At 44.4% G+C, this 506444-nt stretch overlaps 1 protein-coding gene across 5 annotated transcripts; it reads right to left on the bottom strand.

Moving 5' to 3' along the window:
* Positions 1–212253: 212253 nt before the first annotated feature.
* Positions 212254–479021, bottom strand: SEPTIN9 (septin 9). Of its 5 annotated transcripts, XM_066587587.1 has the most exons (12): positions 478905–479021; positions 420373–420432; positions 325809–326420; positions 243668–243865; positions 237902–238030; positions 237124–237205; positions 236062–236199; positions 231392–231509; positions 230002–230097; positions 228123–228219; positions 220800–220851; positions 212254–214113 (listed from the first exon to the last, which is right to left on the bottom strand). In XM_066587587.1, exons 1-12 carry the CDS (start codon positions 478924–478926, stop codon positions 213981–213983), a joined length of 1737 nt encoding a protein of 578 aa, XP_066443684.1. In that variant the 5' UTR covers positions 478927–479021; the 3' UTR covers positions 212254–213980. The 5 variants fall into 5 exon arrangements, with proteins under 5 accessions (XP_066443684.1, XP_066443688.1, XP_066443687.1 ...); XM_066587591.1 differs by lacking the exons at positions 420373–420432; positions 478905–479021 and adding an exon at positions 410489–410539; XM_066587590.1 differs by lacking the exons at positions 420373–420432; positions 478905–479021 and adding an exon at positions 395458–395571.
* Between the last annotated feature and the right edge of the window lie 27423 nt (positions 479022–506444).

The following is a 506444-nucleotide window of genomic DNA, read 5'->3' as shown; positions in this document are numbered from 1 at the left end:
CAGCGCACCAGAATAAGACAGCAGCCCCTTTAAAAATCTAGAAGCTTTATAGGTGCGTTACACGTCGATTTTATGACTAGCAGTCATGGAATATAAAAAGGGGGGCCACAAAAATGAGCCGAGCACCACTCTGTTATAGAAGCTGTCCTAAAGAAAGTGTGTTGCCCATAGCAACCAATCACAGCGCAGCTTTTATTTTACCTCAGCAGTATAAGGAATAACAACCAATCAGAGCACAGCTTTCATGTTACCTCAGCAGTATAAGGAATAGCAACCAATCACAGCGCAGCTTTTATTTTACCTCAGCAGTATAAGGAATAACAACCAATCACAGCGCAGCTTTCATTTTACCTCAGCAGTATAAGGAATAACAACCAATCACAGCGCAGCTTTCATTTTACCTCAGCAGTATAAGGAATAACAACCAATCACAGCACAGCTTTCATGTTACCTCAGCAGTATAAGGAATAACAACCAATCACAGCGCAGCTTTCATTTTACCTCAGCAGTATAATATATAGCAACCAATCACAGCGTAGCTTTCATGTTACCTCTGCAGTATAAGGAATAACAACCAATCACAGCGCAGCTTTCATTTTACCTCAGCAGTATAAGGAATAACAACCAATCACAGCACAGCTTTCATTTTACCTTAGCAGTAAAAGAAATGAAAGCTGCGCTGTGATTGGTTGCTATTGCAAACAAAAATTACAGGGGAAGTTGGTGAGTTTTCGATTTTTAATTCCGCCAGTATTCGTCGCCGATGCTGGAGAACGCTCAGGCAAAATGTCCCTCAAATCGGACACAACTGTGGGTTTGCATCCGACACAAACAGACAAATGGATTTTGCGGTTTTATATATAAGATTTACACAAGAAGTTGGCGCAAATTAAACCAGATACGTAGGTCAGATGCCAGCTGGGGTACACGTGAGTCCAGACGCCCCGGACATACGAGGAGGCATGTTCCCCTTATTAGGCGCATCCTGTTAAGAACGGCGTTTAAATCGCTAGTCTTAGTAGTCTTCCCGCATCGACCCTAATGGCTCCGCGGTCTGTCAGTCTCAAACTGGGATGTTACAGCCGCCCGTGTGAAGAAGCCCTTAGGGCCATTATATTCTCTGTCAGTATGTTTTAATGGCGGACTACAGATAGCACACGCAGCCAGTAAAGTTAGGCCGGGCTCACACATGCGTGTCGATATTGCGTATTCCATGCACGTGTACCAATCCCATAAGCGGCCATGTTATGCTCACACAAATTGCGTGAAATACACATGCAAAACAATAAAATCCCAGCATGTTCTATATTGGCGCATATAACGCGCGCATACACTGCAGGGTAGTACATGGCGATGGGCGGCCCGGAGCCCGCAGTGCGTACCGGCTGCGAGATACGCTCGTGTGAAAGAAAATGACAGCATATCCCATTATGATCTGTATTCACGGACCAAAACCGCACATGAACCTCTATGGGAGTGCAAAAGAACACGGCAAACACGGGTATTACACGCGTGTGCACTTAGTCTCTTACAGCCAACACCCGCCCGCCACAGCTCAGATAATAGTCAGTGTCACTCATCGGAGCTGTTATCCTTTTAAATGCCCAGATCGATGTTCAGGTGTCCCACACTGCCCCCTGCGATGAGATCGTGGGTTGTCATGGCAATCGGGGGTCTTCTGAAAGCCCCCAGGGCTGTCACTGCAGATTGCCTATTAAGCCATGCCTGTGGTGTGTGTGGCTTGATGGAATGGCTGTCAGATCGCTGTATAATGTAATATATACATATTACACCGTACTGCAGGGGCGATCAGACCATCACAAGTTCTTGTCCTCCATGGAGGCTAAAAAAAATATGTAAAAATTAGTTTAAGAAAAGTTTTATTAATTATTAAAAAAAAAATAATAATAATAAAAGTTTAAAAAAAAACAAACCTTTTTGCCATATTTATAGTAAAAGAATATATAATAAAACCCCCAAACACATTTTGTATCGCTCGTCCATAAAGGTCTGATCTATCCAATGAACGCATTATTTACCCCGTGCGGTGAACGTCGTCAGAAAAAAAAACCAAAACCGCCAGGATTGCACTTTTTTGGTCACCCTCTCTCCAAGAAAAAATGTAATAAAAAGGGATCAAAAAGTTGTATGTGCCCCAAAATGGTACCAATAGAAACTACAGGACGTCCCGCAAAAACTGAGCCCTCGCACAGCTATGTCGATGGGTGATTAATAAAGTTATGGCTGTCAGAAAAATTTTAAAAATTTAAATTTTTTTGGAAATCAATACAAGTAGTACAGCAAAAAGGAAAACTATATAAGTTTGGTATCATAGTAATCGTACTGACCCGTAGAATAAAGATATTGTGGCATTGTGTACGCCTAAATAAAAAACAAGACGCATCCAAAGATTGCGAGATTTCGGGGTTTTTTTGTTTTTCAATACATAATATGGTACATCAAATAGTATAATTGAAAAATGCAACTCGTCCCGCAAAGAACAAGTCCTCATACAGCGACGTCGATGGGTAAATAAAAGAGTCAGTCTGAATGCCCACGCTGTATTTTGCACTGCGGGATCTGGAGTGGGCGTCCGCCTCCGGATCCCGCAGCAAATACTGCCCATAACATGCTATGGAAAATTGCAGCATTCTGTGTGGATTTCTGCCTGGACGGCTTCCATTGAAGTCAATGGAAGCCGTCCGTCCCGCGGCCCTTCCACAATGAGCACTGCGGAAGTATCACAGGAATCCGCGTCATAGCCCAGTGCCTACTGTGGATGCGCGACGCAGCGCCAGACAGGTATGCAGGGGTCACCGCCAGGGTTTCGTAGTTAGAAACCAACCAGGCTGAGGGTATGCACGGATTCTTTAATGCAGATTCCCGCAGCGGATGCACTGCGAGTCATCATTAAATTGATTTTTTATTGCTTGCGGATTGCATTTTTTTACCGCGCAGCTGTACACGGATGCACAGTGGATCATCCACACAAAAAAATCCGAAATTCCACCTCCCAGCCAAATGTATTTGCAGATGCATTGCGGATCAAAAGCTCCCATAGACATGAATGGAACATATCCGCACGTGATCCGCAGTAAAACGGAGCATGCTGCCAACTATTATCCACGCGTGGCATCCGCAATTCAAATAAAAACAAATGAAGTGCGGACGCCCAATGCTTCCCCATGGGCAGCTTGATTTGCAGACCTCACGCGTGAGTGCTACGCACGGATTCCGTAAATCAAATCCGTCCATGGACATTGGGCCTTATGGTTTTTTAAAAGGGAGGAGGAAAAACCAAAAATCGGGAAAAAAAGGGCCGCATCCTTAAGGGGTTAAATAAATTAAAAACAAGTTATACTGAATCTTTCCCCATAAAGCTTTATATCAATCTGCTCGGCTCCTCCTGCTGTATTACATGATGTAGTTTGGACAGCTGACAGATTCCCATGGTAACAGAATGGCACCCGGCACTGTTGTTCAGATGACAGAAGGTCCCTCCGCAGTCAGGCCATTTAAATGCTGTTGTCAGCACTGACAGCAGCGTATAAGTGGTTCGACGGTAGGAATCAGAATTATCCCTGATTTGGGGCTTATTCACAGGAGCGTATCTCGGCCACAGTTTTCAGGAGTGTATATCGGCCTCCGCCTGTCCCGCCCCCTCCCATTTTTTTTTTGTAAAATTGAAAATTCTAATATTAACCCTTTGCAATCCAATTTTGGATTCAGAGGTTTCCTAGGGGGCGTTTTCTTTCTGCCATTATACAATGGCGCCATCTGCTGGCTAGAGCCAGTACTGCAGTGTGTGACATGCTGGAGAGGCCCCCGACAACAGAGCAGCCAGTAATATACAGTAAGAATACCCTGCCGGACGTCTTCTGACCTCTGAGCTGTACAGCCTTCAATCAGAATGTCTAAAGATGTTAGACAGTGGATTGGAAAAGGTTAAATATTATACCTCCCTTCTTAAACATATTTTTATATGATAGTTATATTAATTCATTCAAGTATATGGAATCTTTCCGAGCACTTTGTCTCGTTGACAAAATGCAATAAAGCTTGATTTAAATATGGAACGCAACATGCGTTCCATAGAACAGGCGCTCACGTGAGAGTTTCCACAGAGGAGGACATACAGTTTCCATGTCAGAGGAGGACATACGGCGTCCTCTAACAGCAAGATTACAGATGATGTAAGTGCATATATACCTGCGTTATGTAATTGTAATGTTATTATGAGCTTGAAAAAGGCATACCAGCCGAAACACGTTGCTCAGTATATTAACCCTTTCCAATCCACTGTCTGACGTCTGAAGACATTCTGATTAAAGGCTGTATAGCTCCGATGTCGGAAGACGTCCGGCAGGGTATTCTTACTGTATATTACTGGCCGCTCTGTTGTCAGGGGGCCTCTCCAGCATATCCCATACTGCAGTACTGGCTCTAGCCAGCAGATGGCATCATTGTATGATGGCAGAAAGAAAAAGCCCCCTAGAAGACCCTGATTCCAAAACTGGATTGCGAAGGGTTAATAAAATAGTTTCATGTTACTGGACATCCCGAGGACTCATTGATAGCTGGTCTGATCCACATGAGCGCGGAGTTCTTTTTATTCTATTTGGACTAAAACTAAAATAAGGTGGTTGTATAAGTGTGAACACTCTATTATTTTGGGCATGTGATTGTGTTTAGAATCAGCCAATCACATTCAAACTCATGTTTAGTAGTAGTCAGTACAAAGATGACATTATTTAAAGTGGATCTGATCTCCCCCATATGAAGTTCAGCTCTTCTAGCAGGATTTTTCTGACATTTTCATAGTTGCAGTTTTCAGCCAAACCCGTAAAGAGCTTACAGCTAGGGATGAGCGAGTATACTCGCTAAGGCACATTGCTCGAGCGAGTAGCGCCTTAGCTGAGTATCTTCCCGCTCGTCTCTAAAGATTCGGGGGTCGGCGGGGGTGACAGGTGAGTTGCGGCGGGGAACGGGGGGGGAGAGAGGGAGAGAGAGATCTCCCTTCCGTTCCTCCCCGCCGGCCCCCGAATCTTTAGAGACGAGCGGGGAGATACTCGGATAAAGCACTACTCGCTCGAGTAACGTGCCTTAGCGAGTATACTCGCTCATCTCTACTTACAGCCCATCAAGGGGATCCGATTGTTGGAAGGTATCAGTCAAGAGAAGGATAGCAAAAATTTTCCAAGGCATTACACATACCATGGAACGCCGTGAAGATGGTCAAGAAGTGGGTTAATTTTGCACAGCAGTGACATTACCGAGAACTGGACGGTCCTCAAAAATTGATGAAAAGACCAGAAGAAAATAGGTCTGGGAGGCTGCCAAGAGGCCTACAGCCTACAGGAATTTCTGGCAACCATCTCCCGTATTCTTCATATGGCTGGGCTGTGGGGAATGGTGGCAAAACAGAAGTCTTTTCTAACAAAGAAAAACATCCAAACCGGCTATGTTTTGCCAAAACCTACATCAAGTCTGCCAAAAGTATGTGGGAGAGAATGTATTATGGTCTGATGAGACCAAAGTTGAACTTTTTGGCCATAATTCCAAAAGGCATGTCTGGTGCAAAGCCAACACTGTGCCATATCATCAACCCCCTATTCTTCTTTATGCTGAAGACATTGTTAATGACATTGGCCACATGTTTTGGGTCGTTGTCCTACTGCAATAGTAGGCGTTGGAGTCAGACGCCTACTATTTTAGATTTTTTTTTTTTATTTTGCAGCATTTTTTCCAAACCTGCCTAAAACTATTACCCAGTGGTATCTGTAGCTTTTCTCACAGCTTGCCAAATTTGAAAAACTGAAAAGAAAAGTGGGTGTGTTCTCTAAGGAAATGCAGTGCGGCCGGCTTCACGCGGCCGATAGAATCATGCGAGATTTGTGCATTGCGAGACATCCAAATGTGAACCCCATTGATTCGAATGGGTTCATACACGAGCAATATTTTCCCGCATGGCACCATGATGCGATGCTACGCAGGAAACAAATCGCGGTATGTTCTATCTAGCGGTGAGATCTCGCACGCAGCCCCATGGGACAGGTGACAGCAGCATTGGCCCCATTGAAAGCAATGGTAGAACTCTGCGATCCTCGGCCGCGGCTGTGACATCCGCATTGGAGAATCCCTGCATCCCTGAAGTGATGGGAGGTTGTTTTATCATGAAAACGCTCGGGGTTTCACATGGATGGCGAGCGCAGTATGGGGGCGGGATGCTCGCCCGTGTGAAGTTAGCATTATAGTTACATTTAGCAATAAGAAAGCCTGAAAATTGGGCAAAATTTGACGTAAATCCACACCTACTATTTGATTTTCGGGCCATTTAGTTTCAAGTGCAGTTTTTTAAGAAATTCGGCACAAATCACTCCGACTAGCTTATTTATGTCTTTGAGTACCACAGACTGATGCCGCCAGGAATCTTTGTACTTCCTTATAGTTTAAGCTTAAATATTTAACTAAATGAAGTCCAATTCACCAGCCAAATGTTCCCTTAAAGTCCCTGCTGCATATTTGAACACTCCACTATATACTAATCTGTATGCTCTCTGCCTAGAATATCCGTTCTTTCCCCACATTCTTCCTATTATGTCTGACCTCTCAATAACAGTGTACGCTTTAGTATGTATTTGTATGCCTTGTGTTCTGCCAGCTGTCTCTCCACTTCCTACTAAAGGCTACACGTAGCTAGTGGCATTGTTCCCACTGGCTCCAAGAAGAGCACATTCCTCCAACAACTTTTATTCCAGAGGAGGGACGCGGCCTCTTTTTTTCTTTTGGATATTTAAAGAACAGTATGTGTAGTTGTACGGCTCCCACCCGTCTAATTTACATACTAGAAAGAGGAAAACCTCGGTATTTGGCTAAATATTTACTAATGCATTTTTTAATAGATTTTATAATGCAGCATAAAAACAACAACTTTAATAACACATTGAAGGTCAATGACTGATATTTAAAGAGTAGGCATGAATGGGAGAAGAATCAAAGAGGGGGACACTGAATGATGAAGAAGATGGGTACGAAGACCTCAAAGCACCAGATGTGTTGTACTACGTCTAAAGAAATACAAATAAGACATGAAAACTAAAAAGAAACAAAAAAAATCACAAGTAACCTAAAAGAGCAAATAGGTTGTGCTGTATGTAACAAAATAGCGCTCTTCTGCTAGATGTAGCACCAGAAACTTTTCATCACAAATCACTACCATTGGCCCGATATCACGCTTGCCAATGTGCGTTGGCACGGCAATGTGAGATGGTTTTTATAGCAAAAACGCCTCCCATCGCTTCAGTAAAGTAGCGATCTACCGGTGCGGCTTTCAGCCGAGTCATAGGATTGGCAAGTGTTACCCATTGTTTTCAATGGGAAACCTTGCATCGCACTCACATGCACATTGCACGGCGTGCGATGTGTTTTAGGCTGTCTGTCCATGGTTGTCATTATGAGATCTGCGGCGATAAATCCCCCGCAAACCTGGCATGACATGCTTTCCATAGGCTAACTATGGAAAGTGCAGAGCGGAGAATCGTAGCGGCATGCTGCGATTTTCCGCGGTAATATGGGATCGTGGTGTTGCAGTATTAGTTGGCCCGTATATAGTATTAGTATTACCGTAGTAATGTTGGTCTTGGTATAGTAAGGTTCGTTCAGTAACAGTATGGAGGTAATATGAATGGGGATAACATTTGCACCCAGTATGCAATATAATTTAGAGGTCTGAGGGTAACACTATTCCTAAGCCTATAACAGTAAGCGAGCACACACTTAGTGGCTTAGTTTTTTGGTGTTTTTTTTGTTTTTTTTTGTCCTTACCTAGACTTTTTCAAGGAGCAGATACATCTGGTAAATGTCCATGCAAATACACAATAAAAAAATAAATCTTGTGAATTGTATAGTGCCAACTATTTCCACAGTGCTTTCAGGTAGTTTATTTATTACCCCTCAACCGAGCTGGGTACTCATTTTACCAATGTCAGAAGGAAACCTTGAACCATTCAAGGACTGAACCTACAGTACAACCTTCAGGTCATGAGTGAGAGCTTAGGACTGCATTTCTGCTGCCTTAACACTCTGCACCACAAGAGGCACATTCTCTGCCCAGGGGCCCTCGGCAATCTGTGTTCTCCCACAAATCTCACCCTCCTAAGGATTTATTTTCCCAGGTAATTACATTTGTAAAGCTCCTTGAGCGCACCTTGCTGTGCAGCAACTGCCCGTTGTCCATGACCTCCTGCTGCGACAACATATAGACTCTTTCAGCCAAAGCACAATCCTACTTTTCAAAAGCATCAATTTGACAATGTCATACAGATTATTGGCAGAGCTGTTCCTCCTAGTTCTAAATGTACTGTACATCAAATCCTATAATCACAAGCATTGTCACTAGAGATGAGCGAGTATACTCGGTAAAGGCAATTGATCGAGCGAGCATTGCCTTTAGCGAGTACCTGCCTGCTTGAGTTGAAAGGTTTGGGTGCCGGCGCGGGGGAGCGGTGAGTAGCGGCAGTCAGCAGGAGGGAGCAGGGGGGAGAGAGGGAGAGAGAGATCTCCCCTCCGTTCCTCGACGCTCTCCCCCGCAGCTCTCTGCCCGCCGCCGACTCCCGAACCTTTCATTTCGAGCGGGCAGATACTCGCTAAAGGCAATGCTCGCTCGAGCAATTGCCTTTAGCGAGTATACTCGCTCATCTCTAATTGTCACCATTGGCCAATGGACAATGAATGGCTGGTTTAGTAGGGACACCTGCCCTTTCATAATTGGAGCTTCCTCTTCTGGAAATTAAACACGTGACCCGAGAGTGCGGTATAAAATTAAACCTTGTGTTGTTTTCTCATACAACAATACCGATACTATACTGAGAATGGTGTGATCCGAGAAAAACATCCAGGTAAAGGGGATCCTGTGGATGTGAACAACTCGGTGACAAATGGGGTCAGAGGAGGATGTAAAGAGCCACTCCGGCGAACAGGTGGTGCACAGTCAAGCAAATTGCAGCCAACGCTGTTCTTCCAACTAACATGTCTGAATGCACAACTTCTTGTTCCTGAACATAGATGGACTATAACAGAGAGCAATGGCACTCAAACTACTCTACTGCTAAGAGAAACAGAAAGGCAAGCATCCAGTGGGCAAAAAAGTGCAAAAATCAGATTACCAAGCAGTAAAAGAAACAAAGCAAGGGCAGATTCGCCTGAAATTTGGTTGCACCATACTGATCAGAGGGGCAGAATTTGGAGCAAACAACATGCTTCGATTAACCCTTCCCGTCAGGTATGAACTGCTTAGGCTGGTTGGCGGTGTGGGTAATGTTTTCTTGGCACACCCTGAGCTTCTTATACAGTAGCTGTGGACAGATACCATGAAAGATTGCTGCAGCTCTGAAGGTCTAAGGAGGTCCCAATGTGCTACTAGATGGGTCTCTGTAATAAAGTGGCCATTGAGTGTATATAAAAGTATTTAAGACATGTTCCCCGGTGTTTTTATTCTTTACCATGAACAACTGATTTTTTTTTTCTTCCAAATTGCAATGGCTTCCTATGGAGCGCCTGAATAGGTAACATGATACAATCACACAGCTGGAATGTATTAAACAGACTTTGAGGTGTAATGTCCTCCCTGTGACACTAGCCGGAGGAGGACTCCAGCATGCAGGTGTACAGATGGTTCTCCGCAGAGGAGAACAAAGTTTGGAAACTGTTTTGTATTATAGTGTTCTTTGTACAGTTTCAGATCTTGAGACCCACATGGATTTGTGTCCTTCAACGGATTAGGAAAAATAAAGTCTCACGCACGGCGTTATGACAAAGTACAGCCTGTGATCTGTTCTATTATTTATCACACCGCGTTGTTTCCGATCCTTAAACAAAATCATATTAGACAAAGGCAGGCTTAGTAAACACATAACAGTATTTCAGCTTTATTAGTCAATTTATGTAACGCTCAAGTTGGAAAGGCACCCCCCCCCCCCCACCTACCCACCCCAGCCCAAGTTATATTACCGTGATCCATGCTGTCTGGAGATCCACAGAGGTCTTCACACAGATGGCTTTTTCAGCAAGCAACATTTGTCATTAGCAGCCCGGGGATCGGTGCAGGAAATAACTCTCTGAGCGTGTTTGCAAAGATTTATTTCCTGTACAGATTCCCGAAGAGATGATGAAAATTGCTGCTCGAGATCTAACCAAGAAACTGCAATGAAGAAGCAGCCAACATGAAGGCCCCCATGGATCTCCAGGTAGGAGTGTTTTTGAGAATGCGTGCCTAGGAAAAAGCAGCATTTTCAGCTTACGAGACTGGAACTTTAAGGCCTCATGTCCACTAGCTAAATGGAATTGCGAATTCCGCAGCGGATTTCCGCTACGGGATCCGCAGTGGATTTTGCCCATAGGGAATCATTGGCCATCCGCGGTCCATTAAATTGATTTTTGCACCCGCGGATGGCATTTTAAAAGAATTGCGTTTTTCACACGCGGGAGAAAAAATGCGACATGCTCCATTTTGCCGCAGATTCCGCGCGGATTGGCAACATTGCTATCACATTGATATGTGTGCGGATGTGTGCGGATATCTGCATGCAAAAAAATACCATTTAAAGCAAATCCGTGTGGAATCTGCCGCGGAAATCCGCGGCAGATTCTGCACGGATTGTATTTTTCCAGTGGACATGAAGCCTAAAGGTATGTTCACACAGCGTGGATTTTTTTTCCTATGCGGATTCCACCTCTAAAGCGGCGTCAAAAATCGTTGGCTAAGCTGCTATTTTCTGACGAAGTGTCGCCTGTGAATTTAGCCCTCATGAATGGGCGGAATTTCCAATGCAAATTTCACATGGATCCACGTTAGGAAGTCCCTCGTTACTTCTTTTGTTTTCTATGACATGAATTTCAAATCCGCGTCGTGAGGACAGCGCTGCAGATCCACATTCAAATGAATGGGAAGCAGATTTAGCGCAGATTTCGGCATGGACCCCGTGCCAAAATCTGCTATGTGAATATACCGTAAGGAACAAAGTTACCAGATACCCATATTATTACATCCAGGCTTTCTTCTTTGATTTTTTTTTTGTTGTACAGCGTGAGATACATGCTGATGTCAGCGTTGTGTCACTTAAGGGTTAATGTATAATGGTTTTTGAACTTACAGCTTGTTTCTGTAGTTCCCAACAAGAGATGAATGGAGTTTATTCAGGAGGTGCTGCTCACTCCATCCACCCTTTCTGATTGGCAGTTTTCTCATTATGCAGTTTATCAGCTGGAAGACTGCCAATCACGGAGGGTGGGTGGAGTTAGCAGCACCTCATGAATAAGTGGGACTCCTCTCTGGCTGGGAGCTGCAGAAACAGACAGTAAGTTCTTAAAAACAACAGCATATTACTAGAGATGAGCGAGCGTACTCGGATAAGCACTACTCGCTCGAGTAATTGGCTTTATCCGAGTATCGCTGTGCTCGGGTCTAAAGATTCGGGTGCCGCTGCGGCTGACAGGTGAGTCGCAGTGGGGAGCAGGGGAGAGCGGGCGGGAGAGAAGGAGAGAAAGATCTTACCTCCGTTCCTCCCCGCTCTCCCCTGCAGCTCCCCGCTCCGTGCCGGCACCCGAATCTTTAGACCCGAGCACAGCAATACTCGGATAAAGCCAATTACTCGAGCGAGTAGTGCTTATCCGAGTACGCTCGCTCATCTCTACATATTACCCCTTAATTGACAGACCACTGAAATCAGCATGTATGTCCCTACTGTATGCTGCCCTTATGGGGAAAAGCAAAAAGTTCATGACAGGTTCGTTTTAGGCTCTGTTTAAGTTTTTGCTCTACTGTTTGTTGAGGAACAAAAGAACAGAAAAAGGCACATTGAATGTGTCAAATGGCGGAAACCATTGCAACCTGACAGAACCATTGAATCTAATAGATCCAGGTTCAGTCATTGTCTCCATCATTTCACCGGAAAAAAAGCGGCGCATGCTGCACTACTTTTTCCAGCGCAGAAATCATGACAGCAAGCCAGGAGTGGCTCCCTTTATCATAGCCTCATAGAATGGTAGAGTTGGAAAGGACCTCCAGGGTCACCGGGTCCAACCCCCTGCTCAGTGCAGGATCACTAAATCATCCCAGACAGATGTCTGTCCAGCCTTTGTTTGAACACATCCATTGAAGGAGAACTCACCACCTCCTGTGGCAACCTGTTCCACTCATTGATCACCCTCACTGTCAGAAAGTTTTTTCTAATATCTAATTTATGGTGGACTTTGACAGAACAGCCATAAATCTACACGGCCGTCATGTAACACCATAAGTTACCTGCAGTTAAAATGCCTGTTTGGTCGCGCATCACCTTTTGTTTTTCAGCTCACTAATGCTTTGCGGAGCAGCCAATCTAAAGAAGATGAGCTGATGTGCAAAGCACAAACCCGACCACAAACTCCCCAGGAAGACAGAACATGAGCAGCAACTAAACCACATATGATAACAAAGATTACCAGCTCGCTGTAGCACAAAAGCAATGGCTCTACTACAATAAAGTCTCTATCTGTCATTATTGCGGCCACTTGGAGGCACATTTTCTGTATCTTAGACCTTGCAGTCAGTAACCTTGCAGTGTGATCAGTGACCTGTATGAGCCACATCTCTTAGGGAGGAGCGAGCGTGCAGACTGTGCATTATATAGTGAGCCCTGCTCTCATCTAACACCCTACCGCACGCACAACAGAGGTGCTTTTAATATTTTATATTACTATGATGTAAGGGAGAGAGTTTTCTTCATGTTTAATGCAGTAGACCTGCGTGCATGCTGTAGTGCCATAACCTCCAGTGCTACGGGATAGTAATACATATATACATGGTGTCCCAAAAACCATATACACACTAAATATTGGTTATGTATGCCCTTTTTAAAAATCTGAACTGAATTAATTATCTTGTATATATATATGATATATAAAAGAATCCCGTATTGCTCTCCTGCGATGCATTTCAGATATGTTACAAACACTTATGACTTCAGAAAAGTCGGTGATCCGGGGATTATTCTGATTGCCAGATTGGAGTCGGGAAGGAATTTTTTTCCTTAAATGGGGAAAATTAGTTTCTACCTCATTGGGGTTTTTTGTCTTCCTCTGGATTAACACTAGGAGGTAATAGGCTGAACTGGATGGACATATGTCTTTTTTGGCCTTATATACTATGTTGCTAGCCTGTTTCCCCTCAAAATAAGACAGGGTCTTATATTAATTTTTGCTCCAAAAAATGTAACTTTTTATACAAATAGCTGTCTGGACACTATTTTAGTTGACTTTTTTTTATTAACTGCAACTTGGGCTTATTTTTGGAGTAGGGCTTATAGTTTAAGCATCCTCAAAAACCCTGAAAAACCATTCTGCAGCCTCAAAAATTCTGAAAAAGTATGCTTGGGCTTATTTTCAGGGTAGGTCTTTTTCACGAAAACAGGGTATGTATTTCCTAGCTCTGACAGTACATTGCAAGACTTACCCACTGATGACATCATTGATATATTAGTCTTTTTTACATCTAAGTGAGTAAGGCTATGTTCAAACCTCCATTAAAAATTGGTAGAGAAAAACTAAAATAATGACCTGCTGGATCTGTCATATTAACCAACAGCAATGGTGCCCTATGGGACCTATTGCCTATAATAGCTTCCATTGGGTTTCCATCATGGAGTCCATAATTTAACTGCATAAAACAGCACCACATGATGTGCTATTTATTTAAGCATTTAGGACACAAACTCTGGCTGGAACCTCCGAATGGAGCTGTAAACAAAGCCTAAGGGCTCTTACCCACTTCAGTCGGCAACATTTCAAATTTTCATCCGATAGTCAAACGAAAGATCTTTTATTCTTACAAAAGAATTAGGATCCATTTACAAACAATCTTCCTTGCTTGTAAGAATGTTCCAAGATAGATCTCCAACCTTCACCCGGGTCATTGAACATCTATGGCCAGTTTGAACAACTGTAATCAGCAATCAGCTCATCGTCCATCATTTATGCAGCATAAACGATGGACGATCAGCTGATTGCTCAGTGCAAATAGCAGCAGTTCAGTACTGAACAGCCTCTATGTTGACTCAATGGAGAGGGGCGGGGGAACGCAAGGAGAGAAATCTTCTCCAGCCACCCTGCTGTGACCCAGCGATACTAACTGTATGTGCAGGGACGAGTATTGGGCATCATTTGCCCAACATTCGGCCCATGTAAATAAGCCTTTAGCTTGGCCTGGCCCACACACAAAAATGGGCTCCTCACGAACTTGCATTATAGTAGTTTTTTTTAACTTCCTATTTAAGCCAATACTCTACATGTTCGTCAATAGCTTCAATTTTTCCCAACAAATATACCTTTGTGGATAAGAAATAGATTTTTGCATGGTTACATTGAGGTCTGTTAAGGTAAGGAAGTAGCTGAAGGCAATCATATTCATCTTTTCACATTGCAGCTATTACTATTCAACAGCAAGATGTTGAGGTATACATACTCTTGTGGATGTCATGCAACTTACTAATATACTTTTCATCTTGAAACCTAGTCTGAGTCGGATAAACTACATGTATCTATTTAAGGGGACTTTTCCACCATAACATGTATTATCTATGCAAATGCTAGATGATAAATGCTAACCTGGCGGACATATGATTGCTGAAACATCCAACAATCGCACAAATGTGGCAAACCCTGTTCTTCCAGGCCAAAGTAAGTCTTCACAAAAAGAGGCTGTATTTATAGAGGCCAGTGCAATGTAGGTCAATAAAATGACTGAGTTACATGCAATGCGTTTCTGAACAAACAATTAGTGATTTGCATAATATTTAGACCATAGCAACATATGTTAAGCCAAAAAAAGACATATGTCCATCCAGTATGATGCCTCAATATTGATGCAGAGGAAGGCAAAAAATAACAGTCAGAAGCCGATTTTCCTCATTCATGGAAAAAAATTCCACCCTAAATCGAAGTCTGGCAATCGGAATAATCCCTGGATCACCGACCCTTCTGAAGTAATCAGTGATATAACATGTAATACTGTTGCACTCAAGAAAGGCGTCCAGGCCCCTCTTGTACTCTTTTATTGAGTTCACCATCACCACGTCCGCAGGCAGAGAGATCCATAGTCTTACTGCTCTTACAGTAAAGAGCCCCTTTCTGTGTCGGTGTAGAAACCTTTCCTCCAGACGTAGAGGGTGACGCCTTGTTACTGTCACAGTCCTGGGTATAATAGATGATGGGAGAGATCTCTGTATTGTACCATGATATATATGCATAGTTATTAGGTCGCCCCTCAGCCGTCTTTTTTCTAACTTCAATTTTGATAACCTCTCTGGGTATTGTAGTCCCCCCCATTTCATTTATTAATTTAATTGCCCACCTTTGAAACTGGTCAACCTCTGATATGTCCTTCTTGAGTATCAGTGCCCAAAACTGCACACAATGTGTGGTCTGACCAGTGACTTGTAAAGAGGAAGAACAATTTTCTCATGTGCCCCTAGACCTCTCTTGATGCACCCCATTATCTTATTTGCCTTGGTAGCAGCTGCCTGACACTGGTCACTCCAGTAAAGTTTACAGTTAACTAAAATCTCCAAGTCCTTTTCCATGTCAATGTGATCCAGTGGTTTCCCATTTAGTGTGTAATGGTGCATTTCCTGCCCATGTGCATAGCCTTACATTTATCAGTGTTTAACCTCATTTGCCACTTTTCTGCCCAATCCCCCAACTTATCCAGATCTATTTGCAACCACATTCTGTCCTCTCTTGTGTTAATTACTTTGCATATTTTATATCATCTGTAAATATTGATATTTTACTGTGCAATCTTCTACCAGGTCAGTAATAAATGTATGAAAAAGAATAGGCCCCAATAATGACCCCTGTCATACAAACGTACCTCCTCGTAAAAGCTAATCCGATTGGTTTGACAGGAGCAACCCCTCATAAACACATGCTGATATGGAGTTATACAGTTATTTTCCTTGAGGTCCTCTAGGATAGCAACTCTTCGGAACCCTTCAACTGTTTTACCCTCAATAGAAGTAAGACTTACTGGCCTATAGTTTCCAATTTCACTCCCCCCCCCCCCTTTGAATAATGGCAGCATATTGGCTATGCACAAATCACTATAGAGTCCTTAAATATAAGAAAGAATGGTCTGTCTATCACATTGTTTAATTCTGTTAAAACCTAGGGGTGTATGCCATCAGGACCCCGTGATTTGTCTATTTTAATCTTTTTAAGGCGGCTCTGCACTTCTTCCTGGGTTATACTGGTGACATTTAATGGAGAGTTTACTTTATCACTCTGTATCTCACATTTTCCTATGTGACTAAATTTCAGAAAAAACTATTTAATAGATTTGCTTTCTCGTCATCACCTTCTACTATTTTGCTACATTATTTATTAAAAGATGAGCACTTTCAGTATTAATCTTTTTACTATTTATATACTTGAAGAACAGTTTGGGGTTAGTTTTACTCTTTGGCAATAAGTCTCTCTATCCCCATCTTTGCTGCTTTTATCAGCTTTTTACATAATTTCTTTTTTTCCTGATAGGCTTTTAGTACTTCTTTGCTGCCTTCTGGTTTTAGTAGTTTAAACACTTTCCTTTTATTGTTTATAGCCCCATTACATCTTTATTAAGACAAATTGGTTTTCTTCTACTCCTAATCCTTTTATTCCTTTTATTCAGTAAGTATTTAAGATGTTCTTAAACATTTTGCATTTATTGTCTGTACTCTTATTTTTGAGGACATTGTCCTAGTCAATATAGTTAAAGGCCTCTTTGAGCAGATCGAACTTGGCCTTCCTAAAGTTTAGTATTTTTTGTAACTCCCTGATAAAACTCCCCATTGAAAGACAAGTGGAAGTTTTTTATATTATGGTCAGTATTTCCCAGGTGCCTTCCAAATTGTACCTCTGTTATTCTGTCAAGTCTGTTGGTTTATATTAAGTCCAAATTGCCGCCCCTCTAGTTGGGTCCTGTACAAGTTGGGCAGGGTAATTATCTTTAGTTATTGACAGAAACGTGTTACTTTTATGAGATCCGCAGGTTTCAGCTTCCCAGTTTATATGTTGATAGTTAAAAATCCTCCATAATAATTACCTTGTAATTTGCAGCTTCATCTAATTGCCTCAGTAATAGATTTTCAATGGCTTCTGTCCTATTTGGTGACCTATAAAAACATCTGTGAGGATTTTATTCTTGTTTATCCCTCTACCCATAAAGACTCCACATGTTCATCTCTCTCACATGTATCCTCCTGCATTGTGGACTTTAAACAGGATTTTACACACAGACAAACTCCTTCCCCTTTCTGGTTTTCATGATCTCTTCTGTACAGACTGTAACCATGTAAGTTCACCACCCAGTCACAGGTTTTCTCCAACCAGGTGTCTGTTATTCCCACTATGTCATAGTTTTCAGTTTTTCTTGTGCCCCAATGCAATTTTTTATATTAGACTATCAGACCAAGAGAAAAATCACGTGTGTGAATTAAGACATTCAAAAGAATGGATTCTTTTTACGTGCAAGTTCTGCCCATCTCACAATCACACAGAAGACATATGGGAAAATCACCTGTGTAAATACAACCTCATATAGAAATCCCTTCTTGACTTCTGGCATTCATGTGGATGTTACATATATACCAGCTACCTAAACATTGCAGCAAACCAAGTACAGATAGTCCCCGACTTGCGAACATTCGAGTTACGAATTTCGCTAGATACGAACTATCTGTTCTGCACAGTATGATGTAATGCTATGGCATTACATCATGCTGTGCAGGGAGCGGAGAGGCTTCTATCAAGCCTGATAGAAGCCTGTCCGGTCACATCGCGGTTGCTGGGCAGCCGGGGGTCTTCTGAAAGGCCCTAGGGCTGTCTATGCAGAGCGCCTAGCAAGCCGTGCGCTTGATAGGCACTCTGCATAGGCAGCCCTGGGGCCTTTCAGGAGGTCCCCGGCTGCCTAGCAACCACACAGCGTCCCGTGATCTCATCGTGGGACGCTGTACGGGCCCCCTGAACGTCGGGTGCAGGCTGTTTCTTACAGCGGGCACCCGGCGGCAGCAGTTCCGACGAGCCGCGCCGCTCGTCAGAACTGTTAACACTTTAAATACCACTGTCAGAGCGGTATTTAAAGTGTTAACAGTTCCGACAAGCGGCGTGGCTCGTCGGAACTGCTGCCGCCGGGTGCCCGCTGTAAGAACAGCCGGCACCCGACGTTGTATGGAGCGGGATCCACCCGTGATCCCCTCCATACTACCATTTGTTCGACTTGCGAACAAAACGGACTTGCGAACGGGCTCCCGGAACGGAACCTGTTCGCAAGTCGGGGAGCACCTGTATACTTCTTGATGGCAGTGGTACTCCCTAATGGCAGTGAACTCTTTCAGCAGGATAATACACACTTCCACACTGCAAAAATTGTTTGGGAATGATTTGAGGAACATAACAAAGAGTTCATTATGTTGACTTAGTCTCTAAATTCACCAGATCTCAATTTGATCAAGTATCTGTTGGATGTCCGGGGAAAAACAAGTGCTATCCATGGAGTCTCCATCTGACAATTTACAAGACTTGATAGAAATTACTATGCTAAATACCACTGGACACCTCCATATCTCTTGTGAAGTCCATACCTTGACCTGCCAGTTGTTTTCACGGCATGAGGGGTCCTACACAATATTAGTCAGTTGTTTTAATGTAATGGCTGATTGGAGTATATATCGTTTTATTTGTACTTATAAAAAGTTTCAAAATGTTACTAGAGGTGGACAATTACTTGGTATCTCTGGCTGAAAAAGGGTTAAGGGACTTATAGCTTGCCCCAATTTGATGACATTGTGTAAGCCACAAACCGAAGTCAATGTCACATGTTCTTTTTTTCACATTGCATAACCTGCACAATTAAACTTTGAGGACATTGAGCCCTTTCACTTGTCCTTCCTGCAGTTTGCAAAATAATCCTACCCATTCAAGTCATTCCAGATTATATTTACTGGGACAATTAGTCCCCTAGGAGCTTTACTGTTTCCGAAAAACATATGTCTTTGTCCACAGTTGTTGCAGTGTGATTCTTCTCTTTCTTTATATTCATGGGTGGCCTACTTTTCCTTTCCTTTTCTCTGGATGAATTTAAGAAGTGGCATCGTTGCCCATCATTGCAAAGAACATACGATGTCCAACTAATATTTACAGCGAGCAAAAGTGACCAGTGGTGTCGCATTTTATTGTGTCTCCATTTCCATATCTTGCTGTGTGTTATAAACTTTACTATTTTCCCTACAATCGAGAAGGTAGAACTTTACAAATCATGATCCACCACTGATATTGGGAATTCAAACTAAATTAAAATGCTTACTCTATTGAGAAGTGTTACTTGCTAAAATATTAGTACGAGAGGCTGCACTCAATACATTTTTAAGTACCACCCTTAAAGGGAATGTAACACCTATATGTTTTTTTTTACTAATAAAACTAGATAATCAAATATTTTCCATTTTTATAATTTGTTTTTGTTTTCTGATTGCAGATTTTTTATTCTGCTGTCTGCAGGTCAGTGGAGTCGGAGTCAGAGTGCTATTTTGGTATAGTCAGAGTCAGTAGAAATGTACTAACACCGGCTCATAAAAGAATTATATATATAGGCTGGACAAACATCTGTCTGGGATGATTTAGTCAATCCTGCACTGAGCAGGGGGTTGGACCCGATGACCCTGGAGGTCCCTTCCAACTGAATAATTCTATGATATATATATACCTCCAGGGTCATCGGGTCCAACCCCCTGCTCAGTGCAAGGTCACTAAATCATCCCAGACAGATGTTTGTCCAGCCTTTGTTTGAACACTTCCATTGAAGGAGAACTCACCACCTCCCATGGTAATCTGTTCCACTCATTGATCACGCTCACTGTCTAATATCTAACCTGTCTTCTCCCTTTCAGTTTCATCCCATTGCTTCTAGTCTTTCCTTGTGCAGATGAGAATAGGGCTGATCACTATAACTATTGCAACTGTAACTATTGCAGGTGTATAGTGCAGTGTTGCATCCAGGGCCTGGAGCCAAAAATGTCTGCACTTAAACAGGAGACCAGTACTATAAATGAAGATTTAATTGAGGCCCTGGAATTATATATAGCCTCATGGGACGGGACAATAAAGTCTTTTTGTATGATTTTGGGGGCTGCCACGTTTTCTGAGCTGCAGTTGACAGCATTTTAGGCTGTTCTCACACATGCATTCAGAAAAGGCCACATCCGAAACCGTAGCATTTGACCACAATCTTGCAATGCATTTTCGAATGCATATTACTGTGCTTGACAGCATTTTTGAATGCAATATATATATATATGTGGTATGATTGATTCAATTCAGAATTTGTTGCATTTTTTCTTTCGTAGCAATTTAGGAAAGTTTTGAAATGCCCTATAAATATATGTTCTATTCATCTAAGTCTCTATTTATCAAAAACATTGATGGCTAGGATATGGAGACAGCAATAGAAATTCAGTTATTGCCTTTCCTCTTTATTAGACTAAGTATCCTTCTGCTGCTTCTTTAAGTCTTTCAGTTGAGATGAATCTCTGCTGCACTTTCTGCACATGCTCAGTAGTGATGCTCCTCCTCTACAGAGCAGAGAAGGAAGGCGCTGGGCTGTGGGTATACTGGCACTCATCTGAGAACTGCTAGAGAGAACAGAAAGACAGTATAAAGGAAAGTAAAAGCAGACCTAAACTTTCAATAAACTCTGCATAAATCAATAGTCAGGTGTATATTCCCTCTGTATTCTTTATGTTTAGTTTGCTTTTCTCTCTCAGCTCATGATTAAAGGTTAGCGGCTCTGCTGGCTGCTATGGCTCGTACACTATGCATAAAATACAAGAGGAAATGGCTTCCTGAAATAAGAAAACACAAAGAAATACTGCAGTCTTTCAAGGTGCTGGGTGGAACTGCTACAATTGTTATACACACATTGTACTGCTCTAGATGTGTCTGACGTATTCAGGTTGCTACACATTCATAAAGTAGCTTTATTAGCCTAATATTGCACATTTAAGTGTTTCTAATTCTCACTTTGAAGTAGGATGGGAGATGCATAGATGACGGACCTAATAGGCCTCCCCACCAGGTTGAGGCATGAACACTTCCATTCTGATTGCCCATATTCCCAAACTTCTCATTTGTATGATGTCATGGTCTGAATATTGTTGAGCAAATATACTGGCCAAGACGTAGTGAGATTTCTACCTCTTTCTGCCATGGCCTCATGTCACCATGGACTTTCAAATGCTAAATCCAATCCAAAAGAATCCGATCCAATCCATGAAGCTTCTCAGGATTTCATCACAGTTGACGGTAAACAAGCTGAACCTGTAGGGTCACCCATTTGGACTTTCATGTTATCTTCACTTGAGAGCTTCCGCTTGGCTCTGGATATCTTCTGGTGCCCTCTGAATTCATGCAAACTGTGTTGAAGTGGCTTTTGCACATGTAGACAAAAGTTTTTATGGAAGGCGGTTCAATGCGTGAGAACAGAGGGCTCATAATTAATCTCTGTGAGTTGTGTCTGAAACTATTAAATCTTATTTCCTTTCCAACTTGGAATCCTTGTGAAATTTCAATGTTACATGATACAATGACATACACTGACCCAAACCACTCTGTGCTGTTTAAATCTTCTTAGTCTACCTTTTGCCAAGGGAATAAAATGGTTGAAGATCATATTTCTCAATTCTGTTCTTGGGCCAACAATGGAATAAGCCAGCTATTAGACATTGATGCAAAGTAGGGCATTCAGGCAAGGTGAAGGACATCTTGGCTGACTTACAAATGCCAGCATTCCTTCTTTGAATAGCTTAATTATTGTTTAAAAAAAATCTTACATTCTGTTATGGTCAAGATAGTTCTAAACTCTGTCGGGCCAACCATAGCAACAGCAACTAAATTATTTTTAGAGCTAGATGTGGTAGTAAAAAATTAAATCAATGTCAGAAAAAAAGGAGATTTATGAGGATCCTGAAAATATTTCTGGTAGTCTTCAATGATCTGGAATTGAACTGTGCAGGAGGAAATCCTTTTGTTAGGATCGGTGTGTTAGGTCTGCTACCTGTGTCTGCCACCCTCTTGCTATTCCGGGCAGATGTGGGCATCACTCTGCTTCTTCTATTAGAATGTACTCTTTTTCTATTTTCTACCAGCAATGAGGGAGTTAACCCCTCTCAGTGCTCACAGCTCAGCTGCAGCTTAAATAGCAATTATCCTCCTATTTAAGTGAGCTGGGGAAGGACCCACCTCTTTTGCCTCAGAGTTGATATGTGTTATCTTCAGACACCCAGCACATCTAGGTTGCATGTCTTAAGATGGCTATGTCTTTTGATCTGGTATCTGTATCTGTTTATTTTTTATGTTCTTTGCCTTATGCTTTAGCCTGTGTGTGTTTGTCCTTTTCTGTTCAGTCTGTGCATCATTCCGGTTTTTGTGGTAGTCAATCCGGTTTTGTGCTTTGTGTACACTGTCCCTGTTTCCTGTCAGAGATAGTCAGCCCCAAGGTTCCAGCGTGGGGCAGTTCTTATCAGGATGCCTATCGTGCTTACAGCAGGGGTCTTCCCATCTTCCTTCTTAGTTAAGGGCAAGTTACCCATCTGAGATTTCCCTGCTTTAGTACTTCTGACACTGGGGTCAGCTGCCAGCCATCGCAGGTCAGGTCTAAAAGTTAGATTTGGTTGATTAGCAGAGTGGGTCCACACCCAGAGCCCTAACACGGTGGACATGGATGCACTGAGCCATAGGCTGGTTTGGCTTTAACTCCTCCTTTAACCCCGCCAGTCGGGATGTAGGTTTCGCTGACATTACCCAGGAAATGGTCCCAGTACTATTATGGTTAACGCTACTGATGTCCTAGGCATGGTAATTGAGGGTGTAAACAGAAGAGTAGTGAACACTTCAGCATAAGGAGCAAATCACAAATCAGGTCATGAGAACCGTTTTAGTATGGTAATTCAGGGCAAGCAGCGCACAGAAGCATAGTCAGTATAACAAGCCATGGTTAGGAGTAGAGACATGAACGAAGTCAGGGATAGCCAAATGTCAGGAAACCAGAAAATCAGAACATCTTCAATGCATCTTAAAGGGGTTGTCCCGCGCCGAAACGGGTTTTTTTTTTTTTCAACCCCCCCCCCCCCGTTCGGCGCGAGACAACCCCGATGCAGGGACGTACAGAAAGCTCACCGGAGCGCTTACCTTAATCCCCGCGCTCCGGTGACTTCTATACTTACCTGTGAAGATGGCCGCCGGGATCCTCTGCCTCCGTGGACCGCAGCTCTTCTGTGCGGTCCACTGCCGATTCCAGCCTCCTGATTGGCTGGAATCGGCACGTGACGGGGCGGAGCTACACAGAGCCGGCATTCTGCACGAGCGGCCCCATTGAAGACAGGAGAAGACCCGGACTGCGCAAGCGCGGCTAATTTGGCCATCGGAGGCCGAAAATTAGTCGGCACCATGGAGACGAGGACGCCAGCAACGGAGCAGGTAAGTATAAAACTTTTGATAACTTCTGTATGGCTCATAATTAATGCACAATGTACATTACAAAGTGCATTAATATGGCCATACAGAAGTGTATAGACCCACTTGCTGCCGCGGGACAACCCCTTTAAACATTCCAGAAGGACCTCAACACTCAGGCACCCTCCATAGGTGGAGGTGGGTGTCTGATATAGCCACGTGTAAATTGTCATTGGAGGGGGAGTATTTTGCTTGGGTGTACTAGCCCTTTAAAAGCATGGTCGAATGCACACACCCTCTAGGTGGCTATCATAGCCAGTGGAGACACGAGGAACCGGTGTCTGCAAGCAAAGGGAACCCAGTGCATACCATGCTCATCAGCAGCCACACATTTTAACTTTTTTGCCCTCAAATAAGGACTAGAATGTAAAAATAGTACTACAGATAAAGCCTATTAATCTGGATTTACTCTTCAGTGTACTGTATTTCTTGCCTCTATCAGGTATCCTTCTTATGCTGCCATGTCAAGGACTAATTCACAGGAAATTTTACATCAAAAAGGTAACATGAAGAATGCAAAGACTCAAATGGTCTCTCAGTATCTAATGTGCCCTTGGTGCATTGTATGTGGTGCTCTTTGCAATTGTCTCCTCTTTCCTGCCAAGTGATGTGTTCTACATGGTTTACAGTAGCCTCTTTGCCAACTCCATGAGAGATATGAAACATTTCCATCCAGTGACGGCTTCTCCCTCCTCTTTCAGCAGTGTAAAAATACTTGCTGCCAATCTCCCTCTGTCTGCTTTCTGTATTTTTTATCAGCGTGTTCCAGCTGCTTATCACCCACTCAGCAATCCCCTCTAAGAAAAGACATTAAAGAGCTATTTAGAGAAAGCTCAGCACTCCATTAATACAAACCACAGACTCATTTCATTCCATTAGCAGTCAGGGCTACCTTTCTAACCTGGGAAGACATTTCTGAAAACTCATCAACAGGTAAATGTGTTACGAGGGTGAGCGAGTAACAATCATTTCTTAGTATTTTCTAAACTGTTGTACAAATGATGGACTCTTATTAGCTAATTTTAGGATCAAATATCCCTTAGTGTTTTGGCATTGGTCAATGTTATTGGAACTGAATTGACTTCCTCTTTGTACTTCTACTCCAAATATAAGAGGGCCTCCATCTACAATGTGCAATTTATAATACTCGTGTCTTCTTACATGACAGAAGATTTGAGCCCCCTCAGGCACTAGGGCTTTGGTGCAACTGCTATCTCTGTACTTTGTTTTTTTATAAGAGCTTTCAACTCTGTTTTAACCCTTTCCAATCCAATTTGTATGCTGGTTTTCCTAGGGAGTTTACTCTTTTTCTGCTGTTATACAACGGCGCTATCTGCTGGCTAAAGCCAGTACTGCATGAAGTGACACGTTGGATAGGCTCCGACAGCAGAGTGGCTGGCAATATACAGTAAGAGAACCCCAACGTCTACCAACATCAAAGCTGTACAGCCTTAAATCATAATGTCTTTAGACATCAGACAGTGGATTGAAAAGGGTTAAAGGGGGTTTTCTATAATCGATGGTTAGATGTGGCACTGTTTGTAAAACAAGGCAGACATGTTTGTACAACCCCTTTGATACCAATTTTTATCTTTTTTTTTTTAGTTCAGGAAACAGCATTAAAATAAGACTCTGAACATAATTGATACATTACATTATGCCTCGGGGCTCATGCCCACAAGCGTCGTAGGATACGCCCGTGGGTTTCCTGAAATACTCACTTCCTGATGATCCGTGGCATTCACGGGGAAACGCGTAGAAGAATTTATTCTATAAAAGGGAATGAAACCCTAATTCACATCTAAAGTAAATAGGAGAATCAATCCTATAAAGGGAACCAAACCCGAACTTACATTTAGTGTAATAACAAATAGGACCCTTGTACATCTTTATTTACTAGGTCTTACACGCTCCCGCTAATTTTAGTACCACACTATTACGAGGTGGCTTTGTGAATTCCCCACTGTCACCTTGACAAATATTCCTGGTACATAATAGGCTACTAACATCCATATTGAGCCTATTAATTTAGGGAGAGCTATTTACACTATTTGGCCACTGGGGGCATTAGTGCACGGCCCCACAGTAACCTTGCTTGGAGTATATGTGAGTTGGTCGCCAATATTACATCTATAATATTAATCCATAATATCTAATTTTGCCACCAATCCATCTAGCATGCTACCCGTTGTTGGTTTTGATTTTGTTCTATGTCAGGTGTGCCCTACAGTGGTATATGTTTTTTAGCATTCTATAATAAAATTATTTATTTTAATCAGTCTAATCTACTTACAGGACACATGGCTAGGCCTATAATGGAGTGAACACCCATTGGATTTCAGGGCACAACTGAATATGTTCCAGGCCCAATTGCACAAAAAATATAGACTCTCTAAAAATAATCCCCCCCATCCCCCGCCCTTATTGGCATTCCCTAAATCTTAGATAAAAATAATAATGTAAACTATGTGGTATGTCTGAAAACAATGGTAATTACAAAGGCCCAGTTGGGATGGGCACATAGAGCAATAAAATCGGGTATCCCTCCTCCTCCCATGCCTGCTGCAAACTCAACCCTTTTTTGGGGGGTATTTCTTGACCTCATTGGCAGGGATGCAGTGTAAAAAGTGGTGCTCTGTGAGGCTTCGTAATCTTGCTGAGGTGTGGGGGTCTCACACAGAATGCGTTCAACAAGCTGCTCCAGGAACTGCAGTGCCAGGTGACATCTGCAGACTCCCGACTACCTTCAGGAGCCAGGAGATTTTAAATGTCCTGCTCCAACCTGGTTTTCTGTGCATGCATAGCCATTTTCCCATTGGTGCGCATGCACAGAAGATGGCAGAGGGTCCATTCTGGACTAGGTCAAAACAGGACATCGCGGAGGATTGGGGTGAGTAGTTTCAGCCCCCCTTTTTTTTTTAGCTTTTTATTTACTTTAATGCTATCGGCATTATCCATTGGATAGCGCCAATTGCATCACCGGGTAGAGGGGCTTCCCACGGCCCTCCCTTGACAGCTCCATGCTGTCGGTTACCTCCGTGTACCGACACCATGGAGCTGTCACGACCAGAGCCTGCAGGGCTTTAATCCTCAGAGGAAGCATGTTTTTACGTCCCTGGGGATTAAAGCTCAGCAATGCAGGACGTAAAAACACTATGGGGTGGTCACTAAGGGGTTAAAAACGGAAGACTCCAAAGTAACGTATTAAAAAATTGCATCTGTATTGAATTAAAATGTTGTAACTATTTACATGACTTTGGAAACCAACTTTAAAATTGTGAACGTATGAATGATTAAATTAATTAACTTCTCTCCTTGAGCAGCTATGTTATTAAATACGAGTCTAAAACATTAGACATGCCATATTAATATCTCAGCAATTCAATATAAAATGCTACTTAAACTTTATTTCTCCTCTAAGGTTTTGGTTTAGCTAACGATCATTGTTGGGTTGATGTGGATGTGTCCGTGCATTATGCTGTTGTAATGTTATACTGCCATGTGATGGAATAAAAAGAACTCTAAACCAAATTACGCCAACGTTGTAAACACAAATTTAGCATAGTCAGATCATTAACTCCAGCAGACAGCGTTAGGATTAATAGAGAATGGAAAACCCGAAGATATAATCTTTTTACAAGTAATGTTGTATCTATTTTATGAAATGCCGGTCATAAGGCCATGCTTTGCCTCCTGGGAGTTGGATGCCCCCTGTAGATCAACATAATAATCTCTAAATTGTTGTAGGTAATGATGAATTTGGATTGGCTTCATGCAAATATAGAGATACCGATAGAAAGCATTTTCCAGGTTTTGTCATAGAATATATGTAACAACTATAAATCTGATGACTTCTGGTTAGGAAATTGATACATATCATATAGACAGTGAAGAAAATACTGTGAGGTTTTTTATGTTGGTTTCCATTGACTTATAATAAGGCTTCGTAAAAACAAATAATGAACCATATTACTATAAAGGTAGCATCATTGTCTAACAGATATGGCAGAATTCCTGGGGTAAATGATGAAAAAAAAAGAAAAACTAAAAAAGGTAGATAGGAATACTGCTCACCTACCAGGGTTATGCTAGGGCAGGCACAACACGGTCTAACAGCATGTTATCAGTTGCAGCCAACTTTTGATCGGGGAAGGTGAATCCACCATCAAGGTTAAAAAGGCAGGGATGAAACAGGTGACATAAGGCAGTGCTGGAAGGAGTTGAGGGCCATAGGAAATGTGTAGTAAAGAAAGTTTTATGTGACATGCAAGAATCAGAGTATACTCAAAAATTTAAAATAGATTTTAAAAAGTGCAGAAACTAAAGGTCAACAGATAACATCATAAAGGTTGAAGTGGAAAATACCATACAAAATGCCCCGAAAAGTTGAAAAAGATATGAAACACTATACCATAGATGAAAACAGGGACTCAGCAGATCAAAAGCAAAACAAATTAAAAAACATTTGAAATCTGCCGGCAAGACGTTAATTTAAAATGCAGACAAAAAGAAAATATTATATATATATATATGATGAACAGGGTCATGGAAAAAGAAGCAAGGGAATAAACCTGAAATACTAATAGAATATACCAATACAAGTCAACCAAGTGCCACAGCCCCAATCATGATGGTAAGACCCAAGCCAGGACAAGACAGACAGTAAAAGGTAACGGTGAGATTAGGCAAGATATAAAACTGCACAGACATCACGGCTCGGTTGGTTTTAACACCATGGTGGCTGCCAATCTATGGAAGCTGGGGCTGGACAAAAAGGATATAGCAGAGTAATAAGAAGGAGCATATCCTGGCTGTGTTCAAAGAAATAGGGCAATAGGGACGTTAGAATAAATCAACCAAACATAAACTATGGAGAGGTGGACTCAACAGTTTTATTCAGTCTGTTGGGGTGTAAACATGACAATAGAGATGAGTGAACGTACTCGTTTAGGGCGATTTCGCAATCGAGCACCGCTTTTTTCAAGTAACTGCCTACTCGAGTGAAAAGATTCGGGGGGTGCCGGGGGTGAGTGGGGGGTTGCAGAGGGAAGTGGGGGGGGGGGAGAGAGAGCTCCCCCCTGTTCCCCACTGCTACCCCCCCCCCCCGCTCCACCACGCCGCCCCCCGGTGCCCCCAGAATCTTTTCGTCCGAGTAGTCAGTTACTCGGAAAAAGCGGTGCTCGGGTCCAAAAACACTCGAACCGAGTAAGTTCGCTCATCTCTAGTTGGCACCTTTTCCTCATTCATCCTATCAGCAGAACCTGCTAGTGATTTGCTGTGGCTTGGCCTTTACATCTCAGCAACATTGCCATTCCTTGGTGTGCCTATATGGTATTATGACCATGACAGTAGATTGGGGATTGCAAATTGACAACTAATAAATCGTCATTTTAAGTTACTCTGGACTCTTAGAGCTCATCAACATGAAAACCTTATTTTTTATGCTGACAATACCTTTTTTGGTGATGATTTCAAGACTTGGCTCTTGCCAATCAAAGCCACAACTTCCCTTCTGTGCATATAAATATTTGCTGAAGGATCTGTTATTTAGCGTTTAGCCTGAGGGAGTTTCTTTAGAATCAGTTGCATATAAAATTAAGCTTTTATTTACATGCAACTAATTGCCTGGATGTAGTTCTAAAAAAAAATGACTCGTGAGAGTGGGAGAGCAAGTTGCTTCATTAACCCCTTAAACCAGGGTGTTTTGGTCCTAAAGGACCAGACACTTTTTTTAGGGATTTTACCTACCGTATATACTCGAGCATTAGCCGACCCGAGTATTACAAAAAAATGGGAAAACTTATTGACTCAAGTATAAGCCTAGCTATACTCGAGTATATACTGGGTAAAGAAAAAATGCAATACACACCTCCCAGCCAGCGTCTGTGTCCCCGGCGCAATGGTCTCCCTGGCAGTGCGGCAAGCTGCTTGAGAATCTGCCCCGCTGTTATCTTACTGCACAGCTTTGAATTTCCCCGCCATCAGCGCTGTGTAGGTAAGCGCTGTGATAGGATCGAGCACCAGCCAATCACAGCTGGCCCTCCATTACAGTTATGTCATCCACTGAATGGCTGAGAATGATCGAGCTCCGGCTGTGATTGGCTGGCGCTCGATCCAATCACAGTGCTTACCTACACAGCGCTGATGGCGGGGAAATTCAAAGCTGTGCAGGGAGATGACAGCGGGGAGAATTCTCAAGCAGCTTGCCGCACCATCAGGGAGCCCATCGCAACGGGAACACAGATGCAGGCTGTGAGGTGAGTATTGCAGGTTTTTTGTTGTTGTTTTTTTTTTTACCTCACTCGAGTATAAGCCGACGGGGGCTTTTTCAGCATAAAAAAATGTGCTGAAAAACTAGGCTTATACTCGAGTATATATGGTATGTGGTGGTTTTATTGCCCTATTATTTTCTTTCTTTAGCTACCAAAGTTATTTTTGCTGCTTTTTCTTCACATGACATATAGGGCTATTTTTTATATCTTTTTTTTTTTCCATTTTCTAGTTTTATTGGGGTTAAAAAATCTAAAAAAAATAGATTTTTTAAAATTTATAGTTTTTTCATTTTCAAAACTAATACATTACACTAAAATACAGGAATGGGTTGCTCATTTTGTTTCTGACGTTTTGATATATAATTTGTACAGTCTTGGATTACAGGGTGCATATGGCAATGGTTATGGTTGGCGGTGGGTCATTTATTTCATACTCTTCCGCTATAGCTAAGACATCCATAGGAGCCCCTGCTACAGGGGAAAACATCCCCCTGTAGTGACAGTAGTCACCAACAGAGCTGATCTGGGTCTGCTGGGGCCTGCTCATTGAGCGCTGCGAGAGCCTGCAATAAAGAAGGCAGAACCGATTAAAAAATGCTTCCGTCTTCTCCTCAGGGTCCTCGGCTATGACTAACAGACAAGGACCTGACCTGCTCCTGATACCTTGCAGGAGCTTTAATCTCACGCCATATTTTTGCTATATGGCGGGGATTAAAGCCCAGGCGCTTGGTTCTTAATGGGGTAACATCCTGAAACATATAGGTTCGTGGCTGCTGCAGAGACTACACACTGAAATACTGGTAAAAAACCCTCTGAGGATGTGAGTGGTTCCAAACTCACAAATGGGTATTTTATTATTATTTTTGGTAATTTTTTTCTACTTTCAATTGGTCCGAACGCTTTTTAGATGCACAAAGAAACAAACAGTTTATAGCTAGAGCCATACTAGAGGACAACTCCAACATATACCAATGACATTGTAAATGTTCCTATGACTATGGCAGGCTCTCCAAGCAATATACAGTATTGCAATCATATCGTCTAAATACAACATAGATCATACTGCATCGTTGACACCAACAAAGGCTTCTCATAATATTCTAGTTTTACTATAGCAGATTGGAATGACACAGCTGTAATTATGGTTATCCATCACTGACAGGCTCAGCACAAGACCTTGAATGTGAGCAGACAGGTCAGCAAGTTGCCTTGAAAGTCTGGAGGTTTAAAAAAAACGTCCCTTCAGCAATGGACCTAATATATGCATTACATGTAAATCTAGAAAGTGCAGCTATCTATGCCAATCACAGGTTTCAGTGGCCATGGAAGAATCACCATTGTAGCCTATGATTGGCACGTGTCCGCAACCGGCTTCTTCTGGGCCCTGAGTGGTGGGGACCGGTGCTTTCACCATTGGACGGGGAGCCGCTGGAGTACGTATGTCTTTTGAATTACAAGCAGATACATTCATCAACCCTGGGGCTTTATTTTATTTATACCTTCAAGATCCACCGGGCAGCCATTTTATAGGGTACGTTTTTGCTATATTCCTCAATGTGTACTCTAGCAGACTAAAGGTGGCTTTACATGGGACAACTTTACAGAGGCCGATAGTCGCTGGGTTTTTAGGTGAGCTGAAAACCAAGGGACTTTGTTGGGTCTCATGTAAAGCCACCCATACTGTAATTAGAGAATCAATGTGTGGGAACTCCAGTGGAAAGAAAGTTGGCAAGCCATGTGGCCAGTTGTATATTAGACTACATTAGACCATGCCGAGGCATACATTAAAAAAATATACTCCACACAAATTGTGTTTCACTGTTTAGTAAGGTTCTGGGGAATAAATTTCTCCTTGAGGAAAGCATCATGCTGTCTTACATAGGTCATATAATGCTCCTTGGGGAAAAAAGTATGCAAATAGTGGATGTAAAAGTACCTCCACAGCACCACCACCTATTGGAAGGTGACTTCTTTATATACTGTAAGCCAGTTTTTGACCTTTCAACGGGCCTTGGTAATACATCTAAGGTTAGAAACTAAACAACAGTCTTCTCCAGAAAGAAAAGACACACATCTGCCGTCAGGCCGTTTCAGGGTGTTAGCCCCTCATCAGGACAGAGCATGGTATGGTGTGGTTGTCTGAGGCCTTTAATGTGGGTCTGAGGGAGGTAAAGTTTCTCCTGGAGGGAAGCATAAAGTAAAGAATAAGTTGATACATTTCCGTTGATCCTTTAAAAAAGTTTCTGGCCTACAAGCAGCTTCCTAACAGGAAGTATGGGCTGTGCAGTCACAATTTTTTGGACATTTGAGATATATTTTTTAATCCATGGGACCAAACCTTTTTTAAAAATAGCACTGAAAACAATGTAATTCTCTCAATGTAGTAACAATTATGGAGCATCTTTTCTTCATACTCTACATGTTGCTGTCCCTCTGTTATTCCACCAAACAAATTCTTTAATAAATTGACAACTAGGTGTTAACATTCCTCTTGTCAAATGGGTGTGTCCCTACAATATCTGACACTGTCAGCACTAAGTGAACAATGTCTGAGTGTGCATGGGAAATCCTCCAACTGGTAACACCCAGTTGTCAACCTATTCAAGAATTTATGGGAAGAATAATAGAGGAAGGACAGAGTTTTAAAGGGTTTTTTGGGAGTAAACTATTAAAGATCTATATTCAGACTGAAGATACTTTGACACTCCGTTGATGGCCGCAGCCTTTTCTTAGGCCAGTGACATCACATTTATTTTTCATGTGGCCTGAGAGCTCCACAATCCTATTCAAGTGAATGAGACTAAGCTGCAATACCAGGCACAACCGCTCTACAGTGTATAGCGCTATGCCGGGAATGGACTTAAATGATAGCGGCACTCAGGCAAGCTTTGCTATGACTTCAATCAGCTGATTGTCAGGGATCCCAAGCAGCTGTCCCCTGTGGATGAACTATTGATGATCTCATGAAGATTGGCCATCAATAGTTTACTCCTGGAAAAGCCCTTTAATGAAAGATGCTGCAGATTTGTTACTTAATGGGTAATATAAGTATTTACTAAAATAGACATGTCAGAAGAGATGACAGGTCCTCTTTAAGTCTTTCATTGTTGTTTGACCACATATTAAGTTAATCTCTGGGAATGTGATGGGGTTAATTAGGTCCTGTTACCCTTTCTCTGACGGTGCCTAACCTTGTTGACCCTCCCATACACTGTTACGGGTGTTTGGAAAGCGAGCACCAATTCTCATTACAATTAGAGAGCAAAATTGAGTTCTGGGGTCATCATAGGAAGATTGACTGAAATTCTCCTCACTCTAATCAGGATATAAAAGTGCAACATCCGTAATATTCAAATCCTTAAGGATCAGAAGAGTCTAGACAGAATGCTTAATAAGCAGCTTCTCTGGGCATTAAACTCTCTTGGTGCCAAAGGCCAGTTAGTGGCATCACTGACATCTTATATCATATTTAGGGAGCAAAAATGAGATAGATGTTAAATAGAGATGAGCGAGCACCAAAATGCTCGGGTGCTCGTTACTCGGGACGAAATTTTCGCGATGCTCGAGGGTTCGTTTCGAGTAATGAACCCCATTGAAGTCAATGGGCGACCCGAGCATTTTTGTATATCGCCGATGCTCGCTAAGGTTTCCATTTGTGAAAATCTGGGCAATTCAAGAAAGTGATGGGAACGACACAGAAACGGATAGGGCAGGCGAGGGGCTACATGTTGGGCTGCATCTCAAGTTCACAGGTCCCACTATTAAGCCACAATAGCGGCAAGAGTGGGCCCCCCCCTCCCAACAATTTTTACTTCTGAAAAGCCCTCATTAGCAATGCATACCTTAGCTAAGCACCACACTACCTCCAACAAAGCACAATCACTGCCTGTATGACACTCCGCTGCCACTTCTCCTGGGTTACATGCTGCCCAACCCCGCCCCTGCACGACCCAGTGTCCACAGCGCACACCAAATTGTCCCTGCGCAGCCTTCAGCTGCCCTCATGCCACACAACCCTCATGTCTATTTTTAAAGGCGTCTGCCATGAGGAGGAACCGCAGGCACACACTGCAGAGGGTTGGCACGGCTAGGCAGCGACCCTCTTTAAAATGGGCGGGGCGATAGCCCACAATGCTGTACAGAAGCAATGAGAAATCCAATCCTGTGCCACCTCCATCTGGAGCTGCACACGTGGGCATAGCAATGGGGAACCTATGTGCCACACACTATTCATTCTGTCAAGGTGTCTGCATGCCCCAGTCAGACCGCGGTTTTTTATAAATAGTCACAGGCAGGTACAACTCCGCAATGGGAATTCCGTGTGCACCCACAGCATGGGTGGCTCCCTGGAACCCACCGGCGGTACATAAATATATCCCATTGCAGTGCCCAGCACAGCTGATGTAATGTCATGTTAAATGCAGGTGGGCTTCGGCCCACACTGCATGCCCCAGTCAGACTGGGGTTCTTTAGAAGTGGACACATGCAGTTACAACTCCCTGTGGACCCACAGCATGGGTGGCTCCCTGGAACCCACCGTCAGTACATAAATATATCCCATTGCAGTGCCCAGCACAGCTGAGGTAACGTCAGCTTTAATGCAGGTGGGCTAAAAATTACGAGGATTACAATGTAGGCGAGGGCCCCAAAAAATTGGTGTACCAACAGTACTAATGTACGTCAGAAAAATTGCCCATGCCCAACCAAGAGGGCAGGTGAAACCCATTAATCGCTTTGGTTAATGTGGCTTAATTTGTAACTAGGCCTGTAGGCAGCCCAGTTAAAATAAAAATTGGTTCAGGTGCAAGTTTCAACGCTTTAATGAGCATTGAAACGTATAAAAATTGTTTACAAAAGTTATATGACTGAGCCTTGTGGGCCTAAGAAAAATTGCCCGTTCGGCGTGATTACGTGAGGTTTCAGGAGGAGGAGCCAGAGGAGGAGGATGAATATAATACACAGATTGATGAAGCTAAAAGGTCCCCATTTTTGATGGTGATAGAGAACGATGCTTCCATCCGCGGGTGCAGCCTACGTATTGTTTAGGTATCGCTGCTGTCCGCTGGTGGAGAAGAAAAGTCTGGGGAAATCCAGGCTTTGTTCATCTTTATGAGTGTAAGCCTGTCGGCACTGTCGGTTGACAGGCGGGTACGCTTATCCGTGATGATTCCCCCAGCCGCACTAAACACCCTCTCTGACAAGACGCTAGCCGCAGGACAAGCAAGCACCTCCAGGACATAGAGAGCGAGTTCAGGCCACGTGTCCAGCTTCGACACCCAGTAGTTGTAGGGGGCAGAGGCGTCACGGAGGACGGTCGTGCGATCGGCTACGTACTCCCTCACCATCCTTTTACAGTGCTCCCGCCGACTTAGCCTTGACTGGGGAGCGGTGACACAGTCTTGCTGGGGAGCCAGAAAGCTGTCAAAGGCCATGGAGAGTGTTCCCCTGCCTGTGCTGTACATGCTGCCTGATCTCCGCGCCTCCCCTGCTACCTGGCCCTCGGAACTGCGCCTTCTGCCACTAGCGCTGTCGGATGGGAATTTTACCATCAGCTTGTCCGCCAGGGTCCTGTGGTATAGAATCACTCTCGAACCCCTTTCCTCTTCGGGTATGAGAGTGGAAAGGTTCTCCTTATACCGTGGGTCGAGCAGTGTGTACACCCAGTAATCCGTAGTGGCCAGAATGCGTGTAACGCGAGGGTCACGAGAAAGGCATCCTAACATGAAGTCAGCCATGTGTGCCAGGGTACCTGTACGCAACACATGGCTGTCCTCACTAGGAAGATCACTTTCAGGATCCTCCTCCTCCTCCTCCTTCTCCTCCTCCTCCTCCTCAGGCCATACACGCTGAAAGGATGACAGGCAAGCAGCATGGGTACCCTCAGCAGTGGGCCAAGCTGTCTCTTCCCCCTCCTCCTCATGCTCCTCCACCTCCTCCTCCTCCTCAACGCGCTGAGATATAGACAGGAGGGTGCTCTGACTATTCAGCGACATACTGTCTTCCCCCGCCTCCGTTTCCAAGCGCAAAGCGCCTGCCTTTATGCTTTGCAGGGAACTTCTCAAGAGGCATAGCAGAGGAATGGTGACGCTAATGATTGCAGCATTGCCGCTCACCATCTGGGTAGACTCCTCAAAGTTTCCAAGGACCTGGCAGATGTCTGCCAACCAGGCCCACTCTTCTGTAAAGAATTGAGGAGGCTGACTCCCACTGCGCCGCCCATGTTGGAGTTGGTATTCCACTATAGCTCTACGCTGCTCATAGAGCCTGGCCAACATGTGGAGCGTAGAGTTCTACCGTGTGGGCACGTCGCACAGCAGTCGGTGCACTGGCAGATTAAACCGATGTTGCAGGGTGCGCAGGGTGGCAGCGTCCGTGTGGGACTTGCGGAAATGTGCGCTGAGCCGGCGCACCTTTCCGAGCAGGTCTGACAAGCGTGGGTAGCTTTTCAGAAAGCGCTGAACCACCAAATTAAAGATGTGGGCCAGGCATGGCACGTGCGTGAGGCTGCCGAGCTGCAGAGCCTCCACCAGGTTACGGCCGTTGTCACACACGACCATGCCCGGTTGAAGGATCAGCGGCGCAAGCCAGCGGTCGGTCTGCTCTGTCAGACCCTGCAGCAGTTCGTGGGCCGTGTGCCTCTTCTCTCCTAAGCTGAGTAGTTTGAGCATGGCCTGCTGACGCTTGCCCACCGCTGTGCTGCCACGCCACGCGACACCGACTGCTGGCGACGTGCTGCTGCTGACACATCTTGATTGCGAGACAGAGGTTGCCTAGGAGGAGGAGGAGGAGGGTGGTTTAGTGGAGGAAGCATACACCGCCGCAGATACCACCACCGAGCTGGGGCCCGCAATTCTGGGGGTGGGTAGGACGTGAGCGGTCCCAGGCTCTGACTCTGTCCCAGCCTCCACTAAATTCACCCAATGTGCCGTCAGGGAGATATAGTGGCTCTGCCCGCCTGTGCTTGTCCACGTGTCCGTTGTTAAGTGGACCTTGGCAGTAACCGCATTGGTGAGGGCGTGTACAATGTTGCGGGAGACGTGGTCGTGCAGGGCTGGGACGGCACATCGGGAAAAGTAGTGGCGACTGGGAACCGAGTAGCGCGGGGCCGCCGCCGCCATCATGCTTTTGAAAGCCTCCGTTTCCACAAGCCTATACGGCAGCATCTCCAGGCTGATCAATTTGGCTATGTGCACGTTTAACGCTTGAGCATGCGGGTGCGTGGCGGCGTACTTGCGCTTGCGCTCAAACACTTGCGCTAGCGACGGCTGGACGCTGCGCTGAGAGACATTGGTGGATGGGGCCGAGGACAGCGGAGGTGAGGATGTGGGTGCAGGCCAGGAGACGGTAGTGCCTGTGTCCTGAGAGGGGGGTTGGATCTCAGTGGCAGGTTGGGGCACAGGGGGAGAGGCAGTGGTGCAAACCAGAGGCAGTGAACGGCCTTCGTCCCACCTTGTTGGGTGCTTGGTCATCATATGTCTGCACATGCTGGTGGTGGTGGCTCCCCGACTGATCTTGGCGCGACAAAGGTTGCACACCACTGTTCGTCGGTCGTCTGGACTCTCAGTGAAAAACTGCCAGACCTTTGAGCACCTCGGCCTCTGCAGGGTGGCATGGCGCGAGGGGGCGCTTTGGGAAACACTTGGTGGATTATTCGGTCTGGCCCTGCCTCTACCCCTGGCCACCGCACTAGCTCTTCCAACCTGCCCTGCTGCTGCACTTGCCTCCCCCTCTGAAGACCTGTCCTCAGTAGGCTTAGCAAACCAAGTGGGGTCAGTCACCTCATCGTCCTGCTGCTCTTCCTCCGAATCCTCTGTGCGCTCCTCCCTCGGACTTACCCCAATTACTACTACCTGAGTGATAGACAACTGTGTCTCATCGTTATCGTCCTCCTCACCCACTGAAAGCTCTTGAGACAGTTGCCGGAAGTCCCCAGCCTCATCCCCCGGACCCCGGGAACTTTCCAAAGGTTGGGCATCGGTCACGACAAACTCCTCCGGTGGGAGAGGAACCATTGCTGCCCATTCTGGGCAGGGGCCCGGGAACAGTTCCTGGGAGTCTGCCTGCTCCTCAGAATGTGTCATTGTAATGGAGTGAGGAGGCTGGGAGGAAGGAGGAGCAGCAGCCAGAGGATTCAGAGTTGCAGCAGTGGACGGCGCAGAACTCTGGGTGGTCGATAGATTGCTGGATGCACTTTCTGCCATCCACGACAGGACTTGCTCACGCTGCTCATTTTCTAATAAAGGTCTACCGCGTGGACCCATTAATTGTGAGATAAATGTGGGGACGCCAGAAACGTGCCTTTCTCCTAATCCCGCAGCAGTCGGCTGCGATACACCTGGATCAGGAGCTCGGCCTGTGCCCACACCCTGACTTGGGCCTCCACGTCCTCGCCCGCGTCCACGTCCTCTTGGCCTACCCATACCCCTCAGCATGGTGTATTACCAGTAGTGCAGAAACAGAACGCTGTAATTAAATGTGCCACTTATTGACCTGTGGTTGGAGGCTGACTTCGCTTACGGAACGCACAGCAGAGCCAGAAAAGAATTTTGCGCAAGCCTGCTGTAACACTTAGCTGGCTGCGTATTAATTAGGACTACTACCCCCAGCAGAGACGCAGTACAGTCAGGACGGTCACAGGCAGCCCAAATATTTTTTTTTTCCCTATTTTTTTTGGAAAGCCCACTGCCTAGATAGACAGTATATGTCTTTCACGTTTTTCACTGTCCCTGCCTCAGCACTGCTGGCCCTAAACTATGTAAAATTACTGCAGTGCAGACTGTTTCCCTCTGGACAGGATGACAGCAATGATGTAACGGGGAACGCAGAGCCAGGAAAGAATTTTGCGCAAGCCTGCTGTAACACTTAGCTGGCTGCGTATTAATTAGGACTACTACCCCCAGCAGAGACGCAGTACAGTCAGGACGGTCACAGGCAGCCCAAATATTTTTTTTCCCCCAAATTTCTTTGGAAAAGCCCACTGCCTATATAGACAGTATATGTCTTTCATGTTTTTCACTGTCCCTGCCTCAGCACTACTGGCCCTATACTATGTAAAATTACTGCAGACTAAGGACGCAATGCTCTGCACGGCCGATATACAAAAAAAAAAAAAAAATGTGCAACACTGCAAAAAGCAGCCTCAACAGTACTGCACACGGTCAGATGTGGCCCTAAGAAGGACCGTTGGGGTTCTTGAAGCCTAAAATAACTCCTAACACTCTCCCTATAGCAGCTCCGGCATCAACAGCACTTTCCCTCCTCCATGTCAGAATGCATCTGTGGCGAGCCGCGGGAGGGGCCGATTTATATACTCGGGTGACACCTGATCTCGCCAGCCACTCACTGCAGGGGGGTGGTATAGGGCTTGAACGTCGCAGGGGGAAGTTGTAATGCCTTCCCTGTCTTTCTATTGGCCAGAAAAGCGTGCTAACGTCTCAGAGATGAAAGTGAAAGTAACTCGAACATCGCGTGGTGCTCGCCTCTAGTAACGAGCATCTCGAACACGCTAATACTCGAACGAGTATCAAGCTCGGACGAGTACGTTCGCTCATCTCTAATGTTAAATAATATGGCTCACTCTGATGAAAGGAAGCAATTTTTGGTCAAGGTATGCCTATTACTAAAAATATTCATATTTGAGAGTTTGTATGGGATAAAAAAAATGTATAATAGAAGTTATAGTATAAAAAATGATACAGGCTATAGATGTAAATAATAAGCTTCTCTGAAAGCGAACTGAGACCCTTAAAACGATAAGGAATTGAAACCCAAGTATATAAGACAGATGAATACATTTTCATTGCAGCTTTAGTTTTATAAAATTGTAAAACCTTTAAAAAAAGGTTATCCATTTTCAATCCATTTTCACATACTGTATTAGGGTATTCTAAGTCAGGCTAGAAAACCTGTCCGTGTGTAGTCTGTTTTTTAATCAGACACCACACAAACAAAAAACACTAGTTTGCTGAAGGTCCTAATAGATGTCTCAATAGATACACAAAACAGATATAGAAAACTGATGAGACAAATGCAGGACAAACACAGCCATAAAGATGGGTGGGGGTAAAAGGACACTGTCTCTGATCTAGAGAGGATGATCCTGCCTGACAAAATGGGACACTCGCCCTGATAAGGGCAACCCCGTACAGAAACCTTGATCTTTACTACAATGTCCCTAGATGAAATTAAGAAGCAGGAAAAAAAACAGAATTGATCCAAGGGATGAGTATAAGGGTCCATGAAAGAAACAAATTGGACAGAGACACGGAGACGTGCTAGCGAAACTAATGGTTATACAGAATCAGAACCCGTAGTTTGAAACAAACCAAAATACGGAGACTTAGAGACCTTCCAAACAGACAAGGACTCACTATGCCACTGAAATCAACAATATAACTGCATCCATTGTAAAATGCAGCTGGTTAAAACACCCCAGCATCAGTGCAGATAGGCTGACTGGCTTCCCCAGCTAGTCTATCTGCACTGGACCTGAGGGAGATGATGCTCCTTTACTGTCCAGTGCCAAATGATTGCACATGCGCCAACAGGTGTATCACGTGGTCCGGCACAGGTACCATGGAGACATAGCATCCCATTGGACCTGTGACTGACCTGGATCCAATGCTACTTATGCCATAACAATAGAGGGGTCATCTATTCAGAATCCTTATCTGTTGGCCAAAGCTGACAGTGGCTACAAAGGGAATATCTCGCTTTGAAGGACCTGTCCTGTCCTGCTTTGCACAGTCATCCCATTACTATGAATGAGCACAGTATAATACGTAATTTTCTCTGTGGCTGCACTGCAGGGAAATGTAGCACTGCCAAGTTTTCCCGCAGAATACACCTGATTGCATGGGGGACCAGCAGGGGAAAAGTTTTGGATCACTTTTGTCATTTAGTGTCAAGGAATACTTGTTACAAGCAAGAATTAGCCAAAGTGGAAAACATCTTTTTGTTGGTCATCAACCAGAAAAGCAACCACACACAATGAGTATGATTGAAGACAGCCTTGCAGTTTTGGTGAGCTAGAAGGAATGCTGCTATCCAATAGGTGGCACTGCTTAGGTATCTTTCCATCTTCCTTATTTGCATGAATTACCCAGAGGAGTGTGCATGGCCGTATAAGTCTCCTCACTCACCTCTCAGGTGTCTTCTAACACCCTTTCTGGGTGTTCTCCTTGGGGAAAGATGATGCCATCCGCAGCCCACTCACCCCCTAGGTGTCTCTACACACTTTATGGGTGCTCTCCTTAAGAAGGGACGACACCCCTTTTGACCCATGTTAAATCTATCACAGTCTCTTTAGCTGCTGAAACTCTCTCACAGATAAACACCCATCCCCATATATTTTCAGAAAGTTAGCAACTGGCACATTGTAAAGTGTTACCCAACACCAAACACACAGGCAGCTTCATACAATTTTGCCTCAGTGTAATTTTTCATTATAAAGGTTTAAAAACTTATACTAGTGGCTAAGGGCTCAGTCAGATGAGTGTTTTTTGTGCACCCATGTGCGCTGCTGCCACCAGCCACATTAAAAGCAATGGGATGCAGGTAACTGCCGCAGTGATTTTCAGGGAAGGGCTTTAAATATAAGCCCTTTCCTGAAAAATCATCCCTAGGTGTAAAAACAAAAAAAAAAACATTACTCACCTGCGCTGTCCAGGCTCAGGCGCGTCTTCTCTCTGCAATGCCGGCACTGATCTAAAGCACTTTCAAGAGGCGGGGATTTAAAAATCCCAGCCTCTTGAAAGTGCTGGTCTGATTGGCTGAGCACTCAGCCAATCACAGGCAGTGCTGAACCACTCATTGAATGACAGTTGAGCGCTGCCTGTGATTGGTCACAGCACTCAGCCAATCACAGGCAGCGCTCAGCCATTCATTGAGGTGAGTAATGTTTTTTTCTACACCTAGGGATGATTTTTCAGGGAGGGGCTTATATTTAAAGCCCTTCCCTGAAAATCACTGCAGGGGTTGCCTGCATTCCATTGCTTTCAATAGGGTCGGCGACAGCAGCACTGGCCCCATTGAAAGCAATGGGAGAACATTTCATTCCTTTGCCACAGGACTGGATTGAGAAAGGTGCCTGTCTGCACTGAAATGCATTGCCTTCACCCTGTGAATATTAAAGAACAATTTCCACTGATTCTCCGGCTAGAGGATCTTAGCGTCATTGCTGCACTTGTATGAAATGTCATTACTACAAGGGGGCTTCTGTGGACCATATCTCTCTCGTCCAAAGTAAGTGTCGGCAAGATCCACTGGGGACTTTGGTGGTATATTGTCATCTATCTTTTCAGGGCTATCCTAGGAGCGCAGGATTTTTTTAACACTTTGTTTTTTTCTTCTATTCTAGTGCTGTCACAGTGTTCAGTGACAAGGGGACTCCCCGCGGGGATTTTCTACGCACAGCACGGACCTTCCCGGCGCATGGATATCTGAATACGCCATAGGAAACCAATGGTTCTATCAGAAGCTCTTTTTTGTGCTCATAGGCACGCGCAAAGAAACACTCGTCTGACTTTACCCTAAAAGTGCGATCTAGGCTGAAAATTAGATGCACAATTCCTTCTAAAAATACAAATACAACATGTGCGGAGTTCATATACGCCACTTAGACTTTCGTCTACACGCACATATCTTCATAACATCCCCAGAACTGGAAAGACCAAAAGTCTGGTTTTAAGCTGGAAATTAAAAAAAAAATAACAAGCTATAAAATACAGAAATTACACACCTTAAAAAGTTAGTGCACCTCTAAACTCTAGATTTTCCCTGAAGGCCGGCAACCTGCTGGTTGCAGTTGTTTTGACAGGCTGTTAGCAGCCTCTTGTCTAAGTTCTTGTAACTTTGTGACAAACAGGGTTTTTTTTTATGCATTAAAACATACAATTGTGCCTAAAACTCAGAAGTAAGCAGAAGCTTACACACTAAACAACGTAAAAATAGTAGATGGCGGTGTAAAAAGTTTACATATACCATGATCCTCTACATCAACAAGACCTCGTGGTCTGAAAAATGCTGAAAATCGAGGTCATGCAAAATCTGTCAGTTAAACACAAATGTGGTAAAAATATATACTGCACACCGCAAACACCTACTGTGCTAGAAAGTCTAATGTGAGAGAGTGCAACAGTTTATAAAAATGCAACTTAACCCTTTCCAATCCAGTGCCCTCTTCCGGAATTAAGATTTCCCTGCATATCTCCGATGTCAGACAAAGGCCGACATGTTTCTAACAGTATACAGGCCAGCACTCCAATGTCGGAGGCAGTTCTGCATATGTATGTTACAGTATACAGGACAGCACTCCAATGTCGGAGGCAGTTCTGCATATGTATGTTACAGTATACAGGACAGCACTCCGATATCAGAGAAATTTCTAACAAAAACACTGGTTTATAAACTCTGGTCTCCCAGGTACTGCTCCACCCCTCCTTTTTTTCTCATTCTTAAAAGGTAGATTATTGTCTACCTTTTGCACCTTCTTGTCTACCTTTTGCACCTACTTACGTGAAAAAATGTGCAGATCCGCGCTCTGAGAATCGGCACTTTGCAACGAGTTTATTAACACATACACACTGTGTGTATTTGTTAATAAACTCGTTGCAAAGTGCCGATTCTCGGAGTGCGGATCTGCACATTTTTTCACGTACGGACTTTCTTTGAGCGGCTCTCGGGTGAGAGACGGAGGTATACGCGGCTCCCCAGCTGACTGGCCCAGCAGGACATCAGAGAAACGGAGGCACAGCACATAAAAGACGACTTGGACAAGGGGTGTGAGTGAGGATCCTACAAACAGGATCTTCACTGAGCACCGGGTGAGTGTGGCAGAATATTATATTTATGCATATGATATGATACATCAGTGGACTCTGGAAGCGCTATCCTGACTTTTTTTGCCTATCATTCTTTTGCACCTACTTGACCACTTCCAATATCCATATAAAGACTCATCTCAACAAGGCCAAGAGAGATATCTCCATGTTGTATGACCTTACTAGACCAATGTTACTGCAACCTTCTTTAATGGAAGGAAGCCTTACAGTCTGAATACTCCATGACTAAATGGAAACATTCAATTTCCTCTACTAAAAGTTTCTCTAAATTCCAATATTACATAAAAACAACCTACGTTGAGTTAGTACATTAGCTAGGAAAATATGTCTAATTCCAATACTTACTGTACTCCTCAGACACTTCGTGAAATGGGTTCAGCTCAAATGGAACTTACTTTAGTACTTACTGGTAAGATTCTAAACACCAAAAGCTGTAGACTTTAATGTTCACTTTAGTAAACCTAACTCTGCTAGGCAATTTGAAAATGGATTTTCTAACCCAAACAAGCCATTTAATATGGACAACTTCAAAAGGAAAAGGCAAGACATAAAAAAATGATAGAATTCCTTGCTTGGCAGAAATTATCCCAAAATGTACATACTGACTCGTGTGGCGATAACTCTTGGTGAAGTACAGGTGAAATGTATATTTTCAATTCTTTATTTATAATTTTTCCATATAAAACTGCAATTTAACATTTACGGAGTGCAAAAACAAAATATGTGTACATATATCTTTAACATTCCAAGGTATCAGTCACAATATGGGACCAGATAGGTCCTGACTAGAGATGAGCGAGTATGCTCTCTAAGGCACTTTACTCGAGCGAGTAGTGCCTTAGCCGAGTATCTCCCTGCTCGTCTCTAAAGATTCGGGGGCAACACAGGTGAGTTGCGGCAGGGAGCAATGGGGGAGAGAGAGATCTCCCCTCTGTTCCTCCCCACTCTCCCCTGCCGCTCCCTGCCCGCCGCCGGCACCCGAATCTTTAGAGAGGAGTGGGGAGATACTCGGCTAAGGCACTACTCGCTCGAGTAATGTGCCTTAGCGAGTATACTCGCTCCTCTCTAGTCCTGACACAGTTTGTGTAAATAAATATTATATATAATACTGTGGTACAAAGTTAAACAAAAGCGTCTAAAATGTGCTAAATGGATAAATTTGGTGCATTTTCAGACTTCCTGGTCTACGTTTGCACTAACTTTGTATATGTGTACATTAGAGATGAGCGAGCGTACTCGTCCGAGCTTGATGCTCGTTCGAGTATTAGGGTACTCGAGATGCTCGTTACTCGAGACGAGCACCACGCGATGTTCGAGTTACTTCCATTTTCTTCCCAGAAAAGTTTGCGCCGTTTTCTGGCCAATAGAAACACAGGGAAGGCATTACAACTTCCTCCTGTGAAGTTCCAGCCCTATACCACCCCCCTGCAGTGAGTGGCTGGGGAGATCAGGTGCCACCCGAGTATATAAACTGGAGCCGGCCGCGGCTCGCCACAGATGCACGCTGAGAGACATTAGGGAAAGTGCTGTCCTGCTGTAGCTGCTATAGGGAGAGTGTTAGGCTGTTGTCTTCGTCTTCAAGAACCTCAACAGTCCTTCTTAGGGCCACATCTGACTGTGTGCAGTACTGTTGAGGCTGCTTTTAGCAGTTTTGCACATTTTCTTTTTTTGTATATCGGGCGTGCAGACCATTGCGTCCTCAGACTGCAGTCATTTTACTGAGTATAAGGGCAGTACTGGTGAGGCAGGGACAGGGGTACAGGGAAAGAGATATACTGTCTATATAGGCAGTGGGCATTTTCAAAAAAATTGGAAAAAAAAATCTTTGGGCTGCCTGTGACCGTGTTCAGTTTACTGCGTGTCTGCTGGGGGTAGTAGTCACTCACTATTACCCAGCTAGGTGTTACTGCAGCCTTGCGCATAATTTTTTCTGGCTGCACTGTGCTTTCAATAACCACAGTCATCTTCCAACAGGGAAATCCATATACAGGCTATATAGGCAGTGGGCTTTTTCCCAAAAATTGGAAAAAAATACTATATTTGGGCTGCCTGTGACCGTCTTCAGTTTACTGCAAACACTGCTGGGGGTAGTAGTCGCTCATTAATACCCTAGACTGGAAGTCACAGTGGTATGTAAATCTATATATAGAATTTTTGAAACCCCTTCACAGATATAGATATAAAATGTATAAACTTTATTAAATTATTTTAAAAGACATGGGCTTACATTGACACTAACAAACATAAAGTTAGACGAAACAGGGAAAACCAAAGAAAAAACCCTGGTTTGTGTATGGGAGATTCACCTTCTCGGTAGTAAGTAGAGACAAGTGTATTAGTCCCTGATGATGTATTTTGGGATAACCCGTATGAGTTCGGTGAATCCCCAGTTATGTCACAATGTTGCATATACAAAGTTTTTGTTTTAGGAACCGGTTATGGTGCACTTGAATATTGAAGTTTAACCAGGACCCACAAACAAGCTCTTTGCACCTTGGTAAATGCTAAATCTACCAGCTCAAGGACTGAGCTAGCCCTGGCGTTCGGCGGATGTGAGTCTATCAGCTCGCAGTTTGCCGTCACGCCATATAGTGATACTTAGAGAATAGGCTCGTGTTCCAAGATAAGCTCACAGAGTAGGCTCGACGCGTTTCCCTATCCGGTTTTTGGATAGTTCTTCAGGAGCAAGAGGTATGTATACCATTGGTTGATATGCAGTCTTTTTTATATGGAACAATTATCACCAGGGTCGGTGAAAAATTGATAAATTGACGATATGGTTTTTCCCGGTGGATATGCGGTTTAGCCACCAGTTTCTATTAAACAAGTACCGTATACTCGGTACCTTATCTTGCTCTCACTCAGCGCAACCCACCAGCAAACAACACTCTCTGTTAGACCGACCAATATTCTGGTATAATGTCGGTGCCAAACCAGACGATGTTGTTTGGTGAGGAAAGTTGGATATTTGATAACCCGCTTTCCCAGAGCTTTTCACACAGTGAACAATCTCACTTGTGGACCCAATTTCTGGGGGGTTGTTGGTTTATCTATCGGCTCAACCCTTTAGCTTAGTCTGTAAGGGGCTGCGTAAGCAAGTCCCCTCTGGGTTAGTTTTTGTCTCCCAGTCTATCAGTGATATGGCTGTTACCGATATTATAGACAGCTGGAGTCAATGCTCCATATATCACTCAAGAGCTGACTGTTGGTTTCAGAGTGGAAGGAAGGTAACTTCCAGGGTAGAACCCCAGAAGACAATTCAGGGAGAGCCTAGATAGGAAGGACAACAGCACCCCTAGCAGTAGTCCCATCCACAGTCAGATGGGACCTGGGTGTGTGGCCAAGAGAGGAGAGCAAGAAATAGTGCCTGCGGCTCTAATGGTGAGCGGCCGGCTGTGACCGTGTTCAGTTTACTGCGTGTCTGCTGGGGGTAGTAGTCACTCACTATTACCCAGCTAGGTGTTACTGCAGCCTTGCGCATAATTTTTTCTGGCTGCACTGTGCTTTCAATAACCACAGTCATCTTCCAACAGGGAAATCCATATACAGGCTATATAGGCAGTGGGCTTTTTCCCAAAAATTGGAAAAAAATACTATATTTGGGCTGCCTGTGACCGTCTTCAGTTTACTGCATGTCTGCTGGGGGTAGTAGTCGCTCATTAATACCCTAGACTGCTACTACTACTGAAATGGAACTAATACTGTGCTCCCCCTATACTGCTGCTTTGGAATTGTTACTGGGGCCTGTCTTGACTGCTACTATTACTGAAATGGGCGGTTGGGCAGCATGTTACCCAGGAGAAGTGGCAGAGGAGTGTCATGCAGGCAGTGATTGTGCTTTGTTGGAGGTAGTGTGGTGCTTAGCTAAGGTATGCCATGCTAATGAGGGGTTTTCAGAAGTAAAAATTGTTGGGAGGGGGGGGGCACTCTTGCCGCTATTGTGGCTTAATAGTGGGACCTGGGAACTTGAGATGCAGCCCAACATGTAGCCCCTCGCCTGCCCTATCCGTTTCTGTGTTGTTCCCATCACTTTCTTGAATTTCCCAGATTTTCACAAATGAAAACCTTAGCGGAGCATAGGTCCCATACAAAAATGCTCGGGTCGCCCATTGACTTCAATGGGGTTCATTACTCGAAACGAACCCTCGAGCATCGCGGGAAGTTCGACTCGAGTAACGAGCACCCGAGCATTTTGGTGCTCGCTCATCTTTAGTGTACATGTATGTGTATTTTGTTTTCTAATTTTAGATACACGTTATAATATTATTTGAACACTTTATGGTGGTATTTGCACCTTGTATAAAATTAGTGTTTGGACACTATATAAAGTTTTATTAGAGCACTGTATGATAGTATTTTCTTTGTGATGTATGTTGAGCTCCCCATGGCACTACTATTAGACCTCTTACAGTACTTATCATTGTAGGTCACTGTTATTTGAGACTTATATAATTTACGTTCCCTAAGGCAGTTAAGCACTGTATGGCACTATTATTTTAAAAATTGTATGCCTGGAAGAGAATGCATCATAATGGTTCAGAGATTACAGGTAAGGGTTGGGTCCAAGATCATAGTATCACAAGATCCCTTTGGGTATCATATTCGATTCTTTGAGGGTAAAACATTGGTGGGAATGTAGTAGCACCTAGCTCCCCTCTTTTTGTGATAAAGTGAAGTTAACATTAGAAGTGGTTGGTTGTACTTAAAGGGGCTGTAACAAAAACAACATTTATCAGCTATCCACAGGAAAGTCTGATCCGTGAAGCTCTCACTTCTAAGACTCCACCAGTCCCTAGAATGTGCCTCCTTTCCTCGTTATTTCAAGCGTACTCCACCCCCTTAGGGAAGAACCTGAATGAAGCGCTGATTGTGCATGTGTGGCACCACTTCATTCATTTTCAATGGCATTGCAGAAGATAGCTGAGCTCTTGCAGATGGCTATTTCCTTCAACCCTATTGAATCTAGTGTCACTGTGGATTGGGGTTGCGATCCTGCAGTAATGAGAAGAGGGGAACACAGAACCACTCTTCTTGGGATCAATAGGAGTCTCAGAGGTGAAGCCCCCACCCATCAGACTATTAACACCTATGCTATAGATAGGTGATAAAAGTTAAGTGGGCCCAGGATCACATTGGCCCACCAGAGTAACAGTTTATCATCCAGTGAGCTTAAATTGGGACCCAGGAAATGGCCCCAGGAATCCATAAGAAGACCATAGCATGGGAACATGTTTTTGAGTCAGTCATTCAGTCTTCTACAATTATTTCTTCTGTAATCACTTTGCAAATAACCTTTTAGAACTTGTCAGTGACGTAACCTCTATGCAGATTGTGAACAGCAGAGCAGTATAGTTTAGGATGAAGTTAAAGTGGATGTGTATGTTTCTATATAGCTCCAGAATAATTTCTTCTGCTGGGCCCAAGGTACCCCACCAAGCTCTACTTTGATCAGAGGCGTAACTTGAAGCTCCCGGGCCCCAATGCAAAACCTATAACAGGGCCCCCAACTATAATGCTTCATTCATAGTACTGGGCTCCTTATATACAGAAGAGAGGCCTCATGGACCCCCTAAGGCTCCTGGGCCCGGGTGCAACCGCATCCCCTGCATCCTCTGTAGTTACGCCCCTGACTTCGATCCAATTCATCCCGACATGATTGTCATTCTCTAGGACTGTGCCCATAATTGACCACTTGGTCACTATTAATTGCGTGACTCAAAAGCAAAATCCTTTTTTCAGATGTGTTAGGGCTTGTAGTTTATAGTGTGTAGAGTTCCAGTATTGGCTCATGGCACGGATTTTAATAAGGTTGCTAAAAATGAGAGCAGTGTTTATAGGAAATAATTCTCTTTCCTTGGAACAAATCCCAAATCTTCCTAGATGGCATTACTTGTTCACTAGAAATGTCTACTCATCCAAATCTGGCAGTGATTTTCTTCAGTTTGAGCTTACAACTTAAATTATATTTCTAGCCTGAAACAGAATATCACGGATAGGTTGAGTTTGGAAGTTTTCCCCTTCTCTGTCCTCTGGACTTTGACATTCTCAACAACTGTACAGAATAGCATGGGGGACGGGCTTGCCGACTGTTTTGCTCTTGCACTGTCTTTTGGGCCCGGCCTGCTTCATGGGCGATGGGCCCCTGATTGTTCTACTCCTGCGCCGCTTTTTGGGCACGACCTGCTTCTTAAGCGATGGGCCCCCCCTGACTGCACTGCTCTTACACCGTCTTTTGGGCTCGGCCTGCTTCATGGACAATGGGACCTCCAACTATACTGTTCTTGCACCATCTTTTGGGCCCGCACTGCTTCATGGGTGATGGGCACTTTGACTGTTCTGCTCTTGCTCCTTTTTTGGGGCTTGTCCCGCTTCATGAGCGACAGGCCCCCTGACTGCCAATACATATTAGACTACAGTTTATGAAAATGGATAATTTCCATTCCTTTGAGTTCCCACAATTGAGCTAGATTTGCCGTGGAATGTCCGCAGTGGACATTCCGCAGCAGAACTATATCACAAACCACACTATTTGGTGTAGATTTTGGCATAGATCTTAACGTCGATTTTAGCGTAGCATTCACCCTCCAAAATCCTGTGGTATAATTGGCATTCTGTAGATTTAAAATCGGCATTACATACCAATTTCCATATGGGTTTGTATGGATTTGTTCCGCAGCATGTGGTTAAGATTTTGAAAATCTCATCCACTTATAGTAGCTGCTGTAAGATTCTCCGCACAGAAAATCCGCCCCGTGTGACCATTGCCACATAGGCTGTATATACATGGGTGAGTGTGATGTCGGTCTGTGAAAATCTGATCTACATGGCTCTTATTTACCTGCGATCTTCTGGCATGTGCGATGCATTTCGACATTAAAAACACGCGATTCGCATCACTGTACATGCACACGTGTGAAAAAAATCACATGTGCTTCCAATAGTTAAAATAATAAAGAACACATCTGCCCTATGGAAATTCTGCAGCAGACATTCTGCAATGTATCCATCCCATGTGAACATAGCCTTAGGGTGCTTCCAGACGGGGTGGAATTATTTTGCATTCTGCACCACAAGACACAGAAAAGTCTGCACCAGAATCCACAGCCTCCTTGTAGATTTTGATGCAAAATTGAAAATGACATAATTCTGCTGTCAAGCCCGCTTCAAAAACTGCAGGTAGACCTGGGGGCAGGGGCGTAACTATAGGGGATGCGGTTGCACCCGGGCCCAGGAGCCTTAGGGGGCCCATAAGGCCTCTCTTCTCCATATAGGAAGCCCAGTACTATGAGTAAAGCATTATAGTTGGGGGCCCTGTTACAGGTTTTGCATCGGGGCCCGGGAGCTTCAAGTTACGCCTCTGCCTGGGGGGTTTTGTAGTGGAACGAACAGTGGCAGAAAAGGCCCCATTTTTGGGTGCAGAATAATTCTGCAAGTGTGAAAGCACCCTTACAGTACTTGTTGTTGTAGGCCAGTGTTATTTGAGACTTCTATAACTGAGGTTCTATATGGCAGTTAAGCACTGTATGGTGCTATTATTTTAAAAAATGTATAGCTAGAAGAGCATGCATCAAAATTATTCAGAGGTTCCATGTAGAGATGAGCGAACGTACTTGTTTAGGGCGATTTCACAATCAAGCACCGCTTTTTTCGAGTAACTGACTACTTGGGCGAAAAGCTTCGGGGGGGGGGGGGGGCGCCGGGGGTGAGCGGGGGGTTGCAGAGGGGAGTGGGGGGGGGGGGGGAGTGAGAGAGCTCTCCCCCCTTTTCCCCACTGCTACCCCCCCCCCCGCTCCACCACGCTGCCCCTCCAAGTCAGTTACTCGAAAAAAGCGGTGCTTGATTGCGAAATCGCCCTAAACGAGTACGTTCGCTCATCTCTAGTTTCCATCTGCTCTAAGACAACATGCGGAAAGGTCTTGTTTTAACCCTTTTAAGACCAGCGATTATCTGTTTTTTCATTTTCCTTTTTTTCTCCCTTGTTTTCCACAGTTTACTTTTCTGTTGATGTAGCTATTTTTGTGGGAAGAGTTGTATTTTTTAATGGCACTCTTTCGGCCTCATGTCCACGGGCAAATTATGAATTAGGATCCGCAGCGGATTTTAACTCTTCTCCCGCCCGCGGATCCGCACCCCATAGGGATGCATTGACCACCCGTGGGTAGATAAATACCCGTGGATGGTCAATAAAAGTGATTTTTTTTTAAATGGAGCATGAAAAAAAATGGACCATGCTCCATTTTCATGCAGGTCTCCCGCGGGGACGGCTCCCGCAGGCTTCTATTGCAGCCTATGGAAGCCATCCGGATCCGCGGGAGACCAAAATCGGAATATACTCACCTGCTCTGGATCTTCCCTTCGTCGCGGCTTCATCTTCTCTCCGTCGTGATCCGTCCTGATCTTTTTTCTTTGGGCCGGCGCATGCTCGCGGCACACAACCGACGTGCCGTGCGCATCCACTGGGCCGAAGAAAGAAGATCCGGCCACGACGAAGAGAAGATGAAGCCGCGGCGAAGGGAAGATCCGGAGCGGGCGAGAGGTGAGTTAATTCTTATTTTCAGCGCTCATGTCCGCGGGGCAGGAGGGACCCGCTACGAATTCTCCATGGAGAATCCGTAGCGGGCCTGATTTTCCCCGTGGACATGAGGCCTTAATGGACCTTATAATGTACTGAAAAACTTTAAAAAACTTTTAAGTGAGATAAAGTGGAAATAAAAGCAGACTTGCGAAATCTTGGGTTTTTTTGTTTTTACGGTATGGTAAAAATGACATGTTGACTTTATTCTGCAGGCCAATACTATTGGAGCAATACACAATTCATGTAGTTTGTTGCACTACCTGTTACTTTAATATTCTGAATCCCATAACTCTTTAATTTTTCTGTTATTGGAATTGTGTGAGAGCTTGTTCTACGTACCGAGCTGTAGTTTTTATTGGTTTCATTTAGAAGAAAAAATATAAGGTTGACCACTTTCCATTTTAATTTTTTGGGTGCCTGAAAAACTGAAATTTTGGCATTGTGTACTTTTCTTTCTTACAGTGTTCATCATGTTAGAAAATCACTGGAGTATTTAAATAGTTTTGACTTTTACAGACATGATGATACCAGTCATGTTATTTTTATTGTTTATATGTTAATGAGAAAAAAATCAAAAAAGGTGAGGGGTTGAACTTTTCATATTTTGCATTTTTCATATTATTTAAATTTTATCAAACCTTTTTATGTTCTTTTATTTTTTAGTTTCACCAAGGGATATGAACATTTGATTGCTTGTACCATATACTGCAATGCTTCTGAATTGCAGCATACAGTAGTTTTGATGGTTGCCTATTAAGCTCTGCTTCAGGGCTTAAGACACATTCTTACATGATGGCGCTGGAAGCCTTCACTAGGCCCAGGCTCCAATGGCAATCCATCTTCACCCCGTGATCATATTGTGGGAGGCACTGGGGCAGCAGAGGACTTACTGCTTAGATGTAGCAGTCAGCATTGCCGGCAGCTGTCAGTTGTTGAAAACAGCCAGAAACCACCAGATTGACTCCTTAGCCACCTTTATACAGACCGCATAACATATATTTACTGTCACTTCTGGTAATACCAAACCAAAAAACCACATAACGAGTTCCAAGAATGAACATGGAGTCTAAGCAGTGGACTAGAGATACAGGTTTATCCAGATGAGCTAAGAGTACTTTTGTGAGGTCTAGTGAGGAATCAACAAGCTAATGTGCTATAACCATCTGAACTGGACTGGTCCCTCAAGCAGAGCACCAGCCCCGAAAAAGGCGACCTCACTGCAGGAGAGATATCAGGAACCAGCTCGAAGGAACCTAGGAATACCTGACTCTGAACACTAATTACAGAGACTAAGAGAACTATGCAAGAAACTAACTTTAACCACCATAATGAACTCTGGTTCACCGAAACACTGGCACAGAGTGATGGCCATTACACTGGACGTATAACTGGTCCAATTTGTAGCATGTACAAGGGGCTGGTTTAAGTATCCTAACATGGAAGCTGATAGGCTGACTGGGCTGAAAGACAACCCAACCAGTCTATAAGCACTGACATCGGGGAGAGATATTACTCCCTCGGTGTCCAGCGCAGAATGGCACTGCACATGTACTGGCTGACACATCACATGGTCCAAGACTGTCGGCTGATATTGCCCTAGACCATCTGCGCAACTTGTAAGTCATGGTGCATTTGGAGCCATGGCATTTACAGTATGCAGCCGTGAAGGGGTTCAGAGGTAACCTCTTTTAAGTGAACTTTAATCTGAGTTTAAGGTCACAGCTTTATATTTAATGCTAGTTGTACATTGTAGCCCTATAGCATTCCTATAATTTGGTTTTCCTGTCCAATCTTAGATTGGATGCATGTGGAGCAGTACAATTAGAGAAGTAACTACACCACAACCTAAGTGACTTGCATGCCATATTTTTTTTAAAAATAAAAAGGGAACCTGTCACGTCCCCGTAGAAGCATAAACTAAGTTATGATGGTGTTGGGGGATGTAACAGGGAGTCATTAATGTATTTTTTATAGTCACCAGCTCCTGCAATCCAGACTATCACCCTCTGAAGAATCAAGCGACACTAGAAAATCTGACTTTTTTCAGAGACCCTTGCACACAGTCTCCCATAGACTTGTATAGGGGAGCGCATGAAAGAGTCAGATTTTCTAGCCCCACACAATCTTTGTAGGGTGACAGTACTGGATTGTGGATGACAATAAAAAATGCATCACCCGACTCCCTATCACTTACCCTAACAGCACTATAACTTATTATATGGTGTTGTGGGGACGTGAGAGTTTCGCTTTAAATGCCGAGAATCAAAGACCATCAAAGAGAATTTCAGTGTCATGCTCTGCCCCCTCAGACCCTGCAACAAATATAACCTAGCTAGAGATGAGCGAACGTACTCGGTAAGGCCGATTTCGCAATCGAGCACCGCGATTTTTGAGTACTTCACTACTCGGGTAAAAAGTACTCAGGGGCGCTGTGGGTGAGCGGGGGGTTACAGAGGGGAGTGGGGGGGAGAGGGAGAGAGAGAGAGCTCCCACCTGTTCCGTGCTGCTACCCCCCGCTCCACCGCGCCACGCCCCGCCCCACAGCGCCCCCGAGTACTTTTCACCTGAGTAGTGAAGTACTCGAAAATCGCGGTGCTCGATTGCGAAATCGGCCTTACCGAGTACGTTCGCTCATCTCTAAACCTAGCCTATCATTTTTTCACCAGAGTGCTAATTCAAAAAATAGTTCCATCTTGGAACTAGTCTTCTATAAAAAAAAAAATAGGGAACTGGTCTCATAGCACAAATCCACCACCAACTATCCAATTTGTCAATTTTATGGCAGCCTGTAGTCTGCAGATAATTTTCCAACAGAGTGCTGGAAAATGTAGCTGACAACGTGTAGTCCTTTGGGGATAGTTACTTTAAATATCATGCAGTTAAAACCTCATGCAACTACATATTTACTAACATAAGTTAATTGTAATATATTTGTATAATCATAGTTGTAAATATATTGCCTTTTGGCTTATTTCGAACCTAATTGGTATATTTGCATAGGAATATTCAAGAAGGCTCCTAGACAACCACACTGGTATATATAATAATCACATGACATTTTCTATAGGGTCTCATAACCACGTCTATTTAATTGACAAATGGGGGGCGGTTCATATAACTCCGAGGGTTCGTCTATGGAAGCGACTGTAATTCTAGGGTTCATTGTCAACACTATCCATCCATACATCACTCATCCGGACATTACATTTGTTTTTCTAAAAATGTCATTTTTTTGTTCGTTTGCATTGACATTTCCCTGCAGTAGGAGCTTAGAGACATCAATTTCTTTTTCATCCTAGGAGGTGAATTGCGACAGGAAAGGCAAAACCACATACTCAATAAGAATTCTTTGTGCATAAGCTATGTGCAGCGAAAGCGGCAAATAAGCATATTTATGTGTGCCGAGCCTAGCAATCTGCATATTCACAGGGAAGGAGCGAAGGGGAGGGGGAGAGTGGCTGCTGTGTATGAGAGACACGTTGGGGGTGGCATTATTCATGAGAAGAGAATTGTGACAGATTAGCATATTCAGTAATAGAAGAGCAGAAATGAGGTGCGAGGAAGACATCGGGAAGGCTGGGAATCAGAGGCGCAGAACAACATGGTTGCATATTGAGAAGCATGTACAGACCTGTTTACATGATGCGATCACCAGTAAGCAGTCATTGAGTAAGGGAGACAATGCCAATCCAAGCAATGAGCAGTTTTATACATGCTCAATCAGGTTTTGCAGTAGTTGCACTAATGATCATTTATACTCCACCGATAATTGCTTGAAAGACATTGACCTTAAGGATGTGTTTTCACAATGTCACACTTACTGTAAGTTGCAGTTTAAACCCCATCGCGGAAACCACACGTGTTTTTGCCATGATTTTCATTATGGTTCCATTTTTTTTACAGGCGAAACATAAAATGTATGTGTTTCAGCTGTTAAAAATGCAACCGCATGTGTTTAAAAAAAATAAAAAATTCAGTTTTATGTGGTTTAACAGCACCCCAACCATAATGCTGTGACTATAATCTAGGGGTATGTTCATGCAGGCCAGAAATGCTGCGGAATAAACCGTGAAAATCCACAACATTTACAGTATAAGCATTGTAGATGGAACTTTAACCCCTGAAGGACCCCGGTTTTTGGTGCTAAAGGGCCAGACACTTTTTAGGGATTTTACCCATGTAGTGGTTTTACTGCCCTATTTTTTTTCTTCAGCTACCAAAATTATTTTTGCTCTGTTTTTTTCCCTGTGGCATAAAAGGGCTATTTTTGATATTTTTTTTCACTGACTTTTTTGTTTTTTGGGGTTTTTTTAGGTTTATTGGGGACTTTTGATATATAATTTGTATAGTTTTGGACTGCAAGGTGCATATAGTGACAGTTTTGGTTGGCATCAGCAGTGGGTTGTTTTCTTTTTTATGTATATGTTTTTATTTTGTGCTGTAATTTTTTTAAATGTATTTTTTTAACTATTATTTTTAACATCTATGTCCCCTATGACATTATATAAAACTTCTGGGGGTCATTCACATTTTTTAAATTTTTTTTTAATTTTACATTTTTCTACTGGGGCATCCATAGAAGCTTCAGTTACAGGGGAAAATATCCTCCTGAAGTGACAACAGTCACTAACAGAGCTGATCTGGGTCTGCTAAGACCCTGCAACTCTGCTGTGTCAGGGGGCACCCAGCTGTCAAGTAATCAATGGATCGAATAGCGGAAATAACACTTCTACTTTCTCTCTGCACTACATAGTGCTCATTGAGTGCTATGTATCCTGGAAAGGAGAAGGCGCACTTCTTCTGGCTTCTCCTCTGGGTCCTTGGCTGTCACTACCAGCTGAGGACCCAAACTGGTCTTGCTTTATTGCAGGCTTTAATCTTGTGCCATTATTTTACTATCAGCAAGGATTAAAGCCCAGTCCTTAAATGGTTGAAAAGTCCCATGTAGACACTGTAGAGAAAATCTGCAGTGCAAATTGAACTGCGCTGCAGAGTTTAAATCCATGACATGTCAATTTATGCTGCCGATTTTCACCACAGATTTGTCAATTAAATATGGACCACGTCAGTGAGATTACTGAGCTATTATTCTTACTGATGCTGGCAATCATGGGCATAACTAGGAAGGTAGGAGACATAGCAGGCAACAACTATGAAGGTTAACATCTATTCAGAGGTAGTGTCAGAACTCAACCCGGGACTTCTTGTGCTCCAGTCAGCAGCTCTCCCCTGGGCTATCCAGGGTTTTGGACAGTTCCTTGCTGAAACACAGCCTTGTTCTATGTCTCCTTGCTCCTGCTAAGTCCACTTCTTGTCTCCCTGTCCTGGCTCCTCACTGCTACTAATTAGGACTTCCTATAAAAGCCTGACTGTGCCTCAGATCCAGCACATGATTATTGTGCTCCACCACCTTGATCAAGCTCCACTTCCCCTTGCTCCTCTGTGATTGTACCAATATCTCCTGCTGCTAAACTCTGGCTTCCATTTGACTACACTTCCGTCTTATCCCATTGTACTACATACCGATACCTCCTGCTGCTGACCTCTGGCTTCCATTTGACTACGCTTCTGTCTCATCCCATTGTACTGTATGTCGATACCTCCTGCTGTTGACCTCTGCTTTCTATTTGACTATGCTTTCAACTCATCCCATTGTATTGTATACCGATACCTCCTGCTGCTGACCTCTGGCTTCCATTTGACTACGCTTCTGGCTCATCCCATTGTACTGCATTCCGTGACTTCCTGAAAACGACTCCTGGCTATTTTGACTAGTCTCCAGTGACCGGCATGGCTATTATGCCTGCAGCTTCAATCCAGCGCCAGTAAGACGTAACAAGTAGGATGCAGATAGTAATGACCATGGATGAAGGAAGGGGTGCTTAGAAAACAAAGAGACCTTTTCAAAATATTTCCATGATTACTTGTAGTGTGGAGTGAAGTGAAATAGTCAAAACCTGTTTTGGGTCGAACATTGCTGAAAGCTTGGTTTAGAGCAAAATTCGAAACTCGGACAGTTCATCTCAGCTGAAGTCACTAAAATGGACGGAGGGAAAAAAAAAACACATGATTTCAGAATAGCCCATTTTGTCTTGTAAATAGTTATTCTTCCTCTTTCTTGTCCTTTTCCTCTTCTTGTTCCTCTTCATTCTTTTTCTCTTCTTCCCCTTTTATCTCTTCCTCTGCATCCTATCCTTCTTCATCCTCTTCTTCATTAAATTTGCCTTAAAATATCTCAAAAGTGCTTAGATACACCCTGAGATGACCTAAAAAATGTTATACAGGGCTTTTATGGCTTGTTATTTCTGTGCTGCGCGTTTATGCACCACACCCAGCATGCACTCAAGGCAATGTTCACACATGACAAATAAACACCAGTAGCTCCAAGTATAACACCAAAACCACCACCCAACAAAAACAAGAGGGAAAAAGGAGAAATCTAACCCTAACTGCCAGAAGAGAAAAAATCCCCTACCTAAAGTGGGGCGATTGCCCAGACAAGGATAGCCCCACGTCCCGAACCTGTAATTACCCTAGAATAAACCAGGTATATCTAAGAATAGGTAGTAACAACTATAGGCAGCAGGGGCAATGGAAGAAGCAACTCCAATATATAAATAATACACAAAGGGAATCACGATGACACCACCAAGGGAAAAGTGGACTAGACCAACTTCACCGCAAGAGATGAATAATCAGCAACTAGTAAGAGTAGGGGCTGAAATATATAAAACCCCAATCTAATAGATTAGCCAGCCAGGGAAAACACCTATCTCAACATATGACTCCCAATGACCTTTTAGCAATGACCAGGGAACTCTTAGAAATAATAGACATACGATCAAAGAAAGTGTCATAGTACCGCAGCGGCCATTATGCCACCACCCTTTCACAGTCATTGAGTCATGACAGTACCTCTCCTCCAAGGAGGGGCCTCAGCACCCCTAGGATGGGGCTTAGGAGGATTCAGCCTATGAAACTCCTAATAAGATTTTCAGCATTGACTTCCATGGCGGGAACCCAAGTCCTCTCTTCAGGACCGTACCCCTGCTAATGTACCAAATATTGCAATGAGTTCCTAACACAATGTGAATCAATTACTTGGCTGACCTCAAACTGAAGACCGCCATCCACAACAACTGGCAGAGGGGGAGATTCCCCATCCACAGGATTAACATACTTCTTAATCAAAGATTTGTGAAAGACATCAGCAATCTTAAAAAAAACTGGGGATATCTATCCTAAAAGCGGCAGGGTTAATTACCTCTTTGATTTTGTATGGACCAATGAGACACGGACCCAGTTTAAAAGATGATCGTTTAAGCTTAAGGCTCCTAGTGGATAGTCAAGCCAAATCTACAACTCGGAAGCTAACACCCTCCAACCAATCTCTGTCTGCCACCTTCTTGTAATCCCTCACTGACGTCCTAATGTTTTTCTGAACCTCCTCTCAAACCATCTCAATATGGGATGAAAATTCATTCTCATCAGAAACCTCTGAGAGAAACTTGGAAAATAAACCTAAACATGGATGGTATTCATAATTACAGAAAAAAGGAGAGGCGCCAGTAGACTCCAGAGACCTATTGTTCAATGCAAACTCTGCCAAAGGCAAATACCATGCCTAGTCTTCCTGATTGTCAGAAACAAAACACTGTAAGTTTTGTTCAAGACTCTGGTTACATCTTTCTGGAGGATATGTGGTGGAGAAAGACAGTTGGATGCCCAAACGATGGCACAGGAGGTGCCAAAATTTAAACACAAACTTAACTCCTATCCCCCCCTACCATCCGAGACAATATTAAATGGCAACCCATGCAACCTGACAATATGAGTTAAGAGTAGCTTAGTCAAAGTCTTTGCATTCAGAAGACTAGGGAGAGATGTTAAATGACGCATCTTGCTGAATTGGACCACCACCACCCAAACAACGGTATTCCTCTCGAAGCGGGGTAAACCAATGATTAAATCTACAACTGGGTCCAAAGCTTCTTTGGTATAGGCAAAGGCAACAACCTCTCGGCCTGGGAATTCTGAGGGGATTTAGTTTTAGCACAAACATCACAAGGAGATACATAACTGTAAACATCATGTCTCATAGAAGGCCACCAGAAGGTTCTCGTTATCAGTCTCCTGGTATTGTTAATCTCCGGATGTCCTGCGAGGACAGAATTATGCATTTCAGATAGTAATTGCAATACTAAGTGTAACGGGATATAGAGCTTTCAATCTGGAAGACCCGAAGGAACCAGATCCTGAGCCTTACGAATCTGCTCCTCCAGATCCAGAGTCACAGATGACACAATTACCCACTCGGATAGAATGGGCACAGGAGATTCATCTGAAACAACTGGAACAAAACTCCTAGAAACAGCATCCGCTTTGACATTCTTGCTACAGGGACAATATGTGACAACAAAATCAAAGCAATAAAATAATAATGACCACCGGGCCTGTCATCAGTTGAGTCTCTTTGCAGACTCCAAATACACCAGATTTTTGTGATCAGTTTTACTGTATGTTGAGCCCCTTCTAAGAGGTGACGCCATTCCTCATAGGCCCATTTAATAGCAAAAACCTCTGTTCGCAATGTCATAGTTCTGTTAAGCTGATGAAAACTTCCATGCAAAGAAAGCACGAGGACGAAGATTCGTCAACTCACTAGTACCCTGAGACAAAACTGCTCCCACTCCCACCTCAGAAACATTCACCTCCACAACAAATGGTTTAGAGGAATCTGGCTGTATAAGAATAGGAGCCGTGGTAAAACATTTTCATGGTATTAAAAGTTTTCAACGTTTCAGGGGACCATTGTGATAGAAAAGCACCTTTCTTGGTCATGTTAGTCAAAGGTTTAAGAATCTCCGAAAATCCACGTATAAATTTTTGGTAAAAATTAGCAAACCCTAAAGACCTTTGAAGTGCCTTAACATTTTCTGTCTGTATCCGATCTAAGACAGCCCACATTTTATCTAGAGCCTTCTTGAAAACCAAAGGAGTTATGGCATGACCAGGAAATGTGAATTCCTGAATAGCAAAAATACATTTTTTCTTTCTTAGCAAACAAATCATGATCACAATGTGAAAGTGTTTTCAACATGTCAGACATGCGATACACGAGAGACATAATCAGGGGAAAAAATAAAGATATTGTTCAGATATACCAACAGAAAACATCCAATAAACCTTTTAAAGCACCTCATTAATGAAGGCCTGAAACACCGCAGGAGTATTGGTCAAGCCAAAAGGCATCACCAGTTTTTTAAAGTGCCCTCCGGGAGTAGTGAAAGCTGTTTTACACTCATTCCCCTCTTTGACTCATATAAATTATATGCCCCATGCAAATCCAAGTTAGAAAACCAGATGGCTTTAGTTAACTGGTTAGCCCCTTCCCGCTCCAGGACGTACGTTTACGTCCTGGAGCGTCGGGGTATGTATGAAGAGAGGTTGCGGGGCGACCTCTCTTCATACAGCGTGAGCGTCAGCTGTTTATTACAGCTTACACCCACGGGCAATAGCTGCAAACGGCCTTGCGGACAATTGTAGCTATTAAGCCTTTGAATGCCGCTGTCAATTCTGACAGGGGCATTTAAATCCCCCTAACGATGTTCGGGGGTTCTGCACGGCCCCCCCCCGTGATGAGTTTGGGGGAGCCGTGCAGGTGTCATGGCAGCCGGGGGCCTTCTGAAAGGCCCCAGGGCTGCCTTGGGAGACTGCCAATCAAGCCATCTCCCGCCTCCCCCCCCACCCAGGCAGAGACACTCCAGCTAACCGACCACATACCAGGGTGAGTGCCTCAAATATGTCGACTACATCTTCTAATTTTACGGTTGTCTCTCTCAATGCACAGGGTCTAAACATCCCCGAAAAGAGGTCCTCCATTCTCCGCCTCCTCTGGAAGAAAAGAGCGCAGGTAGCCTTCATACAGGAGACTACCGAGCAGAGGGAGCGCCGTGTTTCTCTGACGCCAGATATCCGAACGCGTACCACTGTCTGAACCCTACCACCAAAACCAAGGGATTATCGATCCTAATTGCAGGCAACATCCCGTGGGAACATGCAGCAACCCAATGCGACACTGAAGGGCGACTCATCTTCATCAAAGGTAAGCTCGCCAGCACCACAGTCACACTGGCAAACATGTACCTCCCCAACTCCAACCAGATGCCCTTTCTAGAAAGGGCCCTGGAGGATCTGGACGAATTTAAAGAGGGCATCCTGATACTGGGGGGAGACTTCAACTTCCCGCTCGAGCCACACATAGACACATCCAAAGGAGCGAGCTACCTCGCTAACGCAATGCACCGCAGGATTAGGAAAACATTCCACAAACACCAACTGACAGATGCGTGAAGAATCCTACATCCAAACACGAGAGACTACACGCACTTCTCCACGCCACACAACTCGTACTCGAGGATTGACTTCTTCCTGGTACATCACTCAACACTCCCCTTACTGGCAAAAGCGGAGATAGACTTCATCACACTCTCCGATCACGCACCCATATCACTCTCTATAACACTCCCCACAAAACACGAAAGAGCATGGCACTGACGCTTAAACGAAGCACTCATACACAGCCCCGAGACGGCCGGCGAAATCCAAAAAACAATAACAGAATACTTCGAAAATAACTGTACACCAGATACTGACCCGCTGTCCATCTGGGAGGCCCATAAATGCGTGATCAGGGGATACCTAATAGGATTGGTGTCTCGTATCAAAAAAGAAAAAGGAGCCCAACTACGCGGACTCCTAAACCAGATCCAAGCACTCGAAATCACCCATAAAGCCAGTCAGAACCGCGCAATGTGGGCGGAACTAATCCAACTTAGAGAGAAAGTGCGAACAATATGTCTGGGACAAGCAAAGGGGTCTTTAGTAAAATGTAGGTGCCATTTTTTACGAGTTTGGGAATAAACCAAGCCGAACCCTGGCACGGGCGCTTAGGGCAACTAGAGCAAAGACCTACATCCAACATATTACCGCTCCCTCCGGGCAGACAGTACACCTCCCACAGCAGATAACGGAAGCCTTCCGCGCCTTTTACCAGGCCCTATACAACATAACCCCCTCAAGGTCGGAACGAGACAGGGAAAGACATAAGAACAAAATACAGGAATATCTACAGCAATCAAACATACACAGAATTACACAGGAGACACTTGAGAAACTGGAAGAACCCATCACGCAGGAAGAAGTAGAAACAGCACTATCAGAGTCCCAAACAGGAAAATCACCAGGCCCAGATGGTCTTACCCTTGCTTACTACAAAAAATACAAGGAGTCTCTAACCCCACATTTTCTACAAGCATTTAATTCAATCACAACAGGGACAGAAATGCACAGAGACACTTTAAGAGCCCACATCTCGGTAATCCCTAAAGAGGGAAAAGATCCCGCACAATACCAGAGCTACAGACCCATCTCCCTCCTGAACGTTGACCTGAAGCTCTTCGCTAAAATACTAGCAAGTAGGATCTCCCCGCTTCTCCAAAAAATAATTCACAAAGACCAAGTGGGATTTGTCCCGCAAAGAGAAGCAAGGGATAACACAACCAAAGCAATAAACCTAATCCACCTGGTCAAAAACCTTGCAACTCCCGCTCTTCTCTTCAGACAAAGCGTTCGACAGAGTAGACTGGGACTTCCTGCTTGCCACAATAACTCACCTGGGACTAGGGCCCAAAATGATAAAATGGATCGCGAGCTTATACTCGCACCCATCGGCCGCGGTCAGGGTAAACGGCCAAATATCAGAAGCATTCCAGATCACAAATAGAACGCGACAAGGGTGCCCGCTCTCACCCATAATTTTCATTCTGTGCCTAGAGCCATTTTTGGCAAGAATTAGACCCAATCCAAACATAACAGGGATCAAAACCACTGACACCGAACACAAAATAGCAGCATACGCCGATGACCTCCTATTCTTCATCACCAACCCGAGAATCTCCCTACCAAACCTACTAGCCAAAATCAAACTGTACTCAGAAGTCTCAAACTTTAAAATTAACTACCATAAGTCCGCGGCACTCAACATATCCCTCCCACAACCGTTAGTCAATGAACTGAAAACCTCATTCCCGTTCACATGGGCAAGTAACCACATCTAATACCTAGGCATAAGCCTTCCCGCGGACACAGAAGAACTGTACTCGGCCAACTTCCCCACACTCATAAACAAAATCAAAACAGACCTAAACTCGTGGACCAAGGGGCTACACTCCTGGTTCGGTAGATGCGCAATTTTCAAGATGAACGTCTTGCCTAGAATCCTCTACTTATTCCAAGCGTTTCCCGTGCAAGTGCCCAGGCAATTCCTTCAAAAACTTTCAGCTCTCACATCCAAGTTCATCTGGGCGGACAAACCAACGCGCATCTCCTGCAACATCCTAACAAGACCCAAGAAGGAAGGGGGAGTAGGCCTACCCAACTTCACGCAATACCTCCAAGCAACCCACCTAACCCGAGTAATTGACTGGCACAGACACCAGAACCTCAAACAATGGGTGTCCATTGAACAAGCAGCGACGACCACCCTATTGAGGGTTCTACCCTGGTTGACAGAACAGACTCCCAGAGAGCTGACATGGCACCCCACAATTGGCCCCACCCTGCCAACGGTAGCAAAAATTCGGACAAGGCCGAATATCGCTCCCAATCCCTCACCAATGTTCCCAGTCCTGGGCAACCCCTCGTTTTCCCCGGGGAGCGAGAATAAAGTGTTTCGCAGCTGGGCACAGGAAGGTAGATACAGAGCAACCCACTTCTTACACGAAGGCTACTGGCTTACCGCGGCCCAACTGACAGAGACACAAGACCTTCCCCCAATTCCGTTCTGGCAAACGGTGCAACTCAGACACTTCCTCAGCACACTCCCACACCCGAGTTCCTTCACACGCCCAAAAACACTATTCGAAGCAATATGCAGTACCGAGGGTCCGCACAGACACACACTATCTCTAGCATACGACATCCTCAACACACAGATAGAACCCGAACCACCTAACTATGTACAGAAATGGGAAGAGGACCTCTCAATAACCCTCTACCAAACAGAAAGAGAAAAAATCTTCACGCTGACACACTCCACCTCCATATCCAGTAAAACACAGGAAGCCGGATACAAAGTACTATTGCGTTGGTACAGGGTACCGCCGCAACTAAACAAACTGTTTCCATCAGTCTCCCCCCAGTGTTGGAGATGCAATGCCGCCCGAGGGACTCTCCTCCATATTTTTTGGGACTGTCCAGTGCTGGCGGGCTTCTGGGAGAGGGTGCAGCAGATTTCCTCGAAATTTACCCAATATCCAATCCCCAAAACACCAGCCTTTTTTCTTCTTCACCATAACGAGATTCCACTCGTAGTGTACAAACACTCGGTAGTGTGCCACCTAGTCAACGCAGCCCGTTCCTGCATACCGAAACTCTGGCGTCAGACAACACCACCTTCGATTTCTATATGGCTCAATCTAATACAGGGGATAAAGGAGATGGAGGACCTCACGGCAACGCTCAAAGGCACCCAAGAAAAATTCACAAAGACCTGGTATCACTGGCTGGAGTTCCAGAACACACCGGAATACAGGAGGCTACTGGACCCCGGACACCAAAGGTCATAAACCTTTCCCCCTTATGTCCCCCCTCCATCACTCCCACACTGGTCCTGACTACCCCCCTCACAAAACCCAACAACCTCCCTCCTGTTTCTTGTCTTATGTCTTAGTTCCCCCTTAAGTTGTTTTTATGTTGGGTTAGAAGCGTTCCTAACCCAACTTAACCTATACTATGCTTGTAAGGCTTTAAGTAACGGTCCTTAAGACAAAGTTTCTACAATAGATGTACGACGACTAGAGATGAGCGAACGTGTTCGTCCGAGCTTGATATTCGTGCGAATATTAGGGTGTTCGGGATGTTCGTTATTCGTAACGAACACCATGCGGTATTCGGGTTACTTTCACTTTCTTCCCTGAGACGTTAGCGCGCTTTTCTGGCCAATTGAAAGACAGGGAAGGCATTACAACTTCCCCCTGTGACGTTCAAGCCCTATACCACCCCCCTGCTGTGAGTGGCTGGGAAGATCAGATGTCACCCGAACATAAAAGTCGGCCCCTCCCGCGGCTCGCCTCAGATGCCTTGTGAGTTAGATGAGGGACAGTGCTGCTGGTACCGGAGCTGCTGTAGGGAGAGAAATAGCAGTTAGTGTAGGCTTCAAGAACCCCAAAGGTCCTTATTAGGGCCAGTAATACCTGTGTGTTGGCTGCTGTTAGCAGTGCCTTTTTTTTCTTTCTCAAAATCGCCTCTGCAGAGCGTTGCACCCGGCATTAGGGACAGAAGTATTGGATAGGCAGGGAGAGTGTTAGGAGTGAGTGTAGCCTTCAAGAACCTCAACGGTCCTTTCTAGGGCCATATTTAACCGTGTGCAGTACTGTCCAGGCTGCTGTTAGCTGTGCTGCATATTTTTTTTTCCTCAAAATCGCCTCTGCAGAGCATTGCACCCTCCATTAATACTACAGGGAAAGAATTGTGTAGGCAGGGCCACAACACAGTTATTATTCATTGAATATACGCAGTGGGTCCTTTTGGTGTAAAAAAAGGGAACCGAAATCTATTTGTCCTGCCTCTGTCCGTCCTAAGGGCTATGGACACGTATGAGGTGCGTGTACAGCGTTAAAAAATTAGACGCACCCAGCTACGGTTTACTGCTGGCTTCGCCATTTGCTTTCCTTAATTGGGAAAAAAATACCTGCTCTGCCAGAGTTAATAACTCTGCTACCCTCAAGTTCTGTGACACATTAGCAGGGACACAGCACAGTTATTAAACTTAGATTATTCATTGAATATACGCAGTGGGTCCTTTTGGTATAAAAAAAGGGAACCGAAATCTATTTGTCCTGCCTCTGTCCGTCCTAAGGGCTGTGGACACGTGTGAGCTGCGTGTACAACGTTAAAAAATCAGACGCACCCAGCTACGGTTTACTGCTGGCTTCGCCATTTGCTTTCCTTAATTGGGAAAAAAATACCTGCTCTGCCAGAGTTAATAACTCTGCTACCCTCAAGTTCTGTGACACATTAGCAGGGACACAGCACAGTTATTAAACTTAGATTATTCATTGAATATACGCAGTGGGTCCTTTTGGTGTAAAAAAAGGGAAAAAATTATATTTGGCCTGCAGTCTTGCGCCAATTTATTTCCTGCCTGTGAAATCAAATCACTGGTAATACAGCATGCTGAGGGGTAGGGGTAGGCCTAGAGGACGTGGACGCGGCCGAGGACGCGGAGGGCCAAGTCAGGGTGTGGGCACAGGCCGAGCTCCTGATCCAGGTGTGTCGCAGCCGACTGCTGCGCGATTAGGAGAGAGGCACGTTTCTGGCGTCCCCACATTCATCGCCCAATTAATGGGTCCACGCGGGAGACGGTTATTAGAAAATGAGCAGTGTGAGCAGGTCCTGTCCTGGATGGCAGAAAGTGCTTCGAGCAACCTATCGTCCACCCGCAGTTCTGCGCCGTCCACTGCTGCAAATCTGAATGCTCTGTCTGCTGCTCCTCCTTCCTCCCAGCCTCCTCACTCCACTACAATGACACCTGCTCAGGAGCGGGAACACTCCCAGGAACTGTTCTCTGGCCCCTGCTCAGATTGGGCAGCAGTGGTTCCTCTCCCACCAGAGGAGTTTATCGTCACTGATGCCCAACCATTCGAAAGTTCCCGGGGTCCGGGGGAAGAGGCTGGGGACTTCCGCCAACTGTCTCAAGAACTTTCTGTGTGTGAGGAGGACGATGACGATGAGACACAGTTGTCTTGCAGTGAGGTAGTAGTAAGGGCAGTAAGTCCGAGGGAGCAGCGCACAGAGGATTCGGAGGAAGAGCAGCAGGACGATGAGGTGACTGACCCCACCTGGTGTGCAACGCCTACACAGGACAGGTCTTCAGAGGGGGAGGCACGGGCAGCAGCAGGGCAGGTTGCAAGAGGCAGTGCGGTGGCCAGGGGTAGAGGCAGGGCCAGACCGAATAATCCACCAACTGTTTCCCAAAGCGCACCGTCGCGCCATGTTACCCTGCAGAGGCCGAGGTGCTCTAAGGTCTGGCAGTTTTTCACAGAGACGCCTGACGACCGACGAACAGTGGTGTGCAACCTTTGTCGCGCAAAGCTCAGCCGGGGAGCCAACACCAACAGCCTCACCACCACTACCATGCGCAGACATATGATGGCCAAGCACCCCACAAGGTGGGACGAAGGCCGTTCACCGCCTCCGGTTTGCACCCCTGCCTCTCCCCCTGTGCCCCAACCTGCCACTGAGATGCAACCCCCCTCTCAGGACACAGGCACTACCGTCTCCTGGCCTGCACCCACACCCTCACCTCCGCTGTCCTCGGCCCCATCCAGCAGTGTAGTTCAGCGCACCGTCCAGCCGTCGCTTGCGCAACTGTTGGAGCGCAAGCGCAAGTACGCCGCCACGCACCTGCACGCTCAAACGTTAACCGTCCGCATAGCAAAATTCATCAGCCTTGAGATGCTGCCGTATAGGGTTGTGGAAACGGAGTCCTTCAAAAGTATCATGGAGGCGGCGGCCCCGCGCTACTCAGTTCCCAGTCGCCACTACTTTTCCCGATGTGCCGTCCCAGCCCTGCACGACCACGTCTCCCGCAACATTGTACGCGCCCTCACCAACGCGGTTACTGCCACGGTCCACTTAACAACGGACACGTGGACAAGCACAGGCGGGCAGGGCCACTACATCTCCCTGACGGCACATTGGGTGAATTTAGTGGAGGCTGGGACAGAGTCAGAGCCTGGGACCGCTCACGTCCTACCCACCCCCAGAATTGCGGGCCCCAGCTCGGTGGTGGTATCTGCGGAGGTGTATGCTTCCTCCACTAAAGCACCCTCCTCCCCTCCTCCTCCGCAACCTCTGTCTTGCAATCAAGATGTGTTAGCAGCAGCATGTCGCCAGCAGTCGGTGTCGCGCGGTGTGGCAGCACAGCGGTGGGCAAACGTCAGCAGGCCGTGCTGAAACTACTCAGCTTAGGAGATAAGAGGCACACGGCCCACGAACTGCTGCAGGGTCTGACACAGCAGACCGACCGCTGGCTTGCGCCGCTGAGCCTCCAACCGGGCATGGTCGTGTGTGACAACGGCCGTAACCTGGTGGCGGCTCTGCAGCTCGGCAGCCTCACGCACGTGCCATGCCTGGCCCACGTCTTTAATTTGGTGGTTCAGCGCTTTCTGAAAAGCTACCCACGCTTGTCAGACCTGCTCGTAAAGGCGCGCCGGCTCTGCGCACATTTCCACAAGTCCCACACGGACGCTGCCACCCTGCGCACCCTGCAACATCGCTTTAAGCTGCCAGTGCACCGACTGCTGTGCGACGTGCCCACACGGTGGAACTCTACGCTCCACATGTTGGCCAGGCTCTATGAACAGCGTAGAGCTATAGTCGAATACCAACTCCAACATGGGCGGCGCAGTGGGAGTCAGCCTCCTCAATTCTTTTCAGAAGAGTGGGCCTGGTTGGCAGACATCTGCCATGTCCTTGGTAATTTTGAGGAGTCTACCCAGGTGGTGAGCGGCGATGCTGCAATCATTAGCGTCACCATTCCTCTGCTATGCATCTTGAGAAATTCCCTGCAAAGCATAAAGGCAGCTGCTTTGCGCTCGGAAACGGGGGCGGTGGAAGACAGTATGTCGCTGGATAGTCAGAGCACCCTCCTGTCTATTTCTCAGCGCGTACAGGAGGAGGAGGAGGAGCATGAGGAGGATGAGGAGGAGGGGGAAGAGACAGCTTGGCCCGCTGCTGACGGTACACCAGCTGATTGCCTGTCATCCTTTCAGCGTGTATGGCCTGAGGAGGAGGAGGATCCTGAAAGTGATCTTCCTAGTGAAGACAGCCATGTGTTGCGTACAGGTACCCTGGCACACATGGCTGACTTCATGTTAGGATGCCTTTCTCGTGACCCTCGCGTTGCACGCATTCTGGCCACAACGGATTACTGGGTGTACACACTGCTCGACCCACGCTATAAGGAGAACCTGCCCACTCTCATTCCCGAAGAGGAAAGGGGTTCGAGAGTGTTGCTATACCACAGGATCCTTGCGGACAAGCTGATGGTAAAATTCCCAGCCGACAGCGCTAGTGGCAGAAGGCGCAGTACCGAGGGCAAGGTAGCAGGGGAGGTGCGGAGATCGAGCAGCATGTACATCCCAGGCAGTGCAACAGTCTTTAAGGGCCTGGACAGCTTTATGGCTCCCCACCAAGACTGTGTCACCGCTCCCCAGTCAAGGCTGAGTCGGCGGGAGCACTGTAAAAGGATGGTGAGGGAGTACGTAGCCGATCGCACGACCGTCCTCCGTGACGCCTCTGCCACCTATAACTACTGGGTGTCGAAGCTGGACACGTGGCCTGAACTAGCGCTGTATGCCCTGGAGGTGCTTGCTTGTCCTGCGGCTAGCGTCTTGTCGGAGAGGGTGTTTAGTGCGGCTGGGGGAATCATCACAGATAAGCGTACCCGCCTGTCAACCGACAGTGCCGACAGGCTAACACTCATCAAGATGAACAAAGCCTGGATTTCCCCAGACTTCTGTTCTCCACCAGCGGACAGTAGCGATACGTAAGCAATACATAGGCTGCACCCGCGGATGGAAGCTACGTTCTCTCTCACCATCCAAAACGGGGACATTTCTGCTTCATCAATCTGTGTCTAATATTCCTCCTCCTCCTCCTGCTCCTCCTCCTGAAACCTCACGTAATCACGCTGAACGGGCAATTTTTCTTAGGGCCACAAGGCTCAGTCATATAATTTTTCGAAACAATTTTTATATGTTTCAATGCTCTTAAAAGCGTTGAAACTTTAACTTGAACCAATTTTTCGTTAAACTGGGCTGCCTCCAGGCCTAGTTACCACTTAAGCCACATTAACCAAAGCGATTAATGGGTTTCACCTGCCATCTTGGTTGGGCATGGCCAATGTTTACTGAGGTACATTAGTACTCTTGGTACACCAATTTTTTGGGGCCCTCACCTACAGTGTAATCATAGCAATTTGTATGTTATTCGCCTGCACTCATGGTACAGAAGTGTGTGTGGGGTTGGCCTACACTTTAGCTACATAAATGTAACTTGGGCCTTGGCTATACTAAGGCTACTGAAAAGGAACTAAGACTGCGCTCCCACTATACTGCTGCTTCAGAATTGTTACTGGGGCCTGTCTTGAGTGCTACTATTGCTGACATGGAACGAAGACTGCGCTCCCGCTATACTGCTGCTTCGGAATTGTTACTGGGGCCTGTCTTGAGTGCTACTATTGCTGACATGGAACGAAGACTGCGCTCCTCCTATAATGCTGCTAGTGATATGTTAGTGGGGCCTGTCCTAATGCTACGGCTGAAATGTTACGAATTATGGGCTCTGCCTATACCGCTGCTAATGGTATGTCTCTGGGGTGTGGAAACAGAGGCTTCCCAAAGACATGATGGCAGCGAGGCCATTTCCCACCAACGCGGTTACTGTTAAGGTGCATATAACCACGGACACGTGGAGAGGACACGTAGTGCCTCAAAAACATCCCCCTCCTCCTCCAACAGGGAAAACATTCTTGGCAAATGCCTTTGCATTGGTTTGTCTGGTGGCAGTCCAAGAATTTCACCTTTACCGACACTACAAGAGAGCCCCCCCACCATCCCCCCGCCACGGCCCACTGAATCCTGGCCACATTCCGAAAACCAACAAAATAAAACCACGCTACTAGGTCCGCAGTCACCACCACATTACCACCAACGCGGTTACTGATAAGGTGCATATAACCACGGACACGTGGAGAGGACACGTAGTGCCTCAAAAACATCCCCCTCCTCCTCCAACAGGGAAAACATTCTTGGCAAATGCCTTTGCATTGGTTCATCTGGTGGCAGTCCAAGAATTTCACCTTTACCGACACTACCAGAGAGCCCCCCCACCATCCCCCCGCCACGGCCCACTTAATCCTGGCCACATTCCGAAAACCAACAAAATAAAACCGCGCTACTAGGTCCGCAGTCACCACCACATTACCACCAACGCGGTTACTGATAAGGTGCATATAACCACGGACACGTGGAGAGGACACGTAGTGCCTCAAAAACATCCCCCGCCACGGCCAACTTAATCCTGGCCACATTCCGAAAGCCAACAAAATACAACTGTGCTACTAGGTCCACAGTCACCACCACATTACCACCAACGCGGTTACTGTTAAGGTACATATTACCAGTCTGACTGGGGCATGCAGACACCTTGACAGAATGAATAGTGTGTGGCACATAGGTTCCCCATTGCTATGCCCACGTGTGCAGCTCCTGATGGCGGTGGCACAGGATTATATTTCTCATTGCTTCTGTACAGCATTGTGGGCTATCGCCCCGCCCCTTTTAAAGAGGGTCGCTGCCTAGCCGTGCCAACCCTCTGCAGTGTGTGCCTGCGGTTCCTCCTCATGGCAGACGCACTTCTAAATAGACATGAGGGTGGTGTGGCATGAGGGCAGCTGAAGGCTGCGCAGGGACACTTTGGTGTGCGCTGTGGGGGGGAGGGGGGGCGGTTGGTCAGCATGTAACCCAGGAGAAGTGGCAGCGGAGTGTCATCCAGGCAGTGATTGTGCTTTGTTGTAGCTAGTGTGGTGCTTAGCAAAGGTATGCCATGCTAATGAGGGCTTTTCAGAAGTAAAAGTTGTTGGGAGGGGGGGGGCCCACTCTTGCCGGTATTGTGGCTTAATAGTGGGACCTGTGAACTTGAGATGCAGCCCAACATGTAGCCCCTCGCCTGCCCTATCCGTTGCTGTGTCGTTCCCATCACTTTCTTGAATTGCCCAGATTTTCACACATGAAAACCTTAGCGAGCATCGGCGAAATACAAAAATGCTCTGGTCGCCCATTGACTTCAATGGGGTTCGTTATTCGAAACGAACCCTCGAACATCGCGGGAAGTTCGTTTCGAATAACGAACACCCGAGCATTTTGGTGTTCGCTCATCTCTAACGACGACATTGCACAAGGAACGGAACAGTTTAATGCTCAAGCGGAGCGAGGTGTATAGACACACCTCAAAGTTTAACTGATGTTCAGAGTTGATATTGCAATTCAAATATCTGTTTTAAAAGTTACTGAACAACCATCACATTATCTGTATTAAAATTGAAAAATTGAAAATAAAGAATTAAAAAAAAAAAAAAGTTTTTCTAATTGTAAAAAAAAAAGTAATACAAGTTTAAATCACCCCCCTTTTGCCATATCTATAACAAAAAAATCTAAATAATAAAGTAAAAATTAGAGATGAGCGAGCACCAAAATGCTCGAGTGCTCGTCACTCGAGTCGAACTTTCAGTGATGCTCGAGAGTTCGTTTCGAGTAACGAACCCCATTGAAGTCAATGGGCGACTCGAGCATTTTTGCATATGACTGGTGCTCCGCTAAGGTTTTCATTTGTGAAAATCTTAGCAAATCACCAAAGTCATGTAAAAAACACAGAAATGGATAGGGCAGGCGAGGAGCAACATGCAGGGCTGCATTTCGGGCTCCGAGGTCTCACTATTAAGCCACAATAGTGGCAAGAGTGAGACACCCCCCCCCCCCCACACTGTCAGCATAACGATCGTTCTCCTCTGCCACAGCTGTAACAGCTGTGGCAGAGAAGAACGATGTTAGCCCATTGAATTCAATGGAGCCGGCGGCTCCATTGAAAGCAATGGGCTGCCGGCCAGCGCGGGATGAATTTTCGGGAAGGGCTTAAAAATATAAGCCCTTACCTGAAAATCATCCGAAAATGTGTAAAAATTTAAAAAAATTTTTGTCAGCATTAAGATCGTTCTCCTCTGCCACAGCTGTAACAGCTGTGGCAGAGAAGAACGATGTCAGTCCATTGAAAGCAATGGGCTGCCGGCGAGCGCAGGATGAATTTTCGGGAAGGTCTTAAAAATATAAGCCCTTACCTGAAAAGGAAAGATTTTAGTGTAAAAAAGAATAAAAATGCAGGCATTCTCTTCAATGGAGCCGCTGCTGCTGCCGGCGACTCCATGGAAGACAATGGTCCGCTGGCACACCTGAATTCTTTTTCAGGGAAGGGCTTTACATATAAGCCGTTCCTGGAAATGAATTAAAAGTGATTTAAAAAACAAAAAAAATAGATACTCACCTCCCTTCCCGAAAATTCATTGTGCGATCGCTGGCAGCCCATTGCTTTCAATGGAGCTGGCTGTATTGCCGGCTCCATTGAATTCAATGGTCAGTGCTCGTTTGATCGAGACGAGCACCGCGTGGTGCTCGTCTCGAGTAACGAGCATCTCGAGCACCCTAATACTCGAACGAGCATCAAGCTCGGACGAGTATGCTCGCTCATCTCTAGTAAAAATACATATTTGGTATTGCCGCGTCTGTAAAAGTCCGATCTATCAAAGTAGCCCATTATTTACCCTGCACGGTGAACGTAGTCTGAAAAACAAAATAAAGAACGCCAGAAATGCACTTTTTCAGTCACCCTGTCTCCCAGAAAAAAAAAAGCAATAAAAAGCGATCAACAAGTTGTATGTATTCTGAGTTGGTACTAACGGAAACTACAGGACATCCCGCAAAAAATGAGCGCTCGCTGAATTACATCGACGGAAAAATAAAAACGTTATTGCGTGCACAAGATGACCGCAAAAACTAAGGGTCCGCGTCATGAAGGGGTTAAAAAAGTTGGGAATGAGTGGTAACGGATAGTCATTGCACCTGGCAATCTTATTGAGTTCTCTAAAATTAAGACAAGGTCATAGGCCAAAAATTCTTTTTTTTCACAGAAAAGAATACATCGGGTAAAAGTGAATTAGATGGACGAATATGACCCTTCTTTAGACTGTCAACATTATACTTTTTAAGAGCCTTTCTCTCCGGACCAGAAAAGTCATACATGTGACTTTTGGGTAATTTACAACCTGGAATAAAATCAATGGCGCAATCACCTACACTATATAGCGGCAATTTATCCACTTCTCCTTTAGCAAATACATTTGAGAAATCCTTGATAAACTCTTGCCATTCTACAGCTTGTACTGTAGCTGTAGACATACAATTATGCCTACAGACAGGATTCCACTTAACGATATCCCTCCTCTCCCAATCAACTACAGCATTGTGTAATCTCAACCATAGCAACCCCCAACCCCATCTGTTTAGGGAGAGAATACATAACAAAAGAAATAATTTCTTCTAAATGGAACATTCCAATTTTCAAGTGAACATCAGGAATAGAGATGAGCGAGCATACTCGCTAAGGACAATTACTCGATCGAGCATTGTCCTTAGCGAGTACCTGCCCGCTCGGAAGAAAAGGTTCGGCTGCCGCCGCGGGTGAGAGGTGAGTTGCGGTAGTGAGCAGGTGGGAGTGGGGGGGAGAGAGGGGGAGAGAGATCTCCCCTCCGTTCCTCCCAGCTCTCCCCCGCCGCTGGCAGCCGAATCTTTTCTTCCGAGCGGGCAGGTACTCGCTAAGGGCTCGAGTAACTGCCCTTAGCGAGTATGCTCGCTCATCTCTAATCAGGAACACAACATTTTAAATACCTTTGAGAGAGAGGAGCGGAATCGATGGCTGAAATACGAATTGGATAATCTAAACGTTTCAAGAATAGTGCCAATTTTTTCTTGGTAAATCAAATTAATCCCAGCACCACTATCCAAAAACATAGTCACTGGAAAATTGCCTGTATTCAGAATTGTCTCAGCAGGAAGAACCACCCTGGAAGATGACATCCAGGAGATTTGTGGACCCAAAGGAATCTTCTACTTAACCTCCAGGCCAGTTAGTCACTCCGAAACTGGCACACCTGAACAAAATAACCCATCCAGTCCCAATGAAAGCAGCAGCAAATGTCTCCCCCAATGTTTATTCTCTATGGATAGTGTGCACAACTGCTTGGGTTGCTTTGATTTAAATGTCACCAAAGATTTAACCTCTAAATACACACTTATTCTCTCCATCACCCAATGACCAATATGGATGGCCAAAGTCATGGCTTTGTTAAGAGTTTTAGGAATGGGATACTAAATCGTTAAATTCTTAATCTTGTCAGATAACCCAACACAAAAGTGACTTTTTAGCGCTGACTCGCTCCATTGGATCTCTGTAGCCCACTGGCAGAACTCTGCACAGAAATCTTCTATAGCACATGTGTCAAACACAAGGCCCGCTGTCTCATGTTATGTGGCCCGCTGCGTGCCGACGTCACTCACCACTGCAGCGAATACCAGCTGGGGTGCCGCAGCTCTGCTGATCCCAGCGCACACTGACGTCAGTGTGCAGCCAGGATCCGCCTCCCCTGAGTTCCCTGCTCTTCAGTTCCACAGGAGAGGACTCGGGGAGGAAGCTTGCCGGTCTACGCTGACAGGAAGGAAGAGGTTAGTATATGGGTTGGGGGGCCTGCTTATTACTGGGGGTGGCTTCTTATTACTGGGTGGGGGGCTGCTTATTACTGGGGGGGCTGCTTATTACTGAGGGGAGGGGGCTGCTTATTACTGTGGGGGGCTGCTTATTACTGGGGAGGGGGTATTATTGGGTGGGGGGCTGCTTATTACTGGGGGAGAGGCTGCTTATGGGTGGGGGGCTGCTTATTACTGGGGGAGAGGCTGCTTATTACTGGGGGGTGCTTATTACTGGGTGAGGGCTGCTTTATCATTACTGAGGTGGGGGCTTATTACTGAGAGGGGGATTATTATTATTACTGAGGTGGGGGCTTATTACTGAGAGGGGGCTTATAATTATAACGTTGCTATGGGGGTTAATATTACTAATTGGGCCACTGTGGGGGGTCGTTCTTTTTCCTGGGGCCACTATAGAGGTCACTATTAGGACTCGTTCACACGGGTGTAATTGTGTTTCGGTCACACAAATACGCTGCGTATTTGCGCAACAGAAAATCGCTTATGCCTGTATATTTGCGTACGTAAAAAGGAACGCAGGTGGGCCCACTGAGATAGTGCACAAATATGCAGTGAATACATAAGTTTCCTGCCCATTCACCACGTATTTGCGCGCCCCATTCACTTCAATGGCCTATCAGGGTGCGTCGTACGCAACAATATAGGTCATGCTGTGTGAAAATATACATCATGTGAATGACTCATTGACATCAATGGCTTCTATTCACTGCATATTATGTACGCAAATACGCTGGTGTGAACAGGCCCTTACTGTACTATCTTAGGCCCCGTGCACACGGGTGGAAATTCTGAGGCGGGATTTCCTGCAGAATTTCTGCCCATGGAAGCTGCCATAGGATTGCGTTAGAAAACGCAATCCTAGGCAGACGGCTGCGATTTGTCTGCGCGAAATCTCACACGGAAAACAAATCGCGGCCGGGGCAGCCGGCACATCACAGAGCCGGAGCTGCGGGAGCAGGTGAGTGCCGCTCTGGTTCCTGCAGGGGCTCGGGTTAGATCCCGCTGCGAGAATTCACAGAGCGGAATCCGACCCGGCCGTCTGCAGGCGGCCTTACAATCGGCCCTTTGAAGGTCACCATAAACCTGATGTGGCCTTGGGTGAAAATGAGTTTGACACCCCTGTTCTATAGGCAACCTTCCCTGCCTCACCTTTCTAAATTTTACTTTCAGCAAGGGTGTCCCTATCAGGATCATCATAAAGTAAACTTAATGCAGAAAAAAATTGTCCACAGAAAAGAGCATCTGAGAGGACGGTGGTAAAGAAAAAGCCCAAGCCTCAGGGTCCACCTGTAACCAAGTTCTTATGATCCCTGCCCTTTGGCACTCATTACCCAAGGAAGAGTGACGCAGCTTAAAATACAACTTGCAGGACTGATGAAAAATGACAAATTCCTGCATGTGGCCAGAGAAACGATCAAATAAATCTAAAGGCCCATTTACACGCAAAGACAATCTTTCAAACAATTAAAGGATTGACAGTTTTAGCGATCATTTTGCATAAACTGCTAATGGACACTAATGTTCAGTCGAAGAGTGCAAGATGGAAGTGTTTACACATAGCAACTGTCACTCAAAAGCCATAATTTGGGGCCGAACCTGGGGCACCTGTACTTACCCTATGTGGAAACAGGGAATTTTTAAGAATAGGTGGTAACAGCTATAGGCAGCAGGGGTGATGGCAGAAGCAACTCCAATATCCGAATAATACACCAGCTACTTAACTGAATCAGGATGACACCAGCAAGGAAAAGTGGACTAGACCAACTTTACCACAAGGGATGAATAATCAGCAACTAGTAAGAGCAGGGGCTGGAATATATAAATCCCCACTCTAATAGATTAGCCAGCCAGGAAAACACCCAGGGGAAGCTCAACATACGTCTCCCAATTCCCTTTTAGCAATGATGGAGGAACCCTAAGGGATAATAGACAAATGGTCAAAGAAAGTACCATAGTGCTGCTGCAGCCGTTATGATAGGACCCTATTGCGGCGGCTGAGCCACGGCACGTGGACCTGTGTATCACCACGTTTCTGATCGCGTATGCCACTGTAAGAAAAAAATATGCCTGAATTGCACTTTTTTTGGTCATCCAGTCTCCAAGAAAAATTTTTATAACAAGCGATCAAAAATAGTACCAATAGAAAATAGAAGTTGTTCCACATCAAACAAACCTTCGTACAACCTTATTGATGGAAGAATATAAACGTTGTGGTGGTCAGAATTTGGAGACAGAAAGCATTTTTTTTAAAGGATGTGCAAAAAAAAAAACTCGGTATAAATTTGGTATCACAGTAATCGTACTGACCCCCAGAATAAAGTTGACTCGTCATGTTTGTTGCATAATGTATGCCATAAAAATAAATCCCCCCCCCCCCCAAATTGGGGCTATTCTGTTTTTTTTCCCATTTCACCCCACTTAGAAATGTTTAAAAGTTTTTCTAAAATGACATTGCCGCAATGTTGTCTCTTACCTGATCTGCGTATTCACGACTTCTTGACAAAGACTCGGATCAGATCTGCTGAATCCATTTATTTTTTGCTAAAAGAGAGCAAACATAGGGTTAACTTCCACTAGCTAAATAGAATAACATTTTGCCCTAAAATGTTCTTTGTAAATAGCTTGTAGAGAAATGCAGACTTGGATACAAAGGAGCGGATGCCTAAGTATTTGTGCACATGGGGGAATGCAATGCAAACTGCAGAAGACATTTGGAGCTGAAGGCTCCTGCAGACGAGCGCCATCATGTCCTTCAGTGAGCGTAACCACGCTTCTTTACTGTACTTTTATGTGCTGCCGGGCCTGTTCACATCGGCATGTAGGAGCAGGCGGGCCAGCCTAGTTAGTCCCTTGCGTTATCGTTCAGTGCGTGGTTTTGTTCAGGACGAGTGCACAAAAATAGAGCATCTCACGTATTTTTTAGTGTGATAGAAATGCGGGCACAAAAACGCTCCATGTGAGAAAACCCATTGAAATCAATGAGTTTTAACCCTTTCCACTCCAATGTCTGACCTGTTGCGACATCACGAGCTTCCTCTACAGCTCCGATGCCGGAACTGGTCCACAACTGCAGTGCAGGAGTGCCTCTACACCCGCTAATCAGACACATCGGGTGCAGATGCACTCCTGCACTGGTCCTCATCGAGGACCCCCGAGGAGAAGGCAGAAAGGAGTTTTAACTAGAGATGAACAAACGTACTCTTTTCGGGCGTTTTTGCACTCGAGCACCTCTTTTTCCGAGTAACTGACTACTCGGACGAAAAGATTCGGGGGGCGTCTCTCTCCCCCCCTCCACTCCCCTCTGCAACCACCCGCTCACCACCGGTGCCACCGAATCTTTTCTTCCGAGTAGTCAGTTACTTGAAAAAAGCGGTGCTCGAGTGCAAAAACACCCGAAACGAGTACGTTCGCTCATCTCTAGTTTTAACCCCTTCTGCCTGCTCCTTTACACATTACATAGCGCTCAATTAGTGCTATACAATGCAGATCATGTGACCGCCGGGAGCCTCCTGACCTCAGCTGTCACCCACAGCCTCGATCGGAAGGATGAAGAGAGAATGCGGTAGTGTTACTTCCGCATTCCGCTTGGCGATCATATGACCGCCGGCAGCCTCCTGATCTCGGCTATCAAAGATCAGGAGGGTGAAGGGAGAATGCTGAATGGTTATTCAAATAAATTGGAGCTGGGGAGAATGGAGGGGGAAAAAATGGATTGGAAAGGGTTAATAGATGTGGTTTCTGTGACCGAATTTCTGCGCGCAAAAATGGCCCCGAATCGCCAATGTGCAGGAGCCTTGAGTTGTGGATTTCTACCACAGCTGTGCCGTTGTATAATAAATTAAATTGTAAAATAATTAAAATTTTTAATAAGCAGAGAAAGTTGACACATTTGTTGTGTTAGAATACAATTTTTGCACCGCGACATAAATATTTTAAACATACAATGTGTTACTGAATAGTAAGAAGACTGATGTTCATTCTTACATAAGAAAACCCAATAGTTGTCAGGTTAATGCAGTTCGCCACTTGAGTACTAGATATTAATTGTACCACTTAAAGGCTTTTATCTTATGGCAAAAGGATCTATTAGGGAAAGGAGGGGGGTTAGGACATGGAGATGTTTGTAAGGGGGAATGTGGAGGGATTCGTCAGCTAATTAATTGAGGGGTGATTTGTCAGCCAAATGTTCCATTTGGATATAAAGGGATCGAATGTTAAAGTTAACCCTTTAAATGGACAAATCTGCAAATAGATTCCCCATGTCGAATGGTCGTGGACTCCACGTCTACAAATGACATGCAGGTGGATTCTAAATCCACATGTGGAAAAACATCCTCGCTGTATACACTAAAGCATGGATGTCCAATGGGGCGCAGATATGACGTGGATAGGGCTTGCATTCGAAGTGGATTCCAGTTTCTGCCGTGTGAATAGAGCCTAAATGATCAGTCTGCTCCGGCCTGGGCAAGAGATACACAAGGGGAAAGTTTACTTAGAGACTAATGCCAGCTTTCTGGTGAAAAAAAGTCACACATTTTTGCTCAAAATTAGTGACTTTTAAAGCTTTTTGCACCCTGCTCGGCAATTTTGCAATAGTAAGCGGTGCGCAGAAAAAGCTGGCAGCACCTCCTGCAGCCCAAGGTATTTAATACAGTGTATGCCAGAAAGTGGTATAGATTATAATGGAACTCCACACCAGCTAACAGCTTGCATATGTTTCATATTCTGGCGCACCGACTGGCCAGACATGCGCAAAATGTAGTAAGAGGTATGCATCTCTTAATAAATTCAGCACACTTCACTCTTGGGCATTCTTTACTTAGACCAGGGTATAAACCGCCGATCTACATAAATCGCCCCCCAGGTACCTGGTGCACAGCTGTTGTACGAAATCACATTTTGAGAATAGGGAAAAACACGCAACACGCTCCGTTTTTCTGCGCAATTGCACACGGCAAGCCCCTGTCTACCCAAAAACACTCTGTGAATGAAAACACCTGGGCCTACAAAGTTAGCTGACCCGCCTACAAAATTAGCTGCCCCGCCTACTCTAATATGGTGCTGCTGGGAGTAGTGGTCCCTGCAGGGCAATAAAGTACAGTAAAAGGTGCCAATATGGGTGCAATAGCCCGCTATTGTGCACCATGCATAGCACATATACATTCCTCGATAGTGAGCGTATATGCGCCTACCCCCTTTTTGTGGCCTGCCTAAGGCGGTTTCACACAGGTGTATTTCCAAGGGCAACATTTGTGTGCACAATACATACAGAATAAAACCCATCGATTTCAATGCATTTTAATCACGCAACATGTCCTATTTTTCTGTGTATTTGCGCACCAAAATCCCCATAGAAGTCAATGGGGGGGGGGGGGGGAGAGATGTGCGCGAAATACGCAAGGAGATGCATGAAACATTGCATAATTCTGCTGGAAAAAGAACACATCTGGAACTCATTAACCCTTTCAACCGCGCATCTTTGTTTGCCACGCACAAATAAACATGTCTTGCGGGCGGAAAAAGTGCAGTAAAATATGCTGATGTTTGCGCAAAAAGCACACATCCGTTTTGCAAAAAGCGCTACGCTCAGGCACTCGCAAATGCGCTTACACTTGTTTGAAACCAGCCTAAGAATACTTTTACATAGCAGCATTCTGCATCAGTGTTTCCAGAAGTGGTTCCAAAAATCTGATAAAAAATTGTACAAAAATGTCCATTATACTTACTATCTGGGTGTGATCCACCCCTGGGTTCGGCTTCCAGATGTGGATTCAAACTTCTGACCAATTACTGCCATATTTTTTAAAAATCTCAGTTTGTTTTCGATCATTCTATAGTGTTGCGCTAATATAAAGTTCAACCTAATAAGGGCTCGTTCACACGGCTCCGTTTTTATGCACTACAGCTGCCGGCTATAATGCTGTAAAAGATTGCGTGAACGGGCTACTTCAAGGCGAAAAATTGCCAAGGAAGTAGAAGTTAATTTTCCTCATTTTAGGGCAAAAAATTCCTTCCCGACTCCAATACCGGCAGTCAGAATAATCCCTGGATCAGCAGCTCTTCTGAAGTATCGAGGTAACTGACAATCATATCTGTGAAGGCGCCTTCACACTGGCGAGAAAACTGCAAGAGGTCAAATCAGTCATACAAATAATAGAATACTTTTGATTTAGTACTTAAAGGGGTGTCCTCTAGTTAGGTCATAGATAGCAGATCAATAGGGGTCTGCCCCCACCGATCAGCTGATCTGAAGTCGCTGCAGGCTGACTATACAGCTCAGACCGCCATCCTTTCTGCATTGGCCCGGTACTGTAACTCTCTCCCATTGAAGTGAGTGGAAGAGCCTTCCAGCCTGCCGATGGCTACTTCAAACTATGCCGATCCGCAGGGGTCCCAGACTGATCTGCTACTGATGAGCTATTCCTTCTTCTTTCCTCTACATTATGTTTATTTCATGTGCCCGTACTTCAGGAAGCACGAATCTCCTGGCAGGTTTCCTTTAATTGCCAAGTTTCCTAAGTTTTCAAGCCGTAACCAAAGCCATATTTTCCTAATTACCTTAATTTACATAAATAATCTAAGTAAAGCCAAGAAAGAATAAAATAAAACACCTAACCATTGGCTACAATGTGTAATGTTCGAAAAATGTTTATTTTTTACTTTTTATTGAAGTTTTTTTTCTTCAGCTTGGCTGATGATTGTCCCCCTGAGACCCCCTCACACAGTGGCCATGCCGGATCTGTTTACTAGTGGCCATAGCTAACAAGATTACCAGACTGTGCCTAATTCCCGCTTTTGCAGAGGTGCAAGTAACCAAGGTGAGTAATCTTTTCGCTGGCAGTTCAGGGGCAGGTCACAGTTCTTCCATGCACTTTCATGACTGCCACCCACAGGCCTGGTATTAACTCCTTCTTTGCTAAAACGGATTACAGTGTCCTGACTTCACTAGGGACCGGTAGAAATATTCTTCACTTTATACATGCAAGAAGGCTCATTATTATAAGCGATGATTAAATATCAATTTTATTGTTTTAGGAATAATACAACATAGTATATGAAAAAACAAGAATAAAACCAACATTGTATCTGAAGGACAACATGAAATCTCCATTTTAATGTATGAACCACAAAGACGCTTAATGCAAGTTGGAAGTAATATTAGTGGCCTTAGCTATGGGAGACCCTGGGTGATTCAGCTTGTAGGAGGGCACCATGCGGAAGTAGACTGGGGGTGACTGCCTCTCCTTAGGTTCACTTGGCCAGATCTTCTTCCTTTGTGTTGCAGCATCTTGTGGAGCTATATGAATCATCCTCCTCCTGGCTCTGGCTCCTCCCCTCTGATTTCCGAGGTGCTGCTGTCATTCCATTGGTGCCGCTGCAATAGAATCACTCAATTCTGCCACTGTATTTATGTTACAAGCTTGGTTTTGGTATTATATCTATGTATGGAGGTTGGTTCCTACTGTATTTATGTACTGAGCTGGTTTCTGTTGCTGTATTTATTCACTGAGCTGCTATGGTTCGAGTATGCTGCTGTCTTGCTGCTTGCACTTGTCTTGTGCCTTATACCTCTGCTTGACATAGGACATGCATGGCTGTAACGTATTCTGCAGCTCTAAGTATGAGTTAATTAAGAGTCAAACTTTTATCTGCAGATCTCTGGTGTTTTAGATTCTTGCCAGGGGCGTAACTATAGAGGATGCAGGGGATGCGGTTGCACCCGGGCCCAGGAGCCTTGGGGGGTTGATAAGGCCTCTCTTCTCCATATAGGGAGCCCAGTACTATGAATAAAGAATTATTGTTGAGGGTCCCGTTCCAGGTTTTGCATTGGGGCCCAGGAGCTTCAAGTTACGCCTCTGATTCTTGCAATACTTTCTAGACATTAGGCGCATCTTATGCCTGCGGTAATCATATTAAGGTTAATGTATGAAATGCCAGTCTTAAATTCTGCCCTTCCTTCATGCCAGGTAAACTTGGAGAGCCATTAGTGAGAAAAATACAGTCAGCAGGTTAAAGGGAACTTGTCCCCAGGTTCAAGCTGCCCAAACCATGGACAGCACGAACCCAGAACAGGTATATACTTTGCACCCATGTATGTTTTGTTCTGAAATGCTTCAGTGTTTCAGAATAAACATGCTTTGAATTCTGACTTGGAATGGCGCTCATAGTCACAGGATGGGCTTCACCAGCCTCTTTCCTCCGGCATCATCTAGACCCAATGGGTCATGATCTGAGGATACCCTGTGGAGACAATACCTGTGGCAATGTGTGAGGCATTAACAATACTTACATCACCTGTGCGATACTGAGGAAACTCTGAAAACAAAACTCGTTGGTGATTGTGAGGACTGGAGTTTGGGAACACTGATCTAGAGTGACAGCCAAACTCCCTATACACAAAAAGGAAGAGGAGCTGTCACTGCAGATCCCCATGACTCCGAGTGCCATTCTAAGGCAAACTTCAAAGTATATTTATTCTGAAACACTACAGCATTTCAGAATATAAACACATGCTTCAGCACTCATACACATATAATATCTGTGACAGATGGGTAAATGGAGTGCATGACAAAAGTGAAGGCAGCCACTGCTCCACCAATGAACATGCAACAGCAAACAAAGTCAACACTTACAACAAAAAAATTAAATGTGAATGTGCAAATTAACCGTAAGGCACTGGCATAACTATAGAGGATGCAGGGGATGCGGTTGCACCCGGGCCCAGGAGCCTTGGGGGGCCCATAAGGCCTCTCTTCTCCATATAGAGAGCCCAGTACTATGAATAAAGCGTTATAGTTGGGGGCCCTGTTACAGGTTTTGCATTGGGGCCCAGGAGCTTCAAGTTCCGCCTAAGCCGAATGGTAGTTTCTGCCATCACTATCATCAGGCACTGAATTCATCAATCTGTCCCAGGCGCTTCGTGAGAGTATATAGCCAGGTGTTCAGTTTTCCAATTCATTTGGAGGCTTTTTGCCCAAAGAGAAGTGTTAGAAATCCATCCAATAAGGATGTGGCGGATGGGCCCACATGTTTTGATCAAAATGTGCACTAAGAATTTTAATGCGGTTGGTATAAACAACAGTTGGGCGATTTTTCTTTTTTTGCTATTAAATTAGTATGAGTGCTGAAGCATGTGTTTGTTACTGTATTTGTCACAGCCATGGCTTACATGCACCTTGGCATTTAATTTATTTGTTGGCAGTGCTGACTTTATTGTTGCAAGCATTTCAGAACAGAGCATACACGGGCACAGTGTGCATAAGTGACCTGGGTTCATGCTGCCTGTGGTTTGAGCAGTATAAACTTGGTGATAGGTTCCCTTTAATCACTTGTAGTGAAGGAGAAAAGTTTTGTTTTTGGACTTCTAAGTTATTTTGGGTTTCAAGCAGCAAATCAAGATTTAGTACAGCAATTAGCGGTAAATTGCTGGAACAGCTCCTTCTATATTGCAGCAGCCCAGGTTGGTAATGCCAGCTCAGCTCCCGTGGAATTCAAGTGCCCAGATAGGACATAATCTTCTTGACTTTTTCTGTTACATTCTTCATAATCTATAAATGTCATTATTACATGTCAAACGTTATCTAGCATGGACATTTCTTAAAGGGATAGTAAAAGTCAGTGTTGATCCTACATTTTTGTTCAGCCCACTGAAACTTAAAAAGTCTGCCTAAGGGTGCCCACCCACTAGCGTTTTTTTACTGCGAAATTCGCAGCGTTTTTTTTTTTCTGCAGGGGTCTTTGGGCTATGGGACATGCAAAGCTAAAATCGCGATCGCGCAAAATCGCGATATCGCGGTATTTTGCGCGATCGCGATTTTTACATTACAAGTCCCATAGACCACCTGCAGAAAAAAAAAACCTGCGAATTTCGCAGTGAAAAAAAACGCTAGTGGGTGGGCAAGGCTGGGTTCCCATGGGGCGGATTCCCGACGGAAATCCCGCGGTTTGGCTCCAGCGAAAAACAGATTTCCGCCGGGAGAACCGCTGCTTCAAAACCCGCGGCGGTTTTGAAGCGGCCCGGCAGCTCGCTCTTCTACTGCGGCCGGCGCTCCCATAGAGGAAAGCACGGCCAGAGCGGGAAAAAAAAAAATGGACATGCTGCGGCCGGCAAATCCGTCCACATGGCTGGCTAATCCCGGGATTAGTGGCCGCATGTGGATTTGCCGCGGCGAAATTTCCGCACGGAATTTCCATGGCAAATCCGCCCCGTGTGAACCCGGCCTTAGAGTGACTACCCACTACAGTTTTTTTTCTGCAGGGGTCTATGGGACTTGTAATGTGAAAATCGCGATTTCGCGGTAAATTGTGATTTTGCGCGATTGCGATTTTAACATTACAAGTCCCATAGACCCCTGCAGAAAAAAAAAATGCTGCGAATTTCGCAGTGAAAAAAAAACTGTCGTGGGTAGTCACCCTTATCCAAATAGTAGGAGCTCCTTCTAGCACGGTAGAGATAGTGCTTGCCACCTACTTAATAAGAAGCCTATCATCGGTCCCTTTGGCAATATATGTACACTGTATTGATAAATGGGATTTACGGTAGTAAGAGTCAGTTTGGAAGAAAAACTAGGGAAGCTTTAATAAAATTTCATCAGAGCTAATGCAAATTTACCTTCTCTCAATGTTTTCAATTATCCGGCTAGTGTGATGGTAGAGCTAGCTGCGTTTCTGTGCTGATGGTTTATGTTCCCTTCTATCTCATGCTGCATACAGAATACATGTCAGTTTTATTTTAAACTTTACAGACACATTTAACGCTTTGGTGAATCTTCAATAAATCTGTAATTAGCAGGATTGCTGTTTATTATGGGTGCGCATCAGAATATGTTTAGTTGTTTTTCACGGTTATGCCATTATCTGTCACATATCCATGTGCTCTTTTTCCACAAGGGCCATGCTCATTTCCAGAAATTTCACTTATTTTAAGGCAATGTATGTTGTAACGTATAAGCAACAAAATGTCATCCCTCAGCATGAATAAACATTTACTTGTAGAGATGAGCGAGCATGCTCGGTTAAGGAAATTACTCGAGCGAGCATCGGTCTTTTCGAGTAACTGCCTACTCGTCCCAAAAAATTCGGGGGGCGTCGGGGGGCGAGGGAATGTGGGGGGGGGGTGTCTCTCTCTACCCCCGCTCCCACCCGCGACCTCCCGCTCACTTCCGCCGCACCCCGAGTCTTTTCGGACGAGTAGGCAGTTACTTGAAAAGACCGATGCTCGCTCAAGTAATTTCCTTAACCACGCATGTTCGCTCATCTCTATTTACTTGTAAATGGAACTTCCCTCTAAATATTCCAGATATCTAAACTTGTCTGGTACAATGGAAAGATCATTCAGGCAGTAATACAGTTTTATTAGTACTATTAGTCACAATATTTGACATATATAGATACTGTTCTGCCTATCGGCTGTGGCCAGTGCTAGTGGCATGTCCTTTTACCTTACTTCTTCACTGGTTGCTGGCATCCTCCTAATCTCTTGTCCTGCAGTTGCTGCACTATCCCACTGACTGCTTCTCTGCCCATAGAGTATGCGAATTTAGCCTGCCTCTTAAAGCGCCACAGCAGACACCCACCTTCCTCATCCTAAGCCTATCTTGGCTCTTCCTCGGTTATTTAAAGTACCTTCTCCTACGGGAAGCAATAGATTCCTAGTGATCCATTGAAGGTGCTTCAGTATCTGATTATCCAGCTTTCCTGAACTCGGCCTGTCCTGACCTCGGTCTATTATATTGACTACCCTGGTAGCAGAATCTGGTGCCATTGACCCATTCAGGTCAGCTGTCACTGAAATGAAACTAGTCTTGAAGTAACATCCAGGTGGTTACCTGCAGTGAGTTCCAATTTCCACTAAAAAAAAAAAAGGCCAAAAAACTAAAATCAAGCCAGTCAGTGACACAGTGGTCCATGCCTTCTGCGTTACAAATATGTATTATTTAGATACGAGATGTCCAACTTTTTAACAGGTCTTCAAGAGAAGACTCTGGCTTTGGCTTATACTACCAGTCATGTTACAGGGCCTGTTAAAACGTCAGACATTGACTTGTAAGTATGCTGTCTTCTAATAGGTGGCACTGTAGAGGCATTGTACAATCCTCCATTTGCATACCCAGAGGGGCACTGCACAGCCTTTTAAGTCTCCCCATGCCTACTAGTGGCCTCCACAAACTATATTCCTCCTGATTCACATCATAGGCATCCCATCCAGCCAACTAAAACCCTACTGTACACTTTGGCTTATATTTCAACTCATGTTGCAAGGACTGTTAAAAAGGTGGGTGCTGACTTTTAGGAAAGTTGCTTAATAGGTGGAGCTGTAGAGGTATTATACTATCTTCCATTTGCATACCAATATTCCCAGAGGACCATTGCATGGCCTTTTAAGTCTCCACAAGGAGAAACTATACCCCTCCAAACCCATATATGTATTATGTATTGTCTTTATGTAAGGTTTTACAATTTCATTTTGTCTTGATTTGTCCCAAAATTATTACCTGGTGATCATCACCACCAGTTTTCGATCACCAAGTACTAGCTGTACAATTCCCTAGCTGTTTACATCTATTGAGCTGAGCAATAAACTACAATATGTGCTTAGTATTTTTTGATATGACTGTGTAGGGATCCATGTTTTACAATACCCATACGAATTTATGGGCCTATGCTGTAACTAGATGTACCTGGTTTCATAAGAAGACACAAAGAGAATTTATATAAGGAATCCAAGAGAAAAAAAAATGCCATTACATGTGTTATTACAGAGATATTCTGCCCTTCGAAGCATTCCTTGTAGGGAAAAATATGGTGCGTCTAAGGGCTCATGTTCATGAACGTGGCGGGAAAATGTTTTGCGTATGGACAGCCTTTTATACGCTGCCCATACCAATGTATGGGGTTCGCACTGCGTGGTACACAGAGAAATAAAGCATGCTGCGATCTATTTCTCATGCATATCAATACGCAGTGTCCACACGCCGGTGTGCAAGGATCAATGAAAGCCCATTGGCTTTTATTGGCTCCATTCACCATATATCACACGGATGTGCAACAAGTGTAATACACTGTGAACACACAGTCATAGACGATCGCCCTTAGAGGCACCATATTGCATCACGCAGCCTGTCTACACGTCTGTAGTACAGAACCATAGGAAACTTGTCTGCAGCCATGCACACTAGATTTAGAAAGTTTACAATCATATAGATCAAACATTAGAATTTCTACAAAATAAGTGTGTATACATTAACCCTTTCCAATCCACTGTCTGACGTCTGAAGACATTATGATTTAAGGCTATTCAGCTGCGATATTGCAAGACGTCCGTCAGGGTTCTCTTACTGTATATTGCTAGCCTTTCTGCTGTCTCAGCCTATCCAACTTTTTCACCTCATGCAGTACTGGTTTTAGCCAGCAGAGAGTGGCGTTGTATAATGGCAGAAAAAGAGAAAGGGTTAAGGGCTCACTCACATGCAGTCGAAATGCAGGGGAGAAGCCTGCGGCAAAACTCAAAGCACCCTCAAAAAAGAAACAGAGCCAAATTCTGCACCATCGGCGCAGACCCCGACCTGAAACTAATAGTGCAATTGCGGGCACCTCTGGAAGATGCAGCGCTGCCCCAAGGTTACCGCATGACCTGCACAGTTCTTCCCTCTTCTGCACCCAGCAGCCCCAGCCAGGAGATGACAAAATGACATTGCCTTACCAGCAGCGGCGCACCTGCCAGAGGCCTCAGGGCATCAGGAGAAAGGCCACGCAAACAGCGCAAAGAACCAGGAGGCTACATGTACAACATGTACAAAGTTTGACATTGCTCGTGGATTTACCTAAAGTAACAATATTTCCTTTTCAGTGTTAAGAGTCCATGTTACATCATTTTTAGCTCTTTTGAAGGTATCCCCTGGAAGCTTCTATGTAGCCGCTTAGCTGGCAGTACTACCGGGAGCATTTCTGTCTGTAGAGCATACATGTACGTGGAGCCTGGTTGTATTCCACACCTCCTCATTATATGCACTGGCAAACTATTAGGAGGAGGAGGAGGGGGAGCAGCTGGAAAGGTCACATTAATAATACAGGCTGAAGGATGCCTACGGATATGTATTTTTCATGAAACTTTCATTTCCACCAATCTATTTTGCATAGTAAATCAACACCTCTATGAATGATATATTCAGGCTGCCTGATATCTCTGTGTGAAAACGGAGGTAGAATAGATTCATATAGACCGTCTTCGTCTGTGTACATTGTGAGCTCTCATGGGTATTCAGCTTTGTCATTCGCTGTATTTGATGACGGCTTTTCTGCTCTTCATGATCAGGATTTCTTTGTCTGCGGTTTCTTTATCACTACGGCTTTACATCAGCAATACCTAGAGTTTTTCTATACAAGGAATTCAGCCTTTAACGATTACCTGGGATCAACTATTCTTTACGAATCAATGGTCCAATTGGCTAAGGCTTTTCCACCTGCATACTACAAGACCAACGTTGGCTTGGTGTAGACCAAACTGTCCTTGGATGGTTGAATGCTTAGCCTCAGTTAAAGGGCCTGATGATCGGGCAAAAATGTTTCTCGGAATGTTCTTTTGCCCAATCATCAGTGTGAAGGAAAGTGCCGTTGACCACCCAACAAATGTGGAAACACTTCTGTAATGTTGTGCAAAAAATTATTGTTGTCAGCAGCAAAGCTAAAAAGTATCCAAATATTACAGAAATACCATAATAGTGCCAAACAGTGGTTCATATATTGTATACTGCTCATACAAAGGCTAAACAATATGAACATAAGATAGGCAATAGCCAAGATAATACCACCATACTGTGCTTGAATAAAAGTTTCTTTCAGCTAGTTCTATCAATATCAACCATAAACTCTGGATGCCCGGATCTAATGCAGTTGTTTCTGTCGAGCCAAGATCTGCAGGTCTCCCTGTGTGTGTCCTCTTATACAGGGGCGTAATGTATTTAGGGGTATAGTTTTAGTGGTTACAGTTGTGTGAATTGGTTGAGAGATGCAGGCTTAGGTGCCTTTCTACCTTCCATAGGGAGACAATGGGCTGGTTGAACACTCAAGGGCACCTCCAGGAGCAGGAGGCCTAGCTCCTGTATGGTCATTGTTCCTCGATCCATAAATGTGGGTGGAATTACCAGTAGGATCTCACGGCCGGATATGGGCCATACTGGGCCAGGTTGGAAAATAAGCCCACAGGTTTTTAGGAACTTGTAGATGGAGGGAAAGCTTAGTAACTTTTATTTGAACAAACTTGCAGTAAATTGGAACAGAGGGATGCTATAGAGTCGAAAGATAACAGTCTTTTCTCCCGTTTCTGGGCAGAGGTTAAGGGCAAGGTCTCTGATCCCGTTTGCCAGGATTTTCAATGGCAGAATCCTTAACCTGGATATCAGGCTAAGCAACTTCCTCGTCTTGGACGATGGTGCTTACCACAAGTAGGAAGAGGGAGCAAGGAACCAGACGAATAAGGACTCAATGCAGAAAATTCTCTTCCTGATCCGCTTTACAGCCGAGGGAAAACTTTTCCAGCTGGCACGGCTTCACACAGGGAGTGCACGCAGCATGTCTTCCTCAAATTTTCCTAATTTTGCTCACCTCCCGGGTTTCGGTTGGTAATTTCCAGTTGGTTCCCGCCTGATCTCACTCTCACCCCCTGTTAAAGCAGTCTTACACCAATAAACAGCGGAACTACAGCAAGCAATGAAATAAACATAACACAAACCCCCCTTACAGTTGCACTCAGATTCTGGTGTCTGAAGGGGTCCAGTAGATTCTCTGCCATGTGGGAGGACAGCAGTGTGACTTGTGATAATTGGAGGGGATGATTTTGCATGAGCTGCGCATTACATCTATGACCATAGTTCTAGCCCCTGCTACAAATTACAACTAAGACTTCTGGGGATACCCTTATTTGCAGTGCTAAAACTCCTAGCAAAGCCATGATTTGAAGATTAACCTATAGCTCCCTAACTGGTTTGATGGGTGTGTACGGTATTTTGGATTTTTGAAGCAACCTGATTGCTAACACTTTCCTGCCTCTCCCCCCTCCCAACGCCTGCTGGAATATTATTTCATAGCTTTGCATATTACTGCTGATCTTTATTGCACCAATCAAATTAATTAAGCTTACAATTTGATAGAGTTCGGATTCTCATTGAATTATGCACACAGCTAGCTTTGTGTGGAATACATGCCATAAAATGCAGCATAAAATATAAACCCCAGCTCTATTAATATTAGATTACATTGCAAAGAGCGGAATCTGCAACATCGCCGCAAAAATTCTGCACCAAAACCCGCTTGTTTTACATGCGGATTTTTGTACAGATTTGTTTGTGGGAGTTTTTGTCATGGGCGGCTGAAATATATGCTGCCCTTCTGATGCATTGGTTTACAATGCATCAGGTCAGATGGGCGTATTCCCACAGCGGAAAAACAGTTGGACCGGCAGAGATTGCACATACGGTGCACATTCCGGTCGGGCGATTGTATGCCAGCCAAAAAAGATAGTACAGGAACTATCTTCTGACCAGAATACGGCGGCGGCTCCCATAGACTCCTATGGAAGCTGCTGGAAAAAGGAGGTAGGAGGGAGTTTAGTAGCATGTCTGCTGCACCCCCACCCTCTTCCCTCCTCCTTTCTACCCCTTGCTGGCTGTTTGCAATGGGAGGGGGCGGGCGGAAGTCAGTCGCTAAGCTACCGCCCCCCACTCTATTGCTGGCAACCAACAAGGAGTGGAGCTCCCACCTAATCCCTCCCCCTCCCTTTGCCGAGAGCCGGCAAGGGGGCGCAAAGGGGGAGGCATTTTAGCAAAGCTATCTAAACTGTCTCCCCCGCCTGACGGTATCCTGGGATCGGCGTATACTCGCCGGATCCAGGCCCTGTGAACAGGCGCACAAATGGGAGAACCAGCCATGACTTGGTCACGACTGCCTCTCGTTCACGCGATTTTCAGTCACGCTGTGGCTGTGACGCAGCCAACCAAAAATCGCCTACGCTTCTGTGAAAGTGCCCTAAAACAACCCTGTAGCTTCTTCCAAGAGAGAAGAGAATACAGTATAATTCATCCTCATTTAAATTGTTCCTCTGTTTATTCCACCCCCCCAGTCCTTTAATTTATCCATTTCCAGCTAATGACTTTTAGACAATTTAACTCACATCAGGTGAATGTACTCATTTTCTTAGTTCTTGTTTTTCTTCGCTGATGAAAGGAAAAAACCTGACATACCCGCTGTGCATAAAAGAAAGCTTGATTCCAAGCCTATGCCATTAGCGGCCTTGTGCAATCTATGAGTGCAGTACTAGAAGGTTTCCTGTGCAGCACTTCACAATATGCCAGAACAAAATATTCTGCTACTTAGAAAGAACTCTCCAAATGGGACCCTGCTCACTAGATTTAATCACTTGTAGTGTTGCCTGAAAGTTTGTAAACCCTTCACAACTTTCCATATTTCTGCTTATAGTTGACCTAAAACTACATTGGATTTTCACACAAGTCCTAAAAGTAGATAAAGAAACCCAAATCAAACAAATAAGTCAAAATATTAGACCTGGTCATTTATGTATTGAGGAAAATGATCCAATATCGCATCTGTGAGTGGCAAAAGTATGTGAACCTTTGATTTCAGTATATGATAATAACTGCATCTAAACATTCCAAGTAATTGTTGCTTAGTTCTGCAATGTTGGCTTGAAGGAATTTAAACCCATTCTTCCATACAAAACAGCTTTAACTGTGATGTTGGTGGGTTTCTTTCCAAGAACTGCTCGCTTCAGGTCCTTCAGATGTATGACAATCCACTCGCCTGAAACTGGCCTTAGGGTCAGGACTTTGACTTGGCCATTCCAAAACTTTAATTTTATTCTTCCTTAACTGTTTATTTTTATGGAATGATTTATGTGCTTTGGGTTGTTGCCTTGCTCCAAGACTGGCATTCTCTTGAGATTCATCTTCCCCTGGATCAACAAGGGAGGGGGGGGGGGGGGTAGAAACAGCCTTAGAGCTCCTTCACACGGGTGTATTTTTCATCAGTATTTTGTGAGCCAAAACCAGAAGTGTAGCTTACATTTCTTCCGTATTTTGGACCCACTCCTGGTTTTGGCGCTCACTAAATACTGAAGAAAAATACGCCTGTGTGAAGGAGCCCGTAACTAGATGGACATTGTCTTCATTCAGCCTAATATACTATGTTACTACCTCAGATGTCCTAACAATTAACTTTAGAATTTGCTGGTATGATTCAGAATTCATTGTTCCACCAATGATGGCAAGCCATCCTGGTAAAGATGCAGCAAAACACGCAGAAAACCATGGTACTACCAGCACTGTGTTTCACAGATGGTATGAAGTTTTTATGCTGTAATGCAGTGTTTTACTTTCTCCAAACATAGTGGTTTTCATGTAAGACAAAAACTCTGTTTTGGTCTCATCTGTCCACAAATCGTTGTTCCAATAGTTTTCTGGCTTCTCCATGTGATCTTTAGCAAATTGCAGATGGGCAGCAATGTTCCTTTTGTAGAGCAGCGCAATTCTCTTTGCAATCCTGCCATGAACACCATTGTTGTTCAGTGTCCTCCTGATGGTGAACTCAAGAACATTAACATTAGCTGATGTGATAAAGGCCTTTAGTTACTAGGGGTTAACTTGGTTTCCTTTGTCAACTCGTGGACGTTTATAATCCTTGTTCTTGGTGTGATCTTTGTTGGCTGAGCATTCCTGGGGAAGGTAATAATGGTCTTGAATTTCCTCCATGTGTACAAAATCTGTGGATTGATGGAGTCCAAACTCTTTAAGAATTGTCTTGTAACCCTTTCCAGCCTGCTGATCATCAATAACACTTCTTCTGAGGTCCTCAAAAATCTGCTTTGCTTGCGCCATGACACACTTCGATAGCCCTGTTGTGAAGATAAGACTTTGATAGATCTCTGGTCTTTAAATAAAGCAAGACACCCAACTGATTGTCATTCCATTGGTTGAAACCACCTAAGGGCGAGCACCCACTGGCGTTTTTTTACCTGCGTTTTGCGTTTTGCGTTTTTCCTGCACAGGCATAGAGATAACATGTGTTCCTGTCCACTGGCGTTTTTTTTGCGTTGCGTTTGCGTTTTTAACATAGGAACTGTCAGTTGCATATGTGTCCCTATTTTTCTCCTAATGCACCCATGAATGTCAATGGAAATTAATGAAAAACGCCGCGAAAAACGCGCGGAAAAAACGCGAGAAACGCGGCGAAAACGCTGCGTTTTTTTCCCGCGGAGAACGCAAACGCCAGTGGGTGCTCGCCCTAACTCTAACTTCACCTTTCATTATCTGCTCATTCTAAAGGTTCACATACTTTTACCAGTCACAGACATGTGATATTGGACCATTTTACTTACTTGTTTGATTTTCTATCTGCTTTTAAGACTTGTGTGAACATTTGATGTACTTTTAGGTCACAAATAAGCAGAAGTATGGAAAATTCTAAAGGGTTGACAAATTTTCAAGCACCACTGTATGCCTTTCTACTAAAGGGAGACATAATCCCATGAAAGATACAAAGTCTTGTACTTAGGCTGTCTCCGGTAAGTCGCTATCTGAAATGGTCAAAGGTTGCAATGTTAAGCCCCTGCATCATGCCAGTCTCCTTACCCCAGATGCCACTTTCCCCAGCTTCTGATGCCAGCAATTGTAGCGCTAAAATCCCGCACATGCTCCATGAGGCCCGCTCCCTGCATCCCCCTAGGCACTGAAATGAAGAAGAAATATGGAGCTGAACGTGCGCCAGAAGATGAGGGGAGCCGGTTGCACTGCGCATGTGCAGGATTGCAATGCTACAAGTGATGACATCCTGAGCCGAGGAAGGCAATGACAGAGGAGGGAATGAAGACTGGCATAACACAGTGACTTAGGAAGCTCATGGCACAGCCCAATTAACTTGAGACTTGGAATTTACATACAAGGCGCTAAAAGTTAAATATAAGATTGGTAGTGCTATGGAAGCAGCTTAAGGTGCTAAAAAAAGCCAGTATAACGTCTGCAAAAAACTGACATTTTTTCATGTGTGTACAGCTCCATCTGGTTTGTGTGGGTTTATCATGCTTGCAAAAAAACGGAAACACGCCTAGTTCTTTTTTTCTGCATCCTTAAAAAAAACGGACAGCACGTGGACTGCCCATTGACATACATGGGCGAATTTGGTCTGTAAACCGTATCAGAACAGTGCATACTATGAGGTTTTTCACCTAGTTTGTGTTCGGGAAAAAACTCGAAAGTGTGTGTGTGGCACCATAGAATAATATGGGTCCCTATGTTGTCTGTGTGTGGTCCATTTTTATTAAATGATTACAGACGGATGAAAAATTGCTAGTGAACCGGAGGCCTAAAACCTAAAAAAGATGGGCAAAAGAAGCGCTAATATGCCTGCCGCTACGGAGTGAATTAGTGCATGAACCAGGCTTTTTTTTTTGACTATTCGAACTACATGTATTGTGCGCAAGTTTGACAAAAAAAGCAGGAGAGAGAGAGATCTCCCCCCCCCCCCCCGTTCCTCCCTGCTCTCCCCCGCCGCTCCCCGCCGGCACCCAAATCTTTTGAGACAAGCAGGCAGGTACTCGAATAAGGCACTACTCGCTTGAGTAATTTGCCTTAGCGAGTATGTTCGCTCATCTCTATTTAAGACCTAATAATGGAAACAATTGATGACACGATCCCTCGAAAGCAAATGACACTATCCATAACTAAATGTCATGATGAAACCGGGTGCTTGAACTTGAAGGACATTCCTCAGATCTTCCATGCATTGTATTAATAATAGATCCATGCAAATTGAACCGCTAAAAAGTACCAGTATATTTGCATATACAATATATGTCATCTATGCCAGCCAAGAGAACTAACTGCCTGCCAACACGAGACCTGACCTAATATGGATTTACATCGGTTACAGCAGAAGATTGCCTGACCCTCTAACTCCAATTTTAAAAGATACAGTGCATATAGACGCTCGTCTTCATATCCTATGGCTGCTGCGTCGCCGTCCAGTGTGGAATAAGCAGGTTAAATATGCCTTTTAACCCTGAAGAAATGGCATACAAACACCCACTGTCACATTAAAGCAGCAGGCAGCTGCAGAGCACAGGGCAATGTGGGGTAATGCCGGAACAGCATCTGGTTGGGGCTGATAAGCGAATTTGCTATTGGGAGTTCTTCCAGGCCAGCTGTAATCAGAAAAGTTTTTATGAGGAATTAAACCTTTCAGCTGGCTTTTATTTATGATATTAGAATATACAAGGTGCTGGGCCGGTGGGAGCGGCGGGTGCCTGCAAATAATAACCCAGATAAAGTTAATGGTTTTAGGAGGCAGCTAGGATTTTTTTTTTGTAGTAGTGGGAGTGAAATGTTCTTCTTCATCTCCTTGTGTTGTTGCCTGCTCCATCTGCAGGAATGTTCTGCCGTCCTTCCTGCAGTCAATTATAGGACATATATATCAGATTCTAAGACATTCATTCCACCCGATTGTCCGTATTCTACCTGCAGAGAATGACCTGCCTTATCAGATCCTTATTACCTAATATCTAAGGTGCCATTTCCTACCTGCTTTCCTTCTATATATGAAGTTTCCTCTGCAGCGCAGAAGCATCAGTGATAACGCATCTCGTTACCATAATTATAGGGTGCAGTAAATATCTCCAATATTTATTCCTTCTCGTTCACCAACATCCCACATGTCTTCATTGTGACGATCCTATGAACAATATCTCAACGGAGCAATTTCATGATTGTTGTCATTCCGGTTTTATGTCATTGAAGCTGAATCACTCGATAATGAAAAATGATCTGACTTTCTAATATACTTTGCGGTTCAGTTATTTGGGATTTTTAAGATCGGCGCTTCTTGGCAGTGAATGGACACATATTTATTGGCCATAAGGCCTCTCTTCTCCATATAGGGAGCCCAGTACTATGTATAAAACATTATAGTTGGGGGCCCTGTTACAGGTTTTGCATTGGGGCCCAGGAGCTTCAAGTTACGCCTCTGCCACAACATGTTAAGTCCACTACAGTCTGGAACAGTCTCAAAGTTCAAAACAGGGGGGCATGGGGACTCATCACTCACCCTGTTATGTCCTAATAAACAAGCTACCAGGACCCTAAATCCTGTCACAAGATACTGAATACCTGAAAAGGGCGATCCTGTCTGGAATCTGTCAGGGGATATTACATAATCAATCAGACACTGCCGAGGATCTAAACACTAATCCTATGCATTTGCAGCAGGCAAAAAGTGCACGTTAACGGCCTACATGCTCAAGGTGTCAGGCAGCAGAGCATTAAACTGCTAAGGCCTCATGTCCACTGGATAAATCGATTTAGGAAATCCGTCGGGTGTCCCGCATTCGTGATCCGCGCCCATAGGGATGCATTTGAAATCCGCAGGTATTTACTTACCTGCAGGTGTCCATTTTCCCTTGAGGCGCGGATCGCACATGTGGGAAAACACCCGCAGCATGCTCCATTTAAGTGCGGGTCTCCCGCAGGCTTCCATGAAAGCCTATGGAAACCGCCCAGATTCGCGGTACACCCGCAGCTGAGTTTATGCTCTCTGTCGCGGGAGAGCAGGAGTTAAAAAAAAAAAAGAAGTGCACGGCGCATGCGCACGGCACGCTGCCAGCGTGCAGATCACATCCGCGGGGCAGAGGGAAAGAAGATCCGGCCGCGACGGACGGGAACACGCAGCGTCCAGACAGGTGAGTTAAATTCAATTTTCAGACCTCATGTCCCCAGGAAAGGAGAGACCGGCTGCAGGATTCTGCATGGAGAATCCGCGTGGGCCCGAATTTCCTAGTGGACATGAGGCCTTAATGTTTAAATAGCAGTCTTAGGCGTCTTTCACATGAGCGCATAAACGGCAACGTTTCTACGCCCGGCCGATATACGCGACCATCAGAGCCATTGGTTTTCAATGCATCCATTCACCGAAATACGCGCCGATGCATATACGCTGGGCAGAAAGATAGTTCTGGAATTATCTTTTGGCCGATATATGGCGGCGGCTACCATAGACTCCTATGGGAGCTGGAAAAAGAAAGGGAGGGGGAGGTATTTTAGCAGCGTCCAATGCTGCGAAAAGCTTACAGGTGCCTCTATATAGGCAGTGGAAGGCATCCCGAGGATTATTGCAGAGCGACGATTTTCCGCGGTGCAACATATTTTTTTCACTAAAAACAACGCTTATGGTCATATGATTGGACAAGAAAACACTGTCCGTGATCGCAGAAAAACGTCCATTCATGCCAATAAACGGCGTGGACGTGAAAACGTAAAAACGCCTTCGCTCATGTGAAAGAGTCCTTAAGCAAAAAGCACACCTGCTAACTACCTACAAGCCCACAATGCAAAACACTGAACAAGCCCCCCGCTGTCAAGCATTCATACCAGGCATGTGTCTCTGAGGGCTCTTTCACACAGACGTTGTTTTCACGCAGAATAGGCGCATGAAAAAATGGTTTCCTATAGAAGTGTTCAGATGAAATCATTTTAGATGCACAAGAAACTCGCACCTGAGGGCTCTTTCACACCAGCGTAACTATTTTCGGTTTACCATGTCACGGGCGTGAATGGGCGCAAAAATCTGCTGTTAGTGAGCCCGTTCATATGCCCCAGGTCCGGTGCATACATGCCGAGCCCGGATTGTCACTGGGTGCGGGGAGACAGTTTAGCTCTGGGCAAATCCACACAGCCGAGTGCGATATTAGGCTGTGTAACCTGGCCCAATACCATGCGCGCCAACATGCAATGCCCCTGCGGATGCGAGATAGTTTTGTATCAAAACCGCCTCACATCACTGCGGGGAAGTAGCAATCCTCTGCCAGGTCCTCCAAAGGATCGCGGAGTATTTCCCATTGCTTTCAATGGGAAACCTTGCATCGCAATGCCCTCACGTGCACTTACCATGCGGTGTGATGCTGCTCCCGCCCCCATTGAAAACAATGGGCGATGCGAGGGTGCGCCCAAAGAGAGGACATTACACAATTTTTTTAATGCAATGGGGTTCATATTTGTCCAAGATTTGTGGGTCTTGTGTGAAACCGGACTGATTCACGTCTAAACAATTGCACCGCCTAAATCATGACTAAAAGTAACATGACATGACCAGGCAAAAATAATAACAGAATAGTGTAACAGCTTTCACAAGTCTGGCACATATCACTCAGACTGAAAAAAACACGCATTAGAAACCACAATCTGCGTGCATAAATCGCCCCCAAAGTGTTTTGTTTTCTTTTTAATCCATGAATTTCCCCCCCGCCTTTTGAGTCCTAGGTGACTCCCTACTTTGTCTACCCCTCTTCCTGATCCTGATTGTAAGGGCCCATTTACACGAAAGGATGATCACCGGAAAATCGCTCAAACAGCAGTTTGAGTGGCAGTTTGGAGTGATCACTTTGCATAAGCTCTTAAGTAGCTAATTAGCTACTTAAGAGTTTATTAGCGTGTAAATGAAGGCGGCCATTGTATGCAGAAGACAAAAGTTAGCGATGAACGAATAGTGCACGAAAAGTGCGCGGTGGCCACACGTTAGACACAACGATTATAGCTCAAAAGACGGCTTTTGAACGAATTTTGAGCAATGATCGTTGTGTCTAAATGGGCCTTTAGTCATTATGTGCATGGACAAAGTCACTCCAGCCTTAGGGCTCTATCACACAGGGGAATTCATACAGCTAACTTACATGCGCAAGAAAACCTGCGACTATTAGAACCAATGGTTTTCTGTAAAAAAAAACATTCAGACGAAAGAATTTTAGCTACACAAAAAAAATTGCACCTAAAAAGAGAGGACTGAAATTCCCTGCTGCGTGAAATGATAGGACCTGACCTATCTTTGGTGTGCAAAGCACAAAAACCTCCATAGACTCCTATGGGAGACTATGCGAGGGGGCTGGCAAAGGAAGAATAAGGGATTTCCCTGCAGCGGGGAGAGAAATAAAGGAAGAGAGAGAGAGGGGGATGAAGGAAAGCCCTGGGGGAACCCCCTTCTCCGCAGGGCTTCCCTTCATCTCAGCAGGGCTGGAGGGATATTGCTGCAGCAGGGAGAGAGAGAGAGAGCGATGAAGGGAAGCCCCAGGGGAACCCCCTTCTTCTCCATGGGGCTGGAAGAATTCCTCCGTAACAGGGGAATACCTTTTTCTCCCATGCAGGGGAACCCTGGCATCGTGCTCCTTGGGGATTCCTTCTTCTCCCCTGCAGGAGAACATCTCTCTCCCCACAACGGGGATATCCCTCCAACTCCGCTGAGATGAAGGGAAGTCCTGCGGAGAAGGGGGTTACCCCAGGGCTTTCCTTCATCTCTCTCTTCCCGGAGCACCTTCCAATCGTGTGAATGGGCAATTAAGCTCAGGACATGATAGCGGTAAATCGTCCATTCACGCGATTTTCTCCCAACTTAGCTGCTTTTTTTTTTTTTGTGCGGCTAACTCCTGCGTGATTTTGATGCCTGGGTGTAAGAGCTCTTATTCTGTTGTGCTGCTCAAAACCCGTGTATTCGGCATAATACTTCTATATGTGTACAGGAATGAATCTCTACTCATAGCACAAAATCAGAGACTGTAACTCAAGGCGATTTAATAACGTTCTAGTCAGGCGTAATAAATTGATGTACAGGAAATAGGTTTTAGAATGTGAAAACTATCAGCTTAAAGTTCCATCTTTGCTTTTAAAGCCCAGTAGTAATTAGCTTGTACATTGCCATCCACAGTCTATGCGAGAACACAATGATTACATCCAAGTTATTAATTCCCTCAAAATCTGTAGCCCGATAATCCTCAGTACAATGACAGGCGCAGAGATTGCTACACCGAATATCTGCAGATATTGTCACTATATGAGATTTGCAGGCTATGGAATTAGTCTAATGGGATTTTCCATAGGAAGCTTGAATGAGAATTGCTAAGTGACTGCTTAATATGCATGGAAGCTCGATATTGGGATCAACTAACTTCATTTCAAGTGTCATCCTTTTTATTTACAATGTGAAACCTCTGCCAATCAAAAAACATCGGCAGAAGAGTAAATCCCTCATGGAAATAATCACAAACACATACAGAAGCATAAATTTGAAGCTTCTGGGCCCGAGTGCAAAATTTGCCTCTTTCTGTGTGGCTGCAAGTCCAATAAGTGCCCCAAGGCCTTGGTACAACTGCAACCTCCGAAGATCCAAGGATAGAAGAAATCCAGCACTCAAACATGAAACAATAAGCTATAATTCACGAATTTCAAGCCTAGTCCGGTTCTAATTCATGCTATGACCTAAGAAGAGGTCATTACTATCAAAGTCCCAAATTACCTCTTTAACTTCTTCATGACCGCAATGCGTAAAACATATATATTGTGAAGGGGTGAAGGGTGTATAAAGTGGGCTCAGGAGCCGAGTCTTCTCCATCCCCGGTGGCTATCGGCTGTTTTTCACAGCTGTCGGCAACTGCTGCGATCAGAGCTAGTTCTGGTTGCGCAGTTAACAGTTTTTGGTTAACGCAGGTCTAGACAGTCAGACTGAGGGGAGACCCCCTCTGGTACCCCATCGGCACTCGCCCGTAACACCATTGTAAGGTGCTGTTGGGCTAGCATGGTAGGCAGGAGACTAGTGAAGGCACCCAGGGCTGCCATGCATGGATACTTATCGAGCCCTACCTGTGACTGGGCTTCATAGGCAACATCAGAAATTGCTATATACTGCAATGCTGAAGTATTGCAGTATATAGTACAAGCAATCAAATGATGGAGACTAAATAAAAATGTAAAAATAAAGTTGAAAAGTTTTTAAAACAGTAAAAAAAATAAAAAAAATATTAAAAAGTAAAAAAAAACTCTCCCATTTTTTCTCATAAAAAATCAGTACCTGCTGGCTCGTCCCTGAAGATTCTCTCCCTCCCAATCCCCTCCGCAACCCCCGCTCACCCCCGTGGCTCCCCCGAATCTTCAGGGACGAGCCAGCAGGTACTCGCAAGAGGCGATGCTCTGTCGAATAAATCGCCTTAACGAGTATGCTCGCTCATCTCTAGTCTCAATATATGGTGATGGAAAGCAATTTTTGTTTTTCACATCATGGGATTTAATGGCGCAGCCGAGAGAATGTAGAAATGCAAACGCTCGTGTAAAAAGAGACCTTAAAAATGCACTTTCTGGTGCGGTTTTAATTGCAACCAAACTACCCCGTGTGAATGGAGCCTTAGAAAAACACGGCTGCTTTATTCCGAAACAGCGCCGCACCTGACCCTGGTTTGTGTGGGGTACTGCAGCTCATCTACAATGACGCAAATATGCAGCTCATTAGCCCATGACTGGTGCAGTGAGGGTGAAGGATTTAGCGAGTGAATGAGCAAACGGTTTATCTGCGGTATGAACAGGCGGCAAGAGCGAACGAGCGAACTCTGACATCGTTAGCTCATATGAAGAATACATCATTAGGTGGAAAAGCACCTCCAGAAAGAGCTCGCAGGAAGAGGTTATTTGCTTAATATGAAATGTTTATGGAAGAAACAACAGCAAATAAACAAATGTGAACATGTTACTTCATGATTAATTAAAATTACCATTGGGACCTCATTACCTTCCTGTTTCTGCTGAGACATTGATACAAAGCTGCAAGTTAATTAAATCCAAACAAACCTTACTTCTTTATGCAAATCAAGAATCTGCAGCCCTGAAATAATCCGAATATTCCCAAATATCCGGGAGCGGAGAAGGAAGAGTAAGATCTGTATCACACGAAGACTGAGACTGGAGGAGGATGCAAAAACGCAATTTTTTTTAGCGTAAGCAATGCTTCTTCTTTTAGAATAATATCGCATCGCTGCCGCCCGCGATAAGACCGCAAAAGTCAACAGGACTTTCTATTGTTAAAATCGCATTGCACCTAAGGGATTATTCAGATGTCCGTAAATTCCAGAACTGCTCCCACCCCTTTCCATTGCAAATAGTGGCGAGGGGCGGAGAGGGAGAGGGAGCTCAGTTCCTGCTCCCGGCTCTTCCAGCCTCCTCCCCCTGCAGAGAGGGACGCCGTATGTCGGCCGGGCGTGAAAACCCGGCCAATATACGGTCATCTGAAGCTGTCCTAAGGGTGGTTTCACACGGGCGAGAAAGTTGTGCGATTTTCGCCTGATGCGATAGTCATTAAAAAAGTAGATTATGAAACTATTGATTTTCAATGCTGAGATTTTGCTAAGATACACTGGAGACTCCCATAGGCTTCTGTGGGAGCTGAAGAAATAGTAAGGGGGAGGGAGTTTAGTTGCGTCCAAGTCTGGGAAAAGAAGACAGCTGACTCTATTTAAGCATAAGAAGCCATTCAGAGGATTTCTGCCGACTGAGGGATTTCTGTTCTGTAGCGTATTTTTTTGTCGACACTCCGTAGTCACCCAGTGTGAGTGGATGAGGAAACGCTAATTAAGATCGGGACTTGATCACGGCTATTATTCTTTCATGCAATCTTTATCTGCGATCGGCCGAGTGTAAAAACGCATACGGTCTTTTTGCAGTGATGTTTTTTTTCTCACTTTTGCTGCGCTTTTTCCACAGTTTATGTTGCAAATTGTAGCATACTCTGGGTACGGGGTTTTTTTTCTGGCGTTTTCCATAGGCATCTCTATGGGAAACAAAATGCCAAAGAAAAGGCATACATGCAAATGCCACAAAAAAAGCAGGCATCATCCAAAAAAACGCTTGTTATTATTTCCCTGGCATTTTTTCAACCACGGCCACAGGTAATACTTGCAATTTATTGCTGGGCTGCACCTGGATTTGCAACTTGAATCAATGGTGGATCTGCAAGCAACCCGCCAATTAGAGGTAAATGGCAAGCATTACCTGTAGCTGAAAAGGGACTTCACATGGAATGGAATATACTGAACATGCTCTCCCTGAATTCTGCACCAGAATCTGCCCTGCTAACTGTGGATATTGATGTGGAATTGGCATCAGGATTCTGCCATTTTCAATTCTGCTCCAAAATCTGCACATACGCAGTGAGAATTTTGGTGCAGAATTCTCTGCAGGAGGACATATCACGCAACACTGTTGCAGAATATTCCGCCCTCTGTGAAAGGTTCCAAGCACTCATGTATTTGCACCCCGAGACTAGTTTCACATGAGCGTTTTATCGTGACGATTTTGCTGCGAAAAATCGTGACTATCTGAAGCATTGGATTCCAATGCATTTGTTCAGATGGGGGATTTCCCGTTTCATAAAATCGGTCAGCCAGAAAAGATAGAGCATTTGGTGTGCACTCCGGTCTTGTCCTATCTTTTGCCAGAATATGACGACCACTCCTATGGAAGCCTATGAGAGCCGTCAGGAAAGGGAAGAGGGAGGGATTTTAGCAACGACTGGCATTGCTAAAGTCCCTTCCCCTCCCCTTGCCGGCAGCTCCCATAGGCTAAGCTAAGCTTCTGCCCCGTCCCGCACACCCTCCCTGCCCTCTCCCCTTGCCAGCAGCTGGAAACAAGGGGAGGGAGTTTAGCAGAGCTGAACTCTCTTCCCCCAGCCGACGGTATTCCGGGCTATGGCGTATATACGCTGCACCCGGCCATCTGAATTGGCGAGAAAATGGGAGATGCAGTCGCGGCCAAAAATAACAAGAATGAGAGGCAGACGCGACTTGGTCCCATCTAGATTATCCACCATAAATACAGCTCAGATGACTATCTCAGGTTCGGCTCCTAAAACCCCTAGCAATCACTTGGGAAGATTCGAATGAATCAGGGACCATGTAAATGCCTCAAATCCTTGAGAGAAAGTGTCTCTCTGCTCTAGCTAATAGGACACCTTGTGTCAAATATCCAAGGGCCCTAAAAGGGCCTATAGACTGGGGATGCCCTGATAGGATCATAGACTACTTACAAAAGTATTGTTTCAGTAATAAAGGGGCTATCTCATGAAGGCAACCCTTTTCCAATGGAAACCGCAATGATGATCAGATGATTGTTCTGGGTCTAACCTCCTGTTAGCCACATCCGGCTGCTGCAGAGAAAATATACCACCATATGGTGTCCGTTCAAATGAATGGCCATGGTTCACATTTCTAGTAGAGATGAGCGAGCGTACTCACTAAGGCAAATTACTTGAGTGAGTATTGCCTTTTGCGAGTACTTGCCCGCTTGTCTCAAAAGATTCGGGTGCCAGCGGGGTGCGGGAAGCGGCGGAGGAGAGCGGGGAGGAACGGAGGGGAGATCTCTCTCTCCCCGCCGCACCCACCTGCTCACTCCCACAACTCACCACTCACCCTCTGTTATGGAACAGAAGAACGAAAATACAATGGCAGAAAGTGGTGCTACCTGACAGAAGCCATTGATTATAATGGGTTCCGTCCAGAATTTCTGTCATTTTACTGGGAAGATAATAGCGTAGCACGCCGGACAGAAAGAGCAGACAGAGCTTGTGATTTAAACTTTAGCGTTTGTCTGATTTTGTACTTTTTGTTACATTTCGTTAATCCTAAATAGCATATTAGGGATCTATTTATACTGCGTGTCATCTGGCTACTATGTTATCAGCGGGGAGCGTCATTAGCGACTCCAGCTGGTAGTTACTCACTGTGTCAGGAGGACCATACTTGAGAGAGGAGTGCGGCGCGCCAATGATGTGCAGGATCCCACCAGCACTTAGGTGACCGTTTTGCAGGTCTGAATTATTTAGTGCATCTAGGTGTTCGCTAAGGACTTTCTATAGACTACTGAAGCCTTGCACAATGTAACATATTTGCATCATTAATCTATTAGGATATTTCCTACTGCACGAGATATAACGAGATTTGAAGGTTAAAGTGCATCGTTACATATAAGAGATTCCATTTACGGAGTATATTTGCCCCGTCTTGCCATCACGCATATATTATTATGGTCATTTCTATTCATTTTTGACGTTTCGTCTCACTGTGGCATCGCCTTTCTCTTCTAAAGCTGTCTGGGCAGCCGTTTGCCATTGGGACCAGATTTAGAAATCCACAGCGATCAGCCATTATTGCCAGGAGACCTTACAGCTAGCTAAACATTTTATGGTTTTATGTGCAGGTCGTACAAGTCAATGCCGTCCATGTGATACAAGAACTGTCTGGGTAAGTCGGAACCTCAAAGTTCCCTAATAGGGCATGTGATAAAGGGGTTGTCTTGGTGAGACAATCCCTTCAAAAGTCTAAAACACTGTCCAGTATATGGTGGATGTGCAAAGCTGTAAAAATTAATTGCAAGAGACATCAGTGGCTGAAGAGTAAGTTACAAATGAGGTTGGAACAAATTGTCATGTACAATCCACTCTTGCACATGAAATTGTCAAATTAGGCTACATTCAGAGAGGCATACGAGTATCATACAGCTGTCAGAAGTAATCCCTTCGGGATTACTGGGAATTTTTCATTGATTACTAGTTAAATGTAGCCGGATTCCTTGGCCACATCACCTTGCGTCTCTTTTCAGCCCGCTCTAAGCACTCTCCCGTTCATCTCTGTGGGAGAGCGCGCACACAGAACGCACACAGAGTGGGCTGAAAAGAGCCATTCTGCATATGCGCCAACTTATGGGGATACAGTGCTGGATGGGGATGCCCGGTGAGTCTCAAACATCGCTTCCTGGACTCCCCGTTCCCTGATCTTTTGAGCCACGTAATGTAGTTTATGAGGCTCAAAGATTCCCTTTGAGATGTCTCTTTTACCTAAATACTTGTATATATTCGAAACTCTCCCACTTAAGGTCTCCAGTACATTTTTTAAAGCAGTCAAATGTACTCCAATTGAATGTGTCTGAAGCTATAAAAGACATCAGATCCCCAGATTAGTCATGGCTGCAGGTTCTTCCCAAGGTCGCCTGGCTTTCCTAAACCTCGTCCTTTATTATTATTATGCAGCATATCTCCAACATATAGCGCCCTGGACTACTGTCTTATCCTTTAATAAATGAAGTAAGATAGACAAGCTATAGCTTGCTTCGATTGACCTCTCTGGCAGAGGGACCTACTTTTGATAACACTTCCCATTTGTTACTAGGTCCAATTAAAATCACAAGACAGATCTGACACCAAAGTCATCTTAAATTACAACTCTCTGCTCTTAAATCCCCCTAACTCCTTTCTTATATTCTCCCTTACTACCTGATAGCCTATCCTCGGCTTTTGTCAGGCCCTGGTATTCTGCTGGCTTGTTCCATTTCCATGGCCTTGTGGATCCATCCTCCAATAGTCCATGTCCTTTTGCTATTTTAAAAGAGAACTCTATGATTCGCCCAGAGCCTCCTATCATTTTTATCAGATTAGACTCTAATACTATTCCATTTTCGGTTCTGCTCCTTTTCCTCATCTGACCATGTTTGAACATATCTGACCCAACTTCAAAAGGTCTCATTTCTCAGATTTTAGATAGACACTCTCTGCAATGTATTCTGGGAATGCTCTTTAATGTTTCCCTATTGGTTTGTTCTATACTTCGTGATTTTTCACCAACATCCCTTTGGAACCACTCACCTTCCTATTGAATGTACCTCTGAAAATTTGGGGGAAATCCAAATTTGTCTGCTCCTTCGCATTCTCACATTCCATTCAAAGTTAATGGAGCAGCACTGTGCATGTGCACCTACCAAAGCATTTAATCTCCTCCTCATTGTGAAGGGTGCAGCAATCCCTCAATGAGGAGGAGGGAGGACATGGGACCCCCTCTTTTGGGATCAATGGGCGTCTTAGTGGTAAGTACCAGACTGATCAGACTTTTATCACCTATAATGTGCTAAAAGTTGTTTTTGGTACAACCCCTTTAAGGTCAGGACTGTTATTTTATGCCACTCTTGACACTTTAAAAAAAGTCGGCAAGGATTAGCAGAATGGGCCGGACCGCCACAGCCTGACAGATTTACTGTAATTTATGCCAGAACTGTTACGTCCATGCGGCGCACTAAAGCTCCACGCTTCAGCAGGGACGCAAGAAGGTGTCCTAATAAAAGCGTAATAACTCTCATAATGTTGCCTGGACCAATTACATCTCTATAGGTAAAGATAGAAGGACGCCTTACTAATCAGGGAAAGTGGGGCACCCCTGTCTAAAATCATGGTGATTGTCCTGATAAGGATAGCCCTACTGTCTTCCCTGGGACCTGGCTATTCCTGATTAGGAAGCTGAAGATAAGTACAAAACACAGGATACAACACTGTTCACACCTCATGTCTAGCCACCTGCACAGACATACAGAACAAATGCTTTTTGTAGATAGCAGCACCGGCATCCAGGGAATAATTGGAGGGTAAACCAATCACTTCATATCCATCCTTTTATTCAGAAGAAGTGCCCAGCATGAACAATAGACATACAGAACAAGTCGCTGTTCACAGCAACACACAAGGTCATGTATACCACAGAGAGCACATATGGCCACCTGCACAGACATACAAAACATGTCACTATTCACACCAACACACACGGTAATGCATACCACATAGAACAGCAACCCCGCCCAGAACTCACATGCATAAAGGTAGCAAACTATAGCCAGTCCAAGTGTCCTCACATTAAGGGAATAGTCAGCCACCGTGCTGACATAACAGGGAATAGTGTCATGCATCCCCCATCTGACACACACAAGTTATCAGACGTCTGGAGGCCGCACCTGCAAAGGGATAGGAAGAAATCTGTGGGTGTATGCACCTGCACAGTCACCGTACCACACACTGCTTGATGCATGCACCCCATAACACAAGGATGGGAGGGACAACAGATGTCCAGACCATCCTCAGGGAAGGAGAGAGAGACACTTCAGACAAGCATGCATAACACCAACTCTGAGTGGGTTTACAACAGAGTAAAATGACCAGCATCTACTACCAAGAGATGCTGGTATTTATGTGCAGCAGACCAGAGGAGATTGGCTGGAGAAATACCACACCAAGACAGCTCAATTAACCCTTACTTGTGAAGCTGTGCTCAAGGAAACCTGTAGAACCACAGGTCCCAGACGCACAACCTAACAAGAACTTGTTTTATACACAGCGTCGCCTTATTTTTTTGGGGTGCAGACAGCAAAGATGCAACAGATTTATTACGAGGCATGTGTTACGACCGAGCTGGATGCAAAAACACCTCGTCCGGTTTGGACGCAATATAGTATTTTAAAAGGACATATATACTCACAATATATTAATGCTGATAGCACAAAATATTTATAATAAAACCAAAAAGTGGGGGGACAGGAAATCTGACTCCAACCTACTAATGTGATGTGACACTACATAAAGCGGAGCACTTGCTCTGAATAGAGTGACCCCACATCAGAAACCTTTGGTGACCGTGACTCTCTAGTTTGAAACAGGGATAATGTTTGCTTAATGATACGTGGGGTATAGATGTTAAACAACACGCAATGAATAGCAGTAAGTCAGGAGAAAGATGTTACAACACCCCAAATATCCTTAACACCAAACAGACTTATCTGACAGTGGAACAGGACAGGAGCCACCGAGAAGACTGCAAAAACCTTCAGATTAGAAGTATAACCAGCGTCATCAATGGGGAGGAGCTGGAATAAATGTGCACCCACATACGCTGTTTGGCTAGCTTGGACACACACCTTCCAGCTGTTCAATCCATCCACACACCAGTAGACAAGTGCTCATGTTGGTGCTGCACTGAGCATGTGTTGGTGTGTGGATCATGTGGGCTGTGGCGGGAGCCGTGATATCATCCCGGTCCTGATCCAACACAACCGGTGAGCCATGACAGCTTGTTCCTCTTAATAAAATTGATGCATCTTTCCCCAGCACACACACGCTTTAAATTAAGGAGAGCATATGGAATATCAAATAAATTTCCCCCATAATGCTTCAGAACACTTTAGAGGAAACTATTCTTATGCTGAAGGAGTTCGCTATTTCATCCTCCTGTTTGCAGTGTGACTATGCCGTTTCTTTTTGTCCCGGAGGACTACCGAATCCACAGGATCAGCTTTGCTTCTGTTAGATTCCTTTACCATACAGAGTATATTTACCCTTCTTGCGTCTAACAGGTTAAAATAATTAGGCCCCAGAAGAGTAAAGACCAAACGTGCTAAACTAGAAACCCATTCTTGTTGTTTTTAGGGATGGCCTTGGGATCCCAGAGGTAGATTTAATTAACCTTCTCTGGGATAGGACCTCTCCGATCTATAATTCCCAGCTGCAAACAAGCTTTTATGACGCTATAGATCTGAGATGATATTCTCTGTGCCACTAGATATTACTGCTCTGAACTTCTCAATCTGTGAAAGAGCTGTTTATTTAAGGTTTTAATGAAATGCCTCAACTCGGAAAGCCTCCCACTAATGAAGAGTTTAAATGTGACATATTACAGCTTGGCTTCCTCTGCGGGGAATCAGTAATCAATCACGGTAGCTAATACATACAGATTGAGGAGATGCAGGTAGGATGGGATTTATGGGCTAAAAAGAAGAGCAAGAGAGTAACTTCAGAAGGAACATCCACAAACGAATACCCCATTTAGACGGAACGATCATTGCTCACAAACTCATTCAACCACACGAAATTGAACGTTTAAATGCTGGTCAATGACTGAACGATGAAGGAGTATCGTGTGGTTCTCGCTCATCATTGAGTTTCCGCCGGCATAAAAGCCAACGCCGGCTCGGGCACTTATTGTGCCATTTAAACATTGGGCATTCAGGGCTCCACATAGGAATGTGAAACAATGAACAATAAGTAGCCGAGGACTCAACGAGAATCGTGCAGTCTAAATGGGCTGCCCGAGCACAGACGAGCTGATGATGGTATCACCAGCTCAACCCGTTGGGCAAACGAGAATCATAAGATTGTCCGGCCATGTAAAAGGGCCATTACCGTGTCTGAGAAGTAATGTATAGTGAAGTTATGGTGTGACGGAACAAATAGGGATAGTTAAGTATATACAGTGAGACGGCCAACCAAGATTGAAAAGTGTTCTTCTAGGGGCATGGTCTTCTCAAAGAAGATGGCCAGTATACATAGTATAAGATGGAAGCAGTCACAGGAAATCTGATCTGGATAAAGAGGATGGTCTTGTCAAAGAAGCAGTCTTTTGGAGAGGATTCACTGTATTAGCTTTTGGGCTCTTTTACATGGGTGCTGTGATCTTTGGCTGGCCGTGCCACAGCCACAGCGTGACCGAAATTCGCATGAATGAGAGGCAGCCGCGACCAAGTCACATCTGCATCTCCCGTTTATGCACCCATACAGAGGGCCGAGTGCGGCGCACCTGAAATACCATTGGGCGGAGGGAGAGTTTGGCTTTGCTAAACACCCTCCCACTCTCCGCCCCTTGCAGCTGTCTGCAATGGCAGGGGGCAGGAGGGGGTGGGAGCTAGTGTGCTAATCTCCCGCCCCGTCGCGCCCCCCTCTCTTTGCCAACAGCTGGTGAGGGGCGGAGAGGTGGAAAGAAGGGGGAGGGAGTTTAGCAGAGATGCTGCTAAACTCCCTTCCACCTCCCTTTTTCGGCAGCTCCCTTAGGCTCCCATATGAGTCTATGGGACTGGGGACATAGGAGTCTATGGGACTGGGTGTCGTATTCCAGCCAGAAGATAGTTTCAGAACTATCTTTTCAGGGCGGCATAAAAACAGCCATCTGAACTGAGGCATTGGAAGCCAATACATCAAATGGGTACTGTATATCGGCAGGCCGTGAAAACACGGCCTATATACGCTCGTGTGAATGAAGGCTTAGGGCTTCTACCCACTAGTGTTTTTTTTAACGCTGCTATATCACTGCGTTTTTTTCAACGGGACTTTCTAATGTTAAAATCACATCGCACAAAAATCGCAAAAGCACAAACATGCGATTTTTGTGCGATGCAATTTTAACATTAGAAAGTCCCATTGAAAGAAACGCAGTGATATAGCAGCGTTAAAAAAAACGCCAGTGGGTAGCAGCCCTAAGGCTGCAAAAAGTAAAAAGGCAACATAAAATTATTTTTTCTCTCCATTGTTAAAATCATCATGGGCAAATACCAATACCACAAGTAGCTCACTGTATGGCTCCGCCAGCGCTGATGGGCTTTAGGTGCACAAAGGTCCAGCATAGCATCACAGCGCCGGACCATGTGAAACGTCTGCTGGAGCAGGCATGTTGTCATTCGGCGCTGGACAACGATTGAGAAACATCTCCCTTCTGTTATTTAGCTAATTGGCTCGTTGGACTGCTTATTGTTTTAGATAACCTATCAGTGGTTTGTTTTGGGCATTTATTCCAACTCCTCTGGGCAAAGCATGTCGGTATTACTTTTGTTATACATTTGTATACTGGCCAGCTCAATGGTTAGAGCTACTTCGGACAACTGCTAGTACTCTAACCTCATCTTGTGCTGTTGTCTTTTCTGCGCTGCTCTGTCCTCTCATATTCCCTCTCACTTATTTTTAGGTAGGGACATATAGGGAATCTAGTGCAGTTCTAGAAGTGGAATTGCCTTTTTTTGGACGGGTGCTCCACTTTATTGTTAGGTCTAGTTGGGACAGGCCAGGGTAAGAGCCTAGATCATTTTTACGTTTTTACCACTGTCCACTATATTGTTTCACTTCCTTGCCACTCCATTATCCCCTGTGTTTTGCATCTCTTTCAGCCTATCGCTGCCCTCTTTCTTTGTATTAGCTTGTTAGCTACTCTGATAGGTGTGTACAGGCATGATACTCGAATAGATACATTTACTCACCTAGTTGGGGCCTCTTATGTATCAACTTGATAGGATCTCTCCATAGACATGGTTACATTGGTTATGTGGTTCCTGATAGGAATGCCGAACTGAAAGCATGGACCAATCAGTGATTAGTCAAACTAAAAGGACCAAATTCCACCAAATGAATTCTGCATATGCCTAAAAAGGTCTTTCATAGAAGCCATTGGTCCCCTCCTGTCCATTGTGTCTATGGCCCATAAATTCTGCTGTTAACTGCAGCTCAGGCAAGATGCCAGATCCCATAGTCATGTACAGACAATACAATAAAAATATACAATCAGAAAATAAAAAAAGGACATAGATTTCACTGTCTGCAGGTTTTACAAGGTAACTGTACCCAAAAGGCTCCAGTAATTTGTTACAATTTCTCCTCTGAGGTCTAAGCACTAAACTGCCTGTACCGTGGTTGTTTTACTTATTGTTTGAACGCTATACAGAATAACTGCAGGCGTTAAATCAAAATAGGCATTTTGGAGGTGCGCCAAACCCCTGTCCATTAGTGTCCCGGAAGTACTACTTAATTTACACCTTAGACCTTTATTAGCACAGGCCGTACACATATTCAGTGATATAACGTACATTGGCTTTTGTCGGACAGCTCACTGCCTAGAGGGATCTAAGTACCTGTCATTCCTCACTGTAATGCCAAAATGTAATTCTTGCCACAGAGGTGTTAATTTTTAGCACATGGCCCACATTTATAAAAAACAGCATTTTACAGTCTAAGAAAAAAGATTGCTGCAGTAATTTGTGCCAAATGTAATGAATGTGATGCATGTTCAGCTATCTAAAAATCAGAAAATGAAATCTGTCCCTGTTGTAAGAAGTCATAAATTTGATCCAAAATTTGTGCAGTTTTCTGGCTTTTTCTTAATACATTTTTCTAATAATCTGACACAGCCCCCTAAAACCACACCACTTTATCTCTACTTTTCTGACCTGGCGAATGCTGAGAAAAGTTGAAATTTCTTTGCACAAATATAGGCACATATAAGGGAAAAAAAGGTATCTCCGCGCTTCTAGATCCACTGGATTAGTGGTTTTTAATATATGGTTAAAATACAAAATGACATACAAAAATCAGGTTAAACACGAAAAGCAGGTCATGCAACGCGTTTCTGCACTCTGGGGCCCTTGTAAAGCATATAGTCCACACAGATGCAGCAGAATAAATAGAATTGAAGTACCTACTCAATGTCTATCATTTTTGGTCTGGTTAGAGATTTTGTACTACTTTTGTACACGGCTCATAAAAAAAAGGGGTTAAGACAAGCAGAAAGGTTCTTTCTAGTCGGTTCAACAGTGAAAAACAGTTGGAAAGGTATTAGTAGGTGCCTGTCATGTCTGGTACAACCAGTAAGAACAGACAGATGTGATAATTACCGAGACCTGAATTCAAAGTATAAGTGGTGAGCAAGTGATCTGAGTCTATCCAGAATAATCAAGTGTTCTTTTGTGAAATGCAGCAAAGAGCTGAGAGGTTCACAAGCTATCTTACCAGAATCATCTGGACTGGTCCCTCAAGCCGAACCCCCATCCTGAAAAGGGCGACCCCACTGCAGGAGAGAGACTGAGAACCAATCCAAAGCACACTGAGTACACCTCACATTAAACACTGAACCCTAGATAGAAACTCAGCAAAACAAAGTATGTAACTCATTGTATCTGTACCTCCGAACTCAAGATCTCTGAATACTACAACATAGAACACTGGCACAGCGATGGCCAGTATACAGGATGTGTAACTAGCAACCCTTGTACAAAGGCATTGGTTTAGCCCCTTAAAGACCAAGTGCAGCAAATATATGACACTTTGTCCTCAGCTTTCATCCCGGCCGATAGCAAAAATATGACACAGGATTAACCCCTTAGGACCAAGCTGTTTCGCAGCTTAAGGACCAGACACTTTTTAGGGATTTTACCCATGTGGCGGTTTTACTGCCGTATTTTATTTCCTTTAGCTACCAAAAATTTTTTTGCTGCGTTTTTTTTTTCCATGACATATAAGGCAATTTTTTAAAAATATCTTTTTCACTTACTTTTTTTCCCGTTTTTTAGTTTTATTGGGGGTAAACAGCTAAAAAAATGATTTTTTTAACATTTATCGTTATTCTTTTTAATAAGTATATTTATGCTAAATTAAAGTGTGGGAAAGGGTTCCTCTATTTGTTTCAGACGTTTTGATATATAATATGTACGGTTTTGGATTACAGGACGCATACAGCGACGGTTTTGGTTGGCGTCGGCTTTGTGTTATTTTCTTTCTTAAGTATATATTGTTGGTTTATTCTGTAATTTTGTTTTACTGATGTATGTAATTATTTTTTTTTACCATCTATGCCCCCCATGATGTCATATAAGACCTCTGGGGGACATTCACGTTTTTCTTTTTTTCATTTGACACTTTCCCACTGTAGCTGGGGCATCCATAGAGCCCCAGTTACAGGGGAAAACATCCCCTGTAGTGACATTAGTCACTGGCAGAGCTGGCCAGGGTCTAGTATGACCTTCCAGCTCTGATGTAGCAAGGAACCTCGACGGTCATATGACCCCCACGGCTCCCGCAAGCATATTAACTTATTCCACAAGACTTCTGCTCGATTCGCAACCTGATTGGTTGTTTGGTGAATCAGCCAACCCAAACAACCAATCAGGTTGCTGGAATTGTGGGTCAGCCAACCCAAACAACCAATCAGGTTGTGAATCGAGCAGAAGTCTTGTGGAATAAGTTAATATGCCTCCCGCAATGGAAGAAGCCCTTCCACTTTCACTTTCTAGTACACAGTGCTCATTGAGCGCTTTGTATTCGGCAAAGGAAGAGGCAGAAAGGGTTAAAACACCCTCCTGCCTTCTCCTCCGGGTTATCAGCTGTCACTAACAGCTGATAACCGGTCCTGCTTCTGATTGATTGCAGAGCCAGAAGGCTTAAAGCTCCACCGTAATTTTACTATCGGCGGGGTTTTTAAACCCAGAACCAGGCGCCGTAAATTAACTGTGCCTTGTCCTTAATGAGTTGAAGCCTCTGCTTCTGCAATCAAGCAGGAGCAGGTCAGGTTCTCGGCTTTTAGACACAGCTAAGGACCCGGAGGAGAAGGGAGAAGCAGTTTTTAACCCTGCCTTCTCCTTTCCATGCTACATAGAGCTCAACGAGCACTTTGTACTAAAGAGTGAAAGTGGAAGTATTACTTCCACTATGTGACCCGGTGATCACATGACAGCCTAATGTCCTAGCAGCCCCTGATCAGCTCTGTCACTAAAAAGGAAAAATGAACCACCGCCAACATCTTCTAAAACCATCGCCGTATGCGCCCTGTAATCCAAAACTATACATATTAAATATCAAAACGTCAAACAAAATGAGGAACCCATTCCTGTACTTCATGTTAGCATAAAAATAAACAGCTATGAATTTAAAAAGAAAAAATGGTAGCTGAAAAAAAGGGCAATAAAACCACTACATGAGTAAAATACCCCCAAAGTGTCTGGTCCTCTAGGAGTTAAAAATCTTTACATGGAAACTGATGCTGAATGAGCTAAAAGACAACCCAAGCAGCCTATCATATGTTACTCCAGCACAGAATGACACGATACATGCGCCATGCAGCGCCTCCCATGGTCCATGGCTGCCGTGCTGATGTCACCCCAGATCCATCAGCACAACCTGTTGGCTCCGGAACAGTGCCATAATCAGCTCCCATTAAGAGCTCACCCACATGTAGTCGAAAAGCAGGGGAGAACCCTACAGCAAAACTCATAGCACCCTTACAAAAGACAGAGCCAAATCCCGCACCACCGGCGCAGACCCCGACCTGAAACTAATCGTGCACCTGTGGCCCATCCCGGAAGGCACAGCGCTCCCCCAAGGTTCCCACATGACATGCACAGTGCTTCCCTCCTCTGCACCCAGTGGCACCAGCCAGAAGATGACAAAATGGCATCACCTTACCAGCGGCCCCCTAGGAATAATATGGTATGTAAAACTCAAAACTTGCAAAGCGGAAGTAAGAAAAAAACTGCCATGCAGAACTTCGTAATACCATTGTAAATGGAATGTATCACCATTATTACCACTACTTATTATCATATGGATTATTGTATACTGAATGATGCAAATGTTGATTGTAAATTATACACCATCGCATAAATGCAGTTAAATCAACTGAAAAACGGAGACGGTTGCGTTAACAATGAACATAACTACTGTAATGTGTCAACTTGGGTACAGCAGTGACACAAGTGAAGATTCCAGAAAACCCATATATCATCTGGTACTTGGTGTTTGTGGGTGGTATAAGGAACAGTGAGTGATTTTACAATTATCCCAGGCAAAATGCAGGGTGGCGCTAGACGTGGATCAGACGCTTCCTGTTGCCTGCGGTTGATAGATCAGAATAGTACTCTGCAAGCACCACATGGTCATGTCTAATGCATGAAGCCGTTGCCTTTGTCTGACCTACAGTAGTAGCCTGTGGACGACACCACAGATTCCGCAGTCTTCATAGAGGTAAATAAAATATGACTCCATCTTATATTTAGAGCTCTACCATTCCCTTCATTCCCGTATACAGTATCAAGGGTTTTTTTACATATCTTCTGCAAAACTCATGTCTCATCCTATAACCTCTTTGTTTCTGATGTTAGTTATTATTTGAAGACTAGTCACTATTTGGACTCACACCTTTCACAAGGTCTTCGCTGGACTAACATTATAGTTATATGAAATCAGTAGTTTTAGACCCAATGTCAGTTTGATTAACAATTCATGTGGCTAACATGGTACAGACATATCAACGCTGATGGGTTCGGCAATGTCGGTGTTAAGCAGGTCCGTCTGTGTATTATATTAGTGTTTGAACTCCTGGTTGACATGTCCTACGGCCTACTCAAACTGAGTGGTTCTGATGGAGGTAAGATCTCTTAAGTCATCAGTCACTTCTCACTTCAGTGATAAAATGACATTGTTCGGTAGAATACAAATTCAATGCTCCTCAGAAGCAAACTGTCAAGTCCCTATTAGTAGTATTCTAATGGCAGCCGATGTGAGTCCGCTGAGCCACAAAACCGGTCTGGCTTAAAGGAGATGTCCCGCGCCGAAACGGGTTTTTTTTTTTTTAAACCCCCCCCCCGTTCGGCGCGAGACAACCCCGATGCAGGGGTTAAAAAAACCACCCGCACAGCGCTTACCTGAATCCCGGCGGTCCGGCGTCTTCATACTCACCTGCTGAAGATGGCCGCCGGGATCCTCTGTCTTCATGGACCGCAGGGCTTCTGTGCGGTCCATTGCCGATTCCAGCCTCCTGATTGGCTGGAATCGGCACGTGACGGGGCGGAGCTACACGGAGCCCCATAGAGAAGAGGAGAAGACCCGGACTGCGCAAGCGCGGCTAATTTGGCCATCGGAGGCCGAAAATTAGTCGGCACCATGGAGACGAGGACGCCAGCAACGGAGCAGGTAAGTATAAAACTTTTTATAACTTCTGTATGGCTCATAATTAATGCACAATGTACATTACAAAGTGCATTATTATGGCCATGCAGAAGTGTATAGACCCACTTGCTGCCTCGGGACAACCCCTTTAAGGCTAGATCTGGGAGGTGAACCTGGGGTCTCTGGTTTTCACCCTTTATCCCTACCAATAGGGATATGGTCTTGGCTTCAGGCTTTCCAGACTGTTACCCCAAAAATAGTTTTGGTTATGTGGCTGATGATACAACTGAGACCTGGGGGTGTAAACAGGGACATAGTCATAGAGCAGAGCTGGAGTCAGGCAGCAGTAATAATTTTAACAATGTAGATAAGGCCAAGAGTCAGGGCAGGTAGCAGACTAACAAGGCCGCGTTCATATGCAGTGACTAGAATCCACTGATTTCAATGGGTTCATTCACATGTGCGTATATTGCATTACAATAAGCCATTGAAATGAATAGATCAGTGCAAATACACAGTAAATACACTGAAAACCTGGATATTTGCACAACAAAGCAATGGACCCTTTTGTGTATTTTTTTTCATGCGCAAATGTGCATGTATTTACAAGCACAATAAACCCGCAGGATGGCAGAAATTAATGCAACTGCAATTTTCAATTGCATTAATACATAGGGTATTTACATGACTGGAACCTACATACACACATGTGTACCAGCCTTAAAGGGGTTTTGTTGTTTAAAAAAAAAAAATTCTACACTGACCTATTCCTCCACAGGCAGATTCCTTACGGCATCTTCTCCTCGCTGATCTTCTCCAGTCCCCTGGGTCAGCTCACCGCAAGCAGACCAGCTTATTATGAAGCCTTCATTCCTTGCATTCTTCTTCCTGCAGGTCAGTGAAGATCACATCCCTGTGATGTATTGTTCACTAGCTAGAAAGGAATGCTGATCTAATGCAGAGACAGCGGGTAGTGCAGTCTCTGCCATAGCTCAGCACTCCGTACTAGGTTGTGAACTAGTGACGAAGAGTACATTGCCGGGCAGGAAAGAGACTGCCTGTGAATGTACGTAACGTCACAGGAAGCAGAAGAATCAGCCAGCTGGAGGTGAGGTGACCCCCCCAGGACTGCAGTAGACAGGAGAATATCAGCAGGAAGAAGACGCGATAAGTAGACTGACAGGGGAGGAATAGGTAAGTATAGAATTTTTTTTTTGTGACAGAACCCCTTTAAGAAAGTATTGTTAAATAACGAGCCATGGTCAGGATTGGAGAGGCCAGGAAAGCTGGGTGGTTCAGGCACAGATCAAATACCAGGGAATCAGACAAGCAAACTTGCATTTTTACATAGTATGGAGACTGATTGCTTAGGCACCTGCGGAGGCCTAACAGGATTGGCTAGAGATGGAAAATCTGGGTACATATGTTATCCTTTTAAGAGATGTAATGGCAGCTCAGGTGTACACTTTTGGGACCAGGAGACTGATAGCATCTGCTACAGACCACAAGCAAGGTATGGCAATGACCACACCTGACCACAGGATGTAAGGGATGCTGCTGACCATGACTAGTAACCATAACAAGTATCAGCGTAATATGCCACAGTTGTGCCATATTAGGTCATATTAAATGCACTATTTTAAGTACAATTTCCCTCTAGGGTTGTAGGGGCATTTAACATTCCTGCAGATCTAGAAGCAAATGCTCAAGAGGTGCCCAAATCCTTCTAAGGCTTTATTCTCGCAAGCGCATATATGCCGCGTTTTCACGCCCGGGCGCATATACAGTTCCCATATAAAGCATTGGTTTTCAATTATACGGCGTGGAAATACGCCGGCAGCGTGAAAAATAGAACAGATACGCGGCGGCGCAAATGCGCTCAGCCAAAAGATAGTTCTGGAACTATGTTTTGGCCAATATACGCCGGTGGGTCCCATAGACTACAATGGAAGCAGGGAAAGAGAAGGGAGGCGGAGGCATTTTTGCAGCGTCCAATGCTGCGAAAAGCTTATAGGTGTCTCTATATAGGCATTGGAAGGTATCCCAAGGATTTTGGCAGAGCGAGAGTTTTCCAGGGTGCGGCGTATTTTTTCGCTAAAAATGACGCTCACGGTCATGTGAATTGATGAGAAAACGCTGTCCGTCATCGCTGAAAAATGCACATTCAGGCGCTAATATGGAGCCGGTGTGAAAACGTAAAAACGCCATTGCCGTTTATGCGCTCGTGTGAAAGAGCCCCAAGGCCTCTTTCACACAAGGACCTACGTGCGCAAAAATCACCCGCCTACTATAACCAATGGTTTCCTATGGGACCGTTCAGATAGCTCCCTGTGTGAATGAGCCCTAAGACACATGTTTCCACTTTTCAGCATTATGTGAAGGTTGCAATGACTAATCTTTACTGCAGAGAACCTGCAATGGGCCGAGATGCGCATGATCATGTGTATTACTGACAGTAAGTGGGATGGCATTGGTTTGGGGCCATTATTAAAAAAAAAAGTCTTTGAAGTGATATCATTTAGAGGATGAGGTGGATTTATGGGCAAATAAATTGAGGCTAATTAGCTGTTCAATCATTGTCGCATGGAGATAATGATAATTACGACAGATTAACAAGGAGCTCTGCAGTGTTTAGTATGAGGCATAGAGCACTAGACACCATATTCTGCTCACCCAGCTGGAAATACAAGGAATATAGACACAGAATTATGTTGGGACAAGCCTAACCGCTGTGAAGGGACAGCGATAATTAAGGATTCCCCAGCAATATTACCCATTAAAACACAATTCCTCTAAATGTAAAATGTATCCGTAGACAATAAACCTACATTTTACTTCAGTCGTAAAGTAGATGTGCATCTAGTCAACAGTATGAAGGGCATTCTTAAATAGAAGACTGTATACTATACAGCAGAGGCGTAACTTGAAGCTCCTGGGCCCCAATGCAAAACCTGTAACAGGGCCCCCAACTATAATGCTTTATTCATAGTACTGGGCTCCCTATATGGAGAAGAGAGGCCTTATGGGCCCCCTAAGGCTCCTGGGCCCAGGTGCAACCGCATCCCCTGCACCCTCTATAGTTACGCCCCTGCTATACAGGATTATGACCCACTGTCCGATTTGAAGTGTGAGATAAAGACCAATTTCAAAAACATCCAAGAATATATAAGAAATGACTAAAATGAGCGGCATTGTCTGTGACTGATCCCCTCCATCATATACTCTATTAAGTCATGTTTGCTGTTGGCTTTAGCAAGGGATTCCTTATCTCCAATAGCTAGTGGGCACGAAGGCCAAGGGGAATGTTGTCACAATGTTTCTTAGAAGTATTTCAATCCATTACAGATGTTTGTATAATGTGCATCACATTTTCATGTAGTTGCATTTATTACTTATTTTTATTTATGCACTAGCTCTGCTAAGCTCCTGCTCCCTCCCTTTGACGGCAGCTGGCAAGTTGCGAAGAGGGGGAGGGAGTTTAGCAGTGGCTCGAGTTGCTAAAGTCCCTCCCCCTCCCGTTGCCAGCAGCTCCCATAGGCTGGGGCGGAGGGAGTTTAGCGCACTAGCTCTGCTAAGCTCCCGCCCCCTCCCTTTGCCGTCAGCCGGCAAGTGACAGAGAGGGGGAAAGAGTTTAGCAGTGGCTCGAGTTGCTTAAGTCCCTCCCCCTCCCATTGCCAGCAGCTCCCATAGGCTGGGGCGGAGGGAGTTTAGCGCACTAGCTCTGCTAATCTCCCGCCCCCTCCCTTTGCCGGCAGCCGGCAAGTGGCGGAGAGTGGGAGGAAGTTTAGCAGTGGCTTGAGTTGCTAAAGTCCCTCCCCCTCCCGTTGCCAGCAGCTCCCATAGGCTGGGGCGGAGGGAGTTTAGCGCACTAGCTCTGCTAAGCTCCCGCCCCTTCCCTTTGCTGGCAGCTGGCAAGTGGCGGACAGTGGGAGGGAGTTTAGCAGAGCTGAACCCCCCCCCCCTCAGCCGACGGTATTCCAGGCTGCAGCATATATACGTCGCAGCCCGGATGTCTGAATGAACAAGAAAACGAGAGATGCAGCCCTGACATGGTCGCAGCTGCCTTACGTTCATAAGATGTTTCGGCCAAAGATCGCAGTGCCCGTGTGAAAAAGCCCTCAGACTCACAAACAGTACAGACAATTTCATAGGATGACAAGTACCATATCAGTATGTTTTGACAGTACAGGAGGAAACCCATAAAAACAAAAGTAAGATATTTTGGCCTTGGTTGGTTTTGAACCCAGAACCTTGGAATTGATGAATTAATGAGGTTTAGTGTTTTTTTGAAAAGCAACAAATACATTCTAAATTTAGTTAATAGAAACCAAAATATGGCAAAACCAAGTTGCCTTCAATGTGTTCCTATTTATTTGCTAAAACAGCAGCACTGCTCTTATGTAAAGCTAGCCATACAGGTTATATATACTGTAGATTGTCCAAACCCATTGATTTTGGTTGAGTCAGCCAATCAACTCTCTCCCATGGCAGATGTTGGGTGAGATTAGGATCGGGCAGTTAAGGCCCTTTTACACGGGACGAGTATCAGGCAAACGATGCCCAACACTTGTCCCTGTGTATACTTGCTCCCATGCTGTTACACAGGAGCGAATATCACTGGATCACTCACAGCGTGGCCAGCAGGGGGCGGCATGGCTGGAGAGTTCTCTCCCCGCTGTCCCCTGCCCCTCTCCATTCAATTATGGACATTCAGGATTTTAGGCATGCTTAAAACTGAATGATTCTCGTCCCGCCATTCAGTTTCTGCATGCTTTTACACGAGGCGTTTATCTTCACAACGTGGGAGCACAGGGTTTGAACAACCAGAATGATAATCGTCCCATGTAACAGGGCCTTTAGATTTCAACTGCTAGTTCCTTTTGTTCTCGGGAGGTAAGTTACCTCCAGAGGTATCTGGTAGTGACTTTTTCCCTCACTACACATGCACACTTGGCCAAACCTAGCATGCATGTGGGTGAGGGGATTGGGAGAGATAAATATTAGCCGAACTTCACGCCGAAGTTACCCGCGCAAAAAAATTCATGGCTAACTGCACAAAAATAGAGCGAACGGGTGATTTCACGTAATTTAGCCACGAGCTTAATTAGCGGTGAAATTGCCCATTCACACAATCGGGATCTGCGTGTTTGTGATATCCAGCTCCCATAGGAGTCTATGGAAACTCTTGCGCATCACGCACCAAAGATGGGTCAGGTCCTGTCTTTTCACGCAGCTGGGAATTTCAGTTGCAGGATTTCAGTGACACATGTCCTATTACTTTAGGTGCAATTTTTTTTTTTTTACGCAATTAACCCTTTCCAATCCAATTTGTATCCTGGTTTTCCTAGGGGGCTTACTCTTTTTCTGCCGTTATACAACAGCGCTATCTGCTAACTAAAGCCAGTACTACATGAGGTGACACGTTGGATAGGCTCCGACAGCAGAGAGGCCAGCAATATACAGTAAAGGAACCCCAATGGACGTCTTCCAACATCAGAGCTGTACAGCCTTAAATCATAATGTCTTCAGAGGTCAGACAGTGGATTGGAAAGGGTTAATATTCTTTCGTCTGAACGTTTCCATTGGAATCTATTGGTTCTACTAGCCGCAATTTTTTTTTGCGCAGCTAATTACGGCATGCATTTCACACTCGTATGAAAGAGCCCTGAATGAGAAGCTTTATCTTCACACTCTTTGATTGAGTGGTCAAGGGTTGGTCTACCGGAGTGTTCTCTAAGCAGACTCTGGAGCAACATAAGGCCCCATGCAATTGGCTACCCAACTGCAGAAACTAGAACACACAAATGATACCTGGTATCAAAATATTACTGGAACTTAGCACCAACTTCATAGTGACACCATATGCACTTGGTCATCACCATTTAACTGGAACTACCGCAGGCTCTGTCAGACTAATCCTGGTAACATAATATCAGTGCTATTTGTCTTATTTAAAAAGGTTGTCCACTATTTATAAAAGGATCTTCCAGAAACCGCACCATTCATGTCCATTGGCTGTGACTAGTATTGCATGTTAGCCAAAGGCGTAACTTGAAGCTCCTGGGCCCCAATGCAAAACCTGTAACAGGGCCCCCAACTATAATGTTTTATTCATAGTACTGGGCTCCCTATATGGAGAAGAGAGGCCTTATGGGCCCCCTAAGGCTCCTGGGCCTGGGTGCAACCGCATCCCCTGCAACCTCTATAGTTGCGCCCCTGATGTTAGCTTCATTCACGTGAGCCTGGATGACCTGCGGCACCAGACACAGACCTGGAAAAGAGGTGCACTGTTTCTGGAAAAAAAATCAGATACTTTTTTTTGTAACCCCAGTAAACCTCATTTATACAGATTTTAGCTCCTCCTTGTTTTTTAAAAGGTTCCTGACCAAAAAAAAAACGGGAGCCTACAGTGTCAAGAACAACAAATCGATCCAGAATAATAGTGAGTGGTAGTTTCCTTTAGTAGTTAGGATATGTACTTGTCATAAGAGCTAGGACAGATCAGTCATAGTTAGACTATTCTACATGCCCGCTATCTTCTCTGTTTCGTATGTCACATTTACCCTATGTTACCTCTTATAGTTAGCATGCATTGCCAACTCATATATGGGCAGCCATCTGGGAAGCAAGATAATTAGCACAGAACTCTATCAAAGACAGTTGATTGTTCTCATCTAAATGAATGAAAGTGACTTGGCTTAATTTGTCTGCAATGCTTGAGGGGCCAATGATAAAATTATTGCTAAACCCCCAAGGGTAGTTTTTATTATTCCCTTCTTCTGCATTCGCTGGTTAACATTAGCGTCTTCGTTAAGGCCAGATGCATGTAATGGGATAAGAAGAACAGCACTCAACGAAAGTCTCAAGTAAAGCTGGACTTAGATGTAAAAACTATAATGATAGCGATTTGATCAGTAAATTCATGGCTGTCTACTGATCATAGACCACTGACTTTACAATCATGCTCACGGGTTATCAAAAATGTAAAACATGTTGGGTACATTTTCATGAAAATTCAAGGGGTTCTCCATGATTGTATCTGTTTCGATACAACAGATTTGTTTGTAAAAGTATTATGGCCAATTTAAGGTATAGGCCTTCAGCATACTGGAATATTCTAGTCTATCCTGTAAAGGTGTTCTCCAACAAGGGTGTACGTTCCATAAAGGCACACAGCTATGGGACCACTGGAGAGAGGGTGCCCCAGATCTGATTGCCCCATAAAAATACTAAATACGGACCACCTGTCCATCCGTGAGTGAGTTACATGCTCTTCCACGATCACATGATGGTGACATCATCAAAAGTCCTCAAACATAAAACATGCAGAGCCCGACACCAGCCGTGTGCTTACAGGACCTGTGATGATGTCACCGTTATGTGATCAGTCACCTGGGCTCTGTGTCCACCCCAGATCACATGATGGTGATGTTATGACAGGTCCTTCATCACTGTGCAGATTATGGGCGGACTCCATTCCTCTACAACCCCCTGCGGCTTTAGTTGCTATAACATACTAATGACCACCTGTCTGTAAGTGAGTGACTGTGTGAGTTACATGTGAAGATCCCACCATCATGGGATGAGTCACCTGGGCTCTGAGCTCCACTCCTGATCACATGATGGTGATGTCATCACAGGTCCTTCACGTTATTAAAAACCTTCAGAGCTGGACAGCAACTGTGTGCTTACAGCACCTGTGATGATGTCACCACCATGAGAACAGTCGCCTCTGTGGGAGGAGTCCGGGGTCACAAGACCAGGGGGTGATCAGTGTGTGCAGGACTTTCCTGTGCTGGTTGTGATCCCTGTTTTATGGGATGAAAAATATATGTAGCAGAGCTAATCAGAGAATTATCTTTGCTGGAGGCGGGGAATTTAAGCCCCGCTTCCAGAAAGAAATGCTATGCCAGCACGGAGGACATCGCAGTAGCCAGCAGGGGTGATGGGGACCTGCAAGCGGACAGGAACGCCGGCGGTAGGTGAGTATTGGTGTTTGTTTTTTTTAGGTGTGGTGTAGTGTAGTTAGTGGTTATTTTTGTGTCAATATTTTTTCCAGAAATTTGGGTGGGAATTAGGATGTGCGTCTTACAGTATATGGGCTGTGGGGAAATATTACTACTGAGGGGGTTACTACTATTGCTGAGGTGGGGGGTTACTACTATTGCTGAGGTGGGGGGTTACTACTATTGCTGATGGGGGGGTTATTACTATTGCTGAGGCAGGGGTTAATATTGCTGAGGAGGGTTGATATTGCTAGGGGGTTTAATATTGCTGAGGGGGGTTACTATTACTGTGGGGTCAATATTATTACTGAGGGCAGTTAATATTACTGTGGGGGATTGCCATTTCAACTGGAGCCACTGTGTCAAGTGATGCAGCAGCCAGCGATGCTGGAATCACTAGAGGTCACCGGGTGCCCTGTGTGTGTGTGACGTGCGTGCAGCAGAGCTATGTGTGTGACGTGCGTGCAGCAGAGCTGTGCGTTTGTGACGTGCATGCAGCAGAGCTCTGTGTGTGTGTGACGTGCATGCAGCAGAGCTGTGTGTGACGTGTGTGATGTGCATGCAGCAGAGCTATGTGTGTGATGTGCATGCAGCAGAGCTGTGTGTGTGTGACGTGCATATAGCAGAGCTGTGTGGTGCATTGCACCACCAGAAACACTGGTGCTATAATTTCCTAATAATTACTAGTTTTTTCTATGTACACCACTCTTTTCCACCTACATTTTCTGTTTTTTAAATCTGATTAATACAGCATCAAGAAATAGAAAAAATATGGTAAAAATACTGCCAAGCCTCCCTGTCCCTTCTCTGCCCCCTCTATGTGCCAGTTGAGCCTTGAGCTGAACACATGGGTAATCAGAGAATCTGGTTGTTAGTGATTTGATGCATAATAGCCTGATTTTAAAGATCACAGTTGTTCATGGGTTCTGTTCATATTGGTATTTATCCTCTTATGCTAGAAGATTTGGTATTTCTTATTCCAAGGTCACTCTGAATTCCTACCAGCATACAAGAGAAAGTTCTGTCTAGCTAGATTTTTTCGATTAAGGTTGGGATTAGACGTTTTAATAGCATCTTAGGAGCCTTGATAACCTTTAGAGAGTAATTAGTGAACGGGAAGAGTAGTATCGGAAGGAGTCTGAATTACTCATCTGCCTATTGTCATTGGTAGGATGATGGTATTGTCTTAGTCCAAAAGTTAAAATGTAGACTTGCGATGCAAACTTTCTGAGAAGTGGAAGAAAATGTTATTCATCAACAATTTTTTGTCTCCTTTGAAAAATTCAAGATTGGCCACAGAAATAAGATTGTTGGGACCGGCAGCTCTCGGGGTCTCCGTGTCCGCACCACTGGTCCTATCACCCAAGCTGATCGGGTGTGGCGCAGGGGAGCTCCGGTCTTGGTGACCTCTCGGGGTCCCGGACACTGGCTCCGGGCACGTGCTCCTGGGTTCAGGGAGCGGCGCCTGGGTGGTCAGTTGCTGGAGATACAGCCATGCAGTCCACGTTGCCATGACATCCTGACTAGCAGCATCTGCACTTGCTGCTGGATGTCTGGGATCTGCACTCGCTGCCTTTTGCCTGGGTCTGGCTGCTGGCAGGCTCCCTGCCCCAATCAGCTGCTGGGGCGAGTGTTCTGACAGCATTTAAACGTGCCTGTTTCCTTCCAGCATTGCCAGTGTATGTTTGTCTCCAGGCTACACCCGCGTTATTCTCATCTGATTTCCCGTTGTGACCCTCTGCTTTTGGACCTGACTTTGACTTCGCCTGATCCCTGGTCCGCGTATTCTCCTGTTGCTGACCCGGACGTCTTGACTTGCCTCTGTGTCTGTTTGTCTCGGTACTTGTTTGTAAGTCTGACCCCCTGCCCCGCTTCCCTAGTGAGTATAGGGACCGTCGCCCAGTTGTCGCCCTGGGGCCTAGCCCAGGGTGGCAAGTAGGTAGGGACAGGGGTTACGGGTAGCTTTTAGGGACTTCCAGTACCCAGACCCCAGTTCCCTGACAAAGATGAATTCTAGACAATTTTCTGATAATTGATTATTAATCTTTATAGAGACAAGGGGATGAGCTACTTCTGAGATGGCTTATCTCTAGCGAGAACAGCAGAACCAAATAGGAGGAATCCAATACGCCAAATTAATTATCTGTACAAGAACAGATATTCAAGAGTGTATGATATCTCAAAAGATTGATTGTAATCCTGCTAAAATGGTGGAAAATACAACAGCTATGGTATTAAAACCACCTACCTAATTTTGTGTAGGCCCCCCTCATGCGACCTATTTAGACATGACTGCACAAGACCTCTGAAGGTGTCCTGTGGCATCAGGATGTTAGCAGCAGATCCTGTTAGTTGTATGACGGGGTCTCTATAGATCAAAGTTGTTTAGTCAGAATATCTACCGGATCTATCACATTCTGATCTGGGGAATGTGAAAGCCGAGTCAACACCTTGAACTCAATCATGTTCCTCAAACCATTCCTGAACTATTTCTGTAGTGTGGCAGAATGCATTATTATGCTGAAAGATGTCATTGATATTAGGGAATACCGCTGTCATGAAATGATGTGCTAGGTCAAAAAGAACACTTAGGTAGGTGGTACGTGTCAAATCAATATCTACTTGAATGTCTGAGCAAAGGTTTCCCAGCAGAATATTGCCCAGAGCATCACACTACCTTTGCCAGCTTGTCTTCTTCTCATAATGCATCCTTATGCCATTTGCTCCCCATATAAGCGACACACATGCACTCAGCCATCCACATGATGTAAAAAATATGCAATTCATTGGACCAGGTCACCTTCTTTCATTGCTCCATGGTTCAATTTTGATGCTCACATGTCCATTGTAGATGGTTTTGTCAGTGTACAAAAGTCAGTATGGTTACTCTGAATGGTCTGTAGCTAGAGATGAGCGAGCACCAAAATGCTCAAGTGCTCGTTACTCGAGTCGAACTTTCAGTGATGCTCGAGAGTTCGTTTCGAGTAACGAACCCCATTGAAGTCAATGGGCGACTCGAGCATTTTTGTATATCGCCGATGCTCGCTAAGGTTTTCATTTGTGAAAATCTGGGCAATTCAAGAAAGTGATGGGAACGACACAGAAACGGATAGGGCAGGCGAGGGGCTACATGTTGGGCTGCATCTCAAGTTCCCAGGTCCCACTATTAAGCCACAATAGTGGCAAGAGTGAGACCCCCCCCCCCCCGCACTGTCAGCATAAAGATCGTTCTCCTCTGCCACAGCTGTAACAGTAAAAATATAAGCCCTTACCTGAAAATCATCCTAAAATGTGTAACAATTTAAAAAAAATTATGTCAGCATTAAGATCGTTCTCCTCTGCCACAGCTGTAACAGCTGTGGCAGAGAATAACGATGTTAGCCCATTGAATTCAATGGAGCCGGCAATACAGCCGGCTCCATTGAAAGCAATGGGCTGCCGGCGATCGCGAGATGAATTGTCGGGAAGGGCTTAAATATATAAGGGGCAGGCAGCTGAATGACAGCTGAGAGCTGCCCCTGATTGGCCCTGTGCTGAGCCAATCAGAGGCAGCACTCACTCACCCATTCATAAATTCATGAAAGGTGAGTATATATTTTTTTTATTTTTACACATTTCTGGATGAATTGCAGGGAAGGGCTTATATATTTAAGCCCTTCCTGACAATTCATCCCGCGCTAGCCAGCAGCCCATTGCTTTCAATGGAGCTGGCTGTATTGCCGGCTCCATTGAATTCAATGGTCAGTGCTCGTTTAATCGAGATGAGTACCGCGTGGTGCTCGTCTCGAGTAACAAGCATCTCGAGCACCCTAATACTCGAACGAGCATCAAGCTCGGACGAGTATGCTCGCTCATCTCTATCTGTAGCCATGCAAGCCATTAGCGCCTATTAGCGCCATCCCTTTCTATCATAGCCAGCAGTAACTTTTTCAGCAAACGGTGCTACAGTAGCTCTTCTGTGGGATCAGATAGGGTCAGACCGGAAACGCTTCACAAGTGCATCAACGAGCCTTGAAAACCCATGATCTTGTCACTGATTGACTGATTGTCCTTTCTTGGACCACTTTTGATAGGCACTATCCACTATATACTGGGAACAATCTATAAGACCTCCTATTTTGATGCTGCTATCACCTAGCCATCACAATTTGTCCTTTTCTACGAGCGTATATCGGCCGCTGTTTCCACGGCCAGCCAAAATACGCTACGATCTGATGCATTGGATTCCAATGCATCAGATCACATTCCCGCGGCGTAAAAGCACCCGACTGAGCCAATATAGTCCCGGACTCTTTTATGCTGGGCCGAAAAGATAGTCCTGGAACTATTTTTCCAGCTGGAATACGTTGGCCGCTGCATGGGCTCCTATGGGAGGTGAGAGGGAGTTTAGCAGTGTGACTGCTAAACTCCCTCCCTCTTCTCTCCTCCCCTCCCGCTGTTTGCAATGAGAGGGTGCGCAGCTAAGCGCTGGCCTGCCCTGCCTCCTCCCATTGCTGGCTGAGGACAAGGGGCGGGGAGAGGGCAGGAGCTTAGCTCCCGCCGCCTACATTTGCAAACAGCTGGAGTGGAGGAGAGAGGAGGTGAGCCGGCAAGGGGGAGGGAAGGACAACAGTATGGCGGCCTCTCTGTAAATGCGCTGGGCCCATGCCGTCTGAACGGTTGCACAAATGTTAGATTTGTGCGCCTGTTCATGCATTTATGGTGCCAGCGGGTGCATGTAAAAACGCCTACGGCCGTGTGGAGGGGGCCTGGCTCAGATCCTTCCATTTGCTCATTTTTCCTGCTTCTAATACATTGATTTCAAGAACTGACTGTTCACTTATCCTTTCCCACCCATTTGAGAGGTGCCATTGTAATGAGAAAATCAGTGTTATTCACTTAAGCTGTCACCGTTGTTATGGCTGGTTGGTGTATATATCAGTGTGACACCAATGGTTGAGTATCGTAAAGCTGCTTGCTCTTTTGGCAGATTGGATGGAACACTTGGTCCTTATTATGATATTCACAGGTTTTATGATATATTAGCATGGTCAATGCACAATTATAATGTCTTTTTGAGTATACAATGTCATCATTCTACTTGGTAAATAGGCATGCAAATATGGCACTACCCAACAGAATTGCACACTTTCCTTCTTAGACCATTGCAATTTTTTTTTAATGTATGCCTTATTTATATTGTATTTCCTAATATCTACACTGGTAAACTTGCAGTAAATGTTGGCTTTCTGTGTTCTCTCCAATGCTTTTCCTCTGGTAAGAAGACTAAAGCAGTAGACTAATGCCTTGCGATTCGAGATCACATTGGATTTATTTTTATCATAGTGCTGTGCTGTAATATGTTCAGTGCTGTTTATCTCCCACACTGCTCTATGCACACATTGACAGAACAAGTACTCAGGGAAAATTCCCATGTAGCCGCGGAAGGGGGGGGGGCATGGAGGCTCCAGCCCGTTCCCATGGAAACCAAGTGATGCGCCAACAGAGAGGTGCAGAAGGGACATCCACCCTCCCCAAAGATCTTCAAGGACACATGCCAATTACAGCATCTGTGGCTGCCTCCCCCTACAGCACATCTGCATCTAGATTAGCTCAGTGCTTTTATCCCTGCAAGCTCGGCTGGTTTATTTCTCATGCGTATTTCTAGTTAACTGAATGTCTCACCCTTTCTGATCAGAATGGTGTGATATACTGAGTATGGATCCTTCTAGATTTCATGTGTCCAAATGACATAGAGTCTATAGAGTATGACATAGAGTCTGAGGACTATAGAGTCTATAGAGTATGACATAGAGTCTATGGACTATAGAGTCTATAGAGTATGACATAGAGTCTATGGACTATAGAGTCTATAGAGCATGACAGATTGTATGGACTATAGAGTCTATAGAGTATGACAGAGTCTATGGACTATAGAGTATGACATAGAGTGTATGGATTATAGATTTTATAGAGTATGACATAGTCTATGGACTATAGAGTATGATATAGAGTCTATGGACTATAGAGTCCATAGAGTATGACATAGATTCTATGGACTATAGAGTATGACATAGATTCTATGGACTATAGAGTATGACATAGATTCTATGGACTATAGAGTATGACATAGAGTCTATGGACTATAGAGTATGACATAGAGTCTATGGACTATAGAGTCTATAGAGCATGACAGATTGTATGGACTATAGAGTCTATAGAGTATGACAGAGTCTATGGACTATAGAGTATGACATAGAGTGTATGGATTATAGATTTTATAGAGTATGACATACTCTATGGACTATAGAGTATGATATAGAGTCTATGGACTATAGAGTATGATATAGAGTCTATGGACTATAGAGTCCATAGAGTATGACATAGATTCTATGGACTATAGAGTATGACATAGATTCTATGGACTATAGAGTATGACATAGAGTCTATGGACTATAGAGTATGACATAGAGTCTATGGACTATAGAGTATGACAGAGTCTATGGACTATAGAGTATGACAGAGTCTATGGACTATAGAGTATGACAGAGTCTATGGACTATAGAGTATGACAGAGTCTATGGACTATAGAGTATGACAGAGTCTATGGACTATAGAGTATGACAGAGTCTATGGACTATAGAGTATGACAGAGTCTATGGACTATAGAGTATGACAGAGTCTATGGACTATAGAGTATGACAGAGTCTATGGACTATAGAGTATGACAGAGTCTATGGACTATAGAGTATGACAGAGTCTATGGACTATAGAGTATGACAGAGTCTATGGACTATAGAGTATGACAGAGTCTATGGACTATAGAGTATGACAGAGTCTATGGACTATAGAGTATGACAGAGTCTATGGACTATAGAGTATGACAGAGTCTATGGACTATAGAGTATGACAGAGTCTATGGACTATAGAGTATGACAGAGTCTATGGACTACAGAGTATGACAGAGTCTATGGACTACAGAGTATGACAGAGTCTATGGACTACAGAGTATGACAGAGTCTATGGACTACAGAGTATGACAGAGTCTATGGACTACAGAGTATGACAGAGTCTATGGACTACAGAGTATGACAGAGTCTATGGACTACAGAGTATGACAGAGTCTATGGACTACAGAGTATGACAGAGTCTATGGACTACAGAGTATGACAGAGTCTATGGACTACAGAGTATGACAGAGTCTATGGACTACAGAGTATGACAGAGTCTATGGACTACAGAGTATGACAGAGTCTATGGACTACAGAGTATGACAGAGTCTATGGACTACAGAGTATGACAGAGTCTATGGACTACAGAGTATGACAGAGTCTATGGACTACAGAGTATGACAGAGTCTATGGACTACAGAGTATGACAGAGTCTATGGACTACAGAGTATGACAGAGTCTATGGACTACAGAGTATGACAGAGTCTATGGACTACAGAGTATGACAGAGTCTATGGACTACAGAGTATGACAGAGTCTATGGACTACAGAGTATGACAGAGTCTATGGACTACAGAGTATGACAGAGTCTATGGACTACAGAGTATGACAGAGTCTATGGACTACAGAGTATGACAGAGTCTATGGACTACAGAGTATGACAGAGTCTATGGACTACAGAGTATGACAGAGTCTATGGACTACAGAGTATGACAGAGTCTATGGACTACAGAGTATGACAGAGTCTATGGACTACAGAGTATGACAGAGTCTATGGACTACAGAGTATGACAGAGTCTATGGACTACAGAGTATGACAGAGTCTATGGACTACAGAGTATGACAGAGTCTATGGACTACAGAGTATGACAGAGTCTATGGACTACAGAGTATGACAGAGTCTATGGACTACAGAGTATGACAGAGTCTATGGACTACAGAGTATGACAGAGTCTATGGACTACAGAGTATGACAGAGTCTATGGACTACAGAGTATGACAGAGTCTATGGACTACAGAGTATGACAGAGTCTATGGACTACAGAGTATGACAGAGTCTATGGACTACAGAGTATGACAGAGTCTATGGACTACAGAGTATGACAGAGTCTATGGACTACAGAGTATGACAGAGTCTATGGACTACAGAGTATGACAGAGTCTATGGACTACAGAGTATGACAGAGTCTATGGACTACAGAGTATGACAGAGTCTATGGACTACAGAGTATGACAGAGTCTATGGACTACAGAGTATGACAGAGTCTATGGACTACAGAGTATGACAGAGTCTATGGACTACAGAGTATGACAGAGTCTATGGACTACAGAGTATGACAGAGTCTATGGACTACAGAGTATGACAGAGTCTATGGACTACAGAGTATGACAGAGTCTATGGACTACAGAGTATGACAGAGTCTATGGACTACAGAGTATGACAGAGTCTATGGACTACAGAGTATGACAGAGTCTATGGACTACAGAGTATGACAGAGTCTATGGACTACAGAGTATGACAGAGTCTATGGACTACAGAGTATGACAGAGTCTATGGACTACAGAGTATGACAGAGTCTATGGACTACAGAGTATGACAGAGTCTATGGACTACAGAGTATGACAGAGTCTATGGACTACAGAGTATGACAGAGTCTATGGACTATAGAGTATGACAGAGTCTATGGACTATAGAGTATGACAGAGTCTATGGACTATAGAGTATGACAGAGTCTATGGACTATAGAGTATGACAGAGTCTATGGACTACAGAGTATGACAGAGTCTATGGACTACAGAGTATGACAGAGTCTATGGACTACAGAGTATGACAGAGTCTATGGACTACAGAGTATGACAGAGTCTATGGACTACAGAGTATGACAGAGTCTATGGACTACAGAGTATGACAGAGTCTATGGACTACAGAGTATGACAGAGTCTATGGACTACAGAGTATGACAGAGTCTATGGACTACAGAGTATGACAGAGTCTATGGACTACAGAGTATGACAGAGTCTATGGACTACAGAGTATGACAGAGTCTATGGACTACAGAGTATGACAGAGTCTATGGACTACAGAGTATGACAGAGTCTATGGACTACAGAGTATGACAGAGTCTATGGACTACAGAGTATGACAGAGTCTATGGACTACAGAGTATGACAGAGTCTATGGACTACAGAGTATGACAGAGTCTATGGACTACAGAGTATGACAGAGTCTATGGACTACAGAGTATGACAGAGTCTATGGACTACAGAGTATGACAGAGTCTATGGACTACAGAGTATGACAGAGTCTATGGACTACAGAGTATGACAGAGTCTATGGACTACAGAGTATGACAGAGTCTATGGACTACAGAGTATGACAGAGTCTATGGACTACAGAGTATGACAGAGTCTATGGACTACAGAGTATGACTTAGAGTCTATGGACTACAGCGTATGACTTAGAGTCTATGGACTACAGCGTATGACTTAGAGTCTATGGACTATAGAGTCTATAGCGTATAACATAGATTCTATGGACTATAGATTCTATAGCGTATAACATAGATTCTATGGACTATAGAGTCTATAGCGTATAACATAGATTCTATGGACTATAGAGTCTATAGCGTATAACATAGATTCTATGGACTATAGAGTCTATAGCGTATAACATAGATTCTATGGACTATAGAGTCTATAGCGTATAACATAGATTCTATGGACTATAGAGTATGACAGAGTGTATGGACTATAGATTCTATAGAGTATAACATAGCGCCTATGGACTATAGCATCTATAGACTATGACATAGAGTCTATAGAGTGTGACATAGAGTCTATGGACTATAGAGTCTATAGAGTATAAGGGTTATTACCTTGGTGCTCAGAGATACAAAGGGGTTTTGCTGGTAACATATATGCATACTGATGATGGTGTACCAATAAAAGGGTTACTATTGTTGAGCATGAAGGTGAATTTGGAGGGGAGGGGGATTTATAACAAAAGTCAAAATCAAGTCCCTTCCTGGTGCTGGCTTTTGCCAAACTCATTATCCAAAATGGGTGCTGTGACTATAGAGTAGGCTTGTACATTGCTGGTTTGCTACGATAGTGGTTTAGGTGGTAGATATAAGCAAGAGGATGAGGACAATCTAAGCTGCTAGCCCACCTCTCAATTGGCCCTACAGCATTTGGTTGCAGTGCTGCATTTATAATACATACATCTTAGGGTGATGCGATATCACCGCGAGAAAATCACAGCGATATGGCATCGGTGGTCTGTGCAATACCCGCATTTTCTTGCAGCAATATCGCGATTTTGTGTTGCTACAAAGTGGCACGTGGCGCTACAAAGTTGTGCGACTTTGTAGCACTACGTGCAAGGAGTTCGGGGGAGGTGGCTTGAAATATAGGCCCTACCTTGAAAATAAGCCCCGGCTGCATTAAAAATACGAACAAAAAAAAACCTGCGTGCATCACCTAAGAAGCGCTGTCAGCTCCACCACATCCTCTACCCGGTCCCCTGCAGTTGTTTTTAGGCATCTCTTCTGGTCAGGAATTGGAAAATCCCTGCCTCCAGGAAGTTCTGCCTCTGATTAGCTTAGCGCTGCGGCCAATAGTAGCGCTGTGATTCGTTCATCAAGTGCTGGCTCTGATTGGTTGAGCCGCGGCCCTCAGCCAATCAGAAGCAGCACTTCCTGGAGGTGGGGATTTTCCAATCCCTGACCAGAAGAGATGCCTGAAGAAAACTTCCAGGGGCTGGGGAGAAGACACAGCGGAGCTGACAGCGCTTCTTAGGTGATGTATGTATTTTTTTTATGCAGCTAGGGCTTATTTTAGGGCTTTGACAGTAGAATTTCCATGTTTTCTTCCATAGGGAAACATGGGCGACAAGCTATCGCAAATTGTGACTGTATAGAGCATGCCGCGATTTTGTAGTATCGCAATGTCGCAAACTACAAACCATTGCTCTTGTGGGAGAACCAATAGGAAAGCATGGGCTCTACATACATGCGATTTGTCGCACTGTTGCATTGCGACAAGATCGCAGAAGGAAATCACCCATGTGGAAGTAGCTTTTTTCTTACATAACTAATTACATGTATTACTTACATTTGTTAGCATAATGCTTTTACAATTAGCTTATCTTGACTACCATTTTTGCGCTACTTTAACTAGGTGTTGATTAGAGGAAATCCTAATTATAATAAGGTCCTCCTTTAGATCATGTCACCATATACAATATACAGGTCATAAACAATGGGGGAGTGTGAGTGACCAATGAGCCTGTTCTCTCTTCTTAGAGTAAATCAATAGATTCTGTGAATGGAATATAAGGTCAACCTCCCATTTCTAGGCCTTATAGCAAGTACATGAACTGCTTCTATGACACTTATGGCCTTGAACATTGGCATGGTACTGATATGAGAACTTCTCTGTGAATGTGTGGATGGATTGGTTGGCTGGGAGGCATGTGTCTTATTCATTCCAGTTCCTCCTCATGGAGGACACTGGTTATACTTCTAGTCTGTAGATGCTTCTGGTTAAGTTTACGGTTCCTGTCCTGCTCCTCTGTCAAATAAGTCTGTTTGGTGTAAAGGATATTTTGGGATGTACCTCCACATATTTTACTATTGTATTTCATATAGTTCACTGTATTCGTGTTTCCAACTATACCATATCCTTTGTTATTTTGTGCAGCAAACATCCCCATTTTACAGCTAGGGAGAGTCAGGATCACCCCAGGTTTCTGACATGGGGTCGCCCCAATCAGTGCGAGTGTTCGGCTTTTAGGTAGAGTTTCACCATATTCTTTTGATAGGGACAGATTTCCCATTCCCGACTTCTGGTTTCATTATTCATATTTTGTGTTCTCCACATTATTATATTGTTTTTCGCGTCCAGCTCGGACGTAACAGAAACGTAATGTAGGATTTGGGGTAAATTTTATCTCACCAAAAGAGCATAGAAGTGACAAAAGAAGGAATTAGTTCTATGAAGATCAAAGCTACAGAGAAAGATGTCAATTCTTTTATGGTCATATTTACTATTGAGAAAGTTGCTATAGTACTAAAGAGGAAATCTAATCAACCAGCCGAATGAGCTTGAATGATTTTTGGAAAGAGTAGTAACAGTGACAGTTTTTTAAAGAGGGGAAAAAAGTTTGTAAAATAATCTAGAAAATGCCAATTTCAGACAAAAGGTGGCTCACGGAGCCCTGCAGAGTGATTAATCAATGAGTGGCAGAGCGTTTATTCTCCTTTTCTTTGCAATGTATTGCGGGGCAGTCCCCTATGTGTAGTTATGTTGTCACTGGAGTTGTGAATGACTGCACTGGCACAGTGCCTGTACGGCTGGTGACAGTAAGATGTCAAATCCCCATTGTAAAAATACAAAGTGATTTGTTGTGAAAATGCCAAAAGAAGCAGCCAGAAGTGTGTACAAAGCAGCAGGAAGAGACATTAAGCCTCAGAGTAATTACCAGAGGCAACTTTGTCCTCACTTACACTCAAAAGCATCCAAGTGCTTATATAGTGAAGGGAGCAGCTGATAATACTACAAAACAAGCCAGGGTGAGAGGGAGCAGATATGAGATAGATATGAGATAGATATGAGATAGATATGAGATAGATATGAGATAGATATGAGATAGATATGAGATAGATATGAGATAGATATGAGATAGATAGATAGATAGATAATCTATTTAGATAGCGCCAATATATTCTGCAGATAGATATGAGATAGACAGATATGAGATAGATAGATAGATTAGATATGAGAGATAGATATGAGACAGATAGATATGAGACAGATAATAATAATCTCTATTTATATAGTAGATAGATATGAGACAGATAGATAGATATGAGACAGATAGATAGATATGAGACACATAGATATGAGATAGATAGATGAGACAGATAATAATAATCTCTATTTATATAGTAGATAGATATGAGACAGATAGATAGGAGACAGATAGATTGACATGAGATAGATTGACATGAGATAGATTGACATGAGATAGATTGACATGAGATAGATAGATAGATAGATATGAGATAGATATAGATAAGTGTTAAGTGCCATTGACTATTGTTTGAAGACAGTGCAGAGCTCAGAAGAGCGTAACATTATTATCACTATATTCATGTTAAAAAAGGGTTTCCAACTAAAGATCTAGATGGGTATCCCAAGACTCATATCTCAGATTTCAGATGAGTACAAGAAAATAAGGCAATTTTTTCTTATTCTGCGTGCCAGATTGGTAGCAATTGCCTTGCAGGATGAGTTTAACCATATGCTGTTGCCTTATTTGCAGTCTCCTGATGTGGCACGGCTCCCAGCTGGTAACTTTACCCTTGACTGACCCAGGAGTGCTTTTGTTTATTCAGAAGACCTAGACCAAGCTGTAATAAATTAGAAAAAAACATTCCTAAAAAAGACTCCTTCTGCAAAGAATCAGCTTTGGTTATTTGTAATATTACACTCCTACATTGTACAAATGTAGCACAATCGAATTTAACCAGTTTTGCATCTATATGGGCTTGTAAGGGTTTCCCATGTTCTTCAGTTTCTTTCTCCAATCCAAAAATTAGCTTAGTGATTTTCTTATTAGTGTGTGTGGCTGCAGCGCATACCTGTAACACAGTTATATAGTTTGAAGCAGAGGCGTAACTTGAAGCTCCTGGGCCCCAATGCAAAACCTGTAACAGGGCCCCCAACTATAATGCTTTATTCATAGTACTGGGCTCCCTATATGGGGAAGAAAGGCCTTATGAGCCCCCTAAGGCTCCTGGGCCCGGGTGCAACTGCATCCCCTGCATCCTCTATAGTTACGCCCCTGGTTTGAAGGCTAAAAAATACATGTCTATTCAGTTCAGCCTTATACCCGGCAATGTTAATCCAGAGGAAGGGAAAAACAACCATGACACAAAATACAATTTTCCTCATTTAAGAGAAAAAATTACTTCATGTCTCCAAATTTGGCAGTCAAAATAAATCCCGACCCTTCAGAAATCTAGTACATAAAACTTTACGACTAATAATATTATTTTGCTCAAAAAAAGGCATTCAGACCCCTTTTGTACTCTTTTAATGAATTCACCATCACCACGTCCTTGGGCAGAAAGTTCCATAATCTCACTGCTCTTACAGTAAAGAACCCCCTTCTATGTTGGTGTAGAAATCTTCTTTTCTCTAGACGTAGTGGATGCCCCCTTGACATGGTTGTAATCCTGCGTATCAGTAGATCATGAGAGACATCTCTGTATTGACCTTTACTATATTTCTACATACTTATTAGGTCACCCAATCCATTTATTACTTTGGTTGCCCAACTTTGTAGGTGTTCAAGTTATATTACTGTATGCCTTTCTTGTGCTCTAGTGCCCAAAAGTGTACACAAAATCCCCCTTGTTTTCTGACTAGTGATTCGTAAAATGGAAGAATGATATAGATAACCCAAAAGATTATCAAAATTGGGGTAATTTAGATTTAAAAAAAGGAGAGCTAAAATATGATCCATGCGTTTTTCATGCATCCCATGATTTAATTTGCTTTGACAGCAGCTGTCTGACATTGGCGTTGCAGTTAAATTTACTGTCAGCTAAAACTCATAAATTCTTACTGAGTCCTGTGGTACGCCACTGTTAATGGTGACCCATGCTGAGTTTGTATCAAATAAGGGAGATGGAATAAATCCTCCACAGTGCCACCTACTAAAAGGCAGCATTCCTTCAAGTCAAAGTGGGACTTTTTATACAAGTCTTGCTACAATGACTGGGAATCAAAAGCAAAGCCAGACCCCATGTACATACAGCTGTTTCCGGGTTATTGCCCATCATCAGTGTACAGTAGGAGTCTGGCTTTTGCTAGTGAGAGGCCAGGGACAGGGGTCAGAAACGCTCTTTTCTCCTTAGGGAGAGCAACTATATACTATAAATAAGTGAGGAGACTCAAATGGCCATTTGAGTCTCCTCACTTATTTATAGTATGGAGTTTGTATCATTAATAACCATTATGTTTTCTGTCACTGAGCCAGTTACTTACCTACTTACACCCATTTTCCTTCAGTCCAAGCATTCTCATTTTATGTACTGTACCAACCTTTAATGTGGCATAGTAGTGAGCCACTAGCACAGGGCATCTGGGGCACAAGTCTCGAATCTCTGGCTTGGTCCTCTGGATCCCTGTGATAGCGCACCTTGCAATTGTATGGGGGTCTGTATGCCAATATAGTGGAAACCTATGGTAGAGCAATTAGCCATAGGCTCCCTGTTCTGTCGCACTCTGTCTTACAGGTTGCTTAGGGCCTATAGTATGCTGGGACCACACACACATAACTTCAGCATCCCAGCACAGGAGGTGCAATGATCCAATAACAGTATGTAGAAGGAGAGTTGCTGCATTGCATGCTAGACGAGTATAAGTTTTTTTCTATTTTTCTGAGGCACGCAGGAAGTCAGTATTACTTTTTAAAGGGGCGCTCAGTGGGCATTATTATTTAGTAAGGGGCCACGTATGGGGTCATTATAACTTTTTACAAGGGCACTTGGGGCATTATTAGTGTTTACGGCAACACTCGGGAACCAATATTACTATGGGGACACTAGTACCTTCAAAAAGGTAATGATAGTTAACTTTAATGAGAATATATACCAAGAATGGGATAGATGGATATGAGAGAGAGAGAAGGGTATGAGAGAGAGAGAAGGGTATGAGAGAGAGAGAAGGGTAAGAGAGAGAGAGAAGGATATGAGAGAGAGAGAGAAGGATATGAGAGAGAGAGAGAGAAGGATATGAGAGAGAGAAGGAAATATAGATAGAAGGATAGATGGAAGGAAAGATAGATAGAAGGATACATAGAAGGATACATAGAAGGATACATAGAAGGATACATAGATGGATACATAGATGGATACATAGATGGATACATAGATGGATACATAGATGGATACATAGAAGGAAAGATAGATATGAGATAGATAGAAGGATACATAGAAGGATACATAGATGGATACATAGATGGATAGAAGGATAGATAGATAGATAGATGATAAAGTCTAAGGCCGAGCAATTCACTACTGATCGGGACATTTAATGGCCTGGGCAACTGGAGCTTGCACTCTAATCCAGTACCTGAATTTATGGAAAGGCAGCTGCTCAGGAAGCAGTTACATTCTTGCATTCCCTATTTTTTATGTTTGATCAATGTTATTTGAGTTTGTATGATATGGTTATTTGTAAAAAATAAGATTGCATTATTTGGCCACTGTATAGTACACCATAGGTATACTGCCCATGGAATGGAATGCACAGGACATAAAGATATAGATAGATATGTGTCCCACTCACAGAGGGATGCACACTAGATCTGATTTTCATCTGCTTCCTTTCTATATCTAATCTTTCAGACTCCCTTCTCACCCTGACCACAATTTACTTACATCCCCTTCCCTTTTCTCTTTAACTCCCCCCCCGCCTGCCAGCCTGAAGAATAGCAAATCCTAGTAGGAACTTTAAAGATCTGGATATTCACATACTCTCTGACCCTCTTTTACCACTCTCCACCATATCTTCACTTCAGGATGCAGACACAGCCGCTGTTTTCTGCAATACCACAATTACTTCAGCTCGCACTTCATGCTCCCCTCTCACGCATTGCAGAGCATGAATCAATAAGCAGCCCTGGCTCTCCAATCTGATGAAGAAACCGAGGCAAGCCTACAGGGTTGCAGAGCTTTATTGGAAGAAAAGCCACTCCAAAAAAGACCTTTTTACATGCAAATAAGCTTTTCTCAATTTCAAGTCTACATTCACTTCTGCAAAACAGGACTATGTACTCTACTACTCTCATATCTTCATTGTCTCACAACCCCAAACAATTATTCAACACTTTAAACTCCCTACCTTGTCTCACGATGCCTCCTCCCATGTCTGTTATCTCAGAGATTGATAACATTAGAGTAAGCAATAGGTAATTCAACAATAGGTTGAACTACAGTTCCCACAACCCCTCTACAGAGTTGTTCAGTGCTCTTCAGAGCCTTGTGTGGTGCAGAATGTTAAGGCAGCAGAAATGCAGTCGTAAGCTCTTGCTCACGACCTGAAGGTTGTGGGTTCAATCCCTGTGTGGTTCAGGCAACCGGGACATGGTCAACTCAGCCTTCCATTCTTCCAAAGCCAGTAAAATGAGCTTGCTGGGGGGTAAAAAGATGACTGGGAAAGGCAATAGCAAACCACTCCACAAAAAAAAAAAACAGTCTGCCAAGAAAACCACCCTAGGAGTCAGTCATAACTCAGTGCTTGCACCAGGGGACTTTACCTTACCTTTCCATCATAACATGCTTCTAAACTTGTACTGATGAAAAGCTTTCCACTCTACTCTCCAAAACTCATCTCACCATCTGTGCACTCGATACAATCCCATCTCACCTCATCACCGAACTTACCACTGTGTTTATCTGAGCCATCTACCCTTGTTTTAAATTTTCAAAAAGCCATCCCTAGATCTATCATCTTTTTGTCCAGCTATCACCCCATCTCCTTATTCCTGGTGGCTTCAAAACTCTTGAAACAGCATATCTTCCTCAAACTGTCCTTCCACCTCTCATCTGGCTTTCCATCCCACCACTCTACTGAAATTGCCAAAGTCACCAATAATGTGCTAACCACCAAAGAACCATAACATTACTTTTTGCTCCTCTTGTCAACCAGTCCTCTGCCTTTAATAAAGTAAACCACTCTGTCCTGTTGCAGACTCTCTCATCCCTTCGCATGACAGATTTGACCCTCTACTGGATCTCCTTATACCAACTAAACATTCAGATTCACACACCACTCCCTTGTTCCAAATAAATGTATAGCAGCTGCACTCAGGAACTCACTTAACAGATTTCTTGTAGTAAAAATTGTAGACTTTTGTAGATGCTTGACAAAGACCACAGTTATTTTGGTCGAAACGTTGCATGCATTTTATGGAGGAGGAATAAAAGTCTACAATTTGTACTACAAGAAATCTGTTGAAGTGAGTTCCTGAGTGCAGCTCCTATACATTTATTTGGAACACCTTTTGAGGGCTGGAGGATCTACAGCTCCTTTCCTGGAAGCTTGCACCTAACTTGAAAAACTTCCCCACAGTGTGGTCCTATTTGGTTTGGTTCTGGTGGATATGATGGACACCACCCCCTTGTCTCATTCTCTCTCTATTTGTGTCCCTCACTGTTCTGGCTTGGGACCCCTACTGGTCTCCATCTATACATTTGGCCTTGGATAACTCATAGAATTCCATTCAGTACAACTTTTTATTGATGGCACTCAAATCTACCTCTTTGGCCCAGGAGTTACTTCTCTGCTATATCCTCCTGTTTCTACCACTTGATATGGAGAGAACTGAATTCATCATTCCCCCATCTCATTCCAACCCACACCTATCAATCACAGTTAATAACTTCACACTCTTCCTAGTCGTACAAGTCCGCTGACTCGGGGTAACTTTTGATTCTGCTTGGTCTTTCAATCCACACATCCAAAGCCCTTACCACCTCCTGCTTCCTACAAATCAAGACATATATCAACTCCCCTCTTTTCTCAACCTTGGGTCAACCATAATGCTAGTGCATACCCTCATCACCTACAACCTAGACTATTGCAACATCCTTCTCTGTGGCCTCCTATCTAACACTTTTGCACCACTCCAATCCACCCTCAATTCTGCTGCCCAGTTAAGCCACCTCTCTCCTCATTCCTCTTCTGCTTCTACCCTCTGCCAATCTCTTCATTGCTTGTCCATTACCCAGCCGGTTAAATTCAAAATAGTAACAATGACTTACAAATCTGTCTACAACCTGCCTTCTCCATACATCTTACCTAATATTCCGATATCTCTTCACACATTATCTCAGGTCCTCACAAAACCTCCTTCTTTGCTCTATTATTCGCTGCTCCTCAAATTACCACCTCCAATACTTTTCCAGTGCATCACCTATCTTCAAACTCACTACCCCAACCAATCTCCCACCTTTGAAGCCTTCAAAAGCAACCCGAAAACCCATCTCTTCAGGAAAGCCTACAATCTACAGTAGCTCTGCTACCACTACACTAACTTATGTGCATCTTTTACCCTAACCTACTGTCTTCTTCACCCTTGCCTACAAGATAGTAAGCCCATGTGGGCAGGGGCCTCTCTCGAATTGTGACAATCTATCACTCACGTAGTTTCTGTCAATCGTACTTGTTTTTTGTGTTAAGTACTTAAACCCTTTTTCAAAAATACGGGCCGTGGAATTATGCTGTAACATAAGTAATGAAAATAATAATGTCACTATTGTCATGTAATTGGTTTTGCTACTCTGAGATCTTTTTATGCAAATCCGCACATTTTTACTTTAGATGTTAACACTCATACAACCACTGAATATTGCATTCAATTCCCTCTGCAGACAAGAACAAATCTCCGGTAAGCTCTCGGGGAACACCCATGTTTTACTTTTTCTCCCTAATTACAGTGCACTATTTTTATCTTTGGCATAAACGTAGTATGCAGTGCAACTTGTCTACCACCAGGGGAGGCTCCAAGAACAAGTGAAGGAAATACTAGTTGGACGAAGGTTTCTAACTCTGAATACATTAACAAGGAGACAAACTGTGTGAAGCCTAGTCACATTGCATTCTGAACGCCATGATATTCCATTAAATGCAGCCAACCGTACAGAGAGAATTTTATATGAAGAACCCCTGGCAGCTGAGGTGTTAATTGAGACATCTGCAAAGGGGGTTCATTAATTAAGACCTTTCCCTCCCCTTCCATTGGCTTTTGACAGAATATGTGATCTTCAAGTAGAAAATGAATTAATTAATATCTGTGGCGCCCATCTCTTACACCGTCCTGTCACACTTCCGTCATCACGGCTGATTTACAGAGGGGTGTAATTACATTTTCGTTGCGTTCACCGTGTTTAACTCACACCCTGCAGGGTAATATCATATCTTTGAAGCAAAAACATCGGCCTTTTCAATTCTTGTTAATTATGGTGTAACGATTTGTTTGTTGCTTGGTATCGGCAATTTCCTCTAACAAGACGCATAGAAAGATGTTGTGATAAGCGCTGAATGCAGATAGGTGCCTTTCTTCCTGCTCAGTCTGCTTTATACCTGCAGTCAAGTATTACAGAAAGCTTTCATTTTCAATTATTACGGACTATCTGTTCTGCGTAGCCAAAGTTTTTAACTGCTTCGGCAGCAGAATTCATAGGCTTGCCTTTGTTTTCTTCTCCACTTGAGTGAGTCGCAGTTTCACTGTTAAGTATTACAATATATAAGGAAGCATAAGGAAATGAATGTCATGTTGCATATTATGCACTCACCCATATTCACTCTCTATGCCGCTGTACAGCGTCTGGCTTTATTCACATGAGCATTTTATCGCGGACAACCTTTTTTTACACCGGACAGAAAAGATAAGTCTGGACCTATCTTTTCGGCCGGAATACGCCGACTGGTCCCATAGACTCCTATGGGAGCTTATGAAAGCTGATGGGAAAGGGAGGGGGAAGGAAGTTTAGCTGCGTGTCTGCTAAACTCCCTCCCCTCTCCGCCCCTTGACGGCTGTCGGCAAAGGGACAGGGCAGGAGATTAGCACACTAATCCGGACCATATGCAGTACAGATAAAGAAAAAAAAGTAAACAGGTACTCTGCGTCACCGGTTGGGCACAGGGTCGGATTCCAGTGTGGGATCCCGCATCCGGAATCCGACCCGTTTGTGTGCAGGCAGCCTAACTGTGATAGGAGTGTCTGACCCCCAGTAGGCAGTTTCTGTAGCAGTAGCATGCAGTATCACAAAGACTTAAACTGACTTAATTTGAGAACACATAAACCTAAGAATGAATGGATCAGACTTGAGATCACATGATTTTATGGGAAAAAAGAGGCCAGGAGTCTCCGATAGAAGGAATAACTAACCAAGGTAAAGGTAGTTCACTGATATATACTGGGGGGATAGCTATATAATGAATTTTAAAAAGGTCACCCGCGTGGCCCTTTATGTCAGGACTCAACCCCAGGAGCTCCTGCACCCCAGGTAGTAGCTCTACCTATTGAGCCCTCAGCCCATTTGATAACATTCCTGCTGAACCTAGCCTTGTTTCCAGCTCCTGCAATCCAGTTCTTGTTTTGGCTCTGCCTTGACTGCTGATTAGAGACACTATATAAGCTTGGCCCTGTCTCTCCTTCAGTTCATGGTTATTCGCTCCCAGCCAGTAACCTAGCTCGCCTCCTTCTCCATTATTTTACAGATACTACTACACCTCGGCTTTTCACGACTCTGCTACCGATCCGCACCGGTTGCAACCTAGTGACTCCAACCCAGAACCGGCCTATTTCACTTTAAGGCCCAAAGTCATAAATAAATGTACTATTGCAATGATTTTGTACAACCTAAAGGAAAGAAGATCTTATTACATTAAAATATAGAATGTAGCTGATTTGGCCTGCACTCTGACTCTCCAGGTACCCCATAGCAATGGCACTGTCTGCCCCGTGTTTTGGACACCCATGTTATGACTTTAGATCTTCAGGTAAAAGGGTTCAATCTACCCAACTCCTTGGAGAAACAAGAAGCAACCCTTTTTGTTAAAAGAATAACATGACCAATTCTACAGTCATCAGATGCAGATTGTGGAAAACCTGGTGTAGTGGCCCAGAGTTAGTGGGGCCCCTCCATAATGTTATATGTCTATCTCGTGCCACTGTCTTGTCAGTGTCTTGTTGGAGGTATGCATTTGATTTATGTGGATTGCATGGTTGCAGGCATGAAAGGGTTAATGTCTGGTATGTCCTGTTTTGTCTGGAAAATGTAACGTTTTGTATGTGTTATTTGGAGTCATGTGATCATGATATAGATTTTATGTGTTTGCAAGAGAGAGTGAGTCAGGGTTGTGGTTGGGAGAGCGTGACACCCAGACACCGGACAAGTCGGTCGGTGTGTGGAGTAATGGAGGAAGCCAAGCGACTTATTTGTGCTCAGCCTGGGCCTAACCAACTCAGGAATCCTCGGCACTTCTGAGGAGTGCTGGGAGTGAAATAACCCGCTGCTTGGGGAGAAGAGGAGAAAGTGAGTGTTGACCGGTAGAGAGAGAGAGTTTGCCGGGAGTGGAAATCACGCAGATAACTTGGACTGTGGATTGTCCATACATCCCGAGAATCCAGGACTGTTTGCCGGAGTTTATGTTCAAGAGTTTTGCAGTAAACGTACAGAACCGACCGTTCCCAGTTTTTGTTCCAATAGTTACTCTGTGTGTGTACTACTTTATTTCATCTGGAAGATCTGCCACAGAGAATGGAATGGTGGTGTCATGAGTGACAAACTGGACTCAAGGTATCCCCCAGTTACAACCCCTGTGATCTCCCCCAGCAGTAACGTGGTTGGGTTCTGAACTACCCCGAGGGGAGGAGATGGTAAAACCCCGTGACAAGGCCTTTCTCTACCCCGTTGTCTCCTTGACTGTGGTCCCGCTCCTCAGATGCTGCATTGGCAAATTCACACTTGCCAATATGAATACACCCTTACATAGTCCCCATTAGAGCCAATATGCTATCCAAGTGATTGACCGACTTGTTGGATACTTGTTGAGAATGATGTTCTTTATAGCCACATTCTGCTCTGGTTAACTGATAATGTTCTTTAATGGGATTGTCTCATCTCTCCAATCTCTTGGCATAAGCCCTATTAGAGCATGAGGACACTACAGAATGGGGTCTACTACTTTAGACCCCTTTGTTGACCCAGGGTAGGAAGCTGCTAACGAAAAAGTCTAATTCTAGTGATTTCATGTAAAAATCACATACTACATTTTCCTTTTCTCTACTCATACTTCAGCAAGTTTCTCTACTACTCGTGTGCCTTACTGCGCAGACAGTGACTCGAGGCGCTGGAAACTTGCTAGGACATCAGATACAAATAGTATAAATTAAGCAGGAATTTGTGGGCAGACAATGCAGGAGAGAGCCTAAAGAGCAACACACTATCCAGACTGCTGTTACAGCCTCCGCTTGTTTTTCTGGAGTCTTTCTCCACAAAAAGAAGTGTTTTTTTAAAAAGTGCTCTATACTACTTCCAAAAAAAGTAGTATAAACCAGCCAAGCCTAGAAAGCAGTTTCCTGTTCTGAAGGCATGGCTCTCAGAACAACTCTCACCATGACAGAACAGAATGTCGCCTGAGCGGTCACCTGAGTGATAGAAGGGTGTTTCCAGGGGGTCGGGCTATTTCCTGAGGTCATTCCCTGCTTGCGTTCGTTCTTCTACACGTACGATACGCTGTCCATATGCACGGAAAACCGTACGCATACGCGACCATACACAATTTGCTTGGGCGGTCATATGCTGTGAATACACACTTGCAGAATAGCAGAATCCGTAATCGGTGACTGAGCGGAGGATCCGTGGCAAAACGTGGGCATTAAAAAACATGTAAATTCGCTTTTTCACTCACACTCGTGGACAGGAACTGCGTATTCCGTGAGTGGAGGAAAAAAAATTGCAGCGTGGTCTATTTTGCTGTGGATTGCACAGATGCCCTCAATTGAAAGCAATCCGGCCCGCAGCCCATACGCTATCAGCATTGTGTATGGGCCTCGGGCACCCACCTCTTCGCTAAGCGACGGTGCGGGAAATACAAGCTTTAAAATCTGTCGGTGAGCCGATGCGATCATCCGCAATACGAGAAAAAAAGGTACGCAGGGTCGCCGGCTGAGCTCACAGCTGGAATCCGCTGAGGGTCTCACGAATGCGCAATCCGGTCTGCTAATGTGAGTTTGGCCTAATGCTATAGATTTATGCTGTGGAATTCAACCCTTGAAATACATGGGTTAAATCCCATAGAAGATCCGCAATTAAAAACATGGCCAATTCCGCACCTAAATGGTATGGATATGCCCACTGTGGATTCAGTGCGTATTTGCTGCAGGATTTCCGCCGTGGAAAGTCTGCAGGAAATATGCCACGTTCAAAGATGGCCTTAGGCTTGTGCTCCATATCTTTCAAGACCCTTAAAAGCACTAGAGATCAGCGCTCCCCTCTTTGCACATCGCCTCCTGAATTAACTGAATGTGACTGTATTGTTGGCAGAATATTTCAGCATTTGGAGCTCCATTTTTAATTCTGCCCATGGCCATACTTTGTCTAAAACCATCCCTGATCGTGTAGCTAGGTTGCCTATAGCCATCTTTCTGCCTGGCTTGTAGGAACCTAAAGCCTAAATCATTATAACATTGCATGACCTGCACACAATTTCATCTCGATTTATATGGAATGGAACAACATAAACATTTTGTTCTCTCGTTTCTATTTTATGCCTGATTGTTTCGTACAAGATCAGGTTTTTATGCCATGAAATGGAATAAGATGTTAGTAATTCGAATACATGATATCGCAGGTTTCCACCATCTGCAAAAACAACATTAAATATGATGTTAGCTACAGTATTCCAATGGATCATTTGCTGTACCTATCTAAAATTAATAGCATGGAAACCAAAAAGCAATATTCCAGTTGTGTATCCATGAGTAACATAACTGCTTATGGCCCTGAAATTATTTTCTAAACTGCTCCCTTACAGAATTATGGCTATAGTAAATTGGAGTATGACCTAGATGTCTGGGAGCATTTGGATAATAACCTCCATAGTCTGTTCCATCAGATGTGTTGTTATGGTTATTTCACCCTAGATCAAGAGGCTCCAATGCAAAATTTGTAACAGGTCCCTTACCTACCATGTGCCCTTTGTGATACTTATCTTATATACAGTAGAGACGCATATGGACCCCTAATATATCAGGGTCTCCATGCAAATGTTTCCCTGCACCCTCTGTAACACTGCTTCTAGGGCAGAATACTTGTTTGTATTCAATGTACACAATGCAGCCACTCCAATGCAAAGTGAGTGGCTGTACTTCATAAATAGAGTAGGCATGTTAGACTATCACCTAAGCGCACGGGTGTGATCATCGTGGCGTTTGCCACATCTCAACAGGGGAACACAGACTGCCTACAATGAGCCTTAGGGATCTGTGTGCCACTGTGGCGGTCAGGCACAGACCTTTGTGGAGGAGACGGCTGCGCACAGTGGATAATGCAATAACAGTGATGTTGAATGCAGTACTTTTAGTGTTCTCGTGACGCCAGTACCTTTACTATAAAACATTCTGGTAAAGATGAAGTTGAAAAGTACAGTAGGTACACAGTTTATTTAACGCTTGGAAGATTAAACAACAGTTCACAATGTGCAATTTTTCAACACATATACCAATTCCTCACTCTTTCACTGTTTAGGAAGATGGTCCCACCAGTTCAAGTTATCTGGGGGGGGGGGGGGGGGGGGGGTTCCTCCGGACAGGCACTAATTTGTAACGGCCTCTTTCCTCGGAGTTATGAAGGGTCTGCCCTGTCTGTGGTTTCTCTCTCTCCAGCAGGCATGAAAAAGTCTCCTTTTTACTCTGGCCTCCAAACCTTGACTTTATTTAACTTGACCCGAATTTCTATGGCCCGACTTCTTCTGACTTAAGCTTGGCTTGATTAGGCTTCACTCCCAAACTAACGTCTCAAACATTTCTCACTTGGCTCAGGCTTAGGATCTCTCCCTCCTAAGCCTGGTTCCATCTCGACTACATCTTTAGGCTCTCTCGGGAAAAACTCTCCTACCACACACAAACTCTGACTTTTTCTAGTTAACCCTACAGCCAATCCTAAGCTAGGGGTAACCTACCTACCCACCAAATCTCAGAACTGCTTAAGATAATTGACAAGACACACACAGAGTTAGGATGCATTCTGCACAGTCACTCAGAGTTAGGTTACACAAACACCAGACATTGAACTATGATTGACCCAGACAAAGCCAATACACATACCAACACACAGTCTACCATATTTAACAGTACAGACACATAGACACACCACAGGAGGCAGATATTAACGTGCTAGAGGGTCCCCACTCTGGGACACAATACCACCATCAAGGTTAAATGCCCCAACTGTTCCACAGGAATGCCATATTCTTCAATGCAATCCCAGGAATTTTTACATAGGTGGCTATATTGTTCTGGTAATGAATTTTGTTGAACGATCACTGCATTAGGGGTACCTATTCAATAACAGGTTGGTCCACCTTTTGGGGCAATCATGGTTTTCAGACATCAGGGAACAGTTTCCACAAGGTGGTGAACATTCTGCACACTCAATTTGACCCATGTCCACAGCAGCAGTTCTTTCAGTTGGTGCAGATAAGTGGGAGCAGATCTCACAGCCCTTTCCAGCATATCCCAAAATGTTTAATGGGGTTACAGTCCGGTGTGTTAGGATGCTAAGGCAGTGTGTTGAATTCATTGTCTTGTTCCTCAAACCACTCCCTAGTGATCCAAGCTTGATGGCACAGAGTGTTGTTCCATTGAAAGACAGCACTTTGGTCCGGGAAGCCTTCCTAAAGATATGGATGCAGATTATCAGTTAACAGGTCCCTTTAGTGTTCACCATTCAAGGATTGTGTTATAATGACCAATGATCCTAGGCTATGCCAGGAAAATACTCCCTAGACCATCACCAGCCTGTGCGTCTGTTGGATACTGCTTCATGCTGTTTATGCTAAATATGGACCCAGCTATTCATTGGTTCAGCAGGAAATAAGACTCATCACTCGAGATGACATCCTGCCATGTATCCAAGGTCCATTGACATATCTTCTGAGTCTATGCAAGGCATTGCTGGCAATGATGTTGGGTCATCGGGGTACTGAACTCCAGTTGATGCAAGGTACACCACATAGTCATTGTGGGAATTTGTCTAATTTACCCGTTGTACTGCTGAGTCAGTTGGTCCACTGTGGCACGTTATTGCTGAGCTACTAGCCGTGTATCCTGCTCTCACCTCTAGGATCAACCACACATGATCTTTCTCTGTTGGATGCTCTGTCTGATGTCTGTCCATGGTTCAACCAGTCTTAGTATCCTCTTAAGGGTGACTACCCACTACAGGTTTTTTTCCCCTGCGAAATTCGCAGCATTTTTTTTTCTGCAGGGCTCTATGGGACTTGTAATGTTGAAATTGGATTTTGCACGATCGCGATTTTAACATTACAAGTCCCATAGACCCCTGCAGAAAAAAATGCTGCGAATTTCACAGTGAAAAAAAACTGTAGTGGGTAGTCACTCTAATACTGTGGTTTGGGAACAGCCAACAAGTGTGACTGTCTCAGAAAAACTAGCAGCACACCTCTGGGCACCATCAATCTGCCCACAGTCACTCAAGTCACCCCATTTACCCATGATGACTGCCAAATGTTGCATTCTGCTGAACAGAGGAGAGGTTAGCATGTTATCTGAGAACAGATTGTGATGTGCCCATCATATGGTACCGCATTACTGATCACAAGATGTTATATGCCAGATGTTCCTAATTCAGTGATTGTTCAATGTACATATATATCTGGCTCTTTGCTATGTTTGGTGGGGTACTGTTGTATTATGTCGCCACCGGAGGTTGGCTGTCCCCCGCTGCCCTGTTGGTTGTGATGTGCCGTGCAGACTGTCCTTGCCCCTGGCCACCCTGCTGCCTGCAATACTGCTCTTACCCACTGCTGTAGCGGTGAGATCTCCCCACCACCGCCGACCACACTGTACTCCCCCCTGCTGTATCGCTGCCTGTCGGCATCAGCACCACTAATTGCTCATAAGGGAGCGCGGGGGGGATGCGCCTGCTGACAGCTACTCTGCTCCCCATCGTGCTCTCTGCTAGCAGCGCCCGTGATAGCTGCTGAAGGGAGCGCAGGCAGGGGAGTGGAGTAGCCGTCAGTGTCCGGATCCGCTGAAGCTACGGAGAGCACAGCACGGGCTGTGCCACAGCAGTCAGTGGCGCAACAGCAGGGGGGAGGATAGTGTTGCCAACAACTGGGTTGGGCAGTTAGAGAACAGTATTGCCGGCGGCAGGCTGGCGATTGAGCTGTGCACGGCCCTTCAGAGCCGAAAGGGCAGCCTGGAAAGGCTGCCGGCACTTCAGAGCCAAGAGGGCAGCAGGGAGAGTCAATCACAGGCTGGGGGTGTCACCTTGCATGTCAACCCAGCTATATTACGTCTCCACCCCTAACTTCAGGTGGTGACATAATGCAACGGTACCGTTTGCTGGATCATGTCCATAATGTTAAACCAGTGAGGACTTTTGCTAGTTTTTTTTATTGCTCCTATGTAACTACAATGACAAATGATGCAACTTTTCAAATAGGCTTCATTAAAACAATTGTATCATTTTGTGTACACAGCTCCCTTACACCTAAGTGTCTCTATGGTTACAGATTACAAACAAACCCTGTGTAGACTTTTGTTACTCCCTTCTATTTGCCTCCTCTTCCAAGGTCTGTAGGTTAGCCATAAAGAAGACAGTGAAATAACACAAGACTGCAGGATCAGACTATGCAAAGTTAGTTTGCAGTCTGTAACAATGGAGACAAATAGTTCTGCATAGGAGCCCTACACAGGACAATATGATTTTTTAACTGAAGATAATATTATTAATTAAAGGAGTTACCCAAAATTAGAAAAGTTCCATATATACTCGAGTATAAGCCTAGTTTTTCAGCACATTTTTTAATGCTGAAAAAGCCCCCCTCGGCTTATACTCGAGTGAGGTAAAAAAAAAAGAAAAAAACAACCCCCCCTCCCTTTCCCGCAATACTCAATTCCCAGCCTGTGTCTGTGTCCCTGGCACGATGGGCCCCCCGGCGGTGCGGCAAGCTGCTTGAGAATTCTCTCCGCTGTCATCTCTTCGCTTTAAATTCCCCCGCCGTCAGCGCTGTGTAGGTAAGCACTGTGATTGGATCAAGCGCCAGCCAATCACAGCCGGCGCTCAATCATTCACAGCCATTCAGTGAATGACATCACTGAATGGCTGTGATTGGCTGGCGCTCGATCCAATCACAGTGCTTACTTACACAGCGCTGACGGCGGGGGGAATTGAAAACTGAGCACGGAGATGAAAGCAGGGAGAAGTCTGAAGCAGCTTGCTGCACCGCCAGGGAGACCATCGCGCCAAGGACACAGACGCAGGCTGGGAGGTGAGTATTGCGTTTTCTTTAACCCAGTATATACTCGAGTCTAGCTAGGCTTATACTCGAGTCAATAAGTTTTACCACTTTTTTGTGGTAAAACTTATTGACTCGGCTTATACTTGGGTCGGGTAATACTCGAGTATATACGGTAGGTATTTGCTTGTTCATGTATGTGGTATTGCAGCTTATTATCATAATCCTTATTAATGCAAGAACCATGACATAAATCTCTTATTTAACTCCTTAAAAAAATAAATTTGGCCTGGCCTGCCTAATTATTTTTTTTCCCCTGACCTATAGGGCTATTTTTCAATACCTTTTTTTCAGTTTTTTTCTTTTTGTTTTATTAGGGGTAATGTGTACAAAACGTTTTTTAAAAAAGTTTTGAATTTATAGTTCTTTATTTTTTAAATTTTTATATATACATTAACATAAAGTACAGGAATGGGTTCGCCGTTTTATTCTGTAATTTTTTTACTCAGTTTTGTTCCTTTTTTTTAACACCCATGTCCCTCAGGATGTCATATCAAACCTCCAGCGGGATATTCACAATATTTTTTTTCTACAGTTTTCCACTGTAACTGGAGGACTCACAGGGGAAAACACCCCCATACAGTGACAATAGTCAATAAGAGCTGAGCTGGGGTCTGCTTAGACCCTGCTGCTCTGACACGTCAGGGGTACCTGGCGATCACATGATCGCCGGGTCCCATGCAGACCACGCCACTGCTGCTTCCTGTATTCTCTACATAACGCTGTGTAGCCTGTAAAAGGGAAGGTCTTCAGCTGTGTCTGACAGCCAAGATTGCAAGAGCTTTAATTCTGCGCCATATTTTTATTATGACATAGGATTAAAGCCCAAGACCAATCGCCTTATTTTTACAGTGCTTTGTCCTTAAGGGTTTCAAGACTGGAACACTTCTGAATGATTACTATGAATAGTTATATGGTAAACCGAGAATACTTCGATCTTACGGGAGATCAGAGAGCATCACATTGGCTGATCTCTACAGGAAGATATATGTACGCATATGTAAATTAGTCACACGTCCTCTTAAAGCACTTCATCTTAGAAGGGATACACAAGAGACACTTAGATATGACACTTCAGTTCATTTGGAACATTAATAGAAATTGCCTATTACATTGACACAATGAATTGACAATTACTCAGCGATGGAGGCTCAATCTCAGATTTATATTATCATTCTCATTATTAACCTTTCTGTATTTGTTCCATTACTACAAACATGCAATATGTATTTCTGCACTAGTATAATGTCTATCTAGGTTTTGTATTAAGATATAATATTTTTGACTTGAGTAATAAATGATTAGGGCTGAAAAACCTCACAAACATGATATTCTCAGCTATGGGCATCAACAGCCAAAAGGCCAGGGGCGTAACTATAGGGGATGCAGGTTGTATGTTTTTAGGATGGCGCTCCTGAAGTTACGGGCAAAATTCCTTGAATAAGGATAAGTAGAAATAGCAAATGGTGGACTTACCCAGTGAATAGTAGAGCCTGGATAGACTCCACCATCACCTCCACGTCCAAGTAAGCCTATAGTAAATAGATAGCTGTGTTCCCCGCGCTTCCTCCAATCCAGAAGGGCTAAATCCGGAGAGCAGCTGAGTTACTGTAAAGTGGGACCCACTGTGAAGATAACTCCCAAAAATAATCCCAAAAAAAGCCAGCGCTCCTTTTCAAGCACATGTCAAATTTAATACACATCACCGTTTATATACAATACATAATGATAAGTAATTACCTGGTCATATCCCTATTGCTCCATTTCAACTCGAAACGTCCGCCATGTCTGGTTGCGGTCACGCGTGTGAGAGTAAACGTGATGACGTGTACGCCCCATGTGATCAACGTGGGATGAACGTAATGACGTCATAATCCAATAATATATGGGCAGTAACGCCGTTCATGGGGGCGTGTTTATAAAAGGTCTCGCGTGATCACCTTAGTGGTGTGGGAACGTACTGGTGCTATGCGTCATAACGTGATGACGCCGAAAACGTCCGGGTCATATTACCCCTGTGACTACCATGTAAAAACGTGATGACGCTGGGCGTTATGACATATTGACGCCTAGGACGTCCCGAATGTGTTACCCCCGTGGCTGCCGTAAAATGTAATATAGGATTGGTGTATCCCAGCCACAGAGGGTCCAGGCCTATATAATAAAGAACCATCCAGTTATGGATGCCAATACTTTAAACAATGGAAATAATGAGCATTTTTTTTGGAACAAATGACTAAATGCATAGTATTCCGGGTGATGCATAATCTATAATGAATGATAAATAATAGATAATTAATAATAAATCATGCATATGCACCTGTTGATGCCTGACAGTCGCTATAGCCCTTTAGCGACAGTGTCCTTATGGTATTGAGCACATGGTTAATAAGCCAAGGTATAATATACAAATTGTCCTGAATCACAATAAAATACATATGGTGTATACAAATGCATCATGAAATGTATCCCATGTTAAACTAATGTATAAGTCTACACATATGCATGCAAGGTCCATTCACACATATACACACACCCACAACCTACAAAACCTCCAAATAAATATAGACTACTAATGACCCAATTTACCAAATTGGATAGTAATAAAATTAAAAAATTAAATAATTAAAAATTAAAAATAATAATAAAAAGCCTTATGGTGACACGGTTATCTATATATATAAAGCTGAAAGCCCTCACTGACTCACTGACTCACTGACTGACTCACTGACTGACTCGCCAAAAGTTCTCCAACTTCCCGATGTCATAGAAACATGAAATTCGGCGCAAGCATAGATTATCTCCAAAATAGGAAAAGAAATTGGGTCCCAACTTGATTATTCAATTCTAGCGCAAAAGAATTGGCGTCGAAATTTTACGTACATAATCTAAATCTCTCACTTCCCAATGTCATAGAAACATGAAATTTGGCACAAGCATTGATTGTGTCATAAATAGGAAAAGCTAATGGGTCCCAACTCGATTATTCAATTCTAAGCGCAAAAGAATTAGTGTCCAAATTTTATGCACGTAATCTAATTCTCTCACTTCCTGATGTCATTTTATATGAATGAAACGTCGCATGGTTACCTCCCGTGGTGTTTCCTGGGTAACGCAGAGAACTATGCAAAATGGTGAACATATGTTTTTCCTTAGTATCTCTAAAGTAACCACGACTTCATAAGATTTTCCGTGTGAAGACCAGATAAACACCAGTACCAAATTAACTCGGGCGAAGCCGGGTATATCAGCTAGTATACATATATTGGGATCGTTATGTGGGAAAACATAAGAAAATGGGGTTATAAGATAATAAAATAAAATAATAAAATTCACAATTTCTCCAATACCTCATTGAGGCCATTGGGTACCAAAGTGTTCATTCTAAAGATATAATACATCTTTTTCCCTTAATTGTCCTATAGACTTAGAGTTAATGTATTCCAATGGAGTTACCCTAAGGCCCTTACTATCACTATTGTGATGTGAGGAAAAAAATGCCTCGATACACTGTGCTTTTGATACCCATTCCTGAGGTTACTTCTATGATTATTGATTCTTTCTCTTGGTGTATTGATAGTTCTTCCAATGTATCTTGTCCCACATGGACATTCTAGCATGTATATAACCGATTTTACATCACAAGTTAAGTGTTTGATTCTGAAAACTTCCCCATTGTGTAGAACTACTTGTTTCCTCCCTTTTTCTATGTTGGAGCAACACTTACACTTACTTTTCCCACATTTATGAACCCCCCACATCCTTATTTTTTGGCTTTCGTGTCTCCTGTAGATCCTTTCTCTCCTTTTTAGGACAAGATGGAGCTAATAAATTTTTTAGAGTTTTATTCCTTCTGAATACACACCGAGGGTTAGGAGTTATCTGTTGCGGCTATTCTGGAATTGCTGCCTTACTGATGTCTGGTACTGGTTTTGGATGTGTTACTGCATCTTCTGGCTCGGTGGCTGTGGTGTGCTTGGTCGCACCTGTGGGTAATTTTTAGGGCTATTTAACCTGGCCTGATACTGAGATTGTCAGTCTCTGGCTGAGCTAGCATTCAGAGCTCTGTTCTTGGAGTGTTCAGTTACCTGCATTTCAAGCTAAGTACTGTGCTTCTTTTCATTTCTAGTTTTGGTTTTCTTGGGTTTTCCCTTTCCCATGTAAGGTCAACTAGGTCGAGGTACGCAATCAGGACCGTCCTTATCAGGGGGATCGCCCTGCATTCAGGCAGGGTCCTTCCCTGTGTTTGGTTATATGGGGATAGTGTTTCCCATATTTTGGTTCTAGCCCTGTTTTGTTATTTTTATTTATGGGTGATCTGCCAGTGACAGATCCAGCGCGTTCTGGTTGGACGTAACAGGTTAGAGTTGAAGTTAGTCAAACAGTGCTCACCACTGAGCCACCATGCTTCTTCTTTCTTCTCAATAGATGTATGCACTATGTAAAATAAATTGTGATTTATTTTTTTCTTTTTATTATGAAGAAACCCACAAAAAACACAAGGAGAACACAGGGACTCTGCGTAGATGTTGTCAGATATGAACCTAGGGCCACAGCAATGCAAGGTGACAGTGCTAACCACTGAGCCATCAAGCTTCCTCCTTCAGTAGGCTGAACTGTATGGACATATGTCTTTTTGAGCCTTACAAACTATGTAAATAAATCAGTAATATATAATGTCTTTTTCTAATAGTTTGCTACAATGTAACATAGTATGTAAGGCCGATTCAAGACAATGTCCATCTAGTTCAGCCTGTTTCAACCACCTTGTTGAACCAGAGGAAGGCAAAAAACCCCAAGAGCCAGAAGACAATTAGTCCTTTCGGGGAAACACTTCCTTCCCAACTCCCTATTGGCAGTCAGACTGTTCCCTGGATCAATGTAACAAACATGAGTTCAAGGTTTTAAACGGATTGTCTCTATAAAGACATTCCACATCATATTGACATATCTCCAGTTGGTGGGAGTTTGACCATTGTCACTTCCACTAATTACATATTGAGGTGAAATGCCATTTGTGGTTTTACAGACTATGGCCAGTTTCACAGCCTAAATGTTTGTTACCAATGCATCTAAAATAAAAACTTAAAAGGGTTGTACTAAAATATAAAGTTATCTCCTATCCATGGGATAGGGAATAACCTTATGACTGTGAGGAACGGAGGTGGGTCCGACTTCTGGGACCTCCACTGATCCCAAGAATGGGGGTCCCATGGTCCTTGCATGAATAAAGCAGCAGTCGCACATGTGTGCTGCCCCTGCATCCATTTCAATGACAGTGCTGGAGATTGCCAAGCCCTCATACTCTGTAATTTCCGACACAGTCATTGAAATGAATGGAACAATGCCATGCCTGTCCAACCTCTGCTTCATTCATGTGGGAACTATCTGGACCTCCGTTCTTGGCATTGGTAGAGGTCTCAGTGTTCGGGCCTCCACTGATCATAAGGTTATTCCCTATACTGTAGATAGGAGATAATTTAATATTTTGGAACAACCCCTCTAAGCGAGTTTGCAGTTGTCTTGATTAAAAGTTAATGATCATTTTGTTTCTGTAACTCTTATACAGACCTATGTGTCTCCAAGGTAACAGACAATATACAAACCCTGAGCAGTCTGCTCCTACGATCATACTTCCTTCATTCTGTACCCCACTTTATGATATACATGGATAATGTTTTATACAAAGGTTTTTCCAATAACTAATATCATACATTATGACATCTCATTATAACTTCAGGTACCTAACTACCACTCCATCCTAATCAGGAACTCCTGCATCCTTTAGTTAATTCCTTACCAGTTCTTCCATCTTTGTTAAATTGGAGTTATCACATCTCACTTAAGGGGTTGTCCTGTTGTTAAGTATTGATGGCCTATCCGAAGGATAGGCTATCAACAGCCGTTCAGCGAAGGTGCACCGCCAAGGACACCCTTTGATCAGCTGTTTGCTGGGCTTATAGGCTTATGCACCAAGCTGATTTCTGCAGGAAACAGACAGCTCCATTCTTACTGCAGTGGCCAGGCCTGGTATTGCAGACAAAGTCCCCATTCACTTCAATGGGAGCTTTGCCTCTATTACCAAACCTGGCCACTGCAATAAGAACGGAGCTGTCTACTGTAGATTTGCCATCAATAATTTACAACTGGACAATCCTTTTAAGTCAGTGACAGGCTTGTATGCAAGATAAGTGTTTTCCAGTAACCGTTCCCATGCCAGTCTATTCTAGTATGTGTTTATCTCATGTGCCCTCACAGTGCTTGCACAATGAGGCAATAAAGGTTGACATCTGCCTTCAAAACACCCAGAAAGATGGTGATCACCCAAACCTTTATACAGAGGAGGCTGATAAAATATCAGAAACCCAAAATATACAAAAAGTAGCACAGGTTGTAAAACACTATTCTGCATTACAGTAAAAATACATATATTTTACATTTCATTTGCTTTAAAATACCTAGAAATATTTATAGTAATAGAGCAGGAAAATGTAAACCCAATCTGAAGCGCAAATGCAAATGTGACATAAGCAGTGTTAACCAATTGTCACCAGGCTGTAGGCAGAGCTCAGAGTCAGAGGGGAGGAGCCTAAAGTAACAGCCCTCTACTTTTTTGCATTTACGGATAGAAATATCACTCTAGATGATGCAGACGGGGAGAGGCTGCCATGGCGCTGGTCCCGGGACTCTAAGCTTCACTTGGAATGGACTTCAAAGTATGTTTATTCTGTAATGCTGGAGATAATTGCTTGGATTCAAACTGCCCATGGTGGTAGGTTCCTCTTTAAATACATACTACCAAATTGAATATAGCCCAATATTAGACTGGTAGCTCCATTCCGTCTATTTCTGGCATAATTAACTCGGTCAACAAAAATAGCTAGTTTGAATATATGAACCCCTGAGCCTTGAATGAAAGGACTAATTTAAAAGGGACTGGGATACCTGGCTACAGAGTGCCTGTAGTGTCATGCCCACCTCTGCATCGTCTTAACACACACCAGAATATTGATGGATCGACTAAGCCTTTGAATTGTTCCTTATTATTTGCTTAGTTTCTTATTTCCTTGTTTTAATTTATCTCGTTAAGCCGAAATTCATGTTTTTTTATGCATCTATTTGGATACAAAACTATTAGGTGATCTTATCATGTATTCACTACCAAAAGTGTTATCCATGTGATGCATATTATAGTTATACTATACTAGTTTGTAACAAAAATGTAAATTAAAAACAATGTTTAAGAAAATGTTAAAAATAAAACTTTTTTTGTGCTTTTTCCTCTATTAGTATAAAAAAGAAATGTAAACTAAAATCCCACATATTTGGTATTGTCGTATCCATAACAACTCGCACGATAAATTGAACACACTTTTTATCCTGCATTGCAAAAAGCGTAAAAAATCCCCTAAAATCCTCAAAAAAACAATATAAGTGATCAAAAAAGCCGTATGTACCCCAAAATGATACCCATAAAAACTATAGTTTGTTACGCGAAAAACAAGCCCACACAGAGCTCCGTGCATAGAAAAATGAAAAAGTTATTGGCCTTTGAATGCAGCGATTTATAAAAACAAATAATTTCCAAAAGAAGGGTTTTTATTGTGGAAAAACCTAAAAAAAAAATAAGAATTTTGGTATTGTTGTAATCATACTGACCCGCAGAAAAAAATGCATTGTGTGATTTATGCTGCATGATTAAGGCCTCCCTCACACAGGGCGTTTTATACAGCATTTAGCGCTGCCTTTTCAGCATTAAACGCGGTATAAGGCTCCCATTAATTTCAATGGGGCTGCTCACACAGGGCTGAAAACGCAGCGCCTTCCAACGCTGCTCTTTGACAGCGATGCATGTTCTATTTTGGGGCGTTTTCAGCCCTGTGTCACCCATTGAAATGAATGGGCAGCGGTTTCAGCACTGCTGAAAACGCGGCAACACTTGGTGCTGCGTTTTTGGCAGCGTTAACCGCTCACAGATTTTCGGGGGGAGGGCTTGCAATTAAAGCCCTGCCCCGAAAATCAGTCCCAGCTAGCTAGATAGAGAAAAAAAGAAAGTAATACTCACCTAGCCGCTGCAGTCCGGGTCGTGGTCACTGGTCTCTGCCGCTGATCCGGTCTTCCCCTGCACTCACAAGTCTATTGCCGTAGGCCAGGTTTAAGAACCCCTGCCTCCAGCAATAGAGTGCTGTGATTGGTTGTCGGCGCTGGCTCCATGCCCAATCACAGCCCTTCATTGACTGTCTCAGCCAGAGCTTGCCGGCGCTGATTGGTTGAGACAGTCAATGAAGGGCTGTGATTGGTTGTCGGTGCGCTCGATGCCCAATCACAGCACTCTATTGCTGGAGGCAGGGTTCTTAAACCTGGCCTATGGCAATAGACTTGGGAGTGCAGGGGAAGCCCGGATCAGCGGCAGAGACCAGCGGCCCCGACCTGGACTGCAGTGGCTAGGTGAGTATTGCTTTCTTTTTTTTCAGCATCCTTGGCTGCGTTTTCATCCGAGCTGAAAACGCTGCATAAAGTATGCCAGCGCTGCTGAAACAGGGAGGAATCTGCAGAAAACGTAGCGTTGAAAAACGCTGCGTTTCTGCAAACGCCCTGTGTGAGGGAGGCCTAAAGCTGTAAAAAAAACTCCACAAAAATTTTTTTTCTCCCCCTGCTATTATAAAAAGATTACAATACATTATATGCACCCCAAGTAAACTACAGTTCATCGTGCAAAAAACAAGCCCTCATACGGCCGTGTCGGCGGAAAAATAAAAGTTATGGCTTTTGAAAATTGCAGATGCAAATTCCCCCCAAAATCTTTGCGTCCTCAACGCCTAAATAGGCCATGTCCTTAAGGGGTTAATAACCCACTACCTACCAAAGCCTTTCATATGAGAAATAGAATGTAGCTTTCCAATTACTCAGAAAGTGATTATGTAATTGTTACAATTACAATTAGGGGTCCCATGGGATTTAATGCAAGAATAACTATGCCCAAAGCAAATAATCGACAATGAATGATCACTGGCAATTTTTTGTTAAAGCAGAACAGGTCTGTATGTTCAGTAGGTAACATTATTAGCAGCCGGGCCTCATAATGCCTATACTTTGAGTGCGTAAGTTTTAGATCTATAAATATGATAATATTGCATTTAATCATAAAAATAAAGTGCTTGTAGGATTAGTAAAATCCAGCTTCTTCCTTCCAAAAACAGCAGCACATGTTATTTTCATGCAGAGCACAAGTACAGCGCCCTTCATGTATGTCACGAACACGTAAAACCAAGACGTAATTGATTTCCAAAATGGACCAATATAGACATATATCATTAAAACTCAGGGAACACAAGATAGGGAAAATAACAGTAAAAGAAACACAGGAAGTGGAACGCTGACGCTAACCAACTTTGGTGTGGCAAACCCTCTCCAGAAGCAGGGCGCACGCCCCAATAGGGGTGGCCCTACATCAGGAACATAGGGGAGCTAGTCTGCATATTAAATGCACACAGAATTAATACCCACAGGTACTTGGAGGACAGGAGTCCACTGCCTCACCAACAGCTCAGGCAGGACAATAACCGGCGCCAATACAGAGGCGGGCCCAGAATAAATATACTTCCATTGTGGCTGATTGTACAGCCAGGCAAACATCTCCCTGTTGGCTAATCAGTCCATTAATCAGAGGATTGTAAGGAAGGGCACATTATACCCTGAGCCCACTGAGGGATTTTTGACAGTTGACACCTCAGCAGTCTTCTGCAGTGACAGGAAGAAGGCACTCACTGCTACTCAGCACCAAACGACAGGGCACATGCACCATAGTCATGGTCACTGGAGTCGGGACCGACCTCATAATGTCACCCTGGCTCCACTTCCAGCTTGTGGACAATGTGCCGCAACACTGCACTGCAGTGAATTTGGCTGAGTGGCAATAACCTGCGGAGAGGAGTGCTGCTGTTTTGGGTAAACGCCCGTTGTCTCTTTCTAAACCAGGACAACCCATTTAACAGGACTATCACCTTTTTGTTTGAAAGAAGGAGCTCCCCTGTTACAGGAATGGACTGCTTGCATTACAGGGGCCATCCGTGTTTTATTAAAGCCAGTTGAATTAACCAATTTCACTGGCATTGGCCATTGATCTAAAAAGTATGATGGTAGTCCAACTGTCCCTCAATGTCTGCTATCTGAGGAAAGAAGCAATAAAAATGTTGAATATCTACATGCCCGATCCTTTGGTTCTCTTGGACATTTAGCTACCATTGTCATTATTTGCCTCTCATTCCACAGTTAAACAGACATGGACACTTGGTTGGCTAATGTGAGCATACAGCTTTATGTTGTAAAATTCCCAAATCACTATATTGTGTAACAGTCTACCAGAGTATATCCAATCCTGTACCCAACAGAGCTCCCAAAAATATTTAGGTTCTTAAAGGGATCATATCAAAATGTGCAACCTCTCCAAGAATGTGGGGCCTGGAATGAACAGTTGATCACCCTGGGTTCTGCTCTTGCTGCCCCTTGCAATCAGTTGATTTTGCTGTGGAAAGCCGCAGCCAGCTACACATTTTCCCAATAGTAGAAATGTAATATTACAAGATGGCCATTCACAAGAATGCCGACCTGTGATACCCAGCTGGTAGGTCTGCCAAAACGGGAGCTGCTCTTAGTGTATGGATCATAGAGAGGGTTGCCAAGTGGGGGGGACCCTGTTCTATGACATTAATATTCCCTAATATGGCATTTGAACAGGGGTTGTGCTCTTGGCACAACCCATTTTAACCATGCTTTTTACTAAAATGCTGCCCTTTTGAGAAGGAGTTATTGCCCATGTTGTACCTCTGCACTTGTACTTGTAGCATTCCAGAACCGAAGTTGACCAGGCCAAATGCTGAACACAATCCTAGTTTTTATACATAGTCTAAAAGTAGCTTAAACAAAAGATATGTAACTAGTTTAATTAGTCTATATACCAATAGACAGCTTCACATAGAGGATACAATGCAAACAGCATAGTACAAGAGCGAACTGTGAAACATGTCTTATCTCGTAGACTAGACATATTAACAATGAAATTACAGGTACAATTTGGCTGTCGTCAGACAAAAGAAATATAGGTTCTGGCACGTCTGAAGATCACATCCCTTAAACGTGTGCATTAGCCACCCTCGCTCCTCATCACCTTGTATTATCCCCTTGTGGAACCCTGCAGCAAGGAAAGATTAGCATAATTACTCACTGTCATTAAGTATGGCTGCATTACATATGCAAATCAGGAACAGGGGACGTGTCCAGGAGCATCAGTCTCTCATATGATCAATTGCAGCGTTGCTATGAAGAGAGGAAATGGCATCTTGCAGGATGAGCTGACAACAGCTGGAAGATTTCAGTTGCCAACCTAGATGAAGTGGCCTAGACAGGGAGTAAGAGAGATGCAAAAGATAATGCAACATTAGGGGGCAGCACTGAGTGTGCAGGGCAAACCACATTGGTCATTATATTGTACTGGCATTGAACCAGATGCCATCTTCAGGACAAAAGACCCAGAAACCAGCCCAACAATCAAGCTTTACTTTATAGGCACGCCTATCATTTATACTTATATACCATAAAACAAAAAGCAATACGAAGACAGAAATACTATATTGTTAAACACAGAAGCTTAAAAGTTAAGCCCCAACTTAGAGCCATCTCAACTATAAAAACAGTGAAATGCATTATCAGCAATTCCCCAATAATCCTTTAAGAGGTTGCCAAGGATTAGAAAAAAGGTTCTGTTTTTTTCCCAGAAATAGCGCCAAAACTGCCTATGGGTTGTGTATGGTATTGCAATTCCCATTTGCTTGAATGGAGATGCGCTACAGTGCTGAACACAGCTAAGATTAAGATATCTATGCCCTTGTTTAGTACATATCTCTATAACAATCACTCCCTTTAGAAGCAATTCGAGTAATAGAGTATTTAATGTTATTGACTTATTTATGTTGCTTATATAGTGCTGACAGCAGCAGCCAAGGCTGTACATACTATAGAGGCAGGCCGTGTAGCTGCTGGGGGACCTTGGGAATCGGGGGCCTAGCCCTTATTACTCGCATCCCCTTTGCTAGTAGCTAGCACATATGCAGGACTACATTACTAGCAACGTGAATAAGTGACCCAGCAGTCACGGAAAGACAGTTTGGTCGGGAAAAGCACTTTGTCCTAGGTGACAAAACTGACAATGTAACAGACAAGCCAAATCTGATCTTTGATATGGGGTTGATTTTTCCCTTATACGTCACAGTCAGCAGGAAATGCCTAAACAAGGGGTATCACCAGTGGATCCACACTTACCCTATAAAAAGGCTCTCGGAGGCTCCTTGTATGTAATGACCTCTTTTTCCTCTTGTGTAGAGCTTGTTGATCACTAGACGCCTCTACGACACAAGGAAGAGATTTCGCCCTGTTACCAGAGTCTGAGAGGGGCGCATTATTGGGATGTGAGAAGCTGGATGGTCGTATCAAGAAATTGGCTACTAACTGGGTCATTCTGACCAGGCTGTTGGGAAGTGTTGGGACCAGTGGATGAGTGAGGGCATGTATACAAGGCAACTGGGCTCTGGACGCCCTCGACAGACCACCAGTAGAGAGGATCATCTGATCATCCAACAAGCACAAGCAGCTCCAATTGTTTTGTTGTACACCATCCAAAGACAGGTGGTGCCATCGTTACAGGCCACCACGATTGTAGGAAATATTTCTAGGCACTTGGCTGAAGGACATTTGGTTTCATGGCACCAATTACATGTACTGCCTTTGACAGCTTCCCACTGTCACCTCCATTTGCAGTGGTGTTGTGAAGGACAATGAATCAGGACTGCTGGGGAACGGAATTAGGTTGTCTTCAGTGATAAATCCAGGTTTAGTTTGGGCACTTACAATGTTCATGTCTAGAAACTTAGGAGTGAGCGCCTCAAACCTGCCTTTGCTGTGGAGTGGCACACTGCCCCCCATTGCTGGTGTGACGATCTGGGGTCCATTGCATACGACAGTCGGTCAGCCTAGTAGTGGTACGAAGCACAATGACAGCTCAGCAATATATTCAGGACATCCTGCAGCCACATGTGTTCCTCTCATGGTGACTTCCAAGAGGCATTTTTTGGCAGAATAATGCTCGGCCGCACACACAAGCGTGTCACAGGAATGTCCCCACAACATTGTCACACTTCTGTGGCTGCCCGGTCACCAGATTTATTGCCAATAAAACATGTATGGGACCATCTGGAATGCCAACTTTGACAGCCTACGAATTTGCATGATCTAGAGGCTCAATTACAGTAAATGTGGAGTGATATGCCACAAGAAACCATATGTAACTTGTATGCCTCCATGCCCACCTGTATTACATCTTGTATCCAAGCTAAAGGCAGTACATAAGGGTACTGGAGCCTCTATGCCTGCCTGTATCACATCTTGTATCCAAGCTAAGGCAGTACATAAGGATACTAGAGCCTCCATGCCCGACTGTATCACATCTTGTATCCAAACTAGAGGCAGTACAACAGGGTACTAGAGCCTCCATGCCCACCCGTATCACATCTTGTATCCATGCTAGAGGCAGTACAACAGGGTACTAGAGCCTCCATGCCCACCCGTATCACATCTTGTATCTATGCTAGAGGCAGTACAACAGGGTACTAGAGCTTCCATGTCCACCCGTATCACATCTTGTATACAAGCTAGAGCATCCAGGCAGCATTGACCTGGTGACTTCTAAATTAATGCAGCCGAGGTGGATGACCTGGCTAGTCTGCACTGGTCTACCCACTCATTCACTCGCACAGACTCCCTAACAGTACTGGGTGGTGGCCTAGATGCAGCCCGAGAGGGGATTAGAGAGTGGTGGGAAGAGGTGGAGCTAACAACGGTGCTGGGCGGCTCGCCGCTGCTCTGCTGATTACGTCCCGACACCTCCAGTCCAGCAGCATGTCAAATAATCAGCATGGGCTGGAGGTGGGACTACTAAGGGCTGGATCAATGAGGGGGCTTGCTGGCTTTCACTCAGCCAGCATAGTTCCCTATTGGTTCTCCTCTCCATAGTGACTCTCCTACAAGTTGAAGAGGCTCCTCCCCCTTGCATGGCAGTGTACTCCGTTACTTCACTGTCACACACAGTAGCAGTTGGGCAGATGGGCTGCTGCATTTCTTATGCACAAAAGTGTGTGGACACCCCTATGGGGTGAGTGGTTCAGGGGAGGTATCGTCTCTCCAAAAGGAGAGTACCCAGAATGGGGGTGAAAAGATGCCTGAAAAGTGGGTTATGAAACGTATACGGCCATGCATGCTCCTCTAGGTAATTTATGCAAAAAAGGAAGATTGAACAATACCTCTGAAGCGCCACCTATTGGATGACAGCATTGCTTCAAATCAATGTGAGACTTTCTAACAAGTCTGTGAAACACTGATTGGGAATAGGAAACCAAGCCAGAAAACTATACACAGATAGCTGGACTCTCACTAGCCAAGCCAGAAACCTACTGCACACTGATGAGGGGCAAACATCCTGAAACAGCTGTCTGTGTATTGTTTTCTGGCTTGGTTTCCTATTCCTAATCATTGTTTTTACAGACTTGTTAGAATGTACCACATGGATTTTAAGGAATGCTGCCATCCAATAGGTGGCGCTGCAGAGCTATTGTTCCCTTTTTCTTTATTTGCATAAAAACACGTGAATGCAATGTGAATGACGGCATTATCTTCAGCAGAAGGTGTTGAGATAGTCTTTATGTGAGGTGAACAAAGCACATGTGTGTCATGCTTCATCAGTAATGGCTTTTGGATATCTAGAATCTGGTTTAACAGCGACAGAACCTGTTTCTCGTAATTTGAAAAGAAGTTTGGCAACTCCACTATGGGTAATGGGAGGTCTGGTTGGGTTGCATTCTTTGAAATCTGCGGTGATGATATATGTGCTTTGTTCACCTGACATAGAGATGATCTCAACATGTTCTGCTTGACATAACACCATCATTCACATTGTCTGTAATGAAGAGAAATCACTGTGTTAACATGAAAATACATAAAGCTATGTTAATATGAAGAACACCATTATTTTTCTGGTGAAATTCTGTGCCAGTTTGATATATCAGACACCTATCTTCCCATTGGAAAAATTAGAGTTGAAACCAAGATGATGGCATTCAAAATGGCCATCAAGTTGGCGACATGGCCTAACAAGGTCCCCCCCCCCCCCTGCAGCTTGAATGCAAAGATGCTTCACCATCTGCCAAACCATTTTCATTCTTAATGAGTGTTTCCATACTTTTGGAACACCCTTTATATTATGGCAGTATAGTCTATATCTATTTCTGTTGCACATGCTTATCATGGCGAAATATACCTTGTATACTCATTGATGCCGTATAAATAAGTTGCTGCAACGTAAATGGAATGTTCCATCATACAATGCTAATTAGGAATGCATCACCCATTCTAAGAACCCTTGTACAATGGATGCCAGGTCTCACCTAGTATTAGTTGGTCAACAACATTTCTAAGCAAAAACTGTCACATGTACACGTCTGTACCTGTTTTGGCTACATCCATGAACATGCATGCACTATCTTCTATACCACTTTTACTCTCAAATACCATCAGCACAGTTTTTGCTATGATTATGATTAGTATCTTTTTATTTATTTATACAACACTATCAACTTCTGTAGCTTGATACATTAGAGTAACACATTGTAACAACTACAAAAGGCAGTGACCTTCAATTGAGAGGGGGGAGATTTTCCTACTCCTAGTATCTGACTTGTAAACCTGAAGGTCTAGTTATCACCAGCTTTTCTCCCTTTTATTGTCTACTATATAGTTTTTACGTGATTGCTAAATAGATATTGGATAGATGGATATATAGATATTGGATAGATGGACAGCTAGATATTGGATAGATGGATAGATGGATACCGGATAGATGGATGGATAGGTAGATATTGGATAGATATTGGATGGATAGATATTGGATGGATAGATATTGGATGGATAGATATTGGATGGATAGATATTGGATAGGTAGATATTGGATAGGTGGATATTGGATAGGTGGATATTGGATAGGTGGATATTGGATAGGTGGATAGGTAGATAGATATTGGATAGATGGATAGATAGATATTGGATAGATGGATAGATAGATATTGGATAGATAGATATACTATATGGCTGACATTTAATTCGGTAAATAAAATGTTAAACGCCAAAATGATGTCCTGACACTATATATTCTCCCTCCCACAGCACACCCTTTCCTAGCTACAACCTTCTGTTCTGCAGCTGCCTATAAAATCAACAGGGTCTGCATGAGACGGCTGCCCTATTGTCTGCTGAGCCTGGCATGGTGCCCAGTCCACACATCATAGGTCCCCTGGCATGCTGCAGACTGACATTTCTTGATAGTCTACTATTGTTCTCCAACCCAAAGCACAGACGCGAGGGATAAATGTAGAGAGCCTCCTCACAAAACAAAGAGCTCATTGGGGTCTGCCTGCACATAAACAGTGGACAGTATCAATGTATGTGAGTAGGTACTCTATCAGAATTAGCGCTGCCAGGGACCGAAGTACAGGTACATTGGAAAATACAAAGCCTACTGCCCATTATATCACGAGAAAGAAAACTCTGGTCAGGAGTAAAGGGTAGAATCACCACAACAAACCTTTCACAATGCTACTATAAATGTTTTCTGCATATTTTCCAATAGTAATTGTGTGATGCAGCTCTTTTATGCAATACTCAAGTGTCACAAATGGGGGCGCTAAAGAACTAAAGATAGAAAACCGGATTCCAGCATTTTTATCTTGTACTGCTCAGCCATAATTCTTAAAGACACCTCCAACTTGCATAGTATGTGGAGGTGAGGATGCTTATTGCATGGGTTCTGCCTCCCAAAACTAATAGGGGGTTGAGGAATCACATCTCGAGATAGTTAATTGCTACAAAGACTTACAAATATATGCAGCAGAGCTCATGCGGTACAACGCATGGTGATACCACAATATTGGATTACAGCAGCAAAACTTACTGTATTGATAGCCTATAAAGAATGAAACCCGAAAACATGGAATGCCAAATTCAGCTCTGCTACAGCTGTATGTGTGGAAATACATATCTAGCAATCCAGATGGCATTCGTAGGGAAATACATTAATGATCGGATGCAGTTCTGTAAACTGAAGCTTGACTGGGATAAGATCTAAGGTATTCTAGCAGGTACTGTAGAAATATGCAGACTGGGTGGGCCAAACTATTCTTATCTTCTGTCACATGCTATGTTTCTCAACCGCTCTAGACTAATCAGGAGCGTCTCCCCCCCACCCCTTCAAAATGCTTTTAGTTGTCAGAATAAATTAAAGCTGCAAGAGAGAGAGAGAGAGAGAGGAAACAAAAAGACCACATGCTTAATTAAAAAAAATAAATCCCTGCTTACCAGTGCTAATTAATTAGCATGAAATTGCCTCCCTCCGATATGACAGCGGCTGAAGCAAATCTCGCCGTTTCGTTCGTCTCTTATTAAAAGTGTCTCGTCCGATATTTGGGTTAGTCTATTCCTTGTTCCGTAAGCTTTATTATCATTTTGTATTTTTTTTTTTTGGTGTTTTTTTTTCACCCTCCTTTTAATCGCCGGGCAAAAATTCCGGGGTCCAGAGACAAATGGAAGGATTGGCAGCTGCAGTGTTCTGCTTCCGGTGCGAAGAGAAATGGTAAGCGCATCAGGAGTTGGAAGAGTGATGTGGTTGCGTGGGAAATCGGGTCATGTTAGGAAAGGGAGGAGGGAGACAGAATATTAAGAGGGAAACAAGGAAGCCCACCCTAGATTGAAAGGAACTTCATATTCCTCTGAGATTGCTGGTTATTTCAGGTTGCTTTCAATCTCTTCCATAGAAATTGTGTCTTATGGGTTACTGTACTCATCAGCCAAGACAGAATAGACATGCATATTTGTTTGCTCTACTCATTTAATAAGCATGTAGGAATTATATCTGGGTATGATTAGGCTGGCTCCACACATGTGCACTGGGTGCAGCTGAGAAATGTATCAATTGAATTTTAAAAAATGACTAAAATTTGCTTACTACATGTGATTTTTGGTTCAATACTTTTTGTTCTTTTTTTTTTTAAAGATGTCATAAACACCCTCAAAGTGAATGTCTACCCTTGAATACCACTTAATATTTTTTTTTTCTGTAAATTGGTTTAACTCTGATTTTAAATGCCATGCATTGTTTTAGAGGTAAATTATACAATCCTGTCTGCCTGCAGAGGCCACTAGAGGGAGCTCAGGAGCTTACTGCATACTACGTATACAATGAACTCTGTATGCATTAAGCTCCCCCTAATGGTGGTCACAGGAAGCCAGGATTTAATTTCTGTATCTGCAGAGCATTTGGAGCTGTTTCAGAAAAACTTTGCAACATGTACTAAGAGGATATAAAATTAATCCACACATGATGTTGAGAAATACAGTGTTAAAATGTAGATATTTACATTATTGTATAGGCAGCTGTGAAAAAATGCCAAGTAAATTAACAAAATAGAAATCTAAATTAAATCAATGTTTGGTGTGACAACACTTCTAGGTACACTTGCACGCAGTTTTTGAAAGAACTCTGCAGGAAGGTTGTTCCAAACATCTTGGAGAACTAACTGCAGATCTTCTGTGGATGTAGGATTGCTCAAATCCTTCTGTCTCTTAATGTGATCACAGATAGACTTTATGATGTTGACATTGGGATTTCGGGGGGGGGGGGGGCATATCATCACTTCCAGGACTCCTTGTTCTTCTTTACCATGAAGATACTACTTAAATGACATTGGCTCCAAATTTATTCTGCAGCAGGACAACAACCCTAAACATACAGCCAATCAGACGCCTCCCTGATGGTATTGCATGATGGATAAGTAACTGCTGGGATTTCTCAGCATTGAGGACACCATTAATCCTGGCTAAATCCCAGAGTCCATTTGTTGAAATGCAACCTCAAACTTGTAAGGAACCTCCACCCTGCTTTACTGTTTCCTGCAGACACTCATTATTGTACGGCTCTCCAGGCCTTCAGTCAACAAACTATCTTCTATTACAGCCAAATATTTAATATTTTGACTCATCACCCCACGACACCTGCTGCCATTTTTCTGCGCACTAGTTCATATGTTTTTGTTCATAGTTGACCTTCTTCTACGTTGAAGGTATGGATTTCTTGCCAAAATTCTTCCATGAAGAGGAATTCTGGCCAGACGTCTCAGAGCAGTAAATGGGTGCACCTGGGTCCCACTGGTTTCTGCCAGAACGAAGCTGATAGCACTGCTGGGTATCTTCCAATTTCAAAAGGAAGTAAGCATGACATGCTTGTTCCCATGGTTGATCACCGCATCTGCAGTCTTCAACATTACTCTTCCTTTGTGCTTCTTCAAAAGAGCTTGAGCAGTACATCTTGATACCCCAGTCTGCTTTGAAATCTTTGCTTGAGAGACCTTTCTGATGCAGTATAAATACCTTGTCTCTTGTTGCTGTGTTCAGTCTTACCATGGTATTTGACCTGTGACGTGAAACTGTCTTCCATAACCTCACCTTTGTAGCAGAGCTTGGCTGTTCCTCACCCAGTTTGTTTCTATTTAAGTTAATGACTATTTTTCAACCTACATATTAAAACGATGATATCACCTGTTTGGTATAATTGATTATTTATACATCTGACTATAATCCTACAAAATCCATGACTGTGCACAAGTCTACCTAGAAAATTTGAAGGCAAATGGTGGTCACAGCAAATATCGATTTGACTTAGACTATTTTGCTCATTCACTTTGCATGAGGTGTGAAGCGAGAGAGCAGCAGCTAAGGTTGCTTAAGGCCTCATGTCCACGGGCAAAATAAGAATTAAAATCCGCAGCGGATTTTAACTCCTCTCCTGCCTGCGGATCCGCATCCCATAGGGATGCATTGACCACCCGCGGGGTAGATAAATACCCGCGGATCGTCAATAAAAGGAATTTAAAAAAAAATGGAGCATGAAAAAATCCGGACCATGCTCCATTTTCATGCGGGTCTCCCGCGGGGACGGCTCCTGCGGGCTTCTATTGAAGCCTATAGAAGCCGTCCGGATCCGCGGGAGACAAAATTCAGAGTTTACTCACACGCTCCGGTTCTTCTCTTCTCCGCGGCGCCATCTTCTCTCAGTCGCGGCAGGACAGCTGGGCGGCTTCTCCGGACAGCTGGGCAGCTCTGCACCTTCCTCTAACAGAGGATGGTACAGAATGGCCGCTCCAGCGCGCTCCCGAGCAGTGACAGCTCGTCTGCGCATGCGCAGAAGAGCTGTAGCGGGGAGCACACTGAAGCGGCTCGTGCTGAAAGGAGAAGACCGGACTGCGCAAGCGCGTCTAAAAAAGCAAGCTGCCAGCGAATTTAGACGGAACCATGGAGACGAGGACGCTAGCAACGGAGCAGGTAAGTGAATAACTTCTGTATGGCTCATATTTAATGCACGATGTATATTACAAAGTGCATTAATATGGCCATACGGAAGTGTATAACCCCACTTGGTTTCGCGAGACCACCCCTTTAAGTAGGGCAGAAGGTCTGTTATGGTGTGGGGATGTTAGATGTGGCACAGTCTTGGTCCGCTGGTTGTAGTAGCAAGAACCAGGTCAAGGGCAGTTGGTGGGAAACATGATTGAAGATTTAGTTGCTGAGTCTATTCTGTATTCCTATTGGAAGGTGTACTTTTGCAGAGTTGTCTCAATGCATTGATTAGATTCTGCTCGGTACAATAATAGTAAAAGCAAGCATGGGTAGAAGGCTTGTGACAAAAAAGGTATTAGGGAGGACAAGATAAAGTCTGACTTTAGTAGTGCATCAGTTGTTCACTGACTTTATTGGTCTTGTGACCACAGCTCCATGTGTGGCCTCTCTTTTGTGCATTAATCAAAGACTGGTTGGCCCTGTTGTGCTTTTGCTTTTATTAGGTGCAGCACTGTATATGATCATACCTTTGGGGAAACTTTCATATAATTTATTTGACCAGTGGTTACTTGGCTTAGGAACATTTGAGAAACCCTAGCCTACAGTATACTGCTGGTGCAAATGTAGCTCTCAGATCTCCGTGACCCTAGATCTTTGGGGGATCCTATAGTTCTCCTCATAGATATTAGACTATTGGTGGTTCCTACTGAAATCGGCCAACCAATAAATATATAGGGTGTATGGGCACCTTTAGAAAAGGCTTTAGTTGCATAAAGGAGATTAAATGTTCCATTTTAGCCGCCCCCTTAGTTGATATGCTCCATACAATATGAGATAAACGGAGAAAACATTTTAGAGAATTTTAAAGGTAATATAATATAGAGCTGTGAAGGATCAAGGGAATTATCTGTCATAATATGTCTATCCAGGATTGGGAAGGGAGCCAGTATTACGAGGCATAACAATCCGAAAATGTGATTGCTTTACCTAATAATATTGGCATATGAACTCTGTAAAATATGTACAGATTCTGTAAAACATGTCATCTGGCAAAATATACATCGTGCTATGCGAATTGTCCTCGTCAGGCTATGAATGGCACCCTAAGGGCATCCTGCCATCTGGATCCAAGGTCTGGGAACTCAATGTGCAGTAAAGAAAATATAAAGGATGGGGGCCAGATTGAATGCTATGTGCGAAAACATTATAATTTTATAGAATATAGAATCCTACTAAAATGACACAAAATACTGAAAACTGAAAGAATGGAGTTAGAATTCAGAGTATGGGGCGCTTCTAAAAAGTACAAATTTAATAAAAATGGTTTAAATTAGAGAGGGCATTACATGCGCTAATACAAGTTCTTCATAAATTGCATCAGTTTAGCTCAGTGCCCAAGGACTAGTCTTAGGGTCATGGTTTTAGGGAAATAGGGGCAAAGCAAGGGAGCGATTGGTAGTAAATGAGTCCAAGGCACTGGGTGCCAGAGACGTGCCAACAAGACAATCAGCATATACGTAAAATAAAAAAATATACATAAGAAAGAAAGTAACCCAAAGCCGACGCCAATCAGAACAGTCGCCGTATGCGCCCTGTAATCCAAAACCATACATATTATATATCAAAATGTCAAACTAAATGAAGAACCCATTCCCATACTTTATTTTAGCGTAAATATACTAATTAAAAAAATAACTAGAAATGTTAAAAAAAAACCCATTTTTTAGCATTTTACCCCCAATAAAACTAAAAAAACTGAAAAAAAGTCAGTGAAAAACACATTTAACAAAATCGCCCTACCGTATATACTGGCATATAAGACGACTTTTGAACCCCCAAAAATCTGCTCTGAAGTCGGGGGTCGTCTTATATGCCGGTAATACAAAAAAAAAAGAAAGTGTCAAAAAAAAAAAAAAAATCATTACTCACCTCCCCCGGCGTTCTGCGGCGCTGCTGCAGGCTGTCGCTCCCTCCTGGTCCCCGGCAGAGCATTGCTTTCTGAATGCGGGGCTTGAAATCCCCGCCTCCAGAAAGCTAATACTGTGATTGGCTAACACACGCCGTCAGCCAATCACAGCCATTCAATGACATCATTGACTGGCTGTGATTGGCTAAAACACACGTGCCTTCAGCGTCCAGAAAGCAATGCTCTGCCGGGGACCAGGAGGGAGCGACATCCTGCAGCAGCACCGCAGAACGCCGGGGGAGGTGAGTAATGATTTTTTTTTTTGCTCCGCTGTATTCCAGGCGTATAAGGTGACAGTTGGGGGGTCGTCTTATACGCCCCGTCGCCTTATACGCCGGAATATACGGTATATGTCACGGAAAAAAATGCAGCAAAAATAATTTTGGTAGCTGAAGGAAAAAAAATAGGGCAGTTAAACCACCACATGGGTAAAATCCCTAAAAAGTGTCTGGTCCTTAAGGTACAAAACAGCCTGGTCCTTAAGGGGTTAAAATACACAAGAACCAACAGCAACAACAAAAAAATGGACTGCACCCTGGGACCTATGAATTGATAGCTAATTGTAGGAATAAACAAAAATGAATCAGGTGTTAAGGCGGTGACCCCATATGAGGGGCGGGCCACAACCACCAGAAAATCCTTGTAACCTTACAACTGAAAAAAAATGCTACAGTCTCCCACCCAACATGGACATCAATCCCGGAGAGCGCTAGCAACTCTCACATGACTTGACCAATCTTGGTGTGTAGTATTGCTGTTGAACAGGGTCAGATGGGGAGGCTAAAAAAGCAGCAGGGACAGGAGACGAATGCTCAGCCATCACACAGGACTCCACACAGGTGCGCAAACAACTTTTACTTGGTAACTGTAACAAATAGGAACACGCAAGCAATTCTGTATTTGGCCACGGTTAGAGCGGGGTCACATGGCAGCTGGGACAGTCAGAGTGTAATCACCTTCTCAGCAGACAGGGAACTGGCAACGAGCAATTATTGTTGCAGCTCCTGAAACTTTGCAACCCTTAGAGCCTCTCTGGAGTACTTCTCCAACCTCAATTACCAGGCACATCTGGTCTCCTTCACTTCCGGTACTGTACTGTATTCCATAGGAGGGATGCATGCACTGTGGTCACATACCATTGTCACATGACTCCGCCCCACCAATGAGCCAGCACTACATTTAAACAATAATTGCACAACTTAAGCATGTTGAAATCTATCCAACCACCAGGTGGTACAGTACACCCACTAGTTCCTCTTAGTAAGCAACAAAACCAGTAAGCCACACAATATGTAGAGGAGTTACCACTCTACACAGCGTGTAAAACAGAACAATAGCACTAAGGAGTCTGGGGCCATACACATAGAAGCAATTACAAACTCTGGATAATAATAGCGCTTACTTCTATGGGGGGTAATAGTAACCATCAATACTCCTCAGAAGCGTAACTTGAAGCTCCTGGACCCCAATGCAAAATCTGGAACGGGGCCCCCAACTATAATGCTTTACTCATAGTACTGGGCTCCCTATATGGAGAAGAGAGGCCTAATGGGCCCTCCAAGGCTCCTGGGCCCGGGTGCAACCGCATCCCCTGCATCCTCTATAGTTACGCCCCTGCTCCTTCTTAATCTAAGGCAGCTCAAATTAAAATGCAATCTACATCAATGGTCTTCAACCATCAAATTAGCTTCTAGGGATGGTTTATTGGCTACACTTGGTGACAAGTAATGCAAGGCATTTTGGAAGCATACTGTCACCTCCTTTATCAAGCATGCATTCATTAGTTAATCGACTGTATTATAGAGACAGATTAAGCCAGTACTATGGGGCTTTAGGGGAAAAGGGATAGTACCAAATTACCCTATTTCAAGTAAAAATTCTAGGGCACTTGAAAGGCCTCGGCACAGATATTGGATTCATATTGCTGGTATATTCCTCCAGGGTCCAATCTGTGGGGTCTAAAATCTGAAATACCTATGGATAGTTAATAGTGATGAGCGAACGTACTCATCCGAGCTTGATGCTCGGGCGAATATTAGGGTGTTCGGGATGCTCGTTACTCTTAACGAGCACCACGCGGTGTTCGGGTTACTTTCACTTTCCTCTGTGAGACGTTAGCGCGCTTTTCTGGCCAATTGAAAGACAGGGAAGGCATTACAACTTCCCCCTGTGACGTTCAAGCCCTATACCACCCCCCTGCTGTGTGAGGCTGGGGAGATCAGATGTCACCTGAGTATAAAAGTCGGCCCCTCCCGCGGCTCGCCTCAGATGCCTTGTGAGTTAGCTGAGGGAAAGTGCTGCTGCTGGTGCTGCTGTAGGGAGAGTGTTAGGAGTGAGTGTAGGCTTCAAGAACCCCAACGGTCCTTCTCAGGGCCACATCTATCCGTGTGCAGTACTGTGGAGGGTGCTGTTAGCAGTGTTGCACTTTTTTTTTTTTTCAAAATCGGCTGTCTGCAGAGCATTGCGCCCTGCAGTAATAGTCCAGGGACAGAAGTGGTAGTTAGGTAGGGAGAGTGTTAGGAGTGAGTGTAGGCTTCAAGAACCCCAACGGTCCTTCTTAGGGCCACATTTAACCGTGTGCAGTACTGTGCAGGCTGCTGTTAGCAGTGTTGCATATTTTTTTTTTTTTTCAAAATCGTCTGTGCAGAGCATTGCGCCCTGCAGTAATACTACAGGGACAGAATTGTGTAGGCAGGGCCAGAAGACATATATTATTGATTGAATATAGGCAGTGGGCCTTTTCTTTAAAAAAAAAAGAGAAAAATTCTATGTGGCCTGCCTCTGTCAGTCCTCAGCGTTCTGGGTACGTGTGTGGTGGGTGGAGATAGTAAAAAAAATCATACGCAGCCAGCTACGTTTAACAGCAGGCTTGCACCAATTTATTTCTTGCCTGCCTGGGGAAAATCACCGCTCTGCTGCACTTCATATAACTGCATTTCTGTGGAACAGATTTCTTATCTGATTGAATATAGTCAGTGGGCCTTCCCTTTAAAAAAAAAAGGGAAAAATTCTATTTGTCCTGCAGGCTTGCGCCAATTTATTTCCTGCCTGGGAAATCACTGGTAATACAGCATGCTGAGGGGTAGGGGTAGGCCTAGAGGACGTGGACGCGGCTGAGGACGCGTAGGCCCAAGTGAGGGTGTGGGCACAGGCCGAGCTCCTGATCCAGGTGTATCGCAGCCGACTGCTGCGCGATTAGGAGAGAGGCACGTTTCTGGCGTCCCCACATTCATCGCCCAATTAATGGGTCCACGCGGGAGACCTTTATTAGAAAATGAGCAGTGTGAGCAGGTCCTGTCGTGGATGGCAGAAAGTGCTTCGAGCAAGCTATCATCCACCCACAGTTCTGCGCCGTCCAGTGCTGCAAATCCGAATCCTCTGGCTGCTGCTCCTCCTTCCTCCCAGCCTCCTCACTCCACTATAATGACACATGCTCAGGAGCGGGAAGACTCCCAGGAACTGTTCTCGGGCCCCTGCTCAGATTGGGCAGCAGTGGTTCCTCTCCCACCAGAGGAGTTTATCGTCACTGATGCCCAACCATTGGAAAGTTCCCGGGGTCCGGGGGATGAGGCTGGGGACTTCCGGCAACTGTCTCAAGACCTTTCAGTGGGTGAGGAGGACGATGACGATGAGACACAGTTGTCTTGCAGTGAGGTAGTAGTAAGGGCAGTAAGTGCGATGGAGGAGCGCACAGAGGATTCGGAGGAAGAGCAGCAGGACGATGAGGTGACTGACCCCACCTGGTGTGCAACGCCTACTCAGGACAGGTCTTCAGAGGGGGAGGCAAGGGCAGCAGCAGGGCAGGTTGCAAGAGGCAGTGCGGTGTCCAGGGGTAGAGGCAGGGCCAGACCGAATAATCCACCAAGTGTTTCCCAAAGCGCACCCTCGCGCCATGCCACCCTGCAGAGGCCGAGGTGCTCTAAGGTCTGGCAGTTTTTCACAGAGACGCCTGACGACCGACGAACAGTGGTGTGCAACCTTTGTCGCGCCAAGATCAGCCGGGGAGCCACCACCAACCGCCTCACCACCACCAGCATGCGCAGACATATGATGGCCAAGCACCCCACAAGGTGGGATGAAGGCTGTTCGCCTCCGGTTTGCACCGCTGCCTCTCCCCCTGTGCCCCAACCTGCCACTGAGATCCAACCCCCCTCTGAGGACACAGGCACTACCGTCTCCTGGCCTGCACCCACACCCTCACTTCCGGTGTCCTCGGCCCCATCCAGCAATGTCTCGCACCACACCGTCCTGCCGTCGCTAGCGCAAGTCTTTGAGCGGAAGCGCAAGTACGCCGCCACGCACCCGCACGCTCAAGCGTTAACCGTCCACATAGCGAAATTTATCAGCCTTGAGATGCTGCCGTATAGGGTTGTGGAAACGGAGTCCTTCAAAAGTATGATGGCGGCGGCGGCCCCGTGCTACTCAGTTCCCAGTCGCCACTACTTTTCCCGATGTGCCATCCCAGCCCTGCACGACCACGTCTCCCGCAACATTGTACGCGCCCTCACCAATGCGGTTAGTGGCAAGGTCCACTTAACAACGGACACGTGGACAAGCACAGGCGGGCAGGGCCACTACATCTCCCTGACGGCACATTGGGTGAATTTAGTGGAGGCTGGGACAGAGTCAGAGCCTGGGACCGCTCACATCCTACCCACCCCCAGAATTGCGGGCCCCAGCTCGGTGGTGGTATGTTCGGCGGTGTATGCTTCCTCCACTAAAGCACCCTCCTCCTCCTCCTCCTCCTCCTCAACCTCTGTCTCGCAATCTAGATGTGTCAGCAGCAGCAGGACGTCGCCAGCAGTCGGTGTTGCGCGGCGTGGTAGCACAGCGGTGGGCAAGCGTCAGCAGGCCGTGCTGAAACTACTCAGCTTAGGAGAGAAGAGGCACACGGCCCACGAACTGCTGCGGGGTCTAACAGAGCAGACCGACCGTTGGCTTGCGCCGCTGAGCCTCCAACCGGGCATGGTCGTGTGTGACAACGGCCGTAACCTGGTGGCGGCTCTGCAGCTCGGCAGCCTCACGCACGTGCCATGCCTGGCCCACGTCTTTAATTTGGTGGTTCAGCGCTTTCTGAAAAGCTACCCACGCTTGTCAGACCTGCTCGTAAAGGTGCGCCGGCTCTGCACACATTTCCGCAAGTCCCACACGGACGCTGCCACCCTGCGCACCCTGCAACATCGGTTTAATCTGCCAGTGCACCGACTGCTGTGCGACGTGCCCACACGGTGGAACTCTACGCTCCACATGTTGGCCAGGCTCTATGAGCAGCGTAGAGCTATAGTGGAATACCAACTCCAACATGGGCGGCGCAGTGGGAGTCAGCCTCCTCAATTATTTTCAGAAGAGTGGGCCTGGTTGGCAGACATCTGCCAGGTCCTTGGAAAGTTTGAGGAGTCTACCCAGGTGGTGAGCGGCGATGCTGCAATCATTAGCGTCACCATTCCTCTGCTATGCCTCTTGAGAAGTTCCCTGCAAAGCATAAAGGCAAATGCTTTGCGCTCGGAAACGGAGGCGGGGGAAGACAGTATGTCGCTGGATAGTCAGAGCACCCTCCTGTCTATATCTCAGCGCGTTGAGGAGGAGGAGGAGGAGGGGGAGGAGGATGAGGAGGAGGGGGAAGAGACAGCTTGGCCCACTGCTGACGGTACCCATGCTGCTTGCCTGTCATCGTTTCAGCGTGTATGGCCTGAGGAGGAGGAGGCGGAGGAGCATGAGAAGGAGGAGGATCCTGAAAGTGATCTTGCTAGTGAAGACAGCCATGTGTTGCGTACAGGTACCCTGGCACACATGGCTGACTTCATGTTAGGATGCCTTTCTCGTGACCCTCGTGTTGCACGCATTCTGGCCACTACGGATTACTGGGTGTACACACTGCTCGACCCACGGTATAAGGAGAACCTTTCCACTCTCATACCCGAAGAGGAAAGGGGTTCGAGAGTGTTGCTATACCACAGGACCCTGGCGGACAAGCTGATGGTAAAATTCCCCTCCGACAGCGCTAGTGGCAGAAGGCGCAGTTCCGAGGGCCAGGTAGCAGGGGAGGTGCGGAGATCGAGCAGCATGTTCAGCACAGGCAGTGCAACACTCTTTAAGGCCCTGGACAGCTTTATGGCTCCCCACCAAGACTGTGTCACCGCTCCCCAGTCAAGGCTGAGTCGGCAGGAGCACTGTAAAAGGATGGTGAGGGAGTACATAGCCGATCGCACGACCTTCCTCTGTGACGCCTCTGCCCCCTACAACTACTGGGTGTCGAAGCTGGACACACGTGGCCTGAACTCGCGCTGTATGCCCTGGAGGTGCTTGCTTGTCCTGCGGCTAGCGTCTTGTCAGAGAGGGTGTTTAGTGCAGCTGGGGGAATCATCACGGATAAGCGTACCCGCCTGTCAACTGACAGTGCCGACAGGCTTACACTCATCAAGATGAACAAAGCCTGTCTTTCCCCAGACTTCTGTTCTCCACCAGCGGACAGCAGCGATACCTAAGCAATACGTAGGCTGCACCCGCGGATGGAAGCATCGTTCTGTATCACCATCCAAAACGGTGACATTTCTGCTTCAGCAATCTGTGTATAATATTCCTCCTCCTCCTCCTGCTCCTCCTCCTGAAACCTCACGTAATCACGCCGAACGGGCAATTTTTCTTTGGGCCACAAGGCTCACTCATATAATTTTTCCAAACAATTTTTATACGTTTCAATGCTCTTACAAGCGATGAAACTTTAACTTGAACCAATTTTTCGTGAAACTGGGCTGCCTCCAGGCCTAGTTACCACTTAAGCCACATTAACCAAAGCGCTTAATGGGTTTCACCTGCCATCTTGGTTGGGCATGGCCAATTTTTTATGAGGTACATTAGTACTGTTGCTACACCAATTTTTTTGGGCCCTCACCTACAGTGTAATCATTGTAATTTCTATGTTCTTCGCCTGCACTCATGGTACAGAAAGGTGTGTGGGGTTGGCCTACACTTTTGCTACATAAATGTAACTGGGGCATTGTCTATACTGCAGCTACTGAAATGTGAAAGAGACTGTTATCTCCCTAAACTGCTGCTTCGGAATTGTTACTGGGGCTTGTCTTGAGTGCTACTATTACTGAAATGGAACTAAGACTGCGTTCCTCCTATACTGCTGCTTCGGAATTGTTACTGGGGCCTGTCTTGAGTGCTACTATTACTGAAATGGAACTAAGACTGCGCTCCCCCTATACTGCTGCTAGTGATATGTTAGTGGGGCCTGTCCCGAATACTACCGCTGAAATGTTAATAATTCTGGGCTCTGCCTATACTGCAGCTAATGGTATGTCACTGGGGTGTGGAAACAGAGGCTTCACAAAGACATGATGGCGGCGAGGCCATTTCCCACCAACGCTGTTACTGTTAAGGTGCATATAACCACGGACACGTGGAGAGGACACATAGTGCCTCCAAAACATCCCCCTCCTCCTCCAACAATGAAAACATTCTTGGCAAATACCTTTGCATTGGTCCGTCTGGTGGCAGTCCAAGAATTTCACCTTTAACGACACTACAAGAGAGCACCACAACCATCCCCCCGCCACGGCCTACTTAATCCTGGCCACATTCCAAAAACCAACTACATAAAACCGCGCTACTAGGTCCGCAGTCACCACTACATTACCACCAACGAGGTTGCTGTTAAGGTACATATTACCAGTCTGACTGGGGCATGCAGTGTGGGCCAAAGCCCACCTGTATTGTATCTGACGTTAGCTCTGCTGAGTAGGGCACTGCAATGGGATATATTTATGTACCACCGGTGGGTTCCAGGGAGCCACTCATGCTGTAGGTGCACACGGAGTTTAACCTACATCTGTCCACTTCTAAAGAACCCCAGTCTGACTGGGGCATGCAGTGTGGGCCGAAGCCCACCTGCATTAAGCACGACATTACTACCTCAGCTGTGTTGGGCAATGCAATGGGATATATTTATGTACCGCCGGTGGCTTCCTGGCACCCACCCATGCTGTGGGTCCACAGGGAGTTGTAAATGCATCTGTGTCCAGTCCACTTCTAAAGAACCCCAGTCTGACTGGGGCATGCAGTGTGGGCCGAAGCCCACCTGCATTAAGCACGACATTACTACCTCAGCTGTGTTGGGCAATGCAATGGGATATATTTATGTACCGCCGGTGGCTTCCTGGCACCCACCCATGCTGTGGGTCCACAGGGAGTTGTAAATGCATCTGTGTCCAGTCCACTTCTAAAGAACCCCAGTCTGACTGGGGCATGCAGTGTGGGCCGAAGCCTACCTGCATTAAGCACGACATTACTACCTCAGCTGTGTTGGGCAATGCAATGGGATATTTTTATGTACCGCTGGTGGCTTCCTGGCACCCACCCATGCTGTCGGTCCACAGGGAGTTGTAAATGCATCTGTGTCCACTTCTAAAGAACCCCAGTCTGACTGGGGCATGCAGTGTGGGCCGAAGCCCACCTGCATTAAACATGACATTACTACCTCAGCTGTGATGGGCACTGCAATGGTTTATATTTATGTACCGCCGGTGGCTTCCTGGCACCCACCCATGCTGTCGGTCCACAGGGAGTTGTAACTACATGTGTCCACTTCTAAAGAACCCCAGTCTGACTGGGGCATGCAGTGTGGGCCGAAGCCCACCTGCATTAAGCACAACATTACTACCTCAGCTGTGTTGGGCAATGCAATGGGATATTTTTATGTACCGCCGGTGGGTTCCAGGGAGCCACCCATGCTGTAGGTGCACACGGAATTCCCATTGCGGAGTTGTACCTGCCTGTGACTATTTATAAAAAAACGCGGTCTGACTGGGGCATGCAGACACCTTGACAGAATGAATAGTGTGTGGCACATAGGTTCCCCATTGCTATGCGCACGTGTGCAGCTCCAGATGGAGGTGGCACAGGATTGGATTTCTGATTGCTTCTGTACAGCATTGTGGACTATCGGCCTGCCCCTTTTATGGGGGGGTCACTGCCTAGCCATGCCAACCCTCTGCAGTGTGTGCCTGCTTTTCCTGTGGCAGACGCACTTATAAATAGACATGAGGGTGGCGTGGCATGAGGGCAGCTGAAGGCTGGGCAGGGACAATTTGGTGTACGCTGTGGACACTGTTGTGCGGGGGGGGGGGGGGGGGTTGGGCAGCATGTAACCCAGGAGAAGTGGCAGCGGAGTGTCATGCAGGCAGTGATTGTGCTTTGTTGCAGGTAGTGTGGTGCTTAGCTAAGATATGCCTTGCTAATGAGGGCTTTTCAGAAGTAAAAGTTGTTGGGAGGGGGGGGGGGGTCCACTCTTGCTACTATTGTGGCTTAATAGTGGGACCTGTGAACTTGAGATGCAGCCCAACATGTAGCCCCTCGCCTGCCCTATCCGTTGCTGTGTCGTTCCCATCACTTTCTTGAATTGCCCAGATTTTCACACATGGAAACCTTAGCGAGCATCGGCGAAATACAAAAATGCTCGGGTCGCCCATTGACTTCAATGGGGTTCGTTACTCGAAACGAACCCTCGAGCATCGCGATAATTTCATCCCGAGTAACGAGCACCCGAGCATTTTGGTGCTCGCTCATCTCTAATAGTTAAAACTAAGTGGCAGAAGTGCTAAGAAAGTGCTATGCAGCTTGTCTACTTTCGGCACACTCAACTTTTTCCCAGCTGTATGGACTGACTATGCAGCCTTTGGATGTAAGAATGTAAGAAGGTATTGCTTGGCCAATGTTTGTCTGTACTACAGTTTGGTGAAACTGAAAGGGGAGAAAGGATTGTGTTATGTGTGTCATATAATACTTACCTAGCAGCCGGAGTTCGGGTCCCTCGTGCTGGTCTCTATGGCTGCTGCAGGCTGCCGTGTCCTCTGGCACACCGACAGAGTAGTTCTTCCTAGTATCCTGGCTTGAATACCCCGCCTCTAGCAAGCTAATGCTCTGATTGGCTAATTGAGCGCCATGTTAGCAAATAAAAGTCAGCGCTCAATTAACTAATCACAGCCATTCAATGATATCATTCAATGAATGGATGCGATTGGTTAATTGAGCACTAGCTTTTATTGGCTGACATGGAGGTTGATTAACCAATCAGAGCATTAGCTTGCTAGCAGCTGGGTATTCAAGCCAGACTACTAGGAAGAACTGCTCTGTCAGTGTGCCAGAGGACACGGAAGCCTGCAGCAGCGCCGCAGCCCAGGGCGAGAACCTGAACTCCGGCTGATAGGCAAGCATGGATTTTGTTGTTTTTTTTTACATGCAATGGGGCTAGGGTACACAAGTTTAGCTTACCAAAATATGCTCTAACACGGGTACCGAGCCTAGCTTCTGCCACTACATAGTTGATCACTGACGTTATTGGATACCAAGGGAGGGCCAACGATGGGGAGAGATCTCTCTGTAGCATTCTCATGAAAGTCCCTATCAGTAGCTTCTTTACCATAACTGGACTTAGTCTAACAAGCACTCTATCACTGAGGAGCTCACTCCCGTAGGGCAATTCTTCCACATACAGGTCACCACAACATGGAGTGCCTCACTTTACAACTTTACTGCTCCGATTCCCTCTTCTGCTCTGTTACAGCTTAGAACCCCATCTCCACCCTGCCTTAAAGTCACAATGCAAATAATACATATCAACTAATAGAAACAACTAAAACAATAGTCCGGCAACCCCCTTTATGTATCCTGGCTATAGTCCACCCATGTCCCTGCTGAGATAACCCAATAAGGGCAAGCATATCCTCTGTGGCAGAATCTTCAGCCCCGTGGATACTATGTAACACTATATAAGCTCTATTTCTGATGGGGCCTAAGATTGTAATGTGGCACCAAGAGACCGGATACATTCTGACTTTTTGACACAAATGAGCTGTCGGACACACAAGGAACTTTTACTATAAAGCTGATAGATGTAGGTGAAGGTTGAGATATGTTGTGTTTGCAGGTTATTCCCAGTGACTCAGGCTGCAACATTCTGTGATTAATTGTTGATGAACCATTCGGTTGCCCCTGATAGATGATACCGGATGGTATAAGAGACTTGCCTGGCCATTCATTATCACAGCAGATTTGCAATCCTTCACTGCCATAAATAAATGAAACCATCAGAGGCGAAGAGGCTCGGTCTGCAGAAACCCTGAGCCATTCATATTATAGAACTAAAGCAAAAATGGCTTCATGTATCAATATGACTTTGTGAGAAAATGGCACAAGTACATCAGAAAATATGTTCTCCCCAAACTTGTGCCATGTATATTTCGATGTATTGACTCCCTTCCCTTCCCAAGTACCAACTAGTGGAGTATTCTGCAGTCAGTTTGTTGGCAACTAAGATAAAGAAGTGGTAGAAATGCCCCCAGAGAGATGCCGAATATATAGCTCAAAGACCAATTACCTTTGTAGTTGGCAAAAGCACAAGCTGGCGTACGACGAGCGGAGGTCCCTGAATTGCCAGTGTGGATTTCTATAATTGCTAAATTATACAGATGTATCTAATAGTGTCTATTATTATGGGCATAACACGCAATGACTATCAACCCAGTGCAATGAGCTGGAGGCAGATAATGGATTCATGTGCGGTGTCTGGACTCTGTCTGAAGCAGGTAGCGCTGACACTGACATATCTCAATGCTTTAACATTTTCCTTGCCAAAAGCAAGCAGACCTTTCTTTTGTCATATGGGTTGAGGTAATATATCCTTTTTTGCTTTGCGTAAAATAGCATTGATATCGGAGACACACACTTCCTTCCTGTATTGTCTGTCTAGAGAGAATAGTGAGGTGTGTGCTTTATGATAGCTAAAATGAAGGATTGGACAATAGTGGTACATCCTTGTTATATGCCTCCCATGTCTATGCTGAGATAAGTTAACGGGACCCCTTCAGAAGTATGAATGCATTTGTCTTCTGCCTATGTGTTGTTGGTTTCTTCTATGTTGCATGAATTTGATGTGTATTGCATAGCTGCAGCACTGAATGGGTTACTGTCTGGGTTATGTCTGAAAAATGTATCTTGTTGCATGTCATGTGACCATGTTATATATATGTGATTTCAAGGTGGATGCACGTTAGTCTAAGGGAGTCTGAGAGTTAGTCTTCTTGCAGAAGTTAGAGTGGAGACTTTTCAGTGATTAGGAGAAACTGTATGTTGTCTTACAAGGAGCCCCAGGATGGAAGAGGCTGAATGATTGCCTTATGTGTGCCCTGGGCCCAGTTCACCCAGGCCTTCCTGCTATTAACCTGGAGGACAGAGAGTAAGAAGAATCACCATGCAGTGATAAGTGCCTTTCCCTTAAATGTGAGTGTTGACCGGTAGAGAGCTGGAGAGAGTGAAGGAGAATGGCTGGGAATAGAACCCCACAGATAACTTGGACTGTGGGCTCGTCTGTCATCCTGTGATTCCTCCCTGTTACACCATTAATGTGCCTGCACCAGTGTCCTGATGACTTATGTAAAGTATTTGGACTGTAACCATTTATAAAAGTAAATGAGCTTAACCAACCATTCCTAGTTCTGCTCTGAAACATTATCCCTGTGTGTGGACTTTTTATTAACAACTTCTGGATTCACCACAGAGGATGGAATGGTGGCGTCATGAGTAACAGGACTTTAAGGTAAACCGTGTAGTGGTTTTCCCCATGTAAAACTCGACGGGAGATGGTAGAGCCCTGTAAAAAGGCCTCAATCTACCCTGCTATCTCCTTGGCTGTGGGCCCACTCCTCGGACGCTGCAACACTTTAAAGGTATCAAGTGCCTCTAAGGCAGAATCTTCAGCCTTACATATGCTATGCACACTATATATTTCTGATGGGGCCTAAGATTGTAATGTGGTGTGAGGGCGCAAGGGTTCCAAGACCAGGGTCTTCCCCTTCACTGGAGGCCCTAGTATGGTAATCTAGGGGGTAGTGGGCCTACTAGCTCTGGGAATGAGAAGACCAAGCCCAGTTCCTTAAGAGCAGGGGTCCCCAACTCCAGTCCTCAGGGGCCACCAACAGGTCATGTTTTCAGGATATCCTATAGCAAGAACACCTGAGGCAATGTCTAAGGCACCAACAATAATTACATCAGCTGTGCAATTCTGAGGAAATCCTGAAAACATGACCTGTTGGCGGTCCCTGAGGACTGGAGTTGGGGAACACTGCTTTAGAGTGACCACAGTGCCCCTGCCCACAAACTAAGGCATGGGTGCCAGCAGGGACTCGTTCCAGTTCTTGCCAGATCGGTTCGGGAGAGGGCCGGGAATGAAAATAGACTATTAGTGGCAACAGGGTGGAGGCATTGGGAGTAAGTCATGAAGGAACTGTGAACCGACATTGCTGCTTATAAATGGAAACTTTAATAAACTTGAACAAGAAACAAGAAGTCTCCGGGTGTTTTTTCTGCCAACCATTATCAGTCTGGTAACTCTTCCCGTGTAACAGGGAATAGTTTTTCAGAGTCTTTTTACTTTTTATTCTCGTGTAACAGGCTCAACCAAGTCCTTACCTGGTAAGCAGGGTTTACAGTCCTGCAGCTTGTCAGATCCAGCTGTGGTGGTCGGAAGGAGGCGAAAGGGAGCGAGGCAGTAAACTCTGAGGATTCTCGTGTCAATATCCAATCTGAGGAATCATCGTCTGTGAAGCAAAGATTACTGCAACCGAGAAGCGCAACAGGAGAGACTCCAAGACACGTCCTCTTCCAAGCAGCGTAGCCATACTCAACCCTCTTCCAGTCTGAGCTTTTCCCGCTGAGGGCACCATTCACATCAATACACAACAAGGACATAGTGAACACGACATAATATGAATAAAACAGCAATAATCCAGGAAGAAGAAAAAAAAGTACCACCCTAAGGCTAATTCCACACGGGCAATCGCAACTGTGACGCGAGAAAAATCGCAGCAAAATCGTATATTGATTCCCTGAGATATGTGAGCAAAAGCGATGCTTTTTTTGGGAGAATAATCTCACATTGCATCGCTGCTGTCCACGATAAAATTGGGCGTTTTTTTTTTTTTTTTAATTGCAAAATTCAATGGGACTTTGTAATGTTAAAATTACATCGCAATACGCGTTTGTAGTGTTGAGATGCGATAAAAAGAGACCTCCATAGGAATTCATGGGAAAATAAATAAATCACGCATTGCAGAAAGATAGAGCACGCTGCGACTTTTTGTTCCCTCAACATGGCATCAGTGAAAACATCGCAGATGGGAAGGGAAACCATTGTAAATCATTAGCTTCATATTCTGCCTTTTTACTGACTATTGCAGCAGGCAAAAATCATGCGATTTTCTCCCCCGTGTGAAACCTCCCCCAGGGCCACTTTCACATGAGCGTCATTTTGACGCAGAGTAGGTGTGACGGGAAAAAAAAAAATCACATCTAAAGTAGGTCCTACCCTGATAGTAAAACCTACCGGGTTTTCGGGGGAGGCTTAAAATATAAGGCCTCCCCCGATAATAGGACCTACCTAACATCCCTCCACCCCACCCAAAAAAAAATCACCTGGTACCGATAGTCCACGGCGGCACTGCAGCAAACTTCAGAGTCCTCCCCCGTCTTGTGGAATATAAAAATATGCTCCTTGTCTGCCATCTCAGCTTTGCTGGTGATGGGGCTTTGAATACCCCGCCTCCAGCAAAGTGAGAGCTGTGATTGGCTGATCAAGCGCCAGCAGCCAATCACAGCAGGCGCTCGATGAGACAATCACAGCCACTCAGTGATGTAATTTACTGAGTGGCTGTGATTGGCTCATTGAATGCCGGCTGTGATTGGCTGCTGGCGCTCGATTAGCCAATCACAGCGCTCGCTTTGCTGGAGGCGGGGTATTTAAAGCCCCATCACCAGTAAAGCTGCAATGGCAGACAGGGAGGACTCTGAAGTTTGATGCAGTGCCGCTGGGGACCATCGGGATGCCATGGACCAGGTGAGTATAAGGCACCCCGAAAATGTCACTGTGCCTCTTTTGGAGCAAAAAATAATATAAGACGGCGTCTTATTTTCAGCTAGACACGGTAAAAGAACCTATGGTTTCCTATGGGTTCTTTTAGATGAACGATTTTTTGACATGCCTAAAAATAAAAATCACTCGTCAAACGATAGGGGATAGGCGCAAGTTTTGATGCTGAGATTTCTCTCTGTCAAAAGATAGGACTTCGATGGCACAACGACAGCTCTATAGTCTTCTATAGAAGTTTATATGAGCCGGCCGGCAAAGGGAAGGGGAGAGAGCTTAACATCCCCATGGGAAATAAGGGGGTCACCGGCAGGGACTCCCTTCATCTCGGGGCTGCGGTGTCTGTCACGGCCCGACGTTGCAGCCAGCTATGTTAAACTCGCAGAGAATAGCCGCATCTTGGTCTCGGCTATTCTTCGTAACGCGATTTAGCACTCAAATAGCTGTGGTTTTTTTTTTAGCGCGACTATCAAAGTGCTAAAATATTGTCCGTGCGAGCGAGACCATACAGTGGCACTAAGAGATGGGATACATTTTGACTTTTTTTAACTTGAATGAGCCGTGGGACACAAAGAACTTTTAATATACAGCTGATAGATATAGCGCAGAGGTGAAGGTTCAGATATGTTGTGTTTGCAGGTTATTGCCAGTGACTCAGGCTGCAACATTCTGTGATGAATTGTTGATGAACCATTCGGTTGCCCCTGATAGATGATACCGGATGGTATAAGAGACTTCATTCGCCATTCATTTTCACAGCAGTCTTAAAACCCTTCACTGACATAAACAAATGAAACCATCGAAGGCGAAGAGACTTCCTTCCTGTATTGCCTGTATAGAGGGAATAGCTAAGATGAATGGGAGTTAAGCCGACTTCACATGGGTGTATGTGCAATAGTGCATGCCTCAGCACAATGGATTTGCGCTATGAATACGTTTTTTGCGCATGTATCGGCGTATTTTACTGTACTCTGCAGGGCATGTTTTTTTTGCACACAGGACACAACCGCGCCTGATTTAAATGGCTACATAGCCTAACGAGTTCCAGATGTCTTCTTTTTCCTCTGGAATTGTGCAGCATATTGCATGCACGTTTGCGTATCCCCCTTCGACTTCTATGGGGATCTTTGGTGCGAGAAAGGCACTCAAAAGTAGAGCATGGTGCTTTTTGTTCCAGGTGTGTGAAATGCACATGCAAAAAAGGATATATGAATGAACCCATTGAAATCAATGGGCTTTATTCTCTGCGTATTGTACGCAAAAACGCTCGCAAATGCGCCAAAGTAAAACTGCCCTTACTGGACAAATGTGATAATGGACTAAAGACTCTTTAACTCTTCCCAGCAAAAGCTTATTCGTCGTCTTTTTTGCGTTGCAGTAAAAATCACGGAGAATGCACTGTCAATCGGGGAAAAAATGATGGTATTGATGACCATTCTTCCACCATGCAGTATGAGTTGGCCAGTGTGTTGGCCAGTTAAAGAAGCGCTGATCCTTTTGATTGGAGCTCGCCAAATGATATCAAGATATGAAAAAAGGCTCTAATACAGTCGTTATGATGTGATACAGTACCATCCCACCAGCAGTGTTGCTCACCTTGATCAGCAAGGTGATAAAATCAGCCAGTTTCTTGCAAAATCAAATTGGGTTAGCCTGAACCAATTTGGGGGCGAAAGTCACAGAAAAATAGAAATTCCCATATTACCTTATCCATAGGTCAGCATGCAGCCAAATCAGCAGCTAGGATTCCTTGCTGATGTGATGAAATGTGTCCTCCATCTTGTATATGGGCAGCAGTTTCATTGGATGCCTGCATCAAATGACCTAGACATATATAACATAGGCACAGTGTAACCAGAGGCCATTTTACAGTTGAGTACAGGACAGAGAAACTGCATCACATTCATGTGCCTATATAACACGTGGTCTGCTGTTGTTAATAAGGACAGGTATTCTACAGAGGATATATTACTGCTGGTGTGAAAGCTTGTATACTGGGGTTGTATTGGAGGGAGCAGAGAAAGAAGCTGCATGAGGTTTATATTTCTATATGAGACGTGGTCTGTACATTGGGAGGGGGTATATTTCTGCTGTCAATGAATATAGCAGCAAAGCAGAGCAAGAAATATGCTTTGGCGTGGGGAATATTGCTGTTCTCTGCTTGAGGCCTCTGATGTCATTCAAAGTCGCCAGTCCGGCCAATACCAATAATTTACAGACCTTGTGCAGTTAGCTGACCTTGTGCTATTCCTATTTGGGGAGCCAAACAGGGACAGCTCACAAAGATACTAGCTATCCTCTGCAGCCTTCTGTTCTCACATATCACGTCTCCCAAAGATTGTGGCTTATTTAGTTGGCGGTGCTTTTTGGTTAATATAGAACAAAAAGGAAACCAAACAGGGAAACATCAAATACACACAGTGTGTGTCAGCGGCCTCAGATGTCATTCAAAGTCGCCAGTCCGGCCACTATGAATTATTTTCAGATGCAGTTAGCAGTTGTTTTCTGTAAACTACAAAGTAAGCCAAAAATTTACATAAAATATACTAAAAGGTGAACGAACACCCCCCCCCCCCCCCCAACAAATAAAAAATGAAAAGGAAGAATAAAGAAAGCAAGGAGTAGGGGACGTGTCTGTGGTGGTAGTGGTGGTAGAAGATGGGCTCCCACTGAAGCAACAGCTCCACGTTCTGCAGAAGGCGAGGCAAGCTCACTACCATTCTTTAGAAGTGGTTCTACCCATGAGTTACATCCACAGAAAGCATATCAGGTCGTAGTGTGGATGACACAACATGCCTCAAGTACCACCACCTCCTCTTCCTCCCAGTCGGAGGCACACAGCAGCTAGTCTGCACCAGTTGGCCATGAACATTCCCCCCCTACTTCACCTCGTACCAAATCCACCGCACACTCAAGTAGTCCACAAGGATCAGTCTGAGGAGCTATTTGAACATTCAATATCATGGATCTCAATAAGGCCGTCCAAATAACCAGAGGAGAAGACCAAGACATTGAATGCACTGATGCCCAACCTTTTCTTTCCTCCAAAAAGGAAGATCAGGGTTGGTCAGTGCTTTTGGTCAGCCCTCCACAGGCAATAGGTACTCAGGGGGATGTTCAAATGGAGGTGGCAGCTCTCAGTGCGCACTGTAACATAGAATCCACTCCGGAGGAGAAGGACGATGAAGAGGAAGAGGAGGAGGATGAGGTGCTTCACCCAACATGGACAGACAGGAAGAGCCACGGAGCAGCTCACAGTGGGAAGAGGAGTTAAAATATACCGATCTTCTATACTTTATGATCAGATTGAGTTTAGTAAAATTATTTTCACACCCATTTTGGTGGCACACAGTTTGCTATATTGAGCCGGTCTGTGAGGCCACTTTAAGACAACAGAGTTCAGCTCTGTTCCGAAATCTCATGAGAGTCATCAGAAAAAATGCTATGATTAAGTGCAATTGTATGAGATTAATCACGTAAGATTATTGCACCCCCTGCCCCCAAAAAAGCAATTTTTTTTCTAAATAAGCATCTCGTCATCTCCTGCCCATAATTGCTTAATTTCTCTTGGGATCAACGATTAATCGCTTATCCCATTAAATTTCATGGACAAAATTAATTGCTTGATGCTCGTGAGAGGCATGTAGGTTGTAGTATTGGCCAATTGAAGTAGACCACTGCACTGTTCTTTTAAGTGGAAATAATTAGTGATACAACAAAAGATGGATGTTATGAATATCTCGATGAACAGGGTACACGAGGCCTCATGTATCAAAGTGTCATATATATTAAAAACCAGAGTGCCGGCCGGGCGTTCATCCTACTAGTGCTAATGACACAGTAAGGCATGTCTGTGATATTTAAAGGAGCTTGACTGACCTTGCAGCTGATGTAACATTGCTAAGAATGCCTGAAGATCAGAGCTGGAGCAGAGCTTGTGTTTGCTTAGCGCGCATCAGTGTTAGGAACTGTGTTTATCAACATTTGCACTATGGTGTTCCATGTAAAATCCATAATCATGGCACATAGATTTGGGGTGGGGAATTTTAATTGATAGCTTATCCTTAGGACCTCTAAGGGGGGTTTCACATTTGCACTCAGGAATGCCCATGGCCAAACGACTTCATCTCTGGACGGAACCGAATGGTGCCGGACAGATCCCATTGACGGGGCATTAATGGGGTCCGTCCTCTTTCCGCTCAGCTGCCCGACTTTTGGACGGAAGATTAATCATTGCATGCAGCACTTTTTTCTTCTGGCATTTTGAGCCGGATCTGTGATGTACTCACAAATGTGGCTCTGTATGTCTCATGTCTGCTTCGAGCGTGCAATAACCGCAAACCAAAAAAAATAATAACTCTGGCGATCTTCCCACCACACTACCAGGAACACTAGTTATATGTGATAAAGAGAACAATAGAGGAGGAGAATTTCCCTATTGGGCACTAGCTGGTGACAGTCGCTACCTAATAGTGAATGACTCGCTCTGATAAGGACGCATCCACCCCTGTTCCTTGGCCACTCACTAACCCTGCAACCTTTAACAAATGAATTCCACTGTGCAAGTAAACAAACTCCACAAACAAACCACAGTACTTATCTAACGAGTTGTGGGGAGAATCACAGAACCCTGATCCAGCCATGCTCACCTCCACCTGCTGAAGTAGACTGCAAAAATTGAACAGCACAGAACCAAGGCTGGGTGGAAATAAAACCCCTCCCTAATTGCCCTCAGGTATACTCCAGCAGCAACATTTGCCTAATACATCTCCCACCAGTGTTTAAAGGAGACAAATGGAAAGAAATCCAAAACTACCAGTAAAGTCAAACTCAAAGTGACACAACAGTATATTGTTATTGTAGCTCAATCCATAGAAGTAAATGGGGTTGAACTGCACTACCAGAAACATCAACACTGAAGTAACTACTATAGTGAAGGTGTAGCGATGCAGGTTCAGAATACGATGCAGCAAGAGTTACAAAAATATGCAATATTTATTAACAAGCAAAAAAACTGAGAACGAGTAAAGCCCAATGTCCACGGGCGGACTTCATTGCCGAATCCACGTGAGTGACCCATGAGGATGATCCTCAGTTCAAGCTGCCAATAGAGAAACATGGGCATCCACAGCTGAATTAAAGCATGTGGATTTGTTTTAAGGACTTTTTGGTCTGGAAAAAACAAATCGCAGCATGCTCCATTTCAGTGCGGTTCCCACATGGATGGCTCCCATTGAAGTCAACGGAAGCCGTCTGATCCGTGGCCCGTCTGCAATGTCAATTCTATGGGAAAGCAGGAATTTAAAAAAACCAAAACTTTACTGTACATGTGCGGTGGCCCCGGCCGGCGCTTCCACACACATCAGCAGTAGAGAAAAAAGGAGACCCGGACAGGTAAGCAGGGTTTTCGACCGCGGGCAGGGTTGGATTCCACTGCGGGCTCCTGCATGCAGAATCCAACCCACCTGTGGACATGAGCCCTAATGTTGCAATAAGCAAGTAGATTTACCCGACGCTAGCTACAGCTAAATAAATCTTAGGACTAATGATACTCCATGCACAATATAAGGTAGTGCAGGCACAACAATTAAAAGCAATAGAGCTCAAGGAGCAATCCGTAGAACAGAAAGGCAGCCTATGTAACATAATGCACAGTTCGTATTTAAGGTAGTAACACTCCACCTTTTGCAGGCTGGTAATTCTGAAATATAATTTAGCCAGATGCTGATAACAATGTCTCTGAGATTTTAGGTTCAACTCTAATCAATATCTTTTCCTGTGTCCACACCTGAACAACCGACCCGGGAATTGATAACAGCCACTGAAAACAAGTGTCCAATCACTTACTAAAATTCTCCTGTCAGGCCTGCTGACTACCTATTTAATTCCTAGCTGCGTGCACACTTAAGATCTTTACTGAGGTCAGCCTCACTTACAACTCATTGACAACAAACTCCTCTATGTTCTCTTTGGTCTTTGTCTATTGCTGTAAGGACTCTGGAACCTCCTGCACTCCAAGCAGTAGCCCTTTCTATTGAGCCATTCAGTCTTTTGAGCAGCTTCCATGCTGAAACTGTTCCACATCCTTGCTCCTGCTTACCTAGCTTCTGCAGTGGCTGCCCCCTGCCTTGATTAGGGATACTATATAAACCTGCCCTGGTTCCTCCCCTCCTTGTGTGTTTATTGTGCCTTGTGCCTCTAACCAAGCTATCTCTCTACATCCTGCCTCCCTCAATAGATTGTCATCTCGTGTACCAGACCTTAGTTGTCCCCCGTGACCACGTTTTCCGCCAGCGGTGGCTACATCAAGTGACTCCAGTCTGTGACAATGGCTTGTGCAATGCTGTTTACTTTCTGTCCTTCTCCTTTTATCCTGGGGTTCACTCAGACCATACAGCATCTGCAACTCAAACAGTCCCTCTCACATCCAGGTGCTTCCACTGCCTTTTCTTCTCTGGCAGCGGGCAGCGCCTATATAAGCTATTGCACCTATCCAGCAGCAGCTCCCAACAGCACCTCCACTTTTCCTAAGGATTGGTATGGTTACCGTATAGTAAATGTACATGCTTTACATGCACAAATGTATGCTCCTGGCCTGGCTCACAATCCTGGTGTGAATTCAACCTCCATGCACGGTCATATTTGAGATCCGTATTAGACATCCTGAATATAGGCCACATATGGAGAGACTATACAGATATGCCTGGCTCTAGCCAGAAAGATTAATTCGGACCCCTCCAAACCAAATATACACAATAACTACCCATAAGTAAATATCAGGTCACGGATGTAGCAATAGTACTTACAATTATTTTTGGTTAATTGCTATTGTTATATTACTGCTTCATAAAAAAAAAACATTTTCAGTTCATTCAATCAAGATAAACAGTACTGCATTTGCATTGGTGAGCAAATTACTGTGTGATAGATACTGAAATCACATATACACTGCTCAGTAATGTTGTACACTGTGCTGTATAATGCTGTGTAGGGGTGTGCTACAGAGGGTGGCCTGTAGGGGGCAACAGACAATCAGTCTGGTGCCTGAAGTAAGAGGGAAAACACCCACAGGTGTGGTCGGTGATATAAAAAGGGTTGCTCCTACTGCAGTGGAGGAGAGTGTCTGGCTGAGAAGGCCAGGAAGACAGTTCAGTGGAGCTGCAGGGCTGTTAGCCCAGAGTGTCTGGCTGAGACGGCCAGAGGTGGACAGGGAGACACCCCTCACCTCAACACCTAGGAGAGGTGTGTGTCTGGGAGGACCAGACTTCAACTAAGGCTATATTGCGACCAGAGTGCTGTTGAAAGAAAACTCCTGTTGTATGCAGTAGAGAGACGTTATGGACCAGGAACTACATGGTTCCAGCAGGACCCCTGGAGTACGCCTGCCCTTGGACTAAGGGTCTGAAGGCACTACAAACTAAGGACCAGCTGCGATCTGGACATCCACAGGTCTTTGCAAATCAAGTGGACTTGTTGCTGTTGCCTTCAACCCTGTGGAGGATTGTACTGAGGGGACTTTGAAAAGGACTGTGAAGGGGCGTTTATAAGAGACTTTGCTGTTGCCAAACATTTATTATCGCCCTGGAGACCCTGTCATCTATGTTTCGGTTAAAGATTGTGTATGAATAAAGTGAACAAGAAGGAAAGTGACCGTTTGGCGTGATATGTAACCCCCGTGGTGATATTTAACCCCCATGTTGTCACAGCTGTTATATCTGTGTGTGCTATATAACGTTAGAGAAGAACACATCCTGTTTTCTCTATGTGCAGTGAGTAGAACACAGCAGGGTGGTAGGCTCCTCCCACAAGAGAGGGTTGAGAATTGGATATATAGCCTGCAGAGGAGAAAACTCATGATAAATGCAGGGTACAAGTCATAGAATGGCCAGAGTTATAATTATTTTGAAAGTGCAGGTATGATTTAACTCTTCGGTTACCGAACAGATTTATTGTGACTATCGGATACAACTTTTCTTTCCTTGTTTTCTGTGCACATCGACACACAGCGCAACTTAGTGGTTCACGCGTATGTGATACCTACATGTAAGAAGCCACGAAATATGAATTCAAAAAAGTGGTGGTTGATGTGAGCAAAACTTTTTTTTAATTTCAATTTCCAAATTTTGTAATACAGTATTTAGCACGTGCCTGGTTGGCCTAATGGCTACTTCCTATGCTGCCGTGCAGGGTCTATGTGCACACCGATGTCTCTGCAGTAGAGATGTCCAGTGTTGTATTTGTTTCTCCCTTAGTTGCTTCACACTTCTTGTGCTGCACTTGTAGCTACACTTTAAGTGTTCTCATACCCCAAAAGTACTAATCCCTGGTGCCTGCTATAAGCGTCCCCGTCTTGTGGACTTTATCCTTGATCGAGGGCAGAGTTATCATATCAGTCTACATCACCTACACCATCATTCACCCCATAATTAGATGACTAGCTCTGCCTTCTTCTTCAATCTGCTGACTACATGGTCATCAATATTAGGGCTTATTCAGATAGGCTATGGGTGTTGTGCCCGAGACACCCATCCATGTGCTATCCAATCCCCTTGGATAGTGTATATCCTCTTCTTATCTGTGAAAATGGACAGGAATGGGACATGCAGTGATTTTTTTTTTCACATGGACCACTATTGCTAATGTATCTAGCCTCATAGGCTATAGTAGGTCCGTGTGCTCTACATCAACAGCACGCAGACCAAATATACGCAAATCTCAATGAGCCCTTAGGCTGCTTTTATATTTGGTAGATCCAGAAGTGCAGACATTATTGTGATATCCTTGCTGTTGTGCACTAGTCTTGTCATTTTGATGCACTTCTCAGACTTTTTTTTTTACAGTGTTCTTTCCATCTTACTATTAAACCGGTCCGATCTCTACCTGCACTGATTTTTAGTTATTTTACATTGTGAAATCAGTGTTCAGAAATTGAAGGCGTTGCTGCCTCCCTGTGGACAGATAGGGAAATACACTTTTTTTTTTGCTACGAAGGATTAAAAATGGAGAAAAGACTAGAGAAGAAATGAGAATATCTGCATCATATTCAACATAGTTGTCCTCATGCAGATCAGTATGTAATATATGATCACACACATGGACATCACAATGCAGCTGTTACGGGGCCCAGAAGTTGAGGCGGACCATTTAGGTACAGGAACGGCAATCATTTTGTAGGTTCTACTTTGCAGAGATCTAACATGACACCATTATCCATTGACTGGTTCTTCTCATCTACAATGAGTAATGTTGTGTGTATTATTATGTTATCACAGCATGGTGGCTCAGTGGTTAGCACCGTTACCTTGCAGCATTGGGGTTCTGGCCTTAAATCCAGCAATGGGCAACATCTGCATTAGGCCGCCTGCAGACGGGCGGAAATTCCACAGCGGGATTTTTCACGGGATTTCTGCTGCTGGAAGCTTGCATAGGATTGCGTTAACAAATGCAATCCTATGTAGACGGCCGCAGTTTGGCCGAGCGAAATCTCACGCGGCAAACAAACTGCGGCATGCTCTATTCCTGCACAGAAATGTCACTCACCCACCGCCGGCTCTGGTCTGCGCATGCGCTGGCTGCCCAGCAGCCAGCACATGAAAGAGCCGGGGCCGCGGGCCGCAGGGGAGTACGCGCTGCTCTCTGCAGGCGCTCGGGTCGGGTCCCGTGGCGAGATTCTTGCTGCCGGATCCGACCCAGCTGTCTGAAGGCGGCCTTAAGAGTATGGGTTTCCTCCCGCAATGCGAAAACATGCTGGTAAGTTAACTGGCTGTAATGGGAAGTTTAACTATGAGCCCTGTTGGTACTAGGGAGCCATGTGAGTGGTGGTCATCTCGGCATAGTACTGAGGAGCACATTGGGGGCTCCTACCACACAGATGAATTTGTGCACACAATACGCAGAGAATAGGACCTATTGATTCAGTGGGTTCATTCTTATTACTATTTTTTGCGTGCGCATGTAAAAAAAAAACCAGCATGCTCTATTTTTGTGCACATTTGCACGCCAAAGGCCACAAAAAAATCTATGCTGTGCAAAACTGTGGGGAAAAGAACACATCTAGCCTCATTAGGCTGAAGTGCTTTTATATCATGGAAGGGGTGTATCATGCGCTCGTGTGTTCTGGCCCTGCGTGCACAGAAAGTACAGTGCTATGCGTCGATACGCGCGCAAATCTACCTCATCGAACCTTGTTTACTGTGCAAATACATAGCGCTGCAGCGAGCATTTTGGCGCATACGTTCGTGGGAAGGAGCCCTGATGCTGTACAACTACAGTTCCGATTTCTGCCAATTTGGAGCCTAATACATTCTTGTTACACCCCTGTTTACATGTAAGTCTTTGTGCCGCATCTATTTCCCTGCATGTTCCAGTTCCATGGTCACCAACGTCAGATAAGTCTGCATTCAAGTGAATGGGGCTGAGCTGCAATACCAAGCACAACTGCGATGAGATGTATGAATATATATCATAGATAGATAATACGATTAATGAAGAGGTCTATATATCAAGATACACACCTGTCAGCATAAACCCCCGTCTGTTATACAGGACACATATTGCCCCAAACTAAATGAGCAACACATAATCATGTGAAATGATATTCAAACTCATGTCCCTACGGATGGGGGGTGATGATTTGTGATGGGAGGGGTCTGTATGGAAATCACAATCTATAATAAAGACCATGACTATGAAGAAATGCCATAGTTGGAGGTGAACAGAATTGTTAGCAGCAGACCCCCACTGGTCCGATATTGATGACCTATCAAGGCCTTTGACTGCATCGACCATGACAAGCTATGGCAGGCCCTACAGGAGCTGGGCGTATCGGCACATCTAGTTAAACTAATAAAACCACTTTATACCAATCAGGAAGCCACTGTGAGAACACAGTATGGGGACACAGATTGGTTTGGGATCGGCAAAGGCATCCGACACGGCTGCATCCTCTCACCCTTCTTGTTTAACCTATATGTGGTTGTGATCATGTGGAAAATGTACGAGAAATGTGCGCGCAATATACAGAAAATGAGAATAGTAGGCACATGGGCACATGGACGCATGGACGCGCATGCGACGCCCGCACCCCGGACCCAAACGTGGGCGCAACACCATCCCAGAACGCCGCAGCGAACCGCGCCCCTGCCACCCGTGGTCCCTGACCGGCCTCATGGTAACAATAACACAAAGCAGATCTAAAACTTGTTACTTCATGGGCAGTACAAAACAGACATGTCAGGAGAACGGTCAGGCCCTATTTAAAGGAGTTTTCTGGCACTTCCATACTGATGACCCACCTTTGTTGTTGTTGTTAGCCGTTCCCGACTCTCGGGGACCCTAAAGGCGAACTCCATGTTTTTCGGTTTTGCACTACTTCTTTCAGTTGTGTGATAGCCATGCCAGTACCAGCCATTGTGTCCTTCTCCATAGATGTCTATGGGAGGCGTGCAAGTGCACACATAATGTGAACAAAAATGAGCAATTCTTTAAAAGCAAGAACACATATAGACCTTTTTAGGCTAAATAGCCATTTAAATCAGGTTGCGGGTGCATTCTGCACGCATATGAACAGGTCCTACGTATGCAAAAGGTATAGTACAGTGTGCAGACGCGCTTGTATCAACCTAGTTGCACTGAAGCATTTGCATACACTCGTGTGAAGGAACTCTTAGGCCTCTTTCACACGGGGAGCTAGGCGCGCAAAAAACACGCGGCTAATAGAACCAATGGTTTCCTATGGGAACGTTCAGGTAAAGGTATCTGAATGTTCCCATAATAGACCATTGGTTCTAATAGCCGCGTGTTTTTTAAGCGCGTGATTTTGCGCTCGTAGCTCCCCGTGTGAATGAACCCATAGTGTGCAGGTACATGTAGAACTGTGTGTATATGTGAACTGTGTGTGCGTTTTAATACATGTACTTTAACATTAGTGGAGTATTTCTGCCACACGCACTTAAATCTGTCACTGCAGATTTCCGCTCCATAAGGCCGGGCTCACGAGAATGGGTCAGATTCCGCATGCGGGAGGCAGCGGATTCCGGCTGTGAGCCCGGCCGGTGACCCCACGTCTCTGTGTGAGCTGTATTGTGGATGACTGCGCCGGCTTGTTGGCGTTCATGTACAGTACAATTTTTTTTTTTGCTTGCATTTCCTACAGCCCATGCGCACTGTTAATTGTGTATGAGTTGCGGGTCGGGCGCCTCCGTCCATGGCAAAATACAGCGTGCTGCGATTTTTCTTTCGCACGTGGAATATGCAATTTGTATCTGCGAGTGTGAAGGAAAAATTTAAACGATATGCCTTTCAATGCCCGTGTCTTGCTGTGGGTCCTCTGTGCTGTGATCTGCAATTAGGATCAGTTTGTGTGAGACCCCTCCCTAACCCACATATGTACTTGCAGATTTTTCCACATCTTTAGGGCCCCCGCCAGCAACATGAAAATGCGTGAACGGGCCTGCAATGTTGTCGGGCGGAGGAAGACAATTGAGCTCTGCTAAGCTGTCTCCCCCTTCCCTCCCCGACTCTCAGCAAGGGAAGGAGGCTGGATGGGGCAGGAGCTAGTGTACTCCCACCCACTCTCGGCCCTTGTTGGCAGCCAGCAATGGGAGGGGGAGGTAGCTTAGAAACTAGCTCCGCCCCTGACATTGCAAACAGCCAGCAAGGAGCAGAGTGGGGGCAGGAGTTTAGCACACTAGCTCCCGCCTCATCCCATTGCCATCAGCCAGTAAGGGGCAGAGATAAACTCTCTCCCCCCACTGGACTGTATCCCGGTCTGAATGGGCGCTCAAACAGGATAAGCAGCTGTCACGGCTGCCTCTTGTTCATGTGATTCGCATTGTTCCCAATGGGACAGAACATATCGCACGGCCCCAAAAACAATAGACTGATTGCAAACAATGGGTTCCATTTCCGTATGATTTTTGTGTGTCTCACAATGCACAAAAATCGCACGGGAAATAAAAAATAAATAATCGCCCATGTAATTATAGTCTAACATACAGAATTTGCGACAGATTTCATCTTTTGCATTTGGTGAAATTCCCAACATAATGAACATGTTGAAGACTTGAAACCTCACAGGGCGCTCCGAGATCTGCACTGATTAGATTCCTGCTCTCCGTGGAGGTTATGAAAACCCATTAATGTGAATTGTTCTGTAAATTCTCACACACCATACCGAAAGTTATTTGAACTTCATGTATCACATAATTAAACCATGTCCATGGCTGTGGGGAGTGAACCTTTATGCCCACAGTACCGAGCCAGCTCTTCAACGATGAATGGAAAGAGCTTAATTTTGTATTTGATTCAATCATTTTTGGCTTATCTGATAGCGGCCTTAACGTGCATTAACCCCTTGAGTGGCGGGTTTCCTACCACCCTGTCGTGCCCACCAGGGCAGGTTTTTTAAAATGGTCTAATCATTGAATTTCAACTAATTTTGCAGTTGCGTCTCAAGAGCCATAACTTTTTCATTTTTCCATTGACATGGCCATATGAGGGCTTGTTTTTTGCGGGACAAGTTGTGATTTTTTAAACAGGGGGGAGAAAAAAAGAAATGGGGAAAAAAGAAAAAAAGGGGCTTGGTCATTAAGGGGTTAAATAATGTATTAACTTCCTTCTCTGGGTCATTACGACGCATGGATACCACATGCGTGATTATATTTTTGATTTTTTACAAAGTAAAGGGAGACAAGTGTTTTTATTATTTTTTTTATAATTTTTAGCTTTTTTTTTTTTTTATTTTTTATTTTTTTGTCCCTTTAGGGGACTTCCACAGGGACCCATCAGGACCCCTGATCACATTCCGGGGGTCCGATGGTGACAGCCCTTTACATGCTGCAGTCACAGACTGCAGCATGTAAAGGGTTAACCAAGCAGAGATCGGAGGTTTTCTCTGATCTCTGCTGTAAGAGCTAGTACCTAGCTGTCCTCTGACAGCTAACAACCAGCTCTCCCTGCTACAGAGACCATCGGCTTGCTTCTGACAAGCCGATGGTCTCTATGGCAACCTGTAAACAAACCAGTGCAGGAGATTGCCGGAATATCGGCAATATCTTCTGCTGGTTTTTCAAAGCCCTTGCTTTGTTCTCTGTGGGTCTGTGCAGGCAGAGCACAGTGCCACAGCTTGTGGCATTGTGCTCTGCAGCTCCCATAGTGATACATAGCCCGGAAATCTTCCGGGCTATGTTGCTATGAGCAGTGGCGCTCATCCCGGAAAAATTTCCGGGCGTGCCACTCAAGGGCTTAAGGGGAAGTTCACAGTAGAAACTTCATGGAGATATCTTCTGTCGTTCTCCTCTTGGGTTACATTGGAGGATCTCTTTTTTTGGTGTATGACTAGTTTGTGGTGATAAAAGACACATAAAGTAAATCTTATTTGTATAGTAACAATTTATTCGGTAGGGCTTTCAGGTAATTATTATTTATTACCCCCCAACAAGTTGGGTGCTCCCTTTACCGACCTCAGAAGGATGGAAGGCGGAGTCAACCTGAACCATTTAGGGATTGGACTTGCAACCTTCAGGTCGTGAGCGAGAGCTTAGGACTGCGTTTCTGCTGCCTTAATACTCTGTGCCACACGAGGCTCGAATAAGCTTATTGGCAGCGGTGGGATCACACATCGGTCCATAAGATCTCCCCAAAGACATTCCCTAACACTATTCCAGGAATGTTTGGGATTTTCTATTATGGCAGGATAGTATGAAGGCAAAAGATGTTTAGTGGGAATGATATTGCAGTGTGAATGACTAGAGAATTTATGGCCAAGTACTCTCAGGGGATCACCAAGACAGTTTACTGGACATAGATGTTTGGAGTGTGGATGAAAGTCCATGTAGTCTTCAAAGCATGCAACAACTGATTTGTTACAGAATATGTACCAACGTCAAAATGTATACAAAAAATGTGTGTGCTTGGTTCTGTTCATATCTGCACTGTTGATCTTTCTTGTTTGGTTCCATCATAGAACCAGAAGAAGGAAAATCAAAGAAATAACCAGATCCGGAACATCATGGATAAAAATAGCACCAAACATGTAGCGTCTTACCGGCGCTGGATAGGAGCCATGGGTCTAGTAGCTGTTCTAGTCATTGCAGAATAGCCATAAGTTGTTAACGGGAAGTCTCGATTTGCAGTAGAAATGGATGAGGCGGGTAGCATAGTCAGATGGAAAGCCAGGCGTCAGCAAAGGGAGGTCTCGGTTAGCAGTACAGAGGGATGAGGTGGGAAACAGATGGAAAGCCAGGAGTTGGTATCAGGAGGTCTTGTTACAATAGCAGAGGAGCAGGTAGAAGTGAAGCTGATCAAAGCTGCGAAGCAGAATAATCACGCACTGGAGGAGTGTCAGGCTTCTATAGCGAGTCCGATTAGAAGCAGGGCAGAGAGGCAGGAACAAGAATACACAGGATCATGGAACAAGGCTAGGTTCAGCAGGGGAACTTTATCCAGCAAACTGGATAGCTCAGCAGTGAGAGCTACTAACTAGAACGCAGGAGGTGCCCGATTCTATTCCCGATACAACGAACCCCATTGGTTAAAATTGGGTCTTTTGGTTTTCCATCATGCTGCCTAGCATTTTACTGGCAAAATAGCACAGCATGGATCTGCGACAGAATTTTTAACACAGAAGTAAATAAAGTCTTTATAACCTGGAGTCAGAGGGCATAACCAAAAGATTCCTATGTAGCCCTGTGCCCAAACACTGCCTTTAGACTCAATGGAGTCGCAGGTTCTGGTGACTAGATTTTTTTTACAACTGTGAAGTTGCAATCCTAATGAGTTTTTTTCAGACTTCATAGTGTCCTCCCACTCCATGGAGTTCAATGGCAGTTTTAACATTGCAGGGCTTCACAGCAAACTTTGATTGTGTGAGCCCAGGCGTGGCCAGAGTTGCCCTAGCCTCAATAATCAGGTGGAAACCTCATGGAAAGAACAGTGTTGCCCTTTATAATCCGATCTGTATGATCACAGCAGAAGAAGAAGCCGAAGGAGATGTGCATAAAGACTTCATCTAGCTGTCAGACAGAACACATTGCGGGAGCCTTGGAAGGTGAAACAGAAATGGCCCCATACCTGGCCATGGTTTGTGTCTTGTACTGCAGCACAGACTCATGCACTTCAATGGAGCCGAGCTGCAATACCAGGCATAAGTAATGGTCTGATTTGTTGCAGTTTTCAAAGAAAGCAGCCATATTTTTGTAACCTGTACAACACCTTTAACCCATTAACCACCCTAGACCGCCATGGAGGTCTTAGGGTGCATTCAGATGACCATATATCGGCTGGGTTTTCATGCCCAGCCGATATACGGCGTCGCTTTCTCTCTGCAGGGGGAGGAGACTGGAAGAGCCAGGAGCAGTGCTCTGAGCTCCCGCCCCCTCTCCCCCCCGCAGTATTCTCAAGGAGGGGCGGGGGCAGAGTTAATTCCCGGAACTTAGCCCCACCCCCGCAAATAGTGCAGAGGGGCAGAGAGGGAGCAGGAGCACAGAGCACTGCTCCGGCTCTTCCAGCCTCCTCCCCCTGCAGAGAGACACGCCGTATATCGGCTGGGCGTGAAAACCCAGACGATATACGGTCGTCTGAATGCACCCTTAGTCAAATCTTTTTTTTCCCCTTGTTTTCTGTTGTCCTCCTTCACACACTTTTTCAGCTTATACATTTTTATAACAGAAGGGTTTTTGGTGGCTTTTTTACATTTGTAATATTTTAAGCATGCATTTTTTTCTGCAGTTTTTTATGTCCTTAAGAGAAATCTATTAGGAAAAAAAGTGTTATATCCAGAGCATTTGAATAAAATGCCACCAACCCCAAAAAAGTAAAAATGACCAAAAAACAAAACAAACCAGTGTTTAGTGCATTTCATATATCACTATGGGCTTGAATGTAACAACTGACTGCACCAAAACAGAAAAGAACACTACTGAAAAAAACTAAGACACACTGTTTTTCAAAAGCGGTGTGTAAAAGCTCCCTTAGGCCATCTATTCATGCTGTTGATTTCAATCCTTACAATACAAGGGTTAAATCCGGCAGCAGATCTGCAACAAAATTAGTGGCAAAAATCACATCATTTAGATGCAGATTTGGCCACTGCTGCATGTTTTCGGCTGCGGAAAGCCTAGAGTAGATTGGCTGTGTGTGAAGACAGCCTAAGGGCTTATTCAGACGACCATATATTGGCTGGGTTTTCACGCCGGACAATATACGGCGTCCCTCTCTGCAGGGGGAGGAGGCTGGAAGAGCCGGGAGCAGTGCTCTGAGCTCCCGCCCCCTCTCTGTCTCCTCTCCACCCCCATGCACTATTTGCAACGAGAGGAGGCAGGACAGGGCGGGGCGGGCCTAAGTTCTGGGAATTAGCCCGACCCCTGTCCCGCCTGCTCTCATTGCAAATAGTGCAGAGGGGCGGTGAGGAGGCAGAGAGGGGGCGGGAGCTCAGAGCACTGCTCCCGACTCATCCAGCCTCCTCCCCTGCAGAGAGAGATGCTGTATATCGGCTGGGCGTGAATACATGGCCGATATACGGTCGTCTGAATAAGCCCTAAGGGCGCGTTCACACGACAGTTTATGTTCAGTTTTTTGTGAACCAAAACCAGGTCCAAGATATGGAAGACATGCAAAATCTTTCCATTATACCTTCTCTCCACTCCTGGTTTTGGCTCACAAAAAACTGAACATAACTGTCATGTGAACAGGCCCTTAGGGTGCCTTCCAGGGTGCCTTCCACAAGACACTGGAACATTCCACTAATAAAACCGGCACCAAAATCCGCAAGGCTGAAGGCAGATTTCTACGCGGAATTGGTCGCAGGATTCTGCCATTTTCAGTTCTGCGTCGCAATCCGCTCGTTAAACTTGGATTTCGGAGTAGATTTTTCCTCCCGTTGGAATATCCCGCAGAGTACTACGAAATATTCTGTGAAAGCGCCTCAAACTAGTACTCGAGTTGTACAGAGACAACCAAACAAGATCTGCATTTGTAACATTTATTTTAGGAAATACATTTTAAAACACATCTTTATTATTTATACAAAAAAAGACTAGTTTATCATAATGCATATAAATCAAATAAAAGGCCACTTTAGGAAATCTTGGATCTTTTTAGCCCTAAATAAAAAAAATAAAAAAAAACTGAAACAAAAAAGAAAAAAAAAACAAAACAAACAAAAAAAAAAAACACAAATAAGCCAAACCCCTCCCCCCAAATAAAAACCAAAAGAAAAAAAAAAAACATTTAGTTTCCTCTTAACAAAGGACAGTACAACATCACAGACAGGGTGGCATCTTTTCAAGTGCATTAAGCATCCTGCCTCTTCATACCTTAATCCTTAGTATGTGAAATATATATCTTTTCAGTTGATATAGTTTTTTATTTGCTAAAATATAGCAACTCGACATGTAAATTTTTTTTTTTATTTGTTTTTTTTTTTACATTTTATTTTTGTTTAATCGAATGCAGCTTAGCGAGTAGAAGGCTTCTTAGAAAGGGATAAACTGGAGATCGTTACAGTAAATGACAATTCACAAATTACAAGGAAAAAAGTTAAATACACAAGAGACACAAATTTATTTCCTCTCATTTGGAAGGGAGCACATTAGCTTTCCACTCAGTGTATTAATTATCCATTACTTCCAGTAATAAAAAGTTGGGAAACTAGACCGGGGAGGGATTAGAACGTAATGAAATGTAATAGATAGAGGAGGGCCCACAAGTGAAATCAGAAGAACCAGGGTCAGTTGTAACTAAGAAAGGTGAGGGAGTGGAATGTATGAAAAAAACCCAAAAAACACAAATGGCGATAAATAACAGACGTGTAATGGTGATTGGGGTGGTGGTGGTGGTGGTGGGGGGGGTGGGGTGAACGTTAATAGGAGGTTAATAGCCTGGTACGGTAGGAACTGCAAGGAATTTAGCAATACGCTACATCTAATAGGCTAAGGCTTTATACACCATTTAATAAACCTTCTCGTTTCCATCTTCATCCTCTGCCTCCCCTTTCATCCTTCCAGGTGTAATAAATACTATATCTAACCTATGGGATGCAACATTTTCACATTCATGTATAACCTTCGGCACATAAGAAATTGGCAATTTATATGGAAGTTAAATAGAAAATACTTGGTACCTTCTCCTGGGGTTACTCACAAAGGCATCACATAGGGTTAATCCTTATTTTTCTACCCATTCCCACAGAAATGTGGCTATGATGGAGTGTCACAAGCCAATGAATGGCTCAACAATGCTCACCCTATAAACTGTGGAATTACTATTCCCCAGTCCTCCACATTCTTTTAAGAGATTTCCAGGGTTAGAAAATCATGGCTGCTTTCTTCTCAACACAGCGCCACCCATATCCGTTGGTTGTGTATGGTATTGCAGCGTAGCTCCCATTCACTTTAAAGGAGATCAGCTGTAATACCACACACAACGCTACAGATAAAGGGTTTGGAAAAAAGCAGCCATGTTTTTCCAACCGTTGGACAACCCCTTTAACTGCATCATTACCCTCTCGCTTCTATGGCACATCCTTGCAGATCAGGCAGAATGGGGGAAGTGGGGTCTCTGAAAATGAATGGACTAGCCTTCCTGATCTTTCTTCCCAATATTCCTTCCGCTCAATGTCACGGGAGCAGAAGACACATGAAAAGGAAAACTGAAAGACAGGATGGATCAATAAAGGGAGTGCTAGGCCTCAGAATTACATCTCGTTGGAGGAGTAGTCTTTTTCTGCTGTGCCGTTGGAGAGTATATTTCCTTCTTGGAGCCGCTTGACACGATATGCCTCAAAGTGAATACTGCTTGTTATGTCCTTGATATTCTGCATGTGCGTCCTGCGAGGAATAGAAAAATCAAGCTATTGTTAAACAGAACTGCTACGTGCAACTATATATTGAGGAGAACAAAATCTAGACACTCGTCAGGGGTGGCGGAGTACTTGGCTAACGGCGATCGCCGGATAACCAACAGTGCAGCCAAATATCCGTCAAGAAAGGAGTGACATCATCACAGGAAGGGAGGAAGGAAGCGGTGGGTGCAAATGACTTCTGTGCTGGGCAGAACTATTGTTAGTAGTGAAAGGAGGGGATGTATTTCGTTACAGTTGGTCTAATAAAAACACAAAGGCAAGCAGCAATCCGACTGCAATATCCATCACTTCTCTACAATTAAATTAAGTCAGAGGAAACATAATAGGAAACTTGATTTAGAGGCGGAATGGCAAATACCAGAGAAACATGAGGCTTCATCAATATTGTAGGGAATGACAACAGTGAACACCAGTCAAAGTGTCTGTGGAAACACAACGGATATGCCAGGATATAGGCCTGCGCTACCCAGGTACTTGCTGTCCCCTTTTTGCACATGAAGAATCAATGCTGCCCCAATGGTACTAGTATACTTGGTCACCATAAATGGAACTCCCTCACAGAGTTGGGTTGCCTCTTGGCCATGACTTTGGCGACATCTTTTTGCCTACAGATAGGTATTGTGGCAGCATTGAAACAAGGACATTGTGCAACTTGGTGGCAACTCCGAGAGTCATTCATGTGAAGCTGCCCTAAGGTCAGAATAACACCAGTGTATTCCAGCCGTATTTATGTGTTCGTAATAGACATATGAAGTGGGTTACCCACATTTCTTCTGACCTGAACACTGAGCATAGATTCCTATGATGTTTGGAGTTGAGGTCAGGCCGGAACACTTGTCCGTAATGTAGATGCATAAATGTGGACAGAATATGCTGGCGAGTCACCGGCCTACGGGGCATTCATTCAGGCAATTGGTGGGATCCCAGTGATTGCACTTACACCGATACAATATATTTCACCTATTCTTTGGGTACTTTGTTTCCTCCTACACATCAAGAACATACTGATTGTTCTATGTGTATCTCTGAGAAAGCGGATCCAGATTGTTAGTCTCATTGGCAACCAGGACCAACACGACGGATGACAATATCCAGCACTATGGAATGTGTTGGCACTATACAAGTAAAATCTTGTGGATGTAGGAGAAGCCCTTTAAGGATTTTATCATAATCTACAGGAGGGCATCCGTTCCGTTTAGAGGAAAGCAGGTTTCATCACCAACATAGAAAAGGGTTCTTTACTGTAAGAGCAGTTAGACTGTGGAACTCTCTGCCTGAAGATGTGGTGATGGCAAAATCCATAGAGGAGTTTAAAAGGGGACTTGATGTCTTTCTGGAGAGGAAGGATATTATAGGTTATAAATCTTAGGTTAATTGTTAATCCGGGTATACAGGCAGGTAGGAACTATTAGAGGTTGATCCAGGGAACAGTCTGATTGCCATTAGGGAGTTGGGAAGGAATTTTTTCCCCAAAAGGGCTAATTGGCTTCTGCTCTTGGGGTCTTTTGCCTTCCTCTGGATCAACACAGTAGGATAGACAGGCTGGACTAGATATCCAGTATGCAAAAAACTATTTTAGGCGCTCTGAAGGAACATACACATTTAAATATAAATGCAGGGTATTCCTGCTGAATTTATTGCAAAGTAAACTAAAATAATGGCAAAATAGCAAAATGCCAAAAACAGATTATGCACATATGCAACGCGTTTCGTCGCTCTTATGGCGACTTTCTCAAGCATAAACATCCATAGTCACATACAACTATTTATATGTACAAGCAAACACTTACATAAGAACACTGACCAATCCTGCTTCTTTCTCTGTTTCCTCCAGCGTGTCCTAATGGAAATGCACGCTGAGGCTTGCCGCCCCATGCAGTCCATAGGACTTCCGGGTTGCGGCCACCACGTAAAACGTCATGACGCTCCAGGCGTCATGACTAATATCCGGTGTATATACGTGGGCTTTACAACCCGGTCTATGGGATTTCCGGGCTGTGACCAGCACGTAAGGCGTCATGACGCATCGGTCGTCATGACTACCATCCGGCGGATATACCTGGAATGTATTCCCCACGGCTCTCCACCCGGAGGTGAGATACACTGATGTTTCCCCGTCCTATGTCATGTGACCGCACCTAATGTGTATCGTTGCCATGGTTGCATTACTAGTCCCGGATCCCGGGCCAGTTTCAAATTACAAAGCGCCATCTCTACTCTGATCCGCTGCTGTCAGCAAGGGGGCCTGATACTCCAATATACCCGACATACAGGATATTTATGTGTGTTACATTATAAAATTAATAAAACATGGGAATAAATATGTATATACACATGTGTATATGAAAGCTAGTTTCTACACACATGTGTATATAAACCTACATACACACTTGTGCCAAACTTGCAAAAGAAAATGTTTACTTGATTTATAAATATTTATACCATAAAACATTTTTCCTTTTGCTATAACTTTCAAATAATTAAAATAATTAAAATTTCTCTAAAACTTCATTTAAACCATGTGGGACCAGTGAGCCTAACTTAAAAATCCAGTACATCTCCTTTATCCTTAAGCAGTTAACCGATTTTACAGATATTTTCTCTAACGGAGTCACTTTTAACAATGAGGGGTCGCAGTTATGGGATAAACTGTAATGTCTCGAGACACTATGTTTCGTGAAACCTTTCTTAATATTACTTTTATGTTGAGAGATTCTCGAACTAAGACAATTAGTGGTTCTTCCCACATATCTCTTCCCGCAGGGGCATTCAAGTAGGTATATCACGTACCTCGACTTACATGTTAGATATTGTTTTATGGGTATTTTCTCGCTGTCTTTGCTTTTTATTTCTATAGTGCCATGTAGTATATGTATGCAGCTTTTACATCGTTTTTTACCACACCTGAATGCCCCTGTTTTCCCTTTTGGATCATGTTTATCCTCCATATGTAATCTTTTTTCTTTTCTTGGACATGATGGTGCCAGGAGGTTTTTGAAAGTTTTATTTTTTCTAAATATGCATATCGGTTGCAACCGATATGCATATTTAGAAAAAATAAAACTTTCAAAAACCTCCTGGCACCATCATGTCCAAGAAAAGAAAAAAGATTACATATGGAGGATAAACATGATCCAAAAGGGAAAACAGGGGCATTCAGGTGTGGTAAAAAACGATGTAAAAGCTGCATACATATACTACATGGCACTATAGAAATAAAAAGCAAAGACAGCGAGAAAATACCCATAAAACAATATCTAACATGTAAGTCGAGGTACGTGATATACCTACTTGAATGCCCCTGCGGGAAGAGATATGTGGGAAGAACCACTAATTGTCTTAGTTCGAGAATCTCTCAACATAAAAGTAATATTAAGAAAGGTTTCACGAAACATAGTGTCTCGAGACATTACAGTTTATCCCATAACTGCGACCCCTCATTGTTAAAAGTGACTCCGTTAGAGAAAATATCTGTAAAATCGGTTAACTGCTTAAGGATAAAGGAGATGTACTGGATTTTTAAGTTAGGCTCACTGGTCCCACATGGTTTAAATGAAGTTTTAGAGAAATTTTAATTATTTTAATTATTTGAAAGTTATAGCAAAAGGAAAAATGTTTTATGGTATAAATATTTATAAATCAAGTAAACATTTTCTTTTGCAAGTTTGGCACAAGTGTGTATGTAGGTTTATATACACATGTGTGTAGAAACTAGCTTTCATATACACATGTGTATATACATATTTATTCCCATGTTTTATTAATTTTATAATGTAACACACATAAATATCCTGTATGTCGGGTATATTGGAGTATCAGGCCCCCTTGCTGACAGCAGCGGATCAGAGTAGAGATGGCGCTTTGTAATTTGAAACTGGCCCGGGATCCGGGACTAGTAATGCAACCATGGCAACGATACACATTAGGTGCGGTCACATGACATAGGACGGGGAAACATCAGTGTATCTCACCTCCGGGTGGAGAGCCGTGGGGAATACATTCCAGGTATATCCGCCGGATGGTAGTCATGACGACCGATGCGTCATGACGCCTTACGTGCTGGTCACAGCCCGGAAATCCCATAGACCGGGTTGTAAAGCCCACGTATATACACCGGATATTAGTCATGACGCCTGGAGCGTCATGACGTTTTACGTGGTGGCCGCAACCCGGAAGTCCTATGGACTGCATGGGGCGGCAAGCCTCAGCGTGCATTTCCATTAGGACACGCTGGAGGAAACAGAGAAAGAAGCAGGATTGGTCAGTGTTCTTATGTAAGTGTTTGCTTGTACATATAAATAGTTGTATGTGACTATGGATGTTTATGCTTGAGAAAGTCGCCATAAGAGCGACGAAACGCGTTGCATATGTGCATAATCTGTTTTTGGCATTTTGCTATTTTGCCATTATTTTAGTTTACTTTGCAATAAATTCAGCAGGAATACCCTGCATTTATATTTAAATGTGTATGTTCCTTCAGAGCGCCTAAAATAGTTTTTTGCATACTGGATACCTGTGTTCCTTTTGAGGAGTTGCATCCCCTTGTTTTTGGGGGATACAACAAATTTTGGGCAAGCTCCTCCCTGTACCCACGGGGGGTTATAGAAGAAATACACGTTTGTTCGTTTCCTGTGGATCCTGCGGACAATTGTCCTTTGTTACTACGTGCAGACCTGGACTTGGAGGTGTAGAGTGGATGGGTCCTCCCCTCATGGGAAGCATCCTCCACATACACCGGGTAAGTCATCTTTTCTAATCTACATTTTGCAACAATGGTTGGTTGTCTTGGATATTCGTAAGAAGGGCGCTGTCCTCATTTCTTTTCATTCAGGCTGGACTAGATGGACATTGTCTTCATTCGGCCTTACGAACTATGTTACTATGTTACTTTGCAAAGGTGGGGAATGAATATCCAAAGATCACCGATTACTACAGGCAGAGCCTATAAACCCATCCCAAGCCTACCTAATCAATTAAACACAAGGCTGGTTACGGGCTCATTCACATCAACGTTTTGATTTTCATTTTGAATGCATCTCTTCTTTTTTTCCCCCTTTAATGGAACAGATATCAAAATGGAATTGAAACGGAAACCAAAAATAAACCAAAGTTTACGTTAACAGATCTGGTAGACTGATCTGTTAAAACGATGGACGGTTGCTAACATTTTGTTTCGGTTTATTTCCATTTATATCAGTTTTTAACAAAAGGATAACCTTCTGTCTTTCTAACCTTCTGTTCATCTAAACACTGATCCATTAAATGGACATCAAAAACAGAACCAAGAGGAAACCTTTTCCGTTCAGTTTCGTCAACCACTGTCTATAATGTAAAACAAAAACCAAACCAAACCAAAATGGATCTGAATTTGGGGATTTAAATTGATCATAACCAAAGCTCAGAAAATCCCATTGAAATCAATAGGGCTTAAAACGCAGCCATTTTTTCCATTTTGCATCTCCTGCCGGCAATGCAAAATTAAAATCAAGCTTGGTGATGTGAACAAGCCACGAGTGTGTCAGAGCTCTCTCTTGTACGGATCCCTTTATCTGTTGCACATGGTCAGGGTAGATTTGGGGCCTCTGGGTACACACAAGAATCAGCTGGCCATCTACTTACTAACTAAACAGGAATTCTTCCATTGACTAAGGCCCAATGTCCACGGGCGGATTTGATCTGCAGAATCCACACAGGTCACCAGCATGGAAGATCCACAATTCAAAGTGCCCATAGGGAAGCATTGGCATCCTGGCAAATGGATTTAAGCATGCGGATTTAATTTGCGGACCATTTGGTGTGGAAAACAAATCACAGCACGCTCCATTTCAGTGTGGATTCCGTGCGGACGGGCTCAATAGATGTCAATGGGTGCGGACGATCCGCAGTGCATCTGCAAATACAATTGTGGAAGTACTGCGGATTTGGAGGGTAAAATCAATTAGGGGGGTGGGGAAAAGGCTGGGAGGTGGGGGTGCGGATTTTTTTTCCATGCGGATGATTCGCAGTGCATTCACGTGGAAAAGCCATTACATCCGCGATTTCCCGCAAATGGTTTCCGCAGGTTTCCCACTGCAGAAATCCGCGTGCGGAATCTGATCCACCCGTGGACATGAGGCCTTAGGGTGCATTAACTGGCAAGAAATCAGTCCAGTGTTTCGAGCATTGTGAGATGCACAAAAATGCACTGCATTATTTGCAATGGGTGTATTTACAAGGGTGTTCTTTCTCTCCAAGTGATGCTGCAAGATAGGAAAAAAAATAAACAAATGGGAGGTTCAATTTTCAGGCTAGTCTCGCATGAGAAACATGCAGATGTGTGATCTCCTGCACATCGCACAGCATCCGGACAGGGTTTCCGTGAGTTGCGCCTGATAATTGTGGGTGCGACTCGCTATTATGCACCCTAATAGCAAGCAAATATTTTGAAGATAAAACCAAGCAACTACTAAGCACCTCTGAAATAAGTCATCTCGGGGTAAAAAAAAAAAAAAAGGATTCTCTTAAGGGGCTAATTGGTAGGGTCTAGCAGCATCTAAATCATAGGAGATCCAAAACACCAATGGAAGACCAGGAGGTCCAGAAGAGGACAAAATGTGGTCAAATTGTTCACTCTACAAGTAAAAAGTATCAGTGGTACCCTGAATCACTCACCTGATCAGAAGATCTCGCAGGCAGGCAAATTCACAATGAGCTATGTTTTCAACTAGAAGGATAAAAATTAAATCAGATTTACTATGAGCCGCTGCAGCACATGTGAAGGTTACAGCATATAAACAGATAAAAGGTACAATAATCTGGCATTTCATTCATTACGTAGCTGTCCCCCTGTATATATAGGTCAGTGAGCATTACCTTGGTTATTCCTTGCCATCATAAACACCTAACCTCCTTCGCCTCAGATGGTCATGTGTTCTTAATTCTAACCAGCTCAGATTTACTTGGGTTTATGTGTTGAGTTTCTAGTCAGTTTCTCAGTCTGTGTGATGCTGTTATATGGACTCTAGCACAGAAACTGCCTGCAGACACTCCGATCACAGTTACTGATGATGATCACACGGTTATAATGTGAATACAGATAGTAATAGCAGTGTTTTACCTGCGGCACAGATGGCACAGTCTGTAGCCAATTATGTAGTGCGGTGTCTGATGCATTGTAGTATTGAAGCAGAAGTGAAAGCAACATAAAGATGGTACCTGTTAAGCATAAGACTGGTTCACATCTGCATTGCAACCTCTGGTTGGAGATTCCATCTCATATCCGGCTCAAAATACCGGAAGGAAAAGTGCTGCATGCAGCGCTTTTTCTTCCATCCAAAAGCCGGGCAGCTGAGCGGAAACCAAACATGCCCCATTATAGTCAATGGGGTCTGTTCTGCGCTTTTTGTTTCCATCTTGAGACGGAACCATTTGGCTGTGGGGATTCCCCTTTCCTGTTCCCCGAACAGAGCAGGAAGGTGGAACCCGGAGGGCAAGTGTGAACCACCCTTAGACAGGAGGCTGTACTACATAGAAGTGACTGCAATATACCGAGGAGACTGCCAGAGCGTGACAGACAATCAGGTGAGGGGGACAGAGATGGAAAGAAAATGTGTTTTCGCTGTAGTGGCCTTTTCAAGAGGATCTGTTGGCACTCCTCAAATGTCTGATTTAGTAAATAATGGTTTCCACCCTAAACATTCCTGCAAAATTTTTACTTATAAGTCTGTTTTGCGGTTTCTCTGTTCTTCCTCCAAGAAAAGTATGCATAAATTGACAACTGGGTGTTACCATTTTCCTGTCAAAGGGTAGTGTCTCTGCACATTCTGCAACCGTCACTTCTGATTGGGCAGTGCCAGAATCAAACCAACATACCCCCAACTGAGAACACCCAGCTTCAATTCATTCATAGATTTCTAGGAAGAAGACGACAGTTTTAAGAAATGATTATCTAGAATTCCTGAGGAGTACAAGGATTTACTAGAACAAATGTGTTACAACGGTGACCGCTTCTATTAAAAGGAATATTAGTGGGGGGGGGGGGTTTCGTAACGTATTAGAAAACTTTTTTAATAATTACAGAAAACAAAAACAGATTGTCTGCAACCACCAGGTGGCAGTCATGAGTCGTGCGTAAACTAGGACAAAAAAGCCATAAAACCTAAGAAAGCCTGCAGCACAGGAGAATCTTAAACCAACAAAAACAAACATTTCCTTTAGCAGAACATGGCGAGGTGTTCAGAAGAAAGCGCCTATGTGGACTCTTGTCCTCTGGTTCTAGTTATGTGCAGTACATGTCTGACTGTTTTAGTTTAAGGCAGAGTTAAACCGTCCTCGGTGGTGGACACGCTGCCTGTCTGAGGCCAAAGAGCAACGTGAGCCTGCAGGGTGGAAAGAGGGGGTGGTGGGAGGAGAGGGGTGCGTAAGTAACCTCCATCTGAAGTGAAAAGTACAGACGTGGCAGGAGATGCAAGCCACAGATCATGTGTTAGGCTGGTTACAGCACAAGAGCATTGTGTAGAGAAAAGCCACTGTGCCCATACCCCCAGACCTGCAGCGCAGACACTAGCGGGGCAGAGAAAGAGCAGAAATAAGCGGAACATAATGAAACGCATACATATGTGATAGCACGTCTCTCCAGGCGCCCCCTCCTTAAAAGGGTATTTGGATTCAGCAAATAAAAAGACAATTTTTTTAATAGACTTTCACTTTACAGTTTAAGATCTCTGCTTGCTGCCAGTTAATAGGAATGCTCATTCCAGATAATAAAATCTGTCCTGGTCATGTGATGATCACACAGGCACATAGCTCATCACATCACCGTTATGAAGATCGGGCTGCACTAATTGATCAATAAGTGGTCACTTGATGTTGCCAGAGATAATAAAAAAAACCAAACATTTTGTTATTTGTATAGCGCCAACTTATTCCACGGCGCTTTCAGCCAATTACCCCACAGCAAGCTGGGTATTTATTTTACCAACCTCGGAAGGATGGAGGGCTGAGTCAACCTTGAGCCGGCTACCTGAACCATGTGGGGATTGAACTTGCAACCTTCAGGTCGTGAGCGAGAGCCTAGGACTGCCTTTTTGCCATAGAACTCTACGTCACCACAGCAGTCAAACACTGTTTTTGTCACGTTACTGCCACCTCATTTGACCTCTTCCTCAGTTCTGTGTCTTGTAACGAGCTATGCACCTCAGCATTTCATCACCAGGACAGGTCCTGACCCACTAGAAGTGGACAGAGACCCCCCCTACTTTGAAGTTTGACTCAAATGGAGCTCCAAGTCACGGAGGCAGGCCGCGCCAGCTTCTCACTGTCCACAACATGTAGGTTGACAATGCTCTCCCTATACACAAAAGGGGAGAGACCGGTCAAGTCTTCATACCACAGGTGGAGAGAGGCCAACATGGTCCAGCTCCCTTATGTGGAGCTCTGTCCGAGTCAAACTTCAAAGCGGGGTCATGCATTGAACTCTAACACCCCTTAATCATGAATTTCATTACGGCGAATCAGAAGCACAGGTAGGTGTGATTCTCAGGGCTGCTCTTTACCGGGAAAGCACAATGCCTTGAATGTGTAAGCCCAGGAGGGGGTTTTGGTGACTTCCTCTATACAAATAATATTTTTAGACTAGGCAGAAATTAAACTTTTTTTTTTCTTTTAAACTAAGTTTACCATATCACTGTGCGGTTGGTTGTATTGGGGCAGTGTTATATTATGAGCCAGGGAAGCAGGTGATATTTCACTTAAAGTGGTTGTCCCTAGATCGGTGATGAAATAAAATACATAACTATCAATCTATAGGATAGGCAATCAAAGTCTCATCCATGGGGGTCTCACCAGTAAGACCCCCACTGATCTTGAGAATGGGGGTCCCGTGTCGTCCTCTCCTCCTCACTGCAGGCTCACCCTGCAAGGACATGGAGATTGAATGGCGCGGTACCAGTGCATGTGCGGTGCCGCTCCATTCATTTCAATGCAGCTGACAGAAATAGCCGAGTACAAGGGCATGGCCATCTTGGCCGTTGCATTGAAGATGAATGGAGGAGCAGCATCATGCATGCACGGCTGCCACTCAATTCACTCTTCTCCTCACTGAGGGGTTGCAGTGAGCCAACAGTGAGAAGGAGAGGGGGCTACAGAACTTCTGTTCTTCAGTTCGGTTGGGGTTTCAATGGTGAGACCCCACCAAAAATATTACCTATCCTATGGGATAGGTGCCAAAGGTCAATATTGGGAATAACTAAGTTTCTATGTAGAAAATTAAAACATGCATTCAACCCGCTCACCAGTGTGCCACATACCAAGGGTATGGCTACTGCACCCAAGAGTAAAGTCATAAGAATGAAGTAGATACGGACCTTGCACACAACTATGTAACAAGGATTAGGCTGAAGTTCTGCCTCCCACATGTCACCTCTCATTGGAAATAAACTAACCAGAGGACATTAAAAACTGCCGTTTCAACTATTTTACCATAACTATAGGCAGACTGCAGGAAGTATTACAGACTAACAGAACACTAGTTTGACCCTTAAAACCAATATAACCCTTCCTAGTTTTACGCCCCCTTACATTTCTGACAGGTCTTTACTGTATATATTCACCTTTGAATACCAGGTAACATAAAAAGGACTTTCATAGTCCAAATTTACGCTTAATTATGCAGGCTTCAGAGCTGAAATCTCCCAGCATGCCTTACTGGCTTAGTGTCTACAAAGACCTTGTTCTACTAACATGCGTACTTGGGAGTACAGTCTTTATACCCTGACACTGCAGGATAGTCTGATGTAGAAAACATGACCTACCTTCCCTCTGCAATATGGGAGCTTAGCAAAGTGGTTTTGGATGTGTCTAGTGGCAAAGTCCTTAAAGGATTGTCCAATTGTAAACTACTGCTAGCAGATCCACAGGACAGATCATCAATAATAGATCAGCGGCGTTGACCGCTTGGGACATCCACCGATCAGCTTTTCACGGGGTTGTGCTTGTGCACAGAGTTGGTTTCTGCTGGAAACAATCAGTTCCATTCTCAGTGCAGTGGCCAAGATTGGTATTACAGGCAAAGCTAAAAATTGGGAAGTGCCAGCTCACCTGCTTTTTCTGAATTCTACCACAGAACACAGAAAGATCCCATTCAAGTGAATTGCCTGTAATAAGCAGCTTGGCCACTGCACTGAAAACGGAGCTGTTTCTTTCCTGCAGAAATCAGCATGAGAACAACCCGGTGAACAGCATCCCGACAGCAGACCCTTACCAATCTACTACTGATGGCCTGTCCTAAGCATAGGCCATCTGTAGTTTACAACTGAACCCCTTCTAAAGGATTTTAATGAGAACCAGCTAAAAGTTGTGAATGGAGCTATACATTATAATAAAGGCTTTGTGTAACCAACGCCGATCAATGAGATTGACTATCATCTACCAGGTCGTCATGCAGGTAGATTCAGACCCCATAGGGTTTCGTTTTTGCTACAGCACATCCACCACCAACGATTATTTTTTATGCTGCATAAAAGCTGCGATAACCCAGAGGACAAGCATTTGCTCTTTTGTCAGGTGATCGGCGGCACTCTTGCAAAGCCCAATGATCGGGCAAATGAATGTTCTTGCCTGACCTTCAGGTTGGGTGAAGAGCCCTTAAGCAACCGTGTAAATACTGAACTGTTTATATAGATTTTCTCCCTATAAACACTGTGAAATAGTCCTTAAAGTTTAACATATACTGCGGTGCAATGGGATACAAGAAAAGATAGTCTTGGTTTTTCCTGTGTAGAAAAAAAAATGCTGAAACATTTTAGGAAATAACCACAATAAAAGAGTCTCATAAAAGGAGAACTGACAGGGAGCCACTTCCATTCCTCATCTCCAGAAGAATTTATTTGCGCTTCCTTAATTTTAGGCTTCTCAAAATACTGACTTACTATTTACATAAGGGATGACCTGAAGCTATAAGGGCTCATGTCCACGGGCAAAAGAAGAATTAAAATCCGCAGCAGATTTTAACTCTTCTCCTGCCCGTGGATCCGCACCCCATAGGGACGCATTGACCACCCACAGGTAGATAAATACCCGCGGATGGTCAATAAAAGTGATTTAAAAAAAAAAATGGAGCATGAAAAAATCCGGACCATGCTCCATTTTCGTGCGGGTGCCCCGCGGGGACGGCTCCCGTGGGCTTCTATTGAAGCCTATGGAAGCCGTCCGGATCCGCGGGAGACAAAAATCAGATTTTACTCACCCGCTCCGTTTCTTCTCTTCGCCGCGGCGCCATCTTCTCTCAGTCGCGGCCGGATCATTTTGCTTCGGGCCGGCACATGCGCGGGGCACGTCACCGACGTCATCCTGTGCATCCGCCGGGCCGAAGAAAGAAGATCCGGCCGCGATGCAGAGAAGATGACGCGGCAGCAAAGTAAGGATCCGGAGCGTGCGGGAGGTCAGTTAATTCTGATTTATTCTTATTTTCAGTGCTCATGTCCGCGGGGCAGGAGGGACCCGCTGCAGATTCTCCATGGAGAATCCGTAGCGGACCTGATTTTCCCCGTGGACATGAGGCCTAAGGATTCTAGAAAAGCCATTGGGATTTCCATGAAGACAATACAAAAGACATGTAAGCTCTCTCTTAGGTGTCCCAGAAGATACACTATTTACTCCCTCCTCCTTATAAATCCGTGTCAACGTTCTGTAAAGGGAACCTCACCCACTTGCCCCATCTGCAATAGACCAGGACTTCTGAGTCTCGCCCCTTAGAACACCCTGCCACTTCAGAAGTTTGTCAGATAAAAATGGAAGGGATCTGGACGAAATTGCTACTTGTGTACTCTGATTTTTACAACACTGCCCATTTCAGCTACATAAAAGAAAATTAATTTGTATTTCCCGGTTCATCATGTATGTCTTACCGCGTTTATGCGAAAATAAGCCCTACCCCAAACTTTTTGGCTATCTGCGGGGAGACTTGAAATATAAGCCCTACCCTGAAAATAAGCCCTAGCCACACTGCATTAAAAAAAATTTCATAGCTCTGACAGGTTTCCTGCACTCTTCGGTCGATGATAGATCACTTCCTGGTTGCGGCTTTTGTAAATCCCGCCTCTAAGAAGTGATGGCTCTGATTTGCCAGTGAGCGCTGCTTTCAGCCAATCAATGCAGGGCTCGCTGAACCAACGTGACAGCTGTGATTGACCGAGAGCAGCTGAGAGACTGCAGGAATTCCGGCAGAGCTATAGATAGCAGACCAGTGGGAGCGACCTGGACCGCGGCTGCTAGGTAAGTATTCATAAGATGTGCCCCGAAAAGAAGATCCTGTACCTCTTTTGTGGCAAAAAAATTATATAAGACAGGGTCTTATTTTCAAGGAAACACAGCAATTTAGTGTTCCTTTAAGACAACTTACTGTTTTCTTGGTTGGAGTCCATATTTAACCACAAAAGACTCGACTCTACTGTCCTCTGGTTCACAAATCTTTAGGGTACAGCACACAAGATAACAACATTTTGGTGGTGTGAGACAAATTCCACAGTCCCTTTTACACGACACGATTCTTAAGAGGCATAACTTGAAGCTCCTGGGCCCTTATGCAAAACCTGTAATAGGGCCCCCAACTATGTTTTATTCATAGCACTGGGCTCCCTATATGGAGAAGAGAGGCCTTATGGGTCCGCTACGGCTCCTGAGCCCGGGCACAACCATGTCCCCTAAAGTTCTGCCAGTGGAGTGAATGGAGGCAAGCTCCAGCCTGCACCACCTCCATTCACTGAGTGATGATAACTCTTATGTAAAAGCACATTGCTGGGCCAGTTGTCAGGTACTAAAGTGCCCAACAGTCGTCCCGTGTTAAAGGAGCTTTAGCCTGACGAAACAAGAATTTTTAGTTTTTACCTAAAGTGCAGGTGTAATTAGAGGGAGATTGCCCTAAGATAAAGCCCCTGTGGAAGATACAGGATAAAGTCTAAAGGAGCATTACAGTATTTTCCATGCGTTCTACCTCACCTTCAATGGTCCCCCACTTTGTTTTCCGGCCCAGTATCCTCCTGCCATTAATCTGATATTCTTGGTCACTGCCTACCACAGCAAATGGAATCATTTCCTAAAAGAAAAAAAAAGATGGTTGTAAAAGTTATGTAATAATTAGAGAAATATCACACCACCGGAATCTTGGTAGGGAATTTGTTATGGAGATTGACTTTTTACACCGGGGCACTAGCAGAAGTTTTGTATTTAAATATCTAATACTGTACTTCAAAAAGTTGAGTTCTAGAGTCAACTTGCTAAGAATACTTCTTATATCATTAGCCCTAAGAGCAGCATTCATTAGGTAAAAATCTATATGGAACACCACAAAGGCACAATATCTCCCACGATATAGACCAATTTCCATAAGGAGAATAATTCCTATCATGACAAACATCTCTTCACGTTTGCCCTTCTCCTGATTGTGCTAAAAACATTGCACAGCTCGTCTGATAGGACAATCTTTATTTTTATATCATGGGGGCTGAGAAGTGAGATCTCTTGAGTCACAGGGGATTAGGCTCCTATAAAAAAAAAAGTGATATCACACCCACTTATAACTAATGAGGCTGGAGAGTTTAACCTTTGGGGTATCAACCATGCTCGTTTCAACTCTAAAACTGATCAGTAGAAGAAAGGGTTCTTTACAGCAGAAGTAGTCCAGCTATGGAACACCATACTATGTCCAGATGTCTATCCAATGGCACTGAGGGTTATTGTAATTTAGCAATGAATACATCAGCGATCTAGTGAAGTTGTTCCACTACCATGAGGCAAAGTTGGCCAGAAGATTTAATTATTTCTGTTGGCATACACTAGCATTAACATTCTAGAGCTGTACAGAGACTGCGACCAACATCCACAGTTCCTCACTGTCTAAAAGTGCACACACATTAGACTAAAGTTGATGAAAATGGACAATTTCAACCAAAACTACCAATAGTTATTGAAATTTAAACAATTGTTTCAGCCAACCAATGACAGCCCTTCATTGTTTGGAAAGAAGTTGGCCAAGCTTGAAATTTTTGCCCAAGCAACGGACCAATGGTCTTTCTTTGAAAGAACGTTCCCATAAAGATCTTTCGTCCATTGCCCAGTGTTATTAAACGTGTACAGCCAGTTTGAACAACGGTGATGGCTGGTATGGACTAAAGTGTGTTTGGCTGAGCTGCATCTACAAAACTATGATAACATCAACCTACCTCTATCGAATGTGTGTGGCCACCTTAGAGGTGCCCATAGACAAACTAAAATTGATCAAAATGTATGATTTCAACCAAAATAATCATCCATCATGGTGAAATAAAACCCAAATTCATTTACAAAAGGTCTTTTTTTAATGCACTGTTCCCAGAAAGACCTTCGGTAAATGGCTCGGTATTATTGAACATGTATGGCCAGTTTGAACAACTGTAAAGGCCCATATGTATGGTTGCGCCTGCAAAAGGAGTATTTACAAGGTAACAGAAGTTGGTGGATGAACACACTAATGTATATGGCCACCTTTCATTCCTTTTTACAAAAACACGCCCATCAGTATGTTTTTGAAAGGAAGCCTAAGCAGAACAAAACTTCCCTGAGGATGTTGCCATTAGTTAGGCATCAACCGGTGACCCACCAATGCAAGACAACAGAGCTAACAAATTCACCGTGCTGCCAAAGTGGTTTGGATTTTGCCTTTTGTATAACCTTTTCTGGTTCAAGGGTCACATTGTCAGATTGTTCCTAAACAGTTACTTAGTTGGGGGTCGTACATTGTATGACTGACAAAGCAGGAGATTATGCATCACCAGAAAGTCATTTCTATTTACAACATTGATTTTCAGTTGGGTCGTTGAAGGCCATTCCAGTTACTTACTCTAATCTTCTCGTTCACCAGCCTGTCTTCTGCATCCTCATCAAATTCCTTCTGTGGATAAATATCTATCCCATTGTTCTGGAGATCAGCACGAATCTATGGGTCAAGGTGAGAAGTGACTTGGAGGAGGACTGCTTTGTACAAGGTCTAGATGAAGATATACTGAATGGTACAGAATTACAGCTAAAGGCCCATTGGCCCAAGTTGGCGATTGGCTGAAATATTCCTTTCCGATTGTTGTTTCCTATAAACGTTCCAGCATTTGGCTGACCAACTAGAAAATGTGTTTTTTTGTGGATTGTATCTTTTAGATGGGCATTAAAAGAATAAATAAAAATCACCTTATGTCAGCAGCACAATCCCTCCTATAAAGCAGCGGATGAGTGCTGCCAACAAAAAACGCAAACTGTATTGGGACAAACAATCGTTAGTGATCGTTTGTCTCCATGCAGCTTGTATACGTACGATAATTGCCGTACGTCAATGAAAGCTGACAAGCAATGATTGACATGCAAGGTCGTTGATCGCTTAGATTATCTACATGAGTAAATGGGCCATTACTGCATGAAGGAAGTCACAGGCATGACTTTGTTAATGCTTTTCGTATCACTGAGATCACAATATACCAGAGACAAACATGACGACCTCATGGCTCGCTCTCCTCAGACGTTCATGCTTGGCATATTTATTTTAATGGGGTAGGGAAACAAGCTGCAGCCAGAATTGCCTAGCAGAGGTCAATCTCTTCCCCTGCATCACATTCAGGCATATCAAAACCCAACAGATTGGGTATTAGATTTGTGTACAAATAAGACACTGAAAGAGGATCGCTCAAAACGACAGTTTGAGCAACAGTTTTGAGCGATCATCTTTGCATAGTCTATAGCAATTAACTACTAAAGAGCTATGCAGGCGGAGCGGGACACCACCAACATCGCTCGGCGAACAATACAGCTGTTTTGCATAAGCAAACAGCTGCATTGTTCTCCGTGCTTGCAGCTCACTTTTAACTACCAGTGAAACACGAGCTGAAAGAATCTTATCAGTGCTGCCGACTGTGATAACAGCCTGCACCGCGGATAAGAGTTCATCACTCAATTCTAGTTTTCTTCAATTGAGCTGAAGTACCAGATTGCACATAACATCCATCAAATATGCTATTTTAAAAATGAAGCAAATGTTAACTTGACACTTAACGTATTAGGATAGCTACAATGTACTACAAGACTGTAAATTGAATTATCATGGTCCGCCAGTCACAGTAATGATTGCTACATCTGTACATAACACAAATAGCAGACAAATGCTTTAACTTCCCCTTTCACAGTATGCAGAATGATTACCTGGAGGAAGCGTTACCCCATCTAACCCCCCATGGACGGAAACTTACTCTCTGCTTGAAATAGTCTCTCTCCTCTAGAGTTAAGGTGTCCGCTTTGGCAATGACTGGCACAATGTTCACCACCTTACTCAGACGTCTCATAAACTCGATGTCCAAAGGCCGTAGTCTGTAAAAAACAACAGTTTGAAGCCAGATTAATAATGCTTCTCTCTACAGTCTATAAAGTCACAGAAAATAGAACAGAGTCTGCTGGTGACGGAGATAAAATCAATCCCCGCAGCTCTATAAAACTATCTTTTTTCCTGAATTTCCCATTAGGGGCTGATTCATGTAGCTGTAAATGAGCCAAATGTTAACTCTTGTTATCATGGAACCGTTGGAGCCAAATACGATTGTTTTTCATCTTAGGAAAGATCAAGAAAGTGATGTTAGATTAAGCAATTTATATTCAGAGAAAAGGCGGCCAAACTCCACTGCACAAAGGCAGCTTTAGAGAAACCACTTCCTATTTAACTCCTCATGCGCCGGATGGACAACTAGACAAACAGTATCAAATTAGAACGTGGTAAAAGCTGTATTGTCATTCAGCCACACGGACTTCTAGAGGGCATTGTAGTTAGGATGTATCATAGCCTAGTAATGCGCTGCACATATAGTGAGCAGCCGCGTGTCCCGAGAATGGAGAGAAGAGGGACTAAAATAATGGACACCGTTCTGAGGGTCCCCCTATGCACAGAATGCAAATGCCATAAATGATCCCTGTATTAAGAGGACAAACCTGGGAGAGCAGCCACATGGCATTTAGTTTCCCCATGGCTGCCAAAAGGGCTCTTCTTGTAATGAAAGTGATATGGACAACATTGGATATGTACTATATTAAAAAGGTTTTCTAGTTTTATGTAAACAAAGCCTCAAAAAATTAGATCACTATGTAAATCAAAAGTTGTGAAACTTTCCAATCTACTTAATGTTCTTGATTCCCATAATTTCAAACTTCTCAGTTTGCAGTTAGTGGAAAAGAGCATTAAAAGAGACCTAAAGCTGGTTAGAGTTAAGAGTTTCTACACAATCTGTCGCAAGCTAAATGCATCAGCAGAGCACATCTCTCCTATCCAGATACATGTTATAGGTTGTAGATTGTAGTCCGTGTAGCCCAGGGGTGCGCAACCTTTTTTGGTGGTAGCCGCACTGTTGTGTTTTACTGTAAGGTGGCGCAGTAAAATCCAACACCTCAAAATTTTGTAGGAGGGAGTAATACAAAAAAAAAATTAAAAATGAACATACTTTTGAGCGATAATTGTTGCATGCCTTTAAGCGCAAAGTGATCGTTAAAACGTTGAGCGATCACTTTGTGCTCCGAGCGGGGGATGCAGAAGACAAGCGGGGCCGCTTGTCTTCTGCATCCAACTGATCTCTGCTCGGAACGCGCAGCTGTTATACAGCTAAGCACTCAGAGCGGGGGATGCAGAACACAGCTGGACCGCTGTGTTCTTCATACCCGGCTGTTCACGGAGCGCTCAGCTGGTATACAGCTATACGCTTTGTGCGGAGTATGAAGAACACAGCTGGACCGCTCTGTTCTTCATACCCAGCCTGTGTTCAGGGAGCGGGATACAGCTGAAACAATAGTATCAGCTGTATCCCGCTGTGAACTCCTGATAAGGCTCATCGTTGTCTTTCAGCATGCTGAGAGACAATGATCAGCGACAGCTTAACGAAAATTGCATGATGTCAGTGCAGTTAGACACAACGATTATCGCTCAAAAGACAGCTTCGAGCGATTTTCGAGCAAAAATCGTTGTGTCTAAATCAGCCTTTACCTACACTAAATCGATAAGGTGCAAATAAGAGTGATATGTAAACAACCGGACCACCGTATTGAACACAAGTAGTAGAAAGCAGTGCACAGGCAACAAATTCATAGAAAGTACAGATAAGTTAACAGACCAAGCAAATAAGAGAGCCAAACGAGCCGTTACAAAAAATTGTGAAAAGGCGCTACATGGAACACAAAAAGAGCTAAACAAAGCCATAAATAGGTCAAAAATCAATGTATTTAAAATATAGTAAAACAGAAGTGTAAATGAATCAGGGTGGTTTCACATCTGCACTGGCGATTCTAGTTTTCTGCTCCTTTCTCAGACAGACACCATTGACTATAATGGGGTCCTTCCACTTTCTGCCCAGCTTTAGGATGGATGAAAGTGCTGCATGCGGGCAAAGGTTCCAACGCAGATGAGAGTCCAGTCTTAATTGTCATATTCTCTGGGTGCCAGGTGTGTGCTCCACTATCAGCAGGGTGCCCTCGTTGATCAGAACTGATTGTCGTATTCAGCAATGCCTCCTTGACATTATTACCCTGGCCTACATCATTACTAGGATAGGCTCGGCCGAACATTCATGTGTTTCGGGAGTTAAACCGCCACCAGAAAACTCTGGCACTGGCTTATCTCCCGGGGAATGAAAGGATTCTTTTCTCCCAGAGCTCATCTGTTGGGGTAAAGTTGAGTGGTCTCCATATACAGTTAGTCAGTCATTTTGCCCCACTGTCATTGGCGGACTAAAGTATAATGAGTATGGGAACCCTTAAAGTCATTTCAAATAACCACCAAAGGAAGGAAGGAAGGAAGGAAGAGATATACCCTCCGTTCCTCCCCGCTCTCCCCCACCGCACCTTGCCCCCTGCCAGCAGCCGAATCTTCAAAGACGAGCGGTCAGATACTCGACTAAGGCACTACTCGCTCGAGTAGTTAGCCTTAGTGAGTATACTCGCTCATCTCTAATACTCACCTCTGTACTCACCTCTGCCATATGGGCTGGTAACCGGGAGGCTGCTGCTCTTCCCCTCTTCCTCCGGCAGCCGTCCGATTACAGGGCAGAAGCTGGCAAAGTGCCAAGCTTCTGCTCCTGCTCCAACCACTACCAGATGGCAAGTACTGCTGCCCGGGTCAGTGGTTGCCCACTGATTGGCCTAGCCACACCTAACCTCTGCCATCCTCGGAGAGTCGACGTCGAGTGCACATGCGTCCCCCTTCCCGGCACTTATGCGCACTCGCCGTCAACTCTCTGTGGACGGCAGAGGTCAGACGCAGGCAGGAGCGCGCATAGGAGCCGCTAAAGATGACCTCTCACGTGGCACCTGAATAACTGAGGAACCAAGTACAATGAGATTAGGCGAGTATCCTTTTTGTAACTTTTCTGTTTCCACGGGTTAGACTGTAAAGTGATGCAGGGCAGGAAGCAGGCGAGTATAATTTGTTATTTTGCTGACAGAACCCCTTTAATCTTACTGGTACACCCCTTTAACCCCTGTGCAGGAGATGAACAGTGGGGGCAGGATTATCAGTTTGCAGTATTTTATGCATGATCTTGAAAAACGCAATATTATATCTGTGTGGAGAGCACAAGGATTAAAGGGGTGTACCGGTAAGATTAAGTTATCCCCCATCTTCAGAATAAGGAATTACTAGGTGATTAGTGGGGGCCTGACTGTCAGGACCCCTCCAGAAATCGCCAAAATGAGTAACCTCAAATCCTCCAGAGATTGGCAAAATGAATAGAGTGGAAGCACTCGTGCTTGGTCACCGCTCCATTCATTCTACCGGGAGTGCCGAAAATAGCCAAGACCAAGCGCTTGGCAACCTCTGGTACTCTTCCTGAAATGAATGGAAGGGTAGCAGATTGCAGAGCACTTGAATTCAGCCATTTTCAGCACTACCACTGAAACGAATAGAGCAGTGACCAAGCATGCATGCTGCACCTCCACTCCTTTTGCCAGTCTCTCATGGATATGGGACACAGATTGGTAGAGGTCCCAACGATCACTTAAGGCCTTTTTACATGGGATGATTATTGTTCAGAATTGTTCAGAGTCCCGCGAAATTCTGAACAATAATTGTCCCGTATAAACGCATACAGCGATTGATCGGGAATCGTTCAGCCTCTGCATGCAGAAAACAGAACGAACCGCCATTCAGTTTAAACAGCAGTGGTTCACATTTGAATGACTGCTTATTGTGAATAGAGGCGGGGGGGGGGAGAAGGGGGCTAGAGACACGATGGCTGCTGCCTAGCCCGCTCCGACTCCATTCTAGCAGCGCTGTGAGCGATGCCAGCAATGCTCGCTCCAGTGTATAACAGTACAGGAGTGGCCATCACTGAAACAAGTTGCCCGACAACTCCCATCTAAAAGGGCCATTCGTTATCCAATAGCTTTAATCCTAACCTTACCAGAATAACCCTTTAACCTCCTGCTGAGCTGTTCAATTTTTGGCTTTAGGCTGGCTGAGGGAGGCAGAAATAAGCCAAGTTAGACAGGGCTTATTCTTTTTGTCCTACTGCAGACAGGACAAAGGGGAGAGGCTCCTGCTGCAGCTGGACACAGGTCAGTGAATAGGAGGTGGAAAGGGACATGGCATTGTTCCTGAGACACAGAAAAATCCTTTAGATATTTCTCAGTTTTAATTGTAAAATGAGAAAAAAAAAATGTCATCAAAAGAAAAGGAAAAGAGCTGGTATATTTTGGGGACATTTTCTAGGTTTTGTGCTCCTTAAACACCTTGGCACGGTGTGCTACTATAACCAGTCCAGAGTTGACATTTAATATACTATTTTCATTCCGGTCATCCGCGCATACTGTATTCCCCTAGCCACTCATTATTAATCAAGCTGCCAAGCAACTTCATCCTAGCCTTCAATCCTAAACATCAGCCACTTACGAGTGTCCTGTAGCTGGAATGAAGTATATACAGCAGTGGACCCGGGAATCAGGAATTCGCTTCTTTCGGTTGATGTTCAGCTCCTCCTGTAGATACTTCTCGTATTGGTCATTAATGAACTTCATAATGGGCAGCCAGCTAACAGGATAATTAAGGGAACAATATAGCTACAATGCAGATTATATGTAAATAAATAGATTACATCAACAATTTCTAGTGTTTGTTTTTTTACTTAAAATGTCAAAAAGGTAGGCAGAATAAAGGAAACCCTGATCAGCAACTACTCATCAAGTGAAGGACAAGCCTCATGTTATAGAAGATCAGCATAACTGTATCGAGGCTCGTTTCACACTGTGTTTATGCAGTTTATGTCTTTGCCATCAAAAGCCTGACCATTATTATATAATCGCTGTCCCCACCAGAATCGGCAGGTTTGAATGGCCTGCATCTACTGTGTATGGACAGCTTAACATTCCTCTTTTCAATAGGTGTACTCCTTAAAGTACAATAGAAAGTTGCATATGTACCAACTTATGTTCTATACATATTAGTATAGGTACATATAGACAGAACACGCCATACTCTGTGCCATATCCCTCTAGTTCTTAAACATTTAGGGCACATCCACATAAGGCATATATGCAGTCCCAGTGTGAGTATGGGAATAACCCTGGTACTGATCCCAAGTTAAAACCTGTATTATAGTTTATTCTAAATCACAGCTGCATTCACAATTCTGTTAGCCTCTGAGCTGAAATCTTCCAGCATGCTTTGCTGGTTCAAAGTTTGTACTCTGGGAAGACTTGACCTTACACCAGGCACGGTACTGAATAGACAGGGGTGGAGAGCACTGAATTAGAAGCGCTAAAAGGGAGTGTTTGAGGGTTTCTATTAGCAACCAGCAGAATTAAGAATATAGCTCTAGAGTAGAAAACAGGCTGTAACTCTTCATCACTACAAGTATTGGCAACTTTACTCAACCTTTCTGTAATATTTTTTGTAATATACTATGCATTGACTGATATGTAGTATTTACATCAAAAGTAACATTAATTCCATTACCAGTTCTCATTATTTATGTGGTCTCCAAATCCAGGAGTGTCAATAACTGTCAGTTTCATTCGCACACCTTTCTCTTCAACGTCTGGAATAAAATCCCAAGGTACAAGTTTAGAACCAGTAAATAGTTGGAAAAAGTCTATTTTTACAAGAATAATGGTGATAATAGGAACAGGATAACGGGGGAGGAGGGGGTTAGGGGGTGTTTGACTAGCCCGATGCATGAAGTTACAGCATTAACCTGAGGCAACTGTACTCTGTCTAAACACCTTCTGCTCATCTTTCCCACCCTTTTTTTGTAAGCCAATAACCCTTTGCAATCCAATTTTGGATTCAGTGTTTCCTAGGGGGCTTTCTCTTTCTGCCATTATACAATGGCACCATCTGCTGGCTAGAGCCAGTACTGCAGTATGGGATATGCTGGAAAGGCCCCCCGACAACAGAGCGGCCAGTAATATATAGTAAGAACACCCTGCCAGGCGTCTTCTGACATCGGAGCTGTACAGCCTTCAATCAGAATGTCTTCAGACGTCAGACAGTGGATTGGAAAGGGTTAAATTTCTCCTTATCCTAACATAGTGCAAACCGTCCCCCTCCTCCGAAAAAAGAAAATGAACTTCCAAATGCGGATGATCAGATGAACAACTATATGACATACAAACCACTATTGATTTTTATACTGGTGGTAGACGTACGTATATGATTGCTAGATAGTAAGTGTTAATGTACATACATTATTCTTCATGCTCCCCATTACCCAACATTCTAACACAAATCTCACCATGAGTGATACTTTTAATTTCTATGGTTTTGGGGATTCGTTCTTCGGCTGTAGGTTGCACAGATTTTCTGCTGACCTTGGATTTGAAGAGGGTGTTTATTAATGTGGATTTACCAAGCCCGCTCTGACCTGAGAAAAAACACAAAAGTATATAAAACTTAATAGTTCCAAAAGAATATCCAACAGTACGAAGAGGGCGGCTTGTGCTTTCTGGATGTATTCATATAGAGAAACTGCCCCATATCTCCAAAACATAGGAGTCCCCATAAATTAATTCTGTGGGTACTACTTTTAGCTCCATGCAAATGTTTATCCTTTTAGTTTAGGAGTACAGTCACGGCCGAAAGTTTTGAGACGGACATAAATTTTGCAGCTTCAGTGTTTTTAGATCTTTTAGTCAGATGACTATGCTAGAGTGAAGTACATTTATAAGCATTTCATACATTTTTAATCTTTTACTGAGAAATACAGCAAGTTTAGGCAAAAATTCTATACTTACACAGTGTTGACCATTGCCCTCCCCACCCCCTCCAAGTTTCTGCAATTTGCCCTAGCATGCTAGATATAAGCTTCTGTCAAATCCTGACCGATGGCAGCGCATTCTTGCCTAATCAGCGCTTGGAGTTTATCACATTGCTGTGGGGTTTTTGTTTACCCGTTCTTTGAGGATTGACCGCAGGTTCTCAATGGGATTGCGATCTGGGGAGGTTCCTGGACCCAAAATGTTAATGCTTTGTTCACCGAGCCCCTAAGGTATCACTTTTGCCTTGTGACATGGTACTCCCTGCTGGATAAAGCATTGTTCATCACCAAATTGATCCTGGATGGTTGGGAGAAGTTGCTCTTGGAGGAAGTTTAAGATACTATTCTTTATTCATGGCAGCGTTCTTAGGAGAAGTTGTGAGTGAGTCTTGTCACTTGGATAAAAAGCACACATTAATGATCTCAGGATGCAATTCTTGTACTTCCTGCAGAAGGTCAGTCTATCTTTGATGTGGCTTTTTCGCTGCACTTCCTGACTACAGGTCAGCCTTTGCCTCACTTTGTGTGCAGATGCACTGACACATGCCTGCTGAGCAAGCTCTGCACTGGTGTTGTACCGATGCCATAGCCGAATCCTATAGGAGACAGTCCTGGCACTTTCCGGACTTTCTTGGACACCTTCAAGCCTTCTTGACAGCAACTGCTCCTGTCTCATTGGAGTTCTTAATGAGCCAATAAATGGTTGATTTAGGGACAATCTTACAAGCAGCAATGTCATTGCCTGTAAAGCCTTTTTGATGGAAGCAATGCTATCTGCACGTGTTTTCTTGGAGGTAACCATGGTTAACAGAAGACAACAATGATTTCAAGCATTTTAAAGCAACCAGTCTGCTCTTCTAATTCAGTCAGCATGACAGACTGATACGAGCTGCCTTGTCCTCGTTAACACTTTTACCCGAGCCAGCGAGAATATCACTGAAATGATGGTAGCAAGTCATTTTGTTCAGCGGTAATGGGATTGTTGTGATGCAAGTTAATTTTCATGGTAAGGTATGACTTGCAATTCATCCGATCACTCTTCATAACAATCTAGAGTTAATGCAAATTGCCACTATGAAAACTGAAGTAGCAAACTTTGTAAAAAAAAAAAAAAAAATTTGTGTCAGTCTCAAAACTTTTGGCAGGACTGTTCTTCACAGCTCCAGGTCCTATGATTTTCTGTCCTCCTTTCCAAGCAGGAAGTCCCAGGATAGATTCAAGCTCAAGTCTGCAACGGACTGGACGTAACTAAACCAATATTGCTTCATACCGGACACGGAGAAACCTCAATGCCTGGCATTACCTCACATATTAAGCCAGCTTAGGAATAGTATGCATTCTGGAACGCCAAAGAGAAGCAATGATCATTAGATACGGTAGCAGTGCTTCCAAAACATACACACAAAAACCCCCCAAAAAACAAACACACCCACACATCACATTGACAACACAAAATGTAGAGCTGCTGCCAAAGTTTGGCAATCTTGCTTGTTTTACTCACAGGTATTTTCTCTATTAAGTTGTGGCTACTATTTTGTTTTATCTCTATTCCACTGCAGCTGTCAAATTGGGTGCAGACGTTTGAACTAGCGTCTGAGAAACTGAGGATGAACATGTTCTATCAATAAGAAGAAGAAGAAAAAAAAGTTTTATCATCAGTTTCTTAGAAGCCAATTCAAATGTTACCAATATGGCTGCACTTCCTGTTGCCACTTTTACTAAAAGGGCTGTTGCAAGTGAAGAAAAAATGCCAATACCGCTGTACATAAAAGGAACAGATTTTAACTTCGTAGTATGTGGCCATGTTTATGGTTTTGGAAAACAATTCTCTTTGACTACTTAATGACTGCCTCCACAATGTGATGGCTGTGATTGGTTCTTCAGCCTCAGCTAATCAATGCAGTGCTGGATAAACCAATCACAGCCATCGCATTGGTTCATCCAGTGCTGCATTGGTTGGCTGAGCAGCGATTGAAATCCAATCAGAGTCATCGCTTCCTGGAGGTGGGATTTATGAATCCCGTAACTAGGAAATGATGTTTAATGAGCGGCCGAGGACTGAGAGACTCCGGAGCTTTGGAAAGCAGCGGGAGGGACCCGGGACCGAGCCTGCTAGGCAAGTAGAGATTCCCTGAAAATAAAATCTTGGACCTCTTTCTGTGGGCGGACAAAGACTGCAGGACATGTGGCAGACCTCCGGAAAGCAGGGGGAGGACCCGGCCAGAATCTTTTCAGCAATTTTTTTTTCCTAATGAAAGTCACATCGCAAGAAAACTGCGATTTCATGCTTTGGGATGCAACAAAAATGAAGGCTACAAAGGAAAAAATATAACCACAGATTGCAGCAATATAGAGAATGCCGCTATTTTTCTTTTTTGTCTCACGATTTTGCTGCCCGTGTGAAGGCGACCTTATTCTGAGGCATCCTTTTTTACGGCACTGCATCAAAATACAAACACTGGTTCTTCATTGTCAATGGGGTGCTATGGCACCCGGAAACCTGAAGATAGACCACTGTAGATGGCATACCTGGAGGCTATGAGGCCTTAGTGTCTGGCTGAGCATGTCAGGTTATATAATACACTGAAAGTCAAAATACCACCTTAGTATGGAAAAAATACACACACACTAAAAAAAAAAAAATAAAAGACATCACAAATTTAGTATTGCCACTTTAGCACATTTAACCTTCAGGGCGCAAGCTGTAAGGAAAAAAAAAAATAGGCGAGCTATGCAAAATTTGTCTAACATAAAAACGGAATGAAAAGTAATCAAAAACCTATACAAATCAACAAATGGTAACATGGTACAAACCGTCCCACAAAGAAACAAAAGAAAAAAAATCTCACAGCACAATCGACGAAAAAAAAAAAAAGTTAGGGGTCTTCGTATGCTGCAATAGGAAAAAAATCTTTCCTTTTTCATTAAAAAGTATATTTAGAAATATATAAATTTGGTATTGACATAACTATACTGTAAAGCAAACTTATGTTCAAAAAAAAAAATTATAAAAATGAACACTATAGCTCATCCCACAAAAAAAAAAAAAAAAAAGAAAAAAAACCCTCATATTGCTAAGACGATGAAATGAAATAAAATCATGGTTCTTGGAATAAGGTGGCACAAATGTAAACCCTAACACAAAAAAACTGTTTTAGTGTACAAAAATAGCAAAAAAAAAAAAAAAGGAAAAAAAACACTATATAAATGTGGTATCCCTGGATTTATTATTTATTCTGCATGCTGAGTTCGGTAAAAATTAAGTGGCAGAATCTTTTTTTCCCCAATTACCCTAAAAAAATTACATAAAAATATACAACACATGTACTCCAAAACAATGTCCTGTAAAAATACAAAGTGGTACGCAAAAACAAGCCCTCATATGGCTATGTTGATGGAAAATTTAAACAGTTATGTCTCTGGGTAAGAGACAATGAAAAAAAAATTTGTTGGTCATTAAAAGGCACAAAAGCCCTTGGAAGGAAAGGGTTAAAGAAGTGAATGACCTCTTCTAAAAGAATACGCCAGCCTATACCCAACCTGTTTCATCCCCCTAAAATCTCTGCTCACTTCGTGCGTTCACATAACAAGTGCGTCCGTAACACAGAGGCCAGCTGGGGGAGGGGGTAAAATTCTAAGCTGCTTTATTATTTCATAAGAAGTCGCTGAGCTTCTTACAAATATTTTACTCCCTGGACAATCCCTTTAAGTAAATGCTTGCTTCATTCATGAACTAATTCTGGAGCATCTTCCATCAGAACTCTACATTGTGCCTTTCTTCTGTTTCCACATGGAACTGTATAATAAGACAACTAGGTGTCATTTCCTTTGCCATGGCAAGGCAGATCATCCCTTTAAAAAAAAAAGTGTCCCGGTGGAAGAGGAGAGAAGCTGGCAGTCAATTGATGGGCACTGCAGAAAATATTTTTTCCATCATTGCTCAGGAGAGCCTAAGCCCTAAAAAATGATGGGTACACTAGTAATACAGTCCTCCACTTCCGGTTCTGACACGTCCGTTGTCGTCCTCCACTTCCAGTTCTGATACCCGACAGTCATCGTTGTCCTCCTCCTCTTGCCGAACACACCCACACAAGTTATGGAGAGGCCCAACTAACTTTATGCAGGTGACATAAACGGGGGCTTGGCTCCTTACACTGCAAATGCTCTACACTGTTCTTTGCTGCACCAGCACTACATTTTGGCTGGCTGTGCTCCTGCAGAGGGCGCCAGTCCAGAAAAATGCAAGAGGATGGCAGCCTGTCACCTGCAGGGATTTACGACCTTTTGCCGATTGACACGCTCCAGGCGAATGTCAGGGTAGGAAGCAGATAGCTCTCTGTCCTATATAGCGTTCAGCTATATCTACATCCTCAGAACATAGATACAGTTGAAATTGGTAGCGTGCCTCTTAGGAATGCCCTCCTGCACTATCCCTGGCACAATGACACCCCTTGTCAGACTATAAAGGAATATACCCTATATTGCCTTGAACAATGGTAACTTACAGTTGTTACTTTATTCATACATGTCCAGGAGTAAAAAACAAAGCATTCTAAAATGCAAACTTCTAAGAAAAATGCTCCAGAATGGTTGTTTCATGGAGAGCATTCTAGAATATACCAGTATATTAACCCTTTGCAATCCAATTATGGATTCAGGGTTTCCTAGGGGACTCTCTCTTTCTGCCATTATACAATGGCGCCATCTGCTGGCTAGAGCCAGTACTGTGGTATGTGACATGCTGGAGAGGCCCCCCCCGACAACAGAGCGGCCAGTAATATACAATAAGAATACCCTGCTGGACGTCTTCCGACATCGGAGCTGTATAGCCTTCAATCAGAATGTCTTTAGACGTCAGACAGTGGATTGGAAAGGGTGAAAGGCATTTACAAAAAGCCATGTCAGGAGAGTTGATGCACATGGTCCATCCAAAACAGGTGTCAACGAATGCCCATGTCAGCATGATATAAAATAGTGACTATGTGCACAGCTGTGGAACACGCTAGAACTGCATGGCACTCAGGCGAAAAAGCATAGAAATTAGGTGCAAATTAGTAAAATTACAGCTGAAACATAGTTTCTTTGTGGAGATGCAGACAGTGCGCTGCTAATTACATGAATCTGCTATGGCAGCATAAAACAACCATATTCTGCAGTTTGTACTACGCAATGAACCGGGTGAAGCACAGGCATTAGGAAACAAGTTGACATTATTAAAGCAAAGAAGAAATTCCAGGTACATACCAACCACCATGATGTTCAGCTCAAAACCTTGCTTCATAGCCTTTTTCCTCATCTGTTCCAATATGGCATCTATCCCCACGTATCCAAAGTCTGTAGCTGGCTTATCGCCCACTCCCCTGGTGGGAAGGGGCTGCTTCACCCCCGCGTCCCTGATCATGTCGGTCATGGTGACGGCGTATGGTTGGGTGTCCTCAATAACTGCAGAATAAAGAGAATGCATAAATGTTACCTCTAGGAGACTTATGTGTTGACTAAACAAATTTCTCAATGACATCTGTGCCAAACACAATCTTATCTGTAGTACATTAATCTGCAGGCTGCCTAGTGTTTAGCTAACCAAAGGAGGTAACTGAAGGTTATTAGGTGCATAAATAAGCTTAATAGCAACAAAAAGGATAAAAGAATATCCCATACTAGCACATCACACTGGGTTGTAGAAAGCTCAGATTCCTCTTGCCTTCCTGCTTTTGATATGGTCGCCTTCCATGATAGGGTGGTCTTTTTAGAGCTACGATGGGGCAGAATCATGTAGCTAATAAGAGATGAGCGAGCGTACTCCGTTCGGGTGTTTTTGCACTCGAGCACCGCTTTTTCCGAGTAACTGACTACTCGGACTAAAAGATTCGGGGGGCGGCGTGGTGGAGCGGGGAACAGGTGGGAGCTCTCTCCCCCACTCACCCCCTGAATCTTTTCGTCCGAGTAGTCAGTTACTCGGAAAAAGCGGCGCTCGAGTGCAAAAACACCCGAACCGAGTACGCTCGCTCATCTCTAGTAGCTAACCAACGAAGGGTCCTTTATCAGGAGAAGCTGGACAGGCACAAGATCTGTGCATTGGGGAGCTCAAACAACCACATTTATGGAAAGTTGGCACAAAGCTGGATAATTACACAAAGCAAGCCATTTAGGGGGCACTGAGAGGGGCATGGGATGTAGTGGTAGGATGGGAAGAGTAAGCACATACAGCTCATGCCATCTTCGTGGAGGTCTGAGCCCAAACAGAGAAGAAGATGATAATTTCAGGGGTCACAATGAGTAGATTAGAATTCATTTCATGGGGCACGGTGTAGAATCTAGCTTATTTCATGGGGCACAGTGTAGAATTATTTCTATAGGTGGGCAGTGCTATTGCTTTCAGAAGTGTCAAAGATTTCTGGGCTGCAAACTTTGCATAGGCAATAATTAGTTGGAAAAGTCATGAAGGTCTGGATCAGATGGAGAAGAAAAGGAATGAGTCCAGAGGACCTTATCTGTTAATGATTCAATGTCATAATGTATTCTGTCTCTGTCACAGCAGTATTGTGTTCACATGTGACGTCTGCAGCATTCTAGTTTGTGAATCTACAACTCTCAACATACCCTCTTGTTCCGGTCACACTGGGACTTGTATTTTCATATAGTAAAAACTTCTATAGCACACGACTGCTGGCCAATCCTACTTTGGTGTACTAAAATAATATCATCGCTGAAATCGTATTGACCCATATAGAAAAGTTACATGTTACTTTAACCTTACGGTAAATGAGGTAAAAAAAAAAACAAAAGAAAAAAACACACACACAAAAACCCAAAAACAGTGGAATGCATTGTTACAGTTTCATGTTTCTTGACACATCACAAAGGACCCCACCGAGACTCTCTTGCCTGAGGGTCCGCATAAACCTGGAGCCTGCCATGTCCAGATCATAACTCACACTGGCTGCTATTCAGCTTCTCCAGAACACTAAATAGCGCTAATTACAAAGCGCTAATCTCCACACTTACGGCTTTCTATAACTGTAGCTTGGGTACAAACCATGTAGTGGCGCTATTGGTGGCCATATTGGCTATTACACCAAAAATAGCTGAATACTCATTCCAATAACACGTTCAGTGGGCAATCTCTTTGGGCCAAGTAAATAAGTAATGTATTTGTCAATGGTTTTTAAGAGAACGTAGCCTCTGAGCCAGCTGCCCTACATGAACCACAACATGCCATTCTTCAGACACTGCTGTGACTTTATGGAGGCAGCAAGTGCACCCAGCTGGCACACGGCCATCACAGCCCGCGTAGATGGGAAGTAAGCAGAGAACAACTGGAGCATCAAAAGGGAACAGTCATGCTTGGGAGCAGAGGAAGCACGGAGCATGAGTCAGGTAGGAAATGTGCAAGGAAGACGACACAATCTGGAAGCAATGTAAAGAGGAGGGTGTGGCGGAAGATGGCAGGCCGATATCTGTGTGCATGCGCCTACTGCACTAGACTCACGTTAGGCCCTTCAAACTACAAATGTAGGAACCACAAAGCAATCGCGTTCTACACGCAAGTGTATTTCCATAGTCTGACAAGCACATAGATGTGATCACAGCCCCCCCTCACTTCCTGCACAAGAGCATTGTGGTTTATGAGAGCCGAACTACAAGTTGAGGGAGGTCATAGAGACTAGAGCACAGGAAACAGCACTTCAGGTCTGTACTGGATCTGACATCAGCTACCACAGATGCAATGACATTTACAACACACGAGAACCTATGCGAACACAAGTGTACACCCGCATCTCTTCAGGCGCACCCTGTACTCGAAGCCTGTTCACATCTAGTTTTCTTTTCTCCATTTAGCGTATGTACTGGGAAAAGCTCTCGGCATGTGTGTTAAATGAAGGCCATCACCTACACTAGAATGGCATCTGCCTAACAGATATGTCATGAAACGCTCCGGATTAGAGATGAGCGAGTATACGTGTTAAAGGCAATTCACTCGAGCGAGCATTGTACTTAGCGAGTACCTGCCTGCTCAAGACAAAAGTTTCGGGTGCCGGCGGCGGGGGAGAGGGGGTGGAACGGAGGGGAGATCTCTCTCTCCCCCCCCCGCTCCCTCCTGCTGACTGCCGCTACTCACCGCTCCCCTGCCCCGGCACCCGAACCTTATGTCTCGAGTGGGCAGGTACTCGCTAAAGGCAATGCTCGCTCGAGCAATTGCCTTTAGCGAGTATACTCTCTCATCTCTACTCCTGATGTATCTGTTAACTGAATGCTATTAGAGCCAGCAGATGGCTGATGTTGCCAGTAGGCATTCATCACCCAAAGGCTACCATATACATTGGGAGCTTTCCTGACGTACATACTAAACTTAAGGCGCATTTACACGGAGTGATGATCGCTTTAAGAAAAAAAACAAAAACGCTAAAAGGCGATTGTTTCAGCGTTAATCGTTGATCATTGCATCTTAACACGTGGCCACTGCTAGCTTATCGGTAAATTCAGCCCAACCTAAAAATCGGTCAGCCTTATCAGCAGTTCTCCACTAGGAGTGCTGATAAACAATCTGAATGCAGATAAGAGCCTTCAGGCTAATAACTGCTTTCAGCTAAGGCTTCATTTGCACACCTAATTGGTACTGAAGTAGCTGAGTAGCTACTTAATAGTTTATGCAAAATGATCGCTTAAAGCTGTCACTCAAACCTTCAGTTGAGCGATCATCGGCCAGTGTAAATTGGCCCTTAAATGCGATGTGAATGGCACCTAACATGACAAGGCCATCGTATAAGGCTGCATTTACACAAATTATCTTCCCATGCGAGTTCTGTCTGATTGTGATATGAACTAAACTCGCATGGGAAAATAACCCATTGAGCTCAATGGGTTAATTTATATGAGCCATTTTTCGCTTGCACTGCAAAATCACAGCACGTCCCATTCTGTTCAAGAATCGCCCGTTATTTCCTATGGGTATGTGAACACCCCCCCCCAAAAAGGAAAAAAAATGCTTTTTCAGTCACATGTGAGTAACATGTGTTTGCTAAACTATTGGAACAACATGTGATTTATTTTCATGTTAGTGAAGGCGGGGGAAAAAAGAAAAAAAAAAAAAAAAAAGCACACCTCTGGATTAGGAGTGCAATTTTGGTCTGATTTTGTGGGACTTGAGGCCTTTTTACACGCTACGATCCTCACTAAAACGACCGCACAACTAAAACTGGTGACAGTTTTGAATAAAATGGCATAATGGCTTTTAATCATCTCCATTAGCTTAAGTAAACTCAGTGGGAGTTGTTTGCTGGGTGCCTTTATGTGAGGGTCATCTTGCTGGCAGATTCCATTGTCTTCTCCCAGCATGAATAAACAGTGTACTCATTATATATGTAAGGCAAACAAAGGCCATCTTGCAGCCGCTCACCAGACTGGACGAATTCCATTCAAATGCAATGAATTTTAAGTGATCAAACGATTTTTATGCGGGCTAAAAACCAGCGCTAAATGACAATTGAAGGACTGCCCGCGTTTACCTGCAACGCGTATCGCTCACTTTCGGCCGTTTGAACAAATTTTGCGCAATAATCGTTGCATGCAAAAGGGCCTTTACGTGTGTAAATACACATTATTGCGGCTCTACACAAACATATTTGCGAGCTCAATACGCAGAGAATAGATTGATCTTAATGGGTTTATTCTCACCTCTTTTTCCACATGCGGTTTGCGCTCTATTTTTGTGCACATTTGTGTGCATCGAAGTCTGTGAGAAGTGCGCAATACCTGTGTAATAGTGCAAAACGCTGCTCAATTCAGCAGGAAAAAGAATATATCTGGAACCCATTAGGCCAAATAGGCTTTCAATTCATGGAGGGGGAGTGGGGGTAGGATAGCCCATGTCCAAGTGAACTGGCCCTGCGAGAGCAAAAAGTACAGTAATACGCGCATGGTTCATGGCGGAAATGTCCTGCGCTTACAGAAGCATTTTTGTGCACACACTTGTGTGAAGAGCCACTTATATTCGGACAGCTGGGTCGGGCAGGTCAGGGCTAGAGAGCAGCTTTGAACATACGATAGTCATTTTCACAGAAAAAAAACAAATGCGATTTCTGACTAACGGTAAAGACAAAACGCTCCAAATGTTTGGTTTTCCCACTTACGGAAATGGACAAGGTCATAAATGTACAAAGATCACGTTGAAAAGCTCTGATCACAGCCCATTTGCAGAATGAAGATATCTATTTCTGTAAACTGAATGGTCTGTCCAACTGCATCAGAGCCCTAGGTTGGAGGTATACATCACGAGGGTATTAGTGTATCTTGATGCCACCGGAAGCTAAGGGTTTGACAGGAGGAAACCCCCTCTCACACCCCCAGCTCCTGATAAGAATAACCGCATTGGCTGCGTGCCTTGTCACCCCGTCCGCCGCTCCCCCAATGACAGCGTTTGGGCTCCACAGCTTTCATTGTCAGTTCCGTTAATGACAGTCCTCCATGTGCTGCCGTCTGCACTCCAAGATCCGTGCCAGGCGCTCCCCTACTGACAGATGGGCGCCTCCCCGCTTCTGCTCCGCTGGTAAATACGCATCCGGTTGGGGGGGGTGGGGGCAAAGGTGGCGTCGTGTGCTGAAGTACTGGGCTACCGGTGCATAAAACCCTGTGTGTCCCCCGGAGCAGTGCACTCCCCGCAGCCGCCGGTATGTGCTAATTACATGCCTTGGAGGTGCCTTTGACTGTTGTGCAGCAGTGCCGGTAAGGCAGCCTCAGAAGGCTTTTGCCCTAGTGAAAAAAGTACAGGCATGATACGGTTTCTGCTTTGCACCACGCAGCGCTCCATTTATTTGCAAGGCATCTTTTAGTGCCCTTCCAGGATCTATGTGGCAGGCTGCTTTGCAGCCAATCAGGCACAGGGGGCGTCACCCCCCCTGTCAATCTGGACTCCACCAGTACTTCCTGGTGGCGTCAAGATACACCAATACCCATCACAAGGATCTCCAGACGTCTATCAACAGTCGAAGGCTGTAGAGTATCCCAGTGTATAGACATACAGAGGGATAAGTCTCTAATAGACTTCCATAAAAAGGAGAATGGGCTGGAATATGGATCTGTCCAGCTTATACACCAGGAACCATCCTGAAGCAAACACCGAACATAGGGCCATAACTGGATTCAAGGATGGCCTATACAAAATGCCCGATTTCTAGTGACGAGGTTAAAACATTCTTCAGAAACCTGTGGTCCTGGCAATCTATGGTGGCCTGTGACCTTTCTCACATGTATCTAGGACATCTCAGAAGATCATTTTGACAGACAATCCCTTTTAACCGGGTGTGACAGCAGCATTTGTAGAAGTAAATCTCTTCTTATCCTTTAACATATTTTAAAACATGAATTCCTCATTAGTTTCTCACCTTTCAACAAATGAGACAACTAAAAACTAGTAAGTGTCATACATCCTCGGTGATGGGGATGATTCAGATCTCCTCGGATGCAGGCGAAGGCTGCCAAAAGTTCTTTCAGAAGTTAATCTGCCCAAACTTACAGGAAACATCACTCAGGGCAGCGTGACATCTGTCCCAGAATAGCTTAACTATTTCAAAGACAGATGCCTGTAGCAAACCAACATTACTATGTAGTCAACATGTGTTAAGATTTGATACATGCCATTTCAAAATTCTGAAAGTTGCTCTTGCATTTGACACATTGTTATTAACACTACATGCTGAGAAAATTGCAGTTTCATATGAGGAGGAGCAGCGGTCAGAATTTGGAAAAGGTTGCAGCGAATCACAAAATTTGTGTCCGATCAAGAAATAGCATTTATAACACAGAGGAGCGATGTGCTACCAACACATTAAACGGATATAGGAGACCTAATATGGGACTCTATAAAGAAATGTAACATTTCTAGTATATTCTGCTGGCTATACAATCATTGTAGCAAGTAACAGGACTAGAAGAATCTTCAAGGCTCCAGTAATGATGTCCATTTCATCGAGTAAGACACCCGTTCCCCTTCACCGTAAGAAGCTGAAAAGCTTTCCTGGCGAATGTCAAGAAATGCAGTGTTTAAATGAGATCCTGCAAGAAACCAGCGTTATGCTGGGCTTCCTAACAATCACTTATATAGAGGGTCTGAATGACAAGACACGACAGCAGAGGAAGGAAAACCACAGAGATCTGAAGGGGGAGAACAATACATGAATCAAGGAGACATGTTGCAAAGTTTGACAATGCGGGTGAACATCTCCAGGGAAGTCACCCAACAATTTGTCGCATCTTGCCCTGTAAAACCAGATCATGGAGCACTGATTAAGATCTGAAATTGGAGGACAATGTTAGGCCAAGGGCAGCCGACTGATCTCAACAGCAGGAAAAGAAAGAAGACTCCACTCTGACCACTACCTGTTTTTGCAAACCGCAAGTAGATTGTTCTGTGATCATCTCTTCTGCACAGGATACACGTGACCTTGGGTTCTAATAAATATTACCCCATGTTATTATATATTTATTATATCACACTGCACCCGTACTCACACATATAACGGGGTTCACATACCAAGTTGCGTATACATCAGCAGATATAGCATTTGAAACCTGTACTATATTTATCATACTGCAGCACATAACAAACAAACAATAACAGTCTTAAACAAGGCAACAATTGAAGTAGGCATAAATAGCCAAACTTGGCAACTTAAAAAAATAAATAAATAAAATAAAAAAAATTAACATAAACAGAATTGTCCCGTGAAACCACTCACAAAAGGATGCTGAAAATTCAGCATTAAAAAGACGTTTCTGGCAATTCTTAAATGTTCTCGTTTGGGGCTTTCAACTGCTACACGATTTAGCATTCAAATCTTGGCAAGTGTGATGTATCATCTCAATTTCTGGAGTCAATATGTATTCTAAAACCGTCACACAGGCTTCCGCACACCGAAATCATAGGTTAAGGGATGTTCCGCAGAAGCACTGAAACAAAAACTAAATTGTACAAATAGCACTCCACCCTGTGTGGCAAGAGAAATGTCACCATTGCTTGGAAGTAGATCTTCCTGTTCGATACACCTGTCAGGTACATGAAGCCATTGCAATGTTTAACTGAAATCATTTCTGACATCTTAGTGATGAAGCTATACCTTAATGAACAGGCAAGCTACTCTACGGACAGGTATTCCAGGAGCCTGATAGCGACCACGACCAGAAATTGGCCACATTCTATTATTCTGTAAAGCCTCTGACACACTAGTGTATTTTGGGGCCGTGTGCTGTTAGTGGAATTCCATAGACAGTACACAGCCCCATTATAGCCTATGAGGCTATACACAGACATGACTTTGGCTGTAATGCAGGTCACAAGGCTAACGATCGCAGTGTAGACCAATAATCTGGTAGAAGTCAATGTTGCATTCAGACTCCCACATTGCCATGAACTGCAGATTTATGTGATCCCATTCACTTTAAATGGCTATCTTGGTCTGTAATATATAACTGTTAATGCATGTAAATATGCACATGAAACACACAGGTCTGAATACCCCAATGCAAATCAATGAGGTTTCAGCGCTTCGTATTACACACGTAAAGAATATGTGCACAATATGAAGTGCGAATACGCCCGTGTGAATGAGCCCTTAGTACATATAGATTTCCTCAACACTAAAAACATCAGTAAATACAAGCGCCCGACTAGGACTCACCTGCGGTGGATTCTGGCTGTGAGCCTGGCCGGTCACCCTGTGTACCTCCCTTAACAGTACTGGGCATGACTGCGGAGGCTCGCCAGTGGTCATGCACAGTACGATTTTTATTTTTATTTCCCAAGATGTCTCTTAGCCATGACATGGGTACCCGCAGCCCATTCACAGTGCTGATTGTGTATGGGCTGCAGGTTGGACACCTCGATTGACATCAATGGAGGCTGTCCGCAGCAAAATACAGCATGCTTTAATTTTCCTTCCGCTTGCGGAAAACGCAATTCGTATCTGCGCGTGTGAAAACAAAAAAATAAATAATCGAAAATGCATGCCTTTCATGCCCGTGTTTTACCGTGGATCATCCTTGCAGATGGCGATCGCGGAATCTGCAATACAAGCCTGGCTCAGGTCCACACTTGCCAGAAATTTTCTCCCGCGAATATGCAGCTAAATCTGAAGGTGTCAGATGGATTTTTGCTGTGGATTCAAAGGTTTCCCCCCCTGCTACACTGACGGTGGAGAGAAGGAGAAGAAAAAGCAGTGGTGAAAATCCACAACATACATTGAAATGTCGCCATTTTTTTTATTTGCCCTGCACGCCAATTATGTTAAAAAAGTCTGCAGCATTTGGAGGAGATTTGTAAATTCTCACAGCAATTTCACCCCTCCACCATTACCCTAACAACGCCACAACTATTTCCCCGGGCTAGAAGTTTCGCAGTCACAAAGCCTTGTAGAGACCCGGAATATCGTTCATTGACTAGTAAGGAGGCGTGAGGTTCTTTGGAGGCATATATTTGACATTTCGACTCCCCACGCTCATTGCTTGTCTAGTCCACTGAATGCACATAAATATGTGTGAGCGCTCCTTGAGGGAACCCTCGCTGCCGCAGTCTCTCACTGCGCCAAAGCCAGCCATAAACTGTAGCAAGGAGTTATACTTAGAAGACCGTCAGGGACCGCTCAGTCAAGGATCATGCGTATTGATATGTTTTTGGGAACCAATGAGCGTTAAGTGGGAGGGCACAATGTTAAAAAAGGGCGGGAGCCAATCAGCGTTCGGTGGGAGGCGAATGCAGAACACGCGCATACAGAACCTGCCAAGTCATTGGCTAGTTGTTGAAAGCAACAATTGCCGGTTTACACCATACAATATTTAATTAATATCACGTATGTAATACCAACCAGCGACTATTTATAGGTGCGCTGAGAGAGACTAGTGAACGGATTCTCACTCACGGATTCTACGCAACAACCGCCCCTTGCATTCACTTTACCCAGAGACTATACGGACGAACGCTGTGTAAAGCCGCCATAACCGGACTCTGCACAGCTATTCTCTTGCCGTATGCATCATGAAGGAGTCCTTAGCAACCAGAGTTCAGCTTTCACTTTCTAGACTGCACTGGTTGCTTGGCAACAAGGACACTTTCTCTGAAACCATGATGATGATGAAATAAGGGCCCAGTGCATCGCTTCTTATACCGGGTGGGAAATGGAACATTAGCCCGACACCACACTTATGAAAGCGGTCTAAGAAAACCTTTATTGCCTATAGCAGCCAATCACAGTGCAGCTTTCACTTTACCTCAGCAGTACACAAAACAGCAACCAATCACAGCACAGCTTTAGTTTTACCTCCGCAGTATAAGAAATGAAAGCTGCGCTGTGATTGGTTGCTACGGGCAACAAAGACTTTCTTTTAGCAGCTGTGATAAGCCTGTGGTGCCGGCCTGCTCTTCCATGGCCCGCGCTATACAAACACAAAATCAGCCGTTATATATGTTTATAAATGACCTGAAATACAGAATATTTGAGGACTATTAAACGTCTGAACAGAATAAACACACATTCCTGCTTCCCCTCTCCGAGGACTTAATTAGCGTTGCTAATGGAATGGTAGCAGACCCCAGTGATGCATGGCATGCCGGAGCTGTGGGCAAACTCTAATAGCCCAGCAGTAAGAGGACACCGTGTTACTCCACTCTACAACATACTTGATATTAATTCGACTGACATTTCTGTATGCGGGCCAACGTGAGAATTGAGTGAAAAGTCATTTTATATGGCTGAAAGAGCAGTGCTCCCTGTGTGGGCTCAGCAGGGCGGGTATATACCCCTCTGCCCATCACCCTGCTGCTCCGTGCTCCCTGTGCGGGCTCAGCAGGGCAGGTGTATACCCCTCTGCCCATCACCCTGCTGCTCAGTGCTCCCTGTGCGGGCTCAGCAGGGCGGGTATATACCCCTCTGCCCATCACCCTGCTGCTCCCTGACAGAGGTGATCCCTGTGCGGGCTCAGGAGGGCAGGTGTATACCCCTCTGCCCATCACCCTGCTGCTCAGTGCTCCCTGTGCGGGCTCAGCAGGGCGGGTATATACCCCTCTGCCCATCACCCTGCTGCTCCGTGCTCCCTGTGCGGGCTCAGCAGGGCAGGTGTATACCCCTCTGCCCATCACCCTGCTGCTCCCTGACAGAGGTGCTCCCTGTGCGGGCTTAGGAGGGTGGGTGTACACCCCTCTGCCCATCACCCTGCTGCTCCCTGACAGAGGTGCTCCCTGTGTGGGCTCAGCAGGGCAGGTGTATACCCCTCTGCCCATCACCCTGCTGCTCCCTGACAGAGGTGCTCCCTCTGCGGGATCAGGAGGGTGGATGTACACCCCTCTGCCATCACCCTGCTGCTCGGTGCTATGTGTGCGGGCTCAGGAGGGCGGGTGTACTTCCCTCTGCCATCACCCTGCTGCTCAGTGCTGCCCGTGTGGGCGGGCTTAGGAGGGCAGGTGTACACCCTTCTGCCATCACCCTGCTGCTCCCTGACAGAGGAAATGCTAAGCGCTTCCTGTTTATGCTGCGACCACAGACGGGAGCCATGTCATCTCCCACAGGGGGACAGAGGAGGGGTGATGCCCCTCTCACCGGCCTGACACTACGCCCTCTGCTGTATGCCCTGTGCTGTACAAGACAAGGCCGGGCTCACACCTGCGTAATATGTGGCATTTAATACGCAACGCCGCTAAGAGTGTCTGTCTGTCTGTCTGATTAGTAAATATAATGGATTGTGGGACATTTGAAGAATATCTAAAATCGAGTGAAAAAAACAGCGGTATCGCGTGAAAAAAACATGCAAGAAAAACGCAAGTGGCTATTCACCCCTGCACATGGGCGGAAATTCTGCAGTGGGATTTCCCGCAGAATTTCTGCCCCTGCCCGCCTGCATAGGTTTGCATTGCAAAACACAATCCTAGGCAGACAGCCGCGATTTGCCCACGTGAAAATACACACGGAAAACAAATCGCGGCATGCTCTATTTCTGTGCGGGTCTCGCAGAGGCCCGCACAGAAATGTCACTCCCGGCAGCCCGGCTCTGCGCATGCGCCGGCTGGCCAGCACATCACAGACCCGAAGTTGCGGGAGAAGGTGAGAGGCGCACTGGTCCCTGCATAGGCACAGCTCGGGTCCCGCTGCGAGATTTCTCGCAGGGCATCCAACTGCCCATGTGAAGGCGGCCTAAGGGTGGCTTCACACACAGCCTTTTTTGGAAAACGCACTTGCAGTTTTTTGAGCCAGAAGTGGACCCAGCAGGAAGGAGAAGCCCTTCATTTATAGTACCAAGGGTGGCTTCACATCTGCGTTGGAACCTACGGTCAGAGGTTAGGCCGCAGATCTGGCACAAAATGCTGGAAAAAAAAAAGCCAAGCAGCTGAGCGGAAAGCAAACGGACACCATTATAACCAATGGGGTCCTTTCGGCGAGGTTCAGTTACGTCCTAAGACGGAGCCATTCAGCCACAGGATTTCCCTTTCCTGTTCCCCAAACGGAACAGAAACGCAGAACCCGGGGTGCAGGTGTGAAACCACCCTTATGCTTTTTTTTTTTTTAACCAAAGCCAGAAGCAGATTAGGGGGAAAAAAAAAAACTGATCAAAAACTGCAAGTAGGTTTTCTAAAAAATGCTGTGGAAACGCCACTTTAGTGATAATCTCTGCTCAGACTTCTGCTTACGATACATTCCAGGCTATACAGTAGTTCTTTACCAGAAAGTGTTGGATTATCAGAATGTTCAATAACTGAATACCAGACTAAGAGGCTGGGTTCCCACGGGGTGGTTTCCTGACGAAAATCTTGCAGTTTGGCCGCAGCAAAAACCGCGAGATTTTCGCCGGGAGAACCGCCGCGGAAAAACCCACGGCGGCTTTGAAGCGGCCCGCCTGCTCGCTCTTCCGCTGCAGCCGGCGCTCCCATAGAGGAGAGCGCGGCCGCAGCGGAAAGAAAAAAAGAATGGACATGCTGCGGTCAGCAAAGCCGCACCGCAGCCGCGGTTTCTGCCGGATTAACCGTCCCGTGTGGGCGAGATTTCTGAGAAATCTCGTAAACATGGCTGGCTAATCCCGGGATTAGCAGCCGCAGGCGGATTTGCCGCGGCGAAATTCCGCACGGAATTTCCGCAGCAAATCCGCCCTGTGTGAACCCAGCCTAAAAGCAAAAACAAAACAAAACAAAAAAATGACAAATTGATGATCACTACTTTACACGTACTCTACCACAAGAAGTTTGAAAAAACTTCCATCCTTTGATCTCCATGGAGTTTTTTTTATATGTTCTAGAGGTACTCTTCTATAGAAGCTTCAAGGAAAGAACAGAGCGCCTTAATAAAGCACCATATAGAGTGGCACAAGGAGTAGAGATTGCCTGTGTACTGCATTTTTTTGGGTCATTACACAGGAGTGATTCAGTAGAGAAAAGTAAGGTAACATAATGAACCGGCGTTTCTTTACTTTGGCTTAATAGGGCAAACAAACAATAGGCTCAACTTGCTGTAATTGCCGCACATACAACAGACGGTCATATTATACTCCTCCAAACAATGTAAAAAAAAAAAATATGGCACAAGAACGGACAATTTAACTCAATGTTCCAAATCATTTGGCTAACGGCACTGAAGCGTGCATAATATGGAGTTATTGGAGAAAACACTGCTTTGCAGATAAGACATTCCATGAGGTGCTGTACTGCAATAGACCTTTGGGCGGTCTCCAGTGGTAACTTTTTCGTTTCCCATGACCAGATAATCTGACCTGGCTGAGCTACAACAATGATGGCTGCAAGTTCAATATGCACAGTCTTATACGCATATAGTGTGAAGAGACCACACGTGACAATGGTAAACAGTCTAGTTCTTAACTTTTAGCCCCAACAAAATCTTGACAAGTACTGATTGACTACCCCAGTGTTCCCCAACTCCAGTCCTCAGGATCTCCTCAGTCTTGCACAGGGGATGTAATTATTGTCGGTGCCTCAGACATTGCCACAGGTGTTCTTACTATAGGAGATCCTGAAAACATGACCTGTTGGTGGTCCCTGAGGACTGGAGTTGGGGATCCCTGGACTACCCTACTCTTGGGACCATTACAAAGTCAAGAGTTTCATCCTTGTACTCCTGTTTCTTGCTACCCCCTATAATCCCATCAAAAGCCTGCAGGACAGAAAACTACAGTGACACGAAGCTCCTGCCAAATTCCTGTCTCCTCAGGCCAATATCTTGTTATGCGGTAGATACACCTTCATTAAGACACGGTTGTACACATTAAGTTGTCTGACATTTACAACAAGATTTATCCACTGATCTTATGTACGATGTAAATGGTGATTCATGGAAACAAACAGCCTACTACATTATTAAGCGTACTGTACGTTCATGGGCGCAGTGAGGAGACAATGCTGAGGTAGGGCCAGATGTTGAGTGCTGTAAATTCTAAATATACTGCTGGATTATATTAAGCTCTGGAAAGAAAACTAGGTGACGAGGATGCAGGATAAGCACAACTCCAACGGCTATGCTAAGATGTGGGAAAATAGCTCCAGAACGGGAAAAAAAGTCACTTTTCAGAACATAGATTTTTGGATGATTGTTGGTAAATGCCACCGAAACTACAGTCTACATCAACCACCATTGTGGCTTTGCTTTTGGCCAAAGGGGTTGTTGTGTCTATAATGAGATAATGTCCAAAAGTGGACACCAACTGACTGCTGTGGTCAAACCATGGCTGAAATGAGGTGTCCATATCGAAGCCCCTCCATGGTAAAGGTTGATGGTGTTTTTTTTTATAGATGGAGCAGAACTTATGGTTAATAATGGTGGAGTAGTGGGGGTCTTTAAAGAACATCTTCAAAGCAACTCTGGTTTTGAGGAAAAAAAAATCTGTCCTGGGACAAGGTGAAGAAGGGAGTATATAATCTCCAATTCTTTGCCGTTCCTCCAATAAGACAGTTTCAGGCCCGTTTTTGGCCATTCAAGAAGGCTGCAGCAGTTTTCCAACTACTTAATGCACACTGTGCACTACTTTCCGATTGGGCAGAGCTGCTCATGTGATCAACAGGGGCTAATCAGAGCAGGTGTACAGCATGGGTAATCTAACACTACCAATGCACTGTAGGAATTAGGTAGCTCAAAATTGCTTTGGCCATCTTGGATGGCTGAAAAAAACAACTTGGAACCAGCAAAATTTGAGGGATGGCAGAAAAGGACAACTGCAGGCAATATACCTCCTCCGGTCTTCAGACAGAATTCTGTCCCGAAACCAGAAGCCACTGTAAAGTGGTCATATATTCCCCAAACTGATGCAACATGAAATGCAGAGGCATTGGGTGCAGGGGCGTAACTATGGAGGGTGAAGGGGATGCGGTTGCACCCGGGCCCAGGAGCCTTAGGGGGCCCATAAGGCCTCTCTTCTGCATATAGGGAGCCCAGTACTATGAATAAAGCATTATAGTTGGGGGCCCTGTTACAGGTTTTGCATTGGGGCCCAGAAGCTTCAAGTTATGCCTCTGTGCAGCATGGTTTAGGTATGGGTACGGGTAAAGACACAGATAGAGGGGGGGGGGGGCTCACCTTTTGCATCAGGGCCCCTGAGCCTTTAGTTACGCCCCTGATTGGGTGCTTCTTGACATCGAACAGATAATTTTCATCGATCTATAGAAGGATTAGACCGGCAGGGGGATAAGCAGATGGCTTACAAGTACAAAAGGAGCTTCCTGTAGGTTGAAGTTTAAAGTTTTTGCCTGTATCTGTCAGATATACAACACTAACGACATGAATGATAATTTTGTAACCCTGTGGTGCTGCAAAAATCATGCTGTTATTATGCATTCAACACATGAACGTGCTCATGGCTGGTTAGACGAGAGGTTGCCAGGAACAGGACTGAACCCTGACAATCCTGCATTGATGGCTAATAGTTAAGGCACAAAGGAAAACATTTAGGATGGGCAGTTACAATTTACTAAGGGACTTTCATACAAATGACTCTTCCTGCTGCAATGCACCCAAGTACCAGGCTGGAAGCAGCACCCTTTAAAGACCAACAATGGTGACCTTTCGTTATCCTACAGCAGCTGGCTCAGGAGAGGATGTGGAGCTGTGCTGGGGGAGGAAGGGAAGGAGAGGCTTGCCCTAGGGAAGGAAGAATAAAAAGGTCCTTAGGGGGGCGAACATGTAGGCGGAGAGGGGACACACACACACCAGGGAAGTTTATCACTTCCTTATACAGGCCTGTGAAACTTTATAGATTTAAACGCAAACATGTGTTCAGAGGTACCAGCGCTATTTGTATATGCTCATACATGCCAGACATGAAGAAAATGCTGCAGAAGTGCCTGTGGGGTGACCAAAAGCAGAGAAGAGATTCTGATGGTCTAAACATAATGAAGTACAGGTATAATCTCAACTGGAACAGAAGTATCTTGCTAGGACTTGTTTACACAACTATATTTTGGGCAGCGTTAGCCAAAAACAAAAGGAAAGGATCACACATTATACTTCCCTCTCTTGGGATAGGATTGTGTTCTGCAAGTATACAAAGTAACAGATTTGATCACTTATGTTCAAAAGATGGGATGCATAAGCATCAGTCACTCTAATCTATAGAATTGCTGCATGCTTTGATACAAATCACCCTCATCAAAACAATGGACTCTTCTGTACTAGAAGAGGTAAGCTGCAGTGGACAGCTCTGATAGCGGCTTATCTCCCAGGGAACAAATTGATCAGGTGTTGATATTCAACATCCTTGATCCATCTATCTCCCCAACATCATCTGTTAGGGGAAGTTTGATAGGCCCCACATACATTATAGTCACAGACAACGAAATACTAATTAGTATGATGGCCTTTAAGGGGTTGCACCAGGATCACAAGTTATTCCCCATCAACAGGAGAGGGGATAATATACTGATTGGTGGGGGTCTCACCACTCAGACTCCCATCAATCCAAAGAATAGCGGTTCCGTGTCCCTCGTTGTCCTCACGATGAGCTTACTGCACCCTAGTAGTGAGGAGGAGACTGAACGAAGCCCTGGTCGCACAAGCACACTAATCTATGCACTTTCAACGGGGCTGCCGGAGGTAACCAAGTGCTCTGGGACTTCTGTCAGCCCCATTGAAATTAATAGAGCGGCGGATGTGCATGCTCAGCGAATGCTTCATTCATTCTGACATCCTTGTGGGAGGTGAAGAGACCCTGCAGTGACAAGCAGAGGGGGATAGGAGACCCCCATTCTTGAGATTGGCTGGGGTCTTGGCTGTGAGACCCCACTGATCTTGTGGAAAGGGGATAACTTGTGATCCCATATAACCCCTTTAACGCGTCATGCTAGTGTGTATAACTGCTGATCAAACACTTTCACAGGTAATTATCTTAAGTGCAAATCTAGTTTACGTCAGTACTTGAGGACTAGGGGTCCTAGCAGAAAGAGGGGGAACTCTTTTTTTAAGTGACCCTGGATAAAGATAGCCCCACAGCTTCTCTGACTACTTGATGCGTGCCAATCACACATTCGTGATGCATACTAATACACAGTGTGCATCAGGTAGTTGGAGCAGTTGTGCGACCAGTTTTGTTTCCAGGACCGAAGAGTTACACAATAGTTTGTGAGTTATGCCTCAGATGCTTGGGCGCAACTCAGGCTAGACAGCATATGGACCCCAGTCCATGTGTTATCCGATATACTGTATACTGATACAGCACACCGACATGCATGTCCAATTTCCCATCTATGAAACGAACAGGAATAGGACATGCAATGAGTTTTTTTTTCATATGGACCTTAATAAGTACTTGCGGAAAAAAAAGAAAACGTCCATGTGTTATTATGGGGCTGTGTACTGTCCATAGAATTATATAGACGACACGCAACCCCAAATTACACTAGTGTGCCGGAGGCCTTAGGTAAAGGAGAGATACAGATGTTGCAGCAATACATGCTCATATTTGTGGTAAATGGTCACATCTCCTGAAAGAAAGTCATTGTGAAACTACATTTCTAACGGAAGTTTGTGTGTTAACGTGCTGCTTTTGTAGTCTTACTACGGCTAGAAACTTTATGGTGCCCAAGCCTGTTCTTACAAGAGCAGTATGTCAAGTATGGGAAATTTGTAGTTCTGGAATATCCTTATTACAGACATTGCAGAAACATGGAGAAGCTACATGTTACTACACTACAATTTGCTGATAGTCTTTACTAGTGGGGGAAAAAAAAAAAAAAAGTGTCAAGTCTCTAAAGCTGCCCAAGTGTACCCTTGAGGAGGTTATACAACTAAGGGCTCATTCACACAAGCAACTATACACATAATATGCAGTAATTAAAACCGATCGTTTTCAATGGGTTAATTCACAGCTGCGTATTTACACAAGATTTTTGGTCGTACAGCATGTCCTATTTTACACATTGAAATCAATGGGCTTGTGTAAATAAGCAGGAAACCTGCCTATTTATGCAAAAGTCAATGGGATTTCTTGCATTTTTTTCTTTACATATATGTAAAAGAAATGTCAATAGGCAGAAATATGCAGGGAATCTGCATATTTTGGTTCGTGAATATGCTGCGTAGTCACAGATGAAAATACGCAATACAGCCGTGTGAATGAGCCCTCACTGTATTGTTACGGTGTTCTGGTCTTCTCACCCTCCTGATAGAAGGCCTTGACCTTGTTCTCTTCATGTCTCTGATTAGAAGTGTTTCGATACAACCGGCAAACTTTCCGCCTTTAAATAATTTACATTATTCTTGCCTCTTGCGCAGCTCATACACATTGTTACAGTTTCTCAGCAGGATTTACAAAGTTGGGTTTTTCCAGCCAACCCTCTATGGTTTCCCCCTGAGATGATCTGTCAGGAAGCAACTCAGATTTCCTCCCTTCTAAGAGAAACCGTCTATATGGGGGTTACTAAAGCAGATATATGCCAATATGACGTGACTATTGACACCTTAAAGTGACCCTGCAGTCTAGCGAGAAGACTTCAGAGGTAAGCGGAGTGCTGTATCTTGTTATGCAGCTTATTTCGAGTCAAAGTCCACACAGTTGGTGCGGATTTTGATTCTGTTTTGGATGTAGAAGTGCTGCAGTAGCGCCACTGCACTTCTGCTACGTGTGAACATACCCCTCAGACAGTTGAATCAGAACAGTCCCTCTTATTGCATATGGAAACCACTGACAAGGTCCTTTGTTCGGGTCTCTTTATTACTAAGCCAAGTTTAAATTAGTATTTTTTTCAGCGGATCCTATTTTGTAGAAAGAAAACCGTACCCATACAAAATGGGAATGAAACAGAAATAAATGGAAAGCATTCTTCCCATTTTTTGGTGGATCCATGAAGTACGCTTTCTATCCTTTTCTGTTTCCTTCCCTTTTTCAGCATTTTGAACGGATCCTTTTTTTTTTGTACAGCTTGACTTATCTTTCCCTCTCTCCCATTAATTTTGCTTATCTCCTGCCCAGAAAACAGCTTTTTTTTTTTTTTTTACATTGTAGTTAACACAAACAAAAAACCTCCCAAAAAACAGTATTTGACCTCCTGCACACGGTCAGATTTGCATTGCGAAATCCGGAGCAGAATTCCACAGCAAAACCAGCCCATAGCAAGGTATGAGAATACCTAATTTCCTGTTCACGAGGGGAAATTGATTGTGATTTTTCCACTCGTGGGGGAGAATTCACAACATGCTGCAATTTTGTGCAGACTACTCATGGAAATCAATGGAAGCCGTCCATCCCGCGGCCATTCTGCAATTATTATTGCAGAATAATGCGGCTCCTGCGACCATCAACATAGAGCTGGAAACAATCTACGCTTTTGTTTCAGTGTAATAAAAAGTAAATGGAGTTGGAAAATTGAGAATGCATTTCTATGGACAGAAAAACACATGTTTTTTTGCTGCGCCATTCACCGTACAGAAAGACGGAAAGTAAAAACACTAGTATGAAAAGGCCCTAAGCGCAGAGAGCCCTTACAAAGTTCAACTACTACTCTGGAGGACTGAATGCTGGCATGCAATACTACAATTTTCAGCAAGGCAAACATGTGGCTACCTGCAGCTTCCCTCAGCTATACCCAAGGATTTAGCAGCCAGATTCACGCCAGTCTGCTGATTGCTGGGGTAGCAGTAGAGAAATGTTAGGGTAACAGAGAAATAGGATACATTGAGTGCAAAATTTGCACCCGTTCTCAGTATGGTCCTACAAAACATGTTCTGTGCTGAATAATATACATACAAGAAAGGCAAGCAAAGAATACAATGTATCAACTAAAGAAACAACATTGCTTAAAGAGGATAGAATAATCTAAATATACTACTGTGTGTGTAAATATTGTGTGTTGGATTAGTAATCCCCATCCTAAACAAATAGCGCAGTGACTCCAACCCATTCACAGACACAGAGCAGGGCAGCATGACCTGGAAGAGGTTATAGAATAGGCATCTAGCAGATCTTGAGAAGGATGTGTGTGTCTTTGGCAGATTAGAGAGATTAACCAGGAGAGAATCTGAGAATGGTGGGGAAAAGAAAGGGAGGGGGTGAGGAGGGTGATGTCTCTGTGTCTTCTCTCAGTGAACAGGAAACCAACAGATCTCAGATGTAGAGTACACCCTCAGCAGTGAGGAGGAAACAGATGCAATATTATATACCCTGATCGGAGGTGAGATACATGCAAGCAATATCTCCATGCAAGCAGCAATTAAGGCCGCTTGGACCTCATTGCTAATTAGCTTGCAGAGAAGCTTCCCATGCACTGCAGTGTAGGTGCCATGGAGGTGTGAGACTATTCACAATAGCGCTGACAGCCATATTACTGAATGCAGTACCATAGCAAGAAATCAGGAATTGTTAGAAAGCATAATGGCGGGGGAGGGGGGGTTGGGATAGGATATCAATATTTTTTACATCAAACATTCATTACAATAATCAAGAGTATGATGGATTGTATCCTTTAGAGGTTGCCACCCTATGCTGGGCCCAGTAACACCCCCAAAGCCATGGCTTAAAATCCAAGAAGTGGTGCATTGAGATTTATGTCATATAAGATACCATGCAAATTGCACAAAATTATTTAGCCGGTTCAGACGAAAATATTTTCCCACGCCATAAATCACTAAAGCCACCTGCCTCTAAATTGACACGGCTTGATTAGCAGCCTTTTCATTCATTCATCTACATATATGAATATATTGCATGGTTGCTTGGACCCATTCAATGAGTGACAGTCTCTTCCAGTGACCCTATAGGCCTGATGCTATGGAGCGTGGCCCCTTGTTTTGTATAGTGCCATTTTTTTGCATTTTAGACAAGACTGCTCACACTGCAATAAGAGTCTTGCACCGCCATAAGTTGCAAGCGCCAAGATTCCTTACCATTTGTCCGATTATGACAAATATATATTCTGCAACCCCAAACCAGTTGAGACCCCCTATAGCCAATTTGCTAAGGATTTACACACAGGTGCTTTTCTTTGCAGGTTGGAAAAAAAAAAAACTGTAATACGTTATACATGCATTTAACCTCTACATTGCTGCACCCAAAAAAAAACCATCAGTACAATCCAGATCAGTGTCAGCTAGACGACTGCTGCAATAGGCCTAGCATTGGAATGGCTTGTGCAGCTGCAGACTGATGTTTTCCCTCTGGTATTGCATAATCTAATCTCCCCCTACAAAACAGATTAAATAAAGGGTTACAGATCAGTAATAGTCCTGAGAAGTAAACGTTTCGATAAAAGTAATTCTATAAGAATGGTGCTGTGCAGAGGTGCAGCTGGAGGCTCCTGGGCCCTGGTGCAGAAGCTATGCCACCTAGCAGGCTGTGATGCCAAGTGCCACAGTAAAGATGACGTCACCGTATAAAGGGTATATATGAAGTAACTACTCTGGCACCACTATGCAATCAGCATGGCATTGCACAGGCACTTTATGCCCTCTCATGATAGATGCCCTATTGTTAAGCCACAAATGGGTTAACAACAGGACAAGCCACCTTAGATGCAATGCATCCCCTTTCCTGTGTTACATGCCCTGCAGAGATCTCTCCCCTGCACCAACAGGGGGTCAGCAAATCCCCCAACTTGCAGAGCGTGGCTTGTAATAGCCGCTCCCTCCCCCCCTGCTCATGCATATGGTATGCCCATTGCACAGAGGATTCACTGGAGTCATCAGTGCATGGCACAATCCGTGCCCCGCCCTGTGCCAACCTACCTCCAGAGAACAAGCACCCCCGGGCAGCGTCTGCAACAGCGCAGGATCACCCGGAGCGCACACCGAACACTGAGCACGATCTGAAGCAGAGCGCCGGAGAGACACGGCCACACCCCCTGTCACGTGCTGCACGGGGCGGGGCCTAGCGCGAAAGGGGTTAAAGAGCTGCGGTGCCCTCCGGGATGATCCCAGGCAGGAGATATGTGGATACTGATACGGGATCATATATACCTTATATACAGATCTATCTATCTATCTATCTATCTATCTATCTATCTATCTATCTATCTATCCATCCATCCATCCCAAATATTTGCAAACTTTCACACACCTTGTCATTTACATATCAATAAAATATGAAGTTTCTATTTAGGGTGTACTTATACGGATGATTTCCCCCTACAAGTTCCATCTAATCGCGATATTGATGGAACTTGCATGGAAAAATAACCCATGGATATCAATGAGTTAATTTACATCAGCGATTTTTTACTTGTATCAATAGTGCAAAACCGAAAAATTGCAGAATGAACTATTTTTGGATAATTCTGCTGCAATAATTGCACATTAATTCCTATGGGAGCCAAAAAAGTGCATAGTTAATGCCATAGTTAAAGGGACTATCTGGGAATTTGAATTCCTTAGGATGGTTTTACATCTGCGCCCGGGGAATCTCCTCAGCCAAATGACTCCGTCTTGGGATGGAACCGAAGAGCGCTGAGCAGACCCCACTGACTACAATGTAGTCCGTTCGCTTTCCGCTCAGCTGCGTGGCTTTTAGCTGGAAGAAAAAGCGCTGCATGCATCGGCGGAGTTGGACCAGCCACTTCTGGATGCGTTCCGACAACGAGTCACAGGGTGTTGTGGACCTCCGGTGTTGGTGACGTCAGAGGTGAGGGAAGGCTGACGGCTCATTATAATAATTAAGCTATCCCCTTCTTTCTATTACTGCTTTGGTGGTGATAGAACGAGGGGCTAGCTTAATTATTATAATGAACCGTCAGCTTTCCCTCACCTATGATGTCATTGGAGGTCCGCAATACCATGACTCCGTGTTGGAACGCACCCAGAAGTGGCTGGTCCAACTCAGCAGGTGCCGGTAAGGAATTTAAATCCCCCCTTTAATATAGACCTTAGACCAGACCAAAAAAAAGCCTACTCACCTCTCTGCTGTTCCTGGCACTGGAGCCACTTTCATTGCACTGGGTCCTGGCCTGGAAGCAGTAATGTGAAGAGGAGCCACCACCCACACTCTGGGCCCTTCTGCACTATGTCCTAATGCTGTCACTGCCACACAGTGGGTGGCGAGCATCAGGCGGTGACAGCATCTGGAGAAGTGGTAATACTAGGCCATGCCCACTGTTACCACTCCATAAGCCTCTTGTAGCAATGAGTGCTGCCATCACTGATGGAAGCGCTCATTGTTTATAAAGCTAAGTGGTGCAACATTATTACTTTTTCAATAAAACTGTGCCCTCTCCTCAGCTGTGATGAGATGGCGCCCTAGGCAGGAGCCTACCTTCGCCTTCACCCCCCTTGTCCCGGCCCTGATTTCTACATCAATTTATCATCAGGTGCTGCGAAATATGTTGGTGCTATATAAGTAATCCACCCGTTCTAATTTTATAATGTGCAGACTACTTAGCGCGCCGCTCAATGCACTGCAGCGGCAGCTTTCAGCACTCCCAACAGGGGAACGATGGGGAAGTAAGTATAACACATCCCTGGACTCAGTGGGTCACCTATTTTTGCCCATAAACTCAGCTCAAGAGCTAAAAGTAGGTGACAGAGTCTTTTAATGGAAGCTTTATTAAGAGCGCCTTTACATGGGATGGAATATTCTGCTGTCAAGATATACGCACCAAAATTCGAAGGTCTAAGTGCTTCAACACATGGGCGTATTTTTGCGGGATTCTCGCGCATTAATACGTGTGATAAGAACTCATTATTTTTTTAGTTGGTTCATTTACATGAGCGATTTTTCACTCACATGTCCTATTTTTGGGCAATTCCGCTGTGAGAATCGCCCATTCTTTCATATGGGAGCATTAAAAAAAAAAAAAAATCGCACTCGCATACAAATTGCATGACATGCGTTTTTTCCCATTTCGGCTATTAGAACAACAGCCGATGTTTTTGACATGCGTGAAATATACATACTACAGCAATGCAGGTTTACTAGTGGAATATAGGTCCAATTTTCTCAGACTTATATCACACTCGCTTGTGTAAATAGTGCCTACAGGCATATTCTGAAACTTCTTTATTGATGACTTCTCCTAGGTCATCAATATTAGATTGGTGGGATCTGACTCCTGGCACCTTTGGTGATCAGCTGTGACTTACACAGCTCCATACATTGTGCGGTGGTCTGAAATGGTACAGGATGCCTCTGCACAATAAAGCATAGTTGACTAGCCTTTTCTATACAGTAAAAGATAGCTATACCGACATATTACAGCCCAACAGAGGCAAAAGGACACTCTTTTATAGTCTTTTAGGTGAATGAAGTCTGACACATATGCTGAGAGCTGGCCCTACATGTACAGCAAATGTAAGGCTCAAACACAATGTGAACACAGCCTTATTCTAGTGGTTACAAATCGGTCCTCAGGCGTGTGCTAGACACACAGTAAGCCTTCATTCACACAGTTTTGCTGTGTCTTTCAATGCAGTTTTTGCCATGACCAAATGGAAAATCACTGAAAATCTTTTCCATGCTGCAGTCTCATTTCTCCGCTCCCCGTAGTTAGAGCTCAAGCCTGACTGCCATTAGACAGCTGAACCCCTGATCCTCCTGGCATGGGACAACCCATACTGCCCTAATGCTGATGCACCATAAGAAGGCGCATGCTTCAGATTAACACCCCTTGCTGTAAAAAGGCACATCGGCGGTCACTAAGGGGTTGATGACAGCAAGCAGAGATCTTGAACACTTTTCACTTTACAAGGAATTACTTTTATTTGTTCAAACCAGAACACCCAGTTAAACAGTCACTCCAGGGAAAACTTTTTGTAGTTTCCCCAGGGTGCAACTGATGCAAAGTGCCTACCAGGCAGATAGTAAAATTACCAATCCCTTTATTGAGGAGTGAGCCGCTTCTCTTTGGTCTCCCGTCATCCCACACAACCGAGCTGAATCCTCTAGCAGGCTGGAAGTCACTTTGTACAGTCCTAGACTAATGCTGCAGCTTTTATAGGACTGAACAGAAAGAAACGTCCGGTCCAGACAGATGATGCCGTAGGATTCAGCTAGTCACATCGACAATAGGGGACTGGAGCAGAGCTGGTTTTTCATCATTAAAGAGAACAGTAGGCACTTTGTGTCATTGTATTCGCTAAAAAGATTAAATGTTTCCCTAGAGTGACCCTTTAAGGTTTAAGTGAGGAACTAAATTTGCCATTTTGGTTATCGGTTAGGAAATCCATCACATTCAGATTGCCATTTTTGTGTCTGCTTTTTGCTAGGTATTAACCAAAAAGTATGGAGGATGTTGCTTTGCAGCAAACACCTCAGTCAGTGAATGATACTGTCAGATCTGATTGCCGCTTTTGAGACCAGTGGTGTCCAGCAACAGGTTAAGAAGACCATAGGCCCTCACCTAGACCCTAAACTTGGGTTCCAACTTCCCCACCACCACCCTGCCATATTGTGTCTATAATAGTGATGAGTGAGTATACTCGCTAAAGGCAATTGCTCGAGCGAGCATTGCCCTTAGCGAGTACCTGCCCACTTGAGACAGAAGGTTCGGGTGCCGGCGGCGGGCAGGGAGCTGCGGGGGAGAGCGGGGAGGAACGGAGGGGAGATCTCTCTCTCCCTCTCTCCCCCCTGCTGACAGCCGCTACTCACCGCTCCCCCGCGCCGGCACCCGAACCTTCTGTCTCGAGCGGGCAGGTACTCGCTAAGGGCAATGCTCGCTCGAGCAATTGCCCTTAGCGAATACACTCGCTCATCTCTAGTCTATAAGTCAACTTCCCTAGATAAACTCAGATCCCAGACCAGAACCCTAAATGAATACAGCCAACAGACCAGACTCCCTCCTTGCTCCCTGGCTCTTCTTTAGGCCTACAAAATAGCATGATATCAGGAATCATGCTGTATAAGAGGATGTTCACATGCAGCGGCTGTGCTGTGGCAGAAAATGCTTGGTTTACTGCTAAATGCATGCATGTTGTGCTAGTACAGGTGAAGCACATGGTTGGCAATAACCAGAGTTTAAGCACTTATGCTGTGGTTATTGCCACCATATGCTTCACTATGTGTGAAGGCAGAGGCGTAACTTGAAGCTCCCGGGCCCTGATGCAAAACTTGTAACAGGGCCCCCAACTATAATGCTTTACTCATAGTACTGGGTTCCCTATATGGAGAAGAGAGGCCTTATGGGCCCCCTAAGGCTCCTGGGCCCGGGAGCAACTGCATCCCCTGCACCCTCTATAGTTACACCCCTGTATGAAGGTACCCTTAATACACTTAGCTCTACTAAATGTGAAGATAACTCTATTAACGTGTCTGTGAGACTCAACACAATAGAAGAATTGCAGCAGCAGCTGCGAGCTGGACCTTTTCTCTTCCTGCTTCCACTGGCATGCTACCTTTAACCTTTCCAATCCACTGTCTGACCTCTGAAGACATGATTTAAGGCTGTACAGCTCCGATGTTGAAAGACCCCCGTCTAGGTTCTCTTACTGTATATTGCCAGCCTCTCTGCTGTCGGAGCCTATCCAATGTGTCACCTCATGCAGTACTGGCTTTAGCCAGCATATAGCGCCGTTGTATAAAAGCAGAAAAAGAGTAAGCCCCCTAGGAAAACCAGGATACACATTGGATTGGAAAGGGTTAATGCCCTTATTGCAGTCAGCAGGATGTGGGTGACCATGCCTCCCAGAATTCTCATTTATTAAAAGGGTCGTCCCATGAAATAGTGATTCCCTATCCACAGAATAGATGATGACTATCTGATTCAGGGGGTATCCAAGCTCTGTACCCCCCTGGATAATGCGATCCCCGCCAACTAATGATGAGCAAAGTTTTGAAAAGTGATGCACTGAACCTTTGCAATAAATTTGGTTCGGTCAGAATTAGTTTGAACTGAACTGAAAGTCTACCAAACCCCCTGAAACTGGTGTGTAAAACTATCTAAGGCTGCCTTCAGACGACCGTATATCGGACGGGTATTCACACCCGGCCGATATACGGCGTCCCTCTCTGCAGAGGGAGGAGGTAAGAAGAGCTGGAAGCAGTGCACTGAGCTCCCGCCCCCTCTCCGCCCTCAGCACTATTTGCAATGGGAGGGGCCGAGGCGGAGCTAAGTCATGGAATTTAACTCTGTCCCTGCCCCCCCTCCTCTCATTGCAAATAGTGCAAAGGGGTGTAAAGGGGGAGGGAGCTCAGTGCACTACTCCCGACTCTTCAAGCCTCCTCCCTCTGCAGAGAGGGACGCCGTATATCGGCCAGGCGTGAATACCCGGCCGATATATGGTCATCTGAAGGCAGCCTAAGGGCCATAAAAGCCTGTTATAACACTCTGTGGTGATTCTCGGCACTGTTATCAGAATAGGTCATCAATAGAAAAAAATCCCTAAAGACTATGATCACACAGTGTGTTAGCCCTGAAAGGCAAATCATGGGGATAGTCAATGCAAGTAACCCCTAGAGACATGGGGGGCAAATTATCAACTGAAAAGTGGCCTCAAAAAGTTGCACATTTGGGTGCAAGTAGAGATGAGCGAGCACCAAAATGCTCGGGTGCTCGTTACTCGGGACGAAATTTTCGCGATGCTCGAGGGTTTGTTTCGAGTAACGAACCCCATTGAAGTCAATGGGCGACCCGAGCATTTTTGTATATCGCCGATGCTCGCTAAGGTTTCCATTTGTGAAAATCTGGGCAATTCAAGAAAGTGATGGGAACGACACAACAACGGATAGGGCAGGCGAGGGGCTACATGTTGGGCTGCATCTCAAGTTCCCAGGTCCCACTATTAAGCCACAATAGTGGCAAGAGTGGGCCCCCCCCTCCCAACAATTTTTACTTCTGAAAAGCCCTCATTAGCAATGCATACCTTAGCTAAGCACCACACTACCTCCAACAAAGCACAATCACTGCCTGCATGACACTCCGCTGCCACTTCTCCTGGGTTACATGCTGACCAACCCCCCCCACGACCCAGTGTCCACAGCGCACACAAAACTGTCCCTGCACAGCCTTCAGCTGCCCTCATGCCACACCACCCTCATGTCTATTTATAAGTGCGTCTGCCATGAGGAGGAACCACAGGCACACACTGCAGAGGGTTGGCACGGCTAGGCAGCGACCCTCTTTAAAAGGGGCGGGGCGATAGCCCACAATGCTGTACAGAAGCAATGAGAAATATAATCCTGTGCCACCGCCGTCAGGAGCTGCACACGTGGGCATAGCAATGGGGAACCTATGTGCCACACACTATTCATTCTGTCAAGGTGCCTGCATGCCCCAGTCAGACCGCGTTTTTTTATAAATAGTCACAGGCAGGTACAACTCCGCAATGGGAATTCCGTGTGCACCCACAGCATGGGTGGCTCCCTGGAACCCACCGGCTGTACATAAATGTATCCCATTGCAGTGCCCTGGACAGCAGAGCTAACGTCAGATTAAATGCAGGTGGGCTTTGGCCCACACTGCATGCTCCAACCTGACCGGGGTTTTTAATTCATAGACACAGGCAGGTACAACTCCCTATTGTGAAGTCCCTGTGGACCGACAGCATGGGTGGGTGCCAGGAAGCCACCGGCGGTACATAAATATATCCCATTGCATTGCCCATCACAGCTGAGGTAATGTCATGTTTAATGCAGGTGGGCTTCGGCCCACACTGCATGCCCCAGTCAGACTGGGGTTCTTTAGAAGTGGACACATGCAGTTACAACTCTGTGTGGACCGACAGCATGGGTGGCTCCCTGGAGCTAACGTCAGCTTTAATGCAGGTGGGCAAAAAATATTATTGGATTACACTGTAGGCGAGGGCCCCAAAAAATTGGTGTACCAACAGTACTAATGTACGTCAGAAAAATTGCCCATGCCCAACCAAGAGGGCAGGTGAAACCCATTAATCGCTTTGGTTAGTGTGGCTTAATTGGTAACTAGGCCTGGTGGCAGCCCAGTTAAAATAAAAATTGGTTCAGGTGCAAGTTTCAACGCTTTAATGAGCATTGAAACGTATAAAAATTGTTTACAAAAATTATATGACTGAGCCTTGTGGGCCTAAGAAAAATTGCCCGTTCGGCGTGATTACGTCAGGTTTCAGGAGGAGGAGGAGGAGGATGAATATTATACACAGATAAATGAAGCAAAAAGGTCCCCGTTTTGGATGGTGATAGAGAACGTAGCTTCCATCCGCGGGTGCAGCCTACGTATTGTTTAGGTATCGCAGCTGTCCGCTGGTGGAGAAGAGAAGTCTGGGGAAATCCAGGCTTTGTTCATCTTGATGAGTGTAAGCCTGTCGGCACTGTCGGTTGACAGGTGGGTACGCTTATCTGTGATGATTCCCCCAGCCGCACTAAGCACCCTCTCTGACAAGACGCTAGCCGCAGGACAAGCAAGCACCTCCAGGGCATACAGCGTGAGTTCAGGCCACGTGTCCAGCTTCGACACCCAGTAGTTGTAGGGGGCAGAGGCATCACCGAGGACGGTCGTGCGATCGGCTACGTACTCCCTCACCATCCTTTTACAGTGCTCCCGCCGACTCAGCCTTGACTGGGGAGCGGTGACACAGTCTTGCTGGGGAGCCATAAAGCTGTCAAAGGCCTTAGAGAGTGTTCCCCTGCCTGCGCTGTACATGCTGCCTGATCTCCGCGCCTCCCCTGCTACGTGGCCCTCGGAACTGCACCTTCTGCCACCAGCACTGTCGGATAGGAATGTTACCATCAGTTTGTCCGCCAGGGTCCTGTGGTATAGCATCACTCTCGAACCCCTTTCCTCTTCGGGTATGAGAGTGAAAAGGTTCTCCTTATACCGTGGGTCGAGCAGTGTGTATACCCAGTAATCCGTAGTGGCCAGAATGCGTGTAACGCGAGGGTCACGAGAAAGGCATCCTAACATGAAGTAGCCATGTGTGCCAGGGTACCTGTACGCAACACATGGCTGTCCTTACTAGGAAGATCACTTTCAGGATCCTCCTCCTCCTCCTCCTCATGCCATACACGCTGAAAGGATGACAGGCAAGCAGCATGGGTACCCTCAGCAGTGGGCCAAGCTGTCTCTTCCCCCTCCTCCTCAAGGCGCTGAGATATAGACAGGCGGGTGCTCTGACTATCCAGCGACATACTGTCTTCCCCCGACTCTGTTTCCGAGCGCAAAGCGTCTGCCTTAATGCTTTGCAGGGAACTTCTCAAGAGGCATAGCAGAGGAATGGTGACGCTAATGATTGCAGCATCGCCGCTCACCATCAGGGTTGACTCCTCAAAGTTTCCAAGGACCTGGCAGATGTCTGCCAACGAGGCCCACTCTTCTGTAAAGAATTGAGGAGGCTGACTCCCACTGCGCCGCCCATGTTGGAGTTGGTATTCCACTATAGGTCTACGCTGCTCATAGAGCCTGGCCAACATGTGGAGCGTAGAGTTCCACCGCATGGGCACGTCGCACAGCAGTCGGTGCACTGGCAGATGAAACCAATGTTGCAGGGTGCGCAGGGTGGCAGCGTCCGTGTGGGACTTGCGGAAATGTGCGCAGAGCTGGCGCACCTTTCCGAGCAGGTCTGACAAGCGTGGGTAGCTTTTCAGAAAGCGCTGAATCACCAAATTAAAGACGTGGGCAAGGCATGGCACGTGCGTGAGGCTGCCGAGCTGCAGAGCCGCCACCAGGTTACGGCCGTTGTCACACACGACCATGCCCGGTTGGAGGCTCAGCGGCGCAAGCCAGCGGTCGGTCTGCTCTGTCAGACCCTGCAGCAGTTCGTGTGCCGTGTACCTCTTCTCTCCTAAGCTGAGTAGTTTCAGCACGGCCTGCTGACGCTTGCCCACCGCTGTGCTGCCGTGCAGCGCGACACCGACTGCTGGCGACGTGCTGCTGCTGACACATCTTGATTGCGAGACAGAGGTTGCGTAGGAGGAGGAGGAGGAGGAGGAGGAGGGTGGTTTAGTGGAGGAAGCATACACCGCCGCAGATACCACCACCGAGCTGGGGCCCGCAATTCTGGGGGTGGGTAGGACATGAGCGGTCCCAGGCTCTGACTCTGTCCCAGCCTCCACTAAATTCACCCAATGTGCCGTCAGGGAGATATAGTGGCCCTGCCCGCCTGTGCTTGTCCACGTGTCCGTTGTTAAGTGGACCTTGGCAGTAACCGCGTTGGTGAGGGTGCGTACAATGTTGCGGGAGACGTGGTCGTGCAGGGCTGGGACGGCACATCGGGGAAAGTAGTGGCGACTGGGAACTGAGTAGCGCGGGGCTGCGGCTGCCATCCTACCTTTGAAAGCCTTCGTTTCCACAACCCTATACGGCAGCATCTCCAGGCTGATAAATTTGGCTATGTGCACGTCCAACGCTTGAGCATGCGGGTGCGTGGCGGCGTACTTGCGCTTGCGCTCCAACACTTGCGCTAGCGACGGCTCGACTGTGCGCTGAGAGACATTGGTGGATGGGGCCGAGGACAGCGGAGGTGAGGGTGTGGGTGCAGGCCAGGAGACGGTAGTGCCTGTGTCCTAAGAGGGGGGTTGGATCTCAGTGGCAGGTTGGGGTACAAGGGGAGAGGCAACGGTGCAAACCGGAGGTGGTGAACGGCCTTCGTCCCACCTTGTGGGGTGCTTGGCCATCATATGTCTGCGCATGCTGGTGGTGGTGGCTCCCCGGCTGATCTTGGCGCGACAAAGATTGTGCACCACTGTTCGTCGGTCGTCTGCACTCTCAGTGAAAAACTGCCAGACGTTTGAGCACCTCGGCCTCTGCAGGGTGGCATGGCGCGAGGGGGCGCTTTAGGAAACAGTTGGTGGATTATTCAGTCTGGCCCTGCCTCTACCCCTGGCCACCGCAGTGCCTCTTCCAACCTGCCCTGCTGCTGCACTTGCCTCCCCCTCTGAAGACCTGTCCTCAGTAGGCGTAGAAAACCAGGTGGGGTCAGTCACCTCATCGTCCTGCTGCTCTTCCTCCGAATCCTCTGTGCGCTCCTCCCTCGGACTTACTCCAATTACTACTACCTGAGTGATAGACAACTGTGTCTCATCGTCATCGTCCTCCTCACCCACTGAAAGCTCTTGAGACAGTTGCCGGAAGTCTCCAGCCTCATCCCCCGGACCCCGGGAACTTTCCAAAGGTTGGGCATCGGTCACGACAAACTCCTCCAGTGGGAGAGGATTCGGAACCATTGCTGCCCATTCTGGGCAGGGGCCCGAGAACAGTTCCTGGGAGTCTGCCTGCTCCTCAGAATGTGTCATTGTAATGGAGTGAGGAGGCTGGGAGGAAGGAGGAGCAGCAGCCAGAGGATTCAGAGTTGCAGCAGTGGACGGCGCAGAATTCTGGGTGGTCGATAGATTGCTGGATGCACTTTCTGCCATCCACGACAGGACCTGCTCACACTGCTCATTTTCTAATAAAGGTCTACCGCGTGGACCCATTAATTGTGAGATGAATGTGGGGACGCCAGTAACGTGCCTCTCTCCTAATCCCGCAGCAGTCGGCTGCGATACACCTGGATCAGGAGCTCGGACTGTGCCCACACCCTGACTTGGGCCTCCGCGTCCTCGCCCGCGTCCACGTCCTCTAGGCCTACCCCTACCCCTCAGCATGCTGTATTACCTGTGGTTGGAGGCTGACTTCGCTTACGGAACGCACAGCAGAGGCAGGAAAGAATTTTGCGCAAGCCTGCTGTAACACTTAACTGGCTGCGTATGAATTAGGACAACTACCCCCAGCAGAGACGCAGTACAGTCAGGACGGTCACAGGCAGCCCAAATAGATTTTTTTCCCCAAATTTTTTGGAAAAGCCCCCTGCCTATATAGACTGGATATGTCTTTAACTGTCCCTGCCTCACCACCACTACTGGCCGTGGACTATGTAAAATTACTGCAGACTGTTTCACTCTGGACAGGATGACAGCGGTGATGTAAGAGGCAACGCAGAGCAGGAAAGAATTTTGCGCAAGCCTGCTGTAACACTTAGCTGGCTGCGTATGAATTAGGACAACTACCCCCAGCAGAGACGCAGTACAGTCAGGACGGTCACAGGCAGCCCAAATAGATTTTTTTTCCCAAATTTTTTTGGAAAAGCCCACTGCCTATATAGACTGGCCGTGGAGTATGTAAAATTACTGCAGGACGCAATGCTCTGCACGGCCGATATACAAAAAAAAAAAAGTGCAGCACTGCAAAAAGCAGCCTCAACAGTACTGCACACGGTCAGATGTGGCCCTAAGAAGGACCGTTGGGGTTCTTGAAGCCTAAAATCAATCCTAACACTCTCCCTATAGCAGCTCCGGCATCAGCAGCACTTTCCCTGATCTCTGTCAGAATGCATCTGTGGTGAGCCGCGGGAGGGGCCGATTTATATACTCGGGTGACACCTGATCTCGCCAGCCACTCACTGCAGGGGGGTGGTATAGGGCTTGAACGTCGCAGGGGGAAGTTGTAATGCCTTCCCTGTCTTTATATTGGCCAGAAAAGCGCACTAACGTCTCAGAGATGAAAGTGAAAGTAACTCGAACATCGCGTTGTGCTCGCCTCTAGTAACGAGCATCTCGAACACGCTAATACTCGAACGAGTATCAAGCTCGGACGAGTACGCTCGCTCATCTCTAGGTGCAAGCCAATAGTGTAAAACAATTAGCAATTTTATTAAATTTACACAGCTCACAGTTTTCTTTCTTAAAGCGGGTGCGGCTTATCGGAGGGGGCGTGGCTACACAAGATGTAAGTATAATTTATACCATAAACTGACATAAATTATACCAGTAATCTACTCTACCTTATAACTGGCGTAGGTTTCTTTTTAGGTGCTCTTAATACATTTAGTTCCTGTGGAGATCATATGAAAACTGTTTTTTGAAACACTGGCCAATGCCCCTCCCTCCCCCTACGGTGTGTATTCCCTATAGGACGTACCACGCGTTGAGAACCTAGGATCTATAATATCTGGTAAATCAGTACTTATCAGGTGCTATTGATTTCACATTAACGGAGCATTACTGTACTATGTGCGTGTAAGGAACGTGTACAAATCATTCTTGACTGTCAAGACAAAATAAACGCGCCAACATTGTCAACAATTTTTCAGTACTACCAAAGGTCATAGAATTATGGCTGATCCTGATTACTTCCAGGAACTGTCTCTCCAGAATTCGGATCTCAGCCCAGCAGAATATTGTATTTGGCATGGAGCAAATGAGCCATGCCACCTAGGCTTCCAACACCAGTAAAGTTGGAGTGACTTTGGGAACAAGATAGGCCACTTTACTTATGGGCATCTTGCTGCTTTACAATAGTGGTAGGTGTGCCAAGGTCCTAAAAAGTGGTTTCAAACTTTTTGGAAGGTCTCTGGAGTGCACATGACACAGACACATCTTTTCCCAATATGTGCTGCTTATTGTGAACTTAGTCATGACATTCCAAACACGATAAGTTATATGTCAGCAAACATCTTAAGAAGATAATCAAAAACTGAAACTTCGTAAATTTAAGTGATCAAAAGCATTAACTCTATAGAGCCTTCTATAATAGAGATGTGTCCGACTGGCCAGATATAGAGGAGAGGTGGCACCTTCTTGTACAGATTAACAGCCCCCCCCCCCCCCCTTATTCTTTCTAACACAAAAGGTAAATTTAGCTCTCGTACCCATAGTTTACCTCTGACTCACGGTGCTTGGTGCTGGGCCTTTCCACTGTGAAAGGTTATTCTTTGCTCTTTTGGAATCTGTCTTTATTTTTGGTAAAAAAATATTATGTCTGCAAATGAACCTAGATAAGCTGGGGGGTTGGGTAGAAAAATGGCAAATTAAGTTCAATGTTGATAAATGTAAGGTTATACACATGGGCAGGAGAAACGGATGTCACCAATATACACTAAATGGGGTACTGCTAGGGAAAAGTGATATGGAAAAAGACCTGGGGGTACTAGTGGACTGTAGTCTTAACTGGAGCAATCAATGCCAGTCAGCTGCTGCAAAAGCTAATAAAGTCTTGGGGTGTATTAAAAGAGGCATAGGGGCGAGAGACAAGAACATTATCCTTCCACTATATAAGGCACTTGTCAGACCTCACATGGAATACAGTTCTGGACACCGGTGCTCATGAAGGATGCTGCAGTGCTTGAGGGGGTTCAAAGAAGGGCAACTAAACTAATACATGGAATGATGGGACTGGAATACCCAGAGAGGCTATCCAAATTGGGATTATTTACTCTAGAAAAAGACAGCTAAGGGGCGATCAAATAACTATGTATAAGTACATGAGGGGACAATACAAGGATCTCTCCCATGATCTGTTTATACCCAGGACTGCGACGGTAACAAGAGGGCATCTGCTACATCTAGAAGAAAGCAGGTTCCATCACCAACACAGAAGGGGGTTCTTTACTGTAAGGGCAGTGAGACTGTGGAACTCTGTGCGTGAGGACATGGTGATCGGAAAATCGATAGAGGAGTTTAAGAGGGGACTAGATGTCTTTCTAGAGTGCTATGATATTACAGGATATAGACATTAGGTGACCAGTGGGTTGTTGATCCGGATCTTGGTAATAGGTAGGAACTTTCAAACATTGATCCAAGGATTATTCTGACTGCCATTATGGAGTGGGGAAGGAATTGTTTCCCCCCAAAAAGGCAAAATGTGCTTCTGCCTCATTGGGGTTGTTTTTTGCCTTCCTCTGGATCAACAATAGGGGGTGAAAACAGGCTGAACTAGATGAACTAGTGCCTCAATACAAAGTCTTCAAAAAGTCCTTGCAATAAGTCCCTTCAGATATAAGAAGAGTTACACCACTAATGATCAGTAAGTGGCATTCCCAAGCCACCATTCTTGAAATGTCCCTCTAGTTTTTAAGCAATTAATGGCAACCATAAGTATTAGATACTTTCTAGTTTTGCATCTGGTTGAGATTATTCTCATTTCTGTTACTTTTTTTCAAAGTCACTACTTTACTTATTTTTGTACTCAGAGACTGAGAATCATGTCATGTGGCCAGGCAATAAATGTGACCTAGTGAACAACATCTTCCATGTTTTTCTTTTGAGTTTCCTGCTTCCATCCAGTGAATGGGGAAGTTAGGAAGAGGGAGGCCTGAGATTCTGCTGGAAACATGGTCACATACTGATTTGTTGCCACATCACTTATTCTTCCATTGACAACCACAGCTGCTATGTATCTGTTTAGAGGAGGTCACAAAGTAAATACAGACTATTCTTTCCAAAAAGGTCAACTGGAGGGTCGCTGTGTAGTAAGAGGGTCCGTTTAGACTCGCTAAATTCTCAGCCCTATCTAAGAGCACCAATCAACATGCAGGCCAATCAATCCTCGTTTAATTTTTTTATTAAATGGGCTAAGAATTGGCTTACGGGGACAAAGAATTGCTAGTATGATCATTTGTCCCCATTGCCAGGCGAGCAAGTGTTCGAAGGAATGTTTGGGCTTGATAACTGGCCCATGTAAAAAATCTTCAGAAAAAGCTGTTACTTTAAAGGGTTTGTCTGCTCCCTTTTTCACTGATGGCCTATCCTCTGGATAGGCCATCAGTAGTTGTGGCGGGGTTCTGCTGCTCGGCACACTGTCCATAACCGGATGATCCAGCCCGCTGTCATTAGCCGTCAGCACAGGAAGTGCATGTGCCGCCTTCACTCTGCTACAGCACTACCTCCTTCTCTGCTGGTCAGGACATTCAATGGGAGTAAAGATGGCACACACACTTCCTCCCGGCCGTATGTGTCAACATCCAGCCCGCTGTACTGGACAGCGGGCCAGACGGTCAGCTGACAGAGGGAGATGCAGAGCGGCGGAGCCCTGTCCATCAACTACTGATCACCAATCTAGAGGATTCATCACCAGTGAAAAAGAAGGCAGAAAACCCCCACCAAGTGACCAACACATAAACTGATGTTAAAGGATCTTGTTGAAAGCAATGGGAGAAGATCACGATCCCCTGCTGCAGCTGTGACAGCTGCAACAGGCGATTCCTTCATTCAGGGGTTTCACATGACAAAACATCCCGATCTCCTGTCTCTGCTGTGACAGCAGCGGCAGGGAAATCCTTCATCCTCGTGGGGAGTCCCCTCTTCACTGAACACTGTGACAGCAGGGGCAGGGTGTTCAGTGATGATGGGAGTCCCTGCGGGGATGAGGGAATCCCCTGCCGCTGCTGTCACAGCAGAGGAAGAAGATTGTGATGTTCTTCTATTGCTGCCACCACACTGAAAGCAATGGGATGAAGGGAACCCCTATAGTGATGCGAGGCTGTTGTCACATGAAAAAGCCTCGTATCCAGGGGTTCCACATGCACTGTGAGGTCGATATCGGGCTGTGAATCACAGCCCGATATAGGTCTTGCCAGTGCATAGGAGCCCTTAAAAAAGGGATCACACTGTGTTCAGGACCACATCCATGGTTTCTATCATTAGGTTCTGTTTGAATACCCGAAAACAGTATTCAAACGGAAACAATGATGGAATCATTGACTGTAATAAAGCAAGCGGAGGCCAAAAATGCTAATTTTTGGTCTACATTTAACCTAGTTTCAATTTGTTTATGTTTATTTTGGAGACCAAAATAGTGTGGTTGACTATATTATTGTATCCTTCAAAATAAATGAAAACGAACGAACACCAGGTCAAATTTAGACCAAAGTTTGCATCTTTGGCTTCTTAGGCCTCCCTGCAGTCAATGACTCCATCATGCTTTTCATTTTAATAGTGTTTTCAGGTATTCAAATGGAACCCTGTGAGGAAAACCAAAGTTGTGGCCCTGATAGGTCATGAATTGTAGATCTCCAACCAATCAGTTGAGCCTCTGGCCCACTGTCAGTGCAGCGGAGCTGGATATCTACACTGGTGAACAGGACAGTAAATGTAATAGACTGCCTCACTCCACTGGCCGACTATTACACTTCCAGCCCTGAGCAACAGGGCCAGACATCCGCATTAGTCGTAAGGCCCGGAAATACAGTAGATGGTTTCACTGCTATTGATTTAGAGCTGCTAAAAAGTGGCAAAAACCCATTTGAAGAGGACCTGTCATGTGATCGGGTAAGTGGGGCCAGCTGTATAGCTTGCAGCCACAGTCCTGCTGACTCTATTGTAACTTTTCTTTTCTATCTACTGCCCCTGTTCCTCTGTACCAAGGCCTGTTAGACTCAGCTTCCAGTGCTTTGAATTTGCCAAGTGGGTATTCTCTATCACTCACTTTCAATAGATGACATCAGATTTGTTTGACAGTTAGCAGTGGAGACCAACAACTTTGCAGATTCAAAGTGCCATAAGCTCAGTTTAATTGGACTCAGTATGCGGGAATGAGAGGCGGGAGTAGAGAGAAAAGAGAAGCTGTGATAAAGTCAACAAGGCCACCTCTGCAAAATTAGCTGGCCTCACTGACCAAAATATATGACAGGTCCTCTTTAAAGCCTGTAATGTGTTTCATTGACTACAGCAAGGCATTTGGTTGTGTCGAACATGACAAGCTTTGGAAGTGTCTGAAGCAAATGGGCATCCCAGAACATACTGAACAGCTTATAAGGTCGCTTTACAACAACCAAGAAGCGACAGTCAAGACAGTTTATGGAAACACGGATTGGTTCGGTATCGAGAAAGGAGTACGGCAAGACTGCATTCTATCACCAGTCCTTTTCAATCTCTACGCAGAAACGATCATGAGGCAATGCAATCTGAGCGAATCAGAAATCAGAGTCAAAATCGGTGGCAGACATGTCAAGAACCTTCGAGATGCAGATGACACCACCCTGCTGCGGAAAGTGAAAGGGACCGGGAATACCTTATCCAATGAGTGCAGAAGGAAAGCGAATGCATGGGACTGTAGCTCAACAGCAAGAAAACAGAAGTCATGACCACGGTAGGCAACGGTACAGTGAACATAAAAATTAACAACAAAGAAGTCGAGACAGTCCAAGATTTAATCTTCCTTCGATCCAAAATCGATTGCAACGGGCAATATGGACCCAAGATCAAGAGATGGATTACACTCAGTAGGATTGCAATGCAAGAAATGGAAAAGATCTGGAAAAGTAGATCTGGTTGTGAAAGTTGGACGTTCAGGAAAACAGACAGAAGGAAAATTGATGCGTATGTACTATGGTGCTGGAGGAGAATGCTATGGATACCTTGGACTGCCATGACAGCGAACAAGGCAGTGTTAGATCGCGTCAAACCAAAAATATCACTAGAGGGCAAAATCATCAAACAGCAGCTCTCTTTTTTTGGATACGTGATGCGCGCTAACTCACTGGAAACAGTACTGATGATTGGCAAGGTCAGTGGAAAGAGAAGATCAGGATGACAACGAACAAGATGGTAGGCTACAACCAAGGCCACCAGCAACATGTCAATCGCTGAACTGAAAGAAGCCATGAAAGACAGGAATGCGTGCAGAACATTCATCCATAGAGTGACCAAAGGTCGGATGTGACTGAACGGATAATCATCATCAGCATCAGATAATCATTGGTTAATTAACTCATACTGTTCACCCTTGTGCACTCAAAGTACTGACAGAGGAACAAAAGAAGAACAATACATCCATTTGTTAGAGAAGAGGGTCATTTATGGACAGAGACCTGGCTTATGATTTTGTGGTAAATGTGACTCATAACCAGGAAAGAGAGAGAAACAATTAAATGTTTCCATCCTTTTGAATGCTGTCACTTTTATCATGTGCAAACTGCAGATTTCTCTTTTCCATCACAGTTACTCAGTTGCACACAACAGAAAGTAGAAGATTTTGCAGGAAAAATATCAAATAGGTTGGTGGTTGGGATTTCCTCTAACAGATCTACACTGGGGATTGGTCTTCCTGTCCCAGAGGGGGTCTCACTCCGAGGCGGAGTGTGACATGATCCCGGTCATTGCTCTCTGGCTGAGATTTCAAGATGCTGTAATATATCACTGCAGGACAGATGGCTGCCAGATGTGTCTTTATGTGTTACGTTCCCAGAACAAGGGTCTTCTACAATTCTCCTCCATAAGCTACCCTCACCACTTTCTACCATAGCGTTTTTATATAATGCATCTTACTTTCTGCCAACATAGTAGAAGACTGGGATAGAGTAGGATCTCAATTCTCTGTGCATCAGCATACTATTCTGCTGACGTGAATACGCATATGTGCTATGTTCTCATGTCTGTCTATAGAAATGAAATTTATAATCACCCAGAAGGCCCTATTCACTTATATAGTAAATAATTACAATATTCAGACCTTGATGATTGCCAGTTGCACTCGATTTTATACATAACACTTATTTAGGCCATGTTCAGACCAAGCATATTTAATGCTCAACACATTTAGCATAAGTGGAGATGAGCTGCAATATCCTATGGACCAGAGTGGCAATGTATCTTGAAAAAAACACCAATTTTTCTAATCTCAGGAAACCTCTGCTAAGTTAAATCCATGTTATTTAAAGGCAATGTACAGCTTTGCATTCCTTTTTTTCTTTTATGTCAATGATTCCTCCCCTAGGCTTCACCCCTGTTATGAAAGTGCATTCACCGTCTTTCCACTGAGTTATTACAAAGGGCTGTATGACAGTGCTTGGGATGGTGAAGATCAGGTGGAAAGAGAGAAGAGCATCAAAAGCTATTAATAAAAAGGGGTAATTTTCTACTCTTTTCAACAGTGTGGAGGAACCGATCAGCAGCTATTCAGGAAGAAGATTGAATAGAAGGTGAGAGCTGTGTAGCATAGGGTGGGTGTGGTTATGCTACACAGCCTCTAAAAGAGGAGACAGTAAAGGAAGTTTAGCTTGTGCATGTTCATGAGACCAGCTGATCAGTGCTGAGAATGCCCCCGAGCCAGAAACTTGCATGTAGTAGAGCCTGCAAAGCAAATATGAGATTTTCTAAATGCATAGGAAGGAAAACTCAATGCAAAAAAACAGATGAGCACATAATTTTTTTCTGCAGGCACTTACTATGATATATGTATAATATATGTGTATTGATTTTTCATCCAGAAAGTTTTCTATAGCCTTAATTATTACCCATCTGTGGAGCCAACAAGGGTATCTTTCACAGCCAAGGGTATACATATTTTTGTAGCTGAAAAAGGGACATCTTGTAAAGTGTTGGCATATCGCTATGATATGCCATGACTTCATGATTGTTCTGGGCATTACTGATCATGAGAATGAAGGGGCTGCAGCACTCCTGACCACCTGGCTGTTAAGGGAACTGCAGTGCAACCCCATTGAAGTGAATATGACTGGCTGTAGTTTATTGCATAGCCGGGTGGTTGGGAGTGCCGCTGTGCAGGGAAAACTTAGAAGAGGACCCAGCAATATAGTCCCTTCATTCTCATGATTAGCGGGGGTCCTAGAAGTCAGACTCCAGAGATCATAAAGTGTTGGCTTATCTTGAAATTCTGGTAAACCTCTTTAGGAATTTTTTTGATTTTATGTAATCATTGTATCAAGAAAATCTATACTTTTTTGAATGTACTGTATATTTCTTCTTCTTTTTTGTACTGTGGATGGTCTGCACGGCGAGCCATCAGACATGCGCAGTACAGTTTTTAGTTTTTTTTTAAACCCCTGCTTTTCCCGTGCCATTGTTAGGCAATGATGCAGGTACCTGTGACCATTCCGCAATGCTGCGATTTTTCCTTCACGAGCGAAAAATCACAATTGACTTCTGCTTGTATACAAGGAAAAAAGCTTTTTAATAGCACGCTATGGAAGTTATTTGCCACGGAATCTGGAGATGGGTGCCCGCTCCAGAGTCAGCAATGCAAATCCAGCTATATACAGCCCGCCTATTTCCCTGCAGAAACAAATTATGCACTCATCCGGTTTTGCATTGAGCTTTCCTTCTTATGCATTTAGAAAGCCTCATACTTGGTATGCAGGCTTGCTTACATTTAAGCTTCTGGCTTGGAGGCATTCCCAGCACTGATCAGCTGGTTTCTCTCATGAATGTGCACAAATTCAGCTACCCCTCCCCTCTCCTCTTTCAGAGGCTGTGTAGTGTAACCATGCCCACTCAATACTACACAGCTATCTCTTATCCTCTCTCTGAGTAGCTTCTAGTTCCATTCTTCTCACTGCTGATAAGAGCAGAAACTTTACCGCTGGTGAATTATAGCCCACTACAATAGTAGCTTTCTCTGCTTTCTGTCCTCGTCATCTTCAGTCCCCCTTGGCATTATCATACAGCTCACTGTAATAGCTCAGTGGAAAGGAAGTGAATGCACTTCACAATAGGCTAGGGGAGGAGCAGTTAGTTTACTCTGACTGACAGAATTTAGTCCTCCAGTCTGCAGTGCCTTGGAAAACCATACGAGCATAGACATTAAACAATCAGAAAGTTTTAATTAAACCAATTACATACATCCTTAATTTTCAAAAACACACTGATTAAAACAAGAAAAAATAGTGTTAAGGTATACATAGCTCCAATTCCACCCAGTTTAAGTAATCATCTGGAAATTAAATAGGCTGGGCTCCAGACTGATACATTTTACCAACACTGATACAATATATCTAGAGAGAGAAAAGATTTGTGCTGTTGATGTATTTAGCTCACAGATGAGCCATACAACTGTAGCAAACTCTTAGGCCTCATGTCCACGGGGAAAATCAGGCCTGCTACAGATTCTCCATGGAGAATCCGTAGCGGGTCCCTCCTGCCCCGCGGACATGAGCACTGAAAATAAGAATAAACTTACCCGCAGTGGAACGGGCAGCTCTTCTCTTCTTCACGGCCGGATATTCTTTCTTTGGGCGGCGGATGTGCTCGGCACGCCGGCAGCGTGCTGTGCGCATGCGACGGGTACATCCGCCGGGCCGAAGAAAGAAGATCTGGCCGTGAAGAAGAGAAGATCTGCCCGGTCCGCTGCGGGTAAGTTATTCTTTATTTTAGGTCTCCCGCGGATTCGGACGGCTTCCATAGGCTTCAATAGAAGCCTGCGGGAGCCGTCCCCGCGGGAGACCCGCACGAAAACGGAGCATGTCACATATTTTTTCATGCTTCATTTTTTAAAATTCACTTTTATTGACCATCCGTGGGTATTTATCTACCCGTGGGTGGTCAATGCATCCCTATGGGGTGCGGATCCGCATGCGGCTGATCCGCTGCGGATTTTAAATCCTCTTTTGCCCGTGGACATGAGGCCTCAGATGTCTGGACTAGCTATACATACGCTTCAGACACAGAAGGCAAGCACTGAATATATTCATTCATTGACAGCAATCAGAAATCTTAAAAATAATGAGTAACTGAAATACAACTATGGAATTTAAACCAAACATAGTTCGGTGCAAATATCATAGGACTTATAGGAAATCTCTATACATTGCAGCAACAAGGATGATCACATTTTAGGCTTTATGATGCCTTATTCCCTCAGCTGTTTTGAATCTCATTTTATTATTTATCCTCCTCTTTTTGCATTGTTTCATCCTTCTATGCTAGCAGGACTTGAGCACTTTTCATTCTGATCATCCTGTTTTCTATACAGAATGACACGATTGCACTTACATAAGCGCAACAGTAGGAGAGGGAGTTGTAACTGCTTAATAATGAAGATTTATATGCCGTTCATATACTAGAAGAATATTTAGACTCCAGTAGGACAATTCAAAGAATATTTAGACTCCAGTAGGACAATTCAAATCTTAAAGAGGTATTCCGGGCACAGACTAACATTTTAAAGTCATTCAGTAATAGGCTCACTGTACTCGGTCTAGCTTCTTTCTTTATCTTCTTGATATCTATATCATGTGACCTTCCACCTAAAAAAATATCTCCACTTCCTCTGATATCTTGTCCACATTTGCTACTTCCTCCCTTGTCAATAGCCTATAACATTCAGCAGGTTTTCTATGGCGCTCTCAATGGGAGGGAGGTTGGTGCTAGTAAGTTGCAGGACCCGTGAGTTAGGGGCGGAGCTGCAGCGCTGGGCGGTAAATAAGTTCTATGCATGCTGGAAGTTGTAGGTAACAGTTTGTTACTGTGAAAGTTATGCAAGTATACAGAGCAGCAGATTCGCAGTTTCACGGGATGAAGAAGAGGATCCAGAGCAGCAGATAAAAGGTACAAGTTGCCGCTATGTAGCTGTACCTCCTAGATTTCAGCATTTTCAGAATGTCCATGCTGTGCCCCGAAAACCCCTTTAATGGCCCTTTACATGGGATGACAGTCAGGCAAAGGACTGTACGAGCGCTGACACCTCTGCTAAGGTCATTAGCGCTCGTGCAGATCATTTAACCACTGAATCACTGGCTTCTCGCTCAGCCTTCTATGTGAACCGTTGAGTGGGGATCCTTTACACTGAACAACAAACCCGCCATGGTCTTTATGTTTCTGTAAGTCAGGGATAAGAACTTGAGGGCGAAAAGTGAGTGGTTTTCTTTTTTTGCATGTACACTGGACCATTATTGCTCAAATTAGTTCATTTGAACGAATTTTGAGCAGTTATCTTCCCGTATGAATGGCCCATAAGGAATTTTAGAAGTGGGGGACACTCTTTAATGGACCGCAGTTAGGCTAATGGTACATGGCCATAAATACATATTGCACTTGGGGGACTTGGGCGCAGGTCACATTGGACAGTACACAGATACAAGCCCGTGTGCTGTCCAATATACACAATGTACAGTCATGGGCATTGTATGTCCTATTTCTAGTCCATAAAAAGAACAGAATTGCTTTTCACCGGCTCTCTGCTCTGGCTCAAAGAAGTTACTACACAGTTGCAAGCCCAAAGGTCTCTTTGCTCTAAGCATTTTTTGGGGTAGTTGAACCCCAAATGTCCAAATGATCAGAAATTGCTATCTATTTGATAGAGCTGATTTTATTAACTTTATATAGCAAACTGGCTCTGGCAGAATGTGGCAGTGCCAGCTACAAGCAGTAGGAAGAGCTAAATATTTAAACATGTCTATGAGAAAATATTCCCAGGAACAAATATTAGTTTGTGCTAGATGCTGAGATCAAAGACTGGGAAGTGCTGGGTGGATGAGGTCAGAACAAGCTGTTCATTGTAGCTCAGCGGCTGGTACCACTCTGCCAACTGAACAGAGCAGCCTTGAACAACAAGAGCCCCCACTAGAGGTTGTAAATGGAAGTCTCAGAGTCACATATACAGTATGTCCAGCTGTGCCTGACGCCTTGTAGGAATGACAATTATTTCTCTGGGTGAGTGGATGGCGGTGGGAGGAGAGTACAAGTATGAGGTTTCAATGCATTCTTCAAAGTCTTGGTGAATTCTTTGCCTAAAGTATGTAATGCCAATTTAACGAAGTCTGACAGGAAGGGTGATACTGCATTCATTCAAAGTGCAGAATGGCAGTCAGTGTGTAAATATACATTATCTTATATGCAAACATCATTGCATATCTAACCTTCATTTTCCACCTTTCTTTATGATTGCTTCCTGGTCTTTATATAGGAGATGTAGCTATATAAGGATTTACAATGAAGCGTGGTAAATTGCCGCTCTGCATTCCACTATATGTGACCACATGGAAAAGGACAAAAGTAGAGCAACTGCTGAAACGGTGCATTAGGCACTGCTTCGGGATGGGCATGGCCTTCCCTGGGAGGAAGGCTGGCAGGGCGAGTTGGTGGTGGCCTTGGTTGAACCTCCACCATGCATCCACGGACGAAGACGCTGGACCCCCTGTACTCTTTGCTTTTGCCTTTACTGCTTCTATCTCATCAGGAGGGAGTAAAACCAGGCCAGCGCATATTTGCTTTTGAACCACAGAACTATAGGGTCCGTTTACACCAAACGTTTACCATTTGAATGAGTGAAGGACGCCATCGTTCACTCAAGCAGCCTGTTTATACAGGCAGATACATCGTTGGCTCATTCAAATAAGTAATCATTCAGTCATTCACATTCACTGTATAAGTGACCAAGAAGGATTGAACGATCACTGTTTGAGGCTTCCTTCACACAAGTGTTTTTATCGCGGCTGTTTTACCGCAGTAAAAAGCCGCCCAAACATCGCTGCCATCTGAAGCATTGGATTCCGATGCATTTATTTAGATGGCCGATTTTCCGGTGCGTAAAAGATAGCACATACGGTGCGCATTCCGGCCAGGTGCTTTTACGCAGACCAGAAAAGATAGGACTTGTCCTATCTTTTGCCGGAATATGCTGTCCGTTCCCATAGTCGCCTATGAGAGCCGTGAGAAAAGGGAAGGGGGAAGGGAGTTTAGCAGCGGCTCGAGCTCCTAAAGTCCCTCCCTCTCCCCTTGTCGGCAGCTCCCATAGGCTGGCGGGGGAATTTAGCGTGACAAGCGCTGCTTAAGTCCCTCCCCTTCCCCTTGTCGGCAGCTCCCATAGGCTTCTATGGGAGCTTCTACTACCGCTAGCAGCTGGCAAGGGGAGGGGGAGAGACCACGGCTAAGGTCTCTTCCCCCAACCCATGGAATTCTGGGCTGTGGCGTATATATGCCGCAGTTCGGCCGTGTGACCAGGCGAGAGAACAGGAGATTTACCAGCGGCTTTCTCCAGTTCATGTGATTTTTGGCCTCAATGCGGACTGCCAAAAAAATCGCAACGTCCGTGTCAAATAGCCCTGAACTGAACGAGAAGTGAAGAAGCCAACAATGGTTTTTATGCCTGCATAAAATGAACGACGAACAAAAAGTGAACGATTATCATGCATTGCTTGGTTGCTGCCGCGCATTTAGACTGAATGGATATCACTCACTTTCGATCGTGTCAACGATTTTTTGAACTATATTAAAAGTCCTTTAATTATTTGAAGAAGATAACAGAACAAGGTGAGCTTCTCCTCTGTGGCTACTGGGGTGCAGTTCATAAGCAACGGGTGCAATGAGGCAATAATCAGTTCTGTCGTAGGCTGTAGACAAAACTGATACGTTTTCCTAAAATCGCTCAGTTCAGCAAATAGGAGAATTTTGCAGTATAACTAAAGATGGAGAGGGATAGCGTGAATACCAATAAACAACAAAGCAAGTTGTAGAGCTTTGCTGGCTTTTTAATGCAGGACTCCACAGACCAGTTTAAAGATTCATTCGAAGAGATTGGATATCCCTATAATATGCGGCAGAGGTTACTTCTTGCCGCTGGAAGGGCTCCACCATTCCTAAACTTGAAGTTATTATATATTTTCACGCCCGCAAAACCTTCCGCAAACACGTTCGGCTGTTGTAGCCCTTAGACGAGGGAGCAGGGTTCACCGGGTTACACAGAGAAGAAGCCACGATAAAGGTTCTGTCTAAGGGCTCCTGCACACAGCAATTTCACACGGATTTACGTGACATACTCTATTTTTTGCACATTTGTGTACCTGAGGCTGAGGGCTTAAACTGACATACCTGTGTCATTAGTATGGGTATTGAGTTTTCCGAGGGTGTAACACAACATATCCGTGCAGCTTTCTTCTGCTCTGCCCTAAAGATAGCGTGGCTTACCTGTCGTGGCCCAAAACACCTATTTCTGTCCCTTCCATAATTGTCATACATGTCATGTCTTTAAGGTGGATGCACTGTGCAAAGTGTCTTGTCTGCTGTTATGTGTATTGCATAGCTGCAGCATGTAAGAGGTTAATATCTGAAAGTGGCTGAGATATGTCTGGAAAAGTATCAATATCTGTCTAGTCACGTGATGTCTGTACCCTATAAATGTGAGTGATTGGGGTGTGGTAGGAAGATCTTGCATCTTCTATGGTTGAGAGTAGAGTGGAGTGTCGGCCACATAAGGGTACCTTAAACCCTCATGTGGTGAAGTGATGGAAGAAGAGGAGAGATATCCTGAAGTCTTCCATGCCAAGAACCGCCTCTGAAGAACAAGTGAAGTGAGAAGTCCGCTGTGCAGAGTGTCTTCAAGTACTGAGTGAGTGTCTGTGGAGTGTTCCTACCCCCATCCTCCTCCGGAGTGTTCCCTTTTCAGGTGCAGTACCTTACAGATAACTTGGCCTCTAGGACTGTTGTCATCCTGTGTCTCCTCCCGGAAATCACATTCTCTGTTTTGCCTGCACTGGTGTGTAAAGCTGTACTCTGCAAAGCTTCAAGTAAAGTTCTCCGGTCATTGCCCGTTCAAGTTTCAACTGTGTCTGTAGACTCTCTTCATTTAACCGCCGAATACTCAATGTTGTGAAAGTAACGGTGGCGTCACGCGTGACAAATCTAAAGTCAACCACACTTATACAGGTAACTGCTGTCCCAGTGTTGCCTGGAAGAGGCCTAGTGGTGTCTTGGCTGAGGTTCCGTGCCTCCCTCCAGGGAGGAGTCTGGTTGAGCCACCATGACAAGTGCCAACTCTACCCCGCCAGCTCCTCAGTGTGGGCCTCGTGTCTAGGTGACTGTTGGGACGTTGCAGACCCTCCCACACAAATGAGTACCCTCCTTTTGACGTTATACCCTACAGATTTACAACAAACATTTATTACAAGATAGTGGGGTAAATATTGTGCATGCAAGGGAAGCCAGGGGGAAGAAGTTTGTGGGTGTGTGTGTGTGTGTGTATATATATATATATATATATATATATATATATATATATATATATATATATATATATATATATATAATATATATATATATATATATATATATATATATATATATATATATATATATAAAACGTGTAGTTTGCTTTTTAGAAATACACTTTTTAATGTATCCTCCACTTAATGAGATCATTGTGATGCTCATGTGGGCATTAGCAGTTAAGACCCATGTACATCAAAGCCATAACAGACTCAGGGCAAAAACACAAAGGTGCATGCGCTAATATGCTCACCACTACGGAGTGTATTAGTGCATAAAGCAGTTTAAAATTTTTTTTTTACTATTCAAACTCCGCATTATTATGCGGAGGTTTGAAAAAAAAATGGGAAGATAGGTCCTGCCCTATAGTTCTCGCATATAGAAAAACTATGTGCAAGAAAGATAGGGCAAGTCCTATCTTTTCTCGCGCATAGTATTAATGTGTGAGAATCTCGATAGTGGTTTCGCTTCGGTCTGTTTAGCACCCGTGATTCTCACGACCGCATGACAGGATTAAAACACGCCCATCTGTTTAGGTCCTCAGTGTAATATTTGTTTTACATGGAGGTACAGAATTAGCTCCTATTCTGTATTCGCCATATTCATGATATGTGTGACACAACCCCGAATAGTCATATGTGCTTGAAGAATAATGCTGGCCAGACACATTAAATAATTGTTTGCTAAACAATTATTTGATTCCAACCTTTCCATATATGTGCATGTTGAGCACAGCTAAGAGTTCATGTTTATTTCAATAACTCCTTAAAGATGCAGACCTTTTTTTTTTTGGTTTGGCTTTGAAAAAAAATGCTATCTCTTTTATTTTTCCAGCCACATAGTTGTCCGAGGGCTTGGTTTTTGCAGGATGAATTGCGTTTTTTCAATATGCACTGAAAAACTTTTTAAAATTTCTCAGTGGAGTGAAATGGAAAAAAATTGCAATTTCGCCATCCCCGGGCAGAGCGGGGCTCAGTACAATTCTGATAATACCAATGTTATTTAGGTTTTATTTTTGTGCACAACTTTTAAAAAACAAAATATCTTTTAAAAAATGATTTTCCATCATCATTTTCTGACCACTATAAGTTTTTAATCTTTCTGTCATGTAGCGTTGTGTGTGGAATCATTGTTTGTAGGACCATTTAAGAGTACATTTGACTGCTTTTTATTTTTTCTTAGAGTCAGGGTGACCAAAAAAGTGCAGTTCTGGTGTTGTGTTTTTTTTTTCTGCCGGCATTCACTGTGTGAGATAAAAAATGTGTTATTTTCATAGATCAGACTTTTACGGGTGCGGCGGTACCAAATATTTTTTGTTTTGATTTTTAATTATGAATATGAAAAATGGGGGGGGGGGGGTTGAACTTTATTTTTTTATCATAATAGAAAACTTTATTTTCTGCTTATTTAACCCCTTCACGACCAAGGCTGTAAGGGTACGTCCTGGAGCGTCGGGTTATGTATGAAGAGAGGTCAAGAACAGCTGACACCCGCAGGCAATAGCTGCAATCGGCAGTGCGGCCGATTGCGGCTTTTAACCCTTTAAATGGAGCCGTCAATTCTGACAGCGGCATTAAATCCCCCGAATGATGTTCGGGCCCCTTACGGGCCCCCCGTGGTGAGATTGGGGGAGCAGTGCAGGTGTCATGGCAGCCGGAGGCCTTCTGAAAGGCCCCAGGGCTGCCTTGGGAGACTGCCTATCAAGCCATCCCTGTGGGGCGGCTTGATAGGCTGCCTGTCAGAATGCAGTATGACGTAATGCTATAGCATTACGTCATACTGCTGGAGCGATCAAAGCACTTGCATGTTGTAGTCCCCGAGGGGGGCTTAAAAGAAAAGTAAAAAAAAGATAGATAAAAGTTTTATGAATTGTAAAAAGAAAAAGTAATAAAAGTTTAAATCACCCCCCTTTTGCCACATCTATAATTAAAAAATCTAAATCACAAAATAAAAATACATATTTGGTATCGCCTTGTCCGTAAAAGTCCGATCTATCAAATAAGCACATTATTTACCACGCACGGTGAACGTCGTCCGAAAAAAAAAAAAAAGAATGCCAGAAATCTACTTTTTTAGTTACCCTGTCTCCCAAAAAAAAGGTAATAAAAAGCGATCAAGAAAGTCGTATGTATTCCAAATTGGTACTAATGGAAAGTACAAGACATCCCGCAAAAAAATGAGCTCTCGCACAACCATGTCAACAGAAAAATAAAGTTATTGCGCGTAGAAAATGGCGGCAGAAAATAATTGAAAAAAAATTAAATGTCTTTGAAAAAAAAAGAGTAGTGCAGTAAAAAAAAAAAGGAGTACAAGTTTGGTATTGTAGTAATCGTTCTAACCTGTAGAATAAAGTTAGCATGTCATTTTTGTTGCAGATTGCGCGCCGTAGAAACAAGACGCACTGAAAGATGGTGGAATGTCGTTTTTTTTTTCATTTTACTCAGAATTTTTAAAAAGTTTTTCAGTATATGGTAAGTAAATGGCACCATTTAAAAATACAACTTGTCCCGCAAAAAACAAGCCCTCATACAGCGATGTTGATGGATAAATAAAAGAGTTACGATTTTTTTGAAGGGGGGAGGAAAAAACGAAAATGAAAAAAGGGGCTGCGTCATTAAGGGGTTAAATTTCTTCTTTAGTCTCCAATAGTGGACTTGAACTTGTGATCGTTTGATCGCTTATACCATAATGTATGGCATTTCTGATGGAAGTCTATTAGAACAGGCCACAGGTCTGTCCTAGTAGGCAGAAATATATGGTAGCCCTGGGAGCTATCAGAAGGTCCTGGGCTGCCATGACAACCTAATGGCACATTGCGATCTCATTGCGTGTGTGAGGTGACGGGGGAACGATTGGGACCCCTGAATGCCAATTGGGGAATTTAAATGCTGCTGACAAAATTAACAGCAACATTTAAAGGATTTACAGTTGTGATCAGTGTCAGCAGTAATCGCAGCTCTTGTGATGGGTGTGAGCTGTCCAAGGCTTCCGATCCCGCACCTTACAAACTCCGCACCAGGAGGATGTACATGTATGTCCTTTGGGGTAAAGGGGATAAACCGCTGACAAACACTTCTTGCAGCAGCTTATCTCCTGTAGATTCAAGGGATCAAGCATATTGCAGTTCAGTATGCCTGATCCTTCTTTCCCCAACATAATTGTTGAAAGATTCTTGGGAGTTCCTCATACACATAAGATCACTGACCAGCAGGTTTGCCCAACTTTTATCGAATGTATATGGCCAGCTTACGAGAGAAAATCAAAGAATCCTGGCCAATAGAAACTGTTCCTTCAGAGCCCTCCAGAAGGCACCGAAGCGGACCAACTCATTTGTAGTATACATATATTGCAGGTTCCAATAACCAGAACACTATCAGAGCTGCAATGGGAATATGAACATAAATGGCAGTGAATAGAATATCAGACACCATGATTTTGAACCTTGAGGAACTAAAGGAAGAGTTACTTTGGTAACTAGCAACATAAAGTACACAGTACAAATACACAGGACTCCTTCACCAAGACTAATAGTCCACAGCATCATCTGATCATCACACAGAGGATTCATATGACTGATATTCGGACGGGTACAGAAAGCCACTTGTTACACTGATCAAGTATAGTATTGAAACGCGCCAACAACTCCTTACAGGCATGTTGAAAATTTGGGTATGAAACACAATATTTATGGAAAAAAAATCTATTATTTGCTTATGTGATGATGTTAACAGTCTATATGATCAGTGATCAACCAAGGCATAGGGAACATAAGTCCCAGAAAGCAATGCATGCCATTCAAGGAGGAAATATACTGGTATTGTTAGTAATTTCCTGATATGCTATAACATCCTCACCCCCATCACAAATGCCTTAAAGGGTGTTTCAGGCTTATTATATTGCTGACCTATTCTCAGGATGTTTCTAGGAGGCGCTCATAGCCAGCACAACTATGTACACTGTGCAGGGTGCATAATGGTACTCTATCTATTCACTGCAGTGGGAGAGCTGCAGTACCATTCCAGACCACTGTACAATGGACAGACTTATGTATCTCCGCGGGTGCCACAGTTCTCCCACATCAGCTGATTGGCTGGGCGCCGTCCTCAGATAGACCATCAATATTATAATACCTTGTGTGGTGCAGAGTGTAAGCTCTCACCTACGACCTGAAGGTTGCAAGCTCTATCCCCGGGTGATTCAGGTAGCTGGCTCAAGGTTGACTCATCCTTCCGAGGTCGGTAAAATGAGAACCCAGCTTGGTGGGGGGTAATAATTACCTGAAAGCGCTGCGTAATAAGTTGGCGCTATACCAAGATTTATTTTATTTAATACTGGAAGGTAACACTCGTTTTTTCCCCCTAATTGTTATTTTTAGAGTAATAGATTTTCAATGGTTTTAAACCGATCAGTTTCATCTTTTTAACAGCTTATGGCCGGACTGACATGGGCGTATGATTACCGCGTATTATGCGGACACTGTGCACCCATGTGATACGCGGTAAATAACAGGCAATCAATTGCATTGCCTTTCGCAGTTCTGATCATATTAGGGTGTCGGAATTGAGTAACATGCGAACACAAAAAAGAATGCTATTGCGTTGGAGCAGCGATGATTATGTGTCTTATGCGTCAAAATAGAACATGCTGCGTTCTTTTTTGTGTTCGAGTGTTACGCAATTCTATCATATAAATGTGAGCGAACCAGCATAAGGCAATGTATTTGATTGCCTGCTAATTACCGTGTATCACACACTTGTACACCGCACATGTAATACGCGCTCCTGTGAGCCTGGCCTAGCTATTGTTTGATGGCAGGTGGGTCAGGTGTTTATTCACACCTGGAACTCATTAGGCTTAATAGCCATTTAAATGTGGGCGTGTTCGTCTGCCGCAAGCTAATAAACACACCGTGCGGGAGCAAAGTTACAGTAACGTATGCTGATATGAGTGCAAAAAAGACTCGTTTGTGGAGCAAATGCTTTGTTACGCACAATTGCGCATATGCTCGTGTAAAGCTGCCCCTATGCACATGTATAGAATGTAAGGGGCCTGAGAAGTTAACCCTCTGTACTACAGAAAGATAGCACATCCAATATAGTAAAATGTATATTTGTATAAAACTGGCTGGTTAGTGTGTGTTTAAGGGCTCCTGCTCACAAACGAGTATTTGTTGCGGAATCCGCGCCAGGCGTCTGCACCGCAGATTCACATCAAATAGCGCCCATAGCATATTTTTTAAGGGCATAATATGCATACAGCAGCAAATACGCATGTTACATATGAACTGCAGAATCTTAGCACCCATACACTATGATGGGTATATTAATCGCCAAAAGACGACTAACTGGTTTATTTCACGTGTGTAAGAAAAAGACGTGTCTGAATGGCCTAATGTTAATAAAAGGGCTTTTAGAACTGTGTGTATATAATATGCGCTTGAGGACCCAGTCACACGGGTGTATGCACAAAAACGCTCACGTAGGCGCAGTGCATTTCCACTAGGAACGAGGCACTTTTCCACGCATTTTTGCACATATTACCGTTCCTTTTGCGCTCGCAGAGCCAGTTCACATAAGCAAGGGACACCCCCCACCATGAATTTAAAGACTATTTTGCCTAATGTGTTGAATGTGTTTTTTCCCCTGCGTAATTGGCAGTGCATTGCGCATTATCGCAGGTATTGAGTGCACATTTGTGCAGCTCCCATAGACTTCTATGGGGATCTTTGGTGTGCAAATGTGAACAAAAATAGAGCACGTTGCATTTTTTTTCCAAAAAGGAGTGAGAGCAATGAATTTATTGAAATAATGGGTTCTATTCTCTAACTATTGCAAGTGAAATACGTGCGTAAATATGATTGTCTGAAGGGACGTTGATACGCAGATAACATACACTCGTGGTAGGGAGCTGTTAGGGTAGGTTCACATGGCGGAATCTGACGTGAAGTTTTCATGCAGATTTCGCCTCTAAACTGGGTCAGAAGTCCATGGCTAAGTCATGCCACGTATTTTGCTGCGGATTCATTTGCAGATTTAGCCCAGTCAAAATCCGCTTGCGGAACTTCCAATGCGTTCCTTTGTGAATTCATATGAAAGAGTGATAAGGATTTCTGCTGTGCTTTTAGAGGTGCAAGCCAAGTGGAAAATTCTGCATTGGATTAAGCCATGTGAACATATCCTTACTGTAGTCAACAGTATCTGAAAGGCTATGGTGGCTGATTCACTGAATGACTATTCCTCCTGTGTAAAAGTGCAGGAGCGATAGTCGTTGGGACGCTTCTGTGCCCGACAGTTGTCCCAATCAGTTTTCCTATAACATAACATTTTGGATAAGCATACTGTTCAATAATAACCTAATTTGTTATTATTGTTTATTATGTGCACAGTATCTATCTATCTATTTATCTATCTATCTATCTATCTATCTATCTATCTATCTAATATCTAATATCTATCTATCTCATATCTATCTATCTATCTAATATCTATCGAAATATCTATCTATCTATCTCTATCTATCTATCGAAATATCTATCTCATATCTAACTTATATCTCATATCTATCTATCTATCTATCTATCTATCTATCTATCTATCTCATATCTCTATCTATCTCATATCTATCTATCTATCTATCTATCTATCTATCTATCTATCTATCTATCTATCTATCTATCTATCTATCTATCTATCTATCTCATATCTCTATCTATCTCATATCTATCTATCTCATATCTCTATCTATCTCATATCTATCTATATATTATCTATCTATCCCATATCTATCTATCCCATATCTATCTATCTATCTATCTATCTATCTATCTATCTATCTATCTATCTATCTATCTATCTATCTCATATCTATTTCTCTCCTATCTATCTATCTATCTATCTATCTCTCTCCTATCTATCTATCTCCTATCTATCTATCTATCTATCTATCTATCTATCTATCTATCTATCTATCTATCTATCTATCTATCTATCTATCTCATATCTATCTATCTATCTATCTATCTATCTATCTATCTATCTCATATCTATTTCTCTCCTATCTATCTATCTATCTATCTATCTATCTATCTATCTATCTATCTATCTATCTATCTATCTATCTATCTCATATCTATCTCTCTCATATCTATCCATCTATCTATCTGTCGATCATTATTAGCAGCCTCATCTTCTGAAGACCAGTGCACCTTTTTTACGCCATCTTGGAGGTCCAGATGATAAAATAAAGAAAAAAGCTTGTGAACCTGACGGAAGGCAGTAGGAGGTTGGGTGAGGCCAATAAAAATTAGCCACACATTGATGATGCTCAGGATAGACCTCTGACTCTTGTGAAGTCATTTCCCAAGTTCCTGTATCTCCTACTCTCCCAGTAGAGGAAGTGAGTTCAGCCAAAGTTTGTGCACACACTCCCCTCTCTATTTCTGCCTGTAAGGCTTAAAGCCACAACCACACTGTCTCTATGGAAGCATTGGCTATTCATTACACCAATCAACAGAAAGAAAGAAGCGGAAGGGGAAGATTATTGCTTTAAAATTGCATATAATCTGATGGTGAGTATTTATGCATCATTAGGTATACAGTAGTCATTTAGAAAGTGTGATGTGGTGATGCACCAGCAGTCAGGTAGTGTTATGTCTGACCTGGATATATTGATTATGTTTAAAGGAAACACAGACAGGGAAGAGGAGAAACTAGCCCTGAATACTCAGATAAGAGCAAACCCTACCAACCAGCAGAGTGCTTGCTCTGATGAGGGCAACCCTACATTATTACGAACCTGGGGTGACCCTAATATTCCCTAAATGGGGACAGGGAAACTAACCATGAATACTCCAATAAGAGCAAACCTTACCTACCAGCAGAGTGTTTGCTCTGATAAGGGCAACCCTACATTAGGTGCCTGTAGTGACCCTAACTTTCCCTAGATGGTAAAAAGGAACAATGGCAAAGAATACATGACACTCAAAGATAGTAAACCACAAGTGTACAGGGAAAGAGATGTTCAAACATCTTGACAAATAAATACTAAATAAATCTCCAGCAGACTCATCTTAACTGAGGCTCAAGACAAGACCAGTAGCTGTATGACCAGGCAAAACCTTCAGACTAGGAGTATAACCAGCGTCCTCTGTGAGGAGGAGCCAGAATGTACAAAAACTAAGGCTGATTGGCTGGCTGTGATTCCAACCTCCCTGCCAACCAATCAGTCCCTAGACCATCAGATATATACAGTAGTTTGAATTCAAATCAGTTTGTGTTGGCTCATTTGTTAGCAGCGATGGATTTGAATAACCCTAGCAGATTTTCCTGGAGCTTTCCAAGTCTGTGCAGGTTTTCGCTTAAAAAATGTAGATAAATTGACCCTATTGTATATCAGAGATAAGAAAGTCAGATGTTGAGCCCCATGGGGAACAGTGTATGTTGGTCCTGCGTAAGAAATACAAATGAATAACTCTTAAAAGACGGAAAAGAATAGTCCAAGTTATGAACTAAGGTACATGGATTGCAAATATTTGCTCAGTGTCGTCAAACATTTTTGTTAACTTGGCTGTGCTGTTATTGAGGTAGCCAAGATGTTTGTAGTTCTAGCAGATGTACAAAAAAATAACTTGTTTTATGTTCTTATAGCTGCAGGGCCTAGGTGCAACTGCCACCTCTACACCTATTTACTTACGCCCCTTCTCACACTGCTGGATTTTCTGACACTAGCTGGTGCCTTATCTCAATGTACATTGCCCATTGGAATGTGAACTTGGTCTTAAGGTAGCTTTAGGGGTAAAGAGATGAACGCATGGGCTAATATGCTCGTCACTATGGGGTGTATTAGTGCATGGATCGGAGTTTGTTTTTTTTTGGGACTATTCAAACTCTGCATTATTGCATGCAAGTTTGAAAAAAAAGCGGAAAGATAGGTTCAGTATTAGTGTATCCTGGTGGTGTCAAGATACACTAATACCGATAGGTTCTGTCTTATCTTTCTCGTGCGTAGAAAAACTGAATGCGAGAAAGATAAGGAATGTCCTGTCTTGTTTTGTGCATACTATTAACACATGAGAATCCTGGTAGTGAAAACGAAACCATTGAAATCATAGAACGACTGCCTGCTTACACGGGCTGACAGTTGCTTGGTTTTCAGGTGAGCTAAAAACCAAGCGACTCTGGCAAATAAGTGGTTTGCCGCTCAGTGCCAAGTTGGTTGCCCTATGCATACGGGACAAATATCACCCAAATCTGTTGTTTCTAGCAGTTATTTGGGTGATAATCGCCATGTGTAAGGGCTCCTGTGCATGGGCGATATGTCACTGCGTCACCCGCTGCTGCGGGTAACGCAGTGAACGCTTTCCATAGACTTAACTATGGAAAACGCAGCCCGACGAGCGGAGAACCATAGTGATTCTACACTTGCGGGATTCAAATTGCAACATGCTGCGATTTGCCGTGGTGAACCTATCTATCAGATAGGCTCACCGCACAGACCTGTCATTTCTCCCCCCTGCTCCCCCGTGCCAGAATATCTCTAGCGATATTCCGTCATGGTCGTGGACAGGGGGCCTAAAAGTAGCTTCATAGAAGGCAATAACAGAAGCTTTAAAAATTGATTTTCACCAATAATGGAAAATTGGCCATAGCAAAGATAGCGGAACTGCGTTTTTTTTTATTTCACTCCGTCTAGAAATATTTTAAAGTTTTCAGTACACTTTATGGAACATTCCATAGTAACATTGATAAATACAACTTTTCTACCAAAAAACAAGCATCAGAGAGCCATGTTAGAAACATTAAAAAGTTATGATTTTTTAAAAGTGGGTGGGAATAACTAAAAATGGAAAAATAAAGGAAACGGTAAAGTCATCTGTATTATCTCAGGATTCCCTAAAATGTTATATGAAAACAACCAGATATCTCTGGTAAAGAGTATAAAAGAAGCAGAAAACATGCAGTTTTTACTACAATGTGCTTCATAAAACAACTAGAAATGATTGTTACAGCTACTCTGTACTTTACAGCCACATTGAACCTCCTAACTTCCCGAACTCATCTGATCTTGACGTATTCTGAGGATTTTCCCTGGCAGAGAATGGATTAGTAATATTTTTGTGAGGTTAATCACAAATGTTTGGGGTGAGGCTGGACGCCGTGAAAAGTCCTTTTGTCTGAGAGAGGAGTGTCAGAGTTCCCCCAGCCCAGTTCTTATCAGACGCATCATCTGCTTCCCTCTCAGGTTACTAGGAGCAAAATGGGAGAGCCCAAGCTGCCCTCCATAGATCAGAGTACATAGTATGTTAGGCTGCATGAGGACAATATCCATTAAGTTGATCAACTCAACTCCTCTTAAAGAGACATAACCATTGATCTGTGGTGTTAATTACTTTCCCTAAAGCAGTGGCCTAAATGTTACGTCAAGATTACAAAGGAATGTCTAATATAAAAGAATGAAACGTCTTCTGTCATAAAGCCTATATTTACTAACTTAAAGGGGTTGTCCAGGACTTAAAGTATTTATCCACAATGATCAACAGGGATCTGCCACTCAGGATTCCTGCTGACCAGCTGATTCCCAATGCAGTTGTCAATGTAGTGAGCGCTGACAACATTGTAGCAATCCGCTTTGGTACTGTAGGCATAGCTCCTATTGAATTCAATGGGAGATGTGCCTGCAGTACCTACCTGGGCCACTGCACTACAGACATTACACTCCGCTTCCAGCACTGTCCGTGCTGACAGTGGTGAATGGAATCAACTGGTTAGCAGGAATCCTGAGCGGTGGACCCCCACTGATCACCTATTAATGATCTATCCTGTGGATAGGTCATCAATAGAAAAAAACACTCCAATCCAAGGACTCTGTCACCAGAATATGGAAAATTAGCAGACATCATATGGCACACAAAATAAACATATCTGTGTAAAAAAGGAATAGTTGTGTTATAACTAGTGATGAGTAAGTATACTCGCTAAGGGCAATTGCTCGAGCGAGCATTGCCTTTAGCGAGTACCTGCCCGCTAGAGACAAAAGGTTCGGGTGCCGGCAGCGGGCAGGGAGCGGCGGGGGAGAGCGGGGAGGAACGGAGGGGAGATCTCTCTCTCCCTCTCCCCCCCCGCTGACTGCCGCTACTCACCGCTCCCCCACGCCGGCACCTGAACCTTTTGTCTCGAGCGGGCAGGTACTCGCTAAGGGCAATGCTCGCTCGAGCAATTGCCCTTAGCGAGTATACTCGCTCATCTCTAGTTATAACTTTAAAAACTCACTTTTAAGCATTGATGCCTTCTATGTAGGTTTATTGTATAAACTTAGAAATCTGCCTTTTAGTGCTATTATAGACATTGTATTTAAAGGGGTTATCCAGGCAGTGGCCACTGGAATACATCGGGGTCAGAGTGGAAGCACTGCTTTGACCACTGTGTAGTGGCTGGTGCCAGTAATTGCAAGTACAGCTCTCATTGAAATCAAAGAGTGCTGCACTTGTACTTGCTAGTGCAGCTCCAATTAATTTGAATGAGAGCTGTGGTTGCAATTACGATCGCCGGCCACTACACAGGGGTCGGAGCAGCACTTCCACTCTGACCCCGGTGTATACCGGTAGCCACTTCCTGGATAACCCCTTTAACCAATGTTAGCTCCACAGACAAGCTAATATCATAAAATTGTACACAGATATAAGACAGCTATCTGCAGACTGCTTGAACAGCTAAAAATCCACATATAAATGCATGCTTGGATCCATTAAACACATATTTAGTGCTTTAGGTATGTAAAGTCCATTGGAACGGGGCAGTTACCCTACAGAGAGAAAGACCACCAGGAGATAGGAGGACAAATGTCTGCTAACAGAAACTTGACAGCAACATAAATCTGCCATCACTGGGAAGAGTCCTACGCCCGTTGCATCCCCCGCCAGGGCAATCTCTCAATGTCAGCAATACTTGGCCACTCGGAACAGTCTCTTGGTACAAACAAAGTTCAGTGAACACCTAATGACGTTCTTCTCCAGTAGGAAAGGTATCAAACTTGTTACACAGGTTATTCACTGCCATGGTCCTCAGAATGACAGTATGATGGATCCATCTCTCTTCAGCTGTATCCAGTTGTTGGTTCTTAGTTGGTGGCCCACTTCATTACTACTCTCTCAGGCCTGTAACCCTGAGCCAAGATCACAGTCCTGACGATTCTTGGCTTCTAGACAGTCTCAGACCCACACTCAGTCACCACCTGTGTTGGACTCTCTCTCTTGTACCTGCCATCTTGAAGGGTTGATGCTTGCAGCAGGGGCATACACTCATGATGACTTTGGCAATTGACTAACCCTTCACATTTATCAAAACGTGGTGCATCATTGCAATAAAACTTCACCACAATTTCTAACCAACGGGTCTCTTCCGTTCCCTTACAGGTTGAATCTTTTGTCCCCCATAGGGAAGCAGTAGGCTGACATTGGTGGTGGCCACCAACATTTATCTATTTTGAGTAGCCAGCTTTAGATTCTCAATAGATATAGATGGCTCTCACTCTTTGACTATTTTTATAGCGCAGTATGTTGAGTTTAAAGAATGAATGCGGGGGTTAGAAAAAAAGTAGTCCTGCTGTTTGGGGGATAACAGAGGAGGCGTACAGTGGACCTCCTCCATTGCCTCTTTGCACTTGCAAGTGGTTTGTGGAACATCTGGGTAAGAGAAGATTAGTAGATGTACTCCCAAAATGACGGAATCTTTATATTTAGCACTAGGACCATTACCAAGACAAACAGCCAGCAGCACAGTTCACAATGCTGTTTGTGAGTCACTCATGCTTAATGGGAAGGATACAATAGTAGTCCTGGGCTGTAGTTACCACATAATAAGTACTCTGTTTGGTTTTCTGTAATACCCTACTGGTGTAAATTCCCAGTTAATAATGCTCCACTCCACTTAATCTTCCCATCAACAAGTTGATAATGAGGTATAATAAAACTATGTTATAACATGTTGTATGCTGTACCTTAGCTGAAAAGCCAGCAAACCACTACTGCCATACACAAACTTAAAGCAGTTGTCTGGGACTTTTATTATTGATGACCTATCCTGAGAATAGCTCTTAGATCTCTGATCGTTGGGGTTCACTGCTCAGGATGCCCGTTGATCAGCTGCTGTCAGTGCAGACAGTGCTATCTGTATTGCAGTGGCCTGGTTTGGTACTGCAGGCATGACTCCCAATGAATTCAATGGGAGCTGAGCTTGCAGTACCATGTCAGGCCTCTGCAATATGGACAGAATTATCTGCTTCCAGTACAGTCCACACTCACTGCTGCCCTGTGATCAGCAGGAATCCCGAATGGTGGATTCCTGCCGATCAGCTATTGATGACCTAACCTCAGGATAGCTCATCATCAATAAGTCCTAGATAACCCCTTTAAGTGCAAATGGCATTTATTGTGGCTACTGGGCTCAGGCACAATAATAGGTCCAAAAGGTCCATCAGAAGACAAAATCATTTCAAGCTAACTTTAGAGTCAATGTCTTACCACTAGAGTCTTTTCCTTGCAGGTTGATTTGCAACCAGTCTGTTAGACCTTAATTATAACATGTCCTTTGTGTACAATAATAACACAGATTACGACACAATTAAAAGTGCATGCGCACATGTTCTGCATAAATGAAACGTGGGCCCTCCATGATGTCCCCATGGAACCTTAATGGAACACTGCAGTCAGGGCTGAACATTTAAAGGGGGACTAAAGGGGAGGCAGTGCCTGACTTGGCCTGGCCTACAGTTCTCGGCACGGCTGGGTGGCCAGGGGAAACATCAGTGCTATGTCCCCTTCATTTACCCGGTCATAAAGTTATGGCATATCCTAGTGATATGTCATCACATTAGGACATGGAAAAACCCCTTTAAATTAATGAAGAGGTTTATATACATATTCAAAAACATATCAGCAACTCTTTATTACCACATCCCTTCACAATGTGACAAAGCACATGCACTGTAGGTCTCTATGTGTGATCTTTAACTCCCTTAGTAGTGCAACAGATATTAACTTACATCTTTATTATATAATATTCCTCCTGATTATTCAGTAATTATTGAACAACGGGGAATATGGCGTTGTATAATTAGAGATACCACAGTTCACAATGCCATCTGATGGTGTATACAGAATTCTTGCATCTAAGTCCGTGTTAAAACTGAATTTAACACCAGAGGGTGCTATATGGGATGATGCGATGTACTTTGAAAAAGACCTAGAGCTTATGCTTTATTTAGGGTTCGTTCACACTAAATTGGTGTGTGTAATTTTTTTTTTCAAGAAAAACTCACCTGAATGTATTAAAGAGTCAAAGAGCTATTATGGTTTAACAACTGAAGGATATTCACTACCTGGTGAAAAGTTATAAAAGTTTCCAAAATACTTTCCATATTGATCTTTGGGACAAATAATATTTCCTCTTACTTGTTTGCAGATATATTTTTGTTTTCCCATATCAGAAACTTCCTCTCTGACGTGGTTGCTGTAGTCGAAAAAAATGTTCCAGTCCGAAGTGTAAAATTGACACACAGTGCAGGTATCATTACAAGACATAGCTCTGGGACCTGTACTGTGCCTGTGTGATCAGCACATGACGAGAGAAGAGCGAGCATGCTCGTTTGGAGCAATTACTCGAACGAGCATGGTTTTTTTCGAGTAACTGCCTACTCGAGCGAAAAGATTCTGAGGGCGGTGGGAGAGAAAGGGAGATCTCCCCCCTGTTCCCCCCTGCTACCCCCTGCAACACCCCACCGCTCCACGAATCTTTTCGGACAAGAAGGCAGTTACCGAAAGAAGCAATGCTCGTTTGAGTAATTGCTCTAAACGAGCATGCTCGCTCATCTCCACACATGATCTGATTTGTAGCCACTGGAAGTCACTATTCAATGACTGCAAGCAACGATCTTAAAAGCTGTAAGGAATTGATAAAGACGGTATATTTGGAAATGTTATAACTTTTTCTACAACAAAGAATGACATTTATTTCCAGCGACCTGGAATAGCCTAATAATGAGTCCTTTCATTTCTATTGGGTTTGTTATGTATTGTTTGTATTTTTGTTATTTTCATCTTTTTGTATTTATTTTTATTCTGTTATGTTTTGTTTGGCAATTTTTTTCACAGTCTTCTATGTAACAGAGACAATACAGAAACAAGTAAATGAAGCCTAGGACCACTTACAGGGTGGCTAATTTTATACAGATTAGTCCATATCGTTATAACTTACAATTTAAAGGGGTTGGCCAATCGTAAACTATTGGTGGCCTATCCAAAGGACAAGTCAATAATAGGTCGCACGGGTCCATCACTCGGGATAAGCTTTTCACTGGGCCCTTGTGCACTGAGCTGATTTCAGCAAGATACAGACAGCTCCATTTTTATAGCAGTGGCCATACTTAGTTTGGCAGGCCAAGTTCCCATTCAAATAAATGGGAACTTGGCCTGCAATTCCCAAGCCTGGCCACTGCAGTAGGAACGGAGCTGTCGGCTTCCTGTAGAAAGCAGCTCATTGCACAAACGTAATGGTTTGGTGAAAAGCTGATTAGTGGGAGTCCTGGCTCACCCCGCCCAGCCGATATACTATTAATCCTGACGATAAGCCATCAATGGACGATTTCTTTTATTGGAAGACACGTTGATGTTATATTTAATATCACGTGCCGTCTTCTGGCTAATACGGCTATTGCATCTCAGCCATGATTCGGTGGAATGTGAATACCGTTAACTACTGTGTCTATTTTTCCTGAATGTTTGCATGTCTTGCTTTGTAGCATACTGTAATCTGTGAAATTAACCATCGTGCTGTATCCTTGACAATAAATACAGAATTTCTATGAGCTCCTGGCATAGGAATGATCTGAATAGAAGAAAGAAACAGCATGACTTTTTGGATACTTAGTGAGCAATGTTTTCCAACATACCCTCCTCCCCAAGAGCGTTCTCTGCTCTAAACTGCAGAAATAGTTCCAGAATTCCCCCGGGTAACACTTCTCTGTACAACCCTCGCACACACTTGGAACAGATGTGATCAGGAGAAAACAAGGGCCCTGCCAGAAAAAGAGAGCAAGGAAGGGGGGGCAACGAAGGACAGGGGTACGTGAATGGTAGAGATGAATTGAGGTAAATATAGAAGTAGGTGAATGTCTTTTGAAGGGAAGCTGGCAACGACCGTAACATAATTTAATAGAAGATTTACCAGAAACTGGAGCGGGATTTATCTGAAGCTGCTGGTTCATTGTAGCATGGGATCTCCCTCCCTCCTCTCATCATCTTATCCTAACTTGGCCAGGTCTGTGGAATATAAACAGTTTGTAACTTTGTATACAGAATTCTCTTGACTGAGGGAAGGGATCACATCTTCTCAGAGGGGGTAAGTGCCACACCGAGAGCACAGTGCTGAAGTTGGTTCAGAGATGCTATTAAAGGGCTATCGCACAAATCAAGTTCATATAAAAACTTCCAAATGGCGATTAAGCAGTATGCCATGGCTCTGGGCACATGTGTGGGACCGGTGTGACATCATGGCATCAGCGGCAGATCATGTGATGCACTTGCCGATGCATGCGCAGTGGCATTTGGCGCTGGATGCCGAAGGAGAAACATCTCCCATCTGTTATAGCACTGGTAGGCTAGCTGAGCTATCTAATGCCTCAGTCAGCCTATCAGTGTCCTTATTAGGATATTATTCCATCTCCTATTGATTTTGAGGGTCCTTCTGAGTGTTTTATGTGTGCCTTTCTTTAACGACTTTGAACTTTAGATGTTCTGAAATTGGTTGCTCTTGTACTCATCTTGTCTTTTTGCCTGTTCAGTCTTGCCCTGCACTCATATTTTTCTCTTTCCTTTATTTTACACCTATTTTACATCTAGCGAGGTTCCTGAGGTGGGGTTGTCCTTTGCGGGGTGGGTACTTTACTTAATTAGCAGGCTCAGTTGGAGCAGATTAGGGAAATACTTTAGGCCTCACCTCCCTTTCTATCACCCCCAGTCGTATTGTACTGCATGTCTAGCAACTCAAACTCTCTGTGTTCTACACATCATCCAATCTATCCCTATTCCAAAATGTATTGATCAAGACAGGATGGATGTGACATAGTATATTAAATTTCTCTTTTTTTTTCACCCCCCCCCCCCCCCAAAAAAAAACCTTTTCCAGCTTTCTTTTATTTGTCCCACTCAACACCATTGGTAATCTCAGGTATTGTGGTAGGGCTGCTAGACAGTGTCCCATGCCCCTTTTTTTCCTTTGGCCTACAACTCACAAACTCTTGCATGCGCTCAATGCAGGGAATTTCTGGCATATAAAAGTCACAAATTCTGGCGAAAGCATAGTTTGCATTAAAAAATGGGCAACTTTTTCTATTGTACGCCAGCTCAAGCCACGTTTTATAAAAAGGGTGTAGCTTGTTGGAAGGGGACGCGATTGCCCAGCCTGATACATTTATGCATAATTTACTCCAGAAACCGGGGTAAAGTTTACAAAAAATCTACTCTAGCTAGTGTAGATTTCTAAGTTGGCTCAAGGATTGCCCAAAATTGCTTTAATCAAGAGCTGTGTGCCTCTTCATACATTAGGCACATAATGTGCCAGTGGGGATTAAATTAAGACAATGCCTGAAGCACCAGTCTTAATAAATTCCATCCTGTATGTCTTTCACTTGCCCCTTATCAGTGATTGACAGCTATCTGTGTATGACTGTACATATAGAAATAGCTGTCAATCACTAATAGCTCCACCCATTGGACTGTTCAGCTCAGAATGTGCAAAGTTTAAATGAATAAAATACAAGTTACACTGAATCTTTCCCCATAAAACTATATATCAATCTGCTCAGCTCCGCTTGCCCTATAGCATGCTGCCTGAGGTTGGACAACATGTTTGAGCTGAAAGATTCCATTCGAGAAGATTTTGTAAGGGCCATACAGAAAAGTAGGTTCTATTCCAGATAGTGTAACATGCTAGACTTATCATCTAAAAGGATATGGATAATATTTCAAGTTGTATATAACAAAATATATGCAAGATTGACTCTACTGCACAATGGGTTAATTATTTAAAGCTTTAGTAAAACTCTGACATCCTGCTGCTAAGGTCTGTAGTGGTAAGTGAGTCATGGAGGAGTTCTGTAGAAGCTTGTATCTTCTATAACATTATCTGTCAAAGGACAACTGGATTCACATCCTGTTCATCTAGCAAGAAATGTTTTGATACCGGAAGATCAGACTGTTTGCTGACTGATTGCTGGCCTGCTTATTCATGAATTGGGGAATAATTGGGGTTTGCTCAGCTCATTTTCTGCTGGTGTAACAGGGCCTTAAAGGGGTTTTTCGACATGATAAAAAAACGAGTTCCCCATAGTAGAAAACAATACACAAGTGTACTGTCCCAGCTTCTCACATCTCCCATGCTGACAGCTCTGGATCTCACCTGTGACGCAATGTTTACAGGCTGCAGCAGCCTGTGTAAGGGACATCACAGGCAGCTGCAGCCAAACACAGACCTCAGCGCTTGAGTGTTGAGGTCTATGATTGGCTGCAGCAGCCTACAATGTTCCATATGCAGACTGACTACAGACTATAAGCAGAGAGGACAGAGCTGTGTCGCAGGAGATGCTGGTAGCTGGGAGAGGTGTTTATTATTTTTTATCGTGGGGAACTTGTTGTTTTTTTTTTATTATGTCGGACAACCCCTTTTACTCAACTGGTTTCCTATTAGCCTACTGTATTGTGAACCCCTATGCATTGACATGAGTAATTCTAGCCTATGCACAGTGATGTAGAATATGTTGGCACAATTCAGGAAACATGTAAAAAAATTCCATAATTACCAAGAGCCAAGAACGATGATGAGTCATCCAATGACTCCAGCAATAATGCAAGTTGCTCATGATGTCAGAGCAATATCTGCTTACATCTGACAGTCTGACTACTACCAAATCCCTGTAGATAGGAAGCCACACGTGGCAACTCATTGCAAATGTAAGATACAAGTCATAATCTTTACTGGAATATATTAAAAAACTCTTATTTTTTGGCTTGTGAAAGCGGTATGGTCAAGTAACTACCAATGTTACCATATTCCTATAGTGGGACATTCTGCAACTTCTGCAGTCCAATGCTTGATGCAAGCAATTCATTTACTTGTGCTGCACTAGAGTAAAATTAAAACTAAATGTCATTTGATCCCTGTGGCCTTGCTCTTCTGTAAAACTTTCCAGTAGTGTGCTTATGGCACTGGTGTAGCTTTAGGGGGTCACAGGGGTTACAATTCTGACCTGGCCCCTCCCGGCCTGGGGGCCCAGAGGCCCCCCTCGCCATGCTAAGGTTGCCTGACTGTGCTGTATAATGCTACTCCTAGGTGCTCTACGTGGCGCACCAAACTCGAGCACTGAGCTGCTTTTCCTGTATGGTGGTTGATAGTCAGAACTTCTTCCCCGATCCCGGCTCAGTCTCCTCCCCTTCGACGTTCTGAATAGAGGAAACAACATCGGAGGAGAAGAGACTGGACTGGGGCCGGTGAGAAAGTTCTGACTATCAAACACTGTGCAGGAAAAGCTGTTAAGAACCCACACCGCATGGAGGACGTAGAAAGAGAGATAAACAGTGCAGGGAAGGCAAGGTGCATCTTCTCGTATCACAGTGAGGCATATGGAGAAATAAATGAGCATCATGTGTAAGAGGGGGCAGAGAGAGAACTATAAGGGGAATCAGGTGTGACAGGGGGCATAGACAAAGCATAGGTATAATACGCTTACCGGCAGCAAAAAGTTGCAACCTTCAAGGTGGGACAAATGCCATGTAAAAAAGAAGGCTGAGAGGAGACTTAATAGTGGTCTACAAATATCTGAAGGGCTGTCACAGTGCAGAGGGATCAGCCCTATTCTCATCTGTACAAGGAAAGACTAGAAGTAATGGGATGAAACTGAAAGGGAGGAGACACAGATTAGATATTAGAAAGGACTTTCTGACAGTGAGGGTGATCAATGAGTGGAATAGGTTACCACAGGAGGTGGTGAGTTCTCCTTCAATGGAAGTGCTCAAACAGAGGCTGGACAGACATCTGTCTGGGATAATTTTGTGAATCCTGCACTGAGCAGGGGGTTGGACCCGATGACCCTGGAGGTCCCTTCCAACTCTACCATTCTATGATTGTATGATTGAAAAGCCACTAATGGAACTTGAACCATCATTTCAAAATTTAGTCCATAGAAGAAGAAAGCAAGTGGCAGCATAGCTCAGGTGCAAAAGAGATTCAAACGGTTTTATTCCTTCATGCCAAGAATAAAATGCTACACAGATCCTTTGTCAAGCTTGACAATGACCCTTCGTGGTCGAAACATAGCATTTTATTTATGAGCTGTTGTGGGACAGCCAATACGTGCATTGTATGGAGCAGAATCAGCTGCCGATCCTGCTTCATCCAAACCCCAAACCCTCAGGACATGACAATACGTCCTGTTGCGTTAAGGGGTTTAAAGGGGATGGTCTTCCCAAAATGCATTATTGTTTAAATTAAATTTTTATGTTAAAAATACTTTTAAAAGTTGATAATATTTTTTCCATGTCATTATCTTTATTAAAAAATAAATCCTGAAAACCTGCAGTTTTCACTCTGACCACTAAGCCTCATAATAGTCTGACACTTCCTCTTCTGTAGTGATCACTTCTCCTCAGTCATGTTATTATAATTGCAGATAGGATTACAATGAAAAGTAACAACTATACACAGATAATATAGGATCCACCATTCGCAATAGGTGATGTTCACAACTTACCTCTTCCTGCACAATGGACTCTATGCAGGTCACAAAGTATGTCCACTATGCTCTCCTGTAGAAGTCAATGCATTATCTCCCAATACCTACAGTCTATGTGACTGCTGTAAAGCATATCACTCAATGCTGTTATCATCAGCTTAGACTAGATGGCCGCCTCCATAATCATTTACAAAAAATTGCACTGCTCTGCCCTGGTGATGGTAATAGGGGGTTTATACGACCCCATTACACACTTTCACTTCAGCTTTCTACTGTCATTTCAGACCTTCAAGAATTGAAGAAAACATCTTGATTATGAATTATAGACTTTTTGTTCTTATCCTGATCCTACAGATGAATTCCACTGCAGATAAGATAATATAAGCCCATGGAAAAAACTTCCCAAAAGTATTTTTTGGGCCAACATGTGATTCTGAGAACAGTGAAGAATGATGAATTCTGCACTGTGGATATTTCACAGTTTAATCATATTTAATGCTGCATATAAATCAGTGTCTTGGCCAGCTGTTGGCGTTTCATTAGCCCTATCCAAAGCAGCTGTCCCGCCCCCTGTTAAATCACAGCTACACCTCCTCATCATTGCCATCCAAGCAGCTGCCGGGCTGCGTCCTGAGCTTAAGGTTCATCCCCCCAAATCCTAAACAAACGTCTGCAGGATCTGCAGGCCCCCACGAGACGCCAGAGATTATATCCTTCCTGTCCCACTGGCTCTTACTAATGGATTGATTGGGACAAGTCCTGCTGCCAGTGCGTACCATGTTCTTGGACAGCTGGCAGACTGGGGGATCAGGACTTAACCAATTGAGGACTTGTAAGTAACACAACAGTTAAAATACTTTTATATGAAAGTAGAAAATAATTTATTCTAATGGGATCTGTTCCTTTTTTGGCAAAAGAATAGGGATCAAATAAGGACTAAAAATAAAAGTGAAATAAAAAAACTTAAATATTTTCCCTAAAGTTTTCTTTGATTATCACATAATAAAATTGAGTTGTATGGTATTAAACAGAATGTTACTTAAAGGGATATTAACTTTTTAGACTTCTGCTCATCTACTAGCTTGTGTTAGTTTATCATTTCTGTAATATACTTGCATTCACATTTTTGTTGCTTTCCCACTGTAAATTACTTTTAAAGTGTCTGCCACTAGAGGTCTCCCTTCCAGCTTCCCTGCAATTCTCTGCCTATCGTTAGGTACAGAGCTTCTTATTAACAAGGACTCAGGGAAGTTTCCTTGGCAGTGGAGGGAGAAGCTTTCTTCATGGGGAGCTCCTGTGCATTCAGAGGCTGCAGGCTGACAGATCTGCAGACACTGTGATAATGATCTCCATAATCCCTGACTCCTGAGGGGGGTGTCTACGTATGTGTCTGCATGTGTGTACACATATTATATTGGGTTTACCCACTATTTGGTCAAAATGGTTTAATCCTCTTGGGAGAGCAGAAAGATGGGTATTCAGATACTGCCTCCTTGCTGATTGGACCACAGACTGTGCAATACAGCATGGGAAGTCTGAGGGCAAAGAGGTTCAGGACAGTGAGCTACTTGCAGGATGCTAGGCTTGCTACACACTTCCTCCCTGAAAGTGTATTTCAAAGAACAGGGCAACAGAAAGCTGGGGAAGACCAAATAAAAATCAGAACTTACAGACATTAAACAGGGTTTAAACAGCAGCAAATAAGAAGGTAAGGAGAACCTGTTATATTTTAGGTTTGCTTAAAAGGTGTTGTGACATCATTAAGAAGATGCAAAAAAAATTCAATTGTAGTAGCTTTATTGTCAACAAGGCAACACATTTCTGTCCTGGAATGGGACTTTCTTTTGGCCTAATTACAGAATGAAAGGCAACTGCAGGTTATTTAACCCCTTTCCTCCATATGATGTAAGGGTACGTCCTGGCAGCGGGGTACTTCCCGCAAAATGACTAACCCTTACGTCATAGGGATAGCGCGAGATCATGACTGATCTCGTGCTATCCGGCAGCAGGAGTCGGCTGTCACTGATAGCCGGCTTCCAGCTGCAACAGCGGGGGTGCATCAGAGACGCGGCCCCCCCTGTTAACCACTTCCCTGCCGCGAACTAAGTAGATTGCGGCAGGGAAAGGGTTAACAGAGGGAGCGCGCTCCCTCTGTGACTTCAGCCGGCTCTCGCGATGTAATCGTAGAGAGCCCGGCTGGTTGCCATGGCAACAGGATGCCAGATACCAGCGTCCTGTATTGCCAGTGTCTGTGATCGCTGTAATAAGCGATAAGGCATTGCAGGAGAGAAGTCCTGCAATGACTTATCATAGCTATCATCGGTGCTACAGTGTAATTCCCCCAGAGGGACACAAATGGTGTAAAAAGAAGATCAAAATAATGTACAAAAAATAAAAATGTAAAAAAAAATGTAAGAAAACACTTTTTATGCTTTTTCTCATATTGGCATAAAAAAAACCACATATTTGGTATCGTTGTGTCCGTAAAGACACGTACAATAAATTGAACAGGCTTTTAATACTGCACGGCAAAAAGCGTAAAAAACTGAGGCAAAATGCTAATTTTTAGCATTTTGCCTCCCAAAAAACACAATAAAATTGATCAAAAAAGCCATATATACCCCAAAATGGTACCAATAAAAACTACAACTTGTCTCGCAAAAAAAGCCCTCATAGAGCTCTGTCCATGGAAAAATAAAAAAGTTATAGGACTTTGAATGCAGCGATTTACAATTTTTTTTTCCAAAAAAAGGAAAAGTGGAAAAACCTAAAAAAATATATAAGAATTTTGGTATTGTTGCAATCGTACCGGCCTGCAGAAAAAGATGTAGTGTGTCATTTATGCTGCATGATTAACGCTTAAAAAAAAAAAAATCTATGGCAGAATTGATGCGCTTTCTCTCCCTGCAATCATAAAAAAGTAATAAAAGTTTTAAAATATAGTCTATGTACCCAAAAATGGCACCAATAAAAACTACAGTTCGTCAACCAAAAAACAAGCCCTTACACGGCCGCGTCGACGGAAAAATAAAATGTTATGGCTTTTGAAAAATATAGATAAGAATATACAAAAAATCGTTTGGTCCTCAATGTCAAAATAGGCCGTGTCATTAAGGGGTTAAAACCTGTGGGTTAAACTAGCAGGTGAAGTCACAGGACAATGTGACCACTGTTACAGGATGTGACTGTGTCTCATCATTGGCAATCCCTTTAATATGTAAGCTGCTACAGTAATCAGCAGACTGTCATGGGAAGGCTCTCGAGACTCAATGATGCCCATTATTATTTACCTTGCAGCGCCCATGTAAAGGGTTCCTCTTAGGCCTCATGTCCACGGGCAAAAGAACAATTAAAATCTGCAGCGGATCACCCGCACGCGGATCCGCATCCCATAGGGATGCATTGACCACCCGCGGATAGATAAATACCCGCGGATGGTCAATAAAAGTGAATTAAAAAAAAATCTGGAGCATGAAAAAAATGGACATGCTCCATTTAGGTGCGGGTCACCCGTGGGGACGGCTCCCGCAGGCTTCTATTGAAGCCTATGGAAGCCGTCCGGATCCGCGGGAGACCTAAAATCAGAATATACTCATCTGCTCCGGACGCTCCAGATCTTTCCTTCTTCGCGGCTTGATCTTCTCTCCATCGCGGCCGAATCTTCTTTCTTCGGGCCGGTGGATGTGCCCGCCGCATGCGCATGGCACGCAGCCGGCGTGCCGAGCACATCCGCCGGGCCGAAGAAAGAAGATCCGGCCGCGACGGAGAGAAGATCAAGCCGCGAAGAAGGGAACATCCGGAGCGTGCGGAGAGGTGAGTAATTGTTATTTTCAGCCCTCATGTCCGCGGGGCAGGAGGGACCCGCTGCGGATTTTCCATGGAGAATCCGCAGCGGGCCTGATTTTCCCCGTGGACATGAGGCCTAAAGGGTTAAATTTTTGACTTGGTGCAGAACTGTGAGTTGCGCAAAAAATTGCACCAAATTTACTGCATGCGCAAACATTTGCACCGATTTGCAGAAATATGGAACTGAGCAGTCTCTGTGGGAACATTCAGTAGAGGTAATGTGAGCACTATATAAGGTGTAGGAGCTGCATTACAACCAGGCAAGCACTGCCAGGAGATGCAATGGTGCTGTTGTGAGTGCTAGACACAATAGCCTGCAATAGAAAGTGTAGACACTGGTGAGAGAAGCAGTAGTGACTGCTCTAGAGAATGCTGGGGGCCACTGATTGAGGACCAGAGACTGCTGGGAGCCACAGGGGAATGTCCACAGATATGCCACGGCCCTCAGTGGAGCTACCATACAAGGTGTAACAATCTGCTGGAGAGAGGGAGACAGCGCTGAGGCTTCAACTACAGGAGGGTGTCTGGAAATCGTAGTTGAGGAATGCACCTGACTCCCCAGTAACCTGAGTCGACTGAAGCTACTGTAGTAATTTCATGCAACATAGGTAAGTGAGGTCAGCCTCAAAAAAAGCCAATCAGTGTGTACATCTTTAAGGACTTGTTAGGTAGTCAGCAGTCAGGATAGTGAGGACAGCCATTCAGAGTTGAAGTGACCTTCAGATCCCGAACAACCCAAGATGACCGCATTGCTTCTCTAACTACCTACACTCTGTCATTGGTAGTGTATCGGCAATCTAAGACCCTACAATCAGATCAGCTTCATATAATGTATGATTATATAGGAATGGGTCACTGTTTTTTATTAGATATGTTGGGTTGTAATTTCTTTATATCGATCACTGTATGGCTGAGGTTCTTTGTGGCACTTCATCTCTATTTTTTGTGTTTTTAATTATATGTATTCAATACGGATTTCTATGTTTTGTACATTGGTGTTTTTGTACATTTGGTTTTTATTGTATTCTTTGCTATGGTGCTGACAATGTATATATAAAGTATTGTGTGACCTTTGTTATTATGATAATGTATATATGATGTGTTAGTTCTGTTCCACTGTGTTAATAGGGTTCATCCTACTAACTTATCATTTGTTTTAGCCGTCAAAGTTTGGCGATTATGGGGCAGATTTGCTATTGAAAATGCACCATTACAAATAGTGCCAGAACACTGGAGCCCATTTATAAACCTATTTATGCCAGTTTCCGGTGTAAAAAAGTTGCTCATTTTTGCACAAGTGGGTATTTGCGCAAACATTTGCAGCTTTTATTCATCTTGCGTCAGTCTCGCTACTTGTTTGAAAGGTAGGCGGGGCCTTCAGAGGGGGCATGGCCACTCTTGACCGGCAGATTTATGTATAATTTACGCCAGGAACTGGTGTAAATTATACCAGACATGTACGCCAGGTCAGACCTGACATACATTTCGGAGAAGTCGCACAGAGGTGCCAGGGATGCACATAATACATGAAGAGGTGTGCGCCTCTTCATGTATTAAGCATGCCATGCGTTTAGGAAAATTGTACTAAAACCGGCGTTGGAAATGCTGGTTTTTGTAAATGTTCCCTACTGTGTTACATGCTTTGCACCACATTTATGACTCATATTAAAGACTATTAGACTTTCACCAAGTTCAAGAAAGGGGATTGGCTTTGCCGAAAAGGGGTTTGGCCTAAATGCAACTTTTCCATCACAAATGGGCTAAAATTTGGGCACAAAATTTGTGGGACAGCTAAGTCAACTAATAAGTTGTATAAAGTTAGACCAGACAGTCTACAGATGTACCAAGTTTATCATCCAGCAGAGTCCTTGGGATAAATCTAGCACATCTTAAGAATATCGGTCGAAGTTAGTACTGTCTAGATAGTATTACCCTGTTTCCCTGAAAATAAGACATACCCTGAAAATAAGACATAGCATGATTTTCCAGAATTTTTGAGGATGCAAAATGATTTTTCAGGCTTTTTGAGGATGCTTGAAATATAAACCCTACTCCAAAATTAAGCCCTGCTAACAGTTAATTTAAAAAAGTCAATTTAAATAGTGTCCAGGCAGCTATACATGTAAAAAAGTTAAACCTTTTTGAACAAAAATTTATATAAGACACTGTCTTATTTTCAGGGAAACACGGAAATAATTTTTTAAATAAAAACTTTGACATCTTTCTGTTTTGTTGAAGCGGCTATTTTTGCAAAAATGACAATTAGAAGTGCAGACCTTTGGTTGCCACTTTTGAGCTAGATTTTCTTTGCAGCGCAGTGCCACATATTATGTGTGTGCCATGCACAGTTAAGTTGTCAGAGCCCAAAGTTTTTGGTGAGATCGGCCTATAGTCTAACTAAAGTTTGAAACACGGGAGTGTACATTAAAGGGGTTGTTCAAGTTCTTTTTTTTCTATAGATCACATCTCCCTCTGCCAGAGAACAATAAATAGGCATATACTCCTCTCTCCCTGCTATATCCTGCGCCGCTGCTCGGTCCTCGCTGCGGTTGTTTGTTTACTGCAGTCTCACCTGTTTACGGGACGTTACCAGCTGCTGCAGCCAAAGACGGAGCTCAGCGCTTTATCGCTGGGACAGCCTGTAAACGGGACGTAACGGGGGAGACCGAGAGCAGCGTGCGGTACACAGCGGGCAGAACTGAGTATATGTCTATTAGAAGAAAAGTTCTCAGACAACCCCTATAACCACTAAACCTAAAACATAATAGAAAATAGTTCTACAACAAATGCACATAAAAACTGCCCATTGTGACCGATACTTTTGCTAAATTTTTAGTAAATTAAAGCAGCGATCTATTTGGCCAACTCCTCTATGCTGTCTCTGCATTCGACTTCAAAATTCTTTCCGGATGTACTCATCTCTAACCATTTTCTCTATTGACATTTCAGACTCTGGTAACCGGTTACTGTGTCCTGTGTTAAAGTACAAGACAGGAAGCTGACTATATATGAGAACATATAACATCCCCAACCACACCACTGCCTTAGATGTCTTCGTTTGTGATAATATCTTTATAGTGGTGAATAGGCTCATGATTTATATTAGCTTTTTTATTACTTCTTAGTATTCGCCTTAAGTTTACTTGATCCATCACACTTAAAGCAGATGTGTCATCTGAAAAGGACATCTTGTTTAAATCAAGTTTTATGCTTTTTATATTTTTTAAGAATTATTGGTGATTTTCTTCTTTTTTTTTTGTCACTATCTGCATTACAAAATAATCCTCAAATCTTGCAGTTTTCACTTTGGCCACTGAACCTCAGAATAGACTCACTTTCTGTTCTGCAGAGAAAACTGTTCAGCAGTCTTTTTATTATCATCACAGGCAAGGTTAAATTGAAAGGTAATACCTATATATACACAAGACAAGTTCTCGACCTTCACAATAAATGATGGTCACAGTTCTCTCCCCTCTCTTTCCTGCACATTCACACCTGCATAGGTCGCAGATCACATCTAGAACACTCTCCTATGGAAGTTAATGAACATCTCTGGCCTGTAGGTTCATGTGGCTGCTGCAAAGCATATCTCTAAATGACAATCACAGAAAATGGCCGTTACTTACAGGGTGAGGAGTGCATATAGATGCATTCTCTCACCATGCAGGTAGCTGACTCCAAGCGTGCTCGGGGAGCGGGGGGTCAGTGGCGGGTGGCGGGTGGGGGGGGAGAGAGTGAGAGAGTTCTCTCTCTCTCCCCCGCTCATCCCCGCCGCCCCCTGAGCACCGTAAGCAGTAACTCAAGATGAGCGATGCTCACTTGAGTAACTGCTGTTTCCGAGCGTGCTCGCTCATCTCTAGTAAAGACCTGATAAGGGTGCTCCAGCAAAAAATATTTATCACTTATCCATCGGATGGATGATAAATGTTAAATTGGTGTAGGTCCAGCTGCAAAGGAGTTAACTGGAGTCCTAATAGGGACATTGACAACATCTCATTAGCCATGTCAAAATTAGTCATAATTAGTGGTTGTGAGTATGGCTGTAATAGTTGTTTAGGGCTCATGCATGTGCTGTCTCTGAATACATGTATTGCTGTTCTATAACAACAACTAGAACTTTTCCAAAATCTGTTATTGCTTCCACTGATTTCAAGCAAGTTCTCCCAAACAAGTATGATAAAAGTTACCATTACTCAATATTTTTCCACTCCACAAAAACCTGCCAAATGATACAGTAAAACGTTATGTGACAAGATGTAACAAGGCCATAATTGGCCAGGAAAGGGTTTAGATTGAAGAATACAGCCAAACGTTCCACGCTCCTCCCAGAACAGCAGAATTCCCAGATCACTGGGTATGTTTCATGACTCACTAGGTCAGATGTCTCGGCGCACCCCCTCCCCCTTATTCCCTCAGATAAAGCTCATTTTGCAATCAAAGCCAATATTCTCCAACTAACTTTTTCCTTACTGTCTGTGTGTTTCATTGTTTAGCCGGAGTTCATTGGGACAATTTAGACATTTAAAAAGGAAATAAGAGATATGACTGTGGACAGAACAATGAATTGGGAATCACATTCTGAAAGCATCAAAATTAGGATTTTTTTTAACAAATCCTTGATTGCGGTGTCAGAAGCTACAGGCCTGTTTTACATCTATTTGTGTTTTAATTGCACATGACTTTTCTGCATTTTAAACAGCGTTTGTAATATTAAAAGGATTATCCCAAGATTGACTTTTAACACCTATCCATAGTCTGATTGATGGTGGGTCTTACCAATGAGACCCCCACTGATCTTGAGAATGGGGGTCTAGTGTCCCCTTCTTTTCCTCAATGTGGACTTATTGCACCACCCTGCAGTGACATGGAAACTGATGTGGCACGGCGCCACTCCATTTATTTCAATGGATTGGCTCAGAGCAAGGACCAATCAGGGGCAGCTCTCAGCTATTGAATGACAGCTGAGAGTTGCCCCTGATTGGTCCCTGCGCTCAGCCAATTAGAGGCAGCACTCACTCACCCATTCATGAAATCATGAATGGGTGAGTGAGAGCTGCCTCTGATTGGTGAGGGCTGTGACCAATCAGAGGCAGCCCATTCAGCAGGCGGGGATTTTAAATCCCTGCCTGCTGAATACTACACAGAGCAATTCAGGAGAACTGCCGGCCGCGGCTGAACTCCGGCTGCAGGGACAAGGTGAGTATATATATATTTTTTTTATTTTTACACATTTTAGGATGATTTTCAGTGAAGGGCTTATATGTTTAAGCCCTTCCCGAAAATTCATCCTGCGCTCGCCGGCAGCCCATTGCTTTCAATGGAGCCGGCTGTATTGCCGGCTCCATTGAATTCAATGGGCGAACATTGTTCTTCTCTGCCACAGCTGTTGCAGCTGTGGAGAGGAGAATGATCTTTATAGTATATGTTCTCAATGGGGTTGGCGCTGCTGCCGCCGGCCCCATTGAGTGCATATATAGAACACAAGGAATCGCAGATTGCAGATAGGCGCGATCTGCGATTCCTCATGTCCTATAATTTATCGGACATCCCATAAAAAGACATGTGACCGATCCCATTGCGAAGCAATGGTTCTATATATGCGCAGATCGCATGCGCATCCGCAAATCGCGGCAAAAAACGGTCGTCTGACCGAGGCCTCAGTTGCACCTTTTGATGCAGGTTTTTAAGCCCAAACCAGAAGTGGATCCAGTAGGAAGGAGAAGTAAAGTTCCTTCCTTTCTATTTCCCATCCACTTTGAACCCACTTCTGGCTTTGACTCAAAAAGTTGCACCAAAAAGTGCATCACAAAAAATGGCGTCTGTTATTCCAGCTTTATAAAAACAAACCTCATCGTTTAGTTCTTACTATCGTTTAAACCATACACCCTAGAAGCCTTCAAAACCATTTTTATATTTGAATTAACTAAAACTATAGAGGAAGACGTATTAATATGAAAAACAAGCTCTATATGTTACTGAAAACATGTCCAATGAACAATGAGACCATTTTGGAGGTCTGGGCGCTGGGCATTCCTCGAAGAGTATTCATTAAACATATGATGCCATATGTGCAAAGAGCTGCTAAATGTAAAGTATCTGTCAAATTCTCGAACCTCCGCTGCTATACTAAACAAAAAGAGAATTAAACAACTTACATTCGCAGACGATCAAGCTGACATTTCTTAACTTTGCAGTCTATTCTATGCTTCATGCTAGAGACAAGAGTCTACCTTTGTCTCTCCCAAATCAATGCAAACGTTTAATAAAAAGGGTCAACAGCCACAATAAAATGATAATGTCTTGAATATTGTAGAGCGAGTCCTTGTACTACTTCAACTAGTGATGGAGTCCTTGGGAAACTCTTGCTTCAAACAATCTGGCGCCACAAGAGTAACAACAGTAAAAACCTGGTGTCAAACAGAGCCTCATAGTTTCGTAGAAAGAACAGGCATCCAATGTTAGAACTTCAGGAGGATCACATATTAAAATGTAGATTTATCACCATAGTACAAACTGTATAAAACTCTTCTTGCAGATAATGGAACAGCCTTGACTGAAGGTACATCCCTTAACACTATTCATTTGACATTTCATTTGCATTCATTTAAACCAAGATGGTCAACCTTTTTGATTCGAACCCCACCATATCAGATTGTGGGACTCTGAAGCTGGTTATACACGTCAAACAACTCCAGTATTTCTCCCAGCTTCACCATTAATATCGGCCAAGCATGCATGTTTATTTCAAGATGGAAAAGGGGATAAGTTGTTGTCAGACCCCTCTAGCAATGGCTTATCTCCTGTGAGTACAAAGGATCAGCCACATTGAAATCCAACATGCACGAACCTTTTTGACTGGGGAGGCTCCCATGCACATATGATCAATGTCCAATCTTGTTAAAAATCAGTAGACTTGGATGTTTTTTTCTCTTATGAGAATGACCAGCTTACAGGGGTTTTCCAGTTGCAAACTATTGATGGCCTGTTCTTAGGACAGGTCATCAAGAGTAGATCAGTGATGGTGTCTGCCACCCAGGACTCCCATTGATTAGCTGTTCATTGAGTTAGTGCGCTTGTTAATGGAGCTGATTTCTGCAGCAAGTCAACAGCTCTGTCCACACTGCAGTGGCAGGCGGTATTAGTGTAACTTGACGCCACCAGGGAGCTAAGGGTTTGACAGGGCTACGCCCCGGTCACACCTCTAGCTCCCAATTGGCTGCATTCGTCAAGGTGTTTGAAGGTCCTTTAGCAGCATCTGCATATAGTCCAGTTCCCCTGCACTCTGCCTCTGCTGCCTCGCAGCTATGTGCCAGGACGTAGCTGTCAACTCACTGTACCCTGAGGACTGATTTCCCTAATTGCGGGCAGCCGTGGGGATATTCACCCCTCTGTTCCTGTAGGGTGCCGTTGGAAGTGTCCTATGGCTGCTGTTGTGCCATGTTTGCCTGTGGGCTGCTGCCAGACCACGCAGCGTAAACTTTGCAGTCCCCGCTGTAGTGCCCTGTGTGCCTGGACTCCAGATGATCCCCTCACCTCTGCCATTTACCTCCGCACCACGTTAGCTTATAACTGGCGGAAGGGAGCTGAGGGAGAGGGCCGGTGGTAGGGGAGCTGCAAGTTGCTCTGCGGGAGCGGAGGCACAGGGGAGCTGGAGTCACGATCATCCCTGCGCCCCTGCCATTTCCCTCCACACAAACTTTGGTTGTAAGTGCCAGGAGGGTGTGTGTGTGGGGGGATGGGAGGGGGGAACACCCGCATTAACTGACCGCTGGTTACGCACTTGTTCTCTGGGAGCAAAGGCAGAGGGCCGATAGCAGGGGAGCTGCAAGTTGGTCTGCGCAAGTGGAGGTCCGATAGCAGGGGGGGCTGGACTGTATCCAGATGCTGCTAAAGGACCTTCTAGTACCTTGACGAATGTAGCCAATCGGGAGCTAGGGGTGTGAGAGGGGCATTTCTCCTCTCAAACCCCTAACGGTGGCGTCAAGGTACACTAATACCATGGCAGGCTTGGAAATGCAGGCGAAGTTCCAGTTTACTTGAATAGGAACTTGGCTTGCAAGCCTGGTCACTGCTGAGAGAACTGAGCTGTCTGCTTCCTGTAGAAATCAGCTCAGTGCATGAGTGCACTGACCCAGTGGACAGCTGATCAGCGGGGGTCCTGGGCAGTAGAGCCCATCTGGTCTACTAATGTTGGCCTGCATATTCACTGCATATTTGTGCACCATTTAAGTTCCCATCTGTATTGGCCCTAGTATTAATACATGACAAGCATAGTATTCCCAGTAGTAATAGCAACCTCCCTATTGGCCTCTGGCCAGACAGCATCCCTACAGGCATTCCAATCTCTGCAGCTTCGGTCTGGCGGCGACAGAGCAGAGTCTGTGACCGCTGACTTCTCCCTTCGGAGTCAGCACTACGTGCAGGACGGTGCACAGAGACTCTGGGAGGAGGAGGTCAGCAGTCAGACTGTACTGCTGCAGCTGAACCGCACCCGCGGGCTGGGGAAGTGGAATGCTGCACGGCCGGGCGGCCACATAAAAAGAGGCAGTGAGCCTTGTGTTTGACATGTGTGTCCTATGGTATCATATATAGGTCAAGCAAAATCACAAGACCTCTATGGAAGAATCACATGCTGCTTAAACTGTTCAACAAAAGTGCCAATGAGGTTAAACAGACATGGATATCAACTATTATAGTCCTTGACAAAGTGCTACAGGTGCTGCTATGGAAAGGTTCTTCAACTGGTCTCATGACAGGTCTTACCCCAGCTTCAGGTATTTCCTCTGTCAGTCCTGTATTACCCCCTACCACATGCGTCACACTTATGCTATGCTTAAACCATCTGGCACCACTAGTATGATTTAAAGCAAAAATAAAAATGTTGCATCACAGATGATCTAAAGCAATAACCTTTGAATGAGACATCACTTACCCTCAGGGGTTCTCTGTTGAACCTCTATTTGGACAGGTTGTAGTTTGGGTTCTTGTTGATGGTGAAACACGTTGGATGTTGGAATGGAGTTTTCAACCTGCTTGACTGGGGGGACTTCTGGAGATTTTGGCACCTGGATCTCAATTCTTTTGGCATTGGATTCTTCTACTTTTCTTTGGTTCAATTCAGGAATTTTAGAACTTGGGGAGTCTCCACGAAGATCATGAGGCTTTCCCAGAGAGATCTCTGCTCTTCTTGGTATGGGTTCCGGTGGTTTATGCCCAGACAGTTCAGCCCTCTTCAAACCAAATCTCGACATCGCTGGAGCAGAATTTTCCACCTGCTTGGATGAGATGTCAATTGAAATCTCTGTTCGTCTGGACATAGGTTCTGGGTGCCGGGATCCAGACAATTCAATACGTCTTAGTGATGACTTAGGGGACCTCTGACCACCAATATCTGCATGTCTCGAGTGTGGCTCATTTCTAGGGCTTGAGTCCTGGAATTTCTGTGCAGCTGCACCTCTTAGCAGTGGATTTGGGGTTCTGCGTAGTGGGACAGAGGGGTTCGGAGATTGGTCGACCTCCTCGACCTCGAAAGACCTCTTCAGTGCTAAGAATGATAGAAAATCAACATTCAATTTATATATGAAATTTCCATTAATAAGCAACATGTGGTAATATACAAACATAGGGACTGACTCATAATTAGGAACAGAGGAATCATCTTGCTGGATACATAGGCAAAATTCACGCCAACTTCACCATTAGCCTAGCTTTTAGATTAATAACTCATCTCTATCCATAACACCATCCACTTTGGCTCATATACTTTGTATTTCCAAAAATCACTTGTTTTATGTAGTAATCCTTCCCAGCTGGGTTAGTAGTCTATATACTAGGTTCTAGGAGGTAACTGAGGGATTGAAACAACCCAACACAGAATAACAGTCCATAAAAGACTGCTTTGTAAAATTATACATATGGATATATTTTTAAAACTTTGTATCCAACTCTCGAGCATAGAACAAGCATATGATGAATATAGATGTCCACAGATTTGGTCATGAGCAGTCATTGGATTTGAGCCACATGCAAAGAGACTATTTTGCCAAAGGTGAAACAAAATGTCCATGGAACCATAGTAAAACTCATTGCATTTGTATTGTTCTAACTGGGATAAACACTAATTCACTAGGTAATAGTAACTTGCTTTAAGGGTTTATGTACATTGGTAAAAAGCCAGTATGGCAGCAAATGGAGCCTGTATGGCATCTTTAGTAGCAATGAGTGAACTTTTAAAAAGTTTGGTTCAGTTGGTTTGCAGAACTTTTGCAAAAAGCTTGGTTAAATCCAAATTAGGCCTCGGTCACACGTGCGTTTTTTCCCGCGATTTGCGCATGCGATCCGCGTAGATATAGACCCAATGCTTCGCAATGGGATCGATCTTTTTATGTGGATGTGCGATAAATTATAGGACACAACGATTCGCAGAACGAGCATATCTGCGTTCTGCGCATGGTTGTGTTCTATATATGTGCTCAATGGGGCCCGCGGCAGCAGCGCCGACCCCATTAAGAACATATACTTAAAGATCGTTCTCCCATTGAATTCAATGGAGCTGGATGAAAGCAATGGGCTGTCAGCGAGCGCTGGATGAATTTTCGGGAAGGGCTTAACAATATAAGCCCTTCCCTGAAAACCATTCTAAAATGTGTAAAAATGTAAAAAAAAAGTATACTCACCTTTTTCCTGCAGCCGGAGTTCAGCCGCGTCCGGACGGCAGTTCTCCTGAACTGCTCTGTGTAGTATTCAGCAGGTGGGGATTTAAAATCCCCGCCTGCTGAATGGGCTGCCTCTGATTGGTCACAACCCTCACCAATCAGAGGCAGCTCTCACTCACCCATTCATGAATTCATGAATGGGTGAGTGAGTGCTGCCTCTGATTGGCTGAGCGCAGGGACCAATCAGAGGCAGCTCTCAGCTATTGAATGACAGCTAGCGGGCAGGATAGCGGGCAGTTTCGCCAAAAACGCTGCTAGTTGCAGATTTTTCGGCGAATTGTCAGCCCCGGTCACGCGATTTGCGGATGCGCATCCGTCATGTGATCCGCAAATCACGCGAAAAAATGCCCGTGTGACCGCGGCCTTAGTTTGCACCAAATTAAAAGTTCACCAAAACCTCTAAAACTCGTACATAACACTGTCTAACAGCCATAAAAGCCCTGGGCTTTTATGGCTCTTAGACAGTGTTATACACTGATGTTCAGGACTAGTGTTGAGCAAATCAAACCAGTAGAACCCTGTTTTGGTAGAACTTTGCTAAAAGCTCAGTTCAAGTTCGTGCTGAACTGAACTTTTAGCAGTTTGACCCGAAACAGGGTTCTATTGGTTCGGTTCACTCAACTCTACACTTTAGTATCTAGGCACAGAGCCTTCCTCAGACTTCTTGTGATTGACAACTTTAACTAGAGATAGTTAATGCCGTAGGCAAGTAGTCTCCAACTTGTGGCTCTTCAGCTGTTGCTATACTACAACTCCTAGCATGCAATGAAAGAATGTGACTGCTAGAGCATGGTGGGAGTCCTAGTTTTGTAACAAATAGAGAGCAAGTGATTGGAGACCACTGTCCTAGGAAATATTTCCTATGAATGAAGAAGAGATCTACAACCATAACATGTTGAATTTATGGTGCTGTTGAAGTGTAATAAGTAAACTCTTGTAAGTTCTTGGTTGACAACTCCAGTACTATTTCATTCTCAGGATAAATGGAAAATGTCATATCATTGTAGACTAGTAGTTGAAATTACTTAGGAAAATCTTGTAATAGCGTAGGAGATCTGTTGTTTCTCAAGCCTTAGTTAACTGCAATAAGATTTGATAGTGACCCCAAACTCTTCTCTGATGCCAAATGACCCTTAGTAAAAATGAACTAAAGATCCCATGGGCCATGGACCCAGCTTAATGTTACTTAAATATGTGTTAGATACTTTTTTCCTACTTGGACATTGTTACTTTATGTTACTTGATCCCTTGGATCAACAAGAGGAATGAAACAGGCTGAACTAGATGGACATTGTCTTCATTCAACCTAACACACTATGTTACTATGTATATGTACTTTGGATTACTTATTCTTTGTACATATACCCGTACATAGCCCTTAAAGGGAACTTGTCACCTGCCTAAACCACCATAAACTAACATATAGTCAGGTAGTAACTATTAAAGGTTAATCCATGGATTATTCTGATTGCCATTATGGAGTTTTCCTCCAAATGGGCTACTTGACTTCTGCCTCTTGGGGTTTTTGTCTTCCTCTGGATCAACTATGGGGTGGAAATGGACTGAACTAGATGGATATTGTCTTCATTCAGCCTAACATACTATGTTAGGGGAGGCGACAGGGAGCCGGGTGCTACATTTTGTATACTCACCCGCTTCCTTGTTTCTACAGTGCCCGGCGCTAAAGTCTGTGCGCAGGACAAGAATCTGCCTCATTTCAGAGTTCTGTGCGCATGTTCTCCCAGTGACGGGCATCACACGAATAGGAAGCGGGTGAGTATAACAAATACATCACCTGGCTTCCTGTCAACCTGTGTAACAGTACCAAGCGTTAGTTCATGGTGCTTTAGGCAGGTGACAGGTTCTCTTTAAGAATCAGCTGGTTTCATTCTAGTGAACCAAGGCATCTGCGTACCATGTAGATGGCTACTCATTCATCACCTATGCAAGTTAAATGTATGTTTCACAGTACTCCGGTTTGACAGTGTCACTGCCACAACACATAAGCAGATCTGGGCTGCTATCATGATATCAGCCTGGACCATGTGACTACGGCATTGGCATATGAGTCCTGTCATTTGGCGAAGATAAGTAAATATATATCTGCCTATGTGAGATTTGATTGGTCAGTGTGGAAGTGGTCTCCCCAGCCGGCCAATCAACCATTATAGTAGTGTATATATTAAAGCCCATTTCCTTAATGAGCACTGGTTATTCCTCTTCATGGTCCAGTACATGTTCTCTTGGTGCTATCTCTGACTCAGATAAGTCCCTGGTTTGATACTCAAAATCTGATATTGTACATGTGCTACTTTGGGCTGTTGTGTTTGTTGATATTCACATCTGTCAATTGTAACCCCCTTTGCCATCTGGGATAGTCTAGGTAGCTCCTACGCTCCGGATATGGGCCAGCCTCCTCGCTTTTAGGTGGGGTTTTCCCCATATTAAAATGACAAGGTGAGATTTCCCTTTTACTCCATTGCTTAGTTTCGTTATTTATCATTTTGTTCTGTGAGTTACAACTAGTGTGTATATCCATCCTTTTGGACAACCATTATGTCCGATCCAGACAATGTGTTATTGGGATCCAGTTCGGAGGTAACAACCTAACTGCAACTTTGCCACCTGATCGCTGGGGTTTAAGAAGCTAGATCTGCAATAATAATTAGCTGATTGCCGGAGTAGCTAAAAACGGAAAAAGTGTTGTAATGGCGAGACGACCCCTTCAATATCCACTCCCAGAAGAAGAGTCTATAGCTGGATGGACCTCTAAGGGTGTGTCTTGGTTTACCTCAAGTATTATAACCTCTTCAACAGAAAATGTCTCTCCGCCAGAACTGTGAGAAACAGCAGGGTACGCGCCTTGTGTAGCTAACAATTCATACATAAGCAATTCCATCACTGTTAATTACGGAGGGATTATGGATCGGAGGAAATGTGACTTAACTGCTTTGCTACCAGTAAGCCTGATGCTTGTAGTTGCTGCAAAGTAGTTAAAGAATTACCATTTTCATTTTGTTTCTCTTCTGCTGACAAAGACTAACCACATCCTACGCCCAGATGTAACACTCAGTTCTATACTCCTATTCATTCAACAAAACAGTCAGGAAAGAGTTAAAAGAAAAATCCAACATCAGCAAATTTACTTCCAGGACAAAATAAGGGACACTAGGCCAAATGCAATAAAAAAAATCTGTTGTGTTATAGATTGAGCAGATTCTTGGGGCAGCACGGTGAGTTGTTGGCAAAGTTAGTATGGAACATTGAGAACACATCCTTGGGTCGGGGTTCTCTGGTCAGTCATGAAAAATATATGAGATCCATGTGCTGCATGGAAATTAGTAGATACTGAACAGATTGCAGAATAACACTGGTATTGTACAGTATAGTTCAATTCAAATACTTAACAGGACCACCGTATGGATGGAGGTACTTCTACTGATTAGTGTAATCACACATCAATTAGCTATGCTGTTGATCATGGGTATAGAGCGGTAAAAGGAACATGTGTCAACTCATGTTCATCACCTTGTTCTTGGACCTAGATAAATATTAACCCCCTTGCAATCCAATTTTGGATTTAGGGTTTCCTAGGGGGTTTTCTCTTTCTGACATTATACAATGGCGCCATCTGCTGGCTAGAGCCAGTACTGCAGTATGGGGCATGCTGGAGAGGCCCCCGACAACAGAGTAATATACAGTAAGAATACCCTACCGGATGTCTTCCGACATCAGAGCTGTACAGTCTTCAATCAAAATGTCTTCAGACATCAGACAGTGGATTGGAAAGGGTTAACAGTTTTGAGTGTGGAGCTGCAATGGCAAAAAATGTCCTGCTTAAAATTAAAATGTTAAAGGGTCTTCCAACACATGGAAAAAGCCCTGCATGGATAAAAATATCAAACTATCACACCCTCAGATACCCCACCTTTCAAATCCCCCATTACTTTTGTGCCGGTGGTTGTGAGGACCTTCGCAAGTCTATGTAGACATCATGTCATCCAATAACTGGCCGTAGAGGTGACATCAATATGAAGAACATGTCACCGATGCAACCAGTGATGGGCTGACATGATCGCTTCTCATATGACATATCAGAAAACTGCTTTTATTTCTATCAAAGAAGTTTGATGTAGGGAGTTGGGGTGCCATTATACCTTTGAGCAGGCATGAACCTTCAACAGCGGAAAACTAAGGCCTAATTTACCAGGGCGCCGTAAGGGAGGGATTTCTCTCTGATGTATCCTCACCTCTGTCCATTGAGCTGCTCCACAGCTCTAATTGACAGCTGTAGCAGTTTCCAGGTTGGACGCTTCAAAGGTTAATCAGAGCTGTGGCACAGCTCAAAGCGGAGGGCACATCAGAGAAAGGTCCTATTTAGAGATGAGTGAGCTTTTGAATGGTTCGGTTAAGTTGCGTTGAAATGCAATTTCATCATTGCCCCTAAAATTGGTGGTGGGCTTGTAGGTCATTGGTTAGCACTGTTTCCTTGCAGTGCTGGGATCCTAGGTTTGAATCTGACAACATCTGCATGGAGTTTGTATGTTCTCTCTGTGTTTCATAATAATCACCTTTATTTAGAGCACACTCTATATTCATCTACTAGTATGTTTTTGGAATGTGTGAGGAAACCCACGCAAACACAGGAAGAACATACAAACTCAATGCAGATGTTACCCTTGGTCAGATTAGAACTTAGGACTCCAATGCTGCAAGGCAACAGTGCTAACTGCTGACCACCATCATTCTTCTTCCCCTCCTCTTCCTACTCCCAGGACAAACCACCTAAAGTAGTTTCAGCAAAGCTCAACCCAAAACAGAGTTCGTCTGGTTCGGTTCGCTCCACACTAGTTCTGTTCTCATAGCACTTGTAACACCCCAGTGATCAACGCTTTGTTGTCTTGGCACTGGATATGGTAAAAGCCAGTGCAAAGATATAATGCCATTCTGCATCATTTGCCCTACTTAGCACTGTCGACAGTTTTGTAGAAGCAATCTACTCCAAGACTTCCTCTAATGATAGTTACAGTTTTCTTCTTGTCCCTTTGACCACCTTACCTCTTGATAACATAAACCTAGCTCCATTTTCCAAGACTTCATGAGAATATGAAATACCAAAGACAATACTAAAGAAATCCTGAAAACATGACTTGATTGAAGTACTTGAGGACTGGAGCTGAGAAACACTGTTGTAGATAGATAGTCTGGCCACTTTGATTTACCCACCAGGGCTCATAAGACTCTTTGTTTGAGCTCTTTCCCTGATGACGTATACGAACAGAAGTTTAGTGGCGGGGTAACATGCCTGGCGAAGAAACCTAGGTATTTCAAAAACTTGCACACTCAACCCTTCCAGTTAACCAATAAAAGGTATCACTTTAGCAACACACTTTCCATTGAAGAGAAACTTAAGATGTCCAGGGAACTCTTGAAAGACCACCAGTGAATGCCCCGTGCTAGGGAAAAGAAGTTGCTCAATTTGAAAACCAAACAAATTAGCAACAGGCAAGGAAAATCTGAAACTTAACTGGAAAGATTAACAATTCCTCCAGGATCGTTCTGCTAACCATTGTTAAAAAAAGACTAATTTAAGACAATAAATGTTGGTTGAATGTAATGATGTAATGAATCACTTTGAAGACTTAGCTAGACCCTAAAGCAACGACAAGAATTAAATAGTTGCTTTTTCTTAAAGTGAACCTGTTACATGATAGACTGCAGGGAACCTGTCAGTAGATTTGTGCTGCCTTATCCATGGGCAGTCATTTTGATGGGGTCAACGATTTTGGAGTATGCCACATTTGCGCAAAAAATTACATTATTTTGCATTTTTATCCCTCTTTCTGCAGTTTTTTGGGAAATTAGGCAACAAAAGGGGCGGCCTCCAAAACTGGAGAAATTTACTATGATTTACACCAGAAACTGCAATAAATTATAGCACAAGTCTATGTCATTTCGTAGCTGGAATAGCTGTTGCTCCACCAGAGATGATTCAGACCTTTAAGAGGTGTGTACCTCCTTATAAAATACTACCAAACTGGCATAAGATCACCAGTTTTTCGTAAATTCCATATCAACCCATGCTTGCTAGAAATCAAAAGTTGCATATTTTTTTCGCAAGTCCCATTTGTGCAAAAATGTTGGACTTTTTGTGTCCTACTCATCACTTTTAGAAAAGTATGCAGGACTTAGCAAAAGAGATGGCACCTCATAGGCTCATCGGATTAACTACAAATTATGCCAGAAATTGGCGATAATGATACATTGAATTTAAAACCGCTCGAAGCTGGTGTACATTTCAGTCTGGTGAATAGACTGCCAGACATGCACCACATTTATTATGAGGTATGTAAAGAGAGAAAACACCTAGCCAGAGCACCCCTTTAGGGAAATCCACAGAGGAGAGATGACACACAGAAGTGCCATGCTTCAAAAGACGTGAGGCCAATGACAGATAGGTGCCACCAGCCTAACAAACTGGTTGACCAGAGGTTATGTTAGTGCAAAATGCTGAGATGAAGGGAGGTATAGGAAGAACTGAGGCTTTGGTGCAACCTGTTGGTAGGTGATGACTTAGAAGAGAGTGAAGAAGGTCCCTTCTGGTTAATAAAGTGGAATTTCATTAGCACCATCGGCTTCACTCTCTTCTAAGTCACCACCTAGTAACAGCCTCATTTCTTCTTATACCTCCCTTCACCTCTTAATAAACTTCATGCTGCCCATGGCTACGACAGCATGCCTCTACAGACAGGTTCCCTTTGAAGTCATAAGGGCATCTTTAAGATACCATGAAGCATGCTCTAGTCAAGGACGAAGAGCGGTGCAAACATAGCACTATCCTTGTTCCAGCATGTTAACTCCTCATTAGTATTTATGGCACCATAGAAGATAGCTCAGTTTGGGGTCTACATAAGCGTCAATCATTTGTTGGTTTCATGGCATCTAAAAGATGCCTTTATAGTTACAATGCCCCATGTGATGACAACTCAACCTTTGAAATGTTGATCTTGCAGATCAACCATTATAATGAGGAACATAAATAGAAGAAGTTAAGACATACCAAGACATTTTTAATTATCTCTCCATCAGATCTTCATATCTGGACATCTTTAATCGATTTACACTTCAGAAGACTCTACTATGCTTGAAAGAACAGCCAATTGAAATACTCACGCTGCATTGAAAAGAATCTAAATGTATTACTTGCAAGCAAGCATCAAAACTAAAGCAGAAAGAACAGTTCATACCTTATTTGAAGTACATGATCTGGAAAGTATGTGGAAAAATCAATAACAATGTTACGATGATACCGCATGATGTAATCTACCAAAATGAAAGAGGCAATCGATTTATTAACCACTGCACAGAGAGATAAGCCTGACATGTCACAATGGTCAGTCTGTTGTTTCTCAAACATCTGCTCTAGACTGCTACCTTTCTGGATTCAGCTGGTTTTCACAGATTTCAGGTCTCCTGTTCAGTTTCAGGGTGTTATGTTTGCTAAACTACGATGTCCTCCACGAACGTTACTAACACGTCAAATCATGATGCAATAATGTCCATAATGGGTAAAGGTAAAGTCCCCTGGTGCAAGCGCAGAGTCATGAATAGGGTGACGTCACATCGTAATGCTTTCTTGGCTGACTGTTCTTGTGGGGTGCTTTGCTATTGCCTTCCCCAGTCATCTTTTACCACTAGCAAGCTGGGTCCTTATTTTACCGACCTCGGAAGGATGGAAGGTTGAGTCAACCTTGAGCCGTATCCTTAAGGTAGTGAGCAAGAGCTTGGGACTGTATCTTTACTGCCCTAACACTCTGCACTACACAGGGCTTATTGTATCCATAATGATGAACATCTAAAAGTATAACATCACCAAAACCCCCCCAAAAAACGGATACACCAAAAGACAGAATGCGAATGCTATACTGCTGTACTTAACCAACATTGGCTTGGAGGACCTGCCTAAGAGCAAAATAATCATCCTGAAAGGGACAGCCCTATGTCTCATACCTAAAGAACCTAGCCTATCTCTAGATGGAAGATAGGCAAGGATGTACAGCAGATGGAAATGCCAGCAGGGCTGGGAAAAGGCACATAACAGAAAGGAGTCCACCGCCACATCAAACACAGCAAACAAGACATGGTTCAGGCATCTGCACACCAAGAGATGGATAGGATTCAGATAGGACTTACACCTAAGAACTAGACATACAGCCACCATTGGATGGGTGTACCAAAAAAGTTAAGAGGTAGGGCCCTTTTTCACACAAATGCTAGACAGGTCATCCAGCAAAGAATGTTTCTGGGCTTTTACACAAGAACAATCATCATTCAGTGAATGGAGGCGGAGTGGACTGAGGATTGTTCCGGCCAACCGCTTTCATTCACAACAAACAGGCAGTCATTCATAAATTAATGACTGCCTGTTTACATGGGCTGGTCATCATTCAGTTTTAATGCATGTATAAACTAAACAATGAGAAAAAATTATTGTTCATCGTTCAGTCGGTGTATGCATTTATACTGAATGATAAAAGTTCAGATTCTTGCTGGATCGTGGGAAACCGAAAGATTATCTGCCTGTGTTAAAGGGCCCTCAGACCAAACATGGATAGCACCAGAGAAAGGTCTATATAATATGCATGCACACAGGTGAGTAACTAGCCCACATGTGAGGGCGGGACCGAAATATATACACATAAGTTATGGCTGATTGGCCAGCTAGGGGAAACACCTCCAAGTCAGCCAATCAATCCACACACCACAGGAGACACTGAAGCAGAGAAGAGAAGATGGGAACATTACACACTGAGGTATTCCCAACAGACAATTCTCAAGAGAACATCGGCAATGACAGGATACACCGAAGGTTTTCCAACAGATATCTCCATTGGGAACCTCTGCAATGACAGGGGACTCAGAGGGATTTCCGATAGATGACATCTAAAGAACCTATTGCAGTGAGAGGAAAGAGGCATTCAACAGCGCCCAAGGCGTGGTCATCTTGAACAAATTGACATAGATATGCCACCTCGTTCCACTCCCTGACTGAGGCTGGCATGCTGCAACACCAGACTTTTAAAAATGGACGTACTCAGGTGGGAGGGGGATCGGAAGGGCAGGCTATAGCCATTGTGGAGGCTCCTCTGCTATATTGCTTTATATAAGACATCAGTATTACAAATCGTACATGGTAGAAAGGGAACCTGTTGCAGATTTTATACTAAAGCCCAGAAACTTCAAGCTGTGCAGATACTTAAACAACAATAGACGCAATGCACACACTTGAATCTATGTAACCAGAGTACAGATGAGGTCATGGCATCTTTAATAACTATCCAATTATAGCTAATGGACGACTCTATGATCCAGCGCTCTCTTTAGAGACCATTAAACTTTTACTGTAGCTTTGATGTTTTGACAATTTTCTATTAATTATACTTTGAGATAGTACTGAATGCTGTTGACCTGAGAAGAGCTGTTATAATAGAAAATAGGGATAGTAATTGTGGGCTCTGATGGGTAATAAGAGTCTCTATTGTACATTTGGGTCTGATGAAGATCTACATATCAGTAATTTAGATTGCTGAAAAGGTAGACCACACTGCAGTTGTGGTGTAGTGAAGGCAGGAGATATGGCAGAACTTTGTAGTCCTTACTTCAAGCATTAGTTCCAAAAATTGGTGCCAGAAGTAGTGGTAGCTTGATGGTGGGCAGAATTCTGTAGAGTTGTTGAATGAATATATATATAGGCTGTTGGCAATGGAAGAGGGGGCAAGGGTGAGTTGGTTGTATATATAGGATGAAGTTGGAAGTTTGGGGTTCTGTAATGTTGTGGCTAATTGTGGGATGAACAATGCACAAGTTAGAGAAATGGAGAGGTAGTATTTAGGAAATTAGGACTAAGGATTTTCTTTCCAGAAGCAATTACCAGCTAGTCACTGGTTATGTGGTAAATTCTAGATCGGTGGTGGTCTGATTGCGGGGAGCCTGATCCCTCAGTCTTGTGGTTAGTAGGAGTTTGAATGCAGCAGTCTTCAAGCATGTACCCTGCTGCCCCCATTCAAAATCGATGGCACCGACAAACATAGCAGAGTGGTGTTCCAGCTACAGGGAATGGAGAGGTCCCCCATTCTGCCAACTGGTGGGAGTCCCAGCATTTGGACCCCCACCAACTTAGCATTTGTACCTGTCTAATGGATAGGTGATAATTACTTTTGGAAAATCAAGGGGACCATGCACATTGGATGCATTTTGGCAGGATTAGCCAACTAATTAATTGGTATGGGAATGTCCCAAATTTCTCCCCAATGGCAAATATTAGGAAAGGAAAAAAATCTGTGAGGTTGAATTTCTATATGCCCCTTCCTTTGTTCCCACGGGAATAGATAAGATGCTGCCAGAGGTGTCGAGCAATGGCTCGTTCTTCTCTCCTCATGAGAAAACATGGTGGTTTACGGTGGAGTTGGGAGGAATAGCTGATGGCTGAACGAGCATTCGGCTCACAGCTATCGTACCAGTATAGCTACCTTTAGTGGTGACAATTTCATTAATTTGCATATAAAGCAGATCATTTGAAATACTGGAAGATTTTGTTAGTTTATTATGTAGAGTGGCCCAAGGGTCAAGAATCCAATTTTCCCCCCATTAACTGTTCTCTAACGGGGGAAAATTGGATTCTTAACAAATTGAGCATGTATGTACACAGACGAATTCTAGGACAGCTGTGGGAATGAAACAGATGCTGGAATTAAGTGTATTAAGGCTTAAAAATACAAATATGTTTCTTGGCATATGTTGATGGCTTGCTGTTTGTTTCTTTTCATTTGCAGGAGATGAAGTGTAATTTATAAGTGTGTTATATGAACCCAAAAAGTTTTTCCATTTTAACTTTTTTTAATTGCAGCAAAACATGCTGGTGTCATTACATCCACACCCTTTGATGATCCAATTTCTTCTGTGATAATTCAGAACCATAATTTGAAGGTTTTGGGCTCCAGTGCCATTTATAATACAGTAGTCCCACAACAAACGATATTAATTAGTTCCGGGAAGACTACTGTATGCTGCAAATAATGCATATTAAAACCATAACTCTATGGAAAACTGGTAATTAGTTCTGAAGCCTCCAACATATCAACCAAAAGTAATGAAAATGAAAGAAAACAAAGCTGATAACGAATACAGATAAAAAATGTTCTTACATATAAAAAAAGAAGGAGCTGCTGGAAGGTGTAAATCACTTTCTATGATCTGGACAGAAGCGTCTTCAAGATCCGGTACATAACACAGACTGTTACAGAAAAATAACCTGGAGCCGCCTCACCTGGTGCCAAAGGAGCAATTCATCCTGGCAGGGGCGTAACTAAAGGCTCATGGGCCCGAGTGCAAAAGTTTATCTTGGGACCCCCAACTTCTCTTAACCCCTTTACGCAAAGGTGTAACTTTAAGCTCCTGGGCCCCAATGCAAAACCTGTAACAGGGCTCCCAACTATAATGCTTTATACATAGTACTGGGCTCCCTATATGAAGAAGAGAGGCCTTATGGGCCCCCTAAGGCTCTTGGGCCTGGGTGCAACCGCATCCCCTATAGTTACACCAGTGCATCCTAGCACAGATAAAGAGCAGTAAAGACCATGTTGTACTGCACTATACTGTATAGAGGTGCTACTAGACAACCAATCACTGCAGACACTTCAATATTTCAAGTGTTTTACCTGTGAAATGCCCATGTGGATTGGCTGGATCTTCCAGCATGATGTACTGCCTTCAGATTCATTCTGTCAGTGACATTGTATATTGAGTCTGGTTTTAAGTTACAATGGTCAGAGATAGTGATGAGCGAGCATACTCGCTAAGGGCAATTGCTCGAGCGAGCATTGCCCTTAGCGAGTACCTGCCCGCTCGAGAGAAAAGGTTTGGCTGCCGGGAGCGGGCAGGAAGCGGCGGGGGAGAGGGGGAGGAACGGAGGGGAGATCTCTCTCTCCCCCCCCCCCCGCTCCCCCTGCTCACTGCCGAAACTCACCTGTCACCCGCGCCGGCAGCCGAACCTTTTCTCTTGAGCGGACATGTACTTGCTAAGGGCAATGCTCGCTCGAGCAATCGCCCTTAGCGAGTATGCTCGCTCATCTCTAGTCAGAGAAAGACCCTTGTGTGGTGGCAATATGTATCCTTAGGTCCTTGTAATTCGGAGGACTATTTTACTGGTGTCTTCTTATGTGGCAGAAAGCCCTTTGAATCCCCTCAACCCCTATAACTATGCCTCTGCCCCTATTAGAATCCATGCTTGGCTTGCTGCTTTTTGATATGCAAACCCCATAATACATTTGTTAAAACTGTGCCCTCAGAAGCCCCTAGTCTGTTTACTATGCAACTGCAAATGTATATACATGGCGAATTTTTGGCATTCGTGTCAATCCCACAATAATAAAAACCCTTATCAGTAACCAGATGCTGCTCGGTCTTCCTATGATAACTGTACAATAAGGGTGGGGAGACGTGGGAGGTATCCTGTCACTTCCCCCTTCCAACTTTTCAATGGATAGGAACACAGAGGGACAATTGTGCTTTAATATGTACTCAGCAATACAACACTACCATAAAACTTGAATTTCTCATCAAGTCTCTGTTATAGTCTGCCAGTAATTTCCACTATCACTACTTTTACATCATTGCTATGTTCTTGCTTTATATATAAACTACTTTGTATCGCAAGTTATGAATCTAGCTTTCAAAAGTTTGTGCCTGAAGCCTGCACATATAATTGACCCAGTCTGCACCTGGGATTACTCAGGACTAGAGATGAGCGAGCACCAAAATGCTCGGGTGCTCGTTACTCGGGACGAAATTTTCGCGATGCTCGAGGGTTCGTTTCGAGTAACGAACCCCATTGAAGTCAATGGGCGACCCGAGCATTTTTGTATATTGCCGATGCTCGCTAAGGTTTCCATTTGTGAAAATCTGGGCAATTCAAGAAAGTGATGGGAACGACACAGCAACGGATAGGGCAGGCGAGGGGCTACATGTTGGGCTGCATCTCAAGTTCCCAGGTCCCACTATTAAGCCACAATAGCGGCAAGAGTGCCCCCCCCCCCAACAATTTTTACTTCTGAAAAGCCCTAATTAGCAATGCATACCTTAGTTAAACACCACACTACCTCCAACAAAGCACAATCACTGCCTGCATGACACTCCACTGCCACTTCTCCTGGGTTACATGCTGCCCAACCCCCCGCACGACCCAGTGTCCCTGCACACACCAAAGTGTCCCTGCACAGCCTTCAGCTGCCCTCATGCCACACCACCCTCATGTCTATTTATAAGTGCGTCTGCCATGAGGAGGAACCGCAGGCACACACTGCAGAGGGTTGGCACGGCTAGGCAGCGACCCTCTTTAAAAGGGGCAGGGTGATAGTCCACAATGCTGTACAGAAGCAATGAGAAATATAATCCTGTGCCACCGCCATCAGGAGCTGCACACGTGGACATAGCAATGGGGAACCTATGTGCCACACACTATTCATTCTGTCAAGGTGTCTGCATGCCCCAGTCAGACCGCGTTTTTTTTATAAATAGTCACAGGCAGGTACAACTCCGCAATGGGAATTCCGTGTGCACCCACAGCATGGGTGGCTCCGTGGAACCCACCGGCTGTACATAAATGTATCCCATTGCAGTGCCCTGGACAGCAGAGCTAACGTCAGATTAAATGCAGGTGGGCTTCGGCCCACACTGCATGCCCCAACCTGACCGGGGTTTTTAATTCATAGACACAGGCAGGTACAACTCCCTATTGTGAAGTCCCTGTGGACCGACAGCATGGGTGGCTCCCTGGAACCCACCGACGGTACATAAATATATCCCATTGCAGTGCCCAGCACAGCTGAGGTAATGTCATGTTTAATGCAGGTGGGCTTCGGCCCACACTGCATGCCCCAGTCAGACTGGGGTTCTTTAGAAGTGGACACATGCAGTTACAACTCCGTGTGAACCGACAGCATGGGTGGGTGCCAGGAAGCCACCGGCAGTACATAAATATATCCCATTGCATTGCCCATCACAGCTGAGTTAATGTCATGTTTAATGCAGGTGGGCTTCGGCCCACACTGCATGCCCCAGTCAGACTGGGGTTCTTTAGAAGTGGACACATGCAGTTACAACTCCGTGTGCACCCACAGCATGGGTGGCTCCCTGGAACCCACCGATGGTACATAAATATATCCCATTGCAGTGCCAATCACAGCTGAGGTAATGTCATGTTTAATGCAGGTGGGCTTCGGCCCACACTGCATGCCCCAGTCAGACTGGGGTTCTTTAGAAGTGGACACATGCAGTTACAACTCCGTGTGGACCGACAGCATGGGTGGGTGCCAGGAACCCACCGGCGGTACATAAATACATCCCATTGCAGTGCCCAGCACAGCTGAGGTAACGTCAGCTTTAATGCAGGTGGGCAAAAAATTAATTGGATTACACTGTAGGCGAGGGCCCAAAAAAATTGGTGTACCAACAGTACTAATGTACGTCAGAAAAATTGCCCATGCCCAACCAAGAGGGCTGGTGAAACCCATTAATCGCTTTGGTTAATGTGGCTTAATTTGTAACTAGCCCTGGAGGCAGCCCAGTTAAAATTAAAATTGGTTCAGGTGCAAGTTTCAACGCTTTAATGAGCATTGAAACGTATAAAAATTGTTTACAAAAATTATATGACTGAGCCTTGTGGGCCTAAGAAAAATTGCCCGTTTGGCATGATTACGTCAGGTTTCAGGAGGAGGAGCAGGAGGAGGAGGATGAATATTATACACAGATTGATGAAGCTAAAAGGTCCATGTTTTTGATGGTGATAGAGAGCAATGCTTCCATTCGCGGGTGCAGCCTACGTATTGTTTAGGTATCGCTGCTGTCCGCTGGTGGAGAAGAGAAGTCTGGGGAAATCCAGGCTTTGTTCATCTTGATGAGTGTAAGCCTGTCGGCACTGTCGGTTGACAGGCGGGTACGCTTATCTGTGATGATTCCCCCAGCCGCACTAAACACCCTCTCTGACAAGACGCTAGCCGCAGGACAAGCAAGCACCTCCAGGGCATACAGCGCGAGTTCAGGCCACGTGTCCAGCTTCGACACCCAGTAGTTGTAGGGGGCAGAGGCGTCAGGGAGGACGGTCGTGCAATCGACTACGTACTCCCTCACCATCCTTTTACAGTGCTCCCGCCGACTCAGCCTTGACTGGGGAGCGGTGACACAGTCTTGCTGGGGAGCCATAAAGCTGTCAAAGGCCTTAGAGAGTGTTCCCCTGCCTGTGCTGTACATGCTGCCTGATCTCCGCGCCTCCCCTGCTACCTGGCCCTCGGAACTGCGGCTTCGGCCGCTAGCGCTGTCGTATGGGAATTTTACCATCAGTTTGTCCGCCAGGGTCCTGTGGTATAGCATCACTCTCGAACCCCTTTCCTCTTCAGGTATGAGAGTGGAAAGGTTCTCCTTATACCGTGGGTCGAGCAGTGTGTACACCCAGTAATCCGTAGTGGCCAGAATGCGTGTAACACGAGGGTCATGAGAAAGGCATCCTAACATGAAGTCAGCCATGTGTGCCAGGGTACCTGTACGCAACACATGGCTGTCCTCACTAGGTAGATCACTTTCAGGATCCTCCTCCTCCTCCTCAGGCCATACACGCTGAATGGATGATAGGCAAGCAGTATGGGTACCCTCAGCTGTGGGCCAAGCTGTCTCTTCCCTCTCCTCCTCATCCTCCTCCCCCTCCTCCTCCTCCTCCTCAACGCGCTGAGATATAGACAGGAGGGTGCTCTGACTATCCAGCGACATACTGTCTTCCCCCGCCTCTGTTTCCGAGCGCAAAGCGTCTGCCTTTATGCTTTGCAGGGAACTTCTCAAGAGGCATAGCAGAGGAATGGTGATGCTAATGATTGCAGCATCGCCGCTCACCATCTGGGTAGACTCCTCAAAGTTTCCAAGGACCTGGCAGATGTCTGCCAACCAGGCCCACTCTTCTGTAAAGAATTGAGGAGGCTGACTCCCACTGCGCCGCCCATGTTGGAGTTGGTATTCCACTATAGCTCTATGCTGCTCATAGAGCCTGGCCAACATGTGGAGCATAGAGTTCCACCGTGTGGGCACGTCGCACAGCAGTCGGTGCACTGGCAGATGAAACCAATGTTGCAGGGTGCGCAGGGTGGCAGCGTCCGTGTGGGACTTGTGGAAATGTGCGCAGAGCCGGCGCACCTTTCCGAGCAGGTCTGACAAGCATGGGTAGCTTTTCAGAAAGCGCTGAACCACCAAATTAAAGACGTGGGTCAGGCATGGCACGTGCGTGAGGCTGCCGAGCTGCAGAGCCGCCACCAGGTTACGGCCGTTGTCACACGCGACCATGCCCGGTTGGAGGCTCAGCGGCGCAAGCCAGCGGTCGGTCTGCTCTGTCAGACCCTGCAGCAGTTCGTGGGCCGTGTGCCTCTTCTCTCCTAAGCTGAGTAGTTTCAGCACGGCCTGCTGACGCTTGCCCACCGCTGTGCAGCGGTGCCGCGCGACACCGACTGCTGGCGACGTGCTGCTGCTGACACATCTTGATTGCGAGACAGAGGTTGCGTAGGAGGAGGAGGAGGAGGAGGGTGGTTTAGTGGAGGAAGCATACACCGCCGCAGATACCACCACCAAGCTGGGGCCCGCAATTCTGGGGGTGGGTAGGACGTGAGCGGTCCCAGGCTCTGACTCTGTCCCAGCCTCCACTAAATTTACCCAATGTGCCGTCAGGGAGATATAGTGGCCCTGCCCGCCTGTGCTTGTCCACGTGTCCATTGTTAAGTGGACCTTGGCAGTAACCGCGTTGGTGAGGGCGCGTACAATGTTGCGGGAGACGTGGTCGTGCAGGGCTGGGATGGCACATCGGGAAAAGTAGTGGCAACTGGGAACTGAGTAGCGCGGGGCCGCCGCCGCCATCATACCTTTGAAAACCTCAGTTTCCACAACCCTATACGGCAGCATCTCCAGGCTGATAAATTTGGCTATGTGCACGTTTAACGCTTGAGCGTGCGGGTGCGTGGCGGCGTACTTGAGCTTGCGCTCCAACACTTGCGCTAGCGACGGCTGGACGGTGCGCTGAGAGACATTGGTGGATGGGGCCGAGGACAGCGGAGGTGAGGGTGTGGGTGCAGGCCAGGAGACGGTAGTGCCTGTGTCCTGAGAGGGGGGTTGGATCTCAGTGGCAGGTTGGGGCACAGGGGGGGAGGCAGCATTGCAAACCGGAGGTGGTGAACGGCCTTCGTCCCACCTTGTGGGGTGCTTGGCCATCATATGTCTGCGCATGCTGGTGGTGGTGAGGCTGGTGGTGGTGGCTCCCCGGCTGATCTTGGCGCGACAAAGGTTGCACACCACTGTTCGTCGGTCGTCTGCACTCTCAGTGAAAAACTGCCAGACCTTTGAGCACCTCGGCCTCTGCAGGGTGGCATGGCGCGAGGGGGCGCTTTGGGAAACAGTTGGTGGATTATTCGGTCTGGCCCTGCCTCTACCCCTGGCCACCGCACTGCCTCTTCCAACCTGCCCTGCTGCTGCACTTGCCTCCCCGTCTGAAGACCTGTCCTCAGTAGGCGTAGCAAACCAGGTGGGGTCAGTCACCTCATCGTCCTGCTGCTCTTCCTCCGAATCCTCTGTGCGCTCCTCCCTCGGACTTACTCCAATTACTACTACCTGAGTGATAGACAACTGTGTCTCATCGTCATCGTCTTCCTCACCCACTGAAAGCTCTTGAGACAGTTGCCGGAAGTCCCCAGCCTCATCCCCCGGACCCCGGGAACTTTCCAAAGGTTGGGCATCGGTCACGACAAACTCCTCCGGTGGGAGAGGAACCATTGCTGGCCATTCTTGGCAGGGGCCCGGGAACAGTTCCTGGGAGTCTGCCTGCTCCTCAGAATGTGTCATTGTAATGGAGTGAGGAGGCTGGGAGGAAGGAGGAGCAGCAGCCAGAGGATTCAGAGTTGCAGCAGTGGACGGCACAGAATTCTGGGTGGTCGATAGATTGCTGGATGCACTTTCTGCTATCCACGACAGGACCTGCTCACACTGCTCATTTTCTAATAAAGGTCTACCGCGTGGACCCATTAATTGTGAGATGAATGTGGGGACGCCAGAAACGTGCCTCTCTCCTAATCCTGCAGCAGTCGGCTGCGATACACCTGGATCAGGAACTCGGCCTGTGCCCACACCCTGACTTGGGCCTCCGCCTCCTCGCCCGTGTCCACGTCCTCTAGGCCTTCCCCTACCCCTCAGCATGCTGTATTACCAGTAGTGCAGAAACAGAACGCACAGCAGAGCCAGGAAACAATTTTGCGCACGCCTGTAGTGAGACGTATGTGCGTATGACTGAGCTAGTGGAATTCACAGCGCGGAAGCAGTCAAGTGGCCAAAGGCCAGTAGTAGGCCTTAAGTATTTTGCTTCTATTTTTTTAAAATGCTGAGCAGATACAGCAGACAGATACTGTAGGCAGCGTATAATATTATGTATACTGTTTCCCTCTGGCGGGATGACAGCGGTGATGTAACGGAGACAGCAGTGCCAGGAAACAATTTTGCGCAAGCCTGCTGAAACGCTTAGCTGCGTATTATTTAGGACTACTACCCCCAGCAGACAGATACTGTAGGCAGCGTATAATATTATGTATACTGTTTCCCTCTGGCGGGATGACGGCGGTGATGTAACGGAGACAGCAGAGCCAGGAAACAATTTTGTGCAAGCCTGCTGAAACGCTTAGCTGCGTATTAATTAGGACTACTACCCCCAGCAGACAGATACTGTAGGCAGTGTATAATATTATGTATACTGTTTCCCTCTGCCGGGATGACGGCGGTGATGTAACGGAGACAGCAGAGCCAGGAAGAAATTTTGCGCAAGCCTGCTGTAACGCTTAGCTGCGTATTAATTAGGACTACTACCCCCAGCAGACAGATACTGTAGGCAGCGTATAATATTATGTATACTGTTTCCCTCTGGCGGGATGACGGCGGTGATGTAACGGAGACAGCAGAGCCAGGAAACAATTTTGCGTAAGCCTGCTGAAACGCTTAGCTGCGTATTAATTAGGACTACTACCCCCAGCAGACAGATACTGTAGGCAGCGTATAATATTATGTATACTGTTTCCCTCTGGCGGGATGACGGCGGTGATGTAACAGAGACAGCAGAGCCAGGAAACAATTTTGCGCAAGCCTGCTGTAACGCTTAGCTGCGTATTAATTAGGACTACTACCCCCAGCAGACAGATACTGTAGGGGCAGCGTATAATATTATGTATACTGTTTCCCTCTGCCGGGATGACGGCGGTGATGTAACGGAGACAGCAGAGCCAGGAAACAATTTTGCGCAAGCCTGCTGTAACGCTTAGCTGCGTATTAATTAGGACTACTACCCCCAGCAGACACACAGTAAACTGAAGACGGTCACAGGCAGCCCAAATATAGCATTTTTCCCCAATTTTTTTGAAAAAGCCCACTGCCTATATAGCCTGTATATCTCTTTCCCTGCCTCACCAGTACTGGCCCTATACTCTGTACAATGACTGCAGACTGAGGACGCAATGCTCTGCACGCCCGATATACAAAAAAAAAAATTGTGCAACACTGCTAAAAGCAGCCTCAACAGTACTGCACACGGTCAGATGTGGCCCTTAGAAGGACCGTTGGGGTTCTTGAAGCCTAAAATCAATCCTAACACTCTCCCTATAGCAGCTCCGGCATCAGCAGCACTTTCCCTGATCTCAGTCAGAATGCATCTGTGGCGAGCCGCGGGAGGGGCCGATTTATATACTCGGGTGACACCTGATCTCGTCAGCCACTCACTGCAGGGGGTGGTATAGGGCTTGAATGTCGCAGGGGGAAGTTGTAATGCCTTCCCTGTCTTTCTATTGGCCAAAAAAACGCGCTAACGTCTCAGAGATGAAAGTGAAAGTAACTCGAACATCGCGTGGTGCTCGCCTCTAGTAACGAGCATCTCGAACACGCTAATACTCGAACGAGTATCAAGCTCGGACGAGTACATTCACTCATCTCCACTCAGGACTCTTCTGCTTTCACTACCTGTTCAATGTCCCCTAAATGGGCTCTCCAACTTTGGTGAAACTTTCCAAAACTCATTAACATACTTTATGGGCTACAATAATTGTTCTTTGTAGGTATCAAGAATGGTTACTGGCATCATAGTTTTATTTTTAGATTCCAAGATGAAGGTTGGGTGTTGCGGGTAAACCATCAGTCCAACTGCATCACTTCCCTCTTGTTATACCCAAAATTCTAAATGCTGCCACAACTAAGCAGCTGCAAGGTATGAGATATACTGATTACACAGGACGCATCTTTAGGTGTAATCTACGCAACCTTTCACACTGGACGGAATTGTCTGTCTGCTGTCTCTAACACAATGTCCTCCTTTTTTCTCAAAGTTAACATCTCAAAAACTGACCTCCTTGTCTTTCCGCCCTCATCCATCCGACCTCCACCAAACATCTCCATATCAGTGTCTGGAACCACCATAACCCCCAGACAGCACGCCCGCTGCCTTGGGGTCACACTGGACTCTGACCTCTCCTTTACCCCTCACATCGAATCCCTGGCCCGAACCTGCCACCTACACCTCAGGAACATTGCTCAAATCCAGCCGTTCCTCATCATGGACACGCTAAAGACACTCGTTGTCGCCCTCATCCACTCCCGACTTGACTACTGCAACTTGCTGTTCATTGCCCTTCCCCGCGCCAGACTCTCCCCTCTCCAATCCATATTTAATGCGGCAGATAGGCTAATTGTTCTATCTTATCCTCTGCACTGTGCCAGTCATTGTATTGGCTGCTCATCCGCTGCAGAACTAGATTTAAACTCCTCATCCACAAAGCTCTCCATGGAGCTGCACCACCGTACATCAGTTCCCTCCTGTCCGTACATCACCCAGCCCGCACACTCTCATCTGCTAACACACTCAGACTAAACACCCCTCTAATACGGACCTCACATGCTCGCCTATAGGGCTTCAACAAAGCAGCACTGATCCTCTGGAACGCTCTACCCTAAGGCATCCAGACAGTTCTCAATGCACAAAACTTCACATGCGCCTCAAAAACGCACCTCTTCAGGGAAGCATACCAAATCCCCTGAACTATTCCCCCTGCCCCTCCCTATGGCTGCCCACACCTTCCACCCTGCCTATAGCATACGACCTCTACCCCTGCATCTCCTTACCGCCTCCACCCAGTTTGCTTTCTAATAACTGATTTCCACATGTAATTCCTGTACTGCCTGTGTTCCCCCAGTGTCTTATCCCCCCCCCCTTGTACCTTCTGTATCACCCCCACCCCGTTTGTTTCAAACTGATTGTATATCACATGTAATTGCTGTATTGTCTGTGTTCTTCCGTGCTTAAAAGCGCTGTAGAATAAGTTGGCGCTATACAAATAAAGATTATCATTATTATGTTAGCAATCTACAACAGCAATTCCACAACTGCTGTGGTTTTTAAGAAAGGATGAGTGGATTTTAGCAAATCCAGAATTCAAATCCCATAGAGATAACATTGTGGTGTATAAACGCCCAAGCAGACTAATTCTATCCTGTGTGAAAGGTCCCTAAGGAGTTTTAACATCAAAACTGTGTTTATGAGAATATAACTAGCTGTGCGCCTATTTGGGTGTCTGCCTGGGGGTTGGCATTCTGGGACCAGCATATTGGACCTCATAGTCCCAGTCAGGCTACACTGGATAACACCCTCCAGGTTTGTCAGGGTATATCACCTTGGTCACCCTTCGTAATGGTTTAATAAACCTTTTTCCCAACTTGCAGGTCATATATAGCATAGGGCATGTCTGGACGAGCCATTGCTAGTTTGTTATCAAATCGGTCCTGCTGAAGATAAAAGTCTGAAATGAACCCATATCCTCACTAAGAATCCCACTTCATCACCGTCGCAAAGCTTCTCATTTGGTGGTGATCAGTCCCCAAAAAAGTGTCCAACCTCTGTTGTTCCTCCTGTTCAAACCTCGCTCGTTTAGAGCTGAGTGCCTCACCACCACCTCCTCATACCACATCAGAGGCTTGTTTTGGGATGGTGCTACATAAAGGTTGGAGGAGGTCAAATGCTCGGACTCTAGTCTGGACGTTGGACCATATCTCCATGGCAATGTCCTGTTGGGCCCCTGTCTCCACCCTGATGATCATTTTTGTGATGCCAAGTTGCAAGAGCTAGCCTGGGGAAGGGTCCAGCTCACCAGATTCGGGATCAGAGTGCAAATGGTATAGTCTTTGGGGGGACAAGGGCCTACTTGCAGCATTGTCACAGAGGTCCTTCGGCGGGAACTTCAGCTCCACGTCATCTGCCCAGGTCTGGCTCTGCTGCACTGGAGACACACTCGCTTGCCAGCCTGCTATCCGTAACTACTGACCAGTCACATTCCGGTTCTCATGCTTGGCACCAGGCACACGGGAACGAGTGGAGCCCATGTCTATAGTTGCAGTTGAACAGGAACCAGTTTATTGAATGATGGAGGCTTGATTTCTTCCTGAGTGTTGAGGAACAGTTCGTGTTCTTCTCTAGATGCTTCCCCATCTCTTTCTCTTACTGCTATCTCTTACTACTACACACTGAGGCTCCAGACTTTCCCTACTCTCAGCTACTATCACAGGGCTGGCATCACCCTCTATTTATAACACATGGGGAAAAATGGGGTGTTGCACCAGGCGTGAGTTACTCTGACCAGCATTCAGGGGGGAACAGACTTCAACAATATGTGTTACAAAACCCAGTAATAGCAGATCCTTAATAATTAGGGATGAGCGAGCGTACTCGGAAAAGCACTACTCGCTCGAGTAATTTGCTTTATCCGAGTATCGCTGTGCTCGTCCCTGAAGATTCGGGTGCCGGCACGGAGCGGAGAGCTGCAGGGGAGAGCGGGGAGGAACGGAGGGGAGATCTTTCTCTCCCTCTCTCCCGCCCGCTCTGCCCTGCTCCCCGCTGCGACTCACCTGTCAGCCGCAGCGGCACCCGAATCTTCAGACCCGAGCACAGCGATACTCGGATAAAGCACATTACTCAAGAGAGTAGTGCTTTTCCGAGTACGCTCGCTCATCTCTAGTAAGAATCATTATCATCAAACAAAACCCTCTTACTATGGCAAAACCAAACTAAAAGTTCCTAACTGACTGGTTGAGCTATCAGTCATGTCACCCAGCCCAGCAGCTAAGTAACAGAAAAGATGATTAAGCCTTGAATGCCAAGGCTGAGGGAAATGTGCATGCGCCAGCAAGAGCATCACTTCCCACACTAAACCAGAAGTGATGACACAGTTGACACTGTAACAGTAATAGTCAATTATTGATGGTAAATGCTGATCAAGTCATGGATACAAGTGAACAATTAAGTCATCCAAGTACCACACTGACCCGCTTGCATGTACCGCTGGTCCACTCTTAATTTAATTATACATGCATAATCAGATGAACACTGGACTCACATAACATACCTATTTCCATTAATGTCTCCAAATATAAATGCATGTTGGAGACATTAAAGGTAAGCCTGACTAATCTGACCAAAGCTACAAGTCTTAGATATATAGTTAAAGGGGTTGTCCCGCGCCGAAACGGGTTTTTTTTTTTTTCAACCCCCCCCCCCCCCGGTCGGCGCGAGACAACCCCGATGCAGGGAGGTAAAGAAAGCTTACCGGAGCGCTTACCTTAATCCCCGCGCTCCGGTGACTTCAATACTTACCGCTGAAGATGGCCGCCGGGATCCTCTGTCTCCGTGGACCGCAGCTCTTCTGTGCGGTCCATTGCCGATTCCAGCCTCCTGATTGGCTGGAATTGGCACGTGACGGGGCGGAGCTACACGGAGCCTGCATTCTGCACGAGCGGCTCCATAGAAGACTGCAGAAGACCCGGACTGCGCAAGCGCGGCTAATTTGGCCATCGGAGGGCGAAAATTAGTCGGCTCCATGGGAACGAGGACGCTAGCAACGGAGCAGGTAAGTAAAAAACTTTTTATAACTTCTGTATGGCTCATAATTAATGCACAATGTATATTACAAAGTGCATTATTATGGCCATACAGAAGTGTATAGACCCACTTGCTGCCGCGGGACAACCCCTTTAATTACCTTGTTTCCCTGAAAGTAAGACATACCCTGAAAATAAGACATAGCATGATTTTCCAGAATTTTTGAGGATGCAAAATGATTTTTCAGGCTTTTTGAGGATGCTTGAAATATAAGCCCTACTCCAAAATTAAGCCCTGCTAACAGTTAATTAAAAAGTCAATTTAAATAGTGTCCAGGCAGCTATTATATGTAAAAAAGTTAAACCTTTTTGAACAAAAATTTATATAAGGCACTGTCTTATATTCGGGGAAACACGGTATTAGTATGTAGACCACTGTACAACAGTTCAGTAGTATTCTGCTCACCAGGCCAAAAGAAATCAGCTGCAATGCACTAACTGCAAGCTAGGTGTTATCCGAGATGTGTCTTGGCCATATACAGTATGTATCCATTTATGGTCCAACAAGAAAGAAATAATCTGATTTCTTTGCAGGTATTGTATTTTACTTGCAAGATTTTTTATCACTCAGTTTGTATCACTTGTAATTAGTAATGAGCGATTTGTGGAATAATTAGTTTGTGTCAGTATTGGGCTAATTGAAAAAAAATTATTGAGGTTGTTTAGATTCCAACTCCTATTAAAGTCCATGGCGGTAAAAATTGGGTTAACTGATTTGACCTCTAGAGGGTCCCCAATGCAGCCAAAGACCTCCAAATGCATGTGAATAGAGCCACACATCTGGGGAACACTGTGCTCTTCCCAAAAATTGGTCAAAATAGTGTAGAGTGGTGTAGGGGGTCAATTGTAGCACATGGGTGTCACTGAAAACAAAAGAAGGCCCATATAGGGTCTCCCAGATCAAAAATTGCGCCAAGGAAGACAGCAGGTGTAATGGGTATTAGTGTATCTTGACGCCACCAGGAAGTCCTGGTGGAATCAAGATTGACAGGATGGTGATGCTCCCTGTACCTAATTGATGAGCTGCACCCTTGCCTGCAGGTCCTGGCAGTCAAATAACGTGAAGCTCTAGGTGGAACAGCTTTGCTAGCAAGTGGGCCTGCAGCTGTTTACATTAATGTACCCAGCAGCAGGTGTGCATTGGGCTACCTGAGAGCTAGTTCCCCACCGCCAGTTCCAAACCCAGCACACCCCACTCTGTGTTCAAGAGCTGAGCAGAGTCCGGGAGCATTGCGCTAAGTGAAAGCCCGTTCTCCGCCGTCGGCTTAGAAGACACTGTGTAGAACAGCAGAGCGAGATCGGCATGACAGACGACACAGTGGGGGGGGGATTCTCTGACGGCATGCAGGCACAGTAGGAGCTCAGCAGGGACACGGCAGCGCTGCGCTGCACTGCCTCTGATCGCTCCTGGCGACAGTGCATCAGGACAGCATGGAACCTACAGGGACGGCGGACCACAAGGACGATAGTTCGGGGGCAACAGCTGCGGACATGGGGTAGAGCCGGTAAACACAACTGCTCCCTCCAATAGAACCCTGTTAAAGTTTTCTGCTGGTTTACAAGCATTCACACCAGCAGCAATATATCCTCTATAGAATATCTGTCCCTAACAACAGACCATGTTTTTTTTATAGGCATATAAACATGCTGCAGCTAATAGGTTCTCTGCTGGTATACAGGTTTTCACATCCAGCAGCCATATATCTTCTGTAGCACATGTGTCCCCATTAACAACAGGCCACATTTCGTTGAGGCATATAAATGTGATGCAGCTTCTCTGTCCTGTGCTCAACAGTAAAATGGGTGCTGCTTACACTGTGCCTGTGTTATATATGGCTAAGTCATGTGATGCAGGAGCACATGTTGCATATGGGCAGCAATTTTATTGGAGGAAACATTTGATAAGACCAGCAAGGCTCCTTGGCTGCTGACTAGCTGTATACTATAATTTTTGTCAAAAATTGGTTCCGGCTAACCCAGTTTAATTTTACGAAAATCAGGACAATTTTATTGGCAGGCCAATCAAGATGAGCAACACTAGCTATAATAAGTTTTGCTTGGCATGTTGAGTTTGCAGTCTGATATATTTATATATCTAAATCTAAATAAATGTATTGATCTAAATCTCTGCTTATTCTGGGTTTAGGAATCCAGAGGGCGGTTTCAGTCAAGGACTGACATCCTTCCCTGTATAAGTGTACATACAGTGATATCTACCAATCACCAAGTAGGACCCACTGGACTTTTAAGTCCATAATAAGCAGGGATTCAAAAAATAATATACTGTACATATTAACCCTTTGCAATCCAATTTTGGATTAAGGGTTTCCTGGGGGGCTTTCTCTTTCTGCCATTATACAATGGCGCCATCTGCTGGCTAGAGCCAGTACTGTGGTATGGGACATGCTGGAGAGGCCCCCAACAACAGAGCGGCCAGTAATATACAGTAAGAATTAGAGATGAGCGAGCGTACTCGGAAAAGCACTACTCGCTCGAGTAATGTGCTTTATCCGAGTATCGCTGTGCTCGGGTCTGAAGATTCGGGTGCCGCTGCGGCTGACAGGTGAGTCGCAGTGGGGAGCAGGGGAGAGCGGGCGGGAGAGAGGGAGAGAAAGATCTTACCTCCGTTCCTCCCCGCTCTCCCCTGCAGCTCCCCGCTCCGTGCCGGCACCTGAATCTTCAGACCCGAGCACAGCAATACTCGGATAAAGCAAATTACTCGAGCAAGTAGTGCTTTTCCGAGTACGCTCGCTCATCTCTAGTAAGAATACCTTGCCGGACGTCTTCCAACATCAGAGCTGTACAGCCTTCATATAGAATGTCTTCAGCCGTCAGACAGTGGATTGGAAAGGGTTAATCTGCTCTGCCTTTCCTGCCCAATAACATTCTGTCAGAAGATCATACAGTATGTTCAAGGTGACAGGTTACCTTTGCTGAATATAAGGGAATTATCTAACTATGTTATTTTCAGTATTTTGGACAGATGGGGTGGATTAGTATAACATCATTTGGCTTATCAATACCACCCTGGCAATAAGTATTTGTTAGCAACGAAGTTTCATGCATAGGCATGAAAGCAAAATGTATCTAAAAAGCGGTGAACAGTCTTATAAATTGTTCCCAACTGCACTTAATGTTTATGGTTACAAATGTTTCAAACAGATCCTGCAGGATGGAAAAAACAATGAAAGAGAACTCCTACTGTCACTTCCTGCACTGCTGGTGGAAGCCCCATCTTGTATCAGAGGGTGATGAGGTTAGAATGATGATGGACACATAAAAGTGAGGGCACGGGGATGGCGTAGGATTGGTCTGACACAATGTGACCTCCCTTTCAAAGTAAAATTCTTCTTGGTTTACAAATGGGACAAAAAAAAATTACGTCGTACTTCCCTATTTTCTGCCAGGCCATAAATTCTAATGAAAATTCCATATTCTAGGGACATAGGACCTTGCTGACAACACCTTGTAAAATGTACTGAATTAACTAAGTATTAAAGTATATGTTCATCGTTGGCTGTCCTCTATTTTATAGTATAGCACTACAATTGCAATACCATATACCTTTATTGGAACTACTCCCTTTACAAGAGGTAAAGATCCAATAATAGGCCAGCAACCAGGAACTCAAATTCCCTATGCTTTCCCTTCAAATCTGACAATGTTTCCTACTTCCAAGTAATAGCTGATCCAAACCAGGGCAAAAAAAAGCCTTGGAGGTATAGACCAGTGTGCTAGTGAAAAAAAAGTCTGACGTCATCCCATCAAAGGATATGAGTAGATGCTATATAGATAAAATGTATACAAAGGACAGATAAAGAAGTTAGATAAAGTTGTGATTTTGACATTTCTATGAATATTAAAGCAAAAATTAAGGGAAGATTCCAAGTTTCTTTTTTTAGAAGAGGGTTGAAAAGAAAGAAGGAATCTGATTGGCTTCTGTAGTCATACCGATCTTTGAGTCACTGATCAGAACAAGTGTTGCTCGTCAAGATCAAAAATTGCCAACATTTTGGCTCTCTGCTTCGAGCAGAAAGGACAGGTGTGTTGAAGTTCTAGGTTTGAATCTGACCTTGATAAAGATTTGAACCTAAGACCCCACCACGGCAAGGCAGCAGTGCTGACCACTGGGCCACCACGTCCACTGTTGACCAAGACACATTTTGGAGGCCAGATTAGCGAACCCAAATTTTACTCCTATTGATTTTAATGTAAGGCAGAATCAAGAGTCCCGATTCCCAATATTTTTTTAAAATCAGGTCAGTCACTCCTGACCCGATTAATCAATAATCAGAGCTAGGATTGTGCTGACTTTCAGATGGATCAGATATTTAGCACACTATCTCTAACTTATGGCTCCACAGTTGTTGCAAAATGAAAACTTGCAGCATGCCCTGGAGGCCTGGAAGTTGTAGTTTTGCAACAGCTGGAAAGCCGCAGGTTGGAGATCATTGTGTTAGAGGGTTATTGTTGGATGGGTCAGAAAAGGAATTCCAGGATCTGTGGCTTTCATACTGTCCAGCAAACGTACCTGGTGGAGTAAAATGCCCTATGCCCCAGGCTGGGTCCTGAACAGCTTGGCCTAACTAGCATTGTAAAATGCAGAAGACATTCCAGACACTATAGCACTGTGTTACTATGTGCAGGATCCCGGAGGTCATGTTAGCATGAGGGGACATGCTATATTTCATCTTATGAAAGTGCAGAACACTGCTACAAATAATACAACGTCATACAGAAATGTTTAACTAAATCCTGTAAATTATTTATTACAAGTGTGTCACAAGTTTCACAATGCTATGCACAAGGAAGTATTAAATCAGAGGAGGTATAATCATGGTAGAGCATCCTGGCAGTGATGGCCCACGAAGAATTAAACACTTTGGGTAAATCTAAATTGGCAATGCTTACAGAGCATTGCTATGGAAAGCGCAGCCCCGCTGTCCACGAGCGGAGAGTCATAGTGATTTGCCGCGATTCTCCGCGCTGAACCTGTCACCTCGGAGAGCTGACAGTGCCCCCCGCCCCCCCCCCCCCCCCAACTCCCCTGCGGCGGAATATTGCTAGCGATATTCCATAACAGCCGTGGACAGGGGGCCTAAAGTTGACTGTAATGGTGGAAAAGGAGTTCTGTGGTTTGAAAATCCTTATTAGAAAAGTCTGTTAAAAGGATATTTCGGTTAGTATATAAAATTCCAATTTTACACCTATCCACTGGAATACAGCGCTCGGTTATTTCCAGCAGTCCCAGTGACACTGAATGGAGTAGCAGTGCGCTTGCTCGACTTGCCCTCCATTCATTGGCATGGGGAAAAAAATATACAATGTACTGCAACACTGAAGTTTGGCAGAATATTGTACATGCCATCAGACAATAGTTCATGTCCCCTATGTTGACTTAAAAAAAAGTGATATTAATATTTGTAAAGTGATTCATAAGTAAATTAAAAAAATAAAAGTTTAAAAAAAGCACAATTTTCCAAATCATTGCATAGAAAAGCAACAACTAAAAATTGGTATTGCCGTGTCCTACAAGGTGAACATAGTCAGAATACCGGAATTACATTTTTGGGTCTCCCTATCTCCAAAAAAAAAAAAGAAACAAAAATTGATTGAAAAATTGTATGTAATATAACCTAAAATGGTACTACTGGAAACTACAGCACAACTCGTAAAAAACAAGCTCTCACACTGGCCCATCAACAGGACAATAAAAAAGTTATGGGGGCCAAAAGATAACAACAGAATGCAATTTAAAAAAAATATAGTAGTACAGTATAAAAACCTATATAAATTTGGAATTGCTGTATTTGTACTGACTCATAGCATACAGCTAATCTGTCATTTTTATAGTGCCATGATCTCCATAAGAAAAAAAACTCTCAAAATGGCGCAAAATGGTGCAAAATGGCAAAATTGTGTTTTATTTCCATTTCACTTCACCTGGAAATTTTGCGGTTTTCCAATACATTATATCGTATGCTTAATGCTACCATTGAAAAATGCAAACCATCCCGTAAGGAACAAGTACTCATGTGGCTGTGTTGCTGGAAAAATAAAAAGGTTACGATTTTTTAAAAAGTGGGGATGAAAAAATGTAATGAAAAAATGAAGCAGCTCTGTGCTGCGAAAGTGTTAACATTATTTGACTCAAAAACGTCCCAGAAACGCGGTATACTACCCTATTCTATACATGATAAGAGAAACAGAATCCTGATAGACTCATGAGATCCATCAGGATCTATTAGGATCTTGTAACATCTGGTCTGGTCCCCAAAACACTCCATGCAGACCAGTTGTAATAGTTGTCCAAAAACAAAAAAAGATATACATCCAATTAGCACACGGAGAGCAAAACTGATAATAACAAAACGTAACTACTGGGGAAGGAAAAAATCTCACACTATCTAATACAGGGAAAACCCTGCCTAAATGCAGGGCAATCGCCCTGACAAGGACAGCCCCACCTTAGGAACCTGGGGGGCTACCCACTTTTTATGATGAAAAAAGGGAGTGACAAGCTTCAGATCTTAATTACAATAATAGCATGGGTAATGAAGCAGATGAAGCACCAAAAATAATAGTACGGACAACAATAACTTATCTGACTGTGAGATAGTACCGGGTAAATGGGGACAGGAGCACAACTCAAGATACAGAGGAATAACCTTCTGAGATTAGGGGCAGTAATATATTTACTATGATCGTGGCTGATTGGCCGCCTAAGGACAACACCTTCCTGTCGACCAATTGGCCATATTTTGCCAAGTGCTGTGACATGGTCAGCGCCTGGTGCTGAAAGACAGGGCACATGTGCCAGGATTCCTGTCACATGGGTTGGACTGGTGTCATGATGTCAGCCCAAGCCTGCCTCTTTGTAGCAGACATCACACCGTGATATTGCCGCAGCCAACATGCCAAGGCAGATCTGTTGTAAATCCATCAAATGGATTGTAAAAACAAAAATGAGGACAGTGTGATCAGACTCTTAGAGCATTAGTGACTATTTTAACACAGTTAGGTTATATAAAAGCATCACTCCTGCATTTGAGATAGAGCCCTACAAAATTGTAGTTACACCCATTGTTGGACTAAGATCATGTGAATTCTGCTCCAGTGAAAGTATATTCACAGTGGTTTTCTAGCTTTTAATTAATACTGTTACCACATGTATGGCACTACACCAAAGGCCTTTGGATAACCTGAACAGAGCCGAGTAAAGCTATAAGTATCTCATCCTACTCACTTTTACAAAGCCAATTAATTAGCTCTGATAAATGCATTGTGGGTGCAATAAATCTGATGTATGAAACAAGACTTAGTTACTTCTTTCATGATGACAATGAAAGTGAGATCAGTCTAGATAACATGAGGCGTTAAGTGAACATCACACATTGAGGCAATAAATCATAAAACAATATATGTATAACACATAAGATGGCATGCACCCCACTGGATATATAACACCAGATTTCCCCGAAGTCACTGGTTACAACAGACCAAAATAGATCAATTCCGAAAGTTGAGGCAAAAATGTGATATCGGGCCTGTAAAAGATAACAGTGGGAATATAATTATAGAGGACAAAGGGCGGACTGACATGTTCAACTACTGTGTTCACCAGCCAGCAATGTTCTCCACGCAATATTACCAACTTAAAAGGACACTAACTTTTCAGACAACTTCTGCTCATCTACTAGCTTGTGTTAGTCTCATCACTTCTGCAATATAAGTGCATTAAAAATGTTGTTGCTTTACCACTAAACGCACAGAAGTAAGAAAATGGGAAAAGTATGGCGCCACCAAATGGACTAAAAAGTCATGCGAAAAGCACTCACCCAGAGTGCGTCGGGAAAATGGACATCCCCGACACCCGAGGGCCACATCTGTCCATCTACAAGTAAACAGTGGTCCTGTTTCCCAATCTACCGCATCCAAGAATGGAGAGTGTTGGTCCCAGAAAGACCACAGTCTTCCATGAACCCGGTAGATACAATCAAAGACATAAACCAGAAGATGTGTTGGGACAGCGCTTCTGGGGATAATATACACAGCATATATAAGCAGAACCAGTAGTGGATTGAATTGACTTCACTGTTGTACGAGGCTTGAGAAAGGGAAAATGCGGCATGAACTCCTGAAATCCGTTGCCATTTGATAGAATGACCCGTACTGCATATAGATGATTTAAAATAACTGAAGTATTCCTAATGGCACTTTTGCTAGGCACATCAGTGTGATCTATACAGAAGACCACTCCAAGTGAGGGGTGTGGGGTTTTAAATACAACCCCCCTCAGTGAAGCAAGTTTATTCCACTATTGGTTCTGCTTATATACACTGTATGTAGTATTCCCTAAAGCACTGTTACAACACTTTTCTTCTGGTTTGTGTCTTTGGTTACTTCACACTGTAAAATCTCATTTGAAGCAGCTATCACTATGGGTCTGCCTTCCAGCTTCTCTGCAATCCACTCTTTGTTGTTAGGTACAGAGCTTCTGTAGTAACAAAAATACAGGAAAGTTTCCTTATTAATGAGGGGAGGCGCTATCTTCACAGGGGCACCTGTGCACTCAGATGTTAAAGACTGACAGATCTGCAGACACTGTGATAACGATCTCCACAATGTCTGCCTTTCCTGTAGGTGTGTGTGTACACACACTATATTGGGTTTACCAACCATTTGGCCAGAGTTCTTAAATTTTCCTGAGAGAGCAGAGGGTTGGGCATTCAAATACTGTCCTAGGACATCAGAGCAAGGAAGTTCAGGACAGTGAACTACTGGCAAAATGCTAGGCTTGTTCCCCCCCCCCCCTGCATGAAAGTGGATTGTAAACAGCAGGGCAACAGACAAATAGGGAAGAACACCTGGAAATCAAAGCTTACAGACATGGAACAGGATGCAAATAGCAGCAGATGTGGAGAAACTGTTATATTTTAGAAAGCTTGTTTAAAACTCAGGTATGTTTTATTTTTCTGCGATTTGGCAAAAAACTTGCCTATTATTTCCTTTGGGTGAGTTAAAATTCCCATCACATTTGCATGTACATGTGAATTTCATGCAAGTGTGATTTTTACATTTTCCTATTGAAAAAATGTGATTTTCATGCCCTATGAAAATCGTGCATGAAAACTGCATGTTTAGCGATGCGATTTTCTCGCAAATTGTATTGGACTCACATAGAAAAATCTCAATTTTATGTACGCAATATAGATCTGAGTTTCTGCTTATACAGCCTAATCAAGATGCTTGGCTTCTCCGAAGAGGTAAGTGCGAATCTGGATGAACAGATATAATATATCTAGAATTTGTTCAAGCATTTGATACTATACCATACGACAACCTAGTATGAAAGCTTCAGATGAAGGGAATATGGGACAATGTACACACATAGCCAAAGAATTGATTGAGAGACAGAAAACACAGTTGTTGTAAATGGGACATATTCAAAATGGGCTAAGGCCAGCAACAGGGTACCACAAGGACCTGTTAGGGGTAATTCTTTTTAACATCTCTATTAATGACTTTGTGGATGGGATCGAAAGTAAAGTTTACATTTTTGCTGATAATACAGAACAGTGTAGGATAGTTAAAACTCAACATGACTGTAAAATATTACAGAAAGACCTGGATAAGATGGCAGCATGGCCAGGAACGTGGGAGATGAATTTTAATATTGATAAGTGTAACTTGGCCACAGTAATCATATTACTGCATATACATTAAATGTAATAAAACTGGGGACAACAGAAAAAGGGAAGAACTTGGGGATTCTGGTTATACGTAAACTAGGCAGTAATACTCAATGCCAGGCAGCAGCTGCAAAAGCAAATAAGATTTGGGGTGTATAAAAAAAGAGATAAAAACTTGTGATCCCAGTGTAATATTACCCCTCCTTAAATCTCTTGTAAGACCACATCTCAAGTATGGGATTTAGTTTTGAGCTCCATATTCTAAAAAAGGATATGGGCAACCCGGAGAGAGTTCAAAGGCGGGCAACTAGACTATTAAAGGGGGTTGACAGGTCTCTCTTATAATAAGGAGCTAGAAAAATCGAGCTTGTACAGTTTGCAAAAGAGATACCTTAAATATATGTGTAGGCAGTACAAGGAACCGGCACGTTTTATTCTTCCCAAGGAATTTTCAAAGGAGCAGAAGACATTCGCTATGTGCAGAAGAAAGGCGATTTACATGTCTACAGGATTATTATGAATGATCTTCCTGATTTGAAACACTCATAACTTACATTTAATGACACTCAAATACATAAATTAGATATTAAAGGTACTGGAATTCAAAAAGTTTTGTAGAACAACATCAAAGATGTTTTCCACATCAGAGGTGGTCAGTATGAGCCCCCTTTGTCATTCGACACACATTGAGCCTGTAGTCAAGTTCAAGTCATACAGGTTGTAGCATAACATGATAGAATCATAGAATGGTAGAGTTGGAAGGGACCTCCAGGGTCATCGGGTCCAACCCCCAATGCAGGATTCAGAGAATCATAGACCACTCACCATCTTGGTAACTCTTGACTGATGCAATGGCTTCTGTGATGTGTACTTGCTGATCCTGCATAGTGGGTGGTAAGGGTGGCATGTAGAGTCTTTATTTAACACTCACCCAGAAAAGAAATCCCAAGGCTTAAGGTCCTGGGAATATGGGGGCCAAGAAAGAAGTTCACTACGGTCAAGACCTGCACGGCCAATCCATCTGTTTGGTAGTCGCCTATTGAGATCAATTCTATTCATTGAGAAAATGTTGGGAGCTCTATCCAGTCTGAAGATGAAACCTGGGATTTCCATGTCTAGGTATGAAATCCCCATGATTGTTTCATAATGTAAAAGGAGCAGGCCATACACTTTCCTTATAGTGCAAAACACATTCACCTCGGGGGAGTTGCATATATGCACCATGTAGACGGGTGGGTTTTCCCTCCCCCAGATTATGACATTATGTTTGTCAACTGTGTCCGAAATGTGGAAGGTGGCTTCATCAGTAAACATTAAAGATTCCACAAAACCATCACTTTCCATTATAATTTGTATCCTCTCGCAGAAAGAACATCACGTCTTTGTCATCCGGCTTCAGGGTCGGTAACACTTGCAGTTAGAAGGGATAGCATCACAAACGTTTGCGCAGAATCTTCCACACAGTCGACTACGGGATGTCCAATTGCTCAGCTCGCTCTGATGGTGGATTTCTGAGGACTTTGTGTGATACTTGCACGGACACGATACACTGTTTCCACACTTACTGGTGGACACTTGGATGATTTTCACTTACAGGTCCAACCTTTTAACTTAAAACTGGAATACCACTTTTGAATTGTGAGCCAAATTTTGTTCGAAAATGATCTTGCGCAGTAATAAGAGACTGAAAGACATGAAAATCAAGGACAAAAAATGCTTGCGTGTCTTCGTTGGCAGCCATTTTGTCTCTCTAGCGACATGTGATTTTTTTTCTCTGCGTGAGTGTTAAATATGTTAAAATGCTGTGCAACAAAACTTTTTGAATTTCTGTTTCTATTGATATCACATTTATGTATCTGACTGTCATTAAACGTGAGCTATGAGTGTTTCAGTTCAGGAAGATCATTTATAATAACCCTGTAGATAGGAAGAGGTTCTTTACAGTTAGGGCTTCCTCAAACAAGCGCATATGCAAATACGCTCGCCGCTACGGAGCGTAATAGTGCATGAACCTGTCAAAAGTCTTTTTGAAAATTCAAACTTTGAGCTACTGTGTGCGAGCAGAAAAAAAGCTGAGAAATAAGTTCTGTCCTATCTTTTCTTGCACTTAGAAAAACTATGTGCAAGAAAGCTAGGGCAAGGCCTATCTTTTATCGCACATAGTAATATTGCACGGGAATCAGACTAGTGAAAACGAAACCATTGACATCAATGCTTTCGTTTCATCCCCTTTTGCAGCCGTGATTTTCACGCCTGCAAGACGTTCTGAAAACACATGTGTAAGCCCTTAGAATAGTCAAATTATAGAATGCCCTAGCCCAAAGTATAGTAATGGCAGAGATAATGACAGCATTTAAAAACGTACTAGGTGCTTATCTAATTAATTACATTAAGCGCTCAAGCAGACAGCCGGGTCGGATCTCCCTACGAGAATTCTCACAGCGGGATGTGACCTGTGCCCCTGCAGTGACCCACAGCTCACCTCTTGCAGCGTCTCCTCCTCCACCGCTCTGCTATGTGTTGGCTGCCCCCCAGCCGCACATGCGCAGAGCCGCCGTAACAGCGGTGACGTTTCTTTGCGAGCCTCCGCGATTTGTTTACCGCAGAGAGTTTTCACGTGGTCAAATCGGGGCTGTCTGCATAGGATTGCATAAACTAATGCAATACTATGGCAGCGTGCATGGGCGGAAATTCTGTGGGAAATTCTGCTGCGGAATTTCCGCCCATGTGCATTCACCCATAATGTTATAATAAATCTAGAAAATAATGATGTATAATGAATAGAGATGAGCGAGTATACTCGCTAAGGCACATTACTCGAGCGAGTAGTGCCTTAGCCGAGTATCTCCCCGCTCGTCTCTAAAGATTCGGGGGCCGGCGGGGGGGGGGGGGGGGGGGGGGGGGGGAGAGCGGGGAGGAACGGAGGGGAGATCTCTCTCTCTCCCCCCCGCTCTCCGCTGCAACTCATCTGTCACCTGCACCGGCCCCCGAATCTTTAGAGACGAGCGGGGAGATACTCGGCTAAGGCACTACTCGCTCGAGTAATGTGCCTTAGCGAGTATACTCGCTCATCTCTAATAATGAATCAAAACAGATTGATCTAGGTGAACCGGTGTCTTTTGTATTTTCCATAAAGATTTTTTTCCCCAACTCCTAGAAAGGAATTCTTCAGTGTGAAGAACCTCCCCAATATCTCAGTTTCCTATATCCTTATAAGTATGGCATAGGAAGACAGAGTGAAATATTGAGGTCACAGCTGAATTTTAAGGTTTTAAGCTAAGCCGGCTATACATTATTGATTTCGGATGCCGATTGCAATATTTGCCGTGGCCCAGTCTGGGCTTCCATTGATGGGATGCAGATTTATCATTTCACATGAATGACGTTTCAATTACTGAACCTAACAATGAATGAAAAAATCCAGCGTGGCAGATCAACTTTCGACAGATGTTGGCCATCAGCTGGCTTCATTCGTGTCATGGTCAGCAAAAATCAGTTTTTTTCAGATGTTCCAAATCTCTAGTCTATGGCCAGTCTTCTAATTCACATCCCTTTTAACTATTTATACAACCAAGAACTCTAAATTACAATTAAATGAACTAATGAAACAACCAAGAACTTTTCTAAGTTAAGACAGAAATCCACACGAATAGTCCTCTACAAAGCTAAATAGGAACAGCTGTATTTGACAGTAACAGATCCCAATTCTCCACTTCCTACCACCAAAACAACACGTCGTAACAATTCCCTTAATTGAATAACACCATCCATTTGAATCAGTCTAAAATGGAAATGGAGCAGAAACTCAAGTTGCTGCTGCACCTTTCAAGCTTGTCACTTTTTTTGGAAGTGACATGCTCAGCTGCTGACCCCGTCCGACATACAGTAGGAAACATGAGAGGCACAGGCTTTCTTTCAGTTGGGCTGAGATGTGACAAAATACCACTTGACTACTACAAAGGACCAGTAAAATAATAGGATGAAGAAGGCCCCATAGGAAAAAAAAAAACCAGATCACATGAAATCCTAGAGTGCCATCTGGAATCATAACCCAAAGGACACATGGGGACGTAGGGCCATTGCTAGTCATTTCGGGGGTGCTATGATGTTGGTCAGCACAAGTGACTGTAACTCCAAGTTGGAGACTGCCCTCTTGCAAAATCCATTCTGAATACAAGACTAATAGTGAACAAAGACAGATTTGTGAGTCCATCTGTCAGTGATTCACTAATACACAGATGGGAGTTGGACTATTTGCCTCTTTGATACAATGTATACTGTGTTTACAAAATATGTTGCACTTAACTTGTATATGTATCATTTTGTACTCTGCATTCCTCTCTCATCTTGCACTGTGCATATTTCAACCTTCTCATACAGATGTGTTGCAGTAAAATCTCTATTCTCATCCATGTCTCATACTTCCTCCCCCTCTCTGTGACTCACCACTATTTTTCTGCTCTTTCTGAGTAATTTTCAGCCAGCTCTCCTCTACCCCTATCCACCATGTCACTCTGTCTCGCTTATTACCTGTCTCTTCTTCCAGCCACTGTTTCCTGTCCGTACGTCTTGAGATGTGCATCCAGTAACCCATATGCATTCTGCACACCATTTTCTTCTGAGTCTATATATATCTATCCTTCCATCTTATGCGTTACATCACGCATCTTTATTCTCTCCCCCTTCCTTGCAAGCACACGTTACAATTGTAAAATACCATACATTTGGAACACATAAAATATAGAGAAATTTGGTATTTACATACCTTCAAAATCGGATATAATACCTTCCAGGTGCGCATTTACTGTAGGATCCGACATTTTTGGGATCGTCCACAATTCCAGAATCTGCCTGGATCCCAGCAATGATTTGTTTCCCCCCTTCTAAACAACAAATCCCAAATTTGGAAAAAATGGGCTCACATCAGAAGCTGCCGCCAAGAAAGGGGGAAGGAGAAGAGGGAGGGGGGAAGGATTCTCCTGTTATGACTGCGATTCTAAACTTTTTGCCTTTAATGCGTGTGGGGTTTTGTCTCTCACTCTCTCCCTAACTTGAAGCTGAGGATAGAATACAGCCCCTAAAGGCTGATTTGAATCAATGGTGCAAAGGCAGCTCGTAAACTCCACCCATGTCACACACACAGACACACTCACACACACTCACTCTGCTTGCACATCTCACATTCCCTAGGCTTCCCAGCTGCACCGAGGTGGCTTGTGGCAACCGCCTGTAACCCTTTACAAGCCACGATTTCATATTTCATGGTGGATCGCTCAAAACTTTCTGCATTTCTTGCATTTCGGTTATCAAAGAACAAGAATAATACGTTGTCTTCCAAGACATAGTTGCAGATCCCTTTAGACAGTAACAGATGTAGCAGAGCTGAATCTGTCATTTAACTCTTTGGCATCTGTTGTGCATCCTGGTTGAAACGTAGTAAGTTTTTCTGAGTACAGAGAAGGGCTCGTCCATATGCATTATCACATAAATTTCGCGGAAGCAAAACGTATATGAAAAAATGTGTAAAAATGCATGCATTTTTCACACACGTTCTTATATTGTATGCGTGATATACGTTTTACTATGCTTTCATTCGTGTATGCATTTTACCGTAATCTTTATTAATTTCAGTAAAGTGTTGGAATTGCAATCAAACGTATGCATTATTTGCCTAGGTTTAACTCACTGCAACCTATGGCTCCATGAAACACAAAGTTTTCATCTGTTTTTGGAGTAAAAACTTGTGTGTTTTATGGAAAACCCCATGACAGTGTAGACGGGCCCTAATGCAACATGATAAAGGACAACTTCAGCTTTCCATATCTATCTATCTCATATCTATCTATCTATCTATCTATCTATCTATCTATCTATCTATCTATCTATCTATCTACCTACCTATCTATCTATCCATCTATCTATCTACCTATCTACCTATCTACCTACCTACCTACCTATCTATCTATCTTAGTAGTATTGTTCATACTTTTAGTTGTTTTGTCACTTTACATGATTTGTTACTTCTCCCTCTGACAACATTTCCACTGCTTCCATTGATGTTTTTCCTAAATTCCATTTCCTTCCCTAATTCTACAAGTTGTACCATTGCCAGTTTCTCTTTCTGCTCCCTCAGCAATGAAAAGCGGGTAGTTCAGTAGTGAAGGGGTTAAGGCGATGGCGTCACCATATCCTGAAGCTGGATTGATAGGCAGCAGGAACTCCGGAAATATCAAGCAAGAGGAAAGGCCAGCTGTCAACAGGAAGCCAGCCACACACAGGGGGGTACTGCTTTGACATATGTTCACTAGGTCAGTTTTTGTGGGCAGTAGATGTGCCACGCTCATATGGTGACAGTAGCAGAAGTAGTCGCCTATTGTTTGCTTGTCCATAGGATTCTTAGACCTCTCTACTGATATTTGCTATGATGTGTTTTGTGCTGATAGTGGTGGATAGCACGTTGGCACACTTTCATAGAGAGTTAATTATCAGCAGCGGGCAGGCTACTTGTTTACAGTGTAAACCCGCAGTGCTAAGTGAGAGGGAAAGTTACCAAAAGAAAGAATAACTTTGTAGTAAATGGTGGGAAAGACTGAGGATCCTTTTACGTTGTGATGGAACGAGCGCCGATCGACCAAAGATTTCGAGCAGTGCACAGAGAATTCTTACTACAGTTGAAGAGTGTTTTTCCAAAATGAGTCTAAAGGAATTGTTTTAGAAAAAAATCTAAAAAACATGAAAATATAATATTATAAATATAATATATTATTATACTGGTACTATGTGAGACGTATTTTAGGTGTTCGCCCTGTAGAGATGTGAACGGAAGCAAAAGGATTCGAACTGTATCATAAAGCACAAAGTCTTTAGGCCTCCTGCCCATGGCTGTGGCAGACTCTGCCAGTGGAATATGGCAGCAGAGTCCAACATAGCGCCCCACAAAGACCCCATACTCACCTCTCTGGATCCACCGCGCGAGTCCCGTCCGGCGACCTGGCGCGCATAACGCCCGGTGATGAGCAGTGATGTGTGATCACATGATACTTCCACTGTGCTCACAGCGGAAGTATCTCGTGACGGACGGCTTCCATTGAATTCCACAGCGTGAACATTGAGCTATTAGATTCAATAGAACCTAATAGCTGCAGGATAACGCTGCAGATTTACGCCATGTGAAACGTGGAAGAAATCCGTCCGTGGGCATTAGGACTTAAAAATGGACTTGACTCATTATGGAAAAACACTCCTCAGTTGTTCGTCTCCATAGAGTCTACTGTACATCTCCCAGTTCATTACCACATGGCCCTTTATCAGATGTGTAAAGGGGTTGTACCAGAATCGCAATGTACCATGATAGGGGATGACATGGTGATCAATGGAGGGTCTCACTGCTGAGAACCTCACCAATCCTGAGAACGGGGTTCATGCTTCCCCTGTCCTCCTTACTGCAGGTTCCCCCCAGGAAGAGACTGAATGGAGCGCTGGCCGCGCAAGTGTGGTGGCGATCCATTCATTTTTAATGCGATTGCCACAGATACCCAAGCAACAAGCATTCAGATATTTCCATCAGCCACTTTGAAATCAATGGAGTGCCGACCATGCATGCCTGGCGAGCATTTCATTCATTCTGACATCACAGCAAGGGGGGGATAGGAGATAACGTGTAATTCGGGTGCAACCCCTTTAAGGCATAAAATTGATAAACCCCTTTTTGTGCCAGATTATAAAGTTATCCTCTATCCACAGTATAGGGAATAACTTTATGATCATAGGGGGTGTCCAAACACTGGGATCCTGAGAATGGGGGTTCTGAAGGTCCCTGCATGAATGGAGCAGAGGACACGCATGTACGTCACTGCTACATTTCTTTCAATAGGAGCAGCAGAAATTGGCAATTACAAATACTCAGCAATCTTCATCACTCCTATTGAAATGAGTGGAGTGGCGGTGTGTATGTACATGCTACATATCATTCACAGGGGCACCTTCAAGACCCCTATTCTCGGGATTGGTGAGGGTAGCAGTGGTCAACCCCCCACCAATCATAAAGTGATCCCCTACTCTGGCCCCCTTTACGTTCTTGCTTGTATATTTCTTATACATAAGGGCTAATGTCTGGTTACTTAGAGTCCTCTGCTTAGAATAGCTGAATAATCAACCTGACAGAGCTGCTTCCTGGTTAATGTAATAGAGGTACAATGACCAAACGTGAACTCGACACTGTGCATTAAATACACAGTACGTGCAACTGCACCCAACACCCTGACAACAACTGGATGTAATACATGTTTAAACAGACCCTTGCAAGAGGGAGTAATAAGTTCAGAGGGCTGCAAGAAATTCACATTTGTAGCTTTATGAATCTAAACACAGACTGCTGGCGGAGTCTGCAGAGGTCTGACAGAGAAGTTACAGTGTATTGAAATGTGAAATATTATTGAAACTTTCTGAAAGTGTGAACAGAATGACAAATAGTCATGTCATGGCCACCAAAAAGAAGAAAAAACTTTAGTATTGTGTTAACCAGTAGAGCAAAATGTGACTGTAATCTGGTAGATATGATACCTTTTAATGGCTCACATGATGTTACAGCGAGCTATCAAAGCTATGTAGGGTTCCTCATCAGATATAACAGAACAGGTCCAAAGAAATATATATATATATATATATATATATATATATAAACATCTATATATATAAAATTATAAAATGGCACAGACATGATGTGATTAATTTGCACTTAAAACAATACCAGAACAGAATGAGCAGCGGAGTAAATACTTAAAGGGGTTGTCCCGCGAAACAAAGTGGGGTTATACACTTCTGTATGGCCATATTAATGCACTTTGTAATGTACATCGTGCATTAATTATGAGCCATACAGAAGTTATTCACTTACCTGCTCCGTTGCTGGCGTCCTCGTCTCCATGGTGCCGTCTAATTTTCAGCGTCTAATCGCCCGATTAGACGCGCTTGCGCAGTCCGGTCTTCTCCCTTCTGAATGGGGCTGCTCGTGCCAGAGAGCTGGTCCTCATAGCTCCGCCCCGTCACGTGTGCCGATTCCAGCCAATCAGGAGGCTGGAATTGGCAATGGACCGCACAGAAGACCTGCGGTCCACCGAGGGTGAAGATCCCGGCGGCCATCTTCGCAAGGTAAGTAAGAAGTCACCGGAGCGCGGGGATTCGGGTTTTTTTTTTAACCCCTGCATCGGGTTTGTCTTGCACCGAACGGGGGGGCTATTGAAAAAAAAAAAAACCCTTTCAGCGCGGGACAACCCCTTTAATTAGTCCACTGATGCGGATGTGAAAGTTTTACAGTCTCTGAATTGGTGTTAGAGGGTACAGGCCTATTTACAAGCAAAGACAATTTTTCAAATTATTGAAAGATTGACAGTTTTAGCGATCATTTTGCATAAAGTGTTAATGGACACTAATGTCCATTAACACTTTATTAGCTTCATTTGCATGTAAAGGGGCCTCCAGGAGCTGTATGCAAAGCACAGCATGTGGTCTGAGCTCTGCACACAGCTCTTTCGTTTAGCTGATGTCTGAATACAATGTAATCAGCTGCTCCCATGCAGAACACAGCATTGCGGTCCCTGTTATCTTCTCTCAAGCTCACCTTAAAATCATCATTCAGCCGAAGAGTGAACGATTATCCCTCATGTGCCATTGTTTGAATGAATTTTGAGTGATAATCGTTGTGTGTAAATGGGCCTTTACCAGGCCAGAGTGTTATCTCTGCTCCAGATTTCTCCTGCACTCCACTCTAGCATGAAACCTTTTGAAATATTTAAGCCTGTGTTGAGAGTGTCAAAGATCGTTATAAATTTTGTACTCTCAAATTCTTCTGTGACGTTGGGATTTGAAATTGCCATTTAATATAGTAACCTTCATATGTTCCATGTTGTGTCCGTGGCTAGAAGAGTGCTTGGCCACAGGTAATTCTGTTGTTCTTTCTTTAATTGTGTGGTGATGAGACCTCTCCCTCGCTTGCAGTTTTCAGCCTGTTTCTCCAACATAAAGGCCCCCAACCGGACATTTACTCTACAGGATCAGGTACACAAAATTGGCCGTGGAACATGTGAATGTCCCCGGGATCCCATAGTCCTGCTGTGTGTTGGGGATTTGTATCCTGTCTGCGGTCCGTATATGTCAGCAGGTCTTACAGCTCCTTACATTACAGGGATAAGGTCCTTTTTGTGTGTTGGAGAGCAACGCACTCCTGACTATAAACGTCATCAAATTTGGAGGGTCCTGAGTTGCATCTGAATCTGCGTTACAACTCACAAGATTCATGCTCACGCACAACTATTCCTTCTTTGGCAAAGAGATATACCTTCCACTTACCGGAACCACCATGGGCAGTGAAATGGCAGCGCAATATGCCAACTTTTTAATGGCAAAATTGGAGACCGACTTCCTTGCCTCCTGCTTCATCAAACCAATGGCCTGTTTCCGCTACATTGATGACATCATAATCATCTGGATCAACTCCGAACAAGAAGTCTCTGGCTGTCTCTAATAGCCAAACGCCTGATGTGCTCTTTCTAGATTGCAGAAACAGGAGCTTTAACCCTTTGCAATCCAATTTTGGATTCAGGGTTTCCTAGGGGGCTTTCTCTTTCTGCCATTATACAATGGCGCCATCTGCTGGCTAGAGCCAGTACTGCAGTATGTGACATGCTGGAGGGGCTCCCGACAACAGAGAGGCCAGTAATCTACAGTAAGAATACCCTGCCGGACGTCTTCCGACATCAGAGCTGTACAGCCTTTAATCGGAATGCTGGAAGATGTCAGACAGTGGATTGGAAAGGGTTAAAGCTGTGCCATTTATATATTTACAATGGTACAGGTTTAAAGTTCAGGACCAAGCATCGTACATGTACAGCACTTGGTTGTAAATGGGTTAAAATGTAGATCGACTTTTACAAGCATTGGGGCCTATTTATTAAGCCCTGGACATTAGAATTCGGTGTTCAAAATTCGCGCACACACCAAATATGGCGTTTCAGGCGTTTAGATGAGACAAATGCATTAAGAGGCTTACACCCCTCGCTCGTAGCCAGGTGAAATGTCTAAGTAAATAGGCCCAATTGTTTTTATTGTCTCATTGTAACTAAAATTAATAGCATTTTTGCAACAGGCCTTGATTACAATTTCCTACCCTTTTGTGTGCACAGCTCCTCTGCAGACTTTTGTGTCTCCATGGTAGCAGACTACAAAGGAAATCTTTGTAGTCTGATCTGGCAGTCATTCTCTAGAGTTTGCTAACTTAAAGAAGCACTCTGTTTTTTGTTTTTATTGCCCCCCCTCATTTGTAAATGTTATAAAGTAACATATATGGTTGGGAATTGTCTTACCCAGTATTTTATGGAAGAGGAATCAGTTCCAGTCCCAGCTGCCCATGCATCATGTGACCGCTGCACTGACAACTCCAATCCAGTCTGTTGTAAGGAAGTCTCTCTATGTGCTTTGGGATTGGAGTTGTGAATGTACCCGTCGCGTGATGTATGGGCAGCAGTAATCAACACAAGACAGAATCTTAGACCCCAAACGGCATTGACTAACTTCTTAAAGTACCTTAAATAACAGGGGGCTAGAGTATGTTTAAAAAGAAAAATCCAGATCTGCAGCCTATTGAGGAAGGTCACTGGAGTGATATCTTGCAGAGAGTACCACAAATTCCAGTGAGTGAGGCACAATGTATGTCTCAACTGTATTTATTATATGGGATATACAAATCCCCTGTTTCTGCACAGCATCAAAGTCAAAGACTCAGCGTCCCATCCTCAATGCAAAATCAGCACGGGAGCTGCTTCACATGAGTGGCACTGTCCTGAGCTCCAGGGATACTAGAGAAGGTGTCGGATGCGATAAACTCAAGTGTCAATACTCTGAGCCATTGTATGGTAGGATTGTACACATGAGTTATGAACATCGTTGATTTGTGCGTGCATTGGCATATTTTACTGTACATTTTGTGCAATCGGGGCTCTGGCTCACTGGCGAGGGCGATATTACCCACGAAGTTCTTCTGAAAACCCCAGGATGTGAGGAGTTTACCCAAGGAAACAGCCTCACATCCCTGCGGGGGTTCCCCTTCACCTGTGCCACGGCAGGAGATTGCGATGCTCTCCCATTGCTTTCAATAGGGCCGGCGCTGCTGCCTCCTGCGCCATTGAAGACAATGGGCGATATGGAATTTAAATGGCTGACTTAAATGGCTATTTAGTCTAATGAGGTCCAGATGTGTTCTTTGTTTCATTGAACTATGCAGCAAGTTGCGCTGTTAGATTCGTATGGAAGCGTTCACACAAGAGAATGTTAGGCACGCTGAAACAAAGATAGGACATGCGAGTGCACACTCGCATGTCAACTCCGACGCATGCGCAAGGATAGGACCTGTCCTATCTCTGTTGCGTGGTTTCTATACCCTCCTATGGGAGTCTTGAAAGCACGCAGCCCGCCCGTCGGATTGTGTGATCGTAGCTTCCAGTAGCCTGCTCGCACGATCTTTACAGCACTATAGCAGCCATATTTTCTCGCGGCTATTATGCGTGAAAGCAGCACTCGTCAGAACGAGCCCTTAAAGGGGTTGTCCCGCGGCAGCAAGTGGGTCTATACACTTCTGTATGGCCATAATAATGCACTTTGTAATGTACATTGTGCATTAATTATGAGCCATACAGAAGTTATAAAAAGTTTTTTACTTACCTGCTCCGTTGCTGGCGTCCTCGTTCCCATGGAGCCGACTAATTTTCGCCCTCCGATGGCCAAATTAGCCGCGCTTGCGCAGTCCGGGTCTTCTGCAGTCTTCTATGGAGCCGCTCGTGCAGAATGCAGGCTCCGTGTAGCTCCGCCCCGTCACGTGCCGATTCCAGCCAACCAGGAGGCTGGAATCGGCAATGGACCGCACAGAAGAGCTGCGGTCCACGGAGACAGAGGATCCCGGCGGCCATCTTCAGCGGTAAGTATTGAAGTCACCGGAGCGCGGGGATTAAGGTAAGCGCTCCGGTAAGCTTTCTTTACCTCCCTGCATCGGGGTTGTCTCGCGCCGACCGGGGGGGGGGGGGGTTGAAAAAAAAAAAAACCCGTTTCGGCGCGGGACAACCCCTTTAAGGACACAGCAAATTTTTTTTTCATTTGTGGTTTTTCTTCTCCACATTCAAAAAAAAAATCATAACTTCTATTTTTTCATAGAATTTTTTTGTGGGACAAGCTGTATTTTTGTATGGCAGTTTAATATATTGAAAAACTTTTTTTAACATTTGTTTTTACGGTGCGCACATTGCGGCAAAAGTGACATAAGAACTTTATTCTCACGATTATGATGATACTAGTTTTTTTGGGGGTATTACTTTAAAAAAAAAAAATTAAGATTTTTTTAAAAAGTAAAAAAAATACTTTCAACCTCCATCTTCTGACTGCCATAAGCTTTTTAGCTTTCCGTCAATACAACCGTGCGAGGGCTCATTTTTTTGTGCGATGATCTGTGACTTTTATTGGTACAATTTTGGAGTAGATATACGTTTTTGATCACTTTTATATAACATTTTTTTCTTAGAGAGGGGATGACCTACAAAGTACACTTTTTACTCTTTAGGGCTTAGTCACACAGGCGCATCGGCGCCCGTGTTACTGCAGGAAGGAGACGGCCGCACTTCAGGACGGACGTCTCTCCGCAACGGCGGAGGAAAGAACATGTGACCGGCTTCAGCAAAAATTCCTGCTGCTGAAATCCACACCTAAATCCGCTTGGCTAAATGTAGATTCTGAGGCAGAATTGCGCCATTTTTAAGTCCCCATCAAAATCCATGTTAGTCGTGTAGACTTTGGTGGCAAATTTTCTGAAGGCCCACAAAGTCTTGGTGGAATAATTCTACCTGTATGAAAGCGAACTGAGACGCTCTGGTCAGCATATTCTCTAGGCTGCAAATGGCTACAGTTGTTATTTTTGTTTTCTCATATGCAAATTGTGCACCTTGTGGTTTTTGGTTTTATGTTGTGATGATTGCAAGTCAGGAAATATCACTTGCAAGCGTTTTTCGTAAACCACTTCTGTCTTTCATAGAACCAGCTGACCGGGAGGTCCATTGTCCTCCTAGTCCAGGGTTTCCCAACTCCAGTCCCCAACAGGTCAGGTTTTCAGGATTTCCTCAGTATTGCAAATCATGACTAGTCAGTCTCCTACCCCCCCTGGTAGCTGTAACTATAGTCCTCAAGTTTTTCATACCCCATACAATAAATATAATATTTACTGGTAGGACTGTAAGTGGAATGGAGGAGATGAGTGGTACTAATGTTTGTATCCCTGTTCAACTTCTCTAAACTGATAGCACGGTGTGAACTACTGAAGCGTTGACGCTGTGAAGGGCGGCTCTGTAAAATGTTGATAGATGAAGCTGTAGAGGTGACAGCTCCCTTGATGTCACCCACTCATAGATAGTAGGAGTAGTATAGTTAACAGACATGGTACCATTATCGCTAGTGCAATAGAACAAGAGATGGTTACGGAGTCCCAGGTGAGGTTTTCAGATTGGGCCCAGCAGACTAGCTGTTCCTAGCTAAGTCATGAGTGATGGCGACAGTGGATGGGTTGACCAGAAGATGATGGCTCAGAAAGTGGGGGAAGAGATAGTGTTTCCCTCCTACCTGAACAGAGTATGTGGAAAGAGCAGAGAGACCATATATGTAAGGAGAGGGAGTTTCCTTCCCACTTGACCAGTTATGAGATGGCTGCAGATCCAATGGTTGTAGTTGCGATGGTTGCCGGTGAGACAACCACCAGTCAACATACTGGGCCTACGATGACCAGTGAACGCTCACAGCAACTGAATGGTGAAGTGAACCTGCAGCTACATGAGAGAGAAACAGGTCAAGAACCTGAATTTCCTCTCAGTGTGATGGATTGAGTGTGATTGGGGCCTTCCCGTAGATAGGATGAGGGAGTGAAATGTTAGGTGAGGCCTGGCAAAGGTGAGCAGGAGGCTATCTGCAACCTGGTAATCCAAGAATCACAAGTTATGCTCTATCCACAGTATAGGGCAAAACCTTCTGATCATGGAGATCTGACCGCTGGGGCCTCCAGCAATCCTTAGAACAATGGTCTGGAGCGTTCAGTAATGAATGCAGAGGTGGCTGTGCATGTGCACTGCTGCACCATTCATTTTCATGATAGCCAAACACTCTTAACCAATTCCTTTACACTTTCATCCCTGGTAATGATCAATGGCCTGCCAATGGAGTCTGTAATAAAAACTCACAATTGAGGACAATTTATATGTCCGGTGTGATGCAATGAGGAACACTGTGATCGAGACAAAGGCTTCCAATAACCAAATGAGATCTGCAGACGCATCTATTTGTAAGTTGCCATGTGAGCTTATTGAATTTAATTTCTTTCCCAGTTTGTAAAGCAGTTTTCTCATCTTATAAAGTGATAGCATATTGCTAGGATATATCATCACTTTATGACCGGTGGCGGTCTGACCTCCGGGACCTTAGCTGCTCCTGAAGAGGCCGCAGCACAGTATGGAGAACTGCAGTATGGCACCATTTACTGGAACAGCCCCTTAATTCAACGGATAGTCACATTTTAGCCCCTCGTTAACTCAAAATGTAGTCTTAAATTTCTCAGGCATTAAAGGGGTTTTCCATCGCCTATCACTTGCAACTCTGCAACCTAACTCATTCACTTGAATGCAGGGGAAATAGTGAAGCGGATGGTGTGCTAAAGCAATGCGCTGCCTCTTCCTTCTCAGGATCTGTGGGGATCCCAGAGGTCGGACCCAACCAAACATAAAGTGTTGGCATATCCCAGCAATATGCCATAAGGGTTCTTGGACAGCTGTTGGGCGCTCAGTGAATGGAGGAGTAGCAGGCTGGAGATCGCTCAGACCGCCCGCCTCCATTCACAGTATACAGGCTATCATTCATAAATGGATAGTCTGTTTATACTAGCCAATCAACGCTTGCTTTTTATGCCTGCTGGAACTGGACAATAAATGAGTTGTTGTTCGGCATTCAGTTGCTGCCGGCATTTATAATGAACGATTATCGTAAAATGTAAAAGGGCCCTTACTTTATGAGATGGCGAAACTCATTTAAGACTCAAAGCAACTTCTACTAAACTGTGATTAGTTTACATTTACAGGGGTGCCTTGGGTTAAGAGTTTAATTTGTTCCGTGATGGCACTCTTAACCCAAAACACTGATAAGTCAAATCAATTTTCCCCATTGAAATGAATGGAAAAAACATTAATCCGTTCCGGATCGCAAAGCTCTCCCACTGATTTCCATGGGGATGGTGTTGTCCCATTGAAAGCATTAGGACGCCCTCACCCCCGCAGTGATTTTCGGGGAAGGGCTTTAAATATAAGCCCTTCACTTTAAATATAAGCCCTTCACTGAAAATCAGGCACGTCTAGCCGCCGCTTGTTCTCCCTGCACTGCTCTGAAGCTTTTAAGCAGGCGGGGATTAAAAATGCAGGGAGAACAAGCGGTGGCTGGACACTCCAGAGCCCCGGAGGACAGGTGAATATATATTTTTTACTACAGCTAGGGAAGATTTTCAGGGACGGGCTTATATTTAAAGCCCTTCCCCGAAAATCACTCCAGGGGTTGCCGGCAGACCATTGCTTTCAATGGGGGCAGCAGCAGCACCCCCATTGAGAGCAAGGCTCTTAACTCAAGTTTTTGCTCTTAAATCACAGCAAAAATTTGGGAGAGAGCCTACTTTCAAGTCAAAAAGCTTTTAACCCAAGGTATCACTGTACTTGGAAAGTTACAGGTTTGAGTGAAACCAATATCATCTGCAAAATTAGACTGAACAGAGGGCTTATGTCTACACCAAGAAAATATATCCACATGCCATTGCCCACTTGGCTTGGGGGGTGGCGTTGGGTGTGGGGGGAGCTACCATGTCAATTTGGATAAACATGCTTTACATTGAGTACCTACTGGAACTCTGTTACCCAAGAGCCCCTATACACCTGCCTAAACATAACAGGCTGATCAGTCTGGCTGTCATGGCTTACCGGCCATGAATGAGAATCAGGACCATGGTGACGTCACGGTGTCAGTCCTGGCCCACGTGATCCTCATGCCAACGCATGCTTATTGTCATTTCACTTCTCTGCTGGTCTGTGTACTGATAAAATATGCATACAATAACAATGGAAAACCCCTTTAATACCTGAGAAATGGAATGAGATGCTAAAATATGACTATTGTATTCCTCTAATAGTAAAAAGGACTAAAAGAAAGAAAACGAAATATGTTCAACATGGGATAGTAGTCAGCCAAATTTCAGTAGGGGGTACAAAGTGGCTGCCAGATAACTCAGATTTATTTTCAGGGAAACAAAACATTTGATAAGACCAAATCCGACCTGTCATCATATCTTTGTTTCCACTAGGCAGACCTCAGGGGACTTTCTTCAGCCACTTAAACAATAGAGCTTATTAAACAATATCCCATTAAATTCAGTGAGGTTTGCTGACTAAAGCCACAAGCTAGATAACTGTCAGGGACTGCTATGCCTTCCAACATCCTCCGCTGACTGTGCATGTGTTCAGTACGGGGAAGGGGAATAAACTGGTACCTCATACATCACCCCTGAGAACAAAAGGATAGGGCATGCTAAAATCCATATGTCCGATCCAGAGGCGTAACTTGAAGCTTCTGGGCCCCAATGCAAAACCTGTAACAGGGCCCCCAACTATAATGCTTTATTCATAGTACTGGGCTCCCCATATGGAGAAGAGAGGCCTTATGGGCCCCCTGAGGCTCCTGGGCCCGGGTGCAACCGCATCCCCTGCACCCTCTATAGTTACGCCCTTGGTCCGATCATTCTCTCCCCCAACATCTGAGAGTCCAGAGGCCCTCATACACATTAGAGGGTCTGCTGGTCTTGCCAAAATTGGCAGTTTCAACTAAAATCAATCCAATGTATATGGCCACTGACTTTTTATGTGGTAGCCAAAAATGTGTGCCATGCAGGCTTATTAATGACACCATATTTAAATCCAGTGGACTGGATTAACTTTTTTTGTGCAGGAATAAGCACTAAGAAGCCATCCCCTCACTCAATATAAGGAGGGTTTGTAAGGGGCTGTTCATCAGTGTCCTTCACAAGTGTTACTTGCTCCTCCATTTAGCATCTGGCTGCCTACATGATGAGGGATAAGTGGTATCAGTACCTGCCCTCTTGCATCAGTATATCAGTAAGTATATGGCCGCTTTCTTAGCTTAGTTTATAGGTTCAAGGTAGTTGGTAGAGTATATTTAAATAAAATTATTCAGACTATCTGCAACCACTAGGGGGAGCAAAAGAGCTTATTGAATACTGTTATAGCATTGAGTTCAATACTTTTGCCTTCCTTTTGCTATCTCTTTAATTTCTGTGAATCCTGAACATAACACATGCATCCAATAAATGTCTAACATTTAGTGAGCATTCTTAAAAATGCTACAAACATGTAATTTTTTTTTTCTTTGATAATAGGAAGTTAAAGTGAAAAAATTAAAGCCATCACATCAATTTTTAGCACATTTCTATCTACTGTATTTTGTGAAATATCGGCAAAGACTTATGAATCAATGATATGCTAATGAATACACTTCAGCCCGCTCTGACGATCAAATGAGCCAAGAATGCTCACATGCATGTTGTATAGCACAACATAGAGTCATAGGACAAATATCAGCATATAAACTACAATGATTGCACCCAAAGGCATATAAGGCTCCTGGGCTTCAATGCAAAATTTATTCCACGTCCTCCCACCTAGCATGTACTACTTATAATACTGATATAATACGTCAGACACCAGGGTTTTAGAGTTACTGCTACCTCTGCACCTCCATTGCTTTGCCCATGTTTAAACCACTGACTTGGAGTCTAGAAGTAATACAATAGAGACTTGGAAAGTCCTACTATGTGCTATAGACTATATCACAAATAATCTGCATGATTTCTGTAACTGACGGTGGCTTCCATTATAATAATAATAATAATAATCTTTATTTGTATAGCGCCAACTTATTCCGCAGCGCTATTATGGATTACTGTGTCTATGTCACTTTTCCTATTACAATATTTCCCTGCATGCATGTAACATATGAACTGATAGCTCGGAGATGATTAACGCCAGAGCTAGAAACAGGTCGGACCAGAGTGCAGTTAAACAGAAAGTCTGCAGTCAAATGTAGGAAACTAAAGCTGGGTGCAGCGAGGAACCTTGAAAATGGCTATGAAACATTACCTGAAATGTCTGAACCAGACTGGCAACTCAAGTGGAGCACCCACCCTGAAAAGGGTGACCCCACTGAAGGAGAGAAGCTGTATCCAGGTCTGAGACAAACAAGTACCACTGATCACAGAGCACCTAACCACATGGAAATATGCATGGAATACTGAGACACTGAACCTAAAACTTGATTCACAGAACCACTGAGCAAGGACCTTCAGAGTACTGATACGCATTACCCTGGCCAGTATAACCGTCTCTTCTTGTACAAGGGAGCTGGTTTAAATACCTTTACAAGAAACCTGATAGCCTGACTGGGCTGAAAGACAACTCAGACAGCCTATTATTGCTGGAAACTAGTGGAAATGGTAATCCCTTGCTGTCCAGCTCCAAATGAGTCTGCGCATGTGCTGAATGGCGCATTATGTAGTTGTGTCGTCCCTCCGATCCAGAGCCTGAAAACAGAAAGTCACGGCACAGCCGGAGCCGTGACAATGCACCTTTACCAAGAAAGAATTGATACATGCAAATCTGCCATTTAGTGTTCTTAGAAAGTTGTGTAAGAAGAACCCCTATAGGAGATGTAATCAGTTGTCATGCAGAAATGTTTGCTAGACGGCAAATCTAACTGTAACCTATGAAAAGACTAATTTTAGTTTTCACCATTGTTCTGGGTTTATGGCATAATGACCCCCACTGAAACCAGAGACAAAGCGATGAAGAACAATCACCCTTTTGGCACTTCTTTTAATTGAAATCTGGATGGTGGGATGGCAGCAACTTTACCCCCTTTTAAAGTAATTCTAGGAACTGTTCATATTACTGCCTGCATGGAAAACATGAGGTCATTATATGTGTCTTTTTATGTTGCATTTTCCCCAATTAAAGTCATTAAGGAAAAGCTACAAGAGAAAAACACAGCGAACAGGGATGCTATGACTTCTAGTTACTACATCATGCCCCCCGCTTCTATTCCAGGGATTTTTCCAAATCCTCTTTATGATAATGGCATAAAAAAATTGTTTTTACCAATTACTGGCACAGATTCTGAAAAACTACCAAAATTAGGGCTCGTTCACATGAGTGTGAAAAGCACGCATAAGCCAACTGCGTAGGAAAAACAATCGCAGCTAGTGCTGCAGAAAATCATAGAAACGGGGGATTTGCATGATGAAGTTCCAGATGCAAGACAGTGTTATCACCCATTCACATGGCCAGGAGCGACTGAAAAGATGCTCTGCGGGAGAGAGAGAGATGAAGGGAAGCCCTGGGGATTCCCTTCATCTCCCGGGGGATGCCCTTCATTGCCACAAGAATTCCCTTTAACTGCCTTGGGATTCCCTTCATCTCCCTGGGGATTCCCTATATCGCAGGGATGAAGGGGACCACTGGGGAGGTGAAGGGGACCCCCAGGTAGATAAAGGGAAGCTCCGCAGCAGGGATGAAGGGAGTCCCTTGCCATGGGGCTTCCTTTTATCCACATGGGGACACAGTGCATCTGGGTTTAGCGGCGCAGCAGAACTCACTCCCCTTCCCTTTTTTTTCCCAGCTCCTATATGAGTCTATGGACACTCCTGTATTTTTCAGTCAAAACAGAGGTCAAGACTTATCTATTTGCGCAGCAGGGAATTTTCGGTCGCTGAGTTCAGACGCTGACATCTTATCTTTTTTTCCCATGGCTAAAAATTGATCATCTGAACAATTCCATTAGAAGGCATGTGAACGAGGCCTTAAAGGGGTTTTCCAGGGAAATACAACTGATGACCTCTCCTCAGGATAGTTCATCAACAGTTGATCGTTCTGGGGTCCATCGTTCAGCTGAGCGGGCGCATGATGCCAGCGCCACAAATACACAGAGTTCGGAGTGGAAGCCTGTGCGCCGACCTCCGTGTAGTGCCCGGAGCTTGTAACTGCAGGCACAGCTCTCATTGAAATCAATGATGATAGGTCATCAATATTATTTCCCTGGAAAACCCCTTTAAGAAAACTTTCAAGGATGGATCACCTCCCACTGTTTATGGGGCTAGTACCTCTTTAAGAGAATACAATATAATTAGAAGCAAGCTGTCTCTTTATTCAGGGAGATATTGAAGATTTTACCAGCTGCTGGCTAAAGTATTTCCGTCTCTCTTTATGTCTCAAGCAGACGAGCTGGAAAATCCAGATCTTTTCTTCATATTATGGGAGCTGATGTAGACGCTCTGCATTGCACTCCGCTCAAGGACACCTTTGGGCACACAGGATTTGAGAATGTGACTGGTGACGTTACAGATTATGATCTGCACAGCTAAAGAATATACCATATCAAATATCCAACATGGCAAGCCTGTACCTCTATAATGGGAATAACACCAATGAGAAGGAGTACATTTAGGTAAGCACATCAGTTCCTACTAAGAATCTGCAGACTATTGCACACAGATTCCAGCTCTGATGTGTCCTGAATGGACCATAAAACTGAATGTAGTTTGCAGAACACTAAACTGCAAAAATATTCTAAATATGAGTCAAGCATTTACCGCTTTATGAATCCTCAAAGGAGAAACACCGCGGAGTATTTATAAACTGGACCTACTTCTATGGAAAAATCCAAGAAAATGCTACCATCATGTGGCAGAAACTGCTCTTCATTATGTTGATTGCACACTGGACATTAATGACCTAAATCTCATTTACTTCAGCAATGATCTCATCCTTAGTGAAGAAATGAGGACAACGCTGCCACCTTCTGGTTGTTCCACACACTGCAGGCTGAGGATATTACTGTGTGTTTCCATGGACATATTAAATACAGAGAAATATATCAGACTCCATACTAGACCTATAAATCTTCTTACAGTTCACAGGGGGGGTTGGAATGATTAAAACTTAGTTTTACTGGATATATTTATCTACCATATGTAGTTCTGAGCCCTTTGGCAGCCCACCAGCCCACAGGCTGTGCATACTAACCTAGCCCACTGGTAGTATATATTGTGCTATTTTCTAGTCTCATTTCCTATTCTCTAATCCCCTGATCGGCGCAGAAGCACAGAAGAACATGTCAGGACACGTTTTTTTTTTTACTGTAGGGGCATACAAGGGCCAATAGAGTAAGGTATCAGATTTCAGACAGGGTTGTCCTTTTCAGGGCGGTATTCTGTAGTTAGGACGACAGGTATAGTCACTGCGGCGTAATAGGCACAGGTATTGTCCCTCTCATGTGGACATTCCTTCCTGGATGGAAACCTTCCTTTCCTTCTCTTTGCACACCTCTTTGTGATTCATCTAATGCAATAAGAATACCGTATCGGGTTAGAGCTTGGGGTGCTGGGGGGTTCATTATGCAACTTTCCTAGTATAGAAAAGTTGCAAATTCTGTACTAAAAAGTGTGACTTTTTTGATTTAACACCACTTTTGACAATTTTACTTTACAAGGTGCATGGTCCATAGTGGACAGGCCGCTGATATATTTAGCATAGTGTTACATTTCTGTAGGCAGCAAGTATGGCAACCTTCACAGACGTCAGCAATACATCAAACCTTGAGATGGAAATGCTATCTATCACTGCCGGTGCTTACAGGAGATATAAAACGTCTACTCACCCCTGTTAAAATGCCATATTTTTGTGATGTTAAAAAATCTGACATTTTTTGCTCATCTTCAATGTGACCCATTATCTGCACAACTGCATTGAAAAACAAACGGAAATCTTTTAGGTCAGCTACAGACGAGCACATTTGCGCACGTTTTTGCATTGCGCAGAGAATAAAACTCATTTGCATTTCGCACACGCAAAAAAAAAAACATGCCATGCTCAATTTTTGTGCACATTTGCGCCATTTGCATACCCCCATAGGCACAATAGGAGCCTATGGTGGTGCGCAAATGGTGCACACCATTTCGATTGGAAATCCATAAAACTGTGGACAAATTAGGCTGCACAGCCTTATCAATCACGGCTGATTGGTCCTGAGCAGTGCAGAACGTACAATAAAACGTCCTAAAATGCGTGCAATAGCGTGACCTTCACAGCGCAAAAAGTCACACTGCTGTGAGCGTTTTTGCGCTTACACTCACCTGAAACCGCCCTTTGGCTGGACAAATAAAAACAAGCAAAACTAAAATATTGTGGTTGCATAAGGCCGGTCTCACACTACCAAGTTTGCATTATGGAATACGCGATGATCACCCGCATGGACGATCTGCGGTTTCCGCATCCATTCAAAGAATAGAACATTCTAACGTTCGCTCACATGAGCAGACAGTGATTGCAATTTCCGTGACTGGCAATAAAATCGCAGCATGCTCTATTTTTGTGCAGATTCTGCACGTTCGGCTTCCATTGAAATCAATCGAAGCCTCCAACCCCCGGCCCATCCACAATTGACCGGCCAGCGTCAGAGACGGATTCCGCTGTGGGACTGGTCTAAGTGTGAACAGCCTCCTATATTTGAGGATGTGGTTATGTTCAGAATCAGCCAATCACATTTAACCTCCTATTAAATAGTAGTCAGCACGCCGCTGCCATTATTTACAGGGATTCTGATTCTCCCCATATATAGTTTGGCTCTTCTAGGAGGCTTTTCGAGACATTTCCTTAATGAGTCTGTAAAGAGCTTATAGCACATCCAAGGGGTCTGATTGTTGAAATGTATCAGTTAAGATAGCAAAAGATTTCCAAGGCATTACAAATAGCATGGGACACCGTGAAGATGGTCATCAAGAAGTGGAATAAATTCTGCACAGCAGTAACATTACCAAGAACTGGATGTCCCTCAAAAATTGATGAAAAGACCAGAAGAAAATTGGCCAAGAGGCCTACAGCAACATTAAAGGAGCTGAAGGAGTTTGAGCTGCAGTGGACAAGTACTGATAGTGTTGTGCTTGTGACAACCATCTCCCGTATTCTTCATGCTGTGGGGGAGGGGGGAAAGATGGAAGCAGGGGCGTAACTATAGAGGATGCAGGGGATGCGGTTGCACCCGGGCCCAGGAGCCTTAGGGGGCCCATAAGGCCTCTCTTCTCCATATAGGGAACCCAGTACTATAAGTAAAGCATTATAGTTGGGGCCCTGTTACAAGTTTTGCATCGGGGCCCGGGACCTTCAAGTTACGCCTCTGGATGGAAGACTTTTCTAACAAAGGAAAACATCCAAGCCGGCTATGTTTTGCCAAACCTCCATCAAGTCTGATGAAAATTTGTGGAAGAATGTATTATGGTCTGATGAGACAAAAGATGAACTTTTTGGCCATAGTTCCAAAAGGTATGATTGGTGCAAAGCCAGCACTGTGCATCACCAAAAGAACACCATACCCACAGTGAAGATGGTGGAGGCAGCATTATGCCCTGGGGCTGTTTTTCTGCTGCTGGGACTGGGGCTTTACTCAAGGTGGAGGGAATGATGAACAGTTCCAGATATCAGTCCATTTTGGCACAAAACTTTCAGGTCTTTGCTAAAAAGCTGAAGTTTAAGAGGAATTTCACCTCTCAGCACGACAACGACCCAAAGCATAGCTGTAAAACAACAAAAGAATGGCTTTGCCAGAAGGTCTAAGTTTTGGAATGGCCCAGCCAAAGCCCAGACCTGAATTCCATTAAAGATCTGTGGGTTGACCGGAAGAGGGCACAACACCCGAGATGCCCTCACAATCTGTGAGATTAGGAGCGCATTTGCAAGGAAGAATGGGCAAAGATTGCCAAGTCAAGATGTGGCCTGCTGAAAGACACCTACCCCAAAAAACTGAATGCTGTCATAAAGTTACAGGGTACATCAACAAAGTATTAGTCTAAGGCTGGGTTCACACCCAGCAGATTCCCGTCGTAAATGTCACGGTTTGGCCGCAGCGAAAAACCGCGACATTTCTGCCGGGAGAACCGCGGCGGCGGCTTTGAAGCGGCCCGGCCGCTCGCTCTTTCGCTGCGGCGGAGCTCCCATAGAGGAGAGTGCGGCCACAGCGGAAATAGAAAAAAAAATAGACATGCTGCGTTCGGCCAAACCGCGGCTGCGGTCGGCAAAGCAGCGGTGGTTTCTGCCGGATTAACCGCAGCGGATTCGCCGTCCCGTGTGGACGAGATTTCTGAGAAATCTCGGCCACTCGGCTGGCTAATCCCGAGATTAGCCGCCGCATACGGATTTGCCGCGGCGAAATTCCGCACGGAATTTCCGCGGCAAATCCGCTGCGTATGAACCCAGCTTAGGGCGCGCATATTTATGCAATCCCATTTTAGTTTTTTTTCATCGCTAAAAGATTTCATTGTTATTTTCAATAATATTATACAGATAACGGGTCACATTAAAGGTGGAAATAAATCTGAAGTGATTCGTCTTTGATTTTTTTTTTAACATAACAAAAACCTAGCATTCTAACAGGGGTGTGCAGACTTTTTATATCCACTGTAGCTGCAGACGACCACTGCCACACCAAACACCTCAGGCAGGAAAATAACCAGCACCCATGTTAAAGGGGTTGTCCAGCGAAAGCAAGTGGGTCTATACACTTCTGTATGGCCATATTAATGCACTTTGTAATGTACATCGTGCATTAAATATGAGCCATACAGAAGTTATTCACTTACCTGCTCCGTTGCTGGCGTCCTCGTCTCCATGGTGCCGTCTAATTTCAGCGTCTAATCGTCGGATTAGACGCGCTTGCGCAGTCCGGTCTTCTCCCTGGTGAATGGGGCCGCTCGTGCCGGAGAGCTGGTCCTCGTAGCTCCGCCCTGTCACGTGTGCCGATTCCAGCCAATCAGGAGGCTGGAATCGGCAATGGACCGCACAGAGCCCACGGTGCACCATGGGAGAAGACCCGCGGTGCATCGTGGGTGAAGATCCCGGCGGCCATCTTAGTAAGGTAAGGAAGAAGTCGCCGCAGCGCGGGGATTCGGGTAAGTACTAAACGTTTGTTTTTTTTTACACATGCATTCGTTTTGTCTCGCGCCGAACGGGGGGCCTATTGAAAAAAAAAAAACCCCGTTTCGGCGTGGGACAACCCCTTTAAGGCAGACGCAGAAAAAATACACTCCCATTATGACTGATTGGCCAACTAGGGGAAACACCTCCTCATTATCCAATCAGTCCATACCCCACAGGAAACATTGTAGCAGGGAAGAAAAGGGAATCTTAAATACTGAGTGATTCTTCTTCTAAGGGAACTTCTGCACTGACGGGAAAGAGTCATTCATCAGTGCCGAAGGTATGGTCATGTAGGCTGGGGTTGACATCGCGATGTCACCTCCTGATTGTGGCCATCACACCACAGTGCATAGTTTTTCCAAGAAATTGGCATCCATGATAGCGCATATGTTTGCCAGTTCAAAGCTGGTATAGATTTCATATTTGACAGCCAGTTATGCTCCAAATGTATTACGTGATGTGCACCTCTTCATGAATTTGGCGCATCTTACTGCAGCTCACTTCAGATTAAAACTGGTTTATTAAATTGCAGTTTTAAATGTCTGCATTGTGTATATATTAAATATGTTGGTTACTTTTGAGTATTTTGGTCTTTTATGTTGTTTATGGTTGGTATATACTAAATACTTAAAACCATAAACAATAAACAAATACAGGAAGGGATGACCTTGTATCAACCTGTGATGGCAATGACTTGAAACTACCAGACCTCAACTCCAAATCAGTAACAAGCCCTCACTCCACCAACCATGATGTGCCATCTACAATATTGGCCTCCCAGGCACTAGGGCTCAGGTGCAAAAACTACCTCTGCACCTCCTATCACTACTTCCCTGCTCGTAGCAAAATCCGATGATGATGAACCTACAATTCCCTTGTATTGTTACTATGGAAATAGCTCTACTTAGCAGGAGGAGAGCTCTGAAAATACATGTGAGCGGCTGAGAGAATTCCCCTACCTATACCCTAAAAATCAATCCAAAAACCGGGTGTATGTACAGGTGTGGCATCGCAAGGACTGACTCTGGCAAGGTGTGCTATGGTGTTATTGTGGTGCACCTACACCATTTGTGTTCCCTGGCAGTCATCATAAACAATGGCTACACCAATAGCATAGGATAATGAAAATTCATTTGGTGTTTGCGTCATATCTGTAGGCCCTTGGGGGCAGAGATACAGTGGCCCCCTGTGTACCACACCTTTGGCTTGACCAATGTAGAAAATATTAACTGGATAGCTATTGGCCTTACCAAAAACCAAGTCAGCCTTACCAAAAACCAAAGCTGTTTAGGACGACTTGTAGTCCCCTGGAGTCCATTGAGAAAATATAGGTTGCCATAAACAACTTTTTAGGGTGAGTTCTACTGCAGAACTTCGGATGAAACCGCATTCACTTAGGAGATTGAATGAAGCACTGGTTGCACAAGCGCACTGCCTCTCCATTCACTTTCAATGGCACTGCAAAGATAGCCAAGTGGCAAGCGCTTGGGTATTTCTTCAGCCCCATTGAAATGAATGGAGCACTATCCGTATATGCTCTGCCAGCACTCCCTTTATTCTGACATCAGTGCGGGAGGAGAAGTAACCCCTGCAGTGAGAGACAGAGGGGGCCATGGGACCCCCATTGTCAAGATCGGCATGAGTCTCAGTTGTGAGACCTTCATCAATCAACAAGTTATCCCCTATCCTGTGGATAGGGTATAACTTGTAACCTTGTTACACCCCTTTGAGCACTGTAACCCATCACATCTGCCTGCAAAACAGTGCTTTGGTTCTCAAAATTGGGAGGCTCCCATAATCTTATGACATATCGAATTGGGATACCATAACATTAGAAGATGGTTAAACCCCTTTAACATTGTTTTTTACATAGAAATAAAATTATTGAAGCTTGTTCTTAGGCCATTTATTAAATTAGCAAAAGGTACTATATTGTACTGATGGCAGCAATGGAAGTCTGCCAACCTCCAGGCTAGAGGCAAGCAGAAAAAAGTGACTTCTGGAAGTAGAGAACAGGCTGCACATGTATTATTATGGTATTAAGGAGAGTATCTAGAGGACTTGGTCTTGCACATATACAGTGTAGTCGCCCCAACTATGTCATTTTTGTAGAGTACAAAGTGTATTATTTGTTGCAGTGGACAACTTCCAGTGAATCTCCTTCATCTTCTACAAAAGCAATTACACTCCTGCACCCATTACCTGGATGGATGACAATTGTCATTTGTAACGGGATCTCAACTAAGCTTAATGGGTATTCTGAAATGAGAATAGCCTTTCCCTGTAACAACGCCATAGTTGTCCTTGGGCTCTGTCTAGTATTGTATTCAATTGAAAAGGACTGAGCTGCAATACCAGACGCAGCCCAATGGACAGTCTGGGCATTCAACCTCTTCCTTTCATGAGCGGCAACTCTGTGTGGTAGTTTGGAAGACAATGAGGAACTGTAAGGGGGTGGTTGTGAAGGAGCGTGTCACATTTGTAATTATCTTGTTTTCTTGTTTTCAGATATTGTATTTTGATATTTTCGTTAAACTGTGGATGAATACTGACCTCTAGTGATTATTCAGTGTTATTGCTTTTGGTTCCTTTTTTTCAAGGTAAAGGTATACTATTTTTGTGATTGGCTGTTGGGTGATCACATGTTTGAAAAGGTCCTGGAAATTCTGGGGCGCTAGATAATGTGTCAGAGCTGAGTACGCTAGCAGAGATGCAGCGGCTGCCGGTGGAGATTTTGTGCCCGAACCCCTGGAATGGCCTTGCATGCTGAAGAGAGAGGAAAGAATAGCTGCCAGCTTGGTTCCGTACCAGGCCATTCGGCACAGCCTACATACAAGGGCTGGTATCTGGCCCACAGAAGGAGTAGTTGTCTAGTGAGGAACTCCCAAACAGGCAAAGACTGTATTTTTTTGAGGAGCCAAATGCCTGCGGTCACTTCATGCCCCACCACCCCCAGAAATAAGAGAAAGAGCAATCCTTCATGCACCAGAGGACTAAGTCACGGACTCTGGTTGTGTCATGCATCAGGAACTGTTTACCTGTCTTACAAAGAACGATTCCTGCCAATCGACCTATCGATCGCTGCCAAGTAATCCTTCATGATTTGGATGCCCACTTTGAGTTATATTTGTAAGAGACTATTTGTTTACCACCAGAACGCAACTTGCAAAGTATCAGATGTATAATACAGATTCACAGACTGCTTCAGTGACTTGTTTTACTCTTTATTAAAGGAGCAAGATGTTGGGCATCCAGGACGTTATTGGCTGCAAGCCATTGTCTATCTTGATGCACTCCTGCGATAGGCCAGATATGGCCCGCCACTAACAGTACCCACAGGCTCGAACCCGCCAGAGAGCCCGACCTCCACCCAAGGGAGGCCTTCAGAACTGACCTGTTTGGAGCATCTCTTAGATGCCCTCTAAGTATAGAGAATAGTGAGTGCTAATTGCCCCCCTAAGATGATATGAGCCGAGTTATGTTCCCACCAGCAGATCTACCCATCTTTTCTGGTATAAGCAGCATCAGAAGAGTTGATGTGTTAGGCAGCATGATGGAGCTCCCTTTATTTCTCTGTTCAGTTTAACATTATCTAATAACGTAGAGCAAACCAGATTTGATCAAGTATAATTGAAAAACATTTGAGTGATTTGTTCTGCGTCATTCCACCAGGAAGGGAAGAAGCAAATGATAGGCAACTGATCTAATTGGAGAGCTCATTGTCCCTTGTGCTCGCTCTCTGTATGCCTTGCTCTGGTTCCCTTATGTAAGCAATTACAGTAATAAATGTAATAGCAGATCTGTTTGGACATCAGCAGAATGCGAACTGGAAAACACTAAAAGTTGGGGATCATAAGCGATGTCACCTGCGCAACCATTTTTTTTTTACTGCTCCAATGTATCTAAACCAAAAATGAACCCACTTGCAAATTGTCCTATAGCATTATGTTACATCTACAGCTCCTATGCCCATTTCTGTGTCTCCGTGGTTACAGGCTACAAACAAACTTTGTGTAGTCTGAACCTGCAGTCAAACTCCTTTCCATCTGAACCTTACTGCTTGCGAACATACTGTATATATGTCAGTATGTTCGCAAAAGTAGGGGACAGATGGAAGGGAACATGACATTTGGGTACACAGGGTTTGTATGTATACTTTAACTATGGAGACACATAGATCTGCATAGCAGCTGTAAATACATTGTATTTTAAAGGGCTACTACAGTGGAAACACATTGTTTCATCCCAGACTACCCCTCACCTGATTGACTGTCACACTCTGGAGGTCTTCTCAATCCCATGATGCATCAGCACATCATTAGCTAGAGTCTATAGCATTCTACATGCTGGGGGAACAGTCTAATTATAATTACCGTCTATATTTACCTAAGTAAGCCATCCGCCGTACAGAAGAAATCGAAAGTAAACCGGTACGCAGGGTCGCCAGCTGCTGTCAGGGCCGGATTCCGCATCTGGAATCCAGCTCTGCTGTATGCAGCTAGCCTTAAAGGGGTTTTACCACTATAAGAAAAATTCTAACAGCTGGCATAAAATAAAAAAGAGACCTTACTCACCTTTTCAGCCTCCCAGGACAGAGTTGAGTATCTTCTTTACCCCTAGCGGAAGTCAGGTGACTGCTACAGCTTGTAATTGGCTGCAGCAGTCACCTGACTTCTGCTGGAGTCAGGTGACTGCTGGCCCTGATGACTTGGGCACCAGGAGGTTGCAAATACTTCTAGTTTATTGATCGGACAGTGTTATTTGTATAGTACATGATTTTATTATTTGAGCTCTATATGGTGCTTAATAAGAAGGTAGAGCACAGAGCAGCAACCTAAGGCCTGGCCCTGGCCTGAGTTCAGCCCCTTAAGTTCTGACTAATAGACAACAAGAAGCTCCTGACTCCTTTCAAGCTGGCAGTGGCCCTTCTTACCTACTGAGGCCGCATGCATCTCCACATGTTGCTCATAGGATATATCTTGCCGTGATGGTACTGCAGTCAACAGGTTCCTATTATCAATGCATTCCTACCTCCATTGCAAACAATCAGTGCAGCTAAACTGCAAGCACAGTAGATAATTTTAGGGGCCACCAATGTTTATGCCAAACAGACAAGAAGAAACAGACCACATCAATACGATACATGTGCCATTGGCTGATTGTTTTTAAATATACCAAGTGATGAAATAAGTAAAACAAATGCTACCAGAAATGATCAAGGAAGCAAACCGATACACTGTAACAAAATAAAAGATCAAAGTAATAACTTCCCAGCTCTGAACAAGCTTTGTGGTATTTTGCTAAGAACCAGCTTCCTTTGGTGTGGTAAGGGAATAGGTTTCCCAACTCAGACTGTAGATCCCAACTCTTCTGAGAGTTCTTATTGGCATCTCAGGAAATAACTGAATGTGGAATTCCCCCTTCAAAAGGAGTCACGTGCGATACAAAAACAAATCCACATTCACACAAGAATTTCTCATTATGTACAGTACAGCCCTGTGTATCTGACCTATCTATCTATCTATCTATCTATCTATCTATCTATCCATCTGTTCATCATCCCATCCATTCATCCATTCGCCCGTCATCTCATCCATCGATCCATCTGTCCGTCTGTCTGACCGTCTGTCCACCCATCCATGCATCCATCCATCTGTCTGTCTGTCCTCCCATCCAACCATCTGTCTGTCCACTCACCCATACATCCATCCGTCTGTCTGTCCATCCATCTGTATTTCTGTCTGTGGGTCCTCACACCCATACATCTATCCGTCTATCTGTCCATCCTCCCATCCATCCTCTTACGTATACATTCATCCATCTGTATGTCCATCTGTCTTCCCGCCCATCCATTCGTCTGTCCGCCCTCCCATCCCTCCATCCATTTGTCCTCCCAACCAACCAACCATCCATCCATTCATCTGTCTTTTTACCAATCCATCAATCCGTCCATCTTCCCGTCTATCTATCTATCTATCTATCTATCTATCTATCTATCTATCTATCTATCTATCTATCTATCTATCTATCTATCTATCTATCTATCCATCTATCTATCATATTTGGACATACTTGTATGCCTTGCTATCTGTAGTTCTCCTGCAAGGCGGCTCAGTGGTTAGCATTGTGGCTCTGTAGCTATTGTAGCCCTCGGTTTAAAAGCTGACCAAAGGTAACATTTGTATGTTCTCTCTATGTCTTCTTGAGTTTACTTCCACCTTCCAAAAAACACACCTATTCTGGAAGCTAGGTTGAGAGCCCCCATGCGGACTGGGATGAATATAAGTGATGACAACCTCTCCACAGAGCTGTGGAGTATATATATGCTATGTAAGTGAATGCATGTCAGATCTCATGCAGACCACCTGTGCTTGAGTAGGACATACCCTGTAGAGTAGACTAGGTATGCAGTTGGGTGCAATGGACTGAACACAACATACCTATTCTTAGCCGGGTACATGCATTGCTCAATGATATGTCATGGTAACCTCTCCTTGCATTTACTACTACAGACACCAGTTCATTGTGGAGCAGCCGGTGACATAGCAGAGCTGTACGTGCTGCGCCTCCGCCCTCTGCCTGTCTGTGAGTAATGTGCTGACAGCAATTCCTTGGTGACCACATCCTCCTGGTGATGGCTTGGTCTGCACATGCTGATTTCTGATTTTTTTTTTAGATCTTTGCAGTTATCATGCGGAATGTAACAAAGTCTAAGTTCTTATTAACACTATTGGTCCAAGTTTGATGGCAACGAATGTGATCCTTGTCACTGCAAGTACTTTCCAGCATTGTGCAGCCTTTCTGCATTGTTCTTCTAAGGCCAATATAATGCCATCTGCTTCCTTCCTGCTATCATTTTTCCTCATTGATCTATGAAATCGCTTACAGTGACTAACACAAGAAAGGACAATTTCCCATAAGTGCACAAAAGTCCAGACGATGACACAGTAATGATGCAGATTGTGACCAGGTCCACCAGGTCCGTCCTTCTACACCATTAAGATTCTCAGTATTATCTGCTCACGTGGCAGACCAAATCTGGACCTCCCCTTTCAAAAAACCCTTTAACTCCTGGAAAGTTACTTGTGACAGTGCCCATGTCTGTATGTACAGAACAAGATTTAATGCCCTGAAACCCACATCAACAAGCGAGAAAGGATCACACTTGGTTGTGGAGAAGAAAACCCTTGTTGGTGCAGTCAGGAGTAGGTTCGGCTGGTCAGCTTTCAGACAGAAGACGCTTTGTAGGACACTGAGTGTACAGTCCTACTCAGCACGCCTATACTCTGTAGCATGTTCAGTTGCAATGCCAAGTTGTGGCTGGCAAAGCAAGCAGATTTCCAATGTTTCTTTTATCGGGTGGTCAGTCAATGAAAATGAAGCCCCAAAGGAAAAGAGAAGGAATAGTAAGTGGGTTCAGATAGGGTCTTAAGTCACTCCTCCCTCATATCCCAATTACCAGAAGCCATGAGGAAGTTAGGAGGTGCCGCAAGAAGAGGAAGAAACTTTGTAAGAAAACGAAGAATGAAAAGGGAGGGCTGATCACAATAAAAGACAACATTTTTGCAACTGATAAAAGTCTTCAAGTCTCCTCGGTTTTTCTTAAGATGAATGCAAGTAGTTTTACTGGGACGAGTGCAATCGTGAAGGTATCAATTTGCATTTGTTCCCATTCAATCTTTGATACATCACAAAGCTTGCAAGGTAATGGCAGCCACATATTCTGATTATGTATATATATATCTATATACACACACACATACATATGTATATATATATGCAAATAGCTCTGTTTTGCATTGGAAGGTTTACTGCATTACTCCAAATATCTACTGCAGCTGCATGGGTTAAAAAGTCTTGAGATCTTGTCCTTCGGCTGTGTCCTAGGGTGACCTTCTGTACCATCAGGACTTAATAGGTCACATAGGGAATTGGGGTTAAAATGTTAAAAACTGTAAATGCAGAATAAACTTTGGAGTAATATTCCCTACCTGAAATGCGCTCCTTGTCCATCACTCCCCCAGCATCAGTTCATCTGCAGCCCGGCCTCTCTGCCCCTGTTTGGGAGGCGGTAACTTGCTCTGTCCTCCCCTTTCCACTCCTTTAGCCTTCTGTATCGCTCCCTGCCTCTCACTTTTTCCTTTTTTCACTCCCTCCTTCTACTTTTGTCATTCACCCTTTAATGTTCCCTCTTCACTGATTACACTTATGTCTCTGGGTATCTCCTCCCTCCTTGTCCATCTTCTTTCCAGCTTTTTCTTTGTCTGCGTCTCACAACTTTTTTTTCCAACTCTGGTTTCTTTCTGCGTTTTCGTTCTGTCAGACTTGCACTCTCTAGCTACTTCTCCATTTCCAGCCCTCCTCCTTCCTATTTTATCTTTTAACCATTCATTTCCTCACTTCTTTTTCGTTTTGCTCTCTAGCTCTACTCTCTAGTTCTTGGCATCTTATCTATCTATCTATCTATCTATCTATCTATCTATCTATCTATTTATCTATCTATCTCATATCTATCTATCTATCTATCTATCTATCTATCTATCTATCTATCTGTCTCATATTTATCTATCTATCTCATATCTATGTATGTATCTATCTATCTCATATCTATCTATCTATCATCTATCTATCTATCTATCTATCTATCTATCTATCTCCTATCTATCTATCTATCTATCTATCTATCTATCTATCTATCTGTTCATCTGTCTCATATCTATCTATCTATCTATCTCATATCTATCTAGCTTTCTATCTCATATCTATCTATCTATCTATCTATCTATCTATCTATCTATCTATCTATCTCATATCTATGTATCTATGTATGTATGTATCTATCTATCTCATATCTATGTATCTATTTATGTATCTATTTATCTATCTATCTATCTATCTATCTATCTCATATCTATCTATCTATCTATCTATCTATCTATCTATCTATCTATCTATCTCATATCTATGTATCTATCTATCTATCTCATATCTATCTATCTATCTATCTATCTATCTAATATCTATCTATCTATCTATCTATCTATCTCATATCTATGTATGTATGTATCTATCTATCTATCTATCCATCTATCTCATATCTATGTATCTATCTATCTATCTATCTATCTCATATCTATGTATCTATCTATCTATCTATCTATCTCATATCTATCTATCTATCTATCTCATATCTACAGTATCTATCTCATATCTATCTATCTATCTATCTATCTATCTATCTATCTATCTATCTATCTATCTATCTATCTATCTATCTATCTATCTATCTATCCATCCATCCATCCATCCAGTAAAACTCCTTTTATCCAGCATCAATGGGACCTAATGGGTGCCAGATTCTCAAACATGGATTAGAAGATATGAGTTATAGCAAAGTATATAAACAGTCGCACAAGGGTATATAATCTTCAGAATAAAAGGCTGTAGTCTTACACAGTAGCATTTAGGGCACCAGAACTCAAATCTACACCACAATTTGAGCCACAATTTATGCCAGTTTCTTGAGTATTTTATGATAAATATACATAGGCTGTGAATGGTCACGCCCCATTGGCAAGCCACACCCACTTTAAAATAAGTGCCTTAACAGTGTAGAAATCATACATTTTTGTGCAAATTTGCCCCATTGCCAAGCCACACACACTTTAAAATGTGGCTTAAAAGTGTAAAAAGTCACACATTTTTGTGCATATTTGTGGGGTGCCAAAAGTTTCTACTTTTTTACACTATGAGGCTGGAATCACATGAGTGTATTTCAGCTGTGTTTTCACGGCCAGCCAATATACGCTACCTGACTGATGCTTTGGTTTCCAATGCCTCAGTTCAGATGTCCGTTTTTCCGGTGCGTAAACGGCCGTCCGGAGAAGACAGCGCATACAGTGCGCATTCTGGCCAGCCATTTTTACGCCGGCCTGAAAAGATAGTTATGGAACTATCTCCCAGCCAGGAATATGCCAGCCAGTCCCATAGACTCCTAGCAGCATCACTGCCCCCTCTCCGCTCCTTGCCAGCTGTTGAGTAGTTTTTTTTTCCTCTGGTTTTCTGCTTCAGGTCTTGTGATATTCCCCATTATATTATAGCTCTGTACTGGACATCAATGCCAGATTATTAAACTTTCTGGATTACCAGATGCCAGATTAAAGGTATTTTGCTGCATATATAGTGAAAAAATTCTGTAATATAAAAACCAATATACCAAAAAGTCCGATCTGGCATTTGCTTCCAGCACAGAGCTCTAAAGGTGTATTCTGGAGTTTTTTTCAAGTTTACACCCTTCCACTAGGTAAATGGTTAAAAAATGATAGACTGGTGAGGGTCCAACCAATGCAACCCCCACTGATTCAGAGAATGGGGGACCTATGTAACCCTTCCTCCTCACTGTGGGGTTTCTACTCCCATTTACAGTGATGTCAGATTGAATGAAGCAACAGTTGCGCATGTGCAGTGTTACTCCATTAATTTCCAATGGGTCTGCCAGAGATAGCCGAGTACAAAGCAATTGGCTATTTCCATCATTCTCATGGCAATGAATGGAGCGGTGGCCGCTCATGCTCAGCTTGTATCAGTCATCACTGGGAGAAGCAATTTGCAGTGAGAAGGAAGGGGCCCCCTATTCTTGGGATCAGTTGGGGTCCCAGCAGTCAGACCCCCACAAATCTATCAGTTTTCACCCATCTAGTGGATGAGTGAAAACTTGCAAAAACTTTCAATCTCCAGAATATCCCCGTAATTTAGTTGGGAACATCACAAGTCCATAAGAAGAATACTGAGTACAGAGAATCGATAAGATAATTCCTTTGAAAAAAAGGGTAGCTATAATAGCATATTAACCCTTTGCAATCCAATTTTGGATTCAGGGTTTCCTAGGGGGCTTTTTCTTTCTGCCATTATACAATAGCGCCATCTACTGACTAGAGCCAGTACTGCGGTATGTGACATGCTGGAGAGGCCCCCGATAACAGAGCGGTCAGTAATCTACAGTAAGAATACCCTGCCGGACGTTTTCCGACATCAAAGCTGTACAAACTTCAATCAGAATGTCTTTAGACGTCAGACAGTGGATTGGAAAGGGTTAAGAGTTCATATAAGTTGGACCCTCTTCCTAACAGTTGTCTACTCTTATACAGTTAGGTTTCTATATTGCTCTCTAATGATCCAGAATATCAATGCTCCCTTTATCCCATTGGGCCTGCATTAATGGCCTTTACTGTACTCATACACTTAAGGTCCAATTCTTTTAATTATACATCTATGAGACCTGATAGGTCCCGGATTATATGATATTCTGGATAATCAAATGTCTATAGAAACCTCATTTGTAAGGGTGGAGGCCCTTCGGGAAGGTCCATGTAGCAGTGCTACCCAGTGAGCCATCTTTCAGTATACTTGAGGTTTAATCCATGTTTATGCTTTGGTTATTATCTTGCAGACTAACTCCCTCACTGTCCTTGCCCTCAGCAATATGTGATATTGTAGACATGTGCCTGTCAGATGCCTGGTGACATCCTCTTCTTCAGAATTCGCTTTTTAAGTCATAGTTCAATAGCTTTCCCTGATTCATTTTCCATAAATCTTTCTTTTTTGCTGACTTGATGTTCCACGGCAGAATTCTTATAAATACCCTTCATTGTGCTATGGCAAACCCAAATGACTTTGGTAATCAACAAGGAGGAGAAAGGAGAACACCCTATTCATCCTCTGCTCCGTACAACTAAAAATAGGCTGTTTTTTTTTTTTTAAGAAAGTTAAAGGAGATGTCCCGCGCCGAAACGGGTTTTTTTTTTTTTAACCCCCCCCCCCCGTTCGGCGCGAGACAACCCCGATGCAGGGGTTAAAAAAACCACCCGCACAGCGCTTACCTGAATCCCGGCGGTCCGGCGTCTTCATACTCACCTGCTGAAGATGGCCGCCGGGATCCTCTGTCTTCGTGGACCGCAGCTCTTCTGTGCGGTCCACTGCCGATTCCAGCCTCCTGATTGGCTGGAATCGGCACGTGACGGGGCGGAGCTACACGGAGCCGCTCTCTGGCACGAGCGGCTCCATAGAAGACTGCTGAAGACCCGGACTGCGCAAGCGCGGCTAATTTGGCCATCGGAGGCCAAAAATTAGTCGGCACCATGGAGACGAGGACGCTAGCAACGGAGCAGGTAAGTAAAAAACTTTTTATAACTTCTGTATGGCTCATAATTAATGCACAATGTATATTACAAAGTGCATTATTATGGCCATACAGAAGTGTATAGACCCACTTGCTGCCTCGGGACAACCCCTTTAACCGTTTAAACGACCTTCTGGTTTCGGGACAAAATTCTGTCCTGGCACCGGAGTAGGAGGGGTATATTACTTGCAGATATTCTTTTCCGCCATCCCTCCAATTCGCCAGGCCCTGCTTTCAGTCATCCGAGATGACCGACACAATCTTCAGAATACTTAATGCCCACAGTGCATTGATAGTGTTAGACTACCAATGCACTATGCCTGCTTTCTGATTGGCCAGAGCTGCTCATACAATCAGTGCTGGCCAATCAAAGTACAGTCTATTAGGTGGTAAGAAAATGGCAATGGCCATCTTGGACAGCTGAAAGCAGGGCCTTAAACAGGAGGATTGGAGGGGTGACAAAGAAGAACATCTGCAGGTAATATACCCCCTACTTCACCTATTCCAGGACATAATTTTGTCCCCACGCCCCAGAGTCACTTTAAATAGTTAATATTAAAATGGCCATCATTTCTAAATAGGACACATCAAGATAACCCTAAAGAGTAAATGCAGTTAAAATTTTGAGATTCCCATTTAAAATATTTCATGAGCATTATTGTCTCAGACTCCCGAGTGGATATTTTTTTCCATACTGTTTGCTAAAGGGGTTAAAAAGAGGTATTGAAAGGGGTATCTCATGAAAAGACTGATCCCCTATTCATGTTTAGAGGATAATTGTGAGGTTGGTGGGGTCCAACCACTGGGATCTGCATCAATAGTGACAATGGGGCTTCTGAATATCCCTGAATGAAAGGAGCGGTGGTCACGGAAGCAAACTACTGCTCCATTCATTTTAATGGGACTTGCAGAGATAGCCAAGTACAGGTGCTTGGCTATCTTCGAAAGTCCCATGAAAACTCTTAAAGACCGTTCTACCAAGTAGAGATTATCCATTATAGAGAAACCCTTTGACAAGTGGCATGTATATGTTTGAGTCACTATTTAGCAATAGATAACATTCTCCATGATTTTGTGAACATCCTTGGGTCATTGTTGTGTCTTTTGAGTCATTTTCATAGACAGGGTCACATCAGCCTTCTGAGGGGCCCAGCTTCAGAAACAGTAATGGGACAACCCAATGTGACGTTCATTTGCAGACTTCAGTTGCTGCAAGAGGCAATTCTTATGAGTTAATTCACAGATAACAGTAAAATGTATTAGCATAATGATAATAGCATAATTAGGATGTGATTAAAAGGGAGGTTGCACTGTATAGATAGAGGTGGGAAAGTTTTGAGCTGATGTCAACAAGAGTTGATCTAAGGTCAAGTAGAAAAATGTTTCACCAACATGGTGAAATATTCTTGGCTGAAATCTAGATTCAATTTGAACCCCAACTTTGGCAGATCAAATTAGTTGAACTTAGGAGCCAAAATCCAATATGGTGGACGAGGCTGATAGCCTGATATGATTTTCTATGTTTTCTGCTGGTAATGGCCCTGTTTTTACTATTGCTATGAATGCTGGGAGGCAAGGGCGTAGATAAAGGCTCATGTGCCTGGGTGCAAAAGTTTATCTTGGGGCCCCCTAACTTCTCTTAACTCCTTAACGCAGAGGCATAACTTGAAGCTCCTTGGCCCCAATGTAAAACATGTAATAGGGCCCTCAACTATAATGCTTTATTCATAGTACTGGGTTCCCTATATGGAGAAGAGAGGCCTTATGGGCCCCCTAAGGCTTCTAGTCCCGGGTGGAACCACATCCCCTATAGTTAAGCCAGTGCTGGGAAGATCACCTGACTACAGTCACCAATCACTGTGTGCGATACATTTCTTTCAAATTCAAACTCTGATCGCAGATCAAGTGCAAATCTTAGATCAAAAAGTGTTGGTGCAGCACTTTTTCCTTAAACCAAGTTCAAAAGCTGAACGCATTTTAACTAAACCTGGATCAACAGCATGATCACTGCAACCAGCCCTATAATGGACCCAAGACTGGTCCAAAACCATACCTCCAAACCTTTGAATCCTAGTTTGGGGTATATTTTAAGTACCTCCCCATGTCCTTTCAATAATGCCCACAACATCTCCCAAATATGACACTATGGGAGCTATTTGTATAACTCCACACCCCTTGAGGACCATTTTATAAGAGAATGCCTCAACACACTGAATGATTAAGGGCTGGCTGTATCAGCCATCCTGATGATCCAAGTTTAGTTAAACTTTGATCAGCTGTTGAACCTTGTTTAAGGAAAAAGTGTTACACTTACACTTTTTGACTCAAGATTTGCAAAACTAAGATCACTTGAACTGCGTTCAAAGATTAAACCAAGAAGAAATGTGTTGCGATTGGTGACTGTAGTCAGGTGATCTTCCCAGCACTCATAGCAATCTTTCCAGCATTCATAGAAGCATAGCCGTTACCAGCAAATGTGGGTGTAATTTCACCAAATAGGAAAAGTCCATCAGGCCACCAGTTGAGTCCACCATCTTGGATTTTGGATGCTAAACTAAGTTCAACTTGTTGATACGCCAAAATCAAGGAATCAAAAAAAAACCTAGATTTGAGCCACAATCACAAACTTAACATTTAGTGCAACATTTTTCTACTTGATCTCAGATCAACTCTTCATGATTTCAGATCAGAACTTTGGTGCAATAGTCCTTAGGAGGCATGGAAATATGTTAACCCTTTCCAATCCACTGTCTGACGTCTAAAGACATATGATTTAAGGCTGTACAGCTCCGATGTTGGAAGACGTCTGTTGAGGTTCTCTTACTGTATATTGCCTGCCTCTCTGCTGTCGGAGCCTATCCAACGTGTCACCTCATGCAGTACTGGCTCTAGCCAGCAGATAACGCTGTTGTATAACAGCAGAAAAAGAGTAAGCCCCCTAGGAAAACCAGGATACAAATTGGATTGGAAAGGGTTAGTAGACAAGTACTGATCCTAGCTACCAGGAAGGCGAATAAAGGGATTGGGGAGAGTGGATTGTGGAGTGAATATTCTAATTTTATTTTTTAAATCTTGCAGATTGGGAAGGGACCAGATGTGAGCTACCAGGGACAAGTTATTTGCCTATTAAGTTTATTCCTCAAGATTTAAGTCTATAAATTGCACATTTTAGTTCATTGTGCTCTTTTTGGCTTGTTCATGTGTTACTTTTTAAAAGTTGGAATGTTTTTTCACTTTTAAAGTCATACAAATGAGCGATGGAATTAATATGGAGGATTATTCCATCAGTCATTTTCATGGCTTTTTCCAGAGAGCATTCTATGACCTATAAGTCTCCTTACACCCATGCGCTGAAAAAAGTGGCCAACAAGACTAAAGGATCAGTTAAAAAAGGGACCAACATGGCATCAAGCTTTTGTTAAGGAGGTATTCTGAGCGTTTAAGCCCTTGCAGTATTGATGACCTATCCTCAGGATAGGGAATGAATAGTTGATCGGCTTGGGTCCACCGCTTGGGTCTCCTGGCAATCAGCTGATCTCAACCCCCATACTCACTGCTGCAGTGTCGGACGCCTGCATTGGGGTTGGAGCCAGAAGTACAATAGAAGGCTTTACTCCTTTTGAAATCAATGGAAGTTATACCTTCTATGACACTTCGGGCTCCGACCCTAATGCGGATGAGGTTGTCAGCACCCGGCCTACTGCACTGAGTACGGGAGCTGAGATCAGCTGATCCTGAGGAATGGTCAGTGTTTCCCTACTCCGGTCCTCAAGGACCCCCAGCAGGTCATGTTTTAGGGATATCCTATAGTAAGAACACCTGTGGCAATGTCTGAGGCACCGACAATAATTACATCACCTGTGCAACACTGAGGAAATCCTGAAAACATGACCTGTTGGGGTGCCTTGGGGACCAGAGTTGGGAAACACTGGGATAGGTCATCAATACTGTAGAATACTTCTTTAACCCCTAAACACCACAGGACAGGGTATGCATGAAGATAGATCTAGGGTCGATCCTGCTCCATATATCACGGGCGATGGCTGTTTCTTACAGCCGCAACATCTCCGATAAGCCCGCGCCGCTCAGCAAAGCTGTTAACCATTTAAATGCCGCCATCAATTCTGACAGCAGCAATTAAAAAAACGAAAAGTAATAAAAGTAAAAAAAAACACCTCTACCATATTTATAATAAAATAATCTAAATAATAAAATAAAAATACATATTTGGTATCGCTGCGTCCGTAAAAGTCCGATCTATCAAGTAAATATTATTTACCCCACATGGTGAACACTGCCAAAAAGAGGAAATAAAGAATGCCAGAATTGCACTTTTTTTGGTCACCCTGACTCCAAGAAACAACATAAAAAAAGCGATCAAAAAGTTGTATGTACTCCAAAATGGTACCAACGAAACTACAGGACGTCCCGCCAAAAACGAGCCCTCGCACCACTATACCGACGGAAAAATAATAAAGGTTATGGCTTTCAAAAGATGGCGCAGAAAATAATTTAAAAAAATTAAATATCTTTGAAAAAAAATAAAAGTAATACAGCAATAAAAAATATATAAATTAGGTGTCGTAGTAATCGTACTGACCCATGGAATAAAGTTATCAGGCCATTTTTGTAGCAGTCTGTAGAACGTAGAAACAAGACGCACCAAAAGATGGCGGAATTTCGTTTTTTTTCCATCTCACTGCACTTTTTAAACTTTTTTTAAGTACATTATATAGCACCATTGAGAAATACAACTCGTCCCGCAAAAAACAAGCCCTCAGACAGCGACGTCGATGGATCAATAAAGGAGGTATGATTTTTTAAAAGGGGAGAGGAAAAAAACGAAAAATGGAAAAAAAATGGCGGCATCTGTAAGGGGTTAAAGGTTCCGATTGCAGTTCAGTGTCCCAAATTCTTTGCAGTTTTACTGTATGAACTAATTGTGAGTTTTCTTCCAGATATGCATCTCGATAACAAATATTGAGAAGTCGGTTTAGTTATAAATAGAAGGCTGGAAAACCACAAAGGAAGATAAATTGCATCTCGTGTTATCAAAATGAAATCTACTTCAAATGCCAAGAAAACTGCTGTCAATGGAAGAACGCTCTGCAGATGAGGCGCTGGACCAACAGACATTTCCTGAAAGCTGTTGGACTGGATGGACAATTTCCTGTGCATATCCATGGATATGGAAAACAACTTGCGCTGCCATACGCTGGAGCGGCGACAGCAGGATAGGCTGATTTAGACTGTTTTCTTACATATTGACTGATACCAGGACCGGCCAAAGTACGTTGGCAAGAGCAGTTCACGTTTAGAAATGTAGTATCGATGATAGAACATATATTTATTGTTTTAGTTGCCAAAGATCTAATCGTTTTTTACATAACGCCGGTGCCTTTACACTTGCATTTGCGCAATTTGCATATTTGAGTGCACATGTTTTATGGCTTCTTCAGATGAATGTATTTGCTCGCGTAAAATATATGCGTGCAATGCATAGAGGATAGAATCCATTGATGAGCGTGCCAAAACATAGGTCCAGCTCTATTTCCCTGCATACTTGTGCACCAAAGGCACCATGGACGTCTATGGGAGGTGGACAAATGCGCACTCAATGTGCGTGGAAATTAGCAATATACTGCACCACTGGCCACTGCAGTGAGAACAGAACTGGCTGCTTCCTGCAGAAATCAGCTTAGTGCAGAGGCGTAACTTGAAGCTCCTGGGCCCCAATGCAAAACCTGTAACAGGGCCCCCAACTATGATGATTTATTCATAGTACAGGGCCCCCTATATAGAGAAGAGAGGCCTTATGGGCCCCCTAAGGCTCCTGGGCCCGGGTACAACCGCATCCCCAGCATTCTCTATAGTTACACCCCTGGCTTAGTGCATGATTACTATAGTCCAATGAACAGCTGATCAGCAGGTGTCCCGTCTGATAAACTTTCATTGATTTACCATTGCTGACACATCCCAAGAAAAGGCCATCTGTAGTTTAAAGCCCTTCACAGTATAGACGACTTGGATAAACCAAAGACATTTTATTTACACATATTAAAAGTAGGGCTGACAAAGACGAACTAACACACAGCCTGTTTGTGGGGACCTCACATGGGATTGGTTGACTATCAATGGAAGAATATTAGAGGATAGTCTCTTTGTGGAGTATCCTCAACAAACATACAAAAAGTCATTCAAGCTCCTATAGACATTCTACATTGTGGTGCAGCGTCCGAGGAGCGAGCCCCAGCCTAGAAGACAGCGGGGGTAGAGTAGTTTACTTGTCACGGTGGCTCTACCATCTTCCACCTGGAGGTTAACCAGAGACTCGTCCAAGGGCGAAGGCATACTATTTTAATAGGAAAAGGCACTGGAGGAGTATCTTAGTGCTTTTGTCACGGGTGACACCACCGTTCCTTCCTCCTCAGTGATCTCTCTGAGAAACAAATAGGGGTGCGCATACACGGGGTAGAGTTTAAAGGCCAAACCGGGAACAGTTGGAGAAGCCATTTACTGAAAATCAACCTGTAAAGTTCCAACAATTACAGTCACTGTACATCTACTGGCAGTAGCGCAGAGGAACACGTGATGTGACAGGGAGGAAAACACGGGAGAACAGGGTGACTTACACAGGCCTAGTTATCAGTAGTTCTCTGGTCCCAGACACAGTCTCTTGAACAACTCCCATTTATGGTCAACCAATCCCATGTGAGGTCCCCACAAACAGGCAGTGTGTTAGTTTGTCTTTGTCAGCCCTACTTTTAAAATGTGTAAATAAAATGTCTTTGTTTTATCCAAGTCGTCTAGGGCAGTGTTCCCCAAATCCAGTCCTCAGGGACCGCCAACAGGTCATGTTTTCAGGATTTCCTCAGTGTTGCACAGGTGATGTAATTATCATCAGTGTCTCAGACATTGCCACAGGTGTTCTTACCATAGGAGATCCTGAAAACATGACCTGTTGGTGGTCCCTGAGGACTGGCGTTGGGGACCCTTGCTCTATTCTGTGATGGGCTTTAGATAGACTGCTCTTCTGCCCCAGTGAAAAAGCGATCCATAGTTTACAACGGAACAACTTGACTCTAACTTTTTACATTCTTGAGAAGTGTGGTAAATAATCTGCTCTGATTTCTGCATTATGTTACTTCTCTTTGTTTTTAGCTCCATGGCAAGTGGCAGTAAATAAATACACACCAGTGAATGGAGATAGTGTCCTTGCCCTCAGCAGTGCTCTTGGGTGATTTCTGCAGTATGTATAGGCTTCTTATCAGTTGGCAGTTGACTAAATGTGATTAAATTATGAGCCAGTGAGGTCATGATGATTGAGATGAGTCTAAGGGCGCCCACCCACTGGCGATTTTTTTTTCTCTGCGTTTTGCGTTTTTTCTCAAGAGCAATTAGAATTGAATGTACTCCTGTCCACTGGCGTTTTTTTTTGCGTTGCGTTGCGTTTTTTAACATAGGAACTGTCAGTTGCATATGTGTCCTTATTTTTCTCCTAATGCACCCATGAAAGTCAATGGAAATTAATGGAAAAGCCGCGAAAATGCCGCGAAAACGCGGCAAAAAACGCTGCGAAAAACGCTGCGTTTTTCACGCACGAAAATCGCAAACGCCAGTGGGTGGGCGCCCTTAGGGGGAATATATGAAGGAGCACATGTTATCAAAAACTGAACTTACTCTTGATGATATATGAAATACCATTATAGGTAATGCCATCGTACATACTGCTGCTCGTCTCTACACAAATGTGAGGAAAGTAGAATACACGTGTGAATACTAGTAGATAGCCCGTACCAGGACGGTGACCCTGCGTACCTGCTGTTTCTGTATTGCGAATGACTGCGGCGGCTAGCTATCAGTCATGCACAGGTTTTTTTTCGTATTTATTCGTATTTCCCGCACCATTGCTAATCGATGGTGCAGGTTTGATGGCCTCCATTGACTTCAATGGAGGCCTATTGCATGGGGTCCACAGCAAAATATAGCATGCTGTGTTTTTTCTTCCGCTTGCCAAATACGCAATTCGTATCTGCAAGTGTCAATGAAAAAGCAAAAGTACATAATTTTTAATGCCCGCGTTTTGCCGCAGATCCCCCACACAGACACCAATTGTGGATTCCACAACTGGAATCCACCTGTGTGAGCTCGACCTAATAGAAAATGCATCCAATCTAAGAAGTTGTCCCACTTCTAGCTGTTTTCAGACAGCTCTGTACACTGCATAGTGGCCCAGGTTGGTACTGCAGGTCGGATTTCATTCAGTTCAGTAAGATTCAGCCTGCAGTATCAAAGTGGGCCATTAAGCAATGTATGGAGCTATCTGACAAACAGCTAGAAGTGGGACAACCTCTGCCTAGGACAACAACTCCAATATATATATATATGCTGGCCACAAGTTGATGACACAGAAGCAGCTGAGTCAAATGTGCAGGTTGGTGTAGTAGGAGCCACTCTCTGTCGTACTACTGAGTGCAGGGCACAATATTACGCCAACATTTTGCTGTACATTCTTGTATAGTGCTTCGATGTGGGCACTGACTGTGACTGTAGCAGGAGCTGGTGAGTGGGTGGCTTGGCATCGTTCTCCTTCAATCCCGTCCTTCGGCTGGTGAGTGCGGACCACAGTGTCCTCTACAGTATAAACAATTAGGTGTCCAGTCCTCCTCTATTGGCCCACATCCCACATATATAAATGCCTTAGTACATCATGTGGTTAGCTAACCATAAGATGGCAGTATTTTGGTTACAAACTGACACATGACACGCTAAGGCATATATATATATATATATATATATATACATACAATATAACAAAGGCTTCTTCATGCACACAAGAGAATATGATGAATATACAGAGATTAGTGGTGCTACATATACGTTGCTCATCTCTTTTTATGGAACCAGTCTGTTGCTTTTGAAGAACTGCCTCCTCCCAGACCAACAACTACTGACTGTTGCTTTATTAAAAAAAGAGATTCTTCAGCAGCTGCAGTATGTGTAATGCAGTTCAGAGTCCCAGCTGAGTGCATACATCCACGTGGCTAGCACTGGTGTTTGATTCTGACTTTTGCTGCTCTCCCCGGGTCTGAGTGTATTTTTTACTAGGGGCTCCAAAGGAATGCTTACATTTCTTTCCATACTCCTGCATTGATCTCCTTGGGAATTGGCCCTATGTGTGTGCAAATATTGGGAGCCACAGGAGGGAGAGGGATTGATGTTACTATAGCACTCTCACCAAAATGTTCCCGTCCTACCCATAAAGTTGGTACATTTGCTCGACTTCCACTCTAAACTCTTCCTCCTCCCCTCCAGCCCCTCCACATTCTAGCAATCACTTTGAGTCCCAATGGTTGGCTCCCCAAGCTATGCATTGGATTGGTGATAAATGTTATTGGCTGCAAAACCCTTTTAAATGAGTTCCAGTGAATACTGTGTACTAACACTTACATGGATACAATTCTGATATACATTGTATCCATGAGAGGCATCCCTGCATGTCCGTAGAAGTGAGGGAAGACAGTGGATAGTTTTATCATAAACAGTGTGGGTGAAATTTACGAAGCTCAGCCTTTCTGATGTCAGGCTTAGTATGATTTCCACCGGTGCACCACATGCTTTATACATGAAGAGGCGCACGTCTCTCGGCTCCATTTTTGGAAGAGAGAAGCAGAAATAAAATAGAAAAAAATTATCTTTTTCCCCCCATTGATTTCCATTCAGTTTCCAAAAAAGGAAAGCACATGAAAAGCTTCAGTTTGCTTCTGTTCCATTAGGTTTACACTTTTTGGACGGTCTGCAGCGTTATTTTCCTGCCCCAAACACAGAAACTAGACGGCAGTGATGAAATTTGAAGCCTTTCTGTTTGCGTTCCGTTTTTTTTGAAACCCCATTGAAATCAATGGGGAAAAAAACATCAGTTTTTTTTTCTGTTTTAACCATTTCCAATCCAATTTGTATCCTGGTTTTCCTAGGGGGCTTACTCTTTTTCTGCCGTTATACAACAGCGCTATCTGCTGGCTAAAGCCAGTACTGCATGAGGTGACACATTGGATAGACTCCGACAGCAGAGAGGCTGGCAATATACAGTAAGAGAACCCTGACGGCCATCTTCCCACATCGGAGCTGTACAGACTTAAATCATAATGTCTTCGGAAGGTCAGACAGTGGATTGGAAAGGGTTAATTTAGTTTCTCTCCTCCAAAAACGGAGCAGTGAGATGGAAACCCTGTACTGAGCCCTAACGCAGGTGTGAAAGCAGCCTTTATAATAAGTCATTATTGTACTTAGACTATGGCAGAACTGAAAGGACACCAAGTCCACTCATTCCCCTCTTCCCCTACCATTAGCATAAGTAAATACTAAGAAATCCAAGACCTAGCCTTGACTCTTGGCCACCATCTTCTTCCAAGCAGACCTATCAATATGTGCCACCCACATTCTACTATATCAGCAGCAAACTCATGATTTTGAAAAGGGGCTTTCCCTTGCATCTTGGCACCCATGACACCCCTGCTTATACAAACTTTGCCAGCTTTTTCCACTTACTAGTATTCTAGAACTTTGAGCATTCTGTAATATCTAGATCTAAGTCTAGACTGGCTTAAAGACGAATACTAAGTATCTCTAATGGTATTTCAGTATCTACTGTATGTGAACTGCCTTAAACCCTTTTTCCTAGTGAATCACTACAAACCAAGGGGTTAAAACTATACATTTTAAAGTTTTCCTCTGCTGAAACTCATGCATTCCACATCAAGGTCAAGACTGGAGTTACCCTCTTTCATCACCTTATCCCCTCTTATTTCTGCTCAATTTAATATTCATGGTACAGAATGTATTACCTTTCATCACCCCTCACTCCTCAGATTAGGCTGTGCTCCTCCTCCCTGCCCTCTGCTCTGCATTACTCCCTCGCCAGCAACCGGTTTACCTGTCACTGGACACATGCCAGCTCCCAGCTGTTACCTTGTCACCATATACATGCCTGGAATATCTTAATGCTATGTCTGAAATCATTGTTTTTCTTTGCCATGGCACTTCTCTTCCCCTGTAGTTGGCACTTATCTTCCTTTTCTTTTTGGCACACTTTTTTTCTACCACCATGTATGACTTATTACGTATACTATTTTTGGTTTCTGCTTGCCAATGCAAAAACAGTTGAAAAGCAGATCTCTACTAGTTGCATAAGGTGAGATTTCTAGTACTATGACTATATGTTGATCATGCTTGTGTCCACGTAGCACCTTCTATGGTGCATAGACTTCAAGGGCCATATGGGATACAGAATAAATATAGAATTCTACATTGTGAAAGTGGCAAGTTTATAAATCCTAGAGCACCCCTTTAATGTCCAATTCTATCTATTCTTCCTGTATCTTTATGTTTTATAGCCATTGTATCAGTTTTTGCTCAACCTTTCTTTCTTTCTTTCCCTCCTTATTGTTTCTCTCCCAACTCTCTAGTTCTCATTCCTTTCAATGTTAATATTGCTCCATTCACCCCTCCCCATCTCTCCCTCTTCTTTTCTCCTTCACTCTTTCGGTCCTGTCGCCAGCTCAGCAAAGCCATGACCGCTGTATCGTCCAAGAATTATTTAAAACCTTAGCATACTATTGTATGAATATTGTCTTAGCTCCTCGGGTTTGAAACCCCCCGGATTCACTAATAGTGCATTGATGTCTGCATTGATCACACATAAGTGTATGTGTGAGCGCGTATGGAGATCCACATAACCCACCCCTCTCGGAAAAGCTGGTTCTCCAGCCCAAATCACTACACAGTCTGCCAATGTGTAATACATTGTTACAGTGAGGGATCCTGCTGTACCTGTTAGCAATTATACTGTTCCATTGCTAAATCCTTGGCCAGAATGCAGGGATTACACTGGGCGCTTGCTATTTAACCCCTCAAACGCCGTGAGTTTTTGTATTGTGCTGCAGGAACAGGGGTTAAATGTGCTAAAAAAAAGCATTTAATGCTGTATTATCCTACAGAACAAATGCAAAAAAAATCCTTAGAAATTGCACTTTGATGTTCCACCTGCAGAGAGTTATACGGGATCTCTGGTTAGATTGGTTTAAAATAGAAATTACTGTAATCTATATTTAGAAGAATGTCTGTCTTCTTTTCCAAAATCTTCTTCTGCCATGTGTTTAGTGCAATAAATCTGAAGATCAGCTCAGTCTTGTAGGAGCCAGACATTGCACATGATAGCTATGCAAACTTGCTTGCACCACACATCGCAGTCACTCACAAAAACGTAGCCACATGTTAAGAGGAGGATTCTGTGTCGAAAAATTACTCTTATTTAACAGTACCAAATTTGTAGGAAAGAATACAAAAATGGCCCAAAAGATCTGAGGTTTGGGGGTTCCAAGCACTAAGTAAGCGGTAAAGGAACGGGCATACATTGGCTGCAGATGTCTGCAAAAATAGGGGTACCACAGCAAGGCGAAAATGAGAATTCACAGTACTGTTCAACCAACATTAATAGAACAGCATGGGCATGATTATAGGCAAAACAGAACACTATAGCAATGGAATGCCCACTTTGGCTCCAGTAACTGCGGTACAGGCAGAGGTGGCCCTAGCATGAGGCAACCTGAGCCTGCTGCCTCGGGCAGCAGTCTGCGGGATCTCATAGCAGCAGACGTAGGGTTGCCACCCAGGCAGTAAGTCACCGGCCTGGCAGGTAATTAAGTCTAAAGGCCGGTGCCAGTATTTATTTTTTACTGGACATATTAATGACCGGTAAAAAATAATTACCAGCTGAAGCAGACTAGGAAGCAGCCCGATAACATCAAGCATTGGACTCAGTCTGTAGCTCCTGTCCGGCAGCCACTGCTGCTGTAATCCCATTAAAACTATGATCCCTGACTTCTTCTCCTGGTGTCTGCGTTCCTGTACACAGATGCCGTCCTGTAAACAGCGCAGACGCTGGGCAGAGAGGTCAGAGGTCCCACTCAGCAGTAGCCGAGCTGTAGATGGAGTGAGTAAAATGCTCAATGGTGTCAATTGCTGCCTGGCCAGAGTTCCACTAACAGGAACACTATTACTGCTGGGGCCACTATGGGGTCAATATTAGTACTAGTACCGCTATGGGGATCACAATTAGTACTGGAGCCCTAACGAGGACACTATTACTGCTGGGGCCACTATGGGGGTCAATATTAGTACTAGTACCGCTATGGGGATCACAATTAGTAATGGAGCCCTAACGAGGACACTATTACTGCTGGGGCCACTTTGGGTGTCAATATTAGTACTGGGACCACTATGAGGATCACAATTAGTACTGGGGCCAATATGGGGGTCACTATTAATACTGGACCCACTATGGGGATCACAATTATTCCAGGGGCCCTAACGAGGACACTGTTACTATTGCGGCCACTAACAGAGACACTATTACTGCAGGAGCCACTATGGGGGTCACTATTAATACTGGGACCACTAAGGGGGTTATTGTTACTACTAGAACCACTATATGGCCGCATTTACTCGGCTGATAGTATCGTGTGTGTTTTGTGTAATGCGACCCCTTACTTGCAATGTGCGATTTTTCTTTCGCAGCGATGCGGTGAGGTTTGCAGCATGTTCTAATTTCTGGGTGATATTTCTCATTCTTTCTAGGGGAGCAATTAAAAATCTGCACTCACTTGCAGGTGCCATTTACATGCAAGTGCGATTTTGATCTTTCCTATAGAAATACAGTACACACATGAAAAATTGCACTCAGTTTTCGGACCGATATGGCGCTCAACCGTGTAAATATGACCTTACGTTTTGTTGCCTGGTGGGGCATTTCACACCTGAGAAGTCCATTAATCCAGCATTACACTCTCACTAGTTCTGCAGATTACTGGAACGCACTACTGTCCAGACCAGTTTTGCGAGAGAGTATTCTTCTTAGATGAAGCCTCATGGAATGATTTACGTTGCATTGAATTCTTGGCTTCAGCTGCATTGGGGTCTATGGAGAATACGAGAATATGAACGGCTTCTTCGGCCAGCACCTTTTGCACTAGACAGCTGTTACCCTACACAGCTGTCTCACATGTTACTTGGATACGTAACCATGAAAGCAAACATGTTGGATGTTCTTATTTCATGTGTGGAGGTGTTTTTCATGTGCTTCTCATGGCCTTTTTTCAGTTCATGCCTATGCCCACCATTTGGAGCACCATTTTACAGTGTGCATATAGAATTAATAGGCAACAAAGTTCAGTAATACATTGCATAACTTGCTATGAATTACCGCCGGAGCTGCATTAATAATTCTTCTAGCTTCAGAGCTGAAATCTTCCAACATTCCTATTCTGACTCAATTTCTGCATAGAGCTTGCTTTGGTCTGTGAGATCGTGCTGCTGGGGGACCATCGTTCGTACTAATGGTCCCTCCTTCTGCACGCCAGATCCAACTGACCGATGAGGGAGATAGTTGATTGGCTTAATTTGGCTGATCCAATCTAACCTGAAAACATTAAACCTGAAAGATCACATTTTTGGCAGCCGACAGTCCGCTGTCAGTCATCGTGAAGGTTCAGGTGTCATGTTCCAGAAATGGTTGGCTGAAATAACCGATTTTGGCCAGTTCGGCTGAATTTTACCTTTTGTGTGCCAGCAGAGTTAATATTGACAATCTACAGAAATTTGATGCAGGACATTCTAACTCTCCATATACACCTGGAAGCTAAGGCATCTGTCAACAAGACTGTCAGAATTGTGAATGCAGCTCTGGAGTTTAAAGGGAGCCTGTCATTGCCTTTGAACTAAATAAGCTAAATTATTGGGCTCAAGGGGAGGTGGTGAAGGGTCCAGGGAGCTGTTTCATACTAACTGGGTGGCCCATTCCAGCATTATGCCCCCGAGAAGTCAGAGCGTGCACGTAGCTTGACTTTCCAGATGGCTCTGTGCGCATACTCTCCCACAGAGATAAATGGTAGGCTCATACAGCCTTGTAAAACAGGGACACAGCATTGGAACGGGGCACTGGTGTGTATGAAACACAGCTCCCTCTTCCAGCTTTGAACTCTATAAAGTAGTTCATTCGACTCATTGGTGACAGGTTCCTTTTAATATAGGCTGCAATAGGCTAAGAACCATACAATGTATACTTCGGCTTCAACATCAAACATTCGAATGCACTGGTTTTTTACAGTTGCAACCACAATCATAACACTATATGGTTGCCGAGGAAATGAAAGAAACAATGTACATGTGTTTTAGTAGATAATATAAATCCGTAACCTGATTTGCAGCGAGGCACACTTATTTTTACAAACAACGGTGTGACTACCATAGGGGCAACAAAAAAAGTTTGGTACTTCGTTAGCCAGTAGAGCAAAATGTGATTGTTCTCAGCAGCAGAAACCAAGGAAGAAACCTGAGAGGTTGGAAAGCTGGCTATAACATCATGTATTTTTGTTAGCCATTAAAAGGGATTTAGAAACTGGTGCTTAAGGCTTCATGTCCACGGGTGGATTGGATTACGCATGCGAGAGCCCACAGCCGAATCTGACCCTGCCTGCGGCCGAGGATCCTGCTTACACATCCGGGTCTTCTATTTTCTTCACTGCGGATGTGTGCGGAAGTGCCGGCCGACGGACATGCGCAGTCGGCTGGCACTTCCGCAGTACAGTTTTAAAAAAAAAAACACCTGTTTTCCCGCGGAATCCACGCAATCCACGCAATTCAATTGCGGATGAGCTGTGGATCGAACGGCTTCTATTGACTTCAATGGAAGGCGCCCGTGCAGGAACCGCACTGAAATGGAACATGCTGCAATTTGTTTTCCGGGCCAAAAGGTCCACAAAGCAAATCTGCAGGCTTTAATTCAGCTGCGGATACTCATGTTTCTCTATGGGCGCTTGAACTGTGGATCGCCTGCAATTCAAGTCTGCCCGTGGACATTGGGCTTAGGTGTGGAATGTTTTTGCAAAGTGTTGGTTCTAAACTTGTGATTGTACCAGTATTTTTTGACCTTGCAGGGTTCTGCTATTTTTCATGACTACAAGAATTGAATGGTCTGCAAAACTATTCTTCTGTCAAAGCCACCAAATCTAGGAATAGACCGGACTGGCTCTATTATATACTTATAGGATACTTTAGAATGCTTTAGGATGTCTTGTGCAGCTTAAGAATAATGTGGGTGTATGTTGGCACTATTTGGCACGGGGGGTACCATTTGTGGTTTGGCCAAATGTTTATACAACCCCAATTCCCAAAGAGTTGGGAGACTATGTAAAATGTAAATAAATGTAAAGGAAAAAAGAATGCAGTGATTTGGAAATCTCACATAACCATATATTATTTACAATAGAACCTAAAACATATTAGAAAGTGAAAGGGAGACATTTTTCCATTTTATTTTTAAAAATTAACTCATTTAGAAAGTCATGGCAACACATCTCATAAAAGTTGGGCCAGGGCCATGTCTACCATTGTGTAGCATCACCTCTTTTTCTTACAACAGTCTGTAAACATCTGGACAGTGAGGAGACCAATTGCTGGAGTTTTGGGAGAGGACCGTTGTCCCGTTCTTGTGTGATGTAGGATTCTAACTGCTCAACGGTCCTCGGTCATCTTTGAGGGATTTTTCATTTCATAATGCAATAAATGTTTTCTCTTGGTGAAAGATCTGGACTGCAGGCGGCCAGTTGAACACCCGGACTCTTCTTCTGTGATGCCATGCTGCTGTGATGGATGCAGTATATGGTTTAGCATTGTCTTGCTAAAATATGCAAGGCCTTCTGTTAATTGCGTTATCTGGATGGGAGCATATGGTGCTCTAAAACCTCCATATACTGGTCAGCATTGATAGTGCCCTTCAAGATGTGTAAGCTTCTCATGCCATAGGTACCAATGCAATTCTATACCATCAGAGATGCAATACTCTGAACTTTGCACTGATAACAAGCTGGATGGTTATCTCTTATGTTTAGTCTGCAGGACATGGTGTCCATGGTTTCCCCCAAAAAATTCAAATCTTGATTCATCTGACCACAGTTTTCCATTTTGACTTGGATCATTTTAAGTGAGCTTTGGCCCAGAGAAGATGCTGGCGTTTCAGAATTCTGTTGATATATGGCTTCTTCTTTGCGTGATGCAGCTTTGACTTGCATTTGTGGATTGCATGGTGAACTGTGTTCACAGACAATGATTTCTGGAAGTATTCCTGACCTCATGCAGGGATTCGCATTATAGAATCATGCCTGTATTTAATGCAGTGATGTCTGAAGGCTGTAGATCTTGAGCTTCCAATATTGACCATCGGCCTTGTCCCTTGTGCACATGACTTCTCTAGATTCTCTGAATCTTTTGATGATATTATGTACTGTAGATGGTGGCATATTCAAAGTCTTCGCAATTTCACATTGAGGAACCTTTTTTTGAAATTGTTCCACAATGTTTAGACACAGTTTCTCACTGATTGGTGAACCTCTGATCATCTTTGCTTCTGAGAGACTCTGGCTCTCTAACATGCTATTTTTAGACACAGTCATGTGACTTGACCCTTCAGCTGTTTTTCATTAGTACCACTTTTTTTTCCAGCCTTTTGTGAGATATGTTGCTGCCATCAATTTGTAAATGAGCTCATTTTTTAAAATAAAATGGAAACGTGTCTCTCTCTTACCTTCTGATATATTCTATTGTGAATAATATATGTTTACACGAGACTTGCAAATCACTGCATTCTTTTTTTCTTTACATTTATTTACATTTTACATAGCATCCCTACATTTTTTAGAATTGGGGTTGTCAAAGTGCTAATGACCACTTGTCCATCATTCCATGTGTTTTGTGTGAGTTACATGCAGAGCCTGACAGTACCTGTGATGCTCTTAGCTCCACCCTCTGATCACATGATGGTGACATCATCACAGGTCATTTTTCCTCCTTTTGCACTAAATGATGGATTATGGGCAGACTACATCTCCCAGAAACCCCTGTGGCCTCAGTTGCTATAGATGCAGCAGTACTCAGTCTGGCAGTTTGTAGCTGCTTGTGAGACATCTGCATTCATGTGTGGAGCCTCCAATAAATGACACCTCACAAATGCCCACATACTTAGCTGGCAGTGCATATTGACCAACAACATTGAAGCATAGTCCTTCACCGCTATCTTCACATCTCCTAAACATGATATCATGTCATCTCCAGTGCCAATGCCGCCAACACCAGTCCAGCCTTCATCTAATCGTCAACCGTTGTCCAGTGTTGGAACTAACCATCACTGTTGTACAAACATGTCACCACAGAGGGTTCAATGCCACCGTGAAGCTAATGCAGCTTGCATGACACAGCAACAAGCCATGATGTCACCTCAGACACCAGCTGAAGTTTGCAAATCACATGCAGCTCATATACAAAAGCAACGTAGCAGAGCTGTGTGTGTGTGACTTGCATGTAGCAGAGCTGTGTGGTGCATTGCGCCACCCAAAACACTGGGACTTTAATTTCCTAATAATTGCATATATATATATATATATATATATATATATATATATATATATATATATATATATATGTGTATATATATATATATATATATATATATATATATATATATATATATTGTGAGGGAAGCCACTGTAGTGATGTGTTTGAGCCACTAGGAAAATGGTTGTAGAGAAGAGGCTTATCTTTACTATGGGAATGCCTCATTATACTTCACTTGAAAAGACATGTTAAAAAGATTTATATATATGCTTGTAGCACCATCTAGTTCCTCTGGCTGGTGACACAGTTAAAACTTTGTAGACAGCACCGACACTGTGGCCTGTGCCAGCCACTAGATGGTGCTACTGCAACACCAGTGCAACAGCAGCAGCGATGTGGCTAGTGCATTACCTGCTTTGGGGAAAGTAGGAGCCCAATATAAGCGCTGGGCATAGTGCCATAAAGGCAGTACATACCATGCCGCATTGTAGGCACTTATACCCAAGCTAGAGGTGAACACAGGACAGGCCTTCCTATAGTAGGAATAGGCTAATGAGAAGCCCAGCAGATAGCAGAAGGCCAGACATACCCATGTGAGGCCAGCAGACCAGGCATGAATAGAGTTTTGGTTGCAGATGAGCAATGGTAACCCGAAATGGCCATCTTCTGTACGAGCGATCAAGAGAGCGTGGAGAAAAGGGAGTCTCCATTTCCCCAGGTGAACCTCGAGGAGATGTGAGTGGCTTCCAATGAAAAGTCAGGTAACAGTGAGTGTGGAACTACTGAGCGAGAGAGCAGTAGTCAGTGAGACAAGTGATGTAATGTATCCAGAAGGATTAATAGTGATTGCCAAAGTCAACGTGGGCCAACACTTGTGCTGTGTATCAACCCCTAAGGCATCTCAACTACTTGTGTCTGTAAGGCTTTTGACTATTTTATGCACCGTCCGAAGCAACACCCCCTCCTATGGAGTCTTAACATATAAAGTTCTCGTTCTGCAAAATAACTTTACACATCTCCACCTGGTACCATTGCGGTGCCATCCCGTAACAACCTACTATTTTCCTCATTTATGAAACTTGATAAATATATGCTCCTTTTGCACAAATCAATCTTTCCTGGACAGAATCATAGACTTTCTAAGCAACTGTGAATTTCCTGTCAATTTCAATCTAATCGGAAGAAACCCAAAATCTGGTTGGCTGATTTCTCGTGTTGGCGAATGATTATTATCTTCAGCCAAACAGGATGCAAGCAAGGAAAACTTTGCCGTCCAATTGGCAGAAAGTCTGATCACGTAATGATTCATTTGAATGACTGATTTACCATTTGTGTAGCCAGCATTGTCCTGTACTGCTGGGGGAGGTAAGCTGCTCTCATAGTGTTGTCACCTACATTTACCATTCACATGATAGTTAATCCGCTGCTATGCTACTGTAGCACAAACTGTATTGGCGAGGGGGGACCGAAAAATAAATGAAAACAAAGGAGGTGATTTCAACTGCAACTGTGCATGTTTGTCTTATCTTCCTGGAGAAGACTCTGGCTTTGGCTTATATTCCCAGCCATGTTACAAGGTCTGTTAAGAGGTCGGACATTGACTTGCAGGAATGCTGCCTTCTAATAGAGTCATTGTTCCATCTTCTCTCATTTGCATAAATTTCCCAGAGCAGCATGCATGGCCTTCTAAGTCTCCTCACACCATCTAGGTGCTCTCCCTAAGCAGAAACCATATCGTTCCTCACCGTTATTCATGCTGCCATTTTGCAAGTGACATAGGGCAGGCTTTCCTAGTTTCAGAATATTTCAGCGATTAGTGGGATTTCAGCATCAGGATCCCCACTGATCAAAACTTCTGACATGTCATTATGAAAACTTTTATAAAAGTGCAGTTACTCGTTAAAGGGTACCTGTCACCTGCCTAAAGCACTGTAAACTAACTTATGGAGCTGTTAGGGAGCCCGGCGCTGTATTTCCTATACTCACCCGCTTCCTGATTCCCGCCTGTAAAGTCAGCGCCCCAACCGAAAATCCAACTGTTTTCAGAGTCCCAAGTGACCTCTCCTATACAAGTCTATGGGAGAGCGTACACACAGAACTCCGAAAAGAGTTGGATTTTCGTTTGGTGCACGGACTTTACAGGCGGGAACCAGGAAGCGAGTGAGTATAAGAAGTACAACACCCGGCAGCCTGTCACCTGCCCTAATAGCCCCATAAGTTAGTTTACGGTACTTTAGGCAAGTAATGGGTTTCCTTTAAATACACAACACAAGCAGGCACTTACTTGGACTTATGACATCACTGCTGACCTTTCGTTGTCGCCCACTGGTCGTCCTTGTGACACCTAGAATACATTCAGGTAGAACAGGTTAGAAATTGTTAACGGGACATCATTTTAATAGTATTTGACTTATTGGCACGTAGCGCTAACACATGTGATTCTCTTCATGTATAAACTTGGACGACACCGCTGTAGAATTTGTGACTGCTTTATTTTTACATTTTGGACAAGTTCACAGCTGAAAAGCACAAAATATTTTGGCAGAAATTGCAGCTCTATGAAGAATGCTCTTGGTAGGCTATCCAATACATATATAGGATATTGCAGTCGAGTCCCATTCATTTGAATTTGACTATGTTGCAATGCTATACCTGAAGAACAGCTGACCCTTCTTAACCCCTTCCCGCCCCATGACATAAGGGTACGTCATGGCAGGCTGGTACTTCGCGCAAAATGACATACCCTTATGTCATCGGGATAGCGAGAGATCATGACTGACCTTGCGCTATCCCGCTGCAGGAGCCGGCTGTCAGCGGGGGGCGCACCATCGGAAATGCGCCCCCCGCTGTTAACCCCTTCCCTGCTGTGATCTAAGTAGATCGCGGCAGGGAAAGAGTTTACAGAGGGAGCGCGCTCCCTCTGTGTCTCCGGCCGGCTCTCGCGATGTTATCGCGAGAGCCCGGCCTGTCGCCATGGTAACAGGACGCCAGACACTGGCGTCCTGTAGTGCCAATGCCTATGATCGCTGTATAAGTATAGTGCCATGCCTTATCACAGCGATCATAAGTGCAGTGATGTAAGTCCCTCAGAGGGACTCAAATAGTGTAAAAAAAGAAAATAAAAATGTAAAAAAAAGAAAATTGTAAAAGAAAAAGTTAAAAAAAACCCTTTTTTGTGCTTTTTTTAACATTAGCATAAAAAAAGGTAAAAAAAAATTAAAACCCAACATATTTGGTATTGACGCGTCCGTAACGACATACGGCAAAAAGCGTAAAAAAACCCCCTAAAAATCAGAGGCAAAATGCTAGCATTTTGCCTCCCAAAAAATGCAATAAAAGTGATTAAAAAAAGCCGTACATTCCCCAACATAGTACCAATAAAACCTACAGCTCATCTCGCAAAAAATAAGTCCTTATAGAGTGACGTACATAGAAAAATAAAATAGTTACAGGACTTTGAATGCAGCTATAGAGAAAAAAAAAGATTTCCAAAAAAAGGGTTTTTATTGCAAAAAAGTGTAAAAACCTAAAGAAATATAAGAATTTTGGTATCGTTGTAACCGTACCGACCCGCAGAAAACATTTTGTGTGTCATTTATGCTACATGAATAATAAAAGTTTTAAGATATAGTCCATGTACTCAAAAGGGGCACCGATAAAAACTACAGTTCGCCACGCAAAAACCAAGCCCTTATACGGCCGCGTCGATGGAAAAATAAAAAGTTATGGCTTTTGAAAATGGAGATGGAAAAATACCAAAAATCGCTTGGTCCTTAATGCCAAAATAGGCCATGTCATTAAGGGGTTAATATTGTATACCCCAGTAGTGCATATAGTATCCATTACTATATACATGTGTATGCCTGTACCAACATTCCATACTATCGCCCCTATAAACATGGAGGCAAATAGATCAAAATTCTACTTATTTATTTCTTGTTTCTGTCAAAGTGAGTTAGCGAGGATGATTATCATACAGGGTGGGAGAAATATAGTGAAGGATTTCAACAGTATGCGGTGGTGTTCCGCAATGAAAGTGACCAGTCGGAAGAAGTTGCAGCAGTCGATACTTGTTGATGAGTAAAGCTTGAGAAATGAAATCATGACGACAGTTTCCCTCTTAATAGCTTCGTCCGAGACTGGAAAAAAGCATTTGCTGTTTTTCCAGAAACAGCACAACATTGCACATGGTTCTGGTAATGCATCTGTTCCCCATTTCAAAAGAAATGAACTGCAATACCTGACACAGCCTATGGACAGACATACGGAGACGAGGTGTAAGAATATATCTGGCACGTGGTGCAAAAGCGAGAACGTTTAGACGAGAAGTGCAGGACCAAGTCTTTTACCTTGAATGGTAAAAGTAATAAGCCCATATAAAACTTGTTTCAAGGTATAAAGCTTGTTCTTCAGTCAGGCTGGGGTAAGGGCATGGGGTAGCTTAGCTGATTCTTATTAGGCCAATCGTTCCATGGTGCTCCGGACTAGCTCCATCACAGCTTGACGCACGATCTCTTTATGCCTTAATTGGTGCCATTACCCTTGCCCTGATAAGGATCAGCTAAGCCGCCCATGTAGCACAGCTGCCCTTACCCAAGTATGACAGAAGAGGCTTTCCACCTTAAAAAATGCTGGCTTATGACTTTGATCATTCAATAAAGATGACTTGATCCTTCACTTCTTGTCTAAACATTCTCACTTGGAAGGTTGTGCCATTCAACGGATATTTTCTCACACCTCATCTCCATGTAATTCCACACCCACCACCAGGAGTTGTACACCTGGTTGGCACCACATTTAGCCTACTGGCCTATCCTAGGGCCTCACTGTAGCCTTCACCTTCAGGTACCACTATAGGGTTATTCCATCCATCTTTTTCATTCTACCATGGACAGATATGAAGCTGTTTATGGAAAAACTGCAGACTCTTTTTTATAGTCTTGGACATACTCGATTAACAACTAGGGCCACCCTTAGATCTCCTGAAGGTATTGTCACCCAGGTTTCTCTAGACTTCTGTGCAGCTAATTGGCCTAATTATGCAACAAATCACGACCAGGGATGTGTTACTGCATAAAGACTGAGAGCAGGAATGATAAACATATTAATTGTCACTCAGCTTTACAATAAATAGATAGAATGTATTAATTAAAAATGATAGATGTAGGGGCCTGAAAAAGGGCACTACATAGCGCTGTTTAGCTGTGGGGACCGGTAATATAATAACCGGCCCTAGGGGTTTAATCCGAGTCATTTTGCACAGCTGATGCAGGTAACCTAGCAACTAGTTAGGTTAATTTTATTCAGCTGCACAGGATAGAGAAAATGTCTAGAAACTCAGGTGATGCAGGTAGCCTACCAACATATAGGTTGTGATTGGCTGCAGACAGGCTGCTCAGGTTACTGAGGTGATAGATAGGAGGAGGGAAAAGAAAGAAGAGAAGCAGAGAAACAGGGGAGAAGCAGAGAAGGAGAGTCAGCTGTGACAGTGAGTAGAGGGGAGTCTGCTGTCACAGGGAGAGTGAGGGGTCACAGTCAGGAGAAGAGGAGATGCTGAGATGCAGAGGACAGGAGAGATGAAGAGAGGGAGATAAAGAGATGTAGATATGAAGAGGGACAGAGAAAACGAATTCAGAGTAAGCTCCCAGTATATTAATGTGTTATACACAAATATCTTCATTGTTGCAAATTGTATATAATTCACTGGTAATTCGCTGGAGATGTCATTTGTTACACACTGTGTGTGTTGAAGAGAATTACCTCATCGCCCTGTCTGACTTAATAATAAAACCGTTTACTACAAGTTAAGCAGAATATATGGCTCCGTGAGTTATTCAGCACCTCACTACTCACCACTACAAATCGTTCCCAAGGGCACTGGTGTCTCGAACCAAAACAATCATAATTACCCGCTAATAAGCCCACCATGTAGACAGAATAGAATAAGTCCCCTACAGTGGGGATCTCAGTGTTTGAACCTTGGTTCCTTGTCAATTCCAAGAATGGGCTGATTGTAGTCCTGACTGCTGCTGGAGAGCAGAAAGTGCCAGGTGGGTTCTCTGTCCACTCAAATAGCTGAGTGCTTTAATCTGTGCTTTCAGTAACTCTCATTTCAATCACTAGAGAAACATGGTAAGTCACCTGCATAGATTTAAAATACAATTGTTACGTCCGCTCGGTGCACTAAAGCGCCACGCCTCAGAGCGGATGTTAGCGTGTCCTTTTTAAAACTGCAATAACACACATAGTATTGCAATGACCAATTGCACCTCTCCAGGCAATGATGGAAGGACCCCTGTCTCTTACTAATCAAGGAAAGTGGGGAACCTGTGCCTAAAAGCAGGGTATTCGTCCTGATAAGGTCTGCCCCACTGTATTCATCTGGGACCTGGCTATCCCTGATCAGGAACCTGGAGAAATGCACAAAACACACATAGAACACGACACTGCTCACACACACACACACACACTGTACACAAACAGGACAGTTCACATCTCATGTCTAGCCACCAGCACAGACATACAGAACATGTCGCTGTTCACACCACATAGAACAGGACTGCACATAAAGCACATGTCTGGCACCCTGCACAGACATACAGCACAAGTCACTGTTCACAACAACATACAACAGGCAGTACATACAATATACAACAGGAACCACCACCCAGAGCTCACATACACACAGATGGTAAACCATAGCCAGTCCAAGTGTCATCACACCAGTGGAATAGAGAGTCAGCCTTCATGCTGACATAGGGAGCAGTGTCAGACATCACCCATCTGACACACACATAGGACATCAGACGTCTGGATGCCACACCTGCCCAGGGATAGGGAGAAACCTTCAGGCTGCCTGCATCTGTGTGGTCAGCGTACCGCACACTACACAATGCATGCATCCCAGAATGCAAGGAGGGGAGGGACAGCAAGTGCTCAGACCATCTTCAGATGAGGAGAGAGGGACACTACAGACAAGCATGCAAACACCAGCTCTGAGTGGGATTAACACAGAGTAGAACAATAACGAACTAAAATGACCAGAAATTTCTCCCAAGAGTTTTCTGGTAGTTATCTGCTGCAGACAAGGGGGATTGGCTGATGGGGAATACCACACTCAGTCAGCTCAATTACCCCCTACCTGTGAAGGTGTGCACAAGGGAACCTGCAGGATCACAGGTCCCAGATGCTGAAGCTACCACTAGAGTGAGCTTAGAAGCTTCCTGGTAACTATTATACTCTAAACCCAATAATAAAGCAGTATGCAATAAGCTCCCTCTAGTGGTGACTTCAGGTAGCCACCAAGTTATCTTTTAAAACTATAACTATGCAGGTCTTTTTTAACTGTGCTTCAGAAAAACTAAGTTTAGACTATTCTAACAATAATTTAGGAAACTAATGTGCAAAACATTTGGACCTGAAAAACTACATGATGATAAAAGGAGGAGATTGACGTTAATGTTAACTGGCCTATGGCATTTATATTGTAGATATGGACTGTTTCACATTGATGAGGGATAGTAGGTGAATACATGAAATGTATTTGAGATACATTTGTTTTATTACATTGAAATGACACAATGGCCTATTTATATACATAGTAGTAACATTGTTACAGAGTTATTGGGACCTACTTGAAGCCGCACTTCCAAGCTACTAAGTGGCATATCGTAAATACTGATAACCTTCTTGACTTCTTCAACATTTCACTACTCACACACCACTTATGTTGGCAACAATTTTACAAATAGTCTTCATGCCAGTAAAATTCCAGTAAGTAACCCATCGTATTACACATATCTTATACAAACATCTCATGTAAATGGAGGAAACGGTTGTATTAGAATGAAGCTCTTTAAAGTGGATATTCTCGTATAGTGGAAGCTGTCAATCAATGTATGTAGGACTGGATGACTGCCTTTTAGACTCCTAAGAGCTGAAAATGAGTTAGAAAGCCTGGATGTAATCATTTAAAGACCAAGCGCCGTAAATATACTGTACAATGGGCTTTAATCACACGCCATAGTAAAAATATAGTACAGGATTAAAGCTCCTGCTTCCGCAATCTAGTCAGAGCAGATTAGGTGCTTTAACTGCTTCTGTCTTCTCTTTTGTAGGTTATGTAGGGCTCAATGTGCATTATGTAGAGAATAAAGAAAGCGGCACTGCTGTTTCCTGTATGGGACCTGGCGATCATGTGATCACCGGGTGCCCACTGGCATGTCAGTGCTGCAGGGTCTGATCAGCTCCGCCAGTGACTAATATCACTGCAGAGGGACGTTTTTCCTGTAACTGGGGCTATTATGGATGCTGCTTATATAGATGTCCCAGCTACAGTGGAAAAGTGTGAAATGAAAAAAATGACAGTGTGAATGTTCGCCAGAGATCTTATATGTCATCATGGGGGACAAAGATGTTAAAGAGAGTTACAAAAAGAAGTACAAAAATGACAGCGTGAAATAAAAAATATATATTAAAAAAAAAACGACCAACCGCCCACGCCACCCTGTAAACGGAGACTATACAAATTATATATCAAAATGTCCGAAACAAAATGGCAAACCCATTTTTTCTACACATTACTTGTAATAAAGCAAACATTGAATTAAATAATGGCCAAATATGTCAAGAAAAAAGACACGCTCAAAATAATTTCCTCCAGAGTTCTTATACGATATCATGGGCAGCATGGATGTAAAAAAAAAGTTACAAAAATAAGAAAAAAAAATTACAGAGTAAAATAAAATTATATGTATAAAAACAAGAAAATGACCCCCTGCCCTCGCCAATCTAAAACATCGCCATATCCGTTCTGTAATCCAAAACTATATGAATTATATATCAAAACCCATTCCTGTATTTTATTTTAGCATAAATATACTAATTTAGAAAATAAGTAACGAGTGATTTCTTTTTAACTTTTTGAACACATTAACTTTAATAAAACAAACAAAAGAAGCAAAAAAAAATTCTTGTGCAAAAATGTATTAAAAAATTAAATAACCCTATAGGTCACAAAAAAACCACAGCAAAAACAATTTTTACTGTCCAATAAAAAAATATAGCCATAAAACCACCACATGGGTAGAATTGATAAAAGGTCCTTTAGTGATAGAAAATTATTATTGCACAGTTTGTGATCATGCGATTTTCTCAATTGCTCCTTATGTAGAACCTGCGGCCCTCAGATACGTGAGACAAGATACATTCATTTTAGGGTTCTTTCACACGAGTTTAGCGTTTCTGGGCCGGCCGAGTCACGGCCACAGCGCGGCCTAAAAATGCATGAACGGGTGCAGAAATCTGAAGAAGGTGGGATGGGGCAGGAGCTTAGCAATTAGCTCCACCCCCTTCCATTGCAAACAGCTGGCAAGGGGCGGAGAGGAGGAGAGAAGGGGGAGGGAGTTTAGCAGTCACGCTGCTAAACTTCCTCCCTCTTCCCTTCTCCGGCAGCTGTAATAGGCTCCCAAAGGAGTCTATGGCAACCGCTGTATTCCAGCCAGAAAGATAGTTCCAAGACTATATTTCCTGCCTGGTGTAAAAGCGCCCAGCCGAAATGTGCTATCTTGGCCAGCTGGGCGCTTTTATGCGGCGGAAGGTCGCCCGTCTCATCTGATGCGTTGAAACCCAATCCATCAGATGGCCGACCGTGAAAATGGCGGCCGATATACACTCGTGTGAATAAAACCTTAATCTGATACATAGTGATTCCCCTATTATAAGAGTAGCTCCTGATGTGTGAATGATAACTCTGGTAATACATGCAGGAAGCATTGGCTGTTTTATGGTAGCCTATAGTCTATGGTCTAATAAGAAGCTATGGGTTGGCACAAATGGCACCATAGAGTCTGTTGACAGGCCTGCAAGGAAATTGAAGAGTATTCAGAATCCCCCACAATCCTGGCTTCTATCATCAGGATGCTATTGCAGCTAGCGGGAGATAGTCCAAGTATAACATGATATCAATGAATGGCTATTTACTAAATCCCTTAATTATTTTCGGCTTGCAATTTTGCTTTAAGTTACATTTAACCAACAATTTGATTTACAAGAAGCCCATAAAACGCTGATGTGTATGATATCAGTAAACTGTAGCAAAACGCTTCCCGTAATTCCTATATATACTAAACTTTATTATGAGAGGGGAGAATTCACCACAAAGTTTGTATAAGAACACAGTGCCAGGATCAAAGGAAATTCCAGGGGGATGAGAATTAATACATCAGTTTGGAAGGGTTAAAGGGATTTTCTGGTTGAAACAAAACAATGCTGGTCTAGGATTAGCCATTAGTGTGTGGCATTCCGAAGGGCCACATACAAGTAGGAGCGCTCTGGGGCCCTTCTTTCTTCTGATAAGTGGGGCTACTATGGAGACGGATCCCCCCGATCACACATAGATTGCATATCCTAAGAAGAAGCCAGCAAAGTTTACTGGAAGTCCTCTTTTACAGCTATTTCTAAGGCTACCACAGTATCAAACCACAGCGAGGATCATCATCTGCAAACAGATCTTGGACAACAACTAGATTCGAAAGCGGTTAGCAAGAAGGAAATTGCGGCTACTCAAAAGTAACATCACTGCGTGGCTGAATTCTTCACGGATGTTTAATATTCGGGTCTGGTGTAGGGATGGATGCTTCTTGGAGGGGTATTGGCCTCAAGAGGTTCTTCTACTACGTCCACAGCCATAAGGGATGACTAAGTAGCAGCCGGGCAGAAACTGAGCACAATATATTCCCCTAAGCTTCAGACAGAAGGGGTTAATATTGATCATTGGGACTTTTTAAAAAGTCTTGCACTACTTCCTTTTTTTGCACTTAGATGAAGAAAACGCTGTTCCATTTCTAAAAAAAAAAGTTGAATGATCCAAAACAATACACAATCTGTTAGTAATAATATTCAGGAGAATGATCCAAAATACACAAGTCTTCATGCGACTGGGTAAGAAAAATGACAGCGCTTTCCCTATCTATTTCAACCCCTTAGTCTTATCCACGATTAGGTAAATCCATTGCAATGTGCCATATTGTTGCCGATGACAAGACCAACTACTGTTCTCCAATTCTAGCCACAATATCTGTTTAAAAATGCTACCAGGGTAGTGGCCCAGAACGTCTATTCTTGGCCCCTCCATAAATGTCATACATGTAATGTCTTGTGTAGATGCACTGTGCAGAAACTGCCCTGTCATTTGTCAGCTGCAGTGGATGAAAAGTTAATGTCTGTGAATGTATCCATCTCATGTCATGTGGTATGTTTGGAGTCTATAAATATGAGTGATTGGGTGTGGTAAAGAGTAGTTCTTCTTCAGAGCTTATTCATCAGGAGTTGTTCTGAGTGCCAGCCACATGGGGGTACCTTCAACCCTCATGTGGTGAAGAGAATGGAAGAGGAAGAAAGGTATCTTCAGGACATCAATGTGAAGAGCCAGTAGCGAGTGAGGAGAGAGTGAGTACAGAGGTGAGTCCTGAGCACCGTGCAGAGGTGCTATGTCCAGAAAGTATCTGTGGAGAGTCTGCCCCTTCCCTTTTTCCAGGAGCGGTCCCAGATAGATAACTGGGACTGACGGGACGGTGTCATTCCGAGTATACCCTTTCCAGGAGTGGTTCCGTACAAGTCCTAAGGATTTTAGGGCCAGCATCTTCCTGAGTTCCTCCCAGACCATCTTTCTCAGTATTGCCTGCATTGTTGTATCATTGTAACTTGTGAAGTGTTCCAGTTACCAAAAGTAAAGCTTTCCTAGGCCCTGACTGTTCCCAGGGACTGAGGCACTAAAAGGCAAACAGTATGTGGACTCTGCTTATTACCGCTGACGTCCTATACCGGTGGGAAAGAAACAGTGGCATTACCCGTGACAACCTAATAATCTCAGTAAATGTTTATTGGTAATCCCTATGTTAGGGGTGTCCGGAAGCAACCTGGTGGCACTTGGGCCAAGGTCATGTGTAGCCCTCTGATAAGGAGACTGGTGAGTGCCGCCATGACCCGTGACAATTTTACCCTCCGAGCTCCTCTGCGTGGGCCCCGTGTACCAAGTAGACCCTTCAGATCACCACACCAGCAGTGCCCCCTAACATGATTCTATGCACAGATTAGATATTAGAAAAAACGTTCTGGCAGTGAGGGTGATCAATGAGTGGAACAGGTTACCACGGGAGGAGGTGAGTTCTCCTTCAATGGAAGTCTTCAAGCAAAAGTTGGACAAATATCTGTCTGAGATGATTTAGTAAATCCTGCACTGAGCAGGGGGTTGGACCCGATGACCCTGGAGGTCCCTTCCAACTCTATGATTCTAAACACATCACCAGCTACCACACATACCTAGTTGTGTGCTGTTATTCTGGATGGGTTTGATGACATCACCATACTGGTGTTGTGGTTTGGATGGATGATGTAACGAAGCAGGCGCCGCAGTATGATTCATCACTACTAGCTAAACAGAGCAGGAAGTCTGTGACTACATGCGCTGGTTCTCCTTGGGTGAGAAAGCAACAGCTGAGGATTCTTAGTGCATTACAATGTAAAGAAGGACCGCCCCAAGTGCAGAGTCCTAGGTAAGCTCATGCCAGTCCTAGGTGAACTTCTCTACATCCATATACACAGGGTTGGTTTTCGGGAGAACGATGTATGTCCTGTTGTACAAGAACAATGTGCTGATGTGCTGCTCTTTAGTGATGAGAATTTAGGAACTGACATCAGTGCTATTATGTTAGAATTTTATGGACATTCTACTTGGTACCAGAGGCGTAAAATGAAGCTTCTGGGCCCCAATATATAACCTGTAACGGGGCCCCCAACTATAATGTTTTATTCATAGAACTGGGCTCCCTATATGAAGAGGAGAGTTCTTATGGGCCCCCTAAGGCTCCTGGGCCCGGGTGCAACTGCATCCCCTGTGCCCCCTACAGTTACACCAGTGCTTGGTACTGTGACTGATAGGGCATTGTATGGGCACAACCAATAACAAGATTCCCTGGCAGGAAAATGCTTAATTATTAATGTGTCTCTATTATTTTGATTTACAATTACCATCTTGTCACCCTTCACTCTAAATGCGGATGTGTTCAAATTATCATTAGAACTTGCAGATATATCTCACTCAGGGCTTCTTCAGACGAGCACGTTATAGCAGGATGAAAGAAAACCACTTATTTCAATGGTCTCATATTCATTAGCGGCAGAGGCGTAACTTAAAGCTCCTGGGCCCCAAAGCAAAACCTGTACCAGGGCCCCCAACTAAATGCTTTATTCATAGTACTGGGCTCCCTATATGGAGAAGAGAGGCCTTATGAGCCCCCTAAGGCTCCTGGGCCTGGGTGCAACCGCATGCCCTGCACCCCCTATAGTTACGCCAGTGATTAGCGGTATTCTCGGGTGAGAAAAATTAAAACTTGCCCTATCTTTCTCCCATGTAGTTAATACTATGTGCGGGATAGAGAGGGCAGGACCTACCTTCCTGCTGTTTTTTCAAACTTGCGTGCTATGGTGTAGAGATTGAATACCCAGAGCAAGAAAAAAAAAACCTGGTTCACGCACAACTATGCCCCGTAGGTGCCCATACGCCTGTGTGTTTTTGCCCTCAGAATCTTATGCTTAGGTCTTCTACAGAGGAAGAAGGTTCTGTTTGCCCGCAAAACGAGAGGAAGCAAAGCCACTGATTTTAATAGTTTCAGCTCATTAACACGTTTCTCGTGCGCAATTCCTACGTGCAAAAAAAGGTCCTGTCCTAACTCTCTGCAGTAAACTGTAGAAAGAAGAAGACTTTTGACTTGTTTGTGAGCAAATACCCTCCTGATCTAAAACCTATAGCGCCTAAAACATGCATTATACGGACCCACCAATCAAAGAGACGCCGTCAGTTCTTCAGACCGCTCTGTTTTAGTAAATATTTGTCCTCCCCGTAATACAATCATTTTGGAACATCTTTTCTTAAAGCGCTTTTACGCCGGACGATCATCAGTTTAAAAAATTGCGGGCTCATTCAAAAATGAAGGATGATCATTCAGTGTGAAGACGGCCGACAATCAGACATTGGAGGATAATGCGTTCGCTCATCTTCATTTCACGTAAGCGTCAAAATCATCGTTGGCTCACCCGCTAATCGTGGTTTAACCCTTTGCAATCCAATTTTGGATTCAGGGTTTCCTAGGGGGCTTTCTTTTTCTGCCATTAAACAATGGCGCCATCTGCTGGCTAGAGCCAGTACTGTGGTATGTGACATGCTGCAGAGGCCCCCGACAACAGAGCAGACAGTAATCTACAGTAAGAATACCCTGCCGGACGTCTTCCGACATCAAAGCTATACAGCCATCAATCAGAATGTCTTTAGACGTCAGACAGTGGATTGGAAAGGGTTAAATATTAATTGTTCAGTCGGTCTTGACTTGTACAGTGAATGTGAACGACTGAAGGATTTGCAAGTGAGCGATTTCTCTGCTTGTATAAACAGGCTGCGCGAGTGAATGAGCCACGGATGTCATTGTTTACTCGCAAGAACAATAAATGGTTCTGTGAAAAAGCCCCATTATACCTCTGTGTTGCGCCATTCCTCTGTAATGCCTTCTTCACAGCGGCTTCAGAAGACCGTTTTTGCGCACGTTTTTGCGTGAGTAAAATACTCGTATACGTGCCGAATGCGCAGCGAATGGAGCCCATTGATATCGATGGGTTTGTTCTCATGAAAGTTTTTTGCACGCATTTCGTGCAAACGCAATAAAAGGTCCTGCGTTATCTTTCTGTGTATTGCGCAGCATGGGCCCCTATAGAAGTCTATGGGAGGTATGCGAATGCGCATGCAAAATGCAGGAACATGCGCAATATGCTGCACAATTCTGGATCTCATTAGGCTAAATAGCCATTTAAAAAAAACACAACGCTAATTAGAGATGACGTTACGTGTAAGTCACAGTGTGATTCTTTATCCTGCCACTGGGGGGCCTCTGATCAGTCATGTAGACTGATGATGGATTGATGATGCATTCTTGTTTCTGCATGATACATGTGTATTTACGCATGAGATCAGTGAGGCCGCCTTGCATTTTGTTTTTAAAGCAGAATGAATATGCGCACAAAAAACACAATATCAAGTGAATTTGCAGTTTCGGTCCATGAAAATGCTGCATTTTGCTCGGATGGAAACTGCATACGCCTGTGTGAATGAGCCTCAAGTGCACATTGTGAGAGTCGGCTCATTATACTGCAGGGGTGCAGACTATAATGTACTTTCTGTTTCAAGTGGGAGAATATGAGCCTGGAGCAAGCTAACACTCCAGTCCAGGGGCGTAACTATAGAGGATGCAGGGGATGCGGTTGCACCCGGGCCCAGGAGCCTTAGGGGGCCCATAAGGCCTCTCTTCTCCATATAGGGAGCCCAGTACTATGAATAAAGCATTATAGTTGGGGGCCCTGTTACAGGTTTTGCATTGGGGCCAAGAAGCTTCAAGTTATGTCTCTGTGCAGCATGGTTTAGGTATGGGTACAGGTACAGAAACACATAGAGGGGGGCCCCAGCTCACCTTTTGCATCAGGGCCCCTGAGCCTTTACTTACGCCCCTGCTCCAGTCCCAACCAAGACTACCTTTATCCTAGGTATACATCAAACTAAAAAGCAATATTAGCAGTTTGTTTTTCTGGCAAAATCTGCCTGCCTGCTTTTCTGATGTTTATTTCCTGGTTCGTGCCCTATTCTATACGTTCCAGTATGTAAATTGGCATGTAGGCAGTAATTTTCCATGTCTCAGTTACCTAATAGACTATTAATACCAACCTTACTTGGCTGCTAGAAAAGCCTGTAGAAATGGTATTCTGAGGACCTCTAGTGGCATTTTTATGTATAACAACCAGAACTGTGATGAAATGAAGTTTACTTGACAGGGTATATAGTTTAAAGACAACACAGCAGGTTACATACCATATTAGTCACCAATAAGTATATTGCAGTATCGAAATACAATAATTTGCTATAGGGGTTGGAGGAAATGAAACAGGCAAGCACAAAAAGGCCTGTCAATTGAACGTCGCAGATCATGCGATCGTAAGATATTGCAAACATTACTAATAAAAGTCCTCTTCTACTATATTGTTAAAAAATGGATCTAACCAGGTCACCAAAGCAATTGTTAGACTACTTTCATTTTACTTACTTATATAGCAAATGCGTATTCTGCAGCACTATACACAGATTATTAGCACTTACATCGAAATACTAGAAGCCCGCAGCATTCACTGATTACAAAAGAAGAATTAAAATCCGCAGCAGATTTTAACTCTTCTCCCGCGCGCGGATCCGCATCCCATAGGGATGTATTGATCACCCGCAGGGTAGATAAATACCCGCGGATGGCCAATAAAAGTGATTTAAAAAAAAATGGAGCATGAAAAAATCTGGGCCATGCTCCATTTTCATGCGGGTCTCCCGCGGGGACGGCTCCCGCGGGCTTCTATTGAAGCCTATGGAAGCCGTCCGGATCCGCGGGAGACAAAAATGGGAATTTAAAAGAATTTACCCATCCGGAGCGGGCGGGGAAGGTCTTCTCTTCCTCACGGCCGCATCTTTCTTGCTTCGGCTCGGCGGATGTGCCCGGCGCATGCGCGCGGCACGTCGGCGACGTGCCGCACCCGTGACGAGTTTATCCGCCGGCCGAAAAAGAAGATCCGGCTGTGAGGAAGAGAAGACTTTCCCGAACCGCTCCAGATGGGTAAATTCTTTTAAATTCCTATTTTCAGCGCTCATGTCCGCGGGTCAGGAGGGACCCGCTGCAGATTCTCCATGTAGAATCCGTAGCGGGCCTGATTTTCCCCGTGGACATGAGGCCTTAGGGAGGAACCTCCTCAGTACAAGGAATGCAATAGCCACAAAAGGTTGTGAACTAGCAGCCTAGATGTCATCCAGAATATGTGTGTGTGGCAGCATATATGAGTGCAATCAGTTATTCAAAAAAAGAAAGAACTTTATTGATCCATGTAGCCAATTCAGGCAATGTTTCGGCCACACATCGGCCTTTATCTAGCCATCTGACCAGGCAAAGAGTCCATGCTGAAAAATCTTCAGCATGGACTCTTTGCCTGGTCAGATGGCTTGAAACGGCCCAGCGCTGCCCGCTATCCTCTGCCACAGCTGTGGCAGAGGAGAACGGTGTTTGCCCATTGAATTCAATGGAGCCGGCTGTTACAGCTGTGGCAGAGCAGAACGATCTTTAGTATATGTTCTCAATATGTCGGCGCTGCTGCCGCCGGCCCCATTGAGCGCATATATAGAACACAGCGATGCGCAGAACGCAGATAGGCGCGTTCTGCGAATCGTTGTGTCCTATAATTGATCGCACATCCGCATAAAAAGCGGACATGTGACCGATCCCATTGGGATGCATTTGGTCTATAGATCTGCAGATCGCAAGCACGTCTGCAAATCGGACCAAAAAACGGTCGTATGACTGAGGCCTAAAGATGTCTTATAAGATAGTTGGAGCTGCCAAGTATCTTGTATTGTTAATTGGGGATCACAGGACCCCCACTTTTCTGAAAAGTGTTGATCTCAGAACTGAGTCCCACACCTATCAGACATTTATAGTATACTTTGTATCCTAAATGTCATTGCTCAGAAGTAGTGAGGAATGTACTTTTCAAATGTTTAGCTCAGCCAGTTCGCCAGATTCTGGTAAAAGTTTCCGAATTACTTTGAACTGAACCGAAAGTTCACCAATATCCCTAAAACAGGTGTATAACACTAAGAACCATACAAGCCCTGTATAACACTCTTATGTCATCTAGGATTGCATCTAAGGACTTTTGAGCAGTTTTTAAGGCAACGTTAATAAAGCAAAAAAAAGAAGAAAAGGAAGAAGGGAAAAGAAGAAGACGGAATAAGAAGAGAAAATATTTTGTTTCCACCTTTTTCCTCCTTCTTTTAACAGCCAAGATGAACCACGTGAGTTTTGGGTTTTCGGCGAATTGAACTTTTAGCAAAGTTTGACTGTTTCAGTTTACTCAATAGTATTCAGAAGCAATGCAATCATAGACTGTGGAGCTGCTGTTTAACCCTTTCCAATCCGATTTTGGATTTAGGGTTTCCTAAAAGGCTTTCTCTTTTTACTGTTATACAATGGTGCCATCTGCTGGCTAAAGCCAGTGTGTGTGCACCAGAGAGGCTCCAACAGCGGAGTGGCTGGCAATATAGTAACATAGTAACATAGTATGTAAGGCCGAATGAAGACATTGTCCATCTAGTCCAGCCTGTCTATCCTACTGTGTTGATCCAGAGGAAGGCAAAAAACCCCAAGGGCAGAAGCCAATTAGCCCTTTTGGGGAAAAAATTCCTTCCCGACTCCCTAATGGCAATCAGACTGTTCCCTGGATCAACCCCTAATAGTTCCTACCTGCCTGTATACCAGGATTGACACTTAACCTAATATTTATATCCTGTAATATACTTCTTCTCCAGAAAGACATCAAGTCCCCTTTTAAACTCCTCTATCGATTTTGCCATCACCACTTCCTCCGGTAGAGAGTTCCACAGTCTAACTGCTCTTACAGTAAAGAACCCCTTTCTATGTTGGTGATGAAACCTACTTTCCTCTAATCGTAGCGGATGTCCTCTTGTTACCGTCGTGGTCCTGGGTGTAAACAGATCGCGGGAGAGATCCATGTGTTGTCCCCTCATGTACTTATACATGGTTATTTGGTCGCCTCTTAACCTTCTTTTTTCTAGAGTAAATAGTCCCAATTTGGATAGCCTCTCTGGGTATTCCAGTCCCGTCATTTCATGTATTAGTTTAGTTGCCCTTCTTTGAACCCCCTCAAGCACTGTGACATCTTTCCTGAGCACCGGTGTCCAGAATTGTACGCAGTATTCCATGTGAGGCCTGACAAGTGCCTTATATAATGGAAGGATAATGTTCTCGTCCTTCACCCCTATACCTCTTTTAATGCACCCCAAGACTTTATTTGCCTTTGCAGCAGCTGACTGGCATTGGTTACTCCAGTTTAGTCTATTATCCACTAATACCCCTAGATCCTTTTTCATATCACTTTTCCCTAGTGGTACCCCAATAAGTGAATATTGGTGACATCCGTTTCTCCTGCCCATGTGCATAGTCTTACATTTTTCAACATTGAACTTCATTTGCCATTTTTCTGCCCAAGCCCCCATCTTATCCAGGTCCGTTTGTAGCCGCACATTGTCCTCCGTTGCATTAATTATATTGTATAATTTTGTGTCATCTGCAAATATTGATATTTTGCTGTGCAGCCCCTCTATCAGGTCATTGATAAATATGTTGAACAGAGTGGGGCCTAATACTGAACCCTGTGGCACCCCGCTAGCGACTGTGGTCCAATCAGAGTACGAACCATTTATTACCACCCTCTGCTTTCTATCGTTGAGCCAGTTCTTTACCCAGATACACACGTTTTCGCCCAGTCCGAGCTGCCTCATTTTGTATATTAGCCTATTATGTGGCACGGTGTCAAAGGCTTTAGAGAAGTCCAGATATACGAGATCAATAGATTCTCCCTGGTCCAGCTTAGAACTTACTTCATCGTAGAAACTGATCAGATTTGTCTGACATGAGCGACCCTTCATGAATCCATGCTGGTGAGGAGTTATTCCCTTAATCTCCTTGAGGTGCTCATCGATGGCGTCTCTCAGAATCCCCTCGAAAATTTTTCCCGTTACTGATGTGAGACTTACTGGCCTGTAGTTACCAGGCTCACTTTTGCTCCCTTTTTTGTAAATTGGAACCACGTTGGCAATGCGCCAGTCCAATGGTACTACTCCGGTCTTGATAGTGTCTAGAAATATTAGGTATAGCGGCCTAGCTATCTCGTCACTTAGTTCCTTTAGTATCCTTGGGTGTAATCCATCTGGGCACGGTGATTTATCAATTTTAGTTTTCTTTAGACGCTTCCGCACCTCCTCCTGCGTTAGGTATGAGATATTTTGTGAGGGGTTCGTTTTATTCCCCTGCATCTCGTGTGGCATTTCCTTTTCTTTGGTGAACACACTTGAGAAGAAGCTGTTTAGTAGATTTGCTCTCCCTTCGTCATCATCAATGATTTCTCCTGCATTGTTTTTTAAAGGGCCAGCGCTCTCCCTGCAAATCCTTTTGCTGTTTATGTAGTTGAAAAATAGCTTCGGGTTGTTTCTGCTCTCTTTTGCGATCCGTCTTTCTGCTTCCTCCTTGGCAGTTTTGATCGTATCTTTGCATATTTTGTTTTTTTCCCTGTATGATTTTAGCGCTTCTTCGCTGCCTTGTTGCTTTAGTAGTTTGAACGCTTTCTTCTTTTCGTTTATTGTATAGATGGTAAGAATACTCTGTCGGATGTCTTCTGACATTGGAGCTGTACAAGCTTCAATCAGAAGGTAGGAATACGTCAGACAGTGGATTGGAAAGGGTTTTTCTCAGATTACAGATGTAATTCGCTGCCCTACCCTATATCTGGATAACTTGGCCAAGGTATATGCCTCACCAAAGCTTCCTCCAACTGCACAAGTTTTGAGTTTTATGAAAATATATTCTAACTGCAGATTGAAAACAAGCGTGGGCTTTACATTCTGTGTCCTTGCTCTTTAATCTCTCTGCCTGCTATGGTATCCGCACAACCAGTGAAATCTAAACTCCTACATCTGCAGATTACAGAAGTCAGTCCAGACTTTTCCTGTTCCAGGTAGAGTTCTAGCCGTCATTCTGGTCTTTAGTAAACATTGTAATACTACATTGCTCCTGTGATCCTGGTCTATCCTTCTGCTTTGTACAAAACCAACAGCGAGACATTGCCTGGAAAATGGTGAATTGACTCTGAGTCACTCTTTCTGCAAGTTATTCACATACTGTTATGTTAGCACTGATAGAAATGACTTGGTGTATCCATAAAAAGCCTGCAGACTCTTAGAAGTGCTGCTCTGCATGGGCGGCTTTACATGCAAAACTATCAGGTGAAGAATCACCCGAATTAGCAATTTTTTGCAACAGTTGTCCTATGTACATAGGAGTCCAACAGGGTAATGGGTGAGAAATCGCTCAGTAGTCACTAGTCGCTTTGTTACAGGTCACTGAAATGAAGTGATTAGTGAGTGAGTTCTCATTAAATGTAAACAGGCAGTCATTTTTTGAACAACTGCCTGGTCACAGTGAATGTAGGCGGGCGGCTGGAAGAGATCTCTGGCTCTCTCCATCTCCGTTCACGTCTGCACAGCATTCCCCTATTCAGGCAGCTTTGAATCTTTCTGCCAGAGGGATTGCCTCCACCTTCACAAATTGTAGATTGGAAAGTGTAGGAATGGGATCTGTCAAAATCCTACCCTCTATCAGTCAAGGAAGGCTGTTGTCTAGTCTTGTATTTGGTACACCTACTCCTAAGTAAAGATGCCAATCAGGGGCGTAACTATAGAGGATGCAGGGGATGCGGTTGCACCCGGGCCCAGGAGCCTTAGGGGGCCCATAAGGTCTATCTCCTCCATATAGGGAGCCCAGTACTATGAATAAAGCATTATAGTTGGGGGCCCTGTTACAGGTTTTGCATTGGGGCCCAGAAGCTTCAAGTTGTGTCTCTGTCTAGCATGGTTTAGGTATGGGTATGGGTACAGATACAGATAGAGGGGGGGGGGGGGCTCACCTTTTGCATCAGGGCCCCTGACCCTTTACTTACACCCCTGATGCCAATGCCATACTGCCCCCAAGTTCAAAATCTATGGCATGACCTAGTGTCATTGTAGTATTTCATTGTTATTTTTATAGCAATTATAGGACTTATTTCTTCTACATCTACAATATACAGAGGTCATATTATATTGCTTAAGTATATTAACGACTACTACTAATAGTGAGAAAGATTCACTATTATATTAGAGGTCCAGGTGACCCACCCACTGCCCTCTTGCAAATATACTACTTATACCAGGAATAAGTCTATGAGGGGCAACATCTTCAACTGCAAAAAGTTTTGTTCAGTCCGAATTAGTTCAAACCAAACCGTAAATTCCCCGAAACACCTGAAACTATTGTACAACACTGTCTAAAAGCCATAAAAGCCCTGTATAACACTAAAAAAGTGGGCCTGTGTGGCTCTTAGACAGTGTTATATATCAGTGTTCAGAACTAGTGTTGAGTGAAGTAGAACCCTGTTTTGGGTAGAACGTCACTAAAAAGCTCGGTTTGGGTTTGGGCCGAAACAAACTTTTAGCAAAGTTTGACCTGAAACAGGGTTCTACTGCTTCAATTCACTCAATGCTGCTCTTTATAGCACAAAAACTGAAAACAAGCATGTTTAACTCTCTGCCCCCACTTTATTAGCCCTTCACAGCCCAATAGTCCCCTTGGTAATCTAGGGTAATTGTAAAGTAAGCGTTTAGTGTTAATATATAACGTCTTATAATATGTTTTCAGTATATGTTCAGGCAAACAAGTTTTGCAAACTCATGCAGTTTTGGGCTAATCACATGATCTGGGAGTGTGAAAAACTGGGGAAACAGTCTGTGAAACTAACTTTGGAGCTGTCACACCTACGGACATCGTTTTTTGTGTCCAGATAAAGATTAAATAGTAAAGAAGCCTCTAAGATGCCATCAAGAGCCATTCATCAAACGGAAGCATTTACTAAAGATTTCTTCATAGGGCTACTTACAGCTGGTTGGTCTTTGTATTGTAATGTGGCAGAAACCCAACCGGATGTCACAACTATGGGCTGAGTTTGAAGATGGTGGTCAGCAGGACGAAATGTGCATCGTCATATTCAGATTGGGGACCTGATCAATGCATCCAGCATCATGCAGTAGCAGCTCCACAATCCAAAGCTAGCGACGTTCTGTGAAGTGTAAGGAGAGATTTGCATGCTCCAATATCACCGATGACTGCTTTGAGTAGATTAATTGAGCCAGGTTTGGGGTTCCATTGCAAAGACTGCCCCTCCCACCCCACCATTGTCATGAATGCTTACAGTAGGGTCTCTCCAGAGCTACCTGACATGCCGAATGATACAGTGTGGTGTTCAGCAACAAATTGAGATTCTGTCTCAGCAATGATGATGACTGAGTCATGGTCTGACAACATGGCGATTGGGCTGATCCTTTTAGAGCATCGCACAGCTTGTCATCATGGAGTTATAAAAGGTGGTGGTTAGAGAAAAGTTCTCTTGCACTCAGGGTTTCAGATTGACTATTATTGTGAAGCTGAAGTGACACTCACTTGGGAGAGGGGGTCTGAATGGAAAACCACAGACACCCTCCTCAAGGTCCAAGGTGACAAAATGATGCAAACAGATGATGAAGGAATCTAGTCCAGGAAGAATTTTGAAAAAGTTACATTTTTTAGTAAAACTAGCCACACAGTTACAAACACAGAGAGATGAGCGATGGGGTGCAACATATTTCAGAGTCTACAATAGCTCCTTTCTCAAGCACATATCTAAAGAAATGGAAGATGTCTTGTAAAAAGAAAATAATAAGAGTGGTATAGAGGTTATACTGGCTGATAAATGGCCACTTAAAGACTCTGCCTGCCTGCTGCCCTCTCTGTCTATGTAGCACCCACTAAACTCCAATGGACCAGCTATCATTTTTTATACAACCCTAACTCCCAAAAAGTTGGGACACTGTGTAAAATGTAAATAAAATTGTTGCAAAATTTTGTAAGCAATGGTTTTGCACAGATTGGTGAACCTTTGTCCGTCTTTGCTTCTGAGAGACTCTGCCTCTCTAACATGCTCTTTTTATGCACAGTCATGCGCCTTAGTAGAAAATTAATCTTCCAGTTATTTTTCATCAGTGCCAGCAATTTTTTCATCCTTTTATTAACCCTGTCGCGACTTTTTTGAGTTGTGTTGCTGCCATCAATTTCTAAATGAGTACATTTTAAAAAAATGAAATGGAAAATTTTCTCCCTCTCACCCCCTGATATGTGTTGTATGTTCTATTGTAAATAAACTATGGTCAGATGAGATTTCCAAATCATTGCATTCTTTTTTTCCTCAACATATATATATATATATTATTTTTTTTACACAGCGTCCCAACTTTTTGGGAATTGGGGTTGTATATAAGGTGCGTGCTGCGAAAGTCCTGAAAGTTCGGAGTTGGGGGTAAAGCTGAGGTGGGGCATAGCCCCATATACTATCCCTAGCCAGTGGGCTGATCTTCACAGTGGTGACTTGCTGTCCGTGTCAGCACTGCATCATTATGGAGACGGAAATCACCTCTTAGTCCTAGAATCATAGTGTTCTGTGCCCTTTACTTCGCTGCTTTTTATCGCTGCTCCTGGGCAGAAGAGTGTGGGACCTTCACTGGTGCTTCCATGCACCCTCTGCGCTCCCTCTTCTACCTGGCCATGGTTACTGTGTTGACAAGTGCCACGGACTCTTCCTCCTAGCAGGAGTCTCTGCATGGGGGCAAGAACTTAACTCAGTGGCTATCACAACAGCTGACCCGAGTGGCTGTGAGACACTCCTATCTGTAAGGGGGAGCGTAGGCTGTTACATCTGTGTGGGAAAATCTGATGCGGATTCCACCCGTGTGAACATACCCTACAGGATGTAAGTGCATATATTTACCTTTTGTGGAGAGCCCCTTCATAATAATTTCTAATTATGATCTTGGCACCTCTCACACACCCTCTTTAACAAAAGCCTGTACTTTTTCAGCTCAGATTTTTGGAATGTAAGCCCAGTATGTGCCTCAAATATTGATTTTAACATATGCTGCAGGCTGAGACCTGCAAAAAAACAAGCCGTACAATGAAGACAGAAATCTTTATCCTTCCTAGTTTGCACTAAGTGTTAGTAGTTTTATGTCAAATAACGAAATGCAAAGTGAATGTACAAAAGAGAAATCTAAGTCATATTAATACTTGATGTGACCAGCCTTTGCCTTCACAACAGCATCAATTCTTCCAGTTACACTTGCACATAATTTCTGAAGGAACTCGGCAGGGAGGTTGTTCCAGGCATCTTGGAGAACTAACCACAGATCTTCTATGGATGTGGCTTGCTCAAATCCTTCTTTCTTCACGTAATCTCAGACAGACTCAATGATGTTGAGATCAGGGCTCTGTGGGGCCATTTAATCACCTCCAGGACTCCTTGTTCTTCTTTACACTGAAGATAGTTATTGACATTGATTGTGTTTTGGGGGTCGTTGTCCTGCTGCAGAATACGTTTGGAACTAATCAGATGGCTTCTGTGTCTGAAAAAGGTTTTGCACAGTACTCTATATGCTGTGAAGTGCAGTACACAGAATGGCCTGTAGGAGGCTATAGACAGACATTCTGGTGTCTGAGAGATAGAAAACACCCGGGAGTGTGGCAGGAACTAAGATGAAAGAACCAGTTCCTGACACACTCAAGGGGAAGTTGACAGCGTAGCAGAGCTGAAAGCCTAAGGTCCAGTGTGGGCCAGTGGAGGCCTCTATTCTGACAGGGAGGACGACCCTAGACTCTCACCCTGGTAGGGTATAGACAAATGAACTGTGTTGTTGATGATATGGCATTGTGATATGGAATAAATGCTGGCAGGCACCAGATTTTCAAGACAGTCCGAGTCTCCTGGGCTATCTTCTATACATGTGGTACCCATTCCGAACGAAAAGGACGGCAATCCTGTAGGTGAGTGACCCCAACTTGCCACAGTGGGTAGAGTTAGCATTGTGGTTACAATTACACTATATGGGAAAAATGGACACTGGTCCCTCTTTAGCGTCTTAACAGTGAGGCTTTCAGTGTAGAGTTAGATTGCTATCACATCTGCGGCGGGGGTTCTGTTTTCCTGCTCCATTATGGAACCAGGAAAGGGGAAACTACTGGCTGAATGGATCCGCCTTATGACAGAACCAAACAGTGTTGAAGAGACCCCATTGACTATAATGGGGTCCATTTGGTTTCCGCTCAGCTGCCCGGCATTTTACCAGACAAAAAAGCGCTGCATGTTGGAGCTGTGACAGAACCTCGGAACAGTGGTTCCAGTCAGATGTGAAAGCGGCATTACTTAAGTGCCCCGGTCACCTGCTCTCATGGCCACTTTCACACTGTTGTTTAAAAGTTGAAGAACAAGGCCAGTACCATCATTGGAGGTAACTGTTAACATCCTTGCTATTCAGAGAACCCTTTTGTCGAAATTTCTCAACTTGCCTTCAGGTTTTATCATCCTTTCAAACACAAGTCTTAGTGAGGTTGGACACTGATGTTGAGCATTGAAGGAATATTCCGGGACTTTTATTTTTAATCATAACCCATACTTAAGATAGGTCATCCATATTAGTAGATGTCCAATACCCAGCACCCCGCCCTTCTAGATCCCCACCTATCTGATGCTCATTATCTATCCTAAGGATAGGTCATCAATAAAAAAGTTCTAGGTAAAATCTTCAAAGGGGTTGTGTGTTTTTAAATAAAAAATAAAGCATACTCAACTGCCTTCGACCCCCAGTGGTACCGCTAACCTTCTTCCCTATGTAATAATTTTCAGCATCTTTTATTAGATCTCTGTTATTCTTACAGGAAATTTATGAATATATTGGCAATTGGGTGTTACCAGTTGGAGGTGTGTAGCTCAGAACTGTGGCAATTTATAATGAAATCGTGCTCAGGTAGACAGCTGCATGTATGGACACCCTCAATGACTGACCTGGAGAGCAACTGTCCAGTAGCTTGTGAAGTCTGGTATTAATTATATACTATATACCATATCAAACCCAGCTGTGTAGCTAGCTACATGCCGACCCCAAGCCCGGATATATGGGAAGGGATGGAGAAAGCAATGGCAAACTATTCCACTATTTCTGCCAAAATACTTTATGGTTCACAGCCGGACAAGGATAGGAATGCATAGAGAATGATGATCCATAGAGTGACCGAAAGTCGGCCTTGACTCAACGGATAATCATTCAGGGAGCAGAAAAAGGGAATCCTCTGGCCGAACGGTTGGATCTTAGGACGGAACCGAACACGGCCGAACTGACCCCATTGTTTAAAATTGGGTCTATTAGGTTTTCGCTCAGCTGCCCGTGAGTTTACCCGAAGAAAAAGTGCTGCGTGTAGCGTTTTTTTTTCTTCTGGTATTTTGTGCCGGATCTCTGATGGAACCTCTGAACTGAGGTTTCACTGCAGTTGCGAACCTGATATCTACGGACATTTACCGACATGTAGCCATAGCATGGCTTTCCTTTACCTAGGGCAAAAGTTAAAGGGGTTACCTTGGACTTTAATATTGATGACCTGTTCTTGTGATTGGCCAATAATATAATATCAGTGGGGATTTGACTCTTGGCACCCAGGCCATTCAGTCATTCGAACTGACCACTGCACTTGCTGGAATGCCATGGCCTCTTTGAACAACCTATCTGCCAGGATGGCTGGTATTATAGCTCAATCCCATTCACTTGCATGGAACAAAGATGTTCTGGATTGTAATACCAGGCACAGCCACTACTTATTGTACAGAGCTGTGCCTGGCAAACAATAAAGGGGACATCTGCTGATTGGTAGGGATGCCTGGTATTACAGCTCAGTCCCATTCATTTGAATGGGATGATGCTGTGATGAATTGCATTACTAGGAACAATAGTTACTAAACGTATGAAGCCGTAACTGGTGAACAATTAAGGGGGGCTCTTTATTGCCCAAGGTGCTGAGAATCAATTCAATATCAATTAACAATTTGAGATAGTCACTCAAAAAAGTCGCTGAAATGTACGAACAACAGTTGTTTGAATGCTTTTACATGGGGCACTAATTTTTCATTAGCTGTTTGCCGAGATATTATTCGTAGGGGGGATCACCATGCAAATTCAATCATAAGTGGTTCAAAAAATTGCAACTTTAGACCGGGTGACTTTTATCAATCAGAGCAGAAACAAAATGACTAATGAGCAACTTATCCCTCGGCACCCTAGTGGTGGCCATGTTTACATGGCTCGATTGTTGTTTGAATTCACTCTTTCGAGTGCTTATTTGGATGATAGTCGCCCCCATAAAACAACCCAAGAATTACCCATCAGTTTTAAAGAAAACCCTTTTAAGTTCATTGCAGTTACCTGGTATGCGCTGTAAATATCCTGCCAAGACAGCGGCAATGGCTCGCTAACACTCAGCATCCTTCAACACCCGCCGCCGCTACACCTATTTCTCTCAATAATGCCATGTAAAGGTATGAAAAAGTGCTCCGGCAGCAACTTTCGTCATCTTTTTTTCTCCTGTGCTTTGATCTGTGAGTGTTTTGCCTCAAGAATGTATTTGTAGAAATGTTAATAGGAAAAAAGTTTCTAGAACAAATTCTAACATTTCAGTACTCCCCCCAGAAAATAAATTGTTAACTACAGGATGACTCAAAAAATGTACATAGACTCTGAGATACTATAAAGTCAGTGCTTGTTAATAGAGATGAGCGAGTATACTAGCTAAAGGCAATTGCTCGAGCGAACATTGCCTTTAGCGAGTACCTGCCCGCTCGAGACGGAAGGTTTGGTGCCGGCAGCGGGCAGGGAGCTGCGGGGGAGAGCGGGGCAGAACAGAGGGGAGATCTCTCTCTCTCCCCCCCCCCCCGCTCCCCCCTGCTGACTGCCGCTACTCACCGCTCCCCCGCGCCGGCACCCGAACCTTCAGTCTTGAGCGGGGAGATACTCGCTAAAGGCAATGCTCGCTCATCTCTACTTGTTAACATACAGTTCATTCATTCCTACAGAAATGAATAATTCTTTTTGTCTATTTGTCAATGCCTATTTGCAAACTGAAGACCGTTCTGGTCCAGGCACTGCAGATAACGCACAGCTATGGAATTCGTGGCATGACGGATCAGCAACTTTAAGTAAGCAGCAACAGTCACAATAGTGTAAGAGATGAATGGTCCAATGAATCTGTTGGTTGATAAGCCGCCCCACACCGTAAGGCCTTACTCACACGACCGTGTAGGCGCAGCTATTTAACCCGTGTTAAAAAATCACCAGCATCTGAAGCTTTGGGTTCCAATGTATTCATTTAGATGAGCGATTTTTTTTGCCGCGTACAAAATAGCACATCGGTGACCAAAAACAGTGTCCGATTTTATGCACAGTGTGAAAAGATAGGTGTTGCCTGTACAAGATATGCTGGAGGCTCCCATAGGCTTCTATGGGAGTTGAAAAAAGGGAAGGGAGTTTAGCAGCATGCAACGCTGGAAGACAAGGACAGATGGCTCCATTTTTCGCATTGATAGTAATTCCGAGGATTTCTGCTGATTGAGGGATTTCTGCGCTGCAGCGTATTTTTTCACCAATATGCCACAGCCGCCTATGTAAATGGTCAAGTAAGTGTGGCTAAAGCTCGAGACTTGATCGCGGCTGTTCTTCATTCATGCGATTTTTAGCCGTAATTGGCCGAGCGTAAAAACGTATAAGGTGGTGGGGTGGAGGCCTAAGGCTGGGCGCATGCGTATTTGTGTGCACATAAGTGCAGCGCTATTGTGGAACGAACAATGCTTATTTGCCCACTCTCTCCAGCATATTTTATCATAATTTTTCCACAGGCAAGGCATGTGCATTTGTGTGGAGCAATAGGCAGTGATTGAAATTAGTCTAATGAGTTCCAGATGTGTTCTTTTTAGTGTGCAATTATGCAATGTTTCACACATTTTGCATATTTTGCATGCATTTGCACATCCCCATTGACTTTTATGGGGACTTTTGGTACGCAAATGCGCAAGAAAATAGAGCATGCTGTGTTTTTTTTCCTGACCAGAATTGCGCAGGAAAAATACAGTCATGTGAACAACCCCATTAAAATTCAAAGGGCCCCCAGGAGCTGTGTTGCAGAGCACAGCATGTGGTATGAGCTCTGCACACAGCTGCATTGTTCTCTCAAAGGCTGTCTGCTGAATACAATATAATCTCTGACTCCTATGCAGAACACAGCATGCGGTCCCTGCTATCTCTCTCCGGCTGAATGATGGATTTTATGCTCACCTTAAAATCATCATTTAGCTGAAGAGTGAAAGATGGAAATGTTTACACGCAACGATTATGGCTCATATGCCATCGTTTGAACGAATTTTGAGCAATAATCATTACATGTAAATGGGGGTTCTCCCCTGGTCAATTACCATGAGGTTCCCCCATAATATGCAAATTCCCCAGTAGGTGTAATAGTGGTGGTTAACTGAGCTATTTCATTTGAATGTAGCCTCATCGCTCTAAACAATTTTTCTTGGAAACTGCACATCTTGCCACCACTCACAAAACTGCACCCTCCGGTTGGGATCATCTTCACTGACAGCATGGGCTATTCTTGGAATGTAACTTCTCCAAGGACCATGCTTCAAAATGTGATGGACACTTGATTTGTAGATTCCTCTCTGATGATTCGCTTGCCGAACAGATTTCCTTGGACTCTAAAGATACTTTTCCATCAACCTTTCTGGCTCGTTGATGTCTGCGATCTTCTGAAATGTTTCTTGTGGACATTCTGAACAGTTCCATCTGCTTCCAACGTATCTCTAATTTGAGTGACAGTAAGTCGTGCTGGTGGATTTGTTTGAAACTGTCCAAAAGTATCTTTTCACTTCAACTGCATTTTCAAACTTCTAGTAGCACTTCAGGATAAATTTACTTTGTTCAAAGCTTAGTCTTATTTATTTCTAATTGGTTAAGCCTGAAAAGGGGTGAAAATTAAGTGGAAGGGATAAATCAATACTTGTACAAAAAGAAAACTGGTTAAGTTGCCCATAACAACCAATCTCTGCTTTCATTTTCTAGAGGTGGAATCTGAGTTGTTGCTATGGACATCTAAGCTAGTTTTGCTTTCCAGCAGATTCAATTTATCTTTCTCAGGGCTCAGTCACACGGGCGCCGATGTGCCCGTGTTCCTGCACGATAAGACGGCCGCACTGCAGGTGCGGACGACTATCCGCACCAACGGAAGAAAGAACACATGACCAGCAATGGAGGCGGTCATGTGTTCTTTCTTCCGGCGGTGCGGAGAGTCGTCCGCACCTGCAGTGCAGCCGTCTTGTCGTGCAGGAACACGGGCACAGCGGCGCCCGTGTGACTGAGCCCTCAGTGAGTTAGTGAATTAAAACTGTTAAAGTGTGCATATTATGTCTACCATTGTGTAACATCCCCTCTTCTTTTTTCAACAGTCTCTAAACATCTAGGAAGTGAGGAGAACAATTGCTGGAGTTTTGGGAGAGGAACGCTGTCCCATTCTTGTCTGATGTAGGATTCTAGCGGCTCAACGGTCCTCGGTCGTCTTTGTCGGATTTTTAATTTCATAATGCGCCCAATGTTTTCTATTGGTGAAAGGTCTGGATTGCAGGTGGAGAATTCATCACCCGGACCCTTCTGTTAAACCATGCTGTTGTGATGGATGCAGTATATGGTTTAGCATTGTCTTCCTGAGATATAGAAGGCCTTCCCTGAAAGAGACATTTTCTGGATGGGCGTATATGTTGTTCTAAGACCTCCATATACTGCTCAGCATTGATAGTACCTTTCAAGATGTGTAAGCTGCCCACGCCATACACTAATGCAACCCCATGCCATCAGAGATGCAGGCTTTTGAACTGTATGTTCGTAACAAGCTGGGTGGCCCCTCTCCTCTTGAGTCTGCAGGAGAAGGCATCCAAGGTTTCCAAAAAGAATTTCAAATTTGCTTCATCTGACCACAGAACAATTTTCCATTGTGCCTCAGTCCATTTAAAATGAGCTTTGGCCCAGAGAAGATGCTGGCATTTCTGGATTGTGTTGGTATATGGCTTCTTCTTTGCCTGATCCAGTTTTTACTTGCATTTGTGGATTGCACGGCGAACTGCGTTCACAGACAATGATTTTTGGAAGTATTCTTGTGCCCATGCGGTCATTTGTATTACAGAATCAGGCCAGTTTTTAGTGCAGTGCTCTTGAGCATCAAGTACATCTTGAGCATCCAATATTACCTGTTAGCTTTGTCCCTTGTGCACATGAATTTCCCCATATTCTCTGAATCTTTTGATATTCTGTACTGTAGATGGTGGGTTTTTCAAAGTCTTCAAAATTTGACATTGAGGAAAATTTTAATGGAATTGTTCCACAATTTTTAAAGACAGTTTTTCACAGATTGGTGAACCTCTGATCATCTTTTCTTCTGAGAGACTCTGCCTCTCTAACACGCTGTTTTATATACAATGATGTGACTTGTTGTTTTTCTTTAGTACCGCTTACATTTCCACCCATCTTTTTAACCCTGATGTGTTTCTGCCATCGATTTCTAAATGAGTTAATTTTTTGAAATGCAATGGAAAAATGTCTCCCTTTCACTTTTTGATGTGTGTTCTATGTTCTACTGTAGAGATGAACGAGCACCAAAATGCTCGGGTGCTCGTTACTCGGGACGAAAATTTTTGAATAACGAACCCCATTGAAGTCAATGGGCGACCCGAGCATTTTTGTATATCGCCGATGCTTGCTAAGGTTTTCATTTGTGAAAATCTGGCTAATTCAAGAAAGTGATGGGAACGACACAGCAACGGATAGGGCATGCGAGGGGCTACATGTTGGGCTGCATCTCAAGTTCCCAGGTCCCACTATTAAGCCACAATAGCGGCAAGAGTGGGCCCCCCCCCTCCCAACAATTTTTACTTCTGAAAAGCCCTCATTAGCATGGCATACCTTTGCTAAGCACCACACTACCTCCAACAAAGCACAATCACTGCCTGCATGACACTCCGCTGCCACTTCTCCTGGGTTACATGATAATGTGGCTTAATTGGTAACTAGGCCTGGAGGCAGCCCAGTTAAAATAAAAATTGGTTCAGGTACAAGTTTCAACACTTTAATGAGCATTGAAATGTATAAAAATTGTTTACAAAAATTATATGACCGAGCCTTGTGGGCCTAAGACAAATTGCCCGTTCGGCGTGATTACGTGAGGTTTCAGGAGGAGGAGCAGGAGGAGGAGGAGGAATATTATACACAGATTGATGAAGCTAAAATGTCCCCGTTTTTGATGGTGATAGAGAACGATGCTTCCATCCGCGGGTGCAGCCTACGTATTGCTTAGGTATCGCTGCTGTCCGCTGGTGAAGAAGAGAAGTCTGGGGAAATCCAAGCTTTGTTCATCTTGATGAGTGTAAGCCTGTCGGCACTGTCGGTTGACAGGCGGGTACGCTTATCTGTGATGATTCCCCCAGCCACACTAAACACCCTCTCTGACAAGACGCTAGCCGCAGGACAAGCAAGCACCTCCAGGGCATACAGCGCGAGTTCAGGCCACGTGTCCAGCTTCGACACCCAGTAGTTGTAGGGGGCAGAGGCGACACCGAGGACGGTCGTGCGATCGGCTACGTACTCCCTCACCATCCTTTTACAGTGCTCCCGCCAACTCAGCCTTGACTGGGGAGCGGTGACACAGTCTTGCTGGGGAGCCATAAAGCTGTCAAAGGCCTTGGAGAATGTTCCCCTGCCTGCGCTGTACATGCTGCCTGATCTCTGCGCCTCCCCTGCTACCTGGCCCTCGGAACTGCGCCTTCTGCCACTAGCGCTGTCGGATGGGAAGTTTACCATCAGTTTGTCGACCAGGGCCCTGTTGTATAGCATCATTCTTGAACCCCTTTCCTCTTCGGGAATGAGAGTGCAAAGGTTCTCCTTATACCGTGGGTCGAGCAGTGTGTACACCCAGTAATCCGTAGTGGCCAGAATGCGTGTAAAGCGAGGGTCACGAGAAAGGCATCCTAACATGAAGTCAGCCATGTGTGCCAGGGTACCTGTACGCAACACATGGCTGTCCTCACTAGGAAGATCACTTTCAGGATCCTCCTCCTCCTCCGGCCATACACGCTGAAAGGATGACAGGCAAGCAGCATGGGTACCCTCGGCAGTGGGCCAGGCTGTCTCTTCCCCCTCCTCCTCATGCTCCTCCCCCTCCTCCTCAACGCGCTGAGATATAGACATGAGGGTGCTCTGACTATCCAGCGACATACTGTCTTCCCCCGCCTCCGTTTCCGAGTGCAAAGCGTCTGCCTTTATGCTTTGCAGGGAACTTCTCAAGAGGCATAGCAGAGGAATGGTGATGCTAATGATTGCAGCATCCCCGCTAACCATCTGGGTAGACTCCTCAAAGTTTCCAAGGACCTGGCAGATGGCTGCCAACCAGGCCCACTCTTCTGTAAAGAATTGAGGAGGCTGATTCCCACTACGCCGCCCATGTTGGAGTTGGTATTCCACTATAGCTCTACGCTGCTCATAGAGTCTGGCCAACATGTGGAGCGTAGAGTTCCACTGTGTGGGCAGGTCGCACAGCAGTCGATGCACTGGCAGATTAAACCGATGTTGCAGGGTCCGCAGGGTGGCAGCGTCCGTCTTGGAGTTGCGGAAATGTGCGCTGACCCGGCGCACCTTTCCGAGCAGGTATGACAAGTGTGGGTAGCTTTTCAGAAAGCGCTAAACCACCAAATTAAAGATGTGGGCCAGGCATGGCACGTGCGTGAGGCTGCCGAGCTGCAGAGCTGCCACCAGGTTACGGCCGTTGTCACACACGACCATGCCCGGTTGGAGGCTCAGCGGCGCAAGCCAGCGGTCGGTCTGCTCTGTCAGACCCTGCAGCAGTTCGTGGGCCGTGTGCCTCTTCTCTCCTAAGCTGAGTAGTTTCAGCACGGCCTGCTGACGCTTTCCCACCGGAGGGCTGCCGCGCCGCGCGACAGCGACTGCTGGCGACGTGCTGCTGACACATCTTGATTGCGAGACAGAGGCTGCATTGGAGGAGGAGGAGGGTGGTTTAGTGGAGGAAGCATACACCGCCGCAGATACCAGCACCGAGCTGGGGCCCGCAATTCTGGGGGTGGGTGGGACATGAGCGGTCCCAGGCTCTGACTCGGTCCCAGCCTCCACTAAATTCACCCAATGTGCCGTCAGGGAGATATAGTGGTGCTGCCCGCCTGTGCTTGTCCACGTTTCTGTTGTTAAGTGGACCTTGGCAGTAACCGCGTTGGTGAGGGCGCGTACAATGTTGCGGGAGACGTGATCGTGCAGGGCTGGGACGGCACATCGGGAAAAGTAGTGGCCGCCGCCGCCATCATGCTTTTGAAAGCCTCCGTTTCCACAAGCCTATACGGCAGCATCTCCAGGCCGATCAATTTGACAATGTGCACGTTTAACGCTTGAGCGTGCGGGTGCATGGCGGCGTACTTGCACTTGCGCTCAAACAGTGGCGCTAGCGACGTCTGGACGCTGCACTGAGAGACATTGCTGGATGGGGCCGAGGACAGCGGAGGTGAGGGTGTGGGTGCAGGCCAGGAGACAGTAGTGCCTGTGTCCTCAGAGGGGGGTTGGATCTCAGTGGCAGGTTGGGGCACAGGGGGAGAGGCAGTGGTGCAAACCGGAGGCGGTGAACGGCCTTCGTCCCACCTTGTGGGGTGCTTGGCCATCATATGCCGGTGCATGCTGGTGGTGGTGGCTCCCCCAACTGATCTTGGCATGACAAAGGTTGCACACCACTGTTCGTCGGTCGTCAGGCATCTCTGTGAAAAACTGCCACACCGTAGAGCACCTTGACCTCTGCAGGGTGGCATGGCAGTTGGTGGATTATTCGGTCTGGCCCTGCGTCTACCCCTGGCCACCGCACTGGCTCGGCCTGTGCCCACACCCTGACTTGGGCCTCCGCGTCCTCGCCCGCGTCCACGTCCTCTAGGCCTACCCCTACCCCTGACATTTTATTTTTTTATGTTGTGGGACAGGCAATTAAATATTTTAACTGTTCATATTGTAACAAGCATTACTTATTATGTGTATGTTTTTTTAATTTTGGGGGGATTTACGTAAAAAAATGTTTCTTTTACACTGGATTTTCTTTACTAAACTTTGCTGAACTTTTTTTTTACACAATTTTTTGGTCCCTCAAGATGACTTGAAGATGTGATCGCTAGCAAAGTACACTGCATTACTTTTGTATTGCAGTATACTATGCCTAACACAGCAGTCTATTAGACTCTACTGGAGGCAAGGTCTGATACACTGAGTGATATCGCAGACAAGGAAGCTTTTGTAAAGCTTCCAGCTACCATGGGAACTCATCAGCATGTCGCGATCACATTGTGAAGTGCCAATCGGTGACAAGGGAGCCCTCTCCCCCTTTCACCCTTTCACCCATTTACATGTGTTATGATCGTGTGGGCAACTAAGCACGGGGCCCACACAATTGTGACCAAGAGGGATACACACGGGTTTCAGACAACTGGCCCTGTGCTACAGGGAGGATGACATGGCCCTACCTGAGCGGGGACATCACACTGATAAAGGGCGGCTCAGCGGTCTTCGGAACTGGGCCCTAGCTGCTCCTAGGAACCACACCACTAGAACAGGACACAACCACATGCCACATGATAGGGACAACTGGACAGAACAAGAAGACTCGCAGAGCCAGAAAACACAGCATACAACAGCCAAAATGCAACCACTAATAGCAGATGGTAAAGCAGAATATAAATACCAGGTATTAGTTGGCATTTTGATCAAAACATGGAAGCTAGCGGGCTAATTCACAGCTCCTGGTTATACCGCTAGTCCCTACACTAACCAGGAGTCCTTCGGCACTGGACTCACACCGCTAGCTGCAACAGCACAGACAACAGAATACAAGTCACACAGCAATCTGTACAGGACAGACAACAGGTTACTGACTTAGAGGCACTGGCTTATAGCAGACTACAACATATAGTGCAAACCACACGGACTCCACCCAGAGCTCACATGCACACAGATGAAACTCACTCTATGTCTAAAAGTGTCCTCATACCAGGGAGATAGACAGTCAGCCACTGAGCTGACATAGGGAACTGTGTCAGGGATCCACCAACTGACACACAGACGAGATATAAGACGTTTGGAGGCTGTACCTGCCAGGAGAAGGGAAAAGGGGTTCTGCATGTGCTACAGACAAGGAACACAGGTGTCCAAACCGTCTTTGGGAAGCAGAGAGACACAACAGACCTACATGCAAACAACTCTGAGTGGGCACAAAACGGATACAACCAAACAGTACAAGACCAGTTTCAGCTACAGACAGGAGCTGGGTTTATTTGTGCTGCAGGCTATAGGCGATTGACTGCTGGAGAATACCACACCCAGCAGCTCAATTAATCCTCACCTGTGGAGATGTGCTGCTAGGAACCTTAGTACTACAGAAACCAGCAGCACACCCTGACAACATGCCATGATCGCTACTGGTCATGATGTAGAAGGGATTAAACAGTAAGCAATGGAGGTTTCTCGGTGCCCAGCCATTAGAGCAGGATCCTGACCATCATCAGACAGCCAAGCCCCGTGCCAGATCAAAGCAGCACCGCCATAAAAAGGCAGATGTGCAAAGTTAAGGCCCCTTAGAAACCGCAGAAAAAACGTTTTTGAGCGGTCACTAAGAGGTTAAAACCTCAAAACACTTTACTTGCTGCTTTTAAGTAAAGCTGCACTCTATTCTAAACCTTGGGCACTTCTCATTTCTAAATATCTCACTTCTTATAGGTCACACTGTAGTTTTAGTGTTTATTTTTCCTGCTCCATATCTTGACACTAACACAACCTTTGGTCAACCAGTGGTACTACCAGTAGGCTAAAAGCACCTGTATTTGCACATTTCACCTTGAAACATTGCATGTCCGTGCCTTATCTTTGGCTCTGCCCCACTTTTTTCTATCCACCACACTAAGAATGTAAATAACTGCACCCATGTAGCCTTACATGTGATTATTAGAAGATGAGACACTACTAAAGTATAACATTAGAAGGATGCAACTCAAGCAATTTGCTATGATATTCTGTGAAAAGGCAGGACCTCACTTTATAAGTGTTCCATTGGGTAAAAAATGAAATTGCAAGGCTCTGTTCACATTTCAATCGGAGGCTCTGTTCGGGGGCTACAGCACAGATCTTTCCAAAAATCTCAGATGCAATAGCTGAGCATGCTGTACCATTTTATCCAGAAAAGTGCAAGATGGCAGGATGGGAGCCCAACAGACCCTATTTTATTCAAAGGGGACTATTCCGTGCTATTTGGTTCCATCATAGGACAGATCCATTCTCTCCAGAGATTCTATTTTCCTACTCCCATAATAGAGCTGGAAAATGGAAACCTAAATGCAGATGTGAACAGAGCCTAATCTGCTCCAAAGTCAATATCATTTACTTCTTCAATTCCAAAAAAGGTGGGCTACTGTGTAAAATGTAGATAAATGTTAAGAAAAAAAAGAATGCAATAATCTGAAAATCTCATCTAACCATATTTTATTCACAGTAGAATAGAGATGAGCGAACGTACTCGTCCGAGCTTGATACTCGTTCGAGTATTAGCGTGTTCGAGATGCTCGTTACTAGAGGCGAGTACCACGCGATGTTCGAGTTACTTTCACTTTCATCTCTGAGACGTTAGCGCGCTTTTCTGGCCAATAGAAAGACAGGGAAGGCATTACAACTTCCCCCTGCGACGTTCAAGCCCTATACCACCCCCCTGCAGTGACTGGCTGGCGAGATCAGGTGTCACCCGAGTATATAAATCGGCCCCTCCCGCGGCTCGCCACAGATTTGTTCTGACATAGAGGAGGGAAAGTGCTGTTGGTGCCGGAGCTGCTATAGGGAGAGTGTTAGGAGTATTTTAGGCTTCAAGAACCCCAACGGTCCTTCTTAGGGCCACATCTAAGCGTGTGCAGTAGTGTGGAGGCTGCTTTTTGCAGTGTTGCACTTTTTTTTTTTTGTATATCGGCCGTGCAGAGCATTGCGCCCTGCAGTAATTATTCATACTCCAGGGCCAGAAGTGGTGGTTAGGCAGGGACAGAAGACATATATTGTGAGGCAGGGACAGAAGACATATATTGTGAGGCAGGGACAGAAGACATATTTATTGAATATAGGCAGTGGGCCTTAGCAAAAACATTTGGGGAAAAAAATCTATTTGGGCTGCCTGTGACTGTCCTCAGTGTACTGGGTCTGTGCTGGGGGTAGTTGTCCTAATTCATATGCAGCCAGCTAAGTGTTACAGCAGGCTTGCGCAAAATTATTTCCTGGCTCTGTGTTGGCTGTTACATCACCGCTGTATTCCATCCAGTCCACAGTGCAACAGTCTGCAGTTATTTTACATACTCCAGGGCCAGTAGTGGTGACGCAGAGAGAGAAGACATATACAGTGTATATAGGCAGTGGGCCTTTCCAAAAACATTTGGGAAACAAAGTCTATTTGGGCTGCCTGTGACTGTCCTCAGTGTACTGGGTCTGTGCTGGGGGTAGTTGTCCTAATTCATACGCAGCCAGCTAAGTGTTAAAGCAGGCTGGCGCAAAATTATTTCCTCTGCTGTGCGTTCGGTAAGCGAAGTCAGCCTCCAACCACAGGCCAATAAGCGGCACATTTAATTACAGCGTTCTGTTTCTGCACTACTGGTAATACACCATGCTGAGGAGTAGGGGTAGGCCTAGAGGACGTGGACACGGGCGAGGACGCGGAGGCCCAAGTCAGGGTGTGGGCACAGGCCGAGCTCCTGATCCAGGTGTATTGCAGCCGACTGCTGTGGGATTAGGAGAGAGGCACGTTTCTGGCATCCCCACATTCATCTCACAATTAATGGGTCCACGCGGTAGACCTTTATTAGAAAATGAGCAGTGTGAGCTGGTCCTGTCGTGGATGGCAGAAAGTGCATCCAGCAATCTATCTTCCACCCAGAGTTCTGCGCCGTCCACTGCTGCAACTCTGAATCCTCTGGCTGCTGCTCCTCCTTCCTCCCAGCCTCCTCACTCCATTACAATGACACATTCTGAGGAGCGGGCAGACTCCCAGGAACTGTTCTCGGGCCCCTGCTCAGATTGGGCAGCAATGGTTCCTCTCCCACCAGAGGAGTTTATCGTGACTGATGCCCAACTTTTGGAAAGTTCCCAGGGTCCGGGGGATGAGGCTGGGGACTTCCGGCAACTGTCTCAAGACCTTTCAGTGGGTGAGGAGGACGATGATGATGAGACACAGTTGTCTATCACTCAGGTAGTAGTAAGGGCAGTAAGTCCGAGGGAGGAGCGCACAGAGGATTCGGAGGAAGAGCAGCAGGACGATGAGGTGACTGACCCCATCTGGTTTGCTACGCCTACTGAGGACAGGTCTTCAGACGGGGAGGCAAGTGCAGCAGCAGGGCAGGTTGGAAGAGGCAGTGCGGTGGCCAGGGGTAGAGGCAGGGCCAGACCGAATAATCCACCAACTGTTTCCCAAAGCGCCCCCTCGCGCCATGCCACCCTGCAGAGGCCGAGGTGCTCAAAGGTATGGCAGTTTTTCACTGAGAGTGCAGACAACCGACGAACAGTGGTGTGCAACCTTTGTCGCGCCAAGATCAGCTGGGCAGCCACCACCACCAGCCTCACCACCACCAGCATGCGCAGACATATGATGGCCAAGCACCCCACAAGGTGGGACGAAGGCCGTTCACCGCCTCTGGTTTGCACCGCTGCCTCTCCCCCTGTGCCCCAACCTGCCACTGAGATCCAACCCCCCTCTCAGGACACAGGCACTACCGTCTCCTGGCCTGCACTCACACCCTCACCTCAGCTGTCCTCGGCCCCATCCACCAATGTCTCTCAGCGCACCGTCCAGCCGTCGCTAGCGCAAGTGTTGGAGCGGAAGGGCAAGTACACCACCACGCACCCGCACGCTCAAGCGTTAAACGTGCACATAGCCAAATTTATCAGCCTGGAGATGCTGCCGTATAGGGTTGTGGAAACGGAGTCTTTCAAAAGTATGATGGCGGCGGCGGCCCCGCGCTACTCAGTTCCCAGTCGCCACTACTTTTCCCGATGTGCTGTCCCAGCCCTGCACGACCACGTCTCCCGCAACATTGTACGCGCTCTCACCAACGCGGTTACTGGCAAGGTCCACTTAACAACGGACACGTGGACAAGCACAGGCGGGCAGGGCCACTATATCTCCCTGACGGCACATTGGGTGAATTTAGTGGAGGCTGGGACAAAGTCAGAGCCTGGGACCGCTCACGTCCTACCCACCCCCAGAATTGCGGGCCCCAGCTCGGTGGTGGTATCTGTGGCGGTGTATGCTTCCTCCACTAAACCACCCTCCTCCTCCTCCTCCTACGCAACCTCTGTCTCGCAATCAAGATGTGTCAGCAGCAGCACGTCGCCAGCAGTCGGTGTCGCGCGGCATGGCAGCACAGCGGTGGGAAAGCGTCAGCAGGCCGTGCTGAAACTACTCAGCTTAGGAGATAAGAGGCACACGGCCCACGAACTGCTGCAGGGTCTGACAGAGCAGACCGACCGCTGGCTTGTGCCGCTGAGCCTCCAACCGGGCATGGTCGTGTGTGACAACGTCCGTAACCTGGTGGCGGCTCTGCAGCTTGGCAGCCTCACGCACGTGCCATGCCTGGCCCACGTCTTTAATTTGGTGGTTCAGCGCTTTCTGAAAAGCTACCCACGCTTGTCAGACCTGCTCGGAAAGGTGCGCCGGCTCTGCGCACATTTCCGCAAGTCCCACACGGACGCTGCCACCCTGCGCACCCTGCAACATCAGTTTAATCTGCCAGTGCACCGACTGCTGTGCGACGTGCCCACACGGTGGAACTCTACGCTCCACATGTTGGCCAGGCTCTATGAGCAGCGTAGAGCTATAGTGGAATACCAACTCCAACATGGGCGGCGCAGTGGGAGTCAGCCTCCTCAATTCTTTACAGAAGAGTGGGCCTGGTTGGCAGACATCTGCCAGGTCCTTGGAACCTTTGAGGAGTCTACCCAGATGGTGAGCGGCGATGCTGCAATCATTAGCATCACCATTCCTCTGCTATGCCTCTTGAGAAGTTCCCTGCAAAGCATAAAGGCAGACGCTTTGCGCTCGGAAACAGAGGCGGGGGAAGACAGTATGTCGCTGGATAGTCAGAGCACCCTCATGTCTATATCTCAGCGCGTTGAGGAGGAGGAGGGGGAAGAGACAGCTTGGCCCACTGCTGAGGGTACCCATGCTGCTTGCCTGTCATCCTTTCAGCGTGTATGGCCTGAGGAGGAGGAGGAGGAGGAGGAGGCGGAGGATCCTGAAAGTGATCTTCCTAGTGAGGACAGCCATGTGTTGCGTACAGGTACCCTGGCACACATGGCTGACTTCATGTTATGATGCCTTTCTGGTGACCCTCGCGTTACACGCATTCTGGCCACTACGGATTACTGGGTGTACACACTGCTCGACCCACGGTATAAGGAGAAGCTTTCCACTCTCATACCCAAAGAGGAAAGGGGTTCGAGAGTGATGCTATACCACAGGACCCTGGCGGACAAACTGATGGTAAAATTCCCATCCGACAGCGCTAGTGGCCGAAGGCGCAGTTCCGAGGGCCAGGTAGCAGGGGAGGCGCAGAGATCAGGCAGCATGTACAGAAAAGGCAGGGGAACACTCTCTAAGGCCTTTGACAGCTTTCTGGCTCCCCAGCAAGACTGTGTCACCGCTCCCCAGTCAAGGCTGAGTCGGCGGGAGCACTGTAAAAGGATGGTGAGGGAGTACGTAGCCGATCGCACGACCGTCCTCCGTGACGCCTCTGCCCCCTACAACTACTGGGTGTCGAAGCTGGACACGTGGCCTGAACTCGCGCTGTATGCCCTGGAGGTGCTTGCTTGTCCTGCGGCTAGCGTCTTGTCAGAGATGGTGTTTAGTGCGGCTGGGGGAATCATCACAGATAAGCGTACCCGCCTGTCAACCGACAGTGCCGACAGGCTTACACTCATCAAGATGAACAAAGCCTGGATCTCCCCAGACTTCTCTTCTCCACCAGCGGACAGCAGCGATACCTAAACAATATGTAGGCTGCACCCGCGGATGGAAGCATTGTTCTCTATCACCATCAAAAACGTGGACCTTTTAGCTTCATCAATCTGTGTATAATATTCATCCTCCTCCTCCTGCTCCTCCTCCTGAAACCTGACGTAATCACGCCGAACGGGCAATTTTTCTTAGGCCCACAAGGCTCAGTCATATAATTTTTGTAAACAATTTTTATAAGTTTCAATGCTCATTAAAGCATTGAAACTTTCACCTCAACCAATTTTTATTTTAACTGGGCTGCCTCCAGGCCTAGTTACAAATTAAGCCACATTAACCAAAGTGATTAATGGGTTTCACCTGCCCTCTTGGTTGGGCATGGGCAATTTTTCTGACGTACATTAGTACTGTTGGTACACCAATTTTATGGGGCTCTCGTCTACAGTGTAATCCAATTAATTTTTTGCCCATCTGCATTAAAGCTGACGTTACATCAGCTGTGTTGGGCACTGCAATGGGATACATTTATGTACAGCCGGTGGGTTCCAGGGAGCCACCCATGCCGTGGGTCCACAGGGAGTTGTAACTGCATGTGTCCACTTCTAAAGAACCCCAGTCTGACTGGGGCATGCAGTGTGGGCCGAAGCCCACCTGCAGTAAGCACGACATTACCTCAGCTGTGATGGGCAATGCAATGGGATATATTTATGTACCGCCGGTGGGTTCCAGGAAGCCACCCATGCTGTGGGTGCACACGGAATTCCCATTGCGGAGTTGTACCTGGCTGTGACTATTTATAAAAAAAACGCAGTCTGACTGGGGCATGCAGACACCTTGACAGAATGAATAGTGTGTGGCACATAGGTTCCCCATTGCTATGCCCACGTGTGCAGCTCCTGATGGAGGTGGCACAGGATTGGATTTTTCATTGCTTCTGTACAGCATTGTGGGCTACCGCCCCGCCCCTTTAAAAGAGGGTCGCTGCCTAGCCGTGCCAACCCTCTGCAGTGTGTGCCTGCGGTTCCTCCTCATGGCAGACGCACTTATAAATAGACATGAGGGTGGTGTGGCTATGAGGCCAGCATGTGGCATAAGGGCAGCTGAAGGCTGCGCAGGGACACTTTGGTGTGCGCTGTGGACACTGGGTCGTGCGGGGGGGGGGGGGGGGGGTTGGGCAGCATGTAACCCAGGAGAAGTGGCAGCGGAGTGTCATGCAGGCAGTGATTGTGCTTTGTTGGAGGTAGTGTGGTGCTTAGCTAAGGTATGCATTGCTAATGAGGGCTTTTCAGAAGTAAAAATTGTTGGGAGGGGGGGGGGCCCATGCTTGCCGCTATTGTGGCTTAATAGTGGGACCTGGGAACTTGAGATGCAGCCCAACATGTAGCCCCTCGCCTGCCCTATCCGTTGCTGTGTCGTTCCCATCACTTTCTTGAATTGCCCCGATTTTCACAAATGAAAACCTTAGCGAGCATCGGCGATATACAAAAATGCTCGGGTCGCCCATTGACTTCAATGGGGTTCGTTACTCGAAACGAACCCTCGAGCATCGCGATAATTTCGTCCCGAGTAATGAGCACCCGAGCATTTTGGTGCTCGCTCATCTCTAGTTATGGTACTTTCAATATGTCAATCAGAAAAATGAACGGGGCGTGGTCATTAAGGTGCAAAATAGGCTCATCACTAAGGGGTTAAAACCGCTCGTCGTCACAGCCCAGGGAAATATTATAAATGGCACCTAGTTGGTGGGGGGCCTAGAAGATTTTGGTTTAGGGCCCAGAAGTTAATGCCTCTGTGCCCACGTATCTGAATATGTAATGTCAACTATGTGTATGCGAGAGGACTACTTACTGTTAGCATAGCTACTCTGAGTGTGTTTTTATTTTGGTAGTTTTGCTCTTAAATTGCCATTGTATTCTTTGTTAGCGTGACTCATATTTTCTTCCTTGTGAAACTTTTCCAATTAATCTTCATTGTCAAGACAAGAGGTAAAAGAACATACAATACGCACACCTGTAAGTGTACTCCACACATTTATATGCTGGCGCATTTCATATTTTGCATGAGTCTTTTTGTTTTTTTGGGATAATTTGGTATAAAAAAAATCAGATAAGACAAAAAGTTGATACTGTTGAAATGGCCATTGTCATAATGGCAGGGGCAGAAATCACCCTTAAAGGGTTTTTCTAAATTATTGCTTTTATATACTATTGGGCTCTCTGTGCCCAAAACTATCTAAGAGTAATATATTCTTTGTGGTGCCAGACCACAGCTTCAGCGCCACGGCATCTGATAGGTGATGTCACCCACCAGTAGGTCTGGTGCTTCTAATGCAATAGTCCTGAGGCAGGTTTATAGGACATCCCTGTCAAGCCTCCTATTGGCTGCACTTATCCCCCCCCCCCCCCCGAGCACGCTCGGACAAGAATGCAGTTACTTGAGAAGAGCGAGGCTCGCTCGAGTAACTGACTTATCCGAGCATGCTCATCTCTAATTTCCTATCCACAAAATAATCACATACAAGCAGTTTGGACGTCACAATACAACATTTTGGCCCAACAATAGAGTCTTTTTTTTTCTGGATTGAAAAAAGGCTCTTTTGTTGGGATGAAACGAATCTTGCACTTTTAGAATGCTTGTTTGTGGGAACTGGCTTGTGGATGAAATACCGTGTTTACCCGAAAATAAGACTCTCTCATATTAATTTTTGCCCCAAAAGAGGCACTAGTTCTTATTTTTGGGGGATGTCTTATTATACATAATTAGCAGCCACAGTCCGTGTCCTCCTACTGGTCTCCGGGGCTCTGGCACACTTGCTTTTAGTCCTCAGTCGCCGACAGAGGATTGCTTCCTGGTTCCGGGATTCATAAATCCCGCCTCTAAGAAGCGATGGCTCTGATTGGTTCTTGAGCGCTGCCAGCTAATGAATGCAGTGGAGAATGACCCAATCCCAGCTATTGTGTTGTGAAAATGGGATTTATGAATTGGCTGAGCAGTGTTCGTCTCCTCATCTCCGGTGATGATAGCGATGTCTGCTGCAGACTGAGGAAAAGTCGCTGTTGGAGATGCAGAGACTCCACTGAGATGAACGCCAATTCAAAAATCCATACTGTGATGGCTGTTGATTGGTTCTTAGGGTGCTGCTCAGCCAATCAGTGCAGATGTCGGATTGATTGGTTGGCAATGCTCAAGAACCAATCAGTGCCATCACTTCCTGGAGGGGGGATTTATGAATCCTGGAACTAGGAAGTGATCTTCTGTCGGCGGCTAAGGACTGCAAGCAAGTGCACGAGAGCTCTGAAGACGAGTGGGAGGACACAGATGGCAGCTGCTAGGTAATGTATTTAAAAATAAATGTATTTAGCTAGAGCTTATTTTCGGGGTAGGGCTTATATTTGAAGCCCCCCACCCCCTCTGAAAAATCAGGTTAGGGCTTATTTTCTGGGTAGGGCTTATTTTTGGGTAAACTCAATAGAACCCAATCATCCAGTAATATATCCACTTAATTCATCTGCTCATTTTGGGGCATTCTGTGGTGTCCTCAACTCTACATTTGTGTGATGTCCTATCCAAAAGATAAGGGATCAGTATCTGATCAGTCGGGGTACGTCTCCTGGGTATCCTGAATATCCCCAAGGAATGAAGTGGAGATAGCCGAGTACAAGTGCCCAACTATCTCTGGCAATCCCATTGCAATAAATGGAGCAGTAGTGCACATGTGCGATCACCACTCCATTCATTCGGGTACCTTCAGAACCCTGTTCCCCATTACATTGATAGGGGATACGTTCTTTTGGTGGGGCAACTCCTTTAGATCTAAAGTGAACTGCACTATTGTCAGTGGTAAGCTGACTCACACACTGATGCGAGAACATTTTGCCAACTTTGCCTTGGGCAGTAAAATAACTTGTCCTGCCACTAAGTTCTGAAAAGCTGCCAGTGTCAGCCCTATGGTGCTAATAAGTATCTTCAGGGTTGGTTTTAACAAAGAAGTGAATTGGTGTTCTGTACTTCTATACCTTTCGGAAAGTTTAAAGCTGCAAATAGAGTATGTATATGCATATTACACCTCTGAACTAACTTTGGGAACCGCACTGAGACCAAATATAAATTGCAAGCTAACATTTTTTAGGTATGTTCACACTCACAGAATTGTCTCCAACTGTCCCATTCACTTAAAGGGGTTGTCTTGCGAAACCAAGTGGGGTTATACACTTTCGTATGGCCATATTAATGCACTTTGTAATATACATCGTGCATTAAATATGAGCCATACAGAAGTTATTTACTTACCTGCTCCGTTGCTAGCGTCCTCGTCTCCATGGTTCCGTCTAAATTCGCTGGCAGCTTGCTTTTTTAGACGCGCTTGCGCAGTCCGGTCTTCTCCTTTCAGCACGAGCCGCTTCAGTGTGCTCCCCGCTACAGCTCTTCTGCGCATGCGCAGACGAGCTGTCACTGCTCGGGAGCGCGCTGGAGCGGCCATTCTGTACCATCCTCTGTTAGAGGAAGGTGCAGAAACTGGAGCTGCCCAGCGGAGAAGCCCAGCCCAGCCCAGCAGCCCCGAGAAGCCGCCCAGGTAAGTGATGGGTCGGGGGGTGATCTTCTCTAACAGGTGAAGGCCCCGGAGCCCAGCGCTAGGTTCCGGAGCCCAGGTGAAGGCCCCGGAGCCCAGCGCTAGGTTCCGGAGCCCAGGTGAAGGCTCCGGAACCTAGCGCTGGGCTCCGGAACCTAGCGCTGGGCTCCGGGGCCTAGCGCTGGGCTCCGGGGCCTTCACCTGGGCTCCGGAACCTAGCGCTGGGCTCCGGGGCCTTCGTCTGTTGTCAGGGTCTAGCGCTGGGGAGCCGGGAGCGTAGCGCTGGGGAGCCGGGAGCGTAGCGCTGGGGAGCCGGGGGCGTAGCGCTGGGGAGCCGGGGGCTAGCGCCGGTTACCTGCTGCCTGGCGGTGGGTGACTGGTCGGCGGCTGCGGGGCGTCTGGTTGCCATGGAGACACAGCTGGTAGCGTCTCGGGAGCGCGCACGTCGGGCTGCAGCAAGCGACGGGAAAAGAGTCGGCGGCCATCTTGGGGAAACTTTTATAAGTTGCTGAATTGCTGGAACGGTAAGTACGAACCAGCTAGAAAAGTCATTTACAGGGGGGCTTAATAATGTATGCTTAATTAGGGGGACTGGGCAAAAAAAAAAATTCACTGCTTCCTCGAGACATCTCCTTTAAATGGAGGCTTGCAGAAACCCATGCACATGCTGTAGAAACAACCCTATGGTATGGGACAGACTGCCAGGGCTTAAACAGATGAGCCTATATTGCACTACGCTCAGTCCTACACAATTTCTTTGCGCAGTGAACATGTGTATTTTGGGCCCGTGCCTGCGAAAATAGTAAGCGTATTTGTGCAGGGACCGCTCATTGACACAGGTAGGGGAATCACCTGTGATTTAAACGGCTAATGAGCCTAACATGGTGCCGGTGATCACACTAATGCAGCGTTTAGCGCATAGTCGCGCATGCAGATGTGCATGTTTCCGCAACTGCCATAGACCTGAATCCTCAGCATTTCTATTTGTGCTGCGAATTTCAACCCTTGCAATACCAGGGTTAAAATCCGCAGCATTTCTAGAGCTAAGGGCGCATTCAGACGACCATATATCATCCATGTATTCACGCTGGCCGATATACGGCGTCTCTCTCTGCAGGGGGAGGAGGCTGGAAGAGCCGGGAGCAGTACTATGAGCTCCCCCCACTCTCTGCCTCCTCTACACCCCCTGCACTATTTTTAATGAGGAGAGGCGGGATGGGGAGGAGCTAATTCCTGAAACTTAGCCCCGCCCCTGTCCCACCTCCTCTCATTGCAAATAGTGCAGAGGGGCGGAGAGGAGGCAGAGAGGGGGCGGGAGCTCAGAGCACTGCTCCCGACTGTTCCAGCCTCCTCCCCCTGCAGAGAGAGACGCCGTATATCGGCCGGTGTGAATACCCAGCTGATATACGGTCGTCTGAATGCTCCCTAAAGGTGGACTCACAAGGACATATCTGCGTGCGCAATACGCAGGAATATGACACATTGATTTCAATGGGTTCATTTATATTCCACGTTTTTGTGTGTGCATTCCGCATGTGCGGGAAAAAAAAAGCAGCATGCTCTACCTTAGTGCACATTTGTGCACCAAAGGCCTCACATGAGCCTATGGGGGGAGCAAAAATGCACATCCGATGCATGCGGAATTGCGCAATATGCTGTGCAATTTTGTGTGGAATTGAACACATCGGGTACTAATTTGATAAATAGCCATTTAAATTGCGCGCAATTGTGTCTTCTGCGCACAACCATGCCCTGTAAGTGCAAATAAGCCTCGTTCGTAACCCAAATGCGTTGCACTAAGTTGCATGCAAAAACGCATACGCCCGCCCTATTAACACGCGAGAATCCCGATAGTGGAAACAAAACCATTGAAATCAATGGCTTTGTTTCATCTCGTTATGCGGCTGTGATTTTCACGGCCGCATAGCGGGACTAAAATGTGCCCATCTGTTTAAGCCCTAAGTGGAAGACTGAAGAAATATATTTCTCGTGGGACTATCATAAAACTTTCATTGTCAGCCTACAGTGCAGTATAGCGCTCCGCCAGACAACAGTTTAACCATTAAACAGATCTCAAGCAGAAACAGTGAGAACAGCTGATCTGTGGTAAACAGAGGGGTCTAATAGGGAGGGGGCATTTAAAACAGACCCCAGCTGATGGACACCTTCTACAATTTAATAGCCAAATATGGGCACAATATATAGCCCTGGTAAGTAGCAAACCAGTAAATCCAACATGTACAGTATATGCAAGCCATTTAGCATACAATAAGCTTAGAAATATGCACATGACATCTGCATCTAGATATATGTTATGGCTGCCCAGTGTGGCTGGACATAGCTAATCCCAGTTTCTAAGTGAGAAGCAAAGAAAACGAAAAACTATGAAAATGTAATGTTAACAGTTAATCTAATCTAATGATTATGGAGATCAAATATAATATTGTGAAGTAGGCTCACATATTCTAACATATAATCTAAAACACGGGTAATAGATCTAGCACAGACCTAAATATGACGCCCAATTGGAGCCAGTGGAGACTTATTTGCTATTATTTATTCACATCTACACTTGTCAGTCCTGCTGTCCCTTGTCCTAGGTAGTGATATTATGCATGTATGTGTTACAGACAGCTAGAGAACAGAATCTGCAGTTTTCGACACAATCAATAGAGCAGCACAGCAGCCAGGCTCCTACCATCAATTCAGAGAGAAGTGAGAATCAAATATACAGCCTGTATAGGAGAAAAGTTGGGAAAAATATATCAAATGTCCAGATATAGTGTTATTTATTTTATACCCATACAATAGCTGACGCTGAAAAGTCATCTGAAAAAGTTAGGAATGCTTTAATAGGATACTGGTAATAGTATAATATAGTGCAATTCTGAAGTATTGCAGTATATTATACAAGTGATCAAACAATCTGAAATTCAAGTCAAAGATTTTGTAACTAATATACAAAAATATCAAAAATAAAGTAAACTACAGGGTGGGCTAATAAAACCAGTGCGAGTGACAAGGCAGGGGACACAGGAGGGCCAAGTATGTTTGAAAATCAATAAAATATAAAGCGGGCATTTATTTATACCCTGTTACATGGAAACAGCTGTGCCTGCACTAGAGAGAACAGTGCAGGCACAGCCGGAGCTTTCTATTCTGCTATACAGTTAGCTGAAGATGGATTTCTCAGCACCGCCTTCACCTAACTACATAGTTTAATAGGGGTTTCGTACAAAAAAAGGAACAGTTTAGGCTGTTAAGCCTATTGCAAAAATTCTCAGAATCACCTATTGTGTGCATAAAAATAACTATAGTGCAGTTCCTCTTTAAGAACCTTTTTCTTAAACTCTTGTAATTACTTTGTTTAAAAAAACATAGTTTTGTTTGTTTCTTCCCACAGAAGGTTATATGTACTTTCTGATATTCTCTGTGGAATAAGTGAAATGTCATTGTCATATTTTTCTCAGTTTCCAACCCAAATCCCAGCTCATGCAGAAGAGGATTTTCGTCAGGTGAATGCAATATACAGGTCACACAGAGGTGATGAGGTTTTCCTGTCTGGTCTGTTCTGCCATCCTTGTTTGCTGATAATTGTAGAATGTGACCCATGTGTCACCCCCCTTCTGTCACTCGTCACCTCAGCTGCTTATGAAATGGTTGGAGTACTATATTTTAGGAAAGCAAGGACATGGGTGGAGTACGAGAAAAGATCTATGCAGGGAAGACCGAAAGTGAAATGAGTAATGGTGTTAAGACATGCATTTAGGGTCGTGCAACACCAATTACTGTTTATAAGTAGAGATGAGCAAACGTGATCGTTTAGAGCAATTACTCGATCGAGCATTGCTTTTTTTCGAGTAACTGCCTAATTGGTTCGGGGGGCATCGGGGGTGAGTGGGGGGGAAAGAGAGAGACAGAGAGCGCCCCCCTGTTTCCCCCTGCTAACTCCCGCTCCACCCCGGCTCCCCCTGAATCTTTTCGCTCGAGCAGGCAGTTACTCGAAAAAAGCGATGCTCGATCGAGTAATTGTCCTAAACGAGCACGTTCGCTCATCTCTATTTATAAGCTTAATCCTTCAATCTGTTATCCGTCATGCCAAGAATATATTTCCCTAAATACAATTTTTTTTTCTCTCGTCTTTCTATATAAAGTCATACAAAAGGTCTGATCTCCGTTTCTCAGAAAGCAGGATAATAATTCATATAGTTTCCGTATAGTTTGTAACTAGAGATGAGCGAACGCGTTCGTCCGAGCTTGCTATTCGTGCGAATATTAGGGTGTTCGGGATGTTCGTTATTCGTAACGAACACCATGCGGTGTTCTGGTAAATTAAACTTTCTTCCCTGAGACGTTAGCGCTTTTTTTTGGCCAATATAAAGACAGGGAAGGCATTACAACTTCCCCCTGCAACGTTTAAGCCCTATACCACCCCCCTGCTGTGAGTGGCTGGGGAGATAAGGTGTCACCCGAGTATTGAAATCTGCCCCTCCCGCTGCTCGCTATGGATGCATTCTATATGCGCTCAATGGGGCCAGCGGCAGCAGCGCTGACCCCATTGAGAACATATAGAAGACAAATCCTTCTTCTCTGGCACAGCTGTAACAGCTGTAGCAGAGAAGAACGATGTTTGCCCATTGAATTCAATGGAACCGGCAATACAGCCGACTCCACTGAATGCAATGGGCTGCCGGCGATTGCAGGATGAATGGTCGGAAAGGGGTTAAATATATAACCCCTTTCCTGCAATTCATCCAGAAATGTGTTACACTAAAAATATATACCGGCGTATAAGGCGACCGGGCGTATAAGACGACCCCCCAACTGTCACCTTATACGCCGGTAATACAGTGGAGCAAAGAATAAAAAGCATTACTTACGTTTTTAGATGATCTGCGGCGCTCCTGCAGGCTGTCACTCCCTCCTGGTCCACGGCAGACAAGCTTTCTCCACGAAAGACTTTAAATCCCTGCCTCCAGAAGCACATGTGCCTTCAGCCAATCACAGCCAATGACAATGATGTCATTGAATGGCTGTGATTGGCTGTGTTTCTGGAGGCGGGGATTTCAAGGCTTGAAATCCCCGCCTCCAGAAACACAGCCAATCACAGCCATTCAATGACATCATTGTCATTGGCTGTGATTGGCTGAAGGCACATGTGCTTCTGGAGGCAGGGATTTAAAGTCTTTCGTGGAGAAAGCTTGTCTGCCGTGGACCAGGAGGGAGTGACAGCCTGCAGGAGCGCCGCAGATCATCTAAAAACGTAAGTAATGCTTTTTATTCTTTGCTCCACTGTATTACCGGCGTATAAGGTGACAGTTGGGGGGTCGTCTTATACGCCCGGTCGCCTTATACGCCGGTATATATTTTTAGTGTAACACATTTCTGGATGAATTGCAGGAAAGGGGTTATATATTTAACCCCTTTCCGACCATTCATCCTGCGATCGCCGGCAGCCCATTGCATTCAGTGGAGTCGGCTGTATTGCCGCTCCATTGAATTCAATGGGCAAACATCGTTCTTCTCTGCTACAGCTGTTACAGCTGTGCCAGAGGAGGACGATCTTTATGCTGACAGTGGGGGGGGGGGGGGCACTCTTGCCGCTATTGTGGCTTAATAGTGGGACCTGTGAACTTGAGATGCAGCCCACCATGTAGCCCCTCGCCTGCCCTATCCGTCACTGTGTCATTCCCATCACTTTCCTGAATTGCCCAGATTTTCACACATGAAAACCTTAGCGAGCATCGGCGAAATACAAAAATGTTCCGGTCGCCCATTGACTTCAATGGGGTTCGTTGTTCGAAACGAACCCTCGAGCATCACGGGAAGTTCGTTACGAATAACGAACACCCGAACATTTTGGTGTTCGCTCATCTCTATTTGTAACCCAACTTTCTTGCAGTTATAAAGGTGTTTTCCAAGACTTTCAAAAAAAGTGGCTAAGTGGCAGAGGATGGGGCAAATTAACGAGCTATGGAGTACTGTCCTGTTAAATACCTTGCTGATCCAGTGCAACTACTCTTGTCCCAGAAAATGCTGCAACAGTCACAGGCCATTCATCTCCCCGTTCACATGTCCACCGCAGCCAATCACTGCGTAAGACAGTAATTGGCTGTAGTAGACACATAAATGATGAGTAGCCATATGGCATCATGCACAAGGCAAAGGCATATGTATGGAGTCTATATGGAGGTACATGAGGTCCTTGCTGTTCTGTATTATAAAGGCACTGTGTGAGCCGCTGAAGGTTTTTTTTCACATCTGCGTCGGAACGTCCGGCTGGAGATTCTATTACAGATATGGCTGAAAATACCAGAAGAAAAAGTACTACATGCAGCACTTTTTCTTCCGTCCAAAAGTCGACTAGCTGGGTGGAACTCAGGTGGACCCCATTATAGTCAATGGGGTCCATTCAATGCTGTTTGATTCCATCCAGAGACGGAAACATTCAGTCGCGGGGATTTCTTTTTCCTGCCCCCCGAAAGGTGATATGAACCCACCTTGAGCCTTGTGTGGCACAGAGTGTTAAGGCAGCAGAAATGCAGTCCTAAGCTCTCGCCCACGACCTGAAGGTTGTGTGTTCAATCCCTGCTTGGTTCAGGTAGCCAGCTCAAGGTTTTTCCATTCTTCCAAGGTCAGTAAAATGAGTACTGAATGGGGTAATAAATAAAAATTACCTGAAAGCATTGCAGAATAAGTTGGTGCTATGCAAATAAGATTTATTTTAACCACCCTGACTTGTATTCCCCATAAGAAGCAAAGCCTTCATGGGAAAATAGCTCTGTAATACATTGGTCTATGGGCACCATATTACGGATCTGCACAACACAGATCTGCAGTTCAGCTATGAGCCATATCCGTAATCAGAGAACACATGTGAGGGGTAAAGCCCTTCAATTCTCTACAGTAATAGTGTTGACAGCCAAGATGACAGGAGTGGCCCACTAAGATCCTGACCTGAGGTACACAAGCTTCCTTCTATGAATCATTTTCATCAGTGCTTGTAAGTAAAAGTTGATTTATAGGGTTACATCACAAACATAATTGTTTTGAAACATGTTTTAGGCGTGGGATGTAGATTACTCAATAATGTGTTTCCAATAAAGGTTAATCCATTTTTCCGAGAATGTGAACCTGAGGTCAAGCCCTTACATATCAATACATAGCTTTCTATGCAAGATGAAATGCTTCACTAAGTCTCCATACTGCCTGCTGTCATTCTTCAATGAGAACCAGTGCACCTCCTTGAGCTGTGTCTAAGACATCACATGCAGCCAACCAGTACCCTGACCTGTACTGCCGATAGGCTAAAACCCCGGAACAGTTGTGTTGTGTTTCCTTTTAGAAGAGGACCTGGTTTGGCTTATACAAACTTGCAATTTTTTTCCATGAAGCATTCCCTCAAGAAGGGCCTTAAAGTGGTATTCCAGCATTTTACAACTGATGACCTATCTATTAGATAGGTCGGAATCCCTGTCAATCAGCTGATCATCCAGCCAGCTATCAGTACAATGGGCCGGTCAAAGTCATCAGTGGTCAGGGCAGGAACTGAACACGCCGGCTTCACTCTCATTGAAATCAATGGGAGAGCCACACTTCTATTGTATTTCCTGCTCCTCTGACGGTCAGGATTGGACATCAATCAACTACCGATGAGCTATCCAGAGGATAGGTCTTTAGTTGTAGAAGGCCGAATTACTTCTTTAAGGCATCTCATCTAACCAACCAGTCCTCTGCTCTGTACCGATGAGGGGTAAGAATCCAAAAACAGTTCTGTCTACAGATAGATTGCTCTTCCTTATGGGAAGAATCTCTGATTTGGCTGATGGCCTAATTAGCATACTAACATCTATGGGAAAGCTTAACATTTCCACCCAGTACAGAACTGGTCCATCCACTAGATCAATCGACCACAAAAAAGATTTTCCAACAAGTCCAATGTCCTAAAGATTTTACTTACTGTCATATTGATGCCATAGACATTGCCCTCAGTGTACCTACCTTTCCTGTTCCTAGACAATGTAATTGCTGTACTTCTGATATGTACACATAGTTATACAATGCAATTGCTGTATTTCTGATTTGTACACATAGTTGTACAATGCAAAAGTGGATGAGCACGTCTGAGCAGCATTATCTCAAAAATTACCCACATCAACCCAGTCTTAAGAAAAGATGAGCTACCGAGAAAACTATTAAAGCCGTATAATATTCCATTGAATCCTTTAATTGTAACCATTACCCAGTGATTATAATGCTTTGCAATGACTGCACAATAATACGAGAAATTACACAATGTGGGAATAGATTAGAATAAAAAAGAATGCCAAAACTAGAGCAGAAAATCACCCAAATAATTGACTTGACTGTGTGAGCTCACTCATCAGCTGAACCTACCACCCATGGGCTGTGAGGTGAGGAGATATGAATTAGTTCAGCTGTCCTATTGTTCTTAGGGCCACTGAGCTTTGTTAGGTCTATGTTCCTGACATAGAGGTGGAGTCGCTTCAGGGTGTGCAAGTAAAGCCTTTCTTCTTATACATTGTGTCATCACAGCATGCTGGTTCTTGCCTGATATCTTAGTGGAGGGATAACGGCAATGATTGCACAGTGTGGGGGAAGACTTTGGAGATGTACAAGAATAATCCTTGAGAAACAGGATTATATTTGATTGAGGCAGCAGAACACTCTATTGCCAGTCTAGCCCAGTTTTCTCAAACATGGACTGATTAAAAAAATGTATAATATAGACCAGAGGCGTAACTTGAAGCTTCTGGGCCCCAATGCAAAATCTGTAACAGGGCCCCCAACTATAATGCTTTATTCATACTACTAGGCATACTATATGGAGTGGAGAGGTCTTATGGGTCCCTTAAGGGTCCTGGACCTGGGAACAACCGCATCCCCTATAGTTATGCCCCTGATGTAGACTACTTGTAATAAAATGCTCAATTAAAGTAGCTATAGGCATGACTTAAAAATGGCTGTAAATTCAAAATTCTCCTACACTGTAACTAACATAATAACGTAGTATATATAAAAACGGTGAAACCACTACTACACTTCATTACCGTGTTTCCCCGATAATAAGACCTAGCTACACTAAATTAAAAAAAAACAAAAAACACAGCAATACTCACCTAGCTGGCGGCATCCCGGTCCCTCCAGCACTGTGGCAGGCTGCCGTGTCCTCTGCGCTGACAGCATTCTCTTCCTGGTAACAGGGCTTTGAATACCCCAACTCACTGACATCACTGAATGGCTCTGATTGGTTTATCGAGCGCCGGCTCTGATTGGCTGAGCCTCGGTGCTCGTGATCCAATCACAGCACTCGCTTTCTGAGGGCGGGGTATTCAAAGCTCCGTTACCAGGAAGAGAATGCTGTTAGTGCGATGGACACGGTATTGGGACACCATCGGCTAGGTAAGTATAAGACTCCGCGCCCCTCCTAAAAATAAGACACTGTGCCTCTTTTGGGGAAAAAATTAATATAAGACGGTGTCTTATTTTTGGGGAAACTGGGTAGTCGTAAGCTGCAATACACTATCCTACCAAAAATATTTGGACACCCCTATCAGTGGAATGGATCGTGTCTTATTAGCACGCCATATGTCTTAAATAGAGATGAGCGAACACGTTCGGCCCCGCCCCTTTTTCGCCCGAACACCGAACTTTGCGAACACTTCAGTGTTCGGGCGAAAAAGTTCGGGGGCTGCCGTGGCAGCGCGGGGGGGTGCGGCGGGGAGTGGGGGGGAGAGGGAGAGAGAGAGGGCTCCCCCCTGTTCCCCGCTACTGCCGCCCGCGCCGCCGCGCATCTCCCCGCCCCCCGGCGGCACCCGGACACTTACGCGCGAACACTGCAGTGTTCGGCAAAGCGGGTGTCCGAGTGCGGATGTGTCCGTAACGGACACGTTCGCTCATCTCTAGTCTTAAACCATACTACATAAGATGTAGACCCTTGTAGGTGTTAGTCATAGTTTGCTTTGCTTTACTTTGCTTAACATGCCTCGTTCCAGGGAACCTATGGGGTTTACACATGGTATCATTGTTGGTTGTCACAATAGTAGGCCATGGGTTTTGTCATTTCTGCTAAAATCCAGGTTAGCAGATCGATCTTTACGTGATCACAAGGTGGAGGAGAGAGGGACATACCACGCCGAAACCAACAACTGGATGGCCAAAAATGTTACCCGAAAGAGACAAATGATAGCTGGGAGGAATTGTTCGCAAAACTCACTTTTCCACTGCCCAGGAGCATTGTAAGAATCTGCAAGCAAAGTGCAAATCATGTCAATGTCAGCACTGTATGACGGGAACTGCAAGCTATTGAATGTACGGGTTATGTCGCTGCACACAAGCCGTCTATAAAAAAGCCATCACGATTCTTGCTCAGGTGTCCAAATACTTTTTGGTGGGACAGTGCGTAGCTCAATGGCTTTCACTCTAGATCAATCACTTCCGTTGGATCACTATTAACTGAGCTGCATGTAGTCACTGAAGACCTTCAAGTCACCAAGATTCTGGAAAAGTTATATCTTCCAGAATATTTAGATTTCGATATGTCTTCAAGCAATTACAAGACCTATGGAAATGCAGTTTGAGTTCTCATGAGATCAATCCCACTTGATCCAAACCATTCCACAAATAAAATATTTTTGGTCGCAACTCACAGTGGACAACACTCGGACACCCTGTCTGTGAACTGTCCGATGTGCTGAACACGGCACATTGACATGTACTATTCTCATCCGAAAATCGGAAAAGAAAAGGACACGCTGACTATTCGTACGAGTAAAGAAGTCCAAATGCATATACCATCCAAATGAATGGGTGCTATTTTTGTCAGATTTTTGTAAAAATTTTTTGTTATGAAAATCGGACAGGAATATCGTCCGTGTGCATGTACCCTAAAAGATTAAGATCCCGAATGAGATGTACTGAAAGCACTAATAAAAGCAGGCAATGCTAATGAGCCAGGCTGCCAGTTTTTTCACTCTAATGCTCTGCTAAGAGCAGGGGAATAGCTACAGGCTCATTGGCCCGGGTGCAAGAGTTCAGCTTGGGCCCCCCTACTGCCCTTCCACAGCACACCGCCCCATGCCCCACATTCACAGCTACTTTGCATGGCTACTGGCTGTGGTTCACTACAAAATATACATAATACAGTCCCTATAGTCACCATACGATAGTCAGACAGAAGTTCTACACAGTGATAGTGATTACAGTGCAGTTATCTCCAGTGATCACAAGTGGCATCTTCTTTGACTACTGTTGTCCACTTTCTCTTTTTTTCTCCATCTGATCATGAAGATTTCTTAATGCTACAACTCATCCCTGCACACCCTTCCAGTTCTGCTCCCCCCCCCCCCTCCCAATACCTCTCACGGTGTCTCCCACAGCAAAAGTTTTCCTTTTTGTGCCCAACAAAGTAATACTGCTCACACACAGTGATAACTCTCTGGTAGGGACCAACACAAGAAATAGTGCCTGCTTTGTGCCCCCACATAGTAATAGTTCTCATTTGTACCCCCCACAAAGTCATATTGCTTACTTCATGCCCTAGAAAAGTAATAATACCCCTCAATATTCACAATGCAACATTGGTCCTTTGTGCCCCTTAAAAGGTTAAGTTACTTTTTTTAAATTCTCGCTCCCCATGTATTAAAATGCTAATCAGCTAATCCAACGTCGAAGCTCCGTTTTCTACACCAGGTCTATGTTGACAGTTTACAGTCAGCCTATTTATTGGACATCACAGGCTGCACCAGCCAATCACAGATGTCAGCATTCGAAAGCTGGGATCTATGATTGGCTGCAGCAGCCTGTGGCATTCTGCACACAGGCTGCTGCAGTCTGTCAAGAAGAACATCATAGTGTAAACCTGAGGATGTGGCTCTAGAGCTGCAATGGAGCCAGAAGAGGTGAGTATACAATTATAATTTTTGTACATGGGAGCCCAAATTTGTTTTTGTAAAGGGAACCTGTCACTAGTATTTAACAATACAAATGAATAGCAGAGCAACAATCATGGATTATCTGTCTTTTCCACACTGCTTTTGTAGTAACTATGGATCAAAGCATATCTGAATAAAAGCACTTTGATAATTCCCAGGACCGGATATAAGTGAACCACTAATCTCTACGGTGACCCGCTGATCCCTACGGTGACCCGCTAATCTCTACGGTGAACCACTAATCTCTACAGTGACCCGCTGATCTCTATGGTAAACCACTCATCTCTATGGTGAACCGCTCATCTCTACGGTGACCCACTAATCTCTATGGTGACCCGGTGATCCCTACGGTGACCCGCTAATCTCTACGGTGAACCACTAATCTCTACAGTGACCTGCTGATCTCTATGGTAAACCACTCATCTCTATGGTGAACCGCTCATCTCTACGGTGACCCACTAATCTCTACGGTGAACCACTAATCTCTACAGTGACCTGCTGATCTCTATGGTAAACCACTCATCTCTATGGTGAACCGCTCATCTCTATGGTGACCCACTAATCTCTACGGTGAACCACTGATCTCTAGCGTGACCCGCTAATCTCTACGGTGAACCATTAATCTCTACTGTAACCCGCTTATCTCTACGGTAAACTGCTAATCTCTACGGTGAACCGCTGATCTCTACGATGAACTGCTGATCTCTACCGTGACCCGCTAATCTCTACAGTCAACCATGGATCTCTACAGTCAACCGCTGATCTCTACGGTGAACCACTAATCTCTATGGTGAGACACTAATGTCTCAAGTCACCCGCTATGGCTGTGCTGACATCTGCTGTAATGGTTCCGTGGGCGTGCTGAACCGTTTCTGCTAGCTGCCTAGTTTTCACCAAAGTTCGCCTTTTCGCATGCTCTGACGTGATGGCGCAGAAGTCATCAACACCACTGCAAAGACTTGCGCCTGCGTTGTGATGTCAGCTAGCGCCACATGTGCAGTTAAGGATGTTGGTTCTGCCCACAAAGACCCATCAACAGTAGCCGGGTTTAGACATGTGATGTGAAGGTGTCCTGCTCATCGCACAGAACACGGACGCAAGTTGTGCATGAGAATCTCAGGAACAAGTCACATCGCCCATGTACATACACCCTCGGATATATTCCTGCTGCTGAATGGCTCTTGTTCTCTCTCTACAGCACGTCTGAAACCTGTCGTCACTGCTGACACATCTTAACGAGGGATAAAGTTCCCTTGAACTTACAACTCCACATAACAAACCACAAGGTTACACAAATAGGTGCTTGCTACTTATGAATGGCAGTCATGCTGTATCTTCCCTAGCAGACAATGAAATACAAATATCCTCTTCTCCGACTTCATTCTGCAGCTTATATTCTGCACATTTCATGTGACTCTGTAAGTTTCAAAGGTTTGCGATTAACTTTTCCTTCTCTTTGCTTTAACTCTTCTATTCTGTGCTACAATTCTGCATGACTTCCTGATCATGATACTTAGCAAATGGCAACTTTTTACATGACAGTCATGATTTGGGGAATGACAGCAAACAAGTAAGAAAAATGGGGTTCCCTTACCAGCGCTAGATGACTTCCTCATGGTACCCCCAAGGCTTCTTTTTGTAATCTGCCTACTTAAGATCCTCTGGGAATTCTGACCTCCTAGAAGAGACGAACGCAGAATGGGGAGGGCAGAGAAGGGAACACACTTCCACAGATACACAATCAGTACACTCCCATTTGCTCGGAGGAACACACCTTTAGTGAACTTCTGCACAGTTATGGAATGCACCAATGTGCTCCGAGACAGAGGGTACTAAGGGCATCTCAAGCCTAACTTCACTTTTTTTAACCCTTTCCTAAGATTGTCAAGTATTCATAGAGTTAACCCTTTGAAAGCTTGAACATCTGAGTCAGAAAGAAGATTGAGAAACAATGCGTCCTATGTTCTCCTATTCAGAGAGTGTTTGTTTTGTTGCTCTAGTTGAAGTTCATTGGCACAGAGGTTCAGTCTCTAGTCACATCCTCCGAACATTCATATACTATGAACTTAGTTTATTGTGCCGCCGATGACTAAGTGTCAAGGACAGTGGTGTGACATTCAGAAAGCATTGGGAGGCGGGAGGAGGGGCTTTGGAAAAAAAGACTGCACTAATTATGTTAAAAACTTACTTGCAAGTGGGCCTGTATGCCATTTTTCATACTAGGGCAATAATTTAAAATGATATTAAAAATTTGGGCACATGTCATATTTAAACCACACCCCTTTCCCAACAAGACACACCTCTTTGCTTTAAGCCACAGCTCCTTGTCAAGTGAGGTGTAGTGGGCCATTCTTTTATGTGCATTTGTTTCATAAATAGCTCTAACACTCCATGCAATATTATGTGCTAGGAATAGCAAATGTTGCTCCAGAAATGCACCAAAATTCTAGTAAATCTTGGACTTGGCATTACTATCTTATACAGGGTGTAGTCAAAAAGTCTGATCCAACGCTATATATCAATACTGGTGTTCTATAATGAAATAACAATTGTATACTTGAATAGGAAGACATGGAGGCGCCACATGATGGTATGGAGCACAGGCCCCTGTAGGCACCCGGAATATGGATTTTAATTTTGTGTTGAAGCCCCTATAAGAGAGTAAAACTTTATTCCAAAGTTGAAGAGTATCATGTGAGAAGCATAAATATGTTTTCCATGTCCCTCTAAGTCCAGTTGAACTCTGCTATGACTGAAGAAAGGAAAGGATATTCGAAGTGGCCTCCTCCTGCTACGATACATGCATAGAGCCATCATTGGACTTGTGTTCATTCCAGGGACTCTCAGCGCAGATCAATACCTGAATCTCTTGCAGAAGACGGCGGATGACTTCCTGGACAATCTGCCTCTATCGAAGGAGAAGGAGGCCACTTCGAATACACTTTTCTTACTTCTGCCATAGCAGGGTCCCACAGGACTTGGAGAGACGCGGAAAGTGGATTTCTGCTTCTCACATGCTACCGTAGTCTTCAACTTTGCGTTTGGTTTTACTCTTTCTTACAGGGGCCACAACGCAAAATTGAAATCCATGTTCCAGAGCCCCCAGTGTGCCATACCATCATGTAGCACCTCCATGCCTTCCTACTCATGTATGCTACCGAACTCACATAATATCATGGGAGTACCAGCAGTTTTGGGATATATTCTATGTCCATAGAAACTTTAGCGTCCTTTATACTAAATGTCCTTGTCATTTTCCGATTGAACGTGCCTTTATGAGTCATTATTATGAGTGTATACACCACCTGCATACAGTATAAGAAGACATATTATTAGATGTCGTTACAGTTGTTGCAGTAGTCGGTGCTTCATAGTACACATGCCATTGAGATTTCCATTCCATTACACCCCCATGCTACTAGCAATGGTACAGCTGGCTGGGGATAGTCCAAGCTAGGTAATCTCTATCAGTACAAAGTGCTGCTCTCTGTTAAAAAAAAAAACTTTTTTTTCTCTTTCCAGGCAGTTGTGAGGGTAAACATATCCAATTTCAGTAGAGTAAAGGGAGGGGGTGACGTCAACTAAACATGCACATTCAGGACCACCAGTCATTGAAGATGAAGAGAAATCCTAAGCTATTAACTCTGCAGACATACAGTATAGCATCAATACGTTTCCTTTATTCTGACAGGGGATCGAACAAGGAATGTTCTACAAAAACCCTTAAGTAACCTGGTTAGCTGTAGTTTATTACCAAAAACCGAGATTGTACATTCAATATACAAGGGAGATTAAAGGAAAGCTACAATGTTTCAAATTGTACTTATTCATTGGGAAGTCCATAAGAACCCCTATTGAGTCATTCAATATCTTGTTCCTGTATTGTGGCATGTTACTTGACATACAATACTAGATATATGAAACTCTAATGGTTATATGGGAATAAACTTCCTTATATCTTCAAGGCCGGGTTAATATTTAGCAAAGACATGGCCTATTGACCCTTAACCCTTGCTATTACAGAAAGCCACATATCAGGAAACTCCTAAACTATTTTCTCATACCGTCTCAGTATGAATATCACCGTTTTAGTTCAGAAGAAAGCATAGACCACAGTAATTTAATAGGTGGCACATTTTATTTGATCCCAGTGGTTTGCGCCAGCTACAATATTTTGGACACTGTATGAAGAATGAATAAAGAGAAAAGTTGTCTTACCTGTGAAATTACTTTCCTAACATTTCAAAGGGATATTTTGTCCCCTGGACTCTACCCAAGGACCAACCCATTGAAATAACCAATTATCATTATTAATTGCTGGCCAATAAGAACCCTCTCAAACAATTCATATGTGTAATAAATAGAGAAGAAAAGCTGCAAATATGGTTTATTTGGAGGGTATATATATATATATTATGTGAGGGATTAGCGTTTAGGATCGGTAGCAACCTGGGCATAAGCAGTCAGAGACAGTGACACTTGCGATAAAGTCTTTAGTCCAGGCTTTGCCTGGGTTTATTTCCAAGCAAACAAAGCAAAATACAGGCCTTAACATCAGGCAAACATAAAGTAAATCCTGCTCGTCTGAGCACTTACTATACATGGAGCGTCCCTGTCTACACACTGGTAACCAAAATGGCTCCTGCGCACAGCCGGCCAGGACTCTCAGACCTGCAGAGGTCTCAGCTCTCTTCTAGGCCCTGTAGGCCCAGGCTTTATAAGGCCTGGTACCAGCCTCACCTGGTACGTGGGAGTGACCATCCCACCCTTCACTTTGGTCACTCCAGGAAAAGCCAGCCCGGATTATGCGGCTTGGAGCCACTTACTTGCTACAACGTGTCAGTAACTTAGTGTTACTGACACCATACTGCCGGCTTCCTCCACCGAGCCCAAGTGCTCCCTAAAGCCGCATAGGAGAGCATCCTAGGCGAAATGTAACGGCCCTCCAGCACTTTGCCGGTCACTGTCTCACAATATATATATATATATACTGCTTTTAGACTCAAGGAAAGTAAAATTATAGGTGTCATGGCATGCTGCTGCCGCTTCCCTTACTCACCTGCTATTGGAGCCAAGGATGGGTCCCGCCATCCTCCACAGTGTGGATGTTCCATCGCTGGGCCACCCCTGTCTGCCTGTAGGGCCAATGCACACAACCTAAACATGTTTCCCACAAATCTCCATCCAGGTCCGGTAATAATAGTCATCCTATGCATATGGAGGATACTTAAGCAATGGGTCTAAAAGTTGGCTCGTTCACTTAGGCAGCCAGTTTATCCAGGCGGATACATCATTGGCTCGTTTAAATGAGAAATCATGGAGTCGTTCGCATTCACTGTGTTAAGCTGGTTTCCCACGGGATGGAAATCTTGTGGCTTGGTTGCATTGAAATGCCGCGAGATTTCCACGGGAGAGCCGCAGCTTCAAAACCCATGGCATTTCACCGTGGGTTTTGGAGCGGTTCGGCCGCTGGCATTCCATTGCGGCTTTCTCTCCCCATAGAGAGTAGTGAGGCCGCAACGGAAAAAAAAGAATTGACATGCTGCGGATGTCAACTCCGCTTTGCCACGACGGATTGGCTGCCCCGTGTGGACGAGATGTTTGCAAAATCTCATCCACATGGCTGGCTAATCCCGGGGTTTAGGAGCCGCGGGCGGATTTGCTGCACAGAAATTCCGCACGGAATTTCCACGGTAAATCCGCCCCATGTGAATTCAGCCTAAGTGAATGAGAACGATTGAATGACCGGTATTTAAACCAAACGATTAGTGAACGAGCCAACAATGGTTTTTATGCCTGTATGAATGAAAAGCAAACACTTTATCATTCATTCATCATTCAAAGGTTGGCTGCGTTTACACTGAGCAATATCGTTCATTTTTGCTCATTTGAATGATTTTATTGTACGATAACATGTTACATTTTCCCTTTCCACCATGAGGAAAAAATATTCTGCTGGTCTGTAAATGCAATATGAGCAGATATTACATGAAGGCATGCAAGTCACCACCAAGGCTTGTGGACACAGATTGCATGGTCTCTGCTAAACTGAAGTATTCTCTTCACAGATTGTCTACTAGAAGGCTGGACATTGGAGATGAGCGAGTATACTCGCTAAGGCACATTACTCGAGCGAGTAGTGCCTTAGCCGAGTATCTCCCCACTCGTCTCTAAAGATTCGGGGGCCGGCGGGGAGGAATGGAGGGGAGATCTCTCCCTCTCTCCCCCCCGCTCCCCGCCGCAACTCACCTGTCACCCACGCCGGCCCCCGAAACTTTAGAGACGAGCGGTAAGATACTCGGCTAAGGCACTACTCGCTCGAGTAATGTGCCTTAGCGAGTATACGCGCTCATCTCTACTGGATATCTATAAAATAATAAGAGCTAACAGAACAAAGAACTGATAATATACACCTGTATATGTGAGCGGGCTCTTAAAGGCCAGCAATTAATTATGCTAATGTCTCGATTTGTCATTCTAGGTGAGCTGCTCTTAGGGTGGAGTCGGGGGGACAAAATATCCCTTCTGTGCTGCCTGAGGACGAAAAGGGAAAGACTGGATACATGAGCAGCCTGGTAATTCTCGAAATGTCAATGAGGAAGCATCTTGTCTAGGTCATTAAAAACTTGGCATTACTTCTTATTTTTGACCTTGGCCTCCTAAATTCTACGCCCAGCTGTGATATATACACAAATACCACAGTGTTCCATGGTGGAATTATGTTACTGATATATCTACTATTAAGGTGATTTAACACAAGCTGATTTATTCTAAATACAAGTATAATGTAAGGATTAGCGCACCTTCCTATGGAATGATTAATTATATATAGTGTAGTAATATATGAAATGAGCAGTGTGAACTGCAATAAAACGCACGTGCCCTTCTGCTTCCATATAGTCAATGGATGCAAAAAATGGCTTTCTATAATAATATGTGTATCAAAAAATATAACTTAGGTCTTAGGTCTAACCAGAGATGTAATTGGGAAAGAGCTGGGCACTGCAGTGTATAGTGAAATGGCCCTTGACTACTGAAAAAAGGGGAATTTTACCCCAACCCTCCCCCTTCCCCGGTTACACTGTTATTTTGCTGTTCTCCTTCCAGTGCGCCCCTCCCTCCCTTTTCTTTGGTGGTTTACCCCTTTTGGAAAGGACCGATGACAGCCGAATTTGCATCTGGCTCTGGAGTCCAGTATGGGATGGGGGTTTAAAGCGAGGTTGATGACATCTCAGTGTTTGCCCTTCTTTTGCTAGCACAGCCTCTGGCTCGGGAAATTCACTTACCCATTGGTCAGTGGCTGTTTAATCAAAGGCAGGTTTGTTTTTCCACATTGTGTAAGTTTATGAGTGCTCCACTTGCAATGGATCTTACTCTGCGGTAAACAATGTAAACATCCCCTTAGTAAGCTTCCAGGCAAGCCCACCACATAAAGTGGAAAGGGAAAGCGGTTGCCTCATAAGGCTGGATGGACCAAACTTAACCGATATTGGCCTAAACATATTTTTTTCAGGATTGCAGGATGGGGTGGAGTAAGTCCTCTTGTCAGAGCTCAAACCCACAACCTCCTGCACTCCAGCTGGCAGCTCTCCACTAAGCCATCCAGGACTTGAACAGCTCTACTACTGAAACCTAGCTTGGCTTAACCATGTTCCTGATTTAGCCGCCTATATAAACCTTGTCCTGTTCTCTCCTTCCTTGCACAATTATTGTGCTCCACAAGCTTTGATCAAGCTCCACTGCTGCCTGCTCCTTTGCTACCTAATTTGAGACCTCCTGATACAGACTTCTGGCTTCCCTTCTGATAACGCTACCCACCTCCTCCATTTGTACTGCGACACAAAAACTCCCATTGCTGACCCCTGACTCTTCCTTGACTACTCTCTAGATCTGTGGCTGCTACACCTGAGGCGCCAACCTATTGCCTGAAACTGCTACAACTCTTTTTGAATAAGCAAAAAAGAAAAATATGGGCTCACCTCACCAGCAGTATCTTCCAATGTTGCAGGGAGATCTGAATTTCAACGGGAGCTCCGTCCTCAAACAGCCGGCGGCAGACGGCTAAATTCCATATGCAGAAAAATAGAAGTGGAGAGGAGCTACTACCGTTAAAATTTTTTTCCATACTTTATTAAATAAAAAGCATACAGCTCATAGGTCCACACTGAGGACTTGTGAGCTGTATGCTTTTTATTTAATAAAGTATGGAAAAAAATTTTTTAACGGTAGTAGCTCCTCTCCACTTCTATTTTTCTACGACTCTTTTTTTTGGGTGGGGGTTGGAGCCAAGTTTAGAGCTAGAGCTCCTCCTTGCAGAGCTTAGAGTTTTGTAGGTCAAAGGCAGGTAATGGTTTATGCCCTCATGATAAAGCTGTGGCTAACATTTACCCACAAAAATAAAACAGATCCATGTGGTTTGCATTTGAAATGGGACCGGTAAAGCTTTCTTAAATGGGTGGTTGGGTCCCTGCAGTGACTGTGGGGCCTTCTAATTCTACACAAGAAAAATAAAGGGAAGTTGGTCTGTTCCACTGTTATTTTCCTATTCTCCTTCCTGTGCGTCCCCCTTCCTTTTCTTTGGTGGTTTACCCATTATGGAAAGGACCAAAGGCAGATGTATTTGTAGTCCCTCCCCCTGGGTTTAAACAGGAAGAATTTGCATATTCCCTTCCTCTTCCCCTTTAGGGTCCCGGTCATTTCAATGGGGCTGCCAATGCCAGTGCATTTAACTAAGCGGTTGGAACCCCACTGAAGAGCTAGTTATTCAAGGGGTTATTCTGGGGGTAGAGGATAACTTCTTTTGGTGAGATCGCCCCTTTAAATATTAATGAACTAACCCAATAACATATCTTTTTCTTTTTGCAAACATTTACTGCCCTCCTTGGAATGTATATTCCATTGTAAAAGCAGACTCAATTAACTTCCTGGTTACATATTTATACTATGCGGATTGCAGATTATATTGTTTTTCCATGTGCTATTTTGCTATCTTACTTCTGTTTTTGATCTCAGATACAAGTAATTTTTAACATTTAGATAGGATTCTTCTGTCACATAAATCTTCCATGTAGAAGGTAAATCACCCTGAAGCAAACAATTAAACATGCTAATTATTGTCATCGGGTGTGGACACAGAAAGAGTTCAAAAGTAGGCCCTGCAATCATTTCTCTGTCAGTTTGGCTTGATGAATGTCTTATTTCTAAATTATTCCTCCTAGTCCTCCTGTTTTCTTACTGGCATGCAAATAAATTATACTGCAGAAGTAGTTAAGGCAAAAACTGAAGCATTGTGAATTTACCCATCAATATTATTATTAGTGCATCGATTTTCATCAATTAAGCAAATCTGCCAACCAGTTTCTATAGCATTCTTACTAAGGGCTCGTTTACATGGGCTCTGCGATTTTTGGTCACCCGCGCCGTGGCCACATCGTGGCCGAAAATCTCATGAACGAGATTCAGTCACGGCTTGGCCGGGCTGCTGCGTCTATATACCGTAGCCCAGAATACCGTTGGTATCAGTTAGTGCAACAACCCATGGAACGTACTGTAGTACAGGTGGCATGTAAGCCTGTTTTGTCACGGTGACGTCAATACTCCAACTGGACCCTTGGAATGGGATGACGATGCAATAAATGAGTCGAGTCCCTCCTTTCCTTAACTCTGAACTGACTTGACAGACAATTTCCTCACTAGTTGTCCTAGCTAAAGAGTTTATTTGAGTTTAGTGAAGTGTAGATAAAGCAGAGTATAAAGTGGCTGTAAGGCTAATCCTTGCTTTGAATTCACCAGGTTATGACTCATTGTTAGTAGAAGGCCGACCTCAGAAAGGCTTTCCTTCCCTCTGCTGTGGGATGACAAGGGAGCAGGTTTACACCACGCTCGACCTTGTGAGAAAACATGCTGCACTGCTGACTTGCTCTGTACGCATACCTTCTCTTCTCCGACATGACTGACTGCAACCTCTCCTCTCTCATGCCTGGCTGAGTCTGCCTAACTGCTTACTGTCACTCTCTTTTATCTCCTCTGTTTCTTTCCCGCACTTTTTGGACTCCTGCCACCTTTGCATAAGGTCTTATTTTGCTGTTTTCCCACCCTTGGACTCTGCACCAGTGAAATTGAACCTGACTATCCTCCAATGAGACTGCAGCTGACATCAGGCTAAGCTCTAGGCTTAGAAGAGAATGAGAAACAGGGTTTCTCAAATGTACAAAACCTTCTATGTCTAAGGAAGGCACATAGACAGGTGAGACAGGACAAGTGTTGCTGTGAATGTTCTGTAGGACCCGCTGGGCCACTACATTAGTATCAGTTAGTACTTAAGTGTTGGCACAAAGCTAGTACTTCAAGATTGTAGATCAGGTACATATAAAAAACCAACCTCTTGAGACAAGCTTACAGTAACCCTGCTGCCATCACATAAGGAGCTCTTTCTACTCCCGACTACTGTGTCCTCCCCCTTCCCCGATCCTCTCTCCCTCTGTATCAATTTGTTAGTCATTTAGTAGATGTTTATTATTTCAAGTGCCTTATATAGTGGAAGAATAATGTTCTTGTCCTTCGCCCCTATACCTCTTTTAATGCATCCCAAAACTTTATTTGCCTTTGCAGCAGCTGACTGGCATTGGTTACTCCAGTTTAGTCTACAATCCACTAGTACCCCCAGGTCTTTTTCCATATCACTTTTCCCTAGCAGTGCCTCATTTAGTGTATATTGCTAACATCCATATGAAGAACATTATGCTTTGCGAGAAAATTAAGGGGTTATCCCACAATATAAATGTATTCCCTATTCACAGGATAGGGGGAAAGTATCTGATCAATAGGTGGTCAATCGCTGGGATCCCCACCGATCACAAGAACATGGTTCCCATAGAGCAGTGGCTGAGCATCCAATAAAAGTAAGTTATACCTTGCGGAATATGTTTTTTCTTAATATTGGCGCCTCAAGGGTGATACATGCCACTAAATGGTATCCATTAAATATATGTCTGAAGCTTCTGTCAGACATACACATAAGATGTGAAAAGAGCCTGAGACTTGGTTTTGGCATTCCTGGTCCATTATTCTGCTAATTTTCTCAAGTATCTATCATCTTGAACTTCTGGATATGGTTCATATGGATGCATGCATGTATATGCTGTGCCTTTAATACTAGTGACCAATAATGGGATGAAATTTGGCATTCTACAAAACAGCCTTGCAGTGTTGAGTTAAACAGTTTCCCAACATTTCATTTAGGCCTCGTTCACATGAGCGTTGCTTTGCATGCAAGTATGTGCGTGCAAAACAGCGACGCATGGATGTGCAAAAAAAGCGCGCAAACGAAGCTGCGTGTCCATTGCTTTCAATGGGGCCACCGCTGCTGCCGGAGACCCCATTAAAAGCAATGGGATGCAGGCACCTCGGCAGTGATTCTCGGGGAAGGACTTTAAATATAAGCCCTTCCCTAAAAATCATCCCTAGTTTTTGTAAAAAAATAAAAAATATATATATTCATCGCTCCAGGGCTGTCGGGGCTTAAAGCTTCTAGCCGCTTGGCTCCCCTGCACTGTACTGAAGCTCTTTCAGCAGGCGGGGATTTAAAGTCCCCACCTCCTAAAAGGGCTGCATCTGATTGGCTGAGCGCTCAGCCAATCACAGGCAGCACTCAGCCATTTATTGAATTCAATGAATAGCTGAGCGCTGCCTGTGATTGGCTGAGTGCTGTGACCAATCACAGGCAGCGCTCAGCTGGCATTCAATGAATGCCTGAATACTGCCTGGGATTGGCTGAGCACTCAGCCAATCAAACACAGCCCTTTCAGGAGGCGAGGATTTTAAATCCCCGGCTGCTGAAAGAGCTTCAGTACAGTGCAGGGAAGTCAAGTGGCTAGATGCGCTGAAGAGGTGAATATATATATATATATATTTTTTTTTTTAAACCTTGGGATGATTTTTAAAAGAGGGCTTATATTTAAAGCCCTTCCCTGAAAATCACTGCAGTGGTTGCCGGCAGCCCATTGCTTTCAATGGGGCCGCCGGCAGCAGCGGCGGCCCCATTGAAAGCAATTGGAGAACATCGCGATCGTCTGCCACAGCTGTCACCAAGACATCACCAGTAAGGATTTATTGGGGACAGGGATAGCTAGCTGTTGTTCAATATAGGTCTAATGTTTCTGGTCTCCACCAAGGTGCTATTCGAGAGATATGTGTGGCTATATAATATTCCTGGATATCTGGTTGGCTTAGACCCCTCACCCATGGGCGTAACTATAGAGGATGCAGGGGATGCGGTTGCACACGGGCCCAGGAGCCTTAGGGGCTCATAAGGCCTCTCTTCTCCGTATAGGGAGCCCAGTACTATGAGTAAAGCATTATAGTTGGGAGCTTCAAGTTACGCCTCTGCCCTCACCCATCTGTCTTTAGGGTGTATATGTTAGGCTAGGCATGATTTATATTGTGCCTAAATAAATTGTAATAACATTTTACTCGTTTCTCTAAGAAACTTTGTGCTAGTTCAATCTGGAAGGATGCAAAAAAGATTTAATCATTTTGGTAATAAAAGTATTTTGAAGGTAGCTATTCTCCCCAACCATGATATTTCAAATTTCGTTAATCTTTGAGACTCTGCTTGTAACATTTTTAGCATAGGTTCAAAGTTATATTGATTTTTATGGGATGTTACTCTGCCAATCAAAGAGGTATTTGTTTTGTAAGTATTGCAATAAATCATCTGATATATTTATAGGTAGAATTTGTGATTTTTGAGTACTTCCTTTGTAAAGAGGAGATTTAGCCGATTTCCTTTTTTACCTCTAGGGCATTGTCTAGGTAAGATACATGATCTGTCCATGTCAGGATAATATCATCAGCATATAGAGATATTAAGTGAGAGCATTCTCCCATTTTTATACCAGTAATTGAGGTGTTTTCCCTAAGGCCTCATGTCCACGGGGAAAATAAGAATTAAAATCCGCAGCGGATTTTAACTCTTCTCCCGCGCGCGGATCCGCACCCCATAGAGATGCATTGACCACCCGCGGGTAGATAAATACCCGCGGATCGTCAATAAAAGTGATTTTAAAAAAAATGGAGCATGAAAAAATCTGGACCATGCTCCATTTTCATGCGGGTCTCCCGCGGGGACGGCTCCCGCGGGCTTCTATTGAAGCCTATGGAAGCCGTCCGGATCCGCGGGAGACCTAAAATAGGAATTTAAAAGCATTTACTCACCCGCAGCGGGCCGGGAAGGTCTTCTCTTCCTTACGGCCGCATCTCCCTTGCTTTGGCTCGGCGGATGTGCCCGGCGCATGCGTGCGGCACGTCGACGACGTGCCGGCGACGTGCCGCCGGCGTGACGAATTCATCCGCCGGCCGAAGAAAAAAGATCCGGCCGCGACGCAGAGAAGAAACGGAGCGGATGGGAGGTGAGTTTATTCTCATTTATTCTTATTTTCAGCGCTCATGTCCGCGGGGCAGGAGGGACCCGCTGCAGATTCTACATGTAGAATCCGTAGCGGGCCCGATTTTCCCCGTGGACATGAGGCCTAAGGGCCTGGGCCAATGATTCCAAAGATAGTATAACTATTAACGGACATGAAGGCCACCCTTGCCTAGTACGAGTTGTAATGTTCAATTCATCTAAAAGGGATCTAAGTAATGCTGCTTTTAATACTTTAAAAGTCGCTTTATAGTCCTGGTGGAGCAGGAGCTGTATGAACAGGCAGACATATGTCTTGGCAGACAAGCCACGCCCCTGTATCTAAGTACTTTTGAGATCTTTTCAGGCAAAGTTAATGAAGAAAAAAAAAGAAAAATTTGGAGAAGAAAAAAGGAGTCGGAAAATAGAACTAGAAGGAAGAAGAAGAAAAACATTCTTTTTCCTTCTTTTCCTTTCTCCCTCACATTTTCCTTTGTTTTTCCTTTGTCCATTTTCCTTCATCTCCTTTTTCATTTTTCTTCTTTTCAGTAGGTTCAGCCGAGAAGTTTGGTCTCTCATCAAACCGAAATGTTAGCAAAGTTTGAACAGAAACAACTTTTGACTGTTTCGGTTCACTTCACACTACTAACTAGATGTTTTGGATATACTTCATATTCCACACAACGGTATGCTTTCCATTTTTATTATCTTTTGTTAATTGCTACAATTAATAGTTTTCCTCTCCACAAACTTAATAAAATGTGTGACAAATATGTTTCAAGACTGCTTCTGCACAGTGCAAAATTGTCCTACTTACTCCAGCCAAACCTATAATAAGCCAGCTATCTTGTATGATAAATGCCGAAGCTCGTATATTATACGCTCACTGCGAAACAACAGGTTCCTTTTCTTTTTGATTTCTTAGCTCCTGTATTATACCTTATACAGAAGTCAGCAAATGTTCTTATTGTCCCTTTTTTCCTGTTTTCTTTTCCTTTATACTAAATGGGGTCTGAGACAGTTGGGGACATTGTTTACTCCCACCAGTAGGTGCAGAATGCTGATTTTGCGGATGCTACTTTCCCCACTGCCCCATCTATAAATATTGTATACGTCCATAGATCCCAAATATCATGCACGCCGAGGGGATCATTTACTGAATCCTTCTTTTTTCCTTTTATTACAAGTTTATTTTATTAAATCTTTGTTTTGCAATGAGATGGCCGCCCATTAGATAAAGCTTATGAAGTCCGCACCTGCCACAATGGTATCAGACCCATGTGGAATATAGAAGGAATGTTTTCCTAAAACTTTGACCCATGTATAACTGCTCGCATTCCAATATGTTAACATAGAATAACACTCTGACATTTACACACTATCCTTCCATTAGCCACACGGACAAGTGAACCGATGTGAGAAAGTAACCGCAGGCCTGATGGAGAATATGTGTGGAGGAGGAGGACTCCTGTGTATACTGTGCTATGCCGTGTCTGCATATGTACTTGGTATTTACCAGCTACTCTCCTGTACTACACCCTGTATGTTTACAGTTAGGGTCAAAGGCCAAGTGTCATGTGCGCATATTATATATATATTTATCTACATGGATTGCAAACAGTTTGATCTTTCTGTGTTTTGGAAACATTTGAGTTCTTTGGTTATATTAACCCTTAAAGGTGCCCGATGAATTTTATTCAATATACTATTAAGCATGGTACAAAATATTATGCTCGGCCAGAGCTGCCTAATAAGACCGGGGAACTCTTGCCTAGAGACAGACATTTTCTTATTTCTGTAATTAACTCTACTTCTATATTGTTTCAAGCAGTAGAATAAAAATGTACAAATACGTCTTTAAAAGGGGTTTTGTGATTACAAGTAAAAAAAGTTTTAATAGCTGATCATGTGTTAAAATTTTAAAAAAAAGCATGCTTACCTGTTTTCGGCTCCACCGAAACGTAGTTGACCAACTCCTGCTACTCCGTTCTCCACCGCAGCTCAGCCAATCAGAGCAATCTCTTGCTGGAGGCGGGGTCTTCAAACCCCGTTACCATGAAAAGATGCTATGTTGGTGATGACAAGTACATGGGAAGCCTGAAAACGTGTAAATGCAGCGATGAAAAACGCAGCGTTTTTGCAAATGCCTGTGTGAGGGAGGCCTTAGGCAACAGTGATACCCATTGGACCACCGTGTTTATTATTTTTGTGGTTATAAAATATAAATCATCTGTTGAATTTTCCCTCTGCTAAAGATTTTTTATGTAACTATTAAAGGGGTTGACTCATAGCTAACAGCTGATTGCCATGGGTTTGGCTACTTTAGCACTTGGCTGACCTATCAGTTTGCATTGTTGTGGGTAGCTACAAAATATAGTATTGCATGTCAGCCATCAAAGGTCACAGCAATGCCCACACATGTTCCAATGACACCTGGGAAGGGCTTTTTGCACTCATTCTTATGCATATAATGTACCTGTACATATTGCATATACTGTATATGTGTGTGTTTAACATATAGCTATATATGCTACCCGTGTGTACTCTAGAATTATACTGCACCTGTGTGTAATATACATGCACTGGTAAAGGAGTTGTCGGAATTGAATTAAACTTTCTCTGTGAGATTGTAATGTTGATATAAGAAAGTGATTACAATATCAGAGCAAAAGGAGAATTTATTGTGGAAAACTGAACATTTGAGGGAAGGCTCTAGTACCCCACTGTACCGCCTCTAGCTTGGATACAAGATGTGATACAGGTAGGCATGGAGGCTCTAGAACCCTGTTGTACCGCCTCTAGCTTGGATACAAGATGTGATACAGGTAGGCATGGAGGCTCTAGAACCCTGTTGTACCACCTCTAGCTTGGATGTGAGATGTAATACAGACAAGAATGGAGACTTTAGTACCCTGTTGTAACGCCTCTAGCTTAGATACAAGATGTAATATGGGAAGGTATGGAGGCTCTAGAACCCTGTTGTACCACCTCTAGCTTGGATGTGAGATGTAATACAGACAAGAATGGAGACTTTAGTACCCTGTTGTAAAACCTCTAGCTTAGATACAAGATGTGATATGGGAAGGCATGGAGGCTCTAGTACCCTGTTGTATCGCCTCTAGCTTGGATGCAAGCTGTGATACATGTGGGCATGGAGGCTCTAGAACCCTGTTGTACCACCTCTAGCTTGGATGTGAGATGTGATACAGACAGGAATGGAGGCTTTAGTACCCTGTTGTAACGCCTCTAGCTTGGATGTGAGATGTGACACGGGCAGGCATGGAGGCTCTAGTACCCTGTTGTACCGCCTCTAGCTTAGATACAAGATGTGATATGGGAAGGCATGGAGGCTCTAGTACCCTGTTGTACCACCTCTAGCTTAGATACAAGATGTGATATGGGAAGGCATGGAGGCTCTAGTACCCTGTTGTACGGCCTCTAGTTTGGATGCAAGATGTGATAAAGGTGGGCATGGAGGCTCTAGTACCCTGTCGTAACACCTCTAGCTTGGATGCGAGATGTGATACAGACGGGCATGGAGGCTCCAAGACCCTGTTGTACCGCCTCTAGTTTGGATGTGAGATGTGATACAGACCAGCATGGAGGCTCTAGGACTCTGGTGTACTGCCTCTAGCTTGAATATGAGATGCGATATGGGCAGGCATGGGGACTCTAGTACCCTATTGGATCGCCTCTAACTTGGATACAATATGTGATGCAGGCAGGCATGGAGACTCTAGTATCCTGTTGCACCGTCTCTAGCTCGGGTTACAAGATGTGATGCGTGCGGACGTGGAGGCTATAGAACTTTGTTGTACCGCCTCTAGCTTGGATGCAAGATGTGATACGGGCGGGCATGGAGGCATACAGATTCTGTATCCTGCAGCATATCAGTCCACATTTGCTGTAACTGAGCCTCTAGATCATGCAGATTAATAGGATTTCGAAGTTGGCATCCCAGATGGTCCCATGCATGTTCTATTGGCGATATATTCGGCGACCGGACAGTCACGAAAGTGGGGCAATCTTATGGAGACATTCCTGTGAGACCCTTGTATGCAGCTGAGCATATTCTGCTGGAAATGCCTCTTGGAAGCCTTACCAAGAGAGGTAACACATGTGGCTACAGGATATCCTCTAAAAACCGCTGACCTGTCATTGTCCCTCGTTCCACTACTAGGGGTAACCGACTGTAGTATGTGATGGTTCCCCAGACCACCACACCAGCAGGAGGCAGTGTGCTGCTCCACAGCAAATGCAGGATTAAGGCGCTCACCCCTAGGTCTCCAGAAATGAAGATGGCCAATGCCAGTGCTCAAACTAAAGCTGGATTTGTTGCAGTCCAGTTTTGTCATTCATTAAACCACTGCAAATGAAGGCAACAGTAGGTGGGTGTCTAAGGCAGTACATGTAATGGGTGCCGTGAGACCAAATGTCTTACAGTCAACCATCTGTAAATGTATCCAACAGACACAGGGGCCTGTAACAATGGTGCCACCTACCTCTGGATGGCAGACAATGAAACAGTTGGAACTGCTTGTGCTTGTCGGATGATTAGACTACCTTCTCTACTGGTGATTTGTCGAGGGTGTCCTGAGCCTGATCGCCTTGTGTGCATGCTCTCATGTATCCACTGGTCCCCACATCTCTCAATAATCTGGTCAGAGCGCCCAAGTGGTGGGCAATTTGTCGATGCAACCATCCAGCTTCTCACATTCCAATAATGCACCCCATCTTAAACTCAAACTAGGCAAAATCTCTTTGATTGCATCGTAGAGGCGTCTAGTGGGCAGCAAGCTCTACACAAGCAGAAAAAGAGGTCACTACACACAAGGAGCCTCTGAGAGCCTTTTATAGGCCAAGGATGGGAACCAGTTTCAGGGCCTCAGGTGGCAAGACCGTTCATCTTATCACGCCACAACTCTAATCATTTACATATCAGCCTGTGATGTAACTGCATGCCAAGTTTTACAGCAAAACAAGAACTCCTTTTAAGTGCCTGATTTTTTTGGCCAATGAGTATATATGAGTATATACTACCCTTGTGTATTTTATATGGGCACAATATGTACAAGACCTATGTGTATTACAAATAGATATATAGTGACTAGAGATGAGCGAGTATACTCGCTAAGGCACATTACTCGAGCGAGTAGTGCCTTACCCGAGTATCTCCCCGCTCGTCTTTAAAGATTCGGGGGCCAGCGCGGGTGACAGGTGAGTTGCGGCGGGGAGCAGGGAGGAACGGGTGGGGGGGGGGGGGGGAGAGGGAGAGAGAGATCTCCCCTCCGTTCCTCCCCGCTCGTTGTCGGCCCCCGAATCTTTAGAGACGAGCGGGAAGATACTCAGCTAAGGCACTACTCGCTCGAGTAATGTGCCTTAGCGAGTATACTCGCTCATCTCTAATAGTGAACCTTTGTCTAATAATGTATTTGCTGTCCACCAGCGTATCGCTAGGGGTCGCAACTATAATCGTATAAAGGAGATTTCCAGGTTAAGGTGGTTTCAACAGCATTAGGGATTCTGCTTTATTTTGGGAGCAGGAAACAGGAATCTCCATGACTAAATGCTTCCGTGTCTAGACAGAACCAAACATCACTGGATGGACCCATTGACTATAATGGATTTTGTCCGCTTTCTGCCCAGCTGCCCACCTTTTGTATGGAAGAAAAAGCACCTGCAGTGCTTTTTTTCCGGTATTTTGAGCCAAATCTGTGATGGAGCACCTGTTTTGATGCAAATGTAAAACTGGGCTTACACCAGCATGGTTAATCATTATATACAGGAGGAAGGTCCCGAGCTAAAACTTTGCACCTGGGCCCCTGAGCCTTTAGCTACACCTGCGTTGCTCTCATATACTGAATCATTGCTATAGGCAACTACCTCACTTTTGCCTTGCACTTGTTATAAAAAATTTCCCCCATAATGACTAAAATTCTCAATTTATGCATGGTGCATTATGATTAATTAAAGCAATGTTTCCTTCATAAATAGGGAGCTTTTAGCATCAGGTATAACTATATACTATGAAAACTAATTACTGCAAATAATATACTCCTCTGCAGCTGAAAACCACTGCTTAACATGCTAAGAGGAGTCTTTTCTGGAAATTAGTGTGACCTCTGGTGGCCATCCTAGACATGTACGGGTTTGGTGTGCCAGACTCAGATCTACTCTTTGCTTTCCACTCTGGCTCATGGAAGGGGTCTTCCTCTCTGTGATGTCCAAATGCCTTGACACAGGCCGTACCCGCTGCAGATTGTCCACAGCTAAAAATACTGGAAAACCTCAGAGACCAAATCCACACCTAAATGGTACGGTTTTGGTGGCGTCCTATTAGCGGATCGGCTATGGAGTTTAACTCTTGTAATTTAAGGCGATTCCAAGGGTTGAATTCTGTAGCAGAAATAGACATGCTGAAAATTTAGAAAAAAAAAGAAAATTTGGTTTGATATGTTTATAATTGATCAATACACCAAATTATCAAGATGACAAATAGGTTAAAGGGGTTGTCTCGCGAAAGCAAGTGGGGTTATACACTTCTGTATGGCCATATTAATGCACTTTGTAATATACATCGTGCATTAAATATGAGCCATACAGAAGTTATTCACTTACCTGCTCCGTTGCTGGCGTCCCTGTTGCCATGGCTCCGTCTAACTTCGGGGTCTTCTTGCTTTTTTAGACGCGCTTGCGCAGATCTATCTTCTCCATTCGGCTCGGCTCGGCATCACCGGCATTTTGGCTCCGCCCCCTTGTACGTGTCATCGCGAAGCTCCACCCCCATCACATGTGCCGATTCCAGCCAATCAGAGGCTGGAATTGGCACATGTGACGGGGGCGGAGCTTCCCGATGACGCGTACAAGGGGGCGGAGCCAAAATGCCGGTGATGCCGAGCCGAATGGAAAAGATAGATCTGCGCAAGCGCGTCTAAAAAAGCAAGAAGACCCCGAAGTTAGACGGAGCCATGGCAACGGGGACGCCAGCAACGGAGCAGGTAAGTGAATAACTTCTGTATGGCTCATATTTAATGCACGATGTATATTACAAAGTGCATTAATATGGCCATACAGAAGTGCTTAACCCCACTTGCTTTCGCGAGACAACCCCTTTAAGTTGAAATATTATTATTTTATAAAAAAAAACTGCATTTTATTACCCTTTTAAAGGGCCAAACGTGCTCATCACTGGCCTCCACTTTTCAGTATAACGTCTGGTGTTATCGGATGTTTTTGTCATCAGCCCTGAGAAGTCTTTCATCGGTTGTGATCCGCCTGCTTTCATATCTAGAAGAACTGGATGCTGAAGAAAGAGAATATGGGAACATTTAAAGGATATGCTCATGTTTTCATGTTGGCGCCTGGCCCATTCACTAACAATATGTTTTCAGCAGCTTTTCTCTACATCCTGCACTTAGATGACTGACCGGCCAACTACTATGTAAGATTGCTTATTGTCTCAAAACTCTTTCTCTACCAGGAAGAACCTGTAACCCTCAGTATGAGACGTGTTCTTTTTTAATTTTTACCATGTTTTATCTGATAGCTGGCATGATGTTGGCAAGGAGAGTGATTATAATGGGTTTTAGGACACCAGTTAGGGCATGTCCACACTGGCATTTTTTTCTAATAAGCTTTTCTAAAAACAAGCAAGGATCAATTCAATAGCATTGTGGTACATACACTGTCAGTGGATATACACTGGAAAATCGCCTAATGTATACACTGGAATTAAAGGGCTTGCCCATGTGCAACGCCCCATGGCGACAAAGACACAAGGCCCACACTTAGTAGCTGGCGGGGGTAGAGGTGTCATTTGTCACATTGGCTCTACCAGACTCCTCCCCGGAGGGACGCATGGAACCTCAACCAAGGCACTGCTAGGCCTCTTCCAGGCAACGGTGGGACAGTGCTTACCTGTATAAGTGTAGTGGACTTGAAGTTGTCACGCGTGACGCCACCCATCCTATTTCACACCGGCAAGTCCTCGGTGGTTAAATAAGAGATTCCACACACAGTTAAACTTGAATACCTCAATCACTGGGAACGGGCAATTACTGGAAACTTTACTCTGTACTTTGCAGAAACACAGCTCATTTGCACGTGCAGGAAGGGCACTGATTCCGTAGGGGGTCAGGAGGAGAACACAGGATGGCACTGGGCTAAGTTATCTGTGGAGGTCCGCTCCTGGACACACACAGACACTTCGGGACTCTAAATAACTGCGGAGGGAAACACGACACTCCACTGACACTTACTTGTACCCATTTGTAGAACGCTGCACGGCGGACTCTCGCACTCCTCAGAGGTGGTTCCTAGAACGATAGTCATTTGGAAGCGTCTCCTCTTCTTCCATCACTTCACCATATGAGGGTTGAAGGTACTCCCATGTAGCCGGCACTCCTCTCCACTCTTAGCCATTGAAGATGACAGAACTCCACCTCGCTCTCAATCACTCATACTTATAGAGCGAACACACAACATGACTAGACAGATATTGATACTTTCCCAGACATATCCCAGCCACTTTCAGCCATTAACGTCTTGCATTCTGCAGCTGTGCAATAAACATAACCGCAGACAAGACACTTTGCACAGTGCATCTACCATAAAGACATGACATGTATGACAATTATGGAGGGGCCAGAAATTTGTGTCTCGGGTCACTACTAGAGATGAGCGAGCGTACTCGGAAAAGCACTACTCGCTCGAGTAATTTGCTTTATCTGAGTATCGCTGTGCTCGTCCCTGAAGATTCGGGTGCCGGCACAGAGCGGGGAGCTGCGGGGAGAGCGGGGAGGAACGGAGGGGAGATCTTTCTCTCCCTCTCTCCCACCCGCTCTCCCCTGCTCCCCGCCGCGACTCACCTGTCAGCCGCAGCGGCACCCGAATCTTCAGGGACGAGCACAGCGATACTGGGATAAAGCAAATTACTCGAGCGAGTAGTGCTTTTCCGAGTACGCTCGCTCATCTCTAGTCACTACACATGTGTAAAAAAGTTTTTTTTTAAATGGACGGGCATACTATAGCCTATTGTATGATCAAAAGTGTCCTTATGAATATGTTTACATGGGGCGGAAATGCTGTGGAATGTCCACAGTGGCAAATTCTGTAGTATTTCTGGATCGAAAACAGAGACAAGATCCACACCATTGGCGATGATTTTTGACTGAAAATCAGTTTCCAGCTGATTTCAGCAGATACAGTGCTCCCCTCACCTCTCAATACCCCGGGACACCCCCAGTCCACAGACCGCTACATGCACAGATCATGTATCCCTTTGGGAGCAGATTCATGGTTTCCATCTGCGAATGCACCAGTCTGCAAACTTATTACTCATGCATGAAGTTTAAAGCTCACTGAGAATAATGTGAAAGAGCAGAAACCTTGGTGGGCGGGTCTATGCTAAAATCTGCAGCCAAAAGAGATGGTCAGGGCCCACCAACTGGACCAGACCGCGGGCATTTGCGTACAGTGCGTAAAGGCTTTAAATATGTTATATTTCAGGTGTTGTTAGACCTGAGACAATTAAAAAGCTGTATTTGGAAAGACCTGTAAGTCAGTAGTCTGTTTATTAGAATTGAAACCACTGACCAGTTCGCTTAGAAGACAACTGTACACATCAAAACATTCAAGAAACTTAAAAGGGGTTTTCTGGGACTCCAATATTGGTCACCTATTCTTAACATAGTTCATCAATATCAGATTGGTGGGGGTCCATCTGCAACACCCCAGAATGGTGACCCTGGGAACCTGGCTAACGTGAAGTACAGGAAGGGTGAAGTGTTGACGTGTCACGGTGGCACTTACCATGCTCTGGTCCCGGAGGCCAGTGTAGATTGCCGGCCAAGCTTCGACATTCCGTTGGCTGGGAGTGCCAATAAAGAGGATGAGGGGGGTTGTAGTAGATATCACTCGTGACACCACCATTCCCACACAGTGTTAATCAATGCGGTGGAGCAATAAACACAGAGACTTGTGTATAGTACCTTGGGTCCCCAGGAACGGTTTGGGCCCAGTATAACTTTTACTTAAAGTAAACTCGCATAACAGGTAATTACAGGCACAATTCACTTGCAGTAGTTACAGGCTATATCGCAGAGTTAGGGAGGATACACAGGATCAATACCGCCCTATAGTCCACGTTATCTATATGTTACCGGTCTTGGATTGGGAGCACTCTGGAGGAAAAGGGGTAGGGGTCACTCCACAAACACTTTGGCAGACAAATTACTCAAAAAGATGGCTTAGCCTAGTTACACCCTGCACAGCATCCAGTGGGTGTCACAATTAAGTACCTCTGTGCAGTGATCCTAATGACGGATGGCTGCACAGGAAAAATGCCTATGTTGTGAATAGCTACCTGCTTCAGTAAACTCGGGTAGTGCGCTCTCTCTCTCTCTCTCTGTTGCTGGGACTCACTCCTCTAACATCCACTTTCCAGATGCTACGGGAAGTCGCTCTTACATCTCCACCAACATGGAAGCTGAAGGTGCTTTCATGCGGCTCTGTGGTAGCACTCAGTAGCAGGCAAGATGGATCTCTACTACTCCTTTCCCGCTCTCAGACACTTATATTTATAACCTCACTTGTACCACATGACACAGTAGGATAGATACATTCAGCAGCAGCAGAGCTGACAGGCAATGATTTTATGAACGTTAACCCTTCAGACACTGCAGCTGTGCAACATACATACTGAAAATGACAAGACAACTTTGCACAGTGCATCCACATAAGATAAAACATATATGACATTTATGGAGGGGAGCAGGATGATGTTCTGGGATACTACACATCAATCGGGACCCCTGCTGATCAGGTGTTTTAAGAGGCATAGCCATCATATACCAGGCGTAGCGCCGTCCTTTTTGTAGTCACCCCTAAATCTGGTGTATAATACAGTCTAAGGGTGCGGGCAGACGAGCGCATAAACGGCGCGTTTTTGCGACCAAACGTATATACGTGACCATCTGAGGCAATGGTTTCGAATGTATTCGTTCACATGGGCGATTTTACGGCGCGTAAAAACGGCAATTCGAAAAAAAACGGAACATATGCGACCGAAATACGCGCCAACGCATATTCGATCGCCGAAAAGACCGTTTGCAAAGTAGGAACAAACGAAAATACGCTTTCTAGCTCTGGTCGTGATCAGTGAAAAACGATCGCTCGGGCGATTATACGTTGCGCTCGTGCGAACGTAAATACGCCTACGCTCGTCTCAGAGATATAAAAGCCCTGTATAACACGCTTAGGTCACCTGGAAGTGTATCTAAGTACTTTTGAGATGGTTGAAGAAGCAGAAGTGTTTGCAAGGCATTATGGTCTACCCTGAGGTCATGTGATCTTTCCTGCTTTTTCATTCTGCCATGTGCATCCGCCATTTTTAATGAGTTCAGCTGAGCTGGACTGCCCGAGGTTTGGGTCTGCGCCAAACCAAACTTTCAGCAACGGTTGACCCAAAACAGGGTTTGACTGCTCCAGTTTGCTTAACATTACAGTTAGTCCCCGACTTGCGAACAGGTTCCGTTCCGGGAGCCCGTTCGCAAGTCCGTTTTGTTCGCAAGTCGAACAAATGCTTGTATGGAGGGGATCGCGGGTGGATCCCGCTCCATACAACGTCGGTTGCCGGCTGTTCTTACAGCGGGCACCCGGCGGCAGCAGTTCCGACGAGCCGTGGCGCTTGTCGGAACTGTTAACACTTTAAATACCGCTCTGACAGCGGTATTTAAAGTGTTAACAGTTCTGACGAGCGGCGCGGCTCGTCGGAACTGCTGCCGCCGGGTGCCCGCTGTAAGAAACAGCCTGCACCCGACGTTCAGGGGGCCCATACAGCGTCCCATGATGAGATCGTGGGACGCTGTGCGGTTGCTAGGCAGCCGGGGACCTCCTGAAAGGCCCCAGGGCTGCCTATGCAGAGTGCCCATCAAGCGCACGGCTTGCTAGGCGCTCTGCATAGACAGCCCTAGGGCCTTTCAGAAGGCCCCCGGCTGCCCAGCAACCGCGATGTGACTGGACAGGCTTCTATCAGGCTTGATAGAAGCCTGCCCGGTCCCTGCACAGCATGATGTAATGCCAGAGCATTACATCATACTGTGCAGGACAGATAGTTCGTATCTAGCGAAATTCGTAAGTCGAATGTTCGCAAGTCGGGGACTATCTGTAATGCTTTATTATTAGTTATATTTACATTTATGCAAAAACTTCAGCAGTTCCCACTGCCTAATATTACTAAAGTACATTTAAAAATTTTAGAAAAACAATGTGCCGTCTATTGTTACAGGCCAGCAGTGGTGTCTGTATGACTTTAGTGCATGCACTGCAGCGGGTTCATCTGAAATCCTTTAAAAATCCTCTCTCTGAATGGAAAGAGCGCCTTCTTCTGGCTTGGAGTGGTAAATGTCATTATCTCTTATCTGCTGGGGATGTTTCAGACAATTTATGGCTGAAACTGCAATTCCTGTTGCGAAATGGTCAGTAGATCTGCTTGCAGATTAGCCCCATTATTATCAGGATCTGCAGTCATAAGGAACAAGTTGTGGACTTTAGAAAGTTCAGTAGGCATCTGGAAAAAAAAATGCAGCAAATTCGCAGCGGAAAAAAAAACGCTAGTGGGTAGTCACCCTAAGGCTTCTGTTCACAGGCAATAGTTCATTGCATTATCCGCGGCGATAATCCGTCCGGAGCTAATGCGGTGAACACTTTCCATAGCGTTGCTATGAAAGCACAGCCCTGACGTCCACGAGCGGAGAAGCATAGCGATTCTTCGTTCGCGGGATTCAAATCACGATTTGCCACCATTCTCCATGGTGAGCCTATCTGTCAGATAGGCTCAGTGTGGAGACCTCACAGCTCTCCCCCCTGCACCCCTGCGGCAGAATATCGCTAGCAATATTCCATCACAGCCGTGGAAAGGGGACCTTAGGCTACATAGCAGTAGGAATTAGGCCGGTTTCACATCGGCAACAAATTGCGCGATTTTCTTGTGATGTGACAGTACTACAAATCACATGTATGTGAAGCCCATACTTTCCAATGGGTTCCTTCACATTAACGATGTTTTGTAGGCTGCTACATTGCAAGAAAACAAAATCGCGGGTTGCTGAATATTGCCACGATTTGCTATGTTTTGTATGCTATGTTTCCCTTTGGAGCCTTTCTTTCTGTTGCATCACATCGCGGTTTTCGTGCAGTGCGATGCAACTTTTACTGTAAAAAATCCTACTGTTTCCCCTAAATTAAGCCTTAGCTGCATGAAAAAAAATCAATACATCACCTAAGAGGCATTGTTTGCATTGAATGGCTGTGATTGGTTCTTGAACCCTGACTCTGATTGGCTGAGCCATGGCACTCGAGAACCAATCAGAGGCAGTGCTTCCTGGAGGCGGAAAAAAGTCACGATTTTGCTGCGATTTTCTTATGGCAATATCGCCCATGTGAAACCACCCTAAGTACTGTAGACTTTACAATACTTTACCATAGACTTTAAAGGGGGTTTCCAGGTAAAAACTTTTGATGTCCCATCCTCAGGACAGTTCATCCATAGTTGGATAGCTGGTGTCCAGAACTCAGGAACCCTGGCTGATCAGCTGATTGGGCGCCTGCTGTAAATGCCTCAACACACAGGGGTATGGAGCAGAAGCTGCTGTTCCAACCCCGCTTTAGTGGCCAGTGCTCGTAATTACAGGCACAGCTCTCATTAAAATCAATGACAACTGCACCTGCAATTATGAGCGCCGCCCACTACACAGGTGTCGTAGCTAAGTGCTTCCACTCTATATCCTGTGTATTGTGATGGTGACAGCAGGCGTCTGATCAGCTGATCAATGGGAGTCCTGAGTGGTGAACCTCAGTCAATCAACTATTGTGACCTATCCTGAGGATAGGTTATCAATAGTATTTGCCAGACAAACCTTTAGCCTAACTTCCCACGTGAATCACAGCCCAATATCACTCTCACCAGCATGCGATATTCCCGCGGGTACGAGGCATATTTTTGTCAAAACCTCCTTGTGCAGTGTCCAAAAGTTTGGGGTCCTCTCCAGAACTTGTGAATGCATATTATATGTATGTTTCATGTTATTTTCATAAGTGTTGAACGAGTCAATGTTATGTGCATTAGCACTAGCAGGCAAGAAGGGGTAAATGTCTTCTAATGTCTGTTAGTGTCTGGAAAATGTATTGTTTTGTCTAGTCGTGGATTGGTGATGTGTTGTGAGAGAGAGAGAGAGGTCTAGAAGTGAGTTAAGAGCTGGAAGTGGAGTTAAGAGTTGGAACTGAAGGCATGGAGGAGAAGGAGAGATGGGCTATTGCTCCTGCCAGAGCTCAGCCATGCTTAGAGCCCTACTTGTGAGAAGCCCGTCTTTATGGAGATTGAGAATCCAGGACATGTCGAGTACTCTTGGGTGTGAGAGTGCAAGAAATGCATGTACCTAGTCAGCAAAAACTGCAAGTCAAGCAAGAAACAGGGAGTAACCGCCTGATGTTCAAGTCAAGTGTGAAAGAGTTCTGTCCAGTTGAGAGAATTTCAACCAAGAGAATGAGATCCAATAGATAACTGAGACTGTGGATAAAAATGCCTTAGGAGACCCGAACTGAGTGAGTGAGAGGAAACAGATGAGGAATGTAAACTCACTGCTACTAACAAGTTGATAAGATTTAAGTCATTTGTACGCAAGTTAATTATCTGCTATCATAAGCGTTATTTGAAATAAAGGAACAGGACTGAACGTTCCCGGTTCTTGTACTCTCTGTATCTGGATTACTTTATTCCTGTTGGGTGATCCACCGCAAAAGAAGGAATGTTGGTGTCCTCGTGACAAAACAGTTCTTAAGGTAACCCAGGTTACTAAACGTGATCTCCCCCAGTTAGTAACAAGGTCGGGTTCTTGGCTACCCTTAGGGAAGAGACGGTAGAGCCCCGTAACAAGGTTAATTCTCTACCCCGCTGTCTCCTCGGCTGAGGGCCTGCTTCTTGGATGCTGCACTTGCATCACTACAGGGAATAAGTGATCCACTTACTTTCAATGGGTAAACGTTGTATTGCATCATAGTGCGTGCACCTAGCACAGAGTGAGATGCAAGATCACGTTCCAAGATAGGACATGCCACGATTTGATTTCCGCAATAAAGAAGAACACTCTCTATTTTGTGCTCATTTGCACCCCAAACAACCCCATAGAAGTCTATTGAAGGTATATGCGAAATGCAGCACAAAATCATGAGGAAAAGAACACATCTGGACTTCATTAGGCTAAATAGCCATCTGAATCATGACAGGGGGTTGTCCCGCGCCCATGTGAACATGCCCTGTGTGCACAAAAAAGTACCGTAAAATGTGCCAATATGCGCGCAAAGGAGCCTCATTCACGGCACAAATGTGTTGTGCTGAAGCGTGTGTAATTGCGCATCCTCTTGTGCAAAGCCTTTCTATGTGTGACATTTATCTAATCTTTCTTCTTCTCACTAGTAGTTTGTGAACTGATTTCCTGCCGAACAAATCTGAACAAGCAGAGATACAATATAAAGCATTGGGGAGTAGAGAAGTATTAACGATGGTATCACATCTGTGTCGGGACCTCCAGCCGGAGCTTCCGTCACTGATCCGCCTCAGGCTTCTAGAAGAAAAAGTGCTGTAAGCAGCGTTTTTTCTCCCGTCCGAAGGCCAGGCAGCTGTGTGGATACCGAACGGACCCTATTATAGTCAATGTTTGATTCAGTCCAATAACG

The sequence above is a fragment of the Eleutherodactylus coqui genome, chromosome 13 (genome assembly GCF_035609145.1).
Source record: "Eleutherodactylus coqui strain aEleCoq1 chromosome 13, aEleCoq1.hap1, whole genome shotgun sequence".
Lineage (NCBI taxonomy): Eukaryota > Metazoa > Chordata > Amphibia > Anura > Eleutherodactylidae > Eleutherodactylus > Eleutherodactylus coqui.
The sequence above is the reverse complement of the archived record's forward strand: the minus strand, read 5'-3'. Positions and strand labels throughout refer to the sequence as shown.

What these genes read in the sequence shown, in the direction of transcription:
- SEPTIN9 (XM_066587587.1), bottom strand. Translation starts at nt 478,926, where the DNA reads ATGAGGAAGTCATCTAGCGCTG. An exon ending in ATTCCAGCTACAGGACACTC is followed by an intron (nt 231,510 to 236,061) that starts GTAAGTGGCTGA and finishes TGTTTTTTACAG; the next exon opens with ACTACGGCCTTTGGACATCG. An exon ending in TGGTGAACGAGAAGATTAGA is followed by an intron (nt 228,220 to 230,001) that starts GTAAGTAACTGG and finishes TTTTTCTTTTAG; the next exon opens with GAAATGATTCCATTTGCTGT.